This window comes from Bacillus rossius, chromosome 7, assembly GCF_032445375.1.
Source record: "Bacillus rossius redtenbacheri isolate Brsri chromosome 7, Brsri_v3, whole genome shotgun sequence".
NCBI classification, from domain to species: Eukaryota; Metazoa; Arthropoda; class Insecta; order Phasmatodea; family Bacillidae; genus Bacillus; species Bacillus rossius.
In genome coordinates, this window is record NC_086335.1 from 45,039,177 (window position 1) to 45,508,021 (window position 468,845).

Below are 468,845 nucleotides of genomic sequence, written 5' to 3' on the forward strand. Positions count from 1 at the left end.
GTACAATTGTACAAAAAAAATGTGTGCGTGTCCACCACGCACGTTAGAAATTAAACTTTACAGATAGAGGGATAGGAAATTTGTATGGTACAAAAAATTTGAAAAGTGGGAAAAGTGTGTAAGTATAAAAGCGTACAAACGAGTTTTCGGTTATGCAAGTGTGCAAACCAAACAGATGATGTGGACAACAGAACGACTATACAGCGATGCACAGACGAACCCAAAGCTGGGTTCAGTATCATTGTTGGGTACGTCTGTTGCTGTATTGTCCAGGATTGTTTCCCTATTTTGTTTTTGTTACAACTGTCTCATTGTTGACAGCCCATTGTGTTCGTCTGTGCTGTGATATTCTATTCTTCTGACTAATTCCTTCCACTGAATTCTCTGCGCTGTTTGTGCATTTAATATTAGCATCAGTCAATTTTTTTTTGTTGTATTTGTAAATTCGTCCTTTTTTGTTTTTGTCCAATTATCATATTTTCTCTATGGCGTACTGTGTCAACCATTAGTGGCGTATGTCCGAAACAATGTTTTAAACTCTTTAGCCTACTTAGTGTTAGAAAAACCTTTAAATTTACTCAAAATATTTCACTGCACACAGCAAAATATTATTAGTAGTGTGTTGACTCAGTACCTACGGAACAGTACTCGCATTCCGCAGGGTCAAGATTCAAATTCCACTCCGGTCTTCTTGATCTGTGCTAACGGCAGGCATCACTCCAGGCAATTGTTTAGATGGTTTCCTAATTATGGGATAGATTATTTTGATTCGTGCTTTTATGTGTCTTCGTCTCTGAGCAGCTCGCTGCTGATAAGAAGTTACACCATGGTAAAACAAACGGAATTTTTAGAGTTAAAAAAATAACTTAATTTACCTTAAATTTTCTTTTACGCATATTTTCCAGTAGTAATGGGTGCTATTTTTACACAATGATTAGTTGTACGAGATTCAAAGGCGCAGTGACAGAATGACAAGGTGAGTCAAATGGGAGCACCTCGAGAAAACCGACGAGCTAAAGGCCCTGTCAAAACTGTTACACTTTCACTTCCACTTCCAACACCTTCCAATATATTGTGTAAAATAAAGTTGGAGAGTTATGACAACGAAAACTTAACTAGTGCAGCCATGTTTGTTTGACAAGTTGGATGACTGTGTTTTCATAAAATGTTTTGCATATAGGACAGGTTCTCATATATTTTGGGTGCAATTGGATAATCAAAATCATTCCTAGTGAAAACGGGAAAAAAACAATCATTTCCGTCACAACGAAAATTTTATATTATTATGGCGAAAAACACATGGACATTTAAAGAGGTTATAAAAGTGAAATAACTAAAATAATGTTAATATTAATGCCATAGGCAAAATAATTTTTTGTGAAAAGGGAATAATGTATATATAACTTTAAAATTACTGAACATTTTTTTTATTATGGTATGAATATTATTATGAGTTAGATTTATACATGTTTAATTTTTTTTTAATGCACAAATACTTAGTATAAGTTCAAAAATTCTATCCAGCACTGTGATACAATATTTAATTTCATAATGATATTAAAACAGAAATTTGCATTATCTCGCCCTAAAAATAAACCTTGATAGTGTAGCATTACCTATTTAAAATATTTGAGGTTATCTGACCAAATTTATTCTATAGAGAAAATTGGTAGCCATTTTCCATCCAATACCTTCCCTCCAACTCAATTTTGAAATAAAGTTGCAGACAAATATTTGACAGTGTAACAGGGCCTTAAAAAAAACCTCCTCCACTAATGACACTGCAAACAACACTTGATGATGCCGGGGTGATCAGCACTATCAATCACCAGAGATTTGTGACCATGGCTTGATGAAACATCGACTCTCGTAGCATAGTGTTGAAGGGACAACATCAACACTCAGTCCTGGAGCTGTTAAGGAAAATTTTTCACAAATGGAAAATTCTCCCATTTGTTTGGGAACCTAACTTGTATATTCGGTTCACCCACCAGAAGCTAAGACCCCAGAGTCTACACGTCAGACAATCAACACTTAATGACATTGTAAAAAGGGTTCCTGTAAATGAACAAATGGTAACCCTACTTTAGATCTAGGCTAATTTTAGTATTATTCCTTTACATGTGTAGATAACATGACCATGTGCCTAGTGGATTGTATGGATTAGCCAAGAAATGTGGACCACTTGAGGGAGTGAGTACCTAGTAGTTTAAATATCAAGCTTCTATAAATTCATGTTAGGTACCTCATAGTTTAACGAAAGTTCACCAAGACATTACCATTCTGCGACTATCATTCGGCTCCAAACTAAAGTTTGGTAGTTTGCTTGGCTACACTCGGCCCTTGCCACCATTATATGCCAAATCACAGCCATGTAGGCCAGTATTCCAAGACAAAATAATAATTGGTTAGATACAAAGCCATCCCTTATTTATAGGCAAACTATTTTGATGTCCTAAAGCTTACTTTTTCGTTGATTTCTTCCAGCTGGTTGAATCGCATCTGAAGCCATTAACTTGTATATAGTCATTTTTATGAAAATTGGGGGACGTAAAAATTGTTTTAGTGTCCCAAATGGAACTTTATGATAGCGAAACTATTGTGGAATACATTTTATACACTTAAATGGTCATAAACATAATTATAGCAACTTTAAAATTACTTGATAAAATTAAATTTACAAGATTTAGTTCGCACGATAGTGCTGCTATATGTAATATTTGGCATAGCAAATGTCTTGCTGGTTCCAAACATCTGCTAGAATGCATTGAAAAAAAATTCTAGCTTCGTGCCGGGCACAGTTTATTAAAACGGTTGCTTTTTCGTTACCTAACAGGGATTGGGTTTGAACACGTTCTGGAATACAGTCTGCAAGTTAGGTTACAGTTGTATCCCAACAAGGTAGTGCTTATCCATTACCTTATCCAAATTACATAGAATCCCATCCTTAGTCACGATTATTCGACTGCATTCATACATGCTGCTTTTTACTTGGATACGCCCATGAACTACCAATATATGCTCACTCATGTTGACGTCGTACCGACAGGAGGCCATTAAGCCCGGCCTCGACCCGCCAGTATTGGCTCCCGCTGGTGGAACACACCCCTCGCAAACTCAACCCGGGTCAAACTCGGACAGTGTATAATTTTTGTCACGGAACTGCACCTGATGCAAACAACCGATAATAATTCACAGAGTAAGCTCATCAAGCCATCCCCTTAAATTAACACGTGATAAGAAATGTGCGTCGTAGAGCACGAGTGTTTTCCCCCTCCGGGCACAGTGTTTAATTAACATCCTTAATTCTCATTGCGGCCTAGAGCCTTAATTTAAGTAAGAAACAAGGTGCTGAAGCAATATTCAGAACAAACCCACAAACATAAACATAACCAGTGGTTTTTACCAACTAGTCAGTAGTCTTTAAGTTGACTCATCTTTTGAAATAATTTTTTTCAATTTCTTAAACTAAAGCTTTGACGTCGTCCGACCGAAGGCCACCCTAAAGCCCGACCTGCAGCCGCCAGTATTCAACCCCGCTAACGGAACGCGCCCCTAGCCATGGCCCACCCGAGTCAGGCGAGCCACCAACAACTAAGGTAGAACCCGGCCTCCCCCAAATAAACAGACCGTCACTTCAATCAACCACGTATAAAAACAAACACTAATTATTAAACTATATTACGTAGTAATTTAAAGTCGGTTGACAGAAGTGCGACGTAGGAGTGCCCGGGCACTCACGTGTGTAACTACAGCAATACGCGTGTGAGTGTTCCCCTGGCGGCCTTCTGCCTGAATCAATCAATCAGACCTTATGACATAATTATACAAGCCTTGTGTTGCGTCATTAACCCCACCAGAGCAATCTGACAAGAGACGAACAGTCGCTGGTGTGACGTAAAACATTCAAACATAATAATTCTTAAATATAATAACTTTCAATCATAGAAGGGACAAATGACCTTAATTCAGCCTTTATAATTTATATAAGAATTTAACATCATTAAATTCTCTTATTAACTTATCAGATCAGAAATTAACGTAATGAGGTCAACCCTGGCGGGAGGGCCACCGAGCCTCGGCCGGACGCCATGACATGACGCCAGTACAGCGCGACTCGTGGACCGGGGCGGACGCACGTCCCACGGAGAGACATCATCCTTTGTCCACACCGAGTTCACTTCTGGTAACTATAGTCATTCTTCAAAACCTTTTTAATAATCTCTCCGTGTGTACCCGGTCCAGTTTTTCGGTCCAGGACCTAATCCGGCCGCATAAATATCACACCCCCCCTGCACCACACTTGGTCCGCGGGGTAGGTGCATTATCCGGTACGGGCCGACTCCCGAGGACAGAACTTTTGTTAATCTCAGTCGCTCCGGCGCTGACACTCCCCGTAAGGGAACTCTTGAGCGAATTTAGCTGTGGTCCGTGCTCCACTGCCGTGGACGCGAGCACCGCCTCAATACGCAGATTTACGGGATTGGCTGCCTCCAATCACCCTCACCCCTCGTTGAGCAGTCAGGCTCAGAAACGCCTAGGGACACGATAATACGGAATAATTACTAACTTTGTAACATTTCTTTTGTAAACTTGTGCAACGCAACCTCGTGTAACATTTCTTTTGTAAACTTGTGCAACGCACCCTCGTGTAACATTATTTTGTAAACTTGTGCAACGCAACCTCGTGTAACATTCCTTTTGTAAACTTGTGCGACGCATCTCTCCACGTAACATTCGTGAACTTATATAACGCAACCTCGTGTAACATTCCTTTTGTAAACTTGTGCTACGGTAATTCAGTAACTCTCAGACTCAGTTGCGTGTAATTGTGTAATTTGTATCTTGTAACGTCACCTATTGTACGACGTGGCGTGTAACCAACAACGTTACACCAGAGCCACTGTCGACTGAATAAATGACGCACGTCATTTATTAACTCACTCCAGCGTACGCTTCTTTAAACCTGCTTTCCCAACCACCGCCGAGTAGGGAATCTCTCAAACCCACGCAACACCGCCGACGGTCCTAGTGGGCCACGCAGGGCAATCGACCCCACGACCCAACTACCGACTAGCATCAGAACTAGTCTGGCGCCCACCCTGACTCATTACATTCGCAACAGCCACTCCCGCTAGGAACCGCACCGGGACTCGAGCCCGAGACCCCGGACGACGGCAGCTTTAATCAATATTTCATAATACATCTAATTCAAACAAGGGTCATGTACAATTAACAAGTACATTTTTAATTAAAAACCGAATAACGGTAATTTTTTCTCTTCACTCGTGGTTTGGCGCGCGGCGGAACTGTCTCTCCCCCCCCCCCATCCCCCCGGCGCGAAAGCCCCCTCCGGCAGTACAGATCAGCTCGCGGCCCGGGGTGGATGTGTTCGTGTGTTCGTTCCGGGGGAACCTTCAATTTAGTAACTCATCGATTCTTCACTCTGGTAAATATAGTCATGAACCAAATCCTTTGTAACATCAATTCCCCACGCGACCCCGGATCGGTTTTTACGGTGCAGGGCTTAACCTGGCCGTCGTAATTCCTGCCTTAAGGCCACGGACCATCGGATCACCTTAAGGTCAGTCACTTTACTGACCTGGCCGACTCCAGGACAACCAACGAACTCTAATGGACTGCCTTAGGGAGAGACAATCATCATTAATCAAGAGTAGTGTCATGTAATTTCGTGTATCAATTATGTCCAAATTATCAACCAAGAGTAGTGTCGTGCAATATCGTGTACCCAAATATGTCTGTTAATAAATACGTGTACCACACGTTTTCAGTTCCAGTGCGTGTATTACATCTGTAGTTAGACACCAGCCACCTTATGCTGAACAGGGAGTGTCACCATTGTCTACTAGCAGTTAATACCACCCTTAAGATACAGCCACCGAGTCTAGGAAAACACTGGGGCCGATCGACCCACCACATTGGTTAGACTTAGCGCTAACCTGGCGCCCTCCAGGAAAAACACACCATAAAGCACCACCAGCCCCTTAGACTCGCCATGGGACTCGAACCCGAGACCCCGGCCGACGGCAATATATGTTATTTACCGTCATTCAGTTGCCATCAACCACAGTTTGGGCATCAACACCTGGGATGGGCCTACAATTGTTTTAAGACTTGTAAATGACTATAGAGTTTTCGAAACACGTAGTTTTAATAATATGTAATTTGCACTATACACATGAGGCTCGTGCCGACAAAATGTGTTTATTCTCAAGATACATTACACATTACACTATTTTCTGGCCAGTCTTAATGCTTGGGTGTTTGACTTTAGGTGGCCAATGCCATAAGTTCAAGTGTAACAGTGGATCGGACTCGGCTATCAGAAACTTGAATTTACATTAATTGACTTAAATTGTCTATGTTGATGCCAGCAGGTGTATGAGAGACTCAATTAATGAAAATGTCTTTCTGGAGTCGACCAGTTCCATAAGTGTATAACTGCACAGCTTGGCCACATGGGAAATAAAGTTAAAAAATGGTCGGGTTAGGACTTGCACCACAAAATGATCCATGATGGCATGGGAAGTAATTAATTAAAAGATTTTAATTGTTAAAATATATTTCCCAAAATGAAGTAGTCAGTGAGCAAAGTTGAATACTCCCCACTAACAAAGTGTCTGCCTTGAGTCGCTGCCTAGTGAAGACTGCTGGTAGTTAATTGTAGGTATTTCGTGTTAATTCAACCAAGCAAGCACTGAAACGAAAAGTTATGATATGAAAATATTAAACCATTGCTGTTAAATATCAGTGATGAACAAAATATTCTAGAGCTCCCCCATGTCAGCATTAGACCATGATGGTGGCCCTAGCTGGACAGCACACAAGGATTCCATGGTGTGTCACTTATGCACGGATGGAACAGAAGAGACACTATGAACACAATTTACTTTTTCAAATTGTCTATTTTAAAAATATGATGAAAAACAAATACACAATTTATAAGTTCAGATAATCTTTATTCCATTTAAAGTTGTCTGAAACAACATGAATACACTACACTTATGGTGTCCATGGACCATAGTAGTCAGATGAAGGATACATTCCGTACTGCCCCGTGCCATTGACAGTCCTGGTACCTAGGCTTAGACTACTGCTCAGAATAGTATGATGACAAGACATAGTTTTTCGCCACTCCCGCTGCCTGATTAAGTTTTGAATTTATTATTAAATTGAAAAATGATCTCAGGGGGCAAAAAGGGGGGTTCTAACTCGTAGCTGCAGGCAGGAGTGTGTCGTTATTTTAAACTACCTGGGCTGTTCAGGCCACCCAGGATGCCTTGAAATAAAAGGAAATTGAATGAGAAAGCACTGCACTTTATTACGGTTTGATACACTTGCTGGTCCAACCCTGGCCGAGTCTGTTGTCAGACCATCTCTCCACAGTTGGTTTAACACACCGACATTGCGCGCGAACAGGTTAGGCGGCAAATGCGTGTAGAAGTTCTATCATGAGGTCGGCACTGACAAACTAAGGCCGAGACGAAACACTGCAGCACTGAAAAATTGCAACTAAATTTATGTTATGACTGAAATTGAATATGAAATGTCAAAAGTACACGATCAACAGTTCTTAAACAGGAATGCAACTACATATATTTATAAGTCAAAGTTCGTGATGGATTGCAAATACTTTTAGATCTACGTGAAAATATACTGCTGACGTCGTCCGACCTAAGGCCACCCTAAAGCCCGACCTGTAACCGCCAGTATCCGACCCCGCTAACGGAACATACCCCTAGCCATGGCCCACCCGAGTCAGGCGAGCACCGGAACACAAGGTAGAATTAAAGACCATGCCCTAATCAACTAGACACGACGATTCCTGTACATTATAAATCCAACATAAATTAATGATAACATCACTTTTAATTTAAAAAACCCTTGCAAAGGAAGTGCGATGGTGGAGTGACCGGGTCACTCACGTGTGGATTTTTATTAATACATTTGTGAGTGCTCCCCTTGTGGCCTTTAGCCTAGATTAAATAAAGTAGTGTGTGACTTCATTATAACTGCCCAATTTTTGTGTATCATTCGCCACTGGAACAGTCAACAAGTGACGAACAGTCTCCAGCGTGACTCACATTATTTAAATGTAATTAATTTAAACTTGTTGAATCCAATTCCTAAAACGTATCTGTGTATTAGATTAATTCTTATTATTTAATGTGTGAATTTAGAGCCACTTTCAATCTCTTATTAATTTAATAATTTCCGAATAGCGGAACTTTAGAAACTTTGGCGTGAGAGGATGCTGAGCACTTCCCTCGCGCCAGGGCCAGACGCCAGTACCGACTTACCGAGCGACTCGCGGACCAGGGCGGACGTGCGTCCCACAGGGAGCCTTCAACCTTTGTCTTCACCGATTTCATTCCTGGTAATTATAGTCACTCTCCAAAACCTTTTTGTTATTAACTCCCCGTGTGCACCCGGTCCTTTTACATGTAGGGCCTATCCCAGCCACGTAAACGTAAACTCCCCGCACAAGGCATTACGCGGGGCAGTGCAGCATACGGCGCGGACTGACTCCCGCAGTCGCAGACTTTTGGTTAATCACCGAAGTGCACAGACACCAGCCACAGCGACTTAAAGACTTTTAACGAATTTCATAGCGAACCGCGGTCCACACAGGTGGGCCCGGACATCGCCGTTCGCAATTTACGGGATTGGCCGACTCCAATTGAACTCCCCCCCCCCCCCTCAATCTCGACTGGCGTGAGGACTTAATATTAGTGATGGCGCGTCAGAGCGCCCAGTGTCAACCTAGTGTAATTTGTGTAGGGAAAAATAGTGTAACTGTAACTGCAAGTGTAACTGCCGATTTCAATTAAACGTCCACTCCGCACACTCCGTGCGCGACGTGTATACGACAGTGCAAACAAGACTCGTGTATGTTATTTTGTAAACTTTCCCAATCCAGTTAGAGATCAGCGTGCTATGCTGTGTAAGGCCAGTAGTGTATCAATAACCAGGGATCCCTCACACCACGACCACCACCGCCGTTCCTAGCGGGCCACGCAGGGGCATTCGCACCCAACGACCCACCCCGTGGTTAGCCACAGAGCTAGCCTGGCGCCCTCCCAAACATGTTTTCAGTAAAAAACCAGCCTTCTCGTTAGGAACCACGCCGGACCTCGAACGCGAGAACCTGGGCGATGGCACTGCGAGACGTGACTGTTACTGATGACTGCCGTGACGCGGCTGGCTTGTGAACACGATACACAAATGAAATATAAGTTAATAATGTTAAATAAACTATGAACTTAGAAAAGCCTAACTTGATAATAAAAGCTAAAACATGAAAGCTACTGTAGATCGCCGTGACGTGGCTGGATTGCGAATACAAAAGTCCTTACTTAGGATGCTCTTACGTCATGTCACTTAGATGCTGGCTTTGGCGCGTTGATGTCTGCACGACGGGTGCGGAGCGACCGTCTCTGGTGAACGCCGGAAGGCAACTGGCTCTAGAGCGCCGCGCGACCTCGTGCCAAGACGCGTGTAGTGCGGGAAAACAGCTCCAATCAGTTTTGGACTTAGTTGTTAAATTTGATATTACATGATTATTTTACAATTGCACATAATTCTCATATTATTTCAGTATTTTTTAATTGTTATGATTTTGAAAAAAAGAATTACTTATGTAATTACACACTAGTGCATTGCCACACCCAGCCGGGCGCTGTAGTTGACTTGCTGTTCGTCGTGGTGTACTTAAACTCATACGGCGCACATCACGCGCGGGCGTGTTCGTTAAACTCGCAATTCGAGTAAGTGTTGTTGGGACATAATGGCCTGTGTGACCCAGAGGGAGTACGGGCGGCTGGTGTCAAGTTAATTACTGTTATTATATTAGTGCAATTTTACAAATGAATAAAAAATTATTGGCTTAAAGGTGGAAAACAAAATTGAGCCAGGCTTGCGACTGTTTCTCATCTTTGGGAGACTGTTGTATTGATCATTGCAGGCGGACGTTGGGTGTCTTTCGTTATTGAGACCCTCTAATCTGGGCTCGAGAATGGGATATTATATGTTAAATAAATCGTTGGGATATGATGCCAGAAATTATATTAGTGAGATAAAATGATAAAATAATTAGTGGGATACAATACTTTACAGAGGTACGATAGAGATATTGGTGGGCTACTGTGGTAAATGCCCGGTGGGGAAATAAGAGAGGAAGATCATCGGATTAACTTGGGCGAAAATTCGTAATGTGTACAAAAATATTGTGCTGTTCCCAGTTATACATCTATATATTTTTTAGTTTTGTCATAATATAAATTAATTTGTTATCCAAAATTCTACCTTTTTTTTTTTTTTTTTTTTAGCAGTAATTTGTGTATCACACTAGTTTGTAATGTGAAATTTTGTATTACAGCATTTCGTTCATAATATAAGAATACTTATTATTTAATTTAATATTATATATATAAGTATTTATGTTATTTAAAAAAAACTTTTCTGTAGGGAAAAAAAATATATAACTGTGATTTCTCTGGCATGCATTTGGAACGGGAACCAAATGTTTGTTTTCTTTATTTTTTTTTTTCCTTGCAGACAAGCTAAGATTTTTTGAACATGTTTCTTTTCTCAAATTTTTTTCACTTATTTTCTTTCAAAAACAAAAAGCGTAGAAGGAAGACGTTTTAAATAGTTATAATTTTTGTTCGTGAAATGCTTTAAAATGTAGTGTCTCATTTTGGTTTTACGTGCTCGTGGTAAGTTATGGCACTGGCTTTGCCGTGAAAGAAAACAAACCAAATATCAGAACTGGTTATGTTAACGTATTACAAATACTGTGATGAGAATGGACGGTTGTGTTAGATTAGCATATTTTTAAAATACTGTAACGTTTCCACAATAGGTTAGGAATTATCCATATAAAATATAACTAACATAACCTAACCAATTCTCCACTCCATCATTTTATAGTATTTTTTTTTTAATGTAGCTAACCAATTGTTTACACAGTTTTAAAGTATTTTTAATGCCCTGACAACCTGATCAACTGTCCGCACTGCTCTTAAGTAGTTTTAATGTAGTTAACCTAACCAACCATATTCATGAATTTATGCTATTTCTAATATTCCTTACCTAACAACCATTTTTGTAACAGTAAATCACTGGTAAAATACTTGAACTATCACAACACCTGATTATGTAATGATTGGAAAACATGTAAAAAGTAAAAATAAGTATTTCATAATTTTTAGTATAATATGTACAGGAAAGTGGCTCTCCTCTAGAATTACCATGAATAATTATATAACTTCAGTTCTCTTTGTTTGCAAAACTTTGAGCTTTTTTTACAGTTCTTATTTTACACTTTTTTTAAATGTAACTGACTTTACTTCACCAACTGTCCACACTATTTTACAGTATTTTTAATGTAGCTAAACTAACTAACCATCCACAGTGGACTTTATTATAAATGTAGCTAACCGAACCAACCGTCCTCTCTATTTTGTAGTACCAAGAAAGGTTTCTTATCTTTCGTTCTATGGTTTGGTGCATTCTGTAATCCGGCACTAATTTAATTATTGTTCTGATTACTTTGAATTGATTCCGTCTGTTTACCTTAGTGCTGTCAGCATTTTAATTCACTCGGAGGTTGTCGTTACTGTTAGTTTTCAATTCTTTACAATGTTAAATTTTTTCTAGTAGGTTAAATTTTACATTTCACATTTCTCGGGTACATTTCAATAAGGTTATTTTCAAGAAAAAAATGGCTTTTTTTTTTTTAATAGAGCAGCTTATTAACTTGTTTTGAGTACCAATGTACTGTGTATTAAATTTTCTTTGGTATTTAGTTAAACTATATTAATGTTTGATAATCCAGCAAAATCATAATCTGGGTTGGTTACGGTCCCAAATGTGCCATATTAATGGGTGTTTTACTGCGTTTTAAATGTAGCTAACCTAACCAATTGTTTGCATGATTTTTCAATATTTTTAATGTAGCAAACTTAATCTATTCAACTGAAATAGTAAATGATCAGAGAATTACCTACTTGAAATTCAGCAGTGCCGTTTGTCAGAACTGTCAGGGATAATATTAGAGGAAATCATAAATAACATTTTCGGTTTATGTATACAGATTAGCCATGCTTGTAACAAATTATCTTTAAAACAGAGTAAATATTGGAAAAAAATTATTAAATTTGCTGTAAAAATAAGTAGTAATTTTTTTTATTTATTTTTTTTATTACTAAACCACCCATTTTCCCTGACTTTAAGGCCTTTCACAAAGTTTTCAGACTGGCAGAGTTATTTACAGTGCAAACTGAATATTGAGCAGGGAAACATTTTATGCCAAAATGATTCTGCATGTTTGCTGGAATGTTTTTTTATTAGTAATGTGTATAGTATCTAGCCAGATATAGCAGTGAGATTGCAATGCCAATGATAACAAATTGCATTGTGGAACAAAGGAAAATTTGGTATATTAAATTGGCAACAGTGTAAGACGAAATAGGGCAAAAATAGTGGTAAAAAAATACGAATGATACCTAATTGAGTTTTAGAGTGATTATGCTACGAGGAGTGCATAAATAAGGAAATAAATCACTGCATAGTATAAAACAAAGTCGCTTCCCGCTGTCTGTCCCTATGTATGCTTAGAATTTTAAAACTAAGCAACGGATTTTGATGTTTTTTTTAATAGAGTGATTCAAGAGGAAGGTTTATATGTATAATACATGCATAATATAGTAGAGAAGCACTGATAATTTTAGAGGTTTCTAATGTGATGTCGTAAATAAACACTTTTTTTGCGCTTACATTGCAAATGTTGGCTGAACCCTACGAAATAGATCAAAATAATGTACTACAGTATTGTACACCTTAAAAAGGTCTACAAAAAAGTCCTGATGGTATATGACAATTCTCACCGGATGTGGTACCGGAGAAGATGTATTGATTCCCCAAATTCCTCTGGTACGATCATATTTACCGTTCCAATTTAAACGCCTACAGTTTCCGGTAAAGATATTTTTGCAATGACCATTAATAAATCGCAGGGTCAAACTTTCAACGTTGTAGGCTTAGATTTGAGTGTGGAGTGTTTTTCATATGGCCAATTATATGTCGCTGTTTCAAGAGTAACCTCTAAAGAAAACATGTTTGTATAATGACAAAAAAGCTGTGAAATATGAGTTTGCTTGAAAGAGGCATTTGAAGAAATGTTAATGTATCATCCCTGTTGAAAGGAAGATGGTTATTGTCTTGGGGGAGGGAGGCTGGTTCCAAACACAGTCTCTGAAACTACTCTCGAGATCAGCCTGGAGAGGATCAGATGTGGAACAACGGTGGGATAGGGAAATTTACTGTGAAATTTTTTTCAGCTCAGTGTCTTTCTAAAATAGAAAAACCTAACTATAGTGAAATCAGTCGAATTTCCTGCACGAAAATCTGTTACCAATGTAAATAGTTTTTCTTCGAGCAATAAAAAAAAAAACTTGTATTTAAAGTACTATGTATTTCATGTTGCTAGAGAAACAGTTTAAAAGGAATTTTTTGCCTTGACCCTAAAACCTTTTTTGTCAAAGAGTTTGTTGTTACTGTCAGTTTTTGTTTTTTTACAGTGTTGAATTTTTTCTAGCAGGTTAAATTTTACATTTCATATTTCTCTGGTACATTTCAGTAAGGTTTATTTGAAGGTAAAATATGGATTGTCTGAATTTTTTTTAATAGAGAAAGTTATTACAACAATGTACTCTGTATTAAATGTTCTTTGGTATTTAGTTATAACTGTATTGATGTTGGATAATGCAGCAAAATCGCCAATCCGGTTGGGCTATGGTCTAAAACATGCCATATTAACAGGTGTTTCACTGCACTTTAAATGTAACTAAACCTAAAAACAGTTTATGAGTTTACTACACTTTACAATAATCACTTTAAGGCCCCTGCCTACCTAGGCACAAATTTGGTGAGTAGAGCTTAAGAAATCATGCAATTTAAAAACTGCTGAAGTGGGGTCTGTTTACGAAAAGTATTTAAGAATACGTTGAGAGCAGTTGAGTGGTTCTGTTTTCCATACTTTGTTCTTTAAAGGTACTTGACAGTTGTGCATTCTACAAAATATAGATAAATAAATAAATAAAAAAATAAAATTTTTAGAGGATTGAAAATGTTTAAAATGTGTGTTTTCAGAATAACGTTTTAGACATGAACAGTCTGATAGAGGTTTTTGAAACATTCCAGGAACTTGCTGTGCACCTTTAGCTTCATTTCTCCACCATGTAGTGTTATGGTTACCAGTCCACAGCCTTGCGCTTAGAGGAACTAGAGAACACTAAACCGCACTAGAAACACCACCGAGCATTGACCTTACTATCCGCCTCACTGACACACCCACACCCCTGACTAGGCGGGCCACTTAAGTTTAGTACATCAATAGAATTAAAGTTGTATTAGTTTTTTTTTTCTTCCTGGACTGCGTTTTTTGTTCCTTCGCTTACACACTGTTAGAAGGCAGTGGTAGACCAAGCACCCTGTGTGCCGCAGCCTTCAATTGGGGACACAGTGCACGGACAAGAGTATCAGGGACTCCTAGACATTGATGTACTTAAATTTGTATATTTCATTAAGTTGTGTTTATTAAAGCCAATATTTGTAATCTTTTTGGTTGCCAATCTGCAAATGGCCTAGTTCAAAGTTCCCTACAAGTATTACAAGTTTTTTAGTATGTTGTGATCTGTATGTTAATATTTCTGTAAATTATGGAGAGAATTTGGACATATAAACAGAAATATAAAAAAAATATTTTTCTAATAATAATTATATTTTTTAGCAAAACTTAAAAAGGGAAACTACTCAAATGTTTGTGTTGTTTAGTTGTAGTTCTTTAATTCATACTAATGTATTTCCACCAGTATGAATTTTTTTTTACATAAAATATGTTTTACATTGAAACATGAAAACTGATGTCAATTTTTTTTTAATCGAAAATGTAAAATTTGAATGGGGTCTGGAATTGACTTGTCTCGTGGTTGGTCAGCTCGAACGTTTGAGACAAGGGACGCCGCACTGTCTCCCTCTGATCCCGCTGTAACCACTTCCAGAAGGCGTGAATGCTTTTCCGGACCACCAAAGCACAATTTTAACTTTACGATTCTGGCTCAGCTCGCCTAATTTTATCACTGTTAAGACTTCGGGGCAGCCCTGTTTGTCCCAAACCACTGTTTTTAGGAAAAACAGACAGGTAGGGAGATCCTGCCTTCTCCCTTTACCCTCTCGTAGACAGAAATTGTGGGAAAAGGGGTGAAGGGGGGAAGAGAGGTTTGGTGTTAAACAACGGTTACAATGGGAAGAAACGTGGGAACACATTTTACTTTACAAATCAACTCTTGGGTTTACTTCACTGCAAGCTTCTCCCCTTCCCTTAATCAAGGCTAATGCAAAAAAATACAAATTTTATTATTATTATTTGCCGCCATTTTGAATTATGTCATCCTTGCAGTTTTCGTAAGAGGTGGATAATCTCCACTAGTGTTAATTATAGTAGAATTTAATATATATAGAAACCGATTATAGTAACAGAGTGCTACATAATATTTTAACAAACCCAGACGTCTAAAGATTACCCTAAAAAGGCTTGTGCTTCTCCCGCGCTCTTGACCTTCACCCTGTTATAAGTAATGGCGCCCTCTGATCCTGTTATCTCGCAAAGCGCCCCTGGGCTACTGCTGGAAGATACATTACTGCTTACATTCTACCATCGATTTTGGTACATCATAAATTTATAGAACATATTAAAGCTTATGTTTTTCCCGAACTACATCTTTCAGTTAATGGACGAGGGGAGATGGATAGGGGCCGATATGCGCCATATTGGTGTCGTCAGTTTTTTATGCCATTACAATTTTAAAAGGTTACCTAATACAATTGTCTTTCGCAAAAAAATTAGATGAATACTCTATGTTAATGACTTCCCAGGGTAAACTATTTGTAGCAGCGAGTCATTAACTTAAGGCATTCCATTAAATTACTTACAATGCTTTAACGAAGTCAAATTTGGGGATATAAAACAATAGATCATTGTTATTTTCTAATAATTATTGAACAAAGATGGCGGCTATCGGTTCCTGTCTCTCCCCCTAAGCCATCTTGCGTACAATGTCACGCGGTCATAATGTTTGCGATACGGGGTTAGTTCCAGTTTTTTTTTTTTTTTTTTTTTTTTTTCGCAATCAAGAAACGTGGTGTTTCCAGGTGCCGATGTCGTTTTCTCGGGTAACTCGCATTCCTCACCACCCGTTCATAACGTTCCATTGCATAGACTCCTTATTACCTCGATGTCTACAAAACGTTTAATCTCAATCAGTTATATTTTCGAAGATGTAACCAGGCAACGTGCTGGGCTACCAGGTCTCAATTGATTCCATAAAGATATAAACGCTGGGATGTCGAGAGAAATTAAAGGCCCAGGGGCAATAAATACTGTAAACCCCCCCCCCCCCTTTTCAAAATAATATAATGTTCAAATTTTGACTCATAAATATAAACAAGTAGAACCCGGCAAAAGTCCTGCCAGTGTTGATTAATTTACTTATATATATTTAATATGGATGGTTTGTATGTAATCTAGAATCTATATAGCTTTAAAAATTGTATTCCATTTTAAACTCACTCACCAGTTACTAATCACAGTCACAATCACTATTTGTTGTTAATTGAGCAGTACACACTACACCATCCCAGATGGTCCAATCTTCGCACTAGATATCGCTGGCCAAGTGGTTTACACGCCCTTTTTGCATCACGCTTGCATCGCTCCGGAAACTCGCCGACATTGTCACCAGCCATTCTACCTCGCCGCAGATCAGCCCCGCCTTGTGCACCGGCCGGTTTTTCCCGTGGAAATGTTTCGCAGCCTTCCGAAGTGTCGCGTCATCAAACTTTACCTTCGGAGCTGTGAGAACAATTGCGTTCTAGTTTCGCCACTTCACGCGACGGTGCGCTCAGAACCTGCAGAACTCTCCAGAGAGACAGCGAGGCCGTTTTCATCGTTAAGATGATTTAAAACGGAAAACGAAGTACCCGAAAATGTAAATAAAAAATTGGTTCTATGTAAAGTCGGTTTACGGACGATAGTTTAACGTGACAACGTCATAGCAAAACATTGATGAAATGATTGCATACTTTTATGAATAAAATTGAATCATTTTTATTGAATTATCACTATTTTGTATGGATACAAAGAAGGAGTGAAATGAAATCTACAATTTAATTGATAAATTTACATTTATTTTCACTCATTAATTCAAATATGTTTATTACTTTAACGAAGAGATTATATAACTATAACTTTTATACATGTTTGCTATTTAACTTCAAGATCGTCGAGAATGTTTTACGCTTTTTCGCAATTACACATTTAACGACGAAGTTTGTGCGTCGTGAAAATAAACGTAGAATTTAATAAATATGCCCTTGCAGTTAATAAAATAAGTATTAGTAAGTTTAAGAACGAATTTCGGCTTTAATCTCCAACCCAGACGCTCGTGGTGCGCTGGGGCCGAGATTAAAATTCGTCGAGAATATTTTACGTTTTTATGTTTTCCAGTGCTCAAAATGATATGCAATTGTGGCCCCGGGCACGAAATTTTATTTATAATTGATTAATAGTAACGCCCCTCGCGGTAAACAAGGGAAATATGTATTAACGAGTGCCTGGTTGCCGCGGAAGCGAAAAGATAGCGCGATTCGTTCGGTTCGCGTCCGTCACCGTAGAGGGCAGCACCGTAGGGGAATAATATTATTTCGTTTTTATAATACGATTTTTTTAGCAAATACGCATCCCAAATACACCAAAGTTATTTATAATGTGTTACAATATTTTTTTAAATATTGTGCAGAAGATCCCGGGTGTAATATGAATTATTATGTGTAACTGTAAAACACCATTGTTCATACAAAAACGTATTTGAAAATTCAACATTACTTTTAAATAACCGTACCGATTGTGCTGAAAATCGGTGGACGATCGTTAAATTACATAATATTAATTCAAACGACGAAAACATGATTGAAAAGTCAAATCGATGGTTGTTTCAATCGAGTGGAAGAGAGATGCGGCGCAAGCGTACAATTAGCGTAACGGGACACATCGTAGTGGGACAATGTGCGTTACGGGGCACTTTTTCATGCGTGCAGCCGGCGTTCATCGATTTTTTAGACGTCACGTCAAAATTATTCAAGTGTGTAAACATGAAAAAAAAAACCCGGTTTGACCAAAATATAATTTTAAATTCTTGGTTAAAATTTCTATAAGTGTATAGAAATATTGTTAATACACATTTCCATTAATCTCTATTTTATATAAAGCTCACGAGTAAACTGTATATATAGTTTATATATATATATATATATCGTGCTGCCCTCTATTTATTATCATGTGAATCAGATGCGTCAGACAATTGAATGTGGCACGCTGCTATAGAAAGAACAACGCGATCAGACTGGCATGCCTGCTTGAATGTGGCAGAGCTTTCAAGCTTGGCAAGCTTTTGACGGACGGACGGACGGATGGAATTTTCCGGGGCGTCTGATCGGCTGCAGGTCACGTGATTTGTATTTGTAAGAAAATACAATAACCCGACTCTGCCTTAATTATACTAGGTACGAACTTATAAATAGTTGCACACTCATTCGATTAGATTAGGATGGGAACGTAGTCTGGCTATCCTTCCTAGCCGCCGTTGTCGCTTTCGAGGAATGTAGAAATGATGATATCTCCTCCTCCTCCCCCCCCCCCCCCCCATCCTATCTCCTAGAAATGAAATTCTGTGAACGCTCCTGATTGTTTCATTTTGATAACGTGGTTCTCAACAGAAGCTACGAGCTGTACATAGTTTTAATATAACGAATCAAATGTTTGTAATGTAATTTTTTATGTGTAGGAAAAGTCACTTTTGTTTGTATCATTCCACATGTCATTCACCAGCTTTTATGCACCATTTAATGCGAGTTATATGTGTAGTAACTTATTTTTATTCCACCCAGAAATAAAAAGTGTGGCTTTAAGTCATATCTGGTCGCTAGGCATCTTGCGGCTCCAACAAGTTTCTCGGACTGCTTACGGTCAAGGCGTCGGGGACTGCTTTTCTAGTTACGTCTAGCGACGTAACCAGGCGTTTCCGCGTTCCGCTCACAATAATAATATCAATAATACACATTTGCTAAATATTTCAGAGGTGTCGGAAAGTTGCAAGTTATTGCCCTTACCCAAAAATTTTCTAAGGAATTTTTAACTACGCATTTCTCTTTATAAGCACAAAAAATCGTCTCTTCTACGTGTATACTTTTCGTTCACTAAAAAACCAAAGCCATTTCCATGCAAGCAGCATTCGTGACGCTTGAACACGGAAGTGGGTACCACAAGACGAATAGATTTCAAATAACTTGAAATTCTTAGTAATTATTAAATAGTGGTGATGATTACTCAGCGCATGAGCTACATAATGTTACATGGCTGACTTCCCAGAACTTTGTTAATTATACTTCTGTGCAGGTCAAACCAATTTGCGTGATTGCCGAGAGTTACCGCCCTGCAGTATTCAAACAGAGCAAAGGAAGACGTTAATGGGGTGGTAAATTTCTCGGCAGCTCCTGTTCGCTTTTAATAGCTGCTGAGGGGAGGGGGAGGGGTTGTGAATGTGAATCATCAGTGCCTAGAACCTAAATGTCTGTCCTCAGTGCGAGAGCGTGAACGTGCGACGTTAAAAATCGTGTGGGACGGTAATGCATGTGCCAACTCGTGTTTACAACCGTGTTTGCTGGTTCGTTTTCAATAAGGAGGACGCCACATTGTTTGACGACTCGTGTGTGCCGCCTCCGCGGGCAAGTAATTACAACGGCCCCCTGGAGCCTTCAAGGGAAAAAAAGAGAGGAGGAGGGTGGAATTGAGGAGTGCGGGTCGTCTGGAGGGGGGCGTGGTCGGTGCCGACAGTTGACAGTCAGCTGTGACTCACTGCGCACGCGCAGCGCGCTTCTCCTCGAGGGGGGGAAAAGGAAACAGTTGCCGATCGCTTGGCGCTGCGTGTCGCGTCATCTCGTGTCAGCCGGCTTGCGTACATCCCGCGCCCAACAGCCGCCTCGCCGCACAGGTCAGCAGTCAGCTTATGGTTTTGTTTGTTTTTTTGAATTCCTGGACTTTGTTGTTCGCTCATGCCGCCGGCCAACTTGCAGCGCGTGCCTGATGTGACCCAGACAACACAGCAACCACGCGTGTTTCTTTGCTCAACAACGTAAACTTATCTGGAAATTGTTTATCGGGCGATAAGTTGTGCAAGAACAAGCGCAATCTCGGCTGTTCATAAAAAAATTCAGAAATCAAAGTATATTTTACATAAATTTTATTTTTAGAAGGGACCGCCGTTTAGGTCTTTCATTCCCGCCAGGATCGTACGCAGAATTTCATTTTGAAAAAAAAAAGGGGGGGGGGATATAACCACTTATCCCGTTGTTTCCATTTTTTAGGGAATTGTAGATTTTTCTTAGGATTTTTCGAGGGGGATAGATAGACTACTCATTGTTCCCGCTGTATGTGATGTAGCCAAACTAAAAACCAATCTTCAGGATCTGCGTGTTTACAAATGTTTTCGCACTTAGAAAATGAGTTGGACGTTGCCATTGGGTTGGTGAACAATAACTTGTAAATATATTTCTTCAAGAGAACCTTGATAGAAAAGCTTGAAGTTAACATTTAATTAAAAAAAAAAAAAAACTTCTTGTATGTGCCTGTTATAATCGCGTAAGTCATTACTGGTTAAAATTACGTCAATCAGACTAAATAGTTATGAGTTGCCTACGCGCTTACTTCCTCCCCCCTCCCCATTCCTACTCCACCCCTTCTGTAACTTTAATTTCAAGCTCCTTTGAAACTGTGTTTATTTGGAGTGTTTTCAAGCAGCCGGTGCAGTTACAATAATACTCGTGTCACTCAACACACTTGTGTATACAAATAAAATGATCTGACTTTGAAAATGATTTAACAGTTATCTTATTGGCAATGAGTGGACTGCGTCGGTCTGAAATGTTCCAATGTAAATGCCATTCTTAGAACTATTTTTTTTTGCTGTTAATTATTATTTTATTTATACGTAACTATGTAATAGTGTTACTACCAATAATTATTTAGCCTACAGTTGTGTACGACTATACAAAAGTAAGAGGGCTGTAATTTGAAACATCAAGTCTGTTGGTATCGAAACAGGAGGTGGCAATGCTGGCATTACTAAATTGATACTGCGAGAAACTTTTTTTTCCTTCAGAGGGTGGTGTAGAGGCACTGTCAGGAAACGGCATGTGACGTAGTTTTTTTTTTACCTCGCCATCGCCATGTTGAAACGCTCAAAACATTGCGGAAATGGTGCTTGACCACGTCTGATGACCGTTAGTAAGTATGGATTAGTCTCTCTGTCGTTAATCAGTCACTTGCATAAAATACAGTCATTGAATGTTTTGGGTGTCCAACCAACTTTGCGCAAGCCATGAAATGATAAATAAAAAAAAACTTCACTCGGTTACCATGCCGACGTGGTCACTCGCCAATATGAAGTGTACCTAGTGTTTACATTGTGGAGTTTTGAAGGACTGTATTTTGGGGGAATGACTGTTGTTTAACGACGCTAATTCTGATTCATGCTTATTAACCATTATCAGGGGTGGTCAAGCACCACTTCCACAATGCTTTGGGGTGTTGGAATAAGGTGAAGGTGAGGTGCAAAGTGACTTCAACTACGTCACGGCATACCGTCTCGTGACAGTTACCAACGTGGTTGGCTCCAGGACGGGGCAAGCCGGGCAGTATCGCTCAGGACCACGCGCCGAAGTTTTTTCATTTTTATTTTACTTGTTTGTCTAATGTTCTTTATTTTAAAATACGGACGTTAATGGGTGAAGGAAAATTTAAGTTCCAAGTTGACTTAAAATTTCGTTTGAGTCAAGTTTTCATATTTTCCGGGGGAGGGCCTACATGAAAGTAAAAAATCCCAGGGTCCCGCAGAGTGCAGGCCCGCCACTCGCTGGTCGGAACTAAGCGTGTCTGTGACGAAGCACAGCGGGGGGAGCTCGCTTCGGCGCTCCGCAGCTGCTGCCCGAGGCTGCGCTCCGGAGACGATAGCGCGGCCATTCTAGCGACTGCGAGGGCGATCAGGCCGGGAGTCGGGGGTGCTACTGTGGAGGTCACGTGGGAAGCCGGGGTTGTGCGGCGCTACGGCGGAGCTCACGCGAGAAGATGAGCGGCGTTCCGTCGCCGCACTGCTGAGCTCTCGCGCAGTGTTGCCAGTGCAGCTGATATCCCGCTGGTATTAGTGGATTTACACATTTCAGCAGCTGGCGGAAACTTTTGAGTATAATATGAGATTTTTTCGCTATTTTTTTAATACACAAAACCAGCTATTAATCACGTGAGTAGAGACTTTGGTATTTTGTCGCTATTTGTATTGTATTTATTTGAAATAACTTTAGAAAAAAGTGTTATTTTACCTTCAACCACGACAATAACAAAAATTTCAATTTTCTTTTTTATTATGTATTATTATTCCTGTTATTATTATCGATATACGTTTTAGCTAATTTCTTAACCACATTCAGTGAATTTTCAATTTAGGACTCGGCAACACTACTCTTGCAACGAGCTGCGACGCCATGCTACTGCAGAATTCACGCGAGAAGTCAACAAACTATAATTGGAAACTTAACAAGTTTTTTTTTTTTTTTACCTTATTTGAGCGCCAAATGTAATTTCGCGGATATGATATATACTTAGACCGGCTATTTGCGCGAAAACCGACAACTATGTTAGTGTTTCTGGCAAACCTCTCTGCACCTGAAACTAAGTACGTACTGCACCTGAAACTAAGTACGTACTGCTGTATGTTGTCATAATACAGCCGTAGTGTTATGCAACACACATTACAGATGAACGATTTTGTGTTCCTTCTTTGAAGGGGTTAAAAGATATGACTTCTCAAAGGAAACGCCAGCCACCTTTTAAGTTTGTATGTATACTTTCGTGGAAATTATGAGTTTGTCACCTGCAAATTCAGATAATTAATTATTCATAAAATTATCTATAGTTCATTCTGTACCATACACTTGCCGCCGAAAAATGATTCTAACTAATCTGTGTGTGTTTGTGTATACGTGTGAAATGAAGGGGTTTGCTAAGTGGCATTTTGATTATGCATGTAGAAAAAAATCTCTACATATGATTTTTCATTTGCAAATGTGAATTTTTTTTATATTCATTCTTTGTGCTGTTACAGTAAGGTGTTAATAAATACATCGAGTAAATAATCTACAGAATTTCATTACCGTCATCATATAGTCTGTAGGCCTACACAAAGGGTTTGAAACCATCAATTTAGAAAACCACGTAATATTACATATATCAGAATACCCTCTCACTCCACCAGCCAATATGCCAAAAACTGTAACTATGTGGGCATCTGCCTGTACAATATTTACCACAAGAAGTTAAAAATAGGAACAACAAAAAATTTTTGCAGAAGAGTTGCAAAAACTAGCAAAAAAAATTTTTGTATTGAAAATTTTGTGAAGGTAAAACAAATGAAAGATAGTACCTATGTTAGTTTAAACCGAAGTATTAATATATATGCTATACTTTCGTGGTTATATAGAATGAAGTGTACAATTTTATTTTATTATTTTTATTATTTCGTATAGTTTCGCCTAATCCATGGTTATTTTTATTGTGCTAATTTTATTTTAGGATTTTGTTGTAAGTGTAAGCGTAATGTAATATATTTTGTGTTCCTTATATTTTTTATGTATATGACATGTCCAGTAATGGGGTCGAACTATATGTAAAAAAATCTTTTTTTTTTTTTTTTTTTTTTTTTACTTGTGATTAGCCAAGAGGCATGAAACCTTTAACTTAAATGTTCTGTGAAACGTGTAATTTCAGAATTTCACTACTTTATTTAGTAGTAGAATAAACCTATTATTTAATAAAAAGAAAGTATGGTTAGCAAAATTACTAGCGCATTACATACATCTAAAATCTGGAATCTGCGCTAAGGCAATAAGTCACTATGTTAGAAGGTTTTAAACTCACATTTATCGCGGGTCGATTTTAATATCCTTTTACAATTCTGAACCACAGAGTTAAAGAAAATCCTGTTTGCCGAAGTGTATAGTGTGCCTGTATGGCCAAAATAGTGAATTACATAGCCTATTGCTGTTTTCGTAAAGTAAGAATTTTTTTGGTCCTGATTCCCAGTTGGACACCTACATGCGTAGCATTTATTTTCTATAGTGCTGGTGATCGTAAGGCAACCAGAATTGGGAGAAAATAAAAATAATAACATGTAATAAATGAAGTGGTGAAAAGAAAAAAACTAAGTGGTGGAGGGGGGGGGGATAGCGTGTGAGAGAGAGCGAGAATAATACGTGCTCATAAATATGTATTTTGTTTTTCAGGTTTTCAAAGAAATTATCGTTTATCCTCAATCTCCCACTTGTACCCCCCACCCCTCCACCAAACACATACTAAATTAAGTAACCAAGGGTATCTTCAGCGAGGAATATTGTCATCTTTCACAATCTTGCCTAAAGGGAGAGTGTATTTTTTATTGTTATCTAGGGCCCATAACAAAGCCCTCCACCTAAGTGCACTCCAGCTAATCTGAACGTTTTGAAATCGACTTCTTACAGTCATTACTGTCAACAACCACGGACGAATTCAACTGAAACATGGCCAATATTTGTTTAAATCAAAGAATGTTCAAACTGGCAACTTAGCAGGACCAATATTTTCATTTTTTAACGTCTTTACTGAAAGAAACCATTTAACAAGAATTCAAAAGTGCTCACTTCAGGTGTAACGCGCTATACACAGTGTTGCCGAACAACACCGACAAAGTGTGGCAGATGATTGATTGCAGCGAGAAAACAAAATGTAAGTATAAAATGAGTTTATTAAAGGATTTATATACCTTTTATAATCAAAATAAGGAAAACATTATTAATTAAATATTCAAAATTACTTTAAGCCATTGTACTATTACATGGTGATAGCACAGACATCTTCGTGTTTATTAAGATATCTGCTATGAATGTTTAGTAAATATTTCGCCTTATTACAACCATAAACTTTTCATCTGTGGAACTTTAATAATATTAATATTTTTTTTTCTTTCATCTGCATTGTTGTAATTTTCGTTAATTTTTTTTTACCGTTTATTTTTTTATTCTGACCATCTGTTTAATTTGTAAATTCAATTAATTTTATTCTAGTTCCTTACCGTATTGTTGTAACCAAAGGCCATGAAAGGATGTTATGAACCATATATATTGGGTATACACGTATCTCAGCCACACAGGAACAGGAAGTAACTTAAAAAAGTGTGATTTTTGGCGTTACTACGTGTAGGCTAAGGCCTGACGCCTGAACAATTAAAATTATTAAAAATATGAGTTTAGGGTATCGTCGGTTGTGTACATTAATGAAATTGTTACAACTAAATATCTTAACGAACTGTAAGTAATATTTACTTGGATTTAAAGCAGTTATGTCAAGTATAAGCCAATTTAAGAATTGCTTAGCTAGGGACGCCATAATTAAGCAGTGTCGCCATTGTTCAAGGCTTAAGCGGCCAGTATAAATTTGCTTACATGCTTATAAATACGTGAGATTTCTAGCCAAACAAACTATATTGTTGCAAAAGTTGATAAAACTGAACTTCAATTAGATTGTGTATATAACATAATATAAAGAGAAGTAATTCTACTTAGACACCCAGAAGTCCTACTTTTAAGATAATCGTACTCCCGCTGAACTAAAGCCGTGTAATTCTATTTAAAATAGAATTTAATTTGATATTAAACTCTCTAATTTTTAACTCACTTTGAAATCATTTGATTTATGAACGATATAAATTTTGAAACAACTACTGGACTTAATTAAATCACTTTTGAACTTTTGGGTGTGATCTGTGCCAACATACATCCTAAGACATTTGAACTGCAAATAATCTCCAGGAAAGATTTGTCACAATATAAATTAAGTATTTTTAAGTAAATTCATATTTTATTGTTGAGTATTAAAATTGTTATAACTCCACCAACCTTAAATTCTTATACACACTTGGAAAGGATGAATATATACATTTCTTATAATATTTTCAAACTTACAAAAGATTCCTAATTATATCGTTGAATAATATTGTTAATTTTCATATGTATCAAGAGTCAGGTTCAGGTTATGTATGTCAGTGTATGTTTGTTATTGAAAGTGTTGCTGTGTTATGTTTACTATCTATGGTTCAAACTATTAAACTTCAGATTTTTCACCACTCTTTAAATAATCAATTTCCTATCCACATAATATACAAATTTCTTACTCCATAATTAAAATACTATATATTTCCATAGTAAACTACAGATTGGATTCGTCAGTTGTTACCGTCTACTATTGTTTATTTGTTAGAGCATTGTTTCTAAGGTTTTTATGCAATGTTATATTATTAAGTTTACGAAGGTATCAACAACACAGTACCTACACTTTTTTCCTCCACCCTGTACTGCCTTCTCTCCCTACTTCAACAATAAATTAAAGAAAGAGAGAGATAGAATTATTAGTGTAACAAAGGGAGGTGCAGAACAGAGGAAGTGGCGCCGCAACGTGTGGGGCTCGAAGAGAATCCCTAAGTAGACTACCTCTCCAAGGTAAAAACACAAGATGTCTGTTAATAAGACCTATGAATTGAGGAGTCGGTCAGAGCTCAGCAACAACCTGGAAGATCTCTCAGAACACGACAGTATACAGGAAGGATATGAGCCTGTATATCAACTGGTAATGGAGGTACAGCCTGAACCCAGCACACCAGAAAGAAATGAATGTCACAGAGAGAGTGGGACAGCTACAGCCACACCTACAGCTGCAGCTGAAGATGAGCAAGCAGTGAACATGACTCACACCACCACACCGACCGAGAACCTGCCGTCAACTGAGTGGTCTAGCATTATGTTGTTATTACAGAACGTGGCAACTATAACAAACCGGTTGGACGACAACGTGGCAGCTATCACCACCCGTTTGGACGCCAACGCTCTGGACAACGCACAGAACATGGCAGCTATCACCAACCGTTTGGATAACAACGCACAGAATGTGACGCAGCTTACTGAGAAGATTGACGGAGTCAGAGGTCAGCTGGACGCAAACCTTTGCGAGTTGAAGAGTGAACTCAACACCAGAATAGAGGTTCTAGATCATCAGCTGCAAACAGGCCTCAGTGACCTGGAGGGACGTTTGGATGCCAGATTACAGGAACAATGTCAGTCGGTGGGACAGCTGGCCAACCAGGTACTGACACAACAAGAAAGAGTTGAGAACTTGGAGTCACACACTACCTCCATGATTCGATCAATGGAACTGGTAAGAATAGAGGGGCGAGACCAGTCACAGCTACTCCAGCAGAGACTCGCACATATAGAGGAGACAGCAGTCACTCTGCAGTCACGAATGGAAACAGTAGAGTCAGGGGCAAGATCAGCCGCTGAACAAGCTGCTCAAGCATGCACCAGCTCACTACAAGAACAGAGGCAACTGAGAGGGGAGGAATTACATAATCGGATGACAACTGCCAACTCCTCCAGGACAGAGCTACCCAACCTACAGCCTACCGTGACTGCCAGTTACCCTTCACCACCAGCCCCAGTGGTTACCTCAAACGCCACACCACCTCATCAGACCCCATCTTGCAGTACTTCACATCTTGATCAGGTGGCTCTGATACATCACCCAGCCAAACATTGGGCTGAGGCTATGCCTACGTTCTCTGGCAAATCCTTAGAAAATCCAGTTAGGTTCCTCAACAAATTTGAGGAATATGCCCGAACCTTTGTACTAAGTGACAATGATAAATTGAAGTGTTTGAACGTAGCCCTTAAAAGTACTGCCTTTTTCTGGTGGGAGTTGCAAAGCCTGCACATCAAATCCTACGAACAATTCAAAGAAAAATTTAGATCCCAGTTTTGGAATCTAAAGGTACAAGGGAATTTGAGGGCCCAGCTACACTCCGACAGATTCGACAGTAGGAAAGGGAGCAGTCTGGAGGCGCACCTTTCATCAATGTATGAGCGCACCAGATATTTAGACATTACCATGTCAGACGATGAATTCATCGCAACCATGCTGACACAACTCCCTATCGCCTACCAAATACAAATGTCGGGACATACCTACAAAGATGTTACTGAGTTTAGGGACCATGTTCTGGCTGTAGACAAACTACAGAGATTACAGCGAGGTCAAGGTGCTAGAGAGGAATCTGAAAGAACACCTCACCAACCACCCAGTAAGAATGTGCCAGTGCACAATTACTGGCAGAACAGGACCAAACAGGACCAGCAGGCAAACGTGCACACCTTGACGTGGGAGAGTACAGTCAAGAGTGATGAGGACCACAACCAAGGGCATCTCGCTAAGAAACAAAAGGGCAAGTATACCCATAAGAATAGGCATAACAAGCCCTACAACAAGACTATCTGGTGGTCGAACAAACATGCCTGTAGTGATGGTGAGGATGGCCACCACGGCCAGCGCTTGGGTAAAACATCTGTTGAACGGCCCCCCAGGAAGGTCACGTACCCCCATCGTTATGCAGATTCAGATGGTGAGGCTGACTACCGTCACCAGAGTCAACGCCAATTTTACGCTGACTATACTAGGGGTAAACATGACTTCCGCCAGCCACATCTCAAGAACCCCGCCAGCCCAGACAGAAGCGGCAGACCACCGAGTCATCACAGCTCGTCTGGCGGCATACAAACTCATTTTGCATATCCACCACCCTCATTCTCATCACAAGAACAGTTCCAGCCACAACAAGGCTATTTTCAACGTAACGAACCAGTGAATCCTGTTGCTGCAGAGTTTCAGGCAGCAGTAAACAGGGCTGCTAATGGTCCAAGTAATTGGACAGGGCCTAACCCAGCAGGTTCAGCTGCCCAGCAGTGCAGCCAGAACAACCAGGATAGAGCGTTAAACTAGAACGGGTCAGGTTTGCATCGCCCCGAACTCATACCCGCTATCCAGAGCCTACATGTCACCCCTTATGAAGCTCTGTATCTGGATAGATCGGTGGCGATCGACCCGCTCTATATGCCCAAATTTGACAAAGAAACCGATTACGAAGAACTACCCACAGGCAGTGAGGTAGAACATCTGATCAACAGTCGCCTACAGTCTGAGGCACAAGCAAGGCAAAGAAGGAAGAAGGCTTCGAAAGTCAAGCAATTTAACATAGGAGAGCTCGTATTATGCAGGAGTGCAAGTGTGAGCAAGAAATGGGACAAAGTCACCAAGAAGTTGTTCTTGCTGTTCAAGGGACCCTATGTGGTCACAGACAGGATACATAACAACTGCTATGAGTTGGCAGACCCTGCCACCAACCACAGCATAGGCAGGTATAACCTAACCCAGCTAAGGGCCTACCACAAGCCTATGGTCCCACAGTAACAAGTGTTATTTGCTTGTGTCAGCTACTACAATAGTGTTTAATGGTTTTTTTTCTTGGGGAATTAAGTAACAATATAAGTGCACATGTTACCTACACTGCGCAGTCCTATGTAATCAAGGAATTGCACATCAAGCACTGTAAGTGTGTGAAGCTAAATGTTTTGTGTCCAAGTCAGGACCTGTGCTAGCCAAGGTTGTACGGTATGCTGTATTTGTTAGTGTAAGGAAATGCACTAGTCTGGTTGCCTGATGAGCTTAAAACCAGTGTGTTGTCTCGTGACGGTCTAAGACTAAGGCTCTGCCGCACTGGGATTTGTTGTACAGCACTAACCTAGGGTTATTATGGTACCGTAATGTATGGCTATGGCATAACCTAAATGGGTATGAAGCTTCGGTGACACATGTGAGCAGGACTAGATGTCTACTAACAGTGTAATCATGTTGTTTACTCTGAAGAAAAAAAAAACCTACTGATCCACTATAGTGTGAGCTAACCAACCTAACAAGAGTGACTACTATGTGTTAATTTTTTTTCGCCGACCAGCTGTGTGACTCCTAAGCAGTACATGCACATTGCGTACTACAAGCACAAGAACACTTGCAACTACTAAGCCATGCACACTCTAACTGCTAGTTACCTGCAGATATGATACTCCTTCTTGTAGCACTCTGAGCCTTAGCTTGTTGCTGGATCACCCACAAAGCTATCTTATTAAAAAAAAAAAAAAAAAATTAATAATATTTTGCAATTTAAAAAAAAAAAGAAAGAAAAAAAAAAAAAATTATGGAAGCTTGATATGAAGAAATTTGTGTGATTTATTTTGCTCTATCAGAATGAAGAGAAAAAAAAACTGCACTGGAACTAATTTATTTTGGAATTTGATTTTATAAATTATGGGCACAAATTAATTTTATGAACTCCGAATATTATTTTGATGTGTAACACATAATTCGAAGCACTGTCATCTTGAGGATCACACTGTCACGCGAGTGACGTCACTGTTGTTCAGCAGCACATGATGATGTGATTGTCTTCTGAGTTGTTATCCACAGTAGCAAGGAACACTGGTGTTGCGAGAGAAAGTCCGCTCTTATGCTGCCCAGTTGTTGAAGGAAGTCACTGTAACAGAATTGTGACAAATGTATAAAAGTGCAAGAAATTTTTATATGTCAGGGTAAATAGGTGTAACACCTGACTGGAAGATCATGAACATTCTTGAAATGATATGAGACTCCGCATCAGCCAGTAGCTGACAGCCTACCTAACAAGACAACAGCATTCTGCAAGTAATCTACTGTGCAGCTGTGTCCAGAGTAAGATAGTGAGAGACTGTAAACCACCAGCTGAAAACCTCACCATACTCAAGAAAAAACACTGAAATTGTCCAAGACTGCATCTGAATTATTATTCATCTGTAGAACACTATGTAATAATTTTAGGCTTGGATAATAATAATATCTGTCAAGATATCATAAGAACTGATAAGGTTATGAAATATGTGTAACAAACTGTAAAATAATAATGACTGTTGCATCATAAGAAATGATGATATTCAATTATGTATAACTTTAATTATGTATATAATTTTTCAACTGGTTAATCTTGTGTGTAAATATTTTTCTTGTGTTATGTTATTTAATAATCTCTTAATATGTTGTAAGAAATTGTAATAATACTGATAATTGCATTAGTAGTCAACTAATTTACTCAGTAAATCACAGGTTAAATGCTGTGTTGAAACCATTGTAAATATGAATAATATTTTTTTTTGTGGAATAAAATTCCAATCATAATACTGTTATGTAGCAGTAAAATAGGCTGAATAGCAATTGTATGCTACATTATCATGATATCTAATGAGGATAATTACAAAAAAAAAAAAAAAATGGTGTAAATCAACACTGATAATTATTGATATGGTAATTACAAGTTGTAAACAAAACCAGAAAACTAATATAAGGTTATACCACTGACAGACTAGTCAACCAATAAGTAAACTAGCAGTACAATTGTGTAAATATTGTGTTCCTATGATAATCCACAATTATAGCATTACTTTGATGTTGAATAATTAATAAGATTTTATCTTATTGTTGCAATGTATAGTATATTATTAATACGTCAATAATGACAACTAGAATTTATTTTCTTTAAACAATTTGCTATTTCTCGTAACGAATATAATTTTTTTTTGATTAAGTAATTAATTTTCGTAAAAGTGATTAAATCTTTCCTGGTTATTTACACCAATCCTACTGTGAGAGCGACTTCAAGCAGCAACCAGTCAGCACAGAACATTGTTATGTTTACTGTTAAAGTGAGTTATGGAAACGCGATATACTAGATACACACCTGTCGTGTGCATAGTGCGGAAATAACCACGAGTGTAGAACACGGAAATATACTTAGCGGTGCGATGACGGAGCTGGCCTTGCTCCTACTAGACATTAGGTTGACGCCACGTATGCTGACACAGCGGCGTCAGCATGAGACCTCCGTCTATTCCCCGTTGATACCATCCCTGGTCAAGGGCTGGGACAGCCCACGGGCCACCTGGAGAGCCGAGCCCGGCACTGTAGCGGACATCGTCAGGACCCGCCACTGTCAGCCACTAGTTCTCACGAGCGCAGGTCACCCGACACGGTACATCCTGTTGCCGTGATCAGTAGCCGACACCCCCCTGCGGTGGCGTGGAGGTATCGTTATCGCCTGCCCAGGTGTGTGGCAGCACACCACGACGCTGTGGTGAATCCGGGAGAACCACTGAGTGTTAGTATTGGTGCACCTGACACTACCTAGCCGAGCACTACACTCAACTGTAAGTAAACCTACCAGTGCTATGTTCCTGCTTGATGTTCTTCACCATCCCAACACCCTATCAACAGCACGACTACGAGACGACGGAGTTTTCGCGCCATTTACGGAGCGCGAAGCAGCGAGGTGTCTACTGCGAGACGGCTGACACGAGACTGAACAGTCACGCCACGCCTCGGCCGCCGGTTGATCGCTGATTAGCGCGCCACCCAACCCCCACCTCCTTGCCAATTCTCAACCGTCGCTTCGAGTAACGGTCGCACCTGCTGTGTGTGAGAGAGACAGATGGGTTAATAATAAACCGGCGATCTTATGCTTTGTGCTCGCTTCGTTTTATGATTATCCCATGGGACAGCATCTGTACTATTACATGGTGATAGCACAGACATCTTCGTGTTTATTAAGATATCTGCTATGAATGTTTAGTAAATATTTCGCCTTATTACAACCATAAACTTTTCATCTGTGGAACTTTAATAATATTAATATTTTTTTTTCTTTCATCTGCATTGTTGTAATTTTCGTTAATTTTTTTTTACCGTTTATTTTTTTATTCTGACCATCTGTTTAATTTGTAAATTCAATTAATTTTATTCTAGTTCCTTACCGTATTGTTGTAACCAAAGGCCATGAAAGGATGTTATGAACCATATATATTGGGTATACACGTATCTCAGCCACACAGGAACAGGAAGTAACTTAAAAAAGTGTGATTTTTGGCGTTACTACGTGTAGGCTAAGGCCTGACGCCTGAACAATTAAAATTATTAAAAATATGAGTTTAGGGTATCGTCGGTTGTGTACATTAATGAAATTGTTACAACTAAATATCTTAACGAACTGTAAGTAATATTTACTTGGATTTAAAGCAGTTATGTCAAGTATAAGCCAATTTAAGAATTGCTTAGCTAGGGACGCCATAATTAAGCAGTGTCGCCATTGTTCAAGGCTTAAGCGGCCAGTATAAATTTGCTTACATGCTTATAAATACGTGAGATTTCTAGCCAAACAAACTATATTGTTGCAAAAGTTGATAAAACTGAACTTCAATTAGATTGTGTATATAACATAATATAAAGAGAAGTAATTCTACTTAGACACCCAGAAGTCCTACTTTTAAGATAATCGTACTCCCGCTGAACTAAAGCCGTGTAATTCTATTTAAAATAGAATTTAATTTGATATTAAACTCTCTAATTTTTAACTCACTTTGAAATCATTTGATTTATGAACGATATAAATTTTGAAACAACTACTGGACTTAATTAAATCACTTTTGAACTTTTGGGTGTGATCTGTGCCAACATACATCCTAAGACATTTGAACTGCAAATAATCTCCAGGAAAGATTTGTCACAATATAAATTAAGTATTTTTAAGTAAATTCATATTTTATTGTTGAGTATTAAAATTGTTATAACTCCACCAACCTTAAATTCTTATACACACTTGGAAAGGATGAATATATACATTTCTTATAATATTTTCAAACTTACAAAAGATTCCTAATTATATCGTTGAATAATATTGTTAATTTTCATATGTATCAAGAGTCAGGTTCAGGTTATGTATGTCAGTGTATGTTTGTTATTGAAAGTGTTGCTGTGTTATGTTTACTATCTATGGTTCAAACTATTAAACTTCAGATTTTTCACCACTCTTTAAATAATCAATTTCCTATCCACATAATATACAAATTTCTTACTCCATAATTAAAATACTATATATTTCCATAGTAAACTACAGATTGGATTCGTCAGTTGTTACCGTCTACTATTGTTTATTTGTTAGAGCATTGTTTCTAAGGTTTTTATGCAATGTTATATTATTAAGTTTACGAAGGTATCAACAACACAGTACCTACACTTTTTTCCTCCACCCTGTACTGCCTTCTCTCCCTACTTCAACAATAAATTAAAGAAAGAGAGAGATAGAATTATTAGTGTAACAAAGGGAGGTGCAGAACACCATGTAAAAAAAACAGGTAAATAATTTGTCGTATGACAGAGATCTTACACCAGTGAAAACATTGTAGAAATTATAATTCCATTCATTAATAAAATAAGGTTGGTTTAAAGATATAAAAATACACAAAAAATGTTTGAAAGCTGGTTATAACCGATCAAGAAGATAAACACAATTGGCCTTTAAAAACATTAATAAACATTTTAATAAAAAACTTTCTTCGAAAAAGTTTTAGTTTCACTGAATTGCACGTAACAGATTGATATTTTGCAAGAAACAGAAGGAAAGAAGGAACATGGAATATTTTCAAAAACTCTCAAGACTTTTCGCAGGACACTTGGCTTAATAGGGGTATTCAGAATGATAGTACGGGAATGTTTTAGGATTGTGTGTGTTAGTGTGTGTGTGTGTGGGGGGGGGGGGAGGATATTTGAAAAATAAATAAAATTATAAATTATGGTTTAAAAATAGTGATCAACAAGGGGCTTGGATAGTTATATTATTATTTCCTGTGTAGACTGTAGTTTTAGGTGCTTGCATCACCCAAGATGATAACCCGTCTTCCTGAAATCTCGCAATTTTTTTCATAACCCCTCTTTGCGTCCACCATTGGCTCTTGGAATAAAGAACGCGAAGCCCAAGAAGGTTGTATAATAAGCTCCTTGGTGGAGACAAAAGATGTTTAGGGCCAGTACACGGGAGTTCGGCATGCGAGCCAATGCGAGGAATGCAGCCGGTGCCACAACAAAGTGGAATTGACGCGTGCTTTCCGCCCGGCTTTGTGTTTGTTTTCTTTTTCTTCAGCGACAAGACGCGCGCTTCCAAGGACCTGCGTCCCAGCCGGTGGTTGTTGTGGGGGCTTTGTTCGGCTCCGGCGGCGCGGACGTGATTTCCGGTCTCTCGTTGTGCAGGGGGGGGGGGGGGGCAGGCAGTCCTCGCGCGCGAGATGTTGGCCGAGCAGGCGCGCGCTCGGCCATCACTCCGTCTGTTCGGGCGGGATTCACACACAACTTAGGAAAGCACAACTTAAAACAGTCATAATTTAGAATTCTCGAAAAATAAAAAAACAGATAGCCTAACTTAGAACTGTCATTAGTTAGAACGACCATAACTTAAAAACGCACAAAGCCGAAAACACACAACTTAGAACACAAGACAATGCTTTAAAGTTTTAACACGCATCATGCCTGGAAAATTTTTTTCGCGAAATGTTTATGTATGGCCTTACTTATCGTTTCGTAACTCGCTGTGAGGGATATATCGATGTAATATTGCGACCCCGACACGCGTTAAAATCAATAGACACGGCCGGCGGCAAGGGCGTACCCAGCTCAAAACAGAAGCGGGGGGGATGGGGAGTGGCCTTTTTTTTTTTAATTCGGTAGAAGGAAAAACATGTTTGTTATTAAATATTTTTTGAGCAATAATTTGTGAGGTTTAGTTACAACACTTTTTATTTAACTACAGCTTCTTGCTCCTTGTTTTATTTTTGTCCTATTTCGGAAAAGGGGTAGGGAGCCGCTGCCAATTTGTGTACCCCATTTCACCCTGGAATACGCCTTTGTAACAGCGGCGTGGTGCGAAGTGTGCAGTGGTCCAAGTCGCTGCTTGAATTCATTTGCTACCTAGGTGGCTTACAGGTGCATTTGAGAGTAGTGGTATCCGCCAAAGAACTTGTGATAAAAATCTTGTCAACTTACAGTTGAAAGGGTCTGGCCTTCCAGCAACCTGAGGTCTAACGCCTTCTTTGCTTGAATGCAGCAAGTACTGGTATGTTTCTAAATGTCAGTTTTTAACCACATACTTAAATTAAACAAGAAATTATTCAAGTGTGGAGTTTTATCGAACTTAACTGAGTTACCTTAAATATATTGAGTACATAACTTAGGAATCTTTGTTTTGTAGCCCTAGGGCCTATGTGATCAACTCTAAGTCGCTAGATTTGAAGTTATATATTTTATGAAATGAAGGGGGAGATTTTTGTTTGGTAAACAATTTTTTGAGTATTAAAGTAATTTATCCTAAAACGTATATGAGACTCGTCGAAATCGTTTATTCCCAGATATGCTAGTTGAATAAGTAAGTGTAATTTCACTTGTTTAAGACATACGTCTGACATGTATGGCAATTCATGACCAAATTTGTCCAAATCATGATGACTAAACGTGAAAGCCAGCTTCCTATGAATTATAAATATGACAATACTTAAAATGTGTAGCTGTTCGTTTTAATGATGCCTTTAAACGCAATTTATTGCTTGCGTTGTTTGTCCGTAGTTGTGATGTATTCGGTAGTCCTGGAATAGTTCATACGCGGTCCATTCGGTGTTGGTTTAAGAGCACTTCAAGCGAGATGTGTTTACGAACGGGAGGCACAATAAATCCTCCTGCCTTGTTCGCCCTCTATAAACCCTTGTTTCAACAAGCAGCAGTAATTCAGTTGAGTGGAGGGAGTCTTGGAACAACCATAGGACAAGTGGGAGGGAAGAAACGAAAGTGCTTGGTTGTAAGGGGCAGATGGTTATCGCTATCCTGGCTCTACTCCCTCGCACCGCACAGTTTGTCCGGCTAAGCATAGGTTGCGTTCGCGATGACAGCGCAACTATACCACCGTGGCGAAACAAAAAAACTCAAGCGACGTATGCACGGAGCAGATCGGATCTCGGAAACACTACAAATGTGTTTTCCGCCCCCCCCCCCCCTCCCTCCATACACTTCCGTGGGATATTAGAATTTTAAGAGTTTTAAATTTTTCAGTTATCATTATGAAACATTTGTAAACTAAAATCCAAGCTTCAGTTTAGCTTAGTTGTTAAGCCTTAACATTACTGTAAATAGGTACACCCTACTCTAGTCAAATTCTACCTAATTCTCTTTGAAAATACAGTTAGACTCCTTTTCACGTCGGTACGCAACATTGATACAATTATATTAACGGATCCGTGAAAATTTGTGAACATGCTCCGTGTACCTTTGGGTAGGGTCAGCTACATAAAAAATAATATAACATAGATGTGTATATATTTATATATAACGAAGCTGCATGAACGAGCTTTGAACTTCGGGCATGTTCGCAACTGATCGCGGGCTGGTGAATCTCTTGCTCCCCAAGCCAGAGAGAAGCGTCATGAGCGACTGATGCGAAGGCCACGTGACGTCACGCGTCGCGCGGGCCGGGACCGCCGCGCCGCTGTGGCAGAGGACCTCTTTCGGCGGGTGACGTGAGTCGCGGCGGCCGGCGCGTGTCCCGTTGACTCGAGTTCCTGCCGGACGCCTCTCCACTTGCGAGGAGAACAATGGCAACAATGGCTGTGGGCACCGCTCACGGGAGAGCAAAAAACCAACATCAGCAGAGCACGAGGGGAGAAGCCACGCGCTGTCTAAAACAATCAGACGGGGTCTGTACACGATGGGCCGATGCGAGAGTCAATAGGAGGTGGCATCTCGTGAAGAATATCCCTGACAAGTAAATATACAGTTCTGCCACCTCACAGCTCCCAGCTGATTCTCAACCCTGAAGATGCTTGCTGTAATGCAGAGCGTAACGTCGATACGTTCTACCAATTGCGATGCGGATCGACCTCCAAAGCTAAGATAGTTTTTCATAAAATGGCCGCAGAAGCCTGCAATATTATTTAGTTCAATTTTTCGTTAGTAATATGGACTCTTCATATCTAAGAATAACGAATAACAATAGCGCAGTTTGGTGGTTATCTTGATGTAAGATTTTATTGAACTCGCTGTTAAAGGCTACGTAAATATTTCATACAAACAAACAAGCTTTTCTCTCAATGCACCACTTTTACGGTGTATGCCATCGAAGGGCGGATCCAGAAGAGGGCCAAATTCTATTTTAGTACATTTAGAATTGATATATTATGGTTCAAAACGTCCTATTATCTATAGCCTTGCAGTAAAATCATAGTTTAGTAAGTTTGATAAACTATGATAAGGAATTAGGAGAAAATATGAAAATCTTTTGCGGAAGGAGGGGGGGGGGTATGGATGCCGATATGCCCTTCCCCTCTTTCTGGATCCACCAGTGATACCAACTCTAGCAGTCACTCCAGGCAAGTGCTGCGATGGTTCTTTACTATAGGCCAAGAGCTGATTGCTTCCCCAAATTTCCCAGACTTGTATGGTGTGCGCCTGTATCAAGTGACCACGTGGTCGACGAGATGTTAGACTGACATAAATAAATAAACAAAGAATCCAGTGTATTTCCTTGTGCGCAGTGACGGGCTCCAAAGCCTGTCTAAAGTTTAGATTGCAGTATTGAGCGAATGGTGTAAACTGTTTGATATTACCCGGGTTGTTAACCTTAAAAGTCTTAAGTTTGTATACCATCGTTAATCATTATAAGATTTATTTTTTAAATCATACTATTTCTTGACTTCTCTAAGACCATAAAATAGTGTCTACTGATAATATTATAGTTGTAGTTATGCTGACATAAAAAGTTACTAAACGCTTAACACCAATTATTATTTCACAGGATAAATTATTTGCAACGGTCAGTCTCTATTAATAACAAGGTATTACTTGAAAGCCTGTGCTGTGCTGTGCTGAAAAGAGCCAAACGTTTTAAAATGAAATGGTATGAAAAATTGTTAACCAAAACATTTGGACCATGATGGCGTCTTTCAATTAGGTCTCGTTAGAATTAAAAAGTGAATATTATGTGATTCTTATTTAAAATTTTACTTTATAAAATACAACGTTTCAGACACATTTAAAAATTTTTTCATTAGGTTACAAAGTTGTGTCTGAAACTGGAGTGCAACTGGCAACAGAGCACGCCGAAACAAGGACAGCTCTAATAGTAGAAATCATGCATTGGAAATAATATATGCCCATTGTATGCACACTGCAATCTAAGGATGAGATGCTATACATCGATAAACAGAAGCAGCATTTCTGGATCTATGTTCACTGCCGTACATTCGCGTACATTTCAGATACACCGTTGATTCGTGTGTCTTCATTCGGTTGGCGAGGAGAGAGTGAGTTTCCGCGAACGAGGCCTGCAGCAGTGTTGCCAGATTGGGCGAATAGTAGCGGCTGGGGATACATAAGTATCTGGTTTGCTATAAAATGTTGCTTGTAGCTACTGAATGTTTGCGCCTATGAGGCTTCTTTTATCTCGTAGCAATGATTTGTGTTAAAAAAAAAAATCACAGTATTTTTGATTGTACGCTGCCATAATCCATTTATTTGTTTTATCCAGGCATGTAGTTATTAATATTGCCAGGAGATCACGTGTTAAGTTATTGAAGGGAAAGTTTTGGCTGAAATAAGTTTTATCTTCGTGACCTTTTAACAATTTTTTTGCTATTTTTTTCCCAAACGTATATACTTATGTAATTGTATTGTGTTGAAAGAGGTTCGGATTAGGGCAGGCTTACAAGTGCGTCTCAAGCCGAAGCCTATAGGTTGCTCTTGATCATGCCGGGTTCCAACCATGCATAAAGGAAAACATGCATCGTTTGCTAATTGGGGAGTGGTCAGCCATTGGTGTCTTGACCATCAACTCCCTTATGTTTACGCTGGACTGTAATTGGTTAATGTTGGGCCCGGTCACATGCGGGGTGCAATAAGGCACGTATCAAGCAAGCGGGTTAGCGAAAGGACGAGAGTCATGGTCCGGAATAAGAGATGGGCTGCGCAGAAAAGTTTTATTTCTACAGTGCGTGGGTCGCGAAATTTCACGAGGCATGCGTGGCAACACTGGGCGTGAGTGACGGCAGTTGCCCGCCCGGGAGGACGTGTCGGCCGGCCACCGCCACACGAGGGCGAAGGGGGAGCGGGGTCGCTACAGTCCCAGACGTGGCCGCAGGAAGCGGAAATGGCCGTCACGGGGCGTGAGAGCGCCGGCCGCGGCGCGTGACTAGTGTTCGTCGGTTCTCTCCCGGGAGGGGAGGGAGCGAGCGAGTCCCTTCTCAACATCACCGTTATGTGTGCCCACACACGCCAACTCTCACTTCTCTGCTGTTTGAAGCAGGGTTGACCCCCCACCCCCCCACCCCCTTTTTTTTTTCTTTACCCAATGACGATGGCTCATTCCCCTGCCCCTCCCTTAAACCAACACTCGTTCCCTCCTAAACCCCCCTCCCCCAAAAAAAAAAATTCGCAATGGCTCAATTCGCGCCACACATCCCCTGACCCCCCTCCCTTGTGGCTTGTCAGCATGCAGCCTTGGTTTGTTTGAAGACATGTCTTCCGTTGGGGTATCTGCTAGAAAAAGTAAAGAAGAGTGTCGTCGCTCATGTCGTCGTCATAACTAATACGTTCATTCTCGTAAGGGGAAGGGATATGAACCGAAATAACACCATCTTGGTTTCAACAGTTTTAGGCCATAACGATTTTCTGTCGATTTGCATTTTCAAAATGTGGCCTTAAATACCTGAAGTTGATAGTGACGTTCAAAGTGGCGTGGAGAATTTTTTTTTGTGAGGGGGGGGGGGGGAATGCCTACAACTGTAACAATACTATTAATACATGCTATACAATATTGTAGAAGATAATTGAGGAAATCCAAGCCCGTTAACGTGGTCGGGGCACGAGACACGTAGTCTTGTCACCAAAGCGATCCTAGCGGCGTGCACTGGTGCACGCAGGGATGACTGAAAGGTCACGAAAGTCACGGAAAAAGTTGGGAATAAAAACCAGTAGCGGTGCTGGAGGTCACGCACGAAGCTTTAATTTCCTGCATTCTCTTGATAACTTGCATGTTTGCTTTTCTTGACGCCTCTTTTCAGTTTATAGTCTCATTTAAATACAAACACGTAGTTGGAAAACCATGCGGTGATTATCTCTGAATTTGATTTTGTGTTATGTTTAATTTTCTTATATATACATACATGCATTGCCCTGTGATATAAAAAGTGCGAGAGAATTTTATGAAATCTCCCGAAAAAGTCGTGTAATTGGTTGATTGTGAACACCTTCACACAAGGGCGTCGTCAGCCGATGGTCAGCCGATGGCTTAAGGGGGGGGACGGGGGACAAGTTGTGGAAAAAGTATGTTTTTTTTTTGCATTTGGCTACACTTTTTTGAATCTCTAGGGCTCTAGGAGGGGGGGGGGACTGCCCCCCTACCCTCCCCCCCATGGCGATGCCCAACTGCCCCCCCCCCTACCCCACCCCCCCCCCCCTGGCGTCGCCCTTGCCCTCACAACAGGGTGCACAGCGAAGCGGACCCCCGGGAGTGTCGGAGCGACCCTCGCCCCCAGCGACCACGCGGCCACGGAGAACCTCCCGCGCGTGCCGCGTCCGGGGGAACAAGCGGAACCGGAAGTACAGACAGTCTTGGTGGGGGTTGGAGGGGGAGGGGGAGGGAGAGAGAACCAGTGTTGCCAACCCGTACGATGATTGTGGGGACATAACGGTTATATCGGTAGGGAAGCCTTCTTTTCGCAGACGAGTGAGCCAAAACCCGAAGTTCCCCGAAATTCATGCTCGCTTCTTTTTTTTCCCCCCGTATCTTTAATGTAGCTATCCTAACCAAATCAACCGTCCACAATGTTTTAAAGTATTTGTAATGCAGCTAACCTAAACCTAAATGACCATTAGTATCCTTTTATCAACACATTTACAATGAACCAAAAAAAAAAAACCGAAGATGCACGATTGGGCGTTTGGCTCTCTCGTATGTGAAAAGAAGGCTTCCCTATATCAGCATGTGTTGCGTGTGGCTAAAAATATATTTCATATTTCGTATTTTTTTTTTTTTTCGTTACTATTCTGAACTTTGAAGTATTCTTATTTTTTAGAGGTTTCATACCATTGCAGAGATTGTGGAATTTTCCAGGATGGCAGTGCGCGAATGGCAAATTTTAGGGGGGGTGGGAGAAGTATACACAAAACAAGGAAGATACAGAGTGGCAACTCAACCCAATAACTAACGCTCTTATTTTATTTGTAAATCCAGGAACTGTGTGGTATTTAGAGACAACAACAACAACAAAAAAAACATTAACTTTTCGAAAGGAAATTTGGGTAACTTTAGGTTTTTGCTGTCGTTCGTTGCTTGGAATATTAATCATTATTTTGTATTAAAACCAAAACACTGTTAAAATGCTTCATCGTGTGTTTCAAAAATTAAAAACTGCATGACCGCAAAGTATCAGTGTTTAAATCATAACCTCGGTTTCTATTGCAAAAAAAAAAATACACACATGCACACGTCCGCTAACTTTACATTTGACACGGAATTAATATTTATAATGTGAAAACAATGTACAAATATCAAAAAAATGTGCTAATATATTTCATTTAAAGCATCGTTAACACTTGTTTCATGTCTAACACACATTTAAACTTTTTAAAGCAATGTTTAATTTATTTATCCCATAATAACTTAACATTGACAAAAATTATTTCAAAGCAGTACCTATATTTTGCCATTATACTTAATACGCCAATCCGTTAATACAATTATTCCATAGATTCTGCACTAAGAATGTTCGAAAATTAAGTTTTTATGTTATTATGTTTAGCAAATTGATGTAATTTTAACATATTTAAAAATATTGTTTTTATTTTGGAATTTCTGAACCGCACAGTTTATCTTAGTGACCGTTTTCTGCCTATACAGTTGTGCTGCTCTGGAAGTATACGGTAATTTTTGTGACAACGGCCCCACGGGTTTCACCACAGATGTTGGCAACCTTGTGCCCTTGCTGTGTTAGTTTACGCCGACCTGTAGGGCGGGCCCTTCCTCGCCCTCTCCGACGCTATTTCCAGAACCCTGCGTAATGGAGTTGGCTGCGCCGAGACTCTTTACAAAAAAAAATACAACGAAATATTTACCTTCCCTTCCGTTTCCGTTCTTTGCTTCTTCCCCCTCCGAGGTGTTGGTGTGATAGTCTTATGGAACAAGACGATCCGATCGTAGAGAGAGTGTGTGTGTAATATATATATATATATATATATATATAATATATATAATGAGCGAGGCGGTACATACAGTGGTTAGACACTGGACCTCACATTTCAGAGCACCCACGTTCCAATTTCGGTAAAGTAATTCTGGTTCCGATTTTATGTTTTCTCGAAATTAATCCCGGAAAATGCTGTGATGGTTCCTTACTATACAACCGTAACTCAACGTCAAATCGAGAACATTTTGATTGACCAATTAAGCGTCGTAGTTTTCAAGCTGTATGGTTTTTATTTTTCTTCAAAAACAATTAAATCCCTGCCCTGCACCAAACTATTAGATACTTTGAATAAAAATGTCTAATAGGCAATCATAAATAGCCCTACGATAGATAACAATCTATATCTCTATAGATATTTATATATATACACACATAAAAATGTGAAAATTTTGGTTTGTAAAAAATAGTTAATCTCCGTAAATTTTAGTGTACGCGCGTATAATAATTTGTATAATAAAAAAATGGTAGTTAAAAATTTTAAAAAATTAGCCCGTGTAACTCAGTACACGTGATAGAAGTGAAACTTCCTTGGTAATTCAAACCTCGACTCTTCGCGCCCAAAGAAGTGTCACTTGTTGTGATATTAAAAATATTAGAAACGTGTGCTTTCTCCTTTCTTTCTTTCTTTCTTTTCCATTTAACCATACTGAGCCACAGAAACGCGTGGACAGTACAGCTACTATTCAAAATAAAATCAAATATGCTATACTTTTGGGGGGGGGGGGGGGGGGATTTATCTGCATGACTTATGAGACAACAATTTTTAATCGAGTAACTTTGACTATCCACAATGTAAAAAAAAAAGTAACTTTGCTAACTTAGCAAGTTATTTGCTTTAATTAGCCATCTTTTCAAATAACCTGCCAACTTGGCAAGTTGTTTGTTTTAATCAGTCATCTTTTCAAATTGTATATCATCTTCCAGTAGCAATTTTGTTTTAAGTAGCAGTCCACTTCAACCTGCTGTTTTAGAAGGAGAAAAGGGTTTATAAAAATTATCTTAGAGAAATGATAAAATATTAAGTACCTGAATTTTATCCGCGAATCCACACATTAAAAATCACAGTAAAAAAGAAATGTTTTTTTTTTTTTTTTTTTTTGCCCGGCCTGAGTTGTTTAAAGTTTCAGCTTCTTTTATACTTTTCATAATTTTCTTATACTACATTTTCTTTCCTCTTTCTTACTCACCCTCTGTCTCTCCCTGTACACTCTTCTATACTTCGCACTTAGCAAGATGAGTCGATGGATATAATCAGGTGTTTTAAGGTTCCGTCTCCCACGCCATATTGGTTATTTCATTATCTTGCCATTACTATTATTTGACGACTTTGTTAATTTACCACGATAGCTCCCTTGCAGTTAACATTTAGTCTCAAGTTTACTCAAAATGTATTCACTAAATATTATCTAAAAGCTGTAAAAAGTCGAGCAATTATTCATAATATGATCACTTTCGTTACTTTTTATAACACGAAAATAACTTTTAGATAATGTCTGGGGGAGGGGGAAGGGATTTTAAACCCGAAAACTAATGGAAGAGAGCTGTCAAAAAAAATGTATAGGAAAATCCCTTAATAAATAGTATGAGAAGAAAATGAACTAACCAACCCTGCGTGCGAGAAGAGCCTTAACGCCAAGACCTAAAAGGAGTCAAGGTATTTAAAATGTATTTATTACAGTTACAAGTGAATAGATACAAAGACGCGTGACTTGCTGCAATTCGTTACATTCAGAAACTTTTCAAAGCCGTTGGTTCGTGTGACCGCTCAGGAATGCTCCGAGTCTAGGCGTGGAAGAGGGATGGACGAATCCAATAAGCCACTTCATGCGCCACGCCTCTCACAATAATAAAACTAACAATCAACTCTCGCCCGTGTTTTTCACGTTCTTTGAAATGATTATTGATTTAAATCAGTATCATAGACGTACGCCAATGATGGTATAAACCGAATGGAATAGGTCCGTATCATCGTTTTCAATCAGTATTTTCCACGCAATTCATCCTACTTGGTATGTCTTTATTACAAAGTATATTATATAAAGTATATTACAAAGTGTAATATTTCTTACTCCGTGCGCCGCAGGCAATATAGCAAAGAGCATTGCAGGCTTTAATTAATGGTTTTTAATTTGTATACACGTGGCGTGTTTGCACTGATTGCCATTAAAATTAAAATACTAGGAAGTGTGGACCTGAAGGACCCCACATTGGCCAGCTGTGTACTAGATGTACTAAATGTACTAAACCTTCTCTGATGTTCTTCGCAGGGGGTCCTTGGTACCCGTACCACCGCAGTCAGACGAAGTCGACAGGCAATTTTCAGGGCATCTTGTTCTTCACAGACATTATTTTGGAGCTCCTCAATATAGCAAAACAAAACAAAACAAAAAAACTATATATGTGTTGCCTTTGAATTAAATTCTATAAAGTTTCAGCTATAGAATTTGTTTGATTAGCCTTATTGGTACGTCTCAAATTAATTTTTTTACTAAAACCGTATTCACTAATTACATAATGGGACCTGCATTGGACCACCAGTATAAATAATGTAGTGACACAACATGTTAAAAACTATTGCCACCACATAACAGCGTCTTGTGATCTGTGCCAAAAGAGCAAACACGCCCATCGAAATTTAGTAGGCGATTTACAGCCTATAATCCCTAAAGGACCTTTACATTTAATTTCAGTAGACCTGTTCGTACCATTAATAACTTCGGTGGCAGGAGTTACATTTGTATTCGTGGCAATGGATATTTTTTTCGAAGTTTACAAAACTGTACCCTATCGTAAAAGTCTCCGGAAAAAGTGTCTCTCACAAAGTCAAACAATTTGCAGAAGAAATTGGGGTTTGAGAGGATTGGACACCATCCCAACAACATCATCAGTACGACATTTCCAGAGTAATCCGGTGAAGTGTCAAATGCACACGTTAGGAAACTGTTGCGAGCGTTTTACCACGAGGCACAACAGAGTTGGAGAGATAAAATACCACTGATACAGTGTTTTTTAAGCCATACGATACATTGCACGACGGTATCTCTCCGTACGAGAAACTGACAGGAAAGCGATCAACTGCGATTCCTATGTCATTATTATCTACGACAGAATTGACTTGGCAATAGAAGGTCAACGAGAAGGTGAAACCATGTTATAAGAAATAAAAGAAGTAGTGAGAGCAAGTTTGATTGCCTCAGCAGATTTTCGCAGAAAGCAGCAAAACTGTTCAGGTAAAATTAACTTCTTGGAAGGAGATTTTGTTATAAAACGTACATTATTATAATAATTTTAGCGCAAGATTATTACCATACAAAAAAAATAGTTTAGTTTCAATGAAAAAAAGTGAAAATTAGCAATATATTAAGAATTGACACAGTGTGATTGAAAGGGTTGACGTACAATTTTTAAAAACCCACTTTAAAAAAATCCGAAGACTAAACGCTACATTGGCTATTTATAACTGTAAATGCGATCCGTGTCTATTGCGTAACTTGTAAGGTGTCCAGTGAATTCTGTTAGCAATAGATTTGTGATTTCAACCCTCTATCAGGGTGAACTTATGAATTAAAAAGTGGGTTGTCTGTAAAGTCGGTTTACGGACGATAATTTTACGTGATAACGTCATAAGAAATTGATGAAAAATTGCTTACTTTTTAATTTTAAAATATTAATTACAGTTTTTGCATATTTAATTTAAATAATTTGTTCAAATATAATCACGAACAATTAGTTAAAAAGCCCGCCTTAACCTGTTTGATATTATAGAAGAATTTCTCGCACGGTGGTTGGCCGGTTCTTGCACGCTCGGCTCAGGTGGAACGTGACAATTATTCGTGCTTGCAGCCGGCGTTCATCGATTTATAAGACGTTATCACGTAAAAAATAATTATCGTAACTCAACCGGGGCCCCTTCGGGGAAAGCGGGGGGGGGGGGGGGCCGGGACCCCCCTTACCTCCCTCGTTCTGCCACTCTCCCGACAGCCCAGCTGTCAGGTTCTTGTCACTTCGAGTGTTAGTTGTACGTTGTCAACACTTTTACAATGGCAGTCGTCAATACTTTCGTCCGCGGCTGAGGCGATTCTGTGTAAATGCCCGGCGAACTGTTCCCGTGTAGCCTCTGCCTCGCAACTTACTGTTTCACTTCCAAAACTTTGACGAGCACTGTTCTGGAAGTGGTTCTCAGGTTATCGGCATGAGCTAGGGACGTAATGGATTTGCAATAAGATCAACAAAGAAAACAGTTATTTTATGTTTTCTCAGAATATATAAGATGATACTTGAGTGTACAGTGGTCAAACTTTTCACATTAAATTTACAAAAAAAAGTTACGAATTATCATGGGATCTTCGTAAACTCACCCATATTTTCTGCTACTAACATTACGTAATTTTAACATGAACCTTCGTTTATCAACAAAACCCTCAAAAACTTTGTTGAATCTATAGCACACGAACTCTTCTTTTTACATGCCTGTTTAATCTGTCAATCGAAAGTCGAAATCTGACCTAGTTCGTGCGAAAATACAGCTGTTTCGAAATACAAAGATCTGTTCGTTTATTTGAGATGCATTAGTCTTTGAAAAGGTCATAATTTGCTGCCATTTCAAACCGTGTAATCGTATCATTTCGCTGTCATTGGTCCAGGCTTGCTGGCTCCTGGCCAATCAGACCGCGCAACGTCACGTGGAGTAAATTGCCCATAGTTAAAGATAATCGGCGCTTCCTTAGTTAATCTATCAGAGCTTGTTCCGTAGTATTTAGGCGATGCGCTTATGCAGCATGCATGATAGTCATACAGGCAAACGAACGAGTTTGACATTTATCTCAGCATTGGCACGAGAAAGTGCAATATTTTGTTTAGGAAATTGTTGAATCTGTACTGAGCGATATGTTGAAACTGTGGAGAATAATATGGATATAACGATACACCACGGAAAGTAGGTTGTAGGCATCTGCCAGCCGACCGATGGAGAGAGAGAGAGAGAGAGAGAGAGAGAGAGAGAGAGAGAGAGAGAGATAGAGATAGAGATAGAGAGAGATAGAGAGAGAGAGAGAGAGAGAGAGAGAGAGCGCGCGCGCCAGCCGCAAAACCGCAAGGATGTTTCTGTGGAATCGTACTGCTTTATCAGTGACATTAAAGCAGAGTGACGCGTCTTTCTATTTATATGCTGCTGTAGTTCGTAACATCCTCTTAAACACTCGGATACAAATTTTTCGAAATCTCCTGATGTTTCCTTGAGCATATAAGCAACGGGATGTTCAATATTGTAATTGTTTCTCCTAAAAATCAAGCGCTCACTGAGGTAAGAATTATCGCCATATTTGTATCTGACGACTAATTGGTGAGAGACCATATGTATAGTAGATATATCCATGACTGTGTTCATATTCCTTCTTAAAGAATCCTTTAGCTTAAGAGTGTATGTCCCGTTCCAAGTCATTATTTTATTCTTACGTTTCTCTTGGTTAAACTTGTAGACATGTTGAGTAGCCAAACTTCGCTACGTCAAAAACTTTTATCTTTTCTAAAATTTTAAGATGTCAAGCATTTATATCCAGTAAATAACAAAATTAAAAATATGTAGTGCACACTTTTTGCATAATTAGCTGGAAAAGTTGAATTTTAACTTTTTCGTGTAGAATAGATAAAGAAAACAAAAATGTAACAAATAACTGAAAATGTTTGGGTTTAAAGGAAATGCTGGTGGCCACTGCGTAGTATTTTTTTTAATTTTTTTTTTTTTTAAATATTACGTGACTTTTTAAAATTATTAGAATTTTTATGATTTTGATGGCTAAATAAAAATTAAACAAAAATGGAGAAAAAATTAAAGAATTTCGTCTGAAAGAAATTAAAACATATCACATAGCAGCCAGAATTTTTTTTTTACTAAAACTTAAAAGTTCTAGTTTTATATTCCATTTCAGTCTCCTTAACTGCAAAAAACAAAGTTTTGAAATGCAACTTTTCCAGGTAATTATGCGAAACGTATGTGGTATATGTATATTTCTTTTAATTTTGAGAAAGTTCAGCCACTCGACGTCGGTACCTGGAATGACTTAGAACGGGACATAAAACCCTTAATGATTCCTTAAAAATGCGAATTAAAGGAGGTCCGCCACAAATACGAACAAGCAACAGAAAAGCCCCCCAGCGTGGTTTTGTACGAAGAATCTGGAACTACGAAGAACTATTTACCCGATGTGCATTCTTCGTTGAGAAGTCGTTTTAATTATTTTTCTGTGATGTCCAACACCGTGGCTGAGCACGCGTGCTGTGTGTCCGAGCAGCCTGGCCTTGCGGTCAAATGCCAAGGTCGCGCAAGCAGCAGCATCAGCGAGACGTCTGGCCAGTCCCAGGGGCCTGAGGAACACCAGATGTCCCCTAGCCGCCCGGCGGGACGTGCTACGTCCGTCCTCGGTAGCGTGCTTGCTCGCATCAGCGCCGAGAGTCGAAACAACAACGGTGGTCGACGTCAATCGTCAGTCCTCGTCGACGTGCTTAAGTAAATGTTTTTGAGCATCGTTTCAGCGGTGTAATGGGTTTGGAGCACCGTGACCTTTACCTTCTGTTCCATTAGCACGTCTTTGAAGGAAAATAAAATATTCGATAGTGCTAGTTTAGATAAATAAGTTATAATTTATATTAAAACGAATATTTTGCACGAGCCTTTAAGCTTATTATATTTTTTATATCCTTGCACTGTATTATATATATATATACACACACATACATATACACGTTACTAAAAAAATTACTATTGCTGGTACAAATCGAGGACCCGAGGCCACAAGTAAAGTCGTACGCAAGGGGGGATATGGATTGGGATATATTACACCCAGCCCTTGAAAGTTTACAAAAATCCATCTTTCCCACCAACAATTTGAAATAATTTGAAAGAATTTGAAAGAAAACTGCAGGCAAATTTGTTCTGATTTATCACCCCCCCCCCCCCCAACCCACTCACTCAGAATTTAAATTCTGCGCACTCTCTTAGCCACAAGTCTATGTTAAAGGAAATTATAATTCTTTTGCAGTTTTTTTTTGTGAAAAAAAAAACATGTGAGTTAAACAACGAAGGTGGTGTTATGGTGTCATATTTAATTTACAAAGTAACCAAATATTCCCTCCCTTTTTCACTCTTGAGCCCTGCATGGAAATAAGCATATAACATGAGATTAAATCGTAACATGTTACGACAAGACGGGTGTATAGTCTGGTAACGGGAGCGAAGCGGCAGTGGCGGTCCTGTTGAATAGGTGATGCTTGGCAAACCCCCCCACAAAGAAAGAAATATATTATTTATAACAAAATAATAATTTACTTCAAACCTTCCCTGACCTACGAAGTAGATTCAATTTATTTTTAACATAGTTAGTGTTACCAAATAATATTAACTTAATAACTTAAGCTGACATAACGTCAGAAATATATATATATATATATTTTTTTTAAATAAAAGTTAGTAAGTCTTTCAGTACTCGCCAGTGATGCGTAACATCTAATCTCAGTAACGAGAAAATTCATATCTTCTCATGTTGCAAATACACTTGTAATACGAAATTTAACGTAGAATTATTTAAAATAATGCCGAGCGTGATAAATATACGCAAGTTGTGTTTTCAACTACATTCCGTGACGCGAATCACATGTAGATTCCGCACCTGCCGCTAGAATTTGCTGCCGTAGTAATTACGTCGACTATCGAATTATTCCATATGCAGACCGAAGTTTTAAACTATATAATGAAACGCTACAATAAAAGCGACTTGAAAAAAACCCGGCTTTGGACATGATTTTCGACAAGGAATTTTATTAAAATACTACCCATCTGGTTGAAATTAATTAAACAGTTAATACTATAAAGTTTCATTTTGGCTTTCTGAACTTTGGTTCGCGCTATCCGCCACAGACGGCAATACCGTAGTTACACATTTCCGCGACTTCACTTCCATTCACGCAATACACACGTACGCGTACACACGGGTGGGGGAGGGGGAAATTGAGTTTTAAATATAAAGAACACACATTTTTTTTTAAAACGTAATAACTTAAAAAAAAGGAATTTTACAAACATTCTTAGCTCAGAATTTATAGAATTCTGTATTGACGTAGTGATGTATTGAGTATAATTGCAAAATATTTTACTTTGGAATAATTTTTGACAATGTTGAATTAACTATCTTGGTAGCAATGAAATAAGCATGGCTGCCAGGCTGCCATGTGCACATGTGTATTTTTTTGCAAGTGAAACTGAGGTTATAATTTCCAACACTCATGCTTCGCGGCTATGCAAGTTTTATTATTATTTTTAAACAAAAGAAAAATCATTTTAACATGGTGTTTTGGGTTTTCCGTATTGCAACATATGTAATCTTAAACATATATGTTGAATATTCCCAGCAATGAACGACTACAAAAAAAATCAAGATGATAGCATTTACTCTCAAAAATTTGACGACTTTTAAGGTTGTTAGTTAGCTTATGAGTACCGCACAGTTCGCCGACTTGCGCAGGAAATAAGAGCGTTAGTTATAGCGCTGGGAGGCGACTCTCTGTGTTCCTTGCTCTGAGGGTGCGTCCCGGGGAGCGGTCTGCAGACGGGACGACGCGGAGGGGTCGTTACCACAACGCCGAACGTACAATAACGCCGAATGCCAAATTGACCGCAACGCCGACAGCTAGAAAACTGCTGCGTACCACAACGACGAAATACAGTAACGCCGAAAAATGTTGCTGCGGGGAAGGGGGAAAAGGGGGGGGGGGGAGGCACAGGAGCAAAATGAAAAACAACTGAATGAATTTGTGTGTGTTTCTTAAATGTATCATAACGCCGAAATAGGCTACCACAACCTAACCTAGGCTAGGCTAGCCTAACCTAGCCTAGCCTAACCTAACCTTACCTAACCTAACCTTAGTGGCAGTCCTGCAAGGACATTTTTCGTCGTTAATGTATTTCGGCGTTGTGGTAATTCGGCGTTGTGGTACACAGCAGTTTTCTAGCTGTCGGCGTTGTAGTCAATTTGGCATTCGGCGTTATGGTTTTCGGTGTTATTGTACGTTCGGTGTTGTGGTGCGTCCCCGACGACGCGGAGTGCTCCACTCCGCCCGCCGCACAGTGGGAGATTTGGCCGAAAACGTGGTCAAAATGCAAATCGCGAACTTAAAATCCCGACCAAACTGGCAATGTGGTAGTAATGTTAGATCATCCCTGCATGTGAAACCGGATATGGCAATGAGAAATTCCCATATCCTGAGGTTTCACGGCAGTTGACAAGTGAGGGTGGAGTGCGTTTGGCGGACCTAACTATGTTGAAGATAATTCCATGCTGTGCTAAAGTGAATGTCGCGGCCGTAAAAATTGATATTTTTGAGTTCTGTAAAATGGATGCAATTCCTGGAGATATGGCGTCTATATCGCTGCCTTATGTTGTTATATATAAAGCTGTAATGTTTTTTTGTTTTATTTTCTAAAGCTACTTTGTGAACATAATGAAAATTTAGTTTTATCATATTACGTCGAGGCTTTTAGTTAGGTATGCCACATTATGCACCTTTCTTTCGAAATAGAGCGTTTAGTTTATTGTTTTAGTAATACGAATTTACAATAACTAGCTGCTAATATGTGCTACCCATTGTGTACGATATTTTTTCCTTCATTGCTGCACTGGTGGCGACTCCCTGAGGCTACGGCGGGTCTAAGCCGACCCATCATTGTCGACAATGTGCATAGCCCGTCTAATACCAGATGCCTTTTTTCTTATTCCTTCATAAGCTTCACTAATTGTCAGTTCATTCTCGACATCGTCATCGATGTCTGTTAAAGTCTGGAGAAGTTTACTAGTGGTGGTCTAGCCTTTCAGAAATCTGTGATGAAAACCACATGTAGTGTTGGTATAGTGAGATTTTTTATTGATACGGAATTTTTTAATACTGGTAAGAAACAAATCTAAAGTCCTTCAAAGTTGTTCACTAAGAAGGACAATTGTTTTAGATTTTCCAGCTGTATAATAACCATATAATGATGGGTGGGTACACACAAACCCATAAGGAATTTATTAAGTTTATGTCTTGTGTTGTTTTACAATTCAATGATTGTTATCTAATGAGATGAATAAACTTTCTAAATTAGTTCACGAGACTGTATGGAATGATGGGATGGAAGAAATGGCAACAATTGAGAAATTAGAGCGAAGTTTAACAGCCTAGGTCTTCAGTGCCAGTGACTGTGATTTGGGGTAGAATCGAAGCATGAATGGAATACAACAGTGAAATGGGAAGCACTCCGAGAAAACTAGCTCTTCTAGGGCCAAGTCAGTTACATTTCCCCTCTTAAGAAATTCCGGATCGACCATAACCAAGAATGAATCCCGCGAATAAGACATTATTCCTAAGGGTATACTGTTGCGAACGCAAATGAGCACTGAACAAAGAACTTGTAAACGAATTCACCAAACACAATGTAATGAACAATTTTTGACATCTTAATTATGGTAGAATTTTGTTGACTATTTCTTTGGTATTTTCTTTTTTCACTATAACAGAATGGCATAAAAATATCAGTGCATTTTATTACACTATTGTAATTATATTCAACAAAATGGTATTAATAATTTGTGAATATTATGTTTTTAATATTCCAAATTGTTTTTAATCTATGTTACTATATTCATACAGAAAATAATCCAAGAAAGGACTCCATTACTGCGAACCAATTTCCCTCTTTCCCCGATGTGAACTTTTTTACCCACCCAATGATTTTAATAAGCGCCATTGCAGTGCAGTCATGCAAAATTTTCATTTTAGGATCAGGAGAAGAAGAACTGGCATATACTAGGAGGGAGCTATTCTTGATGCTGAAGTGCTTCTTAACTACAGATACAAGAACTAGTCTGGAACACCTACAGAAAGTGTTGTCCGAGAAACGGGGTTGCATTATAACAATACCTGCGAGTGCAAGGCCTGCTTTGTCCACGTTTTTTTCTAAGCTAAACACTAAATGGAAATAATCTTCAAGAAACATTTACTATTTTCTGAATAAAAATCAAGCATGGCTCAACAATAACATTTGTATTCCGGTAAGTAACCTCAGTTCTGGAGAGTCGGCAAAGAAACGTGGATGCCCTTCTGTGGAATTTTGTTCAAGTAGTGAACGAACGAAACGAAGGAGAACAGAGCAACTACGTACAAATGTAGACATGTCGATGTTGTCTTATGCCACTCAGATGAGCCTTCGTTCGTCTGGTAATATAGATGCTGCCAACATAGTAAAAGACATAACCACAACTACCCCAACAAGAGCTTCGAAATATCGGAAGCGTTATATAGTATGCAAGTCGAGAAGACAATATCTGCAGATGAGGCTTTGTCTACAATGGTTGAAGCTAAATTGAATAGGCATCAATACAGTGTATTTAGATCAACAGCGCGAAAACACAACTGCAAATTGTATCCCAGTTATGAAGCAGTAAGGGAAGCGAAATCGAGGTGTTGTGCACCGCGTACGAGTATCACAGTTACTGAGAAAAGTGCAGAAGTGAATTTTCAAAGTCTGTTAGATCACATCTGTCAACGTATTTTACTAGTCCAAGAAGTGATACAAAGTTTACATCCCGACGATGTGCGTGCATTAAGTTTAATTTGTAAATGGGAATGTGATGGGAGCTCGGGACACAGTGAGTACAAGCAAAGATTCAACAACGATTCTGATTCGGATGAAAATGTGTTCTTAACGTCTTTTGTACCATTGCAACTTGTTTCTTCTGAACTGAAATCTCGGGACGAAATTGTTATATGGAAGAATCCGAAGCCTTCATCTCCCAGGTTTTGTAGGCCAATCAGACTGCAGTTTCTCCATGAAAACACTGAATGCATTGTAAGAGAAAAATACTATATCGAGCAGCAAATTGAATCACTTGTTCCACTGACTGTAACAATAAATGGGAATGAGATATCTGTTACATACAAAATGTTATTTACCATGATGAGCAATTTTCAATAAAATTACAAACATTTAATATGCATATTATAGACTACAAATTAAATGTACTTTTTTGGTTATTTTAGCCTATATAAAATGAACGGCCATTAACTAATCGATTTTAACATTAAATTCGTAATCAGCGACCTCGAAAACCCCTATAATGGAGTTTGTATGACATAACATTGGTTTTTGTATTTTTGACCACGTTTTCGGGCAAATCTCCCACTGTGCGCCGCCGCGATCACCGCATGGAGGCGGGATGTGCCGTCCAAGAGAGGCCCCGTGACCTCGCTTCGCCCCGTGACCTCGCCCGAGCAAGCGGGATAAACACGTCTCACAGAAGCTTCATGGCTTCCCAAGTTTTTTTTTTTTTTTTTTTTTGGTGTTGTGTGACCTCTCGGTGCTCGTAAACGATTACCCCCTCAGCCCGAGAAGGAGTGGAATGAAGAGGGTGGTAATTCAAATTGATTTGCTTCTGTGATTTCGGGTTTTCGATCATTATTTTACATAAATATAACTTACTTGTAAAATATTTTATCTGTCAGTTAATTTAATGGTTCTTAGACATTCCAAAGACAATTCATATTTAAATCATATCATTAAGTGATACCATAATATTGTGTGGTATATCTATCGGCCACAGCTTGACACTTCAAACCGCAGGACATAGCTTTGGACATTTATTGAACTAGGGGGGGGGGGGGGCGAATATTACGGTAATTGCAGTCGCTCATATAAAAAAAATCAAACTAAAGTTTTGTACATGTAGGTACGCTTTTATCACAAATATATTTAGCCAGTTTAAAAAAAAGGTTTTGTCATATTTTGAGCTAAATATTGGGAAACATACTGATTTTGAGAGGTTAAGAGGAAAATCGTTAGGGGTGAAGTTGTAGAAAATCTATTTAACTTTAATTCAAGCACAGAACGACACATGTTGGTTGTGGATTTAGCGTTGTGGTATTTTTAAGTTTTTTGACTGCGTGGTAAACATTTCTGGTTTATTTAATTTTGTGGCACCTTCACATTGTCACTCGGGCTTCGTGACACACCACACAATTTCCAGCCTTACTAAGGCCAGTTTTCCGTTCGGCATTAAGAAAGTTTTTTTTTTTCTAAATGCGACCCCAGCATTTTGAATCCCGACTGAGGTATGGATGTGTCTTACATGATTTTGAAATGTTTCATACTAGATTACTAGAGACAGGAAGAATGGAAAAATTCGCGGATTTCATTCCGCGATAGGCTACATTCCAAACTGGTTCGCACCTTCATGCTTTAGTCAGTGATTGGACCACAGTTTACCTGAAGGACTCTTGAGCCAATGAAGTCGATCAACAAAAGAATGATCGAATGACAAGCAATTCCAGTCCACAGGTAAGCAGGTATCATTTTCCCGAGTACATCTAGGATTGTGCAATATGTCTTGGAGGACATTGAATTCGCAAATTTTTCTTGTCACTATAGAATACGTCTAGCCCCCGGTCATAAAAAAAAAAAGCAACGGCGCACATAGGTGAAACTTCTTGCTTATTATATGATTAGGTACAGGAAACATAATTATCTTTAGCTGAGGTAGCAGATCAAAAAAATATATATATATGCATGTATGAGAGCGCTAAATTAAGCTATAGCGCAAGTGTGCAAGTATGCGAGTGTGCAACTGTAAAGTATGCAAGTGTGCAAGTATGCAAGTGTGCAAGTGTGCAAGTATGTATTGTGCAAGTGTGGGGTATGGAAGTTTGCCAGCGAGAAAATTATGGAAGTATGCAAGTGTATAAGTATGCAAGTGTACAAGTGTGCATTGTGCAAGTGTGGAGTATGGAAGTTTGTCAGCGAGAAATTTATGGAAGTATGCAAGTGTATAAAAGTATGCAAGTGCGTAAGTATGCTGCGTCATTTCTACCTCTCCCCCTGCCTGCCGTTTCCTCCTTTGCCGGTTTCCCCTCCACGTCCCTAACTGTTTCCCTCATGCGATCGGAATTTCCGTAACGCCCCGTCAGCAAAGAAGAACCAAATGAAACAGCGTGCGGAGGCTAGAAGTCAGTTTACTGCTCGCGGGGGCGGAGGGTGGCGGAGGGTCAGCAGCAGCCGCCGCAGTCGAGCCGGTGGTGGCGGCGCGAGGTGGCGGCGGCGGCGGCGGCCGGGCACCGGGACAGCGCGTCCAGGTCGTCGGCGAGGCGGGTGAGCTTGAGCTGCATGGTGGTGGACACCTGGTTGACCTTGCGCCGGGTGCCGTCCTCGCCCGCCGCCGGCCCGCAGCTCGCCGCCTCCAGCGCCGGCAGCTCGCGCTCCAGCTGGGCCAGCAGGTCGTTCACCTGCTCCAGCACCCTGCGGCGCGTCGTCCCCATCACAACAGCCGCGTTCCAAAGGATATACAGTAGAGTCCCGCTAATCCGAACCCCGCCAATCCGAAAATCCGCCTGATCCGAACAGGGCTAGGACGAAAAAAGAAATATTTTTATAACAATTATGAACCTTGAAAAGCAAAGAAAAACAAGTTCTTTTTCAAGTAATGTCTTACGTTTATTAATATGTACATAAGAAAATTATGATTTATATATTTCTCCTTCAACTAAAAAGAAAAATATATGATTACGTACATAGTACTTAAATATTTACTTATTTATATTATGTTAAATACGCTAAATAATAAAGGTGTGTTTTGTGTCTGGTCTTTAATATTTGACACATAAGATGTTAAATAGCCCACGCCTCATAAAGACCATAAATAGCATTATATAAGAAAATTCCGCCTAATCCGAACAGGGTTCGGTCCCAATTAGTTCGGATTAGCGGGACTCTACTGTAGTATATCGAAAGATCCTGAATATATATAAAAAAATTCGGATGTAACAATGAATTATGATTATATTAGATAAAACAATCCTGAAAAAAACTTTGTTTTACTCGCATACAACACAAAGCATAAATCTCCGGGCTAAGAATCCTAACCCAGTATTAGTGACATTATTTTGATGTGATACGGTTGTTTAACATGTAAATATAAAAAATTTACCAATATATGTAATTTTACAAATATATTTCTGTACTAATTACAAAAAAAATCAGTGCATATAGTGCTGGCGAAACGTCTTGCGAACAATGGGAACACTTTGCCCGGAACGGCTCATGAGAGACAAACAGTAGGCGCAGACCTTCGAAACCAAATAGCGTCAACTTGGCTCGGTACAGTTAAGGGGATGGTATACTTAATTAATATGCTTATAATATTTATTTTTGTGGCACATGATTTAATTAAATCGTTGGTTAGTCCACTTGTCCCTGTGACGTCATTGATGGTGAGGACAGTGGTCCGATTATCCCTCATACAATTACATTGGTCAACTCGAACCTTTCGTCCCAATCTGTGAGACTCTGACACTAGACAGAGGAAGGCAGTGTTCTTAATCTCGTAAAGTACGCGGTTTGTGTACTTGCGTCCCCCGTATACTTTACTTGCCCTTGCGGTGTGTTGGACGAACTCGAAACATGCACTATTATATATTCGTTGGGGGTGTGGAGTGGGGGGGAGGGGATGGATATGGAACCATTTTGCCCGCTATTTGCTTTCGAATTCTTTTTCCTTACCATTTTTTTCTTCTTTTCAGTGGGAATCCTATAAAAAAATCTATCATTCTCACCAACAAACGGAAATAATTTGAAAGCATACAGCGGGTAAAGTGGTTCTATTACACACACACACCCCTCCCCCTCCACACTTCTTCCCGAGACATGACCAACGTACTATTGTTACGCTGAACATGGCAGCTGCAATGTCGATCGAGACGTTGTTGAACTCTTCGCTGTAGGCGCGGCAAAAGCCCAATGGCCAAGAAACCTCTGATTTTGTTACGGATTTTTTTACGGATGCGTTGCCTTCCTCGCAGGTGTTAACAAGCACCGGCACTGGCTGGAGTTGCGCAGTATGAAGATCAGCAACATTAAATAAATCAAAATTATTGTAATTCCCGAGAACGACGGTACTAAACTAAAAAGCAAAAAATTAAATAACCTACCATAAATATTAACAGAAAGCCATTCAAAAAAATATAGTTCTACCTGCCGAAAGTTTGATGGGCTGCCTGAATAATTTAAAACTTGTATTAAGAATATTAACATAACTATGCTATGAGAATGAGTTATACATGGAGACCTGCAAAATTCGCGGATTCATTCGGTGATAGGCCAGAATTCAAACACATGTACCTCTTAAGATAATTTTGCTATTGGCTTACTGTTCATCTGGACGAATCTCAACCAGTTATAAACCCTCGACCAAAGAAGGGTCGAATCACAGACAAAACCAGCTGAGACGACTTACAAGTCGGCAACCGATGAACTTGCGTTATTTTGCCCGAGTGTACAGGTTTATGTGCAGTCTATCCTGAAAGGCCCGTTGAAACCGCTAATTTTGCAGGTCTCTAGTTATACATCTTAGGGAATTGTACATAGCTAGAGACCGGAAAAATTCACGGATACCTTTCGAGACAGGCTGGAATCCAAACTCGTTTAGCTTAATGCTGCGTCAGTGATTGGATAGCAATTATTTACCTGAAGGACTCTGAGCCGATGGCAAACACCCAACAAAAGGAGTATCGAATCATAAATAATCGCAGTAAACAGGTGTCCCGAGTCGGTAGCCAATGACCCAGGTGATAGTTGCCCGAGTACATAAGAGAATCGTGGAGTCTATCCTAGTGGTCATTGAAACCGCGAATTTTTCCAGTCCCTATACATAGCTAATGACGAGGATGCTGTGGCCGGACCGCTGGCGCAACTGCCGGGGGACAGGGGAGCGCACCTGATGGTGTCGGCGATGGCCTCCTGCTCGGCGGGGACCGCGGCGACGACTGCGGCGGCGGCGGCGGCGGCTGAGCGGGGCTCGGGGGCGGCGCAGCGCCCGCCGCCCGCAGAGCAGAAGAGCCACGCGCCCAGCCACGAGGCGCCCACCAGCACCAGCCCGATCACCGCCAGCATGGGCGTGGCCTCGAGCAGGCGCGCCCACACCGTGTCGTCCTCGCAGTACGCGTAGTCCTCGCGGGCCAGCAGCAGCCGCCGCGCTCCGTCCGGCCTCATGACTCGCCGCCGTCTCCATGGATACCGCCTGCCGCCTAACAAACTGTACTACAAACTGTACTTCACGGTGCTCCGTCACGCTGATCGAGAATCACGGACGAGCCGCAAAACAGGCTACCGTGTTTGAAGGCTCCAAACATTTAGAGTTAACATTCATATGGTCGCTGGCCAGAACTGTCATAAACGCAGAGGCTGGCCACGTCTGCATGATTACATGGTAACTGGGTGAATCAGTTTTTTTTTCTTTATTCAGCTAATTGTTGCGCCGTGTTTTTGTTGAACGCTCAAAACATTGCCTGAATTGTAGTGTTAGCATTGCGGGAACAGTTTTAAATTATTGTATTCTATGGAAATGACTGTTTGTCGGCCGAGATTCTAATTCTTAACTTACCGCACCCGTCGTCAGACGTGGTCAAACACCATCTCATCTCCGCAATGTTTTGGGGTTGGAACTGTACGTCGATGGCGAGGTTAAAAAAGCGACAAACTACCGCATGCCGTCTCCTGACAATTTCTTAACTCCATGCGTAAAGCCGATGCACATTGTTGAGGCCTCCAGACTGGCCGGGCTCCATGACTGACTCGGTGTGTGCGTGGAGGGGGGAACGCTGTGACTGACAGGCCGCTAATGGCGGGTTGGGGTGGGGAGAGGGTCCGTGGCCTCCCGAACTCAGGGGCAGTCGGCGGCCAGCGTAATAATAAATCTGTGTATGTGTGTGTAGAGAGAGAGAGAGAGAGAGAGAGAGAGAGAGAGAGATAAATAGAGAGATGGGCAATATGACATTAAAGCATTCATACAAATAAAAACGATAGCAACATTATATATATATATATATATATATATATATATATATATTACAACGAATTTGGTGAAACTTCATTATAATTTAAACATTTTTTGCTATTTAGATGGGTAAATGTACTTCAACTATTAACATGTGTAAAATTACACACCACAATCCCCTGTCTTCGTACCTCCGTGATTTTATCGAGTGCAAGTTCTTGTCCTTTCTGTTGTAGTCGCCATTGGGCGTGGTCGAGATTTTTTTTTTTTTTTTTTTTTTTTTGCTGATGTGGTGAGTGCAATTATTGTGTTTTTCGAGAATTATCTAGGCATTGATAAGGAATATGTTTTGAATCATATTATAGTGGCTTATTTAATATATAATGTATGTATAGTTAGGAAGATTAGTGAATAATAAGGAAATTTGAGCATCAATAAAGGAGAAAATTACTGTTCGTTGGCGTAAAACTGTACCCTTGCATTAAAAAAATATATAATAAAACTAACAAATTCGTGTGTTCTCATGTTGTAAAAAACCACTTATTTAACACAAAATTTAACGTAGAATTCTTTGAAATAATGCCAAGCGTAATAAATATATACACAAATTGTGTTTTCAACTACAATTCTTGACGTGAATCACACAATTTCTGCACCCATCGCTAGAATTCGCTGCCGGAGCAGCTACGTCGACTATCGAATCATTCAGTTCGCAGACCGAAATTTTAAACAATATAATGAAACGGCTCACATAAAAGCGATAAAGACTTGGGGGGGGGGGGGGGGAAATACTAAACCCCGGCTTTGGACCTGTTTTTCGACAAGGAATTTCATTAAAATAGTGCTCATCCTGTTAAAACTCATTAAACAGTTAATACTATGAAGTTTTCTTTAGGCGTTGTGAAGTTTGGTTCGCGCCATCTGCCACAGATGGCAGCACCATGGCTACACGTTTCATTCAGGAAATTGCTCCCACCGAATGCTGTTGCACATTCAAGGGGGGGGGGGGGGGCTGAATTGTATCCCCTCGGAAAGGGTACCTTTCAGGATTTTCTGTACAATGATACAGCAGAAAATAAACTGGAAAAATACCCTTTCCAATTTCTTAAAATGTTTTAGTTTTAATGCAAATATGGACTGGAAAGGTATCCGCTCGGAAAGGTTAGGTTAGGTTAGAGGGGATAACTTTCACGATTTTAAAGCAGAAAATAATATGCATTTTAAGAAATCGGAAAGGGTACCTTTCCAATTTATTTTCTGCAGTGTCATTGTACAGAAAATCCTGAAAGGTACCCTTTCCGAGGGAATACCTTTCCAGTGCATATTTGCATTAAAACCGAAACATTTTAAGAAGTCGGAAAGGGTACCTTTCCAGTTTCTAACCAGTTACACTATCACCACCATTAGTATGAAAGGTACCCTTTCCAAGGGGATACAATTCTGTCGCCCCCACATCAAAGAGGTTGTCAGGAAGGGGTAGTCCACTGAGCATGAGTGAGGGACGAGAGGCGGGGGGCAGTTGTGCGTCCCGATGAGCTGCAGCGCTGTGGGGGCTCAGAGCGACCCCAAACAGCCATCACGACTGTCTGACAGGGATTTCATCATCGCCAGTGCGGGCCTAGGGACCGAGTACCGGGACTCGGCATCGAACCCCGAGTTTGGTTCATTCTTGCAGGGCCTGAGGCGGGCTCGCGGCGAATGCAGGTCCTTTATGCCTGGGGGCGACGCCACTGTCGTGTCGGTCCTGGTGGTTCTCGGTGTCCGGCAATCCCGTGGAGTGGAGAGAGTTTTGCCGCTGTCGCTAGATGACCCGGACGGCAGCGCTGCGGCCAATCTCGAGGCCTCGCGCTCGCTAACTGCGCTCTAATTGGTTGTTTGCCGCGGCGCCAGGGTATTTTTCTTTTTCTTTCATGATTTCCTCATTACCGAGGCAGGGCTATCCCCGCGCCACCCACGTCGCTTCAGCGACGAGCAGCAGTCGCGTTTCAAGGGGAACTTCTGGACCCGCCGCCAGGGCGTGTCGCGGCGGTGACTCGTCAGAGCGGTGCGAAAAGTGCAACGCTCGGGAGTGGGGAGATCGATGGTGCAGAGTAGAGGAAATAACGAATATAGCAGTGTCCCAGACAAATTAATGTAAGTCTCTTTGACAGAATTCTCGTCTTCATGTTTGTTACAATTGTGAACCTCAATAGGGTCTTAAAGTGTTTAGTTTTTTTTTTTTTTTCATTTTTTGTTTCATCGTTCAAGTCGGTTATTGAAGTGTTAAGTTTATCTTCTAACATGCGTGGCGTACACGTACCCTTATTATTATTACTATTTTTATACGAGAGCGTATTTTTCAAATCCCTTGAGTCCTTTTAAGAATCTCTAGCGGCTGTTTTATCCCTTTAAATTATAATGGAAAAACGTGTTTCAACCATTTTCATTCCTCTAAAAACATAGTTTAAACACGAAATACGGAAAATAAACTACTCATCCGCCCTCGGATTGTTCTTAAATGCTATTCGTAAACAGACGCCATTCGGATTACATACACCGTATGTGTGCCCGAGGGAGGCGGGGTCATCCCGATATCCTGGATATGTGTTGCAACACACGAATAAACGTGGGATGGAACTAAATATCTCGTGTTTTAATTTTCAAAACTTTTTAAAATTTTCAAGATCAATATCAATTAACGCAAATTCTTCCCTCGCTTCTGCCGTAGAAGTTGTGAAATAATGTTTTGTAAGCTGTTAAATGCAATATATAAACAAATCGAAACACAATATGGGTTGCTTGAAATAATAGGGATTGGAAGCACGCGCCTAGATATCGGAAACGGCACGGGAATGAGCTGTCCCGGGGTGCTGTCACAACTTAGAAACACACAACTTAGAAACACATAACTTATAAACCCACAAGTTGTGATTGTTTTAAGTTATGACTTTCTAAGTTACGACGTTTCTAACTTGTGTGATTCTGCGTTGCGTGTTTCTAAGTTATGATCGTTCTAACTCATGACAGTTCTGTGTTACGTGGATTTTTTTTTCGAGGTTTCTAAGTTGCGACTGTTCTGAGTTGCGTGTTTCTAAGCTATGTGTGGTTCCCAATGGGACGGGGGGCCACTCAACACAGCTCCCAGTTGAGACGGCGCGGACGCGAGCGCGGCAACAAGTGGCGGCGGAGCGCGGCGTCGTTGTGGAAGTGCGCCTGGGAGACGCGCGACGCGCGAGATAGTCCCCCCTGCACTGATGAAGGCTGTCGGGGTCGGTGACCCCGCGGGCCGCAATCAGACCAGAGCGGCGGCTGCTCTAACGACCGCCGCGCGCTCTCGTCCCGTCGCGACGTGCTGGGAGGAGGTCCAAGTGCTTCGCCTCCCCTGATTCGGGACTCCCGTCCCCGTCAACCTACCATCACACACAGTCAGGGGCGTAGCCAGGGTTTTTTTTTTTTTAGGGGTTCGACCCCCCCCCCCCCTTAGCAACAAATCTTTAATTAAATTTCTTATTCATCACTCAAAAAAATTTCATATTAAAAATTAATAAAATTTTTTATCATTACAATATTTAAATTTAAGTACCGAAAACTGCTAAAATAGCACTATCTTACACCTTAAGATCCAAATTTTCCCGGGGGAGGACCACCGCTTTTATACGGGGGGGGGTGGGGGGGGCATGCTTCTTAACACCCCCCATACACAAATCCTGTCTACGCCACTGCACACAGTCACGTCAGAGTGGTGTACCGAATACCAAGTTGACTCATCCGAGCCTGAATTCAACCTTTGGCTGCAGGTTCATCACGTAAACATAAGTTGAAAACATAATATACGGCATGTGGTCTGAATTGCTGAACTGTTTTTTTTCTTCTTTTTTTCTTTTTGTTAAATAATAAAGAGACCATTTATGATGAAACTCCAAGCATCTGTGTAGTGTGGTTTTTAAAAGCTGGTTATTAATCTGCATGACAAAGGTAACGAAAAAGGTTTCCCAGTTGTTCTACCCTATAACCCACCGTTTATGCGAGAAATTTAAAATAAAATTTAGAACATAATATTTATACGCCTGGTGCGTATATGCAACACTCGCATCACTCTGTTTGAAACAACTGCCTAAAGTCAGGGGCACTGATTTTCGAGTATTTATGTACACGCAAATGAAGGTATTTAGAAGAAAGCGTTGAAATAATAATTAAACTAAAACAACCAGACGTAACTTAAAGCACATAAACGTGAGTGCTGAACGAACCATACGTGCCGTCAAACAACACCAAGAGAAAGAAGAAATAAAAGCTCTTTCTGTGTTTGGAATCGCGGTGACGACAGAGGTCGAATGTTCGCACGTCATATGTCTTGCCTCTACGTGCGAGAAACTTGGCTGTCTCGTGGCCTTTCGTCACGCCTTGGGACGCCGGAACGTTTGTGGAGTGCGGCGGAGAAGTATTGTGCGTGTGTGTGTGTGTGTGTGTGTAAGGAAGGGGGGGGGGTCGAGAGTTTATAAACGTTAGTATAAACATAAAGACTATTGTTAATAAATTTCAGGCTGCCAGGAAAATAAGAGTTTTAAGTCAAGTTTGGACTTTTACTCTTTTTTTCCTTCTATAGGAATTGGAAAAATGTGAATTATTCTTTATAAGCCCAACGAAACCCACTGTAATGTCGTAACAACTGCTTACTGGTGACTTTTCCTACTTAGACCACAGGAACAGGTTTTTACTGTTAGTAAGCCTATGACTTATCCCATTTTGGCTATTTTGTGACTTACCTTCTTTTTCCCTAGCAGCCTAAAAATTATTTTTACATCTGTGTTAATGGATGATTCCGTAGAAAGCTGTTATTTTGTTGAGTTTAATTATTTTATTTTACAATTCATAATATTTATTATACGCTTCTAAATAGTCTACTTCGTTATTAGCATTGGCCGTTTAAACATTAATTTTTTCGCAGCACATATTTGGGAACACTGAATTTACGTAATATATCATTGGATGCACAGTATCCCACACTTGACACTAAAAAATACTGTCTACCAAATTCGAACTATGCTTCTCTTTTACAGGTTATTAAAAAAAAATACATTCTGAGGATACAAATCTATTTTAGTGATTTAGCATCTGCCACAGATGTGACAGGTGTATCGCCTCCTCGCGGGTCCCACTGAACGACATGAACGAGTAAAAAATGCAGATACACGTGTGAATGTGTGTTGCGGCAGGCGACTCGTACTGGCGATCGCAGAGCCGTGAAGGCCGAGCGCGGCGATGTGCTACGTCATCATCACGGCCCGCAGCCTGCTGTGGACGCTGCTCACTCTGGCGGCGACCCTGGCGCTGGTGTCGGCGGTGCTGACCCCCCGGTGGCTCGTCGGCCCGCGGCCCTTCAAGACCTCAGGTCGGCATCGCGCCTGCCTCCTCTCACTCTCTCTCCTGTCGTGGATACAGTTCCTGGGGGAGGGGGGGGGATTTGAAGCGCGTGTAACTCGGTACACGTGCTAGAAGTGAAACTTATTTGGCAATTCACTCGTAAGTATATCGTGAGAGAGAGAAAGAGAGAGAGAGAGAGAAATACAATTTTCTGATAATGATTATTTTTAACAATAAACATCACTCACTGTTGAAATACACCATAAAAAAATCTATGCATGTTATTGCTTCTTCAAACAATTCTGCCATTTGGATGGATCATGCCAGATCGCTGAACGAAATATGAAATCCATAACAGGTAGCGCTATCTATGCGGGAAATGCTGCGACTGTCTCAACAGCGCTCTCTACGCTGCTGGTTGGAGGAACGCAAGTGCGCTGGTAAAAATAAAAAATTCAAGCCATTACAGCTGGCTATAGGATTTTGACTTTTTTTTCCGTAACAAGCGCATGCGCACACACACTGTCTTATTCTTTCGTTCATATATCTCTTAGTTCTATTTATTTTTTTGGGCTAGGGACGAATCGTCGCATATATATATATATATATATATATATATATATATATATATATATATATATATATATATATATATAAAGTGGAGAACAAAAGCGAACCCAGAAACGTATATAGCATAGTGCTCTCTTTATATCTCTTTGGCCAAGAGCCTATATTTTGTCCTTTTCGCGTCAGAAACGTTACAAGACAATGTTTCGCGAAAACGATGCATTAAAAATTAGGCCTTGAAATTTTACTCTCATCGCGCCCAAAGAAGTTTCACTTCAAAAAACTGTGCTATATCTTATTATTGTAGGCATGAGGGGCCCATGTATATCGCAAAACGTTTTCGAGAACAGTTGTGTGTTAAAACACTGTAGAAACGTCTGTGTTTCGTGACTGGTTGAGTTTATTTCAGGTACATGCCCATTCGGCACACCAATCACCACCATTCCTTGCGTAATCAAACGCGTCATTTCTTCGTACACTGGAAAATTTGTGGAAGTCGCAGTGAGCCTTTGGGATTTCTCTGTGTGGTCCCAACTACATTCATTTCGTCTAAGTGCCATTATCATCTCTCATCACAGCTAACCGTCTCTATTGACCCCGTTTTCGACGGGAAGTTAAATCCTAGTTCATTCATTCATGGGCTAAGAGATTTTATAACCTCAATTACGTGGCCAACGCGTATGAAAAATGGCGAATAAGCCTTACATTGTTGGGAAAATAGGGGAGGGGGGCGTTGAAGACAGAGTTAACAAGGGAAGTGACGTTACTGTAAAACACATGAATTCGTATTCGAGAGGATTTTGAGTCTGATTCCGGTCCGTCATATTGGAATGTGAAAATCAGAAGAAAAAAAATGGAGGGAAAAAACGGCTTCACGTCTGACCTATATATCTTTTCGTAATCTGTGGTATTGGTCTGTAGTGTACTTGCTATGGCCCTGTGTTGTCGATGGCAAGGAGACGAGAGGCGAGCGCGCGCAACTGTGGTCGCAGAGAACGGCACGGCGGTGTTCTTCCCGTCGGTGGGCGTGTACAGCCGCTGCGTGCGCCTGCACGGGCGGCAGTCGTGCGGTCCGTTCGCGGCGCGCGGCCTCGCCACCGACCCGCAGGTGTTCCCGCCCTGCTGGAAGGCGGCGCTGGTGTTCCTGGCCGCCGGCCTCGCCGTCATGGCGCTCACCGTGCTCAGCTCGGTGCTCAGCAGCTGCGTGCAGAGCGTCTGCAGGAAGAGCATCTTCACGCTGTCGGGCGCCGCGCAGGCCGTCGCCGGTACGCTCGCTTTCTTGTCTGTTCGGTTCGGTGCAGGGGAAGCCTACAACTCACGTAGTTTCGGTTCCCTGCAAGAATTTCCGAAGATTTCCGAAGTATTGCGTTTTGGTATTAACGCCACTTCAGCCGCTAAATCAGAAGTTCAAGCATGTTGTGACTGACCTAATATAACCTAACCCTTCGATTTTTCTTAATTTCAATTTTTAAGAGTAATCCGAAGTTGCACGAACGTGGTAGGGAACCGAAACTACGTGAGTTTTAGGCTACCGTTCGGCGCAGAGCTCAGAACTGGATGCAGGGTGTCCAAAAGGAAAATAATATTTCGTACCAAATTAGGAGAGAAAAAATTACTAGATTTGAAAAGAAAAAAAAAGTACTAAATTATAATTTGTTATGGTTTTAACAATTTAGGAAATTATTATGACATTGCAATGTTTGAACTTAAATATCACACAGCACACACACATACATTCCATAGTTTTTATAAATAATTACGCTTAATAATATAACATATTGGAGTTACTGTAATATTATTATATAAAAGAAAAAAAAGTACTAGATCTAGTATGAAAGTACTAACTGTGGACACCCTGACTGGATGACAATGCAATATTAACTCGCTTTCTTTTTCAAGAAAATAATTATTAAATAGATTGATATATTATTGGTAGGTAGGTAGGTATAACAATCTTCTATTTCAGATATGATCAGTTGTTGAGAAACCGAAATAAACCCAAAATTTGCCAAATTTCTCTTTTTTAATTGCATTGAGATGTTTAAAAACGATTGGAAAAATTCACACACACACTTAACACAGATTGACCCGAAAATTTGTGATTTGTGCATTTTTAATACCCATGAAAATACTTGTAAGATTTGAAACAAACAAAAAAACGAGGGGCGTATGCAATTGATAATAGTAATGAGTGTAGGTAGTAGCTATCATTGAGAAAACTCGCACAACAATAGACACTTTTAATTTAGTCAACTATTAGGGTAAACTCAAACTTTACAATCTCGAAACTAAACCAGGCCCTAGCCCAAAACCCCCCTTCTCCCCTTGACAGCCCTGCATACATTGACGCTCTGCGATGGTATGCATGTTAAGATGGTTCTAGGGTACTGATACACTGTTCCCACTACCGATCTGGACCTGCCTGTCTTTGTGACACTAAGAGGCACACAGAGCATTAGAAATCTACTTGTTATTGGAAACCTTCTGGCTGTCACACCAAACACATTTTTCAGTCTGATAGGAATGAAAGTCAATTTATTCTTTGCATCATTGGTAACCCTGTCCATTGGTGTAGCCAGGATTTGTGGGGGGTGTTAAGAAGCATGCCCCCCGCCCCCCCCCCGTATTAAAGCGGGGGGGGGGGGGGGTCCGGGGGTGTTCCCCCGGGAAAATTTGGATTTTAAGGTGTAAAATAGTGCTATTTTAGCAGTTTTCGGTACTTAAATTTAAATATTGTAATGGTAAAAATTTTATTAATTTTAATATGAAATTTGTTTGAGTGATGAATAAGAAATTAATTAAAGATTTGGTGTTAAGGGGGGGGGGGGAGGTTGAACCCCATAACCCCCCTCCCCCCCTTGGCTACACCCCTGACCCTGTCTCAAGTGGTAAAAATTTGTGTGAATATTTTTTAGCAATATACAAGATTGTTAATGGGAGGTACACAGCCCTCCGCCACCCCTGGATCTAGGTACTCATCAGGAAGTATGTTAGTTATAAATTCATTTCCAACAGAGTTTTGTGGTCCTGTCAGCTGTACTGTGTAACTAGTCACAGTAGATGCTGGCGGGTGTTCGGCGGACTGGGGCTGGCCATCACAGTTTTGTGCCATGCGCGCCAGGTATATTCTTCATCCTGGGCATCATGCTGCACCCTGCTGGCTGGGGCTCGCCCCGGGTCCAGAAGCTGTGCGGTTACGAAGCGGCTCCTTTCTACCCTGCAGAGTGCAGCCTAGGTAAGCTTGTGTTTCAAGTGCAGGCCGACCTATGGGCATCACTGTGAAGGCCAAGGAATGGGGGAAGGTATATGCCATGGTGCTGCATCAGCATTCGCCTGGAGTGGGGGTGGAAAATCACTTTGGAAGACTAGTAACCAACTCTTCTCCCCCCCCCCCTTCCCCGTTCCAAATGGCCGAAACTGAACCATGACCACCTGAACGAAAGCCAGTCATGCAGCTACAAGACTAGTGAACTTGCATTCCAGGGGGTCATCGTAGTGTGGGGGTCATTCCAATCACAGGGTGTCTACAAATAACTGCTGAACTCATTTTAGGTTATTTAAATTATCACAGGCTTCTATAGGTCTAAGATTACCAAATGATTGACTTTGTCTTTCTTATTCTTACTATAAAATCATTATATTGCTTCAGGATTTCCTTCAACCAAAACTGATAGCATGGGCGCAAATCTGTAGGATTTCCAGGGGGGGCCCGTGAATTCTGTGGTTTAAGAATTTTGCGCTAGAGGTCAACCGAAACAAGTCTTCTCTGGATGATAAGCTCGTATGTTATACACTTTATTTTTACGTAAGTGATATTAACAATAAAGCAGAGCAACATATGTTTTAGTAATTATTAATTAATGACTATAAAAAGTGATCTCTCAAACATGTTTGAATAATTTGATAACCTAAATACATAAAATATCCATGAAAAAATCTATAAAAATAATATACGTGAATGTAATGCAAATAGATAACACCCCATACATTACCATTTTCCAAAAGTGTTTATTCTGATTTCAATTTAAAAATAAATGATTAAATTAAAATAAAACAAATATTTAAGGGGGGCTCCCATACAACAAACGTGAAAACAGAATAAAATTTCACAAATGATGTATTTCTGTTGCCGCTGTAACAAGAAATACTAAAACAGAATAAAATAAATATTTAAGTGGGGCTCCCATACAACAGACATGATTTTTTTTTGCCGTTTTTATAGATAATGGTACGGAAGCCTTCGTGCGTGAGTTCGACTCGCACTTTGTCGGTTTTTTTTTATGCCAAATCACATAATTACTGCGATTAAAATGCTGTTCGTGAAATTCTTTGTTCACAGTTTTTGATGCGCCCCAAAAACCCAAAGCGTCAAAGCTAATAAACGGATCAACATCAAATGAACGATCGAATCATATTTAAACCCTTTAAGACTATTTTATTTAGTAAATGCATCAACCAGGTAATAAAGAAAAAACTTAATGACACAAATGAAAAATCTCGGAGATAGAACTATGAAATTTATCCTACAGCTAATTGAACCACATACATTTCTCGGCTTATATTTAGTATAATCAGTATTTTGGCAGTGAATTATTTAGTTAAAATATGCCGCTTGATTAGTTATTAAAGAGACGCGTTTGCTTCCTTATTAACTTAAATACGGATGTGTAACGTGTAAATACTTCTTTCTCACTCTTACTTCTGTTTACTCGTGCAGTATTGCAGTTATCAAATAACAAATGTTATAAAGTAATTATCGGCCATGAATTGTGAGAATTATCGTTTGATAATAAAAGGGGAGTGATTTTAAATTCCATATTGACGAGGAAAAAAAATTATTCCCTGTATATTCACATGTAACATACAGAGCAGCTAGCCTTACAGAATAGAGATGAGCTAAAAAATTCCAGAAAATGGTATATAAGTTCAGTTCGTAAATAAACTAAATTCTGCTATAATTACTGTTAAAGTATTAAGTTGTTTATTTACTGGAAAAAATAACGTTACATAATCACTTAAATAAAATATATTACCTAAATAATAGTCACTACTTATAAAACAATCAAACTTACCAGGTGAGAATCAGATTCTGTTTTCCGTGTCTTCCGCGTCACGAACTTATCCATGTTGATGTTTTCCAAGAAAGCAGAAGACTGGCGCACACGAGAGCAAAACCACTTTAAAAACAGACTACCTGAAACCTATAATACTGTCGTTTCAGAGGACAAGGTAGTGTGGGTAACAATGGGGAGGAAATGCTAACGGAACCCTACCCTAGCTTCCTCCTTTGGAATGAACGGTTTCTAGGAATTAAGGGTTTCAAAGTTCTCATTGGAAAACTCCATACCATGGCTTTCGCAGAAGGGGTAAGGGAAAATAACTACGGAAATCGAAGGTAGGAATGTAAAGCATGTCAAAGTGTTTGTTGTCGTTGTAAATAATAATCTGATATATATATATATATATATATATATATGTTGTGTACACCATTAACTTTAAAATCACAAGTGGGCCCCCCCCAAGGAGGGGCCCATTAATTCCAGGGGGGGCCCGGGCCCCCCTGGCCCCCCCGGGATCTACGCCCATGACTGATAGTTGTGAAACTCAGCATCCACCAGTCATTTAATGTCAAAAATAATTCCAGTTTGGTTGAAATAATGGTTATGTAATTTTATTTTATAATTATGTGCCCCAGCTTTTTTTAATATTGAGGTAATGTTGCTAGTAATATTACTGACCACATAAACTTATCTCATTCATCTATATAAATAAAAATGTAAATGTTCGTTCGTTCAAAATCTTAAATCTCCAAAAGTTCTTCACTGATTGCTTTGAAATTTTGACACAATGTTGCCATCGAATATGCACATATTTATATATACCTATGTCACACTCGTGCCAGGTATAAAGCTAGATAAAAATATAGATAGGTAAAAACATAGATTTTTAATATTTTCATAGCTATAGAATGACATCTAGAGAGAGATATATATATAGGTATACAGAAAAGAGAGATATAGATATAGGTATATAGAGACAAGAGATATAGATATATACAAAGATAAACATAGAGATAGAGAATTAGAGAGAGAGAAAGAGAGATAGAGAGATAGATATGCTTTGTATATGTGTACCTACATCAAATTACAAAAAAAAAATTTATTGAGGTATTGCAACGCATGCCAGGCATTAACTAGTCTTACAAGTTTTTTTAGAGAGAGAGAAAGAGATAGATAGAGAGAGGAGATAGAGAGAGACAGAGAGAGAGAGATAGAGAGAGAGAGATAGAAGAGCGAGAGATAGAGAGAGATATATAGAGAGATATATAGATAGATATAGAGAGATAGATATGCTTTGTATATGTGTACCTACATCAAATTACAAAAAAAAATTGAGTCATTGCAACGCATGCCAGGCATTAACTAGTCATACAAGTTTTTTTTTAGAGTCTTATTGACAAAATAACACAATTTGTATCCTAAAATGAAAATGCATGAAATTAATTTTTAAATTATAGAAATAATTCTATACATATATTTCTAAGCAAATATGCATAATTTATTGCACAACTGTTACTAACATTTTATTCAATTAGCTTTTAAGCTTGAGCCCATATTTCCTAATGACAGCTGCTGGTAACATTTTACCATTTGTGCTAACATAGTTCCAAAATGTTAAGTTATCTTCAAAAACCATGGCTGCTCTGGACTTTCTTTGACTAAGATTTTCTTTGTTTGGCATGCCTATAGGAAATAAATTATATGCAAAAATTAATGAACATATGGTTTTCTCACCAATACAACTAACAGCAAGATGATTAGTGCATATGTAGTAAAGTCCCCATGTTTTTTGCACTAAATCTCTCTCTCTCCATCGCATTTAACTGGGAGATGTGACGAGCTGTAGGTCAACTATGCGTGGCACGAGCGCCGGACGCCAGTACTGTAGCGATCCGTGTTGCTTCAGGCTGGGCCTTCTACAGCGCCGTGGGAGGCGTGGCACTCACGTTCCTGTGCTCGGTGCTGTCCGTGCAGGCGGAGCTGGCCACTTCCAGCGACAAGGTTCAGTTCCAGATACACCAGGGCCACACGCTCATCTGCCTGCCCTGAGCCACGCCCCCTCAGCGACGCTGCGTGCCTAACAACAGAGTGTTCCGAGTGCCATCCTGAAGAGAACTACGAACGCTTGATCGCATCTCACACAACTTGATCTTCTGGTTCTTGTTAGTTTACCCAAAACCTGTGAGAAGGAAACACAGCTTGTAATGTGTTTATGTTTAAAAGCCTTATAAACTCCGTGTTCCACGTGGCCTGTCGTTAGACAGTCTTTTACTAATTTCACTTTTCTGCGTTAGATTTTCATACGTTGGTCACTAAAACATTTCATTAAAATTTCACACATCAAACACAGTCTTTTATAAATTAATAAGCTACAGCTCATGATTACATTACTAATCACGCACAGTCATATCTGAAATTTATGCACACTCCAGGGTCTCCTGAATTTGTCTGTAAGACTGAGATTTTTTTATGTACAGATTGTTCTGTTTTGCTATGCTTGAATACTCACTTTTGAAGATGAGTTTTCTACATGAAACCTGTGTCGTAAAATATATATTTGTATAAATGAGTTTTACAACATGGAAAAAAAAAACTTTTAAGTTATAATGTATTTATTTCAATGAAGCACTTTAAACCAATTTTTGAATGGTTTGGTTCTCATTTAATGCGATGTTAAAGTATTTTAGGCATCTAGACATTTACAATTGTTAACCTTACATTGACTCAAGTTTCAAACTATGTTAAAACATACCTGTAAAATACTTAGACTAAAAGAAAGTGTAAAAATGGATTGATGATCAACCTTGTGATGCATTTTTTTGGTGAAAAATGACCAAAAAAATACTCAATCACATTTTTATTTAAAAGTCATAAATAATGTATAAATAAATTTATATCATTCATATCAGATTTACAACATATTACATCTTTGGGAAGTCCACAGTGTAGAGAGAGAGCCACACAAATCAACATGTAACTAGGTTGTTATTGTAATACTATTGGCCTTAAAGTTTTGCTAGTGACAAGAGTGGGTTAACAGCAGTGTATATTTTCATTTTTTGAAAGTTTGTATAGCAATTTGCTACACAATCATTAGGTACAAATTACAAACGAAGGAGTGGTTGGTTAAATTTCTACAATAAAGATTGTAATTATTAACCGTTATTTCTTTATTAATGTTCACAAACGTGAACAAGTGGTACTGTACTTAACTCCAGATGGTGATTGAGGCAACCATGGATATCTTTAAGTAAAGCACCTAAACCTTATCACGACCCAAATTCACAGAAGCATCAGCTAGGAACTTCACAAGTTTATTTTCAATGTCAGCAATACCGAAATTAATCAAAGACCCTGTAATATCACTGAAAATGCCCTCTACTATTCCATGTTCTAAATCAGCTATTTTGAGAAATTTACATTATACATCAGCATCTTTATCTACATATATCAGAAATACAATTTTTTTCTTCTTTTTCCTCTCTCCAGTTTTTCAATCACACATTTGTTCAATTTTTCTGTCTTCGCCAATGCACTTGGTAAATTCTTGGCATTTTACAACATTGTTGCACGTACCACCAAGGTCGAAACCAGGAAAGTTTTCAAGATGAACTAATAGTTTACATTTGTTAAAAGCAATTTGTTCTTTGGCCAACACATATGCTATATCAATGAATTTACATACACATGTTTTTGTTTCTTCACATACAGTAGACATTTACTTATCGATCTGTTATTTTAAATCTTTTCTGATTGATTTTTGTTTATTTCTGAAATTCACAGCATATGTATGCATGTCGGATTTAGTGTGTTAAGTGCTTCAAGCTCAAAACCATGCAACCATGCATTCCAACAATTAAGGAAGAATTGAAATTTCAATAATGTGGTAGGTTTTTTCATTGCCCCGACACAAGTCACAGTATAAAAGCTCAACATTGTTATCACTGGATTCACATTGTACCAGATGAATCAATCACATGAATGTGGCATGCTACTACAGAAAATCCATCAGATAGCATAGTCAGACATGCTCACATAGATCATACAGACGTGACAGCACGAATCTGGCATGGCCTTTAAAATTATTGACATTCGACCCTAAACGCTATCAGACATCCATATTTTTTTGGTTGAAACTAGGAAAATCATATAGATAACAGAGCTGCGAATGTGTGATGTTAGTGCTTAGTCCAAATTTTATGATTTTCATCATAGAGTTGAAATTACTTCTGAAACAGCTTGCTACGTTTTCATATTGCAGATTATTGCAATACATATTTACAAAAAAATTACCAAAATAAAGTGTGTAACATTTTGTGACTCAAAATTACATGTGTCACAGGTATGTATAAATTGTATTGTAAATTGCAATGCGATACCACTGAAAAAATATATATGCTGTTTATAATTACAATTAAGGTGTGATTTTACAGCCCTTAAGTAGGCATAGCATAGTGATCAGAAAACAGATGTTAGTGATGGCTGCTTTGTTTTTTCTGAAGTCATACTAAAACTTTCTTGCATGCTCTGCTTAGTGCTTTTAAGACACTTGTGTTCTAGAGAATGACCATTTTTTAGTTCATCTGAAACTAATGTGACTTCTTTATGTTGAGATGTAAATATTATATTTATTTATATGAAGATGTTATTTTATAAATCATGCATCTACTTGGGTAAAACAGAATACCTACTTTATAACAATGCTGAAGATCTTAGGAAATGAAATTAATATAATTATACAATTTTAACGTTATAATCATATAGCACACATTGGGAAAAAAATTTAAAGATTTAAAAATGAGATAGACTATATATTTTGATCATCATCATTTAAATATTTTATATTTGAGGATAAATACATGTATGTATTTTGTGGTGCCAAATAGTTATTTTAGCATTTGCTTTGTGTATCATGTGTTACTCATACTTGTATGCTTATTGTGTTGGTATCAATTATCACTTTATGATACTCACTGTATTGACTGCTGCTAATTTACAATGTAAAAAAAGACATTATTGTGTCTGTCGCAGTGAAAGACTATATAATATGGCATGGCCATTAAATTGTATATATGTTTTCAGATAAAATCTTGAAAACTAAGAATTCTTGTTTTTATTTCTGCTAACAAACCTATAACTAGTGTTGTGAGTAAAAACTCATATCAATTTATTGTCTTACATTTGATTGTGAACTGATTTTCAAATTTTTATTTTATTTTAGATACTGGTAGAGCTTGTGTTCTTTTAATACGAGATATGATATTAGAACAACTACTGTTGTATTATTTTGATTTCAAGTCGATTGTGAAAAGTAAAAATATTCTGCTCAAAAAAGTGTTAAGAAATTTTAGTGACAGTTTTTTTTAAATCTTTACATTACAAAGTTTTTTTTTTAATCTTTACATCACAAACTTAAGTATTCGTCTTTGTCTGAAACTCGTAAGCATAGCTACAGTTAAAAACTATGACTGCAGCAAGCTGATCAAGCCGAATTACCAATGGCTTGGAGCAGAATTTCACAACTCGTGATAGAAACCAAAACTTACCTTAATTTGTGACAAAACAGCAAAAATTTTTGGTTTCACGAAATACAACTAAAATTCACCTGTAAAAATTATATCAACATTATTTAATATAACCACGTGCAACTAAAGTACCTATCATGAATGTTACCATGATACACAAACCCTACGTTTAATTCCAGATCCCAAACAAAAGTCTTCCAAAAGGTAAGTAAAGTATATAAGGGAGGCCATTCCCGCACACTACACATTCATTGGCTACAAGCATGTGATGTAACATAGAGATCTGGAATGTTGCCCGGTCAGCGCAGCCGTAAAATAAACTCGTCATTGTGAAGAAACTAACCAAACAAACTCCATAAAATTTTTTAGGTTCTGTTCCTCCAAAGGTAAAGTTTTTATTTACTGCAATACGGCAGCAAAAAGCTAATATGTCATAAGATGAATTTTAAGGTTTGGCAAGTGATTTGGTAAAACTCTAGTAATTAAATTTTTCTCTCCTAATGCCACTAGGAAGGTAATGTAAGCAAATTAAATGTGTATCAAGGATCAAAAGCAAATAGATTTTTACTAATTGTCGGTAGATATACCTGTTTGCTCAGAATCGTCTTGTATGTTTTTGGGATCCGCACGCACTCGCACATGCACAATGGTAAATGCTTTTGGAAAAACTGTCTCAAAAAAATACTCTTTATTTTTAGCAATTTATTTTACCGCTGAGTACGGCTACACAACTTAGCAAGCGAGAAGCGAGGCTAACGCCCTTCATGTGAAGTCGGCCAGACGCAATGTTGGTTTGGTGCGGGTAAAGACCGCGGTAGTAGGGATCAGACAGGCCTGCCTGCGTCTTATATGTGTAACGTTTCAGCATGTTTTTGTTCACACTATGATTTTGGTGTTATCACAGATATGAAGCGAGACAGCCAGAATGCTATGTGTCTGCATAAAATAGTTCGTAGGGAATAACTATAGAGTGCTAAATGTATTTGTATTCCATTTGCATCTCTTTTTCACATTTCCCATCATGTTTTATCTACGATATTTTGAAGAATAAAAAACATGCATCTGATATAGTTTGTGTGTATTGTTAAGAGTGTGTATACGCTTAATTAATAATGGAAACACATGTAGAGTTTACTTAGTTTAATTTCTACCAGTTATCAATGATATTACTAAAATAAATAGTCTGTGATATAGTTAAGCTTTAACTTAAGTGGCAGGCAAATATAAATATGAACAATGTGAATCTTTCATAGTAGGTACCTGAGTGCAAGATGATTCCAAATTTTTTGATGCTCTAAGCTTATGCGAAATCCAAAACGATTGCAGACTCAAATCTGGCACTCAAGTGATATTAATGTCAAGAATAATGAAGCATTCTACTAAGACACATTTTGCATATCAGTGAACCAGTTAAGTCAGATACAATAAAAAACATCTATGATGTCTCATTCTTCTTCCACACTAATACTTTATTATTGGCTGGCATGTCTATCACTTCCACCAAAGACAAATTATTCTTCAGAGCGAGTGGGATGATATCTTTCTGAACATCTCTGAGACCCCATTCTGGATTCTCCCGACGGAGCATTGCGTTAAATTTAACATTTGAGGCGGGAGTTATTTCCCCATTTATTGAATAAGGGCCATAAGTGAAGAGGATCCCGCCGGGCTTCAAGATCTTGCCACAGTTGCGGAATAGTCCCTGCGTGCACGCAAAGGGAGATATGTGCATCATGTTGATGTTGACGACGAAGTCCACGGAGTCCTCTTTGAACCGGCCGTCGCCGCCCCAGCGGAAGAAGTCGTCGCAGACGTCGACGCGGATGGGCGGCAGGACGTTGGCGAGGCCCGACTCTTGCACGTATGCGGCGATGCTGCCAAACTGCCTCGCGTCGTACTCGGAGGGTTGCCACAGCACGTGCGGGAAGTGACGGGCGAAGTGGACCACGTGCTGGCCGGACCCTGACGATATCTCCAGGCACAGAGCGCTCGGCCCGTCCCGGGTCTCGCGGGGAGGTGCGATGTGCTTCTTCAGCACTCTCAGTATGGGCTCTTTGTTCCTCTCTGCCGCGGAGTTGCACTGCTTCCCCGCTCTGCTGTGCCTTCGAACATACACGGGCGAAACTGTGCTGATGGCCCTTCGTCCATCAGCAAGTTAACTCAGCATTATCCATCCCTTTATTTACTTACCCAGGCATCTGTGTGTTGCTCATTAAGAAGTGCCAAACTGCCACTCAGGAAATTACCTGTTAAAAAGCATTTAACAAATGTTAATAATAATTAACTTCATTACACAATACTGCATGAAAAATTTTACTACAAAACCACCTCACAGCATAGTTATTTTGTTTGCTGAAACCTATATACAAATACAATTAGTCTATGGTAGCCTCTAGTGGCAATTAATGAACAAATTGCAGTAATTATAATAAAAAACTGATTTCAATTATACTAAATCTAAATACAAGTTGATTATAATCAATATTGAAATGATATATCATCTTCATTGTGAAGAATTAGTTTAAAAATCAAAACTGTAAAAAAGATAAAGAAAATTTTTTGTTTAGCCTATTAATTAATTTCAACAGGGGTGCCCACAAGGGGGGGGTAACGACGCAGACTGCGTCATTAAAATTTCAGGGGGGGGGGGGGGGGTTAAAAGACGAGAAAAATGTATATATTATTTACATAATTATAGCTTCTAATGTGAAAATACGTTTCTGGTGCTTTGATAATTGTAAGGGATCTTGTAAATCAAATTAGCAACCCCACACTTTCCTCAACAAAAGCAGTTTGGCATCTGTCAGTTCAGGATGGAAATATTACCTGATATGACCAAAATTATTATTAGAAAATCAATTTTAATTAATGCAAAATGTGATAAAATATAATACTAAAAAAGTATATTATAAAATAATTGAGTAAATCATTGAGAAAATGGCATAAAAAATTTCAGGAGGGGGGGGGGGGGCCATCATTAGGTTATGGGGGGGTGAGTCATAGTGTTTGGGGGGGGGGGGGACCTCTGATTTCAATTATATATACCTGACATAAAAACCATTTATATAAACCATGAATAGAAATCTGATATTCATATTGTCTATTCATCAAAACTTTGGCAAGATATTTTAACATTACTGCAAAGTAATTTTTTAAAAAAATTCTAACAACTATTACTAACTATAGTTATTTTAAATGTAAGTAGATTAAAAGTAAAATTATTAAACTATATTGGTAACGGCTTCAATCATGTAGCAATTACTCTTGTAATAAATTATTAAGAAGAAAACTTAAGTGTATAATGAAAAAGACGTTATTTCTGTATTTTGTAGGTATATTTATTTCCATAAATTGTAGTTTTTTCAAACCAAAAACAATAAAAAAAGATGGTACAAAATCAAGCATATTATATTAAAAACTATAGCAGAAGAATGCAGACACACTGTGTTAAAATAAATCCTAGTTTTCATGTGTGATTTGTACACCAAAAATTTTTCTGTTAAAAATCTTTCAGAAATGGTAGTTAACTGAAATAAAAAAATTACGTAATAAATAAAATAAATAATTTATTTGATCCAAGAATAACTTGTGCAGTTACAAAAATGTATACAACTTAAAAAATATAAGTACATATTTAAATTAACTTACATGGCTCCAAATAAAACCACATAATTTTTACTGCATTATTACTCTTTAGGATCTATCTCATAATGAGAAAAGATAACAAAAAAACAACTCTTGTAATTTAAATTTCACAATGAAAATACTTCCAAACAGGTAAACCAGCCTTTATCTAAAATTCTACAAGCCGAAATATTTCATCCTTTTATCAAAAAAACATTTATAATGTACTCTCTCTCATAAACAAAAGCCTGGCTACAGCACTTATATTTAAAATATTTTAAAACTTAATTCACACTTACACCTATTACTAATTTAGGTCACCTTGTAACTGCTTTAACGTTATGACTGCTCATTCTCTTGTAAAAAAATTAAAACTTGGATGGTAATTGCCGTATTTGCGTGGAATGACTTAGGCTGTTGTTGTCCCAAGCACTCAGTCTAGGGCGGCCGGATAGAGCCGCAGGATAGAGCTAAGTTCCGCTCAGTAAGTTTTAGCATATTTTCTGTACCAACATCAGGTCAGGTAAACATCTCAAAAATGTGACTATGCATTCGGTTCTCATTCAAAAGGATTTATTTCAGCTTGCTTGAGAAAATGGTACACTTACACCAACCACACCATTTATATAAAAGTTTGGGTCTCGTGGAGTGACTTGATAACTTGCGCTGTTGGGTTAAGTACATGGACTCAAAAATTATATTGACAGTTGCAGGAGTGTTTATGAACAGCTATTTACACTGTTAGGCTACTGAAAAACTAGCTTTAACACTATGACTAGTTCTCACAAAAAAAATTCCAACTTCACTAGGCTCCAGTTAATTCTTGCGTTTTTATCATATTTAAAAACTCAAGTAAAATAATTTTAAAAAGCTATTTTTTCACCTGAAGTTTTTTTTATAATGTGGAAGTTTGGTCCAGTGGTCAAAACTCCTGACGGGTCAATGAGCTAGGGTTCATTCCCTATTTATCATTCACAATTTATCATTTCTATAGTCTGTTTCACACTTAGATTGCAATACAGATCAAATGGTGACAACTGTTGCCAGATTGATACTACCAAGCTTGGTAACATTAAGAATATCATTTTGTATATCATTGTTAACTATAAGTTTCAAAATATATTTTTTAATTTACTATGTTTTTTATTTTTCTAAGACCCTAAATTAGTGCCTTTGGACAGTATTATTACCGTTGTCATTCTGACACAAAAAACATATAGTTCAATTCTGAACACCAATTATTATTTTGCAGGAGAAACTATTTGTAGCATTCTGTTGCTATTAACAGCACGGCATTCCATAAAATTATGTGCTATATTCAAAAGAACAAAAATATTTTAATATTAAATGATATAAAGAAGAATTGTTGATGACAACAGTTGAAACAAAGATTAAGTCTTTCAATTAAGACTCCTTAGGGGAAAAAAAAAATTTAACATTATCAATTATCAGATGATGCCCTTGATGAAATACAAAAGGAAATTGTATTTCAAAAATTCTCATTCCAAATTTTTCTTTACAAAATACATTAAAATTTTTTTTTCATTAAATTACAAAGTTGTGTCGAAAACTTTTGTGCTCAATGGTGTACCCTCTTTTATCGCATAATTGTCGCAATCGCGTAATCGTCGCACCCATATTTTAGGCCGTCAAAATTGGGATGAAAAAACTTCTCGCCTTAACTTACATGATGTTTTTGGTCCCGCTAGTAGATGCCGAGCGCTTAGTGTAGGTATCTTTTCCATATAAAACTATGTATTTTAAAGTAGAAATCTAATATTTATTCGGTCATTACCACTTACTTATTTAATTAACGGAAAAATACGAAGTTGTCTGATGTGTAAATTTTCTTTTAAAGACGTTTTTAAACGTTATTTCCTTTATGAGATCGTCTGCGTCGCCGCGGTGTACCGATGTAGGTATCTTTTCCGTATAAAACTATGTATTTTAAAGTAGAAATCTAAAATTTAATTCGGTCATTACCACTTATTTATTTAATTAACGGAAATACGAAGTTGTCTGACGTGTAAATTTTCTTTTAAAGACGTTTTTAAACGTTAATTCCTTTATCTGATTGTCTGCGTTGCCGCGGCGTACTGGTTTATAAATATGTAGTCCGTGCATAATTCATGTTTGGTTATGTTGCTTCCCGTATAGAGCGCACACACGTAGTCGAATATCGATATCTCGCCGATTGGATGCAACGCGCGCTCTCTGTCAGGTGCCGAGTTAACTACATTTGATAGCCAGCATTCTTTCGTGGCAAGTGTGTACTACGACATGTTAGTTCACGTCAGATTCAAGTGGCTTGCGTTCGCGTTAGAGTTTTGGTTTTTCTATTTAAAGTTGAAGAAAGGTTTTTGTTTAATGAATTATTAATATAAATTGTTTGGCGTGCTCTTGTATACTCCACCTTTTTTGAAATAAACGTACTTTCCATAAACGAGGTTTGTTTTTATGAATAACTTCACCTAACAAAAATTTTTTTTTCCGCATAATCGTCGCACCCCTGATTTTCAAACTTGATTTTAGAATAAAATGTGCTACGATTATGCGAGAAAACACGGTACATCTGGTAACAGAGCACACAGAAACAAGGCCAGCGATAAATGGCAGAAATTGTGCATTCGAAAAAGAGAGTCAATACAAAATGTACTTCAGGGCTGGGTGTGGAGGTGTACTTTTAACTTCACACAGCAGGCTATGGTGAACCATTTGAGAATCATCTTGCCTAGTCTTGTCACACCAAGGTTGTCCCTCACAGTGATGGCTTGGATCCATGCAACCTGATCAACCCATCACTCTAGTAAAACTCATCAACATATCCTTCAATTTTGTACTTTTCTTCACTTTGCACCACTTTCCTGTGCTCATGTTAATGTAGAATATATTTACCGCCAATGAAAGCTAAAGGGCCTGCCACATTCGCATTGTCATATCTGTCTGATGTCCAGATGTGTGGAGCAGATCTGTTTGACCGGGGCTAACGAAATGGAACTTCCGAGGTGAGACAGCACCATCTGTATCTGACGTCACGAACAATATTCACCAATGAGAAGCATGATTGGTACAAACAAAGTGTACAATAATGCAAAAATAATAATTTCCAAACATTTTAAATGCGGTTTTGTCTTGGGCACCACTTTGTTGAATTTGTTGTCCATTATGAAAAGTAGTGAAATTCCATAATACACATTTACATTAACCTCTATTTTGTATAAAGCTCTCAAGTGAAACCAAGATACTCGTAACTATCTATAGCAATCTACTGTGCACCCTCTATGTAACATCCAGTGTACCAACTGCAACGAACATGTGAATGTGGCACGCTGCTACAGACAGCATGGTCAGACAGATCAGACATGACTGCATGGACGTGGCAGGGCCTTTAACGTCTTGTCGCCATAAGGGTCATTAGAAGAGATGTCAGAGGTGAAAAGAAAGAAGCTCTAGTGTAACGAAAAAGTGGAAGATGGTATTACCCGACTGCAATGCCCGCCACATTTCACACATGCAAAATAATCCAGGTTTGATTGGGCAGGAATTGAATTCGGACTGCGTTGGTGGAAACCAAGTGTTCTGACCACTCTACCACAGTGTGAATGAGGGACTTCACAGATGTGCATGCATCGAAAAGACTCCTAATCATATATAGTGTAATTTTGCTACACAGCACTACCTAACTGATCGCTCTTTTGTATGTATTGCATACACACTTCATTTTCATAAATCTTATAAATTACATACTGTGCACGTCTGACTTGATAGTCCAGAACCACAAGAGTTCCCCCCCCCCCCCCCCCCCCCCACATAACTGGTATTACAAAAAAAATTATGTATATAAAATTTTAAATATACAAACTGGATAGAACATATAAGTGTACCTAATCCATCTCAGATTCATAGTGTGTGTTGCAGTCCCACAAACATAATAAACATAGCATTTTAACAATATATTCTTTGGATTTAAGAGTATTAATATCTTACACTTGCAACATCATGTCAAATGACATGCAAAAGGAAACAAAACTACTACAATACAATAGCCTAGGCCCTAAATTAAGATGCAATTGGTAAACAAGTGCCAGAGCAATCACATTCTAGTAGGATAATGCGGGCCACTTTGATGCAAGGCTTGAGTTAACTGTGAACATTCTGTATTACTTAGTTCTCTTGTCCTTCCCACGACGACTGCCCTCGACACTGGGCACACTCCCGTGCGCAGCGCCTGGTATGTACACAGAGTGCCCCGTTCGCTTCAGGTGGTCAAACAGCTTGTTCTTCGAAGGGAATTCACACCGACATGTTACACAACAGTGTTCCACGTCCGTAACCCCATCCATATCAGCTTTACCCCTTTTAGAACCTTCTTTTGCTTTCTTCGCCTTCCCTTTGGCAACGTCCACCTTCTTATCCGAAACCCTCCCATCTTCACTGCTAACGACACCACTGACAAGCTTCAACTTTGGCTCTTTTGCTTTCTTACTTCTTGTCTTCTTTGTCGGGTTAGTTTCAACAGCACCATTGGCTAAGCGAGCTGAAATATCAGGATCCACTTCAACACCGTTCCTGTCATCAATTTCTACAGAATTCTCAGTATTAGGTACAGTTTGGGTGAGAAGGGACACTTTGTTTCGTTTACGCTGCTTTCTTGACTGGCCTATTGACAGGTCAAAGTCAATGTCTGACACATCATCCTCTTCAAAAAGTTTAGCAACATTTCCCTTCTTTTGTTTCTTCTTAGATTTCTTTTTCTCTACCTCTTCAGAGCACGTTGATGTGTCTGAGCTGTTTTCATCTTTGTCACTGGTTTCATTTTCATTTTCTTTTCTATCTCTAATGTTTATGTCATCCTTCTTGTAAGTTATACTTTCTTCATCATCTTTGTTAGATGTGCTTTGCTGTTTGAGAAATCTTTCTTTGTTACCTATCACATTTTCATTTGTTTCAATCAGTAAATCATCTTCATTTTCCAAAGTGGTTTTCAATAATTCCACATTTTCTCTGTGTTTCTTGGAATTTTCATGGTTTGCAAATGCTTTCTCTGTTTTAAACACTTTATTACAAGCAACACAATATAGGTTATTAGCAGCAAGATACTCACTTTCACTCTCATTTTCACTATCAAGTGAAACTTCACTTTCACCAAATTCTGCAGTCAAGCTTGCTTCAATAACCTCTAATTCTTTTTCTATGTTTGAAAACTTGGACCAATCTGATTCTTGGTAATTTTTTAAAGCTTCTTGGCGTTCTTTCAAATTCTTTCTTCTGGTTTCCTCTACTTTCTTTACATTGTGAGCAGCTCGTTCTTCCATCAGTTTTACATGAGCTTGCACCCTTTTGTCGCGTTTACGCACAAATGCCACCAAATTTCGTACTTCTTCATTCCTCTGTTTGCGAGCTTTTTCCCTGATTTTCTTATTTTCTTTTTCAATTAATCTCAGCACGCGTCTGTTTTCTGCTTCACGGATATCATAAGGATCTAACCACGAGTATGACTTTTTTGTTGAATAGCTCTGCCAATAAGCATAAAATGGATGAACTACTGAGTCATATAAACTCTGAGAATCACCAAAACTCGGAATCTCAAAATCACTATCACTTTCACCCATAAACTCAGAATCTTCTGCAGCTAACTTGTTGAATACTTCTCTATACACTGAATAAAATCCTTGGTCATCATCACCATAACCTTTATAACAAGAAGGTGTGAAATATCTCATTACGTTCAAACTGTCATCTTTGTAATCACCACCAATACCACCTTTAAGGATGGCATCTCGGTGAGCATCATACCACGCTCGCTCATGTGGATCACTCAATATTTCGTACGCTTGTTGCACAAGAAGAAACTGTTCCTTTGCATTGTCCAAATCAGCAAGATTCTTGTCCGGATGATATTTAAGCGCAAGCTTCCTATACGCCTTTTTGAGGTCATCATTGGTAACATCTCTGGGCACACCCAGCACTTCGTAGTGACACTTCATCTTAGACCATGGGTATCTCACACATGTATCGTTAACTTTAAGGTTAGAACAAAACGTGGAGCAAGACTTGAAAATAAACAAATATATTAAATTTTAAAAACAAGAGTACATATTCTTACTCTAGCGAAATCAAACAATTATAAACAAAATAAATCCTTTTGCTTCGAAATTACAGAAATATTTCAACGAATATGCAAAAATTACGAGCGTCAATGTTAATAATTTCTCTCACCATCAATGTTTATCTTCTTCAAGCTGCGTTTAACAATATACAGTTAATACGTAACAGCCAGAAAATGGGTGCTTCGTTTAACAAAAAACAGTGAAAAATAAGAATAATATATAACCATCTTGCTGATATTTTATTACAAACCTATAGAACAAGGTTATTTTGTGAACAAATTTACGACTATTATTTAAGTACTCTTTAATGTATTATTTTAACTGGTTTTTTGGAACTGACACACGTAAGAAGCTCTTAAATTCATTTTGTATTAATCCAAATTACCTCTCATCGAAACATTTATAAATTGCACCGAAGGCGTCAAGGATAACACTGCACTTTTTATGATTTGGCCTCGTTTGGAATGTTTGCATATTTCATTAAAGTAATGAAACATCAGCATCTGATGTGGTATATATTTACGTGATATTATTTATGGCCCCGTGAATTTGTTATTCGAATGCTGAAGGGAAATAGTCAAATGAGGTATGACGTAGGTTGTGCAGTTGGTGAAATAAAATATTTTTAACAAATATTTTTAAACATGTTATTACCGGGTTATTTTTGACACTTGACTGTTTTCACCCAGACAAGGAAAAGGAAAAGAAAATATTTACTTCAAGATCACACATTTTATTTATTTTAATTCTTTTTTGGATAATTCAATTTGAGCTCATATCGATAAATTTAAAAACACCATATATTTATACATGTAGAAATAAATAGTCATGAAACTAAAACAATAATCCAGATAATATAGCTACCAAGTTCTTTTTGCAAGACTTCAGAATGTTTATATTGACAACCAGAAACAAAGTCAGTTATACAAGAAAGAAACCCCTAACCACTCCTTCCCTGTAGTAACTATGTTCCAAAATAATGCAGTACAGCTACATTCTGTATAGGTCCATATGCATTGGTCCTGATCCAGTGCATGTGTGTATACATATTTTACCTACAGTTACTTCTGAATTTCTGATTACTGGTTTTTCAGTGAAAACGGAGAACTCCTCAATGAAACTCCTTCCGAGTCGGAGAAGATGGATATAAGTGAAATATCAGATCATCCTTCACCAGAAAGTGACGAGGTGAGATTTCAGTTGGCTTATAATGTCAATAAGCACTGGAACTATGACAAGATGGTCAACTGAAACATGGCACTACAAATCTAGGGTGCCAGGTTGCTGTGAAACCTAACTTTTCCTTGCTGGGGAATAACTTCTGCCAAGATACCGAGATATAAATGTACAGCTGTTCTGAAAACTGAAAACATCAGCAAATTTTGTTGTTACAAAATCTTGTACAGAAATGACTGGGTGAAGAATCTCTCTTCCTCCTCCCTTCCTTCTACTAGTCATCTCCTCAGATCCCTTGCATCTCTTACCCAGAATAGTCCTTCCTTCATGCCATTCCAATCCCTCTGTGTCCTTCCAAGAAAAGAGTGCTTCCCTCTTTCCATTCGCCTTCGTTCCCTCTGGAGCCTCCACCCGTTATCTTTCCGTCCTCTATACCCACCTCTGTACACCCCTAGTCCCCAGCTGTCCCCAGCCACCCTCTCCCTTTATCACCTTATACAGTCTGACTAATGTTTCCACCCTTCTCCTCTCTGTAATGCTTCCCACCCCAATTCCTTAACCATTTCCGTTGAACTGTACATTTCTCCCTCTTGCCCTTTCCTCTCCTCCACATACCCATCCCCCACCTTGCTGCTCTACACTGGACCTTCTCCAATTCCGTTACCTCAGTCACTGGGTAGGGATCCCAGATCTCAGCCACATTCTCCATCATTGGCCTGACCAATGTGGAGTATGCCTTCTCCTTTACCCTCCTCCCTGCTCCCTCCCTGTGCTCCTCCCCTTACTCACCAAACGCTGAAACTGTTTTTCCCATCCCAAGTTATTTTTCAGTGTCACCCCGAATTACTTATAATTGTCAGCCTCCTTTATCACCTGTCCCTTCCAGCTATACACTTCCCTCGTGACCTTCATCTTTTCAACATTCAGCGACATCCCGTTATCTTCTGTCCATTGTTCCAGTCTGTTCATGTCACCTTGCAGATGTACCCCTTCCCCCACCACCTATTACACTATGCAATCATCCACAAACACACTCATCCCGGCCTTCATCCCATCTCTAATATCGTTCATTATAGTGAACAACAGGGGCCCCAACACACTCCCTTGCAGAACTCCTGACTTCACTTCCTCCACTTCAGACCTTTCCCCTCCCTCTCTCACAGACTGTCTTCTATCCCTCAGAGAGTCTCCTAACCAATTTACCACCCTCTCATCCTCTACCACCATCTCTACCTACTCCATTATCCTCTTGTGGTGTACCTTATTGAATGCCTTTACAAAGTCTATGGAATTGCATCTATCTGCTTCTCCCCGTCCACCACCTCCACCAGATCTTCCAGCAACCCTGCCATCTGTGATTCACACTGCTGCGCAAGGTGTGGTAAATAATCCAAATAAGTGGAAGACTGTAAGACCGGCTCCTAGATTTTGTGTCTCTGGTTCCTAAACTTTCAGAGATTCCGTAGAGACTTGTACTAAAGCCAGAAGGGCTTAGCGAAAGTGGTTCAGTAGTTGAAGAGATTTGAGTCGAGTTTGGCCGAAACCTGATTTCCATCAGGTTCGTGCCCAATTGCAAGAACAGTTCCAAGTTTCAAATGTCACTCATCTCTTGGTGCGGCAGCTAACTCATCACTTGCTGCCCCACACTATGATGTTGGTAGTGGCATTGTTACTTAAACTTTTCTAGTTTAGTGTAGCTCCTCCATTATAAACATTTGCAAAAACATATTGGACAAGTCATTTGATCCTTAATATTTTAGGAGACATAGTTAAATATAAAAGAAGACAGTTGGAGTCTTTCCCACATGCTTCCCTCACACACTGAAAAGCAGAGTGAAGTACAAATCCTTACATATGAGCATTGCAGCAGAAGTAAACAGTATGACTTTCATGTTTAATATTCTTTGCTTGAATTTAGGATAAATAACCAATTAAAGAAGTGTGTGCTGATTTTTTATTTCCCTTTTTCAGAATTTATTTTTCTATTAAAACTGTTGCCAAAATATGCTCTAATGCTTTGTTCCAAAAGGGTTCTTCACATAAACACCTAACAATTAATTGTCCATTGGAACCAAAACAAAAAGAGTTCTTGATGAAGAATATTGTCAATAAAATGTTACCAGGTACTTTCTATGATGAACTACCAGGGAACACAAGTTCCTGGGGGAGATTTCTGCATGTAAACTCGCATGAACACTTTGGGCCGAAAATGTAGACACTTTTGGTCATAAAAAATGTCCAAACAAAGCGGGTGTTAAGTTCTCAGCACTACATTTAAGAGCCGGTTTTACGACCTCCTGTTAAATCCAAAAGATAGCCAACCGACAGTTAAGCTAACCTCCTGTTAAAAAACAAATGGTGTTTTATGACTCATATTTAGCCGTAGGTTGGCTAACCGAGTCCTGATTTAGCATGTGGTGTAATATAGGATCTGTTGTTAAAAAAATAAACTAGAATTTGATTACAAAGCATAATGAACATTTTATATTTTCATTTTTATTTAATATTTTATATATATGACTTGTTTTAACAAAAGCATCAAAAAATTGGCTGAAGAACAAATATTATTTACACACACACACACACACACACACACATATATATATATATATACACACACATACATATATATGTGTTTATATATATGCATATACATGTATGTATTTATGTATATATATAATATGTATATGATGTATATGTGTGTGCCTCTTAAAATAATTCAGAGAAGTTTTACAGACTAAATGTAAAATATGTAATTTAAGTGTTAGTAGTGCGTACCTCTATGTGGTGTCCACCTTATATATACAGTGCCTGTATCCTTTTATTTTTGTTTATTATTGCTATGTTTGTTTTTAGTATCTCCCTTTATGAATTGTGGTGACTGAAAAAGTTGTTTAACTGAGAGTAGGCATGATAGAAATAAAAAAGAAATAAAATAATTAGTTATTTTTGATGTCCAATTAATATTATTGATTGAAGAAAATTACGGATGGGAAAATTTGGGGTTTGGAGGTGCAAAAGGTGGTTTTTAGGCATTTTTCTTTCCTAAATATTCTAATTATAGTTGGTAGCAATATATAATTTATTTTTTATAAAAAATATTTTCAGAGAACAAATTTGTAAAAACACAGTTCTCACATTACCACGATTGGACTAAATGCACCATGCGCAACATATGGGTTGTATCACATAAATCATATTTTTAATATAACTACGAAACTAAATATATTATTGGAGGGGACAAAATTGAAGACTTATTATTGGGGGGGGGGGGGGGGACGTGTCCCCCCCGTCCCCCCCGGTTGCGACGCCCATGCTCGACAGTATTCAACTGTGAAAGTGTGGATGCTTGCTGAAGCAGCTGCGAGACGAGCGAGCAGCGCGTGTGTGTGTCCGCAGAGCCCCGGCGAGGCGGTGGACAACCAGGCGTCGCAGGGCCGGGGGCTGGACAACGCCCCGGCCCCAGTCACGGCCCCCAGCGCGACAGGCACAGCCAGCACGGCCGGCCGGCAGCGGCTGGACTCGGCGCTCAGCCTGGAGGGGCTGGACCTGGAGCTGCCCCCGCTGGATGCCTACCAGGAGGAGTACGGTGCGTGGGGCGGCCGCCAGGCGCGTCAGCGTCATGGGAAATGAGGGAAGTCGGAATTGGTTTTCGGGGGAAAAGCCATTGGAAATTCCACCAGCGACAAATGATTTGAGGGGAATATGTGTCATGCTCCAGTTTGCCATCACCGAGGCTGAGAAAGCATTTCCTTTTGGACGTCCAGTCGCCGGTGACCAGAAGAAGCCCCTTCTCGACGGTGGCTGTCGTTTTTATCCTTCTGTCCGCGTCCGTGTTGATGTTCCGTGTTGTCCCCTTTCCTCTCGCAGCGGCGGTCGGCCTTCGGCGACCCGCGTCGCTGTTTCGCTGGCGGTGTTGAAATTGCTGACACCTCGTGTTTGACTCAGGGCGAGCCTCGAAGCCGCTTGCCAGAGTGCTCAGAGCGAGTCATAACAACACACTAGAAATTGGCATGTGCAATCTTCAGTTTAAACTAGGCCCAGCAAGTCTGAATTTTGATTGTTTCTTTCAGAAATTTTGCAAAATATTTTTTTAGTCAGGGAAATTTGTAATTTTGATCCTGGAAAAGTAAGGGAAATTTTATTTGAGATTTGTGCAGCCATCCTGTGAAACTTCACATTTAGAGGGATAGGAAATTTAAAAAGTACACAATAACGTACTAAAATATACACTAACAGTATTGTAAATGACTATATAAGTTATCATAATTGTAATGGAATTTAATTAATCTTTTGAGTAGAAAAACCATTTGTGGTTTCCAAGTAGTAAAAAATGCAGCACTGTAGCATCGCTGCACTAATGCTTGCCCGAGAGTGAGGAGTGGAGCCTTCGATAGTCCCCATCTAGTGCCCCACTCCTGATTGTTGAACTTTTCATTGCACTCTGATGAGTCATGGCCTCAACTCAGCCTACTGGCTGTGAAGATGTTGCACTTGAACTCCAGAGGTCCATCGCTCAGCGAGCCCGAGCCGCTAACACATGTGCTATGGGTTCATTCCATGTTATGTGACCCAGAAAATTTCAGATTTGTAATATTTGTTCCAACAAAGATATAAAGTGTCAAAATTAGGAATTTTTTTTTAATTTTCCGATTTTGAAAGCCACTAACTCTAAAGAAGCAAATCTCAAGTTTGGCATTTTCTTGTGAATACAGTGCATTAAGTTAGCTACACAGTACCACAAAAGTAATATTGAGAATGTCAAGTTATACAAACATTCTGCAACACTGTGCATTGTTTCATTATTGTGCCGTGTTTAATACATTCTTTCTTGGGTCTCATTTATTGTGGAGAATTGTTATGTACTTATTTTTTCAGTTTGACATTTATATTTTATTAAAAAAAACTTGTCATTATGATGATTTACAGCCATAGTTGTAACATACAAATGACTTGATAACCTGAATAAATTAGTGAAGGTTCCAGCGCAGTTAGAATGTCGATTTCTGAATGGAGTTCTTATTTGTGTTTTGATGGGGTTACCTTACAGAAACCACATTTCTAATTTATTGATTAAAGTCTTGTTTCACTTTGCAGTGGATTTCCCGAGCAGCCCGAAACACTTGAAAGAGTGTTTCGAAGCGAATGGTGTTGCCCTCCCGCTGGAGGGAGATTCAGGCACTGCTGGTGAGGGAATAATGAGTTTCATTAAACTGTGAAACTCTCGTTTCAGGAAAAATTAATTACATTTATGAAGGTCTAATGCTACACAAAAATTTTTCAGTTTTTCTGTGAACTTAGTTAATTGAAGGAATACCAGAGTAGAAAAATTAAATTGCATCAAAATTTCAGTTATAATGTCCAATAACCAAAATTTTTGGTTAGTCTGACCTACCCAGTAAATATTACAACAGACTAACTTTACAGATGTGGCATATTGTATTATATAGCTACAAATCCTTACATTCATGTTTTATTTTTCCAAGTGATTTTTTGGAATAGTTTTTAGTGTTTTTTTTTTTTCTTCATTTATATTATTCATTAAGCTTCCTTAATTTATTGTATTCAATAGTGTGGTCCCAATGTTCAGTGTAAAAGTGTTTTATTTTTATAATGTAGTGTAATAACACGAGTAAATTGCAAACCGGCCTAGTGCTGAATTTTGTTCGTGTATAAAATAAAATAAATAAATAAATAAATAGAAATTCTATTTGAACATAACGCGACTAAAAATAATTTCAAAGTAAGAAATAATTTTCTGTCATCAAATACTGCATTTTTTTCAGAACCATCCATCTGCCCTTACCAAAAGTTTACTCATCTTTACTAACTATATTGTAGTACACTGCAACGCTCATTCTTAAAAGTCAGAATTTTTTCTCATGTTTAATTGAAAAACAATATTGTTTCAAGTGGATTAAGAACAGCCTGGGAATGAACATGACCATGACAGGACACATGCCCGTCTAGGCTGACAGTGGCACCACTGCACAAAGAATGAGCGACAGAATAACCCCAGAAACCTAGCAAGGCTCAGAAATGGACATGAAAAAATATGTACATTTTTTCTTTGCCAAGTTTGTATACTGTATTTCAAGCCAATCATGTAGCTGCATTTGATTCGCATTTGTGTAACATGGTGATGCAAAATTTTCTCATAAATCAGGGAATGAATGTTTACAAATGATCACATCACTTAGTTTACAGTCAGAATAGAATTTTGTTTGAATGATACCCTCTTTGGTCTTGCTCTCAAGATCATTGCACCAGTTTAGACTTGGTTTACATTTTGTTATCTGGGATATGTTTGTACTTCTCTTGTTTAATTTTTTTTCAAAGTCTCGTATGCTTTTCTTTAATGACAAAATTTTTCTATAAAATGACAACATTAAAATGTAACTCATATGTTAGAACACAAAGGAAAAAAATTCCACAAAACTGGTAATGCCAGATCAAAGAATGTTAGCAGACTGATGTTGTAAAAACATTGTCAACAAGCCTTACTGTTTGTATCTTGAAAGAGTTATGTCTAGCCCGAGGTTAGATAAAAGAAACTGTTAGGAGATTAGGACATCTGGTAACAGAACATTTCCTGCTCGCTACCTGGCACTTGGCAGGGTACCGTAGACAAAGGAATGAATGTTTGTCTCAGAACTTCTCTCAAAGCTGTAAAAAATCTCCTTTCCACCTCTGAACTGACACAATTTTTTTACGTTGATTAAATAGAAAATTCAAGGGACCAGCAAATACATTCAAACTATTCAAACTGGCAGTTCTCATTTTCTCTAATGCTTCCCTTTCAGTTTTGTTCCAATACAAAAAAGCAAGCTTACTAGGACAAATACTGGATGACAAACCAACTATAGTAGATATATTCCTATTTGTATCAAGGAAAAATATATTATGTGTTTTAATAGAAAAATCAATCATAAGAATAAATATATTAAATAACTGGTGCATAAGGAATTAAATAGAAGATCAAAATTAAATGAACTAACTGTGATGTAGTGTTGATTCTTATCTGACTGTCCCAATATATATGAATTTACATAATTTTCTCAATAGAAACAGTTAATAGATATATAATTTAAAAAAGTGCAAATACTGACAATACTGTAGGAATTTCCAATCATTACAACCGTGCGTGTATTTGGGTAGTTGGAGCCCACTGCAGTCCTGGAGGGTATAGTCCAGGAATGTTAGGGGTTTCACCTTGGAATGAGAGATAGTCAGCCATAAACTTGTATAAACCTTTATTTTGACACCCTAAAACTTGTCTCAAAACCTACATATCGTAGGGTGTCCACGACTACAGATATTCCAAGGTCAAAGGTCAAAATTTTTTTTTTTTTTTTTTTTTTTTTTACACATTTATTGCAAATATCTCGTTTCCTAAATTATTTTATTTCTTGCCAACCGTTTATGATAACCTGAATGCACTCTAATCAAAACTCTAATGATTTGAGGTTTTATGGTTGTACTTACAGCTGCGTGAGGGAGGTTAGTTTCAGCAGTGTTGAGTTCAGTGGGTGCACTGTACGCAACTCAGTGAGCACTGTACATGCAGGTCGCAGCGAGGATGAGGATGAGGAGGACACCTCCATCTACCAGGCCGTGCTGTCTCCGGACTGTCGAGACGTGCGCCTGAGGAAAGGTCAGAGCGTGCACGGGGGCCTGTGCATGCTGCATAGTGCGTAGTTGTCGCATGTCCAGTTCCGGCAGTCATGTCACCCCCCCTCTCCTACACCAGTGTTTGTTCTCTGCCTTGCCTCCATTCAGAAACTCGGGGATTAGAGAATCGACCATGGTAGTCGTGAAGCTCACAGCTTGTCTTGGGAGCACTAGAGTGGTCCCTGTGTGCCTCTGCTTGAACCAATCGCTGTTACTGGATGATAGACAGACGTATAGTTTGATGTAATTGTGCACACTTGTTTGTTATGGCATACAATCACAAATAAGTAAAATTCAAAAATAGCCAGCCTTTCAAATGATTGATTAATGCATGAAAACAATGTGTGTTGAAGTTACGTACATAGTTTTTAGGGGTGTGCAAAGCCCATTTTTTTTTCAAAGTCGAAAACGAAGATCTAAATCTTTGCCGAAGACAGAGACTTAAAAATTTTGCCACATCAAAAAAAAAAGATGTAACTTTTGAGTCCTCACTTACGTGTCTCTCTCTGGTTGGGTAGTACAATTTTCTGAACATTACATTCTTTTCCTGTGTTGTAGAAAGGTAAAACTTACTGTGTAAGTAATAAAATTAAAAAGGTGAGACTAAACCAAATATATCAAGTAGTATATTTTCCATCTTTTTTTTTTATTTACTGATTTTATTACTGTCACCAGACTAACTAATGTTGTATCTATATTGATTTTGTTAAATATTGAGGCTGTGTGGGAATCTAGTTTTCAGTTCAAGAAATTATTATTTCCCAAGGGTATTGGCAATTAATTTAGTGGAATAAACATTGCCTACTAATTATGTATACTCAAGTTATTTCCTGAAATTTCCTACGTAATTTTAATGCTTTTGATTATTCAGCAAGCCATCCATCAACATGTGTTTCACACTGTTGAAACCAAAATCTTAATTCCTAACCATAAAAATATCTAAGTTTAGATGCAAATATGAAAATTTCATGCTCAGTTTCTAAGGAGGTAGATACACAAACTAGAATGTGTTGGGTAAAGAACAGCTTTAAAAATAAAGCATTGGCTGCAATTCATTTGCATCTGTACCTTCAGAATGGTAAAAAGTTTGGAGAGTGGGTTAAACAAAATGTACATTCAGAAGCTGTTACCGGCAATTTAAGATTATGTAGCTCTAATAATGATGATGATGATGATGATGATGATAAAAGTTTTTCATTTAATTGTTTATTTTGTTCTGTGCTTGTGTGTGCATGTGCACACAGACATTAGAGGTTGAAACTTTCAGAAATATATAGAATTTTAACACTTGTTTGCAAAAGAATCGGTGGGTTAGTTGTTGAATGTATGAGTGAATGATAGATATTGAGATCATTCATTAGACATGATGAGAGGTGATGAGATGTTAATGGAGCATTACTGGAATGAATGGTAAGGAAACAAGATTATCCTAAGAAAACCCATCATGTTACGGAAACATCTACCACATGTCCCACATACGACCCTGTTCCTTAGACCAGAAGTTTAATTTTTATAAACAATTAAAGCTCATACTAATTTGACAAGACATATATTTTTTGTTCACCAACAACCTTTCAAGTTCAGAAGACATTATCGATAGATTCCAAAGTATTACGTAGATAGGCAGCATATGGGTTTGTCCTAATCCTGTTGGTTGATTTTAGATGATTGTTATTTTCATTTAAAAACTAGGAAATTATTAATCAGTGTTACTGTTGTGACATTGATAGCTACTGGTTTGTGAAATATGGCAATATGTTAATATACTTATTTTTGCGTAAATACATACTTAAGTTTTTACTCTGTACTATTTAGTACCTATTTAATTTTGCTGTAATTATTTTTGGGAGTTATTATTGTACGTTGTTTGGTGTTAGTAAAATAAAATTTAACTTTTACAGAAATGTACAAATAAATAAACACTTGTTTGGAACTAAACAATCTTGTATGAATTATTCTTTTTTTTTAAATGTGCATGCAGAAAGGATTGGTGATGCATTGGAAACAACAAGAGATATCATTGAAGCGATCCTGGCTGAGGATGACAGCAACATTGAAGATGCCGATGGAACCCCTCGGAACGAAGGTTCAGGGACTGGCTTGGGGGCAGAATACATTTCCAGGCGGTTGGTGATGCCAAATTTACACGAGCTGTCTCTTTCTGACGTGTACAACTCTGATGGTAGGGGGCCCAATGTAAGGCGTGAGAGTACAGAGGCACCAGGCTTCACCACGCCTCCACCTGCCGACAAGACTGAAAGTGGTCGTCACGTCTTGGACGAAAATGGCGGATTCATCATGGAAAGTCATGATTCTAGTTTGTCCCGGCAACAGAATGGTAGCCATGTAATCAAAGGTTTATTTTTCGAAAGCCCATTGAGGAATATGGACTCGAGAAGAGTTCTGGCACCAGAGAGAGACCTGCTAGACAGCCCCAAAGAGGAGGAAGAATCTGAAAACCCATTCCGGGAACCTGCGAGGCAGCCGATGGTCGACAAAAAGGATGCGGTCTTGAATGACTGCGAAGAAGTTGGCAACAGTAAGACAGACGACTACGGTGTTCCAGTTCCGTCTCCCCGCACTAAGCCGGTTCCGAAGACTAGAACCGTCATGGCCGATGGGTCGGGGAACTCCTCTAGCCAAGAGCGAGGTCCCGTTCTCGTACTAGACCCCTCGAAACTAGATCTCAAACTGGCCAGGAGGACGCCACAGATTAGCGACGATGGTTCTGTGGAGAAACTGAAAGGTTGGTTGCAAGAGATCTTGTACTAATAAGTGATGACTAACAAGTTTAGTTTGACATTAACTAACAAGGTGTTGTTGGTTTTGATTAACATTCTGTGGGTATTGGTTGTTATTTTAGTCCTGAATTGTTTGTAATTCACTTATAATGGTTTAACTACTGTTTAATATTGGCCAATATTTGGTCTGGTCAAATACCAAAACTTTAATTGCTCTGATTCCAAGAGTCATGAGTGTGGCAGGAGATTAGGCTCAATAATTGTCACATAAGCACAAGGCCTCAGGCTGATATCACAATAACATAATGGGTGTGATATGTAAAGGATGCAGTTCAATAGAAAAATTTACTTTTTTTTATGTTGCTTAAAACAAAAAATAAGCAATTAAACTTCAATTGTTTATTGCCACTTCATATGTGCCATATATGAAAGCCATTGCCTATTAATGTTTTACATGGACTATTAATGTTTTAATGGACTCATTCAAGAGAAATGTCATGCAATTGCACCATATTATTTCGCTGTAAAAATGAATATAAGTATGTAAAAAAAAATAATACATGAAAAAATAGAAAAATAATCTTTTCAGTAAAAAATTCAGATAATTAATTCAGTACTCTCCCCTACCTTATATTTGTGTTTCAGTTATGATGGATGTCCTTGAAACTACTCTTGTATGTGCTGTTGCAGTGTGGGGTGGTATCACTGTGTTTGGTATAGTTGATTAACAGGGGCAAATAGCTGGAGGTTCGGTGCGTTCCACAATCCACATACTGCCGTTTTCAGCGCAATAGTAACCAATTCCAATCTCTAGTATGACCTGCGTACTCATCTTTATAATGACTTCCTAACCTGAAATTTCTTTTTGATGTCTGTTTGTATTTTATTGGACATTCTCTTGATACTCTCAGTTCTGGGAATATCGCAAAGGGCGTTAAAATTCTTGCAGTCAGAATATTTTTGCCGGTTTCAAAAGCTCTTGACGTTTCATTTAATATTCTGGTCACCTTCACTCCCAGTAACATACTAGACCACACAAAAAAAAAATATTACCTGCTGCCTTTACCAAAACAGGATAGTTACTTATTGTTTCATAAGGCTTGTTTTGAGCCTGCATACATACCCTTACTCTTTGCCCAAATTTTAATATTCTGCCCTCGCTGAAAAGTGGTCTGAAAAAGGAATTTCCAAAATGGGGGGAAAAAAAAAATTATAACGAAGTTTGTCATTTTTTTTTACAAATACATAAACCAATTGTTTTATAATAAATAAGGCTAAAACTTAGCTTTCAACTAGCTCTCAGTTTGACTTTAAAAACTCGCAGATAGTACATTGTGTTGTAGGGTTCATAGAGTTAAGAGTTTTATTAATTTTTTTTCACAATATGTTAATAGTTTAGTTGTCTCTTGCGTGGGCGTGGATCCCGGGGAGGCCAACCCCCCTCCCCCCTGTAATCAAGCTCCTCTCAAGGGGGCTTGCTTGGTTACAAAATCGTAACTGTAAAACAGGAATAATAAATGTAATCCTGCCCTTCCCCCCCTCCCCCAGGAATCCTACAGAATTGCACCCCTGCCTCTTGGAGTTACTACTAATGCTGAAAAATATCTGCTGTGGTAATGGTCCATCCCAATTGAATATGCATGCTCATTTTATAAGCAAGGAAAATTGTTAAGAACACTGCATACATATTCCATTATCAAATTGATTAGTATTATATCGATAAACCTTTTTTTGTAATCTGGGCCTTTGTAATTGTTAGTATTACAGTTGGAAGTTTTTAATTAATTTTGCTATATACTTGTACTAGTTTATTTCATAAGTTTGTTGGTATTTGTAAGTATTAGTTCAACATGACTGCTAGTGTTCCTCCATGAACTCAACTCTGCATTACAAAATGTTGTGAGATTGATTTTGTTATGTACATATTATTTGTGAGTATGCTTAAGTATAATTCCTATATAATTTCTTGAGTCTGTAAAGTATAACGATATATCTGGTAGTGCTCTGGATTAAATCAAGCAATGAAATGTTTTACAAGAATCCATTAAATCCTAGTTATCAAAATCTTTGCATAAATAATTTTATGTTAGGTTTTGAACACTATTGGTACTACATAATTGAAAAATTCTGTAGTGTATTTTCAGCTTGTACAAAGTATTTTTTTTTTTAATATGTTTTGGTAGAATAAAGGAAGGAAAAAGTAGTACAAATAATACCAATTATAAATTTTCAATGTCAAAATTTGTAGAGATTATTTGTATGATGTGAGTCTTTACAAAGTAAACCAGGGCTGTATCCGAATACTGGTCTAATGGATCCCTTAGCTAAGGGATCCACTAAAAGTGCATCGTAGTGGACGCAGCCATCTTTGTGTTGAATCCGAATTCTCACAAGGGATGCCGATGCATCCCTTCACGCATCCACTAATTCGAGATTTCTAGGGATGCGACACTCGCATCCACTAACGCGTCCCTACATCCATTAGCTTCGGAATCGGGTTTTATTTTGTTTGTGTATAATATTACTTCAGATTTTCAGCATAATATTTGTTTAAAACATTATAAGCGAAAGTGATAACTTAAACAGAGACAAATGAAGACGTTAATAAATATAATAAAAATACGAATTTAAACTTAAAGGTTAATTCAAAACTCATAAGTATTTTTAAAGTTTACAATTTATAAAATGTATTTTATTTGGATCGCTAACATGTATAACATACACGTTACATTATTTTTTAATTGGTAGGTATTTATTATTTACGTTTTGCTGAATATTCGTAGATATCCCTAGACAAAATGGCTGCGTGAACATTAGTACGACTGACAGTCAACAGGTGGTGCTAGCAGTAAAAGTATTCGGATACTATCCATCCATTAGAAATGCGTCCTCTACATTGTGGCTGCATTTGCTAAGGGATGTAGGGATGTGTGTGCTAAGGACGCATCCCTATGTATTCGGATACAGCCCTGGTTAGTCTTGATGGTTAAAATATACTGGTTACAATGAACAGTAACTCTTTCCTCTGTCAACTTGAGACTATTGCTACTTTTTAAGTCTTCAACTACTTAGAGCTTTTTTTCCTTCATATCTCTATGTTGCAGTTTTTGTATCAATGGTTATTTGTAATAAAATACCTACTATTTTTTTTTGTAGTAAATTATTTTCATAAATATTACATTATATAGTAGGACCTTCTTTTGTAACTTCCCTAATATTTATTTTTCTGTGTCCCCAAATACAGTACTGTATTTATGAATAAAATTTCCCTGTTATTCCACTTTCTTTTGGCGTACAATATATTTTGTTAGACCCTTGTGTATAAAAAAGTTATTTTTTTTTTGTAGTTTTAAATTTTTCTTAAAATGCAGAATTTTGATATAGTTTAGATTGCTTGGGTATTCCTGCTTGTGAGAAGAAAAACATTTTCCTTGCTTTTGAAGTAATGTTTCTTAGTCCTTCACTCAGTAGTAAAGAATAATTTCAACCAAAGGGTGCAACATAAGGGTGCATGTTTACAAGTAGGTACAAATTTGTCCTTATTAAAATATGTTAGAGCTAAATATATCAAAATATTCCTAAGGTTCTGTTTTAATGCCGGTATGTATACAAAAATTTTATTTTGATCAAATGTTACCGGAGTGTGACATTAGTAATAGTTTTTGTTTCAAATTCTACAGGCAATGTCCCTGTTAAAATTAAACTTCCATTTAGGTTCCTCAAAAGCTTTAACATCGCAAATGAGATGATAATGAAGTTAAATTCCCTGCAAGGACAGTGTTAAATTTTTGGTGGTTTCTTGCTCAAACTCAGTTGGAGAAGTTTTAACTGCATCTCTTCGCTTGGGGATTTTCAGGATCAATTTGGGGAGTTTCATTAATATACACTGGATGTGAGAAGCTGCCATGCGGAAACTTGTTCAAAGGTTTGAGAGGATAAGTTGAAAATTTATTTAGCTTCAGCTCCTTGCTGCTTGTTTGCAAAAACCCATTGACAGTGAATTCTTAGCATGGCTAACATATTTATGTAGGTAGTTGTAAGATATCTACCTACAGAAGAGAGCCAAGATGGTACACACCATACATAAGCAAAACAAGGACAAAAGTTAAGTAAAAAATACAAACCAGGAAATACATAGACAAAACAATAAAAGGACAAAAAGACATACAACATAAGTTAAATGTTTAAGATAATATGAAATTCACAGATAATTATTCAACAGTGTACAATGACGGATAGGTACTGAACAGTAAAATAGGATTGAAAACAGATACCATTAGGTTTGAAAGAAAAATAAAAGATACAACATTTCAAACTATGAATACAAGAAATATATAAATAAATTGATTTATAATTAGTTTTTTATATTTAATTTTATATTTTTTTGTACTTAACATATAAACTTTTTAATGTTAAAATTTATGATTAATATCTAAAGTATTTTATTATAAGTATGTAAGGAATGTACATTGACTTCTTTTTCTAATAATGGATAAATACTATCAAGTGCGTTAAAATTATTTACTAATCTGTAGAAGATATTATTTTTACTTATAAAATACAATAAAGGATGATTGTCTTTTAAATGTAGGAACTTTGATACCAGTATTTTCAACTAAATAATTGCAAACTAATTTGTGTTTCAATCAGTCGCTTACAAACTTTGCATCTAACCTCCATTTTGCATTTAACCTGTTTTCACCAGTAGTTCATCTTAGCGATGTGTTAATACACAGTAACATAAGAAAGAACACCTTATTTGCACTCTTCTCTCTCCCTGGATACACCTTTGTTCCTGAGAAACAGAAGTTGACAGTTCATCTGGAGCATGCCTGTGACATTCAGGAGAATAATCTCTTGAGTGAAACTTAATCCTGCTTGACAAAAATTTGTTTCATTTTTAAAAGTTGCTCTTGACTGAAATATTTTTAACTTAATTGAAACCCAGTCAGCTTAGTGTTGCCTAACTAAAAATGATCTCTGATCTTATGTTGCTTTGTAACTTTTTTTTTTTTTTTTAACCCATTGAGTTTTTGGTATACTAAAGTTAATATTTTCCTGTCTGAAAGACACTAATTTTAGGTTCATCATTAAAAAAAAAGACTAAGTTATTTCAAATGATGTCAGCCATGAAACAATCCAATTGTTGAAAATTATTCCTTTAATGGGTTGGTAATGCCGGGTGCATGGTTTACAGTTTTATCCCAAGAGTTGGTATGTACTATATTCTTTTTTTATTACGAGTAATCTGTATCCATCTACAAATGTTGCTTATCTTGTTTGTTCAGTACATATTGTGTTTGAAAGCGTGTATTTTGCAGAACAGCAGATATCTGTCATATGTGTGCAAGTTCCGTAAATACATTGTTATATCATATGTCTCATTTAAAGTGCTAATGTCTTCAGGTAACTGTGATTTTTTATGTTTAATTTACAAGAGTTGGTTACTTTTATGAAAGCCTTAAATGCACTGTGTAATGTAAATATGTTAATTTGGTAAAACGTTTGATGTCTAAATACGTAGTAATTTTTTTTCCCATTTTAATATTATCTTAAATATATACAATTTATGTTAAATTTAAGCAATGAAGTAATCATAATAAGTTAATGAAACACAGTACTTATTATTCCAGTTGTGTATAGTTCTGTATGTTCCCATTCTCACGTTACTACTTGGTGTCAGTTGGCATAGATTTGTTGTAGTGTTGGAAGAACGTAAGGGCGTAGTGTTTGTGCATGTGAGGTTGACGGCATCTAACTGCATGTGCATGCTGCCTACTTCTACTAACTTCTCTAACTGAAGCATCATAAAAAGGTTGGTTTCTTGTAAGTAGTTTATCTAGTAGCTTTCTTAGATGTAGCTAATTTATAATTTTCAAACATATATAATTTAGTGCTTTTTGTATATTTACATTATTTTAAAAAATTCTCCACTGGACAAAGTAAATTTTTTTAATACATGTAAATCCTATTTAATGTTGTCATGTTGTAGTATTCTAAATGGAAATTTTTAACCTGCTTGTTCTAAGGAGCCAACCAATTATTTATTTACCTGTAGTGATTTCAGAAAAAAAAAAAAAACATAATTTATTCAAATAAGCATGGTATACGAGGATTTGAACCCAGGTCCCCTGCTATGCAAGCCCAAAACCTTACATCACTTGAATCCATATTTGATTAATTATGGGGCACTTAAAATTGGTTCAGAAGACTGAAGTTGCTTACCTTTTACTGTGATCGATTGTACATACTTTTGTAATTGATGTTCTATGGTTGTGATTCATTCCATGTTTCATGATGACTTTTCATAATTTTGATGTGAAGCTTTTATGTATATTTCAAAACACTTTGAAACCTCTCGAAGAATGGGTCCTGTTTCAGCTGAGTGTTACCAGTTTTAGTGGGCTATGCGTTCTTGTATGAAAATCAAACTAATGACGTTTACTCATTTTTTATCGATACAGTGGAAATTTCAAGAAAACTGTCCGGTCTTTCTGAATGTAATTACACTGTATGAAACACAAAAGATACAACTTCAGTTGAGTGTGAGACGCCGGTAGCTGAAATAATTTTTGTGAATGTACTCACTAGCGGCTCTTGGTTCTAAATGTGACGAAGGGGCCCACGTGGGGAGTGGTCAGATCACTCTCCTCTTATCAAGGTGATACTGGTTTTTGTTCGCGGTGGGGTCAAACTCAAATGTTTCGTAAGTTGTAAACATGGTGGAGGTGAGACGCGAAGCCCTGATCGGTCATGGGTGTGCTCTAGCAGAGCGGCCCGGAACACTGGTGCCGCCCCAGCGAGGCGGGCGCCGCAAGATACGGGTCAGCGAGGACATCCTGCAAGGCCCCGCGGACGAGGGCGACGCGTCGTCCGGGGAGAGCCGGCTGTCGGACACCGACATGGTGTCCCCGGACGACGCCGACCTCGACGAGCTCCTGAGCCCGGGCCTGGACACCCCTGATGAGATGGAGGACTCCATCATGGAGAGTGAGTTGCTGCCATTTGCACTGTCAAGATTTTATGGTAGGCCTATTTTATTTTTTATTAATTCCATTTAGTCATTAAAGGTAAGATATTTTTTTTAAACTACTATTTTGGAAATGTTATTTTTGTCTAATAAAGAAATTTAAGAACACTGTGTTAAAGATTCATAAAGCAGTTACTACTAGTGCAGAAATCTTAAAATAAATAAAAGTTTACACAAACTGAAAAATTACTTTCCTTAAAAGTTACTATTTTGTGACATGGTGCCCTATACCTACAGGTTACGGATAATTGTAGTCACTTGGATAAATGGCCCTTTTCGCACACGTCATTTTATTTATGTGTTAATGATTTTACTAAATATGAAAATTATGCAAGTTAGTCTTCTTGTAACACCGTGTCATGAATCAACTTTATGAGTACTATGAACCCAAGTTGTCCCGAGCCTGCTAAAATGTTTAAAAGTCTCATTACCTCAGTCCTGAGAGCAATAACCGTGCAATGTGAAGCACTGTCCAGTCAGGCAGTAGAGAAAGGGACCATTGTTTGTGCTGGGAATGTGAAGGTCGATGTAGCCTGGCAAGTATGACGAGAGCCGTGGGGGGTCGTGCTGTTGCCCAGGGCTGAGCGAGTCCCTGCCGCCTGCCGAGCCAATACCGGAGCTGAGCGCGGCCGAGGAGAAGGCAGAGGCTCGCAACTGGCGCAGCTGCGTGATCGCAGGCCTCGAGCGTCGCATCGACATGAAGGTCATAGAACCCTACAAGAGGGTATGTGCTTCTTTTTGCCTTGCATTCTTGGCTGTCAGTGTTGCATACAGATTTGTAGGCTTCTGTGAACCTGTTTTTTTTTTTTAATTTGCATGAAACTTTGAATTTGATATTAAATTATTTATGAGTATCAATTATTTTTTTTATCAAATTAGACATGAAGTGAAATTTTTTTTTGTACTTCTTTGGAGTCAAAGAACAATTTATGCACAATACAATCAATGAAACAGAATAAATGGAATAAATATAAATGTTTTTGAATAACCATAAAAAAAAATTATGTAAAGAGAAAGAACATAAAAAACTGATGAAGAAAAATGTAATTTTTTATTCCTGCTGTATACATTAAATATTTTTCTTTATGTGGTCAAAATAATGTTTTCAGTCATAGTAAAGAATTGCCATGAGTGACAAAAACAATTCCAGTAAGAGGGTTTGAAAGTGGCAAATTAGAAATTTATAGTAATTAACTTACAATATAGGGCCTAAAATGGCATTTTTTTTATGATCCACATTACAAATTTTGGAAAACTTGGATTCTTGGTGCTAGAGCAACCTAAAATATAAACACTAGCTTGAGGCAGTCCAGGTCATCTTACGTTTTAGTTTTACTACAGTAAAACCTTTTTGTTGCGACCCCATTTATTGCGACCACCTCTCTATTACAACCCGATTTCGAGGAACCGTGAAAAAATTGCCGAAAATCCGAAGATAAACAGACAGAAAATAAGTTTCTTGTGGTGAGTAACGTGTTGCTGCGTTTCTCTTGCCGAGTGCTTCCTGTCGACCGCTGTCAGCGCTTAACAACCCCCATTCCACGTCCCTTTGTCGGCAGGGTGCAGATAAAGGTTTTTGTGGCAACGTGTTTACGTTTAGCTTATTGCGAGTGTCTAGTGTGGTACGCAGTTAAGGCAAAGCTACCTGCTGGATTTCTCTTGATTTTGATTACTATCGGTTGACAATACACAGCGACCGACTGGATGCACGCCCGCCTCGACTTGTTTTAACTGCCGCAGCGATGTTTATTTTGACAGCTCAAGCAATTAATTTTTCCCGTGGGTTGATAGAAAAAGGTCGCTTCACCCAGCATAAAAAAAAAGGCTACGCCACTTATTCCCCGCGCAGGAAACACACTGGCTGCCGTCTGTCTACCCCGCATTTATCTTTCTTCTAACATTCCACGTTCTCCTCTCGCGCGAGCAATAACTAGGGCCACGATTATATGGTGAATCGCGAAATCGCGAAATTTTCCGCGAATTTATATGGAAAATGCGAAAAAAGCGATTTTTAAGAAAAACCGCTAAATAACACCGAAATTACACAATACAAGTCTCTTATATTTTAATGTGAAAAGCTTAATAGTCAAGACTTGCCCGGGTCCTGGTTGATAAGCTGGAAAAATTTCCTGCCTTGCATTTCTACATGCTTCCTCTAATCAGCTTTAGGGCGCCGTCTGGTCAGCGTGTGTGTTAGTGAAGCGGGATGATAAGATCGACGCTCAATGGTAGTTCTAGCGCGGTAAAACCTCTAAGTGCAAGGCTTCTGAACTGGCGCGCAGTCATCTCGTTCCCGTCAGATAACAGTGAAATTTGAGCGGTGACCATAACATTATATGGCGGAAAAATAAAGATAAAGGTGTAATGCATTTCCCTATGATACTTTCAAGAAATTTGTAACGGGTTTTTTACACCTAAAACTTCGAAAACATGTCTTTTAGCCATTTTATCTCAAAAGAACCATTAACAAATTCTTAAATGCTTTTCGTAAACAGACTCCAGTCGGATATATAGTATAGTTTGGAAATTGCGTAGGTTTTTCGTGGCTGTGCGCGGCACACGACTGTAGTTGCCATGCGTCACGCGCCGAGAATGTTGTCCGGCAGGAAGGGCGAGTATAGTTCATTTGCGGCAAAAATGAATACTTTTACGGCCCTGCTAAATTTTTCCATTAAATAAATTTTGAAGTTTCAGTGATTTTCCTTCAGAAATAATGTTGTGTAACTAACAAACAATTTGTATCAAAACAATTAACGGTAAATGGCTGTCGCGGGGGCCCTTAAAAATTTTTCATTTTACCAGAACTGGACTATACAAACCTGGCTTTAGTCGCACACAGTTTGGTGAAGGTGAGGAAGGATGTTGACAGTTTCACATGCCAAAGGACGTTGAAGTAGGAGGGGGAGAGAGACACGATGGTTTGTATGCCTGGGAGGGATGAACCTTGAAGTCTAGACAAGGGAAGGAGAGGTAAGCCGTATGACGTCATGCATCCGCCGCCTGTGCTGCCGCCAGCCTGTCTAGACGATATTCCCGCGCTCCCACTTACGTTGCACAAGCTACTGCTGCCGTATTTTTAAAGGAAATGTCCCATTATTTTTTTGTTATTCTCACATGAACATTATTGGAAATATTAAAGCCGACACAAAAAATACGCTGTGTGTTAAAGTTAACAGATTTTAATAATCTTTCATTTTGTTTTGTTTTAAATTTTTTTTCTTCTGATTTTCACATTTTGGTCAAAATGTCCAATTTTTTGACGGTTCTCGAGAATGTATTCGTAAAATCACTGCTTCGTTAAATCCGGGGTTCGTGACATCGGGGTTCTAGTGTATTTAACTACGGCAAGCAAGAAATCGTACATGTAATCTAACCAGTAAAAATAAACTGTCTATTGACATATTTTCTTTAGAGGTGGCCTGTAGGGCGACGGACTTGTCATGAAGGTTTAAAGCACAGCCGTCTAGCATTGTGAGTGACAGCATCCTGCCATTGTATGGCTGGTTTCTTAGCGAATAGCGGTTTGGGAAAAGGGGTTGGGGGGGGGGGGGGGGGGGTTGAAATCAACTGAAAATTTCGGAAAACATCTATTACGACCCCCCCTCTATTCCGACCCTATTCCTGGGAACCGTGAGGGGTCGTTTCAGAGAGGTTTGACTGTAGTTACATGAAGTGATTGTGATCCAGCCCTCTAGGTTTTCCTCGAATTGGAGTTATTATTATTTAATGAGGTAAGAATATAAAAAGCTGTTAACGTGAACTACATTTATTAAAATTTTTTTTTTTAGGATAATATAATTTTAGTTGTGCAACTACAGTGTTTGGAAATAACTGTGGATTAAAGTATTTGTGGTGGTCTTGCCAACACACGAATGCCTCTCCTAGGGTTTTTGTGCTAGTTCCATTGGTATTTGTGTTGATTGCAGGTGTTGTCGCATGGAGGGTATCTAAATGAAGGATCGCACAATGCCATCATTGTGTTCAGTGCCTGCTACCTGCCAGACAGAAGTCGAGTGGACTACGACTATGTTATGGACAACCTCTTCCTGTAAGTTTGCAGTCATTTGATTTATATTTAAATATGTGTGTGTGTATAAATTAGACCAATGTTGGCAAGTGAGGGTATGAATGAAAAATTATTTACTTAAATTGTACATGATGTCTTGTCAACATCGAGGTCATGAGGAGTAAAGTGAGATAAATGGAGCAACGAAAAGATGCTTTGAATGTCCACCACATTGCCCACTCACAAAAGGTATGGCTTTGGCCCTCACCTTGTTGGAAAGAAGAAGGCGAGGTGAAACTAGGGATGGGAGATCTGGATAAAAACTGATACCGATCCACGTGACCATCTCATGTTCGCTGGTGGCTACTGAGAGCTTAGCATGCACTGCTTGAAACAGCGCTGGCAAATCAGTCGCCGCCTGGCGGAAGCGACCGCTGCCAAGTGTTCACAATGCGCTGGGATGTTACTGGTGCTAGCGGGCAGCAAGCAGTGGCTGGTAGACCAGCCTGACGTGGCTGGTTGCTGCGCTGGCATAATACAAATAGTAAGTTAGTATTGCCGTTATTGTCAAATGAGACTAGAAGAATGAATAGAACAGTAAATAAATTTTACCATTTTTTTTATTATTGTGAGAGCTTTAACTATGAAATTTAAATTCCCAATATTTTTACAGTCAGCATTTCGTCATCAGCTTCTGTCTTCACAGTAATGGTTGGTTCTTCCTTTAATAAGACAATTTTTTTAAAACTAGTTGGGTTTTTACAGTGGCCTAACACATTAAGGCACCACACTAATATGAAGAGATTCCTGGGTTCGATCCCTGAAAAATATTAACTTCTTAAGTTTGTTTCTTGACAATTGTCTGTAAATATTTACACATTGGATTTAATTTCCTGCACTTGGGATTTTTTAAATCAAGGACCCAAGGTTTGCTGTGATGTATAGCTGTAGCAAACCGTATGTATTCGGTACTAAGTAACGGGTGCGCCATCTAGTAACGAGTAACGAAACGTTACACACGAATACATTTCGTTACTCGCATTTTTCGTATGTTTTACGCATGCTCCCGCATATTCGATGAATTTACCTTACAAATAACGATGTTTGTTTATTAAGTAAAGTATAATTTGGAAATTCGTCGTCCAAGTTTTTTACTGTTTATTAAAGGTATTGTGTGTGTAGACAAAATTTGAGATTGGAACAGAAACAACGTAAGGAAGTATTTTTTACAAATTAGAAATATGTATGTTTTTGTTTTTTATCATCGCGTATTTTCACGTTTATTTTTCTTATCTTAAAAGAGATAATATAATGAAGCCGCTCTAATGAGATATAATTTTTTCTTGGTTAACAAAAACTGTTAATTATCAAATATTGTTAATTGTTTATATTCTATTTATTATTATTTACGCGACATCATACTGTACGCGTATGCTATACGACTCGATTCGTTGCTGCAACATAGCATAGCATGTTATGCGGTATCAGAAGTAACGAGTAACGTAACGATACGATAGTAACGAGTACTAATTGTTATAGTAACGAATACATACGGGTACGCTTTCTTTCGTTACTTTTACACCTCTACAGTGATGTAATTGGAGCCCGTAGCTGGTAGTTGTCCTGGAGTGCCTCAGCAGCAGCGTGGGCCCAGGTACGTGCTGACGACCTTGGACCAGCTGATCACGGAGGACTACGTGCTGGTGTACCTGCACGGCGCCACGCCCCGCGGCTCCATGCCCACCTTCTCCTGGCTGAAGCGCTGCTACCAGATGATCGACCGGCGCCTGCGCAAGAACCTCAAGAAGCTGTACCTGGTGCACCCCACCTTCTGGCTCAAGACCATCGTCATCATGACGCGCCCCTTCGTCAGCTCCAAGTTCACGCGCAAGCTGGCGTTCGTGGAGACGCTGGGCGACCTGGCGGACGTGCTGCCCCTGGAGCAGGCCAGCCTCCCGGACCGCGTCAAGCAGTGAGTGCCTCTCTGTCTCTGACTCTCCCCTCTGTCCTTGATGTGCCAGCACAGGCCAGCATCCCGGACCGCGTCAAGCAGTGAGTGCCTCTCTGTCTTCTCCGACTCTCCCCTCTCCCCTCTCCCTTCTCCCTTCTGTCCTCCAAGTGCCAGCACAGGCGCCAGAGGGGGCTACGGTTTTCTTCAGGGTCGGCCATAACAATGTTTTATGATATAACATAGACAATTTTACTTCATAACTTTCTGAAACAAAAAAAATAGTTGCTATTGGCAGTTTAATTAGATTGCATTCCTTCCTGGAAATTTATTAAGTACCGAATGCCAATGAACTTCACAGGCAAAAATATTTGTTGCAGATGGTCTTAATTTTCTTCAGTCATTCCACGATATTATGTATTAAAATACGCTTTGTCAAAATCAAATATGTAATATTATTCAATTAAATAGTTGTTACGGCCTAAAAACTGTTGCAACCAAGACGGTGGTCTTTGGATACTATCTCTGGTTGTTTACTCCTAGGTGAAGTTATCACGGAAAGTACATTTAAGAACACCCTGGTAGGTTTATGTAGGTTAATTGACTAACTGAAGTTACTTTCCCAAAAATTAGGAAAGTGCAATATAATTCCTGTCACTGTTGTTCTATCAGCAGTTATTACTACAAACAACTGCAAGTTTTGCTTTGCAGGTGACCGTTGGGAAATAGGTACCACTGGTACTACTTTAGAGAACTGTCAGTTTCGAGACAAGTTACGCGAGAGTCTCTTTACCAGTGCATGGCATGCTATACTGATAAGCTACTCCACCTTACCAACAGTTGTAGCTGTTATTGATTATGATTTTATCAGCTGTGGATAACGAAAATAAAAAGCTACGTATATTCAGAATACCGTATTTAATCGCATAATGTCCGCCATCGCATAATGTCCGCACATTTCTTTTTAAATACTTGAAATGGAATTTTTTAAAATCAGCATAAAGTCCGCACCAGACAAAGCAACCTTGGCCACCCCTGAAAGGCACAGTAACGGGATGTAAATTTACCGATGCTGTCAACAATGCTTTGATCTTGAATTGTTCATTTCTCCGGAGCGGTCGCTGAGAGGGTTTGTAGCGTGGTGAAACCATCCGGACTCAGAAACTCGCACTCTACCACGCAGCTGCCTGCGACGTCACGCGAGTTGCAAGGGGATGGGCTATATGTAGCACAAGCCAAGACAAGGCTCTGCTTTGTTTTTGTTAAAAATTCCTGCTCAGCCTTTTCCACGCTCTGCACTCCTACCCCCGCTTCAGTCAAGCAGGTCAAGGGGGGGACTCGCATGCACAGACGTCTGCCGGTAACTTTTTTTATACACACAGTGGGCAAGGGACAGGGAGGGAGGCTTGCCGGCGCCGGCTAATGCAGACATTAGACATCTGCCCCGTGCCGTTAGTGGCCATCTCAATGAAAGATTAAAAAAATATCTTTTCACGCAAAGCGTTTATTTTGTGTAGGCTGGCTGCGGCTTCTGAACGTAAGAGCGCACACGTGAGTGAGAGAAGAAAATAAAATGAGTGGCGTCTTCCACTAATCGCCGGCACCCAATTATCTCGACACCTGTCACATTTCTCACGTCCGCTGCGGAGGGTTACCAGTCACCAGCGCTCTGCGAAGTAGTGTGCCGAGAGAAGAGTGCCAATTTTACGAAGCAGCGATTTTACTAATGCAATCCGCGGAACCGTGAGCATACGTAAAATCAGGGTACTAGTAAACTAAGTATGAGAGAACAATTTTTTTACTCTGCACAAAACATGTAAAATTTTGAGGAAAAAAAATTTTTTTTTGGACTTCACCTCATAATGTCCACACCGCACCCCATTTATTTTGTCAAAAATGTAGCCAAATTATTGCGGACATTATGCGAGTAAATACGGTACTTATATCATTTAGCAAGCCATCCACTTTTTAGAATTCTATTCACTCTGCCAGCATCAAGTCATCAAACCAGACTATAAATGCAGTTTTGTTTCAATTTTGTGAATATTAAACTTGAAATTAAATGAACACAGAGCTTAACACTTGAAACATTGCCATTAAACTACAGTGAAGTTGACGTAGTGTAAATTTGAATGTAATGTAAAGTTTTTATCCATCAGTTTTCATCTGTCGTTTAATGGCAGGGTATGTTTCAGGCTAAATACGTGTATACATACAAGCAACATTCTTTGATTTCAAGCTGTTGGTAACTTGAGTAGTGTTTCTTATTTGTCTTGTTATGGAGAAATGTGCCTGTGTCTGGGAAACGCTGCCCAATTTGTGCCGAGTGATGACAGGTTGTTATGCAGCAGGCTTTGTTCTCCGAGGGTTTTCCAACTGACTTGTGGGTTTTCTGTGAAGGTACGACAAGATCCGACTCAGCATGACTGCGGGAAACTAACAGGTATGCATGCGGGCTAACACTGCACTTGTTAACTGTTGTCTGGAAGCGACTGTTTCTTTACTTGTTGCTTGCTGTTGCTAAGTATCCGCAACTGTGTGTGTGAACAAAATACTGCTGCTTGGCATGCCGCTGGTAGACTCATGTGTACACTAACTCATTATTATTGCGAATGCCTCAGTGCAATGGGTGAAAGGTTTTTGTGCTTGTACACAAGCTGTGTAAATTATTTGTTTGAACCTGTGTGACTTTGAGCAGCCTTTGTCATCAGCCTTTTAATATGAGTGGGAAAACAGATTCGGAAAGGATAGCCGAAGTAATTAAATACAGGTTTATTTATTAACTACTATTTACACTATTAATAATTAAATTAAAACACTTAAAATGTCTGTTCACTAATTAATAACTCTTTCATTTAGTCAACAGTTCACTTTCCTCACTGGAGCTCAACTCAACTGTGGCTCTCTCTTTTGCCTCGCACTACTTGCTCGTCCATCGCACACATCATGATCCCGATTCACTAGTCTTCGTACACAAAGCCCATCGCTTGTCGTTCGCATTCACTCACCAGGGGGGTCACTCGCCCTATTCACTTCACTGCCTCGGAGTCTGGCATCGCCATTTTTATACCCCTCAGCCCCCTTTGAAGTGTCACATCATCAGGGCTGACTTGACACCCTAAGCTTCCAGAACAATGGTGTCCTCCGCCCCACCGCTCCGCATCCACCACCCTCGCAACAGCATTCTTGAAGTGTTTCTCATGATCCTTGTGAAAACATTACGACGGAAACTATCACAATTTACACATTTTAAAATGCAATTTTTTTTCTATGGTGACTTTTTTTAAATATGTACTCTAAATTATTGCATTTAAAAAAAATGGCCTAAAAAAAACTTTCCTACGGTGACAAAATAGCAAATACATTGGTTTAATACAGTACAGACCAGTGCTCTGACGAGTCGTTAGTCCTTACTATACGACACAGAACATAAGACAGGGTCAGTTTTTTTATTATTAAAAATTGTAAAATAAATTTGCACCATATAATGCTTAATACAAGGGACCAATTGTTTTGAGAAGGGAGTAAGTAACCTTGCTCATACACATGTAGTCTAGAAAATTTTGGGTGGCCTTATGTGAGGATTTTATGTGAGAGTGGAGAAGACTGCTTGATGTTTTTTTTTTATTTAAGTTAAAAATGTATGACTTCAGAGCCATGATTGTCAGAGGGAAGGAGGATGGAAAAGGTATGATTATTTTTGCCTACTGAGCCCTAGCAAAAAAAAAATGTGGAAAAGGTTTAGTGTCTGGGAACTTGTCAACCAGCAATTGTGAAAACAAAAGCTGCATAATGGGTTTTAATTATCTTGCTTTTAAATTCCACAGCATAAAAAAAAGACACCATATTGTAAAGTAAAGAGTGCCAGATACAAATACAGTGGAGGTTTTAAATGTGGATACAAGAGTAAAAAAATTTACCCAATTTAGTATATTTATTATTAAAAAAAAAGTAACTTTCCCATGCTCATTCATGTAACAGCAAAATAAGTATCAGTGTATAGTAAATGTTTTCTCTTGGTTTGAAAACTAATTTTAATAAACATATTATTTATACACATTTTTTTTTTATTTAGAATAAGCTCATGCATAAATTTCAAATGTGTATTTATCACAGTTTTATTGTTAGAGCCATAAAAAAACCTGTTTAAAATTGCTAACTTAAACAACTTTCAAGTCATACTCAAACAAAGAAATTAAAAATATAATATATACATACATTCATGGACTGTATTTTAAACAACATATGAGTGATGTTATTTAATTACCCTTCAATAAGACATTGAAAATGAATAATAAATATCACTGAAACGAAAACAAATGTTTGAAGTAAAGGTGGGTAGTTTTCATTAAATGTTTCCACTAAATTTGAGAAATTATTGCAAATATTCTGTATTAATTTCAGTATTAAGCATACATACATACTTTCAGTGATACTGATGTGGCAAATTTTAGGGGAAACTTTTGGAATCATATAATCATCATACTTTTTATCCTTGATTTCACTCTACCACCAACACCACTCTTTAATTTATTTACTAGTCATGGTGAGTTTTTTTCTACCTCTTTTCTTGCCTTCTTTATTTCTCCCTTTTCTATCTCTATATATCTCTCTCTCTCTGTATGTATATGTATATCTTAAACAGATATGCAGTTAGTTGCTACTTGTTTAGTTGTAGGTACTATAGTTTTAACAGTTTTTGTCACGTGTTGTGTTCAATTCACAGATTGGATAATGAACTAGAATGTCGCAGAAAGAAACCTGACATGCTGAGGAGTGAAAGGGACAAGTTCGGGGACACTATCCGCTGACTGCTGCAGTTGGCCAATCATGTGCAATACTGTCTTGAAGGGGAGGTGAATGTGGTAGTCATTGGACTAAACCTCGCACTCTCTAAGCTGCATTTATTAGAATAGTGATGTATCATCCCACCTCTAATCCTGATGCTTTCCTTCATCTTTGGTATTGTGTATTGAGTTCTCGCACACTCAGGTCCATAACTGTTGAATATCTGCTTATATGTGAGTACTGTACTTAAGTTAAGGGCTTATATTAATTGTCTGTAAGTGAAACTTAATAACAGCATAAACTAAGGCTAAGTGACTTAATTTACTTTATTTTATTTTGTCATAATTTTGTAATTTTAATTTTGGTTAGATGCCCTACCTAGTGTTTGTATTAGCATAAATAATGCTTGTATTGTTCTCACCTAATTCTGCGAAGGGACTTTTATGCAGCATTTGTTTCATAATAGACATCACTTGTATGTTATTTGTTACATTTACTAGTCTTTCTTTACTGTGTTATTAATTTAATATTTATTGTGTATGAAAGTTATATGATAGAAAAATATATATGTATGCATTTATATGTACATATAATGAATGCTGGGTCTAAGATATATTTGTACAGTAGAAGGGTACAGTACCAATGAATTTTTAATGTTTTTTTTATTGTTACTAGAGTGCTTTACAGTATTGTTTTTATGGCGTTCATTAATGCAATCATGTAACTGTCCATGAAACTGCAATATATATGTTCTTAGCCTGTATCATTGCATGTGAACATGTACTTAAAATGCAATTTCAACATTTGTAAAGAATGTTTTGCATCATAACGTTATTGTATTTAGGCCTCTGTGTGCTTGTTTTACTAGAGAACACTTCAAAAGTGTTGCATATTTATGTAATAAAATTTTTAAAAAAAGTGGTTTAGCACCATTTAAAATTTTTCATTGTTTTAGTTTTAAAAAAAAAGAAAATAATTATATTTTTGCAACACACTGCCTTTTTTTAATTTTTTCTGTCTCTTCACAAGAGTAAGTTGCATACTGAGTTGACTGACTTCAGATTGTTAAGGTCAGACTGCATAGCTGTGTCTATGGGCGTAGATCCTGAAGGGGCTGGGGGGCCCACTTGCACTTGCAAAATAGTATCTTGTTACAGGGTGGATGAATGTAAACGTCAAAACTATGTTTTATGGGAATCCTAAATGTTTTCTGCTTATTGCATGTATGTATATAGGCAAAATATGGGTAGTATACAACCTACAAGCACTTTCTCCAGAGTTGATTTGGGTCTGTTAACCCCATGCGCACAATTGTTGGCCCCTGAGAATCCTACAGATGTGCCCTTGATGCCACTACAGTCTACAGAGAATTTTGTTCCTTCAAGACATCAATCTACTATTTCGGTCTGTGCTTCCTCTGTTGAACTAGGTAATGATGTCTTTTCATGCAGGAGTTGTGTGAGGAAGCACAATGGCCCATAACATAACTTTCACACAAAGGGCATGCCTGTAAGGGGCATAGATGCCATCTACCTTGCCCTCCAACCCCTCTTTAGAGGCACACAGTGTAATCGATAAACATAAAATATTGCTTCTACAACTTTCTTCGGGAATGGGGAAGGGGGTGAGGGCATTAGGCAACCCCCGATTTAACAAATGCAATCCGTGGAACCGTGAGCGTATGTAAAATCAAGGTTCTAGTGTATTTCTAAAATAGTTCTGACATCTCACATCAGATTTCTCTGCCTTCGCTTAGCTTACTTGGGGTTGCAGAATTTTTTCTTCAAAAACATTAGTACGTACCTAGTTGAAATTTGGTACATTAATGTTATATAATTACATAACATGACATAACTTTTTTACCTTATGGCTTTTTTTTTGGATCAAAAGTCTTTTTCCGATGGGTCCTTTGTTGACGCTGTTTGTTGTGCATGCCAATTGGGTATTTGTTGGGAAGGAATTGCATTCGGTCGCAACTTCTTCCTTACTGGCAAGCCCAAAAGCTCGTTCCTTAAGTCTCGCTCATAGTCTTCTGAAAGAAAGTGGACTGAACACACGCGAGCATTGCTGATATTAAATTCATCTTCCCGCTTGCATCGTGATACCCACACCTTTTGAAGTTCGAAATGTGTAGGAAAGCGATGGTAAATAATGTCTGAAGTCTTGCGTCCATAGTTACTGCCGCTTGCTATTGCAATGTTGTGATTACTTTTACTCATTGTTGAACAGGATAACTAAAAATAAAATTATTTCTAGGAAATACTGTGAAAGTTCAGGAAACATTTTCCGACACACAAATTTCGTTTACGAAACGTCAAACATATTGAAAAAAGATGCAAAATATTCACGGATAAATAGCTACACAAGCATACGAAAAGGATGAAAGATATTAAATTAAATATCGTTAAGTGTTTTAGAAAATAGTACGGAAAACTATTCACAACATAATAACGTCCACGTCACTGACCAAAAGTCATAACCAACTATCAACTGCTATATTGCTGATTGTTGATCGCTAAAGCGGCGAGTCTTGTGTCCCCCATGTGACGTAACGGCGTGTGGCGGAGGGGGGGAAATAAAAGCGCGCGAGCCCGGAATGGCCTACCTCCTTTTTTACTTACCTTGGCCACCGCCATTCATTGTTTACCCGCGATCGTGTATCTGTTTGTTTACCCCAAATGTAGCCAACCATGGAGAATAAAAAATATGCTAATTCGTTTCATTTCTAGAAGTTTATACCTGGATCCTGAAGGCTTGATTCTGTGGTACATGATGCTTGCTGTTTTAATTCAGTACTTTGAAAGATCCTGATGGCTTGATACTGTGATACATGATGTTTGCTTTTTTTAGTTCAGTTCGTCGGAAGATTCCCTTTACATAAAGAAAAATAAAGTCTCTGAAACTAATACTAAAATTCATACATGAGTTCCAACACTTTTCTTAAGGCTTACATGCCGTCATGTTGACTGTGCGCGTGAAGTTCCCTACTACACTATCGACATGGTGGACATCACTACATGCTCGTTTATGCACGAAAGTCCTGTGTTTGCGTGGCGTGCAGACAGCCGACCTCTGTGAACTTCCGACGATGACTGCTTACTACATCGTCATTGGACTGTCTCGTCTCAGTGCCCGGCCGGAGGGAGACGCTCACTCCCGCCAAAAAGCGCAGAGCGCAGGAAAACAGAAGCAGTCAGTTTCACGACATAGTCGCAAGTTGAACAATTTTTATTTATTATAAAAGTAATTGAAAGCTGTTACAAGTTCTAGTTTGTCCCGGAAAAGAAATATAGAAACCCTTATACCTAGTTCGGCGGAAGTGTCTTACCACACCAGGCGGAGTGATATTGCCAACGTGGCCGGTAGTGGCGGTATCTTTGTAGCGTTCGCGCACTGCTCACATCTAAACTATACTGCGCGCTAGGGCGTGTTCATCCCTCATGCTTCTGGGCAGGTGTTGATGCATAATGACTTGTGAGACGAGAGGAGCACCGACGGGCATCAACTTCTTCCCCCTCGAATCCGGACCAATTTCTCGATATAAAGCTTATTACCACCACATTCATTTAACTTCGCCATACTAACGCACTGTGGAGTCTCCACTTAAGATACTAGTTGACTCCAGATTGCAATAGTTTGAATTAATGCATCCATGCATATGTCTGCCCTGATTAGCTATTGGCGTAGTGGAACTTGACAAGAAAAAACCACAGCAGTTAGACACAATAGAGCTGGCCTGATGCCTCCCAGACATTTTCACCCTTTAAGTCTGCCAGTATCCATTAGGACTAACACAGGATTATAGACGCAATTCCCGGGTGATGGTAAATTAAGTCAATATACACTAGGCTTACCCCGGGATAAAAAAAAAACTTTATGTAATATATGTCGTCCCCAGGCCGTGGCTCCTTCCCGATCCCAGACGTGCGGCTGTGAATTTAGGTTGTAATTATTTTGGCCGACTAACTCAGTGAGAGGTGGGGTTCGTGCCTACTGTGGCCGGGACCAGGAGCTGGGGAGAGGGGGAGATGATGAACAGGGCAGGAGTATGGGAGTGGAGATCGAACCAGGAAACGTCCGCTGTTAGTCTACGAGATGTTTTATTTAGTCCTTTTCCCTGAGCGCGCCTGGCCCACAACGATGTTACGGGACACGTCCCCCGCCGCACCGTGAACGAGCGCAAATTGCAGGTCATCCACGAGGGCGCAATACTCCGCGACTGAAGATGTCAAACGTGGGAGCTAGCCGAAACGACGGTAGCAACTCTAGCAAAGTGCGTGGCAGAGGGCCTGCGGACTTGCGGAGCGCAGCGTCACAGAACCTCCCTCGACGGCAGCCAAGCAGCGACTGTCGACTCCCCGCCCCACGCGGGGGAAAGCGGTACGGAGGGTCGCGTGTCCATTGCGGGCCAGGCGCGGTCCCTGTACAAAGCTACACGATTCAAACAAAACACATAACTACCCTATTTGAATACACAATTACAAGTTAAGTTATTTACAAATAATTATACAAAGATGTCCGTCCTTCAGCGATCCAGAAGCAAAGTTAGGGCGCACACGGGTGCGTCCCTAGCACAGAGCACTCACAGCACTGCACAGAGGGGTTAGGGGTGGGCAGATGCGGCCTCTAAGTCTATAAGGGGACGACGACTGTCGTCAAATGCCCCCCCTCTCCCCGAGGCTGCTCTGCCCACCGACGTCGGCTCAGGCCGGCAGGCGCTGTCGAGTCTGGTTGTTAGTTCGTTCAGGTGTGTGCTCATCGCTCGTCTGAGGTCGAGCGAACCGCGGCAGCAGCTGCATGACGCTGCAACGCAGTCCACCCCTGTCCATCCGTCATAGGTCGCGGTACTTGTTCTGCCCCTCCCACTCATAGTCCCGGAGTTAGTGAGGGGTCGTCACGCAGTGCGTGGACCGACGTACCTCGGGCCCGTCTCCCGCGTGCACTACCATCGTCGTCTCCTCGGGGCATGTCAAGCACCACGGGCTGTGCCCGGTCCACATCACTCTCTCCGCTGAGGAGTCGAACCGTCACTTCGTCGGCCGTCGTGTCGCTCGTAGTCACCGGCCCGCCCCCCGGCCGTCGCTCCCACGGGTGGGTGCATCCCCGTCGGCGTCTCATACCATGGTCACGGGGGTCACCGTCGGGTCGTTCAAGTCGACCGGGTCCCCGAGGACGGTGTTGTCGGCGGACACATCCTCGATGGTGACGTCCGACCCGCGCGGTCCGTCATCGTCGTCGTCCCGGAATATCGTGTCCACGAGGCGCTCCAGCTCATCCAGGCTCGTACCCCGTGGTCTCCCTCCATCTGACGCGTCAGATGTCGTCGCTCCCCTCTTTGTCACCTGAATTAGGCCGACGTCCCACACCTGGTCACCCTCAGGGATCGCCTGGTACTGCAAGGCACGGTCAGGCTCTTCCGCTGGGTCGTCGGTGGGTACGGGGGTCGGTAGGTCGTCATTGTCGGTCGAGTCTGCCAGTCGGAGGTTGTCCCTGTGAACCTTCGCCGTGCGCCCATCAGTGCGACGGACGAGGTATGTCGTGCTCCCCAGACGAGCGACCACCTCCTTAGTGGCCAGCACCACCCTCGAGTTATATGGGGAGGTGCTGGGCTCGATGACCCCGTCGCGCAGCATCTCGTCCACCTAGGACTGGATCGCCTCGTGCTCCCGGGGCCCGAACCCATGCACCCTCTCAAACGGCGGGCGGTACAGCACCATAGGGATACTGTGATCCGTCATCGTCGTGCGCCTTAACCGGTCCGCCGCCGCAAATACCTGAGGTCGGGACTCGAGGGCCCGACTGATGGCGTTAGCATACTCTGCCGGGACGTTGTGCCGGAGGTCCTCCAGGCGGGTGACGACTGAGGAGGGGGAGGGGGGCTCTGGTGGATGCTATACACCGTCCAGCGCCTACGGGTGCCAAAGTGCATCCGTCTGGCCCGCACCTCCACAGCAGCATCGACCTCGTGCAGCCATGGTGCCCCCAAGATCAGCCCCTTGTGCATGTCGGGGACTACCCAGACCTCGATGCGACTGACATGACCAACGATGTTCAGTGTTACCTGGGTTTTGCCCCTCGCCGTCGTGCTGGTGTCCCTGATGGCCAGCTGCACTTGCTCCGGGCGCGGTACCACCGCCTCCTCGGCGACCAGGTGAGCCGCGATGAAGGATTGGCTGGCTGCGGTGTCCACCAGGGGCAGCATCTCCCGGTCGTCGGCACGAACTGGTATCTGCAGCAGCTCTGGTTCCTCGGGTCCAACTCGCCCCAAGTGGACTGGCACCTGGCCCACCTCGCTTGCGAGTCCCATGTCATCCGGATGTGGGGAGCCCAGAAGGGGCTCCGCTGGCAGCTCCGGCACCAGCACGTCGTCCCCTCTGTGAGCTCCTCCGCCGTCCGGCTCCTGAACGGCTGGTGACGAGGCCATGGGAATCGGGGTGGCACTCCCCTGTCCCGATTGCGACCCCGGGACGGAGGCGTTTGGCTCAGGCCGCGCCCAATCCCCGCCGTCGTCCGACAGCGCTCGGTCCTACTCCGCAGACGGTGTCCGGGTCTCCGACGGATGCCGTAATCGGTGAATTAGTTCTGTCGCTGGTTCCGCTGGTGGTTGACGCCCCGGGGCGCAGCACCCAGCCGTCTGTCGGCCCCTGGCTCCGCGTTTCCCGCCGATGGCGCGCCTCCCTCGCGCGCTCCCTCCAGCGCGGCCTTTGTGGGGCACAAGCGGTGCCAGTGTCGCTCCTCTGTCGGGCAATAACGGCAGCATGGTGGCCGCTCATCGCTCTCCTCCCGACCCGTCTGGTGCCACGACAGGTCTTAGGGGGCCGACTGTGATGATCCCCCTCCTCGTGATGGTCCTGCTGCGTCTCTCTGCTGCGGGGGTGGGCGGACGTAAGGCACGACAGCACGTGCGTCCTCTATTTGTATGGGTGCGGGGGGTGGTGCTGCATGCCGGGAGTGTACCGGGCCGCGCGTGTACTGTGCGGCTTTGAGGTGCTCTTCTATGTCTCGTGCTAGTGTGAGGAAATTTTCCAGGCTTCCCCCTGCTGCCCCCGCAGAAACGGGCATAACTCCGGTTTTAGCAACTCGACAATACTGGACAGCATGTCCCCAAACCGGCTGCCCGTCGCGAGGCGTCTGTGGAGGCGGAGCTTTTCGTACACGAAGGCTTCCACGCTCTCGCCGCGGGTCTGAGCACGACAAAACAGTTCGTGCTGGCATCGCGTGCGCGCGCGAGAGTCGTTGAACCGCGACTTGAGGCGGTGTGTGAAGTCGCTCCAGTCCATGTCATATTCGCCCGTCTGCTGCCACCAGGAGTGGGCTTCGCCTCGCAATTGGCCGCAGACGCGCTCCGTCCACTCGTCAGCCGCGATGCTGTAGCGCGTCAGTTTGTCCCTACACACATGTGTGAATAAACACGGGTCCTCGTGTGTCTGTCCAGCGAACATTGGAAGAGTGATTGGTCCTCTTGCGATGCGGGAGATCAGCAACACTTGTCCGTGACCCGCCTTGCTTGTGCGTTCCTCGCACCCTCCGCACATAAACAGGCCGTCACGAAAGTTCAAAATCTCTCGTGCGTCAGTGCTTGCACGATGTTTTATGACGCCGCATTGGTGACAGCATGCGGTCTCGTCGGGGCGCCCGTGACACTGTACTGCTGCACATCGTGCACTAGCCCTGTCATCTACACTGTCCGCCTGGTGTTCGGCTTTGATGCGTTGCTGGTACATGCAGTACAGGTAAGAATATTCCTCGGCCGGGCAGATGGCCGCGCGCGGTTTCCAGCAGTCCCGGCATAAATCCTCCTTGTTAATGGTTATGTGCGCGCAGTCTTGCATTACGCGATTCGCGATTCCGACCTGGGTGGCGGGCCGTAGCGTCGGCGGCGGGTGGGACAAGTCGGGAGGGAGGGTGAAAAGAAACTGCCCCTTGTTTGGAGGGCACTACCCGTAAAGAGGAGGGGGGGGGGGAAGAGCGTGCGGCCAAGTCACTGGAATGCCGTGCTTTCACCTCGCAATCAAAGGGTGCGGGTTCTGCCGCCCCCTTCCGTTAGGCCACCCCTAGCGCTTTCCCTAGCGAAGCTGGGCGCGAGTCCTGGCCTACTCACTACGCCAGCCTCCGCCGAGCTACTAGCTACTCAACGAATTTGGCGAATTTTAGTTACACCTTGGCCACTCTAGTTGGGCGCCATATGTCGTCCCCAGGCTGTGGCTTCTTCCCGATCCCCGACGTGCGGCTGTGAATTTAGGTTGTAATTATTTTGGCCTACTAACTCAGTGAGAGGTGGGGTTCGTGCCTACTGTGGCCGGGACCGGGAGCTGGGGAGAGGGGGAGGTGATGAACAGGGCAGGAGTACGGGAGTGGAGATCGAACCAGGAAACGTCCGCTGTTAGTCTACGAGATGTTTTATTTAGTCCTTTTCCCTGAGCGCGCCTGGCCCACAACGATGTTACGGGACACGTCCCCCGCCGTGCCGTGAACGAGCGCAAATTGCAGGTCATCCACGAGGGCGCAATACTCCGCGACTGAAGATGTCAAACGTGGGAGCTAGCCGAAACGACGGTAGCAACTCTAGCAAAGTGCGTTGCAGAGGGCCTGCGGACTTGCAGAGCGCAGCGTCACAGAACCTCCCTCGATGGCAGCCAAGCGGCGACTGTCGACTCCCCGCCCCGCGCGGCCGCAGCGCCGCGCAAGAGGAGTAGGGGGAAGGGGGGAAAGCGGCACGGAGGGTCGCGTGTCCACTGCCGGCCAGGCGCGGTCCCTGTACAAAGCTACACGATTTAAACAAAACACATAACTACCCTATTTGAATACACAATTACAAGTTAAGTTATTTACAAATAATTATACAAAGATGTCCGTCCTTCAGTGGTCCAGAAGCGAAGTTAGGTCGCACACGGGTGCGTCCCTAGCACGGAGCACTCACAGCACTGTACAGAGGGGTTAGGGGGGAATAGCCCCCCTCAGGTACCCGGCGGTGGGCAGAAACGGCCTTTTAAGTCTATGAGGGCACGACGACTGTCGTCATATTTTCATTCTAAAACAATTTAATTTAGAAAAGTTTGTTCTTTCATTTATAAATTTTGATGTTATGACAGATAATAAGTTAAAGGTTATCTTTCCAACTTTGTCTTATGGAGTATTTAGAAAATTATTTTTCATTCATTAATATACTTCGAATTTTGTTGTAAAAAATAGTTGAGATAGAAATTTCACAATATGATATAGCTTTAAAGATACAATTGTCTCCATAGTTACACAAGTGGCGTCAAATTTTTTTTAATGACATATTGTAAAAATTGACAGTTGTGGACGGTTTTTATCTTACGAATGTGTGATCAACAAAATTCACCAGTCAAAATTATAAATTGCCCTTTTTTTTTTAACCCCCTGGTAACCGCAGCATCGCTTTACTTAAAGTGTGACCTACAATTATCTTTATTAAGCATTTCTTCAAATTCATTTGTTCTTTCTTTATCTATGATCGTTTTGTCTTCGCCTAGATTTGGCTGAATCGCTTAATACGAAACATTTTTGGGAAGTAGTTATTTTAACGTATTGCAAAATAAAGAGCATTACGCAAAAGCGTAAATCAAGCTAGCTATTATTGTTTGTAAGGTCGTTGTCTTATTATCAATCAACAATGTTTAAAATGTTTAAGCAGACCCTTGCACCGACTGTGAAGGCAGACGAGGCTGAAGAGGAACCCGATTTAGTGGATCCTCAGGAAACTTTGAGGCAGCAGTGCAGTGAGCAGAAGAATTGTATGGCTTATAAAGAGAAGTTAGACACGTGCAATGATCGTGTTAATTCACGGAGCAAAACGACAGAAACCTGCAGTGAAGAGTTGTTCGATTACTTGCACTGTGTAGACGGATGTGTTGCAAAGCGTCTGTTTTCCTTCTTGAAGTGAATATCCTTTGTGGTTATTTAGTGCTTTGTGTAGATTCAATCTGGAAACTGTAATGTTGGTACAGTTATGGATCTAATCCTGTGGATATGTATAAAATCTAAATGAATTTTGTGTAAAATAATGTGTTCTAGTAAACGACCTTTATTAATTTAAAATAAAGTTTAATGTTCTGTTACTCATAAACACCCCAGACCAATGAGCACCACACTCATATATATGCTGTTATTATTTTTTTTGAAATATGGAATAAAAGGCTGTCTTGCCCACCCTATTGCTCTGTTAGTGCTCTGGAAAATGGAATGGGCATATTTTAAAAATTAAAGGAAGTGGGAATGCCTGAATTTAAAATCATGCTATAATTTCTTAGATTGGTGTCTTTTTCTTGGGGAGAAAAATAATTTTTTTTAAATGGTGTGTTGGAGTACTAGACATGTTGCTTTATTTTCCCCAAAAACTGCATTGTCAAATCTTACTGGATTCTGATAAACTTGTAAGTGGGCAGGGCCATGAAGTACTGGTCTATGGAAACTGAAGTAAAAGCCATCAATAATGAGAGAAATATTGATTGGAAAAATAACTAGAATGACTGTTATAAAATTTTCATTAAAATCTATTGGTTTTCAAATTGCTAAATAATAAATTTTGCAGACTTCAAGTTTATTTTCTACTTTTAAGTTTCCTAAATTATTATGTCACCAGCATCAAGTGTATAGGATTTTGACCTACTGAAGTAAAACAGCAAGTATCATGTATGAACACTCACCTATGTCAGATGTGAGTACGTGTTTTTTTTTTCTTGTGAAAGGAAATGAGATATTTACAACTGTCTGGAATCTTTGATGAAACACTAATTCTGTGGGGAAACTAATATAAATAAAATTTGTCTAATGTATTGATGTAAGTTCCGTTTCACATCACACGCTACTCATTAAGATGCCAACCTTTCTATCAGACAATTCAACTAAAAAAAAAGATGAATTTACATTACACCACATGAACAACAAAATTCAATTTAATGATTCTTGCTGCCATCCTACTATGTAGGCCAAAATACTTGAAAGTTTCTGTAAGAAGAGCTACATTAATTGCATAAAAACATCTGTACTATTTTGCTACCTGGAGTGAATGCAGTAGTAACTGCAGCAGCTTGAACATTATGATTTAAAAAACCGGAAACGTAACAAAATAAAGGGTAAATATGTAGTGTACAGATTAGCGCCAAAAAAAATCGTACAAATATAAAATAACTTTCATTATATGCTCTTTTACGTCCTCTTTACATAACCGCCTGCGGAGATAAGAAATTCCAAATACTTTAGGAGATATCGAATTTTTTAATTTTCATATTTGGGCAATATTTGTTAAAAAAAAATTTAAAATTCCAAAAATACCTTTATTCTGTGCTCTTTAACTTCCTCTTTTCATTAAACCCGGCGGAGATCATAAATTCCAAATACTTTAGGAGATATGGAATTTTTTAATTTTCATGATGTGCACTGATGCGGTGTTCAGCGGGAAGCCTACGATTCACTCATCCTTCTGGACATACCCGAATACTCACGTTGGCAAGCCTTCTTTTCTTAAAATTAGCAAGAAGTAATTAAAAATACTTTAAAACATTGTGGATGGTTGGTTATATTAGGTAAGTATAACTACATTAAAAAAACTGTAAAATCATTTTATGGTTGCTTAGCAAATAACTTTTTAATATGTAGCTATCCAGCACTAGGAAACTTTACATGATTTCACAGTATTTTTAATGTAGCTATCCTAACCAAATCAACCATCCACAATGTTTTAAAGTATTTATAATGTAGCTAACATAACCAAATTGACCATTAGTTTTCATGAGTTGCATATTTATTTACATAAAAAAAAAAACCGAAGATGCACGATCAGTTGTTTGCCTCTAGTCTGTTGAAAGATGGCTTGCCAACGTGAGTATTCGGGTATGTCCAGAAAGATGAGTGAATCGTAGGCTTCCCGCGTTCACCATTGTTGCTTGTTTACAAGTAAGATTTTTTTTTCTCGCGACGTTGTTGAACGCCTACATAACGTAAAAAGAAAATTACGTGAGTTCCTACTGTTCATCCTTTTTCCCGGTTTGTTAGGTCAGGTCAGCTACATTATAAATACTTTAAAATTAAACAACCATTAAAATTAATTTTTATTATTTTTAATGTCCGTTCAGTTTCAAAGTATTTATACTGTAGCTGACCTGACATAATCTACCTTTGTCCTATTTTGTTAGGTCAGGTCAGTTACATTATAAATACTTAAAACTATACAAGTAAAATTAATTGAAATTATTTTTAATTTCCGTTTTTTTTTTTTAAGTATTTATAATGTAACTAACCTTACATAATGGAAAATTTCTGTTATTTAGGCATTCACGCGCACACAGCAAAATATAAAATGGCGTCTGCTGAATGATTACATAGGGCTTGTATTGCAAAATAAGAACGGCGATATCTCCAAAAGTAACTGGAATTTTTTATCTCCGCGGGCGGTTATGAAAAGAGGACGTAAAAGAGCATATAATGAAAGTTATTTTATATTTGTACGATTTTTTTTGGCGCTAATCCGTACACTACATATTTACCAAATAAAGCACCATATTTACCATTTTTTGGGTTAATTACTTCACATTGCTTGTACTGGCTTAGAGCAGTCCTTAAACCAGTTGTTATAAATATAATATAATGAAAAATAACATGTGAAAAAAAAATTTTAACACTAATTTTTATCATAGACAAAATTATAATATAAAATTGTTATCAACATTCAGTATACATCTAGAAATTTGGAATTGCAGCTATCCGAGCCGAGCAGATTATAACTAACCAGGCACAAATACATACCTAATATTCCAAAGGGTAAACGAGTTATGATTCTTGATAATAATCACATGATTTCAGTTTCTTTCACATTCGTTTTGTGAAGAGCAATTTTCCAATTATCTTTTGTTTTTAATGATTTTTGCCCCAAAATGTCTCGTCTTCCAATTCTTTCTCTCACTAGTACCGAGTTTTTTATAATCCATCTGAAACAAAATTACTTTAGGTGATAAGGAAGCAATATTAGTATAAGTACTTAATAATACCAGTTTATAAATTTTTTCTTGACAATTTACTGCCCAAAATTAGCAGTTTTTGCTTTTATTGTGTGTGAATATGATTTCAAATAAATGCTTTAAATGTAAATTGATAGTACACAGCGAAAATAAAAAAGCCTTACACACTGTTTCTGTAGTTGCCCATACAACTGAATTGCTTAGAACAGGATGTGAACTGAATTAGTTCAGGGATAAAACAAAGCGGTAAAATGTTCTGGAAAAAAAAACACAGTATAAATATCACATTTTGGTGCATGTTAGTTTAATGCTACTCCTGTCAATAATTTCAAAGACCTCAGCACTTTGGATCTAATAATTTATCACCTAATACAATACAAATAAGTTACATGCTGTTTCACTGGCTTCAGTACCTGTCACATTGAATGGAAATAGTTGTACAAATGTCCCGAGAGTTTATTCTTAGAAAGAGGTAGGTAATGGTTCCACTCAGATTATAAAAATAATTCTACAATAGGGTAACTATGAAGTTAATGAATTAAAAAATCAACCTTAATAACTGTGGATGTGAAATTACATTATTAAAACTTACTCAAATTGTGCCTGCTCTCCTATGTACTTGTGCATGGTTTATAAATCACAAAATTTCAGTTATGATGGGCTTGAGGGGGCTTGCAGTTAGCAATTCTGTGCATATTTTAGGGTCCTTGTAACTACAAAGTTGGAATTGGGCTGTGATGACTGTTTGCACGACAGTCAAGGTAACCTGTGATGGTCGCTGATGGTCGTCAGTTGGTTTCGGCCTCTTGGTGAGTCACAGCAGTGAGTGAAAAGAGCTGTGCCCAGTCAAATTGTGCTGGTGGTATGCCCCTGGCCGATGGTTCTGCTCCAGCGCGCTCGGAGCAGAAGACTAGCAACAGTAGTTCTGTGCCGCTAGAGGACAATGATGTGATCTGTTGACCGCATAGATCTGGCACCTGGGTGATCGGCGTGAGGGAAGAAATGACAAATGGGGTTGACTGTTGGAGAGGTACAGTCATGATTCTGTACTTTGGTGATCATCTCTTGTTTAGGTGAAACACTGCAAAGATAGTTGACCTCTTGTACCTTTGCAAAAAGGGAGATTTAGGGGGTAATTTTTTTTCGTTGATTGAACTATTCTCTGTGGACCAGAATCAATCTATGTTATTCATCCTCTCAATATACAATGATTTAGAGTAAAATTTAATTTCAAAGTACCTAAAAAACCTTTAATTTTTATACTTGGTAATGAAATTATATTATATCAAACTGTTATTAAATTTTCTTGTACAGATTTCATAATATACGCCAATCCCTCACTCAGCACGACACGACTAATGCGTTCCTCAAAATTTTGGTGTTATTCGAAATCACGTATTTTGAAGCATTAATCTCCATAAATAGCAAGGCGTGTTCCAAAATGTGTAGAGAAATATTCTTGACGTAAATAACACATGACAAATATGCAGGGGCGTAGCCAGGGGGGTGTTTTAGGGGTTCAACCCCCCCCCCCCCCAGCACCAAATCTTTAATTAATTTCTTATTCATCACTCAAACAAATTTCATATTAAAAGTAATAAGATTTTTACCATTACAATATTTAAATTTAAGAACCGAAAACTGCACTATTTTACACCTTATTATCCAAATTTTCCCGGGGGAGGACCCCCGGACCCCCTGCTTTAATACGGGAGGGGGAGGGGCCATGCTTCTTAACACCCCCCCAAACACAAATCCTGGCTACGCCACTGCAAATATGTCACCATTACTTGCAAGACCAATAAGAGACAGCATAATGGGAGATATGTGGTTGACTTCCCCGCTTGGGTTTGACCTTCAACTCACTGCATACCATTCCACAAACTTAACAATCATTCTTTACTGGCAGTGAAACCAACATTACTGTCTGAATATTTACATTTTAATTTTTCAAAAATTAAAGTGCTTTTCCGTGTGTCACCACTTGGTTCACTGCAATCCTGTCGGGTTCATGATTTTTCTTCTTCATTGCACCATTTATTTAACAACATTTTCCATGTGAATCATCTGTTCACTTCTGTTCCAGTATCTAATGTCAAATATGTTCCCTTTAGCATCAGACTCATAGATTGATAACAGTCCTTATTTCAGACGATTGTGCAAACAGTTGACTTTCTTTAAACTAAAGTGCAACTAACATAAGTGTGGCCTTCAGGCCGTAATACGTATAGGTTTGTTTCGAATACTTGAACACGATGCATCATGTTCTCACTTGTGGAAGGCATGATCCAAACTGCAAGTGCTTGTGCACGTACATTTACTGGCAGACGATTTGTGTTTGTGCGTGCAAGTTCCCTACCACTGGCTAGTCTGAAGTTCATCACGGCCCGGTCTGCAGCAGAATGACAATGGTACAGCTTGGCGGCGTACCCGCGGACGTAAAATCTTTGGTCCTGTTCACTTCATAGCCACAACTGAACTTGCCCTAGCTGATGTTTGTACAACAGCAAATAGTGCAGTCAGACCTGAGCACACATCTCTTTCCCCCTCGTATGGCTAACTGTATGCCACGGCACATCTGTTGTTTACCAACTTGAAGCAGACTTCGTGGAGTCATGTCAGACTTTTTTTTTCCTGTGGTGATTTCGAGCTAACTGAAATTTACATATGTGCTATTCAGACTGGGGCAATAAAATTAACATCACGTTAAAATTAATTCACGCAATTTGAATATGTGCTAGGTGAGGGATTGGCGTATGCTTAAAATTTAAAATGTAAATATTACTTTAATGTAACTATATCACAGTGATGAGATTCCACTGCAATGTAAATCTTGTGGAAGCTAGTATATGGTAGGTTGTTGTTATTCCTCCTACATTGATGGATGAAAATATGCATGGTCATTAACATTTTAATTTTTAGTGTAAATACAGAAATTACATGGAAGACCAAACAAAGAATTTGTGTAACCTGCAAACACTAGAACCAGACATGCCACAATAAGTTAACTATTCTTTCCTGATACATTTGGTTCAGCAGAAGGCTGTTCGTTTAACCTGCAAACACTAATGTAGTGTCTGCATGGAAACCCTGTTTACTAGATGCTAAGTTTTGGTGGAAGTAAAGGAAGGTGGGGCATTTGTTTGTTGAAATGGCAGTACATATATCTGGGTCAAGCATGATTCTTTTACATGCCATTGCTGTGGTGACAGCATGTTTCAGACATTATAATTGGTATGACGGTTGCATGGAAATGTGAGCACACATCCCATTTTCATATCTCTCCAAATCACTTTCACAGCACCACGGTTAAGATGGCTCAATTTGATAATATGCAGAGATTATAAATGAATGTACAGGATTCACTTAAAAAAAAAAAAAAAAAAATGCAATTGATGAAGGTAACTGCTTGCAATTTAAAGCCAATGAAAAACTATGCAAATTAATGTAAGACTGTGGACATTCATAACCTTAATCAAAATGCTTCTGTCTTATTGCACATTTTTCACAATTAGTAGGCATATTTTAAAGACTTAGTAAATACTAGTTTTCACTGTTTTCAGTGCAATGAAAGTGTTATAAACTCATTTACTAACACCATCAAATAATTTTGAATGCCAGTCAGTTATAATACTAAATATTATCTAATAGTATAATACTCAATACATAAGTTTTAAAAAATTATGCAAGACAGTAACTTGAAGTTTTTAATATGATAGTCATTACCTGTTGGCTTAAGCAGATTTGCGAGAACTGAAACACACAGCAAAATGTGTTTTTAATCCAATAGTAACTGTTTAATAAGCAATGCCGTTTTATTAAATTATATAACACTGACACACATTACAGAAATTTTCTGTATACCACAAAAAGCATTTTGTGCAAATAATCTATTATGTATTTTTATTTTCCTAGTTAGCATCATGTAACGCATGAAAATATAGGACAGAAGATAGTTTTATCAAATGCATGAATGTATAATATAAAGAAAGTTTAGTAGAAGTTATTGTGGCTATATTGTGTAGCTCACAAATAAATTTTGTTGCAAAAATTAATTTTAATTTTTTTGGGTTTGCTTCATTTTTAGTTAGCAGTACGCTTCACAGGCTCCAGACATCTGTAATCTTAAAGATAAAAACAAAAACACTCGAACTCCTCTAAAGTTTGTTACAATTCTACCACACTTCAATGCATTTTGGTACAATTGGGATAAAAGCAGGAAGGAAACCTTGCTAGGGGTATTTTCTAGAGAAAATGCTTCTAGATTTCTGGAATATTTGTACCTACCCTCATCAGTGTATGTACAAATTTTATTTTTACAGGCAAAATTTTCCATCTCATAAGAAAAGCATTCACTAACTTTTGTCAAGAATAATAAACTTATTTAATGCTATGGTGTTGAAATCATAAGTGATTCTGTACAGATACAATTTTTATTTATTTAATAGGTGTTCTCTCTTAATAGTACATTACCTGTAGATATACCAGTTGGTGCAATGCTCTTAGTCACTCATATGTTGCCAAGTGTTGTTCATTTACCTAAATATTCCTAATTGTTAAAAATGCTTTATAGCAAACTGTGAAATACTGGATTGTCCAGTGATGCATACCACAGGTTTTCAATAATTTTTACACAACCAGTTCTTACATCTGCATTTGTGTGTTATTTGAGAATCAATGGCAGTGAGTAGTTATTACCGCACAGTTGTTTCAATCACAACACAATACCATGTACTGCAAAAAAAAAAAAAAAAAAAAACCAGGCTTTACACAACACAGGAAAATAATACACACAGTTTTAGACATGCTTTTAATAAATAAATATTTTTTAACATTCTTGTTACGTAACTCCATTATATTTAAGAAAAATTCCAAGGACTATAAAAACATTCATAAAAAATTTGGAATGTTTTGATTACAAAGTCCATACATGTTGCACTAGTTTTAAACAATAGTCACATTATGTTGCTCAACGTATCAATTTGATCCTTAACAACAAGACAGTTAAATGCAATCATACTGTTGAAGATTAATTATGTTGAGTGCAAACAAATGAAATTATTACATGAACTTATGCAACTTAAATTACTTGTAATAGTTTACAAAACTGACAGATTACAGTTTGGATTAATAAGTACAGGTTAAGCCTTCCATGGAGAGTATACCTGGCTCAAAACAAAACTATTCTAGAACACAAACACATAAGTTAAGTTTACTTTTATATTCTGAAGTATTATAAGTTGGATTGTATGACTTAGAAAAATATGCTACATCCTGCCAACTGTTGAAGAAATAATAAGGAAGTTAATTTTAAGCAGTTTGAAGCATATATAAGTTACTTTTATTCAGGGTAGAGTTTGGAGGTTGAAATACTACACTGTTTCAACATTCACTGTGTTTAAGAAGGTAAAATTTCCCCAGCAAAAGTTAAAAGAAAATTTTTATAATTCCAGTGTGAATATACTAATTCCAAATGGTCCTAGATACAAAAACATCTACATCCACACATTTACAGCCAATTTTTTTTTTCTGCACCAAGTATTTGATCCCATGACGTACATGCACACTCGAGGTTACTGCTGGCGCTTGTCTAACCACACATGACCATCCTGACAAAGTCCTCGTAGTTGATGTTGCCCTGCGAGTCTTCCTGGCCGGCCAGCAGCTGTTCCACTTCCTCGTCCGTCAGCTTCTCGCCTGCAACGAGCGTGCCCGACTTCAGCCAGCCACTTGCCATTACTACACGTTTCAGCTTTCCTCGACTCAAACATATTCTGTCTTGAGAGGGAGTGAACTATTCCTGCCCCGCTTTCATGATGTGGCGAGTAATTATGGCATGCAGTGTCAGAATTATGATACGTCACAGTGGAAATTATTGTACACCGACTGTCAACAAGCAAGAAATTATTGTATACCCGCTTGGCATACCACACCTCACCTCCCAAGTTCAACCTGAAGCTATCAGCTGGACATCTTACAACATCATGGCCGCCACATTTCATACATTTCTTATACTGTAGAACAAAATAAGGATTTTTTTTGGAAACAGTTGCAAAACTGACATCTAATTTCAATGTTCCATAATTCTGTTCAAGACCATAATGGGTCCATAAAATTCAACGGTGTAGGAATACACCCCAAGTAGGAGCACTCACATGTCAATTGTGACTACCGCAAAGTGAACATAAAGAGTCCATTTGGACTACTGTGCACAGTCCTATGCTCTACAATACAGTAAATGCAAAACAAATTTTTTTTTTTCCACATGTAGTGTTCAATTTCAAAATCAAAAATGAGTAATAACTAATACGGTATTTCGCAGGTTCGAACATGTTTTATTGATGAGTGCTAGCCAACATCTTTTCAGGTGATAAAATGCAAATATAATATGAAATAACATGTGTTGAAGTAGCTTTAACATACAGGTTCAGTTTTATTACTATTGTGTTTACAACTGGCTCATATCCTTGATACTAATTGGTAAACTTACTATGTCATGCTCTACAATACTCATTCTATGGTATTTAAGTCCCACTCAAAATTACAAACATCACACACGTGCAGACACGCTTGGACACTTGTCTTGTCAGTAACACAACCTAAGTTTTGCTTCCGTATTTTGACAATCTTTACTTATTCCTGCATGTCATAAGAAAATTGCTATTCCAAAATTATTGAAATAATCACAGGGGCAGCTTTATGCCTAAACTAGCCAAAACAAAATTTATTTTTCCAGTTAACACCAGTTTAATAGAATTTTATTTAATTATTATAATTATATTCTTAGATTGCAGCATATATTTAAATCTGCAATTACTTTTCTCTTTTCAATGCACTATACACCATTAGCATTGTCCTTGTGTTTGTGTGCTTTGTTGCCAGAAATAAAGCAGATAACATAAATGTTTTAAACAAAACTTAGTAAGGTAATACTTTTTAGTAATATGTATCTGAAATACTGTATTTGGTATATTAAAATTTGAAATTAAAATTTTAAAATACACATTCCTGTTGTATTTTATCAATAGGATCACTTGATAAAATTATTTTTTTTATTTCTAAGGAGTTGTAATTGAAATATGGGTAAATATGTAGAGTAGCGATATTTGTGGGGAAAAAAAAATGTTAAAAATCCGAAAATACTTTTATTATAAGCTATTTCACTTCCTCTTTTCATTAAACCCGGCGGAGATAAGAAATTCCAAATACTTTAGGAGATATCGAATTTTCAAATTTTCATAGTTGGGCAATATTTGTTAAAAAAATTTAAAAATTCCGAAAATACTTTTATTCTATGCTCTTTCACTTCATCTTTTCATTAAACCCGGCAGAGATAATAAATTCCAAATACTTTAGGAGATATAGAATTTTTTAATTTTCATCACAATACCTGTGCATTCATGCGGCTTTCAACATTGTTTCTTGTTTACGAGTATGAATATTTTTTTCGCGACGTAGGTGAACGACTACATCATTTTCTACTAACGGCAAAGGAATTGTTTTCGCCTGTAACTTAGGTGAGTTTTTAACATTTCAAATTTTAATGTTTTATTTGTTATTTGGATATTGTTGCGCAAGTAATAAGTAAAAAAAAATTACATGAGTTCCTACTGTTCATCCTTAGTCCCGGTTTGTTTGGTCAGGTCAGTTACATTATAAATACTTTAAAACTAAACAACCATTAAAATTAATTCACATTATATTTAATGTCCGCTTAGTTTGAAAGTATTTATAATGTAACTGACCTGACCTAATCGAGCATTTTAATTAATTAGGGATTCACGAACACACTGCAAAATAAAAAAAATGGTAATGGTCTAATGATAGCACAGGTCTTGTATTGCAAAATAAGAACGGCGATATCTCCTAAAGTATTTGGAATTTCTTATCTCCGCCGGGTTTAATGAAAAGAGGAAGTGAAAGAGCATATATAATAAAAGTATTTTTAGTTTTTTTAACATTTTTTTCCTCAAATACCGCTACACTACATATTTACCGAAATATGTTATCTTGGTTGTGACTTTTTTTTCTCAACAAATTTTAATACTTAACATATCTAAAATGGATGGTTTGTATGTAATCTAGAATATATAGTGTTTGAAATGGTATTCCATTTTAAACTCACTCACCAAATACTTAGGCTATCACAGTCACAATCACTATATGGTGTTACTGAGCATTAAGAACAGTAAAAATCACAATATACCAATTTTCAAGGCGATCTATATAAATATACATAGACACACACACATATTCTGAATCTGTGCCGTTGTGCTTGTTAAGATAGTGTATCTTTTGAATGGCCACATGTTCGACGATGCAGCAGAGACTGAGGTGTACGGGATGTCTAAAGAGCCCACTGGTAAACATCTTCCCTCAGCAGTAAAGTAGTGTGCCCGACACTTAGAGCAGACCAGGTCCCATAGTGGGACATACTGGAAGAAATTCGAGTCTCACACCAACATGGGTCACGTCGCGGCACTGTTGAGACTGCGCGCCCTCTTTATGTGATGACGCTCTAGAAAATCTATCGACGACATTAATCACAACCACCCAGAACACCCCCAGGAACATCATGACTTTACACAGAAGCTTAATTAGATGGGACTTTTAAGATTATAGTGGGCTCCGATTCACTTGGGTATGAATTCTGTGCTCGTTAATCTGAGCCGTGCTCAGGTGTTGAGATTGAGACTCATGAGCATCGAGACACCGAGGACTCTGCCCACTAGAACGTCGCTTCATAATGGCCTTATTGACTTACCAAGAGTTGTCAGCAGATGCCTGAGCTCTGCAGACGATATGTAGCCATTGCCATCTTTGTCGAAGTGACGCAGGCCTTCTATGAAGTCATCAGCTGTGTCTGACGTCCGGCTCTTTGAGATGGCTTGGTAGATGGGTAGAAACACGTCAAAACTTATACGCTCATCTGCACAGAAGTTTTCAAACAAAATTCATTGTCATTAAAAAAATCTTCTAAACTTTAAAGTGCCACGTTCACCAAGGAGGCATGCAGGCATACTAACCTGGTTTGTGCTGGTGAGTGAATTTTTTCACATCAGATTCGGTCGGATTCTGTCCCAGTGCCCTCAGCACATCCCCTATCTGATTCACATGAATCTTATTGTCACCACGTGAATCAAATAAGTTGAATGCCTCTTGGAACTCTGCACAAGACATAGCATATTTTTAATTTACATGCAGTTATGGTTTTATAAAAATGTTAAATCCTATAAAATAGTTTTCTCTCTCTCCATTGGTAATGGCCAGCTAATAGGGCTGCCATAAATAAACAATAATTAGAGAGCATTGCTTCCCACGTACACTAGCAACATGCACTAACATACACACATATATTGTTACAAGAAAATGGGGTGGGATAAAATGTCAGCAAGATGAAAGATGAAACTTGGTACAAAAATAAGCTATAGTGATAGATATAAATGTGGAAGCGGTAGAATGGCAAAAGTTAGGGGAAATAGATTGTTATAAATAGATGAACAGTTTGGGGTAAAAGTGCAGTGGGTGGTGAAGGGACATAGGACACTAGGACAGCTTGGAAAGATCCCAAAGGGGGTGAATACACTACATCGGTCAGGCCGATGTGAGAGTATGCTGCTGTGGTATGGGATTCATACCTAGTGATACAAATTCATGAGCTGGAAAAAGTCCTACAGTGATCAGCAAAGAGTGTGATAGTGTGACATTTCTCTGTCCCTCCCCTTACAGGGAAATGCACACAGTATCCATTATTTTTGCCAAAATTGGACAGGAAACATTGTAGGGTAGGAGGCAAACAGAAAGGATAGTAGGTTATTTATGATTGTCAGAGAGGAAGAAGTATGAGGTTGACTGGGAAATGGGAAGGGGATTTATTGGAGGAAAGACAATGGGTGAAAGATAACAATGAGTCTGGTGAGAAAAAAAGGAAATCCTGCAGGAAATCCTGCTGAGAGGTGAGGTGAGATCTGGGAGTGAGTGGTTAGAAATAAAATAAAAAAGAAAGAGGGTGCGGGATAAGGAAAAGACTGAAGAAAGTTGAACGTGAAACCTCCTTGCCAACAAGTTACATAATGAATGCCCAATAGCAAGAATAGGAAACAAAGGTCTTTGATATCACTTCCTCATTCAAAGTAAACAAGGGTAAATATTAAGCTATTTGTAACAACCTTAGTTTAATTAATACTTGCACTTCAAATTTGTATAACAAAACAAATTATTATAACCAATATTACCCACTTCAATTACAGAACAAAGCATGTCCACCTAAAAATAACTATAACTTTAAAAGTTTAACGAAAATTTGTTTAGCTTTCCCGCGTTTGAAACTATAAATAGTTCACTCTTACCTTCCACTGACGTCATTACCCTATTTGTAATTTCATACCCATACATGATGGTAAAATATTACACGGTACTGTCACTTGTGAGGATAAAACTACCTATCAACACCACGTCTGTGTAGCGAATAAAATGTTCTCTGCAGTTGCAATAGCTGCTAGTAATTTACCATCCAATCCAGAGCCAAATAAGGTAAAGCTTGTACAGTGGGGCGTGTCAGCGTGACTCAATGTAGAACTTGACCTCCTTTTAACTTACCAGCCAACTGGTCCTCGGAGTAGGAAGCCTAGCAACACAAACACATTAGCATTGTTTAGCTTAGTACAACAAATTTAAGATAAATCGAAAGATTATAAATAATGAAAAATTACTTGTCCTCACCATTGTAACAATGCCGTTCCGAGTTTGACACACGAATCCAAACAAGAATGACTAACAAAATTTCCATAGATACAATATTTGTCAGAATACACTCGAATACAAACAAAAAAGCAAATCAAAGACATGTGGAACACAGGCGTAAATGACAAAGGGATTTATTTTAAATCCTAAAATTTCCTGTTGTTAACACATGCCATTTATTTTATTATTATTATTACTTAACCTGCAATTGGGCTTTCACCCGGTGGCAAGAACTCCCACTCACTCCCCTCTCCCCCCCCCCTCCATCAGCTTTCTCCTCAGCTCCCTCCCATCCCTGACCTCCACCATTTCCTCCCCCAGCCCATTCCACTCCCTCCCCGTCCTCACCAGGAAGGTGTTCCGCCCTCTCTCTGTCCGCCTCCACACCCTCTGGAGCTTACATCTGTGGTCTCTTCGTCCTCTGTACTCCCCTCTATGTACTTTGCTTCCCAATTGCCCCCATCCCCCTTCCCCCTTCAGCACCTTGAACATCCTGACCAACCTTTCCACTCTTCTTCTCCTCTGTAACGTTTCCCACCCCAACTCCTTAATCATTTCCGTTGGGCTATGCAGTTTCCCATCCTGCCCCTCCCTCCTTCTCCACATTCCCATCACCCACCTAGCCGCTCTGCGCTGCACCCCTTCCAGCTCCTTCACCTCAGTCACCAGGTAGGGGTCCCAGACCGCCGCCGCATACTCCAACATTGGCCTGACCAATGTGGAGTATGCCTTCTCCTTTGTCCTCCTCCCAGCTCCCTGCAGGGTCCTACCAAGCAACCCCAGCGCCTGCCTTCCCCTCCTGACCACCCCCTCTATGTGCTCCGCCCATCCTAGGTCATTTTTCAGTGTCACCCCCAGGTACTTATATCCTGCTGCCTCTCTTATCTCCTGCCCCTTCCAGTAATATACATTTCGTGTGACTTTCCTCCTCTTTGTAAATCTGACAACTTTTGTCTTACCAACATTCAAGGACATTCCATTTTTCTCCGTCCATTGCTCCAACCTTATCAAGTCCTCTGTTAAACATCCCCCTTCCCCCACAACCTCATACACTACACAGTCATCTGCAAATAGCCTCCATCTGGCTTTCATGCCCTCCCCCAGATCGTTTATCATAATTGTGAACAACAGAGGCCCCAGCACACTCCCCTGTGGCACCCCCGACGTCACTTCCCCCTCCTCGGAGCTTTCCTCACCCACTCTCACTCTTTGTCTTCTATTCCTCAGGAAATCACCCACCCAGTTTACCACCCTTCCATCCCTCACCAGCAACTCAACCTTTTCCATTAACCTCCTATGGGGGACCTTATCAAACGCCTTTTCAAAATCTATAAAGATTGCATCTATCTGCTTCCCCCCGTCCACCGCTTCCACCAGGTCTTCCAACAGCCCAGCCATCTGGGTCTCGCATGAGAACCCCATCCTGAATCCATGCTGCCTGTTATCCACCCACCCCAGATCTTCCATTTCCCCCTTTACGTACCTTCCTACCAACCTCTCCATCACTTTTCCTACACAGGACGTCAAACTGACCGGCCTGTAACTTCCTGGCTCCGCCTTATCATTTCCCCCCTTGTAGATGGGAACTACCACTGCCTCCTTCCATTCCATTGGTAGTTTCCCCTCCTCCAGAGACTGCTTGAAAACCTCCAACAGGTACTTCCCAATCTCCCTATCACCCAACTTCAAATGACTATTCCCTATACCATCTGGCCCAGCTGCCTTTCTCCCTTTCAACCTCCTGATCACCTTAATTACATCTGTCAGTCGCAGCTCAAAGGCCTTCCTGCCCATTAAACTGTCGTCCTCTTTACCCTCCCATGCCTCCCCCTTTGTAAATACTGCCAGATATTGCTCCTGCAGTAAGTCTGCCTTTTCCCTGTCCTCTGTATATTCCTGCCCCCCTCCTCCTCTGAGAACCCCTATTCCCTCCTCACCCTTCACTCTTCTTATGTATCTGTAGAGCTCCGCCCCATTTACCGTCCCCCCTTCCCCCATCAGCTGTTCCATGTAAGCATCCCTTGCTTCCCGCGATTTCCTCCCTAGTTCCTTCCCAAGCGCCTTCATTTCCGCCTCTATCTCCTCTCCCCCAAGCTTCCTTGCCCTCGCATGCAGCCTCCTACATTTCCTTTTCAACACTTTCAACTCCCTTCCATAGTAGGGAGGGTCACCTCCTTGGCCTACCCTCCTCTGAGGTACAAAACGTGTAGCCATCTGCAGCAGAATATTTCTTAAGGCAGCCCATCTACCTTCGAGGTCCTCTATATCTACCCATCTACTGTATTCCCCCTTTAATCACAATGAATAAAATGGTTTGCTGTGTTATAAAAGATCTTACCTAAATTTCAATAAATAAATAAATACAAAAAATTTTATTTTACATTATTGCCTGTACTTTCTAATAAAAATTTCGAGGGGAAAAAAACTTTGATTTAAAACGAGATTACATAGTTGCGTTAACAATAACTGCTAATTTTATTACTTTCAAACAAGATAAAAGAACAAATATATTTATTTTTGTTGTCAACATGGAAAAACTAAAAAAAAAAAAAGTATGTGATGAGTCCACATGTGACAGAAGTGAAACTTCTTGCGTATTAGGTATGGATAGAGATAAATTTGACACCAACCATCGGTGCTACTCTGTCACATAGACCATTATGCCACATCGAAGCCCATTCTTGAAGTGTGTGTGTACCAAGAATGAATCAGTAGTATAAGTGAGTGCAGCGAAGGGATCGACCCTGAGGTCGAAGTGTTAGTGTGTTCATCCACTGTTGCTATGTGTGGATTCGCCTGTCGGATGTAGTTCCCAGATTTTTATATGTAATTATTAAATTGTTAATCAAAATATCATCATTTGTTTATCATCTATAAAACAATATAATTCACTGTGCGACTAAGCTGCAAATCTCAGCCCGAAACATTCCTGTGCTCCATGTACTTCGCGTAATGAACATAGCCATCAGTGTGACGTCGTACCTCCTCTTTATTTATACTAAAACCCGGGTCACAGTCCTGTCCGCGGCACAACATTCCGGCCATGGCAATTGTAGTGCCACCACTCGTCACCAGATGGCAGTTGTAAATATGAACAGACAATGTATTATATAGTGGTATAAATGTCTTACTCCTCTCCTTCTCCTTCTCCTTCTCCTTTTCTGCTAGCGACTCCTAGTGAGACCGCGGGCTTCCCCTCTCTCTCTTTCATTCTACCTCTCTCTTGCCCCCATCCGCTAGCGACTCTTTGTGAGACCACGGGCATCCCTCTCTCCTACTTCTAACCTAACCGCTAGCAACTCTTCGTGAGACCGTGGGGCATCCCTCTCTCCTACATCTAGTCTTTCCGCTAGCGACTCCTTGCGAGAGTGCGGGCACCTTCCTCCTTCTACCTCCCGCCCCGAAGGCCCGTTCCACGCAAGCATGTCCTCGGTCAGCTGCACTGGGCCGAACGGTTCACTCCCACCTCAGAGTGTGAGGCTGCTCTACCCAAGAGCTGGCGCCGGGCAAACAACACAACAACCGAGCGACCGAGCGACGTCCACCCCATCTCCACATCTTCATCAGAGACGAGGCCGCGACAAGTGGACAAGAACTGCTGAGGCAGCGCCAGTCGTCACTTGCCCAGCTCAGTGGTCAGATGCATCCTAGCACCAGGGGACCTTCAACACCTTGCCATAACTGCCTGTAATTGCTATATAGTGTAAGTAATCAATCCTTTTTCATCTACCACACTGACGTCGTCTGGCCGACGACCACCCCAGAGCCCGACCTGCACCCGCCAGTATACGCTCCCGCTAACGGAACACACCCCTGGCCATGGCCCACCCGAGTCAGGCGACCCGAACAGCAATCAAAGACAAAGCCGCGGAAACCTGAGTAGACAAGAGAAGAACCGTACCCATTCCTCCTAAAACATTAAATTAGGATTTTAGCGACAATAAAATCTCTTCCAGACACACCCGTTTGGAGTCTAGCGTAATGAAGTCACGCCTGGCGCGAGAGAGGCCGAGCCTCCCTCAGACGCCATGCCAGTTCGGCAGTTCAGCGCAGCTCATGGACCGGGGCGGACCTACGTCCCACGGAGAGGCAACATCCTTTGTCTACATTGAAAGTAACGTCCGGTAACTATAGCCACTAATTAACCAAACCCCTTTTATTACTTAACCTCTCCGTGAGTACCCGGTCCCTTTTTTCGGTCCCGGACCTAATCCGGCCGCATCAACTTAAGGACACCCCGCACCACACTTGGTCAACGGGGCTGCTCTTCAGCATACGGCACGGGCCGTCTCCCGCAACGTACAGAACTTTGTTTAAGGTCACGCGCACGGCGCTGACCACAAACCCGCAAGGGAACTTGGACAAACTTAATTGCGGTGCGTGTTTCACCACAGTGGGCACAACACCCGCGCCGAGACATTTGCATACGGGATTGGCCGTCTCCAATCGCCCGCCCCTTAATTCAGTGTATTTTGTATCCCGTATTTTGTACTGCTAACTTACGTTACCCGAGTAACGAGTGCCACGTAACTTGTGCGCGCCCCCTTAATCCAGTGTATTTTTGTATCCCGTATTTTGTATTGCTAACTTACGTTACCCGAGTAACGAGTGCCACGTAACCTGTACGCGCCCCCTTAATTCAGTGTATTTTGTGTCCCGCCTTTGTGTTACGAAATTACGTTACTTACGTACCCAGTGAGACGACTGAGACATAACAGCATCCGAGGCCACGTAACGCGGAACACAAACAATAAGGCGCCACGGAATAACAAGTAAAAACCCCCCGGGGACCTCTGTAGAGTGTTGTATCGTGTACGACTCGCTCCTCTGAATAAAAGGTACGACACCACCACCTCAACTCCACGTCTCTTATTTAAAATCATCTCACGCAACACCGCCGCCGGCCCTAGTGGGCCACGCAGGGGCACATACATCCACGACCCCAAATTCACGACTAGAAACGAGCTAGTCTGGCGCCCACCCGGACAACACAGATCAAGAACCGCCTTTTCCCACTAGGAGCCACACCGGGACTCGAGCCCGAGACCCCGGACGACGGCAACACGGCTGGCCCCACATTCGGTGTGGGTTGAAATAACTCATTACTTAATGTAATTTTATAGTTCGCATTGATGCATTAGTGAGTTTTTGCATTTCTTTTCTTTGTAGTCCGACAGGCCGGCGCGCATCCATTTTCAGGTAGGAGGCTTTGCTCATGAACTTTCTATCATCACCTGCACTGGGCCATCTATAGACCAAACTTGCCAACCTTCCAATGTATTTTAAAATATTTCGTTCACCATGGGAATTTACGGTATGCCATAGGCGTACACGTAAAAAAACATGCTTGTGGGGTTGCCACCCATGCTTAAAATTCTAGAGGTACACCCTTTCTTGTGTAAATATTGCCACAGTTTCAATGGGTACTTTAACTGAACTAAATTTAAGTTCCCGGAAACGTGCCAAGTTGCCAATATCTTCCCACAGCCGCCATCCCTGAACTCTCTAACAGCTGTGTGTGTAATCTGTATGTAACCATGAAGTATTCCATATACCATCACGCAAGTATTGGTTGCCGTGTTCTAGGTAATGGACGTAACATATAAATCAGATTGCATCTGTGCATCCTAACCCTTGGACTTCCACACCGCCTACCGAATGAACACTTGTCATCATCACTGCAAAATATCTTTTGAAACAGCACTGATAAAAGTGAAAAATAAAGTTGAAAAAATACTAAGCCCTGCTTCAGACCTGATTCTTGACATGAAATTTTAGTAAAATATTGCCCATTTTATTAATTCTTTTTTAATTTTATTTAAAAATCATTAAAAAGTAAATGATTTGTCGCGGTCGTTTATTCACATGGAGTGTGAAGATGTGACAGACATCTTTCGGTAGTGCTGCTGCTTGGTGTCTTTGCTCGGTGCCAGCTATCTTGGGAAGAGTAGCCTGCTGCAAGCTGCAGATAACGGACTGTCTGACCCGTGTATGGAAATATTAAATATTGAGGCACTAGATGGGGGATCACCTCCCGTCCGTGTTTGGTCTCGCCGGTGGCCTGAGCAGGACTGGAGACCCGGATGCTGGAACTTAACTCGTGCATGCACATAGCGGAAATGACATCACGAACACAGCTGCGGCATGCTGCGGACAGTGCTGTGACACGGGATTTATTTAAGGGGCAAGGAAGTACAACAACAACTAGGTACTTTAAAATTTCCCTTTGTATTTGTGAACTTTAGTACATACCATGCTCCTCAGATGGTAACACCATTGTTGTTATTCACTTCTATTCCTTTACTTCCATCTCATTCATGAAATTACTCCCACAAAATGCCATATACCGAGAGCTAAGATGTTACTTATCAATAGTCTAAATTATTTCTAGTCTATTATGACGAGTTCCTGTACATTCTTAGTTGTTTTGTTTACTAAAAATTAAAATTATTTTAACCTTCATACAGTTTGAATCTCAGACTACATCGGAACACTAGTTTATTAAAACTAGAGTTATTTGGCAGATGCGTACATAATGACATATGTTTTTTTCAAATATTTTGATAACATGTCTTTCATCATTGGGACCACAATATTTACACCCCTGTTTTCTTTTGGTATAGCATTAGTTAATTTTATTTTGAAACACTTTTTATAGCGAATACTACAATCTTTGACATAGCGCGCCAGATACAAACGTGAATGTCGTGTGTTGAAAGTTAAATGTTTATGGATTTTCAAGCTTTAAAAAAGAGTTTTCGTGCGCTGAGTATCATAAATCAATTGAAACAAATGCGTGGTAAACTTCCATGGTAATTAAAAACTTTTATAATACATTAATCTCTGTTTAGTCATGATTAAATATACCTATTATTGTGTATACTGAAATTTTAATTTTATTAATTTAAACACAAGCAATCTATAAGAACACATAAATACTTATACACAAATAATTAGTAGTATTCTTTGCATGGTTCCTTTTATTTAACAGATTGGTAGATTATAACCTAAATAACATGTACATAATAGTAAAAAAATTAATAAAATTAAATTTTTGTTAGTCTACTGATATTGCATAGATTAGTAAAATATTTGTTTATTAAGGCTGTCATTTCTTGAGAGATATTTTCACTGTTCACTGGTGTATCCCACAAGAATTAACTTATAGAGTTAGTGTGAGTCTTGTTTGACTTAGCACTCAGTGCATATTTGCCTTTCAGAGTGCAGACCTTTGTTATCATGCAATAATTTTTGAGCTTGATTTGTGGTAATGAGGTTATTAGCACATATTTTCAGTGCAGCATAGTAGCCTACAGAATGTCTGTGGTGTTTCCAATACGTATTAGCCAATGCTTTCTTTTTTGTATAGTACGTAACTATAGAACCTTCGAACTCCCTTGTCAATTAAGAAAGAAATTTGTTTTTATACTATTTATAAATAATTAGTTTCTACAACACTTTGTCTATGCATTTACTCTTTTCTTGAGAAAATGACATCTCAAAATATTTTAAGGTTTGAAGTCTGAAATACAAATAACAACTGTAATCCTTACATGGTTTGAAAATATATTGTGTACTTGTGATAAATATTTTAAAAAGAAATGTTTTGACTCAAGGAAATTTTTTGATCGATCATAGGAAGTGAGAAAACACATTTAGCTGATACTTACTGTGATCAAAATATCTAAAACCACTTAGGTAATAAGTTATTTGCCAATGTAAAAATTAATTACATATATATTTTTTTCTCCTCAGAAATGTCAAATAGAAAAGCAAGAACAAAAAGAAAGAGAGAGAGGACTATTGCTGAATATGAGTACGTAAGTATGAGGCAAAGAAAGCAAGAACTTATAGTAAGAGTCAGTCTTTGCTATTGTAAAGATAACAAACTCATTTTTACAGGTAGGCTACCAGTAGTATTGGCCAATTTTGATGTTACTGCCTGCAGATAGAAAAATTTATTTGAAAATGACTAATTTTAAACACACAACTTTTGTATATTAACAATGCATGCTGTAATGGAGCAGTAAATGTTTACATTATGTTCCCATCTCTCTTCTAACATAAGTTTTCTTTTAATTGTAACACATTAGATAGTAACTTCCATCATTAGGCAACTAATGCAAATTTCTGGACTATGATTCCTGTCTTAAAACCTTTTTAACATTTCTATTGTACTATTTTATATAATGAATTTATGCCACTGTTTATTGTGTTTAAAAAATAAAAACAGACAAATGATTAAACAAATTATCAACCACATGGACTTTGATCCAAAAAGTGTTGAATGATGCCTTAATTGTACTCAAACAGCTAATATGATAAAATTTGATTTAACCTGTACCCTTTTTTGTGGTCTTAATTAACTTTTCTTGACACACTATGTCAAAGTTTTAGTTCCGACATTTATAAAGGTAAACACACTTCTCACAAGATACAATTTTCAAAAATGTTTCTTCATAGTAACCAGATCTTGAGGAATTGCAGCATGATGATATAGTCACCATGGTCTACAGCAAGCCTGCAGTGATCCCTGGTCTGTCAAGAAAAAAACATTGAAGCCACATTTTACTTGTAATTTGACATTTTCGGGGCTTTGCCCTTACAAAGCCCGATATGCCACCACCCCTCACACCCCTCTTATTCTCATGGCATTTAGAACTTCCCGCCAATGATGTGCGTGTGATGTGTTTGAATAGCGCGCCACAAATACCACAAACTACTGCAAGAGGGTATGATAGTGTCAGTGCCTTGTTCCCTTATTAAATAATAAGTTACATAGTAAACCTTTTTCTTTTATTCGCTAAGTGTACATGTATTTAAGGAACCTGCAACCATAGCACATGTTTTCGTTATTTAAGTTACCATTTGTAGCAACAGACCCAAACTTGCTACAGGCCATTTATACATTTAATAATTTTGAGCTGAAATTTTAATATGTAACTCACTACATGTTTTGGAGGCTGAAAAATTATATTATATTTTTAGGAGTAATATTTAGTTTTTATATAAATAAATTAACAGCACGATCTTAAACTACCTAACAGTCTCTTCCACTTGGTGTAAGACGCGCTGTTCAGCAGCCTCGGCGGCCCCAGTCGCTTCGCATCGCCACCTGAGGTAAGACACTTCCAACACTCCGAGGACTTCTTCCTTTGTCTCTAACTGAGCTTCGTTATTCCTACTTTTTAAGTATTATAAATCGTTTATCACTTTGTATGAGAGGCATGTGATGCAGTGGCACATATTAAATCTCAATACTGTAGTTAATTGTGTTGTCTTTACGTCTACCCAAGTGTGCACTAGCCACTCTAGACCGGCGTGTGGGACGCCAAAAGAGCCCACTTAATTAATAACTATAGCATGTCCGATAATTATTTTGTTTACTTTATTAATTAACATGTAAGAGGTAGTTTATAATAACTGTTTCTACTAGAAGCTTATGAGTCTTTCTCCGAATGACCACGTGTGTAATTACATAGGGACTAAGGTCTGTGAGATGCCTAGAGCCCACTGGCGGACCATCTACCCGTCTTAATTGATAGTGGGCCCAACGTTCAGAGTGGCCAGTATTCGTGATTGTACTAATTAAGGGGGAATCAAATCAGACACTTAAAGGATGTGCCCTTGTTATCGACCAATGAGCATTTTACAAAAGGCTTGATAATGCATAAGTAAGTTGACTAGGCTGTACTGAAATGAATCTGCGAAATAATTGTGGCTCTATCAATGAGATGCACATAAGTAAAATAGAAAGAAAAAAAAGGTTCTGTACTTTTACAAAATAAACCTTTGGAAACCAGTAGCTTGATGTCATGACCCTGAGTCGCCGAGTCCAAGTCGCGTATGCGTGCCCCTTCACATGGTGGTGCCCATTCATTATTTCAAAATAATGCCTTAATTTGCAAATCTGAACATCTCCCACCATGTGAAGTTTTAATGGGAATACCAACAAAATTAATATACATTACAATGGTATTTAAAATGTTGTAATGAGCTTCTCTAGTGAAAGAGAAAATACAGATAAACATTACTGTTTAAAAATTTCTCTGATATTAAGTCACGTCTGCAATTCAGATTCTTTCCTGAAAAAATTATTATGTAAATGTACCAGTAAAATGTAAAATGTAATTTGCTAGAAAACAAGAAGCTCTGTACTGAAATGAAAACCAACAGTGACGATAAACTCCGAGCGAACTAAATAAAACGGCAGCACAGTGATGCCAACTAGGTCAACAGCCGGGTTCCACCTAAAACAATCTGAACATTATGGCTCAATTAGTACCTGATTATAGAATTAGCAGAACTAAAGAATGCTGGATAACTTTCAATGTATGCTAAGCATTTAGCCTACTTTAAATTTCTACGAAAGAATGGAAGAATGATAAAACATTATGGCATACTGTTCTGGCTGACAAAAAATGCACACATACTGATATATAATGAAGTTTGATAGCATAATGTTGTCAAAACATTGCTTCATTGGATACAGGTACAAACTTGTGAGGCCGAGGGCACAAAAAAAATAAGTTAAAATAATTTTAGGCCCCTTCAGATGTAATTACTGTCTAGAATTTTTAACTGCATATCTTTAAATGACAGTTAAATATGAGTATTCTAATGGAAACTACAAAATAAATTAACAAGATTACAAATTGCTGCATTCAAGATTATACTTGTGTAATAAATATAATCAAGTAGGTACCTACATGACGAATAACAATTAGTTATAATTAACTTACGTACTTAGGCCTACATACTGTCTAAAAACTGGAAACTCTCGCAGAGCAAAGACTTAATGCTTGTGTTATTAATAATGTATGGTTGTATAAGGATTGTCATTATACTCTCTTTGAATGATTATTGCAATGGGGAAGAGTGATTTAATTTTTTTTTTTTTGGGATATACACCATGAGTCATTCCTGACCTAAGAGAGTTTGAATGTTATGTTTACAGGATTTCTCAATAGTCAAAGATATTGGCACTGATGGCACCGCCATTAACCAAATAAAATTTATGGCCATGCTTGGATTACATCCTGCCGTAAGTTTTTTGCAAACACATTTTATTGTATTCATTGGCTCTTGACAATATGACTGGCATTCTTAGTACAATTATTTTCATTAGTCAAAGTGTACCATTGCTAGCAAGTATAATTTATTATAATAATATTTCAAAAGAAAAACATCAAAACAAAATGGGTAGTAGAAAAAAATTAAATCACTAAACTTTAAGTATGGCCACTAATACAAAATGAAAGTAATAGTTCAGATATATAGATCTAGGTATTGAAATTCCTAAATATTTTTGCCTTGCAAAAATTTATGTTACTTTAGAATTTCATAACTAATGCTGTAGCTATAAGTCCTGTGCTGGGGATCTTTAAGGTTTCACATTGTTATTAAAAATGAACAGAAACAAGGTGTGATTCCGTCTGAATATAATTACGTCAAATTTATTAAAAGAAAGTTTATAACAGTTATCAAAAAATATAAACATACAATATCAATTAAGTACTTAAACAGATCTCAGGTATATTAAAAAAAATATAAGGGTCGACCCTGAATTCAATTATAAAAAGTTTCATTTACTAAAAATACTTAAACCAATAAAAAAACACAAATATATTTAAATAATCCCAGTATTCTCAAAGTCCAGATGTGACATTTATCTGATGAACTTCGTCTGACGGCGTAATTTAGGAAAGTTCAAAAAAGGTAGAAAGGTACAGTAACACCGGAGGTCGGGGCTTCGTTTCCCGGAGATTACGCGGGAACATGATGCCAGGGCGCCTGTGTGTTGTTGAGGAAGGGAGAAGGAAATGTCAATTCGGCGTCCGGCTCTCGGACCCTGTCTGCGAACAGTCCAAATCAAAACTGATCAGAACTTGTACACAGACAGTATATGGGGCAGAAAATGCCCACAAAGGTTAAGGAGAGGTTGGGGAAAGTCGCGGATCGTCACTCACCAGACAGGGAAGTTGGCTTCTATTTACCGATGCGTCGCCAGCCAGGAACTGGATCCCGCGAATACGCGGCTGGGCGCGGTTGTTTTCTTCATTATTTCAAAAGAAATAATTTAAAAGAAAAATAACTATTACTCGTTGTACTACGCAGACGGACTAAACTACTTAAAAAAGATTACAGGGATAGCATCCCTTATTTAAGCGACTACACAGTCGGTTGCGGCCGGATGGAAGTCTTGCAGTGTCTCGTCGAGTCGCCGATAGTCAAACGGATCGTCTGCAGTCGCGACGCGAAGAACCGCCTCTCATAATTAAAAGCAAATGTTCTATCAAAAGTGGAGGGGGGTCTGGGGGGTTCGGACCGAAAGGTTCCGAAGCTCCCCGAGTGGGCGTCATAAAAAACTCTGACTGATGTCTCGAAGTTGGTAGCACTGGCCAACTTTAGCGCTACCTGTTGAGGGGTGTCTGAAATAAAAAAGAATTGACTCGCCCAAAGCGTCTGCTTAAACCAGGGGTTAAAGGGCGCAGTATGGTGCTGTGCTCTGGCGGCCTACAGGGTAAGTTGGCTGGGCGGTTAGCGAGTTTGCCGCTAGATATCGTGGGGTGGTCCATCTTTGCACACACATTTTTTATGCCGGTCGTCCTTGAAGACGGTCGCTGTCCGCTGGGGTGTATGACCGGTCATTGGTCTTAGGCGAATTCTTAGAACCGAGAGGGGAGGGGGGTGGACAAAAGTGCAACGACGCTGGGAACGAGCGTCCATGACGTGCTTTTCGAGGAGAGAACCTAAGACGTATTCGTGACGGTAAAGGCTATGGTCAGCTCGTCTCTGAGAAATGGTAACAACTCGTCCAGAGCTGTTGTATGCAGTTTTAGTCATGAAGTGAAGTAACGTTACAGGCCTGGGATGTGCCTGTAAGCGAGGGAAATGTTAAACGGTCTGCCAACAAAGTCCTAGATCTGCAAAATATCCTATAGGTCTCTGGGAAAGGTGCTTCAGACTACTGGCACAAAGTTTAACTAAGGGGAGTACACTAGCCTAACAAAGAGTAAATCACCCAAAGTAACCAAATTATAAAGAAAAAAAAAAGTTTCCAAAAATAATTTAAAATTATATAAAATTAGAAAAAAAAAAGTGTCGAAATTCCTAATTTCCGGCACAGTGCATATAGTTTATTAAGGTGTTTACTTTGAAGTTCTATTATAAGACAGCTGAAATAACAAGAGTCAAGTTTGTTTGCTTGAAAGTAATTGTTTAAATTCACGTGGAACAATACTTACGTGGAGCAACTTGGGTGTTCAGGAAGCGACGTCGTCCAACATGGTGCTAGTATCTACAGGTTATTCAGTGTCGCACGCGGTCGAGACAACGTGCGTGAGGAGACACGTACGTGTGCAAGTCACCCACCTTCAGGAGGCGCACTGGGTCGTCAGCTGGAGAGTCGGCGTGCTGCAGGTTCCTTACTCAAGTACGTGCTCTCCGACCATGAATGATATCTCTTACTTCATAGGTAGGGGCACACATTTTTTTTTTGTTGAAAAGATTTCAAGACTAGCTGAGAGTTAAAACACTTGTTTCGTGATCAGTCAAGTTTCTTTCGAGTACTGTCAGCATACTGATAACAATAATACAGCGCAGAAGCAAACGCCCCCTGAACGGCCTGGTCAAATACAGCAATTGCAGACTGTCACCAATTATAAAGGAAAAAAAACAGCTGTCAAGGGCATACCGTATTGCAATCTAGAGTTGTTTAGATTTTTTTTTGTGAAAAATGGTTGCCCCTAATAATACGTTCACTGATTACATAAATTGCACTAGTACAACCAAAGAATCCATAAATTAATTATGTATGTACTTTTAACCTTGGTTTGACATCAGTAAAACATGAACATAATCTTAATTAGTAGACTTAAGCAGCACACAATGTAGACAGATGAGAAAACAGACTGAAACTGTAGATGCAGCCCCTCGTTTGCAATTAACCCAATAAAATCCAAGGTTGTGGTACAACTGTTAGTAAAACCTTGGTGCCCACCATTACATGTGGCTGCTATTAAGTTTGGAGCACACACTATGATTCTCGCTGTTGGCCTTGTGTGTATGTATGTGTGTGTGTACATGTGACAATACTGTCAGGCATTTGGTGCATCCATAGGTGTGTGTTGCCTTCTTTTCTGTTTTCTCAGTCTTCCCCGTACCCCTGTTAACCCTGGCATATGGTGGAGGGACACTGAAAGTACATTTCGTGCCAAGGTTTCATCAGAGTACAGTTTAATACTAAGTGATCATAGTCTAACAACATATCGGCGAGTGATCTGTCACCATCAGACTATCAAATATTGTTTACTCATTCAACCGAGGGTGTTTCTACCATGTCAAAATACTTTAAACTTTTTTGAATTAAATATGGTCCATCGTTGCTATACATTTTGAATTTTTAACCTCAGAAAATATTTGTGCCTACATACAGCCGAGTGCTTACCTGAAAGCTTTGCTCTGAGCCGAGTTGACTTCTCTCACGTCTAAGTAAGTATACGTTCCTAGTTCATACTTCTTACAAGCATCATTAACTGGCTGTGTGAGCTACAGAGGTTAAGAGAAGAAATGACCAGCTACCCTACAAACTAAGCTTCTGGCTCGCCCAGGCTGGCATAGCGTCCGTTACTTCTGGATGTCGCCTTAGGTGGACGGGTGGGCTTGTTTCAACACAGCATACCTCAGGCTTTATTCTAGTAGAACAAACAGTGCTGATTACACACAGAATCAAACTGGCCTTCAGGCTCAAGACCACTTTCATAAAGTCATACCATTCAATAACATTGTGTAGAATAGATTGTTTGTTTAATGCAGCCATTAAAACTTTTTCTTCCGCTTCTTTCATGAGCAGATCTGTTCCACAAACACAGGAGAAGGCACCTGCGACAAACTCTGCGGGCATTGAGTCAAAAATTCCAAAACCCAATACTCATTGTCTATAAAGAAAATTTGACTCCAAATTGCTTGAATACTCATGAGTCTCAAGTGAACAAAGCAGTAACAATGTACACCACCTCATCGCCACGTAAGTAAATGGAATTTCTACATGAACTAGGTTATACATTACATAGTCATTTTATTAAATGTTGAATATTAATTAGGGCATTCACATCTATGTTGTAAACTGTCTACATTTACCCTTATTCAGCAAGAAGTTATTAACATACACCATTACAAAAAATTTGTCATCATATTTGATGATAGGCAATTGCTTTGCAACGATGTATGCACATTAATTTTTCACGGAATCCCTCTTTGGCATAAACTTTCAAAGAACTGGACTATCTTACTCTACATGAAATTGTAGCTTTTGTAATGCATGAATTACTACTATATTTTAAAAATAAATGTATAACACAAAATCTTTTGTGAACAGAGAACAAGTAAGAATTTTTTTATGTGTGAACAAACTAAAACTGCCTACCTAATTTTAGGTACAGTACTTTCACCATATTATTAAATAGCTATCTAATTACAATAAAGAACTTTGGGTTGCAGCAAAAGTACCAATGTGTTTTACTTTGTTATGGACTAGGTCAAAAATGTGCATGGAAAACAAAACCATTTAACTCTGACCACAAACTCCTGTGTTCCAATTATGTTCATATTGTTTGCCTGATTTAGTTCAGTACCAAATAATATTCTGACTCCTGTAATATTTTTTCAGAAGACACTGCAGTACGACTAGCCAATTTGGCCAGAGAAGAGAAAGAAAATGGCCATGGTTTATACAGTTTCAACCAAACAGAAACTGGCACTAAGGTGACAATGAAAATCTGGGTTGTAATGTAGGGACTACATTGTTTTAAACCAATTTATGTTCTTAAAAAAAAGTAGTCTTTAATTTTGGATGTCAAACTCAAAAATAAAGCAAAATATTGAGCTTTGGCCAAGAATTAACTGATATAACACATTAACAATACATAACGGCTCGTCAACAAACAAATTAATCTCTCCATGTGTCAAAAAAACTAATCCTGCCTGCCAGTTTTCTAAATGTCACTTTGCAAAATTCTTCCTTACCAGCCAGATTTTACTTACCATACTTTCACCAGATTACAAATTGACCACCTGTGCTCCAACCACATACAGCATCTCACAATTGGTTACCTTTCACAAGCAAGTTCCAAACATACAAGGGCTAATGCCATCTCAGGCTCACGCTAAGGGTCAAAAGGTGGGGACGGTGATCAGACTGGATCCCCAGGTGTCCTTGATCGGGAACAGCAAAGGCAAAGCATAAACAGCAACACTTTAGCAACTAACACATTTCAGTCACACATGTGACACAGACTCTCGATGGGGGGTAAGCCACTCACATGTTTCAGAGCTTGGAGCATCTAGCGAGCTGCAGTATGGCCGCAATATACTGTGACTACCTGGCTACCACCCATGTTTGTTTTAAATCTTTACTTTTCATGTATGTATAGCAGTAAAAAGCTATTAGTGTCTCATGAATGACATTAATGTATCTCTATTCCAGCAATTTCAGTTCTACCACAACCTGCCCGGCATAAACATCCTCATGGCACTGCGCCTTGCTCGCAAGTTTCCGTTCGTGGGTCACTTTCTCAAAAGGTATGAAACTCAGTCATTTACTGGATCCGGTTGCTGTAGTTAGCTATTACTGTTTATAAAATTTAGTTAGTCCTATGTAAAAGGAATTGTTAGGATGATGATGATGATGATAATAATAATAATACTAAGAAGAAGAATGTTTTTCATACTTGTTACAGCAAGAAAACTAGCTCTATCCCTTTCTGACTGCGGCCTCAAATCATTTTTCGGTTAGGCATTTTTAAAATAACGTATAGTTCCTGAAGCGTAGAATGCGGGATTAGGGTTTTGCAATGACAGATTTGATAATTTCGCTATCTGCCAACAGACTTTTACTGGTTTAATAAACTTAACAAAGTTTAACTTGCTATAAGTATTATTAATATGTGCTCAACACAGTCTTCCTTTCCATAGTTTTGAGTACATGTATTGACTGGCAGCTGTAGCGCGAGTAGCTCACCGCCAGGGCTGCATGCGTTACTGGTACCAATCCAGGAGCGCACAAACACCAATGCAGACCCCAAGGTCCAAGCTTCTGACCCCAGCATGGTAGAAACTTTCTGCCTCTATCAACTCTTCTTCCTGGACCATCCTTCTTGTCCGGTATTCAACCTGCCTGCTTAATGCTTGCAATTTTTAACCTCGCAAGAATGAGCCCAGGATTTTCCCTGGTCTATGCAGGTTTTACCTGGGTACAACTTAGATATAGCTACATAACTGCATTGTACCAGAACCAAAAGGAAAATTGGTAAAAAGCAAACATACTCAAAATTCAATTTAATCAAAGTAGCAATTTAGTAATGTTGAACAATTAATTAATTATCTTATATGCTTGTGTTGTCTTCAAACCAGTAAATGCATTATTATTTACAAAATGGATTTGAATTTTTCAGTCACAACTTAATTCAATTATGTGCACTTAAAAAAAGCAAGAACATTTTGTAGTCAGCAGATGATTACTTACTTAAAACTCTTAACATGCAATGTTAAGACAATAATTAGGTACACTATATATATATAAAATGTACATAATTATTTACATTACATTACCCATTACATAGTGTTAAAAACTGCTACCATTCTTAAATTGTAAGGTAACATTTTTTTTTCCAGATGCAAGACAGTAAAAGATGTACAAGCAGTAACTGGGGTGAGCATGCCTTCGGCACTGAGCCTGCTGAAAGCTCTGAAGTAATCATGGATGTCTACAGAGATTACACATCTCATTGGCTGTTTTGAATAAGTTTACAGTAATAGATTAATTTTCGTAGTTAACACTACTGGTGATGACAATTCTATCTAGTCAATGACCATCCACTAGTCTTCGTTTTTTTCCAACTCATTGATCTCTCAAATTTTCAAGTACGATTAATAAAAAAATCACAGAATAATATTACTGTCAAGTGATTTAACGACCTAAAGTCAATTCTTATCCATGTGTAAATTATTAGATTTTTTTTCCTTAACTTAGAACCACTGCAACACAAGAATAGGCTAAAGTACATCCAAAATAATCCCAATCAAAATTGGAAGAAATCACAATAATTATTGTTATTTGTGTTACAATATGGAAAACCATACTAAACAAAATTTGTCAAAAAATGCACTTATAACTGGAGATGACATGGTAATGAATGGTTTCAGTAGCACTACTTGCACCTTTTCTCACTTAAGTAATACGAAAGGCCTAAGCAAGGCATCGTGACACAAAGCGTTTCGTAGTTCTTTTCGCGTAGACTGGTTAAATGATTTGCCTGTCAACACCAAACATTTGCTTCTCTCTCTAACACACACGTAGCAACCCGCCTTTTTATACTATATTTATTATAGTTTCCTGTGAATGCCTGAACTAAGTCTTTAAAAGGGGGTGTCACACTGGACTACTTCAACTGTGTTACTATGATGATAAAAAGCATAATGCACCTAGTTTTAAATTCATAGGGATGAAGTATTCAGTTTATGAGTTAAAAATTGGTACCATTTGTAAATGGTAACTTAACTTTTTTTTTATCTTCAGTAAGAATTAAATGTATTTAAATGACATCTGCATGATATCAAAGTAGAACAAGCATCTGACCTCCCAGCAGCAGAAGTTAATGTCCCCTTTCAAGATTTAATTTTCTGGGATATGTTTTTATATTTATAAATCTAGAAACAACATGTTTTGTTATCAGTCATTGTGTTTGCTTCCAGGATCTTGAGTTCAAACTCATAAGTATTTATCCCTCTAACTTGATGACAAACACTTCCAGTATCCCATATCCCGTAACAAATTGCGAAAATGGACTTCAGGCACAATCTTGCGAGATGTACATGACTACTAAGACAAATTATGTAGTATTTTAATAATAAAAATATAAAAAAAACCTTCTTTTCTTGTCCAAGCCACAGGAAAAGGACTTACTGCTGGCTGCTTGCTAAAAATTAGGAACTAGTTTTTTTCGCTTCTGGAAATTAGAAGTTAGATAGGACAGTACTTTAAAAGTTTTAATTTGTTTTGGAATTTATAACTTTCAGGCTAAATTAATTGGCTCTCAAGTTTCTTGTAAGAAGCCAAACTGTAATGTGGGTTTCAAAGCTTCCTATGTAATTTTTGTACAGCCTAGTAGATTATTAGAAGTTTTGAATATTTCGTGGCCTTGCTCAACTTGATTAGTACAGATAATCGAGAGTTTACTGAGTGCAGACATTCTTGATAAAAATTACATGAGATAACTCCTTATATCCTGCAGGCTGCGTGGTTTGATAGTACCACCACTTTGAGTTCCCACCAATAAATTTTTGGGGAACAAATGTACCTTAAACTGTATATTTGTATGTTGTACATTCTGAAGAAGTTAAGGCCGAATATCAAAGTTAAAGTCAGAAATATTCCTTTCCAGACATTGTTTAACATCTTTTTATAACAGCACTGGTTTTAATATTTGTGTAATAATTGTAATCACTTTAAGTTCCAGACTTCACAGCCAAGATTATGATTTTTGAATTTTATTTCACCAACTTTCTGAAGTATGAAGAAATTAAGTTTATTTTGATTAATGCTTGTGATTGACATAATGTCCATACAGAAAAATATGTGCAAGTTAAACTTTTAGTTTAAAAATTTAAGAGGTGAACTCTTTATTTAATTATTTATCATTTATATATTTACATAAATACATTAGTTATAATGTAACATATATATTTTACTTTTTTTACCGTGACAGTAAGAAAGAAAATAAAAATGTTGTTTCCTTATGTACATGTATAGTAATTAAATCCTTTAAATTGTAACATTAGTGTAATGATAATATTAACACTACATAATGCACTTGCATTTTTTTTTATTAAAGCAGAACCCTAAACCAATAATATAAAATTTATATTTAAAATTTGATTTCCTTGCATATTACATAACAGGTATGCCTGCATATTTAGTAAAATCTTTATGTTGTCACAGTTTTGTACTTACAAGTAAACATGTTTAGTCTTAAGTTTATGTACATTTGCCAACCTGTGCCTGGAAGTGAAATCACTAAACCGTGTTCCTAACCAAAGTGAAATGCTAACTTAGCTTGGTAAACACCTTTTCAACACGTTAAACAAAATGAATTGACATATCACCACTCAAGATAATAAGAGGCTCATTTTTTAAATTACAGTAAAACTCTGTTAAGACGTTTTTCAAGGGACTGGATGCTAAAAACTTCTTCTTAACAGGGAAAACTTCTTACAGGGGAAATACATTGGTTAAAATTCAGTCGCTATATAAAAACCAAATTTACTCAAATAACACACTGTATTAACCATAAAATTATACTCACCTATTATCATCAGCATACTTGGAAAACTATACAATTACATCAAAAACTGAATTATATACACTGAATTAAATGTAATAAGCACAATAAAAAACTTATTAAAACACTAGCAAAAAAATTACTGTTTTGAAAAATATTGTGTCAGCTTTGATTGTTTTAACACATTTTCCGACTGACACATTACAAAATTGTCAAGTTCCCACAAACTCTTGCTCACACTATCAAGAACATTTTGTGTTCCATGCACAAATAACTTCAGTTTGTCCAAGTGGTCAAGCGCTTCAGAGTACGTGAAACCTCGATTCTACGTACACTCACGGTTCTCCAATACTTGTCCTTACGACCGAGTTGTATGTACGAACCAGCGAGGCCAAATTATGTCCATTTGTTACAACAAGGCACCTCGTCCGTCCGTCCAAACATTTTTCGAAATCAGTGCAGCCAACAAATACGAACTTTAATGGTCTAATGTCAGAGGAAATGCCCATATAAGCTAAATATTTTTGGTGATCCTGTTCACGTTTGAAAATCGTACAGAAACTCGTGTTCCCGTACATAATGGATCAGCAAATTTTCAGAAAAATTTGAAGTTATTACAATTCAAGAGTTTTTCAAGCCGCAATGCATATATGTAATGCTAACCAAACTGTGAACAGTTGAACTAACAAAAACAAACTCCACTGACTTGTAATCGGATAACAATTGACTGGCGCGACCAACCATAGATATAAATTTCATCCGTTCGTCCGTCAAAAGTATAAGTTTGCCAAGCTTTTGACGGACGGACGGATGAAATTTTTCGCACTCTTATTCAGTGGCGTAGCAAGCGGGTGGCAGTGATGGCCACCGCCAGGGGCGCCAGGGCATGGGGGGGGGGGGGGGGGGGGGCGCAGCCGTGACGGTTTCGCGGTTACTGAACCCTTCCCCCTCTTTTTTAATCCATGAGGGGGCACCATTTTCAAGTTTGGCCAGGGGCGCCATTTTCAAGTTTGGCCAGGGGCGCGTCATCTTAGCTACGCCACTGCTCTTATTTGCTGCAGGTCACGTGATTGACGGACGGAGGCGACGGGCTATTGTAACTCCGGCTTTAGTCACGTGTTAGAAAATGGTATGTAGATGGAACGGCAGCTCAGTCAAGCAGATGATTGGTCGCAAAATACACTTGTAACAGCGTGTGGCGCAGGTTTCGACGATCGTGTGCGTTTATCATTCGTCAGAATTTATGCCTCAATGGGGGAAATGGTGTGTTGATGGAACAGTGTCTCAGTAAAGCAGATGATTGGACATAAAATACACTCGTAACAGCACGCGGCGTGTGGCGCAGGTTTCGACGATCGTGCGCGTTTATCTTTCGTCACCAGTTATTACTCGAGTGGGGAAATGGCGCACAGATAGAACAGCGTGTCTGTAACAGCGAGTGGCGCGTGGCGCAGGTTTCGACGGTCTTGTGCTGTTCAAATTAACTCATCGTTTGTAAATACATACGTAAATTTTTTTAATTAACTTTAAAAATGGTTCAAATGCTTAAAGTTAATGTTATTATTTTATATTTTTTCTACAAACGCGGAACGTTATGTGCGGGAAGCATATATAAACACAAACGTTATGTAAGGGAAAAATTAACATAGGGATATATGGAAGTGATCAAGGGAATAATTTTTTGAACTTAATAAACGGGAAAACGTGTTACGCGGAACGTCTTAAGCGAGTTTTACTGTACTGATGTTCTTTTTTGTGATGTGTGCTGTATAGGCTTCATACAGCCAAACTCAACAACAAGAATTTTGTTTATATTATTTTAGGTGTTGAAAGTAAATTTCCAAGACTTCAACATATGACAATAACAAAATGTATTAACAATATTTTTGTAGTGTAAAATTAACACAATCCACATTGCCAGGACATATCTTGCCCACCAGTGTATCACATTCTTGTTCTTAACGTATTCTACAGTTTTTACTTGAATATGTACATATTTTTTTTCATTTAAAAAGTACAAAATAGAAGAAGGAAATAAATTAAAACTGTATATGTGAAATAAGTTGGCTGAAACTTTCTAGTGAGTGTGCTATAAATTTTATTTTATAGTTTTACCATTCTTGCTAACCAGGTGATAAAACAACTAAATTTTGTTTTACCATCTCATGTCAACTCATGACAGTTACTTTTACTCTTCTCTCTTTCTCCCCCCCCCCTCCCCATGGTATATGTACTGTGGATCATTCAGCTATTAAAGTGCTTCACTGGTGTGAAAACATGGCTTCATATTTTAGAAAACTTTTGTGTGATAGTAATTATGTTTATTTGTTCCTAAAATGTTAGGTATGATTAACTTACTGAAACCACATTCGTTAAATGAGCACTGTAAAAATAAATTATGGTATGGTTACATTCTAATACTAGTGCACATAAGATTTGTGGTGTAGGGAAAAATTGTGTTCCTGCTTTGTTTAATGTTACTGCAAATGTGATCAGGTGATGCAGTGAAGTGGACGAAGATGCAATAAATAGGTATGATGTTTCTGTCAGTTTATAGAAAAGAACTCATTGTGAAATTACTTTCTCTGAATGTCAGTTAAAAATATACTTGTTCCCAAACATTTAACTTTTTCAGGTATCTCCCTTTATGTTTTTGATGTAAACATACTTATCGCAAGTTAGGCCATGTTCGAATTGGCCTCAAGTACATATGTATACTGTTAGATTTGCTTGTCCCAGGAAGTGACATCACAAGGAAAAGCGAAGTATGCAGGCATGCAAGCCAACAAATCTATGTACTTCTGTCATTATCGTAAGCAAACGAACGTCACCAATTTTGAATATCAATTGTAGGTTATATTTGCTACAATACTTCAGTAATTTTAAGTTTTAAGATTCAAATAAATAATTTTCATTATATATTACCTATACAAGCAAAATGTATAAACTAAACAAAAACTTTATAATAATAAATATTCATATACACAGGTTCATGAGGAAGATATGTGGAAATATATGCAAGTACACCAATCAAAACTAACGAAACTGTCAGTATGTAATTGTAATATTACACTATTTTCAACTAAACTTTTTGGCTGATCTGTAGAGGCTAAACAATATGAGTCTTGACTACTATATAAGAGATGTAAGGTTTACAGAGTTGCGTGCACATAGCTCCACACTTAAATTTTAGGCACAGCCGTAATCCGCACTGACATAAGGTGTCAGTAGTTCTAAACAGATGGGACCTTGACCTGGAGTCTAGCTAATACAAATAATGAAGCACATAACTGTATAAATGAGTGTCTTCACAATTAATCACATACATTTTGAATTAATTCTGACAGAACTTTAAAACACAGAAAAAGAAACAAAATGACAAGGTACGTTTTAATATAATACGTTTGTAACCTAACAAATAAAAAAAAATTAATAAAAAATTAAGACATCGGGAAATAACATAAATTAAAATATCTATTAGGGCAGTGTTAATTTTATCCCAGACAAAGCATTCATGATTTTATTTTAATTTCAAAGATTGGTATTCATCCACACTGCCAACCACTTCAACTGCCTCAACTGAAGACACCGTGGTTGCTCTTTCCGGAGACACTCGTCCCTTGTGAGCTGTCTTCATGCGCTTGTGTATGCGAGCAAACATTTTGCTGTCCGTCACTACTTTCTGCACACCTTTACTCTTCAGCCACCTCTGTGCCCACGACTCAGCAGGGCGCTCCTCAGAGACCGCCATCTCCATTCCTTCCGGCGAGGGTGACTTCCTCAGCTCACTTACCTCGTCCGACAACGTGCGGGCCGGCTCGTCCACATCACCGTCGCTGTCATCCACCACGATCACATCTCTGCCGGCATCGTACTCCACCTCGATCACATCGTCCCCACCCACCGAGCTTATTTCTCCATCTTCCTTAGCAACAGGATCCGAGTTATCAATCATATCTACGAAAACTTCTTCCCCGGACGAAACTGTTTCCAGGTCCGAATGGATCACTTTTACAATTTCTTTCAATTCTACACTGTTGTCACTATCCACGTCAATGACCTCAGCCTTTATCGGCACCTCTGAACAAGTCTTTGGCTGTCTTGTTCTCCTGTGACCACGACTTTCCATTTTCCTCGACTTGCAACGTTTGTTGTGTGATGCTAACTCAGGGACCTGTCTCTTTATTTTTTTTTGCTCAAAGGGCTTTTCTTCCTTGATGTGTATGCTGGGAGGCAGTGCTGTCTCCTGCTCACACACCAACTCCACGGAGCCCTGCCTCTCACCGGCTCTGACCGGGGAGTCTCCGTGCTCTCGGAGCAGAGCTCTGATGGCCCTGGCCCTCATCTCCAGCTCCAGTATCTCCAGCAGGCTCTTGCCCTTCTCCTCCTCCACCGTCTCCTTCTGCACCGCCTTCGTGCTGCTGTCCGAACTACTGTCTTCCTTCTTCTTCTCTTTCTCTTTGTCCGAACGTTTCTTGTGTTTCTTTTTGGACGTGTGTTTGGCCTTTTCCTTCTTCTTTGCCATCTTACTATCCCCATCTGTTCAAACAAAATAAAACTTTACTAAATAAACATGTATAGACTTATCTAGACTTACCTCGTACACAGTGAACTAATTGCTTTACCATTTATACAGCTTTTAATTTTAATTAGTCATTGCATATATCAGATAAGCATTTCAGAGAAAAGTTATTTTTAATGATCAACAGTAAAATTATTAAAAAGGATTAATTTATTAAAAACACTGCACATGTGTCAAACAGCAGTCAGCAGTGCTAAAATTATAGTTTACTTTTGTTCATCCAATGCAAAATTAATAAAAATAATATAATATGTATAATATTTTCTTTCTCCTTCCAAACCTCTTTAAAATTTCATCACTTTCCTATATGCTATACTATATCAATAAGTGATGATGAACCTGTTCTTAAATTATAATTTAAGAACAGGTTCAAAATCACTTATTCAAAATAATAAGAAATAAACCATTTTAGAATATTTCGTTATCAAAACAATATTATTTTTACCTATTTAACTCCCAACTCATAAAGAAGATTATTAGTATGATTCACAATATTACCCAATGGTGTAAACTGAATGCAATGTTCTGATTAATTTTATTGAACTTTACTTTATATGGTCTTTTTTCCTAAACTGTGGAAGTAAAAAGCAAGGTAGTCTAAACTGATTCTCACGCTTTTGGTTATAGAACTGCTGGACAAATAATTTTAGGCACAACACTTCCCCTTATCACTCCATCCTCCTCACGTCCATCATGGCTGTTAAGTCCTAGATCGTTCTTATTTGAGTGTGAGCTTAACAAAATAAGTCTTTTGTCTCTACACTTACATAAACCGCACCCAGAACCTATTAAGTCAAAAGTACATGAGCAAGGTGTTCTTGCTTGTATACCCCTGACCAAGTAGCATCATGTCTTATACAAAGGTGCAAATTCATTTTTCCAATTGTTATCACAGAAAGGCTGACCTTGTCTTGCATGCCGGAAAATTCTGTAACATTTCAGGTGACTCATATCTGTGCTATCATCTCATGTTATGGAGGCTAGGTGATGCAGTGGTAACACACTGCACTTGCATTCCAGACAATCTGGATTCAAACCACCGTCCTGTCATACTCATTTATTTCGATTCTCCATGGTTTCCTAAAAACACTCAGCTAATGCTAGGATGGTTCCCTACTATATGCCATTGCTGGTTGCTTAAAACACATCCCTGACAAGTGCTTCTGTCTGTTCACAAGTCTAAACTGAAATCACTGTCAACGAGATGTAAAGTGGAGAAGAAAAAAAAATAGTTGGTGTGGATTTCAGAGTATTCCCCCAGAGATATGCAACATCTAAACTCTGTAACGAGCAAATATTGGTCATGTTGCAAATACACTTAAAATATGAACCTCAGACACAAAATTTAACATAGAATTAAAATAATACAGAGCGTGATAAATATATACGCAAACTGTGTTTTCACTACATTTCTTCACGCAAATTACATGTACTTTCCTCACAGGAAATCACACGTAGTTTCCACCGCTGGAATCATTGCCAGAGTAGCTACGTCGACTACTGAATATTTTTGATTAATAGACCGAAATTTTAAACTATATAATGAAAGTGAAAAAGACTTGAAAAATACTAAACCCCGGCTTTGGGCCTGATTCTCAAAAAGGAATTTTCTTTAAATACTGCCTATCTTGTTAAAATTCATTAAAATGTTAATACTAAAAAGTTTCCATTTGGCTTTGTGAACTTTGGTTCGCGTCATCCTCCACAGATGGCAGAACCGTGGTTACACATTTATGTTCCATGCGACTTCCGTTCTATTCACAAATTTACTCTTACCAAATGCTGTATACAGAGAGCTAAGATGTTACTATTCAACAAATCCTCTAAACAATTTACTCACTGGTACAAAAAACCTCATAATTTCCTTAAGTATAATAATGTCATGTCAATATCTATATAATGTAATATTTGCTCTAAAAACAACTTACCATCAGTGAACAAATCACCCATTTCCTGGGTGGTGATTCCAATTTCTAAAGTGTCCTCAGGCTCAGACATCACATAGCCATCAATGTCACCCAGTTCCTCACAATTGTTTGTCTCTCCAGCTCTGGTTAAGAAACAAAGCAATCACTAAATGTTAAAAATATAAAATTACAAAATCATAAAAAGAAAGGTTAAGTGCATATTATTAATTGACTATGCTACTCAGTCAAACTGTTCCAAGCGATGCAATGAGCTAAAAGTGGGGGTCACATTATATTTGCAAACTTACATCCTGCTATTGGGAACAGGTTAGTTGAAAAACTACAGGCTTCGTTCCTTAAATGTGACACTTATGCCACTTCATTGCAGGGTTTCCTGAATATCTTCACAGGCATGACAGATGAGAGATGCAAGATGAAGTACAGGGTACAAATGGAGTTTGTCACTGGGTTCTTTCTGCTTCTCTTCACTGAGGCAACTGGCAACCTCTCCCTCCTTTTTCACCCTCTGACCACCGTATGTATATCACCACATTCTTCGCTTTCTGAACAGCCACCACTTTTGAACTACAGTCATAAAACACAATTCTTTTCCTAACTGCGGCTTGGTGTTTCAAAAGAGACCACGTAAATCTTTCTACTGACAGAAGTGGCACCAGAAAACGTCTAGTAAATATGGAGTAAATTTAATAATTTTAAACTGCTATGTACTTGAATTGCCATTTCCAATCCATAAAGTCTTTTTCATTAACTCATAATCAAAAAGTTTGGGGTCATTTTGAATGCAATGTTTCCACTCTTACTCTAGACAATTTCCCTGAATATCCCTGTTTTCCCTGTCAAACCAAACATATTTTTCCCTATCATCAATCAATCTGACAAGGCAACATAATTATATTAAAATAAAAATACTGGTTGAAACACATACCATGGTGGATTGACAATATAATCTTTTCCCGCACAGTAAGTACACAGTTTACATTGTTGTGATTTCTATTAATGCTATGCAACCGTCACAGCCATTCTGTAATAGAAAACCACTTTATTTGAACAAACTTTAGAACAATACATTATTGTGACCAAGCAAGTGCTTTCAACATTTCATCATAGTCACAATCACTAAGTACACCGTTAATTCATTGTTTCTTACGTTTTAGAGAATAATGAAAACAGATGGGTTTTTACTTTTTAACTAAATGTGAATTTATGATGAAATTATAAAATCTTTTAAGACTTTAAAGGAACACAGTAATGTTACAATAACTAATCCAATTAGGCAACTTCCTTTTTTTCCCTTCAGGTTTTGAAGAAACATTATCAATTCCCCGAGTTTTCCTCTGCGAAAAGCCTGAAATGTTTGTGCAGATTTTATTGTATTCAAAGTGTTAGGGCGCCACTCTGGCATAAGATACCCAGATGATCTCCCTTGGGGCCGATGTTACCCCAAGTGGCTGATGAAAGAGCTCCCATATCTTTTTATGAGAGATTGGAAAGAAAACCTTTTCACTATGATTTCTGCATTATTCTTAGCAACTCAGGCTACTGCCCTCCCCACTTTATAAATAATCAGAGACAACATTGGTTAGGTTTTATTGTGAAATGTAAATAATAGGTGTTTATTCTTTTGAAAGTATTTGTGCATCAGCAATGTGTTTTATGATTATTATTTACACTATTTGGTGTTTTTATGTATTTTTGATGATAGGCTTACTTTAATTTGATAAATTAGCTCACATTCAAATGTTTTTTTAAAATCTTTTTTTTAAAGGTTGTTTGAGTTTTATGTGTATTCACGTCATTTCTTTTGTATTATTTGCATGTTTCTTCTGTCTGAAAAAAAAAATATGATCCAAGGTGATGGTTAATTGCATCATTGCTAGCATGAGAAAAAGAGAGGCAGTTGATGCCTGAAGTGCAAGAGAGACAGGAACTGTAGTTCCCTGCTGAGCATGGGAACTCAAGGACAAATGTATCATCAGAATAAGAAAGACAGAGAAGGATAAGTACCTGATTTATACGTATGCATAGTTTTTCATGTATGTAACTTGTGCCCTGATTGGCTGATTCTTTATACCTCCATGGATCCTTCATGGATGGAGGTATAGCCTGGTTGTCCAGTAGTCTTTCGTTTGTCATGGTACTGAAATGTTGTGTTGGGCGTCAATTCAAAATTTAAATTTTTAAAAATGTAGGCAGAAAGACAATTTACTGCTTTTGTCCGGGCTACACTGAACTTTTAACCTTTTTGGACTTTAATTTAATTAGAATTCATTGACTAAAGTCATCGGTGAGAGTTCATAACAAGGCGAATGAAGTTTTTATTCATGCTCAGGATGGAGTTTCCTTCTGTTTGAACCATGTGTCATACATAAGTAACCATCAGATATAAATATCAATAATAAATAACTAATTCGTCTGACATTTCAAAACCATTTAAAAATAAATTGTTTTAGAAGCAGTAAACTTACTGTTCTTTTTTTTTTGTGTGGATAATCTGAACAGTGCTGCGGTCGGAAGAAGTACTATGTATGCAAATTTTCGGTCAAGGATTATAAAAGCAGTTGTCCATGAGACTTTATTCCAGTCATCACACATTGCTAAAAACATTTTTTTGAAACTTAAAACATGCATATTCTTCAAGTGTTCATGCATGTAACAGTCGGACCAAGTAGAGATAGCCAGAGGTCTGGTCTGTTACAGTCTCCAACTATTCACATTCAATGTGCAACTATAAACTAAGGCGAGGTGTCGAAAAACAGAATGCAAGTTAGCAAAAGGCTCAAAATTACAGTTCCATGTCTTTCAGTGCTGTTACTGTTCACTGCGGGACTTCTCCGTGAGTTTTGTGACCAGTCTTTCTGTTTCGTTACTTTTTCAAGACTTCAGTCACTTTCGTGACCTACAGACACCTTGCACATGCAAAAATCACACTCAAATATACCCCTTGAAACATGTTACATTTTATTACATGTTTATAAAGGGCACTTTAAAGAATGGGCAGTACTTGTTCAGTTCCAGGGGCGGCTCCAAGGCCCCGCGCCGGCCACTGCCTTATTTATGATCCTTATCTGTTCAGTTTTCCTTGAAAAATAACAACATTAAAGGAAAAACAAAAATTAAAAATTTTATTAGCAACTAATTTAAAGTGATGACCAATCAATTTCAACTGAGTTTTCATTATTTCATATAATAAAAACCTTCATTGCATCATATAGTGATGCAATTTCACTGGAATTTGATGGTAATATTAATAAAACTAGCCAGAGTATAATTTTTTCCAGAAATAACATCAAAATTTCTTAGGATGAATTAGGAAAATAATGGTCGGATTTTTAAGTTCCACGTTGGCTTTAAAACATTATTTTCAAGAGTTTATTTTTAAAATGTTACAGCCTTTTAATTAGGGGGATATTCCATACCCCCATGCCCCCAGTAAGGCCCTTTTCCATAGTACTAGGGCACTGCCACCACTGTTCAGTTCACTAATTTCTGCATATTTTATTAAATGTTGCTTCCTACTTAATAAAGTTACAAATTACGGTATGGATGTTTCGACTATGGTTTTTCTTCTCATTACTCGCAAGGGTGTTACCCACAGTTTTAACAGTATGCAGCACACAAGCAAAACACTCACAACAGGGCACTAAGGCCATAACAGGCTACAGAGATAAGAAAAAAGGGTGTAGCTCAGCTGTTGCAAGTGTGTAATGCAAGAATCACTAGCTGAACTGCACAAAAAATACTTAGCAATATTATAACTATTTTAATTGCTTTAAAAATATCAATTTTACTAATCATTACTGTACTTGGATATGAGGAAAGAATATCTGTTCTATTAAAATTATTATCCATTTGAATGGAATGCATTCTCTTGGAAAAAAATACTGCATACTTACGCATGCACTTTTGTCTCCACATCTGTAAGCAAATAATTTTATAACATTAATACATATTTAACAAAGCATAAAATCACTATAATATCAACAAACCAAGAAATAAGGCATATTTAGTTAACAATGAAAGCAACAATTATGAGTCAAAGCCAATCTAAGTTATAAGAAAATTTTTCATCCATACATCTATACACATACCTACTGAGGTTTGATGGTTTAGTTTGTGTTTTTTCTTCTTCTTATTTTCACACAATTCCTTTTTAGATAATGTATTTCCTCGCAAAAGCATAATGTTCACACACTTGTTTTCAAATGTGTAAACTGGTAGTTAACCTAATAAATTAAGCACCACCTGGCAAGTGAACAGACCATGAACATTCTTGGAAGCAACATCAAACCCATAGTGACTGTTATCTGCAGTTTTAAATTATTTTTGTTTTGAGATGTGTGCCTTTGTTGACTCTAGGGTCAGGTAAGGATAAGGTAGGTAAGAAGCAAAGTAATATCAATATTATGCATGGTTAGTTTATAATTTTTTAATGAATGGTGTTATATATAGAGCCCAATTGATTATTTACACATAAAAAGAGTTAAAATATTATTTTTTACTTCATTCCACTATTTTATAAAATAAGCTTAATAACAGCCTTACTGAGAACAATATTCACAATTTGATTCACAAATATTTTAAACATTTTATTTTATATTTGCTTCGCATCAAAAAGACTCGTATATGCACAGGCCTATGATGACCCTCATGTACAGCAAAGAATTCATAAAATCATTTTGAAATTTTACACCATTTGATAAGTGAGTTGAAGCCCAAAAAGAAAAAAAATGTCACCAACATTATTCCCGAAGAAAAGACTAACCCAGGGTATCCATACAAATCGGTAATCAATTTTCCCTGACATTTTTTGATTAAAGTTACAAATTTCCCTAACTACTACTTTTTTTGAATAATTTATCTATTTTATTTTCTGAAAGAAATAAAGAAAATCCAGCCCCCAGCCAAGTGAAGACTAAACTAGAATTTTTAAAACACTCAAAGTCTAAGCCTAACAGCTTCTGTAAAATAGCAACACCGCTATCTTGATAATGCAAATTCGGAAGGGAAATAAAGGTACCTAGTTATTTGTTCGGCGATCAGCAACCAATTTTTAAAATGTCTCTGGTTGTTCAAATTAATCAAAGATGGTGTATCCACTTTAAAGCAGAACTGCCACCAATTATCAAATGGTAAAAACTATTACTGGTTTTTTGTTATACTGAAATGAAATTCTAGTATCACCAAATATCTGGGTTTGACATAACCTGTAAAACAAGCAGACATATTATCTGCGAGATATATAAAATTCCTGGCGACAACAAGTAATTCAAGCATAATTCCGGTTTTTTCCCCAGACAATGAAAATTCACGCATATTTCCTGCTTTTCCCAAATTCCAAGGCTGATGGCCACCCTAACTTTAAACAAAATTTGGCACTGAAATACCATTAGAATGAAAAATTGTGAAATTGCTCACCACTGCCATCGTTATCATCATCCGTGCCTGAAGAGGACTCCAGTTGCTGCCCTGTAAAATTGTACAAACACCTCAATTCCTCATGCAACTGGCAAAACTTTACATTAAACGCAAAAATTTCATCTCTGAAAGAGCCAAAAAAAAAAAAACATGCTCACAAATAGTGTCAGGCTTATTTGATGGTCTGACACCATCAATACTTCTATTAAAAAACTGGGATCTAAGAATCAAAATTTTAGACCATTGGTTCCAATCATAAAATTTTAAACATCTTATTCCCTTTACCTTAAAATATGAGACATAACAATGAAATGACCTCGGAATGCAAGACATTACAAAATGTAACACAACCTTGGTGTTTAACATAAACTATTCATAAAACAAATCCTCTAAATAAAAAAATCATAGTATAAAAGACAACCTCGACATAATAAAACATCAACTGAAAGACAACCTCAAATAAAAATATACCTTGAAGAATTTCAGATTTAAAATTGTATTAAACGAATACCAGAACTAAATCAACTTGGTCACGTGTAATTGCTCCCCTTGGGTAGCCAAATTATGTAAATGAGAAGCCCCACATAATGGCACCAAATTCTGAACTATATCAGAATTAATATTTCTTGCGGATCAATATAGGTTTGTCTTACATTTGTAAGGCCAAATTCTATATAAGAACATGGTTAACATATCTAGTTAAGGTATTTGTGTCATGAAAGCCCCAAATTATGAGCAGTAACAAAATTAAAACTAACACACAGTGCTGTTAAAAATAATGTGTAACTCTAGCTAAGTGGAAATATCTGACGTTTACAAATTATTCGTAAAAGCTCCCAATAAGATATGTGTTTTTGTTTTGGCAAGTTTGTAAAATAAATAATGGCTAAGGCTAATATTCTCTATGCTCAAGAATAAGGGAAAATTTATCGGATTAATATTGGCAATGTCAAAATTAAATTTCCTTTTACTGTCACCAAATTGGAAAGAAGAAATATAAAAATTGTCTACAAATACCTTTTGAACAAATTCAAGGTTTATTTTAGGACCTTTTGATAACAGTTTATTACAACTTTTTTTTTATTACAGGCTGATTTGTATATTTGCAAATAAATAAAATTAAACATGAGCAAATGTAATATGAAATATATCTACTAATTGCAGGATAATTCCAATTTTTTTATTTATTTAGCTCCTTTTCAGAGATAATTTCATCATAATTTAAGTGAAGTCTCCCACTACATATTAATATTTAAAGTACAATGAAAAATAAAGTGAAGAATAGAATAAAAATATAAATGAAAACTGGTGGAAATTGAAGTTTTATGTGTTCCAGCATATTATGTACTACTGTCTATGTCATGACTTTTTCATGATGTGTGAATGTAATTCCTACTGTAGTATGCAATTCCAAAATAAACAATACCAAATTCAAACATATTCATGTCAAATAAGTATGGTTAAAACAGATACATAAACAATAACATTCAACAAACCAGCAGCAAACTACTAGTATTAGACCAGGGTCGATAATTTTTTAAACAAAAAAATAATAATAGTAGGATGAAACCCGTTAAAAAAGGTCGAGAATATAACAAAAATGAAAGAAAAAATAATTTACAGGCGATCTGAGGTCGGGAAGTGGAAGGGGGTGAGTTTTTAAGGGTAAAAAACGGTGTATCACGATTTCCGGCAAAACTACAAGTCCTATGAAAAAAAATTAAATGACAAACTTGTAGGTAATAAAGAGACCCACAACTTTTGTAATTACACTTTTTTCACATAACCTAAAAATTTATGTGAAAAATTCAAATAATCAAGTTTTTGGTTTTTTATTTTTATCTTATGCAAAAAAAATTTCTTTTTCATGAAATTTGGTGAAAACTTGCCTTTTTATGTCCTAAAGACACTGTAATTTTTTTGATTTGAAATATTTATTTTTTCACCTTATTTCGACTTAATATCGAAAAAACACCCTAATTTTCAATCAAAAATTCTCGCGTCAAAATATCAGCTTTTTAAAAAAAGTTGGAGAATTTTTTGTTCGTTGATATCTCTTCTTTCTGATAATGTAAAAAAGTATATACATTACTATGGTAAATGTTCTCAGAAAATGCAAATAAAAGAAAAAAAAACTCGAATCCGAATTTTTTTTTAATCACTATGTACAATTTTGAGCTATTTAGTAAAATTTACACTTTAATTACTTGAAAAACGTAAGATTCTATGTTACATTGATAAACAAAAAATTACAAATCCATTAATAATAATGAATGCAAGAAACATGCGAAAATAGTTGTTCTAAATATTAAAGATAGGATTTAAAGGGGGGATTTCAATTAAAAAATGTGATTGCTACAATTTTTTTAGTCAAAAAGTTGATTTGTTAAATTCTAATTACATTTATGCCATAGAAAATCTCATAATATATGAATATAAATGTAAATCGTAATATTGAATTTAGATACTTTATACTGATTATTATTATTCATAATAATATTTTAAAATGCATTAATCTTCTTATTTATAAATCTTATCTTGAACCCTAATCACTTATCCATTACTTTTTGTCTCTTCGGTGGCATTTCTTCATCGTTAGATTCGACAAACCTTCCCGATTCTAGTAGATCTTCGAAATCTTCAAGACCATCACCGTCTTTGTATCCAATATTATTTTTAGTCTGAATTGGTCCTTAATCCACAATTTCATCTGAATCACTAACTTCCTCGTAGGTTTTTTCTTCCACATTGGTGCATTTTTCAGAACCATGACAATTTGAGCAAAAATTTGTGCATTTTAAGCCATGTATTCGGCAGCCACATTTTAAACTGTTACATCAGTTTCACAGCTGCAGCAAATAGTTTTGAGCAATATTTGCGGAATTAACTCCTTCTCTGTAAATTTGGGCATAATCCCACGTTGATGTTGCTTCCAGCCCCAATCTGTTGCTGTCAGTTCGTTACCTAGCCAAGTTTGAAGTTGATAATATGCCCTGTAACAATGTTGTTCTGCTGCAACTTCTGTGGGTAACTCAGGTATATAAGTTATCTTAAAATAGCAATAAATAGGCATCTATGCACATAATTTAAAGAATATTCTACAACTTTCTCAAAATATTGTAGATGTCTTATTAAATATTAACTTATTTGGTTGTTAATTATAGTAGTATATTTCGATTTATATTTTTTTTGTTTATCAATGTAACATAGAATCTTACATTTTTCAAGTAATTAAAGTGTAAATTTTACTAAATAGCTCAAAATTGTACATAGTGATTAAAAAAAATTTCAGATTAAAGTTTTTTTATTTTCTTTGCACTTTCTGCTAACATTTACCATAGTAATGTATATATTTTTTTACATTATCAGAAAGAAGAGATTTCAACGAACAAAAAAATCTCCGACCTTTTTTAAAAAGCTGATATTTTGACGCGAGAATTTTCGATTGAAAATTAGGGTGTTTTTTCGATATTAAGTCGAAATAAGGTGAAAAAATAAATATTTAAAATCAAAAAAATTACAGTGTCTTTAGGACAGAAAAAGGCAAGTCTCACCAAATTTCGTGAAAAAGAAATTTTTTTTGCATAAGATAAAAATAAAAAACCAAAAACTTGATTATTTGAATTTTTCACATAAATTTTTAGGTTATGTGAAAAAAGTGTAATTACAAAAGTTGTAGGTCTCTTTATTACCTACAACTTTGTCATTTAATCTTTTTCCATAGGCCTTGTAGTTTTGCCAGAAATCGAGATACACCGTTTTTTACCCTTAAAAACTCACCCCCTTCCACTTCCCGACCTCAGATAGCCCGTAAATTATTTTTCCTTTCATTTTTGTTATATTCTCGACCTTTTTTAACGGGTTTCATCCTACTATAATTTTTTTTCACTTTTTACCATTTTCAAAATTATCGACCCTGGTCTATATAAGAAGAACTGAAATGACACCTGGTACCTGTGATTTTTGTATGTTTTTATATGACCATTCAATATGATTTTTTAATTATAATAAATGCAGTTTTGAAAGTTAGCATTACTTCTACTTCTTTTTCTAAATAGTATGAAAAAAAGTCGATATCCATGTTTGTCTGTTTGCGTACTTTTTCTAAAATACACAATGGATTTTGTTGCAGTTATCAGTTATCACCATCATTTACAGAATTTCTTCTGGAATGTTTGGGTGTAATACATTCATATTAAACTTAAAGATAGTAGAGAAATTTCAATGTATGGTAATCAAGTCATAATGATGCTTTCAGGGCACTTACATGGCTTACACTGACTTTACTGGAATGATACATCAAATTAAATTAGTTGTGGGTGTTGTGTTTTATTCAATAACATGAACACTGTGTTTGGTAGCCAACTACGATGCACTATGAGGTTAGTATGTAATAATTTTTTGAAATACAGGACACTTACAAAAACTTTATACTTATAAGTATTTACTTATTAAATCTAAATGATGCCAAATCAATTACATGAGGTAATTTTGATGATTTTTTGACCCCCCCTCCCCCTTTTTTGGTAAGATGTCATGCGATTTGGCTCAACCACCCCACCCCCTCCTAATCTCAAGTGAGATTTTTCAAAATGTGTATTTTTAGTGTAAATACATTACACTGTGCTTGATTGCATTGGATTTATTAAAAAAACATAATTTTCTTAATTATTTTTATTTAAGATTAGTTATGACTAGTATTTAAGACTGTCACCACTCACCACCTCCGGCTAGCTCAAATTAGGTGATGAGTGGAACATACATGTTACAGGTCACGAAGAAAGAAGAAATTTATACAACAATGTTCGATGTATTACCTATTTTACTTATTTATGTAGAAATCACACTATATTCCGTACAACAGAGCAAGCAAAAAAAAAAACTAAACTGCACGTCCAGAAAAGAATAAAACACGAGCCATCGCCCAGCCACAGCCTGCTCGGCCCGCCGCCCAAACAACGACCACTCGGCCCGGTGCTCGGACAATGACTGAATTTTACAGCCTTCCTTCCCTTTTGTGCGGGCAGTGTCCTGGGCTCGCTGACGTAATTCTCAGCCAATCACGACGCATAGCAACAAAAGCTCCCACGAAATGCTTACTTCTGTTCCCACGACGCAGCGATTTTGTCTCTTTCTCGCACTCCCGTGACCGTGACTCACATGCCTAGCGTGTGAAACAAAGCCTCGGTCGTGGAAAAAACGAAGGAGAATCCACGTCAGCACGCCTTCCCCACACAAAGAAGCCAGCAAAAAAAAATTACTTCAAAAATAAACTTATGAATTTTAAAAATAAAAACAATAAACCCGGTGAAACACTTTACGTCTAACTTCAAAAAAGAAACAACTTTACATCATTTGAAAACCTAACCTGAAATTTGACAACAAAAAAAAAATTTATAACCAATGATTATTGCTGGATTGCATGAGGAAGGCTGTAATCTGGGTTGTTACAAGACAGAACATAGTCTATAATCACAGTGAGAAAATCAAACAATAAAATACTTAAATAGGAACTACTAAAATTGGTAAAAGAATATTCATTCTAATTCAGACCACGGGGACTCATGTGTGGTCTCAGGAGTGATAACCGCGATAAATATTTTTGTGTAGGATTTAGCCATATTTTAGTGAAGTTACATGTTTTACTTAATTTAACCCAACTTTCCCAAAATTTTACAGTTTCTTGGGGGGAAAAAAATAAAGTGATATTTGCCGAGGAAACCCCCCCCCCCCCCCCTCTTCCTATCACCAACGTAAGATTGGATGAGATTCAGCTCAACCTTTACCCTCTCCCCAAAAAACGCCTTACGTAATTAATGGACGCCCCCTTAGTAAATAACATCCATGCGAAGTCGGGGTGGGTTACTAGTTATTTATATAACTTTCCACATTGGCACGTTACAGGCAGAGTTGCTGAAAGTAGACTAACAAGCACACTGAGTTATTGGAGTACTGCAGTTTGTTACCATCAAGAATGCTGATCACGCGCTTGGTAGACATCCCCAGCAGCTGGTCCAGACACAGAGACTTCAGTTCTAACAAAGGAAGTGGCTGCAACATAACCAGAATACATACACAACTGAAGATTCACCCAACTAGCAGTAGCCTGCACAAACCAACACTATCAACATTAAGACCACCATTTCTGAACACATTTATTGACATTCCCTACTTTGCCCAGCAACTAACAAATTCGACTGTTTATACACGTAATAAAACAGATGCTTATAGCAAATTAAGTGGATGTTGTGCTTGACTTCTAGTACATTTAATTTTTCCTCCACTTGAAATCCTATACACAAGTAATACCGAAATTAATGAATATAATGTATTTGGTGTAAAATCTGTAACCCCATAAATTTATATTTAAATGTTCACTAAACTAATCTTAGCTACATACATGGTTTATTGGTTTTTATTGAAAACTTTTTAGTATAGTACACGAAGCATATAATTTCTCTTAGCATAATGTTCCTTAAAGCAACTAATCAACAAACTGATCAATACAAATCAGGAAGGAGAGAAAGGGTGGAGCTGAAGACACAACTGTAAAAGTGGAATATGGCCACTTAAAAAACTGTGTAGTTGAGAAATACCAACACCGAAAATTAAGTTCCAAATATGAGAAAAACATAGAAATTTCTTAAACATAACAACATAAATAAAAAATAATACTTAAGAACATTCTTAGTTCAGAATTTATGAAATGGTGTATTAACAGAGTGACATGTTGATTATGAGGGAAAAATATTATTCTTTGGAATAATTATTGCTAACGTTAAATTATATTGGTAGCACTGAAATAAGCATGGCTGCAAAACAAAATTTTGTGTTGCTTTACTTTGCTTTGCTTGTGCTCATGTGCATTTTTTGTAATATAAACTGAGGTTATGATTTTCAGCACTCAAACTTTGCGGCTGTGCAGTTTTTACTATTTGGAACAAAATATAAAGCATTTTAACAAAGTGTTTTTGTCGTACCGCACTGAAAAATAAATACTCTTAAACGTAATACGGTTAACATTCCCAGCAATGAATGACCATTAAAAAAAGAGATTGCCAACTAGATAGGTGTAAAACTAAATACTGCAGACTATTGACACCTTCAGTATCGGAGGTAGCATGGCACGAATCTTCCGTTCCGTTGTGACAGAGAACACGTGATCCAGCATAGTTTTCCTGTCATTGACGTAGTAGCCAATGGGATGCAGTTCTTCATTGAGATTGATGGCAGCATCATCATCAGTTTCTGGTTCATCATTAAATAACTGAAAAATAAATAAATAATATCATTAATTAACTTCCCTGCTCTTCGATTTGTAGCTGTTATATACGTGATTGTAACTGTAAACATATGCATATGGCTGGCTATTAGTTCGGTCAAATAGTCCAGTCAAATGGATGCAAAATTTCCTGTAAAGATAAATTTTTAATATGATGTCTGGGATGGTTTTATGATTTTGACATTTTGCCAACAAAATTTTTTCCACCAGAGCCACCATCTTGAAAAAACCTCAATAAAAGTCTGGTTTTTCTTGTTTTTATCCATTGTCTGCCAAAATACACATCTGACAAAACTTTTTGTACATTCCATTCTGAAAGTTAACTATAATTGCTACATTTTGAGACCAAATTGAGTTTTCTACTTTAAATAGTTTTGGGGATCAAGTAATCCAAATTTCAGATAATTTTGTGAAAAATAGAAAAATCTGAACTTTTCACCAAGTTCTTTTAAATGACCAAACCTACAGTAAAACTTTATTGAGCAACTATTAAACATGAGTTGATTTGCAACTTTTTGAGTTTTGTTACCTCAAACAGATCAAAAGATACAGAGGTTTAAAAAATATATGTTCAGCAAAGATTGAATACATAGATGTACATTGACGTCGTCCCAGGTGCTCCCGTGGCTCGCACAGGTCGTTATGCCACCTCGGTGCCTCACCGGTCGGCGTGTGTGGTCGGTGGTAGTGTCTCGAACGGGTGTAGGTCGATTGTCATGGAGAGTGGAGATCGACTCGAGCCCTAACGGGACCTGCCAGTACGCGCCAGTTGGCCTTCACCCCTCGGCGCGAGCAGTCGTGTGCGACTCGCGGAGTTCGGCGATCGGTGTTCGTGTGCGTACCGAGAACGTGACAAGTTAGTCATGTGTGTGGTCCAACCACTCCTGCCTGCCACGTGGCGACGTCACGACCACCGAGAGACGGAGTCTCGTGCTGTGAACTAGCCCACAGCAACCACCCCTGTTAAAGGTTAGTTGGCGCCCTCAGACACCACCCAACCACGCATCAACATCGGCAGGACGACAACATAAAAGTTAGGTAGGAGTAATAACAACATTGGAAATTCTGTTACATACATATAAGAAAGCTTTATTTAGCTGCATTTTTGGTGAAACAATCATAAAATGTAAACACAAGAAAAACATTCACTCATTTAGTCATAGTCTTCAGCACTTAGAGGGACTTGAGCAGTTCACATCAGCTATTTCGGTCATGACGTACACCGATTTGGCCAGTGTTGACAATTATTTTCACTTTAGCGCCTTTATCAAAATCAAATTTAGTGGCTCATCAGGAATGTCATCATTCTCAGTGTCAGAGGACAGGACTGTTGGTAGTATGTTTTTACACGACTGCTCATTGCAATTTTAGCAGATAGTTGTGCATTTAGTCCTGCTTTCTGACACCCACAAGCATTTAAACACCCCTTCTAGCAGGTACACCATCAACGTTTCAAACTGTCGGTGGGCATGTCACACACATAAAAAATATAAATAAGTACAGGAAATGCTTTTCAGAATTGATTCTGGAGTTGACTTTTTCTTGGCTTTACTTCATTGCATGGTAGCATGGTACAAAGTTAAGCCACATCATTTATTGGGGGCAGCCTCACTAAGTTGAATTTCGTTCTTGCTGTAACTTTTACAAATATTCCATGCCGAAGTTCATCAAGAGTTTGTGTAGCAGGGTCTCTCTCTCTTTTTTTTTTTTAAATACTTATAAACTACAAAATGTACTGTTTTTTTATAGCAAGGATTAAAAAAATTACTTTAAGTGAAAATAATTTGATAAAAAGTACTAAGTAATGGGATTTTTGGTTTGCCACTCTGGGCATAACTGAAGATTTCATCTGTTCAAACAGCAGCATTAATAAAATGACTTAAATCATCTAGATAATTACAAAAGTAAAAATTTCTAAAAACTTAGTACTCGTTAATATATATTAGTTTTAAATATACTGGTACCAACTGATTAGTATTCAGAGTCTGTTCAATGCAAGATGTCACTTTTACAACGGCTGCTTCAGCAAACATTCAGACTTCGACACTTGATGATTAAACAAACACATATTCATGTAGCACCTGATTAGCTAACAGTGCATCGATGTTTATTTTTATAATTTTATAAGATTATTTCCATCTGTCAAAATTTGAATATTCCTTGCAGCACTTTATCCTAAACAGAGTATGTTTGACAAAATAATTTGCGACATTTAAAGAACCAGAAATAGAAGCCCTTACTTAGAAACCTCCATGCTTTACTTTATTTTGCATAGTTTTTTTCTCTCCATTGTATTTTAATGTAATTGTTAAAATTTTCCATTTTTAAACATTGCCACATTTTGCACAATCTTTACAGGCCAACACAATGGTAAGTGAACAGCAGTACATATTAAAGAGTCTCGAACCTCATCCTCAGAAACACTGCTTCCTTTCCGTCCATGATGTTTCTTCTTCTCTTTCTCCTTTGACTTACTTTTCTTGTGTTTCTTCTCGGGGACCATCTTGCAGCACCTGGAACACGACAGAGCACAGTGAATGGTGACCACGAGCACCTCGTAGAACTTTGAGGAAAAGGAAGCATCAGTGTCCAAGTTTACAATAATAACTACATTTTTTCTTGATCTGAAACATTCTTGATGACTGCTGGTGTGTTTTTAAAGCAGAAATGCAGCACGTGGTAAGCATGAACACAGCTGCAGAACCACAAGTATGTAAGCACTAGAGCACATCTCACCGTAATCTTGGGTATCGCGCTCATGTGGGGTCGATCCCAGAACCTTGGTATGACTCTAATTTACGAGCCTATAATACTGGAGGTCCTGTCGCCTTATGCCTCTGTGCATAACTGTGTGGCATAATACAAACAAACAGACTCTCCACAAATTACTTTACTTTGAGACACAGCAATCTAAAGGATGTCTCACTCTTGGATTGCAGTGGAATACATGGTGAATGCTGTTGCCAGACTGGCGATGCGTGTTTGGCTGAATTAACACGTGTGTTAGAATAAAATTATTTAAAATTTTAATGTTTGAGGAAACTATGTTGTAAATTTAAATGGTTAGATCATCATGAACATCAAGCATAAATCCTATTATTCAAACATATCTATACAGTAAATTCTCTACTATCTGGGCCCGAATTATCTGGTATTTGGGTTATCCGACCTTAAATTTTAATTATTTGTTTGTTGTATTCTAAAGCCGTAAAAAAAAACCACTTTTGGCACAGCCTACAAACATAGGTAGATTTTAAAGTACCTATTTTGTCTGGAACTGTTTTTGAACTTATATAACATAACTTCTGGAACATTTTAAGATCGTTCTGTACATAACATCTAAATGTTCTCCAATATTACAAAATGATTGAACTTTTCTCATTGTCCATGTAGCAAATATTTTGATGTTTTTAGCTCAATGCATCCAGCATTTAATAGTTTAGAAAAAATATATTGTGCCTACTGCAATTTTTTTTTTACCTTCAAACACTATTTTTTAACCTTTGTACTAATAACGTGGTCATATAACAATTTGCTTTGGACCAAATTTTAAGATAATAGAAAGTTTAATCCCTTGCAATAATGGCTTCTATTAACAAAACTTGTTTCAAACAAAAATTTTAGATAAAAATTATACTATTTACAATTTGAACTGATTTAATAGTGTGCCTACTAAGGCAGTTATTAATTTCTTTTTGTATTTTAACTTCCCCTTTATCCACCATTTGTAACAATGGCTGGTTGTATCAGAAATAGTTTCGGACAAAATATTTGATAAAAATTATAAGATTTACACAAAGTTTGAACGGATTTACAATGAAGTCATAAGTAGAACCAAGTCAAATTGATTTTTTGATCTTATGAAAGCCCTTGATACTGTCAGTCGTGTTATTTTACTTAATAAACTTTCCAATTTTGGTCTAAGCGACAGTTCTATGAACTGGTTCACCCGTTATCTCAATAATATAAGTTTTTTCATATCTAATTACAACAGTAACTCAGATCTCTTTAATGCTCCCTCTGTTGTACCAAAAGGTGGTACCCTTTCACTTTTACTCTCTAATATGTTTACTGATGACATCTCACATGTTTCCATCCATTCCACTGGGGTCCTGTTTGCCAATGATATTAAAATTTACAGAACTATTAACTCACTTAATGATTGTTTACTATTTCAAATTGATATCAATGAAATCAACAACTGGTGTAAACTAAATCAAGTATCTCTCAATAAAGATAAAACAAAAGTTATTTACTTCTCAAGAAAATATATGCCATAAAAATTTGATTATAAATAGGACAATACTGCAGTTCCTAAATTCTTCTCTAAAAGACATTATCTTAGACACCAAGTTATACTTTCAACAGCATGTAAATTACTTATTCACTAGTTCCAAAATAACTTAAGCTATAATTAAATTCATTACCTTTTATGCTACTAAACAAGATTCCATTATTTTTCTCTATTTATATCTAATTAGATCTAAATTAGAATATTGTTCAGTTGTTTCAACTTCTATTAATACTTCCAGTACTGATAAAATTGAATCTTTACAAAATAAAATATACAAAGTTCTTGATCTCAAAAATTTTCCTTATCTCTTTTGCAGACCGCAGAGCACACCTAAGATTCAATTTTCACTCAAAATTGTTATTGCTCTAAAATAAACTGCAAATGTACCTATTCTTCATAATACCGGACTTATAATTCCACAATTCTATAATTGATTAACATCTACCTCATGAATTTATTACAAGAAAAATGATATTATTCAGACTTAAATCTAACTTTAATAAATTTGATAATCTGGTCGAAAATGTTGTAAGTTAGCTGTACATCAATTAAATTATTCAGGAGTCCGAACAAATAATTGTTAAGTCATCTAGCATTACTGCCTGTAGTTATTTGTCTCCACTCTTTTTGTACTGTATTTAAAATTCTTGACTTTGTTTTTTTTGTCCTTGTCCTAGTGTTAGTCCTGTTAGCAGTGCCTGCATGCATGTAGTGCCTACTTACTTGTAATGCATGCTTGCAGATTGTGCTTACTGTATGAAATGCCTGTAATTTTGTATTCCTGTATTCTATAGTCTGATGTGAATGTTTTGTTGGTTATTATTTTGTTGTGCACATTCTAAAGGTCTTAACTTCTAATAAAAAAAAAAAAGGTTAAAGGTTAACTAGGTTAGGTCTGCGACTGAAATATTTGCAGAATTCCATTAATATATATTTACCTAAAATCCACTTTAGCGGAATGCAATCTTATACTTCCAAAATATGCTCTAAGCAATGCCAAAATATTTTACATTCTTAAGTATTCAGTGCATGGAGGACATAGCATACGACAAACTAATTTTCTTTGACTTGAAATGACTAAAATAGTTTACTCCCTTTTCCCCATGATACCCATTTCGTTATTATGATAATTAGTGCCTTAAAACAAAGTATTTATTTAGAATAAAACTAATTAATATACTAATCCCCTGATTGTTTACATTTACTTTTGCCCTATTATGTTGTCATAACACCCGGATTCCGATATAATAATAATAACTATTACCACACATACAAAACCAAAAAACACCACTGGTCAAAGATCCGATTCGATTAAATAAAAAAATAAAATTGAAAATTTATACAGTTATTTTATTAACACTATTTGTTTTACGATATAATCCTATCCTTTTTTTATATGATAGGTTTTTAAAGTTGAAACATAATTAATGATTCAGTATTTTGTAAAAAAAAAAAAAAGTAATGTGTTTTTAAATGGATAAAATACGTATAATGTTTTATTTGATATGCTATTAATCTAACAAAGATTCGTCATACAAAATATTGAATAGTATTAAAAATACTTCAATTGCCGTGGTTCAAATTTTATAAAATGTTAATAATTTCACAAAAATCTAAAAACAATTGTATTACATAGAGTGTCGTCGTACCGACCATGGCCGTTTAGCCCGTGCTCCGCACCGCCAGTATCGTATCCCGTTTTCGGAGCGCGCCCCTTGCCCAGCCGGATTGAGTCAGGCGAGCGCCTCGGGCGTGACCCCAATAGACATAATGAAATTTAAAGGTACGGAACCCTGGAGGCTCGAACCCATAATTCAATTAAGGGAAAAGCCATTAGTACGAAATTACTAATTACCCGACATGTAATAAGTGCGTCGTAGCCACTCCGGGCGAGTACACCACGCACGGAGCAGACAACAAACCTCATTAACAGTCACCGCGGCCACTGGCCTTAATTAAAATGCCTGTGACTATGATCAAGTCAGAATAGGAGAAATCCCTCTAAAACAATTCGCAGTGGGACAATATGTTAGTAAATTTACAGTCGCCAACTTGATGTCACAATTTAAATAATTATATACATTAAAACCATTGTTAAGCCTTAAGCACCCAATTACCAGGTGCTACATTTTAATTGGGCACCTGGAACATGTTTTAACTGGTAATAGAGTAAATTCAATTAATATAAGTTTTTTGACGCCGACTCACAAAGAAGAGAAAGTTTCTCTTCCTTGCAAGGCGGCCATGTTCGGCAGTCTCCAACCACTCTGCGCCGGGAACAGACGTGTGTCCGTGGGCAGCATCCAAGTTTTCTTTCTTTGATTATTTTATTCTGTACTAAATCCTTAAATTTAAAACCATTTATTAATTCACCGCTGCCCACGTCGACTCGGCGCGTATTTTACGGAGCCGGGCCTATCCCGACCATCTTCAGTGTGATACCGCGCTACGTATCGTATCACAGAACGTACGGTACTGGCCGACTCCAGCGAAAGTGTTTATACTTAAGGACGCCATGCATATGCCTGCCGGCTGCACACACGTAAGTGTTTCGCCGAATTTAGGAGCCCGCTCATAGAGCCCCCCCTGCAACCGTTAACTTTCGGTGCTGGCCGTCTCCAGCGAGCATCGACCCACGTCCCGCGAGACTGCCGCGGTAACCATTGTCACGTAGTGTTGTGTTTAGTGTTGGTGAGAATTTTTGTAGCGGGACCGAACCGCGGAGCGGACTTGTAGAGTGTACCGTGTACCCACATGGACCCCCGGAGAAACTCCCAAATTAAATGTATTCTGCCAACTCGTATATCATTTTCCGTAATCTCTTGTCCTCCACACGGCCGAGCGGCCTTCACAGTCAAGGTAGAACCATTCAGGTTACATCCAAGCCGTGTACCTGCCGGGGTACGCGGGGCACAGAGTACCCACGACCCCACACCAACGGCCTAGCAGCCTGCTAGCCTGGCGCCCCTCCGGACAACAAGAGCATCGCGACGCCCGTAGCACCCGTCAGGTACCCCCCGGACCTTTTCACAGAGGTTGGGTGACGGCAAGAGCTTTGCTGATTTTTATATCAGTTGTGTTGATAATTATGAAGTAATCTTTTATGCAATATTAAATATCGTAATACTAAGTATCGCAAAAATCACAATATGAGAAACTGTGGCCATTTATAATTGCTGAAGCGCTAGACAATTTACTGCAATGTTTTCAAACTATTTTCACTGCTAGCCGCTAGATGCCATTTCTCTCACAACCTTAAAAAAACATTTTAAAAGAACATATGTACACTCTACGTCACCAGGCTCGCTGAAATCACTTGTGAATTTCTTACGAGTTTCCTAAATTGTCCCTATTACAATATTAGGTCATACGATTGCAGTATTTGTCAGTATTCAACATACGAATAGCTAAAACGACTACTTATAAATTTGTGCAGTCATATTTAATGAATGTTAAAATATAAAAGTACCCAAATTCTGCTAAAAACACATTAACTTACGGATCATCAATCATACTTGTCGTGTCCTGCATTTGGCCTCGGCCCCCTTGTGCGAGTACTACATGCTCATCCCTGAAACAAACCTGGCTGCCCCGACAACGCAGGATATTTTTTACCTAATCTCTACTATGCCTAAGCTCTTCAAACTCCGACCCATCACCCGTGCGTACTTCCTTGGCACCAGACTCATCCTCGGCCTCCCTCGTGCCACACCCAGACAGAAACTCCTACATCGAACCTAGATCCCTCACATCCAAGAAACCATCCGCAAAACAACCACAAAGTTCCTTAAAAAGTGCTCTACCAGTCTAAACCCCCTCATACGACTCCTCGCCGCTCCCCCACCAGAATCCCCACATCCTCGAAGACCTCTCTTCGCCACAGACCACCTCCAAGTGGAAGACGCCGCAGACGAAGACACCGATCCAGCTGGAGGGGCCGGCAGCTAACCACAGTGACCAGCACGTCCACGAGATAGCACTGCGGTACTAACTATGCCACGGTACCACGGCAACTCCACTTGACCACCCCACCGAACCTACAAGACCAACACCGTCCAGACAGGGCAAGCCCGAGCCAAACAGGCTTGCTCTCACCCACCAGCGAGAACGAGACGTCATCATCCACTCATCACCATCACACTACATGAATCATCGGCCCCCTAGGACCTTTTCGTCGGGAGGGGCCTCACCCAGTGTATATTATATTGTATTTTTTTTTATTTAATCAATGTACTCATCCAGTGTTTCCAATCATGTACCTTGCTGACTCAAATAAAGTTGAGTGATTTTTGGCGGGGTGGACCCCCTGGGGGAGTGCCTCATTTAAAATAAAAAAACCTTCTGCACTCCCCTCTCATTCTTTCTCTCTCTCCTTCCTCCGGAACGGCCTTCGGGATTACGCTCTAGCATCCCTCTTCCCCTGGAGCGTCCTTCCGAGGATTACACTCTAGGACCTTTCCCCATCCTTGTTACCCTACCCAGCAAGAGCGCAGGACGCAGGAGTGGATAGCCGGAGCAAAATGCGCAGGATATGATGTCACAAGTTCGATTGACGTCACAACTGTGAATTTTTCTGTCTCCCGATCCAATAACCTTAGGACCATACTCCTACTCTGCATGACATCCGACTCAATGTTTATGGTTTTACTAGGTTCCAACCTAGGTTCACTTTGCCTATCACCATAGTCATAAGATGATAGTGGAACATTAATATCAAATGAGGGAAGCGATAATTCGACAGTGTGACAGGGCATTTAGGCCAGTATTCGAAGACTCAATAACAAAGTTCAAAAGTATTTAAAGATGCTATAGCTGTACCCTAACTGGCTGACTGTTTTCCTAGGGCATGATAAGATACAGCCAGTCCTCCACTTTGTAAATGTAGGTTTCCAGAAAGAAAGGAAAAAAAAACTCATTATGATGGTGCACTCAAAATTATTCATTTCATCTTCAAAGATTTCATCCGTCAGTGGAAGGTCGTAATCTACATGAAGTTAGTAATTTACCTATTGCCGGCATCCTTTACTATCTTAAAGAATTGTTTTACATTTGTTTATTTGCTGCATTTTTTTTTATTTTAACGCATTTTTAATTTTAATGTTTGAAACAAAAAAATTCTCGAAAGGAAAAACAAAAACATACAAATAAATATGTGAACTTAAAAAAAAAAAAAAAAAAGCGAAATGTTTGGTAATCAATCGCCTGCAATTACAGGACCAAAATTTAACCACTTTTTAAGCTTAGTCAGGTGGCAGTAATCTTTGGCAGTATGTAAACTAGAGGTGTAAAAGTAACGAAAAAATGTATACCCGTATGTATTCGTTACTATAACAATTAGTACTCGTTACTTTCGTATCGTTACTCGTTACTTCTGATACCGCATGACATGGCACATGCTATGTTATGTAACAGCATCGAATCGAGTCGTATTTCGTACGCGTACAGTATGACGTCGCGTAAATAAAAATAAATCGAATATAAACAATTAAAAATATTTGATAATTAACAGCTTTTGTTAACCAAGAAACCATTAACTCTCATTAGAGCGGCTATATTATAATATATCTTTTAAGATAAGAACATAAAACGTGAAAATACGCGATTATAAAAAACAAAAACATACATATTTATAATTTGTAAAAAATACTTTCTTACGTTGTTTCTGTTCGAATCTAAAACTTTGTCTACACACACAATACCTTTAATAAACAGTAAAAAACTTGGACGACGAATTTCCAAATCATACTTTTATTATTAAACAAACATCGTTCTTTGTAACGAATACGCGCGCGCATGCGTGAAACATACGAAAGATGCGAGTAACGAAATGCATTCGTGTGTAACGTTTCGTTACTCGTTACTAGATGCCGCACCCGTTACTCAGTAACGAATACATACGGTTTGCTACAGCTCTAATGTAAACACAAAAGTATTTGTTGAACCTGTGGGTTTTGGACGGATCTTTGCGAGTTGACCTTAATACAAATATAACAAGATTATTCAAGCTACTTGAGCAATATCAAGATTATGGATGATTATGAACTCACAGTTGGCGTGTAGTTAATAAAACCATGATCTGCAAAGGCATTGCAAAATGGATTATTTCTGAGAAAATAGTATGTACACCACTTAAATTGCGTAATAAATTACCCACAAAATACAACTGCATGCACGTTTGCGTTTCTATTTAAACTAATTAAAGCAAACCCTTCTTATTAAAAAAACAAAGTATTTTTTTCTAAAATGTCTCGTAGGTGCTTAACTTCTTCGGTTAACCCTCATGTAGCCTACCTTATTCTCTGTCTCTTTTTGTGTCTCATTAACTATTAAATGATGAGACATGGTTTGATGTGTATACACAGTTTGATCCAAATATAGCTTGGAATAAATTCTCAAATATTTTCTTTTTACTTTTTAATAATGTATTCCCTAAACAATTGGTAAGAGAGAACATAACAAAAACAAATAAATGGATAACTAAAGGATTGCAAATCTCATACAATAAACTAAAGACTCTTCATATAGAAAAAAGATCTACAAACAGTGACTTATTAAAGTTACATACAAAGAAATATGAGAAAATTTACCATAAACTTATATTGGAAGCTAAAAAACAGTACAATAGTAAAAAGCTACTGTATTCCTCTAATAAAAATAAAGAAATGTGGAAATTAATTAATAAGGAAACCAAACAAAGATTAATACATAAAAATATAACTATAAATGTGGATGGTATGGAAATTCGTAATGGTAACCAAATAGCTAATGAATTTAATAATTTTTTTATTACCATACCAAATAAATTAATAAAAGGAGTGAAGACCCCTGATAATCAGCAAAAATTATGTGAAGAATTAAATTTAGAAATGAGGAATACAAATTCCTTATATTTCACCCCAATAACAGAAAAAGATATTTTAGAGACTATTGCAAAATTAAAAAACAAGAACTCTTATGTTCTTGATGAAATACAAACCTCACTACTAAAAAAGTGTTCTCATTTTATAAAACTTCCTTTGACATATATATTTAATCTGTGCTTATATATTCAATCTGTGCTTAACTGAAGGTGTTTTCCCAGACAGACTTAAATGGACAAAAATAATTCCTGTATATAAAAAAGGTGCAATAACTGATATGAACAATTACAGACCAATAGCACTTCTATCATCTTTTTCAAAAATATTTGAAAAAATAATCTCAAAACAACTTATATTAATTCTAGATAAAAATAACATTATATCTCAGAGTCAATTTGGGTTCCAAAAAGGGAAATCTACAGAACAAGCAGTTTACAAATTCATAGGAAATATTTTAAAAGCTATTGATAAGAAAAACCATATTATTGGCATATTTGCAGATCTTTCCAAAGCATTTGACTGTGTGGACCACTATTTACTATTAAAAAAATTTGAGAGTTATGGCATAAAAGATAAACATTTAAAATTATTTAAATCATATCTACAAGATCGGAAACAAGTAACATTAATACGTCAATGTGATGATAAAGGTACATATACAAATGCTATATCAAAACCTATGACTATTTCAATAGGAGTACTGCAAGGCTCGATCTTAGGTCCCATATTATTTATAATTTTTATAAATGATCTTCCTACATCATTAATAAATGGAGACGCTATCATGTTTGTAGATGACAAATATATTAGCAATAGCAGAAAATAAAAAAGAACTAATAACTAAAGGAAATTCTATACTAGAGGAAGCAAATAATTGGTTTATAAAAAATAAACTAGTACTAAATTTATCAAAATCCACTATATTACAATTTACAAGAGTAAATAGTCTAGCCAGTAAACATGATTTTGCTACTGTAAATGGTAAACAAATTAACATTTATACATACTATCAAAAAAATCTGCTCTTTAGAAGTTGTAATGGCATTATACTTTGCAAATGTACAGTCTATGTTAACATATGGAATTATTTTTTGGGGAAACGCATCACTGTTCAAAAAAGTGTTTAAAATTCAAAAAAAAGATAGTTAGAATAATAAATGGTAAGAGACAAAGGACTCACTGCAAACCATTGTTTAAACAATTAAATATTATGACTTTTCCTTGCCTGTACATTTTTCATACTATACTTTACACAATGCGTAACTCCACAGTAATATCAAATAGTAATATACACAGTTATCAAACTAGAAATAGATGTGATTTACATTTAATCACACATAGAACAAAACTATTTTCACAAGGACCCTACTACAGTAGCAGGGTTGGGAAAATAACAGTTTTTTTAAAAAAAATCAAAAAACATGTTTTTTATTGTTTTAAACTGTTTTTTTTTTGTTTTAAACAGTTTGTCATGTTTTAAAGAGTTTTTTTTTAAGTTTAACTTTTTAATATTAATTTTAATCAAAACCACCAGAATATGTTTTGCACATATGGTTTCAGCAGAAGTCCCATCAGGTGTAAGGTATATTGCTACACATTTTTGAATATGGAATTCCCTGACATTGCCCGGTTTTCCCTGACTGTAGCCATTCCGGATATTATTAAGTAAAAGGCAAAAAGTTCACCTTTCAAGGAGTACTTATTCAGTCCTGTAACACTAAAAGAGATTAAACCTCTAGTATGGTGGATGGCTTTGGAGAAAAGTACTCATCATGCAACTCTGAACCTGGCACATCAGTTACACAGTGCAGTGGCTTCGTCAGCTGGTATTGAACGTCTTTTCTCCACATTCGGGTTTGTGCATAGTACTGTAAGGAACCGGCTAGGAATAGAGAAGGCTGCCAAACTTGTAACTGTTTTCTGTGCACTTAACTAACAAAAACAGATTTTAATTAGGTTAGATGAACTTAGTGGAACTGGCACCGTAAAAGGTATGACTGGTTTGACCCCAAGCAGTGCTGGTATTTTATGTTTACGTGAGGAATGTGTTTCACTTCAAAACTTCTCATCCTAGTCTGGATATTTATCACAATTGGTGACTTACAATGAGACAGCGATGCTTGCGATGAAAATGTCAATATGCAGTTTTCGTTTTCGTAAGAAATAAAACGTTTTTTAAAATACACATAAAAAACATGTTTAGAACAGAATGTTTTAAACATTGTGTTTTAAACTTGTTTTAATGAGAGTGTATTGTTTAAAACAATTTTGAACATATTGTTTTAAACATTTTGTTTTAAACGTGCCAACCCTGTACAGTAGTATCAAACTAATTAATAAATTACCAATTGAAATTAAGGAAATTGTCCATTTAAATAGGTTTAAACAAGAACTAAAGAAATATTTGGTAAAAAAATACTTTTATTCAGTTGAAGAATACCTTAGGGTATAAGCATATTAATATGTTGGTTTTTGTATTTCAGCAAGTATGGTGGTTAGGATGTATCAGCAACCTAAATAATATTGCCAAGACAAAGATTGTAGAATCCAGGAGTGTGGTTATGTTTTGTATTTAAAATTTGTGTTTGTCTATATGTTTTAATTTTTTGTTTGTATTTTGTATATTGACAACTCCCTTCTAGTATGTACTGGAGAAAACAGGAGGCAACCAAATAAATAAATAAATAAATAAATAAATAAAATGTCTGTGGGCCTATGAATGCTAAGGGCATTGTGTGTATGCGTTAAACAGAGGGAAAAGTTAAGCCAAAGTACTTCAAGTAGCAGACCTAATAACGACTTGTGTCCCTTCACAAAACACAGAATTTGCCCTAATCCTACATCATCATTACACACATTGGTTAACAGGATCAGAAGCAAGATTTGTTACTGAACACAAAGCTTTCATGCCTCTTGATTACAGTACAGACCACTTCAAATGCACTGTTTGTGTTAATGACAACCTACTCTGTGAACAGAATGGTAGACTTGCTGTGGTGGTTGCCAGTTCGTTTTCGAGACATGGTACGAGATGACATGGCGTGCTGTAGAAAATCCAGTTACTGCATCTAAGAGGTAGGTAGCACGATGCTCATTAGACATTACATTGATCTTCCTTCAGTGCGGTTTGTGTTTGTCCGCAGGAACTTTCATGACAAGTGTGTTTGTGTGTGGATGTTTCATGTGCCCATTGGTACATCCCACATGCTGACATATTGCACACTGCTGCCATCCTTTCTGGTAAAATGATCCTATCAAACTTCATCAAGTGCCAATAATGCTGCATACATAGGCTGTGTTTGGTGACCTTTCTTCTCAGTGTTAACTGATGCTGCACACATGAATGAGAACAATCTCACAGTAATCGAGGCAATGCCCTCTTGTCTCATTTGAATAACTATTTTAGACTTTGCAAATCACTGCACCTTATATCATTTCTACATTCATTTATGGTGCACTTGTATGTCAAATACTTGTAATTTTTTTTTACACTCAACTTTTCTGTCAGACTGTTTAAGTATATATTTAGTTATTAAATAGTTTAAGTGATGATTGGAAAGGCAAGTGTTTGTATGCATGGCAGCATAGAGAAGACTGCGTTGCTCCTCATGTGCGCCTCAGCCTGTTTCTTTCTGAACACATGTGTGGTGGGATTACAGCCCTGCGATGGCAGCGACTAGCAGCTGTGGTGATTTGAGTGAGTCGTCGAGTGCCGAGGATAAGGTCGGTGCAGCCAGATTGCTGGACAGCTACGAACCCAAGACTGACCTCACTTCGTAAGTATTAACTTAGCAGCTCAACATGTACAGTACTTTCTGCATACTGAGAGCTGTAGCACTACACAAAAATAAAATGTCCCACAGTTTATCACACTGGGTACTTACAGGGCTCCAAGTCCCTGGATTCCTACAGGGTGATTGCTTTGGGTTGTCTTGGGCTTAAACTCTGATGCCTGTGGTCAGGAAATGTCGGTTTCACACGTGAAAGAGAACAGGAGCATGGCCTGTATCATTGCATTCTGACCAGAACTGAGTCTTACTTGGTCGAGCAAACATAAGATGAAGTTGAACACAAGATTTTCTTCTTGAAGAAAGGGCTTTGAAAATAAATTAATTTAATGGAGGTTCCATATTTTTGCAGTGTTGAGACAAATATTGCATTTTTATGCATTTCTGGTGTACAACATTTATATTGTATTTTTCACAAACCAGTATCTCTCACTAATCACTAGAGACTTGAAAAATTAGCAGGTTCAATGACCTGTTAGGTAGACGTGATGTTTCTTTAGTCTTGAATGACTTGAATTTTATTCACTTGTTCTGTTGCTGTTGGTTTTTTTATTGGTGTTAAGACTATCTTGGAGCATGTCAGAACATTTGTGGACCTATTGAAGCAGACACAAAAACATGCAAGTGTTCAAGGCCAAGTTTTTTTGTTAAATGAAACCACAAAAAAAAAATTCCGGGTCACTACGAATCATATTAAATTTCAATTAAAATTACAACTCTTAATACATTATGTCATATTTCATATGTAACTTAGTGTTTACATGTTTATGCTTTATACTGTTCTGTAAACCTAAAGATCATAGTACATATATTGAGTTGCTTGCCTGGCAAATGAGCTGGTTTATCAATCTTACCAGTTGCTCACTAGGCCAATTACTCAACTACTGATTAGGTACTTAAGTATCTCGCATAGTGCATCTACCTGAGTTGAGCTCAGTGGTGCAGTAAGCAGTGATTACACTAAGCTACTGACAGCAAAGTGTGCACTGACTGTAGTTTTTATAATCCTAAGCAAGTTTCAAAACAGTTAATTGTGAGGCGACGTTGGTAACTTCTTGTTTAGACAGCACAACAGTTTCATCGGTAGCAATCTTACAAGCACTGGGTAGTTCTTGGGACAGCCAGCATGATGGGGAAGGGTTATCTTGTCTTTCACCTGCAAGTTTGCGAAGCCCGTGCATGCGCACACTGGTAGTGTATCTCCTATGTTTTACCGTGGCCCCTCTGGGTAGTTTTCCATGCGGGAAGGGAGAAAATGGAACGGTACGACAATGTGCACGGTGGTAGCAGAAACTTCAAGCCTCGATAAGGTTGCAGGAATTTTTTTACGTCAAGGGCAAGGTGAATGTTCTACAAAATCTGCAACAGTTAAAAGGAACGTACATGAATGATGCAGTGTCAACCCTGCGTGCCGTGTCACGCGGTGTGCACAGGCTGTGTGAGGCGACATACGCGGACGGTCAGCGGCAGAAGCGTGCGTTCACCTGCCCCACGTGCGGCAAGGTGTTCCGGTCCGGCGGGAACCTCAAGACGCACGAGCGCGTGCACTCGGGGGAACGGCCGCACGCCTGCGCCTCGTGCGGGCAGCGCTTCAGCACGGCCAGCAACCTCAAGACGCACATGCGCACGCACACGCTGGAGCGGCCGTTCTCGTGCGACCAGTGCCGACAGTGCTTCGCCACCAGCTCCAACCTCAAGGTGCACTACCGCATGCACACCGGCGAGCGCCCCTATTGCTGCAGTGTCTGCGGGCACGACTTCACAGGTACCGCTTCTTTAAAACTATCACCAATGTTATTTTCTATTAATGTGATAAAGCATTTTAAATAATTGTGGCTAATTTTTCCCTCTGAAAACCTCGGAGAAAAAAAACATTGCATTTTAGATAGATTTAAAGTTCTCTTAAAGTATAAAATGTCATTTTACACACTATGTGGTGAGTGTTGAACTGCACACATGGCCCAGCCCAGAAAGTCATAATAAAAAAAGGCTTTCACAAGAAATCTTTTCCTGGAATTTGATCAAGAAGAGATATACATAGTTTTTTCTTTAAAGGTTTTGAGTTTTGTAATGAATCAACATTGCATCCGTATGTTAAGTAATATACTAACTAAATATGATGTAAAATTAAATTTCCTAAAACCTTTTATTTCCCAACAATAATGAGAGTGCCTGAAAACTAACATTTTAACACCTTTGTTGTGTACTATTTTTCAGACATGTATTATGCCTTATCATTGTGCTGTTAATCCTAATCTATTTTTAATGACTTGACTAGTTATTTATTTGGTTAAATATGTACGTATATGAACAACCACATTAGTCAGGATTTTACTATATTCTGCTCTTAAAAACCTTAGAAGTCTTTTGAGTTTCCTAAGTTGGAGTCAGAAGTGTCAATGGCATGTTTCTAACTGATTGCATTGTAGTGAGGAAAAGTTACAAGCAGATGGCTGTGCAGCCATGCAATTGTTCACATGCACAATCAGCAAGTTGCTCAATCTGGCATCAGCACACCTGTCTTAATGTGCATTTTATCTCTGCAATCTAACTTGGTGCTCAGTTCATCATTTCACAATTTATTATAGATAACTTTGACATTTGATGGAAACAGTATATTAGGCTATGTATTCCAAAAATAGTTTTATTATTCAGATTAATTACATCTTAAACATTAGCTTGTATATTTTGTTGCTCTGCCCCCATCAGGTGATTATCCTGGATCCTCTCTGCTTGAAAGTGTCACTTAACCCTTTGAGGCACACAGAAATATATTAAAAATAAATTAGAATCTATTGTGTAACTTTTAGCAGACGTGGCGGAAGGAAAAATTAAAGCAGCCAATGTTGCTTGTTCTTGTTAGGATCGCCAGGTAGCAGCACAAGGCTTACTCACAGGAGGTATTTCGGCAATACCACTGACACATTACGAATAATAACATTTTTTCAAAGTGGTATCATAGAAATACCACTGCAAAACAAAGGGTTAAAGCTTAAAGGATGTGTGTTAACTAAGTGCCAAGTCAGCAAGTTTTGTGTGTGTAGGCAACTAAGGGTGCCACTTGCAGCGAAGTTAACAAGCTGTGTGTTTGTGGTTGCAGGCCTCGGCAACTACAAATGCCACATGCGGATTCACACCGGGGAGAAACCTTTCCACTGCTCGGTGTGCGAGCGCAGCTTCACTTCCTCCAACAACCTTAGGACCCACCTGTGGAGCCACACAGGCTTCAAGCCCTTCCAGTGCAGTGTGTGTGGCCAGCAGTTTGGCACCAAGAGCAACTTCAAGACGCACACCAAGTCGCAGAGCTGCACCAAGCTCTACTCTTGCAAACGATGCCACTGCGACTACACGTCCTGGGCAGCATTCCGCAAGCACGTCTCCTCCGGTTGCCAGGATGTGGACAGTGTGCCCTCGCTAGTCGACTCTCGGGTCCCAAGCCCTACCGCATGAAGACACAGGTTCCCAGCGAGCTCCCAGCCGTGGAACCCTGCTGCAAGGGTGGCCTGTTTTAACCCTGCAGTTTTTAGTAGAGGTGAGGCCAAATTCCACATATTTAAAGAAAAAAACTTTTATCATTGATTTTGTATCAGAAAATTGTAGTAATTATTTATCTGAATTGATATTCCATCATTGATTTTTTTTTTTTTTAAATAAATTAACAAATTTTTTTCAGCACATAACTTTGTTCACTGAAATAAAGTTGTTCCTTACTAAGCTTTCTTTGATAAATTATTAATATTTATTTTATATGTATACATTATGTAAATTTGTTTGGTATGATTAAGGACAGTGTAGATGCACATATTCTGGAGTTTGTCAAATCATTTACCAAGAAATTAAGTAAAAGATTCATTTGCAAGTGTTCTATTTTGAATAGGGAACACAGTAAGACAATAGTGGATTGAGATTGCTGGAAAAGGACATAACTCCTCTGAATACTTTGCTGCAAAAGTAGTTTATTTGTTACTGAGATCTTAAAAATTTACGGTTAAATCTGTTTGATAAAAATAATTATTCTCAAAAGTGCGGGCGCTCGTGATGCCAAGCAAGCTGCACAAAAATGTTTGTCTTGCACCAGAAATTCACAGCACGAAGAAGAAAACTATTACACCAGAATTCTTGGTGTGGACAAAAGGAGCATGCCATCTCAATTCCTTGTTCTTGCTATAAATATGCTGATTTCACTGCCCTTTATTTGATATAAAAATATATACTGTTCAATAATTGATTAATTATAAATGTTTTACATTAGAACTTAGCATTGTACTAAAGGAAAGCCACACAGTGACCACTGGTGCTAATTTAAATTCATACTGCAAGCGATAAAGAGATTATTACACAATTACAATCTGCAAATTATCCTATGTGATATATTACAATAATAATTCTTAATTAATTAAATGTTACATGAAATTAAGTATTGCTGCTTCAAGTACACACTGCTACCCTCGAATGGGTTCATGTCTGTTGTTGCTGCCATTGCATTTAACTAGTTAAAATAAGTTTTGAATATGTTCCAGTGTCTGCTGATAACATAGTGAAAATAGAAACATTACTATTATATTTAACTCTGGTTAGGGGTATGAGCATTGACTCGTGGCACACACAGATGGCTGAAAAGAAAAGAGAGATGGAAAAAGGGGAGGGGGAGGAGGAAGACGAAAGAGTGGTGATTTCAGGAGCTGCATCAGACTTCTCAAGGGGCACAGACCCTGGGACCCCATGTTTGAGGTTTTACTCGCACATAATTTGGAAGTCACATGGTATTATCGCAAACAAAATGCAGTATTAGTATGCTCAAACCATTTGAGTCTGGTCGTGTATGGACTTCGGGTTGGCCGTTTCATATGTGGAATAAAGAGCACCGTTTCCAAAATCCTTACATAGTATAAAACAAAGTCGCTTCCCGCTGTCTGTCTGTCCCTATGTATGCTTAGATCTTTAAAAATACGCAACGGATTTTGATGTGTTTTTTTTAAGAGTGATTCAAGAGGAAGGTTTATATGTATAATACATGCATAATATAGTAGAGAAACACTGATAATTTTAGAGGTTTCTAATGTGATGTAAATAAACACATTATTTTGCGCTTACATTGCAAACGCTGGCTGAACCCTATGTTATCCGGCTATGTGATAGATCAAAATAATGTACTACAGTATTTTACACCTTAAAAAGGTCTACAAAAAAAGTCCGCTATGGTATATGTCTATCTATTTCACAATAACAATTTTTTATCCTTTACTTTTTATGAGAAATAATGGCTTATTTACGAAGTGATTTTAAGCAATACAACATTAATCCTTATCCAATTAAGTACCTTAAATACATTGTGCATTTAATATAGATCAATATGGCCCTGTACAGCATGTAATTTAAATGAATATTTTCAAAGATATTACAGATTTAAAATGCAGGGACATAGCGGTTGCGGCGGTACTGGGCCGGGGGGCCGGCGGCGCGTGCCTATAAATAGCGTAGTATATTTAGTATCAGCATTGCACCCGTGCGAAGTTGGGGCGGGTTGCTAGTATAGATATAAATAGCATTACTACATGTTAGTCATTTAAGCACGAAAATTTGTTAAACTATTTAGTATGAGTAGAAATTGTGCTAGGAATGTTATCTACAATCTGAGATCTACGATATACAATTTACAAGCATAACACTTTTTCGTTCATTGCATTTAAATCCTTATGGCATAAACTTAATTCTCTTGTGTGACCAACATGTAATTTTTAATATGATATTTATATTTCACCTTATAGATATACATTTACATTATTTTAGTCGTTTGCTGAATGAAATCTTATCTGTAGACCTACTTTTGGTAATTTTTTAGTGTAGCGGTTTCTGAGTAACACGTGATAAAATTCTGAAAATGGTATTTTGGAATACTGCTTATTATTCTTTACTAAACTATTGATGTTATCATTTTTTTTTTTACTCTTGTAGGGAGGAATTGGTTGGATTTGTAGTGGTCAGTTAGGTTGTAATAGTTAGATCAAGAATGTAAATGAATGCTGTGAGCCATTCTGTGAACTTATTATTTATCGGTTGTGTGTGTGTGCGTTATTATACAAAGAATTACCAGGGCAAATTATTATATAAATTATTTTATCTGGATTGATTTACGTATTTTTTGTATTCTTGTAGAGAGGCATTAGTTATAATAATTTGTAGTTGTCTCCTGTGATCCACCCACTGTAGGTCACATTTGTGTAGGTTAGGTCAGCCACAGTCTTATAAATACCCTTTGTGAATTTTTTTATTGTGTGTTTCTACATAATTATGCTTAAGTGTTATAGTTATTGAATTTTAAAGTTGATTCTCATTTATAAAATAAGTAATATATGTATATAAAACAGACAGCATTTTTTTTACGCACCTGAACTACCTAACCTACAAAAGGTGACACTGAAATAACGTTAGAAGCGTAAATGTTCATAGTCACTACAGAAACACCTTAAAGCTTATATATTAAAAACATTCGGCCTCAAAACTTAATGGTGGAATCTTTCTTTCCTTTTATTTTTAGTTGCAGCATAAAATTAAATAATTATAGTCACAGTATTTGTAAATGAAGAATGAGGTGGAAGAAAACATGCAACCAACAATCATAGGGCAACATGCGAGAAATAAAAGATGCTCGCCTCGCTGTGAAAACATACTAGGTACAACATGAAAGCAAAATTTATTTGGCACACATGAGCTGCATATGACATCATCATCTCAAAAACTAGTGGTGAAACCAAATAAGGAAAAGTATCGTTCCAACATTCTGACTTTGCTGAGAATGGTCTAGTGTGCAAGTTCACAGATCTAGTTAAGCTCGCATACAACTGAAAGCCGAGTGTTTCAAACATAGGACCCCTGGACGAAGTCATCATCACTTTTTTTAAATAATAATAATAAAAATTACACATGCACCTTTTTTTGAATACAATTTCTTACAATGGCTATCAAAAATGCTGTAAACTCAATTTGCTCACCCCTTCATGGTGAAAATTGTTTGACAAAGGTTTTAGATAATATTTATAAAGTGTATAATAACTCTAGTATTAAAAATATTCATAGTGTCACAGTGAGTCAGTAAACACATCAAGAGCTATTGCTGGGTGTACCATAGCTCACTCTTTTGCTCCGGAAAATATTTTTTTGTTGCTTCTTGCGTCTATTTTTAAACCACACATCAACTTTGTGTGCAGTCATGTTTATTCTTGTAGCTAGATCTTTGCGTTTTTCTTTGCTAAGGTAGTTATTGTTTTTGAAAGCTATCTCCAGTTCCTGGTACTGCTGTTTTGTAAGTCGCTTCCTATTGTGGATCTCATAAATACTAACGGGTTGTGTCCAGTTCCTCTGTCGAAGGTTTCTAGTGGAGCCTGGAAGGGAGGCAACACAATCATTACACGTTTTGCATACACTTATTTGAACAGCTAAGCCGGTTGTCCTGTACACATTCTGTACCATCAACTACGATCAGCACCGTGTTTCTTCTGAGAAAATATCAAAAGATAACTAAAAATTTATAAAATTTCATTAGAACTTCTCATGAAGACAATTTATACAAAAAAAAAAATGTATCAAATAAGGCAAATTGTTTATGGTCACAGAGAATATTTTAAGCTACAGTAGAGTTGGTTAACCGAGTTAATGTGAACCGTGGTAACTACGGATGAGCAGTCTCAGATAACCTGGATAGAATATCATCTTGGTTTTCAGTTGGCCAGTGGTATCATCTTTTGAGGTGGTTATGTCCCAACATTTTTATTGTTAATAATAGAAGTATTTAAGATGTAAACTAAGCAACAAGATTATGTTTAATTGAATGAAGTTCTACAACCATCGTAAATTTTGAGCCGTAGAAAAATTATTTTAATGAATTAATTAGGGGTAATAACCTAATAACACATCACAAATATATGCATAAAATAATAGAGCTACTCTCAAATATTTTAATGAAATATATAAAGTTTCTACAGCCACAAAATTTTCGGTGGTTGAAGAACATCAAAAAGTTAAACATAATCCAGATTTTCAGTACTCCATCTTAAATACTACATACTCTACTATCTAAATATATATAACTCAAAGGTGACTGACTGACTGACAAAGTGATCTATCAACGCACAGCCCAAACCACTGGACGGATCGGGCTGAAATTTGGCATGCAGGTAGATGTTATGACGTAGGCATTCGCTAAGAAAGGATTTTGATTAATTCTACCCCCAAGGGGATGGATATATATATATATATATATAAGCGAAATACCACTCACTGACTCACTCATCACAAGATCTATAAAACTATACACCCGATTGACTTGAAATTTAGCATAGTTACTCATTTTGTGAAGTAGACGCTCACTAAGAACGGATTCTGCAGAAATCCGATCCCAAGGGGAGTTTCGGGGGCGTAATGTATCAAAATTTCCAGTTTTTGGTAGGAAATCACCATGGCAACGGCTGTTGCTTTGTTGATGCTTCATTCGTCTCTATGGCAACGACTATTTCATTGTTAGTGCAGTCCTCATCACCGTTGAAATTTTGCGGGTACTTTAAATATCAAAAAATGCCCTTTTTTTCAAGTATATATATTTTACAGACTTGAAACTTCACAGTAATGTTCCTTATGTTACGCAGGATGACATTTTCCGAAAATTAGATCCCATGGGTGGTTAAAACCAGGCAACAGTGGGTACTTTGTCTGCATGAGAACAGGATTTTGCATTGTTCATGCCTTCTGCGTCTCCATGGCAACGGGCATCGCGCGGCAGTGGCGTACCCACAAGGAGGGGCATGTATAATGAGCGGCGCAAGAGTGATCTGCCTGTAGACTGCCGTAGCGAAGTACGGGTACATCAGTTGTACGTTGCGTGCATGAGTCGGGAAACCATCAGTGCTATTCATTTTCTCTCCGGTACATTATAAAGCATTGTAAGAAATTTTCACTGAATTTTTTTTTTATTTACCATTACTGTAAATGAGAGATGTGGCTTAATTTTTTTCCATTAGTATAGCTGTGTGAAGCCGGGTCGGGCAGCTAGTTTACAATAAAAATCTTAATCAGCTCCAATTTCAAGGGCACACACCAGCCTCAAGGAAGGACTTTAGACTAAGTTGTATAAAGGTTTTCATCTTGTATTGTTGTGATGAAATTGCAGCCTATGTTTGACAGTAAAATTTGGACTCATTCTGTATGTACACAATTTGAAATATATGTGGTTTTTAATATATAAAAAAAGATTTTAGGTTTTTTTATGGCTGATTAAAATTTGTAATTATTTTTAAATATTAAACACATTTTAAAAGTTACTGAGTATGCCATTAGGGTCTAGGAAAATGCCAATTTATCTTAACCAATTTGGAACAATAAGCATAAGTGAAAAATAGAAACTGAAAAGTGATAAAACCAAGTTTTATTGAAATTTGTTAAGAAAGATGAGTTAATAACAACAACTTAACTATTTCACTGTACATCACCAACAGTCAGCTGATTGTGATGTATTATGCATGTCCATTATGTTATTGCTTTGCAGATACAAGAGTTGTGGTTGTACATAGTTTACTTATTTTATGAATGAAAGGTCTTTAATCTGGCACTCTATGGTTCGACACGTTTTGTAATCCACCACCAATCGTATTGCTTGTGTTCAGATTTTTTCTGGGTCGATTCCAGTTGTTGACCAGGGCCATCAAGTCACATTACTGTGCTGCCAGAATTTTTAGTTTTCCCGGAGTTCATCCTTGCTGTCAGGCTTCAATCTAGTACAGTGTTTCATTCTTTTTTTAGCTGGTTAAATTTCACATTTTTAAAGTACTGTAGTTTTCTTCCTGTCAAAACTAGATTGGGGTTCGATAATCTGGTATACCAGTGGTCCCAAATGAGCCAGGGTGCATAGATTTCACTGTATTTCTTTGGTTTCCTTTGATTTTTAAATGGGTTCTAGCCTTGAGAAATGTTATATTTTATAGTGTACTTAAAATGTCAGAAAAAATTACATAAGTTTTAAAATACCCGACTGTAACAGAGACACAAAATAGGTACAGCTAAAATACTACATTACAAAAGCTTAATGCAAGGAGACCAACAAGATTACAGCGGACTACAAACCACCTCTCAGTACTAATTTGATTCTCATGAATTTGAGTAATTCTGGGTACTTGGAATTGAATCTCGACCCTCATGTGAACGAGATGTGGTAGTAATCATGACTGCCAACGAACTAAAAGAAAAAAACAGCTAGAAAACAGAGTGTGGAGGTGTTTCTGAGTGCTTTTGTAAATAAAAATGTTTACACTCAAGGCGAAAATTTGAAAATACAGTAGTGTCTCGACTGAGGTTCCGTATTATCTGAAGCAATCTAAAGTGCCATTACCAGCAAAGATTGTCGAAATATTTGCTTGAGGAACTAGAAAATGATCAAACTGTTGTCGAAAACCTAAAAATTGTTATCTCAAAGATGTCATTTACAGTCGGTCAAATCATGGAGTGATGAGAATATTGAAACTGAAGAAAAGCTAGAAAAATTACACTTTGAAAAGATGATACCACTAGGCTTACTAAAAACCAAGGTGATTTTTATATCATATCTGTGTTATCAGGGAATTTGTTTGTCAGAGGTTGCCGCGGTTCACATTAAATCAGTTAGTCGCGACTCAACTGTACTTTTAAGTAGACTTTTAAAGAACTCTGTCTAATCTAAACACACTTATATGTATATATTTTAGTGCAATAAATTTTCTTACCAGTGTCACTCATGTCAGTTGATTCCAGGAGTTTATTGGATGTCATTTCCTGGATTTTGTTCAATGCCAAACAGATATTTTTAATCCTTCTGGACTTTGCCGATTTTTTCCCCTTTTGATTACATGACTTAACACCTTTGGCTGGGAGTATGTCACCACTGAAGTCGTAATCAATCTTTTCAATTTTAATGTGAGGAATACTCATATTTTTAGTGCACTTCCCATGGCATGTAATGTCATCATTACATCCAAGAGGATAATCTGTTTCTTCTGGAATAATTTCATCTATGTCGCTAGAAATCACGAAGAATATTTCTTCTTCTGTTGAAAAAAAAAACAGTTGCATTACAATATGAGAAAACAGCAGCCATTAAAAATAAAATGAACAACAGAATCTGTATACAAGCTATACAAAGTGGAACTAAAAATAAAAATGCAGAAAACAAAATCACTATAAAGCTAGTCAAATGCAGACAAGATGCAGTGCCTTAAAACATCCATTACAGCAAAGTAGTTCAAAACAAGGTTTACTACACTACAGATTTGGATGAAATAAAAGGAAAATAACACTGTTTCACAAGGAAGGGTCTCTTGATAGGTGTTCCATCCTGGTAGCAGCAAGCACGTTGCATTTTCTTCCGATGCCAACGTCTCCGTGTGTGTGTGATGTGTGTGTTGTGTGAGTGTTGTATGTGTATGTGTGTGTGTGTGTGTGTGTGTGAGAGAGAGAGAGAGAGAGAGAAAGAGAGAGGAATAGTCAGAGCGTGCGTGTGTGACACGTAACACCTGGAAGTTGGCTGCCCTACTTAAAGTGCTGCACTGGTCACACGAGCCTGCAGCAAAAGACACAGAGGAGCTTGCAGCGTGGGGAGAGTGGACAAGCAGAATGGCAACAGGGCACATCTTGTATTTTCCTAGTCCTTGGATCACTGTGTACCACAGTGAAGTGTCGTGCAGGAACTCCCTCCAACTATTGTCACGCACGACGTTGCAACGGGAGAACAGCAGCCAGCGGCGTGAGGACGTACAGCATGCTGTTTGGTAAGCCTTGTTCAGTATGTGTTTGCGAGCCCACAGTAATGCCAAATTGTGCTGCATGCAGTTGAAATCACTACAGTGGGAAACTAATGCAGTTTTTTCTTTTGTTTCTTTAGTCTTACTAAGGATGAACACTTACAAAAACAGTAGACAAAAAAAAATTTAACATCTTAAACATTACAGTGTATCAAAATTTAGCTTGTAACACTGCTGGAAATCAAAATAAATTTAACTGTGAATAAACTTTTTAAAAATGCCATAGTGTGTGTTTTCATGCAATAATTATGATGGAACGTTACACAATGTACATAGTTTTTATTTCTAGCAACATACAAATATTTGAACACACTGTTACTGCTCAAAGTTAAAACATAGTTTAGCTAATAATAAAAAATTGGACAAGACTATATACAACACTTATATGTTCATTTTCAACAATAGGCAGTATATTATTTACAGAAATGTCTTATTTTCCCTTGTTACTTACTCTGACTTATTGAATGGTCAAAAAACTTGTCACGTAAAATAATTTCCAACATAAAATCTTTTAGATGAATTCAGATTATGGAGCTGAAATTTTTTTTTTAATATTTAAATGCTTGCAGTGTGTTTTAAATAAACATAGGTACGTGAGACAGATGAACACCCTTTCAATATATTTTTCACGAAAGTAAAAATGCACCAGACTAGTGTACATAACTACTTTCACGGCACAATAAATGTTTATGCATTTGTTTTGAGCACCAATGCTGTACCTTTAAGCATCTTTACCTTTGCCTGCAGACATTCATTGTCATCCTACCTAAGTGAGAGTTACAGTTTAATTTTGTAGTGGAAGAACCAATATGATTTAGCACTGCATTCAATTTTAATTCTTTAAATGTTGTGTACCAATTTATAATTAATATTTTAAAACATTTGGGAAAAATTTTTTTGTCCATTTTCACTGTTTAAAAGTACACGCTATAAACAGCACATAAAAAATTTAGCCTGTATAGAAGCATTTAAAAATCCTATTTGTTATCAGACACTTTTAAAAACTTGGCAGTTATCCAGCAAAACATTTTACGGCCCCAGTGGACGGTCCCAGCCAAGTAAATTTTCCTTTAAGCTTTGTAATGTGCTTTGTTTTGTCAGTCGTTCAAGTACTGTGCTGAAAGGTTGTGCGGGGGCGGTAGCTCAGAAATAACGTATAGTTGTTCAAGGACAGACAATTTAAAGGGTGCTGGGGCAGTGCTCAATTAAATTTTTATCCATTTGTTTTTTTCCTTTCAGTTTTCGGACTTTTCATCTAGAAGTTACGTCCCAGGTGTGCGGTGCAAGCCCAGGTGGTTTGTGGATCCACCGAAACATAGTTTTCCGCGTTTCTCCGTACCAAGAACACAAGAGTCACTAGGGACATTATTTCATTTGAGGCACAAGACTCAAAGAGTTATGATCAGCGAAACTGAGTGAGGGCAGTCATTCAAAATGTTGGGAATGAATTGTAATAATTTTCAACAAAAGAAGAATAAATTTAAAATTCCATTTATAGCTCTTTTATTTCACTTCAATGAATTATAATCTGTGAATACCACCATAATCATGTACAAAACTTATCACCACATTACCTGCAACTTCCAGTATTCTTCAATTGTTCGTTTTGTATATGCATCGATTAGTCATTGTTTTAAACCGGCACAATTATGACTTGTCACAATCTGTTATACAGGTATGTTATGCATTTGCCTGAAACTCTTGAACCTAGCATAACCTTTCAGAGGAGTTTGTATTTAAAAACAAAGGTGTGAATGCCATGAGTGTAAAAAATAATTTCAGCTCAATATGTGAAAAATCTGGCATGCGACATTTATTTTGAGTAGTAAAGATAAAAATTGAAAATGCTTTTTAAAATAAATTTTCTACAAACTGTTTGTACAGAAAAATTAATTAATTTTTTAATTATTGTTATATGTAATAGAATTATAGTGCATGTTTTTCATAAACTTCTTAATGCTTGTTTGGTGTAGAATATTATGCTTTCATACTCCAAATTTTACTTAGTCCAGAGATGATATCTGTGCACACATTTATTTAAGGTTATTTAATGGCTAGTGGTCAACACTTGTTCAGTGTATCACAATATTCATTAAGAGTTGCCAGAATGTTTCAGGATACAATATTATCTATTTTTGAATCTTACAAAACAAAACAAACCAAACAAAACATGAACACACATATATTCAATCCACAAGATGATAATGCAATCACTGTTATTTTAGTTACAACCACCAGGAGTTACAAATACATGACTGAACATTTACATACAGTATGTAGGCCTAAATGCCACTTCTAAAGGATTATTTCTCTAGAATTTAAAACTTTGGCACCATAACACCAGATTATTCATTATTAATGCTGAATACTTCATTTAAATATATAACTACATATACTACACTAACCACCATAGGCGTACCCAGGGGGGGGGGGTTTTGGGGGTTCAAACCCCCCCCGAAAAGTCTTGGCTACCCTTCCCGTCTCAACGGCAACTCTAGAGAGGACATTTTCTTGCTTAAGAAGAATAAAATCCTATCTGCGGAACACCATATCTCAGGACAGACTGAATGGATTGGCCTTACTGAATGTCCATTACAACATCCACATCGACCCGGAGAATGTAGTTACTCAATTTGAAAAAAAAAAAAAAAAAAAAAAAAATCTTCTGTAAAAAGTTTGTAAGCTTAAAAAAAGTTTATTATAAACAATTATTTTTTAGTGTTTATGGAGTTTTTCTTAAAAAAATTAGAAGCCCCCCCCTTTCCCAACCCCCCCCCCCCCCACCGAAAAATATCTGGAAGAACCCCCCCCCCCCCCCCCGAAAAAAAATCCTGGGTACGCCTATGCTAACCACATTAAGATATATTCGTACAAGTTTATTACACTAGTAATTTATTCAGAGCCAGTTCACACTATGTTCATAAATTAGTCTCAATAATTGATCATCAGAGCACATGCCAGTGCATATACAAAACTTCACTCACATCACCCTACAGTGTCAAATAAGTTAACTTCTTCCTTCACTGTGATTCCAGGTTGGGAATTATTAGTATCCGGTACTGTAGCCATCAGGTATTGTCTTTTGACTCTTACTTTTCTTCTAGTGTTAGTGAACCAAGTTTTAATTACTTTTTCATTTACTTTCAGCTTCTTAGCTAGAATTTTCTTGTATCTCACTGAAGGAGATGAATTTTTCAAAAATTCTTGATCTAGAAATCTTATTTGGTCCTCGGTCAAAGATGATTTGCCAATTTTCAGTTTAGAGTTTATCGTCTCTTCCATCCGTGTGACATTTGTATCTGAAAAACAAAATATACTTTTAAGTAATTTGTATACACTGGATTCCAAACACAATTACAGGACTAAACAAATTTAGCAACAATTTATAAACACTGTCAAATAAATGCATCAAGTACATTTTTAGACTTGTAATAATAGTTTCATTTAATTGCACAGGTTCACAAGATGATGGATGTATGATGACTGATGATGATGGTTGATGGTGATATAATATGAAGATTATATGATGATTATGATGGAGATGATGATGATTAAATATTTGAAAATCGAACACACTACAGAAAATAAAATCAGATAATCTATACTAAAAAATTAAAAAAAAAGGCTTACACATAACCACTTAAGAGAATTTAAATCCTAAACCGTTTTTTATGAATCAAATCTTTTATACACTTGACAGTATATTGTGTCTATTTCTTTAGTAAAAATGTTTGAAATTACATTATTTTCTTACAATGGTAAAATATCAGCAATAATGCCAATAATCTAAAATTACATGAGCTTAAACAGCTGGTTTTTTAGCTAGTATGAAATAAAAATTAATTTATATTTTGACAGTAAAACTTCTTATTTTGTTGCAGCAAGTCACAAATTTGTACCTCTGCACTGGCAGCTTGCTAAAAGTTAGATGTCAATTTTTGTTACAAGCAAACGTATTTTCAATTCTGTAGGTACTTTTTCTTTCGGAAGACATACCAAATAAGTTCATTTTTAAAGACAAAAAAATACTATTTATGTTCTTCTAAGAAATCACCAAAAACAACATTTTCCTATTGATTCTACCACTGCATATATTATACAGTACTAATAGTTTATTTTGAGTTTTTCCACTATTTAAATTAATTAGTTTTTCACTAGCAAATAGTTCTATCATTTTCCTAAAAACCAACATTGCTTCCTCAGATAGATGCACATAGTCGGAAGATATTTTTTTTTAAATTTTAAAACAGAAAGTTTATATAAAACATGAAAACTATAGGCTATTACAAAAATGTTTTCACAAAATAGACAAGGAAACTATTCACAACAAATTAAGTTAAAGCCTAATTAAGTAAATTTTGCACCATCTGATTCTACATATGACTAAATATCAGTTCCAATATTTCAAACAATAACCTTTTATGGGTAGTCCTATGCTTTTCTTGAAATAAACTACTACGCCACTTCTTCTCCTTTGATGTCTACTTTTCCACGTAGGTTTATTATTTTACGAACATAGCTCTTACATAATTTTTCAGGCACCCAAGTGCACAGCAGCAGATTCTCAGTATGCTTTATTTAATAAGGTTTTTTTAAGGTAAACATTAGGTAAACTAATAAAAGATACTTTTTTTGTTATGTATAGTGCAATATATTAAAAATATTCAGTTCCAATATTTCACAATTTGTTTTTTATATATAGTCCAATTTTGAATTTAATTACCAAAATAATAGTTACTAAAAAAACTTAGAAAAATACACTGATCATGATTATTTCCAACACTGGGTAACATTACACATTTGTTTGTGGTCAACATTTAAGATGATTTGGTATGTACGTTTAAATAGAAAAGGGTAGTTGACTAAAGTCTCCTTGGTGGCCATTATGAGAAACGTGTAATGCTCATACAATCACTTCCCGACATGATCCAACTTATGAACACAAAGTCGGCATCAAGTGTTATTCGCTACTCACTTTAAACACAGAGGTCTTGTTTGTTACATTCAGGGTGCATTCCATAAGTAATGTGATCAAATTCACAAGAATACATTTATTGAACATATTCGTACAATAGATCAAAAATCTTCAAAATAGCACCCTCCTGTGTCGATATACTTCTGGAAGCGGTGCTTCCAGGCCTGGAAGGTCTTCTCCAGAATATCTTTTAGAGCTGATGTAACATGAGCTTGGATGTTTTCAATTGTATCCCAATGTTTTTTCAGGGCTCATTTTAAGCAAGGAAAAAAAAGTCTGGAGGAGACAAGTCAGGACTGTAGGGAGGCTGATGGTCCAATGGGATGTGGGTCCGGCCAAGAAATCGTTGACAACTAAGGTGCTATGGTTTGGCATGTTGTCATGATGAAGTTTCCCAGCGTTCTTGATGTCGCTTCGGCAGCGCGCAACTCTCCTTTTCAGTCTTTTTAACACTTCCAATTAGAAAGCTGCATTCACAGTAGTTCCGGTAGGTAAGAATTCATGGTGGACAATGCCTCTGACATTAATGAAGACAATCAGCATGGTTTTGATCCTGAACTTGCTCATGTGTGCCTTCCATGGGTGTGGCAATGCTGGGATGTGCCACTCTAAACTCTGCATACTTGTCTGGGTCTTTCTCAAAAATCCAAGACTCATCATCGGTGATAACAGAGTCTAAAAAATTAGGACCACTGTCACAAATTTTCAAAGTTCTAGGCACTGGAACAGTTGCATGTCCCTTTTGTTCATTGATCAACACTTTTGGGATCAGTTTGGCGCACACCTTTATGTTCTAATATTCAGTTACAATACGATAAACAGTTGTTTTCGTCATGATTAGAGTTTGTGCTACCAACTGAATGCTCAACTGTTTATCAGAATTCAAACAATCACGCACATGCATCACATCTTTATTGATTTGGGAGGTTGATGGATATCCACTGCGGAATTTGTCGGCGATCGCCTCTTGACCCTCCTTGAACGACTTGTGCCAACATTAATAGCTCATTAGTAATACAGTTTCTTGTAAAACATGAACACTTTGCTCAAAGGTTATTTATAAACTGCTTTCAAAAAATATAAAGCTATATTCATTAAATTTAAATTTTACTACCATTTTATTTTTATAGATTATTAATTTTTTGCTATTGTTAAAATATACATTGAAAATATCATTAATATTATAAGCATTTGAAATGATATTCCACATAAAAAAATTATTCCACAAATTCTGCATGAAGTTTTGAACCCACTCCACTAGAATATTTTTACATTGCCAGTTCGACATGCTACCAACTGCGCTATTGTAGACATTGTGAATTAGGAATTTTACAAGAGAATAAATAATATAATACAGACAAATATATTTTTCTTAATAGAGATAGTATTTTATTACATTATAAATGCTATAGAGAACTTACAGTTCAAAACTTCAAACGCTTGTTACAAAGGCCTATAAGCACCCGAGGTTATCACTAGTGTACACCATCCAGGCCGCGTGCCTTGCTTCACGAGGTGAAAAGAAGCATGGAAACAGTTCCGTATGAAATAGTACAAACTAACGAACCAGAGAAGTTTAAGTAGGCACTGAGAAATGTACAGAAAATAAAATAATAATCAAATATGCTGGAAATACTGTTCCATACGTGGCAGGATTAACAAGGGTATTCATTAAGTATGAAATAGGACACATAAGTAGTGCTTCTTTGACCATTACTTAAAAAACAAGTACTTATTTCAACATTATGAATTTATCAAGCATGTAAGTAAAGCATGTAGTTCATGAAGTAGTGCTTATTTGCCAACTAAGTCCTATATAAGGAATTCCATCCTTAAGATCATTTCATGGCCAGTGCAGAAAATCACTATCTTTTTTTATTTTCACTATTAAGCTGAGCACTCAGTCCAAAATGTTGCTTATGTTAGATCAGGGGTTTCCAACTGATGGCCCGCTGGTCGCAGGTTCCTTTTAGTGGCCCGGGAAAGCTTAAAATTAAAAATCTCAAGAAAAGTTACAAAATATTTTCATAGCTAATTCCAAAAATTATCTGAATACACTATTTATTTTAGTTCGTCCAGAATTTTAATTATTTTTTTTTTTGCATTTATTAAATATTCCAGAAAAAAAAACTGACAATGTTGAGTGGGTCTCTTCAAAATTCAATTGCTATGGTTATAAACTTATAATAGATTTAGTTTTATTTAAAATTTTGCTTTTTTATTTTATTTTAAATTAATTTTTTTAAAGCAATTAAAATGATTAAAATTTTATTTCAATGAAACAATGCATATTATTTCCTAATGTGGTCTTCTGAATTGTAGGAAAATTGGCCTATTATCAAACTGTAGTCCACAATCATGTCTTGGTTATCCAATATGCCCCTCGAACCCTTACAAATTGGAAAATCCTGTAACACAAAATGTGCAATTCACAATAAAAAAATTTTAAGTTCTAAAATCGTATTATTATGTGTGCTTTGCTACGTACAGTTTGATCACATTTCCTCTTAAATGACTAGAGTGAATGGAAATTGTTTGTACTGCACCAGGTCCCTATGAAGTAGAACACAAGCACATTGCTAATGTGCTAAGAAAATATTTTAGGTTAAGAAGAGGCAGAGCAAAAAATATACCCAAAATTATAAATAATTTCTTGTTTCAAAGGTGTACAAATGTAACGTCTATTGAAACATTACATCATACTAACAAGTTACATTAGTATTCTACTCACCACAACGTATGCCTGTTTCACTTTACTGGCTCCTTCGTTTTCAATAATTATCACAAGTTTCTTCTAGAGTTACTTCACAAGTCTTGCAACCATTTCTTCTTGGTAAACCCTATCCTTCTAATATATAATTGGGTTATTTGATCCTGTTTGGTGTAGACTTAATAGATGCATTATAACACTATTGCTAGAATTATGAATGGTATTATGAAATGGTGAAAATTGATTTAATGTTGCATTATCTACTGTGAAACCTCCTCAAACTCATTGTACTAAATCATGTCCTAAATATGGTATTGCTGATAGTAAATTAGTAATTACTGTAGCACAGAATGATATCTGTCCTCATGGTAATACAGATCCCAATAATATTATTATTACTCCTGTTATTCATGTTTCAATATATTTATATGATCCGTAATATGTATAAATCTCATCCTACATGTAAATAATAATTTCATACGAAGAAACATCCCTCTGCAGTAAATGAAGTTAGATGTAAAATCCTAAGAATGAACAATTACTATAAAGTTTTTTTCACCTTTTACTTTAGTTCCTTAATTAGAGGAATGAAAATTATTTTAAAATAAAAAAATACAGTAAAAGCTCTTTAATCATGCACATTCGGGACCATGGCCATGCAGGATTATGGAAAGTCAATATAATTTTAAAGAGAATACAGTGACTAATCCTAAATCGAGGTTAGTATGCAAAGTTTATGTGCATGAAAAAATAATCCTAATATACGATACAAACTCACAGTGTTCAAATGTTTAATAAGACTGTAAAGTGATTTCTTAGTGAAATGTTGAACAATTTGTTAGTTAAAAATGAATTAATTTAAATACTCACACTGAATCCATACTTTATAAGGGTATCGCCGAAGAAGCTTAAACACAGATTCATTAAGAACTTTAGCACTGAGTCCATTTCCAGTATTCATTTTCTATAGTCGCAAAAATCTAAGCATTAGCACTGAGTAACAAAATTAAGTTTTAGAGAAATTCATGTTCAGAGGCTCCTAATAAAATCTTAAATAAAAGCTTAATTTAAGAAGATCTCATGAATAAAACATGACCAGACAAGGGCAAATATGATCTCCAACAGTAACCAAAAGAAAATGCAAAAACAAGGAATTGCACTTCTCTTTCGGCAAACAACCAATTATAAATAATTTTTTTGTGGCTCATTGCTAAAAAATAATAAGTTTTACAACTGAAATATAAAATAATTTGGTTAGTCATGGATTCCACAAAAAGTGTGCCAAGGATGAAAATATTTTGTGTTTCATCATGAAAATGTCACAGTGTCACCGAGTAAAGCATAAGTTTTAGCGATGTGCATGTGGTGTTGATTTTACATAGCTTCTTAAGTATAGTTGAAGATTATTTAATTAAGATAGAAGAAATTTGTTTCAGTAGATGCACATCTTGGGAATAAAAACCATACTACAAAAGAGTGAATAAATGCCTCCTCAGGTGTAAAAAAATAAGCATAAACTGAGCTGGCTCAACCAACATTGTGTTTGCAGTTATGCATTTTGAGTGTGCTTTGCATGGTTATCTTCAACTCTAGTATCTTTAGTAAGGGAATGGAGGGCTAGCACGTGTCTTGAATTTATATATAATTTCAACCATTTTATGATTATGATAGTACAAGTATCAGTTATTTTCATAAAAATATAAATTAATATGGAACTGAGAGTACCAGAATGCACTGCGAAAAAACAAAAATCGAACCCGCCATTGACGGGTATCAAAGTAAATATTAAATATGTTTATTAATGATATAAACACCATAATAATTAATAAGTCTGTAACTTTCTGCACTGTCCAACACAAAACAATATTAATATTAAGGAATAGTACATTGATGGGACAGACGTAAACAGGTACAATAATGTGCTATGGTATGTTTGATTTTTAAATAAAAATAAAAAATAAAAAACCACATACCTCGCTCCCCTCCCCCCCTTTTTTTATTGAGGAGTTGAGGGAGTTACTAGTATCAAAAGGTACCTCCAGCTATATTGTAACCACCCGATAACACATACAGTAGGCAGATCATAAGTGCTTTATGAAGAATGTTAACTACTGACTAATAACCACAAAGGTAGTAAATCTATAGGCAGCTTCCAGCCAGCTCACACACGCAAACTGATCTTTTATATAGTACAATTTTTTTTTTTTTTTTGCAAAATGCTACATTGAGAAAATTCCCTCTACAACCTTGCTTGACATACAGAAAACAAATGAATGGAATACTCTGTAGTGTAATAAACCAAGGTTTTGTAATCTGGATGCTTTTGACATTAAATATATGCAAACACAAGTTTGTATTCAATTCAAAACACGGAGACAAATATTAAATCTCTGCCTATTTTACGAGTGGTCCGCATGCAACGTTTTGACGTTTTGAGCAAAGCTTTACCTGCACAGTTAAAACTTTACAGACAAAATGGTAACAGCTCCGAGCATGAACACACATGGTTTTACTCCTTAATTAATACAAGAGAAAAATTGTTACTTTGGTCAGTTTTTGCAATCTGTTCTGGTAAATTTCAATGGATGAAACATGTCAGGAAAAGATAAAGGTGGTGCAGGCACTGGCTGGTGAAGAGAAACCTATTTTCTCACGTGTTACTTTGTGAATTGCTAGGCGAGCCTGAAGATTAATGAAAACTGCTGTCTAAACAGAATGGGAGACGGAGCGAGTATCCACACACACCAACTTATCTGCGCAACATAACGGGTAGCCTAGATGCAGTTATCCAACGTTTGAACTACGTATTTTGATCAGGCTTTCGTCTTCATGTCCGTCTTTATACAAGATGGCACAGTTCGTACAACTGCACGGTTTTCCTGTCCACACGCTACGACTTGCCTGCAACAACTTTAACTGTGCAGGTAAACGATTGCTCAAAACACTGCATGTGGACCGGCCTCTAAGCAGTATCTTACTGCATTTTAGTTTTACTCTTATCACCATCAAACTTCTCAGCAGAGTCTAGAATTTATAACTTAAAGTATTTCATCTGGTGACAAGATTATATACGAGAACAACTTTTCAATAAAATCCACTGGATGAAATAGTTTGATAGAGACAAAACTGCAAGGGAATGTGTGTTATTAATACCATACCATAAACTGTAACACTCACTTGGTATTATCATAGTGGTACTGCTGTGGGCTGAGTTGGAGGCCCTGCTACTGGTAGGAATCTGCCCCACGGCCTCCCCTGGGTTACCATTCAGCGCCAACATTGCAGAGTAATTTGGGACTACGACTGTAGAAGACACAGCTGGAACAAACGCACATGTAAAAAACTACTACGTGCGACATAACGTCTCGTCGAGGTCTTTGGACGGACAAACACTACAAAACTCAGGAAGTCGAAGAAGGAATAATCTGCCCCACGGCCTACTGTAACAAACCATTCCAGCACTTGGCTCAAGAGCGAATTAGGAAAAACCATGGAAAACCAAAATCAAGACAGATGGGCTGAGATTCCAATCAAGAGTCCTGCCGAATGAAGAATCTAAAGTTATATTGTAGCCTGCCTCAATCAGTCGTGCCGTCCATGCAATAAAGCCTAGCCATAACTTCAAAGAAATCTCACTACAAAGTACCTGAAAAGAACCCTTTATTTTAATACTTAGTGATGAAAAAGTATGTACTTAACAGTAAACTGTTAGTAAATTTAAAATATCTTGTAGGTATCTGAAAATATATATTAAAAAAAAAGACACAATTTAAAGTGAAGTACTTGGTTATGAGGTTTCACTGTATCACTATTTATTAACCTCTGATCAAACCTCTCATTTTATAATGTCAAAATGGCTAACAAAATTAAAATTCAGTTATAAGGCACTTCAAAACCAATGGAAATGTAGCCAATGTTTCTAGCTTAAGAGTGATTAACACTGCATTGCAGAGCAATTCAGTTAAACACTGTGGCAGGGTGGTCAAATTTTCCAACAGTAAGGGCTAACGAAAAATATTAAAAAATATACCAGGTATTTGTCATTTCAAAATTATTTCTCCACTCTTAGATTTTATGCCATTTTAGTTTGTGACAGATTGCAGGGATATAATTTCAAGGCAGCCACAAAGATTACAGAGGGATACTCTATAAACTTCACAGTGCAAGGACCCTCTACCAAATGATACAAACACAACAATGTTATTTCAAACAGTACCTACCAATCCCCAAAAAAATAAATTATTGTAAAATGTTTATTAGCATATCTTAAATTATTTAAATCTATGATGTTAAAGGAAAAAAAGAACAATTTTCAGAGCAGAAGATGTTCCAAACTACTAGCAGAAAGCAAACACACCCGCAAGGGGAGCCACGGCCATGTCGTGGTAGTAGTCCGGTACGTTGAGAGGATCCACCGGCTCGCTAACCTCCGGCTGGCTCGGTCTCTGCGCCGGCGCAAACGCCCGGGAGCGCGACGACGGCAGTTCGCTCGGGTCCAGCGTCTCGACCACGGAGGCCGTGGCCGTCTGCGGGATCTCGATCCCCAGCACGTACATGGCGTCCGAGAACCCTTCCAGCTCCGATGCCCGCACCTTCATCACCCCCTCGTACAGGAAGTTGAGCACCAGCTGCAGGGAACCCGGGTCGATGTCCGGAAGCGAGACGCAGAACATGTTGTGCTGGCAGCACGACATGTGGGACAGCAGCACCTTCAAGAAGGGGCTCACAGAGAGCAGCACCAGCTTCTGGGCGAACACCTTCACGTTCCCTCTACAGATGAACATCAAGTCCATGTAGTTGTCATGCTTTATGCCTCTGAGCAGCGTGACGGAGTGCTTCAGGTCGCACACTCTCATCAGCGCCCTCTGGTCCAAGCCTGCAACACACGGTTCCCATTCACAGTAACAAGTTTGCCACTGCAACTGCAATACTTCATATCACAGCGAAAGAACTGTATAGGGTCGGATCCACTTTTTCCTGCATTACTTACAGTGTAACATGAACTAACACAAACACGACATATGGCAGTGTTTGTTTCATAACTTTATGAATTGTTAAATAATTTTATTACCAATGAATTTAATTTGTTAATAAAAAATACATGTGTAATTTTTAAGTTAAAAATTTTAGTGGCATTTTCGAAGTAATTTTTTGCAAACACAAACCAACATAGCTGAAGTACAGATTTATTCACATTATTTAAATGTTGGGCCCTTTATTTTTAAGTAAATATTTTTTTTATTACATAAATATATCAATTTATATTTTATTTTTAGTTTTTAACAGTATTGTGTTCAATCATTTTACTTTAATTTTTGATGTCTTTATCAAAAGTTTATGGTAGTAACTGCATTAATGGGAAGCATTTTAATGGATGCTGTAAGATGCCGATATGCAGGACTTACTCATGTTTTCTAAGTGACACACAATGTCTATGGCAGTAAACATACAGAATGTTACTAAGCACAGTCGACTCTACAACTGGGCGAAAATTCTGTTTACGACAATTTTGTCTGAAGTTATTTTCTTTGTTTCCGTGGCACCTGCATCACTGTTGAAGTTTCCTCTGGATTTCTTATTTCCAGGAATAAATATTAAACTCACTGACAAAAACTAATCAAATCACTATGTCACGTACAAGATGTGGCGAATCAGTAAAGCTATTCCAAGAGTGTTTTGTTAGCTGAGAGAGTGGGATGAGATTTGAAATATATATATTTTATCCTGTGAAATATCTATATTTTCACATCTACTCTTTGTGTAAACATAGCATTTGAAAGGACAAGATGGAGAGAAAAATAGGTATGCTTTGAAAAAGTTAGGAAAACTGCTGAAGGTGTCTCTACTGACAGCGTGCTTGGTCACTTGTCACCAATATTACGCGTCGCTAAAACTTTAGTAAAAACTTTAGTACCTAAAGTCTGACTGTAACTAATAACTAATATAAAATTATACTTTCAGGTGACAGATTGTATACATACTGAATTCCAAATGAAAAAAGTAAATGCCTTTAGAAATGGCGAAGGAAGATCATGATGTACCTTAACAACCAATTTATTAAAACAAATACAACAAAATGACATACCTGTACAAACCAAACTGGTTCTGATTTTTAGATCATGTAATTATTGAGATAAACTGTTTGCAAGAACTGCAGGGATTCATGCATGGCAGCACATGATTTATGCACAGGGAAATGTTAAAACAGTAAATTACACGTGAATTTCTTAAACTATCGCAACAAAACTCTAGAGAATGATTAGAAAATAAATAAGAAACTGAATGATTCCAATTTGGGGTTTAACTATTTTTTTAGAGTGGTATCAAAACCAATTCATGAGACTGTGCTTACAATATCACAGTATTTATAATGTAGGCAACTTAACTTAACCATTCGTTAAGATGGTAAACTACTGCTACACTACTTGAATTATTGTTAATTCTGAAGGAAAGCCACTTTTCTGGGGGGGGAATTATTCCAAAATTTCCATACTTCCTGGAATATTACAAATACTTTCAAACAGTGTAGACAGTTGGTTAGGTTTGTTAGAAATATTTTAAATAGTGTGGATATCAGGTGAAAATTAAAAAATTCGATATCTCCTAAAGTATTTGGAATTTTTTATCTCCGCAGGCTGTAATAAAAAGAGGACGTAAAAGAGCATATAATGAAAGTTATTTCAGATTTTTAAATTTTTTTTGACGATAATCCGTACACTACATATTTACCAAAAATATTTTTTTTTCTTCAGAAAATTAACTCTCTTTAATATTACACTTTTATTTAAATTGTGTAACATAACAATCATACTAACAGAGCGTAAAAAATTAAGGTAAATATTTACTTGGGCGGTATTTTCGAAAAAAAATTGTTAAAAATCCGAAAATACCTTTATTTTATGCTCTTCAACTTCCTCTTTTCATTAAAAGTGGCGGAGGTAAGAAATTCCAAATACTTTAGGAGATATCGAATTTTTAAATTTCATCATATGTAGTTGTGCGGTATTTGCGAAAAAAATGTTAAAATTCCGAAAATACCTTTATCATATGCTCTTCAACTTCCTCTTTTCATTAAAAGCGGCGGAGATAAGAAATTCCAAATACTTTAGGAGATATCGAATTTTTTAATTTTGCAATACAAGACCTGTGGAACCATTCGAGCGGCGCCATTTTTGTTATTTTGCCGTGTGTTCGTGAATACGTGAATCGTGAATGCGTAATTAATAAAATGGTTGATTAGGTCAGGTCAGTTACATTATTAATACTTTCAAACTAAGCCGACATTAAAAATTATTTTGTGAATTAGTTTTAATGGCTGTTTAGTTTTAAAATATTTATAATGTAACTGACCTGACCAAACAAACCCAGACAGAGGGTGAACAGTAAACTAAAATGGTCGATTAGGTCAGGTCAGTTACATTATAAATGCTTTCAAACTAAGGTGATATTAAAAATAATGTGAATTAATTTTAATTATTCTTTAGTTTTAAATTATTTATAATGTAACTGACCTTACCTAACAAACCCGTAACAAAGGATGTACAGTAACAACTCACGTAAATTTTTTTGTTACTTATTACTTGCGCAACAATATCAAAATAACAAATAAGACTTTAAAATTAGAAACGTTAAAAACACCTAAGTTGGAGGCGGTAATTAAACACCGTTTTAAACAATAATTGAACTAAATAATCACGTATTAGTTCATTTGAATTCTGGCCTATCACGAACAATCACGTGACATCATTATCCAATAAAAAAATAGATACTCGTACGTAAACAAGAAACAATGGTGCACGCACGCCACAGGAATGCGCTGGTTTTGTGCTGAAATTTAAAAATTCGATATCTCCTAAAGTATTTGGAATTTCTAATCTCCGCCGCTTTTAATGAAAAGAGGAAGTTGAAGAGCGTATAATAAAGGTATTTTCGGATTTTTAACATTTTTTTTTCGCAAATACCGCTCAACTACATATGAAGAAATTTAAAAATTCGATATCTCCTAAAGTATTTGGAATTTCTAATCTCCGCCGATTTTAATGAAAAGAGGAAGTTGAAGAGCATAAAATAAAGGTATTTTCGGATTTTTAAAATTTGTTTTCGGAAATACCGCCTAAGTAAATATTTACCAAAATTAATAGTACTATTCCTATACTAACCTGGAACCATTTTTTTCTGTTACTTTTCTCCAGAGTCCTAATTTAATACGAAAATCTGTCGTAAAAATATGTTAGTTTTCCCAGCTGATATCAGCAATAGAAACAAAAATGTTATTATTTGCTGTTGCGGATCTATTTAAATTAATTAACGAAAAAGCTCTAAAATTAAACTATACAGCTAAATATTCGTTGATCAACACAATGATGAAAAAACAACAAACATAAACACGACTGTAATCAAAGACTATAATATAGGACTGTAATCATAACAGAACAGTATTTAGAAAGAGAAGCCTTAAGATTAGATTGTACTTCAAGTTGTGTCCCTGCCCGAACACGCCCGAACATTCACCTTCGGCCAACATCGAGATGTTTTATTTTTGCGCAGGAAAATGAATTCAAATATTAAAAGTGGTCGGTAAGGTTAACTACATTAAAACACTTTAAAACACTGTGGACGGTTAGTAAGGTTAGTATAGCTGCATTAAAATAAACAGAGAAATATGAATTTTTATATATAAATAAACACGAGATTGGCCGAAGGTGAATATTCGGGCGTGTTCGGGCAGGGACAGAACTTGATGGACATCTTAGGCTTCCTATTTATAAACACGAACACAAACGTGACGTCGTCCGGCCGACGACCCCCCCAGAGCCCGACCTGCACCCGCCAGTATACGCTCCCGCTAACGGAACACACCCCTGGCCATGACCCACCCGAGTCAGGCGAGCCGAACAGCGATTAAAGGAAAACCCGCGAAAACCTGAGTAGACAAGAGAAGAACCGTACCCATTCCTCCTGGAACATTAAATTAGGATTTTAGCGACAATAAGGTCTCTTCCAGACACACCCATTTAGAGTCTAGCGTAATGAGGTCAATTCTGGCGCAAGAGAGGCCGAGCCTCCCTCGGACGCCATGCCAGTTCGGCAGTTCAGCACAGCTCACGGACCGGGGCGGACCTACGTCCCACGGAGGGGCAACAGCCTTTGTCTTCATCGAAAGTAACGTCCGGTAAATATAGTCACTAATTAACAGAACCTCTTTTTTTTACTTAACCTCTCCGTGAGTACCCGGTCCCCCTTTTCGGTCCAGGACCTAGTCCGACCGCATCAGTTTAAAGACACCCCGCACCACACTTGGTCAGCGGGGTTGATCTTCAGTATACGGCACGGGCCGCCTCCCGCAACTCACAGAACTTTACTTAAGGTCACGCGCACGGCGCTGACCACAAACCCGCAAGGGAGCTTGGACAAACTTAATTGCGGTGCGTGTTTCACCACAGTGGGCACAACACCCGCGCAGAGACATTCGTATACGGGATTGGCCGTCTCCAACCGTCCACCCCTTAATTCAGTGTATTTTGTTTCCCGGATTTCGTATTACTAACTTACGTTACCCGAGTAACGAGTGCCACGTAACTTGTGCGCACCCCCTTAATTCAGTGTGTTTTTGTGTCCCGTATTTTGTATTACTAACTTACGTTACCCGAGTAACGAGTGCCACGTAACTTGTGCGCACCCCATTAATTCAGTGTACTTTTGTGTCCCGCCTTTGTGTTACGAAATTACATTACCCGCGCACCCAGTGAGACGTATGAGACGTAACAGCGTCCGAGGCCCACGTAACGCGGAACACAAACAATACGGCGCCACGGAATAACGAGTGTACGAGTGTACGACTCGCTCCTATGAATAAAAGGTACGACACCGCCACCTCAACCCCACGTCTCTTATTTAAACATCATCTCACGCAACACCGCCGCCGGCCCTAGTGGGCCACGCAGGGGCACATACATCCACGACCCCAAATTCACGACTAGAGCCGAGCTAGTCTGGCGCCCACCCGGACAATACGTATCAAGAGCCGCCTTTCCCCACTAGGAGCCACACCGGGACTCGAGCCCGAGACCCCGGACGACGGCAAACGAGCACGCTTAATTTGAAGGAAACAAATATCCAACTCAGACATGAATCGATAGTTTTCGTTAAATAGTATTTCCGTAATAAGGAGTAACAGATATGTCCGCGAAATATGCAGTTTACGATTTTTCCATATTTATTAGTTTCGGTTTTCCTTTATGGGAAACTGAAACATCAAAATAAAAACTTTTGAGTTGAAATCACAATTTAAAAAAAGAAGGGGGTTTCCTGTAAAGTCGGTTTACGGACGATAATTTTAAATGATAACATCATAAAAAAACATTGATGGTAAACTACATACTTTTTAATTTTCAAATATTATTTACAGTTTTTGCAAATAATTTGTATACATATAATCACAAACAATTAGTTAAAAAGCCCGCCTTACCCTGTTTGATATTACAGAAGATTTTCTCGCACGGTGGTTGGCCGGTTCTTGTACGCTTGGCTCAGGCGGAACGTGATAATCAGGGGCAAAGCCCGGGGGGGGGGGGGGAGGTTTAGGGGTTTAACCCTTCCCCCCCCCTTAAGCAAATCTTTTATTTATTTATTTCTTATTCATCACTCAAACAAATTTCATATTAAAATTAATAAAATTTTTACCATTACAATATTTAAATTTGAGTACCGAAAACTGCTAAAATAGCACTATTTTACACCTTAAAATCCAAATTACCAGGGAGAGAACCCATGGACCCACCGCTTTCTTACGGGGGGGGAGGGGGGGGCATGTTTCTTAACACCCCCCATGCACAAATCCTGGCTATGCCACTGGTGACAATGAGTCATGCTTTTTCGTACGTGCAGCCGACGTTCATCGATTTATAAGACGTTATCACGTCAAAAACATAATAATAACAGTACAAATTCATGGTGAATTTTATTGAATCTAATTTTGTGTGTATGGTGAATTATTCACCATACAAACAAAATTAGACCAACATGTTTCGAAAACTATTCCTTGCTATGTGCCAACTGATTCACAACAGTGCATAGGATGGCAGAGGGCGGTTGTGTGCATGGTTAAGTGATTATTCGCATAGGAGAGAAATTAATATATTGACGTCGACCGGAGCTACGCCCTCCCTAAGCCCGATGTGCCACACGCCGTCGCCACACCTCTCCTCCCACCACCACCCACTATTTCAAACCTCCCGCCCCATGTGCAGGTGTGTGTGCGTGTGAGGCGCCAACAAGAGGCGGGAGTAAAGTCTGTGCCATAACCCCTTTTATTTTTTATTCAATTTTTAGGTTTACCTAACTATCTTTTCTTTGAATAATATTCCCTAAGTGATTATGTTTTAAGTGCTAGTTGTAAAGACGGCGCAGCGCCCCATGCGGCATTTAATGGAACTACCCGCAACTAGTGTGAACCATAATCATAATTAAAATAATCAATTGACGACAGTCGTCGTACCCTCCCAGATGCAGAGGCCGTACCTGGCCGCCGACGTGGTCCTAAGGGAGGTTTGTCCCCCCAGTGCACCGTGTGTGATGTGCTACGGTCAGGGACGCAACCGTGTGCGCCCTAGCATGCCAGTGGACTTCTTTTTGTTTGTGTTGTAAATAATTATGCTTTTTATGTACTTTTAAGTGGTCACGAGCCTCCACAATTGTGAATATTTTGTAACGTAACAAAACTCTCACGTCTGAAACATTGTGTAAATACTTCACTTGTCATTTATTCGTAACTAATTAATTCATGTGTATTTCGTTTTATTAACTAATTACTTGTCATGTCGTTTTAATAATTCTGGGATTCTTCCAAGTGCTTATGCTATGTTAGTAATGTAATCGTAGCCTGGCGCACCGCGAGGCGGGCCTCTCTCACGCCGGCCGACTTCCCCTCCCCAACCCCGCAGCCCGCGGGCCTCGACCCGCTAGCGGGCGGGGGACGGCAGTGGTGAACGAGACGTGAGAGCGAGAAGACGTGCGCTCCGCTCCGCGCTGCTCGAGAGACGCGTTTCAGATCTCAAAGTAAGCCGACAGTGAAACGTCACGGGTCGTCTCTGCAGCTGAGCTGCATTCGTTATATAGATGAACGTACTCAGTTTTACGAGTTTTTCTGGGACTTCACCTGCCTACGTTATAGGCCATGTTAGCGCATCTCCGGACCGCCGAACCTCGCAGTCAGTACGAAAGCTCATAGGACCTTATTCCTTTTACGTGACGGGCCGCGTACGCGCTGTGCATCAATACAGAACAATCGCAACCGGAATCATTAGCTACGGGGTTACCTCCTCTGTTCGTGTCGGGACGTATTTTAAGGACGAGACTTATTTGCGGGAGACCGGGTCGCGGCGGGGAGGGCGCTCGTTCCGCGATGTGCTGGCCAGGCTGTGGCAGGTTCTCTACATGGAAATAAGAGGGGCTCGTGGAACCAGACATCACCGAGTTATCCTTGGAAATACCTACCGTTCCTCCTCCCCACGTAAAATTCCCTCCAGGTCCCGTATTTTCCGGTCCCGGCCACGTTGGCCTGAACTCACTCCTCACCGACGAGAGCTACATGGGCAAAACCGGACATTTTCGAAAATAGGAAATTAGGGACCTTAGGCCGAGGTACGTCATTTGGCGCCCAACTAGTGTGGCCGTAAACACACACGAACGCATGTAAGCGCACGTAAGAACACGCAGACAGGACGGAGGCAGGTGCAGCCGCACGGCGTGAGAGCAACGCGAACCTGAGCCGTCGCGCCGGTGCGCCGGCGGGAGATAACGTGGTGCGGGAAGGCGCGAACTCGAAACGTCGGCAAGAGATATCGCTGAGCGGGAACGGCGAGACCCCCGACGTTTTGGCGAGAGATAGCGCAACGTGGGAGCGACGGGAATTCAAACCGGCGGCGCAGCGGGATCTCCGGCTGAAGATAACGTGACGGGAAGGATCGGACTATATTACTGGGGGCGATTGCGATTATGTCCCGGATCAGTAGCGCCGGTGGGTAGGATGGCGTGGAAACAGACAGGACAAGACAGAAATGATCTGATCAGTTTCGAAACAGACATGTACGAGATAGGGGACTCTGCGAAAGTTGACGTGAAATGCTTAGTGTGCGGGTCCGGCAACGTGGCCGAGGACGCGGACGGCATGGAGAGCACAGACGACAACCGTAAAGGGGAACAGAGCGACAGGCCCGCGGACGTTGAGGGGCCGGTAGTGCGGTACGTGAATACGCAGTTCGAGTTGCCAGTGTTCGTGGGGAGAGACAATGAGGACTCGCGGGAGTTTCTGCGGGAGTGCGAGCACCTCCTAAAGCTGTACGAAGTGCGACGGGCAGAGTGGGCGTCGCGAGTGGCAGGACAGCTCCGCGGCGAGGCGAGAAACTGGTGGTCAATGGCCGGGAGTTTTGATACCGAGTGGGGGCATTTTGTACGCCAAGTCGAGACTAGGTTCGATAACGATTAGGCGTGTGCGATGTGTCTACGGACGTTCCATTGCCGGAACCAGGACGAAGACAAGAGTGCGGAACAGTTCATCTACGAGAAGCTGCTCATGTTCCGCCGATTGGGGACAAGTGAGTGCAGCGTTACCAACCATCGTCGAACAATTGTTACCAGAGTTCCGCCCCTTCATGAGGACAGCCGCCGGACGTGATACAGAGGAGTACGTGGCCCTCGCTCGCATGATTGAGCGCGACATATTGCAGTGGAGGACGGCACTTAGGGGCGCGAGCATTTCTCGGGCCCGCTCAGGACCGCAGGGGGTGACCGTCACAGAAGTCACGGACAATGACATGGCCATGGTGAGCCACGCCGACGGCGCGGGACCTCGCAAGACAGCAGACAGAAGTGGCACGAGGGGGCGCCCAGATTCATTTGCAGCAGGAGGGGGACGTCACGAGCGGACAGGAACGCTGGAGAGGGACGAGTGTCCGCCGCGATGCCGGTTTTGCCCGGAGGCATACCATTGGCATCGCCTGTGCCCCACCAGAGCCGCGTGGGAGGAGGCGCGCGAGAGCAACACATCGCAGGCGGGAAACGCGGAGACGGGGGCGGAGGGACAACTGGGTGCTACTCCCTGACCCGCCAACCACCGGCAGACACAGTAACCAGTAGGACTCATCGACCACCGCCCGTGCCTACAATACCGACATCATGTCAATCTCCGGGAAGCGAGGGGCAACAGAAATGCTCCCCGTCAGCTGTTCCCGTGCCAGGACAACCCCAGGGACAACTGAGTACCACCACGACCACCGCGGCCCTGAAGCCGGTTTTACCGGGGCCGTACCAGCCGCCTTGTCGACATGCCGTCGGCGAGGTGGGCAACACGAGCATCGACATAGGCATCCCACCAGCGGTCTCCGTGCCGAGGCAGCCGCGGGGACAACGGAGTGTCACCACGACCACAGCGGCCCCGACGGACGTTTTTCCGGGGCCGGACCAGCCGCCTCGTCGACCTGCTGTCGACAAGGTGGGCCACCAGAACATCAACGGGTCAACTCCGGGACGAGCTGAGGACCTCACCGCGAGTTCCCCATGCCCAGACGGCCAGGAGGCCAGGGGCGGTGGGGGACAGACGACTGCACAGCTGGGCCAGGTATGCCCCGAGGAGCAGGAGCTGCTGCGAGTTCCCATCCATGCTAACGGACGGGAGATGCTGGCCCTGGTGGACACCGCCACCAGTCGATCCTACATCGCGGCCCACCTGGTGAGGGCAGAGGCGGTGACCCCGCGGAGGGAGCTGGTGCAGCTGGCCACCAGGGGCGCCGTCGTCGCAGCAGGGGGCATCACTCAGGTAACATTGAGCATCGTTGGTCACATTAGCCACATCGAGGCCTAGGTGGTCCCCGAACTCTGCAAGGGGCTGATCCTGGGAGTCCCATGGCTGTACGAGGTCGACGCAACCATGGAAGTACGAGCTGGGCGAATGCACTTCGGCACCCGGGGGTGCTGGACGGTGTACGGCGTACACCAGGTCCCACCCAGTCCCTCTCAGTCAGTCATCCACCTGGAGGATCTTCAGCACGGTGTCCCCGAGGAGCACGTCAACGCCATCAACAGTGTTCTCGCCTCCCAAGCACAGGTATTTGCGGCCACGGACTGGCTACGATGGACGAACGTGACTGAGCACCGGATACCGATGGTACCGCACCGCCCTCCTTTTGAGAAGGTGTACGGATTTGGCATCCGAGAGCGAGAGGCCATACAGATTCAAATTGACGAGATGTTACATGACGGAGTGATTGAGCCCAGCACCTCCCCGCACAACTCGCGGGTGGTGTTGGCCACCAAAAAGGACGGAAGTTTACGCTTTTGCGTAAACTTCAAGGCAGTAAACAAACTGACCATTCCCTCCCCGCCCCCGCAGATCAACATCACGACGCTCTAGCCGGACTGGGGGACGCGACTATCTTCACGACACTTGACTTGAAATCGGGCTACTGGCAGGTGCCAATATGCCCGGAGGACCGCCCTAAGACGGCATTCACAGCACCAGACCACCGGCGATACCAGTTCTGCGCCATGCCGTTTGGTATCATGGACGCCCCTGCAACGTTCCAGGCCCTGATGGTACATGTTCTGGATGGGAGGCCAACTGGCCAACTCACACCTCAGTTGAAGCACAGAATAAACAGTAACAGAAGCGACAAAGTGGGTTTACTTTTCGGTCGCCATCTTTTCGGGGCGCGTTTAGCCAATGCTGGGATAGCAGTTTAGTAGGATTTGAATTAAGTACTGTATTAGTTAGTGATTGCGAGTGAATTCTGGCATTGTAAATGATTTAATTATGTAGGCTTCACATTTGCGTACATTGATTAACATTATGCAAGGTTTTTTTTTTTGTTTTGTATTGACGTCTAATATCTTTGTACAATCGAGACACGTTGCATGGCAGTAAGCACAGAGTTACACAAATATCACACATTCTTTCCAGCAAACGAGATGGACAAGAAGACGCCTACTGGCTTTCAATCATTATTTAATAACATGTCGACGAGTTACACCAAAAATTATGCATTCTTTCTGAAAAAAATTTGTTCGGCATTTACTGCACAATTCCCTGAATCACGGAACACAAGGTTAGAATGCGCACGAACTAGCTTATTTATTCCAATACAAGAAGAATAATGTTGATTGGAATCACGCATGAATACTCTAAATACTATGAATTCAAACATATTTGTGAAATTACGACGAATTATTGTATTTACTACCACACAAACTGTTCATTAAATTATACGCCCATTACTTTCAATGGGAAAACGTTTATTTACATTCGTGTTCGCCCCGAGAGCATCAGATTGCTGGTACGCACTATAACCTTTTTGTCTATGGTACGCACTAACCAAGGATAAAACCACATTTTGGGCGCGGTTACACGGGACCCTGAACTACTTCAGGTGAACATGTTTAAGTAAACACGTTTACAAACGCGAAAGTGTACGGTTACACGGTCGTTGCTGAAAAGTGTGTTCTGTGGCTCTAAAGCCGATTGTCTACTGTCAACGAATGATTGTTTTATTGATCTTCTCTATTTTGTATCCAGAAAATGCGGGATTTTCTCACTTGTTTATACAGAATTATCAGCAGAAATGTAATGTGTTTTCATATTGCTCAATATTTTTTTACAAATCGGGAATTCAGACAACATGCACAGTAAATTTTTTTATTATTTTTTGAGCGAGAGTACCTATCTCAGTTTTAAGATAATTAAGGTCAGGATAAAATTTAAAAAGTATATATAATAACCTATTGATTTTTTTTGTTGCATTCGGTAAAATATTACTCTAACTTGTGCCAGGAACACTTTCCATCTTGAATTTCTGCAAAGGACTGTTTATATTCTAAACAGCCAATCAGAGGCTAATGTAGAAGATATGTCGATCTGAACTACTTTGCCAACCTGTTTAAGTTAAATGGGAAATGGCCTCGAACGAAACATGTTCAGACTGTGTGTAACCGCACCGTACAGCTGATCATGTTCACCTGAAGTAGTTCAGACTCCCGTGTAACCGCGCCCTGAAGCTTGGTAATGGGAATCAGTGTTGCCATACGTACGAGAATTATCGTATTTGTACGAGAATTTAGAACCTGTGTACGTTGTACGAGGTAAAGTTGCATCTCGTACACTTTTGTACGAGAATTTTGAAGTTCACCATCACTGTTGGTTTTTTTTATACCCGGATTCTAGTATGATATATTAGTTTTATTGTATCGTTTTGTCAAAACAAGTGTATAACATTTCTTTTGTAACTTAATACCATTAAGTGAAGTTCCTGCACGTCAGCGGTGACTTTTTTTTTTTTGGCTGGAAACACAGGCATGCCGACTAAAAGATAGTGGCTGCATCCGAATACATAGTAGGGATGGGTAGTTCGCGAACTACCAGTTCATTTTGAACTGTTCTGACGAGCGAACTAGGTGACTAGTTCGCTGTTACCAAAAACAATCGTTCTTTCGTTCTTTGCGTGTTTCTCCTCTTCTAGTCTGTTTGGTCCTTACTGCGCATGCGCGAAAGATCCCTACATAGATAAAGATTGGATCCCTAGGTGACTAGTTCGCTATTACCAAAAACAATCGTTCTTTCGTTCTTTGCGTGTTTCTTACTGCGCATGCGCGAAAGATCCCCCCCCCCCCCCCCACCAAACATTGTCAAACAATATTCCACGTCTTTCTTTCTTGCTTTCTTCCCTCTCTTACGTTTGTTCTTTATTTGGTCTCTTCCCCCCCCCCCCCTTTTCTATATTTCCCCATCGCTTCGTCGTTCGTCAGTTCCAAGTACTGATCTGAACTACGAAGACCGAAGAGAAAGGGAGTACATATACACACTGAACTAGATAGTTCAAAGACATAGATAGTTCACACAGTAAGTTTATTTAATTGCGTAGTTAGGCTGTCGGTCATTATTTTCTTTTCGTTCTTTCTTGCGCAATGATGTATCGTTTGACGATTGTGAACTCTTAATTTTTATCTAATATTCTTTAGACATTTACATTACATTTTGGCATTAAAAAACGTGTCACGTAAATAAGTGTAATTACGTGAAAATTTCAGATAGCCTATACAATCTTAAATTAAACTTTAATTACACATAGACCACACATTAAAAAACTACACTAAAATTTAAAGAAACATAATAAAACTTACCCAGTACGAAAAAAATCAGCTTAGGTTGTCACAGATGAGAAAACACTATACCATTATTTTGTTTTGTACACATGTGAAAATAAGCACATTACTTGCAGAAAATAAATTAATACACATTCAAAAATGTAATAATTGTGTGAAAGAAAAACAATATGATAGTCGTTCATTTGTAATGGGTAGAGTCCCGTAAAAATGGTTTTATTTTTCCTTAAATTTCGTTTTGAAAAAATCAAATTTCGGTTTTATTTCGCTGTTTTGGTTTTTCATGTTTACTTTAACTTTTGAGAATGGTTTTATGACCTACAAGTTTTGCTTGACTAAATAATAGTGGCACGGCGTATACTCGTATACTGCACTCTAAAGTCAACACTATTGGCAAATAAAAATTGTAGGCTTGAAACAGCTCGGCACGGCCCGGTGCCGCCTAGCGCGCTGCCTCGGCACGGCCCGGTGTCGCCTAGCGCGCTGCCTCGGCACGGCCCGGTGTCGCCTAGCGCGCTGCCTCGGCACGGCCCGGTGTCGCCTAGCGCGCTGCCTCGGCACGGCATGTCTCAACTTAGTATTCTTTTAATATTTCTTGCTGCTGTTCTTTGTCCCGTTGACGCCGTATTCACTTGCTCTGCGGTCGTAATGCATTTGCTGAGAAGTGTAGTTACGGCAGTTAAAGGTCACTGATTTTGCTTATCAATCGGCGTAGTGCCATGTGTTCATGTTTACGAGTAGTAGAGGTGTAAAAGTAACGAAAAAAAGTGTACCCGTATGTATTCGTTACTATAACAATTAGTACTCGTTACTATCGTGTCGCTACGTTACTCGTTACTTCTGATACCGCATAACATGCAATGTTATGTTGCAGCAACGAATCGAGTCGTATTGCGTACGCGTACAGTATGACGTCACGTAAATAATAATAAATAGAATATAAACAATTAACAATATTTGATAATTAACAGTTTTTGTTAACCAAGAAACAATTAAATCTCATTAGAGCGGTTTTATTATATTATCTCTTTTAAGATAAAAACAACAAAAAACGTGAAAATACGCGATAATAAATAACAAAAACATACATATTTCCAATTTGTAAAAAATACTTTCTTATAAACAGTAAAAAACTTGGACGACAAATTTCCATATTATACTTAATAAACAAACATCGTTCTTTGTAACGTAAATTCATCGAATATGCGCGCGCATGCATAAAACATACGAAAAATGCGAGTAACGAAATCCAGCCGTGTGTAACGTTTCGTTACTCGATACTAGATGGCGCACCCGTTACTCAGTCAGTACCGAATACATACGGTTTGCTACACCTACAGCTCTAACGAGTAGGTTGCCAAGCCAGTCAAACGTAGTTGAAAGCATGAGGTTGTTAACTGTTCAACATGAAAGGAAGAATTAAAATTTTATATTTCTCTACAAGATTAATGTGTAAATACAGCGGGTTGAAAATCATGGCAGCTATATTGTGTTGAAAACATCGCCGGTATTTTTTATTAACTTTGTGTTGATGCTCAGGTACATTTTTCTCTTTTTAATTAGTTTATGATTGCAATTACTGCTTTCGTTTCAAATTGTAATGATTACGTGACGGGAATACTGTAAATCATTATTTACTTTCATTACTACAAAGCGGCCATGTTGAAACTTAGAAAAATGGCGATGTGCCGTCAACGTCGTGTTTACTTGTTTTTCGCGATGTCTTGCATGGGTGGTCTAATTCATTATTATCAGTTTTATTTCTCGATGCTGTGCGATTTCGGTGTTTTGTCGCGAATTAAGGTAAATTGCGGTGTTATTTCGCGATTCGCGAAATTTCCGTGTCTCTAGTAATGGGAGATATTGTTTACAAGCATCGGATTACTGTGTGCCTCTTTTATTTATAGAAAAAGAAATGCCCATAAAACAAAAAGTCTGTAACGATTGTGTTGGTGTCATGTAGGTATGGAATATTTTGGAAACCGCGATACAGTCCGCGACCGATGTAGTTCAATAGAACGGTTCCTAAAGAACTAGTCTTTGAAGGGACTAGTTCCGAACGAACTAGTTCTTTCCAAAGAACTATATTTCCCATCCCTAATACATAGGGATGCGTCCTTAGCTAGGGATGCAAACGATACATCGATGTTTTCAAAACATCGATGTATCGTTCATGAAACATCGATGTTAGCATCGATGTTTTGAAGAGCGATACATCGCCGATGCATCGACGAAAAAGTCTAAAACATCGACATCGTTCATCATTAAAATTACCCTAGTTTTTTATAATATTTTGGCTATCATTTCATGAATATTTATTGAAGATATAAAAAAACATTACGATACGTTTAGTTTTTAAGATACAATTTTTTAACTATCTATACTTACTATAAAAACCTACATTTTTAAGTAGGTATCAAAAATGTTGTAAATACCTACTGAACTATTTGGTTGATTTCAGTATCAATTTTTTCCCAGTACTTTAAGATGTGTAAAATCATTTGGAAAAAATAAATAGGTACCGTTAAAAAAAATTTGCTTACACAAGAATTTTCTTTTAAATTTTGAAAAATATAAGGATAAAAGCAGCGAGACTTTATGGACAATTTCATAGCTTTTTGTACATACAAGCTATTAATTGGTACCGATACGGTCTCGCTAGCTCTATCGAGAAAATTAATGTTACATTTTAAACCTGCACATACACTTCATGCTTTTTCCCTATTTTTTTTTTTCCAATTAAAAATAAATTGTGTAAAAAATAGTTATTTTTTTAATGAATATAGACTTCTTCAAATACTGTAAAAAAAATAAGGATACCAACCAAAATGGTTTAGCGTTTACAACATTTATTTATACTTAAAAATGTAAGTTTTATAAGTATCGAAAATTTAAAAAAAAGTTTCTTGAAAACTAATTGTCGTATCGCAATGGTTTTTGGATAGATAGATCTCTCATGATCTGTACTATTTACAATATATTCACGAAATGATAACTAAAAACATAAAAAATAAGGGTAATTTTATTTTAAGTAAGCCTGTGTCTTAACTGCAGGCTGCCCGGGCACACATACGGTCAGTGGCGTAGCCAGGATTTGTGTATGGGGGGTGTTAAGAAGCATGCCCCCCCCCCCCCCCTGTATTAAAGTGGGTGGTCCGGGGGTCCTTCCCCGGGAAAATTTGGATTTTAAGGTGTAAAATAGTGCTATTTCAGCAGTTTTCGGTACTTAAATTTAAATATTGTAATGGTAAAAATTTTATTAATTTTTAATATGAAATTATTTGAGTGATGAATAAGAAATTTAATTAAAGATTTGGTGCTAAGGGGGGGGGGGGGGGGGTTGAACCCCTTTCCCCCCCCCCCCCCTTACTGGCTACGCCCCTGCATACGGTGCACAGAGCTTCCTTCAGGAAAAACGTGATTTGAAAACTACTCAAGATATCCGAGTGGGGTATGTTTACGAAAAGCATTTAAGTGTTCGCTGAATACCGAAAGGTACTTTTGAATGCGGATTAAGTTTTTAAACTGTGTTTTTAGTAGAGTGAAAATGGCTAAAAGGCGTGTTTTTGGAGTAATTTTTAGGCATAAAACAACCGATACAGAATCTTGAAACCACTTAAGGGCAGTGCAGTACACCTTTATCGTTATTTCTCCGCTATATAATTTTACGGTCACCGCTCAACTTTCACAGCTATCTTGTGGATATTGTGGACCTGTAGTAGGTATGGTTTTTCGCTACATACTATAATTTAAATCATTTTGGCATGTTTTTCCTGATATTTAAAAACATCGGTTAAAACATCGATGTATCGGTTGTCAGAACGATGTTTTTTTAACATCGATGCTTTTTCGTTTGAACATCGATGTTCGTGATATCGATGTTTTTAAGAGCGATTTTGCATCCCTATCCTTAGCACACACATCCCTACATCCCTTAGCAAATGCAACCATAATGTAGAGGACGAATTTATAATGGATGGATAGTATTCGAATACTTTTACTGCTAGCACCACCTGTTGATTGTCAGTCGTACTAATTTTCACGCAGCCATTTTGTGTAGGGATATCTATGTATATTCAGCAAAACGTAAATAATAAATACCTACCAATAAAAAATAATGTAACGTGTATGTTATACATGTTAGCGATCCAAATAAAATACATTTTATAAATTGTAAACTTTAAAAATACTTATGAGTTTTGAATTATCCTTTAAGTGTAAATTCGTATTTTGATTATATTTATTAACATCTTCATTTGTCTCTGTTTAAGTTATCACTTTCGCTTATAATGTTTTAAACAAATCTAAAGGTGGGTCTACACTATATAACAAAAACATGTTATATTTGTAACATGTTATATAACAAGTTACACAACTTGTTTCATTAAATGTTACATAACAAGTTAAATAATAAGTTATATAACAAGTAATACAACTTGTTTCATAACATGTTACATGTTTTTAAACATGCATACAAGTGTGGATAAACGGCCAACATGTTATACAACAAGTTATTTAACTTCCTTTGATCTTTACCGACACTGCATGGGAAACATATAACTTGTTTTATAACACTTATTTTGTTATAAAACATGGTGTTATATAACAATTTTCTTCATGTTTTCATAACAAGTTATATAACTTGTCGCGTACCCGTCTCCGTAGAATGCGTGGAGACGTGGCGGACGTCGCTCGGCCGTTTTCTAGTGTTGCCCGGCGCCAGCTCTCTCGCGTAGAGCAGCCTCCTGCGGGGAGGCAGGGGTGGACCGTCCGGCCCGTGTAGCTGCCGAGGGACGTCTCGCGTGCTGGAGAAATGTGCGGTGCAGGCTAGTTGTGTTAGTCCACGTGTTTTGGCCCGCGGACACGCCAGATACAAAACAACACTCACGCACACGGTAAATAAAACGATAAAAAAGAGATTATACACACTATAGAACAGAATCCAAAAGCGATAATAGCGGCGAGTTTATGGAGCGTCTCGCGGCCGCGTCTAGCCTCGAAGGTGGCTCGCACGGGACTGGAGACCAGGACGCCGGCGCACTGCTCTCGCGCGCACGGAGCGGAAGTGACGTCATTCCCAAAGCCGCGGCGCGCTGCGGACAGGGCTGTGATCCGGGCTTTAACCCAGAGGCACGGAGGTACGACGTCAGATGCCCCCCCCCTGGATAAGCCCGGGTCAATGCCGTCCGTGCTTCCACCCGAGGCAGCAGGATCGGGACGCCCTCTCCCACGGCGGTCGTTGGAGTTAGGGCCGCCTTTCTCGCCCCGTACTCGCCGGGTAGTCGTACACAAACGCGTCCAGCTCCGAGCCTGTGACATAGTCTGCCAAGTAACGTGGGGCTCGCCGACGTCGCCGGTTGCGTCTCGGGGTCGTCTCAGCCGGCTCCTCGACTGTGACTCTGAACTCTGCATCAGCGAGGGAGGCACCATGTCCCCATCCACCTCGGGTGGGGGAGAGTGGCTCAGCTGCCTCCTCCTCGTCCGGTTCGGTCACCAGAGGTTGTTCGCCCGCCGCATCGGCGCCCGCCTCGGGCATCCCGGTGACGTCATCGATCTGTGTCCGCGTCGTGCGTCTCCGACGGCGTCGCCTCGGACTTGTGGCCGAGCTTCCTGCTGTTACCAGGGTCGCTGTTTCGGGGCTGGGGGTGGCATGGAACAGGCCCCGCATGCCTCGGGGTGTGATCGAGTCGTCGGAAGTAGGCGTTTCGTCCACTTCTACCAGGGTGACATCTTCAGAGACCAAATTTTCTCCTGGGACTGATGTTCTCCGTATGGTGTCTCGGTGCACTTTTCGCGCCCGCCGTCCATCAAGGCGGACTAGGTAGGTGCTCCTACTTAGCCGTTTAAGGATCGGGTGTGGTCCCGACCATCTGGGGCTCAACCCGGCACTGTAGTTCTTCGGCGCGCTGGACAGAGGCTGCGTGCGCACGTATACCAGTTCTCCAGGTTGGAGTTCCGGTGGCATTCGGGTCGTCTGCGGTGTTATCTGGCGAGTATAGGCCCTCTGGTGTTCGAGCGCTGTTGTCATTTCTGCCTCTCGCCGTTGACGGCGCTCCTCTGGATCTTCTTCTTCATCGGCTACCCCGTGGGCTGTACATTCTCCTGGCAAGGGCAAATTGTGGCCTTGGACCATTTCCGCCGGGGTCATTCCTGTGGCTGCATTGTTTCTGCGACGGATACAAAACAGAGCCTCTGCAAGATGGTTGTCCCACTTAGTATGGTCGCTACCCAGCCTTATGCGCATCTGGACTTTCAACTCTTGGTTTCGCCTTTCCGTCGGGTTGGCTCGGGGGTGGTAGGCAGGTGTGGTCCGGTGTTCGACGTGCCACGAGTTGCACATCTCCCGCCACTGCCTCCCGACGAATTGGCTGGCATTGTCCGTCAGCAGGTCTCTCGGGTAGCCCCAACGTGGGAAGAATTCCGTTTGCAATATTGTCCCAATGGTGTTGGCCCGTACATTGCTGGTGGGGTAAGCTTCTACCCAACGGGTAAAGAGATCGGTCACTACCACCAGGAATCTCTTGCCCCGGGCTGTGCGGGGATATGGCCCCATGACATCCAGCGCGACGGACTGGAAAGGGGTAGTGGGAATGCGAGGCTGTTGTTGCTCCATCCCGTCGCTCCGCCGCGCTTTCCGCTTTTGGCACATCTCACAAGTCCTCACGTACTTCCGCACGTCCCGGGCCATGCCGGGCCAGTGGTAGTGCTGACCGACCGCCCGCCGTGTTTGGTCTGCCCCAGGGTGTCCGGCCAGGTCGTGATCATGCATAAAGCGCAGCACCGCTTCACGTGCCTCCGGTGGGACATAGGTGCGCCACTCCTGATCGGGTCCCAGTCCTCGTATGTAGAGCACACCGTCCCTCGTAGTCCAGGTCTCACATGGTTCCGCTATTTGCTTCGCGCGTCTGCGCTCAGCATCCTGAGAGGTGCGTTGGGCATCGTGCACCCGACGTTTCAGCTCGACCATGTCCGCAGGAGGCGGGTCGTCGTCTACACCTAGAGCAAGCAGGCGGCAGGTTGGGTCCCTTGGGTGGTGGTGATCCGTCTCACGGCCAGGTGGCAGTATCTCGTCCCAAGATACCTCGTCCTTCAGGCACGATCCCTCCTCAGGGTCCCGTGACAGGGCATCCGGCAGCTCGTTTTCTACTCCTGGAACGTGCTCCATAACGAAGTCGAACGACTGTAGAAACAGCGCCCACCTCACGAGTTTGCTTTTCCGCCCCTGGAGGGTCCGCAACCATGTGAGGCATTGGTTGTCCGTGCGCAATACAAATTGCCTACCCTCGAGGTGGGGACGGTATTTCTTCAGTGCCCATACCACAGCCAGGCACTCCTGTTCATTGCTGTGGTAATTCCGTTCCGCGCGGCCGAACTTGGCACTGGCGTAGTCGATTATGCACCTGTCCCCATTTTCGTCTCGTTGATATAGCACCGCGCCCACCCCCTCGGCGCTCGCATCCGTCTGCACGTACAGCGTCCTCTCGGGGTTTATCCGTGACAGAGTGTGGCATCGGAGAAAAGCCGCCTTCAAGCTGTCCAGCGCCTGCTGTGCAGCCGGTGTCCAGTGGTATCGCTGTCGTGGTGACAAAAGATCTGTCAGAGGGGCAGTGAGCGTGGAGAACTGCGGGATATAGTTCCGCAGCCAGTTGGCGAGGCCCAAGAGCTTCTGCAACTGCTTGCGGGTTCTAGGGGGTTCAACTTCTGCAATTTTCGCCAGGTGCATCGGGTGCGGACGATTTCCCTCAGCATCCACCACATGCCCCAAAAACTCCACCTCTCTCCGTCCAATGTGACACTTCTGTGTGGCACAGGTCAAGTGGTGCATCTGGAGCCGCTCCAGGACCAGGGACAAGTGCTGCACATGGTCCTCCCAGGTCTTGGAGTACACAATCACGTCGTCGAGGTAGGCTGTCACGAACTGGCCAATGTACCCTTCCAGTACGCGGGCCATCATAGCTTGAAATGTGGCCGGCGCGCACTTGAGCCCGAAGGGCATGGCACAGAACTGAAATCGTCTACCATCGGGCACCGTGAACGCAGTCTTTTCTCTGTCACCTGGGTGTATTGGCACCTGCCAATACCCCGAACGTAAGTCAAGGGTCGTGAACACTCGTGCATTGCCCAGGCCTGCCAAGGCCTCGTCCACACTGATCTGCGGTGGTGGAGAACTAATGGTGACACTATTCAGGGGACGGAAGTCCACACAGAAGCGCATGGTCCCATCCTTCTTGGCAGCAAGGACGATGCGTGAGTTGTATGCGCTGTTGGAGGGTTCAATGACACCATCTCGCAACATTTCGTGCACTTGCTCACGTATCACCCGTTGCTCGCGGAAACCATATCCCCTGGGGGCCTCATACACTGGTTGGTCGTGCATAGTGGGGATTCGGTGTTCTGTCACCGTTGTGCACCTGAGTGGGTCGGCAGTGGCGAAGATGCTCTGCCTTTCCCTTATGAGCCGCCTGAATGCATCCTGATACTCTGGGGGTACATCATTGTCCACATCTTCTAACTTCGTGGGCTCTCTCGGGGGAGGTGGTGCTCTACCTAGTGCATACACTGCCAGGCGCTCATGTTTGCCAACATTCACTAGCCCAGAGGCCGGCGCTATCACTGTGTCATGCTCTACCAACCAAGGCTGTCCCAGCACTAGGTCCTCCCTGAGTCCCTCTACTACAACTGCTGCCGTCTGGGTAACCAGCTCCCTCACACTCACCGTTATGATGGCGTCCCCGATGGCTGTCCCGACTCCGGTGCTCGTGGCCAGACGCAGTGCACAGCGTCTCGGTGTGACGTCCGCTGGCGGCACCAAGTGTTGGGCCACGAACACGTGGCTCGCACCTGTATCTACGAGAGCAGCCGTCGGTCTCCCGTTCAGAGTGACGGGTACCCGCATCAGCCGGTCATCAGGGGTGGTGAGCTGTCCCAGTGTTATGTGTGTCTCGGCCTTGGCTTCGGGAAGGAGGTTAGGTGGTGTGGGGGGCATAACTGTTGGTCCTACACCCCCTGCTGCCCGTTTCCCGCCAGTTGTTGTTGTTGTTGTTGTTGTTGTCTTGGGCAGTCCTGGTGCCAATGGAACGTGTCCTGCGAAATCCAAGGCGACACTGGGGTGGTCGGCCTCCGTCCCGCCGATTCCCCGCGTTCCGCCACTCTGGTGCGGTGGTCTGTCGTCTGCCACTCGGTGGGCCTTCGATTGCCCGTGCTACCATCTGCCGTGGACGTTCGAGCTGCATGTCTCCCTCTGGGAGAGCGGGCGCTCTGTACTCGTGTCTGGGCTCTCGTCCGGGAGTGGTCATAGTTGTCCGTCGCCCCAGAAGGCGCTGCAGGTTGCCTTCCGTGGCTACGGCCTGTCGCACATATTCTTCAACAGACCCGTTGCAATACGGCCTGAGGAAGGGTTGTAATTCTTCCCGCACTAACGCGGTCACGTCCGGCAACGCTTGCTCCGGCGCTTCCCCTGGGGCTATGCGACGATATAGCTGCAACTTGCCCGCCAGGAATCTCTCCACCGATTCCGTGTCCCTCTGCGCCTCGCCGTAGAAACGGGCCTTGCAGCTCAAGACTGCCTGGCGGTCATCAAATCGCTGCATGAGACGCGTGGAGAACTCCCGCCACTGCATATCGTATCGCCCCCATAGAGTCCACCACTCACGAGCTCGACCACGCAACTGTTAGCTTGTGCGCTGAGTCCACTCCTCTACCGGCACACTGCACTGTAACATGCGCCTCTCACACCACCGCACAAACTCCCGTGGGTCTTCGTGCACGAGCCCGCTAAACTCTGGCAGCACTATACGCCCAGCCCCTGTGGCAACCCGCACAGCGTACGCGACTGGCGGCGCTGCCGAGTTCGTAGGTGTGTCCCAGTCAATTAGGTTCGGCGACGGTGGATTCTGGTTCGGTAACATCGACCCGACGCGGTTGCCCGAGCAGCCTCTACACTCGTCACATCCCCCTTTTTCCCGGTACACGGCACTCGCTGTGTTCGGGGCTACCCTATGCATCTGCTCTGATGATGTATCCCTGTCCCATAACAACACACCCTCAGCAGTTTCTGTCTTCACCTCACTGCGCCTCAGTGGCGCGCACGTACACGTGTTCCGACACTGCCACTCTCCTGTCACAAGGTCCATTCCTTTCGGTAGCTGACACGTCGCGCACGTAACTGTCAACCCGCGCGGCAGCATTGTTTACAAACACGGGGCCCACGTGGCCGCTCCGTCTGCGCAGCCTGCCCGCGCAGGCTATCACCGCGCCCGCCCGAACACCGCCGGCGCGCCCCGAAGATCACCGATGGCAGAACGGCGAAAGGGTGAAAAAGGAGGGGGTACCACGGTGCGTTATCCCGTTGGAGGGGGGTGGTGGTGAATCGACGGGAAATATAATCCGGTTGCGGGACGGGAGACGGCGATGCGTTATCAGCTGAACCGTGAAACTGATAGGTGTTGAAAACGTGGGAAAGGAATGGTTGCGTCCTCGCGTTGATGAGATCAGAAGTACTGTCTAGGTGAATAAGTGAATCCATCCATTGTCCCAGGTGGATTTTCACGCTGTCTGATCACTCACTGTACACTCTTTTCCCGCACTGCACGCGCTCTCCTGTGGACTTGCAGTTCGCCACACATACGGGCGCCAAATGTCGCGTACCCGTCTCCGTAGAATGCGTGGAGACGTGGCGGACGTCGCTCGGCCGTTTTCTAGTGTTGCCCGGCGCCAGCTCTCTCGCGTAGAGCAGCCTCCTGCGGGGAGGCAGGGGTGGACCGTCCGGCCCGTGTAGCTGCCGAGGGACGTCTCGCGCGCTGGAGAAATGTGCGGTGCAGGCTAGTTGTGTTAGTCCACGTGTTTTGGCCCGCGGACACGCCAGATACAAAACAACACTCACGCACACGGTAAATAAAACGATAAAAAAGAGATTATACACACTATAGAACAGAATCCAAAAGCGATAATAGCGGCGAGTTTATGGAGCGTCTCGCGGCCGCGTCTAGCCTCGAAGGTGGCTCGCACGGGACTGGAGACCAGGACGCCGGCGCACTGCTCTCGCGCGCATGGAGCGGAAGTGACGTCATTCCCAAAGCCGCGGCGCGCTGCGGTACAGGGCTGTGATCCGGGCTTTAACCCAGAGGCACGGAGGTACGACGTCAAACTTTGTTGTATAACTTGTAATATAATTTTCATTCTTTTCATTTTGTAACATGTTGTATAACTTTGTAATATAACATTTTATAACTTGTTTTGTTATACAGTGTAGACCCACCTTTATGCTGAAAATCTGAAGTAATATTATGCACAAACAAAATAAAGGTAAATATTTACAATCGCGGTAGATGCCAAAAAAATGCGAAAAATCTGAAAATACTTTTATTCTGTGCCCTTTCACTTCCTCTTTTCAAAACAACCGGCGGAGGTAAGAAATTCCAAATACTTTAGGAGATATCGAATTTTTTAATTTCATCATATGTAGAGTCGCGGTATATGCCAAAAAAAATGCTAAACATCTGAAAATACCTTTATTATATGCTCTTCAACTTCCTCTTTTCATTAAAAGAGGCGGAGATTAGAAATTCCAAATACTTTAGGAGATATCGAATTTTTAAATTTCAGCACAAAACCAGCGCATTCCTGTGGCGTGCGTGGGACAGCCTAAGTTTCACCCCCATAGATCGACATGCCCTTCGGGCTGGTTCGTACATGTTCGGGTTTGTTTTTTATTTTTTTTATCTGTACGTTCAAAACAAACATTGCATTATTGATCAAAAAATTGTTGACCAATGTTATTTTATATTTTTTTAAGAGTAAACCAAATGTACACAAATATTTCCTTGTTACTAATTATGAGATTTTCAGGTAAGTTATTGAGCTATTTCTGTTTGATTTGTTAGGAAATTAGTTTTGTCCGTTTACAAGTTAACATTGCTTGTGTTATTTTTGGCAAGTAATCATTTCTTATATAAATTTTTGTACACTATAGGCTTATCTTTTTAAATTTTAGGTAGCGTGTGGAGATTTCATCTTATGTTCATGAGCGCACAACGTATAAAATCATAAGAAATGTTTTCTGTTGGTGTGTAGCAGTTAACCGCATTTAAGTAAAAATATTTTAAAATAATTTTTACCAGAGCTGAATTACATTCAGGTGAGTGCACTTAATATAATTTGGGGTATTGCAGGAAAAATTATAAATTCCTAAAGTGTTTTTTCTTCCTGACATGTTTAAAATTATTATTCTCTATGAGGGTTGTTTGATACTGCAAGTAGTTTATCATGTTTAACATGTGGATAGGTTAGGATTATTTATTACAAATCTGTAATATTGAGATACTGCCCTTGGGTTAGCAGGATTAAAAATACAGTGAAATTTGTTAGGTTAGTAACATTATACGTACAGTGATTCTAAGTACAGTGGAATTTACATTTGGTTAGCTTCGGATAGCGCCAATTAAAAATTCTGTAAAATCAATTGAACGGTTGGATGTTACTAACTTAATCTAACCAACCAATATACATTTTACAGTGATTTTTTAATTTATCATCTCACGTTGCTGCTTTTTGTATGCAAAATAAACTTTGGACACTTTTTTTTAAACTTTAAATATGTACCTGTATTTACTCTGAAAAAAGTTTTTCTAAATTCAGACTGGGTTTTGAGAAATCACTGTTTATAGGTTACATTACATTACCTGTGCAGTAAAGGGCCTGTCACCATGTTGTTCTTTGAGTTGCAGATCCTGTTTTTTTTATACACAAATTGTATATTTTTTATTTGGATATTGCAATGCAGAAACGTAAATTAACACATTAAAAAAGTTATGTGACTCCTTATTGTGCATTCCAAACCCAAAGCATCAGTCCTTGAGAGCGATATTTTTTAGCAGTTTATAGGTGCAAAATTCTGTTTTTTTACGTGAGACAACACATAACCTGACATATAAAATAAATTTTCATTTTGTAACAAATGATTCCTTTTATATGTCAGGTTACGTGCTATTGCAGGTAACTAATCTGCGCTTTGCGCCTCCATACTGCTATAAAAAATCCCTGTCAAGGGTTGGCGTTTTGGTTTGGATACACATTAGAGACTCGTAACTTTTTTAAAACTATTATTTATGTTTCATTAGGTTATAATATTCAAATAAAAAATAAATACATTCCTATATATATGGAAAACCACAGGATCTGCAATGCAATTAGAGGGAAAAATGGCGACAGCTGCTTCACTGCATAAGCTATCTAGTGTGACCTGCAAAATGTGATTTCTTGAAAACCAGTAGGAATTAAGAAAAACTGTTTACAGTTTTAATAGAGGAAGGTTTTTAGTGTCTGAAAAGGTATTTTCAAAATTTTATAATTTAATTTATGGATAAGCAGCAACAAAAGAAAATTACCTTTTTTTAAATTTAGCTAACCAACCATTCACATGATTTTACAAATTTTGTATTGTTTATACTTACCTGCTTTAACATTAAACTACTGTTAAACAATTTATTTCAATTTTTTAAAAATATCTTTGGGAATTAGCGCAGTATAATCGAAGACGTTTACTGTATTGATGATTGATTTACTTTATTGATGCACAACGAAGTTGTATAATTGTTGGATTGGTTAAGCAAATTCAAGCATCAAGGGTACTGATCAATGGTTTTTAACATTATATTTTCTTAATGAGTCCATTGGTAAAACGTTAAAACACTGGAATGGCTAAATTTCCATCGACTGCTTATGTTTTTTTCCGCATGCTCACTTGAAAACAATTACAGGGTTATACTGTAGTTCACAGTTGCAATACTTGGTTAGGTTAGTTACATAAGTGCTGTTAAATCATGAAAATGGTTAGGGAAAGGTAACTTCTTCATAACTACTGTAAAATGGTGTAAGCAATTATTCTTTAGGTAAGTTTTACCTAGACTTTAAAAATAATTTATTTGGCGAAGTACATAGTACTAAGAATTACTATTTATCAAATTTGGTTTGTGTGGAAAAGTTGTTACTCTAGGAAATTTCTGAATCCATCTTTGTAGGAATATAAACTAATATTATTAGAAACAAAAAAAAAACAATGTGTGGTATATTTTAATTTTCTAACACCCTCTGAACTCTGCAGTTATGCGATTACCGATAATAATTGTAAATCATTGCAATATACATCCGACACATTTTGTAGTGATTTCACAACTGTACTATGAAGTAATGCCATCGACTGCTGCAAAATAACATGCTGACATCTATTCTCGTGTAGGCATTTTGTTGATACGACTAAAATATGACCATATAGGATATATATATAGAATCTTACAAATTTTGATAACCTACCTACTAATACTCTCCCCGAAGACTTTGGTTAGATACTTAAAAAAAAAAAACTGCTTATGTGACATGCATTACGTGAAATTAATTCAACTTGTAAACATTTTGCTTGAGTCAAAGCCTAGATTTGCTTAAGCTAATAACAAGCAATTACATCACTTGAGGCCCTGAGAAACATACTTCTGAAATTGTGTAGTTACTTGGATTGTTAAATACCTAGTTTTTCTGCAATAATGAGCACAAGAGCAATAGAATTATGTTTTTCATATAATTTTTTTCACATAAATGAGTTTTTGTCAAAAAGTATTTGGAAAAAAATATCTGTTTGAAAGGACAAAGAAAAATGTTAATTGTAGTACATAAATGAGAATTTACCAAAATATTGAAAGTATCAAATTTCTAACTAAAATGGTTTTGAAATTAATTTATCATTCTCGTATGCATAACTTTTTTCTTTGATACATTTATTTATCAGTTTCATTTCTCTTTAGTACAATATCTATCATTTAACTTTGATTTCTTTTTTGTTTCAGGCTTGTGGAGAACAGCTTTTTTTTTATCTACTGTTTGGCTGGCCAATGTAAATAAACAATGATTTCATGAATGCAGCGAGTTTATTTGATGTATTTTAAAATCACTGATAATATTTATTGATGTATTTTAAAATCACTGATAATATTTATTGATGTATTTTAAAATCACTGATAATATTTATTGATGTATTTTAAAATTACTGATAATATTTGTTTTGTGGCTGGAAGATGGTAACCATGGTGACTTGTGAATTTTTATGAAGATTAATAAAAAGCAGTAAAAATTATTAATGGTTGTCAGAAGGAATTTTTTTTTCAATAATCAATCAATCATCTACACTCTACAGTAACAATTTTCCTTAACTCAAATAATATTTCAATACATATCTTATAAAGTATTCATATATGTACAATAAGACCAATTTTGAGCTAGTCTGATATCAGTATATTAGTTATTATGAACATATACTATCAGAACTACCATTTGCATATAGTGCACATACATACATAACACTAGCCAACAACCATTAAAAAAAAAACACTATACACTTACATAAAAAAAAAACAAATCATAGACAAGTACAGATTATTCACTATTATATTCTAGAGCCAATTCCAATAAGTGTATTATCAATAAAAGAAAATAATTTTTTTTAAATAACAATATTTCGATATGAAGGAAAATCTGTATTCTGAAGTTCTTGTATATGTTTGGTATCAATCAATGTAAATTAATCAATCTTTGATAAAAAAAAATCCCGAAAATGATTAGTAAATTAAAAAAATTATTGCCTACCAGCTTTGGGTTTTGCATGAAGGTTCAACTTCTCTGACTTCTGAGATTACAGACAAGATTTTAATTAATAATACTATTGGCTTCATTACTAGATTATCTTTCAACCTATAATTTATTATTTGAATCAGTTCATTGAACTGAAATATTTGCAGCAATTTCTTTAAATGTTTATGAACTTGGATTATTTAAAATACAAATGTAGGTAGGCTTACTAGACCTTTAATGCCATAAGATTGTAATCACATAGGCCTAATTTCACATTTACAACTTAAGTCTTGGAGCTGATTTACATTAATATTTGTGCTAGACTTTGTAATTCTTAAAATTTTATTTTCTGCAATGTTCCAAAGAGCATTGCTCTATTTTGGAACAAAACAATTTAATCTGACAGTTTGTTACAACACTATTCTTCATAAAACAATGCACATTAGCCTGTATAATATGAATTAGATCTAACATAAGAACTACAAACTGCAAATTTGCACTTAAAATATTCATCAAACCGTTAGGGAAAGAGATTAAACATAACATTTAACTCTTAAATTGCCATACTTCATTTTAGTTATCACACTTATGCTTGTATGTGAACGGGATCAGAAATTAGCACTGCAAATGCACTTTTAACACTAATAATTAATTAAATCAAACACAAATGATATCAGTAACATCATACTTCATTTTTGGTGTTACAGTAAGCTTCCATAAATGTTTCTTTTTCTCAGAACATACATCAGAAAACTTTTCTTGAATTTAAACATTACAATAATTTTTTAAATACCTAATGATTTGTTACATAGCAAACCTTCAAAATATGATATACTTCCAATTTTTGGATAAACGGCATTGAAGTTTTGCATTGTTTGCCATGGAAAACTATGGAAATAAATAAACAAATAAATAATTAAAAATATAAAGAGACAACTGAATCAGCTGTAGTTGAACGTACAGAACCAGCGAGGAGAATAAAAATATAATATGTTAATATGTTCACTAAAGGTATGCAATGGATGGAGGATGCCCTACATTAATAATAATTAGTAACAGAGAACAAAGCAAATTTGTAGAGAAGAGACTTTTAACAGTAGTAGAATAATAAAATTCCGAAAAGGGCTGTTTCAAAAATTGCAAACATTCCTACACATAAGCCCTTAATCTCAAAGACTTCATTCAGTATACTGGTCATTACCTGCTGCTTAAGATTTGTAAAGGTAAGGTAATTAAATTAATGGTGGAAAAGGTAATAAGCATTAGGTTTGTGGTCTTATAAATGTGGTCATTAGAGGCAAACATTAGGTCTCTGTTTTTAAGTGCTCACTTTTCTGTCACCAAAGTGATCTGGGTTTGATTCTCAACAGGGTCATTAATGGATCTTTTGATAGTGGGGAACATAGCAAACATTGCAGTGGTTAGTTGGTTTTCTCAGAGTTCTTACGTTACTTCACCCATCCATTCTGTCATATCATTAGCATTTTATAGCCATTCATTTTTTTGTAATGATCTAGAGGTCACCAAGCTGAAAGCTCAATTAATTTCCTTCATTGACAGATATAAGGGTTGAGGATTTGAAGCAAGCAAGATAAACATTTTAATGTTGCTTGCTTCGTCTTCTATAGAAAATTTAAATCTAATATTTTGAATTGCTCCTGTGCTGCACTACTTCTAACAGAACAAGTAACCTGCACTTTTTAAGGCATCAAAGAAATTGTTATAACCGATTTCACTGTCTACATATCCCGGAATAGTGTTATCTTTATCACTTTTGGTACAATTTTGCAATTTATCTCTTGCTAGATCAAAAAACGATATCATTGTTCACGTTCAAAAGCTGTAGCTATAGCAATAAATTTTTTTCCTAGCCTAAGTTAATTCTAAGTGTGTAGGGGAGGGTCCAGGTTAGGGGAGGACCTAAGTGTGTCTCAGGCCGAAGCCTATACACTCTACCATGCGGGTTTTTAACCATGCAGGACAAGGGCGCGTGCATCGTGTGCTATTGGGGTTTACTGGCCAGCCATGGCTGCAATTGGCGCCATGACTGACGCCCCATTGGTCGCCTAGCTTAAAAGCTAGCTAATGTGACCCAGGTAAAACCTGCATAGACACAGGGAAAACCCTGGGCCGGTTCATGCGGGGATCAATTAACATGCATTAAGCAAGCAGGTAACTACTGGACAAGAGGAAGAAGGGTCCAGGTAAGAAGAGTTGGAGGGGCTGAAAAATCAACCATGCTGGAGTTGGGTGCTTGGGCCTTGCGGCCCGCATTTAAAGGTTGGGAACTCCTGGGTTATTATTAACCAGGGGCGCAAGCACCCCCAGGGGCGGGCGACTTCACTCGTCAGCCCAGCCACAGCTGCCCAGGCAGCCACAGTTAAAACAGAAGTGGGCAGACGAGCCAGTAAACCGGCTCGAACTGCTGGCTCTCGGAGCGAAAGGCAGCCTGACATTGCGCCATCTTCATCTTCCTTCTTCCAGTCAACAGCCAACGACCTTTCAAGCCAGGGTGGGGGTAAGTCGTTCAGGCGAATGAAGTATCTTGCGAGTCGGACCCTCTTGCCCCCCAAATTCCCGGGTCGGTTGAAGGTCGCGCCGTCCAGGCTACCACTGGCTCCAACAGGGCCCCAACTTGAAGGCGCCACCATCTCTTCCTTCAGAATTCCGACGCTGTTCAGTTCCGTTGCGCGCGCGGCAGTCCACAGTTCCGCAAGTTCCAGCCCGCAGTTCGTCTACACTTCGCTACTAAGGCACATCGAGCTCCCCTGCGGTGCCTTCGCCGACGAAGCTGCTTTCTGCCGCGCGCCGAGCTACATTCAGGCTACCTTTCTCCCCGACAGCCGTGATAACGACTCCACAGGCCGGCCATTGGTCCGCGGACTGCTATTGGTTATTCACAGCCACCCCAGCGAGATTGCAACTCTCGGGCTGGGCTCCCGTATCCGCCACCCGCGGGACGCGGTCGGTAGCAGATGGCGCTGCTAGGCCGCCCCCAGCACGCACACAAAACCAACACGCACTGCCAGCCTTCGGTTACCCAATAGGTCGCAGGGAACTCCCAGCCAACAGCCCGCGAGAGAGATGCGCACGCCCCGAGAGACGACCACCGACTGTAGCTATAGCCCGCGCTTTTCTACTACCGAAGTTACCCGATCGAGCGACATACTTCGGAACTGTTCGTGCATGTCGATCTATGGGGGTGAAACTTAGGCTGTCCGGCGTGCGTGCACCATTGTTTCTTGTTTACGTACGAGTATCTATTTTTTTATTGGATAATGATGTCACGTGATTGTTCGTGATAGGCCAGAATTCAAATGAACTAATACGTGATTATTTAGTTCAATTATTGTTTAAAACTGTGTTTAATTACCGCCTCCAACTTACGTGAGTTTTTAACGTTTCTAATTTTAAAGTCTTATTTGTTATTTTGATATTGTTGCGCAAGTAATAAGTAACAAAAAAAATTTACGTGAGTTGTTACTGTACATCCTTTGTTACGGGTTTGTTAGGTAAGGTCAGTTACATTATAAATAATTTAAAACTAAAGAATAATTAAAATTAATTCACATTATTTTTAATATCACCTTAGTTTTAAAGTATTTATAATGTAACTGACCTGACCTAATCGACCATTTTAGTTTACTGTTCACCCTCTGTCCGGGTTTGTTTGGTCAGGTCAGTTACATTATAAATATTTTAAAACTAAACATCCATTAAAATTAATTCACAAAATAATTTTTAATGTCGGCTAAGTTTGAAAGTATTAATAATGTAACTGACCTGACCTAAACAACCATTTTATTAATCACGCATTCACGATTCACGTATTCACGAACACACGGCAAAATAACAAAAATGGCGCCGCTCGAATGGTTCCACAGGTCTTGTATTGCAAAATTAAAAAATTCGATATCTCCTAAAGTATTTGGAATTTCTTATCTCCGCCGCTTTTAATGAAAAGAGGAAGTTGAAGAGCATATGATAAAGGTATTTTAGGATTTTTTACATTTCTTTGGCATCTACCGCGACTCTACATATGATGAAATTAAAAAATTTGATATCTCCTAAAGTATTTGGAATTTATTATCTCCGCCGCTTTTAATGAAAAGAGGAAGTTGAAGAGCATATGATAAAGGTATTTTAGGATTTTTTACATTTTTTTTGGCATCTACCGCGACTCTACATATGATGAAATTAAAAAATTTGATATCTCCTAAAGTATTTGGAATTTCTTATCTCCGCCGGTTGATTTGAAAAGAGGAAGTGAAAGAGCATAGAATAAAAGTATTTTCGGATTTTTAGCATTTTTTTTGGCATCTACCGCGATTGTAAATATTTACCAAAATAAAACCTGATTCCGAAGCTAATGGATGTAGGGACGCGTTAGTGGATGCGTGAAGGGATGCATCGGCATCCCTTGTGATAATTCGGATTCAACACAAAGATGGCCGCGTCCACTACGATGCACTTTTAGTGGATCCCTTAGCTAAGGGATCCATTAGGCCAGTATTCGGATGCAGCCATTGTTTGTTTTTTATTAGCAGGTGCCAACCTCTATTTGTCTATAAATTTCCCACCTTTTTCAAAACAACTCTCTCGAGGCAGCCCTAATGTCCATGGTTTCATGCTAAACAGGCCATGTCTAGTATTGTTCTGTGGTATTTGGTGTGACATACTGACCTTGACAGCATTCTAAGCCTAGGTCCCAGCCCGGTCAGTTAAGCCAGCCCCACACGAACCCATTTCCTATTTTCATACCTATTTCCTGTTAACGCACCTGCTCTCGTGTAAGTAAAATTTCAGCACCCTCCCAAGGGGTCTGGCTTTGGGTATAAAAGTTTTTATACTCAAAGTCTGAGCCAAAACCGTAATTGAATGTTTTATATTTTTCTGCTGTACCCACAAGCGGAAGTTGTCTTGGCGGACCCACATATAGCAATATAAATACCTGCACAGTTGTTTTTGTAAACGTTAGGGGATGTAACAAACATGTTTTGCCAAATTAAACTATATGATAGTAAAACTATCCATGAATATGCTAACTAGAATAATCGTAGAAAAAAGTAATCCCAAATTTTAAAATATGTAATGAAAATGTATTACAATATTAATACGTGTTAGTCTCCATTGTAAAGTACGTAAGTTCTTCAGAATTTCCGTACAACCTAATGTAGATTATTTTCCGTACAAATTATGGGAAAACTGTTAAGGTTGGCAGATATGGCATGTACACAGGTTTTACACTCGACTAGTGTCGCCTGGTAGGCAGGTGCATGCCTCCAGCGGGGGCTGCTTCTGTCGGGGTGGGAACTGGGCTCAGCTGCTACAGGAGGTACGATGTTAAGTATTATTTAATGTGTTGGTATTTGACAAAACCAGGTCAGCATTGCCTAGGCCAACTTACATGTGATTCCCCCCCCCCCCCCCCCCCCCCCCGAAAAAGACTCGGAAGTTATTTATTTTACCTAGTTCCAACGTTCGGTAACATCACTTCATATCCCTGGGCAGGAAATGGCTGTCCGTGTATGTTTTAATGACAGTCCAAGCCAGATCAGGACTAATGTAGTTTTGTGGGGGTCCTTTATCCTTTTTTTAAACTGATACATAATTTGCAATAGTTATGTCATTTATTTAAATCCTAGCTTTTCTGATTCCATTTAGTGCCCTGATCACCTTTGGAGTGAGGAGTTTAGGAATTTACCTTCAGACACTTCGTAATGTTCCGTACTTTTATTAGTTTCCATTGTTATTTGAAATAAGATCTTACAGTATTTTTATGTTTAAGGGTTTAAAATTAATTACCATTGTATTGCTATGTGTACAGGTAATGAGTGATAAAATAATTACACTCAAATAATATCAATAACATGGCACAACATTTTTATTAACGAAACTTTAGTATATAATGTATAAAACAAATGCAATGACTAAATGACTAGGAATATTATTTACAATACCAGCAATTATTGTTGTCAAAACTTACACACACTATAAAAGTTTGCAAATAAAGTTCAACAAGTCTGTAAACATAATAACTAGTTGCAACTAAATAGAAATACACAGAAAAATGTGAAATTTAAGTATAACTCTTAGTTAAAAATTAATGTTTTTATAAAATAAAATTATTTGGTATTCTATAAAATAAATGCAACAATACAGAACCAAGAATTATTGAGTAGCTGGAATGGGTTCTTGCTACAAAATAAAGTTATATTATCTTTCTCATGTGTAAGATAGTAGTATTGATTAAGTTAACAACAAAAATTTATTCCACAAAAATTTTTAGCACATAACTGGCAAAACTATAATGCCTTACTATTAATTTTTGCACTTTTAATACAATAATATGTGAAGATGGCAGCCTCTATCACCCTTACTGATGATACGTTGCTGCATTACAGCATATATTTTTTTAACAGGCACAACTTTCAATACCAAAATCATTTTTACATAATTCTTATAATCCTAAAGTTTGTACTTCATAATAAGTAGTCTTCTAAAATTATTAATGTAATTATTAAAGAATAAAAAAATTTACTCTATAATACATTTAAACTGTTGTGACCGTAATAAGTTCAGGTATTTTGTACTGTGGGTTTACAGTTTTTAAGTATTTTGTGAACAAACATTTTAAATCCATTAGTTGTGTTTGAAGAAACAATTCTTGGTAAAATAATTAGGAATGTCTGCACAAGAGAAAGATACAAACCAAAAGAGAAACATTGGTTTCAACACTTTTGGCCATAACCATATTCTAGCATTTAGTTTTCAAAATTTCTGTTTATTTTAAAACTGTCATCTAATTAAGTGGAATGCTTAAAGTTAATGGTAACTGGCTGCTAAAAATAGTTTTTCATGTGAAGTCATTGGCATTTAGTATTGAATTCATTCATGGGAATTACTACAACTGTAATAATACTTAATGCGTGATCTTTGCCTTAACGAGGCAAATTTTCTAAACTAAACAATAAAAAATTTTTATGGTATGAAAATGGTTGAAACCAATACATCATTCTTTTGTTTCAATCCCTCCCACTTAACATGGATATTTATGATGAGAGATACAACATTAGAAAATCAAGATTTCTTCAATGCTCAACTGAATACATAAAAATTTCATTTAAAAAAATAAATAAAAAAATACACAAAGTTTCTCTGTTCCACAAACTAAATCAATGTTTATAGGAAGGGAAAAAAAATGTTGCAGGGAGTGTAAGCACTACATTTACACACTCGCTACCGGACACTCAGCCTGCTTAGCATGGAGAAACATGGAGATCACGGACACTGGCACTGCCTTGTGAGAGTTGTACAGAACGTTGTTTATAAAATGGAGGCAAATTAAATTATTGCTAGAGACAAGATTTTATGGTTATGGTTTTATTTTTAGGTCAATTCATTTTTAAAATGAGAAGTTTTGGTGATATTGTTTTTTTTACAAACACTGTTTTTTTCATAAAGATAACACAATTTTCAACAGATACAACACTTACTTGTTCAATGATAGGTAGGTACTTCACCAAAACAATGTCATTTGTACTGATACATGATGCACTTTTAGGATATATAAATTTGTAACCAGCATGTCTTTTTGGTACTAACACCATTCTAAATAATTTACATTAATTAAATTTAATATATTAATAGATTAAGTTTTTGTAAACTGAGTTTAGTTTTAATTAAATACATATGTTGATTATTTTTGTGATTTGTTTTGTTGCATTTTGGTGCTTTTGGTGTATTAACTTGCATTTTGATGTAATATAGTGTATTTATATACCTTTCGATGATATTGTGTCTTTATGGCAATGCACCATATAATCTTGTCCTTAATTATTACTTATGACTAGAAGAAATATTGTTAAAAGTGTGTGTAGGATTGTAACCAATAAAAGCTTCCTGTAATTTGTTTTTAACATAACTATTCATAAACTTTTTGGCATAATGCTTAATGGAAACAGTGATACCTGAAAAATAAACACATATTTATTTTTCAAATCATTGTTAATTACATATTTAATCATTTATTTTTCAAATCTTCATTAATTATTTAATGTTTTTATGATCAACAGGCACTTCAAATTATTTAATACTTTTCCAAGGAAAACATTACAGAGTGAGCTAGGTTTGCAAGCATGTCAGTTTTTGGAAATTAATAGAATGATTTTGCATTCTTTTGCACTCTGTAACTATTACGCCCATAAACAGCACATATCATGTTAGTTTTGCAGTGCATCAGATCCATTATAAGTATATTCCAACTGATTTCAACACTGATTTAACATCATGGTAAACATTCCGAGATCACAAACTCGAAAAAAGGTCAAATTATCACACATTATTCTTCATTATGCAAATATTGATATATTAAGTAGACACTTTGGAGCCATATAAATTTGTCTTCATTTTTGTTTGCACAAATATACTCTAAATGTTTTAATATTTACCAAAAATTCATAACCATAACAAATCCCTTCAATCCCAAGTACCTAACAACTCTCGTTAGGATCACTGATCACAGTGGTTTCAACAATTTCTATAAGAGTGTCCGGTATTGAGTTCTACAGTATTTGGCATTAGCTAATAATGTACCAAGGCAAAAACAAGAACTTACACACTGTAATCTAAGGTGCAGAAAATAAACCTTCAAATTTTGTTTATGGATATTGAAGTTTTATTTTTTTCTCAGCATAAAAGGCCACATATTTTTGTGCTTTTTCCTATAAAATCCTTCATTTTCAGTTTCTCATAAATATAGTTCAAATTAGAAAAACCAACATATTATTAAAAGCAGTTTTTGTTCAACCCAGCAGCACAACTACTAAGTAAAAGCCATGAAAAAATAATTTTAAAATATTTTATACAGAACTAATAAAAATATAAGTTAAATTTAAAAGACACTCAGAATAAGTAACTCAACTTCCTAGCTTGCTTGCAAATAACAAACAGTCAAGCTACAAATTACAGGAATTCTCTAATAAAATAACACTAACACTGGACACTATCTTTAACATAGTAATTTGTCCAATGAGTGTATAAGTACAGTCATGTGAATTTGCGACCAGCACATCACGTTCTATCAAAAATACTAACAAAATGGGGCAACAAAGCTTAGGTACATGGATGATTTAGTTTTGTACACAAGAGAATTAGTATGATTTGACACAATGGAGGAAACAGTTGTTCACTAGGGTGTGTTTTATTCTTTAAATTTAACTATGAAATATACATAGTTCTCAATCTAGTGATTTAAGTTACATTCCATCACAATTATTCATACCTAAAAGCTTGGTGATGTTGATAACACCAAATTTGTCATTTGCTTTTAATTTTTTGTACAAGAATTTTTTTAAGAAGTTCTGCGAACATTATTGTCTTTCTTACCATACAACATAATTACCTCTAAAAACTGGCAAGTTAGTAAGCTCTAATTTCAGATTCAAGGTTTTTGTATTATTTTATAAAATAATCAAAGAAAGCATATTTTAGAACAGTTAAATACATATTGATGATACAAATTAAAAGCATACACTACTATAAACTAGGCTAAATTTACATTGTGCCATGTAACATGTCTCAAATTGGAGTTCTCAAAAGGTAGTACCAGTATTACCTGTTTCCAAACTGTTGCTTGCAAAGAAACACGTGATATTTGTGTACAAACACTGATAAACGCATGAGGTTGTTTACAAACAATGTCAACAGAACAACAGTGATGGAAGGATATGTAGACCATTGGCACTACTTTGAGAACTGTCATAATTGAGACAAGTTAGATGAGACAGTATGTAGTTCACTCACACATACCGTATTTACTCGTGTATAGCGCGCCCTCGTGTATAGTGCGCACCACGATTTTTGCAACAAATTCCAAAGGAAAAAAAATTGAAATTTTTTTTCCCATAAATAAATTTTACTAACATTTTGTGGTACCTGATTATTTAAATCGATGTGTGGTGATGCGTCAGGAAAATACTTAAACTCTGCTGTGTAGACGGAAGATAATGAAGCGCTGTATCGTCACAACTGGTACGTGGGAGGAAGGAGGGAGGCAGGCGTGCCGCGCTACGTTTCTGAGCTGGCGCGGAGAACTAGATGACTCACCGGTCGCTGCTGAGACGAGGAATGGAGAAAGCGAAGAAAGGGGGCCAGGTGGGGGGGGGGGGGGGGAACTGGCGACAACATTCTCTCTCTTTTTTTTTACTAGCTTCTGAGCTGGCTATCTGAAAAGGGGGAGGTCTAAAAATAAACAAGAGACCATGATGTGCGAGCTTGCGCGCGCGAGAGACCAGGTTGTGAGTGTGTGTGCGTGTGTGTGTGAAAGAGAGGCCTTGTTGCTTGTGCGGATGTGTGGGGGCTGGCCAGAAACGTCACCCCGTCACCCGGCAGTTAACGACTTCCACTCCTCCCCGCCTCCCACCTTCACACTTTTTTTTTCCGTGTATAGCGCGCATCTTTATTTTTTTCCTTTACTTGAGGGGAAAAAAGGGCGCGCTATACACGAGTATATACGGTATATGCACAAGCCTATAACAGTAATTACTTACATAGTATACATTTGACAATGACTTAGGAAATCACTTCATTCACACACAAGCAGAACAGCGGCTGATCCAGGTTTGACTTCTGTGACGGAAAAAAAAAGGGGGGGGGGGGGGGACCACCGGTAGTCTGGACCTAGTATAATACCTGTTTAATACTTCAGAAGTCATATTATCCGGTGCATATTTATCCTTCGGGAGAGAAGGGAGTGAACATATGCCCCCATGCCTCACACCCTCTCCTTTTTGGATTCGCCTCTGAAGCAGAACTCATCCATGCATTTACAAATAACTTATTGCATCTGTCAGTATCAATATTTGACTATAGTAGTTTTCTACCACTGATAGCTAACAATCCAAATGGAATAATGGCTGAAAAGTGACTTGGAGATAAAAGGTTTTGTGGTGCCCAAGGCAATAAATTTTTGCATGAAAGAAAAAATTAGTCAAGTTGAATTCTTATAACATTCATTATTTTTCTACAATGAAAGTTTTATACACAAGTCAGTACTGTGATTATCTGTCTTTACTGCAGACTTAAGTTTATTATATCAAATATATTATGTAAAACAAGAGCAAAAAAAAAAGTATTTTAAAGTTTTGTAATAAACCTATGTTGTTGTTTTGGGTGATGACAAAGTTTTGAAAAAATACAAAGGAAATATTCAGCTCACTGGCATTCAATAAATTCCGGATTTCAAGACCATATGGCTCTATTGTTCGTACAGATTTAAAAATTTAGAATTTTAGTAGGCTTCAAATTAAAATATAAACCTATTTTACATTTAATCAAAAATCACAAGAGGTATGTCTCTTGTCAGCTACTTTTCATTATGTAAAATGGACAGAGTCGAAGTGCTCATAATTACTGGAGGTTGGTGGATTTTCTTTCCTAAGACCTTAATACTATTGACTACAGCTGCAATGTTTGGAGGTATATGGAATGTACCATACCTGAATATAATGCAATGATGTTTACAGAAAATGCTGAACCTAAACTTGTATCTTGCCATTGGAAGATATGAATTAACAACGATGGGAACTGCTTAATTAAAAAAACCATATGCTCTGCCTCGTAACTGCATCACTTATGCCACATTAAGACTGCTGTTAATTACTGCCTCCTGAACTTCTGCTCAGTTGAAAAACTACACGATCTGTGTACTGTGTCACTTATGCCACTTTAGTAAGCTCTTGTTATTATTGGCTTTCTGAACCTTAGGGGTCACGAAAGTGGGTGAGACGGGATGCCGTGAAGGGAGGGAGGGTCGGTTCACTGAGGCTGCTGGCCAAGGAACCCCTTCTCTTCTCTCTCTCCCCCACTCCCAGCCGACCACCACATATCGCAGCATTCTTTGCTTTCTGACTAATGGCTTTTGACTTGAAAAAAAAAAATTGCATTTCCGTTTCAAAAAAAAAAGTCATGTTAATCATTCTACTGTTGAAAGTGGCACCAGAAAAGCTGTAATAAAGATAGTATAAATTTACCAATTTAAATAACTTTTAGTTTCCGTATGTTCAGGTTGTGATTTTCACCCCAGAAAGTGTTTTTCATAAACTCATAATCAGAAAGTTTGGGACTGCATTATATTCAGAGTAGTATTATTTTTGGGTAAATACAGTAATTACATTAAATTGAATGGATTGTTTAAATATACATAGGTACTGAAACCAATGACCCAACACAAAGTGAACAGTTTATTATGAATAATGCATAATAAAGCAATTCTGGGTTTGTGCTCATTTCTTCTACTTTACTACCTTCCACACAAATCTCACAACTTTCGATTTTCACCATTTTTTAAAAGGTTTTTTCCACCAATATACTGCATTGAATGTAAGCATTATTTCATAAGTATATTACGTTCATGATATTAAAAAAGTACAAAATATAAAAATTATGTGTACAAAAACAGTGACTGTACATTAATAATCCTATGATTATTTATTATTTTACTAATTGCACATATCTTTCTTTTTTATTGACACCATTACTTACATAATTAGGATTGGCAAATGACTTTGGTGATTCCAGGCCTCTATTTACATTACTGTTTTTACCCATGAACAAATAGTTTGGACTTTGATTCTGGGATTCGTCATCTATCACTCCAGTTTTATCTTTGCCCAAATGGGCATCTTTATTTTCTTGCGCGATGTTTACATAATTACTGTCAGAGATCTGCTTTATTTGGCCCACATAGTTTGGGTTGGCGAAGCACTGCGCTTTTCCTTCCGGTGCACAAGGTAGCTTAAGGTCGTTTGTGATCTTCATTTCCTTGATAGGAGTGAGGTTGTGCTCCACGTCTTTGTTCAGGTTATTCACCGGTGCGTCCCGGTCCGAGTCGGGACTCAGGTTGTCCAACATGGGCATCGCTTCCTTCGTCTGGACTTCGCCAGACGTTTTCTTCTTCTGCGCAGGCGGCGTGGCGAAGGTGAAGATGTTCCCTTTCACAGAGCCAGCTCGTGGACTGAATATTACAGTCTCTTGGGAAGGCGCTGCCTTCATTTTAAGGTACCCGCCACCATCATCCATTGCTTGGGCCATCTGGTTGGCTGCTGTACAACTACACAGAAACAAACTTTACATGAGTACCTATGTTTCTTTATTTAGCACCTTATCGTAGTCCCCAGCATTAACCAGTTAAGTTTCTCTTTTGTCACAAAGCATTTATGTGTGCATACTCTCTCTTCCTTTATAAGACTATTTTTCATGTTCATTATGTATTTATGCTATGTTTCTAAAATACTCCAGCCAAGTTAACTGCCTTTTCACATAATATAAGCATAGGCACAAATAAATCATACATAATAACACTTTAATAATATCATAATGATTGATAACAGTCATGATGTGAACTACGCATCAGATTGTTACAAGATGCTATAACATGATGGATTTGTTGGAACTGTCAAAACTTAAGTTTTTGTTCTTAACTATTTTCTTTCAAGATTACATATTTCAAAAACTGTCACTAGTATTTGGGCTAATGGCACACAATTATAAACTCGGTGGAAAAACACTTACCTGTTAACATAGAAATGTTCTGGCTCCTCACACGACGGAGACATCAAGTTGTCGTACGTCGGAGCAGCCATCATGCTGAGATAGTCGCTGTGGTCTTGAAGCCTCTGGGTGTTCATGACCGTGTAGGGGTCATTAAGGTCAATGTAATGCTGAAACAAATGAAAGATGATGTTGAAACAAAACAGAGATTCACCACCACATTGTTACTTTGAGATTTTGTTGGTTGTATATATCAATGTAATTTTCAAACTAAAAACTTTTTCTCAGAAAAAATACAATTTTATTATTTTACTTATAAATTTATTTAGTTGTGTCTTGTTTGACGTGGCACTGAAATTTGTTCCCAATCATTAGTACTTCTGTAAGTAGTAAACTGTGTAGTGACCAAGCGCATACGTCACGGAGGATACGTTTCTGACCTGATAGTAACTTTCAAGTTAGAAGTAACTACCAGTTAACGCTATGTTTTTTTTTTCTTTGTGTACTTAAGGCTCGGTCTCATGTGCCATTTTGGTCAATTCATTTTCTTGTCATTATTCAAGAGTTTTCACTGTAAATGTAAGTGTTTGGGCTTTGTAACTTATGCCTTTGTTTGGTTTAGTGTGATTTGTACTATTTTTGCTTTGTGTCAGCAGTGTTCAAAATGGTGCCATCTGAATATACCGTTCATTTGTATCTGATGTTTCAGTCTTGTAGTTTTACTCACCCAGTCAAATTTTTGTTACCATAATTGTCCTCTGGAAGAAAATCATTGAATCAAAGAACAGTAAGAATATTTGTGACCCAACCACAAATGAAAGAGAGTTATCAGAAATAATTTACAAGATAATCCTTTCTTACGTAATATTAATGATGAGAAATGATATAACTAACCCAGCGTGAGACTTGGAGCATTAAAGTACCACATTAGGGTGGAGGGGGGCTGTTGCTAGCAGTTCCACGGCTCCACACAGCCAACTCAAGAATGCAAATGGTTCGACCCCGACGCGATACTAGTTTTGACGAGTGGCAGACCGTGGGCAGGTTTGGAGGGGTCAGCAGGCGTGTACTCACGGCTCGCACGCTCTCCTCGAGCATGGCTCCCAGCTGCTCAGACAGCTCGGTGAAGGAGGGGCGCTGGGTTGGCTGTGCCTGCCAGCAGTCCAGCATCATCTGGTACCTGTGGCACCAAAACACAACACTGCATCTCCGCCGTAGCTGCCAGAGTGTAGGACCAACGATTCCACTAGCCTACAACTTACACTTTCAACTAGATGGAAAACTGTTTTACTACAAATATTCGTCAAGAGATGATGTATGTACGTTGGTTAATCCACTAGTGGTAAGCACAAAAACATATGAAGGTAAAATGCTCTACAAAGTTTACCACCTTTCCCAAATCACCATCTGAATCAGCTTGGCTTGTGGGTTCAACATCCACCCACTAGAATCCTAATGTTGTGAAACAAATAGAGCCCACAAGCCAGGCTTATTCAAAATCATTTACACATCTGAGCTATCTGAACCAATGTGTTCAGGACCATAGTACTTAAGCTTGTTACTTGCCCACCAACAGTTGGGGAACTTTTGAGATGGGCACAACTTATAGAGGCAAGTACCGCTCTCAGGTAGGCAATAGGTGCAGGAAGGCACCACATGCAGGGAAATCAATGCAACAGCAGGCACACCCGTAAATAGTCACCACATGCAAGCAGGCACTACATAACTTCAGGGATTATGACAAGGTACAAGTCAAATACAGCAAAACATCAGGCATTAAAACAAGGGTAGACCAGACTGTAGCCGTATCAAATGTCGATGTAGTTTTAAAGAAAAATTACTATACAGTATAATGAAACTAAAAAAAAAAGTCTAAATAAGTCAGGGGCGTAGCCAGGGGGGGGGGGGGGGGGTTAGAGGTTCGAACCCCGCCTTAGCACCAAATCTTTAATTAATTTCTTATTCATCACTCAAACAAATTTTATATAAAAATTAATAAAAAATTTACCATTAAAATATTTAAATTTAAGAACCGTAATCTGCTAAAATAGCACTATTTTACACCTTAAAATCCAAATTTTCCCGGGGCAGGACCCCCGGACCCCCCGCTTTAATATGGAGGGGGGGGGGGGTGCATGCTTCTTAACACCCCCCATACACAAATCCTGGCTACGCCACTGAAATAAGTGCTTTATGGGAAGAAACATTGAGCGATCTTAAAACACGGGCAGTGCAGTGGTGCGACCCGACAGTCAATAAATGCCTGAGGACACCCTATTAAATCTGAATGTGGCTCAATCAGTGCCGTAATGCACAATGTGCCGGACCAAAGAATGTAGAATTAAAAAGTGCAGACTGTATTTATATACAGTTCATACAGTACATTGATGTCCCAGGGGGTTAAGGGGTTTTATGTTTTATTACGATAGGCATCGTCGGTCAGTTACCTGGGCTCTACCACATGGAAGGGCACATGGACCTGGTGGAGACTAAGTAATGGGCCAATGACATATCCGCGTGGGTGCAATACTCACCCCTATCATCCAACCACAGGACCTGGCCTGCTTTATTCGTCGGGCACTACTTACGGATAATAAATGATGTTGATTGATTGGGGTCTTAAGGCGTCCCACACACCTTAGTCTCAGCGGCTTCGAGTGGTCATTCAAAGAGATACAAAAATATATCAGGCAAGATTACATCTAATTCACACAATTTCTTATACAATTTGATAGTTAGGTTATGGAATAGCTGAAACAGTTAAAAAAGACACAACTGCGTAGAATTTGCAGTCCAGGTCATGTCGTGGCGACAAATTCAGAGCTGACTATGCAAATACCTACACACTCGTCTGCCCAGACTACCTTACAATAAAATCAAATATTAAGTTCCTTAAATGGACAGTATTAAATTTTGATTAAATAAAAATAATCATAGGAAAGTGGCACTGACTATACAAGTTAGGCAACGCCATGCACACACGTTGGTGGCAGATTCAGGTGAGTGAGGGGGTTGTATGTTGTAGGGTCGCATCAGGATCTCACGAGGTCAAACTGTTTAACGTTCAAAGTGGTGCATGTGTCTGTTCGCACACATAAATACGAATACATGCATACATGCACACAAATGTAAATAACTGAAAAATATTTCAAACAGCATACGGAGTGTAGATAAATAAATTATTTATATATCACTACCTATATTTAAAAAATAAAAAATAAAAAATCTCACTTCATCATTTGACCCACATAAGAATTTAATATATAGTCATCCGTAGTTAAGCTGTTGTGTTTCAGAATACATAGATATTTTCATTTGCTTCTGTGGAAGTAAAAAAAAAAAAATACTACTGTTGTTATCATGGGCAGAAAAAAAAAGCTCTGATGTGCAGAAGAAAATTGTAATATTTTTTTTTTTTTATCTATCAGCAGTATTAAGATTGTAATACTACGTGAAAAGCAAATACTATTCAGCTTAAGATAGTTCTTTAAAAAGATCCTGTTCTACTTCATTTCCCTACAGCTAAAAAAAATTAAATATTTAGAGTTTTGTCCTGCAACAGCAGTGTCACTTGCCTGTGACTAATTAATACGTCGTTTGCGCTGTGTTATTTACCTTGAGATGGTTCAACTTAAAAGTTCAGTCAATAGTATTTTCTACAACTTACACTTCTTGTGTGGCGTACTGAGGACACTCCATCCTGTAACCTTTCAGCAGGTTATTGTATAGTTTCTCGTCTGCTTCCATCCCTATGATAAAAAGAACAAGTATCACTGAAAATTGTTTATTACAATATAATCATTACGAATGTTTTCAAGTTATTGATAATTGTTATTTGTTTACAAGTTATTGATAATTGTTATTTTACAGATATATATATATATATTTTAAAATTAAGTATAAATATTGTAATGTTGCATACTAAGGTTATCATAGTGTTATAGCAAACCTATCCATAATTAGGAGTGTTAATTCATCCTTAATTGCAGTTTAACTTTTCCTAGTTTTTGTCATCATACGTATTTATTTTTATAGGTGGATCATTCCTTTTTGTGCTAAGTCTGCACTAGGCACACATTTCTTCTTGGATTTACACCTGAGCACAGTTCTCCAGGTAGGAATTATTTCATCCAATATTTCTCAGATACTGATTTGTTAACATCCATTTTTTCAAATAAATTATTTGAGGGTGCTGTACATAGTGTATATTTATATAGTATATTAACTGACCTGGATATAAATACTTTTCCTATTAAAGATCCAATTTTGTTACACATTTTCCAAACTTTAAACAAATTCATAATTAAAGTCAACCCAACTTATTTAAAAAATATATTAAAATTTATTTATTTGTTTTAGATTTGATGAATACAGTAAAGTTATGAGTGCATTGATAAGAACTGTCAACCCAAAACTCCTAACAAAACTGAAAGCAATTTTGTTGATGGTAGATCAAGATCATGTATGCACTTGTGTGGTGTCAAGTTATCCAGAAGACTTCGGCTTACTGAAATGAATTAAATTTTTTTGGAAGGGATTTTTTCTGTAATCCTGAGACAAAAACAACTTTGATACAATTTTATTCTAGTTTTAATGTTTAGAAATAGTCAATATACATAAAAATTAATTTGAGAATGCAGAAAATATGTAAAAATATGTTTAGGATATGTATGGATACATAAATCAGGCCTTTTAGAGAAACTATTGAAATGAAATGTTCATGCATACCAAAGATTTCATAACAAAATATAACAATGATACAGCTACAAAATATTTAATTTGACCACTTGGATCCAGTTATTTGAAGCGGAGGAAAAAAAATGTAGTTCTAGCACTAAAGTTACACTTCTCCAGACAGTATGTCAAAACTTTTAGAAAAGTTCACCCAAACTCACCTGGATATGGAGTTCTTGCAAGTGAAAAAAACTCCCACAGTACAATTCCAAAGGACCACACATCGGACTGAGTGGAAAATACTCTGTCTCTTATTGCCTCTATAGCCATCCATTTGACTGGCAAAGGACTCTGGAAAAACAAGTATTTAGGGCTGAAAATGTTTTTTTCTTAAGTAACAGTGAGTCTGGTGTTGTGGGTGTGTATTTGATAGTACATACTTCATAATGTGCCTGCGTACATTTTACCACGTTATGTACAACGTACAGTAGGATTTAAGAGTGAGTGTTTTGTTTGTCTTTATTGCAAGGTGTTGCATCACACAGTCATGCACAGGGGGTATAAAGTGACGGGATAACCAAGATTAAATTTTCAAACCACTTGGATACTAGCTTGGTGCTCTTTAGTTTGGAGTCCTGTCAGAGTGTTGGGATTGAGGCCACGAAGCTTGCCACAACAGCGTGACACGTTAACGATCACAACTGAAGACTCCTAGTGACTACTTTAAGCAGTAAGGCTGTTTTAGGCATATAGTTTATTTCTGTGAGCACCATATGCAAGCCTGTTATGAATGAACCAATCCAAGTACGCTTCATTAGGTTAAAATACTTAAGTGACCAGATAAAGATTGAGAAGTAATTACATAGCCACAAACAGTACCTCAAATTTTCTTATTTAACTGAGTATATATACAATTTTAATTCTGTGCCGTAGTGTTAGAGGAATAAATTATAGCAAGGAACGATACCAACAAATCATAAAAATATGTGTGACAAGTTTCAAGAGATTAATGTTATCAGGATACACACCAGGCATAATAAAACTACAAATATAAATAGGTATTATAGTTAGTTGAGTATATTTCTATGTGTTGCTATGGAAAAACTGAATGCTGTAGATCGGAATGATTACATGTCATGCCACAGCCCTTCAGTGATGATTATGGTGGTGAGAAAAAGGAGAGGGTACGAATGAAAGGGTTGAGCACCAGCTGATGTATATGGAAAGGGTTGAGCACCAGCTGATGTATATGGAAAGGGTTGAGCACCAGCTGATGTAAATGCGAAGGGTTGAGCACCAGCTGATGAATATAGAAAGGGTTGAGCACCACCTGATGCATATGGAAAGGGTTGAGCACCAGCTGATGCATATGGAAAGGGTTGAGCACCAGCTGATGGATATGGAACGGATTGAGCACCAGCTGATGGATATGGAAAGGGTTGAGCACCAGCTGATGCATATGGAAAGGGTTGAGCACCAGCTGATGAATATGGAAAGGGTTGAGCACCAGCTGATGAATATGGAAAGGGTTGAGCACCAGCTGATGGATATGGAAAGGGTTGAGCACCAGCTGATGGATATGGAAAGGGTTGAGCACCAGCTGATGGATATGGAAAGGGTTGAGCACCAGCTGATGGATATGGAAAAGGTTGAGCACCAGCTGATGCATATGGAAAGGGTTGAGCACCAGCTGATGCATATGGAAAGGGTTGAGCACCAGCTGATGAATATGGAAAGGGTTGAGCACCAGCTGATGAATATGGAAAGGGTTGAGCACCAGATTATGTATATGGAAAGGGTTGAGCACCAGATTATGTAATTGTAAAGGGTTGAGCATCAGATTATGTATAAGGAAAGGTGGAGCTTGAGAGAAAGGATGGTCAGAGGGTTGGTATGACCAACGTGGCTAAGGGCTCTTGAATGTGACAGACTTGCTCGAACGAGCGCGAGACCTGTTACAGGCCACTGGACAGCCTTAATGTCGACAACACAGGACAAACCTGGCTGCCAGGCACGCCTTTACGTAAAACACAACACTGGAGATAGTAGGCTCATTCAGTTATGCATAAGTTATGTGAACGTGCCTGCACCGCTTACTCGCACTAATAACCAAAACTGGAAAGAATAAAGTCACAGTCTTTAAAATACTTCATTAACAAATGAGATAAAAGAGGAGAGGGAAACCGAGTCATCATGAGCACGGGAAGATGCGGGCCGGCAGAGCTAACACGCAACACATCCGTCCCAGTGCGCAGCCACGAGGCGACTGACTGCCTCGCCCACCTTGGTCAACCTGAATGCACACCGCATGTCAACCTTTCCTCACAAATGGCGTACGAAATAATCTCTAAATATAAACATAATATAATAATATAAATAGTTCGGGAAGCGTATATAAATACAAACTTATTGCTGGGTAGTGACATGCCATCGTGGTCTCAAAGTAAAGGAGGGCACGAAGTTGCACGGTTTGACTTACGTCTCCTTTCTTCTTATAGTTGTCTGACTTGTACATGCTTTTGGCCAGCCCAAAGTCACAGATCTTGACAATGTTGTCGTCGGCAAGCAAAATGTTGCGAGCAGCAAGGTCCCCATGCATGACCTAAAAAAATGTACAGTACAAACATTTTTGGAGATGTCCTTAACTGTAACATATGCAGGGCCATTCAGTAAAACTAAGGGCTCAGGGGTAAATAATTTTGTCGGGCTCCCTCATCACTACTTAGTGCACATACAATTTTTCAAACCCCCAACTTAAATTTTTTTTTTTTTTTTAAAAACTAACGTTACCTTGGCCATAACTGCGAAGGTGAACTGCGCATATTGCATAACTGAAAAGAGGTTTCCAACGGATTTTATTAGCAATAGAATGGTAATATTTGTCCTGCTATCAGGGTCAACGAACATATTAAAAAAATATTTAGAACGTAACCGGGGATTTTGCCTTTCCCTGCACCACCCTCTCGACGGCCCTGATAAATGAAGAAAGAAAATAAGTAAATAATGAGTGAGCACTCAGAATATTTTAAAAGAAACAGGAAACAGAAACAGTAAACTAAATAACAAATGTGGGCACATGCCAGCACCGAGATCACATCCAGGTCTGCTTTGACTGTTTGATTTTCACAAACACTTATCAGTTTGAGCACAGAAAACAAATGAGATAAATAAAAATTAAATTATTGGTTTACTTTAGTCAGACCTCGGTAACATTTAAACATGTCATGCATAAATTAATGAACAACACGTTCACTGAATGAAGGAGCGGTTTAAAATCTAATGTTAGATTAATATGGATATCCTAAACAATTTTTCAATCTACATGGGTAAAGTTTAATTATTTTTTTTTTAAATTTTAGTGCAGTAATTATTAGTTCCTTAGAAATGCTTTTTTTTTTTAGTGAAACAATTGAAAATTTTCAAGGAAATTATTTCAACCGAAAATAGCACCGTTCACGTTTTACAGAACGTCTCTCGACTGGAATGGAGGGCCACGCAAGTGCAGTAGACTGCAGGGGGCAGTACCCGACAGCCGGAGACACGGAAGGCTGGGTACCTTGCGGCCTGCGAGGTACTCCATGCCGCGCGCCACCTGGAAGGCCCAGCACAGCAGGTCCCTGGTGAAGATGGCGGAGATGTTGCCGTGCGGATAGTCGCCGTGGAAGTTGGACCTCCAGCCCGGCTGCACGCTGTTGTTGCTCAGCATCGGGCTCTCCTCATCGCCTGGGGTGCAGAGCAACGTTTCAAACATTCTCAACTGATACACACACACACACACACATGTGTGTGTGCATTTAATTTTGGGTTTTGCTCCCAACTTTTTGAATCTTTGTCAAGAAATACCAACTGTAACATGACTTTTTTTTAGGAACTGGAGATTAGTCTTAGTTAAGTAAATTAATAACTATATTTTTAAACATACTTAACAGAAGACTAATTTTGACCAAAAGGAAGAAAGATATTTTTTCACAGAAAAATATTTACTTTAACAACTTTATAGGCTAAGAAAAAATATAAATAAGGCACACACAACTGTGCTATTTTAAATAATTATAATTTTTTCATAAACATAATAATTTGTAAAGGAATTTTGTTATTTGGAAACTCTGACTCAGTAGAGTTGTTTTTAAGTAGACTCTAGACAAAACCTTGACTTTCAAGAGTCAGCATTTTAATGTCAGTTAGCTTAGTAAGAACCTAATAACACTTTAAGTATGGGTAAAACAAGGAAAGGTAAAAAAAAAGATCACTTGATGAGCTAAAGAGCCACTCTCACCCTTACGTTCAACCCTCTATTGATAGTAACTTAAAATATATGAAATAAGGTTTTCTGAAGGGGGGAAAATTGCAATAACATTAGTTTGTAAACTTCATCCCAGCCTGTCCTTCATGAGCTTGCAGATGGACACAGGTTCGTCGAGAAAAATTTTGTCAGGCCTCCTCCCCATTAATAAATGTAGAATTTTTCATACATCACAATTTTAAAAAAATATTAAGACTGTAAACGTTTCCATGGCCATTACTGTGCCTGTGTGTATTATATAACTTGTTAAATTTCTAATAAATTCTGTTAGCAACAGTCTTGTAATTTCGACCTACAACCATCATAAACTCATGCATTAAAAAAAAAATCTTGAAACTCAACACCCCCCCCCCCCCCTGATGCTTGGGCCCCAGGTTACCCCCCTACCCCCCACACACCCTGTCCCCACCTCACAATGGCCCTGCATGGGCACCAAACAGCTCTGAGGACCAGCATATAAAATGAACTGATTCACAGCCTTTGCATCTGACTAGGGTCCTAGGCAATTGTCAATAAATAATGTTAAGTTAAAAAAATAAACAAATGTATAAATTGATTCAAAATTAATAAAAGAGCATGTAAATCTCAAAGAGCTAAGATTTAGTTACATTTTAATTCTACAGAAAAGTCATTGAGCATCAGTTGCAAGGAAAACTATTTCATCAATTGTGCATGTTTTCGGAGCAGGCTCAAGGGCGTTCAGTGGTGACGCACCTGTGGGGGTCATGCACACCGTCAAGTCAGAGTCCAGTCCTGGGCTCCGCGGAGCAGGAGACGAGGGCTCCAGGTAGCTGGTTCCTTCTCCTGACGAGTTGCGGCCACCGCTGCGATCAGAGAATGATAAGGCCGCGTACTTCAGCCTAAACACACCCAGGTTAGTAGCGCAGAGCGTTAGTGCCAACACTAGCCAACAAGACATGCTCCTGCCAATCACCACAAGCATGCTACAGTAGCTCACTACCAGCTTACAACGTTTCAACTAGTAATTATTTTACTAAAAATTAAAATAATTGTCTTGTTTAGCTGCATCAAAAACATAAGACCAAAATGTACATGCAGCAAACATATATTTAAAAGTTAGTTCATACATTAGCAACCCCAGAAATTATGTGCTAAATGAAAAAAAAAAAAAAAGATGATTTTTAAGCATACAAGCATACTCTCTTATGGTTATACACACAAGCAATATGTGACACAATAACAAACTCAGAAGTTTTTTGATAAGTCATGTAGAAACTAGCATGGACCATCATAAACATTAAAAGCAACAATACTATGAGGAACTGGGACTATTAAAGTTGAAATGGACATCTCAAAGAATTAGACTCTGTGAATAATATTATTGTGTGGTTCACTCATTCATTAATTAAAAGAGAACTAACTTTAGAAAGGGGCAGCATATTACTGTAATTTAAATTAATTAAATCATAAACTAAAAATTTAGTCCAGAACAAGCATAGCTGAGACCCAGACTTGTAAGTGTTGGGAAAGCTGTGATGGTTCTGCCAATATGCCTTGCTAGTCAGTAACAAGATGAGTTTATTGTCTATTGGACGGACAGCAGCACTCTAGATTAGGGGATTTCTGGGATTTTCAAAAGCAAGCACTGAGAAAGGCGAGATCTAGCTCTCAGCTCCCTGGCTGCATGAGGTTGCAGGCAACGGGCAAGTGAAGTATCACTGATTTAAGAATGCCAACGCGAGGCAGTTGCCTCAGGGTCAACAGAGACTGATAGCTTGCCCGCCTGCAACAACAATCTGCAGCTGAACCTCGACTATGAATGGTCTCAACATACCGCCACCAGAGGGCCGGGCATTATCACGAACATGAGCAGGAGACGAAAAAGCAGATGCGGCTGGGGCTTTAAGGCCGTATGGAGTCACAGATGTGCTGTATAAACCAATGAGCCAGAGGGCTAAGGGGCAGTCAGGGAAGCATTCTCAGATCTGTCATTGGTCTGAAGAGCTGCACCGGCACCATGGGCCGAGACATTCCATCATTTGGTCAGTAATTATCCAAGTCAATGATCAACTAGGGAGGCAACTCTATCCACTGGTGGTCTTCATTATTGTACTGCTGAGGCAGCAAGTAGTTGTTGAGAAATGGTGAGAGCCATCAATAGCAGAAAGCCTGTTCCTCTTAAGGATCCAGCACGCCATCTAGACAATAATGTTAAAGATTAATATTCTCGAAAAGGAGAAATTACTAATGTAAAGCTGTTAATTGTCATTAGTATAATTTGTTTTTGCTTTCATTGAGTTTAATACTTCTTTCAATAATGTATATATTTTATAATTATGCAAGACTACCCAATCAAGTTAATTAGTTTTGTTCTGTAGTGAATCAATGTTGAAATTAATAAAGCTAATTTACTGGAAAGCCCCACCAAGAGAAAGTTATAGGATCTTACGTTGTTATAGCCGAAAAAAAGTATTTATTCAAAGTGGATTGTGTCCAACAGCTCTTTGATGAACGATAGATGGGAGATTGTGACGTACTCTCTCTTGAATTAACATTTACAAGAAAGTTTTTCTGTGTACACTGTGGAAATTACCGTACTTGAAAGCCTCTCCTGTGGCTGTATTAGTTCCAGGGCCATCTTCTAGCCCTCTAATAAGTTCCAGGTGCTACACTGTCTTCGGGATAAACAAATTACTTCATTCATTACCACTTCTAAGTTCAGCTTATCATAAACTGTCCATTCTGTTAGCTGGGGTTATGCGCACCGCAAACCCCCACTTACGAAGAGGAAGCTCGTCCTTTACATCACAGGATGCGTCATACCTGCCCACCATCCCCATCATTGTATGCCTTAAGGGTGTCATTCCCACTCATAAATTAACGACTAGTGGCAGCATTACCTGTGTGACTTGCGCACAAATTCAGTACGTTCCTTAAGAACCATCCACCATTGTCAATCACATCACAATACCATTACTTAAGCTCCACGAAGTATTCCGAGTGGAAATGAACACATAAGTTGAACTTACTTAAAGTAAGATTACAAGTGCAAAGTATTTTTTTTTTCAGTTCAATCTGTTAAGCAGAGGTAAAACATTTAGTTAGAAGAGATCTGGGTATATACAGTGGGCAGTGTAGTTCACAAATATTTTCTGAGTTAATTCAAGTTGTGAGCTAATCAGAAAATTCACCAACAACTACCGTGTTTTCTCACATAATCGTTGCACATTTTATTCTAAAATCAAGTAAGAAAAGTAGGGGTGCGATCATTATGCTGAAAAAATAATTTTGTTAGGTAAAGTTATTCATAAAAACAAAACCCGTTCATGGAAAGTACATTTATTTAAAAAAAGGTGGAGTATACAACAGCACGCGAAACAATTTATATTAATAATTCATTAAACAAAAACCTTTCTTCAACTTTAAATAGAAAAACCAAATCTGTGACCCGAACGTAAGCGACTTGAAACTGTGACGTGAACTAACGCATAACTACCGTCGTAGTACATACTTGCCACGAAAGAATGCGGGCTATCAAATGTAGTTAACTCGGCACTAACAGAGAGCGCGCGTTGCATGCAATCGGCGAGATATCGATATTCGACTACGTGCGCGCACTCTATACGGGAAGCAACATAACCAAACACGAATGATGCCAACTAGCACTGGCTACATGTTTATAAGCGGTACACCGCGGCGACGCAGGTGGTCAGATAAAGGAAATAACGTTTAAAAAGTCTTTAAAAGAAAATTTACACGTCAGACAACTTCGTATTTCTGTTAATTAAAAAAGTAAGTGGTAATGTCCGAATAAATATTAGATTTATACTTTAAAATACATTGTTTTATACGGAAAAGAAACCTACACAAAGCGCTCTGCATTTAATAGCAGGACGAAAAACAACATGCAACATTTACGCCAGAAGTTTTTTTTATCCCAATTTTGACGGCCTAAAATATAGGTGCGACGATTATGCGAGTGCGACAATTATGCGATAAAAGAGGGTACATTGACACATTATAGTATTACAAGTAAACAAAGGTAGTAAAATGCTTGGTTTCACATTGCATTTTTGTACCCACTCATTGCTTATCAACAGAGTTATACTAGGAACTGAACCCATGACCCATACCACATGAGTGTGTATGCCACTATGTAAAGGATCTTGAAGAAGAAGAAGAAGAAGAAACACAATATATTTCAAAATGTAGTTAACTGTTAGTTTTTTTCAGCTTAAAAGTTAAGGGTATAGGTTAAACTAGAAAAAAAACCTTTATTTCAAAATATTTCATGCAGAACAGCAGCTCCAACAACCACAACATATTATACATTTTTTTTTTGCAGTTTCAAGTAAATACCTCAGAAAAAGTTAAATATTCCATAATATACTAAGTGACAAAAAATACTTACTTAGACTTAGTACTGCTTAACGAGACGGATCTTGCCAGTAGCTCGCTTCCTATAGAATAGTCAATCCTTCTAGTTTTAGGATCTAGTTGATCGATAAATCTATCACGATGTCTCATCAAGTAGTTGTGCAGGTTGCCATAGCGACAGAACTCCACGATAACCAGGAACTCCTCTGAACAAACATAAACAACAAAATAGATCACTTCCATTATGTACAGCCAGACACATGTACATCTAGTGCGGGCAACATGCAAATGTAATCAGGGAAGTACGCAGGGGGACTGGATAGGGAATACATAATAATAAATAATAATAATAATAATAAAAAGTAAAATAGGTAATTTTAAGTAAAAACTGATTAAAGATATTTAAGCTCACTACAAGCTTTTTGAATCACATCAAAACATCAACAAATTGATTAATTTTTTTAATGTTACTTTTGCTGATGAAACACACCAAACGAACATACATATAGTCAGATTTTACTCATAGTAATATATGTTATTGGGGAATTGCCCAAAATTTTGGGATGTCATATACTCCTAGGGTTATTTTTTACTTTTTAGTACAGTTTAATAAAAGGTTGTTTTTTAAAAAAAAAAAACAATTTTTTACATAAAATTTATTTTCTCCTTTTTAGTTTACAAAATTGGAAATATTTCTCTATCTATGTATGCACTTCTTGTAAAGCGTCATTTTTGAATGGTCTCTTGCCGGTTAACTTTGTGCAATCTAGCTCTTCAATTTGAAGGCCATCTAGTGACCTTAATCTACTGAGAGCAACATACGCTTGCCTGGTGGCGAAGAGTTTTGGGCCCAAACAAACCACATGCATTTTGTGCATTGTTGAAGCCCAGCTCAACAAAAAGGGTAACATTCTTCGCTCAGCAGGGCCAAAGCTGTATTTGGCCTGAATTTGCACAGATTTGGGCTGGATGACATGAATAGCATTGTTACCAAAGTCAACTCGAATTGATGGTATATCATTTGCATATATTTTTGCTCTTCTGAAGCAAGGTCTGGAATGACGCAGGGAAACCATTAAAAGCAGAGAGCTGAATGGCTGAGACAGGATCTGAACCTGGGGCACTCTGGAATGCTATAACGTTTTGTTTACATGGAAACTAATTTAAAAAAAGAAATGTATATTCACTTTTGTTCAGGTCTTTGGTACAGGCTCCCAGGAGGTTGACGACGTTCAAGTGCTTCCCGAGGTGCAGCATGATCTTCAGTTCTGACGCCAGGGCCTTGATGTAGGCAAAGTCTGCACTTTTCACCATCTTGACTGCGACGGTGGTGACTGACTCTCCTTCCATGATGCCCCATGCCTCTGCTTTCCTCACCACTCCGAACGCACCGGCCCCCAGCTGCCTGCCTGCACCACGAACACGCACTCAGCACCTCAACAGTCTACGGTACGCGAGTATGCTGGAACTATTCATAGCAATAACAGTTGAGATGGCAAAAAACTGACAGTTTTTATTCTTATCAGTTGACAGTATCTATAAATGTTCCATGAGTTGTTTTTTTTCTTTCCTTACTAGAATATATAAAAACCTTTTTCTAAAATTGAGTGAAATTGTGTATGACTACACATTTTGTGTACATGGTCATAAACCTAATCGTGAGTTTTGAAATCTCAGGAAGATTTTGACAAAATTTATGTAGTGATGCACTCCATAAAATTGCTATTACTATGTTGCATTTTAGTTAAATGATTCATAGCCTTATATATATAATTGTAATCAATTTTAAAATTTTCCCACAATGTTTTATTGTTCTCAATTTTCATCATTAATGATAAAAATCTAGCATTTGTCGATAATTTCTGCAGGAAAGCACTACTGTGATAAAAAGATTTTAGTTTAGTAACATGTTATTAAAAGACTGCAAGAATATTTCTTCTTGTAACATTAGACAGCAAACATTTTAGGATGTGTTACATTTCTGCCATAAATTGCCTGTTTGTAAATATTGTCATATTTCTTAACTTTCCATATCTTTAAATGCCATTAAAAATAGAAATTTCAAACTAATTTTCTAGCCAGCTAAATCATGCCCAAACTTTGACTGTTCCCTGTTTCATATCAGTAAATTTGGAGTTGGTTCGTGCTAAATATTTAAACATATGTAAAGGATCATTAACATCAGTTTAGTAACTAAATAAAAATAAAAAATCCTTTACGAATGGACAGACAAAAATGTCTTTCTTATGGTCAAATTATATTCTAGTAAATGCAATGAATTTAAACCATTATTTAGACCTGCAGTTTTCCAAGTATTTAAAAGCCATTCATGACAGAGCTAGAGAGACACTTGCCCAGTTTCAGTTTATCACGTGGGAATTCCCATTTCTTGTCGTAAGGCAGGAGATCTGCTTGCTCGTCAATAGGCAGTTCGGGGTTGAAGTTGTCCATCGCACCCTTCTCAAAATTATTAAGTCCTGCTGCTATCAGTTCTCTTTTGAATTTCTACAAAAAAAAATAAAAAATTGTGAAACATTACAACATGGCCAGGCTGAAGATGAATGACATCGGCAAGGCTCACGATGAGACAGCAGCAGGCATGGATCAGACGTCTCAGATGGATGCTACACTGCTTGGACCACAGCCCCACCAGCCTGGTGCAGGATGCGACATGCCTAGTCAGTAGGCGACCAATATAAAAAATTTACTCGAGTAAGTAAAGTAAATTTCCAGATGGATAAAGGAAGAAGACCAAGGAAGAAGTGGGAAGAGCATATAGTTAAATGATTATAGGAGAGAGGAGAAGAATGGAACAGACTGAAGGAGGAGGAATGGTGGAGTGACAGAGGAAGATAGGCATTTTACTTTGTTGACCCGGGTGCATGTTAGAATAAGCAGTTTTATGATGAGGATGAAGATGATCAAGATGTTGAGGATAAGGATTAGAATTAGGAGGAGAATGGTAATTATAAGAACAGATGATGATGATGATGATGATGATGATGATGATGATGATAACATGCTTTAGTGAACCATTAAATTCTTACTAGGTACCCAGTGCAGTGTATAAAACAGCATGCACAAATGCTTGTGACCTGTCTAAAGATAAATCTGTGCAGGTCAATACACAGGCTTCAAGCATGATATTGATTGTTTAAAAAAAATTACTTACCTAACTATTGGTACCAATAGCATTATTATGCTGGCAGTACTATCTGTCTTTAGCGACAATAAACATAATAGTAATAACTATGCCAAGGAAAACTCCAAATGAATTTAGTGATGACATGACTATCTGCAAAATTATTTTGAACTTGAAGGCAAGCAGTTTAAAGAAATTTCATACTGTCTTCAAACATCAAGATTCTGTTTAGCATAGCACTGAACAAGTAATATTTCATATAGGTAGGTAGACAGTTGGTAGGTATTACGAATTTCATGTTCAATGTAAAGAAATTGTATTTGTAATTTTACTGATTTCTTCAAGAGTACTTTTTTTTTACTTGTATTTAGATATTTTTTCCCCGATTTGTTGTACAGTACACTCCCTATTTAACGCGGTTGTCGGGGGACATAACTTTTACCCGCGTTGTTGCATAACCGCGATGTTTCGATGTGACCAAGGTCAAAAGGCATAAAACACCGCCTGTGTTCTAATAGGTCGGCAAGCACGCACAGTATAGACGGCCCGCCTTTGTGCGGACTTTGCATCCGCAGTTTTCACTAAACGCGGGTGAAAAAATAAAAATAATAAATTTTAAAGATAATAATTAAATGTTGAATTTTTAATTTTTAATTTTTCCGCATGCCGCGCACAGTTTGTCGCACGGCCTATGAGCGCGCTACACGCCGCCATACACACGTGCGGGCGTGCGGCACACAAGCTGCTGCCAGTCTCGTGGTGTCAGCCACAGTATCTGCTTCGTCTGAGTGTCCGTAACAAAGTAAGTGCAGTGTGTGCGGTTACACACGATTCTGTGGTCAAAGTCTTCTAAATAGAAAGGCCATAGTAATACTTCAAACCGAATATGAATCGCAAAGTACCGAGTTTGATTGACAAAATAAAAAGTATGCAGCAGATACGTGAAAAACGATTCTAGCATTCGTACAATATAAAATAAAGAATCGTCTATCGTGTAAAGTGGTTAAACTTTGTTATCCATGCTTACAGTAAATTATAAATGGTCACATGTGGGATACAAAAATTGCGCCAAAATAATTTTAGCGCAATCAGTGGCGCCGTATTAAAAAGTCTGTTAAACGTTGTCTTTACTTATTCCATCAAACGCTGTGTCGAGTTGCTGAGTGTGTGTGGCTCGGATCGGCAAGTGTTATATTCCCCAGCCTCTGGTTAAAGGTCGGGAGGCCGCTACACATAAACATTTCCGGGGCTTGTTTACTACCTCACGGCAAAAGTGGTACAGTATGGTTCACGTGAGTATTGGACCACTGGGAATTCCTCGGCAAAGATTAAAAATACGCTAGCTGATTTACTTTACTATTTAATGTTAAAACATTATACCAAAGTAAAAAGATGAACGTGTATAATACAACGAATAATATTACGTCTGTAGGTTCAAGTTGTAACAAAACATTTATATGTCTCCGCTTGTCAACACACGTGACCACGAGAAGTGTGCAGACGGAAATGAGTGAACTACTCAAGGTCACCAGACTTCCCCCCTCTCAACACTGGCGCTTATATTGCACTCCTCCCGTCTACCCGAGTGTCTTGGTCGCATATTCTCGGCTCGCCTCTCCCCTCCCAGCGCTTGCCGTCAACCAAACCTATCCAAAATCAATCCCCAGCCGAGTCACGCTGGATAATGTCGCTGGACGGTGGGCTTTATCGGGTCCCCTGTCCGATGCTTTATTTGTGGGTTAAAAAAATGTTAAGAACTAGTGTTTCAGAAAATAACACTGGGCTGGATTGGACCATAATTTGAAAACACTACAAGATAGAGGAATAATGTACGGAGATATCTTATTTAGAATTTCACTGCGGACATTTTCTACGCCTAGGCTTTTTTCTGCCCGATGCTTAGTTTGTTATTTACAACGCAAAATTATCCTAATCGGCTATCAACCATTTATTCCATTATTATTACAGTAGAACCTCGTTAATCCGTGACGCGCTAATTCGGGAATCGGATAATCCGGGACGATTTAAAAGTGCAGAAAAAAAAAGAGAAGTAAAAATTGTCAGCGCTTAAAATTCACGTCACGCGGGCCGGCGGCCGGAAAACACTGCAAGCCTTCGCATGGGCCGCCAAACTCTGCAACGCTGTTTGTACCGACCCTTTGTGTCGTCCCCCTTTCAGCTGTCACATTTGTCACTCTTTAAACTTGAGGGGGATGTCCTGACTTCTGCTTCCCGTCTCCCTTTGTTTGTTTCCACCCGCCAACGCACGGCAGGCGCCTGGCGAGTGACGTGTCTGGCTGGCATTCGGCTGGACGAAGTGATGTGAAGGGGGGGGGGGGGGGGGGGCTACCCAAAATTTATGTGTGCAAGTTCAGCACGATCTTATCTTTCTCTCTTCGGCTGTTGTAAATGACCGTGAACTAATGGCTAGGCAGTGCCGTATTTTTTTAAGCCGAGACTAATTCGAAGACGGCCCTTACCGTGAACGGATTATCCGGGTTTATTACTTTTTTTTTTTACAGGATTTTAATTATCCGGGCATCGGCGTGTCCCAATTAACACGAATAATGGAGAGTTTACTATTTTTTATCCATCTGCTGCCAAGGCGCAGTAAGCCTCGGTGGATGTTACGTCACATGACCTTGGCCTTAACCCAGCTGCACGCCGGTGTCCGAGAAGCTTGACAAGACCTTCCGGGCTTTTAATCGCTAGTCCGTGAAATTCGGTAATCCGTGATTATCTCGGTCCCGACCATCACGAATTAACGAGGTTCTACTGTGTTATTATTATTATTATTATTCATGTCTGATTGGGGGACATGGTTTGACCCGCGATATACCCGATTCCGCGATCTATCGGGGCGCGGTATACCGGGAGTTTACTGTATTTGAGCCCAAATCCATTTCTTGTATAGGTACTTTTACAAACACTGTTATGTTACCAAATATCTGCACACACCAACAAAAATACACAGAAGGAACAAACACAATAAGCAACAAAAGGATAAAAAAAATTTTTTTTTACCTGTGCTTCACGGACTTTGTAAGCAAATATTACTATGGCTACAATGAAAACTATTGCCATTATTACTATTCCGACAATCAGGCCTGTGGTGTTGGTCTTGTCTGCAAACAGAACCAATTTCACATCACTAAAGTCTTGAAAGCAAACAACACTTTTAAAGGCAACATACAGTTCCAGTGATTTTGATGTGTTACTCACGGTACCTTACCTTTTATCTTAAGTCTGAACTCCTGGGAGACAACGCCAGCAGTGTTTTTCGCCAGACATTTGTAAGTTCCATCATCAGATTCCCGAGTGAACGTAATTTTCAGAGTAAAGTTGTTTTTACCTAGTGTTATACGCTGTGTGTTGTCCACGCCAATTTTAAATTGCTCATTGTTCTGAAAAAAAAAAAAAATAAAAATGCTCAGTAATTTTTTTTCTATTTAAATAAACGCCTATGCAGTCTGGAAGTCACAGTATCTGCTGCACTGAGTTATGGCTAACATAACATACCTAGTACACTTTTAGTTAAGCCCTGAAAGCAACTTTACTTGGAACTTGAATATAAAAAAGGGTGTAAATGGAAGCAGAAACAATAGCGTAAAATCTGCCTTGAAAAGTAGAAACTAGTCATTAAAATTGCTAAGGATTGGGCCAGTGTATAAAGTCAGCCTCATGGGGGAGAAACTAATTGCCAAGACTAAGACTTAGGTTGTTGAAGTCAACTTGGGCCCACCCGCTAGATAATTGCTTCCATAATTTATTACTTACTAACATAGAAACATTGATAGTTTTTTTTTTATTTTGGTAGCCACATGTTTTGTGGTGTGGAATACCAGAAATATTACATCTCATATAATTTATATAGAACACAACTTTTTATTACAAAACAGTATTAAGTGTTTTTTTGCACAGTTTAAGTATATTATACTAAGCATTTAATCATAAATTAGTTAAATTATCATTATAAAGCTAACACTTTGGATTTTAACATCCCACCTGATTTTTTTTGCTAGTAGTTATGGACCCACCCAACAGATAGCATCACATGTCATGCAAAACATGGTCTCAGTTTCTACTGTAAGAGTTGCACTTTTATATCTCCCTCCTTATTCTATGGTCAGCCTCGTATCATCGGTTTTGAAAATTATTAAGACAACTACTGTTTTCCATCTGTAACTTAATCTTCCGAAAGATATGTTTATTTTAAAGTTTCAGGAAATTATAAATAAATTAAAATATTTTACCTTGTACCATATTACTCTTGGACTCGGAGCTCCACTCACATTACAAGTCCAGGAAACCATGTCGCCTTGGAAAATACTCCAGTCAGCCTGCTTCATGTTTGAGTAGACAATTTTAGGTGCCTGGAGATCTGTAATAAGTAAATAAAGTGCAGGATGACCCTTTAAAATTCAATCACACGATTCAATCACAGGTACCTAAGTATTTATAAACCCAGTAATTTACAACTTTGCGACAATTGGGATGTACTCTCTTGGTCCAATAATCTATAATAAAAGAGGGAGTTTTTGTCTGCCTGTCATTCACACAGCGTGGAGAAAGATTTTTGACCCTCACTAACACTTGTGAAGAACACTGTATACTGTTGACTCATCACAGTATATCTAAACACAACAAGTTTAGATAGCTAATGTAGGTGCATAGGTTCATCGCAGGTCATGGAGCAACACTAACGCAAGATACGTATAGAGTTCACACTCTTCATGTTTAATGAGCAGTGCGAAAGTGCTCTACCTGTAAGCTTCTGTAGCGAAGCACGGGTTTATCAGCTAATAATCTATAATAGACTAAAACAGCATACAGAAATCAGCAGACGTTTAAAAGAGTGAATTAACTATGTGGGCAAAATAACATCCAAACTGTCGAGTTGCTAAGCCTGTGATCATAGCACCAAGTTTTGTGAAGTCCAATAGCAAAAAAAAAAAATTTATTTTATTATATGAATTTCAATGAGTTTTCCTAAAATGAAGCAAAAAAAAAAACCACAGGACAATACAACTATAGAAAAGACCCAACCAACAACAAAACAAAACAGATACTGGGCCTTAACTACTCTCTTCCCAGATACAATCCAGAATACACTGTTCCATATCGATATCTATCTTTCCCAACAACAAAATGAAACAATCTGAAAGCCAACAGCAAGCAAAGTGGTTCTTTTCCTTCTCCCATTTTCAAAATGAACTCAGTTTACACTTCCTGAACTCCACCTAAAGAAACTGGATGATTTCACGTATTGATCCATCAACAAATTTAACTTTAAAAACATTTTCGACTGTGCTATTTCCGCAATGGGACTGCTGGACTGCAATTTCTCTGACAGACAATATTAACTCCAGCCTACATGTTTCTTAACACTTGAAAGTCTTAAGCTTGTTTATAACAGGAAGACTATGTTTGCAAATGCATTGAGCAAGTAACAAACTAAAAATTTGCTCTAGACTCACTTAAGTGTAAGTGTAATACGTATTCAAATGTTCAGTTTGAATTTTTATTTGTGGAAATACTTCTTCCCCTCCCCCCCACATTGTTCACACTCATTACAGGAAGAGATTTAATTAACCACTCTTATTTTGCCTGTATACTCTTTTACTGAAGGTCTGAAAACTAATATAAAAGAAAAAAATTAAAAATTAAATGCTACAATTATTACTTACCTCTGATATCAATCGAGAACTGGAACTGATTTACATTATTTTCATCATAATTTGTCACCTGGCACGTGTAATTGCCATTATGTTTCTTGTTGATACGAGGAAAGTGTATGCTTGAACGATGTGAGTATTTTGTGCTGGTGTTAAGAACGGCATATTCTGAAACAAACGCATGAATGAACATTAAGATTTTTACTTACAAATCAATACGTTCATAATTCTGAAAATTATTAAGTGTTGTAGTGGTGTAAAAAATTTACACTCATGTAAACTATAACTACAAGAACTTGACGTGGAATCGTCTGCTTCGTGACGTCATGCCCACGCCAACCGTCTTCTACTCCCACCCCTCCTCCTCTCCCCTTCCCTCCCCCAGTAATGTGTTCCCTACCCTTTGGTGTGCTGTGATAGCACCTCCGTAGTGCACATAAGCAAGTGCTAGCATAAATTCAACCCCTTTTATTCTCTTGCTTCTTTCATCTTCTAAAATTGTTTGCTTGTGACCGAGGTCACCGTTAGGATAGGGCTTTGCTATTTGCATGTAGTTGCTAGCGAATCGTTAGCGTAGTAGTTCCACGGAGCACATGTCGAAGATGCAGGTGTGAAACGAAGTAAGTACGGAGAATGAATAGTGCTGGTGTGTGTGGCCGCTCCCTTAACTTCTAGCATTGAAGTTTGATGATCGAAATTACATATTTAGGCTTCAAAATTATTGTTTGGTTGAGCTTTGTGCATTCGTTTACCTGGTAGCTTCACCGTACTCATGGTGCATCACTGCACACTGAGCATGTTACACTCGTGCAAAGTGGTTTTATTTTTGGTTATACTTTAACTTAAACTATTTTTTTTCTTCTCTAATGTAAATTTTGCTAGATACGAGTATCTTAAATTTCAAGCTGAGGCTTTCACTTTGTTATCTTGCATTGGGCAGCTTGCAATCTTTGATGTCCTGTTTGACACGCATTGCAGTCGTTTCTTTGATTTTTTTGTATGCGCTTGCATTGCGCAGCAATGTTTAAAATTATATGAAACCCTGGAACTATGAATGCTTCACGTTTGTATAATCATGTGTTAACATTAGCTTGTAAATTATTGCTTTAATCATTGTATCTTTATGCTTGATTTGAAGCCACGGGACATTGCATTTAGTCCTTACGTAACTACATGTCTATGAAACGTAACTTATTGTGTAAAGTATTGTAAATTTTTATTAGTGTGTCACTTTAATTCCTTGATTCATTTTTACATAATCAACTTATTTCATTCCTGTCATGTTTTTGCAGCCTTTACAATGTAAAGTAAGTAATCATTTTTCAATATAATTTTTTCAGAATATTTGCTGCATTCATGTTATAGTGTGATAATAAAATAAATTCTTCTACTGTAATGCTATTATGTTTTTGTTTTTTGTTTTTCAGAACAGAATATGTAATAAAATCATAGTGAGCAATTTTTGTAAAGAATTCATGTTCATTATTAATTAGAAACACTTTCAGATCTGTTCCCTGTAAGAAAATCGGGCCACACCCCTGTTATCGCATAAGTGCATCTTTGATCTCTACCAGTTGCTAGTCCGGACCCTGATAGACTTCAAACTACAGCCCCTGTTTTCAAAACTAGTGATAAATAAGTAAGAATACTCATTATTTACATACATACTGAATTCACATTACAAAGGAGTTAGTAGTTTAAATTCAACACATACTTTATTAGTATGTATCACAATTTATTTAATTCAACTTCTCATTTATTGACAGCCAAAACATTTTTATCACATGCCATACATAAGCTATTGTCCATTGGGTTATAGCAAGTTGTAGCTGGTGGTTTAACTTATATTTCATCCATAAACTATTTTCATGTATTGAATATAATTTAAAACAGGAATATTCCTGCCTTTTGATTCACGTAAAAAGTCTATCAGGCAATGCATAATTTTGCTATGTTATATTTTAGGTCAGTGGTTCACCAGAAGCTGTAGCAGGCATGGGCGTCGCAAGGATATATTTTTTAGGGGGGACTGCAATTGATTTAGTTGTTGAGGAATATCCATCCTCTGGGAAAAAAACGGGGGATCCGGGGGGTCCTCCCCCAGGAAAATTTGGGGTTTGAAGGTGCAAAACAGTGGTTTTTAGGCATTTTTTTTTCCTAAATATTCTAATTATAGTTGGTTGCAATATATAATTTATTTTTTATAAAAAGTATTTTCAGAGAACAAATTTGTAAAAACACAGTGCTCACATTACCACGATTGGACTAAATGCACCATGGGCAACATATGGGTTATATCACAGAAATCATATTAATAATATAACTACGAAACTAAATATATTATTGGAGGGGACGAAATTGAAGACTTTTATTATTGGGGGGGACGTGTCTCCCCCGTCCCTCCCGGTTGCGACGCCCATGGTAGCAGGAGTCGTAGAACTCATCCTAGCTCGCCAGGGCGCTTGGAAGTGATGAAGTGCCCGACCTCCACGTGCCGTCAGCACCAGAACTACTCGCCGTCCTCGACGACACCAGCCTGGTGCAACGGGACTCGAACCAGCCCTGCATGATGCTGCAAAGACTCGTCACCTTGTAGTCGCTGACGTCTTGCACTCAGCCTGCTTACTAGCAGAGCGAGTGCCACTCACCGTTAACAGACTGTAACATCCCATTGTCTGTCGTTGTGCACAAACCCCCCTCTAGCAGTCATTGACTCATTTTTGCGGTCTTTCGTGGGGTCACTCGCACTCGCTGAATGAGTGTTGCTCGCTCGTGCAGGGATTCGAACCAGTCACATTTGTCCTCAGGCTAGTCTCGCCACTGCCTTACTGTCACTCAGTATTTACTTGTTTGTTAAATTCAACACACTGAGCAAATAGGTAGTCTTCGATATTTGACTCAAACCCAAGACCTCCAGGCTTCATTACATCACGCCAACACTTCCACTGTGGTTCCTGGTGACAGGGTTTACATTGTCATTTGTCGGTCGGTGGGGCATCGTAGCTGAGGCAGAGCTTCGCTGGTTCTCTCTTGGCACGTCGGAACTCATCTCTACTGCAACTGCAAAAATTAGAGTACATATACCCTCCCATGGGCAACAGTCGTTATTAACCACAATGTTCTTTATTCTGCTCGCCGAAGTTGTGCAGAAAGCATGGGCAGTGGGTGATACTTCTGAGTCTGCGGCACAGTCAAATGAACGAGACTATTCCTTCCTCACCTCACTCAAGCTCCGTGGGTTGTCTAACCAGCAGGCGAAGACTGAGCTGCTCTTGCAGTTCGGAGAACAGCAGGTTGCGTCATATCAGGGGTGCAATGTTACTCTTACCGTAAGTCGCGAACGTAACATCCGTTAAAATGTGACCTGTCGCAGCCTGTTTGACACCCATCAGGCCTACATTTGATGCTATCACCCTGTTTTTTGCTGTTTTTTAATTATATATATATATATATATATATATATATATATATATATATATATATATATATATATATATATATACATACACACATACATACATACATACATACATACATGTATATATATGTAAGATCTTGCATATTATTTTAAGAAACACCAACCTGTACAAATAAAATATTAATATCCCATTGCTAAAAAAATTTTATATTTCCTGGTGAACAGTATACATATGTACTTTCAAGGCATGCCATATTTTACTGAATTAAGATACCTTATGTTTTTATTTGTGATAACCGTATTTATAATTGTAAATGCTAATTGTTGGAGTATCATTTAAACCATAATAATTTTGAGTGTTAAATATATTACTGTTTCATCACCAAGTAAGTATCTTTTTCTTGCGAACATATAAAACATTGCCTCGTTGGGCACAGGTAGTAGGGTTGAGTAACTGTGCGGTTATTCGCTAATTTTGTTTTACTCAATAACCGTATCTGCACAATTAGTTATCATTTTACTTACAACACGTAAACACGTGGAGTTAAATAGTTCATTAATAAAAGGTCTAATTATTTTGCAAAGAAGAATTAAAAACATGGCTTTTTAATAACCTGGAGAGTAAAAATTAGCATTCTTTTTTTTCTTTCAATTTTAAAGTTTAAAGGTCACAGTGGTTTAAAATTTATACGATATCAACTTAACAAGGAAGGTCTTGCAAATTTAGCCAAGTGACTGTTACCTGAGCTGTTTGTGATGAGCTCAGTGTTTTTGTACCACAGAACTTCACGGGTGTAGTTTGCGACAGAAACCCCACAGTGCAGAAAGACGTCGTCTTGTTCCACTGGCTGCTGCTCCAACTCAAAATCCACTCCGGCCACAGTCAGCCAGATCCCGTCGTCACCAAACGGCACGTCTGGAGATACCATACACACGTTACCACACAGCCAAAGCACCACAATGCGGTTTGTTCGAAAATATATGAGCACCGACGACAAACTGCTAATTTTACTTTCAGCACTGCAAAGTTCTATATTCCCACAAAATGTACGTACAAGGCACAAATAAGTGAAAAATAAAAATAATAAACTGATTTTAGGGGCTACCGTTGATACGAGGCTGACCATAGAATAAGGAGGGAGATATAAAAGTGCAACTCTTACAGTAGAAACTGAGACAATGTTTTGAGTGACATGTGATGCTAACTATTCCGATCACTGCGTAAAAAATTAAACTTTGAATTGCTCGTACAAATAAATAACGATTTGGATAAAAATATATATTTAGTTAACTTTTGCTTTTCAAGTTTATTTATATCTAAATAGATGTCTTCCCTGAAAAACCATGATTTTACAAAAATATAAGATGTCAAGCAAAGCTATGTCGCGCAAGTACTATGTTATTATTCGTATAATCAGGTAACCGCAGTTAACAAGAAATTAATAATCTCTTGATTAAAAAATTAATTAATTCCTTATAAATTGAATTGCATTCATTTCTGATTTTAGTCTCGCATACCAAGAAGGGATACAGAAAAATCAATTTTCACGAGGTTCTTTATCATCACATGGTAAAAAACTAGCTTTTCACTGAATGTATAGGAAAACATTTTTTGTTGAATTATTTTTTTATTTTGGACTCTCTACATTTGATATTCAACTCACTACCAACTGCCTGTGACAACATGTCCTTCACACAACAAGTTCCTTGTAAACACAAAAGTTAAAGTGGAAGGAAGACCGGGTAGATAAGGGGAGGTGAGTGGCTCGTGTTAAGTATACTTTTGATCAGAACCCACAAAACAATCTGTTGAGTAAACAGACTTTGTTTTTTAAGGTACACTATTTTCAGAAGCTTCACAGTATGTTACTAAAAAAAAAAATTGATCAAAAAATTAATTCCTACCTGTAACAATGTAGCTGATGGTACTGTTTCCATCTCCTTCAGAATTGTTGGCCACGCACTTGATTTGTCCGGACTCATGGCCAGCTGGCACGAAGAGTGATGACTTCCACGATGTACTATCACTTTCCTGCATTGTGAGGGGTGTGTACAAGCTCACCTGTAAACAGACGAGGAATACACTGCAACCCCCTTTTTTTTTCTGATGTCCCAAAACCATCTTCTTTCATCTTTCTTCTTTTTCTTCTTCTTCTTTTTTTTTAGTGTAAACACCTTAGTTATTGGTATACAGCATTTGGTAGGAGTAATTTTGTGAATGGAACAGAAGTTGATGAATGTAAATGTGACACAAAGATGGCGGACCCACATGAACGCAACATAAACCCATTTATAGTCATTTTCGTAAACATTACTGACATACCAAACGTAATGGTGTGCCCAATTTAACTTTATGATATTAATACTCTCTTTAATACTTTAAATTATAATTTATAGTCATAAAATGAAATAATGTCAACTTAAAAAATATGCAATTTTGACGATTCTTAGTTAACATTGAAATGTAGAGATAGCGTTTTTTTTTTATCATATTATAGAGATACAAGAAATTGTTAGCCTAAATATATGAAATGCATTGTTGAATAAATTAACTTTGTAGTTAATTTTTATTGTAAACAGAGATACAAACAAATAATTGTTAGTATTTAGCAAAACAAATATATAGTTGCAATAACAAAATACAGGTTGTTCATAAAATAATGTCCCAGTTGCAATGGTATATAATAATAGTTTAATTTAGATTATTTATAACAAATCATACATCAAACTGATGGTAATCTATCCTAGTTTTCTTAAAAATGTTCAATATTTTTCCTCATAGTTATACAGCACACATTCAATTTAAAGTCCAATTCTTCCCACACTTTGGTCAACATGTCTGGAGTAATGGAAGCAATAGCCTCTTCAATTCTATGTCTCAACTCTGGCAAATCATTATGTAGCGGCAAAACGTAGACACTGACGACAGTCGTCGTACCCTCCCAGATACAGAGGCCGTACCTGGCCACCGACGCGGGCCTGAGGGGGCCTGTTTTCCCCCCAGTGAACCCCAGTGTGTGCGACGGCCAGGGACGCACCCGCGTGCGCCCTAGCATGCCAACGAGTGTTTTTTCTATGTGACTTTATCTTTTATTTCAGTGTGTATATATTTGTAAACGATTAAGGGATTTGAATGTGTGTAATTAACTTATTTTATTTATTATTCATTGTGCAAGTTCGCTGTGTAATTAATGTCTCGTGTATGTCTTTGTAAATAATTCAATAACTTTTTCTGAAGTGTTTCGCCGTAGTATGTAATTGCAGCCTGGCGCGCCGCGGGACGGAGCTCTCTCCCACGCCGGCCGATTTTCCCCTCCCTCCCCGCCACCCGCGGGCGCCGGCCCGCGGGCGAGCGGGGAGAGGCAGTCGCGTCCTGGTCTCGAGCGGAGACAGACGTGTTCGTTGCTCCGCGAGCCGCGCACGTTGCGCTCGGGATTGAACGTTCGCTCAGTCCGCAGTTTGTCACGGCAGCTGAGCTGCCACCGCGAATCAGCTTAGCGTTGTTAACTTACGAGTCATCGGGAGACGTGTCTAGCGGGCAGTTTCTACAACGCGAACGTGGTGCTACGAGTCTCTGAACTTTTCGCCGTCCACAGAACATTACGTAACGGGCCGCGTATGTACAGCGCTCCGTCTTCGGGCCCTCTCTCACTGGGTCAGCTTAGCATTAATAAACTTTACGATTCGCGCCGAAACGTATTTAATAAAACCGCCCCGTCATCAGGGAGTCCGTGTCGCCGTGGTAGGGCACTTGTTCCGCGACGGTTCCGCCAGGCTGCGGCAGGACTTTATAAGCGTTAATAAAAGACGGCTCGTGAAATTCGTTAATGCCGTGTTCTGCTTGCGACAACCTACCAACATTCCTCGCAATCACTTCACTCTCCCTCCAGGTCCCGCCTTTCCCGGTCCCGGCCACGTTGGCCTGGACCCACACCTCTCCGACGAGGGCAGTACGGGCATAACAGGACATTCATTTCAACGGGAAAACGGGGACCTGAAGCCGAGGGACGTCATTTGGCGCCCAACTAGTGTGGCCGTAAGCATACGCAAGCGCACGCAAGCGCACGCAAGCGCGCAGGTGCAGGACAGAACGGAAGCAGGTGCGGCTGCGCGGCCTGGGAGCGGCTCGAATTCGAGATGTCGCGCCGGCGCGCCGGCGGGAGATAACGCAGCGCGGGAACGGCGCGAACACGAGACGTTTCGGCGAGAGATAGCGCGTCGTGGGGGACAGAAATACAAGACGGCGGTGCAGCGGTATCCCGGACTGAAGATAACGCGCTGGGGAGGATCGTATTGTATTACTGGGGGAGATTGTGTTCACGATCCGCGGATCAGGAGCACAGGAGGACAGGATGGCGTGGAAACAGGCGGGACAAGAAAGATACGATCTAATCAGTTTCGAAACGGACTTGTGTGAGGAGGGAGACTCCGCGAAAATGGACGTAAAAAACGAGGTGTGCGGGTCCGGCGGCGCGGCCGAGGGCGCGAACAGCACGGACAGCACAGTTGAGGACAGTAATCGGGAACAGGGGGACAGGCACGCGGACGCAGATGGGCCGGTAGTGCGGTACGTGAGCGCGCAGTTTGAGTTGCCAGAGTTTGCGGGGAGAGACAACGAGGACCCGCGGGAGTTTTTGCGGGAGTGTGAACACCTCCTAAAACTGTACGAAGTGCGACGGGCGGAGTGGACGCCGCGAGTGGCGGGACAGCTCCGCGGTGAGGCAAGGAACTGGTGGTCAATGGCCGGGAGTTTTGATACCGAGTGGGGACATTTTGTACGCCAAGTCAAAACTAGGTTTGATAACGATCAGGCGCGGGCAATGTGTTTGCGGACATTTTATTGCCGAAACCAGGAGGAGGACGAGAGTGCAGAGCAGTTCATTTACGAGAAGTTACGCATGTTCCGCCGATTGGGGACAAGTGGGGACGTGAGTGCGGCGTTGCCAACCATTGTCGAACAATTGCTGCCAGAGTTTCGCCCCTTCATGAGGACGGCTGCTGGTCGTGACACGGAGGAGTTCGTGGCCCTCGCCCGCGTGATCGAACGTGACATGTCGCAGTGGAGGACGGCACTCAGGGGCGCGAGAGCTCCCCGTGCTCGCTCGGGGCCGCGGGGGGTCACCGTCACAGAGGTCACGGACAGTGACTTGGCCGTGGTGAGCTACGCCGGCGGCGCGGGACCGCGCAGGACAACAGACCGCGGTGGCACCAGGGAACGCCCGGAACCAGCTGCGACAGGAGGAGGACGTCACGAGCGGACAGATACGAGAGAGAGGGACGAACGTCCGCCGCGATGCCGTTTTTGCCCGGACGCGTACCATTGGCATCGCCTCTGCCCCACCAGAGCCGCGTGGGAGGAGGCGCGCGAAGGCAACACGTCGCAGGCGGGAAACGCAGGACCGGGGGCGGAGGGACAACTGGGTGCCGCTCCCCGGCCCGCCAGCCACCGGCAGTCCCAGTAACTGACAGAACACGTCGACCACCACCGGCGCCTACCGCACTAACGTCCTGTATGCCGCCGGGAAGCAGGGGACAACGGGACTACTCCTCATCAGCTGTCCCCACGCCGAGGCAACTGCGGGGACAGCTGACTGCCGGCGCCACCACCGCGGCCCTGAGGCCGGGTATACCAGGGCCGGACCAGCCGCCTCGTCGACACGCCGTCGACGGGGTGGACAACCAGAGCGTCAGCGCAGGCATCCCGCCGGCCATCTCCGGGCAGGGACAGCTGACTGCCGGCGCCACCACCGCGGCCCTGAGGCCGGGTGTACCAGGGCCGGACCAGCCGCCTCGTCGACACGCCGTCGACGGGGTGGACAATCAGAGCATCAGCGCAGGCATCGTGCCGGCCATCTCCGGGCGGGGACAGCTGACTGCCGGCGCCACCACCGCGGCCCTGAGGCCGGGTATACCAGGGCCGGACCAGCCGCCTCGTCGACACGCCGTCGACGGGGTGGACAATCAGAGCATCAGCGCAGGCATCCCGCCGACCATCTCCGGGCAGGGACAGCTGACTGCCGACGCCACCACCGCGGCCCTGAGGCCGGGTATACCAGGGCCGGACCAGCCGCCTCGTCGACACGCCGTCGACGGGGCGGACAACCAGAGCATCAGCGCAGGCATCCCGCCGGCCATCTCCGTGCAGGGACAGCTGACTGCCGGCGCCACCACCGCGGCCCTGAGGCCGGTTATACCAGGGCCGGACCAGCCGCCTCGTCGACCTGTCGTCGACGAGGTGGACCACCGGAACGTCAACACGTCGGCGCCGGAGCGAGCCGCGGACCTCGCCGCGAGTTCCCCACGCCCGGACGGCCAGGTGGCCGGGGGCGGTGGGGGACAGACGACTGCACAGCTGGGGCAGGTCGGCCCCGAGGAGCCGGAGCTGCTGCGAATTCCTGTCCGCGCTAACGGGCGGGAGATGCTGGCCCTGGTGGACACCGCCGCCAGCCGAACCTACATCGCGGCCCACCTGGTGGGAGCGGAGGCAGTGACACCGCGGAGGGAGCTGGTGCAGCTGGCCACCAGGGATGCCGTCGTTGCAGCAGGGGGCATCACTCAGGTAACAATGAGCATCGTTGGTCACGTTAGCCACGTCGAGGCCTGGGTGGTCCCCGAGCTCCGCGAGGGGCTGATTCTGGGGGTCCCATGGCTGCACGAGGTCGACGCCACCGTGGAAGTACGAGCTGGCCGGATGCACTTCGGCACCCAGGGGCGCTGGACGGTGTACGGCGTGCACCAGGTTCCCCCCAGTCCCCCTCAGTCAGTCATTCGCCTAGAAGACCTTCAGCACGGTGTTCCAGAGGAGTACGTCGATGTCATCAACCATGTCCTCACCTCTCAGGCACAGGTATTTGCGGCCGCGGACCGGCTACGACGGACAAACGTGACGGAGCACCGGATACCGATGGTACCGCACCGCCCTCCCTTTGAGAAGGTATACGGATTTGGCATCCGGGAACGGGAGGCCATACAGACTCAAATTGACGAGATGTTACGTGACGGGGTAGTGGAACCCAGCACCTCCCCGTATAACTCACGGGTGGTGCTGGCCACCAAGAAAGACGGAAGTCTACGCTTTTGCGTAAACTTCAAGGCGATAAACAAACTGACCATTCCCGCCCCGCCCCCGCAGATCAATATCACAGACGCACTGGCAGGACTGGGGGACGCCACTATTTTCACGACACTAGACTTAAAATCAGGCTACTGGCAGGTGCCGGTATGTCTGGAGGACCGCCCTAAGACGGCATTTACGGCACCAGACGGTCGACGTTACCAGTTCTGCGCCATGCCGTTTGGTCTCATGGACGCCCCTGCCACGTTCCAGGCCCTGATGGTACGTGTTCTGGATGGGTACATTGGTGAGTTCGCCAGTGCCTATCTGGACGACGTTATCATCTGGTCCAGGACGTGGGAGGAACACGCGCACCATCTGGCATTGGTGCTAGAACGTATGGCCAGACACGGACTGACGTGCGCCCCAAAGAAATGCCACATTGGGGCCACGGAAATAGAGTTCCTAGGACACATAGTGACGGCGGAGGGGTGCCGCCCCCGACCTGAGCAGTTGGAGCTAATAGAGGGAAAGGGGGCACCGAAGACCAGGAAGCAGCTCCAGAAGCTGCTGGGGCTGCTCAACTGGCTGCGGTCCTTCGTCCCCGACTTCGCCACGGTGACGGCCCCGATGACGGACCTACTGTCGCCGAAGACTAAGTTCCGGTGGACCCCCGCCGCGGACGAGGCCTTGCGACAGGTGAAGCGCCGGTTCAGGAACTGTCACACGCTCTCACGCCTGGTGCCCAGCCGCCCCATCTTCATCCAGACGGATGCGAGTCAGGAGGGGATGGGGGCGGTGTTGTACCAGATGGATGACCGGGGCGAGAGGCGCGTGATCGAGTACGCCAGCGCCAAGTTTGGGCAGGCTGAGCGGAAGTATCACGTGAATGAGCAAGAGTGCCTTGCGGTGGTCTGGGCCCTACAGAGGTACCGTCACCACGTCGAGGGCCGCTCATTCACGCTGAGAACCGACAGCCAATGCCTCCGCTGGTTGGACTCCGCTCAGGGCCGGAAGTCTAAGTTCACTCGGTGGGCCATGCTGATCCAGGAATTCTCGTTCACGGTCGAGCACATTCCTGGACGTGAAAATCAGTTGGCCGACGAGTTGTCCCGGAATCCGGACCCTGAGAATGAGTTCCACGACGACCAGGGCTGGGAGGAAGTGCTCCTCCCTGAGCGTGAGCGCGGGGTAGAGGACTCGGTGCCGCGACCGTGCGCGTTGTACGCGCTGACAAGCCCCACTGCTCCTGCACCCGACGCGCGACCCGAGACTATGACTGACCTGCTGGCGTGGGTCCACGCGGCGCAACTCCGGGACCCCGACACCCGGACCCGACTGACAGAGTGTGGGGAGGGGGTGATACCGGGCTGCCGGAGCCTGAACGGGGTGCTCCAGACCAGGGGGGCTCACAGGTCGAGCGGGTGGCGGACCCACGTGCCGCCCGAGGCCAGGCGCTGGGTCCTGAGCTACCTGCATGACCACCCCCTGGCGGGACACCCGGGCGCGGAGCAGACGCTGCGTGAGGTCAGACGGACGTTCCGCTGGCCTGGCGACGCGGCAGAAGTGAGACGCTACGTGCGGGCCTGCCTGCGTTGCCAGGAGCGGAAGTCCAGGCGACCCGACGGCAAGGAGCAGCAGGTCCCACGACGGCCCCGGAATCCCTTCCACACTGTGGCGGTGGATATTATGGGGCCGTATCCTCGCACGTCCCGTGGTCGGCGATTCATTGTTGTGGTCACGGATGTCTTCACCCGCTGGGCGGAGGCGTTCGCAGTACCAAACGTGAAAGCCGGCACCGTGATTGCCCTGCTCGAGCGCGAGTTCTTCCCGCGATACGGGTACCCCGCGGTCCTGCTGACGGACAACGGGGTGCAGTTCACGGGGAGAAGCTGGCGAGTGTCCTGCGCGTGTTGGGGGGTGGAGCATCACACGACGCCCACCTACCATCCGCGCGCGAATCCGACCGAAAGGCGGAATCAGGACATTAAAACTCAGCTGCGCATCCGGTTGGACGAGGACCACACCAAGTGGGACCTGCACCTGCCGACGCTGCTGTTTTGCCTGCGCCGTCGGACGAACGCGGTCACGGGCCATTCCCCCGCTGAACTGGTGCAGGGCCGGAACCTCGCCCTGCCCGGGGAAGCGCGAGCAACCCCCGACTTGCACGACATGACCACGGACGATCTGCGCGAAGACGCCCGACGTCGCCAAGCTGACTACCTGACTAGACGTACGCCGCAGACGCACCAGCCCCCAGCACGACTAGAGCCTGGCCAGCAGGTGTTTGTTAAGTGTCATCACCTGTCGGCTGGCGAGCGGGGCTTTTGCGCCAGTCTGGCTCCTAAGTGGGCGGGGCCACAGGAGATCGTAGACAGACTGGGCACCACCTCGTACCTCGTGCGTCGCGCCGACGGACGGACAACTAAGGTGCACAGGGACGACATTCGACTGATAGGCGACCCGCACGACGAGTACGACCACGACGACAGCGGACCAGTGGACGGTGACGAGGCCGAGGATGACGTCACCGAAGGTGTACTGGCCGACCTCGGCGCCCCTGTGGTGGTACCGCCGGAGCCGGACCTGGAACGTCGACGGGGACACGCCCACCCCAGGTCACTGCGGGGGGTTGGCAGGAACGTTGACAGGGACGACGACACACGGGACGGGACCGATGACAACGTCGCAGTAGGAGTCCTGGTCGACCTCGATGACCCCGTGGTGACGCCACCGGAGCCGGATCAGGGACGTCGACGGGGACACGCCCACCCCAGGTCACTGCGGGGGGTGGGCAGGAACGTTGACAGGGACGACGACACACGGGACAGGACCGATGACAACGTCGCAGTAGGAGTCCTGGTCGACCTCGGTGACCCCGTGGTGACGCCACCGGAGCCGGATCAGGGACGTCGACGAGGACACGCCCACCCCAGGTCACTGCGGGGGGTGGGCAGGAACGTTGACAGGGACGACGACACACGGGACAGGACCGATGACAACGTCGCAGTAGGAGTCCTGGTCGACCTCGGTGACCCCGTGGTGACGCCACCGGAGCCGGATCAGGGACGTCGACGAGGACACGCCCACCCCAAGTCACTGCGGGGGGTTGGCAGGAACGTTGACAGGGACGACGACACCTGGGGCACGACACATGGACGGGCCCCCACGACGACACCGACTCAGCCTCCTACGGGGGGACAGCAAAAGGGGAACGGTGGTTGGCAACTGGCAAGAGGGGGCGGGGAACGGACGCCCGTCAGAAGGGGCGGAAGGGGTCCGCGTGGCGCAAGCATGGCAGAGCTGGAGCGCTTCGTGGACCGGGTGCTCCCGCCTGATGACGTCAGCGCCTACGCCAACGACACTGATGGACCACTCATCGAGGACGTAACACATGACAACACTGCTCAGGGCGACCTGGTCGACCTGAGTGAACCAGTGGTGACGTTGCCGGAGCCTACCCAGAGACGTGGACGGAGGTACGTCCACTCCTGGGAACGGCGGGTGACGGGGACGGACGTGAGCAAGGACGTGACAGACGGGGTAACGGTCCGGCTCCTCAGTGGGGAGGGCGATGTCGACAGGGCCCAGCAGGTGGTCCTGGACTTGCCTTCCGGGGAGCCGAGGATGACCGCTCACGCGGGGAGGGGACCGGCGTTGCGCCGGTCCACGCGTGAGAAGACGGCCCCCCACTACCTCCGGGACTACGAGTGGGGGAGTCAGCGCAAACCCCGAGACGTAAGACAAACGACCGACGGGGGGTTACGCTGCAGCGTGATGCAGCTCCTGCCCCAGTTTGCCCGACCCGGACGGAATGACGTGACGAGCTCCGACGACCAGACAAGTGGCCGGACGCGGACGCGGCTGCCGGTCTAGGTCGGCGTCGGGGGCCAGGACGGCCTCGGGAGAGGGGGGGCATATGACGACAGTCGTCGTACCCTCCCAGATACAGAGGCCGTACCTGGCCACCGACGCGGGCCTGAGGGGGCCTGTTTTCCCCCCAGTGAACCCCAGTGTGTGCGACGGCCAGGGACGCACCCGCGTGCGCCCTAGCATGCCAACGAGTGTTTTTTCTATGTGACTTTATCTTTTATTTCAGTGTGTATATATTTGTAAACGATTAAGGGATTTGAATGTGTGTAATTAACTTATTTTATTTATTATTCATTGTGCAAGTTCGCTGTGTAATTAATGTCTCGTGTATGTCTTTGTAAATAATTCAATAACTTTTTCTGAAGTGTTTCGCCGTAGTATGTAATTGCAGCCTGGCGCGCCGCGGGACGGAGCTCTCTCCCACGCCGGCCGATTTTCCCCTCCCTCCCCGCCACCCGCGGGCGCCGGCCCGCGGGCGAGCGGGGAGAGGCAGTCGCGTCCTGGTCTCGAGCGGAGACAGACGTGTTCGTTGCTCCGCGAGCCGCGCACGTTGCGCTCGGGATTGAACGTTCGCTCAGTCCGCAGTTTGTCACGGCAGCTGAGCTGCCACCGCGAATCAGCTTAGCGTTGTTAACTTACGAGTCATCGGGAGACGTGTCTAGCGGGCAGTTTCTACAACGCGAACGTGGTGCTACGAGTCTCTGAACTTTTCGCCGTCCACAGAACATTACGTAACGGGCCGCGTATGTACAGCGCTCCGTCTTCGGGCCCTCTCTCACTGGGTCAGCTTAGCATTAATAAACTTTACGATTCGCGCCGAAACGTATTTAATAAAACCGCCCCGTCATCAGGGAGTCCGTGTCGCCGTGGTAGGGCACTTGTTCCGCGACGGTTCCGCCAGGCTGCGGCAGGACTTTATAAGCGTTAATAAAAGACGGCTCGTGAAATTCGTTAATGCCGTGTTCTGCTTGCGACAACCTACCAACATTCCTCGCAATCACTTCACTCTCCCTCCAGGTCCCGCCTTTCCCGGTCCCGGCCACGTTGGCCTGGACCCACACCTCTCCGACGAGGGCAGTACGGGCATAACAGGACATTCATTTCAACGGGAAAACGGGGACCTGAAGCCGAGGGACGTCAACACAATCTTTTATAAAGCCCCAAAGGAAAAAAAACTGCATGGAATTATTTCAGGTGAACGTGGAGGCCTGTGAAAAAGAGCTCTGTTGTCTCAACCATTACAACCAATCCAATGGTCAGGGTCTTAGATGTTCAACCACTCTCATACAAAGAATTTTCATTGGGGGGGGCTCCATCCTGTTGCCACATAAAGTTTACAGGTTCACCCTCTACTAATTGGGGAAATTAAGTATTTTTCGTAGGAGGCGCTGCAAGCGAGAAAATAACAAAGGTGTACTCGCACATGCGCTTATCTAAAACTGTTTGAGTTACTCTTTAGTTGTGACCTTGAACCAACACACTACAACGCTTACAGTTCATACTATTAAATGTAGGTATATAACTGTGACATTCTTTTATGGACATACTCTATAATGATTGGTGCAAGGTAGGAGAGCATTCAGAGTTCCTTTGAACTTGTCAGGAGACTGATGACTGAAAGAACACGAGATAAATTTTAAAATTGAAGCGAGGCACAAATCATAACTTCATTTTACCATTATAAGTATTTTTTTTCTCATTATTTATCAAAATTATTGTAACAAAAAAGCATAAATCAACTAATTCTTACATTATTTGCAATATTATAGCTCAGTATTAATTAATAGGCTCCACCATATAACAACCATGAAGATATAACTGTGGGAAACTGCAGATTATGTAATATTTACAAAAGGCCCAATATGTTAGTTTTAACAAATGTCCCAAACAATAGAGCCTGTAGTTGGTCTTGTCAAAAACTGAAATAAATCTGTATGGCAATCTGCAGCTGTTACCAACCCGAACAATCAATAAAAATAATTGGGGAGCGTAGTGGCACAGTAGTCTGATTCGCCTCTGTGTATTTTTCCATGTGTGGACTTGTAATAAGGTTTTCAAATATGTTTTTAGAGTAAACAGTTAAATTTGGACTCAACTATGTTTTTATTCTTCAAACTGCCCAAGATATCCAAGTGGTGTCTGTTAACGAAACACATTTAAGGATACGCTGAGGGCGGAAGAGTAGTTGTTTCTGAATTTAATTTTTAAACTATATTTTTAGAAGAGTGAAAATTGTTAAAATGCCTGTTTCCAGAATAATTTTTAGGCATGAAACACCCAGGACAGATTCTTGAAAGCACGTGCCAGTCCACAGCCTTGTACTAAAGAGGCTACACCGCACTAGAAGCTAATCAGAGCATAGCACTTATCATCTTGCCTCAGTAACCTTTAACTAGGTGAGACCATTAAACAACCTCATCAACTGTAACTAATGGGTTTCCATCGCATAGCAGAATAACTAATGCAACACAAGAGGATTTAAATCTTTCCCAGTTCAATGGATAAATTTTTATAATTGTAACTGCATACAACATGACACACAATAAACAAGTTTGTAAACAAAAATTAAAAATTTCTGATTATATGAATAGTAAATGGTTTTAATACATTGTAAACCATAAACCAAAGTTATACTCACGTCATAATCAACAAACTTGTGACTGTAGCACTCATGTGGTAAACTGCATTCGCGGTAAGACCATGCGACCGTAGGCTTTGGAAACCCAAGAACAGAACAGTTGATTCTGTACGCACGATTATACATGAAGTATCCATGTGATGGTATCTCTACCATTGGACGATCTGAAATATAAACATAAATAGTGAAAGACCTTGAAATGTGATAGGCTTATTATTACAGAACCATGAAGTCCAAGGGAATTGTGCCTTTAGACTCTCTCTTCCCTTCCTTTTCAAAAACATGCCCCGGCCTGTGCCTAGTGACCACTGCATTTTAAATGTATTGCTACAGATCACAAATTCCCATCAAATTGATATTAAACTTGAATTTGCTATTTCAGCAGTTTTTGAATTGCGAAGCTTGGAATAAGGATTCCAGTTCATGACTTTAAACAAAATATGTTACTATTACTAATCATATTGCGATTTAAGGTGGTACAGTTGAGATTTAACCTTGGGCTGTTGTTCAGTGAAGGGTACCTTGAATGTTATCACGGTCTTCGCGTCCAGACGTATGCTACTGAAAGAAGTAATTTTGAGCCGAGGTCACTTCCGTGTTCATTTATGATGATCAATTGATACCAATAGATAATACACAAGAACCTTATAATTTATAACATACTAATTTAAAATATTTGATTAACATAAAAAGACTTGATCTTAAAAATAAAAACTTTAGTAAGTTTTTTTTTATGAAAACCACCCAGAGCATGTGCCTTTCCAAAAAAAAAAAAAAATTAATTTAAGAATTATTGACATATATAAACTTGACAAAAATTGCTTATATCAAAAGTAAACTGTACGTTGTGACCATACTTTAGATTGCATCTAAGCAAAACAACTGTAACTCTGTTCATTGTTTATGAAGTATGTCACACTGATACACTTAAAACTTAGTGGATTCTGAATAAAAATTAAAACATAAGCCCTACTTTCAGACATTTCTGTGGGTCCATACCGCACATTACCAGTATTGCTGAAGGTAAGAAACATGAAGCTAGGAAATTGTTAGTGTTGATTATTTTAATAACATGTCAGTTTTAAAAATGGACATAAGTTTTAAATGAATAATAAACTACAATACTAACTTCTGCAGAAATCAGTCCTATTGACATATACAGGTTTTATTTCGCTTTGCAGAATTGTACTATACATTCCAAAAGAAAGGAAGATAATGAAATAACTTACCCAGCACAGTCAAATGAACTGTAATCTCTTTTTCCCCAGCGTTGTTTCTCGCGATCACACGATAATCTCCAGTGTCCTCGATGATTACCGGGGTGATGTTCAAGGATGTTTGCTCCGAGTCTGTCGTTATGTAATATTTCCCACCGTTCCCGAGACTGACTTTACTCAAGGGTCCCTTCCACTCGATCTCCGCAGGAGGGTATGCATCGATGCTGACGACCCACTGAGCAGATTCTCCATCACGCACCTCCACAGAATGTGCATTCCCCTGAAGTGACATCCTCACGTACGCTGTGTTCTTATCTGTAAAGTTACTTATAAATTAACATGAAGACCTTCTCCTGAAATCTTGCAACAAAAAAATATTATGTTTATGACCTTTGCAATGTTTCACATTGGTTGGGTTCTTCCCCAAGTTCTTGTCTACACTACTGATTCCTGCAAGTTCAGGCACCGATTTTCTTTTCGCACTAGGGAATTGAGGAAAATTATTCTGGTGCATGTGGGTTTTATCTGGGCAAACCCCCCCCCCCCCCCCCAAATGCTTCAGAAAATGTATGTCTACAGTTCAATACACCTTCACTTGCTGTCAGCCAAGCCAGCTGGCAAGCTTAGTTAGTTGAACTTCATGACTTAACCAACAGAATTTGTATAACTGTATCCTGGGCAAGTAAGCTACATTAGTGGTGCACTCCCTGACCAAAGCGCAAATACAGATACACAAATGAGTCACTCAATGCTGCTGAAAAACTCACCATATATTTTCAGGTAGGTTGAAGAGTTACTCTGATGGCCATTATGATCTGACACTTGACATGTGTAGTCTCCCTGGTCAGCACGTGTTGCATTGTGAATTACGAGTACTTTCCAGCAGCTTTGCATTTTATTATGTTGATTGACTTCAGAGTAGCGCTCTTCGATGCTATGTTCCTTAACAAAGAATCAATGAAAGAATGTAAATATTTTTAGGTCTTTAGAAAATCACAGCCCGAAGCTTTGGTCTGATAGACCATGATAGTTGCAAGGAACAAAATATCTGTGTTACTTTTTGGTTCAAATTCCTTGGAGGCACCAAAAAAAACTTTTAAGCTGGATTCACAGATTGTGCATTATGAATAAAAGAAAACAAAATAGTATTACTTTCTACTATTCATGTCTTCACGAAGCTTACGTACACACATTGAATAACCATAACATTAAATTAAATCTTTATAATCTCTCACTGGTAAATTTCATATATAACTAACACCAAGTTTTTTCTCACGTTATAACCTTTAGGATTCTAATTGAAATTCCTTAATAGAAAATAGTAAAATACTAATAAAATTATAAAATCACTCATACAAACTTTAATAATTTACAAATGAAACTTTTTTCCTCTGTCTGAAACAAATGAAACACATAATGCTTTGTCCATTTACCAAAATATTTAAGGAAACTGTCATATTTGCAACTACATTTCTTCTAATGCTGAACTCTTACTCTCAACTTCCTGACTTTTTCTCCAATGGCCTAAATTCAACAACTTATCTCTCTGTAGTGCTTTTTCCACTACAAAATAAGAGACATTATTTTCACAATGGAGTTCTTTTCATTTTCCACTTGTATTTTAGTATGGAAAACAAACACTAGTGAGTGCAGAAATATACTTAACATTCATTCAAAGAATTTTCAAAGAATTTTTTCAAGATGATGTGAAGATGATCTCTGATTGGTAAAGGAGTTGTCTGCATTCAATTTAAACAAACAATGAGAGTTCCTTAAGTTCTTCTGTTTGGACAGTGTTCATATACAGCAAAATGAATTAATACCTTTAAAACTATACTTTCCAAGTATTGGCCAGTCAACCACACAATTCTTTTACACAGTTTATTTTAGAATAAGTAATGCCTAGGACATCATACATCAAAAATTGTTCTTCCAAGGGAAAATTACAAATAACATTGTTTGCTCCTCTTCTGACAATGCCTCCAAAATTACCTACTACTTCTCACCAGTGAAAGCTATGCCTTTCGTTAGCATTTGTGTTTCTTCTAGAGTAATAACTAAAACACGATACACAGTTTCAGATTTTTCTTCTGGGATTGATGATGATACTTACAATAACTTGAGATATGGCTCTTTCCGCATCAAAATATTGTATTAGAATTGGTCAACCCTTTGCTACGCCATGATTTGATCTGTCAGTGGCTACACCATCATACTTTTATCTTATCATTATTAGGATCACTGTTGAGGATTTTCAAGGATTAAGGTCACAATGGCTTCAGTTTTTGTTCCAGCATATGAGATATGCTTGATTAATCTTGTTAAATAATCAACATGACTTGTAACTTTGATGGTGGAATATTGCCTGAACAGCCAACAGCTTTAGCTGCCAAAACTTTATTTTGAAAAGTAGTGTTTTGTTTTGAAAGAAAAAAAACTGTTGTTTGTTTTCAAGGGATGACCCCGTATAATTTTTGGGCATATCAGAAGTTAAATGTTGATCATGGTTATATAGATAGGGTTTCTTCCCTTTGTTTTCACTTATGTCAGGGAAGACAACCTCATTGTTCAATTAGTTGTCGCTCAATTGTCGCCGCGCGCAGTTGCGTTGTCGGCAGCCCACGAAAAATATGAATTGATATTTACGAATAGATAATTTTACGTCTGCTGGTTGGGGCCAGGCAGAGTTTCACTTTTATTTTTATTTTCATTTGGATTATTTAACTAGAAATTTCGACACCAGGCGTGGGCATTGGCCCAGGGTGACTGTCATCACCCTCCCGGGACATATCTGTGGGATATGGTACCTACCTTATTTGAAAGCTTAAGTAAGAGACTTAATTTTTTTGGTAATCGAGTGATGAGCCACTGTGAATGTGTGCTGAAAATCACCTGGACATATGTAAGTTGTGATCAATGTGATGTTTTGAAAAGATTATAATAAAACAAAAGACTGTGCAGAAAAATTCTTTTATTAAAAAATTATAGCAGAAAAAACCACTCTCTTGAAAGAATAACATAGTATATCCTAAATGTTGGCAAAAAGTCAAACTTATAAACATAACTTCAAAGTCATAATATAAAACATCAACTATCCAGGGATTAAAGTTCCTTGTTACTATTCTGGGTGGCTTTGCCGGCCCAACCTGGAATGTAACAATTGGTACCTATATTTCATGTACTATCTAACTTGTGATATATTAAAAATGAAATTGTGGTATATGTAAAGTTGTATGGATGGTAGAGAGTCGATGGTGCGAAACCTGTAATTGTGTGAGGTTGGCATACAGGACACAGGAGCAGTGTTGCCAAATGAACCAAAATTCTGGTACAAGTATCCAAATTATTACATCTATATCTGGTACCCTAGACGATCCGTTCGGGTAAGCACATGTACCCAAATTAAGAAAAAAAAAAAATTAATATTAAAAAAATACTGAACAATATTCACTTGGAATGGAAAACCAATTAAGGTGGAAAACAGTCTTTGCCCTGACCTTAATGTACTGACTTTAAATATCCCTGCCTTTTTGAAAATCTCTGGAGAACCTCAGGATCAAGTTGGAGCTAGTATCAAGTAAACAGTAAGGTGACGACAATAGGAGCAGAGATACACAAACAATCGCCACATTTATATTACAGGTAATATTTACAATAATGTTAAACCAACCTTTAACCTGAAAATACAATTTTCACATGTGGCTGAAATAACAGTACTCAGCATTACGTACGGGCCTTAAAGTAGTACAAATATTGCATTTAAACCATAAAATTTTACAATGCTATGCTATTATGAGATTTAACAGAACAGTGTATATGATATTTGTATTAAAGAAATCAACAATATTTTGTTTTGATATTTTTTTGTCTATGTACCTGAATTACACACAAACCGAGAATTCCTTGTACCCGAAAGTACCCGAATGTAGAGGTGAATGTGCCCAAATTATGTGGACTATGGCTGGCAACAATGCACAGAACAGAGAATGGAAGTAGAACATATTTGTTTGTGTAAGTAGATGTGTAAGAAATGTATTGTGGTAGAAGTAATAAAGAGTGTAATGAAGGAGCAAATAAAAGTGAAATATATGATAGAAATGACTGCAAATAAATCTATTTATTTACCATCTAAATTGAATCAAAAATATTTTGAATAGTGAAACTAATATGTGAATGCGATATGAGGTTTTGGTTTGGTTGGTTTGAAAAAAAAAGGGGGGTTGGGACACCAAGATAAGTAATTGCCCTGGGTGGAAATTAATTTAGTTGCATGCCTACAAAGGAGTAGGGCTGATTCTGGTAACCCTAGGTAGTTCTTCCATGGAAACATCTATGCAAGACCAAGGAAAAGTCATTCAATCATTAAAATTACTTTTTTTTTTCTCTAGGCTACAAAAGATGTAGTCACCTTACCGTTGTATTTTTCATTTCAGGGTGAACCCATTTCATTTGAAATTTCACGCCTTGTAATACCTCCAGAGTACAGTTCATTATTATGACATCACCCACTTCAACATGTGATTTTTTTGTATTATTTATCATAGGCTTTGGTACACTGTCTGTATGCACTGAAAAAAACAAACAAAAAGAAACTTTCACTTTGTAAATTAGGTCACAAGTTAAAGAGAATTTTTTTTTAAAATTTGGCTCATTTTGATGTTGCTTCATGGTATGAAGGCAATTAACAAATGCACCATTAAAAAAAAAACACATTTTTCTTGTTGGAAAATCTCTTAAAATAGAGAAAAAAAACTTGTGGAAGTTTTAAGTTGAGAATATGCAGTTATATTCTGTTTGGTTATTTTAATTGTTTGAACATGTGAAACAGTTAAATAAACCAATATTTATGTTTACTTAAAATAAATTAATTCAGAGTTAACATTAGCCTACATATTACAAAATTGTTTTTGTAAACAGCATTTTTAATTGACACTTTTAAATTACCATTGTGGCATAAATTCATGCAGCATCAAATTTACTCAAGTCCCTGTCACTATACAACTTAAAACTCATGAAATAAATTTAATTAAATACATAATGAAACTACATAGTATGATACTTAAGATACTTATGTACACAAATGTTCATCTGTTAACATTTGAACACTCACATAAATTAGGTCTCAAATCACTGTAGCAAAAAAGACAAGAGGTCATGTGGATGAGCTGTGTTTAAAAATTTAGCAACTTATTTACAAAAGCCAATGCAAATAAAACTTCATGCACAAGTCATGGCATTACTGCTAGCATGCAATAATGTTACCTTTCATGCTTGGATGCATCTAATCTGGCTAGAATGTTCACAAGTGGGAAGACTGAAAACCATTATACTCACATCCCTGTGAAAATAAAATAGCCTACAGTTGAAACAACTGCACATCACCACCAAGTTATTATTCCCAGCGGACATCACTCTTGATTTAGTTAAATTCAAAAAATAAGCCAATGGATCAAATAAATAAAAATTTTGGTAGTAATTCTTTAATGTGCTAATGATTTAAAATTAATGAACTTGCTACTTTATTGGCCCACATCATTTGAAAGACATAACTACAGTTTTTGGAAATATAATCCTCCTTGCTTGTTGGTGACAAGATGATTCCTGTGTGCTGACTTATCCAGTTTCAATTTTTAGCTAATTGTATACAAAATAAAAGTTAAAAACTCCAAAATGTAAAGCTAGAAAAAACTAACACATCCATTACTGAAGCTTTAAAATTATGGTTTCAAAATTATCTAATGAACATAAAACTGTTTAAATAGCAAAATTTTTACTAACTCTCGTGATATTTCATGCAAAAAAACATTTTGCATAGTAAATTACATTTTTTTTTCATTAATTTGTAGAAAGTTGGTGATTTTCTATGGGCAAACAAGTCCATAAAATGTTCGTAGTGTATGTATTCTGATTTGGCGAGTTGGATTCAACTGTTACGACTACTCCTTTATGGGCGAACATGATTAATTGTTCATCAAACACAATTTTCAATTCTTAGCCTAAAAGTTTTTTTATAACCAACAATAGGTGACCTATAATGTAGAGATAGATGATTTTTTAATCTCTGCCATCTTGGATTGTAGCTCAAGAGTCCTATTTCTTATTCACTTTACAAAATGCTACAAAGTTGCCTTGCCTTTGGACTAACTTTGGCTAATTGACGATTGAAAGCAACAAGTACTACGTATCTAAGCATAACATCAATTCAGGATTTAAAAAAAGTAGGACTTCATGGTCCAGTGTTACAGGTGGTGTAAGGCATGCAGTCTCAGAGTGTAGAATACTCACACATAAGGTTGGTTGCTTGTAGAACAAACACTCTTAGTATCATGTTGCACTCGATTTATTAGGTATGATTTACTGAGGGCGTGACAGCCTCTCCTTGATTCACTTACACTACTTGTGTGGACGTGCCCCCAACAATGCACCAGGAGACTTGGGCCACGACCTACACTGAGGCAGGTAAACGTCTGTGCGCTCTTGGTGCGATATGCCTGGGCAGAGATCGCCAGACATCCAGCAATTGGTGCAATGTGTTATGCTCGGAGACGGGTGGTTTGCCAACGCAGTGAGCAAAGCTCTGTAGCTGGTCAGAGTTCTTCCTGGTGCCTGCTAAGGGCAAACTTATTATCTAGACCACCTCGTAGCCTTTTTAAAACATTTTCTAGGTTTGGGGTAGGGAAGGGGGTTGGACGGTTTACAGAAGCTTCGCCCGATCTCGGCAGGACGGGTGAGAAGAGGGGAGAGCGCAAACGGCCAGCTGGGTGGTTTGAGCCTCCTTGGCGGCTCTTTGCACGGTCGCCCTAGCAACAAGTGACGAGCAACCACGTGTCGCTTACTGTTTATATGAGACTACTGAGAGTGATCCTGACTCCTGTGGGAGAAGGTGTTTTCCGTTTGAGGTGTCGGGCTGTTGCTTGCCTAGTATCCAAGGCGTAATCCAAACAGAACCACAGAATGGGCATGAGTGCATGAATATGAACACATAACCTTTCTGCACCAAAGACATCATGCTACCTCCACATGGTACTAGTGGATATTACTCTAGGGCGATTACAAAAGTGGGCTATGCCAGGGAGTCCTTATCCCCCCTACATCCTCAGTTGGAGAGGCACAGCCCGCAGGGAAACTATTGGTTGCTGAATGGGCTAGGGGTTGGGTGGTGTCAATGCTGGGATGGGTGGCTTCAGCCTCTCGACTTAGCTCTTCTCCGACGCCTCTGGGCCGCAATGAAACGGCGTATCCATTTCCCTCGTCATACGGGGCCACGCTATTCCCCATCGGACTCTGCCCCTTACGGGGAGAATATGCTGGACCGCAAGGATGTAGGAAGCGCATGTAATAAATTCTGCGGACCGCAAGCTTTGATTGATCATGTGAGACTGCGGTGCCGGCCATTCCACTCATAAGCCTCAACGCACACACGTGTTTAGGAAAGGAGGAGCTAACTGCTCTGTGGTAATATGTGCATGGCACACAGCATGTCAGTATTTTAATACAAGTTCCAAGGAATTTGCTTAGCATATTTTACATGTTGTTATAAGGACTTACATTACACTTTGACCAAACCCTGTGCCATCCAGACCCTTTAAGCCCTTTATGAGATGCCCACCCCGACGTTACTGCGAGTGCAGCAAATGCAGGTGCGACATTGTGAAACGCATTCTGTGTGCCAACATCTTCAGTAGAGTGTTTGGGTTAGGTTTTACAATGCAGCAGACTTCAAAATTTCTAAGTATTTGTAAATGATCTGAAATTAAATCCTTGCACTTTGAAACAATCACATCTAAATGGTGTGTTGCCATGTGCATCAGCGCCAATCCTTCCCATATCATCCTGGCTCCCTTGGCTTGTTCAGTTGCCCTTGTGCTATTGCCGGGATTTGCCCTCAAATACTGTGACGTCGTCCCAAGTGCTCCTCCGGCTCGCTGAGGCCATTATTGCCCGTTGCTGCTTCAGGCTTGCGTGTGCGCCGGCGCCCGTGCGCAAAAGTGTAACAAATGGCCTTGGCTGAGAGGGGAACACCCTGCAGAGGCATCACCATAACAGTAATGTGCCTTTCATTAGGGTTTTATTTATGTAATTATGTGAGTTTGTAAATATCTATTTGTGTTGTGTACCTGTAGATGTGTTTCCCGGGCGACTGAGTCGCGTCTCCCCGCCTGTGACCATGTGGGCTCCACGCACTCGCACATGAAGGGAAGAGGGGGGATTCATGTGCGCGCGGCAAGGGGGGAGGCCGCTGAGACGTCGCGGAGCGTGGGTCGAGTTAGTCGCCTGAGTGGGATGAGAGAGTGCGGTCGCGAAGTTGTGAGTGAGAGTCGAACGGATACTGTCAGTCGTGTCACCGTTGTCACGTCACCGTCATTTGCGTTGTCAGTCAAGTCACCGTCGTTCGCATCGGCAGTTACGTCATAGTCTTTCGTGTCATCGTCATTTGCATCACTGTCAGTCACATCACTGTCAGTCACGTCACCGTCAGTCACGTCACCATCGTTCGCATCGGCAGTTACATCACAGTCTTTCGTGTCATCTTCATTCGCGTCACTGCCAGTCACGTCACCGTCATTCACACCACTGTCAGTCGCGTCAATGTCGTGTCACCGCCAGTCGCGTCACTATCGTGTCACCGCCAGTCAGGTCACTGGTAGTGTCGTGTCGCGCTCAAAGTGCGTGGAGCCGGGCCTCGCCCTGATGGACTGTCACAGATGGGAGCCGTGACAGCCCATGTACAGTGTGTGGCGTGTGCAGTAAACACAACTTAACGTCATAAACTCTTTTATTTCACTTGAGTTAGGGTAGTTCCCATGCCACGTGGCACGTACCCTCTCTACCGGAGCAGCTGGGCAGCGACTCCGAACCACGGGAACTGCCCTAACGTCGACAACTGGTGCGACTTTTCTCAGCTCGCGAGTGACTGTTGTTTGCTCACTATGACTGTTTTGAAGCCATTTTATGAGTCTGGAATCATGTTAAGCCAAGTCTACACTCTCTGGCTTTTAACTGCTTAAGAAACTTTTTATAGACTATGATGACACCATGTCCTTCCGCCATGCTGAGTGGAGAAATGGATTTCCAACCCCTTTCTAGCCACGTGCCAAAAATAATGGTTTGTCCTCACCACAACTATTTGTGCGCTTCTTGATAAAACAAGTAATCATTCTTGTTCTCTTATTCCTATCTGTCACTGGAGATGAAATGCATGTGCAATTCTAACAAGATATTTGCTCAAGTCAACAATCTAACACACATCAAAGCTTGATGCATTGCATCACGATGTACTATTGTGAAACTTGCTTAGAATATTAATGTATTGCAATGTTGCACCTATGCATGTGTCATTACATACACACACATATATGTATATACATATATATAGTTTATTTGCTAACCTCTAAATTAAAAATTCTGAAAAATATATAATTAATTACCACTCATATCATTTTTATAGTCAATGGAATAACTTGTGAATTTTATAGAAGAGTACACTCCAGGACATAAAGCCAATTCTCACATCTGCTAATAATTGAGAATAATTCCCCAACATTGCCCAATATTTACCTTCATCACAAGTTATCTGCAATCATTCATCTATGTTCGGTGAGAATCCATACTATTGAAGAGAGTAAGGACATTATCCTGCTTACTAATAAAATCTGAACTGTTCAAGTTCAAAACAAATATGGTTAACATAAGGTTAACACATTTTTCAAAGATCGTGCTTCTTTAATAAAGGAAGATGAATAGGCTAAATAATTATCTGTTTGTACACTAAATATATTTGTTAGCCAAGTTTCGTGCTTTTTCTGTGATGTGTTCACCTGCCGATGCATGGGGAAAGCCGGTACTCAGCCTTAGTTTACTTCAGATTTTGTGAACGCACAGCTGAACCATGCTGGTGCACAGTTAGTACAATTTGACACTTTGTCAGGTGAATACCTACTGTGAATATAAATACAGTTTAGTGTAATAGGTGAATACTGTGAAATTAAATACAGTTTAGTGTAATTTGGGCGTAAAATAAGGTTAGTACTTGATCAAGCTGTTACACTAGCAGATACATATCTCAAGGAGTTATTAGTTTTATTAGTCCACAGAATGAAAACTAACCCACTTACACTTAATAAGCAAGTACACTAAGCTCTCTTGGCTGATTTCACCCAGCTGAGCAACGCAATTATATTCTCCTGCATCTTCTAACTTAGATTCAGTGATGGTGAATCCAACAGTAGGGTCGTAGATTACATCCTGTGAGATCTGCAATCAAATGTACTAATTATACAGTTCTAAAGTAAAGACAAGATAGTGGATATCATTAACTGTGAACTCTTGAATTCTGTTAAAACCCGGGACTTCCCATAATAAAGAAAAAACTATAACACACTTAATATCAATGGCATGAAAAGATTAAAATCAGTTACAAATCCTGTCAAACAAAACCATCTCCTGCACAGCCAATAGGGATTAACCTGCCCTTAAAGTCTAATATTAGCTTCTCCCAACAGGAAAAAAAATGGTTATAGTAACAATGCACTCAAGTTTGCAATTCATCCAGTACACGACAATGCATAAGTATCAATCTGGCGGCACAAATATTTAATTTCTGTAGAAGATTAAAACAGGATGTAGTGCAATGTCAGCACATTAATTTTCTATGAGGGTATATGTAGCTTGTATACATTTGTTTAATATGATATTGTATTCACAGAAATGTAACAAAACATGGTTTCAAACAACACTCCAGGTTGAAACCTACATTAACAATATGTATGAAACACTAGAAGGTAATGAATGTAATATGTATAAAGTCATTTTTTATTTCCACAAATAACCCACTTACTTATGTTTACAGCCTATACATCAACAGGATTTTCCAAATTTATATTTAAAAATACTTTTAGTGGTTAAAAATTCAGTGTCTAATTTGTTTAAAAAAATAATGTCAATACTAACTCGACAGACATACAAATTACATATTTGTAAACACAAGTGGTGGTGAGGACTTAACTAAGGCCTACTAAATTCCTGAAATACCAGAGTACAGGCTCAGATCAAATTATCGTTAAAAATTGTTTGAACTTACTTTAAAAAAAAACCTCTGTTAATTGAAGAATTTTTTGTGTTCATTTGCCAATATCAGTTACGTAAAATGTAGCGTGATGCTGGAAATGCATTATATTTTCATAATTAATTTTCAAACAGCAGAACACCAGTTTGGACCTGGGTGTGAGTCGCAGAGAATCAGGTGACATCACGTTGCTCATACTACAAAGAAGAAACACCTCAAACACATTACTGAAGTCAATTGACGACCTCTAACTGACAAAATGAACATTCCAGACAGGCCGCTGGGTCCAAAGAGCCGCCTGATGGTTTTTGCAAGACTGTGAGTTTCAGGTTAATGAGTGACTGATGAGAACAGCTGAGTACTGCGTCGTGTTATGGAATAACCAGTTATGTGCGGACAAAGACAGTGAACTGGTGTATTGAAAGATGGTGTTGGCTCCGCTTTTCTAATATCAATATCAATACTGTGCTGAAACACATGTTAAAGTAGCAACAGGAACTAGTGGAATTCCTGCTTATGTTGGACCTTGAAAAAACTTGTGATAGCTGATAACAGAGGGACCAGATAGTTGGATCGGACCAGTGTACATCACAAACCAGCACACAGACATATTTCAATGCTACCTACCATCATCCATCATTAGGAGCAAGATTTTTTGCAAAAAAACAGAAATAATGTGAGTCAATAATGCCAATACTAAATTCAATGCAATACTCTTAACGTAAAACAGTCACGAACCTCACAAATGTGACAACATTTTTTGAACTCCAAAAATAAATAACAATGTTAAGAGCATAATACCTAAAAATTTCTGTGTTATGTCAAAGTTATGATAAAAAGCTACAAGGATTGACTATCCTTAAAAATTACTGAAGTTATTTCTCAAGATACTTCTCTAATTTCTGATTCCTTTGCACAATTTTTCTCCAGTGTTTATATTTCGTCCAATAACAGCCCTACATTTCCAATATGAAACACCAGCATTGATTCAATCCCATTTTCCTCTATTTCTGGGAGTGTTGTGCTCTGGTTTATTAAGTTACTTAAATCCAGTATGTCAACAGGCCCTGATGGAAAACCGAAATCTTATCTTAAAACAAATGTTCTCATTTACTTGTATTTTAGTTAAAAAAAATTTTTAATAATTGCTTTAAATACCACTCTGTAGTGTTAGGAAAATTATTGTAGGTTAGGGAAATTCTGTGTGTATAAAGGGCACACACGGCAGGATTAACAATGCTGTTGGAGGACTTGCAACGTGAAATGGGCACGAGACGAACATAACACATACCTACCTAATAAAGATCGCAGGCTTTCACAGCCTTTGTCTGCATTTGCTTGGCTTTTGGGTGCAGGCCGTGTCAGGTAATTGTCTTGCGATGTTTCGGCAGTCATTGCAGCTACTATCATCAGGTAGACTAAGTCTGACTGGTGCAGAGGATGCAGATCCTTTTATACCCTGGTGTCTGGGTGGCCAACCAGAAAACAGCCACCCAGACACCAGGGTATAAAAGGATCTGCATCCTCTGCACCAGTCAGACTTAGTCTACCTGATGATAGTAGCTGCAATGACTGCTGAAACATCGCAAGTCAAGTACCTGATACGACCTACACCCAGAAGCCAAGAAAATATCACATACCATACTAAAAAATTTGGTAAATTTGAAACTACTCTGCCTTTAGTAAAATAATAAACTCTTTCTGAAAAATATTCCTACAGGTATCTCCAGGATACATGCTCCTATGGAATAGTTTGGTCACTTCACATTCAAAATTCCTGAGCTTGCTCTTTGGGGTAAGTTCTCGTAGTTTGTCCCAAGCAACACCCGGGAATTATTTTTTCACATTCAAATTGGTCACAAAGACCCTTGCCCGGACTGACTTGAGCAAAATGGGTACAACATACAGAAATGTAATACCTTCCCGAAAAATTGTTATTTTCCGGTAACATTAAAAAAAAAGTATCTTAAACATCTGTGTTGTGTAGGGATATATTCTATTCTCCTCATATTTTGGTGCAAACATTCTTTGGTTTAGGCTAAGCTTCTTTTGTATGCTTGACCAGGCTGGATCAGACAGTACAGCCTTGCCTTTTTTGACGACCAAAATTCTTGATGTTTTCCTCCTCCTGTTGGCTTTCTTACATCAGTCATACCAACAGATAAGTTTCTCCATGCTCAATGGAGTCCCGGAGCTGTGATACTAACTGGTACCACGTTTCGATGATAAGCATACTTTCTTGCTTGAATTATTATTGTCTACTTTTTGATAACGGTGAAACACCCTCTTACCAGACCAAGCAGCAAAGCTACAGCATGCTGACCAATATGACATGATATGTACAAAACTAGCATAGCGTGCAATTACGAGAAAGAAAATCATAATTGTACATACACTGCACTGTGAGAAGTACAGTGACTTCCTGTTCGTGGTCCCCAAGTCTGGACCGGCACTCATAAATTCCATCATGTATGATGTTTACGTTAGACAGTGTGAATCCTACAGTAGCATCGTAGCGACACTCCAGGCTATCTTTCTCCGCCACACCTATAATCTTAACATAGCAAAGGAAACAGTTGAACAGGAGTTTTGCATGTTCATCGTTTACTCATAATCTGATCTGCAACTGACTTGGAGAATTATTTGATTACTCCAAACAGTATATATCTCTAGCAGCAAAAAAGCTGTACTAACTAAACAAGCATATCTGTAAAGTTACCTGGCACTCCAAATATGTTTAGTAAATAAGTAGCACTTTAACAATTTTACAGTAAAACATATACATATATAGTGTAACTATTTATATAAAGAAAACTCCTTACAACAAACTGTTTGCTAAAAATTTTAAGTAATTTGGAATCAGCTGGCTGTAACTTACCAACTGCCTATTATCTTTCCATAGTGTCACATTCACTTCAGGAGATGTCACAATACATGGCAATATTGCCTCACCGTACTGTGGCGCAGAAACAAATTCATATTCCGAAATTGTTAACAAATGATCAGTGTCTGCAAAAAAATATTGTACATATTACACAAAACAAATGTTCTTGAAAAAATTAAAAATTGTTATTTAACAATATCACTACATTTGCAAAGCATCACCCTGAAATCCTGTGTAGTATCCAAATGGATTTTGAATGAAACTGTGTGTACCAAACCTTTGCAGAGGAAGATCTCCAAACATGTTGTAGTGTGGCAGAATTTTAATTTTAGATAGTTGCAGGGAATGCAAAGCGCTTACTCCTAGCTTAGCTATCACATTAACAACTAGCCTACATGACAGACCACTTCTTTATGAAGTACTAAAGTAAGCTATGAGCAACACAAAAAAGTAACGACCAGTATTTTCTGAATGTACAATATTATATGGGCCAGAAGTCATGCACACGAGACAATAGGGAAAGTAGGGGAAAGGAATGCATAAAATTGGAGTGCGGCACTCTCCCTTCGTGTATTGTACCTGTTCAAAATATGTTGACAATTAAATGCATAAATGCAATGGAGTCTAGTTCAAATGTACGAGAAGTAACACTTGGCAATAAAGTGCAATCATCAATGAAGTAAGAAAGATTATGAAAAGAGCTAAAACAAAAAAGTTAAAAGAAGTGCATAATTTTTCAAGAAAAGACTTTCTTTCATGAGGACTATTAGCATACAAGTCTACTACTAATATAGGGGAGAAATGAGTTATACTAATTTCAGATGTAACAGCCAATATGATTAATTGTAATAATAAGCATTTTCTTGGCTTCTGGGTGTAGGCCGTGTCTGGTAATTGTCTTGCAACGTTTTGGCAGTCATTGCTGCTGCCATCATCAGGTAGACTAAGTCTGACTTACTCTACCTGATGATGGCAGCTGCAATGACTGCCCAAATGTCGCAAAACAATTATGTACCTGATACGGCCTACACCCAGACGCCAAGAAAATGCAGACAAGGCCGTGAAAGCCTGCGATCTTTATGTAATAATAAGATTGAGAGAAACAGTACAAGTGTGTTTGTTGGTTTTAAACAGTCTCAAAATAATAAAGCTTCTTATTATTATACTGGATGTATATCAGATGGTGTTCACTGTTTTTCGTCTTATCTTTTTTCTTATATTTTTCTTTTGATTGTAATAGGATTTTATATTTTGTTATATAAAAAAGTTCCAAAACTGTTGTGGGCATGATACAAATTTAAATAAATTAATAATCAATCCAAAGTTCCTGAGGTAATTTTTTATATTTAACCTAATTAAAATGGTAATCACATGCACAGTTCATCCTTGAAAATTATTAAGGTTTGAACAGACATGCAACAAAACTATGGACAACAGATATCCTATTAAGTTCTCAAAAAGACTACCTATCTCAGTATATCCAAATTGCCAAGAGTTTGTATAGCTTACAAGTGTATATCTATACCTGTGAGGCATACGACACTATGTCCACTTATAGGCAAAATGTACTTTTAACCATAAACCTAACCATCATTTGACGTTCTTTCTAGGGGCATACAACACTAAGATCTATGATATGTCAAAAATTGACATGTTTTGGGTAGAAAATAGTTGAGTAAATAAATGAGGTAGGTACTATTTAAAATTCTTTAAACTGCTCTCATGGAAAGTAATGTTTATGCCACATAGTGTCCTACGCCTCCAAGGTACAGATACCTACACTTTTATATTGCTAAGGCTTCATATGTAAGATGCAATAAATTGTCTCCAATTAAGATATTTAAAATTTTTATACTGAATGTAGTTTTATTGTTCAAAACAATTCACCACCAGTGTTCAAAAATACTATATATTTTTTTTAAATCTGTATATGAATGACTCACCTTTTACAAATACATAAATACGGTCAGAAGTTTTTCCACTTGAACTTGAATCACTTCCATTATAGACACATTCATAACTGCCTGTATGGTAATACTTTGCATCTGGTAGTGTCAACTGGGTTTTGAAATAAAGTCCAACTTTCCAATGCCTAATGTTGACTTCATTCTTGTCCTGGAACCAAATTTCAGTAGGCATACTATGTATAAATATTGTGGAAAGTTTGAATGTAAATTTTGTTTATCTGGCTAAACATAACAATTTCTTCATTCTAGCATTGATGCTTTCGAGTAAATTTGGGAAAAAATCTCTAGGCCTATTTGTTTAAAAGGTGCTCGAATGCAGTAGGTACTCTTAAGTAGCCTGGTTATGTTCATAGCAAACTGGCAAAAATTGTCTTTTGTTGACATCTTGTTAAAAGTAGCTACGTATATTAAATATTTGACTTGGGAGCCACAGAAATTCATTTTTTGTTTTAAGACAAAATAAACCAAGAATTGTCACATGATAAACAGAAGCATGCAAAAAGGATACCGGTACACAATGCAATGAGAATGTAAATCAGCTACATATTAAAAGTTTTTACAACAATATCTCTAAATATATAACTCACCACATTCTCTGAGAAAACCCAGTTAACAGGCTTAGTATAGGAACACTCGAGTTCGATGTCTTCTCCTGACTTTATCACTGTCTGGTTTGTGTGGGGAAAGATGACCACTTCTTCAGTGGCATAACCTTGAAACACAAATTAAAACAGGTTTTAAACATCAAAAAAGGATAGGTTTTTCACTAAACATAACCCTCTAATAAAATATTTCAAGTTAAATATAAAATTTACTCTATCACTGAATAGAATATAGCAATTAACTTAAAATAAATAAATAGGTATATTACTCTCCTTGTTATTTTCGGTTACAGAGCTAACTTACTGCATGACATTTATTAATAACCTGCTTTTCAAATGAAAGGGTATTAAGGTATTTCACCAATTTTTCCTTTGTATTTTGTAAGGAAAGACACGTAGGCTTAGCTCACACAATCCATCTCTCAATAACACATATATCACTAAATGTAATTAGATTTCAAAGGGTCAAACAATATACATATTTTTATAAATTGCTACTTTACAATTTATTGATGTTCCTAATGACGTGGAGAACACCAGAAAAAATAGTACATACATGTTCAATAAAAATATGTTTTTTTAAAGGATACTTTTAGGATTCATAATATATTTATTATTGAACTGAACCATGTACATATAAGTAATGTTCTTTAACAAATGCCAGCAGTTACTGTACACCCATAGCCTCTCCTGTACAACACAGTCCAAAATACTATTCTATATCTGTCTTGCAACTGGCCTGTGCTGGACAATTCTGCATTCCTGTAATAGTTCTACTAGTTGTACCCTCTCTACCCACCAATATTTCCAAAGTAAAAAAAAATAAATGATTTAATCAATTATATTATTCCTTCTGTTATTGCGTATTAAAACATGGCTATTAGCGTAATTGGTGATAACAGGTTAAATGGATTAGCCATTCTAAGCATTCATTTACAAGGGTTTTGCAAGCAAGGAGCAAGAAACTGTTGTAATAAAATCTGAACTTTAACATCAAAAATTGTTGGAAAATTTTCTAAACAGGGCAAAGCCCCGATCAACATCAAATTATTATTATTTTTTAAATTGTGAGTTTTGAAAAATAAAAATTTTGTAATCGGGAGGGGTCCTGACAAAATTCTTTGTCCATTGTCCCTTATTTCTTTCGATGGCCCTACCATCGGTTAACATAATCCTCTGTCAAAATGTGCTGCATAAAATTGTGATTTTTTTTTTTTCCAGAAATTACTTTTGAATGCCATCTCCTGATAAACTTACCAGCACAAAGTCTATGCATTATTCAGCTTCAGGAAAACAGACAATTTTTGTGTACAGTATAGTAAAATCAAAAGACCTTACCCTAAAAGCTCAAAAACTGTTGCACAGAAATAATGTTACAAATAGGCGTACCTAGTCTGTCTGATTTTCATCATATGGTTTCCATTTTAATCTAGAGTGCATTCGAGTTACCTAAGAAATCTGAACATAACAGTTAAATGTTTTCATATGTCATCATTTTCTTGTAGCAGTTTCTGATATCTAGAAAGCAATATCCTATTATTTCACTGAATAAAGGAAACAAATTTGAAGCAAGCTATTTGATGTTTCTTATGTTATTAGATAATATCATTTCTAATGGGCTAGGTGAAATGAAATATAACTGCTCACAAAATATTTGGATTTCACGTTTGAAAAAGCAAAGAAAAATACAAAAATGAATTTTTTTTTAAACTTGGAACTTTACATAATAATTGTTCTGTAAAATAGCAACGCTATAGATATTATCTGAGATATAATTATTTCTAAGTCGCATATTCATGAAAGGATATGAATCCCGCCAATGTTTATAAGATCTGAAACAAGACGTTCACATGTTGTGAGCAGTAGTAAGTTGTTGTGAAGGTTAGTTCTTTATATTTTGTATTATTGGTGATTGTTTGATTTTATTAATGTATATTACCAATGCTAGAATTTCCAAAGTGTTGCTAATTCTTGCAAAAAGAAAGGGCTGTAGAATTACATCAGATGCATGAGTAAAGCAGTTTTAATACTTAATACGTAATAATTGTAGTTGACCTAAATAACCAAACATTCACATGTTTAGCCACACAACAAAACCATTAAACAGGTAAAGTAGCGATAAACTACTTGATATCTCGCAATACAGTTTGAGAAATGATACAGCAATGCTCGACAACGGGAGGGGGTGCAGAGGAGAGCAGTTAGGTAAATGAAGGGAAAGTGGAAGAGAATTATTGGCGATGTAAAGGGGGAGTATTTTACTAGCTCAACAGAGCTGATGAAATAAATATGATGGGAGAGCTTAAAGGACTGAAGGCAGTTGGAGAGGCTAGCTAGGGTGTATCAAGTATTGAGCAGGGTAGGATGGTGAAAAGAGCTGGGGCAAGAGGGAGAACTCTAGGAAAGTTTTTAAGGAAAGAAGGGGAATGGAAAGGGGGGAAAAACTTGATGCTCATGAGAGTGAAAGGGGATTGGAATGTGTGTGATGGCAAGGAGTGTGAGAGGAAAGTAGGGTGAATGCTTACCACCGGGCTTGTGCCCAGTTGCAGCAGGTTTCAAATTTGATTTATTTTATTTATTTAACTACAGTTCCAGAGAGAATGAAATTGTACATGTCAATGTGGCAACATTATAAATAAACTTTTCTACAGAAAAACAAAAGCACTTTAGTCTATATGTGGATGAGCTCTAACATAAACATTATAAATTGCACATTTAACACTTACAATATTCATCATATATTTAGAGTATTACACAGTATTATCTTTACATGGTTAGTTTAACAAGAATCACACATTGTTCTACACATCACTATGTATTCATGTCTAACATCTCCCACAGATTTACTTTTAACAATTTTAACAAATGTGCTTCTGGGTTTCATGGCGTGATAATTTTTTTAGTAGGTTTTTGTAAAGTTTAGTTGTACTGACTGAGATACTAGAGGTTCCATATTTAGCTGTATTAAAAACATCTAAATGAGTGTGAATGTATTAACTAAGTCATGAAGTAAAAAAAAAAATGCATTTTTAGATTTATGTTTGCACCTCTCTGCTGGATAAATACACACATCGCCACACTTGTGTCATGGATCATGGGCTCGAAAACACCCTGGCAAAACTCAAATATTTATTTATTTATTTATTTATTTATTTATTTATTTATTTATTTATAAATTGTGACATGCACACCAACACTCTGATGAGATATTACAGGGGTGTGCACGAAACAAAAAAAAAACACACACACAATACACAAGAGACACCACAGACAAAGGACACAAAACAAAACAAACAAAAAAATAATAATAATAAACAAAAAATATTAATAAATTCAAAAATACAGAAAATTAGTGGATTAAGAATACACAGTTAATTGAATTGGCTGCAAGTGCTACTAAAATAATTTACTAATTGGCTAAGCTTGTTACTATTGGGTCTAAACTGTTATAATTGCTTATTAATCTAAAAATAATATCATTTTTTCTTTTGATTGTACAGAAAGTAGACGTAAGTCGACTATGATACTGGGGGACTCTTAAACCAGTATTATCTAAGATGTATTTGCAATTGATTTTAGATTAATAACAATTGGAAATAAAAAGATATTCAAGGAGGGCACACCGATCAAAAAGTGATGTTAATTTAGGAGGGGGAAATGATTTTTGAGTAATAAGTTAAATACATTTGTTTTGAATATTTTCAATTGTATCAATATCAGATGAATTAATGTTGTTCCATATTACTGAACAATATTCTAGTTTTGACCAAATAAGTGCTAAGAAAAGAGAAATAATGGAATCTGAATTAGAGGCATGGTAAGTAATATATTTAATTAGGGCAAGTGTTCTTCGAGAACTAGAAATTAAAAAATCTACATGTTGATGAAAAAATAATTTAGAATCAAGAATAATTCCAAGTTCTTTTAAAGCAGTCGTTTTTGGAATTAAATTCTCTAATTTGTAGGTACTCACAGTTTATAGGAAAATATTTCCTGGTAAGTAAATGAAATTATTTTTGTTTTATCATGATTAAGACGGACAAGATTTGATTTGCACCAAATTTAACTGCCTTGATGTCGGATTGCAATAAAATGCAGTCATTGACTGAGAAGATTTTTCTACCGATTTTAAGATCATCTGCAAACAGAACACCAGTAGAGTGGGACAAGACATGTGTGATATCATCAATATATAGATTAAAAAGTAAAGGCGATAAAGTACCGCCCTGAGGAACACCAGAACAGGCATTGTGAAGAGTTGAAGTACAGTTGTTAATAGAGACAAAGAAACTTCTGTTACTGAGGTAACTCGAAAACCAATTAACAAAGTTGTCAGATAAACCAAAATTGGATAGTTTAACAAGTAGAAGTGGATGACTAACAGAATCGAAAGCTTTGGCTAGATCAAAGTAACAGGCATCAACCTGGCCCCTGTTAGTGACTTCATAGTAGATAGGATTGAGGAAGGTAATTAAATTTGTAGCAGTAGACATTCCAATTCTAATATATGTGTAAAGACTGTATATGTGCACCGAGACAAAAGCCTGAGTCGTTCGGAGTCCACTGTGATCTGGAGGTGCCCTCGCCTCGAACCTCTAAGCGTGACAGTGGCGGCCCTAGAATTTGCAGAGCCTTAATTTTTTTTGGAGAAGATACTTACAGTGTAGTCTGGTGGGTATGGAATAGCTCTCAGAGAAAATGGGGTTGTTTGAAAATCCAACACCCCAAAATAAATTTTTAAAAAATTACCCTTTAAAACAACATTTTTAAGCCAACTAGAAACTTCAATGTCGAAATTTTTTTCTTGTTTATTTATTTGTTGAAAAGTATAAGAAATTATAATGATAACAAAAAACATGATTTTAGCCTAATTAAAATTTGACTAAATTATTTTTTACCTTATAATAAATAGAGGTTTAATATTTTACGACAAGCTTTTGAGTATTTGACGTTACTGGTGTGTCGCTAATAAAGGGCCTGGCACGTTCTCTGGGCGGTGGTCTGGCATGTCCGACATTGGTGCACAACCACGTGACTTTTAAACCACCAAACAGAACAACCAATGGCCGGCGGCGCAGTACATACCGCTACACCTGACGGCCCTTTTAACACATTCACTCTCACTTTTTCTCTCTCTCTCTCGCTCTCTCCCTCCCTCTTACCAACAACATGTCTCTAGATTCTAAACCTCCCGTCCAGGCGCCGTCCTTGAAACCGCGGAAGAAACATCTGAACGTCGAACGTGACGTCATCATTCTAAACATGGCACAAACATCTGGACATGACGTCATTCTTAACGTGGCACAAGACTTTCCTTTCTCGGCTGGACTGAGGCGTCGCGTCGCGAATAACAAAACAAGTTGAGCCGCACTCGCAACCAAGGCCGTGACCGAATTGCCCTGAAGTTTCTATTTAAAGGCGCGTTTACACCGGAGTTTGAAACACGAGTTGCAAACAGAAATTGCAAACATCTCTAAAAACGCGCATTTTTAGACGAAACATTTCGCTGTTGCAAACAGTTTTTCAGTGTTTGCAACAGAAATTTTTGTTTCCACCTGAAGTCGGTAAAGATCAAAGGGAGTTGCAAACTTTTGTTTGCAACACTGGTTTCAGTCACTATGTGCCGTTGAAACACGAAACAGAAACATTTCCCCGCCATCCCCTTCGCTGCCACCTCCACTCTCACTCACATGATCACTCGCACCACCCTGTCGCGACTCAAGTGTCATTTCCTGTCTGGACTGCTACTAGTTACCTCGAGCTTGTTGTGAGTTCTCTCGTACTTGTGAGTTATCTCGTGCGTGTTGTGAGTGATCAGTGGTGTGTGACAATGGAAAATTTACTGAGTGAGATGGAGTGGGGAGAAGACAACATTCTAAAGTTAATTTAATTAGCTTGTACAGAGAGCAGCAAGTCCTGTGGAACCAAACTATTCCCGATTACAAAAATAAAAACATGAAAACCTACGCATGGAATGACATTTCACGTGAAATGAATTTAAGCAAGGCAGAGGTACAAAATAAAATGAGGAACCTCATTGTTTTTTCAACCAATGATGTTCCTGAAGGACAAAACGACCCCCAGGCAAGCTCGAGAGACAGCGGGGGAGAAAGAAGCAGTAGGCCCACAGGTAAGCTTTTTTAATAATTACGTATATTTTTACTGAAAAAAATTTACAATAAACATTTTTACAATTAAAAAAACACTAATGTAAGTTTGTGCCAATGTTAAATCAGGATTACACTACGATTTCACATTGCCTTAACCTAATGCTTATCCTGCCAGGAGACTGATCCTTGAGGACTCTTAAAATATTCTGCAAACTCTTTTCGGATCTCCTTTGCTAGTTCTGAGGGTTTCCTAGGAATCCGCTTTAGACGGAGAAGTGTCCCCTGGGGCATTCCATCCACCCTCCACTGGCCAGGTACAAGAGTTCCACTTGCATCTTCACTATCGTACATCCCTGAGGGATTGTACGATGCACTTGACGACTCGCTCCTCCTTAAAAAGTTGTGCAGATGCGCGCATGTTAATACAATTCTTTCAGCGTTTTCTGGTTCAAGAAGAAGTGGTTTTCTGATTACTCTAAACACTACCGATACAATACCAAACACATTTTCGACGACTCTACGGGCACGGCATTGGCGATAGTTAAAGGTTTATTTTAAGACTTTCTTTATCGTGGAGGCCTGGAAATGGTTTCATGATGTTTGGTTGCAGAGGGAATGCATCGTCTGCAAGCAGGATGTAAGGTACTGGATAGGTCCTCCCTGGAAACATTTTGGGGTTTGGACGGTTCAAATCAGATTCATCCCAAAATTTCTTGATTTTGCTGTGAGCAAATAGACAACCATCAGAAATGCGTCCTTGGCATCCAACCGAAACATAAGTGAAATAATAGTTTGCATCTACAACTGCAAGCAAGACAATGCTAAAGAATCCTTTATAGTTGAAGTAGTCACTGCCAGTGTTGAATGGTGCTTGTAGCATTAAATGTTTCCCATCCATGCTGCCAATACAGTGAGGGAAGTTCCATTGTCGGTTATACTCTTCAGCGTGATGTAGCCACTCATCTTTTGTAGAGGGAAGCTGCAATCAGATGGAAGAAATTAATTATCTAGTACAGCAATTATAGTATAGCCTATTTATATAGCCTAGTATATTATTTATATTTATAGCCTATATTTGCTACATATTCTCGTCGTAGAAAATTGTGCAAATGCACACATGCCACCCCTCTCAAAGTAATATCCTCCTGCTTTAAAAATAAAATCAAAATTTTAATTTTAATTTCTAGTTCAAGCAAATAAGCTTGAATAGCGTAATGCTGTGCCACATTTTTCACTAAATTTTAAGCCGGATAAAAGCGTTTTAATGCATGTTTTTGTGCTATTTGGACATCACGCAATAATTTGTAATGCATATACAAATAAATTTTTATCATACTATTTAGATACCCTCTTTTTTTCCAGGATGGAACAGAAGTAGACGAACCAGCTCCTTTTGAAACCAGTGATATTCCCCAAACAAGTGGTGGAAATATTTCTTCGTGTGAGACAATTTCGTCTGAAATCAGCCCCTCCACTAGTAATAACCGTAAGGACTGCAAACGTAAAAGGAACCCTGAGGCCCACGAAGCATATGAAGTTATGAAAAAACTTCAATCACAGATGAAACAAAAAGATGACTGCGATGTATTCGCTGAAAATGTTGCTTGTCAGCTGCGTCAAATCACCGATATTTGATCCCAAATGATAGCAAAACATAGAATAAATCAAGTTTTGTTCGAAATGGGAATGTCTCAATTCGACATTTATTCTAACCCGCCATCAAATGGATCTTCTAGGTCTTCAAGCGCTGGCCTGGACCATCAGTTTACACCAATAGCCGACGCGCTCGCAGTCGTCAGCAATCTGGACAATGGTGATGACTCCGTAAAAAAAACCTATACAGAATTACAGTAATTTTGTTTGTTGTTTTTGGCCCTTTTTCAGTTATTGTTTATTGACCTATGTTATACTTTTTTATTTAAACTTTAACTTTAAGTGTAGCCAAATAGGCCTACATTCATTTATAAATGTTTGATAGACCCTAATATTGGACTTGTGGTTATATAACCTGTAATGTATTAGATAAATGTTAACGATAATAAAGATATTTTTAATGATTAGTAATATAAGTTATTATTTAAAAACTCAATATCCTTAATTACCTTTACGTTGTCTCCGAACAAATCTATCAGAGCAGTACACACTTCTGGTACAAATAAAGAAATACCGGTAGTAGATTTTATTGCTTAAAATTATAAAAATATATTTGCCATAAAATACCCTAGGACCTTTTAGGGGTGAGAGTGGGGGGATTCTTAAACAGGTTCTGAGTCTACAATATTTTATATTATATTATTTAAAAATGGCTGTCAAAATAACCAATATAGGCTATGTGTAGTCTACTTATAACGTCTTACCTTTATGTTATCCTTCAGAAGATCTATCAAAGCCTCGCACACCTCAGGTACAAACAATAAGATATGGTTGATTTTGATATCTTGAACAGGTAACTCAAGCTTGTGTATGAATCTCCGGTAGCTAAAAAGCGCAAGGTTACGGCTAGTTTTTCCGTTACAGAAATAGACTTTCGGTAATTCGTATCCATTTTCGAAATTTTGTGACCAATCATTAAAGTTAGATAGGTATTCAAAATCCTCACTGGTCATTCTTACAAAGTTTTTAAAACTTCCGTCCGTTCTCAGTTCACCTGATAGAGGGTCAACATCATCTCTATTTAAATCGTCCAACAGGTCGTTTCCACTGTACGTAGCTTTGGAATGCAGAGACGGCCTCACCCAGTATCGTCTCGGCCTACGTTGCTTTGACAACACGACACACGCCGCCGCGGCTAAAATGACATCCTCGACACTTGACATCCTGTGAAGGACTGATCCCAGGAACCAGAAGGCGAGTCATAATCAAGGTCGAAAGTGTTTCAAACATTTTCATGAAACATGGAAATAAAACCATGAAATAAAAATTGCAAACATTTATTTGAAACTACTGTTTGCTACTGCTGTTTGCAATAAAAGTTTGCAACTCGTGTTTCAAACTCCGGTGTAAACGCGGCTTAAGAGTACACTTGCCCCCCGGAAGAAACAGCACGAGGGCTGCCCTAACGGGAAATTAAGCAGTAATATCCGTGTTCGAAATCAAGTACGCAGTTGTGCATTTGCGTACTTCGCTTGCCCTTGACGAATCCGGATGGATTCAATGTTTGGTCTCTTCACATATGGTATTAACCGGCCGAACAGTTTGTTTTCATTTTATTTCTACATACAAATTTATTTATTTAAAGTGAGCTAATATTTCAGTACCTACTCGCCAGAAATGTGTGTAACATCTAACGTCGGTAATGAGGATATTCATCCGTTCTCATGTCGCAAATGCACTTATAATACGGAACTCGGACGCAAAATTATATTGTAGAATTCTTTAAAATAATGCCGAGCGTGATAAATATACAAAATGTGTTTTCAATTACATTTATCGATGCGATAACACGTTGTTTCCGCATCCGCCGCTAGAATTTGCTGCCATATCAGATATGCCAACCATACAATCATTTCATTTGAAGGCCGAAATTTCAAACTATATAATGAAACGGTGGCGATTATAGCGAAAAAAGACGACTTTTTCTTTTAAATGCTGGAAGGGAGGGGTCCGAACCAGAGATTAGGGAAATGTACAGATGGAGCATGGGCGTCGCAAGAATATATATTTTTGGGAGGGGATTTCAATTGATTCAGTTTGTTTGAGGAATATCCATCCCCTGGAAAAAAGAAAAAAAAAGTGCGGGGTCCCAGGAAAATTTTTGTTTTGAAGGTGCAAAAAGGTGGTTTTTAGGCATTTTTCTTTCCTAAATATTCTAACTATAGTTGGTTTCAGTGGCGTAGCCAGGATTTGTGTATGGGGGGTATTAAGAAGCATGGCCTCCCGTATTAAAGCGGGGGGTCCGGGGGTCCTCCCCCGGGAAAATTTGGATTTTAAGGTGTAAAATAGTGCTATTTTAGCAGTTTTCGGTACTTAAATTTAAATATTGTAATGGTAAAAATTTTATGAATTTTAATATGAAATTTGTTTGAGTGATGAATAAGAAATTAATTAAAGATTTGGTGCTAGGGGGGGGGGGGGTTGAACCCCTAACCCCCCCCCCCTGGCTATGCCCCTGGTTGGTTGCACTATATAATTTTTTTTCTATAAAAAAATATTTTCAGAGAACAAATTTGTAAAAACACAGTTAACATATCTGCTGGTGCTATATCCACACAAAATCATTAGTTTAAACATCAGGAGAAACTACGAAACTACGAAACTAAATATATTATTGTAGGGGACGAAATTGAAGACTTTTATTATTGGGGGGAACGTGTCCCCCCCGGTTGCGACGCCCTTGGATGGAGCATAAGGTCCGATTCCAGACGAGGAGGGTGAAGCCAAAAGGGAAAGGGGATTTCAGTCTACCCCATGTACCAATATGGCAGCTGTTTGTTTACAAATGTATCAGCTGCACTGGTATTGGAGGTTGAATTGGAGAAAAATGTCAACTCATATCATTACATTTGTTGAAGTTATACTTCTTTAGGCGCGTTATGAAAAAATGATGAAATTGAATTTTTAGATGCGCGCGCATCACTGTAACACAAAATTAACAGGTTGAAGCTACCCGCTAAACTGCCCATTAAGTCTCGAAAAAAAAAAAAACTACCAACAAAATAGAAATAGAACCTCTATTAGTCGCGCATGTTGACACGCACGTCGCCTCTGATCACTGTTTTCATATTTATAATATTTATCCACTTGTTTCTAGTTTCTACATTCACAACACGTGTTTTAGTTTCATTTCATACAAGAGCGAATTATATATGTGCTAATAAATTATATTCAGTAGTGATTTAAACAGAACATTTTAATTAATATTATTTACTATTTGTAAATATTAGTAAAAAAAATTGTGCCTTTATACTTTTTCAAGTGCTCCAATATAATTGAGGTTGACTATCAGTATTTATTATTTATAGATATTAAATTAAAATATTATTTAATATAATTAATACTAAATATTATTAAATTATTAATGCTAAATATTTATTATTGGTTATTTAATATTTACAAAAACAAATAAATACATTTAATAAAACATTTAATAAAAAAATCTGTGATAAAAATTAAAATCTAACTTAAAACTTAAATATTAATTTTTAATATTTATTATTAAATTGAATAAATAATAAATATTGATAAAAATAAATAAATTTAATGAAATTTTTTTAATAAAATTGAAAAGTGAATATTAAATTAAGAAAATAATAAATATTTAAAAAATTAATAAACTTAACTATAATTTTTGAATTTATTATTAAATTTATTTATTTTCTTTTAAAATATTAAATAATCAATAATAAATATTTAAAATTAATAATCTTACTATATTTAGTACAAATTATGTCATATATATGTATTATTCTCTAAATTTTATTTATTTAATTTTTCAAATTTAAACTTAACTTTATTAACTGTGTTGACTATCTTTTTCCAGCCCTTTTATTATTGTATTGTAATTAATTATTTGCATACAATTAAAAACTATTTTTTAATGATGCCAAAGAAGTATAACTTCTCACGCGCGTACATAAGTATACGCAACCATTTTTTTATGAAGATTCGTTTTGAACTTTTAATATATATATATACACACACACATACATACATACTAACCAGTGATATATTGATCTTCTTCCGAACAGTCGTAAATTAAAGCAGGCTAGAACAACTGATACAAATATAAACAAACGTCCGCCATATTGGTATGCGAAAATCAGAAGAAAAAAAAAGGGCGGGTGGGGGGGTATAAATGATTACGGCTAATGCTCCGTCCGTGTCCAGGCCTGATCTGTGGCCCGGACCCCTCGAACCTCCCCCCGTGGCCACGTCCCCGCTGCGGCGCCGAGGCGTGTGCTGTGTGCCCGTGACACGGCCCGGGGAGGGGGGCCGGGGTGGGGGTGGCTCGCGGCGCGGCAGGGACGACGCCGGCACGCGACGGCGCGGGGAGAAAGCGGGGAGGTCGCACGCGTGACGTCACCGCCCGGCGGTCCACACCTGCGGGGACATCGGTGGGCGCGCGCGCGCGTAACGGCACCTCGGCTCTGTTTGAGGCGCGATGCCCCTGGCCTAACTGGCGGGCTTCTCTTCGGGACCGACTACAAGAACACTTCAATTATTTTGCTTTTCATATTTGGTGTTTTTGCACATTACTTTTAATATGTTCATAACATAACAACGTTTAATTGTTTTTGAAAGGTTTTTTGCTTCTGAACAAGTCCTTATTTAAAGGTTTTTATGAACTTCAAGGCAAATTTCTGTGTCAGTTCCAGCATGTACTGAAAGCATGACGTCACGTATAAGGTTTTTAATCAACCGTTCGTAATCTTCAATATTAGTAGGTATATCATTTGTAAATCAATAAAAATTAAGTTTTCTTAAACTCATGAAAAATCTCTTCTATAGTTTTGGGAAACCCTATATTTTATTAATTAATTATATACTCAAAATAAAGAGTTTTAAAACGGCTGCATATGAACGGTTTATCAAAAAATGTATAACCCAAAATTTCATGTTTTTAGTGCATACTAGGACTGACATGAAAATCTTCCTGTACGTTCATAAAAAAAACATTAAATAAAGACTTTTTTAAAGTAGAAAAACACTTACAAAGATGGTTATATTATGAATTTATCATAAACCATGTGTAAATCAACGAAAAACTTTCTGTCGCTGCGGCTAAAACTACCGCAGTGTTTTTTGGTCGAATATGAATATTCTTTGTACACCTTTTCATAGAGTGCACAATGCAGGTCTCTCAAGAATGCACTAAAGCATGTTTGTAAAAATCGAACATGTAAACAATTTATCTAGGAGAAATCACCGAGTAAGAAAACACACAACTTAGAAACATGTACAAGTTGCGTGTTTCTAAATTATGATAGATCTAAGTTATGTGGGTTTTCTTCGAGAATGATAAGTTATGACTGTTGTAAGTTGTGTGTGTGTGTTTTTTTCTTTTAAGTGAAAACTTAAATAGGAAGGTTTGGCTAGGGAGTAAATTCATGTAATTCGTCATCGACATGGTCACATGATGTGTAAAAGATAACACTAGCCTATATATGTTTAAACTGTGTTTTTGTTCAATTTTTAATTTAAATCTTAAGCATACGATTACTGTGCAGTAAAAAGTGAGTATAAAATATATTAATATTCTCATATAGATATATATTGTTTGAATAACGAAGAAAACGGAGTCTTTGTAGCAATATAACCTAAAAAATAAGAACATTATTTATTTATTTTAATAACTACAATTACTATGCAATGCGTATTTTATAGTAATTTAGGAGTTATTTTACTAACGTGATAAAACAAATTTGTTGTGTGATAATATTTTTTTGTAAAAATTACGAAAAAGTCTCTGATTTTTATCAAAAAATATTTTCTTATGTTACACAATTATATTTTACAAAGTTCTTATTTCAAATTATAATTGAATTTTCTTAATTCTATTATTAACATTAATAATAGTTACTTTTATTATTTTTTATTTTCGAATTTAAAACGTTTGAACAGAACAAATATTATTATTATTAGTATTATTATTATCTATATAATTTTAATCATTAAAATCTATGCTTTAAAGACAATTAAATATAAAAAGGTAGAAATGCATAAAATTTTATCAAACCAATGTATGGCGTTTAGCTCAGTTGATAATTTGTACATATTTTACTGACTTAGTGTTACTTTCTTGGAATCACGTATTTTTGTTATTGGTTGTCTTCTGCGTTCCATACATATTCACAACATAGGTCTTGGATTTCTGCGACATACAAATACCCCACAACGACGTTATGTCCGTCATTGCTTCCAGATAAACATAAACAGCAGGTACGACGTCGCTATACCTTCTTGGCTCTGGGGTAGAGAGTCTGACTTGTGACTTGTAGGACCCGGATTCGCGCCCCGGCTCCTCCAAGGCGGATTCTCTCAGGCAGATGGTGGCATTTGTCTGATATGAATACAATCCCTTGTAACAAATGAGACTAACCCAAAATGCGGTTTGGGTGGAAACAAAAAATCTGCTGAGTTGGCTTCCATATGGGAGCACTTTTTTTTATGTGCTCCCATATGGAAGTCAACCTAGTAGGTTTCACCGGGGTCGTGGAGTTTAGCAAAAAAAAACTTTTTTTAATTATAAAATATGAAGGTTTTAAATTTGTGTGAAATTATTATCGCATTGAAAAACTTTTAAAATAACAGCGACTTAATACTTACAAATAATTTTAATTGATATAGCGCGTAACCTGACGTATAGAAGTAATTGTATGTATTGCGTGTATCAAAAGTAATAAATCTAGATTACAAGTTATTATTTACGTTTCATTGTAATACGATATCTAAATCAAAAATATACATGTTCTTATGCACACCATTATTTTGTTTTTTAATACCTACAATTACTATGCAATGCGTATTTTATAGTAATTTAGGAGTTATTTTACTAACGTGATAAAACAAATTTGTTGTGTGATATTACTTTTTCGTAAAAATTTCTAAAAAGTCTGTTTTTTATCAAAAAATATTTTCTTATAACAAATTTGTTGTGTGATAATATTTTTTTGTAAAAATTGAGAAAAAGTCTCTGATTGTTATAAAAAAATATTTTCTTATGTTACACAATTATATATTACAAAGTTAGTATTTCTTATTTCCAATTATATTTGTATTTTCTTAAATCTATTATTAATATTAGTTACTTCTATTATTATTATTGATTCTATCATTTGAAGTTTAGGAAAAAATGTTGTGTACATTATATTGTTATTCTCTCTAAATAGCTATTTTTAATATAATTTTAGATCCTCGATTCTGTGTGGAAAACGTTAAAGATGTATTCAGACGACAGAAAAAGAAAATGGAAAGAAAATTGTGAAGAATCGGTAGAAGCGGATTCTGAAAATGAAACAAGTGAACAAAATAATGGTAAAGATAAAGAAAACAAGAAAGAAGAAAATTTCAAAATAAAATAAGGTGTCATTGATATAGAGATCAAAAAATTGAATGCCGATATTAGGTATATAGATAACAAAAATTGTATATTCGTTATTAGTTTAATTAAGTTGTATTTATATGTAATACTGGGCTTGCGCAGCCCATATGTCTTGATAAATAAACCATATGAAAATAAATATAATTGTTGTTCAGAGTGCCGATGGATGTCAAAATTTGATAAACGTAAACAGTTTTGATTTACAAGTTTTAATTTAAGATCGAACAATTAATTTGGATATCCAAAAATAACAACTGTTTGCTTATAGTTTTAAGTTTTCATTTCTGTCGGCAGTCCTCATGACTGCTTTGCAATTTTTTTTTAGTTTAGAGAATTCTAACTTATGACTACGGACCGGAAAAATTCGCGGGTTCAATGACCTGTAGGATGAACTCCATAGTTCTACGTAAACTCGGTCAAATGTGAGCCACTCATTGGCTGCTGTCTTGTGAGACGTCCCAACGTAGCAGCCTGTGATTTCGATACAGCTTTGGTTGGGTGTTGTTTCTCATTGGCCCAGAGTCATCTAGGTGAGTTGTGAGCCAATGACAGAGGCTGCATTGAGGTATATCTATTTGTATTTTAGCCTATCGCGAAATGAACTCGCGAATTTTTCCGGTCTCTACTTATGACAGTTCCAAGTTATGTGGGTTTTTCTTCGGGAATTCTAAGTTATGACTGTTCTAAGTTGCGTGTGGATGCCACGACACGTGACGGCTAGACGTGTCGCACTTCAGCACCTCGCACCCCTCACTACTCACTAGCGGGTAGCGAGTGACGGCTTCCCCCGCCAACAGCACGACAGTCAGTCGTCTACCCGACCACCGCCTGTGTCGGGCGAGTACATGTCTCACACGCTTCTGTTCCCGGGCACAATCGTGCGATCGGCATCGTTTACCCGGCTGACCTTTTTTTTTTTTTATCAAAGGCCTATTCATAACGTTCTAACTCGATACCTCCCTGGCATTTGTTCTTCTGCCACAAATATTTTCAAAGGAGATATAACCCCTTCCATCATCTCTCCCCCTGCGTACGTGTCTGAATGAAAATACTGAACTTTAAAGTTTTTAAATATGCCAAGGCCAATTTCAATGCCATGCCGAAAAATCTTCCTGGTGGAGTCGACCGTGAGGTTGTGTGTGTGGGGAGACGGGGAGGGGGGGGAGGGGGGGGGGGAGGGGGAGGGCGTTAGTGGCGTGGCTACCCAAATACCGTGGCTCCTCAAGACCAAAAGATTCCGTCGGCGGTCGCCTCTCGGGGAGTGCGCATCTCTCCTGCGGGCTGGGTTACCGAAGGCTGGCAGTGCGTTGGGTGTTTGTGGCTGCCTGGGGGCGACTTAGCAGTGCCATCTGCTACCGACCTCGTCCCGCGGGTGGCGGATACGGGATCCCAGCCCGAGAGTTGCAATCTCGCTGGAGTGACTGTGAATAACCAATAGCAGTCCGCAGACCACTGGCCGGCATGGTTGAGTCGTTATCACGGCTATCGGCGGTGAAAGGTGAAAGGTAGCCCGGATGCAGATCGGCGCGCGTCTGGAAGCAGTTCCGTCGGCGAAGGCACCGCAGGGGAGCTCGATGTTACCCTGGTAGCGAAGTGTAGACGAACTTGCGGAGCTGTGGACTGCTGCGCGCGCAACGGAACTGAACAGCATCGAAACTCTGAAGGAAGAGACGGCGGTGCCTTCAAGTTGGGGTCCTGTTGGAACCAGCGGTAGCCCTGGGCGGCGCGACCGGAAACCGTCTTGGGGAATTTGGAGGACAAGAGGGTCCGGAACGGCAAGATACTTCATTCGCCCGGAAGACTTACCCCCACCATTGGCTTGAAAGGTCATTGGCTGTTGACTGGAAGAAGGAAGATGAAGATGGCGCATCGCCGGGCTGCCTGGCACCTCGTGCGCCTCGTGCGCCCGCAGTTTCGAGCCGGTGTACTGGCTCGTCTGCCCACCGCCGAAAGCTCTTGTGCTCTCGGCCATCGCGCCAGGCCTTAGCCGCCGGCGAATCAGTGGGTTTACCCGCTTGCAGGGCTTGCCTCGCCGCCTTCTGCCGCTGTGGATATTGCTAGAACCGAGGCTGTCCCTCTGGCCTAGCTGCGGCTCCGGAGCTAGGGGAGGGGAATATTCACAGCAGCCCATTTCGTTTTTACAGGTGGCTGCCTGGGTAGCTGGGCTGGGCTGACGAGTGAAGTCGCCCGCCCCTGGTAAATACAACCCAGGTGCGCCCAACAAATAATGCGGGCCGCGAGGCCCAAGCACCCACCTTCTGCATGGTTGAATCTTTCTGCCCCGTCCAACTCTTCTTACCTGGACCTTTTTTCCCCTATTGTCCAGTAGCTTTCTTGCTTGCTTTAATGCATATTTATTTGATCCCCGCATGACCCGGCCCAGGGTTTTCCCTGTGTCCATGCAGGTTTTACCTGGGTCACTTTAGTTAGCTATTAGGCTAGGCATCCAAAGGGGCTTCAGCCATGGCTACAATTGCAGACATGACTGGCCAATAAACCCCAATTAGCACAAGATTGTACGCGCCCTTGTTCTGCATGGTTGAAACCCCGCATGGTAGAGTGTATAGGCTTCGGCCTGAGACACACTTAGGTCCTCCCCTAACCTGGACCCTTCCCACAACTTAGATTAACTTAGGCTAGGTAAAATTAAAAAAATATATATCGTTGCTCCTCAGCCCTAGAACGTTCTCGTGAACTGTGGTCGGAATGGCGTTGTCCCTGAGGCCGTTATCTTGGTCTCGGCAGTGGACCGGAAGGAAGCGGGCCAGCAGGCGCGGCCGTTCCAGGGCTGCCAACGCAGCGCTGGTTCCGTCGCGGAGAGGAAACGAACGTCAAGGGCCGTCCCCGTCTCCGCGGAGACCTCTCTTCTGCTCCGTCCGCAGCCGGAGGACGAGGGCCCGTTTTCTTTGTTCGCACGTACGGCCGTAGACCTCGCGCCCAAGTTGCGCAGTGGAACGGGACATCTTTTAGTACGCCCCCCATTAAATATCTTAAAAAAAAGTATTTCCAAATAAACTGTCGTGTATTAGCCCTCTACGTTTTCAGCATACACTGTTATGAGGCCATGATATTCTCACATAAATATTTATATTTTTACAATGTACCTATATAGTGTTTAATCTAAAGTTTTATTTTTAAGAGAACTATTTTTTTTCTCAGTTTTTTTATCGTATGTTACATAATTTATTTATTGTTTATTATACAAAATAACACTAAATAAAAAAACTGTTGTAAGAAATGTAATGGAAATTTATACTGTCTGGCCCTCTAAGAGCGAAGTTGAAAATGGCTGTCCTAAGCTGTTACTGAACGGCTTATTTGCCAACAGAAATGCCAAGATCGTGCCATGGCGGACCAGTTGGTGGGTAGTTGATATTATAAAATGTAATTGCACTCTGTATGTCCACTTTTCAATGCGACAAGTGTTTGATATTAATTTACTACGGTCTAAATAGGAAACTGTCAAAAACACTTGCGAATCAATGTAATTTAACTGGCAAAACTGTTTAAATTTCTCCATTTTGAATCTGCATGTAGAAGTTTCATCAGTCTTTTTTTTTCTTGTGAAATTCCACTGATTTACACATTTATTTTTCACATACTTTTGTGGCCGTGTTACTACCCCCAAATTCAATTAAATAATTTGGCCACAGCGAAAAAATCGCCGTGGTTGTATAATTTCATCAGTTAAACAAAATCCAGAAGCTCAAAGTTCTAACTTAAATATTTTCTCTGATATTTACAATAAAAAATTTCGTCTCACCCAACTTCATAGACGTACACCAGCCTTGGGAAGCACTTAGAAGACTGTAAGTCGTACAGATTTTTTTTCAATTTATTTTGTTGGAAGGAATCTGCAGCCAAAGCGCGTCAATCAAATCCAGACTCATATTGTGTATGTATGTGTATACATGTCTCTCTAACTCTCCATGAGTGAGTAAAGTCAAATTTTTTATTCAGTGAAGTAATGGTTGTATTAGAATCGAGCATACTCATCTCCCCAGCCAGTTTCTTCGGCGTCACGCTCGGTCAGAGTCCGTGCCGAGTCCACGCGTGAACGCTCTAAGCGTGCCAGGACATGACGTCACCGCCAGCTAACCACGTCCCGTTCCTTGTAAGAAGACGCTTGCCAACTGCGCACATCCCCAGCTGCCATTGTGTCCAAGACATTCGAAAATCATCACAGATGTTTCGCGTTTAAGGTGGTAGAATGGCTAGGCCGCTTAGTGACGTGCGCCATCTGCGAACTGCAGAAGACTTCTGAAAAATGTCTGCATACTAATAGCATTTAAGGCCCCCCGCCTACCCGGGCTTACCTGGGCACATATACGGGTTGTAGAAATTAAGAAAAAATCTACGCGAATTTACAAATACTCAAATTATTCGAGTGGTGTCTGTTTACGAAAAAACATTTAAGGATACGCCGAGGGTACATCGTACTTCGTATTTTTAGAAGAGTTTAAAATGCTAGAACGGGTGTTTTCAGAATAAGTTTTGGACGTGAAAATTCCAATACAGATTTTTGAAAGAATTCAAGGGACTTACATTTCACCTTAATCTTCATATCTTCGTCATGAAATTTTATGGTTTCCCTCTCAAATCTCATAGTTTCCTTATGCCCAACAAGAAGACCGCGCCAGTCCTAAGCACTGCACTTAGAGGCGATACCGCGCTAGAAGCACCAGCGAGCGTCGCACTTATCATCCCGCCTCACTAACACAACTAACACCCTTGACTAGAGGGACACTTTTAAGAGTCACTGCACAAGTACATACTAATATAATGTAGCCTACAGTTGTTTTATTTTTAAGTGAAACATATTTTGCAGCCGGTAAGGTATTTCAAGGAGATGAATCATCACAAAGTAACAAAAACTGCAACGCTCAGGAATAGTCGCACAGCGATGGGGAGGGAGAATATCGAGCGCCTCACTTTTCACTCTCGGGCAAGCGTAGGCAATGCTGCATTCTTCGTTACGTTGGAAACAATACGTTTTCTCTTTAAAAATTCCATTAACATTGTGAAAATTTGTAGTCATTTCTAATAGTGTTAGTGTGGTTTTAGCATATTTTTATTGTTATTTTTTTCAGTCTTAGGATTCAGGTGTATTATTTTGTATTTTATTTTATCGTTTATCGATTATTGAAGTAGACAACTACGGTAGTTTATTAAACACGCAAGTCGCAAGATATCACCAACACTGAGACTTGAAACTGTAAAACAGGAGAAAATATTTTCTTCTTCGGGCTTCTTTTCATAAATAGTTTTCATGAATAACTAGCTGTAGTACCCGTGCTTCGCCACGGCAGTCTACAGGCAGTACACTCTCGCACTGCTCATTATACATGCCCCTCCTCGTGGGTGCGCCACTGTTGTTCCAAACTCCCTGACTTGTCCCAGGCAGAGAGGAGAGGAGCGGGAGCGGTCCCCAAGCAGGGGTCGCTGCCCAAGAGCAGGGAGAGAGCGGGAGCGGTCCCCGAGATGGGGTCGCTACCCAGGAGCAGGGGGGGGGGAGAGAGCGGGAGCGGTCCCCGAGTAGGGGTCGCTGCCCAGGAGCAGGGAGAGAGCGGGAGCGGTCCCCGAACAGGGGTCGCTGCCCAGGAGCAGGGGAAGGGGAGAAAGCGGGAGCGGTCCCCGAGTAGGGTCGCTGCCCAAGAGCAGGGAGAGGTAGGAAGGAGGAGCGGTCCTCCAGAGAGGTCGCTGCCTATATAATACTGCTCAAGTATTTTTGCCACTTTTATTTACCCAGAATTACTGGGGAGAGCTTTCTGCCTGGCTTAGCTCAGCCAGGGTAAATATACAATGTATGTACATATTCAGTAGGGAGGGCACATCTGTACCCTTCCTGTGCATACATATTCGAATTACAATACTCTTTACATTCACTTGTATCATTAACAGGTTTCTTGTCACAACACTATATATTTACATATTTGTCCTGAATTAGGCTGGGCAGGTAGACAAAGTTACCTTAATTTACATTCCCCTTTGTCTGCCATCTAGGGGCGGGTGGCGAACTAAATTTCCTGCCCATAGATTGTGTAGGAGGGGTGGCGCACTTGGGGCTTGTGCTATCATACCAGCCGAGGCCAAACTGGTGGACATGACATCCCATTGCCATGGAGACGAAGAAAGTGTCAACAATACCATGGCGAAATTTCACCAAGAATAGTCAAATTATGTTTCAAGGTGCGGTTTTCTCGAAATCTCACCTAGACAGAGGTGACCTTCCTCGTTTTCGAAGGTCGAGTGTGCAAAATTTTATCGCAGTCGGATGAATGGTTTAGGGACGCATTAAGGACAAACAAACAAACATTCGTTATACATTGTTATGAGCGCGAGAGACAAGTCCTCGATGCGCACCAGGTTCGGAGCGGGCTATAGCGGCCCCGCACGGCCACTGACGTCACGCGCCATCCATTGAGTTAAGGCATGCCACGCGTGCCTGGCCAAAATACAAGGGTCCTCGTTACCCCCCCCCCCCTCCGGTCTTACTCACCCTCCACTCCCCGCGCACAGTCACGCCTCAGGCCAGTGTCAATGATCCTTTTAGCGGACTCGGAATTCTGCGGGTTTCCCGAAGCCGCTGCGTGGAGTGGCGCGAATAAACGCCGCCTTTCTGGACTCTTCGGACGTCGGGTCGTCCCAAGGTGACCCCCCTCCCACCAGTCGGTTCCAGAAAGTCTGCCAAGAGTATAAAAGCAGTGACGCCGGCCTCCGCGAGAGTTCCCAGCGAAGAGCGGAGAGAATCTCTCCCCCCCTCCCCTCTCGGGGAGTGTTATTGTCGATACCCATGCGATCAGCGAGAAATGAAGAGGGCAAGTGGCCCTTGGTGAGCGAACCGGACCTATCAGGAGGCGATACCTGCGAGAAGGCTTGGCGAGCCAGTCGGGTGCGACGAGCGATAGTTGGGGACTGTGCTGCGGCGCGGCGTGGGTGAGTGTGCGAAGGATGAGCGAGCCACTGTCGAGCCAAGCTCCAGTGGAAAGTGTTAATGTATCAATGACCAATGTAAGATTAATTGTTGTGGATAGAGATCTTAGTGCATTAATTAAATTTATGGTGTAGACGTTAGTAATAAATAAAAAATGAACCAATTAAATGGGTTATACCTTACGAACCCAGTTTTCTCCCCAGGTTATACTCGTAACAATATATATATATACTTTGGGATAATTTAGTAAGTTAAAACTAGATGCGTGTAATGAAAAGAAAATTGTTTTATTCTATTCATCTTAGCCTGCGTCTACATCCTAAAAGGTTTTCGGAACACTTCAAAAAAGGAAGGCGGAAATGCCTGCCGAAACGCAAGAAGTCGAAAGCTGGCCGATGCTTGCGTTGGTTTTTTTTCTTTGTGTCATGCGTAATTTATAAAGGATTATTTGAGAACGTCGTTTCAGCTGTTTGCGTCTTGCGCTTATTTCGTGCCAGAGCGAGGCCACCCCGCCAGCCAGCACCCGCCAGGCAACCACTACTCTACTGATAAATCAATCTAAATCAAACAAGATACATACGTAAAATATTCTTGCAAAATTTCATTTTCGTTAATTAATTTATTTTTTTCTTAATTTCTACAGATGGTAGTTGTGATTTTAATGTGCGTAATTCATTAATTGCTTATATATGTATATACTTAGAATTCAATCAGAGAAACAGTAAAAAAATTATACTAACAAGACTATAAATTAATCAAAATTGGCTTGTTACAGTTTAATTAATATGTTATTTTCAATCGTCCTTACTATTTAAAAGTTGGCCAGCATGAAATGAGACTGTACGCCGACACAAGAAGACTTGTTTTTCTCGCTGCCCCGGGAAGTTGTTGACAGTGGCATTTCCTCTCTTCCCCCTTTTTTTTACACTTCCCCCCATGGACCAGAGAGCACCCCGTTTCCTGCTGCTGTGATAACGCCTGTAAGAAGCTGTCAGCTGCAGTTTCTGCTACGCCACTGAATGTATAGATAGCTGAAAGCTGTAGCACGAACACTAAAGACCAATACAGGACAGAGCTGTCAAATAAAGGTTTATTTACCGAACTGGTTTCTTACACCAGTATCAGCAAAAATTTAAGTTAAGAAGCATTATTAACGCTGTTTAACCACCAAATTCCCCATACAGATGTTGTTCCGTATTTATGAGTTTCTACGGCCCCAAATATATTGTGGCGGGACCATACAGATATGAAAAAAAAAAAAAACTGCTTATTTCCAACTCTAAAGGAAGCCATGTGAAGGGGGTTCGCAGCAAAAGGGAGTAATAAGTGGATTTATATGTTACAGAAAACACAGAAAAATTGGCATGGTGCCTTTTAATGTATAATATAACACACTCCTGGAAACTGTTTATTGCGATGCAAATAAACTAGACGTAATAAAAGTTAGAGCTAAAATTGTAGATTTTTTATGTATTTCTAAATGGTCGACAGAAATATTCCGTGTTGTTAAAATACGTAATTACCATCCGAGATGTTACTACTTGGAAGATTTACGAGGTTCGGCTATACGTGGCGGATTCTATGGGGAAGAAATTCAGCCTACCAAGTAGCCAAGCGATTATTAAGTATAAAAACTGATACATTAGAAAGATGATCCCTTGTTTGTGAAGTGGCTAGGATTCAATAAATGTGAAAATCAGTTGGATAAAATCTACTGATGTCATATAAATTTTAATGTTTTGTAATGTAAATTTTTATATTAATAAATGCAAGTCTAAAATAAATAATGACGCAGCTATTTTGGGCTGGGAAGGGTCAGTGTGAGGGGGGAGGGGTAGGTTTGCTACGTCAAAGACCGTGCGTCAGTTGCGCGTGCGCTTGGCACGCACGAACAGGACTGCAATAGAAAGGGTAGAGGGGTGGGGACCAGGGGCGCAACAACTAATTTTCCAAAGGGGGGGGGCAATATACCTTTTTATAAAGAATCATCGATCCCCCCTATTGAAGCGGGGAGTCCGGGGGTCCTCCCCCGGGAAAATTTGTATTTCAAGGTGGAAAATGGTGCTATTTAAGCAGTTTCATTATCTAAAAATTGATTACACAGCACTTTCTTTGCCCCCACTTCAAGGTTTCAGAGGGGGGGGGGGGGCAAAATACCCTTGCCCCCCCTGTTGTTGCGCCGCTGGTGGGGACAGTTGAACCATTGCACCCTTAGGATGTATATTTCGTAGTTATCAACAGAGCTAGTAAGATGTGTCGTGCCAGCTATGAGAAGATTGTTGAGGAGGAGTTCTATGCGTGCTGTCAGGAGGCTAGCGGCTGGGAAGAAGATCTTGCGATGGACGAAGACGAAGAGTCCAGGGAAGACATCACAGACGTATCTGTGAACACCTCCACTCTGACTGCGGAGTATTAGGCACTTATTCCTGAACTATCGACTTTGGAGCTGTGTGATGCTTGTATAGTTGTGTGGACAAAGTATTTGATGGCTAGTATGGAAAGTAATGCGGAGCCGGCTGTTGTGAAGGGGGTCGGTAACGCCCCTCTGAATGATATTGTGTTAGTGGGGGGAGAAGATAGTATGAAGGTGTGTGTGTTTTTTATTCAATAGTTTTAAATATTTTATTTACTTCGACTTCTTGTCACGACTTTTAAAAATAAACTATTTTTATTCGACATGAAGTGCATCTCGTAGCGTCAGTAATGGCTGAGGTGAGTGTTGTAACTGCATCATAAACACTACAGCGATCCGCTAAGACTTTGTTGTATAAAGTTTCCGTTTTTTGATGTATAGTTTCTGTTTTTTGTATATCTTTTCCATTTTTGTATATAGTTACCTTTTAGGTTGTATAGTTTTTTTTTTCTTTTCTTGAGGATTTTATGTCGTGAAAAGCCTGGCTTTATTTCAATAAATATGATTTTACCTACAAATTGTTTATTATTTTAACATAACACCTGCATTCCGCAAGGTAATCCTATTTAAATTTGTCTCTGAGAAATGAAAATATATACTCAAACATTAAAATATCTGTTTCCATGCAGCTTTTTAACACGAGTACGCAAACATTTTACTGTTTGGAAGATAAGATACGTCAATAAAAATATTGTTTGAGAGTGAGGACTCTGAAAATTTTCTGGTCCTGAACGGTGTAGTATTGAGTAACTAAATTAAATTAACTATACATTTTTTTAATCATCATTTCTATAACCATCGCATCCGCAACTATGAGACGATTCTTTTGATATATGATAACATATATCACAGACTATAAATATATACATCATAAATGATTATGTCTTTAAGAAAAAAATGGTTGTCTTGAACAAAATGACTGGATTTTGCGGATTTTTTGTTCTATAAGGCTTATAGCATAAATAGCGGTCACAACAACAAAATGATAGTGGATTTTGTGGATTTGTGATTTATTTTAACAAAAATTTGTGAATTTTTGGTCTATTAGGGTCATAACAACACTGGTAGGAGATATAAACTCGGCCTTACATACACTAACATACTTTAGAAACCTACACCCGATGACAACATCCATCAGATGAAATCAAGATGGCGGTCTCCACTAAGCAAGATGGCTGCCTCCATCAGACTATAATGCATGGGTAGGAGTGTGGAGCTCGATGAAGATGGCATCGTAACGAAAAGTGCAACGCACGAAGTCATAAGTTTTTTAATTAAAATTGTATTAATATTTTTTTATAAATTTTTAAAATTTTTTCCCGATTTTCTAGTTTATATTTTAGGATTTTCAAGATGGTGGACTTGACATCATAATTCGGTGGAATTTACTAGAAAACAAAATGGTGGAATCCAAGATGGCCGCCGGGGTCAAAAGTCAATGTCAAATCCAAGATGGCCGCCGGTAGTGACATAATCCAAGATGGCCGCCGTGGCTCCCCGGCTCCCTCATCACACACCGGTGTCCCAGAACAAACCAAATACACCTACTCACAATGACTTTGATTCAATGGTAGCAAATTCTACTTGGAGCACATGTTGATGACGGGACTACATACACTGCTCGACACGCTCTAGAAGACACCGAGACGCTTAATTTTTTTCTGACTCTAGCTATCCAGCAGAATTAATTTTTTCTTAGTAAGCAAAACGCTAAAGTTTTGTACGCACGCTGCTACGTTGTTAGATAGAATAGCTGGAAGAGTTTATATTAAACCGCAGCGGACGACTTATTGGGCGGAGGTGACCTTGGACGACGACAAATGGGCAAAAGAAAATAAACGCGAGACACGAACCTGGAAATAAGTTCCCCGCTGGCAATGTTCCAGAACTCGTGACGTCTCTGGTAGAAAGGCAAGCACAAAAAAAAATAACTATTGAAAGCAATCGAACTGATATTCACGACAGATCGAAGACAAAACAGTCTAACGTTGTAGTCTTATTCCTGCGACGAAAAACGTATTGTGATCTGCTCCCGTTCATGAGGGACACGTACAGCTTTTATTTTTTTGTACACAATCTAGTTTTGCCTGATTTTCTTGTGTTATCGTATATGAGTCTTCATTTTCTGTAAGTGCGAATCCTCAGTTACTGTATGCACATAATTAAAACCAGTCTTGCCTATCACCATTGTGCAACAAACTTCCAAAAATGAGTATAAGAACCACGTTTTTGGTGTTTTTTTATTTGATGTAATTCAGTTATTATTTAAAAGTTTGAGTTAACTTAAAAAATATGTAGATCTTTGTTAAGTGGGATTAGGCCCCGCCATCTTAGCTTTTTCCATCTTTTTGCTTTAATTATCATTTTGTTTTATTTATCCAATTTTCGGCATGTCAGTAACATATAAATGTAGGTCCGGCGGCAGGGATCAGGGTGACCACCATTTAGGATAATGACGTCACGTCGGCCATCTCGAAAATACGTTATTATTTAGCTAGATATGCGGGAAAATATAATTTAATAAAAAAATAATTTAAATACAATTTCAATAAAATTTTATTTATAAAACGCACTTACGTTGAGTCCTCGGTTCGAACTCAGAGAGAGCAAAAAAATGGCGATGGATCCTTATTCCACCACCAACGCCATCTTGGTTATAACTAGAGACCGGAAAAATTCGCGGATTAATTTCGCGATAGGCTAGAATTTAAATACACATACCTTTAAGCTGCTTTTGCTATTTGCTTACTGTTAAATTTGACGACTCCGGGCCAATGAGAAATCCTCAACCAAGGAAGTGCCGAATCACAGGCAAATCAGTTCAGACGACTCACAAGTCAGCAGCCAATGAACTGGCGTTATCTGCCCGAGTGTGCAGAGGACTGTGTATTCTATCCTGAAGGTCACTGAAACAGCGAATTTTTCCAGTCCCTAGTTATAACATAGTGTTTTCGTCTGCTAGAGGGCGCTATCATCATGTTAGTTTAATTTTCACCCGCTAGAGTGCAGTAATTATTTAGTACCAGGGCGCCCGCCATCTTGTCGGCCATCTTGTTTGAGAAAATCGTGTCACAGTAATTGGGTTCCCTACTTCGAACAATAATTATCTTGGTATACTAACAAAAAGTAGAAGAAGAAAATTAGTTGAGTCAACAGCAAGACCACTCCTCTTTCTTCAACGGGTGTTACCTTTTTACACCGTAACACAAAACTCAGAATTCGGAATCTACTAAGATTCAGTTACCCGAAATTACGAAGGGCTCTGCGTTTATTCGTGACGTATTCTTCGTTAAAAAAAAATCGTCAGAAGCAAGTGAGTGCAGTGTGATTTCCTTATTCTTGTTTATTTATGCCAGAAAAAAAATATTTTGAGATACTGGAAAATCATTGACGTAAAGTTCTTGTAATGTTAGCTTAACGTTTGATAAGATAGGGATTTATTTCATTGGCAAGGCTTTTTATTTACGTTGATAACGATAAGAAAGATGCAGCACGCATTCCACGAGTGAAACCATAAAACCCAGGTCTCCGCGAAAATGATGTGTCGATTTACGGCCGTTTCGCGTCAGGAAGACACAGTCATTTATTACCTAGAGCATAAGATTCCAAAGTGTTAAAGTTAAATTTTTTTTCTGTTTTAAAAGAATGAACTACGGATATGGACACTATTCCCGATATGAAAAATTTGTATTTAATTTACATTTATAACTGCAAAGACCCTGCCGTGCTCTACTGTAAAAAGGGTGTGTTTATAAACTTCGCAAAAGATGCTACAGCGCAAGGACGTAACATGCCACAAACGCAGCAATGCTAAGGTAATTTATAAAACACGAAGTCGTGAGACATCACAAACCCTACAACTATTGTAGAAAAAAAAATTATTCATCAGGCTTCATTGCATCAATAATGCTTTTTTTTTCTTCAGGAAAGAGGTGAAATTATTAATTAATTTAATTTAATTGAAAAGCGTTATTAGCGTTCACTGCGCCTTTCTTTAAATTTACGTTAGCATCTTTAAATTTTTTTCAGAATATTTCTATTCAAATAAAGAAGGCAGAAACGCAAGACGAAACACAAGCTGAAAGCAATACGTTGAAAGATGGTCGATCATTGCGTTGCGTTTTTGCGTCTTGCGTATTTTACAAACAGGTATTTGGAAACATGTAATTTTTTTTTTAGGTCTTCCGTTTCTTTCTTTTTGAGTTTCTTTCAAATTTTGTAATACCGGCCTGATTCTGTATTTTAGGTATATACTACAAATTGTTGCTTAAACAATTCAATGAAATAAAGAAATATAAACATTTATTTCATGAACTAAAAAAAATATCTACGGCAAATTAATGTAGGCTTCGATGTCTTTTTCCAACACGTGATATATTATTTGAAAACGTAACAAGGGACTGCATTTTTTTTTGTTTAGAAGTAGTACTAAGCACTGTAAATTTATTTTTGTAAATGGAACAAAAATATTAGTGTAAAATTACAGATTTTTGTAAATTGGTAAATTTACATGAATACCACTGTATCACTACAAAATAGTGTTTGCAGTAATCCTTGGTTCGGATTGTTACCCGGTCCCAGTAATTCCAATAATTGAAGTTATTTTCAAACCGTTACCTGAATATCTTTACAGTATTTATTCCGTCATTAATAAGCATAATAAAACAAAATGAAGTCAAATTATTGTTACGATTTATTAAAATGAAATCGTCGTGGGAAAACTAAAGGGTTCGTAAAGGATAGCCCTATTAAAGATTTTATCACTAACCAGTTTTATTGATTGCCGATATTAACACCACTAACATAATCTTCTAAAAATGCCTTATAATCAATTACACCTAAAGAAATGTTTATTCCCAGTCACTCGGTTTCTACACACTGCACTGTCCGTCGCCGCACTCCGCCGCCGCCGTCACACTTCCCTTCGCCGAGGCTCCGCTCGAAGCCTCACTCGGAACTTCGCCGCACCCGCGGCCTCTCGCCACTATCGCCGAGAATTCCACTCGCCGAGGAACTCCGCTGCACCCGCGACACTATCGCCCGGAACTGAACTCTCCGCCCTGGAACCTTCGTCCAGGGACTTCGCCGCTCCACCGCACGCGCGGCACTATCGCCCGGAAACTCCGCCGCGGGAAAACTCCCGACTCCTCACTCTCTGACTCCCCCGGAGGCCGGCGTCCTGGGCTTATATATCACAGGCGCCACTTCTAGAATTAACGAGCGCGGCTGGGGCCAGTCGCGTCATTCCGCGCCGACCCGACGGCAGAAATCTCTCGAAACACGCGTCGGCGGCTCCCGTAACTCCGCAGCTGTCAGGTGTCATGTTAACGTGTCAAAGGCAGAGCGCCGCGCGGGGAGTGGAGGGCTGGAGGGAGGGGAAGCGGAAACCCTTGTGATCCACCAGGCGTGCGCGGCACGTCTCACGTTGCGGCGGCATCGTGACATCCGCCAGCTTTGCACCCCGCGCCGCAGCCCTTCTTACGATCGTAACATTATTTTATATTTAATTATCTTTTCAATGGTTTAAAAAAAACGTTTGAATGAAACATCATCAAAATATTTATTAAGTGCCATTTTTTGTACGAAATATTCAATATTATCTATAAAAATAACGTATTTCATGAATACAAAAATAACCATAGCCATGTGTTGTAGAAAGTTACAGTATCTTTCTTGTAGTATTACAAACTATTTCTTGGCAACTAGTTCACCAAAGAAATCTTTTGTAAAAGTACAGAACTTTTTTTTTTCTGTGTAGAGACCTGTAAAATTTACGTTGTTTTCTGGCGCCAAGCTAGACTCCACAAAAATGTGCATTAACCAAGTAAATGTCATGTGTTCACTGGCTCCGGGCAAGAGATTCTGTCAGATGCTTTTCTACGGGTTTTTCATTAGCTTCCAGTCCTTCGAGACGTGTCAAATAACTAGGGGCAGGCATTTTTCGCGAATAAATCTGAACGCCTATTAGACTGCAACAAGGTATACCCGCACATGGGTTTTCTTCCTTGTGATTGGCGGGCGTCTGCGAGATAAATCGTTGCCTTGTTTGACCAAGCCACTCAGGACGCGTTTGCTTCCGCACTGAATTACTGTGATTGGTGTTGTAACAATCGACATGCGCCTGAAAGAAATTCACCCAATCACGAAACACAGACGATACTACAGTGTTTTAACTCATAACTAATCTTGGAATCTTTTCGCGAAATATGCATGGCCCTACAAATAACGCATTATTACGACCATATTATACTTTTAGCGAAAATATTTTCAGACTAGCTGTGTGTTAAAAACTTCGTAGCATTGTGTTTATTATTTTTTTTTATGTTCATGTCTACTGTCAGCACACCAATTATAGTCATCTAGTACGGAAGCAAACGCCTAATAGGGCAATGGTTTATTTTGCAGACGACCACCAAATGCAAGGGAAAAATTGCTAGCTCGGCAGTAGACATGTAACTGGAAAAAAAAACACTGGCAATGCTACGAAGTTTTAACACACAGCTGGTCTGGAGATCTTTTCGTGAAAAGAACATGGTTTTTTAAACATTAGCTTTCAAGGGCTCACTATATAGGAATCACGAGATAAGGATAAAAATGGAGGGGGGGGGGAATTGTTTGTTATCTGCAGCCAAAGGGTTTTGCGCGCGGTGGTAACCGACACAAATCGTCTGACTTCGTGGTCTGGGATCACATGCATGCAATAGTAGAAAACTTTATAATATTCAAAACATATAGTATTTAAAACATAGTTTCAGTGTTATTATTACCCTAATTATCCCCGTTCCAGAGTTTCGATAGCCCTCCAGGAGAGGGAATTTTTAATTCCATGAATGATGGGGAGGGGGGGACAGCATGTTAACTTTGAAAAAATTATAATTGTTTACCAACGTGTGGGTTGAAAACGGAAAACAAATATTGCAGTTGATTAAATCACATGTTTGTTGTAATAGTATGTTGACAGCAATAGAAAAAATTGGTCGAAAATAAATTTTGAATGCACACAAAAATATTTTCTTTTCTTTTACAAACGATTCCTTTGGAAACTAGTTGCCAAGAAATAGTATTATGGTTATTTTTGCATATTATATGTAACACGTTTTTCAAGATAATACTGAGTAGTTCTTACGAAAATTGGCAAATAATTTTATATTTTAATTGATGTTTCTATCAACCATAATTTTTTACTCCATGTAAAAGATCATTGAATATTCAATAATCGGGCTTCATTTTGTTTTAACATGCTTATTAATGTGCACAGTTAAATGCTGGGAAAGCTATTCAGGGAACGGTTTACAGATAACTTTAACTAATGGAATTACTGGGACAGCAACACAAATCATAAATGCCCGGGTAAGAATCCGAACCCAGTATTTCTGCGAACACTATCCTGTAGTGATACAGTTGATTGCATGTAAACGTATGAATTAACAATTATATGTAATTTTAGGTGAATAGTTTTGTTCCATTTACAAAAAAAAAAATAATTAGAGCGACGAGGGGAGAACGGGTGCGCAAGAGGGGGGGGGGGGGGGTTTCCCCGGCTCGCGCGAACGTGCGTCAAGTTTCGCGCTGGCGGAATGATATCCCGAGTGTGAACACCCCCAGGCGGGTGTGGTCTGAACACAGTCACTCGGGCAGACAAGAGAGAAGCTGGGAAGATCGGAGCAATGTGCATGTACACACATGCGGTGTGTAGAGCTTCAGGAAAAAAACAACGCGATTTGATAACTACTCAAGATATCCGAGTAGAGTCTACTTCCGAAAAGCATTTAAAGCATTTAAGAGTCCGCCGAAGGCCGAAAAGTGCTTTTAAATACGGATTAAGTTTTTAAACTGTATTTGTAGACGAGTTAAAATGGCTAAAACGCATGTTTTCAGAGTAATTTTTAGGCGTAAAAAAACCAGTACAGATTGTTGAAATCACTTAAGGGACTTGCATTACATCTTTATCTACATTTATCGGCCATATAATTTTACGGTCCCAGCTCAAATTTCACAACTGTCCTGCGACGACGAGAATACTGCGCGCTAGATCAGAGCCTTGCGCTTAGAGGCTATACCGCGCTAGAAATACTATCGAGCGTCGCGCTTATCATCCGTCTCACTAACACACACACACCCCAGACGAGGATGCGAGACAGGATCAGCTATGAGATGATGCAAGCAAGAGCAGGAGTACAGGACTTGAATGGACTCGTGGAGAAACAGAAGAAAAAAAGGGGTGACCACGTCCATAGAATGGGAAAAGAGAGAGTGCCTAGGAAAATGATGTTGAAGTACGCAGGAAGAAGACACCCACGGAAGAACAAGGAGGAGGTGAGACGAGCAGGTAGTTAAAGGACTGCGGGAGAGAGGAGAAGAATGGAATGAAGTGAAGGATGAGGTGGAGCGACAGAGGAAGAGGTAGTTAATTTAATTTGCTGACCCGGCCGCAGGCTACATGGAAAGCAGTCGATGAAGATGATGATGTTGACCAAAACAGAAGGGGAAAAAAAATGAGAACTCGGTGGAGTCCTTGAAACCGCAACAATAAGCTCGCTGTGATCGGCGGTGGGTTTCGCAACACTGCAGCCGGCGTGTTTTGAGTGGCGCGGCGCTGGTAGTAAAGGAGGCTGGTATGCGAGGGGAGGAGAGGGGGTGGCAAGCGGTGCGTCACAGGTGAGTCGGCGCCACGACGCCTCACGCCCGAGGTATCCGTGACTAAGCAGCCGATCGCGGACTCGAGGCTGTGACAGCCGCGAGTTGGCGCCTCAGACTCATGACGAGTGCAGACCGATTCCCTGTCTTCCGCGCCAACATCGGCTTACGATCTATCCCCGGAACTGCCGAGTTCAGCTCTTGTCAACAATGCCAAGTGCGTCTGTTTACAAAAGCCACTCCAGTAGACGCATGTTTCTCGGAAAACTACTCGATGTAAAGTATTTTTTTGACGCAGAACATATTTTTTTTTTAATTTACCTTCTACACTTTAAAAAAAAAAAGTCTCTTAAGTTTCACGAAAAACGCTGGTTATAAATGTGAATCGGAAATATTCGCGGATTTAGTTCGCAATAGGAAAAAAAAAATTCAAATACGTAGACCTCTAACTAATTCCGATAATGGCACACAACTTATAGGGAATACTGCTGGCCAATGGGAAACCCACAACTAGAAAATTACAGCATCACAGGCTACCAAGTAGAGGCGTCTCACCAGTCGGCAGCCAATGAACTGGTAACATGAGCCAGAGTATACAGAGAAGTGTGGAGTCCATCGCAGGGTAAGTTGAAAACGCGAATGTTTCCTGACTCTAGTTATAAATTATCTAGAGATCTTAGTAAGTTTACGGATGTTGCGTTCACTCTCCTTGAACACTAATCCAAAGTAATAATATTAACAAAATATCGAAAAAAATTTTGATTCTACAGCAAAAACCTCCTATTTTTCCTTCCACATGGTTATATGAGATTACGAATAACTGTTAGTTTGTTTGAGATTAGTTTTTCGTTTAAAATTCCGTACATTTACTGTAATTTCCAACAGTATAGAGGAAAAGGGTGGACTCTCAGCACCTAAGCAGTGCTACCTAGTCCGCGATCAGCGACCACCTAGCTCAGCCTTGCTGCTTGCACTAGCCAGCGATAAGTGTCATCAAGTCCAACTAGAGGAAACAATGGGCCAATGAGACTCACTCGACCAGAGCTGTAACGAATCACGGGCTTCTTCGTCGGGACGTCTCACAAGGAAGCACCCAATGAGCGGGTAACATTGTCCTGGGGATGTATAGACCTGTGGAGTCCTTCCTGGAGGTCATTGAAAACGCGAATTCCTCCAGTTCTTACAAATTAATAACAAGTTAGTTTAAAATCAAGCAACTTTGTTCCCTAGTATCTTTGATTATATATATATATATATATATATATATATATATAAACCTAATACCTAATTTTTATGGTTTGAAAACTGGAGGTCTTGACTCGATGCCCTTTTCTGGTATTCGGCTCTTGGGTCCACTATAACGATGATATCCCAGTTGCAGACTGTATGGCTGCAAGGAGTTGCTTCACTAAGCAATGATCCTGAACCATGCTCACTCTTCTCATTCACTCGTCCATGGTCGGTGCGCGTACACAATCACCCATCTCATCACACGTGATGTCAAGTGTGTAATTGGTTCACTTGTACACGGACATTTTCGAGGGATCTGCTTTTAGACCCACCATCGGTAACTTTCTGTCACTAGCTAGAGCTAGAAGTTTGCACGCATGAGTCGAACATGTCATTACGTTTACGTTGTTCTGAAGCGTAAAAAAATTATGATGCCAAGACAAATCTTATCCTAACACAAAAAATAAAAATAAAAACAAGCTCGTGATATCAATTTGATGTACATACCTACATCGCTACCTATATCACAGCTACCATTTTACTTTTGAATGGTATTTTCATTGGATAAAGATGCACACAGAAAACATTCTTTCTGTACTTTTATTAAGGGTTCATTTGGAAACGATTTGCCAAGAAATAGTTTTTTTTTAATACTAAAATAAATATATTGTAACTTTGTAAAACACATGGCTATGATTATTTTTGGATATATGAAATACGTTTTTCGAGATAATACTGAGTACATATTTCTTACGAAAATTGACGCATAATTTTATATTTTAATTGACGTTTCATTCAATATTTTTAACCATGGAAAAGATAACAGAATATTCAATAATTTGACTATATTTTGTTTTATTGTTTTATTAATGTGTGCAGTTAATAATGGAAAGCTATTCAGAGAACTGTTTTCATATAACTAACTATTGGAGGTACTGGGATAACACAAAGCATAACTGCCCGGGTAAAAATCCGAACCCAGTATTACAGCGAACAATAATTGAATCACCCTGAGGTGAAAGGGACTAAGTAAATTTTTTATTAGTTCTTCAGGAGAGACCTAAAAACATGTTTTAAATCACACAGACATACGATTTATAAATAATACTTACATGGAGCTACACATTTCGGTACAATCAGATATAATTTTAATTACTCTGCAGTGAATAAAAACAGGGACATAGATTCTAAAATACTACTAAAAAAAACACACATGCTTCTTGACTTAGTCCCTGTCACCTCACGGTGATTCAATTTGTAGGTGATACAGTTGTTTTCGTGTAAATTTACACATTTACAAATATCTGTAAGTTTACGTGTTTCTGTTGTATTTCCGCCCTCACATTGCGGAAGGTGCAGGCAAATAAGCACGGAATGAATCATCTCGGCTCGAGAAACCTTGGACGCGCCGCCATTTTTCCAACGCGTCACCGAGGCTCGCGAACTCCGTCTAGACCGCCTGCGACATGGCCATGCAGGAGTGACAAGAGTGCGTCAGCAAAACATCGCACTATTGTGAACAAGTGGAAAAAAAAGAAGAAAAAAAAGAAAAAAACACGCGATAAGCCGAAACAAGCAACTAGATGTAACACGTTTCTTGCCATTTCATTCTCACTGTTTTTTTTTAAAAAAGAAGACCTTATTTGAGAAAAATTTATGCATCCAAATAAAAATAATAATTTCATCGTTTTACATACAAATTTACACAAGTATACCTACATACAGAAAAAAAATTACGAGTTTAGTAAGAAAAACCTCGAAAATACACGAAATACAATTGTATAACTAATGTATAAGTTCAACTACATAACTATAAATCATATATATATATATAATGCTATTCTTAGTAACACCGCACCCGCAACGAGATGGAAATATGAAAAACTATCTAATCCGAAATTCTATTGCGTCCTAGATTTTTTTTTTTTTGCTTCACGTCACTGTTGTGTCGAACCTGATTGGTTAAAAAAAAAGTTTTATTCGCGTCACGCTCATCGCATTAGGGGCAGGGAAAAAATCGCGGACGTTAGGCTGAACTTGTAACTACTGTTTCTGCGATTATCTCGCAATTTGCCCAGAACTTTACGAGCTACTGCCTGTGAAAGACTCTACTACAACCAATGGCAAGCCAAGCAAGGAAGAAGGATCGAATAAAATTTAACCCGTTCGTAGAGGTCGGCAAAATTTGCATGAGGTATTGTTTGGAGAAAGTATAAAAACGATACCGTTATACATTTGGATTAAGTACATTTTCATTTTATCGTCTGCCTTTGACGCGCCCTGAAATGTAAGAAGCTAGATGGTTCAACCCGCCTCGTCAGGGGTGTATAAGCGCGACGCTCGCTGGTATTTCTAGCGCGGTATAGCGTCCAAGCGCAAGGCTCTGAACTGACGCGCAGTCTTCTCGTCGTCACAGGATAACTGTGAAATTTGAAGGGTGGCCGTAACATTATATGGCCGAGAAATGAGGTGTAATTCAAGTTCCTTACGTGCTTTCAAGAATCTGTACTGGTTTCTTTTACGCCTAAAAATTACTCTGGAAAAATGCGTTTTAGCCATTTTAACTGTTCTAGAAATACAGTTTAAAAACTTAATCCGAAATCAGATGTACTTTCCGATCCTCAGTGAACTCTTAAATGCATTTCGCAAACAGACCCCACTCGGATATCTCGAGTAGTTTTGAAATCGCGTAGTTTTTCCTGAAGCTCTGCGCACTGTATGTGTGTCCGGGTAGGCAGGGGCCTTAACGAGCTGGGCTTGCCGGCAGGGGCAAGCCAGGGGGGGGGGGGTTAGGGGTTCAACCCCCCATCCCCCTTAGCACCAAATCTTTAATTAATTTCTTATTCATCACTCAAACAATTTTCATATTAAAATTAATAAAAATTTTACCATTACAATATTTAAATTTAAGAACCGAAAACTGCTAAAATAGCAATATTTTACACCTTAAAATCCAAATTTTTCCCGGGGGAGGACCCCCGGACCCCCGTTTTAATACGGGGGGGAAGGGGGGGGGCATGCATCTAAACACCCCCCATACACAAATACTGGCTACGCCACTGCTTGCCAGTAACTGCTCCCTGGCGAGGGCACGGTTGTCACTACACACGAGCTCTCAAAGGCCGCAGGGAAATGGATACGTCATTCCACAGCGACTTGGATGTGTTCGAGGCGCAGCTGCAGAGAGAGAGGCTTAGGGCAACCTTATCCCATTCACCATTAAACATTCGGCTAACCTGTGGTTGACTCCTAGGAATCACCATCCTAAGAAAGTATCACAAAGTAATGTAAGAAGCCAGCACGAAGTCAACGGAAACCTGCATGACCCAACCATATGCCAATCCAAAGGGGAGGTGGCATGTGGCAGCAGCCAATGAACGAAATCCATCGGTTTCGTTTTTTCTGTACAAGTGTAACGAAAATTTTGCAACGAGGTGTCACACCAAGCCACGCCAGAAAATGCGCGCATGAAACCAGCTTGACTGCACGAAGAAGCAAGCATGCAAGCAGGTCACTGACCCGCGAGTTTTTCCGACCCCCAGCTCGCCAATCAGATGTCAGCCCGCCTACACTGTGAAAAGGTTGTGTGAATTTAACTGAAATAATTAAGTAAAATTACAGATAATTGTAAATTTGTACATCTACACGAAAGCTATTGTACCGCTACGAAAAAAATAAAATAAAATTGTTCGCCTACATATTGAGTGTTTGGATTCTATATCTGGTATTTATTCTTTGTGTTGTCCCTGTACCGCCAATGGTTAAAGTCATTCATCTACCGTTCCCGGAATAGCTTTCCAGTGTTAAATGAGCACATTAATAAGCACGATGCAACAAAATAAAGTCCGGATGTTAAATATTCAATTATCTATTACACGGATTAAAATATTTATGCTTTTAAAAAAACATTAACCAAAATTTTACAATTATGAGCCAATTATCGTTAGCACGACCAGAAATATTCATTTCTGGTTCCAAAAAAAAGTAGCTTCTTTTATATTAACAAAAATAACCATAAAATGTGTTGTATAAATTTACAATTTTTTTTTACTATTAAAAATATTTCTTGACAGCTGATTTCCAAAGGAATCATTTGTGAAAGTACAAAAAAACATTTTTTCTGTGTAGTACTTTTAAAGTCAGACCAAAATATAGTCTCCAGGTGCAGCAGTAGGGTTGGAGATGAATCTACTTCCGGACTTTTTAGGGGGAGTTTATTGTGTCTGTTTCCCAAAGCCGCCTTACATTAAGCTGCATGCTGGCGTGGGCCCGGTAGTGCAGTCTTCGCTGTGTAGTACTGTCCTCTATTGAATATTAATTGCTTCGTTTTTATCGTTCATTCATGTATTCTAGCTTAATACTTCCTGTGAAATTTTCTTTCTGTGAATTAGCGAGGTAAGTACCGTGACAACCATTGACCTTGGCCTGTTTGACGTACTAAGATAACATTTTACCAAGTATCTTTCGGGCTAATCAAACGGATTTCCAGTTTAAGCAAAAACGAAATTGATTTTTCGAGTATTTTTTAAAAAAAGCTCTTATTCTTGCTAAGAAAAAAAAAACTAGATTTGACAATTGGAACTGTACATTGAATTCCAAGTATATGAACAAATACTTTGTTGAATCTAATATTGGGGCTGATTTTTCTTCTAATAGGGGATTTTAAATAAATTTATGATATAACACTATTTAATTGTTTATAATTTTTTGCCAAACAAGTCCTTATTTAATGATTTTTATGAACTTAAAAACAAATTATCATGTCAGTCCCAGCATGCACTGAAATTAATTAATTACGTGGAATATAGTTTTGGATTAAACGTTCGTACGTCGTAAAGCTATTCATTTATTTTTTATTTTTAGTAAATTGCTTTCTCCCAAAAACTCTGAACAACCCAGGTTTCTTTAGTTTTGGATGAACCTATTTTTTTTTTATTTTATTGATTTAATCAATGATGTATAGAAGTAAAGAGTTTAAAGACAAAGGCTACACCCTAGACCTAGGCCTAGAGGGTGCGCCGCAACTCGCAGTGGACCACGCTGTGGGCGGCGAGCCCATGCACAGCCTCCGGCACGCCATCAAGAGCTCGGCGCTGGACGCACGTGCGGTGCGCGGGGCTTCACCAGAAACTACGCGATGTGAACACTGCTCGAGATATGTTAAGAGCGCGCCGAAAGTGGATGAGTGGTTCCGTCTCCGTACTTCCGTTTTTAAACTGTAATTTTTTTTAGAAGAGTGAAAACGGATTTCAAATGGAATTTCAGGTGAATTAAAAAATAATTTACAGATATTTGAAAGCACTTGAGGTTCTTGCATTGCACCGTCACATAATGTCATGATTACCGCTCAGATCTCGCAGCTGTCCTATGCAAGAGAAGCTGCGCGTCTGTCCACTAAAGAGGCGACACCGTGTTAGAAGCGCCAGCCCGCATAGTTCCAGGACTATGCGGGCCCCTAACACGTTTGCCCAAAAACAAAGTTTGCTCGTGAAGGCGATTGAATATACCGTTCGGTACCAAACGCTTTTAAGGGCAAACGATATGCACCAACGTATTTTACAAATACCTGAAATATACGCGTTTTCATTTCGCGATGGTCTAAATGATCAAACACTATAATCTTTGGCATTTTTTCCCCCAGCATCTACAGTTTTACGCAGTACAATACGTTAGGTAAGGAAATGAAAACCTCGAGGTAAAGCCGTCAGATCTTGGTTTCAGAGCGCGACGAGAAGGGCCGAAAGATTGAAGATTAAATATATATATTTTATATTGTATATATGCAATGGCAGTAGCCAGGATTTTGTAAAGGAGGGTGTGAGTGTTTTCAGTATAACGAATGTATCACTTTTATGAGTAAGTTTCCTTTATAATGTATTTGAAAGAGAATTAATGGTCACATTAATATCAAGGGAACAATGGTATATTAGAAAGCTTCTGGCCTGAAAAAAAAAATTAATTTTATTTAATTCTGTTCAATACTCTGTTCTTAAGTAAATAGTTCGATGGTTTCGTTAAAATACCTCATAAATACATACCTAGTGCTACGAAACACATGTCAAGCTTTGTTTGACGCATGTAAACCGGCAGTAGATAAAAGGCAAGTCGAGCTATAATGGGAAGGAAATAAATTATTGTAGCCCTCTGAGAATCACAATTATTAATCCTCCCGGATCAATATCTCTGTAACCTAATGTAGTTAAGATTGCCGTGATTTCTTAATTTGTCTTCTTTTTTTTTAATCCTGGAAGGGAGGGGTTCTGACCCCTAGGTCCTTCCCAGTGGCGGATCCAAGGGGGGGGGGGGGCACCAGGGGCATTTGTCTGCTACATTAATATTGCCGACAAAAATGATTGTTTCTGAAACCAATAAAATATTTTAATATAATCAATGAATTTCTTGTAGAATCATAATATCTGGTGGTTGGATGTTATGTGAAGCGTGAGTAGATTAAATACAAATTAAGTAATTTTGAGACATTTTTTCTCTGGCTATTCTGAAATCCTAGAGTGTCCCCCTCCGAGGTGAACCTCTGGATCCGCCACTGGCTCCTTCCACGTGACTGACTACCTCCCGGCCACGTGGACGCCGCACGCCTAGACAAAACAAACGCGGAAAAGAGAGTAGTAGGGCCGAGAAGTGGCCTCGGAACTCACCAGAGGCCAGCAGGCACGCCCACAGCAACACGCCGGCGCGAGCGACGACGTAGCGCTCCATGGCTGCGCGCGTCGCACACATACACACACACGCGCACAGTCACGTGCACACGTACGTTATCACGCCCGCATGTCCACCGCGGCAAGACTCACACGCCGCGTCACTGACCGGCTCGCTGACTCGTTCGAACTGAACTGATTGCGGTCGAGCGTTGGTAACGGCGAGGCCGCAGTTCCCGCAACTCCAGTTCCGGCACGGATCTCCCGTAACTATGGTACCTGCTTCACGATAACTATGGTGCGGTCGACAGTTACGGTACAAAATGATCTAACCCACCGCAAACATTTAAAAAATGGGTTTTAAAGTTTTTAAGCGTTGAATTTTCGTCGACAATCGTGCCCACATCATTAAAAATTCATAAAAATATAAATAAACTAATATATAATTTTACTATTATGGGTTTTCATTAAATTATTCATAAAAAATTATTTTCATAATGCTGTTAACGGCAAAATTTATTTCTAATTTTTATCATCTCAACTAGTTTTTAAGTTAAATAAAATCAAATATCCCAATGTTTAATTTAAAAGTTTTAAACCGACTGCAAATTTATAAGCTTTTACGAAATATGTCATCATTCATCATTTACGTTTGCGAAAACGAGTCACTTGGCCGATTGTCTATAAAAAAATCGGCCAACCCAAACGCAGCCTTGGCTAAGACCTTATTTTCCATTTTTCTTTATTGTAACAATTATTACTTTCAAGCAAATACTAAAGAGATTTGAAGTATTGGTTCGAAGTTCTAACAATTAGGTGGTGGTCTATAGCGTACGCAGAATTTTATTCCGCCCATTGTTGTGAAGGAAAATAAAGGGGGGAGGGGGGGGGAGCTGCAAGGCAATCGCCCCGGGCCCCGCGCCAGTGATTTTCATTTTTGTTTTACTTGTATGTCTAATTTTCAGTTAAAAGTATTGGCATTAGTGGGAAAATGAAATATAAAATTTTATTTCATTTAAGACTGGTCAATACAAATAACAATTGACATTTTCGTATTAGAGAAACTTTTAAATATTTCATTTCCAAGTTTAAATACGCGATTCCACCGGGATTTGGTCGCAAGCATTTATAAAACAGAGTCGAGGATAATTTCTCAGGAAAGACTATTAAAATTTATTTTGTTAAATGAGCAAAACCATCGTCGTTACTGCAGTTCCAAGTTAGAAGTTTGAAGGAGTTAATTTTTCAAAATTTCCATTCCAGAGGTGGGCCTCCATAAAAGTAAATATAGGAAGTCCAGGGCCCCGCAAAGTCCAGGGCCATCGCTTGGTGAGGGGGGAGGGAGAGAGAGAGAGAGAGAGAGAGAGCTTTTCGTGCAGAAATAAATGTGGAACCCTGCCAGATTCCATGCAAAAGTAATGGAGCAAAATTATCAGTTTACCCCTTTGTTTTTACGTCTGCAGAGACTTTATGAGTCTTAACACATAAAAATAACATTATAAAAGTAAGTTCATGTATTTTTAGCGAGAATATTTCCAGACCAGGATGTGTGTTAGTACATTTGTAGCAGCGTCTGTGTTTCGTGGTTGGCAGTGTTTATTTAAGGTACATGTCTACTGTCAACACACCAATCACAGCCATCCAGTGCAAAGGCAAACGCATCCTGAATGGCCCCGGCCAAATAAGGAAATGGTTTCTTTTGCAGACAGCCGCCAATTGCAAGGGAACAATCGCTAGCACGCAAGGGCGCCCATACCCGGGGGCAGGAAAAAAAAATAGTGTAATCAGGTGTTTTACTTTAAAGAAAATTATTTAAATTCGGTATTATGTAGAAGTGGTTCAACACGAAGATATTATTGTACGAGATATCGTATTTTTACATGTCTACTTCATTTTTTATGTTAGTTCAAGCATTAGTTTCTGCTGCTGCGATATAAGATGTGCACAGGGAGAAAATGCGGGCAAGCTCAACTCCCGTGGCGAGTCATTCCCCTTCGTAATCCGCGATAACACAAACAACAGATTTAGACCAGTCAGAGTTAGACGATGCAACAGTTGACATGTGCTTGCAGACGGCGAAATGTTTTGCTACTTTTTCGTCATAATAATGTGTATGTTCACAAATAACATCTCAAAACAGAGATTTTTCAATAGTCTTTAGGTCTACAGTTTTATGCATCTGGTCTAGATTTAGTTTAGTGTATAGTCAGTCAGTATAAATAACTTAAGTGTAAATAAATCAGTGAAAAGTGTAAAGATAAAAATCATTGTTATTATGTAGTGTTTCTTAGTTTTCCTCATTCGTCACATCCGCTCAGAATATTCACAATTTTTAAGGTAAGCTTACACCATTAAAGTTACTCAAATAAGAATTATTGTTCAGAAAAGTCTACAACGTAAAATTTATGTTGGAATTTTGAATTTAGAGGAAAACCTTTTTTTCCCTTCAAAAGTGTTTAAAAGGATAAGTATTCCGCTACCTTCAGTAGACTCGGAAGCAATTCACACTGTAATCCCGATTTTACGTACGCTCACGGTCGCTTGGATTGCATTCGTAAAATCTTTATCTTCATAAAATTTTAAACACCCCACCCCCTGAAGATACATGTTATAATTTATTGAACGGAATATATATAATATTAAATAGTAAAAACAATGACTGCCGTCTGCCCTCTGCCCTCCCCTGCGTTCCCTTTTTTTTAACATTTCATAACTTGCCTCATTGCACGAGTGATATAAACCTCACAGCGACTAACTACAGTTGCACCACGCATTGCATCATGTTAACTTTTGTGTGGCGACAGATACATCAATACTGACCTGCTAGAAAATTTTCAAAAGCAGAGAGAAAACAATGACGAATTTAAAACCATTTTCGAGGCAGTAAAAGAAGATTTTAATGAGCTTGACATAGATATAAAAATCCCAATATTGGCTGGAAGTCAGACCCACAGATGTAACGTGAATGTCCAGTGCTCATCACCTGAAGACTATTTCAAAGTTGCAATTTACAATCCGTACATGGATTCTATAATTATGTCACTTACTACAAGATTTGAAAGAGATAAAGGCATACCTTTCAAAGGTGGAATTCTTCACCCACATTTGATGAAAAAGGAGACGAAAGAAGATTTCATGAGAGACATAAAAAGTTTGCAAAAGTTATATCAAATCGACAACTTGGAAGCAGAATGGTTGACGTCTGGACGAATAAGGAATGTTTGGAAAAAACATAGCTCCATGATATACTTTCAGAAACAATGTTTTACCCAGCAGTAAGGAGACTGCTTATATTCTACCAAACCATACCCCCTCCCCCCCACAACTTGCACAATAGAGCGTTCTTTCAGCACTCTGCGTAAAGTGAAGACGTGGCTGAGAAGTACTACTGGCGAGGACCGTCTGTCCAGCTTGTGCCTTCTAAGTGTCCACAGGAAAAGAGTGAAAAACCCTGGTTTCGAGGACAAAGTGCTTGACTTGTTCGGCAAGATGAAAATAAATTTACAGTTTGCTTTTTCAGATAAATATTAGAGTCAAATCCGTAATCAAACTCATATCTTAAAATTTGCTTTTTATGTCAATACCAGTTAAAAATCGTGTGATGTGTGCATTTTTAATTGGTTTTCTGTATTACATTATGAAGGTAGAAAATCATAAGATACTGAAAACTAAATTGCTATACTTTATTCCTACTTAACAATTCTGTTAACTTAAATTAGGTTAATCCTCTATAATTGCGTTTAGACACTGATAAGAAATTCCTCTTTTTTTTATCTTTGCTTGTTTTATAAAATGTTCATATTTTATAAATAACCCATTGAAATTCATTTGTTAAACAATACATTTAATTATTATAAGAAGATTAACTTGTAAGAAAGTTAATGATTGGCTAGCATATCCAGCGAATAGCGATAGCTAGGACATTCAGCTTATGTTTTGTGTTTTGACATCTGATAGTAGTTTAAATAGCAAAGGAAAAGTACATTCTGTAGAACGAAGGAGTATTCGTTCTACCACGGTTTTTTTAGAGACATCGTTATTACCTACTTCTGATTATCCACGAGATATCAATTTTGCAAGATTTTATTATAGTTTCGACTGACATTCAAGTTTTTACTAATATAGCAATGTGGCATAAGTAGTATTAATGAATTAGATTATTGTGACATCAAATTTGAATCATCGTAGGCGATAAACTGCAACCACGATAGGGTTTATTCACGACATATTGCTTGCTTTGAAACGAACTATCAAATTTTCACGACGGAAACGAATGAAACCAGTCAACTAAGTTTACAGCCTGCAAGACTGATTACTGACGCTGTTCAACGTGCTGTAATGCCAGCGATCAACATTTTTGACTGAAGAGAACCGAGCTGAGGAGAAGAATTTCTGCAAGTTCATATCAAAACCGCTCCAGCCGGAAGGAAGGAAAGCCAACGGTTGACCGGCAGTGGCGATATAGAAGCAGTTGAGGGCACCGTGTTTCACACAGAACTTCGAAGTCGACCATTGGAGCGTACCGAACAAGACCTTTCCCACTGCGAGTAAGGATGCAGCGGCAGTGAGCAGCCATAGTTCCCGGACCACGCACAGCTGTGTTGCAGAGCCAGAGGTCATCTGTGTCGTCATACTTTCGCATGTACTGACGGAGGTTGGTTGTCGTCGTTGAACAATTTTCGAGAGTCCCTTGAACTATCGATTATCAAGTACCTAAATAATTTTCTTTTCATATAATCTGAGATCACACTAATTTTCCAGAAATTCATCTTCAATTTAATTTTATTGTGAATAAATTTTGGCATGAACTAAATTTTAATTTGTTCTAACTATAATGTTGATTTTGTGTCTGATCAGATGGAATTAGAAGTTGATGTTTGATTAATAACTTAACTTTGCAATTTACTTTTGAGAATTTACCTTGTCCCTTAAGTGTAGTTCATATCCAGTGGTCCAATTTGCTGACACCATTGAGCAAAAATAGCCGTAAGCACTGTTTAAAGGCACTCATTGATAACATGATTTGAGCTGATAATATTAAATTGAGTTTGAAGTTACATGATTTGAAACAATTCCTTGTGATAGTAACTTATATCTTATTTGAATATTGTAAACAGATTTCACATTTGTAATTTGAAGCTTTACTATCACTAAATAAACTTATAGTCCTCGACTACTGAATCCATCTGTGCTAATTATAAATGATAAGCAATTATGATTCATATCGAAACATACTAATATTAATTTAACTGTGAAGGAGGGAATATTTTGTGTGGTACAATACCGCCGTGGTAAAGGTAAACAACAGTTGAAAATAAAAATAAAAATTGTTTGAATCAATTTTTGACTATAATTATAAGCGTAGTTTAGGCGTTACATTTAAAAACAACTTTTCTTACTGTGACAACATATTTAAATCGTTTCTCTCCCAAAGTTAAATCTTTTGACCAACACGTTTTAAACTTTATAATTATTTTAATTTAATTTGTACATGACATTTATTTAGGGGTAAAGAGAGCAATTAGTTGAAGTACTGTATTCTTGATATTCGTGTACCCGAGACGCTGCAAAAATATAAGGACTGTATTCCTGCATTTGTGTTGCTAAAAATTCACTTGTTTCAATATAATAGTTAGTATTTAATTAATAAAGTAGCCAATAAAGTGTTTTATGGCGAATGAGTACTGTGGTCTAGTATTTTAGTAACAGGACAAAAATTTTTAACAGGGTCAGAACTGGAACTATTTAATGGCTAGTAACAAGCCGCAGGTAGTCTTCCCCCCCCCCCTACTAATTATCATATGGGCGCCCTTACTAGCCCGGGCATACCTTATTGCAGTCTCATGAGCGATCAAATTATTTCGCGAAAAATACATGCCCCTTTTATTATCTTCCAAGATGAGTAACAACACCGTCTCCAACGACTATAATCCCGTATGTTAATTGATACTCGTATATGACACTGCGGATGTCATCCGTCTTTTCCAAGTACTTCACCCAAATAAAATACTTGTGGTTTACTTACCAGGATATTGGCCTATGTGCGTGACGTAACTCTGGTACGCGGTGCCGTATCTACAGCGGTGACAGCTTTGGAATTCTCGAGCGCACTCAAGGCGCGGTCTTCCCCCCTCTACCGCACACTTGTTTCATGCAAATCAAGGCGAACGGCTAGATGACGATAACATTTTAGCTCCTCGACGGTCGGCGCTCATCGTACTTGGTGAACGAGCCACTGCAGTTACGCCCTTAGTTTTTACTTTATTGCTTTTCTCGTGTAACCTGAAAAGCCAGATATAAAGGCCTACAAGTTTTAGATTAGTGGTGTAGGAAGGAGGAATAGGGAAGGGGAGAGGAAAAAAGCACGAACTGTAAAATGAAGAAGGTTCACTTATACACGTGGAAAAAAATAAGAAGCCAAAAGTATTTAAACATTTTACAGTCCACATTACATAAAACCCTAATAACATAATATATATTTTTTTAAATTTAGAACATTTATAAACGAAACATTTAGACCTAATTATTAACATCTAAACTTGCTAACATTCCAATATGACAGTTGGTCATAATGTGCAATTGTCTCGTGACTAGTGACTAGAGACCGGAAAAATTCGCGGATTTCTTTCGAGACAGGCTGGAATCCAAACTCGTTTAGCTTAATGCTGCGTCAGTGATTGGACCGCAATTTACCTGAGGGACTCTGAGCCAATGGCAAACACTCAACAAAAGAAGTATTGAATCATAAGAATCGCAGTAAACAGGTGTCCTGAGTCGGTAGCCAATGACCAGGTGATAGTTGCCCGAGTACATAGAGAATCGTGGAGTCTATCCTAGTGGTCATTGAAACAGCGAATTTTTCCAGTCCCTACTAATGACGAACCTTCCAGTAGGTAATAGTAGCTGGTTGAAACCAACGAATGGTTCCGTTGCTTTTATAACAAAGTTCACTAGAGTGTACGCAGGGGTCTCCAAACTAGGGCCCACGGGGCAACACCGGCCCGCCATAGTTGTGCAGTATGTTGGTACGATGAGCTAGCTAGGTCTTGGCTCTTGGGACTTAATGGAGGAGTCAGTGCGGCCCTTAGGCTAACATGTTTGGAGACCCTGGGCGTATAGCACAAGCATTGTTTCTACCGGGAGCAGCAAATGATTGCAAAACAAACTATCTCTATTTTGATGTGATAAAAAAATTATAATTAAAACATGGATGGGTAACCGCCACGCGCGCTGGAAGTGAAACTTCACCGGTAAGAGGTAGGCCTATAGTAAATTTTTGGGGTTCTCTGATTTTTCGAAACACGCGTAATTATTCGTTAAAAATAGACCTTTATTTTCTAGTGTCTGTCAATGTTTTCAGTGGAATCTAATAATGAATTAATTGGGTTAATGATATCTAAAATAAGATACATAACCGTATTTAAATGTCTATACAAATTGTCACAATTCTGACATCTAATACAACCTTAAATTTGAGTGTTTAGAGTTGCGAATTACGAGTTGCGAAAGTATGCAAAAGTATGAGAAAGTATGTAAAAATTCACAAAAGCAACGGAAAGTATAAGAAATCATGCGCTGATTCTGTCATCTGTAACCGGTTGTAAAGATGTTTCAATTCAAAACTTTTTTTTTAGCCCCACTCCATAGAGCGATATTCGTTACTTACGTTACACGCGTTAACTCCATTACAGTGAGAGGACCTGTGTGTCGCAACTCCCTTGAAACCTTTAAATTTAATGCAAATCTCAACACGTACGCAAGTACTCTTTGCAGTCGTGACCAGGACGAAAACCTACAAAGGATGTTAAGAATGTTCGGTATACACTGACCAACCAATGAGACTAGCGTGATTGCCTTCAACTCCTCTTTACCTTCCTCTGAACTGGTATATCCTTGACTGGGCCATAAATCCACCTCTGCTGTCAACCAACTTGGCCCAGTCCACCAAAGTGGGTGTGTTAGAAGCTCCTTGGGTGAGAGTCCTCTTGATGCACAGTCTGCAGCATTTTCAGCAGAGGAAACATGTCTCCAGTGAACCGGAACCTTGCTCTCCTGAATACGAGAAACTCTGTTCGCCACAAATGTTTTCAGCCGATGTGGCGGAATCTTAATCCAAGCAAGCACTACGGTCGAGTCACACCATGCATAAATGCAACTTATATGGATTCGCTCAGACAGTGTTGTGATCAGTGATTCAATCAATTTGATAAGCAAGAGTGCAGCCTGCAATTCAAGTCGATCCCGTTATTACTCTACCGGCTGTAAAAATGTTCACTTCTAAACTTACTTTAAGCTTATATGTCGCAGGCATACAGGCTATCTAAGAAGAACTGTGAAATTGGAACATTTCTAATTTTAATTTTTATACGCAAGAGTTAAGAATAGGCTAATATAGCTGGATTATTTATATTTTTGATGAATCATAAAAATAGGAAAGGTCATTTTTTTCAGCATTTTATTTATGCTAAACCGTGACGAGAGTAATAACTTAATTTCCAATAAATTCAAAATAATACTTCCATTAAAACTAGTTTGCAAGCTAAGATTTATATCCGTCCTGGTTTTCTTCGGCACACAAATGCTCACCTATCACATATGTTCTTAATTATGATCATAATTTCTTGGCAACTCGTTACCAAAGGAATCCTTTGAAAACTTACAAACAACTACATTTCCGTGGATTAGGCTATAGCCGATATTTTCCCCAGCGTTCCTACACTGTATCTATGTCTCCAAGACGTCCAAAAAATATTCTTGGTTGCGTTACAAGTGAAACTTTGCATGCTGATAGTCAGCTAGCTAACGGCACTGCAAGTCGTGTGTAAATTTTTAACTTTAAAATTAATATGAAACTGACAAATTCAGTTCCTAGTAGTGTTAAGAGGCTTCAGATTAACGTGTGTAAGGTGCAATTGACGCATCCGTAGCAACAAGACCTCGCCACACCCCATTGCTCGGTGTGGCATTGCTAATGCACCACACTCGTGTGATGAGGGTCATGGGATCGATCCCAAAATCCTCGTGACTCAAACTTATGAGTGCCGAGTCGGCACCCAAGTGGTTCGGAGCCTACTATGACAAGAACATACAATTGGTGCCCAAAATATTCCTTTGGAAACCAGTTGCCAAGAAATAGTTTGTAATGCTATAATAAAGATATTGAAACTTTGTACATCATGTGGCTGTGTTTTTTTTTGCTTGTATGAAATACGTTTTCCGAGATAATATCGAGTTTTATACTTTTTAAGTGGTGTTTCAGTAATGCATAACTTGTTTAATCCAATGAAAAGTTAATCGAATATTCAATAATTTGTATTTATTTTGTTTTATTATGCTTATTTATGTGCACAGTTCATACTGGAAAGCTATTCAGAGAACGGTTTACCAATAATTTACTTTGACTACTGGAGGTACAGGGACAACCCAGTATTATGCGAACACTATTTTTTTTTTTTAGTGATACAGTTGTTTTCATGTAAATGTACAAATTTACAAATATTAGCATTTCTGTTCAATTTTATTACAAATCATTATATTGAAAAACTTTATTATGTATAAATGTTTTGGAGAAATTAGTACCATGGAACATTTAAGTAAAATATTTGTTTGGTAATATATATTTTTAATGAACATATTTCATAAAAAAAATTAAACAATAACACCGAAATCACAGTGATGTAAGTTGACACAACTGTTTTCTTGGCGGGTACACTTCCCGCAACGCTCCCGTGGAAGAGTTTTGGGCTGGGATCGAACCAGCGACCACGCGAGGGGAGATAGTCAGCGACGACGACATCCAGCGACTGAACTCGGCGTCCGAGAAACCATCGACTCCCTTGCTGCTGGGTGCGGTCGCGTACGACGCAAGTAGTTTTTTTGTCAGGAAGGGGATGAAGAAGGGAGTGGGGAGAAAGAGAGAGAGAGAGAGAGAGAGAGAGAGAGAGAGAGAGAGAGACCCCGGCCTGCGACGCGCGGGACGCCAGGCGCTCCCAGAGGGACCCTGCATCCCGGAGGAAGCTCGCTTATCGTCTTCCTCCCGGCCGGCCGCAGTGCTGTGGGGGAACTCCACTTCCAGAGCGCTGGCTGGCGCGGGGGCTCCCAGACATCCCCCCCACCCCCCCCCCCACCCTCTCCTTCCGTCATACGGAAACGGATCACGTAAAACAGTTTTTTCCACTATAGCATCGCACACGGATACGGGCCAGTACGGATGAGCTCTTCCGCTCGACCATTATAGAAGCCGAGCGCGCTTTGATGCGGTGGTAGCCAATGTTCGTTTATGTTCTAAATGCGTTACAAATTGTTTCCATCACAATAATATCTAGTGTTCTATTATTACTTTGTCGTTTATTTTTTTAAAATTATTTACGTAAATTCTACCCGTGCATATTAAAATTTTGTAACCCTGAAATACAATCCCATTGGTTGCCATTTGTTACGTTTCCGTGCGTAAGCATTCAAAGGACTTGTATTACGGCCTTTGTCTTAATTTCTCCACCATATGATGACGTGGTTACCGCTCAGCTCTCACAGTCACCCTACGCACGTCAGTCAGAGGCGATACCGCGCTAGAAGCACCAATAGATCTTACCATTCCACCTGACTAACACGCCTGACTAGGCGGGCCAATGGCGGCTCAGTGGTTGGGCCGGGTAGGCCTAGGTGTCTGCCCAACATTTTCAAAATTGAAAATTGGAAATAAGACTTTTTATAAAAATACTCAATTCATTAAACGTTATTAAACGTTAGGTTTATTTTGAGCAGTGCAGGTGGCAATGAAATGAAACTGTACATTCGCCTGCAGATCTGTAACATTTTACACTAACGCACGTGTTGTGTTGTAATATTCACCTTATATCAACACAAGTTTAATCCCAACAAGTAATTTTGTGGTCTTTATAGGTATTAAAGTGTGTTTTGTTGACATACAATCAAACGTTTATAATAATATAATTCTTATGATTAATGCATTATGAATATTAGACTTCAAAGATAAATAAATTACCCTCAGAAAGTCGCAAAACTTACTATTTTGTATATGAATTTTAAAAATTTCCCAGACCCCACCACTGTTCATGGTGGCCAGCAGAACCCCTCCCCCCCCCCTCCCCTACCACCCCATACCTAAACCTAAAAATGCCCTTGAAAACACCCGTTTTAGCCTCTTTTTTTTTACTGTCCAAAAAATACGCGTTAAAGACAAAACAATGAAACGAAACTTTTATAGGCAAGTGCAATGGCTGTTATATGCTATTCGTAATATGAAATTTTTTTAAAAAATCTTGACCGATTTGTAAATGGCGCGCTTTGATCGCCTTTTGGCGACTTTGCCAAGCGTTCACCTTATCTGCAGGTGGTGCCCTCAGTACGAACATTGATAGCTACATACGAACCAATATGAGCCTCGTCCCAATCATCCCTAAAACTAACACGAACCCACAAACTATAATGTCTAAATTTAATTGTTATTACATTATACATTTTTTTAATTTTTATATTAATTTAAAATTTGTCAATCTTTGTTAACAGTTACTTCATAAATAATCATAAATAAACATGAGGTGATAGAAAGGAAGAGGTAAAGAAATGAACATATAGAAAGAAACAGTAGGTCACTATGCTTAAATTTTCAGTGCACTTAGTTATTTACTTAAGTAAACAGTAGCTTTTTCCTCTCGCCACTGTGTGTGATTTTTACTTTTAATTTTTCTGGAATTAAGTTGATGTACAGAAATTCAGTGTGTACTGCAAAGCTCGTTAGTGTAGACGTATAAACTTGTATTTACCAAATGTAGGGAAATATGCATAAAAATAATAAGCAATTTTAAATGTTTTAATCAACGAGATTTATAGCTCCTCGGCTATTTGCAGTGTAAATCCCTACACTCTTTGTGTAGGTCTCTATGAACACAAACTTTGATCAGAATTATTATTATGGTCTCTTTAGAAATGTCGATGTGTGTCGAGGTGTGATTTCTAGAACACCCAGTGAGATCCTGTCTGTCGGACATACGAGAACACAGCGGCCGAGTTCTTATCCACCCACAAAAGCAAAATATTTGGATCCAAGGATACATAAAGTGGTTGAAGTAATCTTGAATACAACATAATAATATTTACACATCTGTTTATTTATTCGTGTTAGGTACTTTTTACAGGCAAAATTTGTCAACAGCTTATCCTTGTTGGAGATACATGTGAACAGCAATACCCTCGCTATAGTGTTAGAGTGTAGTGAAGGCCTGGTCTTTCACGCAATGTTGGTTATTTATTTTCCATGTCAACACTGTTAATTAAGGGGTTTTCCTGTAAGCTTAACTAGGTACGAAGCTGTCTTGCATTTATAGTTGGGGTCACAAACTTTCTCACCAGAAACATAAAATAAAATGCAAGAACGCTACCGGAATGAATCTACATGAAAAGCCGCTCAAATAATGGCAACGAAAACAAAATGACAGTGAGACAGAATCTTAAGGGAGGAGGAGATTCCATATTGGTTTCAACAGTTTTTTTTTTTTTTTTTTTTAGTTTGAATATTGAAAACTATCTTTCGTTAATGCAGAGATTGCACACTGTGAGATTTTCATATAACATTACATAGAGTCTATTTACTGCATTATTACAGATGAAGTCACTAAAAAAGTACTTAAAGGTCAATGATGACACTACAGGCAGGAGCACTCGCAATATTTCATTTATAATGAGGGGGTTAGAACTAATTTTCCCGCTGTTTACTATAAAATTCTTTACTTTTGTTGGTGGGAATGATTTTATTTTTAATTTCCATGTAGGGGGGTGGGTGGTAAAGATTACATATACTTTTGCAACTTATGTACCCTACTTGTTTTTTTCCCCTTTAAATATTGTTTTTATTTTATTTTTTTAATATATATATTTTTTTTAGAAACAATGCTCTTACTTTATCTTGTAGAGCTTCTTAAGATATTTTTTATTTATTTTCCAATTGTTTACAATTTTTGAAATGTTTACATTAGTCAAAATACCGCAAATATATTTAAAATTACTAGATGCACTCACACACAATGAATGCTGCATTTCCTGTTTAATTTAGTAAATTGTAGTCGAAGCGTAAAAAAAAAAACTATTTGTAGAGACCTGCAAAATTCGCGGATTCATTAGGTGATAGGCTAGAATTCAAACACATATACCTCTTAGATAATTTTGCTATTGGTTTACTGTTCATCTGGACGAATCTCAACCAGTTATAAACCCTCAACCAAAGAAGGATCGAATCACAGACAAACCAGCTGAGACGACTTACAAGTCGGCAGCCAATGAACTTGCGTTATTTGCCCGAGTGTGCAGGGGTATGTGCAGTCTATCCTGAAGGCCATCGAAACCGCGAATTTTGCAGGTCTCTACTCTATTTGTGCCAGTGACTATCCACCAACTGCTGTGCCTCGCTCGAAGGAACGCACGGGGAAACTGTTGGAAGCGAGATGGCGTCGTGGAGGGGCGTGGAGGGGCGTGGAGGGGAATGGAGGGGTATGGAGGGGCATGGAGGGGCATGGAGGGGGAATGGAGGGGCATGGAGGGTCGTGGAGGGTCGTGGAGGGGCATGGATGGGTAATAGAGGGGAATGGAGGGGAACGTAGGGGAATGGAGGGGCATGGTGGGGGAATGGAGGGGCATGGAAGGGGAATGGAGGGGCGTGGAGGGCATGGATAGGTAATAGAGGGGAATGGAGGGCAATGGAGGGGTGTGGAGGGGCATAGAGGGGTGTGGAGGGGCGTGGATGGGTAATAGAGGGGAATGGAGGGGTGTGGAGGGTCATGGAGGAGCGTGGTGGGAGGTGGAGGGCATGGAGGGGTGTGGAGGGTTATGGAGGGGCATGGAGGGGCGTGGAGGGAGGTGGATGATCGCGGCGGGGGTCGGCTAGATGGCCTGGCCAGCATCACGCGCCTGCGCCTCGCGCTCGGCGGCGATGCGCGCGTGCTCAGCGGCGATGCTCTGGAACAGCTGCTCGTGGCGCAGCTTGGCGCCCGCCACCACGGGCGTATCAGCCACGGGGTTGCTCAGCACCGGGTGGAAGCCCTGCTCGTCCGCCACGTAGTCCACCTGCCGCACCTGGAAGCGCGGGTCCACGTACGCGTACGAGCCTGCGGACCACAAACACCGACACCTCTTCTTAGCCAGGGGCGATGTGACGGCAAGTTCCCCTCGTAATCGACTACCCTGTTTGGCCTGACCCATTCAGGACGCGTCTGCTTCGACGCTGGGTGTGCTGGCAGCAGACATCAGCCTGAAATAAACCCCAGTTAACCACGAAACACGGACAGTGCTGCGAAGCTTTAAGACACAGCTGGTCTGCATGGTCCCAAGTTCGCCGCTAGCTCGTGCATCTTCGTGCAATGAGGTATAACCTTGGCCCAAATTAGCATAGTTTAAATCTATTTTTTAAGATAGAGGAGTTAGTCATGGCTTCAATCGCTGCCGTGGCTGGCCAATCCTCGAGCAGAGAACACCATGCATGCGACCCTCTTCCTGCATGGCTAATCCCAGCGTGACCAGGCGTACAGGCTTCGGCCTGAGATGCACCTAGGTCCCTCCATAACCAGGACCCCTCCTACAAACACACTTATTTATGATTAGGTTACAAGAAAGTTCATGATCGGAATTTAAAATTCTATATTTAATTTTGATGTCACTTACTTAACTTATTTAAACTTACGATTAAGTTACAATCACCTAGACGTGCGAAAACCTACTCTCCCATTAACTTTTTTTTTAAAAGTTGAATATTTTTTGGGTTTAAATATTTATTTATTTTTCAGTAAAAATAATCATTAATTTGTATTTAGCCATTTAAAATCATAAACATTCTGTGGATTTTTAATGCATAGGTAACATTATTTCTTTTTCGGAAAGAAATTAATCGATATCACATAGTAGCCAGTAAAATTGACTTTAAATATTAAAAGTTCCATTTTTATATTCCATTTAATTTTCCTCGTCCATAATACACAAATACGTTGAATGCGACTTTGCCAGCTAATAATGCAAAATTTATGCGCGCTATATATATTTTTTTTTATTTTTATTTTTTTTAAATTCGACTACTCAAAATTTTTGGAATGTTTAACCGTGTGGAACATAAATATGAAATAATGACCCGCGGACGGGACATACACTCTTACGAACATTCTTTCATTGCGAGTTTTTATTTATTTAACAGACATGACACAACCCGGGTAGAGTTTTACAACAGCAGTGTGGCGGGGGGGTGGGAAGGGGGGGGGGGTGGAACTGGCAAGATGCGTGAACAACACGGGGACGCACCACAACGCCGAAATACCACAATGCCGCGAAATGCCAAATTGACCACAACGCCGACAGCTAGAAAACTGCTGTGTACCATAACGCCGAAATACACTAACGCCGAAAAATGTCATTGTAGGACTGCCACAAAGGTTAGGTTAGGTTAGACTAGGTTAGGTTAGACTAGGTTAGGTTAGGCTAGGTTAGGTTAGGCTAGGCTAGAATAGGCTAGGTTAAGTTAGGTTAGGTTATATTACGCTAGGTTAGGTTAGGTAAGGTTAGGTTTGATTGTGGTATTTCTGCGTTGAGGTACATTTAAGAAACACACACAAATGCATTCAGTTGTTATTTCGGCGTTGTGGTAACGACCCCGTGAACACGAGGGCTACTCGCGCGTCGTGAAGCTCACCGTAGACGCGGCCGCTGCCGTCGCCCGCCTCGGAGTGCGTGCGGTCCACGTGACCCGGGTAGCGGCCCGCCACGTAGCTGAAGGAGTAGGGCACCGGCGGCGCCGGCGGCTCCTCCGTCGTCTGCAGCGCCGTCGCCGGCACCACCATGACGACCAGCGCCACCAGCTCCACCAGCACCATCTGCACCACCAGCTGCGGGCAGCGTCGTCACACTCACTCCCTTCACGACCCGCGCACCACGCCCGGAACAGTTTCCACATTGTTGAAGGGGATCCCGTGAGTGCCAGTGGCGGATCTAGGATTTTGGTTTGGGAGGGGCTTGACCCAGCTGAGGCTAGGCTTTATCAAGGCAAACACTAAAGCAATAGTGGACCCAGATGCTTTTGGAGGGGGCTTGAGCCCCTTAGCCACCCCCCCTCTCCCTTCTGGATCCGCTACTGCGTGAGTCCTATGCTTACCGTCTACGTAAATAAAAATTGTGAGCGTTGCGTTCATAATAATATTATATCTCAGAAAGTTCTTCACCGACTGCTTTGAAATTTTGAAACAACGTTGCATTCGAATACGCACGTATTTATTTATAACTAAGTCACACCTGTGACAGGTAAAAATATAGATAAAAATATTGATAGGTAATATTTTGGATATACTTAATATTTTCATATTAGAATTGCTATAGAAGTATATACATATATATGTATATATACGTATATTGAGGAGAGTTATAGAGTTGTGTGTGTATATATATATATATATATATATATATATATATATATAAAGGGAGAGAGATGCTTTGTTAATGTGTACCTACTTGAAAATAATTACAAAAAAATAATTAATTGAGGCATTGCAACGCATGCTGGGCATTAGCTAGTGTTAAATAAGTCAAGTTTATGTTTCTGTTACTTTACAGCCAATTAAGACAATATTCTTAAGTTTATACAACTAATGTAGTAAATTTTTTTGTATTGACTTAAGTATAAACTTAAAATAAAAATGAATAGAAGTAACTATGATTTTTTTCAAATATTAAATTTTCACACAAAACATCATTTCAATTATATGAATAACTGTATTATTATTTTACCTAAGTATGTAAATAAATGTAAAATAAAACAACCGAACAAGTTTAATATTGTTATATTTGATAGTTTTCCAGATAAAGGATCATTAGTTGCAAAAAAAGGTCCATTTGAGAAATTCAAGGTCAAAGTGTAAACCCCTGAAGTGAATTAGTATTTTTGTAAGAAATTAAATTATTTTTGTATGAAATTAAAATTTAAACACGAATTACTATGCTGCATGGATAAATAATACATTTTAATCAGAAAAAACTAAGCAATGCAATAAATGTTTCCGAAATAGTCAAAAAAATTTCTTTCTCTAAAGGTCCAAAAATGCAGGTGAAAACAATTTTTTTTGTAATTACAGATAATATTTTTATTAAAGAATTTACACTTAAACATACTCATCCACAATAAAATCGCATTACATAATATTGTGATAATACTAAACTGAACCCAAAATAATAACTTATAAACTAACGTCCAGACATTATAAACGTCTAAAGAATAAACAAACATGTGTAATGAACATAAGAAATAATAATAAATGTAATACAATGACAGAACAGAAAAGTAAATATGCACATAACACATATGCTACATCTAAATATGCACATTGCACGTACATCTAAATAAACACCTACTTATAATTATCCTACAGGAGTAAATATAACACAATTTTAATCAGAAAAAACTACCAAAGTTGATAAACTCCGACCGTTTGACCGATCGCCATAAATTCTAGCACATCAAAGTGTTTTTCATGGAGAAGGTTTTAATGCTATCCATTTTTTAATTTTTTTGTAACTCGCCGCTAGATGGCGCTGCAGCGCATTAAATTCTAAACCGTCCAAACGATCGCCATGAAAATTGGAATATTGGGATTTGTACTGTCCTTAATCCTCTATGACAACAAATTTGAGTAGGATTGCGATTAGTATTTGGTGAGTGAGTGAGTTTAAAATGGAATACCATTTCAAACCTTTTAGATTCCAGATTACATACAAACCATCCATTTTAAATATATACATAGAGGTAAATAAATAAACACTGGCAGGACAACGTCTACCAGTTTCTGCTAGTACTACCTAATATCGGTCAATGTCACGCAAGTGTTCGTAATTAAGATCACTTGCGTGGTATTTTACAGCTCGAAAATAACGGTTACCTGTTTATAAAATACAGTATGTTATCCAATAACAAAGCAACAGAGCTATCAGAATGAATATTACAGGAAAATAAATTAATCAACGTAATGACGACAAAACTACACAACGAACATGGGGTATGAGAACGAACGGTTAGGATGTTACAGTAAATTTAGGGACATTTCAACGAAAAATCCACCTCAAATAAACCACCTTACCCACTAAGACACACCGTCTCACTGACACAGACACGCCACCTCAGTGACACAGACACACCGCCTCATGACACAGACACACCATCTCACGGACACTGACATACCGCCTCACTGACACAGACACACCACCTCACTGACACAGACACACCGTCTCACAGACACAGACACATCATCTCACGGACACTGACATACCGCCTCATGACACAGACACATCATCTCACGGACACTGACATACCGCCTCACTGACACAGACACGCCACCTCAGTGACACAGACACGCCCCTGACCAGGCGGGCTTCATCAGAACCTCAACCGACGGCGTTTCTGGTCATCCTAAAACTTTGACGAGCGGCACTGGGTCCGGATCAGAGCATGCAGTTTCGTGTTCTCGGTACATCTCTCTCTGACAGACTCTCCGTGACGAGATGCTGACGTCACTGCGAGGGCAGACCGCGAAAGAGCACTCTCTCGGCCAACTGAGACACGACCTGAGAGAAAGTGATACTGATATGTTCACGCGCTCTCGCCTCGCCTCGAAACACATTTCACTAGTAGCAGCAGGACTCTTCCCTTGGATGCAGGACTTATGTTTAATGTCTGTTACTTCTTGGCTTCACGACATATTTACCATTCACAAATCTTAAACGGAAAATCTATATAGAAATAGTTTGTCCTAAGCCATCTCTGTGGCATCAAAATAATGTTTGACACCTAGCTACTCATTATTTCATATCTACGTTCAACATTACTTCACATGTAAACCTTTTTGAGAAATATTATTTTCAATAAATAATTAAAATATATTTTGATCATTAGCTGTCAAATTTCAAATATTTAGGTTATGGCTGACTATACAAAGGAAAACAAATTGAATTGCAAAATATAAATAATATTTAATTGCAAATTTTCAGTGTTACTGACTACTTAGTGATGTGATTATATTGTATACAAAATAATTAAACATACTTATTTATATTTTAATTACTTTGCCATCAAAAAAATATTTCATAAATTATTCAACGATAAATTTACATAATGGCATGAATCAACCAGTAATATTGACTTTTGACTTGGGCAGATAGAATGTTAAAAATTAGACACTGACAATAAATATGCAAAAAAAAAGTATGCGGCGAACTATTTTGGTATTTCATGATAATTATATCATTTACAAATTAAAATAACAGTAATGTTTTACGTAACTATTAATTATATAGCTAGTTGACGCCAAATACCCTGAAGTCAAACGTTTGGCAACACAAAAATGACAAAGGTGGCCAGATCTCTTTATAGCTAACAACCATAATTATTATTAGTACGGCGTTGACCAAAGAAAAAATTAGGCAACTCTAAGGTAAAACACGCAGCTTTAGTAACTTCAGTAGTGCTTTTATCAATTTGAGCACCGATTTTAATTTAAGCATTCACTGGAGAAAAAGTTTTAATAGTGATGTGAAACTACATAAATATTCTCTAAACGCAAACATAACTTACCACCTTTCAGTTAGCTTTTTTTCCTGCTGTTCTTTCGCTTTGCAGTTATAAGCGGAATAATTCAACACGATTTGGTAAAAACCGCAACTTCAAATAATAAGGTGAGTTCTACGATAGCGTGTGTGAATGGCTTCTCAGGTAATTAGCACAAAAATTAATTATTTAAATATCTCGTTAGAATTTCACTTTCAAAAAGATAATAAATGCAAGCTTGTGCACTTCACTAGAGGTTGTATTTATCTATAAGGGATAAAGGGATTTGATTTAACTTAATACTTGGTGGAGGTGGAAAGAGCGACACATTCGAGGTTTTCGTGACGAACTGCAAATATTTTTTGTATAAGGGATAGAAATATTAATTTAAAATTACATACTTGAGTAAATTTGTACATTTACATGAAAACAACTGTAAAACTACAAAATAGTATAGAGGTATTTGAGAAGCCCTCAATAGAAATGAATTTTATGTTTATTATTTTACTTCTTACCTCTATGACTTTGTCTTAGTCCTGTTATGAATTATATTTACCAGTATTGTATCTCTATGGTCAGGTCAATTTGGTTTTACTCTTTAAGTATTTTCATGTTTTATCTAAGTAATAATTTTATGAAATGTCTTTGCAAACATTTGTTAAACGGCGACGAATAGGAAATGAGCTTACACCTTTTAATATTGTTTTTGGGTCATTACTGAGGAAAGAGTATATGTGATTGGACGCTCGACTGCGCATATATTTTATTTAAAGAATTTAGTATTTCCAGTGTGATTTCGGAGAGTGTTCAATAGAGAAAGCTTTGACTGTTTGAAACAAATTGGAACTGGAGTTTCTGTTCTACTATCATGGGAGAAGGATTAGAGAGAAAGAGCTCCGTGATTTAGTCATAAATGAATGTAAGAATATCACGTAAAACATTGTTACGACGACTGAATAGCTAGAATCTACGTGAAATTGATGATTTTATAATAAATACCGGAACTACACAATGAAGAAGAGGTAGTTACCGATGTTCGAAGCTCTACTAAAGAATCTACGACGACGATAAGTTTTGACTAACAGCATAAATATAACTGGATCAACGACGAATTAAGAAGAAAAGAAGAAAAGGACTATCAATCTTCGAGATGGAAGGAGTTCGACAGCGGTAGACGGCATCGTAGACGGTGTACCGGAGGACATCATCCTTCTAGACGACTCCAGGTGACCGACGCCAGTCCTGCTGGAGTACCAGCAGCACGAGAGGAGGTGCATCGAGACGGAGACCCAACCAGCGACATCGGAGGAGAGTGAGATCTAACCAGCAACATCGGAGGAGAGACAGGGGTTCGGAGAGGTTTTCCACAGCCTCTTGGTATTGTAACGACGCGACGAGGTTTGTTTGCCCCATCCCCGAATTAACAAGAACAGCGAGAAGTTACCTGTCCTATTTTAATGGCAAGATATCTTAAACTATGATGTTTACGATCAAGACCTAATTTGAAACTCGCTAAAACAACTTAATACTACTTAACTACGTAAAGACTTGTAGCTTGTACATACTGGACCTGGTTAACTGACATTGATCAGTAATATGTACGATATCAAAGTAAAAATCTGTTAAAGTCATTAATTGTCTTGAATGTTTAAAGAATAGTCCCAGGTCCAGAAGTCTTGAGACAGTTTGATCTACCGAAAGAGACTGAGCTAGTAAAAACAAAGAAAAGACTAATTTGCCAGTTAAAATGTGTTTCAATAATATTTTAAAATATTGACTGATAACCAAACTATTATTCAGTGATACAATTACGTAAAACGTAATTAGTTCTGAAAGACATTTAAGTATAACGGATATTGAAATTTTGTTTAATGAAAAACCTATTTAAACATGAATAATTGTCTCAAAGGTATTTGTATGTTGCTTGCTAATCATTGACTCTGTCACTTTTCATGTTACAGTTGGATATGTTGCAAAAGAGTATTGTCACCCATACAACCATGATTTTGACCCTAGTAAAAAGTTAAATTTTCATTATATTTTATTTTTCCGATTGATAACCATACTTACATATCATGTGTATGTTAAACCAGATAGACAGAAATATTTAGCTTGGATTGTCTTGAAAGAATAATTAGTTTTTATTACACTGAGATCAGCAGTCATAGAGAAGTTAATGCTTTTAAACACACTACTTATATTTGTTGATTTTAAGGTCAGAATACTTACACCAAAGAGAAGGAGACATACTGCTAAGGAATTATATGACATTTTATTGTTTGGTATTCACACTGAGTCAAACTACACCAGTACATACAACTTGAGAATAATTTATTTTCAATATCAACATAACAAGACATATTTTAGTTAATATTCTGTAGAGGTTAGTAGTTGTGCTACATACACAATCACAGCACTAGTACTTTATAGAGTTTTCACGGCGCCCAACTAGACCACATTTTACATTATAGATATTGGCATTTTAGGAAATATACTCTATAGAGTAATTCTAAAAATACTTATAGAAATTTTGATCACCCAACGGTGGTACACCCTTTTGAAATTTTGGTCGCTCATCCTTGGAGCTGTCTGAAAAATAACAGAAGAAAAGGGAAAATTCTGAAAACACTTCAGAATTTTTGGCGCACAACGTGTAAGCCAACGTTAGGGACTATTTTATGATTTTTTTTTGAACAACTCAAGACACTTTGAAAAATACAGACAGTAATTTTGTTTTGTCAAGATGACAGACACAGGTAGGAAGTCATATTTTTTGAGAGGTAGCAATGACACTTCTGACTCTAGTCCTGAACGAGAACCTAGAGAAGTAGTACCAGAACAGCACATCGAGACTACTGGTATGGAGTCACAGCAGGAAATGGAGTTGGGTCATTCGCCGCCGACACCAACTGTTACCCTAGATGCACTGTTCCAGTTCATGAATAAGGAGAAATTAGAACGGGAGCGTAAAGAACAGGAGGAGAAACTAGAACGGGAACGGGAGAAACAAGAACGGGAGCGTAAAGAACAGGAGGAGAAACTAGAACGGGAACGGGAGAAACAAGAACGGGAGCGTATAGAACAGGAGGAGAAGTTAGAAAGGGAACAAAAGGAGCGAGAAAACGCCGAAAGACTAGACAATTTAGTGCAAGTCTTAAATAACACTTTAGGCAGGATTGCAGATGAAACAGCAGAAATCAGGCATGACTTAACTGAAACACAGCACGAGATGCAACAGAAGTTTTCCAGTGTACACACTCGTATTGAAGGTGTAGAAATATTCAGTAAACGCACTGACGATAAAGTAGTACACTTAAGCGAGCGTCTAACAGGAAGGTTAGATATGGTAGAGGCGAAAATAGGGGAAATAGAAAGAGAATCCAGACACATCGCAACATTCTCGCCCCAACTAACGACTCACCACACTAGCGAATGTAATACCGACAAGGAAGACACGCCGGTAAACAAATCGATAACGATAGAAGCCGAGCGAAATCCCGCGAATATTAGTACTGCAATTATGTCAGCAGATCCGGTACTTACACTACACCACCCTTCTAAGAAATGGTTGGATGACGTTCCAACATATTCAGGGAAAAGTAATGAAAACCCTCGAAGATTCTTAAATCAGTTTGGAGAATATTGCCACACATTTAAGTTAACAGACGCAGAAAAATTGAAATGCGTTAGCCACTGCTTGAAAAACACGGCATATTATTGGTGGGAGTTGGCGAAAGATTCGGTACACGCATACGAATCGTTTCAGAAAGCTTTCATATCCCAATTTTGGAATACTCGTATCCAAAGCAATTTGCGAATACAGTTGCATTCTGAAAAATTCGAAAATCGTAAATTTCAAAATTTAGAGGCGCATATCAGCGATATGTATGAGAGAACTCGTTATCTTGATTGCCGTATGGAAGACGAAGAGTTTATTGCCATGATAATTTCGCAATTACCACTCAATTATCAATTACAACTTAGTGGACGGCAATACAGTAATATTGTAGATTTCAAGGAACAACTGTTAACGTATGAACGACTCGTTAAGCTCGATAAAACGGTAACGCACAAAGAAACTAACGAGCGCAAGAACACGAACCAACAGACACCGTTATACAATAACTGGCGTAACCGAAATGAAGGGCAGAACAGCGGACACAAACAACCTCAAATTCACACACTGAACGTTGAAAACTGCGGAAGTAATTGGTATCACAATAGATATCGAGGTCAGCGATATGGTAACGGATTTTATAAACCACAGTACTATCGTCGTAGAAACGAGAAGCGACAAGACAGACGCGAAAATGAATCACAGTGGGAGAATAAACGTCAGGAGGGGACAGTTAATTTCAGAGAGAATTCAGGCGAAAATCGAACAACGAAAGAACGATCGGCAAATTACAATAATCATTCCGGAGGTCAGTACAGCATAAATGCACAAACGTTTGTACCGTCTGCAAAAGGGAACAGCTTTAGCACCACCATTCACGACGCGCGACAAGGAGAAAGAAATTCATATTCTATAGCGCCAAGTCACGAGCAAAGCAACACGGAATGGCCGCGCATGCAATCTAGCAGAAGCTCAGATACAAACCAAGGAGGTAATAACACATTTTTGATTTCACCGAATGCAAATAATGGATTTGCTAATTTGTCACAAGAACAAATTAGAGGATTTAAGGACAGTGCGGTAAACTAATTAGGGATGGCGAAAACCAGCTCCGCACGTCAGTCCCTAATTGTAAGTTAGACGGGGCTAGTATAAAATTGGATCCCGACGCAAATGACAAGAATAATTGTCGAAGCATACACACCATTATGTTCAAAGAAAACGAGCGTGAATTTTTACTCAGCGAGCCCACAGAAACCGAAGTTCAAGCGAAACAAGCACTATGCCCGGAGATATCGTTAACTTTAAACGGAGTTAAAGTGCCTGTACTATTAGACAGCGGCGCAGAGATATCCTGCATCAGCGAAGACTGCGTAGCCATGATAGAGAGCACCGGAATATCATTACCGAGAATGCCAGTACCGAGTTTAAAGATTCTAGGGGTTACATCAAGGGCTAGTCCCATCATTAATCGTCAGACCTTATTGGAAGTAGAAGGTTTAGGTAGCACCAAGTACATTAATGTATTAATCGTAAAAGGATTGGCTAAACCAGTAATTTTCGGTGTAGACTTTCTAACTAGCCATAAAATAATTTTGAATTTTGCAGGTTGGATGGTAACTGCTATGGATGACACAGAAAATACGAAAACTACTGAAAATTGGGAAGTTTCGGAAAAATGCATTGCAATCATTCATAAGGAAACTTCGTGTATTAATAGTGACATAAATTTGATGGCGACCGGAGCTGATTTAATAGAAGCTGTAAAGGGAATTACCATGGTAAATGAAACCGGTAGAAATAATCTTCTTCATGTCTTAAGAAATTTTCAAAATATATTTTCCGAAAAACCTGGGTTAAACAAATTATATACAGCTAGTATTCAGGTCATACCCGGTGAACCATTCCATAAAAAGTTGTATCCCATAGTCAATGCCACCAGCAAGATAGTATTCCAGAAAGTTAAACAGTTTATCGCGGAAGTGGGTCGACCGGAGAAAATTATTTCAGATCATGCCACACAATTCATGAGTCAAGTTTGGCAAGAAGGACTCAGAAAACTGCAAATCGTACCCACCACGTCTTCGGTGAGACACCCGCAGAGTAATCCTGTGGAGAGACAAATGCGCACACTTGGTAATATGTTGCGGACATTCTGCCACGATACACAGCAGAACTGGATGAGTAAATTAACGTTCATTGAATGCATTTTGAATAATACTGTACACAGTTCTACCAGTGTTACTCCATATGAAGCGTTAACAGGAAAAAGATCATTGATAATACCGTCATCGTTACTACCGAGACATCACGATGAAGCTCTGGCCGCAGAAGATAAAGAATTAGTCGAGATACAGAAGGAAACTGAAGAGTTGGTCGCAGCCAAGTTGACATCCACGGCGGATCTTCGGAGAAAATACCAGAAAGATTCCAGCAAGATGAGTTTTAATTGTGGAGATTTAGTACTCAAGAGAACGAATCCAGTAAGCCAATTTTGGAAGTACGTGACTAAGAAGCTATTTCTACTCTTCGATGGACCATATATGATCACGAAGATTATTAGAAGTAACTGTTACGAACTGTCTGACATTAAAACGAAACAAGTAATAGGACACTATAATATAACGCAGTTGAGGAAATATTACACTCCTGTAGAATAGTATACACTGTTACACATATGTCCGTTTGAAGACATATATCGGTGACAATACTCTATGTTTGCAAGTAAGTATGTAAATAAGGTCAATAATATGAAATGTAAATTATCTGCAAATAATTAGAATATAGATGAGATGTTTGTATGATGAGAAATGGTCCTAAGACCTATATCAGAGTATAGTTCGTTAGTCACATTTCTGAAGGGGACTATTCTATAGAGGTATTTGAGAAGCCCTCAATAGAAATGAATTTTATGTTTATTATTTTACTTCTTACCTCTATGACTTTGTCTTAGTCCTGTTATGAATTATATTTACCAGTATTGTATCTCTATGGTCAGGTCAATTTGGTTTTACTCTTTAAGTATTTTCATGTTTTATCTAAGTAATAATTTTATGAAATGTCTTTGCAAACATTTGTTAAACGGCGACGAATAGGAAATGAGCTTACACCTTTTAATATTGTTTTTGGGTCATTACTGAGGAAAGAGTATATGTGATTGGACGCTCGACTGCGCATATATTTTATTTAAAGAATTTAGTATTTCCAGTGTGATTTCGGAGAGTGTTCAATAGAGAAAGCTTTGACTGTTTGAAACAAATTGGAACTGGAGTTTCTGTTCTACTATCATGGGAGAAGGATTAGAGAGAAAGAGCTCCGTGATTTAGTCATAAATGAATGTAAGAATATCACGTAAAACATTGTTACGACGACTGAATAGCTAGAATCTACGTGAAATTGATGATTTTATAATAAATACCGGAACTACACAATGAAGAAGAGGTAGTTACCGATGTTCGAAGCTCTACTAAAGAATCTACGACGACGATAAGTTTTGACTAACAGCATAAATATAACTGGATCAACGACGAATTAAGAAGAAAAGAAGAAAAGGACTATCAATCTTCGAGATGGAAGGAGTTCGACAGCGGTAGACGGCATCGTAGACGGTGTACCGGAGGACATCATCCTTCTAGACGACTCCAGGTGACCGACGCCAGTCCTGCTGGAGTACCAGCAGCACGAGAGGAGGTGCATCGAGACGGAGACCCAACCAGCGACATCGGAGGAGAGTGAGATCTAACCAGCAACATCGGAGGAGAGACAGGGGTTCGGAGAGGTTTTCCACAGCCTCTTGGTATTGTAACGACGCGACGAGGTTTGTTTGCCCCATCCCCGAATTAACAAGAACAGCGAGAAGTTACCTGTCCTATTTTAATGGCAAGATATCTTAAACTATGATGTTTACGATCAAGACCTAATTTGAAACTCGCTAAAACAACTTAATACTACTTAACTACGTAAAGACTTGTAGCTTGTACATACTGGACCTGGTTAACTGACATTGATCAGTAATATGTACGATATCAAAGTAAAAATCTGTTAAAGTCATTAATTGTCTTGAATGTTTAAAGAATAGTCCCAGGTCCAGAAGTCTTGAGACAGTTTGATCTACCGAAAGAGACTGAGCTAGTAAAAACAAAGAAAAGACTAATTTGCCAGTTAAAATGTGTTTCAATAATATTTTAAAATATTGACTGATAACCAAACTATTATTCAGTGATACAATTACGTAAAACGTAATTAGTTCTGAAAGACATTTAAGTATAACGGATATTGAAATTTTGTTTAATGAAAAACCTATTTAAACATGAATAATTGTCTCAAAGGTATTTGTATGTTGCTTGCTAATCATTGACTCTGTCACTTTTCATGTTACAGTTGGATATGTTGCAAAAGAGTATTGTCACCCATACAACCATGATTTTGACCCTAGTAAAAAGTTAAATTTTCATTATATTTTATTTTTCCGATTGATAACCATACTTACATATCATGTGTATGTTAAACCAGATAGACAGAAATATTTAGCTTGGATTGTCTTGAAAGAATAATTAGTTTTTATTACACTGAGATCAGCAGTCATAGAGAAGTTAATGCTTTTAAACACACTACTTATATTTGTTGATTTTAAGGTCAGAATACTTACACCAAAGAGAAGGAGACATACTGCTAAGGAATTATATGACATTTTATTGTTTGGTATTCACACTGAGTCAAACTACACCAGTACATACAACTTGAGAATAATTTATTTTCAATATCAACATAACAAGACATATTTTAGTTAATATTCTGTAGAGGTTAGTAGTTGTGCTACATACACAATCACAGCACTAGTACTTTATAGAGTTTTCACGGCGCCCAACTAGACCACATTTTACATTATAGATATTGGCATTTTAGGAAATATACTCTATAGAGTAATTCTAAAAATACTTATAGAAATTTTGATCACCCAACGGTGGTACACCCTTTTGAAATTTTGGTCGCTCATCCTTGGAGCTGTCTGAAAAATAACAGAAGAAAAGGGAAAATTCTGAAAACACTTCAATAGTGTTCACAGTAATACTGGGTTCGGATTCTTACCCGGGAATTCATGATTTGTGTTGCCCAGTACCTCCAACTGTTAAAGTTATTTGTAAACAGTTTCCTGAATAGCTTTACAGTATTAACTGCGCACATAATACGCATGATAAAACAAAATAAAGTCAAATTGTTGAATAATTGATTATCTTTTCCATGGTTTAAATATATTTTTTTTAAATGAAGCATAAATTAAAATATAAAATTTTGCAACAATTTTCATAATAAATATTCAGTGTTATCTCGAAAAACGTATTTAATATAATATTCACAAATAACCGTAGCCATGTGTTGTACAAAGTTACAAATCTTTCTTATAGTGTTATAAACTATTTATTGGCAACTGGTTTACAAAGGAATCCATTGTAAAAGCACCAAAAAAAAAAAAATCTGTGCAGGGTGTTGGTTTTGCATTTCTGAAAGGAAATTTTTGAAAAGTTGAACTATGCCTGAATCGGCCAAGAATTAGATATGTGACATTTTACCCACTTTTCCTACGTCAGAACGTTTAAAATTGTGCTTAAACCACAGTTACGTAATTGTTTCTGTCGCGATGATGTGAGTTGCGGTTCCGAGATTTTTCTAATAGCGTCGCTGTTTCCAAGGACACTCTTGGCGTCGTCGTAACGTAATCTATTCGGAGAATGACAATGTACTAAACAGTTAGTTCGTGGGCTTGCGGGTAATTTAGACAGGTTACGGGGAAGCAATTAATTAAAAAGTAGCGTGTGATTTTATTAGCCCAATCAACGTGAAATTCTTCTTTCTCTTCAAACGAACTAACGGCATGGCAACCTCTCCCCTCCAGTGTCGTCCATCTGGGTGATGGCCTGGGGCCCATTTGAATGGACATAATACGGCCACTAAAAATAGGTGCGTTAGAGAAATGCTGACATCAAATATTAAAAAAAAAAAAAAAACATAGAAATTTCTTTAAAATAACAACTTAAATAAAAAAGTAATTTTAGATACAGTCTTGGTTGAGAATTTATAGAACTCTGAATTAACGGAGTGGCGTATTGACTATAATTGTAACCGAGGCCATATAACTACTGTAAACGTTGTCTGGAGTATCGCATAATTTGCAAGACGGATAGGAATAGCAACGATATATCATTTGTCGGAAATATTATTTCAGGTTCAGCATAACATTAATTTGGTATCGATATTTCAGGGCCGACAATTTTTTGATATCTATATTTTGTTCCAAAAATATTGAATTTTAATAAAATAATATTTTTAAAGAAAAATATATATACAATTTATCTGTATGTAAATTTGACAGGAAAAAAAAGGCAAACCAAAAGCTTCGAAAAGAACACATTATTATTCAAAAGGAGGGGGGAAACGGGAAATATTGGCGTTCACAGTACGGAATTTCATAGGTTGGCAAGTTGAAGCATTGCAATGCAGTGACAGATCGACTGTTGGGCAAGGGCAGTGGCCGGTGACGTGGACGCAGATACGTGGACGTTGCGTAAGTCTAGTAACTTGTTTTATATTCTAATTAAGTCTTTTCAGTGCTGTAATGTGACATAAACTTCAATAATAATTTTATAATAAGTAATGCATGCGTAAAAGTTTCTATATTTTATATTTCGAAAATATAGATTATTTCAGGCCGATATTTTGGCCGATATTTTTTTGGTATCGATATAATTCAAGTGATGATATAACTGTATCAAAGATCAATACATCTATGTGTTTAAGGACGGAACTAAAAATAGTTGACACCCAGGGCAAGAACTCATCTCACCCCTCCTCCCTTTTTTTTTTTTTTTTTTTTTTTTCACCTTTCAAACCAACCAAACCAAAACATTTCCCTTCAACACCTCATTTCGCCACCACATTTTAATTCCACTACTCAAAAAAATATTTTTTATTCAACTTACAATTAGATTGTAAATAAACAGATTTTTTTTTGCTGTCATTCCATTTTAAATACAGCGCACGTTAGATAGTAAGCGAAAAATACGTTGTTTTTTTTATTTCAATAAAAATAATTCCGTTCGTCTGCCCTCCGACTTTTTTATTTCTGTGTTCTAACACAGCGATATTCAAGTGAATATCCATAGTGAGAATTACTCTGCCAGTTCGGCCCCTTCCCTTCTCTACAACGTAGCGCCGAGGGCACAAGCCCTCTAGTCACGTCCCTGGATGTGTCGCCGCTGACGAACCGCGGACCTGAGAACCGGGGCTGACGCAGACCCTCGCCGGAGCGACTCACCTTCATGACGAACACAGCGAGGACCGTGTGGTGTGCCTGGCTGGACGGTCGCCTGACTGACTGACTGTGCCGGGCGGGCGGGAACCTGTTCCTCGATCACAGGAGAGAGAGCTGGCTCGTCTTGCGTCGTCGTCGTCGTCCTGCCCCCTACTCCCCCCCACCCCCCCTGCTGGGCCGCCTGCGGCGTTACTCACGCCTGCCCTATTGCGCAGCGATCCCGCCAAAATTACCCCCCCCCCCCCTCTTACCTACCTTTCTCACCACATCCTCGGCATTGGAGTGCTCTCTCTCACCTCGGGGACAAGCTCCCAAGTGCTTAAGGCTGGTTCACGTTGGGAGACGGAATACGCAAGACGTAAACGTGAATTTACAGGGGCGCAACAACAGGGGGGGGGGAAGGGTATTTGCCCCCCCCCCCCTTCTGAAACCTTGAAGTGGGGGCAAACGGGGGCAAAGAAAGTGCTGTGTAATCAATTTTTAGATGATAAAACTGCTTAAATAGCACCATTTTCCACCTTGAAATACAAATTTTTCCGGGGAGGGCCCCCGGACCCCCCGCTTCAATAGGGGGGATCGATGATTCTTTATAAAAAGGTATATTGCCCCTCTTTGGAAATTTTGTTGTTGCGCTCCTGCGTGAATATATATATATATATATATATATATATATATATATATATATATATAACGTACCATCTTAGCTCTCGGTATACGGCATTTGGTCAGCAGTAATTTTAGTGAACGGAACGGACGTCGCATGGAACGGAAATGTGTAACAGCGGTGCCGCCGCCATCTGTGGCGGATGGCGCGAACCAAAGTTCACAAAGCCAAAGGAAAACTTTATAGTGTTAATTATTTAGTGAATTTTAACAAGATGGGCAGTATTTTTTTAAAATAAATTTCTTGTCGAAAATCATGACCAAAGCCGGGGTTTGGTATTTTTACAAGTCTTTTTTTTTTCCGCTTTTATAGGAGCCGTTTCATTATATAGTTCAGCCTCTGTTCTTGTCGTACAGCCATAAATTTCCCTCAGTTAGCGGAAAATAACTAAAATGGTGTATGAATGGTAGATGTTTATATTGACACAAATATATATTGATTGAAAATGCAATTTTATGAATAACATATTTTTTTTGGTAATATTTTGGTGGTGGTATGGGAGGAGGCAGGTGATGCAGCCTTCTGTAGACCTCCCCTCCTCCCCCAATCAACCATCTCCTTTCTGACTATGCTCATGTTGTAAGTGTTCGTATTATGTGTGCATGTGTGGGGAATGACAAGGTTTTATTTCACGTCAAGTATCCGGAGCTTTATCGTGATAGGAAGTAAGCAGAGAGTATGATTATGAAGAAGTTTATCCTACTAATACAGAAATGTAAAGTTTGTGGGTTTCGATGATTGTTTCTTATACAGCATTTATACAACTGAACCGATTTCGATAAAATCTGGAGCAGAGTAGCCCGTAAACTGAATTAACTCATAAGATGTATTTATATACTTACGAAATTCCATCCCTCATGAGTGAAAAGTGATAATTTTATAGTTTAATAAGCAGAACCATAACTCCGAAGCAAATCGAGCGAAAGGAAAGATGAGTATGGAAAATAAACATACAAAACTAGCTGCCCGACCCGGCTTCGCACGGCTATACTAATGGAAAAAAAAAAAATTAAGCCACATCTCCCATTTACAGTAATGGTAAATAAAAAAATCAGTGAAAATTTATTACAATGCTGTATAATGTACCGGAGAGAAAATGAATAGCACCGATGGTTTCCCGACTCGTGCACGCAACGTACAACTGATGTACCCGTACTTCGCTACGGCAGTCTACAGGCAGATCACACTTGCGCCGCTCATTATACATGCCCCTCCTTGTGGGTACGCCACTGCCGCGCGATGCCCGTTGCCATGGAGACTCAGAAGACATGAAGAATGCAAAATCCTGTTCTCATGTAGACAAAGTACCCACTGTTGCCTGGTTTTAACCACCCATGGGATCTAATTTTCGGAAAATGTCATCCTGCGTAATAAAAGGAACATTACTGTGAAGTTTCAAGTCTGTAAAATATATATAATTGAAAAAAGGGCAATTTTTGATATTTAAAGTACCCGCAATATTTCAACGGTGATGAGGACTGCACTAACAATGAAATAGTCGTTGCCATAGAGACGAATGAAGCATCAACAAAGCAACAGCCGTTGCCATGGTGATTTCCTACCAAAAACTGGAAATGTTGATATATTACGCCCCCGAAACTCCCCTTGGGATCGGATTTCCGCAGAATCCGTTCTTAGTGAGCGTCTACATCACAGAATGAGTAACTATGCTAAATTTAAAGTCAATAGGGTGTGTTGTTTTAGAGATCTCGTGATGAGTGAGTCGGTGAGTGGTATCACGCACCGGCGCCATCTACTTAAAATGTTGGTTTGTCCTGAATTTTTCCTGAATTTTCTTTGCTATAAACCTCACGGAGCCCGAGACCTTTCCAACGACTGCAAAACCGTGGAAATCGGTTCGTGCGTTCTGGAGTTATAGCGTCAGGAAGGAAAACCCGACTTATTTTTATATAGTAGATATACCAAATTCATTTTACAATTTTCCTTAATAACACAATCAACAGATAAAATAAGAATAACTATGGTTTTATAATTTAAAAAATTACACATCTGAAGCTTTTGCGTATCAATAATACATGCTTAAATAAAAATTAACACCATTTTACAATTTACCGAAATTACATCCTTGAGAAGCGAACATGAGGTAGGTTTGGTTTTTTCAAATATTATTTCCTTCCGTCGAATCTACCAAAGTGGAAATTTAAATGCATTAGCAGTGATACCTATTGTGATTTTTAGAGATAGTTTTAAAATATTGTCATTTCCCCTGTCACTTCATGGCTATGCGACTGCGATAGTGCATCTGAACGATTTGCGACGATAATGAACTATAACCCATCAGTGACCGGTTGACCGGTATCATTGATATTATTATTTAATTTTATTTATTAATATTCTTGAAAACATGTTTCGTAAAATTTAGTCAAAATAAGAGAAAATTCATTTAGCATTTTAATATTCCGGCATATGTATTGATAATAAGCTGAGTTGATGGAACACAGTTACATTTCTCAAGTCAGGTGACTCAATTTTTGTGTGGATGAATAACATTTGCGAGCTTATTCTTAGTTGTTAAGGCCTAGCTACAATCGCAACAGCGCGCGCACAGCACAGACGCACGCAAGTTGAATGTAAACAAACAGATGGCGGCTACTGCAATGGAAAACAGCACAAGCACAGCAAAACAGCACGTGCATGGCGCACAGAAAGTTGTGCGCCGATATCTATTTGCGGCCAATCATCAAACACTACGTCAACAGGGTAGAAATACTAATGGATGTTTTTATATTGTCATTCCAAAGATAAACTAATTCGAATATGTATTTATTTGCGATAAAATTATTGATAGTTTATTATCACTAAACATTAAAAACAAAATGGTGAACTTAAATGCTTGGATTTAGGTAGATAATTGCTGAAAAAAAAAGAAAGAACAATTGAGACGGAAAATTTTTACAGAAGTAAATGAAGGAAAAATTATGTTGGAATGATTCGAACTGCTGTGTTGTGTGTGAATGTAGCTTAGACTGCTGAGCTGTGAGTGAGCAACGCTATGCTGTTTACAGGCTGTTCACGTGCTGACGCGAATGTAGCGAAGGCGCCATGAACTAACCTTAACACGCGGGAACTCCCTCCGCTCGTGACACGGAACCGGCTGAAAGGTTAAGGACGCCACCTGCCGGGGGAAGAAGCTGTCCTGGGTTGTCGGCGAAGGTCGACTTAGAACATCTTCCAACATTTCCAAGTTCGAAAGAAGAATGTTGCAATATGGTGAATGTAAAACTCTTTTGGTGGATTCACAATTGCAACATGGAACATGGTCCATGCACAACATATTTAACAACCATATTTTTGTTTTCGAACCTACAGAGAGAGAGTTCTACATGCGAATTTTGTCGCTGTAGCAACATTATTTTGATAAAATAACTGGGGGTTTTCACCTTTATATTCCACATATTTTTTCAATAAAATATTTTTTTTAAAAGCCAAAATTTATGGTGGCTGTAGAACTTCATTCAGGTAAACATTATCAAGATGCTCAGAGCTCGATTTTCATATTTACTCTTATTATTTACAGTAAAAATGTTTCCAGCCCCAACTTTAAAGACGTATACCAGCTTGGAAAGCACTTTAGACCATAAATCGTATTGAGGTTTTCAACATTATTTTGTTGTTATTAACCTGCAGCTGAAGTTTGTCGGTCGAATTCAGACTCACTATGTGGTCGAGGGACTATGAAACGCAAAAATAGGTACAAAACTCTCGGAATTCGCACCATTGTAACGATTGCGATTGATAAGAGCATATTTTTTTAGAAATCTACCTAATAAGCATTTTTTTCCCTAATCAATCACTTTATATAACCACCCTGGCTCTGCAGTGATTTCTATAGCCTAGACTAATATTAGTTCTTACTTCATCTGGACTAAAATACTGGACGATTTTATTCTGAAAAGTGAAAATGTTCATGTAAAATAATTAAAAAATATTGGTCCCAAAACAGATTTCTTAATAGACACACAATAATCCAGCTGTATACTAAATGGGCAAAAAAAAAAAAAAAAAAAAAAAAAGCCCCATTGGTGGTACCTACTTCTGTATTCACAAAATGATAAAACTCAATTAAAACACAGAAAAGTAAGGTATGGATAGATGGTTCACATTATCAGAGGCTGTTGTAATGATAACAACAGTATTGTGTTTAATATATTGGACGCATATTGAACATAAACCTTTAAAACAGTATTTAATAAGAGGCCCGCTTTATAAAAGGAATGTTTGTGAAACCCTAACATACAACTGACACTGAAGCAAATGAAAGCCGATGGCTATTAAGTCCTATCGACCACATGGGTCGAACGAATAAGGGAGCCCCGAATGTATGTGGGCCTTAACAAACTGTAAGGGCACAATTTCCGCCTAACCTGCGGCCCTGTGCGAAACCAAGAAATTATTGCGACATAGTGATTAATAGTGAAGTTCGGGTGGCAACCAGTGACCAGGCAAACCAATTACATAACGAAAAAACTCCCACATGGAGCAAAACGACATTGATTCAAACGACATTAATTCGGGCTAGCCACTGGGCCTGTAAAAAAGAAATGTTTTAACTAATACATTCTATTGTTGAGTCGATCAGCGAATATAAAGGATGATCGGCTCCGCGGTGCGATACACATCTACCCCCCCCCCCCCCCCCCCCCAGACACTAGATGACGAACTAAATGGTGTCATCCACCAATAGGGGTCTCTTCCCACAAAAAGACGCGCGAAACTGCGGTGTAGTCGAGGCCAAGACTTTGAGCGAATTTGCATCATATCAATAATTTGTAATAATTATATATTAACTGTTAAAGAGGAAATTTTGTCTAGTAATACAGTAAATAATTAATAAAACATATCTCATAGCAGAAAGACCCCTCGATCATTTTCAAAGATTATCCACCTATAATTTTTCATGGGGCAGCATAAGTAGCAGCGTTTGTTCGGCGTGCCCACCAATTTGCGCTCGCCCGACATTGAGTGTGTTCGTCGCATACGCACGGCCGCGTATACGCCCTAGCGAGGCGGCGACCACCCATAACGGCTTGTGTGAGTAGAGGGAGCACTAGAGTGTGTCAACATTCTCAGTAAAGTTATTAACATCATTAAAATTTTTATGTTCAAACGTTTCGAAAACAATTAATTTGGTGTTATACATATTCAATTTTTATCGTGTGGTTTTGTAACTTTTCCCACTAAAAAAAATTTGTTAGACGTCTTATTTAATCATTTTTTTTCTATTCTGTAAATGAATAATTGTGTAAGAATTAATTTAATAATACAAACATGTTGTAAATTGCATTAGGTGCTTTGCATTTTTTTTTAACATGTAGTTCTTATATCTGACCGGCTACATCAAACTAAACTAAATGCTATTATAGTAGGGCCGCGACGTCTTGGCGGGTCGACTCCCTAGAGCTCAGCGACCTTGTAATCGACAAGTCCCTCCTTGTCTGCTCCGCAGATAACAACGGCCTGGAAGTCTCCATGCCGTTCCGAAAACATTGGTCGAGAACAATCTCACGTACGGTGCAACACAGCGCAGATCTTAATGATACAAAGATGCGATAATGCTTTACGGTAATTTATTATTTAAAGGTAGCGTACTATTTGCTCGACTGGGCAGCTTAGTTAAACATAGTTAAACATAGATATACAATACTTTAAAAGTTAAGAACTAAATTTGTAATTGTGGGTTGTTGTAGAAAACACAATTAATTAAGACTTGCAGCTAACTCCCTCGCTGATGCTTACTTTTCCATTTGGTTTGGCTGAAATGTGAAGACGATCGACATGACACTTTCACGCACTTCAAGAACCTTACCACTTTTATGCACACGGGTTGGTATTTTTTCCATAACAGCACTCTGAAAGAACCATTTTAGTAATTTCGAGGGGTCCGAAAACCATATTTATAACAAACCATCCTCGCGTATTTTATAGTCTCCTGTTGTTGTGCTTGCTTTATAAACAAGAGAGGCTCCAGGAAGGAAACCCTGCCTAGAACCAACGCTTAAAACTATCAGCCTGTGCGCTGCATTTCCTGTTGCCATTACCTACACCTTCAACGTCACCTTTCTTTTGCCAACATTTCTGAAAGGTTAAATTAGTGTCAACCCAGGATTCATCCATGTCAAATATATTCTTCCCAGTCTCCCTGCACTGTTTCATCTGAGTCAGCTACCGTTATCGCCAAGCAACAACGTCAGATCTTTCGAGAAGAAGCATTCGCTTATTTTGGCTTCTTCTCCACACAAAACCCATTTCTTTGAGTATTTTACGCAGCGATGTCTTTCCCTAACTCCATCCGAATTTTTTCTTTCAAAACTGGCAGTAGTTTCCTTGTCGTTTTTTTACTGCACAAAATTCGTGGCTAGTGTGTCTGATCACTCTTCTATCAAAGTCATCAACTGACAACAAACGTTTCCCAGTTTTTTTTTTGGCTTGAAATGAATAATTAAACATGAGAGGCTGTTTAACGGTCAAATAAAGGAGTGATAAATAAATAATGTATTAATAAACATTTATATATATCATAAAATCATATATATCATAAAATATATATGCAATATATAATGTATATAATGTAATATAATATCATGTAATATAATGCAATATAATGTGTAGCAATATCGGCTACACTTGTAGATAAAACATATTCTAACAAGCGGTGCAGAAAGTTTGGAAAATTGCCAAATGCAAAACAAACAAACCGCGGGTGAAATTACGGGGAATGCGTTGAAAAACTTATAATGTTGTTGTTTGTTTTTTATTTGGCGTCTCTCTGTTGTGTTTTCGGATGCGCGAAACTGATCTTTGGCTTATACCTGTGTATCGCGCAGCTCTTTCGGTTGCATTTGTTAGAGGTACTAGCAGACATATGTTGGCAGCTTCTTCATCACAACACTGGATTACACTACTTCTAATTTCCCTCTCCCCACTATGTATTACTTTATTGTATCTTGAACGTCCTGCGTCGGGCTCCATTGTTCACTTCAGACTGAGAGCGTGGCGCCTGATGTTTTTGCTATGAACCGCATAGCGGCTGATGTGCGCGCGCAGCTGCTTCCCCTCTCATTTACTCTTCCCCGCTTCCCCGCAAAACGACACACCAAGACGTCGCGGCCCTACAGTAGCTATTCTTTTATTTTGTATTTTTGAGTCATAAAAAAATTCAACTGCAGAATGGGATGTTCTGGCATGTGGATTGGTGCACTTGTTTTTTTTTGTTTACATCATAACAATCATAAACATAACCCAAACCGACATAACCTCTTTGCGTTTCAGCATTTTGCAGCTATTATCCTACGAGTTGTCTTATGACAGGAACGAGGGTGTAGTGAAATAGCTTATGGTGCAAACATAAGACTGTTCTTGTATTGATTAATCTGATTTGAAGAATAAAAATGTGACTGAAAATGTCGTTTACCCTTGCAGGAATTAATGATCACCTTTCCAAGTTTGTGGATGAACAAGTTGAAGCTATATTACAGCAAACATTGGAATATAATCAAGAAGTGTGGAAAATTAAGTCACAGGATATAACTGAACGAGTCAAAGAATCACCGGAGATTAAAAAATTAGTGCAGAATATTGAAAAACAATTATCTAGAAGTATTTTTTCTGCGAGGAATAATCGTGCACATTCTCCAGTAGACTCAGGAGTTGCTGGTGCAGAATTTGATGCCCATGATAACAGATTACGTAGTAAGCTAGAGAGACTTCCTAGTATTTCTTCATTTTCTGTTAGTCAAATAACTGCAGTATGCAACTTTCAGCCTTTAGATATTGTAAGCAGTAAATCATGGTCAAACAGAAGTGTCATTTTAAGGAACTCTTTATTTTGCAATAATTGCAGCATTTTTAAGTTAGGCTTGCAGATACATGCAAAGTTAACACACTCACTCACATCAGCTGCCATCAAAGAAGGTTTTATAAACCTTACTCGTGGTTTACTTTTGTATTACAAAAAATTTTATTCTGATCTAACTATAAGCCTTAGCTCAGGAATTGATCTAAATAATCCTGTTCATTTTTTTATGGTTAAAATCTGTCATTTAATTTTAGATACAGTTAAAATCTTACCAAAAAATTGGGTTAGATATGGCAAAAGAAGTGTGGAATGTGTGTGTGAATCATTTTTGAACTTATTGACATTCCATGTTTTTACCCCTCATGCTTTAACGAATGGCAGTAATTGTGATGATTGTGCGTATCCTCTCCATATTGTGTCAACACTAGATCCTTCTGCTGGCTGGTGTGTTTGTTGGCTTCATAGTACTTTTGGTCAGAGTGTTCTGTTCAACACAAGTGTTTCACTTGCCAAAACATTAGTGCAGACATGTGTCGAAACATTGTTAATTCTTATTAACGAGAAACCTCCTACAACGAGTACTATTATATTTGCAACAATGATTCATTCTGCCAATGTGTTGAAAACAGTATTGCGCTGTAGAGACAGTCTCAATCTTTTTCCTGTCATCACGTCAAGGTTTGGAGAACACAGCGCGTGCCTATCCATTTACAATTTTGGCGTGCTTCTTGCTAGGTACATCTTTAAATGTGGAAACAGTAATTCTGAAAATCACCTTCAGCAAATTATTGTAAAATCTATCTTGGACTTGTTTGTGTCACTTGTCGAAAATTGTCCGGGAAAGGTGGTAGATGAAGAGATAATTAGAGTAATAATGGAACCAATGTGTTCCTTACACGTGGAGAACCATTCAGGAACACTGCTACACACAGTCAGCGTCTTGAATGCTTTCCTGAAGTCGGAAGCTTGTGTGAAATGGTTATGGGGACCATGGCAGAAGCAGAGTCCTCCAAGCAAATTCCAGCAGTATTTGACCACCTCCCACTCAGCCTTGGGCTACAGAAAGAACAGCATCTCGAGCCTTAGGTCGACAGACACGCGGCAGCAGTCAACAAAATCGCTGCGGATCTTGACCGGGGAGGCCATCAACATGTGTCCTGCACACTTAGTTTTCCAGTTGACCACGCACACTCTCAGAACAAACATCTCCCACTATGCACTGGAGCCACTTCTGGACTTGTGTGGGTCCCTGCTGGAGCTGCGCGAAGGAGTTTTGCGTGCGTCTGAAACGGAGCACGCACTGATATCTGCAGCTGCTGAAGTACACAGACAGCTTTGTGAATCGTACCTTCTTTCACAGCAAACTGCTAGTGCCAACCCCAATTCCAATCCTCATTTATCCAGGTTAGTAAGCTTGTTGTAGTTATTTATCACAGTAGTTGTTTACATCTCTGATGAAATGAGCACTATCTGCTGGCTCTATTTGGCTGCGTGGTTGCTAAGGTAGCCACTTGGCGGGGTATAGGCTGGTACTCGTTCATTCATTACAAAACTAATAATATAACTTTTAATGCCCTGATTTGGTTAAGAGAATTGTAAGTAGGATAGGTAACTGCAAAAAAGAGGTCACTGTTTGAAGTCCCATTAGGACACATTACCAATGAAGACTGCACAACAGTTCAGTGCCTAGTGCATGGAGATGAAGAGATTGGTGTTTTGTGAGCCAGTGCCAGCCTTAGCATCCCAACGTTACAGGCCTCTTCTGGCCCTGTTAGTAATCACTGTATGTCTGTGTTACTGGTTTAGGAGACCCACCTACCTGGGCACACATGTGGTGTGTAGTGTAGAGCTTCAGAAAAAAACCTTGCAATTTGAAAACTGCTCAAGATATCAGAGTGGTGTGAGGGCAAATGAATAATTTATTTCTGTATTTCATTTTTAAACTATATTTATAGAAGAGTGAAAATAGCTAAAATGTCAGTTTTCAGAATAATTTTCAGTCATGAAACCCCCAGTACAGGTTCTTGAAAGTACTTGCATTACACTTTTATTTCATTTCGCCGCCATGTAATGTAATAGTTGCCACTCAAATCTCGCAGTTGCCCTATGCACGACGAGAAGACTGCGCATCAGTTCAGAGGCTAGAAACACTAGCGAGCATCACACCTATCATCCCGCATCACTAACATAGATACACCCCTGACTAGGCGGGCTCGGTAGTGTTGTTTTGGTCACATTTGTTAGGATTTCCACATGCCTATTGAATGCAGTAATCGTTGGTTTCATGTACAGTCTGTTATGGTTTCTGTCGGCCAGAAGCCTGCTGCTGTTCTTTGCGCGGGTGTCGTCGACCCTGCGAGGTGCGTCGCTGCTGTCTGGCGAGAGAGACATCGTGCTGGAAGCCGCGCGGGTGCGGCTGAGCGACCCGCGGGCTGACTGGGAGGAAGCGCGCTTCAGGCTGGTGACGGCACGGCTGCTGGTCGCGCACGGCGGCCACGAGCCGCTGGTCGCAGAGAGCACACGGGCGCTGGCGCACGCCCTCCACGGGCTCAGAGAGGCTTGCGAGGATCCCGAAGTGCTGGCAGGCTCCGAGAGGACGTTCTTGGCCGCTGTGCAGAGTCACATAAACATTGTCCACACCGTCGCGTCCACACTTCAAGGTAATTCGTGCAGGCCCACCTCGTGGGCAATTAGCATTTCAACTGTAAGGCCATAATTATATTTCTTACTGTGCAATGTGTCTTGATACGCGCAGTAGTTGTAAGGTTGGAAAGATAAATGGCCAGGGCTTGCCCAAACATGAGGACCGGTAGCTCGAAATCTTTTTTAATGCTTTGTTCTAAAAACTTACTGATTTGAGTTTGTCAGACATAACCATGACCGAATGTGACATGAGCCAGGCACCATAAATTTTACAAGGAGGCCCCACGGAAATGTTTCATGGGACTTGGGAAAACTTAACAGGTTTCAGGTACATTGTGTTTAAAGGTTAAGTTTATAATATTTTAAACTTACTAAGCAGGAAAACTTCTTAAGTAGGAGATTTTTTAAAAGTTGTACTGTATTGAAAAAAGTTTAGTGATTGTCACGCAAGTAATGCAACATTGTGATGCAGGTGTGGCAAGCCTGCTGAGTGAACCTGACGATGATGGAAGCAGCCTGGATACCTTAGTTGACATTGATGGGCCAACCACATTTTTGGAGCTTTTAACGAGTGATTTGCTCACTGAAGAGTGGGATTACATTGCCTTGCTGACCCTGCGTCTCTTGGTTGTGGATTTGGATGTTTTGTTGTTCCTGAATCATAAGATCAACTTGCAGGTATGTTGTGTCATTTTCTTAACATTACATACCTACTGAGAAAGATGGGTCCTAGGGGGCTGTACTCATTGAGGCTTTATGTTCATGTAAGAAGCATCCTGTGTTATTTATAAAGGTCTTGTCTTTAAGTACAAAATGCTGTTATCCTTATGTTTTAACTCTCATAGTCAGTGGCGGCCCAAGACTTAGCGAGGTCCTGGGTTTTTACATTTACTTTTTAGAGACTATATTATTTGGAGATAAGCCTTACAGAGGGGTCTGGGGGTATGGGGTAATCCAATATACAGAATAATCTTTAAAACAAAACTTTAAGCCAACCAGTAAGTTAAATAACAACAATATTTTGATAGTTGATTAAGATGTTTAAAATAAACAAAAAATGAGAATGATAAAAATTTGGATAAATTAATTTACATTTTATAATGAATACATTCTCAGGTCCTGAAGCCAGCCCTGTTCGTAGTGGTCTCAGGAACCTCTTGGAAACCAGTGCTCACAGATCAAATCAGGCTAAGGACTTTTTTAAGTAGACCTTTGACTGGTAATTTGTGTTACGTTTTCTCACATGCCCACCGAGCTTATGTCAAGTGTATTTGAATTTTTGCTTATGTACTATACAGTAGTACCACTTCATTTAATTCTTCATAACTAAGATTTTTCAGCATTTCATTTAAGTGTCTATTTAATCCCATAAAATGGCAAATTCATAATTTATTTCATTTTGTGTAATTTATTTCCAGATACTTTCAAAGAATGTCAAAAAAAAATTATTTCAATATATCTAGTATGTAATGTAGGTAAATAAAGGGTCAGGGTGTTGAAAGACATGGGTAATGACAGTATGGTGGAAATAAAAGGATTAAATGGGATATTAAGTACAACTTGTACAGTATAATAGTGTAATAAAGCACAACACATAGTATGAAATGTGGTGTCGAAGATCAGCTGATAATGATTCGGGAAGTGTGCAAAACATTGACTTGCTGGTGTTCAAGGTGCTTAACTGTATTTGATATTTCCGGGATAGTGAAATCATAGTGCAAGAATGGCTGCACAATTTCCGATTGTGCCTCCATAAATCTTTCATTGAGGAAGGCCGACAGTGTGGCAAATGGATTAAAAAGTTTGAGCTATTTTGTTTTGAGTTCCCTCTGAGCTGGTCACAAAGCTGTAAGAAAGTATTGTAGGTATTCTACTATATTTCCATGACTTTCAAGAAATAATAATAAAAAAAAAATTTAATTTATGTAGTTACCTATATTATTACTGCGATTATATTTCACTTTGAATGATTTGACATTAAAGACTCTTGTAAGTAATTTAGTCAGATATCACACTAGGCAAGTATTGGTTTTGTTGTGCCTGTCAGTGCTTATAGTTATAGTGTATTTGAGCTATTCTGAACATTTTAAAGTTCTTGCCAAGTAATTTCTTTTAACACAAGAAAGCATTGTACGCTATCTGTTTGGAACAGGTGTAAGACAGAAGTATGGATTCCAGTGATGAAATCAATGACCATATAACTGAAAGACCGGAAACTAACATCGTTTATCTGTACCCACATACAATTGACGACTACTCTGCCACCTACGAATCTGCAAATGAAGTAAACGTGATTGGAAGTACATGACGATAGAATGTATAAAAAAAAATTGACTGTCAACACATTTTGAGCTCGCCGGAGGCGCTAGATAGCTATCTTTATTATGTAGTTTAGAAGTAGTGGTATTAATAATAATAATAATAATAATAATAATAATAATAATAATAATAATAATAATAATCATCACCTGAAGGCTTGTTTACTGCCTAAAGCCTTAATTTCTTACTTGCCGATTGCTCAGTACAATAATTACAGTATGCTGAAAGTATTTCTTCTCTGGTGAAAATTACAAATAAGTAACAAAACCGGGACTTCATTACACCTGCTAATTTAATTTTCCACAGTATAACACATTACTGTAAAAAAATGGTATACTATAACCAACAATCATAAATAATATATGTATTTTTAGTTTCTTATTAACATTTGTCATTCATATTTAGTTGTGCGATAAATATTTTAGTTTATATTTAATGATGATATTAACGCCTGTGAAGTTTCAGAAGAACTAGTTCACTATGGTAGTGCTGTCCATCAGGCTGATTGTAAACCCTGCCTGGCTACATAATGAACTGCGACTGCAGTGTGACCGGGACGTGTCGGCAGGCCCGCCTCCTGCAGCGGCAGCTGGGCGACTCCAGTGGCCAGCAGCCGCCGGCGGTGATCGTGGACCGGTGCAGCCTGCTGAGGCACGACCTGCTGGTCTCCGGACACGCGGTGGGCGGTCCCGGCGAGCTGGAGCGCGGGAACCCCATGTTCGCCGCCCTCCCGCCACCCCACGCCCTCTACCGCCGGCCCAAGCCCCGCTCCCGCACCCTCGCCCACCTCCACAGGTTCCTCAGGGACACAGAGCCGGGGCTGCACGACGCGGGCTGGGTGGCGAGCGCCCGCAAGGCGTACGTCTCCTCCGCGCACTGCGACCTGAAGGTACCTACCGTGTGTCTCCTGACCGTTCTGTTACGTGAGGCTGGCAGAAGTACAGGGGTATAAGTGAAAATAGAATAGCTTGGAGGTTCTCAGGCTTGTTTTTTCTCAAATTAAGAATTTACCAAAACTGGCAACACAAATCTTAGAGTGCACATGGATTCCTTTGGGACCAAACCATTTCCCTCTGCGTACAAACAGTTTATATCAACGTCCAACTAAACATTATAAAGGCAATATTTACCCTTTATAGAAAGTAAATATTTAATTTCCTTAGTATTTATTTTGTTTAATTACACTTTATTCCGTATGTTTACATTTGTAATCTATGATTAATTCAGATTTAAATTTCTTTGGTTATCCTTTTGTCTATGTATTTACTCTATGCTAATTTTTATTTTAAATTATTGTCAAGGCTAAGAACAACCTTAAGAAAGTCGTTTATTAGTAACGGGGAAAAAGATTCTTTAGAACGAATTGAGACTCGATGAAGGCAACATCTAAAAACGCAACGATTTCCACATTAATTGATAATTGAATATTTATAGAAGAATTGAAAATGTTTATTAATGATAATATTGAATGAGATTTCTAAGGAACTACTAATTTGAATCAACGAAGATAAAACTCAAAGTCAAGAATTCAAACAATTATTTAAGAAGAGAAGTCGACGAATATACAGATTCAAGAGATCGTCCAATGAATATAAATTGCTTTGAAACTACGAAGAATAGATGCAGTTGATCATCCTGAAGAAAGAAGAATTCAGTCGAAGAATGAAAAGTCGCAGTTCGAGCCCGGGAAGGATGACCGTCGTGCAGTCCAGCCCAGTTGCCGCCCACAGCCCGAAGGATGGATTCGTGACGGCACGAATTCCTGCCGCCCGCTAGAGACTGGAGGAGCAACACCAAGTTCGCAGTCCTGACTGAGGCGAACCAAGGATTCTCCGAGAACCTACACGTCTCGTGGGTATCCTGCAGCAAGGTTTGGTCCCTTACACCATCACCCGAAGACTCGCTGATTAAAGAAGTATCCTCACGAATTACGATTTAAACACGACGAACAATTTTCACCGAACTAGAATCTTTTAAGTTATCGAACATATTCTTTGTATATAAAGACAGTGTACTTGTTCATCTTTAGATTTAGCATTTAAATTCCGGAATCGCGATCCCGAACTAAATAATATTAGATAGTATAGATGGAACTTGATATTGAAAGAACATGTTGCTATTTTGTTTGACGGGTACTGCAAGTTACGTACCCAGTAGTCCACGCTCTGCGGACTGAAGCTAGTTTAAAATAAATAACACACAAATGATTAACATTTTATCTTAAAGATAACCTACTCAAATGAGAGAATTGCTAGATGCTTTAAAGTCAAGAGTGATGACAAATTCCATCTGTATTTTAACATAAATTATTTTAGTTAAGTTATTTATATAAAGTGTGATATTGTGCTTGTCGAAGTATATTGTCACCGTCTGCACAAAACCTTACACGCAAATATAAATACTACATTTGAATTTGTTTACACGTCATTAACAGGTCTAGTCACGAGATTAGTATTTAACATACCGTATTTGCTCGCGTAAAGGCCCCGCCCGCGTATAAGCCCCCCTCCTTTTTTTGTAAACATTTTTGAGAAAAAATTTAAAAACTTGTTTTTCTGGGTTTATCTGAGGGCAGGGCAGCTTGGCATGCATCAAACAGCAAGCCATGTATTGTGAGCGGCGGGAGGTGATTTTGTAAGCGGCAGTGATACAGAGACTGGTATTATAGTTTGTCCGTTCTCAGTAGGACCGTCGTGAGGCATGCCAGACGTAAGCAGTTAGTCCTATCTCAAACGACATAAAGATAAAGAAAACTGGACTCGTGGGCTTGTGTTTTTTGTTTTCCTAACCTAAGTTAAAACTAAGTGTGTAAGGGAGGGGTCTAGGTAGGGAAGACTCTAAGTGCGTCTCAGGGCAAGCCCTATACGCTCTATACATGCGGGTTTTTAACCATGCAGAAAAGGTTACGTGCATCATGTGCTTGGAGGGGATTGGCCAGCCATGGCAGACGTTTTCGCCATGACTAACTCCCCTCACTCTTAATTCTAGACTAAAACTAGATAAGTTGGGCCCAGGTAAAACCTCCATAGACAGAGGGAAAACCCTGGGCACATACATGCGGGATGCAAAGGTCATGCATTATTACAAGCAGGTGGATTACAGGAATAGAAGGATGGTCCTGGAAGAAGAGTGGGGCGTGGTAGAAGTTCTACTATGCAAGGGGTGGGGCACTTGGACTTTTAGTCCGCATTGGTTTGGTCAGGTCTGGTCTTTTTGTGGGCGGCTTATGCCGTTTCCCGTCGTGCTGACAGTTAGCACTCATTGTGGCTGTGTAATATGATCATGTAAGTGGGGCGGTCGCTAACTGTGGCGTCGGACTAGACTCCAGAGTGGTGACATAGCTTCAGGTCGACCTGTCGCCAGTAAAAGGCTGTCGGTCAGTTAGAGAAATTGCCACCATCTGTCATTGAAAAGTCCTAGCTGCAGTACTACGCTGTGTGAGCTGCGGTCGCGAGCAGGGCATCGAGCCAGACTCCAGAATGGTGACATAGCTTCAGGTCGACCTGTTGCCAGCAAAAGGCAGTCGGTCAGTTAGAGAAATTGCCACCTTCTGTCATTGAAGGCTTGTGTTGATGTGTAGTGTTGACTGAGTAGAAGAGGGGAGGAAGAGGGGAGGAAGAGGGGAAGTGAAGGAGGAAGGGAAGTGGGTGGAGCAGGTACCTACTGTAGGGCCGCGACGTCTTGGCGTGTCGTTTTGCGGGGAAGCGGGGAAGAGTAAATGCGAGGGGAAGCAGCTGCGCGCGCACATCAGCCGCTGTGCGGTTCATAGCAAAAACATCAGGCGGCACGCTCTCAGTCTGAAGTGAACAATGGAGCCCGACGCAGGACGTTCAAGATACAATAAAGTAATACATAGTGGGGAGAGGGGAATTATAAGTGGTGTAATCAAGTGTTGTGATGAAGCTGCCAACAAATGTCTGCTAGTACCTCTTGCAAAAGCAACCGAAAGAGCTGCGCGATACACAGTTATAAGCCAAAGATCAGTTTCGCGCATCCGAAAACACAACAGAGAGACGCCAAATAAAAAACAAACAACAACATTATACGTTTTTAAACGCATTCCCCGTAATTTCACCCGCGGTTTGTTTGTTTTGCATTTGGCAATTTTCCAAACTTTCTGCACCGCTTGTTAGAATATTTGTTAGCTACAAGTGTAGCCAATATTTCTACATATTATATTGCATTATATTACATGATATTATATTACGCTATATTACATTACATACATTATACAAACACATACATTATATATTGCATTATATATTTTATTATATATGATTTTATGATATATATTAATGTATATTATATTAATATATTATTTATTTACAATTTATATGTTTATATTTACATATATGTAACACTCCTTTATTTGACCGTGAAACAGCCTCTCGTGTTTAATCATTCATTTCAAGCCAAAAAAAAATGGGAAACGTTTGTTGTCAGTTGATGACTTTGATAGAAGTGCGATCAGAGACACTAGCCACGAATTTTATGCAGTAAAAAAAGTGGTTCCCACAACAAGGAAATTACTGCCAGTTTTGAAAGAAAAAATCGAATGGAGTTTGGGAATGACATCGCTGCGTTAAATACTCAAATAAATGGGTTTTGTGTGGAAAAGAAGCCAAAATAAGCGAATACTTCTTCTCGAAAGATCTGACGTTGTTGCTTGGTGATCACAGTACCTGACTCAGATGAAACAGTGCAGGGAGGCTGGGAAGAAGATATTTGACATGGATTGATCCTGGGTTGACACTAATTTAACCTTTCAGAAATATTGGCAAAAGAAAGGTGACGTTGAAGGTGTAATGGCAACAGGAAATGCACAGACTGATAGTTGTAAGCGTTGGTTCTAGGGAGGGCTTCCTTCCCGGAGCCTCTCTTGTTTATAAAGCAAGCACAACAACAGGAAACTATAAAATACGCGAGGATGGCTTGTTATAAATATGGTTTTCGGCCCGCTAGAAATGACTAAAATGGTTCTTTCAGATTGCTGTTATGGAAAAAATACCAACCCGTGTGCATAAAAGTGGTAAGGTTCTTGAAGTGCGTGAAAGTGTCATGTCGATCGTCTTCACATTTCAGCCAAACCAAATGGAAAAGAAAGCATCAGCGAGGGAGTTAGCTGCAAGTCTTAATTAATTGTATTTCCTACAGCAACCTACGATTACAAATTTAGTTCTTAACTTTAAAGAATTGTATAGCTATGTTTAACTATGTTTAACTAAGCTGCCCAGTCGAGCAAATGGTGCACTACCTTTAAATAATAAATTACCGTAAAGCATTATCGCATCTTTGTATCATTAAGATCTGCGCTGTGTTGCACCGTACGTGAGATTGTTCTCGACCAATGTTATCGGAACGGCATGAAGACTTCCAGGCCGTTGCTATCTGCGGAGCAGGCAAGGCGGGACGTGTAGATTACAAGGTCGCTGAGCTCTAGGGAGTCGACCCGCCAAGACGTCGTGGCCCTACAGTACACTCCTTTGTCTGGTTGGCTGGCTAGCTGGCAGGAGGGAGGTTAAGCCACGCCTCTGCCTCTCCTCCTTCCGGACTAGCTGCCTCTCTCTCACTCCTGTTGCCGTGCCGCGCTGCCTACCCCAACCTCCCTCATTAGAACAAAGACGCACGACTTGCCAGTCATTCCGCTGTTTCATTTAATCAAAATTTATTTGGCGTTTAAATAAGTTGTGGCGGTATTTAATTTTTCTTTTGTTAAATGTTAGTTTTTCATATCTGAAAAAAAGAAAAATCTATTTTTTCCTCCAAATTCGCGTATAGGCCCCCCTCCCCTTTTTTGGAGTCGAAAATTTGGAAAAAAAGGGGGGCCTTTACGCGAGTAAATACGGTACTTTTGACACACTGTAATTTTGACTTTCAGACACAAACTTCTAGAAACACTTCTTAAAACTGAGAGAGGTAGGCTAGAGAAACTGAAATTATTAAGTACATTTAATAATTTACATAATTGCACTAGCTGACTCTTCAGTTTTTGTACGACCAACGAGGGGCTTTCGAGAGGTTAGTACAAATAGTTAGAGGAGTTTTTAACACAAAGTCTGTAGAATTTGTAGGATCAGAATTAGTATTGGTATATGAAAGGTTATTGCCTATGAGGAAATACCAAGGACTATAAGATAGGAACACGTAAACTGAAAATACCTTTCAACATGGATCTATATTCTGTCACTAACACCCCCCTTTGATTCTACTGCATACTTCGTATGCCCCTTTTTTTCTCTTTTCAATAACCCAGTCTCCTCTTACAATAGGTTCTCGGTGGCCCATCGCCACATTCAGGGAGGGAATTTGGAGTAAGTGTTGCTTGAGGGGCTGAAACCCTTCTCGACATTCTTCTTATCGCAATTTACTTTGGAGAGAAAATTAGGGTTTTTTTGGGAGAAAATTTAACAGACATTTATTCTGAACCCTAGGCTCCCCTTTATAAGCTTGTGGATCTGCCATTCCGATGGCAATGATCGCTGAGGCATTATGCTCATGTGGCTGCAGGGGCATATGCATGGGGAGGGGGGGGGGGGGTAATTATGAAGGTGATATAACAACAAAAAAAAAAAAGAATAAAATATATTTGAAAGCAAACTGCATGCAAAGAGGGGTTTTAATTCCTCCCCCCCTCCCCCAAAATTAAATTAAATTCTGCGTATGCTCCTGTGTGGTTCATCATATGATTTAATTTACAAGCTCTCGGTTGTTACTCAAGTGTTCAGAGCCCAGTATAATAATTGAAGTGCCAGTGCTTTAATCCTCGCTGCATAACCATGTGATGTAAAACCATACCATCACCTTTTCCACTTAAAATGCAACTAATTCGAGAGCGAACTTGAGCATGGGCCATCACACACTAGGTGATGGAACCAATAATTTGAACCGGCTGTATATTTGCGAAACCACTTCCAAACTTCGGTTGAGTTCGTTAAAGGGCAATATCTGACGTAAGCGGTAGAATTTGGGAAGGTATTTTGTAAAACAGAAAAATGGTTATAGATCCCATAATATGATGAATATTGCTTCCATTTGAACATGTTATAACTCTTAGGAGTAACACCAAAAAGTTTGTTTGAATATATTTTTGATACAGCCAACTAAAACTGCAAGGGGTGGATAAAATAAGTGTTGGGTGACAAAAAAATTTGTAACTCCCTTAGTAACGACGCAATTGAATCCTTTTACATTTTCTTGTAAATATTATAATTTTTATCTAAAATTTTTGTATGAAAATTTTTTTGATACAACCAACCATTGCTGCAAGGGGGGGTTAAAGGACAAAAATGCTTAACTCTCTTATTAGGTAACCGCTAAAATATATAATAATTAAAAGTAAATCTTCTAATAATCATCTAAAGCTTTGGTCTGAAACTATTTTTGATAAGACTAACCAATACTACTAGGGGTTAAAAAATGTACACTATCTAATCTGTTCTTAATTATTTTAAACCGTCTAAATATTGCCTAAAACTTTTGTATAAAGCAATTTTTTTTATATCCAACCATTACTGCAAGGGGTGGAAATAACAAGGGTTGATAGACAAAAACTGGTTTAGTAGGTATACTATCACATTAATTATAATTTATTGTAAAAATTCTAAACATTATCTAAAACCTTTGGCTGATACTATCAACCTTGGTCCAAAGAAAATTTTTATACGGCTACGTAATATTGCAAGGGATGAAAAATAGTGTTTGAAAGTCAAAAATATTCATAACTACCTTAGTAGGTATAACATTAAATTCATTCTAAGCTATCAATGCTGAATGCATTGATTTAAATATTCTAAACATTTTCGCTGCATGGAATATGAGAAAATGTTTGATCAGTCATTTTGGAATATTGGACATCATCATATGGATAGTCATGTACATTAAGTTTGTAAAATGTTTCATAAGTTTATAGAAGTTTCCACAATAAATAGGTATTTTGAAATTTACCTATGCCTGTAGACTGTGCCAAAAGTAATTTTTTATTTGAGACATGAAAAAAAAACACATTGAGTAATAATTTTTTAAGTTCCTGGCTTGAGCTCCCTTGTAATATGGTATTATTTTAAACATTTTTGTTTCAAGTCATAGTACTAATCTATATCTCGAAGGTAAAGGGCGACTGTTCATTCTTTTTTTGTGAAATATAGTTTTCACCATGTTCATGATGTATGTTCTTTGCTCTTTGTATTGGTATTAGAGCACTGGTACCATTATGTCTGAAATGTACTTTTGTGTACAAAGGCCTATAACACTACAGTACACTCCCTATTTAACGCGGTTGTCGGGGGACATAACTTTTACCCGCGTTGTTGCATAACCGCGATGTTTCGATGTGACCAAGGTCAAAAGGCATAAAACACCGCCTGTGTTCTAATAGGTCGGCAAGCACGCACAGTATAGACGGCCCGCCTTTGTGCGGACTTTGCATCCGCAGTTTTCACTAAACGCGGGTGAAAAAATAAAAATAATAAATTTTAAAGATAAATATTAAATGTTGAATTTTATTTTTTATTTTTCCGCATGCCGCGCACAGTTTGTCGCACGGCCTACGAGCGCGCCACACGCCGCCATACACACGTGCGGCACACAAGCTGCTGCCAGTCTCGTGGTGTCAGCCACAGTATCTGCTTCGTCTAAGTGTCCGTAACAAAGTAAGTGCAGTGTGTGCGGTTACACACGATTCTGTGGTCAAAGTCTTCTAAATAGAAAGGCCATAGTAATACTTCAAACCGAATATGAATCGCAAAGTACCGAGTTTGATTGACAAAATAAAAATTCTAGATTTACGTACTTACAGATAGCGTGTCTTTTGCAGAAGTATGCAGCAGATACGTGAAAAACGATTCTAGCATTCGTACAATATAAAATAAAGAATCGTCTATCGTGTAAAGTGGTTAAACTTTGTTATCCATGCTTACAGTAAATTATAAATGGTCACATGTGGGATACAAAAATTGCGCCAAAATAATTTTAGCGCAATCAGTGGCGCCGTATTAAAAAGTCTGTTAAACGTTGTCTTTACTTATTCCATCAAACGCTGTGTCGAGTTGCTGAGTGTGTGTGGCTCGGATCGGCAAGTGTTATATTCCCCAGCCTCTGGTTAAAGGTCGGGAGGCCGCTACACATAAACATATCCGGGGCTTGTTTACTACCTCACGGCAAAAGTGGTACAGTATGGTTCACGTAAGTATTGAACCACTGGGAATTCCTCGGCAAAGATTAAAAATACGCTAGCTGATTTACTTTACTATTTAATGTTAAAACATTATACCAAAGTAAAAAGATGAACGTGTATAATACAACGAATAATATTACGTCTGTAGGTTCAAGTTGTAACAAAACATTTATATGTCTCCGCTTGTCAACACACGTGACCACGAGAAGTGTGCAGACGGAAATGAGTGAACTACTCAAGGTCACCATACTTCTCCCCTTTCGGCTTAATCGCCCCTCTCATCACTGGCGCTTATATTCCACTCCTCCCATCTACCCGGGTGTTTTGGTCGCATATTCTCGGCTCGCCTCTCCCCTCCCAGCGCTGGCCGTCAACCAAACCTATCCAAAATCAATCCCCAGCCGAGTCACGCTGGATAATGTCGCTGGACGGTGGGCTTTATCGGGTCCCCTTTCCGATGCTTTATTTGTGGGTTAAAAAAAAATGTTAAGAACTAGTGTTTCAGAAAATAACACTGGGCTGGATTGGACCATAATTTGAAAACACTACAAGATAGAGGAATAATGTACGGAGATATCTTGTTTAGAATTTCACTGCGGACATTTTCTACACCTAGGATTTTTTCTTCCCGATGCTTAGTTTGTGAGTTACAAAGCAAAATTATCCTAATCGGCTGTCAACCATTTATTCCATTATTATTACAGTAGAAACTCGTTAATCCGTGACGATTTAAAAGTGCAGAAAAAAAAAGAGAAGTAAAAATTTGTCAGCGCTTAAAATTAACGTCACGCGGGCCGGCGGCCGGCAAACACTGCAAGCCTTCGCATGGGCCGCCAAACTCTGCAACGCTGTTTGTACCGACCCTTTGTGTCGTCCCCCTTTCAGCTGTCACATTTGTCACTCTTTAAACTTGAGGGGGATGTCCTGACTTCTGCTTCCCGTCTCCCTTTGTTTGTTTCCACCCGCCAACGCACGGCAGGCGCCTGGCGAGTGACGTGTCTGGCTGGCATTCGGCTGGGCGAAGTGGGATGAGTGGGGGGGGGGGGGAAGGGGAAGGGGGCTACCCAAAATTGATGTGTGCAAGTTCAGCACGATCTTATCTTTCTCTCTTCGGCTGTTGTAAATGACCGTGAACAAATGGCTAGGCAGTGCCGTATTTTTTTAAGCCGAGACTAATTCGAAGACGGTCCTTACCTTGAACGGATTATCCGGGTTTATTACTTTTTTTTTTACAGGATTTTAACTGTCCGGGCATCGGCGGGTCCCAATTAACACGAATAATGGAGAGTTTACTATTTTTTATCCATCTGCTGCCAAGGCGCAGTAAGCCTCGGTAGATGTTACGTCACATGACCTTGGCCTTAACCCAGCTGCACGCCGGTGTCTGAGAAGCTTGACAAGCCCTTCCGGGCTTTAATCGCTAGCCCGTGAAATTCGGTAATCCGTGATTATCTCGGTCCCGTCCATCACGAATTAACGAGGTTCTACTGTGTTATTAGTATTATTATTAATTTCTGATTGGGGGACATGGTTTGACCCGCGATATACCCGATTCCGCGATCTATCGGGGCGCGGTATACCGGGAGTTTACTGTATTTGCAAAAAAAAAATTTCTAAAATGAAAACATAAACTAATATCTTGAAAATAATATTTTTGTGTTGTTAAGATGTACAAGAATATTGTATTAATTTTTTTAAAACCAATTCTTACTATGTTACTTCTTTAAATTTTATAATTTTGTGAAATGTTGCCCTATACTTCCAGGCTACAGATAATGTTTAATGAACTGAAACATCAGCGGAGCTCTCTAATTTGTTTCAGCCCAACGTAGTGCTGAGCGTGGTGGAGCAGCTAGCGAGGTGTTGCAGCGATTCCGCTGCTCGCGAAGTCAGCTGGTTGGGTGTCGAGCCGGGAGAATTGTTTCCTGAAGACGTGCACGGAATACAGCTGGTTGTGAGGTGCATCTGAGGGGGGATGGGAAGTTTTGTTCTGTGTGTTTGCTCTGGTGTTTTCCCTGAAAGGTGAGGATTTCATGCCCAGACGTTGATTCTTGTTGGGTTCGAGGTGGCAGCAGGCGCTTATGGTTCTGAAGTAAATAAGACAACACACACATTCTAAATTATGTGCTGAAAATAGCAACTGTAATACTAGTATGCCAGATTAAGACATAAACAGGATTTTTAACTTTGTTGAAATACTATGCATAAAATTGTAGTTAAATGTACTGGTTAATTTTATAAGTAACTTAAATTTAAACTATGAAATGGTTTTTCGTACATGAAATATTTACATAACTGTACTTGTCTAATTTTTTTTTCTTCATATTTTACCTTAGTTCCATTATTAACACCTGCAAGTATGTTCGAAAAGGGTAACTGCATTATTTATCTTTTTGGAAATATTTATCTAACAATGATTGCTTTTTAAGATCAAAATACATTTCAGTTTTATTTGGTGATGCTTCAACAAGTTTTGTATGTAAAAGACTTTCAAAATTATTCACAGTATAATAATTTGTTAAATGATAACATACTTAACATGTATGACTGTTCAAGCTATATATTTCACTGCTTCGTTAATTAAAGGAGAAATAGTTTTGTCTTGGTTCTTAAGATAGCAAAATTGGTATTGAAGCAGATTTCATTCTGCTTTGGTTGGCATTATCAGATTTATGTACTTTGCAGCAAGGTGTTACACCTCAGTGGCAGCAGCTATCGCTGGACCAGCATTTTAAGTATTTGAGTATGTTCGCGCAGGTACGGCTTGAACTGCGGACTGCTGCAGCCAGTGGCCCAGAACGCGGACAACTTGACGCTCCTCGTGAGGATGTGCCACGGCCACAGAGGGTCGCCCGCTGCCTTCACCGGCTTCCCCTGGTTCGTGGCCACTGCCTTCAACCTGTGCTGCGGGTGTCTGGACAGGTGCGTTCCCGTCAGGGCCGGTGCAAGGTAAATTGGCGCCCTAGGCGAAAAACCTTAAAGCGCCCCCCTTCCTCCCCTACGGACACCCCAAAAAATTTTTCCCTTGCCTCAAAATACATCAGGTAAGCCTAAGATTTTGTCAATAATCAAATGTAAGCAGGCTTGTTTTTTTTTTTTTACTTTTTTACTTATTACAAATCATAAACAGGTCACCGTGGACTTTAAATAATTACTTATATCAATATAAACATTCCAAACTGTTAAAAAAAAAAAAATCCATTTTCATCTAGTTTCAATAATCGTTAAACATATTGTATCAGCTGTTGTGTGTCGTGCTGCGCCGCCCCCAGCTACTTGGCGCCCTAGGCGGTTGCCTACTTCGCCTATATGGACGCGTCGGCCCTGGTTCCTGTTCCAGTGAAATTCCTTCTTGGCTGTGAACAGGGAGGGGCACTGGAAGTCTATTCCCTCCCCAATAAAATCAAGGGAACGAGATGTAATATCCAGATACTAATATAACTTAGTCTATAAATATTGCATTCTGACTAAGTGATACATGTATACCCGGAAAATGATGAATCATTGAATTTTGTGAAAAACTGATACATTCTGTGGTTTTTAAGTTTTTCGCAAAATTCCAACATTTTTTGTTGAAAAACAAAGTTTGGTGCTAAATAGGTACAGCTGTCTCCAGGAGTTGATCAATGCCATTTCTGAAACAGGTCATGGATTTGTTACACTGAAAAAAATTTCAATAAAAAAAGTATTTCAATATTTTGAACGTACATAGTAATATTTCTGTTACAGCACCAATCAATCTTATTTATGAATCTCTTAAAGGCTACTTGCACTTGGTGTGCATACAACACAAAAGTTATTCATCTTGTATCTTCATATCTTTTGGTATTTAGTGTAACAAAGCGGCATGGCTTTGTTTACTAGAGAAGCTACAACAAATTTTATATTTATAGATACCTGATGTTACATAATTTTTTGTTTATTACTTGACGTGACACCAAAATGTGGGTTTTTAAAGTGGAGGAAAACTCTTGTTTGCAGGAAAACGTCTGAAGAAATGTAAAAAAATAATACAGTAGAATCTCGTTATAGCGAGCACGGTAATAGCGAGAACACGGCTATAACGAGGTATTTTTGAGGAATTTACGGCGTGATCACTTGTAGCGCGCTTTTATTATTTGTCTGCTTTATCTCCACCCCTCTCGCTCGCCACTAGACATCTTGCCGTTGACGCGTCACATTCTTCAGCCGTGCAGTCGCCACCTAAGTGCGTGGCTTAAAAATAGAATCCCATCCTTTCTTTCTTTTATCAAACTTCCGTTGGTTATCTGTGCCGTGTGTAGACAAAGTTTGAGATTGGAACAGAAACAACGTAAGAAAGTATTTTTTACAAATTTGAAATATGTATGTTTTTGTTTTTATAATCGCGTATTTTCACGTTTTTTTTATTATCTTAAAAGAGATAATATCAAAAAGCCGCTCTAATGAAATTTAATTGTTTCTTGGTTAACAAAAACTATTAATTATCAAATATTGTTAATTGTTTATATTCTATTTATTATTATTTACGCGACGTCATACTGTACGCGTACGCAATACGACTGGATTCGTTGCTGCAACATAACATAGCATGTTATGCGGTATCAGAAGTAACGAGTAACGTAACGATAGTAACGAGTACTAATTGTTATAGTAACAAATACATACGGTTACGCATTTTTTCGTTACTTTTACACCTCTAGTCGGCACTACCGTATTTATTTCCGAATCGCTAGGGCAGTTTTCTTGTAACTTTTTTTTCGGTCAGTTGTTGGGGTATCTGTCCGAGAAAGGGGTGGTGATGGTTTGAGTTTAATCCCAAATTTATTTTCTAAAAAAGTTGACAGGTTTCTTTAAATGAAAAAAGTATAGTTTTCCAGCGACTATTACCTTTGAATATATATACTGTATAGAAGTCGCGAGTGGATAGGATTTACTCTACGTTTTTCAGAAGCGTATGATGAGCAGCTTGGGAACTTCACCGCTGCAGTGCGCTGCCGTAACGCTCTGTATCGTCTTAGTTGTTATTTACACGTTAGAGCGCAGCGCTGTCGCCCGCTGTCATTCCCCGCACCCCTCATCCATCATTCACTGCAGCTCAACGTCGTTCAACAGGAGGGGGAAGGGGTGTTTGAAGAGTTCGAGACTTGTCCGCTAGGGACCACCACAAGTCGATGCCCTAGAGATGGTGGCGATTGCGGCGGTGAATTAACCAACTACCTCAAAACCGTATTAGAAATTTTAACCTGGGCTGGCGACTTCTATACAGTATATATATTCAAAGCTATTACGTTTGAGGCGTACGTGCGTTGCCGCAGCCGCACTCCTGCTTTTTTGTAAGGAATTAAATCGTTGCGCTACACTAGCACCACCTGTTAGCAACATCCCGAACCAACATGGCCGCCAGCAGACAGCCCGCGTCGGCAATAGATAGCAGGACAATGCTGCGTCGGCCGCGGGCTGAGATGCTATACTTACGTGGCTTGATAGGGTATTCTGGTTATTTTGACGCAATCGGTGATCGCATCCGTACTTATGGGGTATCGTTTTAAAGAAAATTCACACATCTGCTCACAGAAATTAAGATTTCGTTAATATAACCTGTTATTTTCCAATTATACAGGTTTAAACACAATTTTTATGCTATTTTCGGTTAATTTATATTTTTTGGGGGCCAAAATTTGTTCAATTCGGTTATAACGAGGACACGGTTATAGCGAGGATCAAACCCGGAACCATGACACCTCGCTATAACGGGACTCTAGTGTACCTAAATAATGTATACATCTGTCTTTGAAGAGAATTTAAGATTAAAATACAGCCTGAAATTTAATTCAGAAATATTTTATCCCTTCAATATTTGCCTTTCTGAGTGAGCGGGAGGGGGAACGTGCTCCTAATGCTTCTCCATATCCACCTCTGGCTATAATTATTGTTTTAAAAACTGTATGGATACAAACATGACACTACATGTGCTTGTAAGAAAAAGAACTTATTATGTTGATGCCATGGGATAAAGGAATTTTTTTTTTTTTCCCTGGGCAAACCATCCATTATATTATAATAAATTATATCCTCGTTGTTTCTGAGTAATGTATTTTCCTAGAAAATTCCTTATAAAATACATGGCTCATTATAAATGAGCATACTGTATTGCAAAACAACATTGACTCGGAATGATACAGAATCAGGTGTTTAAATATTTAAAGGCCTCTTAGTCTGAATTAATAATTTAATTACTTACTCAAAAACTAGCCTTGGGTAGGGCACCAGCTCCATGAGTGTCAGCCCCATTCCATCCTCATAGACCCTGTATCAGGCAGGGAACTACTTGTAGATTTCCATATTCATTTTCATTACAAGCCTCCTGAGTTTTAAGTTCCAGTTTCATCAAGTCTTCTTAGATAAGCTTTAATAGCACAAAATTGGGATTATTCATTACCACCGAAAAACACTGAACGTACTGTATACGATAAAATTGGACCTACCTGGAATTGGTATTTCTACCAAGAAGGAATATTGGTTCACCTTGCAGATGCTACTCCTTCTTGTCAGACGCTTGGTCCCTGCCGGCCAGCGGATACGTGCAGCTGAAAGGCAGTCCGTCTGAACACGACATGATGTTCGGACACTTGCTTGAGCATGTTGTCGCGACCGAGTTGCCTCTGGCATTTAGCGCATTGCAGGTATTTACCGTCAGCGCTGCTGGGATAGGAGGACATGGTTGCTTTTAGCTTTCTAGTAGTCAGTTGAATTGATTTGCACCAAGTGATGAAAGAAATAAAAATTGCATACTTCTGCACACATGCACAAGCACACATACAAGAACGCTCTTTTCGAACATCATCATTCAATACATTTTCTAATATTATTGAATTTATAATATATTTTGTTGATTAAATTGCTAGATGTACTATCTAATATCATTTAACTGCAAAAATTACTTATTATTTACTTAAAATATCTCGTGCTAAATAATTTTTTAGGGTTTTGCATGCCACGTACAGTAATTATTGCACTTCCGTACATTTGTCACCTGTGATTTGAAATACATACATGTACTGAATCAGTAAGTATTTATTACTGAATCTTTATTTGGCGAAATCTTGTATTCAGCATCTGGCAGCAAGAGGTAATCTGTACTTCTTGCTCTTTGCAATAGCATTAGCACTCTGTAAGATAAGTCAGAGCTTGTTCTAAAAATGAAAATTTTCATAGACATAATTGGTAATGACAGTAGACCCAAATATTTTCTGACAGGGAAAATATGAAAGCATTTTCAAGCGACTAGATTCAATAGCTTTTGAAATTGCAACTAATTTTTAACTGACAGTGATTAGGTTTGTCAATGATTGATAATTTTTGCTATTTTCATGAAAATTAAAAGTATGTTCGTGATGAAATTGCCACTTGATGACTGGTGGTGTGTAGAAATTATTTTGGTTTTATCGGCATGGAGAACTGTGTCGAGGTTTATTCAGTTTGTTCATTAGTATTCGTAATGCATAATGGTTTGGTGTGCAACTGCATCACAACAGCAACTGCACCGCAACTACAACTGCACTGTAACTGCCAGGAGATGCCAATTTCCTCAAACCTCTCTCTCTTTCCACCCATCATCTCCCTGGCACCAGAGTGGATAACGTGCGGGGCCCGTGTGCACCTACTCAACATGCACTGCCGGCAATCAGCACTTGTGTTATGAGAGAGGGTATGCTTGCTGTGCCCAGTCGTTGCCCTGTTGTCAACCTGCCTTATTGGCATTGCCTCTCAAGACTAGTACCGTTGGCTCTTTTTTTTTACCGTGCCTGCCGGAATTGTCTGCACTTCAAGAGTCCTAGGACCTCTAGCCGGCGAGAGCCTGTCTGCTGGCCACCGCCGGCGTGATGTTGTTTCGACTGAGGCGAGCATTCATTTATGAACAGTTCGCGCTCACTGTTTCACACTCATGTTCAGGCATACTATTTTGAAAGTTTAATTGCTCTCGACTGTCCATTTCCAGATGTGTCTCCATTGTCAGTTCATAGAAGCCCTTCTGCGGGATTGTACAGTCAGCATGACCGCAAGAAGACTGCAAGGTCATTGCAGACTGTTCCGCTTCCATTTCGGTTTCCCCTAACTCGTTTGGCTTTACAAGGACAGCTGTCAGAGTGCGTCAAAGAATCCAGATTCAGCTATTGCGTTGTTTGGAAACAATAAACGCCTTTTCGCTGAAAATTGTGTCGACTTGTCTTCCATGGACTGTCGACCTTGTGCATGATCAAGCTGGAAACCTCTGCCTCATTTAAGACCCCTGAAAAAGACGCGAAGCAGTCAAAGTGTTCTTGGTGTCTTTGCCTCCCACCACTCAGCCATACATCTCCCGATTCTGGTGCCTTGTGGCAAAATAGTCACTGAGACCTCAGCGTCGTCTCAACCCCTGATTAGAATAGAGAGGCAAGCATCTCGGGGGAAGGCATCTCAGCTTGAATTAATTTGTTTGAGGTCAACTAAAGATATTAAAATTGTTTTCTCTCACATGCACATACATGCACATACGTATAGTAATGCACCTCTTTAAAAAATTTCTTGGGACACCTACCAACATTGCAGAAAATGTCGCAGTGTTTGTGTTTCGTTTCAGACGGGCGGGGTGTGCTGGTGGCTGACTTGTCGCCGGTGGATGGCACAGTGCTTCTGGAACGTCCTCGACTGGCCGCAGATATGCCACTGGCTGGTCGTCAGCTTCCTGTACCCCGTGGACTACCCGCTGTACTTCTGCGTCGCGCTCCTGAGACACGTGCAGCCGAGGGTGCTGGCCGCTTGCGCGGAGGAGCGGCTGCTCGACTTCATCCAGGTCCGTCCCCGCTCTCTCCTCAGAGTGGCTTTTTAACACGCGTATATTTGTACATTAAAATATTATTGCAACGTACCTGGAAAACACCCACGCTTTTGGTAGTTAATAACGAAAGTACTCTATTGTGAACTGTAAATAAATCTTATAAACAACTTAAAAGAATCTTAAAATATGGTGAAAGATCTTCAATCCGGTATGTTCAGGACCATGGCCATGCCTGATGAATATGGAAGTGCTTTTATGGTTTTATTTTTAGACCAATTTCATTTTTAAAAAAAAGATATTTTGCTGTTTTTTTTTGTTATTTTTGTTATGTCACTAAAACATTTCATTTTGACTGATTCACGTGCACTTTTAAAATATAACAATTTGTAAAAAGCATAAAAATAAATTGGCAAGTATTTGTGTTTGAAAAATGTGCCAATGTTGTAATGTACGAATAAATTAGTTGCACGATCAAACAAAGTAAAAAGTTTTCAATTCTAGTTAGTAATACTTTTTCGTACAAACTTCATTGTCTGAATTTACTATACTAAATGATTGTGCTTATGTGATTTTAAATTTTTATTTAAAATTTTTAATAATTTAATGATATCAGTTGCATTTTGGTGCTTTATGTTGTATTAAAATGCATTTGAGTGCTTTATGGTGCTGATATGTTAGAGCAGTTTTCAAATCGTGTGGTTTCTTCTGAAGCTCTGCACACTGCTTGTGTGTCCGGTAGGCGGGCCCTTAAGAGCAAGTAGCGCCCTTCAAAAGCTACTAATGTTCCCCCAGTAAACACCATTTGATCCACTTTCAAAAATTAGTAAAATAAAAATATACATTAAAGAAAAAAGTCCAAAATAAGCTTTTTAATGTTATCAAGCTGGATACTATCAATCTGGCAATCTAAGCATGAAACAGACTAAGTGACCACGATGCAGTAAACCAGGCAAAAACTTAAATTATGAAAATTTACTAGACCTTTTACAAATAGCGGGTAACATGTAGCAAATATCTGACTGCAAAATTTGCTACAAAGCACAAAATACAATGCTTTCATGGTGAAATATCCATAGAATTTGTCTTGAATGAAAAATAACAGAATGGAAATGCAATAACATGTAAGGCACCATTGTTACTTGGTTAGCGCCTTTTCGACAGTTTCCAATCACCCTCATACTGTGGCCAGTCCACCACTGATGTAGTTTTCTTAAATGTAATATTGAACATCTAATTTCTGCATGTGCCTGTTAAGTTAATAATTAAATTATACTAAGCTCAAATTTTCCTTATTACTTCTGTCGTTACAAGTTTATGCTAAAATTATACTTCTCTTCTTTCAGAATGAGCCGTTAAGTGGTTTTAGGATCCATGATCATCTACCTTTTATGGAGAAGTTGGCCAAATGCTATCGCACATCAGTGTTGCATCATCTTCAAGATCTGTAAATCATTCTAGTCATGGTTTGGTTGCAAGAAAAATTAATTTCATGTAACGTACATTCAAAATAGGTTCATTAGCTGATGAATTATCAATTTTATCAATTTTTTGTATGTGCAGAGTAATTTTAATTTTTGGTCATATGTGGAAAGTGTAAAATTTAATTAAATGTTTTACATTAAATAAAATTTATATGGAACAACTTATAGTTGATTTTCTTTGTTTAAAGTGTTTATTTCAAGAACATATGTGTGGAACCTGTTAGTGTGTGCATCTTCAAAACATGCCCCCCCCCCCTTTTTTTTTGTTACGTGAAAGTTATTTGAATATCCATCCAATACTCTTAGAACAAAATTGTATGGTAAACTACAGTATAACCCAAATAACCCCAAAATAATGTCAATAATTCATGTAACACCAAGATTAAAGTAAATTCCATACTATCAGGTTTAGAACAAAACTTAATTCAAATCACAAAAAAAGTAATTTTTTTATCATATGAAATTAAATGGATGTAATTTATTATGTATTGAGTTTGTTACAAAATGTATAAACCAAATAGAATAACTTTTTTGATCTTGCATTTCTGACAAATTTTTCCATTGCAGATATTTATATATTTGTGAAACTTAAAGCAGTTGCCTATTAATTTTTATTTTTCCAAATCATTCCATCACCGGCATGCATATTACTAATCATTTAAATTAAATTATTTTACTGTGAAAATGCTTTAAAGTTCCCAATTTTGTTACAGTTTCCGTAATGCCCTCCTTGCAAAATAAACAACTGATGAATATTTAATTTTATAAAGAAGTCATTCATTGTTTTAGCCTTATTATCTTGAGGATTTTTTTTTGTGAGTTAATTTTTACTTATTTAACTGAGGTTTGTGATAATGAAAAGAAAGCTATAGTGTTCAAAAATTATTGTTGCAAATAATTTTTTGAGAATTCAGTCGAAATTTACATAAAATTGTGTAGGTCTGTTTGTGGATGACTGAATGTGCTTGTTAATGTTTTTTTTTCCCTAAACAAGATCAGTTTTGAATAAGTAATTTTTTTACTCACAGGTTAATAAATTGATGACACTCAAACAGCTTAAAATGTTTGGAAAAAATAATGAATAGGTCTAACATGTAGGCAACATCAAGGTTGTTAAAGATGACCGATGATAAGATGATAATTGAGCTTTGAGAAAATGAATGGGTGTGGTAAACGGGAATACCCTGAGGATAACCACCGGCTCCCTGGATTGACCGCCATGTTTACCTCTTAAGAATACGTGGGTTATACCCACAGGAAATCAAACTTGGTTGACCTTGGTGAGAGGGGAGTGATTTGGGTGGACTTATGGTCAGTTATACTATTGAAGCTATTTGGGTTCTGATTTAATACCATGTCGTGGACATACGCCATTGCAGTTTTGCACTGTGTGCCATGGGAAAAATTTATAAAAGCAAAATAAGAAATGAGAAATGAATACATAAACCCACAGAAAACAAGCCTAAATTATATGATGTCAAACAGTTAAACCCAACGATGAATTTCAACTGGTACATATTATGAACAACACAACGTCTGTGCTGTCGTCGTCATGTTTTCCATGATACCTGTTCAGGTTCATCGTTGGGTTTATCTGTTTCACATAGCTGATTTAGGCTTGATCTTTGAGGGTTCATGTTTTAATTTTTTATTTCATATTTTCCATTTATGAATTTTTCCCATGACAAATGGTGGAAAACTGCAATGGCATATGTCCAAGAAATTGTATTAAATAAAAATTCCCCATTGCATAAATCATTTAAAGAACTATTTGGGTTCTTTTACGGTTTTACCCAAGATAGCTTATGAAACCGTTCCACCATTGTATTTTGCCTTTTAAACCCAAATAATTTTTTTAACATGTATTGTACTGAGAGATGACTCAATTAAATCCTTGTAGCAAGGTTCATTTTTCATTTTCAAAATGACTTTTTACTTTTGGCAATGTGTTGAACTAAAAACATACTTTTTGCAGTGTAATTAAGACACATTATGAGCACCGAAAAATATCTTTTACAGAATTTAATTAATTTTTTTTTGAAAAGACCTTCAAGTCTAGAGTTACTAAAAAAAAGTATACTTATACAAAACACTCATCTTTTACAGGTTCCGTAGAGGATCGTTATAAGATTCCAAATTTACAAAGAAATAATGTAATGTTATATTATGTGACAATACTTTTAATGTAGGAAATATGTAATACATTGTAGACTTTTACTCCATTTTTATTTCAACAGCATGGCTCAAAAATGTGTTTTTGAAGTCTCAACATCAGAATTAGAAACAAGATGGTCATTTCCCGTGAGTCTCATACACCTGGTCCCAGAATGCCATGCGCTCTTTCAGCATGTCGGTGCGAAGACTGAGGTCCACATCAATCTGCAAGTAAGTGTGGTTTGCCTTCGTGGCCGGAGTCCACTTCACGGATTCATGCATGCTCGGATTCCTGGAGGGGGAGAACAGCAAAGCAGTTATTGTACTGTGGACACAGCTTGTGAACATTATACCACCGCCTCGCATTTCACAACTATCGGCCCACCACCATTGTAGCGGTAACGTGATGCCTCCGCTAGGGGAAATGAGAAAATGTTCCTAATGTTCAAACTAAAGCACACTGCTTTTTTGAGCTGGAAATCTCCTAAACACTGTGCAAGTGATAAAGAACTGTGCATCAAGGCTGTATAAGTAATACCCAAACTGAAGACGTTACCTCAGTACAAATGAAGTATTACTATTTATAATTTAGGATGGCATATACATTGTTAGGACATCAATTCAAAACCATCTTATTATTCATTTTTATTTGGGGAGGGGGGGGGGGGGGTTAATGTTTCATCAGTGGGGCCATTGGAGATGGTAACCTAGTAATTTAGGAATTTAGGTAGGAGTCATTCATGGTTTACAGTAAGGTACCATCCCATCATTTGCTTGGAAGGGTTTTAGGAAATAACGGAAAACTTGAGTAAAAAAAAATTAGTCATATAATTTACCACTGCATTATTACTATAAAATGTATTAACAATTTAACAAAGACAAATGTGAAAATTATTGTGTAACATTTAGTGGTTACGTTGCTAGATCTGACGGACTTGGATAGGCTGGCTGGTTGCAGTCAAGACCTTTGCACAGTTAAAAAATCTCAATTTGTTTAACTGGGTATGTTGGGCTGGAAAAAAATTGATTTTTTTTTTTCTTTCGATTATCAACAGTTTTACATCGGCAACCATTCAACCTCTAGCTTGTTTTGTGTTTTTGATATGTTTAATGGTTATCTTTGAGGAGTTAGTAATGTAATGTCCTCCATTTTGTTGACTAATACAATGTGCATGCCTGAGCATGGGTGGAATTTTAATACAGCCTAGTAAATACCTTCTAATTTGCAAGTGACAAACGTTGCTCTGAAACAAGATCTCATGATTACTGAGTTTTGTCATTTTCACCTATACTGTACTAATAACTGCATTTCTGGAAGTCGAGGGATAACATCTCCTTATTTAACTGTACATAGAGCAGTAACAGGATGCTTTTTTTTTTTTTGGGGGGGGGGGGGGGGAGGAGGTTGGAGAAGAAATATCAAGCGAAAACCCACTTGTGGAAAATATGAGTTTGACCCTGTCAGGAGCTGAATGCAGATTGGAGAGGTGGGAAGTGTTCTGATAATCCAGCCACTGTTGCTTGAGGAATTAAAAAATTGTAGGCTAATGGTATTCAGGCATGGCTTTGGGGGAAGGGGGAGGAAGATAACCTCTCCCAAGCCCAAATGTTTTTATTTATTTTGGAGGGTAAAATTTTTATATACTTAAACACTTAAATTCATGTGCTCAACTTTTTTTCCATCAAAACTATTAAGGTTCAGTATTTGAGAACATGAATTTGTCAATATTCCAAGGCTAATCAAGACTTAATTAATGTTATGTTTTACAGCTTCATCCTTTCTTTGTACGATAGCCCCTCCTGTAAAGTCTTCCTGGCGCCCTTGATGGTATTTTGCCTTCTCCAGAAACTTTTTCCACTAGACCGACAAACTGTAACAGTTCTGGCGAATGCAATTCGGTTGACAAGAAGAGCTTACCCAGATGTAGCGAAGTCCACCCACATGTTGGTGAAGTGATGAATGACCTCTATGTCATCATGGTTGGGGCTGTAAGGCACGTAACTTATGAAGAACAAGTATGCCATATCATCAGCGTGGCCAGGCCCTGTGGACAATAATGATAAATAGTTATCATTTAGTGATCTAGTACAAATACAAGTTGAAAACCTTTAATCTGTACAGTTTTGTTATTATTCTGTTATTATTATTAGCACTAAAATAGTTTGACGTACTAGATGGGCATATGCAAGGTGGTAATGAGGGGATTATTAACCCACCCACCCTTCCGCCCAAGAAAGTCTAAACACACTATCATTTTCTCATTCCCACCAACAAATGGAAATAATTTGAAAGCAGACAGCGGGTAAAATGTTCTATCCTCCCCCCTTCCCAATCCTTTTCTGCTTCCTTTCCGGAAATTCGGAAATGAAATTCTGTGTACACTCCTGTTACAAGATAGACTTAGGATAGTTAAATATAATTTAACTTATTCAAGACAATATCAAATTTGTAAACTGATAACAGTTAACTAATGCAAACATCAAACAATTTAAATTACATTTTCCAGAAAAAAAATACTTATTTAAGTTACAGGTTATTCTGTTGGTAAGAATAAAATCTGAATTCAAGTTCAATGATATTTTTTTATGTATGTATAATCTGCAGATCACAAAAAAATTAGAGCTTTTTTTTTAGTAGGGCTGTGCTGTATCGGGGGTTTATTGGTCAGCTTGATTTTAGTTCAGTTTTACAACTAGAACCTCGGTTTTCATTATTTCTGGTTGCAATACAACCAAACAAAAATTTTTTTACAACTGTGCTTTGTTTTATAGTGCAATAACAATATGGTTATTTTGAGTGCATGCTTTGACTTATAATTAGAGATAAGATTTTATGGTTTTATTTTTAGTCCAATTTCATTTTTTAAACAGAGGATTTCTGTGTTATTGTTTTAATTTTTATAAAAGCTGTTTTGTAATACTTACCCCACTAGAACAGTGGTAAAATTTGCATGCTGCATATTTGCGATAAAAAAATTTGTATTAAATTGGTCTAAAACAGATACATTCAGAAAAATAAAAATAAATTAACGAGCATTTCTTGTTTAAAAATGATTCAATAAGAGATGCACAATGAAACAAACTAAATTAAGTTTTCTGATCCATGCACTTTGGCACAGTTTTTGTTTGGAATAAATGACATATTTGAATTTGAAACATTCAAAGAATAGTTGTTTATGATTTCAATTAATATTTGGTTAAATGCTACTTGCATTTTGGTGCAATATGGTGTGTTAACTTGAAGTTCGCTGTTATGTGGTGTTTGGCATGCTTTTCGGTGTTATTTCAGTTTTATCACAGTTAACCATATAATCATGTCCTTAATTGTAATATTTACAGTCCTACAAGTGACTCACTCACAGACGAACTGACTGACTCGCTGAGTGATTCATAAAAATTCTGATCCACTTTCAGATAAACTAAAAACTTGAAAATTTCCAGGCTTAAAGCTTATAGGTCTCGGTCCGTAACCGATGGAAAAATTCCAAAAAGTTAAAAATTTTAATTTAAACCCACAAAAATAATTTAAAATTTTGACGCACCTTTAAATTCTGTGGTTACCTTTATTCGGAGGCCCATTGTTGCTAAATGGTAGGGCATAGTCAAAAACGAATGCAAAACCATATTGGATTTGACTACATATACAATTTTGGTCTCTGTCATTATGTTTTATCTCCAACGGTTACAGCCCAGATAAAGCCATGATTTTAAATCAAGAAAGAAAATATTTTTTTGTCATTTTAAATTATTTTACACACTTAATGGACATATGCAGTCTTTAGACATGGCAGGCCTATTTTAATTGAAATGTACTGCAGTTTTGGTTCTATCGTATGACATTTTGACACATCTCTATCGGTTTTACCTTATTGTGTTAGAAATTTAGATTTAGTGAAAATTATTTTAATAATTATATTATATTTCTCCATACTTGTGTGGTAGCTAGAATCATCAAACTGTACTATCTTGTGGGCGTTGAATGTGCCAAATGTCTGCCAAAGGTCATGACTAGCTGTTTAACAAGTGTGTAAAAAAATATATGCATAACCAGGGGCAGACCCAGGATTGATTTCCGGGGGGGGGGGAGTTAGTCTGGACCTAGTATAATACCTGTTTATTACTACAGAAATCATATTATACAGTGCATTATTTTACCCTTCTGTGATGGGGGGGGGGGGGTTGGTCACGTGCCCCAATGCCTTCCCCCTCCTCCAAATCCACCACTGAATTAAATACTTATACAGAAAAAAATAATAAATAATTTTCACACTCAAAATATACAGTCTTCAAACCTGGCAGGCCTATTGAATTTGCACAGATGTGCAATTATGGTTCTTTGATGTTTTGTCGTAATTCCGTCAGTTATACCTCACATTTATTTGCAAACTTACATTTAGCACTTAGCTTCATACTTTTTTTTATGATTTTCCATGTTAATGGGCAGCTAGAATCATGAAAAGTAGCATTTTTATGGCTGATGTATGTTCCAATGTGCTTGCCAAATTTAATTACTCCAGCTGTGCATTAGGTAAGTAAAAATAAAATTTAACTGTACCATGTACATACTTACATATAAATTGAGGGAAGTCTCCCTAGGTCAATTTTTATGACATACCTACTTGGGGGAAAATATACTAATAGGAATTTTTAGCTGGATGGCATAACCCCCTTATGGGAGTTTTCAAGGTAAAGTCTCAATGATTTCCTCCTAGAGTGTAAAGTCTTTAGGATTGGGAGTTTAGGGATGAAGCCCACAACAAGAGAAAGCAAGTCTGACGTCGACCGGGGCTACGCCCTCCTCCTAAGCCCGATGTGCCCCACGCCGTCGACACCCCTCTCCTTCCACCCCATCCTCTGTTTAAAACCTCCCGCCGCCGAGTGCGTGCGTGTGTGCTTGTGAGCCTTGGCCCTGCAAGAGGCAGTAGCTTCAGTGCCACGTTCACGTAAAAACTTAATTAAAATAATAAGTAACTGTAATTTAAACCTTTTATTTTCATTTTTTTTTAATGCCTAAGTGTTTATGTTTAAGTTTTTACTTAGTAAGGACGGCGCAGCGCCCCAGGCGGGCAACCCCGGAACTACCCGCAACTACTTTTTTTAAACTTTAACAAATAAATTAAAAATAAGTTAAGTTTGGTAATGATAAATCATTGTGGTCAGTTTTTGCTTAGTGTTTAAGAGGGTTTGTCATGTTAATATTGTTACCAGGTGGATACCTGGTAACATAACAGGAATTTAACGCTTCCCGGCTGCCATGATGCCCTGGCCTCGTGAGTCAGCTTCCGTTCGCCGCCCGGGGTAGAAGGCCTGAGCGCACCTCGTCGACTTCAATTATAGTTTCACTGATCTGGTAACATCCGTCGCTCCGTTATTATTTTTTAAACCTTTTTTTCTTTTCCTCGAGGTCTACCCCTGGAGGTTGGCTCTTTAACATAATTATTTAAATCCAGTTGGATATTTTCTTTCGTCTTAATACATACCTAACGAACTTTCGAGGCCAGGCCACGAGGTGACCTGGTCGGCCTTTAAGCCGGTGTAATATTCCTGTTGGCATGTTATTTCAGTGTATCAGTTAATAACTCTCTTTTCAGGTAATTACTTATGTAACATTTTATTTCCTTGTGCCGCTCGACATCAATAAAGAGCTTTCCCTAGACTTCTGTGAGTTTCACTGAGCAGCCGTGTGCGTAATCTTCTGAGTCCCGAGGCGTGTGGGACGCCTTAAGAGCCCACTAGTACCTACTACTGCACAAAGGGGGAGTCGAGCCTAGTCCCCACACGGGTCACGTCAGGAGTCTACGGCCGGGTCCACGTGCCCTTACACGTGGTGGCGCCCAAGTTACACAGTTTCAGTGTATCAGAACCCTCCCCCCACCCCTAACGACAAGTCTATATATTTAACTCCATGCGGGAGTTTGGGGGCTGAAGTCTTCACGGCAACCTCCCAACGAGTGAAAGTCTGGGTGTGAAGCCCCCAGTGGTAGTAAGGCCCTCAACTTGAGGAGGAGGGGGAAAGGGGAAGCCCCAAATGAGTAGGCATTTGGTGGCCAAGTCTTTAAAAACAGGAAATTTAGTGCTAAAAACCCCAATGTGTAGGAATTTGGGGGTTGATCCCCTAAAGAGTGGAAATTTAGGAGTGAAGCATCCAACCAATAGAAGTTTTTGGATGTCTTACATTTGTACACCTGGCCAACCTCACCTGTTATGTTTCAGCAAAAAACATATACACTTTTTATGAATTTTTTTGAGTCACTGGATTTCATTATGCTATAAAATCATCTACATCACTGATAAGTAAAGTTTGCATAGTATTTTGAAATATAGTACTCTTTAGTGTGGCCTCCTATTAACCACACACCTAAAATATGTTTTATCTTTAATCAGAATCCTGACAATCAAAACATTGAGTGGATGAGTTATAAAATTTATGATCTAATTAAAAAGTTACCCAAGTTATACATATAAAATTTTAATTTTAGAATTTTTTTCTAATTGTTAACATTAAGTCTAGTCAGGGTGAAATAACTCTTGAATTCAAAGCTTAATTTATGTGTTAACAATTTATAAAACTGGGCAGCAGCCCTTGAAATAATCATTGCTCTAAGTACGAAAACATGTATTTTTTTACATATATTTATTTATCAGGCTCAAACATGAATAAAATCAACCAATGAAGAAAAACACTGCTGCCACTTACCTTTAACAGTGTAGTTTCCCAACTGAATGCGCAGGGTACCATCGTATGTAAAAAGGTATGAGTAAAAAGGTGATGACCCATAGTTTATGTGAAGCATAGAACTTCTATGGACGGAGTATATCATGAAGTTGTCGGTCAGAACCTGTGAACCAAAATGTTTTTGATTTAAGTTCAAATGTAGGCTACCCAAACTTTTTAAAGGATTGTTTTCTATAGTGTGCCATAAAAGTTTTAATCAAGTATAGAATAATGCTTCTATGAATTTTAGCTAGTAGCATAAAGCTGGTATTAAATACAAATTTCACGTTTTTTAACACACATTTTCCTCATTCTATTTTTTATGACTAATACTTTGCAGATTGCAGGGAAAAATATTAAGTTTTAAGTAATTTTTAAACACTCAAGCTAATCAAAAATATGTGAAATTTATTTTCTATCCCACCATTTATTTGGGGGATAATATTTCTCTGAACAGGCCTTTATAAAACCAGATGGTATTCAACCTATTGGGGAAGAGGGATGCTCCTTATTTTTGTTGTGCAGATACATTTGAAAATTCTTGTAGCAAAAAATCAACAGTTAATTATTGTGTAATTTATTTTATTAAAATAGTAAATAATATTAACGGCTGAAAGTTAATACTAAACTGATGACTAAATAACATAATAGTTTAAATGTAATTCAATTTATTTATAAAATTTCTATTCTATATTTCTATAAAATATATTATTTAAATAGAACCACATAAGATTTCAAGTTTGTATTGGTTAATACATTACTGCCATGAAATATTGATATAAATAGGGGACTTAATGAAAGTTAGTCCCTACTGGTAGAGGAAAACTTATTTGCTACTTGAGATGAGTACCTAATTAGGCCTGTATTAAATACATTAACATGTGCATTTCCCACAAAATTACTAAAAGGTGTAGGCTGTGTTGCATAAGATCATCCATCCATTTACAGAGCAACGCGTAAAGGTAGTAAAATGTTGTTCACATCGTATAGAAAGCTTGGCTTCACTGTATTTAATCTGGCACGTTTGAGACCATGGAAAGGCCGGATTAGTAGAGACTAAAAAAATTTGCGGATTGATTTCGCAATATGTTAGAATCCAAACAAATGTACCTATTATATCTGAAGAACTTTGAGCCAATGGAAAACAGTCAACCAAATAAGTATTGAATCGCAGGCATCCCAGTTGACAAATCTCATGAGTCAATAGCCAAAGAGCAAGTGGCATTTTCTCTCAGTATGTAGGGGATTGTGGAGTCTATCCTAGTGCTTGGAATGGCATATGTCCAAAAGCTTACATCAAGTCTATCCTAGAGGTCATTGAAAGCGTGAATTTTTCCAGTCTCTATGGATTAGAGATTTTCCCATATTATCGAAAGGTAATATAGTTGTGTTAATGTGAAACGTAACCTGCTAGAAACCAAGGAAAAGTTTACAGAAATGAAAACTGACAGTAACAATAAACTGTGAGGGAATTAAAAAACATAAGCAAGTACATAGCAGGCCACGCACATGACTGTGTACATGACCTGCGTGAAACTGGTTTGCAATTGAAAACTTACTGTTAATTTCAGCCAATGAAATTTTGCTAAGTTGTAGTGATAGTAAATAACTAAAGTTATATTAACTACCAAATGATTATCTTGTGACATCTGACCAGGAATTTGAGAACCAAGTTTTTCAACATATAAATTAATTTGATTTACCAGTATGTAAAATTTCTAATTTACAATTCTACCTAGGAATCTTTTTTATTTACATTAATTGCTAGTGACATTTATAAGTAACATTGATTATTAAGTTTTAAAGCAGGAATTACATACACTTGAGCATTGTAATATCTCAACAATTTCCTGCCACAATATAGTTGATAATTAAAAAACAGTTCTCTAGTCCTGCCAAAATGGCTTCCAACTCTACTCTCATTTTTGTTGTGCCATGCGTTCGAACATAAATAAAATATATTAATTTCCCTCCTATGCACACGGCCTCTCTCCCATGCACATGACTGTCCTATGCGCTATTGTGAATCAGTAGGTTAGAAAACATGGCGGTCAAATCTTGTGCGCACGACCTACTGTTACAGTTAGTGTTATTTTTTCAATTGTGCACCCAGCCTTAGTGGTGGACCATAGAATTAACTGTATCTTGTAATTAAAGCGTACTTTGAACTTTGAACCACTTGATTTTAGCCTGGGATTACTGTCCATACCGATGAAGATTGTTAAGAATAAAAGTATAATAGTAGTTTGCTATGCAAAACATGATTTGAGCCATTAGTTATATCATATGTGATGATAAATTCCCCCATTAGGGAGTTGTGAATAAAGCTTAATATGGAAATGATTTGCTATAGCATGTATCAGAAACGAAGTAAAACACACTAATACTTTTTATAAAATTTGAAATTAATTTTGATAAAACTGAAAATGTTTAAATATAAGGACTTATAATAAAATATTGCAGTATTCAAATATAAATCTTGCTTGCCACAGCATAATTTTTTTTTCTAAAGTAATGAAATTTACTTACATCAACCAGCTGAGAGAGCGTGCTGTAGCTGATGCTCTTGTTTCCAAAATAAAAGCTTTTTATCTTCGCTCCTAGCTCAAGAGATTCATTCGTGCCTTGTTTAATGTTCAAACCAGAGGGTATTAACAGCTCTGGATTGTTGTTGTAATTATCCAGTGATGCTTGTGTAAGACCTGAAAAAAATTTTTTTAAAAAATTTAGCCCTATCAATGGTAAATTATATAAATTAGCTGGTTTCAACCAGAGTGATTCATAACTTTTTTTCAATGATGATTGTTAAACTTGCTTGATCAACAGAAATTTTTAACGAATTCCTACCAAAAGAATTTCTCAGCATTCATAGGTGACTCATAAATATAAATTACATTTTGTCTTTAAAAATTTTAAATATTGTACTTACAAGCCATTAGGCTATCAACATTTATTCTGGTTTGTAAGATAATTGTCTGATTTTAACAATTTTTTTTTACATGTGATACTAAATGTGCTAAAATGTTTAGTGAGAATGAAATGGTGATGTAACTTATTTGTATTTTTAAATAAATCACAAGCCTAAGCTTTGCAACTCTAGGTAAATTTTTTTTTTAAAAATTAGTAAGATTTTGCTAATCGGTAACTTCTCAACTCTGATTTTACAGATCAGAGAAATAATACATATATGTGCATGATTATACAACAGGGCATAAATTAACTGAACTAAGTACCAAGTATTGCCTGACCTGTTTCCATCATCTTCATTTCTTTAGAGTTGACACCTGATATGTAAGGAATTGGCATGCTTTTGCCAGCTCGTATTATCTTTTCTGGGACATCAGCAAGAAACACCTCGCTGCCTTCCTGTATCTTGGCATCGATCGTTGGGAAAGTACTGAGTGTAATTCCAGTCTGTAGACAAACCAGCAAACAGAAATGAACACATTCTCGAAACAAGATTTTTTTTTTTTTTTTAGATGAATGTATAAGTATAAAACAGCTATAAAACATCCTCCGAATTTACGTACCAGTATTGAGTTTGTAATGTAGATAAACATAATAAATGAAGAGGGCTTGAAATCATTATTTACAGCTTCAAGTCTATATGCATCCCTGACTTGTAGTAACCAGTAGTGATAATGAAATGGCACTTCTGACCGGCATGATTTAAAGTAGTGTGGTAGTATATTCGAAGAAGCATTTTTTTTTGTTTGGCGTGAATTTTTATTTCCGTGTGCGCCGAATGGCAACGGCACTTGTGTAGCATTAAATACAATGCAACAAATTAATAATATGAAAAGGGGTGTAGCCAGGGGGGGGGGTTAGGGGTTCTAACCCCCCTTTAGCCCCCATTTTTTCTTATCTGAAAGCAGGTTAGCTAAAAGCCTGGGTGTCTTACTGCTATCACCGGCCACTGCACTGGAGGGGAAGAGTAAGCGAGCCCTACCGATTCTCCTTCCCTTCCCCTACCCCTGTCGCGAGCAGAAGCTATAAGGTTGTGACGCCGTGACAGGTCCCAAGCTTTCAAATATCTTACACCTATTGTATTTAACCAGCGCGGTAATTATAAGCAGGTGGTGACTGGGTAACTCTTCAAGCTAAAGCTAATTGTTTCCAGGAATAGGCCAGTTCTGCCGAAACCCAACCCTTTTTATTCCTTTTTTTTTGTATTGTCGAACAGCGAGCATGATTTATGATTTTGAGTGAACGTGGACAAGGCACTTGGATTGATTAAAATATCTTTAATTAATTTCTTACTTCATAACTCAAACAATATTTTTACCATTACAATATTTAAAGTTAAATACCGAAAACTGCTAAACTAAAATACTATCGACAAGCTGTTTATGTATCTTACCTTGATGTTTTTCGTTAGTCACCGAAGGAACTCTTTGAATTCGTCCCTATATTATCACTATGCGGTAATCCGATTAGCAGTGGCGCCTCTCTGTCCCTCTTGAGGGTTCGGCACGTTCCCAGAGCCCCGTTCGCGTGAAGTGGCGTAAACTAGGACGCCATTGTTCTCGTAATTTCGAGTATCAAGTCGCGACACGACACTTCGGAGAGAGTCGAGATCTTTCCATGGGATGAATCGGCAGGTATGAAGGGCGGTAGCCGATCTCCGAGCGGCATTGAAACGAAGAGGGTGAGTTATTCCTTGGCGAGCGATAGCGGGCGACGAGTGACGGGCTTCGTGTGCGAAGTTCGGGGCATCGGTGACTAGTGCGGTGTTTTGTGTGTGGTGGACGAGTGAATGGTGCGAAGCCGTATTTTGGGAACTAGGTGGGTGCTAAGAAACAAACAGTAGAGTGAGCTACTGTCGAGCCGGGCTCCAGTGAGGAGAGTAAATAGTATACTTTTGAAAGTGTGATTAATTTGTGGGCAGACATTTCAATTTTTTTTTTTTTTGTAATTTAACTAAAAATGTAAATATTGGTTGATAAATAAAACTGCAAACATTAATTGGGCTGTCCTTTCCGGACCTGTTTTCCCTACTCATAACGATATTTTAATAGCTACCTGTTCCCCCCTTCCCTCTCCAGTAAATCGTGGCTACGCCCATGCCTACCATCTCCTGAGGAGTTACCGTGTGCGATGAAGCCAGTGTTTGGGCCTTCAGCACGTCTTCCACAGAGACAGACCGGAGGAACTTCACCACGTCGTCTGCGCTAGAGGCGTTGTGCCCCAGGACTTCAGCCAACTGGAAGGCTGCCTGGGTGCCGTTGTAGTTCGCGTTCGTGCCTATCGTCACGGCCGACCCGCTCTCTGAGATGGCGCGGTGGAACAGACCTGCAACAATCAGGGATGGAACAGACCTGCAACAATCAGGGGTGTAACAGACCGGTCAACAATCAGGGATGGAAACTGGTCAATGAAAGTGTTTTATTTTGCAAAATCACTATTTAGTCAGTAATTATGATAAATGGTCAGTTAAGTCAGTTTTTTTTGTGGAATAGATTTTTATAAAATATATTTACTTGATTATATATTTTTATAAAATATATTTATTTTATTTTATTTTATTTAAGAAGACAAAATTTTGGACAAATATAGAATGGACAAACAAAAAATTAAATGCCCAATGAAGCATATCTGAGGGCTTTTAAGTGCTCCATGCTATTACAGCGTAGTAGTAGCACTGAAGTCTTGTCCATGATAATCCATCAATAATAGGGAAGAATGTAGAATACGGCAAAAAATTGGATAATTTTGCTCGGACTTTAAAAGATTTCAGTAACAGTTAGGATAGTGATGATTTCGTGTCTTTTGTTTCAGATGCCGTCACTTTAGTGGGTGGATGTGTGTATATATATATAAAACTTATTTTAAATTATGTATCTTAACCATGGGGAAATGTAGTTTTTGCCTGCCCAGATTGGCTGAATAAGACTGATGAAAATTGTTGTATTTCAGAGTGAGGAAGCAAAGTTAGTGAAGTAAAAGTTTTATTTACTCTGATCAAAGACTTTCAGTATTTCTTGAGGTTTTGGAGCTGTGGAAAAAAATGCTGCAAATCGCAAACACAAAAAAAAAAGAAAAAAAAAGAAGCGAAAATGTCAACTTTCAGCATCACAGGTGTAACAGAAACTGTTAAGTTGTATGATGTTAGAGAGAATGCTTCAAACGCAGAATTTATTTGGGTTCTGAAAAACTATTTCTGCAGGTTTTTATTATTTATCAGCAAAGTGTGGAGACATTCGTGAAACTTTTGTGCCAGATGCTAGACAACATGGATGGTCAATATTTCACTTTATGTTATGATGAGACATACAGTGATGCTTGCAGACTGCATTAAATGTTTTTGTCAAGACATAAAGAGAGAACAGAATGTGGCATAACTTCCAATGCAAGGAAAGTATTCAGTTAAAATTATATAAATATCTTTTTTTTTAAAGTAATGAACAGAGAGAGAAAAAACATCGAAAAATTAAATGGCTTGTGAGACCGAGCCTTAGGGGCAAGCGCGGCTCCAGAGGAAGGGCGCAGGGGGCGATAGCCCCTTCCGAGCCCAAATTTTACTTCTTATTTCTTTGTAGGGAATATTAATGTTAACTTAAATACTTTCGTTAATGTGCTAAACTCTTCTTTCAATCATAATTTGTACGAAAATACTAAATTTCAGTATTTGAGACCATATATTTTGTGAATATTCCAAGGGCAACGTCATGATTATTAACTGCATCCTCCTGCGTGTGAGAGCCTCGCCCGAGAGGTCTTCCCGGAGCCGCCATTGCTTAGGGAAGATATTTGGCGGTACCTTTTAGGCATGGGAAAATTTCTTGCGGGGAGTCGATTGCTGTGAATGCGAACCAAAAGATAACGAGTGCAAAGCGCAGCGCCTCACCTGCGGTCATGCTCGTGAGCAGCAGCAGCTCCACGCTCATGCCGCCGGCGCTCTCCCCGAACACCGTCACGTCGTCGGGGTTGCCGCCGAACTGGGCGATGTTCCTCCTCACCCAGCGCAGCGCCGCCACCTGGTCCTTCATGCCGGCGTTGCTGGTCATTTCGCGGTGCTCCATGCTCATGTAGCCTGCGGGCAGCATTGCGTTCCCCCGTGTCTCGCCTCCAGGGCCGGCGCAAGGTCAATTGGCGCCCTGGGCGAAGAACCTTAATGCCCCTCACCACCCCCCCCACCCCCCCCGCCGGACACCACAAAAAAAAATATTTTCCTTGCCTCAAAATACATCACGTAAGCCTAAGATTTTGTCAACAATCAAATGTAAGCAAGCTTGTGTTTTTTTTTTTTACTTTTTTACTTATTACAAATATTAAACAGGTCACCGTGGACTTTAAATAATTACTTATATCAATATAAACATTCCAAACTGTTACAAAAATCAATTTTCATCTAGTTTCAATTATCGTTAAACATATGATATCAGCTGTTATGTGTCGTGCTGCGCCGCCCCCAGCTACTTGGCGCCCTAGGCGGTTGCCTAGTTCGCCTGTATGGACACGCCGGCCCTGCTCGTCTCTCGCCTCTGGTGAGCGGTGCAACTGCCGCCCCGGCGACGCAACTTTATCTCTCGCATCTCCACTTACCACTGTGTTGTTTTCCAAGCCAGCGAGCGTTGTGAACTTACGGGAAGCCTTCTTTTCACAGACGAGAGAGCCAAAAACCCGAAGTTCCCCGATGTTCATGCTTTTTTTTCCCCCCCGTATCTTTTATGTAGCTATCCCAACCAAATCAACCGTCCACAATGTTTTAAAGTATTTATAATGTAGCTAACCTAGCCTAATTGACCATTAGTATCCTTTTATTAACACCGCCATATTTATTTGCAATGAACCAAAAAAAAAAAAAAAAACCCCGAAGATGCACGATCGGACGTTTGGCTCTCTCGTCTGTGAAAAGAAGGATTCCCGTGAACTACATGTATATATATATTTTTTTAAAGCTGTAAACAATTTTACTAACGTACCGTTTTCACCTTATTGAAGTCCACAAATCACTTTTGTGTGTTTGTCCTTTACCTCTTCGAACGGAGGTAAAGGGAGTTACAATTGGCACCAAATGTTTAGAAATAAATTTACATAATATATACTATTGTAATATATTAAACAACTGATTGCAATTTTCAGGGGTTTATTTGTGTTAGTAAGCGCGAAATGATAATTGCGACACTCGTTATTGCTTCTATTGCGGGTGGGGGGGGGGGGGGAGGGCAAAATCCCTGGGCCTCGGACAGTATGGGGGCCCGGTTGAGCTTATAGAGTTTACCTTGATAGGCCGAAAAAAAAACAAGTTTATTGCTAACGGAATTCACTGTTGTAAACCTCACAAGTTATGCTGTATGTTATGTTGTACAGATTAACGTTTACAGGTATGGCCATGGTAACGTTCACAGTCTTTTTGAAGTTATTCTTCTTTAGGTGCGTTATAAAAATGACGAGAATGATTTTTTTTACGATACGAGCGCAGCATGCATGAAAAATTCACAGAATGAAAAAAAGTATACATACAAAAAAATTATTTGTGTGCCTTTAAAACATATACTTTAGTAATTTATATTGAATACTGGTCCATATAAATAAAAAAAAAAACATTAATTTCGTGTGTTTATAAAATTTTTCAAGTGTATTTTAAAGTGCATTTATGTATGTGAGGTTATGTTCCCTTATGTATAATTTGTTTGTATTGTAAATTATTACATTATTATTTAATAAAAAATTAAAATAATTAAATTAGGATAAACATTCACTATATGTATTTTCTACGCTTGTTTATAATAATATTGGATATTGAATATTTATTAAAAATTTTAATTTGATTTAATTTTTACTTTATCAACTGTATTTATAATATCACTCCAGCCCTTTTGTTATTTTATTTTATTTTTTTTAATTAGGTGCACACAAAATAAAAGTTAGATTTTTTTTTATTACGCGAAGCAAGTATAACTTCTAACATGCGTACGTAAGTACCCGCGCCCATTTATTTTTTTTAATATGTCTGTTATGAAAAGTTTGAGAGTAGGTAATGGGGAGGGGTTCAGACAAAATTATTTGTGTCCGGGCACTGCACGTTTGTCTGCATTGTTCAAATTTGTCGTGTAATTTTTCCCCAATTTGTGGACTTAAAAAGGCCGTTTCTTTGATGGCACAGAGCGTGCGGCATGCCTCGTGTCTAACCGAGAACGCCCAGCCGGTAGTTGAGGGTCACCAAGATGGCCGTGTGGTTCATCAGGTTGTCAGGTCCGTAGAGGTCTCTTATCCCAGACCCGGCGACGAAACCTCCTCCGTGGATCCACACCAGCACCGACAGTCCTGCTTTCGGCTGATGCGACGGGGCAACCTGAACACAACCCACGGCAATCATCACAATTTCATTACCACAAACATGGAATATCGAGATTGTCCGGCAGGTCTCAAAGTCCTTGAAATCGCGTGTGTGTGTGTGTGTATATATATATATATATATATATATATATATATAAACCTTTATACATATGAATAAATATATATATATATATATATATATATATATAAACCTTTATACATATGAATAAATATGTTTTAAAGAGAGATCATTAATTATGGTTGTCTGTTTTTTTTTTAAATATTTTATTTAGCAAATTAAAACGTATAGCCTAATAAACACAAAATAATCCATAGTTGTGTTTCCCTTAAAACGATTTGTTAGCAACATTCGTCAAATCTAGAGAGCTTACAATTGCTTAGGAATGTTGGATGCCAACTAACAACCTGAATGTCGTTAACTTTTCTGAAGTAAAATGTTGGCAAGTTTCCTTGCTTTGTGGTTGGACAGGTATAACCAACCAGTTAGAAAAAAAAACCAAGCTTTGTATACTCGAGCATACAATGAGCCATTAAAGCAATAGAAACTATTAAATAATACAAATATACAACTTTATTTTCAGCATTATACCTAGGGAAGTTTTGAGATGGAAACGTGATAAACATCAAAATAAACACCATGAAGTACACCTCTCTGTAAAATAAACTGAGATATCTGTAAATGTTTAAGAACTGCAGCGATTAATTGCGAAGTCAAGTTTACGAATGCTGACCTCAACGTTCCGTAATTTTATTAGACTGGTTAAGAACTCCCGAAGAAAGAGTCATAGTTTTTCCAAATACGTGTGCATAGACTGAGGATTAAGGGTTGTTCAATATATTTATCAGTTTTATTGGTACTGAAGGTGACCAAAAGGTTTATTAGAATACATAGACTACCACCATGCGGATTATTGGTCTTCACCTAGGGTCCTTCGAGATCTCTTGCATGCAGAGAATGACTGGAATGTAAACGAGCTCCAAGGAGTTGCTTACCTGGGGGACGTACACGTTCAGGTAGAGGCAGTCCTCCGACATCTTGGCTGTGGTGTAGTTCATGATGCCCTGGGGGCAGTACGGGCCTTGCTTGGTGGCATCCCTCGTCCCTGTCCAGGGCTTCACCTGTCGCGGGGACTGCAACCAGAGTCCAGGCACGTCCACGACTGTCCGAACACGCGGACCCGAGTCCTTCTCCTAGTGTGCGTGACGTCACATTGCGTCGCCTCGCCGGCAATTGCCATGTCAGATGCCCGAATCTACTGATTTTACTATTAATCAGTCACCATAGCGCAGTAAATATAGAGCACAAAAATAAATGCTATTCGATGGTTTTTGTTTATTGTTTTCAATGCGCGCGCAGCCGATTTTCGAATATTCATTTAAATTTCGAAAGTTGTGAAAGTTTAATAATATTTATTTATTTATTCTGTGATTAACAAAGTAAATGCTATTACATGAATTCTAAGCACACTGGAACAAAAAATGAACTCGTATGTTCGGCCTTTGAATAAGCGCCGGTTGCATTGATCAATATTTTGTCTCGGTCTCTTTGGCTCCCTTCCACACTGTCCGTTATTTTCTGTTTACCTTTTCGAAACGGGAACTCGAAAATAGCATACATCACGAGTGTTCTTCTTTCATGCTACCAAAGAATATAGATTGGGACAAAAAGTTCAGTTTGAACATGAAGTTTACCAATGCGTTCGGACCAAAAAGATTTGGACCATCGCCCACACTACCCATTACGTCAGAGGGTCAAGTGGACCAGTCATCGATCAATTTGGGACTTTGCTATTGTAGACGGGCCTTTACCCACGCTATCCGCAATGAAGTCATTAATGATGACAAAAAGTACGTACAGCGTTCGTCTGTGCTGTGAATATTTCTGACTAAATTCCTGCCACGGAATTCTCGGTAACATTTGACATCAACTGCTATTCATTATTCTCCGTGTGTTTATGTATTAATATTTGTTGGTACATTCTTGAGGTTTTTCTATAATCAGTTTAAAACAGCCATGGCGTATGCCCATGAAACTACTATGCTCCAGAAGGCTAATACAGAAAAAGTTCATCTCTGAACAAGATGTTTTTTCCAACTGCAAAACCAAAGTTGTCATTAGTTAAACATAGAAACACCAGGTGGCAATCGCGAGTAAATCTTTGAATGTATCTCTTATCATTATTCGTGCCTAGTGATTTCAACTGTAAAATATATTATGTATAGAGACCGGAAAAATTCGCGGGTTCAATGACCTTCAGGATCGACTCCAATATCCTCTATACACTCGGGCAAATGCCAACTGTTCATTGTCTGCTGACTTGTGAGTCGTCTCGACTGGATAGCCTGTGATTCGACACTTCTGTGAGTGAGGGTCTCTAATTGGCCCTCAGTCCTCCAGATTAACAGTGAACCAATGACAGAAGCAGCACTAAGGTATATTTATTTGAATTTTAGCATAACACGAAATGAATTCGCGAATTTTTTAGGTCTCTAATTATGTAGGCGTACATTTAGGTCGTGTCTGAATTCAAGTACGCAGTAGTGTACTTGCGAACTGGCGTACTTTGCATGCCCTTGAAGAATCCAGACGTGTTTAATGTTTGGCCTCTTCAAACGGTATTAGTAAGCCAAACAGTTTGTTTACACGATTTTTTTTTATTTTTTTATTTCGAACTTTTACTGAAAAAAAAAGTTCAACTGAAATGAGCAACTTTTAACACTTCGCTAGTGCCATAAGAATTTACGGAAATTTACTTTATGATTTTACCTTTGTTTCGTTGTTAAGATCAGTATGCACGTGCATAATATATTGGTTGAAACTTTCGAGTAAACATGTTTAAATATTTATTTTTTACTTAATTTAATATCAATAAAATACAAAGTGAATATGATTATATTATTCTTTACTTAAACTTTATAGCTATTAAATAAAAACCTAAAAAACCTTTTCTCAAAATGGCAAAGTTTCTTCAACTTGAAGTACGCGAGAAGTACACAGATTCGTTAACTTGCATACTGGCACTCTTCACTTCCAGTTCGAACAGCCCTTATGATGTCACTTCCGGGGACAAGTACGTACACATATACAAAGTGAAATTGAATTCAACCGACAAACACATACACACGTACGCACACACATATATAGTCTAAGGTGCTTCCCAAGGCTGTTACTTATACGTCTTTGAAGGCGAAGCTGAACAACATTTTTATTGTAAATAATAGAGAAAATAATTAAAATGGATCACTGAACGTCTGGATTATGTTTAATTTAATTAAGTTATACAACCAACGCGAAATTTTTACCGTCGAAACACTCACGAAAATGCGTGGAAAACAAAGGTGTTACCCTCAATTTAAATGAAATAATTTTGCTGCAGCGACAAAATTCGCTGTGGTTGTGTAACTTTATCCAGTTGAACATAATGCAGACTCTTGAGTGCTCCATATTAAATACTTTCTCTATCAAAACTCTAACATGACTGACAGACAACGCATAGTTCAAACCGGTAGGTATAAAAACATGAAATTTTCCATAGGAGTTCCTTATACAACGTAGGTGAGCACTAGGAAAGGATTTCTAAAAAAATTTCCTTTAAGGGGGATGAAATAGGGGATGAAAATTTGTATGGAAATTTTTCATTTTGGAAGTTTGAAATACGGAAAAATTGGTGTATAGACTTCTGATTATAAATCAAAATCAGTTGTATCAGCGTATATCAGTGTGTGTTCGTGAAACATGAGGATCAAATACTTTCCCATCGGGCACACGGCTAAGTTTACAGCAAAAAAAAAAAAAAAAATCTTACTTAACTCCAACTTCAAAGACGTATATATATACGCCTTGGGAAGAACTTTTGACCGTTATACGTATAGAGGTTTTCAAGTTATTTTGTCGCTATGAACTCTGCAGCCCAAGTTTGTCGGTGTAATATATATACTGTATAGAAGTCGTGAGTGGATAGGATTTACTCTACGTTTTTCAGGAGCGTATGATGAGCAGCTTGGCAACTTCACCGCTGCAGTGCGCTTCCGTAACGCCCTGTATCGTCTTAGGTTGTTATTTACACGTTAGAGCGCAGCACTGTCGCCCGCTGTCATTCCCCCGCACCCCCCCCCCACCCAACATTCACTGCAGCTCAAGGTCGTTCAACGGGAGTTTGTGCGTCACAAAACTGTAGGGATGAGAGGTGGGGTAGAGGGTGGGTGGAGGACAACGCATGTTTGAGGGAGGGTGGGGAAGGGGTGCTTGAAGAGTTCGACACTTGTCCGCTAGGGACCACCACAAGTCGATGCCCTAGAGATGGTGGCGATTGCAGCGGTGAATTAACCAACTACCTCAAAACCGTATTAGAAATTTTAACCTGGGCTGGCGACTTCTATACAGTATATATATATATATATATATATATATATATATATATATATATATATTCAAAGGTGTAATTGAGACCCAGCCCGTTGTGCTCGAGGCGAGTCCGTACTGACCTTGAAGCGCAACTCCCCGACCGGCGGCTGGGCGTACGGCACGGCCTGGAAGCTGTAGTAGGTCCTGTTCCAGATGGACGTTGCCGCGTGTCCCCTGAGGAGGCCGGCGTCTGTGCGCACCGTCACGGCGCCGTCCGCCGCCTGCAGGCACGCGCGTGACCGCGTGAGCCGTCGCAGGGGGGTCGCTGCGCGCGCGTCAATGCGGGGCAACACCTGCTCGCAGAGCCTTCGTCGGAACTGTCCACACTACTTCCTCGTGACTGCTCAGGAGCAGATATTGCTACTTAACCGCATTGCAAAAAGATGTCTCCAAAGATATAATATCTGGTCAACAAATTTCAGAACTTTTTAAGAATAAAAAAAAATTGGTTGTCTGTAAAGTCGGTTTACGGACGATAGTTTAACGTGACAACGTCATAACAAAACATTGATGAAATGATTGCATACTTTTATGAATAAAATTGAATCATTTTTATTGAATTATCACTATTTTGTATGGATACAAAGAAGGAGTGAAATGAAATATAAAATTTAATTGATAAATTTACTTTTATTTGCACTCATTAATTCAAATATGTTTATTACTTCAACGAGGAGATTATTTTAACTATAACTTTTATACATGTTTGCTATTTAACTTCTTCCAATCTGTGTTATTCTGTTAAGGATAGGACGATGATAGGAAAAGTAGGAAACTAATGGGAGTGTTTCAAGTTTAATGTGCCTCGAAAAAGTCAAATCGATGGTTGTTCGAATCGAGTGGAAGAGAGATAGATGCGGCGCAAGCGTACAATGAGCGTAACGGGACAATGTGCGTAACGGGACACTTTTTCGTGCGTGCAGCCGGCGTTCATCGATTTATTAGACGTTGTCACGTCAAAAAAATGTATCAAAAAGTCATTTCCAATAATGTAAAAAGCAAAGTTAAATGTAATACGAAATGAATCTTCAACTAGCCAGAACGTGTCAGAAAGCTAAAACATTTTCAGGGTTAATTTATACATTATACAGCTATTTATATTATTTTTAATGTGCGACTGTAAAATGAAGTGAAGCGAAGCACAAAAAAAATTTTTCAAGTAACCGAAAGGCTGCTGGTAATTAAAGTTGAATTTCTTACCGGCAAAGTAGCTGTTTATTTCGATACTTTCCTGACTTGTGGAGTCCTGTGTTACGGTGGCTGGCGTTTCAAGCAAGTAGATGGACTGCATGTGTATGTTCAAGAAAAGGGTTGAAACAATAATGGAGGATTGGGAAGGGTGGGGAGGGGGGAGGCGTCGTGGTTAAGTGATCAGATCACTCGTCTCCCAGGAAGGCAAAATCAGGGTCTGATTCCCGACGTGTCGAACCAGGATTTATTGACGTGTAACATCTTAGCTCTCGGTATACGGTGTACGGCATTTGGTGGGAGTAATTTCGTGATTGCGACGGAAACGTGTAACAGGAAGTAGGGAGAATGCGCGCGCCATTCAATTATACGGCGCGGCCCACAGTTGGCGTGTCAGGGAGCTCGAACATTTCCGTGGCGTTTAAAAAGAGAGAGAGAGAGAGAAAGGGAGAAAGAGAAATAAGACACAGCTGTTTACCGTTCGTTCCGCTAACAGTATTCTTGAAAAGCGCGACGCATAGCCATGCGGCTTTTATAATACGTTATAAATACGTTGAGAGATAATAATGTATAATATAAAATATATAAGTTCAATAATTTCATAAGTGTTGTATTAAAATACGTGTTGTGTTAATGCATAGTTTGTGAAATCTTACTGTTAATTCTAGCCAATGAAATTTTGGCGATGTATTAGAGACATGTTGATACTGTTAGTAAATAACTATATTAACTACGTGGTGCGCGCGCATCGTAAAAATTCACTCTCATATTTTTTTTTTCATCAGGCGCCTAAAGAAGTATAGCTTGAAGAACGGCGAGAGCAGTACTGACGTTCAGCTCGTAGTTGGGGTCTGCCGCCGGTACTCACGGGTTGAAGGGGAGCTGAGCTCACAGCCGAGCTGAGAGCCAGGAAGACCAGCACTGCCAACATCTTGTGATGATAAGACATTAGAGAGCCGGCATGCGCCGCGCTTCTTTATACGCGCGGTTTCAGTTGTCGACCTACGACCTCAACTCACGTGGATTTATAAAAAAAAAGTCATGCAGGTATCTGAAGTTGATGCAAGATATTGACTGATCAGGCTGATAATTTATATCTTTGGCCACACAACCGTGAAGATAATAAAACAAATAATATAATTGCAAAATCATTCGTTAGCCTACTTAAGTGGTTGACAAAATTTTATCTACACGGTTGTGAAGTATCAAAAAACGTACAGCGTCCTTGAAAGTAACCATTGTTACTTTGTCTATTTTTACTATTAGCTTCAGAATGTATCAGTGTTTCAGTTTTATTTTAGTTTTTGGCTGGTTATAAAGTACTGTTACATTTGACACAGTTGTCTGAGATTATGTAATATTCAAATAATATATAAAAAAAGTAAGTTTAAAGTGTAGCTGTTTTCATAAATGCGCATAGAAATTTGAATTTAGGTAGATTTAAGAGAAATAGGTACTACCTATTGTAACCGTTACAATGGGGTGACTTCCGGAAATTTTTTATATAGTTTTTAGTTTCATGGTTCATAGACCCCAAAAAAAATCGTCACCTGAAAAGTTTACATATATATTTACACATCACAATTTTGTGAAAACGATAACTGTCACAAATTTTCACGAGATAAATGCGAGGAGATAATTTATTTGCAATCATTTTAATGGAATTCTGCAGTAACTATTATGAATAATCCCACGCACTATGTAGAAGGTATTTTATTCAGAGAAATCAAAAATTAATTCAAACACAAAATATTGGTGACACATAATTTATTACTCTTAATTTACTATTTGTTTAAAATAGCTTTGTACGAACATGGAACAGTACATCATTAACAGATATAGGCTGTAACACGATTTTTCACAGTAGGAGGCACATTATGTTTATAGCTAAAATAATAATATAAACAAAATTTATGTATGTATTTAGTCAAAGAACATAATATAAGGCAAAATCAGCTATAAACGAACTCTGTAGAAACTTACAATAATCCTATGATTCTCAAAACAAATACATTTGCAAATTATTTACACATTTATTTTAATGATAAAGCAATGTAGTAGATCATTTAACAGGATAAATGTTATTTTACTAAATCATCCAAATACTATATAATAACAATTTTTACATTAGAATGCCTATCTAGTCATAAGAGTCATAAGACTATGTCCTTGACTTTATACACAACCATCGAATAATACAAACAGTAGGCTGTTAATGTGTTTCTTTATTGTTAGTCCTAAACGTCATTGAATAGTTTCACTTGGATGTTTACTTACTGTTTTACTACATTAATATTTACAATATAACAAGAGCTTTTTTCATTGGCAATTTCCACAGTGATCTTCGTAAACAATTACAGTGTATTCCAGCTAATCTGTACACTTATGGATCAACTTTTGACAATCCTACTTGTCAATAACTAACTTATATATAGCCTGTCTCCTATTTGAATTGAAGACATACAAGGATAAGCATTTTTATACTTCAACACCTTCTTGTTTTAAAAAACCACTCAACAATCATTAAAACGTGTTTGAATTAGATGGCATGCATTTTAAGAATTTTACTGTAGGACGTATTATTTCTTCATAGATTCTGGTATGTACTAAAATTAATTTGTTTTCTTTACTTTTTCAAGCATAGCATACATATAAGGCATATAATTTATTTTTTTAAATTTAGTCCATAAAGCAATACGTAGAATAATTTAAGTAGAATTTTAACCAACAAATGCACGTGCAATCGAGTCAACAGTAAGTATTGTGCAGGTATGTGTATAATTTTTTTTTTATGTACATGGGGGAACAAAAATTAAACACCATTGCGGTTAGGTGCTCAAATGTTTTTAGAAAACAATTCTTAGGATAATAAATTATTATATATAGCTGAAACTGGCATACAAATGTAGACAATTAACTCTCGTACACTTACCTAATGTACATCATTTACATAACACTGAGCTGCCAGCAGCCAATATAACAAAGTGACATTAATTAAATCTCATATAACAATATGTACAAAATTTATTTTGGTTAGCAATAATTGAAGTACAGGTAATGTATAATTCACATGCACAGAAGCAAACTTATTGCCACGAAATATGATATTGTTTGCATAGACCTATTGGGGTTAAAAACTTTAATAATTCCATTAAGTAAATATCAAGAACAAATATGTAACAAAACCTTTAGCAAAAAATATTTTAATAACTATTTAATTTGTTTGTTTCAAAACAAAAATTTATTCGGCTCGTGTAATATAATAATTTCACATGTTTCAATAGTTTTTTCTATAAAAATTGTAATATATATTATTCCGATATAAAAAGTTTTTTATGCCTATGCTCAAAACACATTGCATGTTTTGCCACATATAGATTATAAAATTGAACATTATATCTTGTTTATTAAGTTATTATTAAGTTTTAACTTGGGTACTTATTTCAGTTTACCCTCTGGCACTAATAAAATGTATAGTTTTCATTAAAGTTAGTTTTATTCTAAAAATAACTTTACATAACCACATTTTTAATGAATTTTAATTTAAAAATTTTTCTTGAAATTAATTATATCATGGAAAACTAATATATTTGCTAATGCAGAATCAGTTCAAGATAGGTGTCACTTTTTTCACAGGTTTTGCTAGAACATTTAAAATATGTCAGCTGAATATTCTTATAAAAATTAACAAACTAATTATTGATACCTACATGATTAGATAGTATAATTATACACGAATAAAATGAACATTGTGAAAATGTATTTGGAAATGAAATAAAAAATAGTTCGTTTTGTTTAATATTTCAGTTTTCAGCTGTCAAAGTGAGAATGCTCAATTCAACTGTCATCAAAGGACATCTTATCTTATTGATAGTGTAGCAATAAAGTTCAATATTTCTGTGTATCTATTGTGTTAATATTGTGCACTTGAACATTAACTTTCAAACAATATATAAGTTGGCAAATAGTTTTCATACGAATTTCCAAACATTTTTTTTTAAACATTTATAGTAGGTCCGTGTTTAATCAAATAATAATTTTTCGTGCACTTCGTTCACATTCTTTACAAACTATTACATTTCACGAGTGCAGTGACCTAGGAAAAACTTATTTTTTATACTAAGTTATGCTTGCGTTGTTACATATTGTAAGAAAAATAATTCAACCAACTTATTATTTCCTTTAACGCCGATATTTATTTTTATAAATCAGAATTTTGAAGACTTGCAGTGCGTATAATATATTTCCAGAATACGCCAAGTGTGTATGTAGATAAAATCGCCATTTCACGTATCTTAAAATCGACATTACTATAAGATATGTTCAATTATGTATTTTTGGGATCTTATTGCTCCACAATATTAATCATTTCAGTACGTAAAATGGCAGCGCCAGTAAATCAGCGGGATAAAAATAGTGCTCCCTTTTCAACTTAGATGCAGCTGCAAGTAAGATATAAAAAGTAAAACTATGAGAAGAATATCTAGTAAGAGTGGTTTCGTACTATGTAGATTACGAATATATATATTTTTCCCTAATATATACGTAAATCCAATTAATGAATGTGCATGGTTCAATGCATCTAATGAAACTGTCATTAAATTTACATGTATCAAATAGTAAATTATTTTTACACAGATACACATAACTTTACACTTATTCACATGCATATTTTATGAAATCATTATGTTTCTCAAATAAATAGACTTAATCATAAACTACTTTGACATAGTTACCATTAATAAACTTTGTAGATTTTATTTTATGAAAATGGCTGTATGATGTTAAGTAATAAATATAATTAGCTAAATTGTACGAAAATGGTAGAGTAAGTGATTGTAAAAATTAATTAAATGAAATGTATATGATAACGAGTTATGTATTTAATAGTATAGTTAGGGGAGGGTGGGTACTTCCTTCCTTATGCAGAATTTTTCAGATCAATTTTTGTTGGTTCTGTGTTGACATATGTTTAAAGTTCACCTTTTGTGCATCTTATTGAGGAAGGCATTAATTGACTGACCTTTCTTGCGTTCAGTTATTCAGTCAGTTTGATCTAGTTGTCACGAAGAACCTACAACATTTTACTTACAATGACTAAGTAACTACCTACGTAATTTAATATAGTGTCACAACTCGATAAGTATATGTATATTTCAAAACTGATTTGATTTATAACTCAAATAAGAAGTTTGTTTTTATTTTAACTCCAAGCAGGAAAGAAACACTTAAGGAGGCATTTATAAATAAATATATAATTTTTCAGAAGTGATATTTCCTTTTTTCAGCTAATAAAGCCGTATTATAAACCAATCGAAGCCGTTGTTTAGTAAAAACACTGCGTTATATAAACGTATAAGTAAATGTATTTCTGAATTGAATGTTATTATTTTTAACTTCTGAAATAAACAGGGGAACTGAAAAATTATCGTACACATTTTGATAGTCAAATGCAAAAGGAAACAAGATCACTACTGATAAAAGCGAAGTCCTAGGTGCCAAATATACAAAAAGCTCAATTTTGAAGATTTAAGACTCTTAAAATGGGAGAAACCTAAGACCTTAGTTGTTCCTAAGACGGGGTTGATAAATGAGTCATAGCTGTTGGCGCATTCAATTAATCTCTAGTTTCATCGAAGACGCAAAATTCAAATTGATATCAATCATATACATATGTAAATCATCAGCTAGTCTTTATGTTCCTTACAATAATGATTTCACACTGAATTTAACCTTACTAACTTTCATATAATAATACATTTTGGCTTTAAGGCAAAACTAAATTCCAGCCTTTTGCAGCTTGCAAATGATTGGCGAGTACAAAAAAAAATAGCTTTCACACACAAAAAAAAAAATGATAACTACAATGACAATTCATAAATATTTTCTGGAAGTGTTCATTCTTTGTGCTGGAAACAGTATCTCCTCAACTTTAAAAAATTACAGCAATGCTGAATTCTAATATACAATTGGTTTGAAAAAATACACAAGATTAAGATAATTTTTTTGTGCAATAAGTTTAGAGCTATCTAACTTTAAGTTCTTCGTAACAGTTTTTCAAGTTATATCACAGATAGTGTTTTAGAAAGGTAACTATTAACACAAAACTAAGCTACACTTCAATAACAACATTTTATTCTCACATTTATGGCATTAATATTTTCAACAATGTTTGTTAGAAATTTATGCTCAGATATTCCTGGACATAGTATTCAGATTGTACACTCATGTAAATACTACTAATATATCACAACATTTGACAGCATATTTAACCAACTCAATACACATGTTGGCAATACTTATCATTATATGCAAAATATATTGTTGGTAGCTGGAAAACTTGAAAATGTATACAATTCGATAACATCGATTTTCTTTGACATTTAAAATACTGTAATAATGTAGAACACACATTGATCTAAACATTGATACGTGATTTTGTTTTGTAATTTACAAAAATGTACAATGTTTTTGGCAAAATAAATCAGTACGAAGATATGTAACATTTTAATGCAAAATCTAATTTCAGCAGTAGGATGTCAATACATAATGCACCATGAATGAACACACAATTTACACGTGACAACAGCATATGTATTTTTATTTATCTAAAAATGCCGTATGATCAACATGTAGGGTTTGTATATATTATTACCTTAAAGCATTGTACACTTGTGGCATAACTTTAATATTTAGCTATGGAAAAATATTGAATAACATTTACGTTTGTTATTTTTTGTTGGCTAAATCTAAGACAAATTGAACTCTGCAATCCCTTAGGTACTGTTTCCATTAAGCTTAAAACAAGGATTCAGAATAGGTATATTCAGTAATTCAGTACTAAAAAAATTTTAAACTCATAGGACTTAAAATCGTTTTACTTTTAAAAGAAATAACTGATTTAGCAGAGCTAATTTTATAGTTGCTATACAAATTCACGAAAGTTCAAATGAATGAACTGAATTAATTTTTAAATGCTAAACATATTTTAGCAAGTGCAAAATTTGTTATCATATAGCTTTAATTAAATCTTTTTGAGATATTTTATCAGCAAAATTTTCAATGACAAAGTATAAATTAATGTTGAATTTTTTTGTCACTCGGTAAAGTTTCTTAATGTTAATCCTGATTTAAAATATCTATATTTATTATTCCAATTCTGATTACTTTTTAACTCCATCACTAAAACGTTTATAAAGATTTATGTGTAATTATTTTGAATACGTTTTAAAAAATAGGCATATGATGTAACAGGCGAATTCCAAAGTTTTCTTAGCTATTCGTAAAATCTTACTCATTTATCACGCATAGTATTAGTATAGAATATATAAATACCAGGCAGAGTTTAATGTGTGAAATTTTTTTAGGGAAACCAAATCAAATCTTAGACACAAAAATTTAAATTTCATCCCAAATTCTTTACTTCATTTTCAAAGGGCCTGCTTAACTGCAAATTGGCATGGAGCAGATAAACAGATAATAATATAACTGTTCTGTTGGTTACTTACATCTTATAACTCCCGACAACTTTACATTCCCAACAGTTGGTAACTCCGTTTACTGCCTCATGATACAAGTGGTTTCCTCTTCTGTAATCAGTGACTGTTTCAAATAAAACTCAGTTAATGTAGTAAATTTTAAAAATATATTATTAAAAATTGGGTTTCCTTCTTTGGAACTAAAATAGTGACCTACAGATAACATATGGAAAAGTGTTGTTTACTAAGTTATGGAAAATACGCTTCTGACAGTTTATTTTATCACATCACGGAGACAATCATCTACTAAATGAGAATTCTCATATTTAAACTAAGAAATGTTTTGATATTCAAATATTTTAAGGTTGTCGTCACTGGTCAGCTATCTTGGACGCATACTTGACTATACAAAGGAATTGTGATAGCTGCCTTTAGAAGGGTTTCGTTTTAATGTGATATGACGTTTACAGATTATGTATACCATGTATTTGTTAAGAAAATTTTATTTCATTATTCAAGGCAAGAACTTACATCATAAATATTTTTGACACAGTTATACTTAAAATAAGAACAATATTTTTTTTTTCAAAACAAGATCTTATTCAAAGGTAAATAGTTTGTTTTATTTACCAGAGGAATTTTAATAGTCGGAATTGCCATTTAATTGAAAATTATATGACAAAACTAGTATTTGCTTGTAAATAGAAATATATACATAGATATTAAATTTGAGCTTAGATTATTTCGTATTTTTTTGAGAAATTTCAATAAATTAAATTTAAAAAAAATGACTGGAACATTATTTTGAACCAAATATATTTGCATCATGCTGAAGTAATATGCAAAAATGGCACGTAAGTAAAATTTAATGAACAGCTGAAAAAGCTTATATAAATATTTCCAAAATAGTCTGGATTTTCAAAAGTAAATATAACAGAATTTGACCTGTATGTGCTACAATCGTGAATACTCATTCAGTTTATTTTTCACGGAGATATAAGGTATGTACCGTCTAAGGAATCATAAATATTGTAAAGTAATCACAAACTGCAACAAAATATTTTTTTTTACGAATATTTGGAATTTCTTAAACTTCTTTTTTTTTGGGGGGGGGGGGGAGGGGTATGCAGCTAGTTAGAAATATAAACGATAAGAAAGAAAATTTTCACTAGTTATAGACTGGTGTGAAAAAAAGAGATCAATAAATACAAAGAAGTAAATAATGTTACGAGGTATATTAATTTCACGTGATAAGTGACGGTTTTTTTTTTTAAAATTTTTAAATTCAAACGCAGAGTTCAAGTTGTTGACTAAACGAGAAACGCTATGTACAGTTAGTTGAATATTGTCGACACATTCCGCTCGCGGACGATCCTACACTCTCTCGCACGGCGCACCGCGCGTCCAACCGTCAACTTGCGAGAAGACCGCGCGTGTCGGCGAGGGGGGGGGGGGGGAGAGCAAAGAAGGGGCGGGGGGCGGCTCTGGTCCGCGGGCCGCCGGGACGTGACAAGAAGGGGGTTGTCGGCTGCGGTGGTCTCACTCCGCCGCTGCCTCAGCGACTCGTGGACTTGGCTTCACCGGCTGATCCTCCTGGCGCCAGCACGCCGTGAACACGTTGCTTCACCTGCGGACCCCACACATACACACGTTCCCCCACCCGCCACCGTACACAACTACTCTCTTTCAAAAAATAACACTAGTTGGATTAAAAAAATTGGTTGTCTGTAAAGTCGGTTTACGGACGATAGTTTAACGTTGACAACGCCATAACAAAACATTGATGAAATTATTGATCCAGAAGAAAAGGAAATATCATATTCGGCCTGAGACTGAGCCGTAATAGGTTTTTGCAACCAAACCATTTAGGCATTAAAAATATTATATTCTTTGAGGAAGAAATTTTTTTATTTTAATTTTTCTATCTTTTGTATGATCAAATCTACCTCTGCATACTTTTATGAATAAAATTGAATCATTTTTATTGAATTATCACTATTTTGTATGGATACAAAGAAGGAGTGAAATGAAATCTACAATTTAATTGATAAATTTACTTTTATTTGCATTCATTAATTCAAATATATTTATTACTTTTGTAGTGTCGCGCGCCGTATTTATTTTTACAAGTACAAAAATGAAGGTATTGCAGCGGCCGGGATTCCATCCGTCAACCTTTCAAACGACGTAAATATAATTGAAAATTCAAATCGATGGTTGTTCCAATCGAGTGGAAGAGAGATGCCACGCATGCGTACAATGAGCATAACAGGACACATCCGTAGTGGGACAATGTGCGTTACGGGACACTTTTTCGTGCGTGCAGCCGGCGTTCATCGATTTATTAGACGTCACGTCAAAAAAAAAACTCATTTAAGATTGGAGCACGTAAAGTTTTTGAAGCGAAACTTCTTGAGTTTTTCTATTATTTATTTAAATTTGAATATTGTATTATAATTATATATTACGTTTTTATTAGATTGCAGATGTTACATAAGGTTCTAGAACAAGGGATAGTGTCTGGTGTGATGGGTAGAAAGAGAGGCATGAGAGGCCTGTAAGTGGGAGTGAGAAAGAAACAGTGCTTCCCCGCCAACTGAGATAAAGACGGTAATTCCCCACTGGTCGTGGGAACTGTGTGATAACTGCTGTCTCACGGTGTGGGAGAGAGAAGGAGAAAGTGAATCCCCTGTTTCTATGGTTAGAAAACTGTTTTCAGTGTGTGTTCTGTACTCCTATTGGCTTGTATCTGTAGCGTGAATGAAGCGTGCGTGTGATTGGTCGGTGAGGTCATGTGACGTCTACTCCCTGCGTGGAGGAGACGTGTCATGAGTTCATCAGTAGTCGTCTGCCGATCGCTGCACAAGTAGGTAGCGTTCGGTGGCTTCTCGCCAAATTATGAAGTAATTTGCTGAATGGATAATTTAACGTTGGTGGTCAGAGCCATGCCGAGTATTAATTTAACCTAATTTTCTTTTTATTTCGGTCGGACATATTTAGAAATTTTGATCACCTTCGTCGGCGTTTTGGCTCGTGGCGAAATTCGTTTTCGCTGGGTGCGGCCCTGTTCGAGGTCGCACTAATTTCGTGTACTTTCAGTAAAACATTACTGAAGGACTTAATCTACGTTATTGTTCGTTAATCTTCATCGCCCGGGCTGCGAATATTTCTCGACAGGCGAATGTACGACGGGAATGAGTGAGCGAAGGATTGAAAGTGTTTGGATTCGTCTGAGCATCCTAGTTTGAAATAATAAAACAAAAACTACAATCGACGCTTTAAATCTTTTTATTTTTTGTAAGTAACGAACCGTTACACCTTGCTTATAAGTGAATCTTCATATTTTTATTTTGCGAAAACATCAAAGAGATCTTTCAGTTCATAATCTATAATTTACAGTTATCTTGCTAGTACATGTAATTATTTAATGCATATAGAGAGAAACGAACTAAATTTATCAGTAATAATATGAAACAAATGTAATTAAAAATTTTTTAACACTTATGTAGCCATTAAACCTGAAAAAAATTAAAATATAATTAAATGTATCAGTCAAATTTCTCATTCAATAAAATAAAATATAACATAGCCGCAAAAAAATTGTATAATAGATTTAAATTATATAAATATTATCATGATTTAACATTGTATTTCATGATGATATAAATAACTCCTGAAGGATGTTTTAGTAACATTTTTATCTTTTGTATTTCACGTCTTCTTTAATCCCATTTTCTTCATTTTATTTCGTAAGTCCACCATCTCATCTCGAATGTTAAGGTCAGTAGCGGCGAGTTAACGACACCTTCGACCCAGCCATTAAGGTGCGGACAGTAGGGTGCGCGCTGAAGTGACCATAAAGGTTACAGAACAGCCTCGTAGCTGGTAGCATGGCTACTGACCTTAACTTCGAGATAAGGTCACCTTTGGAAGTTAGTAAAAAAAAAAAGACCTCCAGAAAGGACTCATATTGGAAAAGTATTGCTTTGAGTGTATCGAGTGCAAAAGTATCGGCATCGAAAGAAAACTACTCGAAACCGATAAGTATCGATACTTCGGTCGTGTCCTTATTCACAGCGCACGGTCGGAGAGTGGACTGGCCCCAAGCTGTGTTCTGAATGGTCGCACTCCACGTCATTTACACTTATCTATGGAACAGTTGTACACTTTTACTCGTACTCTGTGGGTGACCGATAGCAAACAACAATATTCACATTGGAAACTAGACAGTGTGTAGCAGCAGCAAGGAGAAGGGATTAATTTTAAAGGTTAGTTTTCAATTAAAAAAAAAAAAAAAACTGTACCAAAACATTGCTCCTTAGCAATTTCAGTTTCATGAAAAATAAGCCACCTGCAGGCGTTTTAAAACAAACTGAATACTAAGTATTTATTTAAAACAATTTTAATTTGATAGAATTTACACTTTACCAACTGTTTTTATGACATCACTGAGGCCTTTTTTTTTTAATGTTAATTGTTTGCGTCCAAAATTAAAAGTAAATTGTCATCACGCCAAATAAGAAGAGGCCGGAAAAAATTCGCGGATTCTTTTTCGTGATGCGCTGGAATTCCAATAACTATACCTTTAAGCTGCTTCTGCTATTAGCTCAGTGTTCGTCTCCACGGCTCCAGGCCAATGAGAAACCCTCAACCAAAGAAGAATCGAACCACATGCAAACCAGTAGAGACGACTCGCAGGTCAGCAGCCAATGAACTGGCGTTATTTTTCCTTAGTATATATAGGACTGTATAGTCTATCCTGAAGGTCATCGAAACAGCAGAATTTTTACGGTCCCTGCAAATAATTAGTACAGACCGGAAAAATTCGCGGGTTCAGTGACCTTCGGGATAGACTCCAATATCCACTACACACTCGGGCAAACGCCAACTGTTCATTGGCTGCTGACTTGTGAGTCGTCTCGACTGGGTGGCCTGTGATTCGACACTTCTATGAGTGAGGGTCTCTAATTGGCCCTCAGTCCTCAATATATTAACAGTGAACCAACGGCAGAAACAGCACTAAGGTGTAATTATTTGAATTTTAGCATAACACGAAATGAATCCGCGAATTTTTTCCTGTCGCTACAGATAGGTAGGGACACCTGTATTTCGCGATTTCATTTCATGTCAAGGTATTTCACAAAACACTGTAGCTTTTTCTAAGATACATGGCAAATTGTGAGGGTGCAGCAGTACGGTGACCACATTCTCATTGGCCCCGTCAAGCTCACCGACCTTTAGCCAATAACCACAGGAGAAAAGCTATAGTATTTTGTGAAATACCTTGACACGAAATGTATTCGCGAAATACAGGTGTCCCTACAGATAAGAAGGGACCGGAAAAATTCTGCGGTTTCGATGACCTTCAGGATGGACTATACAGCCCTGTACATACCAAGGGAAATAACGCCAGTTCATTGGCTGCTGACCTGCGAGTCGTCTCTACTGGTTTTGCATGTGATTCGATACTTCTTTGGTCGAGGGTTTCTCATGGGTAGAGACCCAGAAAATTCGCGGGTTCAATGACCTCCAGGATAGACTCCAATATCCTCTACACACTCGGGAAAACGCCAACTGTTCATTGGCTGCTGACTTGTGAGTCGTCTCGACTGGGTGGCCTGTGATTCGACACTTCTATGAGTGAGGGTCTCTAATTGGCCCTCAGTCCTCCAGATTAACAGTGAACCAATGACAGAAGCAGCACTAAGGTATAATTATTTGAATTTTAGCATAAAACGAAATGAACCCGCGAATTTTCCGGGTCTCTACTCATGGGCCTAGAGCCGTGGAGACGAACACTGAGCTAATGACAGAAGCAGCTTGAAGGTATGATTATTGGAATTCCAGCGCGTCACTAAAATGAATCCGCGAATTTTTTCCCGGTCTCTACAGATAAGTTGTAACTCGTGCCGACTACAGATAAGTATAACTCGTGCCGACCTGCCGTTGAGGCAGCTCAGGCTGACGGGCAGCGGCGGGGACGGCGCGGCGGGGATCTGCCCCGGCACCCCCTCCAGCAGCGGGTACCACTGCGCCACGGGCTTGCGCGGGTTGTCCAGCATCTCCAGCCAGTGGTCGCGCCCCACGCCGATGAAGCTGGAGCCCACGGCGGTGCAGCCCATCAGCTCGTTGTGGCCGATCCTGCCGAACCAACCAACCAACCAACACCAATGATGCGAACCAGCGGCACGGACACCATCGCAAGAGACCTGCAAAAATTCGCGGTTTCGATGGCCTTTCGGGATAGACTGCACATACCCCTGTACACTCGGGCAAACAGCGCAAGTTCAATGGCTGCCGACTTGTAAGTCGTCTCAGCTGGTTTGTCTGTGATTCGATCCTTCTTTGACTGAGGGTTCATAACTGGTTGAGATTCGTCCAGATGAACAGTAAGCCGATAGCAAAATTATAAAAGAGGTATATGTGTTTGAATTCTAGCCTATCACCGAATGAATCCGCGAATTTTGCAGGTCTCTCTAATCATCGCGAATTCGTTTGGTCCCAGGCTAGAATGCAAACCTTTATACTCTTGCACAGTGTTCGTGTTCGGACCGCAGTTATTTGGACACGCCCCTCTGCGACCGTGAACCAACCATGATCAAGAGTCGCAGGCTCAACGCTACAAACTAGCGGCACGGAAATCTTCGCGGATTCGTTTGGTCCCAGGCTAGAATGCAAACCTTTATACTCTTGCACAGTGTTCGTGTTCGGACCGCAGTTATTTGGACACGCCCCTCTGCGACCGTGAACCAACCATGATCAAGAGACGCAAGCTCAACGCTACAAACTAGCGGCACGGAAATCTTCGCGGATTAATTTGGTCTAAGGCTAGATTGCAAACCTTTATACTCCTGCACAGTTGTACGCTCCCCTCTGCGACCGGTAACCAACGATGTCCAGCTAGGAGAGAAAGTGAGAGAATCAGGTGGTGCCAATTAACAAGGACTGGAAAAATGTTGGAAGGTTCAATGACCTCTAGGAAGGACTCCACAGTTCTATACATCCCCAGGACAATGTTACCCGCTCATTGGTCGTGTGAGACGTCCCAACGAAATATCCCGTATTTCTCATTGGCCCAGAGTCCTCCAGAAGAGTTGTGAGCCAATAGCAGAAGCAGCACTAAGTTATAAGTATTTGACTTTTGGCCTATCGCGTAAATGAATCCGCGAAATTTTCTTATATATACCTATTAATGAGAACAAAAAGTAGGAATCAGCCAATACAAAGGCAGACGTTGGTAGAGCAAACATAAGACTTTAAATTTTAGCCTAACACCAAACGAATTCGCGAAATTTCCATGTGTCTAACAACCTTAAAGTCGTTAACTTTTTGAAAGAAAATGTTGGCTACCTTATTTTTTTTTGTCATTCGTTGCTGGGAACATTCACCATGAATCTTTTATATTATCTATTTTCCAAAACGGAACAACCAATTCACTTTGTTAAAGTGTTTTATCATTCGTTTCAAAACATAAAAACTGCATAGCCTCAAATTATGAGTGTTGAAAATCATAACCTCAGTTTTAATTGCAAAAAAAAAAAAAAATACACACGTACACACATGTGTACATGGCAGCCATGCTTATGTCACTGCTATCAAAATAATTGAACATTGTCAAAAAAGTTTCAAAGGATATTATTTTAAAACTATACTCAATACGCCACTTTGTTAATACACCATTCCAAAAATTATGCACTAAGTCTGTCTGTAAAATTAATTTTTATTTAAGTTATTATGTTTAGAAATTTCTATGTATTCTTTACATTTAAAATTTTAATTTTGATTTTGGTATTTGTGTGCCGCACAGTGATTTTTAGTGGCCATATTCCACCCATTTAGCTACTGACTGTTTGATTGGAATACATAGAATAGAATGTATGGAGTAATAAACACCTCTTAAAGATTAATGTGTCAAATGTTTATGGCAATGTATAGTTCCATGAAATAAGCAAAATCTGCAAGAGTTATATTATTTTCCTCGAAGTAAAACATTATGTAAGCCATCCTACATGACTTTAGGTAACACTGTTGCCCTTGAACTTGCTTACTAGCTATGAAAAACATTAGTTAAATGTGTAGATAATTTAACTTATCATACATTGTGATTCACAATATATTTTTCTTTCCAAATGAATTGTTTAAGCCACTTAAGTTTCTTTGATAACTAATGATAAACTGAAGTTCAGATATGGCAATCACTTTCAAACATATTAAATCACAAGAAAGGTCACACAAAACTGATAGCGACCACGGTCATATAGATAGGTCTGGCAACTTACCTACATTCTCCGTCTTCTTAGTGAAGCTCGCGGCGGCCTGCGAACTAACGTCGCTAGTAGTAGTTGAACCCATCATTAACATTGTGTTAAATGGGTGTTTCGTATAAAAGTTGGAATATGTTTTAAAAGTCTGTTTATTTTTAAGCTTCGGTTACAATCTAGGGTTTTTAATTTCTTTAGGAGCTTTGTAGGGGTAAAATTAATAGCAATAACTTGTAACTATGCCGCATTTATCAGTTAAAAAAAGATGGAGTGTTGAGAATGTGGATCCTATACAAACTGGGATCTTCCATAAGAAAGCATACGTTAAGGTGTTAGGTGCGTAATTAAATCAAGAATATTCGTTAGCTATACATTTTAATATTCAAGCAAGTGTCGTTCTTTCAAAAATTATTTTTTATCCGTTAATTTTTTTAAATCTTAATTTTCCTAGCATTGAAACTTGCCAGTTTTTTTTAATTTAAACCGGGTCTTAAGGAAGGTATAAAAACGAAAACACTTGTCTGTTTTAGACTGTTACCTTCATTGCAATACAAGAGCGAGGCATTCTCTCCCACCACTTCAACGTAACTGACAAATGCGGAAACATTTTGAGGCATTGGTACAGATTAGGAATTTGCCAAACACCCAAAAAGAAAGAAGAAAAAAAACGTAATCGGGGATGGAATTAGGAATAATGTCATATTATGTACGAAACTACCATTTAACACAATGTTAATAATGGGCTCCGCTACTACTAGCGCTGTTAGTTCGCAGACCGCCGCAAACTCCACTAAGCCGACGAGACACGCTAAGGAAAAGTGTAGGAAGTTGCCAGACCCATCTATATGACCGTGATAGCGACCAATAAGTAACCGCGTAAAATTCATGGAGATAGGATTTGTCAGAAGACGGCAGGCATTGAAGTCACTTTTTTTTTACCTCGCCATCGCCATATGTTCCTCCTGAAACATTGCGGAAATGGTGCTTGATCACGTATAATGGTGGTTAGTAACTATGGATTAGAATGCCCGTCGTTAAACAGTTACTTCCATTTGAATACAGTAATTCAAAACTGTTTCCACAATGCGAACACTACACTTCAGCCAATGTTTTTGGCGTTCAAACAACATGGCGCAGACCATCTGTTGGACCAAAAAGAGGCTTCAACCGGTTTCCATGTGATAATGCAGACATGGTCACCCCCTGGTAAATTACACATTTTTTATCACCACAATCCATACAATAACTGGTAGTTCTCCCTTAACTGTGCCTCACGATGTTCAGTTTTTAGTGACTTTGTAAATTGTAATCCCATAAAAAATAATTAATAATTGTAATATAATCGACGACCTAACAACTAAGTAAAATTCAAAACGTAGATAACTGTGAAAATTTTTCAAAAGGTAACGCAAAATATACATTCCTACAGAAGTAGAAGATATAACTATTTACATTTAGTTGCTTGTTATTTTCTTTAGTGCATACTAGTATCATGATCTCTATGCACACTATCCTGTTGGTATTTGAAGCCAAAAATTAAAGTAATCCATTTGAATTAAAAAGCTATATTTGTATTCATTACATATATCAAAAACCCCTAGACAGTTTTTTTTCTCATAGACAAAGTTAACAATTCCATTGACCATACCAAAATCCAATAACTGTTTCAAAAGTTACTGTCGACAAAGTCACATACGTACATACATACATACATCAGAGGTGCCCCCCCCCAAACACTAGGAATCACCCCCCCCCCCTAACCTAATGATGGGCCCTCCCCCCCCCCCCCCGAAATTTTTATGCTATTTTCTCAATGATTTACTCAATGATTTTATAATATTATACTTTTTTAGTATTATATTTTATCACATTTTGCATTAATTTAAACTGATTTTCTAATAATGATTTTGGTCATATCAGGTGATATTTCCACCCTGAACCGACAGATAACTGCTTTTGTTGAGGAAAGTGCGGGGTTGCCAATTTGATTTACAAGATCCCTTTCAATTATCAAAGCACCAGTAACGTATTTTCACATTAGAAGCTGTAATTATGTAAATAATATATACATTTTTCTCGTCTTTTAACCCCCCCCCCCACCTGATATTTTAATGACGCAGTCTGCGTCGTTACCCTCCCCTTGTGGGCACCCCTGCATACATACAAACACTGATCGCTCTAGTTGTTACTATGGGGGAGAAACTCCAATTTCGACTGAGAGCTTTTGAAGTATTTTTTTGACCCACCCGTTGTATATTATTATCCAAATAACATAGTTACATTGATTTTGAGAAGTAAGGTATCAGCTATTATCAAGGGCAAAAAAATAACCCAGTTAAAAAATAGTTCACTGTATTTTGGTAAACACATATTTTGTGGTGTGGCATACCAGAAATACTGCATTTCCTACTCGTTTATGTAGAACATGCCCTTTTTTTTCATTACAAACCAGTATGGAGTGTTTTTTTTTGCGCAGTAATTGTCTTATAATGAGGAAATTAGTCGTCAAGTAAAATTATTTTTATAAAACTAACACTTTAGATTTGAACCTCCTACCCGAGATTATTTGCTAGAAGTTATGGGCCCACCCAACAGATAGCGTCACATGTCGCTCGAAACACTGCAAGAGTCGCACAACCTCCTTGTTCTGTGGTTGTTACGGAAGGAGACCTCGCTTCGCTCGGTCGATAAGACTGTAATTTTTCATAAGTAGGCATGGGCGTCGCAAGGATATATATTTTTTTTGGGGGGGGGGGGGGGGACTGCAATTGATTTAGTTGTTGATGAATATCCATCCCCTGGAAAAAAAAAAAGCGGGGTGTCCGGGGGTCCTCCCCCGGGAAAATTTGGGGTTTGAAGGTGCGAAAAGGTGGTGTTTAGGCATTTTTCTTTCCTAAATATTCTAATTATAGTTGGTTGCAATATATAATTTATTTTTTATAAAAAAATATTTTCAGAGAACAAATTTGTAAAAACACAGTGCTCAGATTGCCACGATTGGACTAAATGCACCATGTGCAACATGTGGGTTATATCACAGAAATAATATTTTTAATATAACTACGAAACTAAATCTATTATTGGAGGGGACGAAATTGAAGACTTTTATTATTTAGGGGGGGGCGGGCGTGTGCCCCCCCCCGTCCCCCCCTGTTGCGACGCCCATGCAAGTAGGTATGCTTGAGCGAACGCAGCAAACACCGGTGTTGTCCTGGACGTTCAGGTGAACGTCACAAACAACGCGACTCCGAAGGAAAAAAAAATGACTCGTCACCGTACCTGTCGTAGTCTATGACCTTGACGATGAGACTGACGTCCTCCACGTTCTCGGCCGGGACGTCGAACACCAGCGCCTCGTTGTAGACGGGGTGCAGGGTTGACTTCTTCACGGTCGTCTTCTTCTTCTTGATGCGCTTCCCTTGGCACAGCAAGTACACCTTCACGTACGGATCTGGAACAAGAGCGCGCCCGGAGTCACGCAGCTGAAATATCACTCGGCGGGATTACGAGCACTCCAGTTAGTTTGTACAAATCACTTCCCAACCGATTCATAAAGTTAATTAATGGGAAATCTCGGTCGAGTTCGTTAATGGACAAAATCCAACCACAGGGATAGAAATGGCTAAGGATTTTTGGAAACAAGGAAAAAAAAAAAAAAAAAAAAAACTCTAATATGACAAATAATGCATTGGTATGAAGTTACGTCTCGTTATAGATGGTACATTTTTTTGATACGACCAACCATAACTCTCAAGAGGTGGGAAAAAAAACAAGGGCTGGAGGACAAAAATAATTCTTAATTCCTTTAGTAGGCACACCATACCATCCATTAAAATTATAAATATTAGGTATACAAATATTTTGTCTTAAACAAGTTTTGATAAAATGAACTATGGCTGAAAGGAGTTGAAAAAACAGGCGTTGAAATTAAAAAAAAATATATATATTATTCTGAAATATCAACTAGAACTAAGAGATCAGAGACGTTACCAGTCAATCACAAAGTTATCGGTTACTTTTTTTTAAAAAAAAAAGTATATGAAAGAATCTAATTTTTTCCTCGTGCAGTTTTTGTTTTCTGGCAGCAAAAAAAAAAAACACGAGGCTTTCTTTGTTTAGTCCGGCTAAGTTTATTCGGGTTTGGCGCTGTGGAAAAAAACATTTGAACGTTTTCCTGCACCTAGGCCGTGTTTTCTCCCGCCCTTCACCAATTTCCCGCGGGGGTTTGTTTGTCGAGCGGTAGTGCCGAAACGCGGGTAACCTGATTCGCTCCTCTTATCCAGCAGAATGATAAGGGCGAAAACCTTTCAGCGAGATTGCATCGTGCGCAAGTTCCCGTAACTGCAAGTCCCTTCCGAGCCCGGTTGTTATTTTACTATATTTATTTTAAGAGTTATATTTTTGTTTACTTAAATACTTAAATTCATGTGGTAAACTTTACTTTCATCAAAAGTTGTATGGAACTATTAATGTTCAGTATCAGAGACCATGAATTTGTAGATATTCCAAGCTTATCCATGACTTATTTAATTTAATGTTTTGCAACTGCATCATTTTTGTAATGGCTAGAGACCGTAATATTTCGCAGATTCATTTCGTAATAAGCTAAAACTGGCAGGTCAATAAAATCAAGGGTTAAATATCATATCAGCGACTATAAACATGAAAACCTACGTTCAGATATAGCAGAACACTCTTTGGAAACCAGGTAAAGCATTGAATTTGACTAGTTACACACCATTGGCAACATCCCAAAATACATTCGAGAATCAGTAGAAATATTAAAATACACATCGAACAAATTATACCAACAAACTACGGCTGCAGGTTTATCATGAAAAACTAAGCTGTAAGTGACACAATAATGTTTTAAAATAAACGCGTTACCCCCAACAATTTCAATGACAAATCTTTGTTGTAGGTGTGAAACTTCGTTTAGATAGATTTTATTCAGGCGATAGTGTTCTATCTTAAATAATTGTTTGTAATATGTTGATTTTTTGTTTATCAACAATACTTATATTTTAGGTGTATTTGTAAAACTTAAAACTCTTCTAACACGATATTTCCCTTGAGTTTAATTTGTTGTTTGCCACAAATATTTTCAACAGATATTCACTTAGTGAAATATCATGGATGTAAAGAGTCGTCCAGGTGATGATAATTACTAGGGACAGGAAAAATTCGCGGGTTCAATGAACTCTAGGATGAACTCCACAGTTCTATGTACACTCGGTCAAATGCCACCCACTCATTGGCTGCTGTCTTGTGAGACGTCCCAACGTAGCAGCCTGTGATTCGATAAAGCTTTGGTCGGGCGTTTCTCATTGGCCCAGAGACATCCAGGTGAGATGTGAGCCAATAGCAGAGGCAGCACTAAAGTATAACTATTTGTATTTTAGCCTATCGCGAAATGAATTCGCGAATTTTTCTGGTCTCTAATAATTACGAAGACTTGTCCGAGTTTTTACACCCCCTGAGTGAATATCTGTTGAAAACATTTTGTGGCAGAAAAACAAATACAAGGGATGCATCGGGTCAAAAATTTTAGAAATAATCCTTAAATAAAATAAATTACTAAAAAAAAATAATTCAATATGGCGTATGGGACGGAGCCTTAAGAAGTCAAATGTTACACAGAAAAAAAAATTCCGTAGTTTTATAAAAGATTCCTTTGGAAACCAGTTGCCAAGAAATGGTTTGTAATACTTCACCAACGATATGGATATGGTTATTTTCGCATACATAAAATACTTTTTTCGAGATAATACTGAAGTTTCTTACGGAAAGTAGCATGTTATTTAATATTTTAATCGAATGTTTCATTCAAGTATAATTTTCTTTAAAACCATAGAAAAGGTAATCGACTATTCAATGATTTGACTTAATTTAGTTTTATTGTTCTTATTAATGTGCGCAGTTACTACTGGAAACGGATTACAAATAAACTTTAGCTATTTTAGGTACTGGTACAACAACACAAAGCATTTATGCCCGGGTAAGAATCCGAACCCAGTATTACTACGAACACATTTTGCAGTGATAGATTTGTTTTTTTCACGTAAATGTACAAATATGTGTAATTTAAACGTGAATATTTCTGTTCCATTGAAAAAAAAATGGCGGTGTACACAATTGCTGCGTGTATCGGGGAGATCCTGACGGCGTGGTCAAAACCACTGGAAGGGAAGGAAATGTCGCAGAGAGGACTTCGGTGTGGAGGAGAGGTTTTCGTCTGTCTTTTGTCGAGTTTCCCCGAGCATTGTTCGGGTTTCCCTCTTTTCCCCCACTCCTCTACACTCACGATGTGAAGGGAAGGAAGGCTCGCGACACAAAAGACTGGCTCTCCGCTCGACCG

General features: G+C 38.8%; 14 protein-coding genes and 2 long non-coding RNA genes across 38 annotated transcripts in view; 7 read left to right on the plus strand and 9 right to left on the minus strand.

The window, feature by feature from the left end:
- The first annotated feature begins 10,585 nt into the window (after positions 1 to 10,585).
- On the plus strand, positions 10,586 to 77,156 carry LOC134533942 (LHFPL tetraspan subfamily member 2 protein). Of its 2 annotated transcripts, none has more exons than XM_063371763.1 (5): positions 10,586 to 10,739; positions 66,281 to 66,456; positions 67,988 to 68,260; positions 70,117 to 70,230; positions 73,962 to 77,156. In XM_063371763.1, exons 2-5 carry the CDS (start codon positions 66,327 to 66,329, stop codon positions 74,102 to 74,104), a joined length of 660 nt encoding a protein of 219 aa, XP_063227833.1. In that variant the 5' UTR covers positions 10,586 to 10,739; positions 66,281 to 66,326; the 3' UTR covers positions 74,105 to 77,156. The 2 variants fall into 2 exon arrangements, with proteins under 2 accessions (XP_063227833.1, XP_063227832.1); XM_063371762.1 differs by lacking the exon at positions 10,586 to 10,739 and adding an exon at positions 19,976 to 20,132.
- Positions 77,131 to 87,491, minus strand: LOC134533941 (methyltransferase-like 26). The gene is made up of 3 exons (XM_063371761.1): positions 87,424 to 87,491; positions 79,771 to 79,826; positions 77,131 to 79,682 (listed from the first exon to the last, which is right to left on the minus strand). The coding sequence occupies exons 2-3, from the start codon at positions 79,791 to 79,793 to the stop codon at positions 79,016 to 79,018; spliced, it is 690 nt and encodes a 229-aa protein (XP_063227831.1). The 5' UTR covers positions 79,794 to 79,826; positions 87,424 to 87,491; the 3' UTR covers positions 77,131 to 79,015.
- Positions 85,016 to 87,465, minus strand: LOC134533940 (dnaJ homolog subfamily C member 21). Its single transcript, XM_063371760.1, has one exon. The coding sequence runs from the start codon at positions 87,189 to 87,191 to the stop codon at positions 85,365 to 85,367; it is 1,827 nt and encodes a 608-aa protein (XP_063227830.1). The 5' UTR covers positions 87,192 to 87,465; the 3' UTR covers positions 85,016 to 85,364.
- A 260-nt stretch (positions 87,492 to 87,751) lies between the features above and the next one.
- LOC134533943 (protein prune homolog 2) lies at positions 87,752 to 117,668 on the plus strand. 6 transcript variants are annotated; one of them, XM_063371768.1, is made up of 12 exons: positions 87,769 to 87,900; positions 88,409 to 88,502; positions 91,890 to 92,079; positions 93,588 to 93,677; positions 96,058 to 96,144; positions 98,143 to 98,907; positions 105,671 to 105,761; positions 105,816 to 105,892; positions 106,511 to 106,656; positions 109,859 to 109,980; positions 111,593 to 111,910; positions 116,613 to 117,668. In XM_063371768.1, exons 1-12 carry the CDS (start codon positions 87,875 to 87,877, stop codon positions 116,695 to 116,697), a joined length of 2,091 nt encoding a protein of 696 aa, XP_063227838.1. In that variant the 5' UTR covers positions 87,769 to 87,874; the 3' UTR covers positions 116,698 to 117,668. The 6 variants fall into 6 exon arrangements, with proteins under 6 accessions (XP_063227835.1, XP_063227838.1, XP_063227834.1 ...); XM_063371765.1 differs by having other exon boundaries at positions 87,752 to 87,900; positions 105,674 to 105,892; XM_063371764.1 differs by having other exon boundaries at positions 105,671 to 105,892.
- Positions 117,669 to 134,450: 16,782 nt separating this feature from the next.
- LOC134533944 (myosin-2 essential light chain) lies at positions 134,451 to 140,642 on the minus strand. Of its 2 annotated transcripts, XM_063371771.1 has the most exons (5): positions 140,377 to 140,642; positions 140,254 to 140,281; positions 138,681 to 138,821; positions 138,419 to 138,583; positions 134,451 to 135,351 (listed from the first exon to the last, which is right to left on the minus strand). In XM_063371771.1, exons 1-5 carry the CDS (start codon positions 140,377 to 140,379, stop codon positions 135,245 to 135,247), a joined length of 444 nt encoding a protein of 147 aa, XP_063227841.1. In that variant the 5' UTR covers positions 140,380 to 140,642; the 3' UTR covers positions 134,451 to 135,244. The 2 variants fall into 2 exon arrangements, with proteins under 2 accessions (XP_063227841.1, XP_063227842.1); XM_063371772.1 differs by lacking the exon at positions 140,377 to 140,642 and having other exon boundaries at positions 140,004 to 140,279.
- A 6,415-nt stretch (positions 140,643 to 147,057) lies between these two features.
- LOC134533945 (uncharacterized) lies at positions 147,058 to 158,348 on the plus strand. Of its 3 annotated transcripts, none has more exons than XM_063371773.1 (8): positions 147,058 to 147,209; positions 148,153 to 148,217; positions 151,355 to 151,441; positions 153,667 to 153,832; positions 155,252 to 155,425; positions 156,068 to 156,162; positions 156,884 to 156,978; positions 158,071 to 158,348. In XM_063371773.1, the coding sequence occupies exons 2-8, from the start codon at positions 148,155 to 148,157 to the stop codon at positions 158,150 to 158,152; spliced, it is 762 nt and encodes a 253-aa protein (XP_063227843.1). In that variant the 5' UTR covers positions 147,058 to 147,209; positions 148,153 to 148,154; the 3' UTR covers positions 158,153 to 158,348. The 3 variants fall into 3 exon arrangements, with proteins under 3 accessions (XP_063227843.1, XP_063227845.1, XP_063227844.1); XM_063371775.1 differs by having other exon boundaries at positions 147,073 to 147,209; positions 148,153 to 148,213; XM_063371774.1 differs by lacking the exon at positions 147,058 to 147,209 and adding an exon at positions 147,531 to 147,572.
- A 1,848-nt stretch (positions 158,349 to 160,196) lies between these two features.
- LOC134533946 (DNA ligase 1) lies at positions 160,197 to 185,523 on the minus strand. 3 transcript variants are annotated; one of them, XM_063371777.1, is made up of 8 exons: positions 185,437 to 185,523; positions 182,351 to 182,456; positions 179,764 to 179,928; positions 178,628 to 178,712; positions 172,662 to 172,712; positions 171,140 to 171,161; positions 167,247 to 167,368; positions 160,197 to 165,275 (listed from the first exon to the last, which is right to left on the minus strand). In XM_063371777.1, coding segments are annotated over exons 1-8 (1,572 nt in total). In that variant the 5' UTR covers positions 185,439 to 185,523; the 3' UTR covers positions 160,197 to 164,256. The 3 variants fall into 3 exon arrangements, with proteins under 3 accessions (XP_063227847.1, XP_063227846.1, XP_063227848.1); XM_063371776.1 differs by having other exon boundaries at positions 184,961 to 185,491; XM_063371778.1 differs by lacking the exon at positions 185,437 to 185,523 and adding an exon at positions 184,371 to 184,919.
- Positions 185,524 to 190,108: 4,585 nt separating this feature from the next.
- LOC134533949 (gastrula zinc finger protein XlCGF7.1-like) lies at positions 190,109 to 208,198 on the plus strand. Of its 2 annotated transcripts, XR_010075412.1 has the most exons (6): positions 190,125 to 190,353; positions 194,076 to 194,172; positions 194,757 to 194,873; positions 196,319 to 196,650; positions 197,986 to 198,417; positions 207,947 to 208,198. XR_010075412.1 is itself a non-coding variant. In XM_063371785.1 (5 exons), exons 2-5 carry the CDS (start codon positions 194,129 to 194,131, stop codon positions 198,333 to 198,335), a joined length of 843 nt encoding a protein of 280 aa, XP_063227855.1. In that variant the 5' UTR covers positions 190,109 to 190,353; positions 194,076 to 194,128; the 3' UTR covers positions 198,336 to 198,599. The 2 variants fall into 2 exon arrangements, 1 of the variants encoding a protein (XP_063227855.1); XM_063371785.1 differs by lacking the exon at positions 207,947 to 208,198 and having other exon boundaries at positions 190,109 to 190,353; positions 197,986 to 198,599.
- Positions 198,967 to 232,618, minus strand: LOC134533948 (homeobox protein notochord-like). Of its 5 annotated transcripts, none has more exons than XM_063371782.1 (5): positions 232,561 to 232,618; positions 218,750 to 219,268; positions 217,570 to 217,710; positions 205,634 to 205,954; positions 198,967 to 202,267 (listed from the first exon to the last, which is right to left on the minus strand). In XM_063371782.1, exons 2-5 carry the CDS (start codon positions 219,246 to 219,248, stop codon positions 201,987 to 201,989), a joined length of 1,242 nt encoding a protein of 413 aa, XP_063227852.1. In that variant the 5' UTR covers positions 219,249 to 219,268; positions 232,561 to 232,618; the 3' UTR covers positions 198,967 to 201,986. The 5 variants fall into 5 exon arrangements, with proteins under 5 accessions (XP_063227852.1, XP_063227849.1, XP_063227850.1 ...); XM_063371779.1 differs by lacking the exon at positions 232,561 to 232,618 and adding an exon at positions 222,552 to 222,812; XM_063371780.1 differs by lacking the exon at positions 232,561 to 232,618 and adding an exon at positions 221,537 to 222,520.
- Positions 232,619 to 244,397: 11,779 nt separating this feature from the next.
- On the plus strand, positions 244,398 to 247,670 carry LOC134533950 (uncharacterized). The gene is made up of 2 exons (XR_010075413.1): positions 244,398 to 244,678; positions 247,380 to 247,670. It is a non-coding gene; the product is annotated as an uncharacterized LOC134533950 (long non-coding RNA).
- An 8,349-nt stretch (positions 247,671 to 256,019) lies between these two features.
- Positions 256,020 to 359,778, minus strand: LOC134533951 (vascular endothelial growth factor receptor 1-like). Of its 4 annotated transcripts, none has more exons than XM_063371789.1 (26): positions 359,582 to 359,778; positions 318,547 to 318,671; positions 317,936 to 318,107; positions 315,987 to 316,117; positions 312,159 to 312,297; positions 306,457 to 306,611; positions 302,811 to 302,985; positions 302,056 to 302,358; positions 300,827 to 300,990; positions 289,167 to 289,323; positions 288,004 to 288,177; positions 283,856 to 284,011; positions 282,422 to 282,549; positions 281,401 to 281,572; positions 281,193 to 281,293; positions 277,377 to 277,531; positions 276,214 to 276,431; positions 275,061 to 275,232; positions 271,403 to 271,512; positions 269,942 to 270,108; positions 268,865 to 268,987; positions 266,607 to 266,736; positions 265,379 to 265,460; positions 262,786 to 262,891; positions 261,733 to 261,881; positions 256,020 to 261,271 (listed from the first exon to the last, which is right to left on the minus strand). In XM_063371789.1, exons 1-26 carry the CDS (start codon positions 359,661 to 359,663, stop codon positions 260,653 to 260,655), a joined length of 4,365 nt encoding a protein of 1,454 aa, XP_063227859.1. In that variant the 5' UTR covers positions 359,664 to 359,778; the 3' UTR covers positions 256,020 to 260,652. The 4 variants fall into 4 exon arrangements, with proteins under 4 accessions (XP_063227859.1, XP_063227856.1, XP_063227857.1 ...); XM_063371786.1 differs by lacking the exon at positions 312,159 to 312,297 and adding an exon at positions 315,503 to 315,662 and having other exon boundaries at positions 271,403 to 271,548; XM_063371787.1 differs by having other exon boundaries at positions 271,403 to 271,548; positions 359,582 to 359,770.
- LOC134533952 (uncharacterized) lies at positions 265,718 to 270,964 on the plus strand. The gene is made up of 2 exons (XR_010075414.1): positions 265,718 to 265,825; positions 269,852 to 270,964. It is a non-coding gene; the product is annotated as an uncharacterized LOC134533952 (long non-coding RNA).
- Positions 359,779 to 371,679: 11,901 nt separating the features above from the next.
- On the minus strand, positions 371,680 to 397,831 carry LOC134533954 (cuticle protein 16.8). Of its 3 annotated transcripts, XM_063371793.1 has the most exons (4): positions 397,707 to 397,831; positions 393,826 to 393,888; positions 375,270 to 375,462; positions 371,680 to 373,701 (listed from the first exon to the last, which is right to left on the minus strand). In XM_063371793.1, exons 1-4 carry the CDS (start codon positions 397,740 to 397,742, stop codon positions 373,478 to 373,480), a joined length of 516 nt encoding a protein of 171 aa, XP_063227863.1. In that variant the 5' UTR covers positions 397,743 to 397,831; the 3' UTR covers positions 371,680 to 373,477. The 3 variants fall into 3 exon arrangements, with proteins under 3 accessions (XP_063227863.1, XP_063227864.1, XP_063227865.1); XM_063371794.1 differs by lacking the exon at positions 393,826 to 393,888; XM_063371795.1 differs by lacking the exons at positions 393,826 to 393,888; positions 397,707 to 397,831 and adding an exon at positions 390,092 to 390,195.
- LOC134533953 (protein broad-minded-like) lies at positions 396,108 to 423,148 on the plus strand. Of its 2 annotated transcripts, XM_063371791.1 has the most exons (9): positions 396,108 to 399,972; positions 400,885 to 401,228; positions 401,684 to 401,889; positions 404,099 to 404,419; positions 414,525 to 414,661; positions 415,460 to 415,624; positions 419,217 to 419,367; positions 421,305 to 421,517; positions 422,846 to 423,148. In XM_063371791.1, the coding sequence occupies exons 1-9, from the start codon at positions 398,174 to 398,176 to the stop codon at positions 422,948 to 422,950; spliced, it is 3,441 nt and encodes a 1,146-aa protein (XP_063227861.1). In that variant the 5' UTR covers positions 396,108 to 398,173; the 3' UTR covers positions 422,951 to 423,148. The 2 variants fall into 2 exon arrangements, with proteins under 2 accessions (XP_063227861.1, XP_063227862.1); XM_063371792.1 differs by lacking the exons at positions 419,217 to 419,367; positions 422,846 to 423,148 and having other exon boundaries at positions 396,109 to 399,972; positions 421,305 to 421,412.
- A 1,994-nt stretch (positions 423,149 to 425,142) lies between these two features.
- LOC134533955 (juvenile hormone esterase-like) lies at positions 425,143 to 447,812 on the minus strand. Its single transcript, XM_063371796.1, has 11 exons — positions 447,617 to 447,812; positions 445,641 to 445,781; positions 442,149 to 442,286; positions 440,988 to 441,150; positions 438,700 to 438,885; positions 436,942 to 437,144; positions 435,101 to 435,266; positions 434,382 to 434,554; positions 431,835 to 431,976; positions 427,056 to 427,182; positions 425,143 to 425,429 (listed from the first exon to the last, which is right to left on the minus strand). Exons 1-11 carry the CDS (start codon positions 447,695 to 447,697, stop codon positions 425,276 to 425,278), a joined length of 1,674 nt encoding a protein of 557 aa, XP_063227866.1. The 5' UTR covers positions 447,698 to 447,812; the 3' UTR covers positions 425,143 to 425,275.
- Positions 447,813 to 454,712: 6,900 nt separating this feature from the next.
- Positions 454,713 to 468,845, minus strand: part of LOC134534546 (synaptotagmin-6-like) — a 16,233-nt gene continuing 2,100 nt past the window's right edge. The window contains exons 2-4 of the mRNA XM_063373028.1: positions 465,767 to 465,938; positions 460,167 to 460,367; positions 454,713 to 455,853 (exon numbers count right to left, since the gene is read on the minus strand). Coding sequence (XP_063229098.1) covers positions 455,850 to 455,853; positions 460,167 to 460,367; positions 465,767 to 465,938 — 377 coding nt within the window. The 3' untranslated portion in view covers positions 454,713 to 455,849. The remainder of the gene's footprint in view (positions 455,854 to 460,166; positions 460,368 to 465,766; positions 465,939 to 468,845) is intronic.

Excerpts from the sequence above, each read along its gene's own strand:
- LOC134533951 (XM_063371786.1), bottom strand. The coding sequence starts at position 359,663 with ATGTGTGCGACGCGCGCAGCCATGGAGCGCTACGTCGTCGCTCGCGCC. Across the intron at positions 306,612-315,502 it reads TGTACTTCTCACAGTGCAGT|TGCATACAGACAGTGTACCA; the intron begins GTATGTACAATT and ends TGTTTTTTTCAG. Across the intron at positions 277,532-281,192 it reads ACAAAGTCCGTGAAGCACAG|AAATTCAAAAGAGAACTGAT; the intron begins GTAAAAAAAAAT and ends TTTTTTTTGTAG.
- LOC134533953 (XM_063371791.1), top strand. The coding sequence starts at position 398,174 with ATGTCGTTTACCCTTGCAGGAATTAATGATCACCTTTCCAAGTTTGTG. Across the intron at positions 399,973-400,884 it reads TCCAATCCTCATTTATCCAG|AAGCCTGCTGCTGTTCTTTG; the intron begins GTTAGTAAGCTT and ends TCTGTCGGCCAG. Across the intron at positions 414,662-415,459 it reads GGAATACAGCTGGTTGTGAG|GTACGGCTTGAACTGCGGAC; the intron begins GTGCATCTGAGG and ends ATGTTCGCGCAG.
- LOC134533942 (XM_063371763.1), top strand. The coding sequence starts at position 66,327 with ATGTGCTACGTCATCATCACGGCCCGCAGCCTGCTGTGGACGCTGCTC. Across the intron at positions 66,457-67,987 it reads GCGGCCCTTCAAGACCTCAG|AGAACGGCACGGCGGTGTTC; the intron begins GTCGGCATCGCG and ends CTGTGGTCGCAG. Across the intron at positions 68,261-70,116 it reads CGCCGCGCAGGCCGTCGCCG|GTATATTCTTCATCCTGGGC; the intron begins GTACGCTCGCTT and ends CATGCGCGCCAG.
- LOC134533944 (XM_063371772.1), bottom strand. The coding sequence starts at position 140,049 with ATGTATGGGTATGAAATTACAAATAGGGTAATGACGTCAGTGGAAG. Across the intron at positions 138,822-140,003 it reads GGTAATGACGTCAGTGGAAG|AGTTCCAAGAGGCATTCAAC; the intron begins GTAAGAGTGAAC and ends TGTCTTGTGCAG. Across the intron at positions 135,352-138,418 it reads GCATCTGCTGACAACTCTTG|GCGAGAAGCTGACGGACGAG; the intron begins GTAAGTCAATAA and ends CGCTCGTTGCAG.
- LOC134533946 (XM_063371776.1), bottom strand. Across the intron at positions 178,713-179,763 it reads TGCTACCTCCGATACTGAAG|CCACTTCCTTTGTTAGAACT; the intron begins GTGTCAATAGTC and ends GTTATGTTGCAG. Across the intron at positions 165,276-167,246 it reads GGGTGATTTGTTCACTGATG|ATGGGGATAGTAAGATGGCA; the intron begins GTAAGTTGTTTT and ends TTGTTTGAACAG.
- LOC134533949 (XM_063371785.1), top strand. The coding sequence starts at position 194,129 with ATGACATGGCGTGCTGTAGAAAATCCAGTTACTGCATCTAAGAG. Across the intron at positions 194,173-194,756 it reads CCAGTTACTGCATCTAAGAG|CCCTGCGATGGCAGCGACTA; the intron begins GTAGGTAGCACG and ends GTGGGATTACAG. Across the intron at positions 196,651-197,985 it reads CTGCGGGCACGACTTCACAG|GCCTCGGCAACTACAAATGC; the intron begins GTACCGCTTCTT and ends TTGTGGTTGCAG.
- LOC134533941 (XM_063371761.1), bottom strand. The coding sequence starts at position 79,793 with ATGAGCAACACACAGATGCCTGG. Across the intron at positions 79,683-79,770 it reads AGCAACACACAGATGCCTGG|GCACAGCAGAGCGGGGAAGC; the intron begins GTAAGTAAATAA and ends GTATGTTCGAAG.
- LOC134533940 (XM_063371760.1), bottom strand. The coding sequence starts at position 87,191 with ATGAAGTGTCACTACGAAGTGCTGGGTGTGCCCAGAGATGTTACCAAT.
- LOC134533954 (XM_063371793.1), bottom strand. The coding sequence starts at position 397,742 with ATGGAGCCCGACGCAGGACGTTCAAGATACAATAAA. Across the intron at positions 375,463-393,825 it reads GGGAGTTCCCGCGTGTTAAG|CTGGTGGTGCAGATGGTGCT; the intron begins GTTAGTTCATGG and ends CGCTGCCCGCAG. Across the intron at positions 373,702-375,269 it reads CGGCAGCGGCCGCGTCTACG|GCTCGTACGCGTACGTGGAC; the intron begins GTGAGCTTCACG and ends TGTGGTCCGCAG.
- LOC134533955 (XM_063371796.1), bottom strand. The coding sequence starts at position 447,697 with ATGTCTTATCATCACAAGATGTTGGCAGTGCTGGTCTTCCTGGCTCTC. Across the intron at positions 445,782-447,616 it reads GCTCAGCTCCCCTTCAACCC|GCGGCGGACGGCGCCGTGAC; the intron begins GTGAGTACCGGC and ends GCGTGCCTGCAG. Across the intron at positions 442,287-445,640 it reads TCGGGGAGTTGCGCTTCAAG|TCCCCGCGACAGGTGAAGCC; the intron begins GTCAGTACGGAC and ends CTCTGGTTGCAG.
- LOC134533948 (XM_063371779.1), bottom strand. Across the intron at positions 205,955-217,569 it reads TACCACTATGATAATACCAA|AAGAAGAAATATTCTTCGTG; the intron begins GTGAGTGTTACA and ends TTTTTTCAACAG. Across the intron at positions 202,268-205,633 it reads AACTGACATGAGTGACACTG|GCTCCACTAGAAACCTTCGA; the intron begins GTAAGAAAATTT and ends CCTCCCTTCCAG.
- LOC134533943 (XM_063371764.1), top strand. The coding sequence starts at position 87,875 with ATGCTGAAGGGAAATAGTCAAATGAG. Across the intron at positions 93,678-96,057 it reads GGGAGATTCAGGCACTGCTG|GTCGCAGCGAGGATGAGGAT; the intron begins GTGAGGGAATAA and ends CTGTACATGCAG. Across the intron at positions 106,657-109,858 it reads TCATAGAACCCTACAAGAGG|GTGTTGTCGCATGGAGGGTA; the intron begins GTATGTGCTTCT and ends TGTTGATTGCAG.
- LOC134533945 (XM_063371773.1), top strand. The coding sequence starts at position 148,155 with ATGTCAAATAGAAAAGCAAGAACAAAAAGAAAGAGAGAGAGGACTATT. Across the intron at positions 151,442-153,666 it reads TGCTTGGATTACATCCTGCC|GAAGCGACGTCGTCCAACAT; the intron begins GTAAGTTTTTTG and ends TTGGGTGTTCAG. Across the intron at positions 153,833-155,251 it reads GCTGCAGGTTCCTTACTCAA|ATCTGTTCCACAAACACAGG; the intron begins GTACGTGCTCTC and ends TTTCATGAGCAG.